The following is a 576,716-nucleotide window of genomic DNA, read 5'->3' on the forward strand; positions in this document are numbered from 1 at the left end:
ACTGATATCAAGGGAGATCTTGTCTCACTTATGAATCCAATTTGAAAAGAAAAATCCTCACCCATCTTCCTGTAGTGCCCCCTCTCCACCTGGTTACCTCCTTTAATGCCAATTTTCTTACAGGTCTGGGTTTTTTTGGATTCCGCCACCCACTTAGCAGGGTGTATCTTTTTTCTTTTTTTTTCTGAAGTTATTTGGTGGTGCCTTCACCCCCTTGCTTCTTCCTGGCAGGGTTACCAGGGTAGCTTGAGCAGAAAATTTTAATTACAGAGTAATTCCCACTTACTTGCCAGATAGTTGGAGACTTCCAAGAAATAACAGAAACACATACAATATATTTAACACAATAATTATATTAAACAGGAGACAAATACAACATAACAGGGTAAAACACTATTTTTAGGGTCACGGGTGTCCACACTGAAAATACCCATGACTTGATGTAGCAAATGTAAAATTAGTGTCCCGTTGGTACACGTACTTTTCTGGGGCCCTTGATGACCTATAATCACAAAATTTTTCTTTGTAGTGGTTTAGCAGTGTGGCTGACTGGGTTCAGTACAGCCCAAACATTCCTTTAAACATTCACATGAGCAAGCAGAACTCATCTACTACTCTGGGCCACGTAGAGAGGCTTTAGATTCAGTATGCTCAGGTATTCCTGCCCTCAGCTTAAGGACACTGTAAACACCAATGAGGGGGAGAGATGGTTTATCATGGTCCAGCTATTAGAGTAGTTTTTATTATTTTTTCTGAACAAAACAGCTGCCAGTTCTTGACTCCTCCTTGGTCTTTTGGCTTTTCCCAGTGTGTGTTACTCACCACAGCATTACACCTCACTGGGGAGATGCCTCTGTCCTTGAACTTTTACTCAGACTGGGGGACTAGGTAGGAAATGGAGGTTCCAGAAAGTCTTTATCCTTCAGCCCCTCTCCGTAGAAGCAACGGGACTCTCTTAAACCAAGATTGAGGAAAAATAGAAAAAGAGAAAATGGAATTAAAAGAAAGGAAATTCTTTGCTTAACACACCTCTAGATTTTCATTTCTCATAAACTAAACTAGATAAGGCATCCTGAGCTGAGTCACACAGAGAAAGCAAGAGGAGTGAATAGCTTACCTCCCATGAGAGCAATCCCGTCTCTGGCCAAACTGTCAGCATTGCTTGCTGTCTGGATAGCAACTCCCTGTTCTGTGTTCAGAGACCTCTCTTAACAACATCTCTTGCCCCACACCCCCTTTCTAAACCAGTTTTCTCCAGGTTTCTATATTATACACAATAGAACTTAGGCTTGTTGCTTTCTCTAAGGGCCTGTGTACACACAAAATTGTACCACTTTAACTATACTGATATGGTTAAAGCTTGTGTTCAGTGGCTGCTCTGGCTTCCCCCAGGGACCACATTTGTGTATGATGCATGACACGGAGAAACTCAAAATGGATGAAGTCCAATTTAGTTAGTAAAGCAACAAACAAAAATTCATGGTCCATGACTTATACTATAAATACCCCTGACTAAATCTGGGGGGGGATGTTACTCCTGGGGGGTGAGGGGATGCCCCAGGGAGCCACTGGTAAGGTGAGGGCCGGGGCCAGTGGCACCAGCTGCCAGGGCTGCTGAGCACTGGCTGTTCTTGCCGCCCGGGGACCACAGCCAGGGCCACAAAGTCGCAGCTGCTCCTGGGGGCCCGTTGCCGGGGATCGCCGCTGGAGGCCACTGACAGTGGCTTCTGCCAGGGGTTGCCCGACAGCAGCTGCTCTGGCCACCCTGGGACCACTGCTGTGGGCGACCAAGCAATACAACTCTCTTAGTGTAGATGCAGCTATATACAAAGGTGCTTTATACCAGTATAGCTATTCCCATCAGGAAGGGTAATAAGCTATTCTGGTATAATTATACTAGAATAGTGTTGCCTTGAGTCCACTAGGAGTTGTACCAATGTCCCTATTTGGTAAAAACAAAACAAACAACAACCCCCCCTCCCCAAAAAACCAACCAAACAAAAAGCCCACATCCCTAACCTTAATAGTTACGCTGACCCACAAGCGTGTGTAGGTCAGGTCTGAGAGATGGCGCACTGAGGAAAGAAAGACCCTTAACAGTGATTAAGAGATGTCTTTCAAATGCTTAACAACGTACCTCAGAGTCTGCATTTTACAGATTTTTGTGTCTGGTTAAAACCCAGCCTGTCCCGGCCACAGGTTTAAAACCTCTCTTTTTAATTAGTTTCCTCTCCAAACAATTTTTCATTGATTACAAAAATATGAATGATGATGAGGTCTCCAGACCCTCCATCACTCTATTTATTATTTGTAATATGGTAGCTTCAAGGAGTCCCAGTGAGGACTGGAACCCCTTTCTGCCAGGTATTGTACATGTGTTTGAAAACATTATTCCTGCTGGAAAGAGAGTTAACCATCAAAGAAATAAAATGGAATTAAGCATACAAGCTTTTGGGTTGAATATCAGGAAAACTTGTTAGCAGGTGAGGTCTATTAGTTTGTTTTGTGTAATAGTCTCCCAAGAGACACGAGGGAAGCCACACCTTCTGAGAAATTTTAACATAAAATTGCGTTGTATACAATATATACTGAACAATTCCACAGGGTCAGGAATAAGGGTTAGATAACTAGATGTCATAAATTATGATGCTTTGCATCATGTAATGATCCCAAAGATTTTTATGTCCCCCCCCCCCTCTCCCCAGTATTTGGAATAAATTTGCTTTTGTAATGGATGGTACTTCAGCATATGACTGGGGCTCCAGGACCAGCCGTACCGGCTGCTGCTTGCAGCCCCGGGGAGCTGGCCCTGGGGACCACCCAAGCAGTGGCCAGTGCAGCTGGCCCTGGGGACCATCTAAGCAGTGGTCCCTGGGGGCAGCCAGAGCAGCCACTGCTTGGTCGCCCCCAGCAGTGGTCCCAGGGTGGCCGGAGCAGCTGCTGTCGGCAACCCCTGGCAGAAGCCACTGTCAGCGGCCTCCAGCGGCGATCCCTGGCAGTGGCCCCTAGGAGCAGCTGTGACTTCGTGGCCCCTGGCCGTGGTCCCCGGGTGGCAAGAACAGCCAATGTTCAGCAGCTCTGGCAGCTGGGCCACTGGCCCCGGCCCTCACCTTACCAGTGGCTCCCTGGGGCATCCCCTCACCCCCCCAGATTTAGTCAGGAGTATTTATTGTATAAGTCATGGACAGGTCATGGACCATGAATTTTTGTTTGTTGCTTGTGACCTGTCCATGACTTATACTATAAATACCCCTGACTAAATCATAGCCTTAGTTATAGTAATTAAAAACAAAAATGACCAAAAAATACAGCAACCCAGATTTCCAATACTGAAAGCTGTATGTGGCTCTCTCTTTCCACGGGACATTTTCTATGTGTTATTGGTAAAGCGTTTGGCCTGCTGTCTCCGAATGTCTTCCTGGGTACAGTCAATTGGAGGCAATAGGATGGGATGCAGTACTTTTGCATTACTGGTTGTTATGCCCTTTGAGATTTCCAGACTTTGTTTTTCAAACTTCCTGAAGGGCTGAGTGCTAGGCTGGGATTAATTGCATTTAATTCTTAAGGAGCGGGCATGTTTAGTGTACAGCTTGTTGTCTTCAGTTGTTCTCTGGTTATTTCTGTCAATAGTTACATGGATGATCTTTATACCTTATGTGCAGCCTGTGAAGTGGATATAAAGACCTGTCAGACACCTCCTCTAATCTATTTTCTTCTGAAGAAACAAACCTAACATAAATGTCACCTACCATATGAGAAACCATGGCAGACTGAGCATTGTATTAATGGCTGTGTTATAGGGCAAGACAAAGGGAAGATCATGAGATGAGATAAACAGATTTTCGGCATCTGATCCGAATAATTTCCTATGATTAAAAAGTTAGGTGTACTGACTTCAATAAGATTTAAATATATGCTCAAAGATTTTGACGCATAGGGATGGGTTTATTCACATGTTTATAGTTAAGAATGTGTTTGTGTTGTGTTGAATCAGGGCCTGAATGTTTAATACTTTTTAAACGTGATTGTCTTTGTAAAGATCCCATCTTTAGATTTCCTTATTTTTTTGTTAATTTTTTTTCCACCTATGAAGTGTTTTGGATAAGATGTTTGCTGTACTTTTAGCAAAGCATTATCTATAACAATATTTATAGAAAAAGCTAATAAAATTTTAATTAAATTGCAACTTTTGAGCTAAATATCAGCTAGGTTACCACTTATTTTAATAATACCTGACAGGACCTTAGGTGCACCTGGATGGCTTCTATTTTTGCAACAAATATATTGAAAGTGATGAAAGATGGATCATTTGCTTATAAAATTCACATGATGTGGCTTCCATTGTTCACACGAAGATCTATATGTCAGTGAAAAACTCTATCAGAATTCAGCTGAGAAGTCTATTGTAGGTTTCTTCTATAACAACAACAACAAAATAGATATTTTTGTTAAAGGCAAAGTAAGGGCCAAATGTAAGTCCAGCAAGGAGACATTAGGACAGTTACCAACATAAACTAAAGGTGCACAATGGAGCGGTGACAATTATGCTAACTGAGGGTCTATTGCTTAATTTTTTTTTTTTTTTAGAAGAGGAGACTGTCAACAACTCCCTTCAGAAAGGCAAACTGCAAGCTCCCCTTAAATAAATTATTGTTAGGCCCATACTTAGAAAATAATCTCTTGTCTGTAATCTTATATTTTGGAAGATTAAGAAGGTGTGGGGCAAGGGTTTTGGCAATACCTCTAATTTCCTTAAACTCTGTCATTGTGATTTTAAACCTGAACGTATTATAGAAACTCCGCTGATTTCCTTGGTCAAGAATTGCCATCCAGCAATGGACTAAGGTTAAGTGACCCTGCTGTTTGTTTTAGATGTATAACATCAACTGTCTCTGACCCAATGACAACCAAGGCCTGTTCCCAGTTCACACCAGCATGTAAGTGTTTGACTAGTTCAATTAAAATCAGACTTCCATTTTATTGAAGAAAATGAAGTATTTTTCTGCAGTTTGACTATATCTGTTTCCATAAGAAGGGCACATTTGGCACTAACCTAATGATTTTTATGTGATGAGGCGCCTACCCCACACAAGGCGTGAGGAGAGAGAAAGGGCCAATTAACCCTGTGACAGGCTGCACCTGCAGGAGAGTCAAGTCTGATAAGCTTTTAATTGATGATGAAGCCCAGCTGTGTAAGGGGCAGGATAAGCTGCTCTAAAACCTGGAGGCAGCAAGTAAGAAGGGGGCTGCAGTAAAGAAGGCCTGCAGTCAGTCTCTGGGCTTATAGAGGGAAAGGAGGAAACCAGAGAGAGAACAGAAGCCTGGAGGGAAGGGCATACCCAGAGAAGGGTGGAGAAGGAGCCTGATAGAGGTGAAGTAGGAAGTAGCCCAGGGAAACAGCAGCAAGGTTTGGGACTGTGCAGACCTTGGCCTCTCATTGGGTCCCTGGGTTAGAACCTGGAGTAGTTGGCAGGACCAGGTTCCCCTATCAGCCACTGGGGAATGGCACAGAGTGGGTAGTGGACCAGAAGACTTCCTGAGACAGTCGTCCAATGGACTTTGATACCCCAGAAGGGGAGGACTAAAGCAACCTGGCCAGACGTTCAAGCCACAAAGAAGGAGCTCCCCGAGTGAGGAAAAGGGAATAATCTGACTCCAGAGAGAAAGCGAGACCACAGGGCAAGAAACTGAAGGAGGGGACATCAAACTAGTCGTGAGCTAATCCCCAGATGAGCCACCAGGAGGCAGCCCAGTGGTGAGTAGAGAACCCTGTGACATGCTAATACACAGACCTGTATAAATTCACAAAAAGAATAATTTCCTTGGCTGGGACTGCAGTAGCTCAGATTTCCCATCACATTTGTACGGCCTTGTAAGGAAAGTAATGGTTGGGATTTTTCCAATTTTAGCAGCGAGGCACTACCATAACTTGATAGTAATATGGCATACACCAGTAATTACAATCAGTGAAGCCGGCTGGTCCAGTAACTTGACAGAAGTGGTTTAGGGTGGCTTCAGATATTTAAGATGGTAGCCTGGTAAAGCTCAGCTGCCCATCAGAGGGGATGTGCTTGGTTTCACTCCCCACACAGAGGTTAACTGCTTGTTGAATGAACCCTTCCTGCTGACCAGCTGTAGGAAGAGGGATTAGGCTTAGATTTGAAACAGGCAGCTCATCTGCTCTCCAAAATGGGGGTGGGGAGGGAGTGATCTTGGTGGTTGCCTAGAAGGACAGAGATTTTAGGATCAATAAGGATATAAATGAAGGCCCTAGAATTAAGAAATGGGAACTTGTTTTGACTTGATTTTGGTTGTAGGTAGTGTGGCAAATTGCCGGCACTACTTTGTTGTGTCTCGCACTTTCTCTTCTTGGGGCGGGTTTAGAGCACCGTTTCTCGCCCCTGAACTGAGGTATTAACTGCCCCACTAGTGTCCTAGAGGAGGGGAGTGGAGAGGGAGGGACCCGGGCCTGCCCTCTACTCTGGGTCCTAGCCCAGGGGCCCTAGGGATAGCGGTAAACTGCTTGAACTAGCAGTTCCTTCCCCTGGACTACTTCCCTCTCCTGCCCTTCAGCTTGTGGGGCATCCTGCCCTCCCTCTGCACAAATCAGGCATCCCTTTACCTAGGGTCTTGGTCTTAGCCCACCGCAGCAGTTCTCCAAACTCTCCTCTGCTTCCTTCCAACACCAATCCACTCTGCTTCAACTCCTTTCCTTCTCTGATTGAAGCAGGAGGGTTTTATCAGGTGACTGGCTTCAGGTGCTCTAATTGGCTTCAGGTGCTTTAATTATAATTATAATTGCTTTAAGTATAGCAAACTTTCTTCCCTCTACAGGGAATAAGGCTTCCTTCTAACACGCTCCTGCTACCCTCTGGCCATGCTGTATCACAGTAGGCATGGCAAAACCTCCATGTTCTTATGCGTGATAGTGCTTACCTCACAGACACACCCCTCGCTAGCTTGCAAGGGAGGTCCACAGGATGGCTTCATCTGCCAAATACAGATTCAGAAAGTGATCAGGAAAAAAAGGATTTAAAGAAAATCCAGAGTCTTTGAAGAACTCCCAAAATGATGTCAGTCAGAGCTTTGTTCTTTGCAAATAAAGGGGGATTCATCAGTTCTGCCATCTCTCCTCTCTCCTCCCCTCACCTTGCACTTGCTGCCTTTAGCCTTTCAAAGACATTCACATGGTTACTGGCAGTTCATGCGAGTGCTGCTTACTCCCTTTACTTATCGATTTCACTGTTTTTAACTACAGTCCCTGACAGGAGAGAGGGAGACTTGCAGTCCTGCAGTCAGCGCTGTAACAAATAAAAGAGAGAGAAAGTAGGTCTATGTGTTTTGGAATGGTCCAGTGCAGTGTACTGCAGTGAAGCTGCTGTATAACTACCCTGTCTGCATTTTACCATGACTTGAGAAGAAGAAAATAAAGGGAATATTAACCACTTCAGGAGGAAGAACAACAAACAGCACCTCAGGGAGTAGTGATGGAGGCTCTGATAACAGCCATATAGGCAGGAAGCTGGTCATGTAATCTAAACCACAGTGAGATTGGGAACCTCCTGGGAAAGACAGACAGCAATCAGCACCATGCAGCAAAGCAGCGGGAGCACGGCAAATGAGGTTTTTCAAAGTCAGAAAGTTGGTGGTAGAGTCAGAGCTGCAGGAGCAGCTGGAAAATGAACCAGCAATCAGCACCGTGTAACAAAGCAGCAAGAGCTCAATAAATGATTGTCTTGCAATGGGGGGGAGGGCTTTGAATGAAATATTGCCTAATTAATGGCTCTACCCTGACAGAGATATGAAGGGAAAGGTTCTCTTGCACGCAGACTCATCACCAGTGCTCTAAGAGTATACATTACATCTCTTCAGTTCTTCCACTAGAATTGATTTATTTCCCCTGCTGTAATTGGCAAGCTCTGATGGCTGTCCCTTACAATAACATGCCCTGCTTCACACTTCATCCTCCTTCCTCATGTATGGAATTGGTACCTCCTTCATAGAATCATAGAATATGAGGGTTGGAAGGGACCTCAGGAGGTCATCTAGTCCAACCCCCTGCTCAAAGCAGGACCAATCCTGAATTTTTGCCTCAGATCCCAAATGGCCCCCTCAAGGATTGAACTCTCCATGCTCATTCAAGAAGACAGTTATGCCATGTTAGTTACCTTGTTTCTAACTCCTCCTCCTCCTCTTTGGAGTATTGAAGGGAGTTGGAGCAAGTGCACGGATGAAATGCGGCCTGCACCTTTTCATGCATTTCAGGTTGATTTTTCGACCTGTGGTTTGTAACACACTTGTTGGGGATAATTAAGGGGAATCTCAAAATCAGAAGACAGACCAAAACAACACCCCCTAAAAACCAGCCTCCCTTTTCCGCAATCTTGGGATTTTTTTTAATACTAGTCTCGTGATTTCTTGTGTTCAGACTCATGATTTTTGAACATGTGGTTGGCAGTGCTACAGTATTTGTTTTGCATATGTTGTCCTGAAATCTGGGATTGAATGTGGTGTAAAATGTTGGGGCTCTAGTTTCCTTTGAATGAGCATGTACAGAGTGAGTTGAGGAGATTTCCTGCTACTTCAATACACTATTCAGAACTGATGGATAGTTGTTTCGCATCATGTGAGATACAGGCAGTCACACCAGTCAAATTATTGCAAAGGTTTCTGCTCTAAGAACCAACTGTCTCTTGTTTTCTCATCTCTTGCTCTGCCTTGTATGGAGCAGTTGCAGAATCACATTCCTGATCCTTTTGTGTTTGCAGCTACGGACTTGCGCAAAGTGGTTACAGTGCAGCCAAGAATGTAGGCCAACATCTTTGCAATTTCCATTTGCAAGTAATTAACACTACTTTGATATTTCTTATAAGGAATGCCACAGTAACACTGATTTAGCAAGAGGCACATTTGTAACATTGCAAGGTGAGCTATGGTAGCTTTCTCTTTCTGTTTAACGTAACTTTCCATTTCTGAGTGCTAAGGATGCACACCTGGAGAAAATGTGAACCACAGGTGGGACCATGAGTGTCATAATCTTCGGTACAGTTTGGATGGGGCTATTACAAAGTCCAGATTTGTGTTCCTGAGAGGTAGAATCATCATTTGCAGATGAAAACTGTATCCTAAATACTGAAGTTACTGGTTTTCATGGAAATGGGACATTACCAGGAGAGTTTATGGATGCCTCTTACTCCAACACCCAAAGTTCAATGTAGCAAAGGTATTTTTGTACATGTAATTTCTGTAGAAAGGCGGGAGAACTTCTGTATTCTAATTTACTCATTAAAGTCTTCCAGAAACGATGTTAGTCCTTGATGACAAATAGGCATGAATATTTCATCAGCCAGAGGCATATTTTGTTACACTTCAGACTTAGCATCTATGTACCTTTTATGAACTCCCATAAACTAAAGATCTGGATTCTTTTGTAGTCCTGCTCAGGCTGAGAGTAATCTTCAGTACATAAAATATACAGAATCCGCAGAGGTGTGTAAGAACTGTTAATTTAATGTAAAGAAGAAAAGACCAAAAGTTGAAAGCTAGGTGGTTGGGTTTCTTTGACCAGGCTCTGAACCAGGATTTGCTTTACATGTTAGGTGATTTTAGAATTAAATCTTATTTATGAGAATAATCACTGACTATTGGTTAAACAAAAACAGCATGAACGTGTTATGTATTTTGTAATACTGATCCTTTTTATTCCTAAAAGGCTCACTTGCTATATAAATGCCAGATGATACCTGAGGGATATAGGAATGTATACTCTATAGAGCAATAAGGATTTGTGACTGTATTCCTTGTTCACCCAAAATGTCCATGTCAGGCCCAAACACTAGTATGTTAAAATGATGTCAGACTTTACCTTTATGTAAGCGGATGAAAGTGTTGACCATGATATAGCTGTTTGTATAGTACTTATGTTCAGCTTATCCAATTGTAGAGCTGGTGGAGCAGAAACTGCTTCCTGTTTTGCCTCCAGAAACATGGCGACAAATCCACGTAGGGATTTATAGAACATTTCCATCATCCAGTGGATTGAAAAGATGATAATCGCCCTCTGAAGTAGGTCCTGCTTTTCAGAAATGATGTGATGGAAACTGCAAGTAGCAGTTAGCAAATTCTAGACAGTTCAGCTATTTTCAGTATTTTGAAAATAGCAATATTGTAAGGACAGAAATATTAGGCTACCTCAGGGGTTCTCAAACTGTGGGTTGGGACCCCATTTTAATGGGTCACCAAGGCTAGTGTTGGCCCTGGGCCCCACTGCCCAGGGCTGAAGCCCAAGCCCTACTGCCCAGGGCAGAAGCCTTGGGCTTCAGCTTTTGCCCCCCAGCCCGGGGCAGCGGGGCTCGGGCGGGCTCGGTCTTCCATCCCCCCTAGGGGGGTCATGTAGTAATTTTTGTTGTAAGAAGGGGGTCACAGTGCAATGAAGTTTGAGAACCGCTGGGCTACTCTCTTTGTGTGAGTATGTCACAAACACATCCATACACCCGAGTACTTTCATAGTACTTTGTGCTATGCCTTTACATTTCACATTATGAATTATCTGGAATAAATCCTTTAATATGGCAATTATTTATTTGTATTCTGCTAGCTCCCACAATGTGCTAGGCACTGTAAAAACACAAAAGAAAGCACATTCCTTGGTTTGAAGAGCATATACTCCAACAAGATACTGGGAATATTTTGTTTAATCCACAGAACGATAGTGGAAATTCCGTAGTTGAAACTTTTAAAACCAGATTAGATAAAGCACTTGAAAATGTACTGTGGAGAACAATGCCATACTGTCAAGGGGGATGGATTAGATGACTTCATAGGTCCTTTCCCTTTCCATCTCTGGTATCTGTGGCCTGGACAGTGCTTCACCAGATCCACATAATGGGGCTTTCTCCCCTTCATGCACAGAAGGAGGAATCGCTGAACCACTGTAGCACTCCCCACTACCTTATGTCTCTGGGCATGTCTACACTACAAACTTAAGTCTACTTCAGTTAAATCAATATCCAGTCACCGCAGTAAGTCAGTAGTGTGTGTCCACACCACACTCCTTGTGTTGGTGGAACGCATCCTCACTAGCAGCACTTGCATCCATGCTGAGAGCAATGCACTGTGGGCAGCTATCCCACAGTGCAACTTTCTGCAGGAGGTTTTGGAAAGCGCCTGCAATGCCTCATGGGACCAAAACATTCTCACAAGGGGGACTGGGAACATGGCTTCAACGTCCCATGATGCAGTTTTCTCCTCCACACCCCGATCTCAACTGAAACGCATAATATTTCATGCCATTAAAGGCTGGCATAGCCACACATATGCCATCTCCTGAGAAGCATGGACCCTGCTCAGCTGTGCACTCTTCTCTGGAGCATTACAAACACCACCTATCTTATCCTGCAGTATTTCCAGAGCTGGGAGAGGAGCAGCCATGCAGAACATGGCAATGTCCTTCAAGCAGCCCTGCTGGAAGGCATAGAACGAAACAATTCCTGGTTTCTGCTGGCAGTCCCACAGCAGCTGAACACAGTGGAGTGCCGTTTCTGGTCCCAGGAAACAAGCACTGACTGGTTGGATTGCACCGTTATGCAGCTATGGGATAATGATCAGTGGCCGCAGAACTTCCATATGCGCAAGGCCACTTTCCAGGAACTGTGCACGGAGCTCTTCCCAGCCTTGCATTGCAGTGACACTAAAATGAGACTTGCTTTGACAGTGGAGAAGCGAGTGGCAATTGCTGTGTGGAAGTTTGCAATGCCAGACTGCTACCAGTCAGTGAGGAATCAAGTTGGAGTTGGTAAATCCACTGTGGGGGCTGTTATGATCCAAGTATGCAGGGCCATTAATCTCCTTTTGCTTAAGAAGGGTAGTGACTGTTGGCAACATGCAGGACATACTGGATGGTTTTGCTGCAATAGGGTTCCCTAACTGCGGTGGGATGATAGATGGCACACATGTCCCTATCTTGGCACCAGATCACCTTGCCAAAGAGTATATAAACAGCAAGGGATACTTTTCAGTGGTGTTGCAAGTGCTGGTGTATTACCAGGGCCATTTAACCGACATCAACATGGGATGATCAGGGAAGGTGCATGACACATGCATCTTTAAGAACACAGGTCTATTCAGAAAGCTGCAAGCAGGGATTTTCTTTCTGGAATGCAAAATAACTGTAACTCTTCTGCCAGGTGGAGCCAGCAGCAACCAGGACCAGGTTCAATATCTAGGGGTTCCTTTCCATTGATACCACACAGAACTGGCTCGAGCCCCCACCCAGTAACCTGGGAAATTTACACACCAAATACTTCCCCACTTGAAAGCACGGAGTCTGAGCATGGAAAAGAAACTTTTAATGAAAGGAGGGAAGTAACTCGGTGTTAATTTGGGAAAACACCGCAGACAGGGTTCATAAACATAAGCCATGAGTAAAAGACCCACCCCCAAGCAGGTTGGGCAGTGCCCTTTTCTCCTCAGGTTCTTAAGTCCAGCAACCCAAAAAAGTCCCTTTCACATGCCTGGCCCTTCTCTGCACCCCACTCACAGTTGCTGTCCTTGGTCAGTGCAGACCCACAGTTCAGAGATGCATCTGCAGAGTTCACCTCCCCCTCCCCCACTCCCCGGGTGGGGTAAAGAGGTATCTTACTTGCTCAGCTGCTTGGGCACTTGCCACCCCTCTCTGCCAGCCACACTGCTGGCCACTCCTGCTGGCTGCCTGCTCACTGCTTCCACCAGCTGCCTGCTCACCGCTTTTGCTGCGCCTCTCCACCAGCCACCCTTCTACCACCTGTTGCGCCTCTCTGCCGCCCCAGCCACTCGTTCACCAGCTGACTGTCAGTCACCTTCTACTGCCACCTACCTCTCTGCTGTGACCTCTGCACGTCAGTCTCTTAGTAATTTTCAGCTCTTTGCAGGCTGGGAGAAACATCACCCATCTTAAGTGATTTCAGCTCTCAATGATTTTTAGCTCTTTGCAGGCTGGGCAGAAACACAGTCCTACCCCAAGGGATTTCAGCTCTGACTGGGCATTTAACATAATGAAGAGGCTCCTAATGAAGCCTATTTAGCTCTAACAGTGGGGAGGAACAGGTTAAACCAGTCTAGGGAGGACCCTTGAGGGTATGCAACCTCCTGGCTGGGGATACGCCCTGCCCTGCCCTGCCTTGCCTTGCCTTTCACAGGACTCTGACATTTGAGCCCCTGGCTTAGAGAGGTTCTTTCAACTGAGGGTGGCCCCCTCATTTGAGACAGATTAAGCCCAGTCCTGCTTTCATTTACTTCTACAATAATTACAACATGGGAAACCATATTTCACCACCCCTACATTCAGTACTAAGGTGATTTGTACCCAACACCAGCCAAAGTTGATTACTTTGGCACCGCTGTATCTGTTGAATATGTAAGCAGAGCAGGAGTAAACTGTATTTACATAAGCACACCCAAGTCTCTCCCCCTCCCAGGTAGATGTCAGGGAAGCATTCATTCAGACCCTGCTTACATCACCATTGGTGACTTTGAAATGCCATTAGTGATCCTGGGAGACCCAACCTACCCCTTGCGCTCATGGTTCATGAAGCCGGATACTGGCCACCTGGACAGCAGCAAGGAACTGTTCAACTATAGACTGAGGAGGTGAAGAATGGTGGTTGAATGCACCTTTGGCCTTTTAAAGGGTCACTGGTGCAGTTTAGGTTAGACCTCAGTGAAAGCAATATCCCAATGGTTATAGGGTGAGAAGTTTTCCACAGGGGTGGGTGTGGAGGTGGATAGGCAGTCTGCTAATTTTGAGACGCCACATACTAGGGCTATAAGAAGAGCTCAGCATGGAACACTGCATCTCAGAGAGGCTTTAAAAAACCATTTTAGTAAAGACCCACAGTACTGTGCGCTGCTTCTTGAGTTGTGCCTTCCCATACTATGAACTTGCTGTGCCTGCTGGGTTTATATCTCTAGCAAATCTCCTTCATTGCCTCAGTTTCCCTGTACCTCCCCTTACCTCCTTTCCCCAGTGTGTGAAGTAATAAAGATTATTTCATTCTCAGGACATGGACTTTTATTGCACAAACATATTGGAAGTGAAAGATCAGAAAAAGAATGAAACCTTGGACAGTCAGTGGAATAAAATTGGGGAAAACACAGTGATTGTGTCTTTTAAATACAGTGGCCTTGCCTGTCAAAGATCATCATGTGTGCACCTTTTATTCATACGACCCTCCCCCAGTGTTGAGTGGAAGGGATATAGCACGTTCCCCCCTCGCCTTCTGGTACGTTTGGGAGAGGGAGACTATGGTGATGCAGGAATGCCATTCTGAGGGGCTGCAGAGGGAGTCTGGCCTCAAGGTGTTTCTCCTGAAGATCAACCAGACACCTCAACATGTCTGTTTGTTCCTGCAGAATCCCCAGTATCTCCTGCTGCATGCCACACTCATGCCCTCAGGGCCAGCCTTAGGGAAAATGGCACCCTGGGCGAACTTGTATTTTGGTGCCGCTTCCCACATCACCCCTGGCCTCCATGTGCTCCCTGGGATTCCCACCCCTCCTCCATCACCTCTGGGCCCCGCTGCCTCCCCCAGTGTTTAATTTGTATTGAAAGAGGTGCCAGAGCTGAACCCTGGCACAAATTAAGCACTAGCAGGGTGGCCTGACACTGGAGCATGCTGGCCGGGCACCCAGCTCTGAAGGCAACATGGCCAACAGCAGTGCAGAAGCAAGGGTGGTATGGTATGTGGTGTATTGCCACCCTTCTGTGCTGCTGCTGTGGCTTGTGATGCCTGTGCTCATCATGTGCCTCAAGGCGGGCTTTGTGCTGTCACACGGGGAATGCATCTTGCCAGTGTCCATGGCCCTCCTGCAGCCCACTGGCCAATCCTGGCTCACCGGGACACCATTTCAGATTTTTGGGGGCAGTAGGAAACTTTAACTGTGATTCCAGGGACTACTTAGGCACCTGAAAACTCTAGGGCTTTTTGCAGATAATAATTTAGGAATTAGCTGACAGGAATACTGTATCTAATTGTTATATAAAATATATATATATATACAAACTCCAATTAAAGCCACGTTTAAAGTTCATATGTAAATTTAGAATAATCAAGAGATAATACAGCAAGATATTCCCAATTCCAAGCCTTGAGTTATCAGTTCTGGAGCTGTAATGCAGATACCAGAAACATATGTTTGATATTTTGTACACTATCTTTAGCAGAGATAAATAAAAATAAAAAAAATCTGCTTAAAATCTGCTTACTTTCTCTAACAGACACACTCTGTGTTACTACAATTATCTACTCTATTTTAGTCAATTGTTTTTCACTCCACTAAAAACATACTTAATTTTAACATATGTGATTAAGATTTTTTTCATTACAAAAGGGAATTAATTTTTCTAATTATTTTGGCATTTATGTTTACCGATCACAATCATGTACATGACTCATTAACACTTGACTCCATCATTGCTACTGGTATCATAGTTGGACCTGAATTTATTTTCATGCAAATTTGAAGCTATTTTAGAGATATAACTAAAAATACTATTTGAAAATAAGTGACCTTCATCTGCACAGTGTCTAAAGTTATATGTTTAGCTAATGGTTTTTAAACTGGCACTGCTAAGGTTAGTACAAGCTAACATTACATTCTAGAAGGATACTATTATTTGATTGTACCACTTTAAATAATGAATGACAAAGCACAATAGGATAATAAAAGTAAAAATGATAATTATCCCAGCCAGGACAGATTAGGCATTTTAGAACTCACTACTCAAAGAATTAAATTTAAGCATAAGAGAGAAATAAAATTATATAATGCACAGACCATTCAAAAAACTAAAATAACAGTACTCTAATCCTTAACAACTTTGAAAGAATAAAATTACAGAGAATATGTGTGCATTGCAGGAAGTACCAAAAAGTGATGATGATAATACACGTGTGTGTGTGTGTTGGAGAGTATGTGAGAGAGAGTGTTGGGAGAGAGAGTGTGTATGAGAGAGACAGTGGGTGTCGGGGAAGCGTGCAAGAGACTGTGTGTGTGTGAGAGAGAGAGAGTGTGTGTGTGTGTGTGTGAGACAGCACGCTGTCCCTTTAAGCAGAGTGGCACTCAACAGTCTGAAGGCTTCTTCAGACAGCAGCAGTCACCAGCAGTTCTGTCCCCCAACCCCAGCTCAGCAGAGATGGGGGTACATGGGGGGCAGAAAGAGGGGGACACCCTGACATCAGCACCCTGCTCCCCCACCATTTGCACAGCAAACAGGAGGCTCCAGGGAGCAGCTGGCCGGGGTGGCTCCAAGGCAGGGAGCAGGAGCAGCTGTAGAGCTGGGGGAAGCAGCTGCTCCAGAGGCGCTCTGCTTCGAATGGCACTCCGGGCCTTTGCCTCATTCACCCGTACCAAAGGCCGTCCCTTAAACCCATTGGAGAGCTCACATTTCCCTGGGGTCCTCTAATCCCATGAGGTGAACCTCTAATCCCATCCACATGCTATTCTCACTTTACTTTCCCCCCAGTGGTACTATTTATACTCTCCATGCGGTATTCCAGGAAACTCTCCTGTTACCAGCCTTGCAGGCCCCTTCTATACCTCTTAGGCATCTATCAGGTCCCTATGGATAAACCACCTGCTCTGTACCAGTCTCCTCCCACCATACAGAGACCCACCCCTATTCTTTCCTAGGCTTTCTTGGCAGAGAGAACTCCGTGTTCTGAGGGGAGGGCTGCTTCTTATAGCCTGGGAACTCCTTCCCAGCATTCCTAGCTGTGCCTCTAACTCCTATCAGGCCTGCAAACAAGTCCCAGAATACCCATGTTCTGGACTGAACCATGACTCTGGCCATGTTGGACTTGTGGCCTATCTTTCAGAGCCAGTCACAGTCCCCATGTTTATCTCTTAATAATTAAAATCAATTTTCTAGGCACATATACCCTCTTCTACCACAGTGATACTAGAATGTCTTATGATAATACTTAATTTATCCTCATGAGACCTTTGTGAAGTAGAGATTATTATCCTAGATTTTACAAACTGGAAACAGAGGCAAAGAGAAATTGTGATGTGCCCTAGGTCAGACACAATGTTCTTCACAAAACTGGTAATTCAATATAATTGTAAATGGGGAGTCGTCATTGATTGGGTTTGCTTTGATGGGGTCTGACAAGGATTGGTTCTTGGCCCTCCACTATTTAACATTTTTATCAATGACCTGGAATAAAACAAATCATCACTGATGAAATTTGCAGGTGACACAAAAATCGGAGAAGTGGTAAATAAGGAAGAGGACAGGTCATTGATTGAATGATCTGCATTGCTTGGTAAACTGGGTGCAAGGAAACAATATGCATTTTAGTAGAGCTAAATGTAAATGTATACATCTAAGAACAAAGATTGTAGGCCATACTTACAGGATGGGGGACTCTATCATAGGAAGCAACAATTCTGAAAAAGATTTGGGGGTTGTGGTGAACAATCAGTTGGACATGAGCTCCCAGTATGATGCTGTGGCCAAAAGAGCTAATGTGATCCTGAGATGCATAAATGGGAATCTTGAGTGGGAGTACAGAGTTTATTTTACTTCTATATTCAGCATTGGTGCAACCATTGCTGGAATACTGTGACCAGTTCTGGTGCCCACAATTCAAGAAAGATGTTGATAAATTTGAGAGGGTTCAGAGAAGGGCCACGAGAATGATTAAATATTAGAAAACATGCCTTATAGTGATATACTCAAAGAACTCAATCGATTTAGCATAACAGAGAGCAGATTAAAGGAGTGACTTGATTACAGTCTACAAGTATGTACATGGGGAACAAATATTTAATAATGGGCCTTCAAATTAGTAGAGAAAGCTATAAAATGATCCAATGACTGGAAATTGAACCTAGACAAACTCAAAGTGGAAATAAGGTGTACATTCTTAACCGAGAGTAATTAACCGTTGGAACAGTTTACCAAGGCTCTTGGTGGATTCACCATCAACGACCATTTAAAAATCAAGATTGGATGTTTTTCTGAAAGATAAGATCTAGGAATTATTTTGGGGAAGTTTTATTTGTCCTACACAGGTTGTCAGATTAGATGATCACAATGGTCCCTTCTGACCTTCCAATCAATGAAAAACTCAGTCCCAGACCCATGCCTTAAGCACAAAACTATCCTTCCTCTCTACTCTATGTGGTTGCATTGATCCATATGGTAGATGGCTCCTCTGACATAAAATATTGGCCAGAATGTTAGTTCAACAGGTCTCTAAGATAGCTTCACATTTTTAGGACTAGCTCACTTATCATTAGTGAACTAAGTGGCCATATAAATGTTTTAGACTATCTCAGATGTCTGATTACAACAGAATATAAATAATTCATTATAGAAAATTACCTTGGTGGCATTGATACGACAGGAATACAAATTGGATACAGCAATTGCAAAAGAGCAGTACAGTACATTAAACAAGGATTTTAGGGTTTTTTGCTGAAGTACCCTGGACTGAGCTTCTTGGGTAAACTTTGCTAAGACTTCTTTTTTTGAAAAGATACCTTTCTAGTGAGAGTGTTTTTGTTGTAAACTATGTAATATACAATTTCTAGTTTATAGAAATGTAACCATGAGAGAAATTCAAAGTCCTTCCATGTAAATGTGTGAGTGTGTATACTGGAAATATACTGGCAGTAGTATCGACAGTTCTATGCTACAATACTGGAAGTATTATACCTGTGATATGTGCACAGGAGGTACCTTTCAACAGACCTGGGAGGCAAGCAGGTGATAGTATTTCCATTTTATAGATGAGGAAACTGAAGTACATAGAGATTTCAGTTTCTGCAACACTGGTGTTAGGAAAAAGAAAAGGGGTACTTGTGGCACCTTAGAGACTAACCAATTTATTTGAGCATGAGCTTTCGTGAGCTACAGCTCACTTCATCGGATGCGTACCGTGGAAACTGCAGCAGACTTTATATACACACAGAGAATATGAAACAATACCTCCTCCCACCCCACTGTCCTGCTGGTAATAGCTTATCTAAAGTGATCATCCCCCCCCTCATTTGTGTGGGGGGGTGGAGGGTGAGAAAACCTGGATTTGTGCTGGAAATGGCCCAACCTGATGATCACTTTAGATAAGCTATTACCAGCAGGACAGTGGGGTGGGAGGAGGTATTGTTTCATATTCTCTGTGTGTATATAAAGTCTGCTGCAGTTTCCACGGTACTCATCCGATGAAGTGAGCTGTAGCTCACGAAAGCTCATGCTCAAATAAATTGGTTAGTCTCTATGGTGCCACAAGTACTCCTTTTCTTTTTGCGAATACAGACTAACGCGGCTGTTACTCTGAAACCTGGTGTTAGGAAGTTGGTGATAGTCAGGAACAGAACCCACCAACTCCTGCCTCCCACAATCATACTTTTAAATGAAGCCTTTTGGTGTTATCTGTCTAAGGAGGCCTTCCCAAAGTTAGGCCAAAAAAACCCCTTACACCATACTGCATTCTCTCTTTCCCCCCGCCTTCTTTAGCAGAAATCTGGGCTCTAAAATTATATGCAGCCAATACTTTCATTGAGCAAAATGACTCTATTGTTGAACAGTGTGTGCTAGAATACAACACAGTGCAGTGTATTATCTATAGATCATGTCTTTGAAATATTAAATTATATCACAATATTTTAATCCATTTCTCATTCTGAAAGTCCATTTTTATTGAATATGGAGTTGTATGTGAAAACTAATATGTAAAAGAAAAGTGTAAGGCACAAAGAGAAAATGGAGTGATGGGTGATACACTATAATGATTGAACTATGTAAAGTCAAAGTTTATCAGAAGAGCTTTAAAAAACTGAACTGGAAAAATACATCAAAATACACTGGTATGAGAGCATCTTTCCTTGTTTATTATGTTTTTGAACTGGGTTTTCTTTGTTATGCAGTGTGCTCCATTTCACCATCTTGGCTTGAATGCCCCAATTACCTGATCCCTCTTTCAGAGCACCTGCAGTAGCCCAAGAGTTAATCTAGAGTAAGAAGAAGGGTTGGTTTGTTCATTTTCTATTAACTTGTTGTTTGAAGATTCCACTCATGAAGGATTTTTTGTTATTAACCTGTTCTCTCCCCCAGGCCCCAATCCCGAAAGACGCTAAACTGCCACAAATCCCCTGAAGTTAGTAGGAATTGAAGTTGATGAGTGCCTCTCAGGGGTCAAATATCTGGCACTATCAGGCCCCCAAAGTTTTCCCTCTCTGCTTTTATTGTGAGGGCATGTGTGTGTACAAGAGCATATGTTGTTTTTCCGTATGTGTCTCTAGGTTTTTACACAGCATCTGTCACTGGGGTAGATGAGTGCTTTTTGGTAATTTGTTTTTGTAGTAGCGGAGACTGAGTCCATGTGTAAATGTGTAATCACCTTCCTCATACATTGTACAGTGAGCAATATTATTTCACAATGGCAATATATCAAATGTGTAGTAAATTGCACCCAGGCATAAATCCCTCTTTGAAGATGTCACTTAGCCAGACTTCTGACAGGGTGAATATCCAAGAGAATATACTTTACTACAGTCATGTTGCTTGCTATACAAGTTGGGATATACAAATGTTTAATTCATAAAGATAAGGAATGGGCCCTCATTTATTCCATTATGCCATGTAAAGATATTTTCACTCTTCTTTCTGAAGCTAATTGGCCATCAAAGTTTTCTAACACATTAATCTTTCTGATGGATATTAACATACAGGAATATCTTGTTTAGATTCAGTGTGCAAAAAAAAATCGGTATTCATGGTGTTTTTTCTTGCTGTAGATTAAGGTGTTGTTAATACTTCAGCCATAACAGCTTTATGTGCATATCCAATACTCATCACTATTTATCTATCTATATAATCTAGCTGTACAATGAAAGCGTCAACTGATTTTCCAGGTCATTGCTGCTCTTAGTAATTATCGGACAGTGGCATTCTCCTTTCACCTTATTGTGGTCACTTCCATGGGGAGGACCCAGAGCAATTTGCTTCTGGACTTGCCTTAGGCTTCATTTCTGAATTCAGTTTAGATGGCTACAGGCCCACAGCTGATAGCCAGAACGATACATTCATAATTTATTAATTTTAATTCTTTCAAGGTTCTTTTGATAAGTTACTTCCTAAAAATAACAGCTAAAGTTTAAAATTAATAGATTTTATCTAGTATGCATATTATTATTTTTGAAGCCTGTTAGAGAAGAAAAATTATGCAAATTGGTGTCACGCTAGGCTACTGGGCACATGCTGGTAATGCATAATAACTAGCTTACTGATGAAAATACTTCATCTTGAGCAAGACCTATTGTCAGCACTCAGGATTACAGTATGTATCATGGTTAACAGTTTCTTATTATTTTTCTTGTGGATAAAGAATAATGTCCAATTTTATTAAAAATCCTCATTAATATAAAACTGCCTTAAAAGTAATATTCAAGCACTCCAATGATGAAATATGATTGATTACATTATAAAATGAAGGTGTATTGCAAAATGATAGGAAAAAATCCCTTCGAAAAATTAAACAGTTGCTGTTCATTCCCTGTGAATGGCTAAGTGGCTTTAATTCTACAGCTCATACATGTAAAAGACTCAATAAATAGATCAGGCTCAAGACCAATTAGTGTCACATTAATCTTTAGTAGTAATGGAGTGAAGCTGCTGGGGATTGAACCGATTTATCTGTACCCTCCATGACAAGCATCTTAAGCTAATGCATGCTGTATTGTCTAGTACAGGACACTGGAACAAAATGCAGAATGTGCAGCACTGGCAGATGTGAAGAACTATTTCTTAGTCCTGAAGAAATCTGATATTTCTTAGTGGGAGAAAAATCCAATATAAGATAAGCTGGTTTCAGAAAATAGATCACTAATGTAAGTTTGCAGTTATTTTCTTTCCAGCTTTCTCCTGCACCTGCCTTAGATTTCTTTTCCCATCTGTGCACACAGCATCTCAAGCTTTGTAAGTAGAATGTGGTGAAAGGCTGTTTCTGGTCTAAGAGTCACTGTTCTGTTCATAGCCCTTCATCCCTCCATTTACACCACTAGCACATGCATTTTTGTTGGTGCTGTTAAATTGCTGCCAAAGGAGGTGTAGAAAACCTTTTCGGGTATTGATTTTCACACACAGGGAGCATAGTTTGTAGTCTCTTGATTTGTCACCTGAGGTTTATAACTGAATGGGCTCATGGGATTATAAACTTCATTTTAGCACTGAACTCCCAGCTTGAGGCAAAATTGAAATGTATTAGCTATTAGAGATTTGCAGTTGTTTTAATGTATTTCACTTACAGGAATTTTAGTTAGATGGCTAAGATGAATAATAATTTTGCAGTGGCGATGCCATTGTTTAGGAATTTTTTTAAAAAATTGTTAATTTTAACTGACTGACAACTGGATCTTATCTTGGAAAATCTCATCTGCTTAATATTATTTTGTTACGTTAACTATTTTTATATTTTTAAAATTTTTATATTAATCATTTAAATGTAACTGATCAGATAAATCATTTTATTACTTTTATTCAATATTGGATATGTTGAATGATCAAAACTATAGATGTAGCACTGTTAATTTTACTGTAAAACGAACTGCACTATTGTCATTCATTAGCTCTTAAGGGCTTTATCCTGAGTGGTACTGAGCACTGAAAATTCCCATAGATTTCAGTGCAGGTGCTCATTACCATTGAGGATCGGACTTCCCAAGACAATGTAAGTGTACCTGTTTTTACCTTGTTAGTTATTCATTTTTTTTTGTTGCATTTATTCCTTAATTCGAGCCATAGCAAAACGTTAATATTTGCACCATTGACACAGATTTCTCTGCTAACTCTGAGCAAACTTATACATATTCATGAATTTACTCCAAGCAGAAATTTGCAATTTTTGCCCAGAAATTTTGACAATTTAGTTTTTCATTGCAAAATAACAGTTTTCTACCTGTAAAATATACCTTTGTGACAAAAAATAATGAAAAATTGAAGATCAAACTGACATGTTTCCCTTTTTTTTTTTTGCGCAAATTTGTGAGAAATGCAATTAGGCTTCAGTTTTGGAAGTTGTGAAAACTATTTATTTTTGTACTGCTTTGTTTAGTCAAACTGTTTCTAGCCTGCCATCATTAATCCAGCACCATTATATTTATGCTGAGCCTTCCTGAAAACTCTTTTAAATTTCATGGGAGAACATTTACTTTGTAAATGTACTTTGTGTTTCTTTCTGTCTGTCTGGCTTTCTTAAATAATTGCTTAAGCATCTTTCTGAGTCCAGATGCATCACTGTCTTGTAGATATTCCATTGAGAAATGCCATTCTGTGATGGACCAAAATCTATTCTATTAAACCCATGAAATTTTCACTTCCATGGAAGTGAACGGAACTGAATGGTTATAACTGAGGGTTGAATTTGTTCCATAGGATCATATGCTGCCATTGACATCACTGGAAGTTTCTTGCATGGGTAATATATGGCTCTGAAGGGTACAGTTTTCTCCTGAGGTATGAATGATCATATTAACGTGCACCAAGATGAGATCAGACACCTTGATAGTTGTTTTTTAAAAATTAAAACAGTGTGAAAATCTACTTTAGCATTATTTTGCCTTTTAACTCAAAATTGTGTAGTTTAATGAGCTATATAGTTCAAACAAGTAATAGGACCATTCAGGAACATATGGCCATTAAAAACTAGAGGTGGGTCAGGGCTCATATCTATCTTTAATCCCTTCCTGCTGTACCAAACCCTAATAGTCATTCCCTCTATTCCTAAATATGCAACCAGTCTGAGAGGAGTTGTGAACACAAGTTGCGAGGCCTCATTCTGGGAACCCAGAGCAGCCCTCTCTAGGGTTAATATTGCATCTTTTGCTAGTCCCTCAAGACAATAAAAATGACTCAACTAAGGAGCAAGTTGGGATGATTCATAGATTTCAAGGCCAGATTGGACCATTGTTTATTATGATGATTGTAGGCTGCAGAAGCAGGGGTCCCATTGAGGGCTAATGTCCAAAAACGACACTGGAGGCGGAAGAAGTCTGGAAGTGAATGCCCAGGAAGCAGCAGAGGGTTGATTTTCCTGGGAGCTGTGGTGTTGAAGGGCCGAGGCTGACAGTCATGCAGCCATGGAGCAGAGCCAAAATAGAGGTGGCCATAGAGAGCTTGATAGGTGACTGATGAGCAATGGGGGTGAGCCAAAGGAAAGAGGTAGTCCAGGAGGAGTAGAGAAGTTGAGGGGAGGGGTTCTTAGTGTCCCAGCTGTAGAGTGGATAGTGCTTCCTGGGCTTATGAAACACCCCTAGTAGGCCTGAAGGGATCCTGCAGTTGGAGGATACAATTTAGGTAAACACAAATAAATGATCTTTTCTGTGACCTATTTGTGTGAGTAATAAGCAGGCCAGACAATAGTTTTACAATCCAATACCACCAATTATAATACTGTACTTAGCGGGGCTGCTTAGTATTGGAATACACCAAACCCAGTAGTGTGCCATTTGTACCATGACTTGGAGGCGAGCATTGTATGCTCTTCAGCAGCTATGCCTTGTAGGCACCAGCCCTGGTGGGTCCCAGTAACCACTCAGACACAGGGCTAAGGGAAAGGATATTTTAATAGGGCTGGCAGGAAAAGGAAAGGTTGCAAATACCCTAAGTACAGGGTCTTAAACAATTACAGTTCAAACTGAGCAATAACGGTTCTTGTTTGGGCCCCAGGGCAGTCCAGTCGAGAGTCAGGGCTCTTCAGGTCTAGTACCTGGGGTTGCCCTCCCCAATTCAGTCACTACTCAAGCAGTTAGGAACTTGTGGGTTTCCAGGCCAGGCTCAGTTAGTGTCTCTTACTGGGACCCCTCTTGCACTGGCCTCCTGCCCACACATGGCTGCTCCTCCATAAGTCCCTCACAAACCATCGTCTGTTCTGCACATTGCTCTGCATATGGTTCCTGGGGATTCCTCTCTGCCTCCAGTTTCTCTGCATCTCCTGGCTTGCCATGCAGGAGCTGCTTCCCAATAAAGCCTGGCCATTTCCTGGTTCAGGATGCGTCATAGCAGGCCAGGAGGAAAATGATGTGCGGTGGGGAGAAGGGTGATGGGATCTGTAGTCCCCTGTGTTGCAGATCCATTGTGCTACACTGTGAGACAATGTGACTGACACAGCTTCAGGCTTCTCTCATGCATAAAGTGGCAAAATGAGGGCTAACTTTCAAGAATTGGTAACTAATGCAACAAACAGTGCTGGTAACAAGTGCAACAAAAACATTTCATTGGGCTCAGGTCTGGGCTGGACACACGCACCATTTTCCAGGATATTTATGAAAAGGTTTCTCGTTTGTACTCACGCTTGTAGAAGAGTTTTGTTCCAACAGTATGGAACCTCCTTTTCTGAAGTTACATTCTTACTGATTCTGTTCTTTCAGAACTATTAGGATTTTGTAAGGCTTTTACTGTCAGGTTAAGGTGTTCGAAAAATTTAAGAGCCACCATAATTATGTTGTAAATGCCCTCTTTGTTTCTGACGAAGCCAATAACAATAAAGTGCAAGTAATGGATAAAGTGCATTGGGAAGGCAGTTTCTTGCAGCTCCTACCAGCAAGTCAATTAAAAAGCATCCTCAATGGGATCCAAATTGGGTGTGGTCCAAATCCAGTTGGCTATATGAATAGAAGCTATGATGTGGAACCTTATGTGTTAAAGTATGGAGCAAGGGAAATGGGAAAATCCATCAGCCTTAGAGCTTTGACAGGAATATACTGGACCCCCTGAGAAAGCAGAAACAATCAGTGCTTGTAAAATTGTATCTTTAGCAGACAGTTAAAGCAGATTATCAAATACTTAGGGATAAGCCACATGGGACCTGCCAAACTTCTGCAAAATGTTGGCGACAGTGCGGCATTTCCGAAGTCTTTTATTTTGAGAGAAACATTTCACCATAGTATTTAGGGGACTTAGCCTATTGCTTTGTTGCACTACAGGCATTTTTAACAAATCACATTTTGCTTTTTTTGGTCAGTGCCTATGTGGCACATAACTGGAGACAATAAACGTGACTGTTATGTGCCACAGAGTTTAAGGCCAGAAGGGACCACAGGATCATCTGTCTGACCACCAGCACCCACACACTAAACCCAACAACTGAAATTAGACCAAAGAAGCTCACAGAAGACTAGACTATTCTGTGCCACAGGCAGAGATTAGGAGGGACTGAGGTGCACCAGTGCCTGAGGTCTTGCAATGGCAGGGAAATTATTAAGTGAGATATACCCGGATAATCAGGGCAAGTGACCTGTACCTACATGCTGCAGAGGAAGGCAAAATTCCCCAAGCTCTCTGCCAATCTGACCTGGTGGGAAAGTCCTTCCCAACCCCACATATGGCGATCAGTTAGACCCTGAACATCTGAGCAAGAACCAGACAGCCAAGCACCTGAGAGAGAGAGAGAGAATGCTCGGTGCCACCTCCGAGTCCTGGCCCTCCCAGTCCAGTGCTCCATCTCCAGCTGTGGCCATCCCTCATGCTTCTGAGGAAGGAGTTAAAAATATAGGTATATTTCCACTGCAGTAAAGAAATGTTAGTCAGTTGCCAGCTGTATTCTCCTAACTCATGCAGTTGGCTGACACAAATCTTTAAATACTCATACACACACACACTTTCTCTTTCTTTTCCCTGCAGTACTCTATATTTTACCACTGATCTGTATATTTTTCATACACCTGAAGAAAATTTTGATGGCAAAAAATATCCATGATAGAAGATTATTTTGTGGGTCTGTTTTAAGTGCAACAGTCAGATTCTGAAGTGAAAACCACTAAAACAGAGCTACAGATTAACCAAATAATTTTCTTACCTTATTTCAGTTCTCAGTAGCTGAATGAGTTGGCTGGCATTTGGATTTCATGGACATTATGTCTGTTGCTATTTGGTGAACAATTATTGTTTCATTCAGGAATGAGGCTCACTTTCACCCTGTCATTGCTACAAGTACCTCTTGGTTTTGGTTTTAAATAGTGTAAATTTCAATGCATGTCCAAGCTTGTGAGCACAGTTTCTTGGGTAAATCCTTTAAGTAATTTGGACTTTCTTTTGCTATTCCTTTAAATAAATGTTTATAATAGTAGGGCTGTCAATTAATCACAGTTAAATCACGTAATTAACTCAAAAAAATTAATTGCGATTAATTGCAGTTTTAATCACACTGTTAAACAATAGTATACCAATTGAAATGTATTAACTATTTTGAATGTTTTTCTACATTTTCATATATATTATATCCTGTGTTGTAATTGAAATCAAAGTGTATGTTATTTTTGATTACAAATATCTGAACTGTGAATATGAGAAACAACAGAAATGGTATTTTTCAATTCACCTCATACAAGTACTGTAGTACAATCTCTTTGTCATGAAAGTGCAACTTACAAATGTAGATTTTTTTTGGTTACATAACTGCACTCAAAACCAAAACAATGTACAACTTCAGAGCCTAAAAGTCCACTCAGTCCAACTGCTTGTTCAGCCAATCGCTAAGACAAACAAGTTTGCTTACATTTACAGGCGATAACGCTGCCCTCTTCTTATTTACATCACTAGAAAGTGAGAACAGGAATTTGCATGGCTTTTTTGTAGCCAGCATTGAAAGGTATTTATGTGCCAGATATGCTAAACGTTCATAAACCCCTTCATGCTTCATGCATATCCCTTCATTCCAGAGGACACGCTTCTATGCTGATGATGCTCATTTAAAAAAAAATGCGTTAATTACATTTTTGACTGAACTCCGCGGGAGGGGGGGATTGCATGTCTCCTGCTCTGTTTTACCCGCATTCTGCCATATATTTCATGTTACAGCAGTCTCAGATGATGACCCAGCACATGTTCATTTTAAGAACACTTTCACTGCAGATTTGACAAAACGCAAAGAAGGTACCAATGTGAGATTTCTAAAGATAGCTAGAGCACTTGACCGAAGGTTTAAGAATCTGAAGAGCATGCTTTCAGAATTCTTAAAAGAGCAACACTCCGATGTGGAAACTACAGAGCCCGAACCACCAAAAAAAGAAAATTAACCTTCTGCTGGTGGCATCTGACTCGTAATGAAAATGAACATGCGTCGGTCCGCACAGTTTTGGATTGTTATCAAGTAGAACCCATCATCAGCATGGACGCATGTCCCCTGGAATGGTGATTGAAGCATGAAGGGACATATGAATCTTTAGCACATCTAGCCGGAAAATATCTTGCAATGCCAGCTACAACAGTGCCATGAGAACACCTGTTCTCACTTCCAGGTGACATTGTAAACAAGAAGTGGGCAGCATTATCTCCTACAAATGTAAACAAACTTGTTGTCTGAGCGACTGGCTGAACAAGAAGTAGGACTGAGTGGACTTTGTTTTATTTTTGAATGCAGTTTTTTTGGACATAAAATTTCATAATCAAGAGATTGCACTATAGTACTTGTATTAGGTGAATTGAAAAATACTATTTCTTTTGTTTTTTTACAGTGCATATACTTGTAATCAAAGATAAATATAAAGTGAGCACTGTACACTTTGTATTCGGTGTTGTAATTGAAATCGATATATTTGAAAATGTAGAAAACATCAAAAATATTTAAATAAACTATTCTATTATTGTTTAACAGTGCAATTAATCATTAATTTTTTTAATTGCATGATTAATCTTGATTAATTTTTTTTATCGCTTGACAGCCCTATCTAATAGTATTGGCTTGAATGAAGCACCACGAGGGAGAAGAATATGTAATTTTCCACATATTTCTCTGTCAGTGCATCTGAGTCCAGATATTCATCAGTTCTGCTTAGCTGGTCCTGGGGATTTATCTTTACTACAAACCAAAATGGTGCCAAATGTATGCTAACTTTGTGATGTGGACTAAATCTACAGTAAATATTAGGAGAAAGCCTTCCAAATAATTCACTTATGACCTAGTTTAGGACTGAAACCTGGGCCCTGCAGGTGAGTGGTAGAGATGGGCTCAAGTGATGGAATTCAGAACTGGATTTTCCCCAGAATTCAGTTCGATCCAGAGCTTGGTTTTGATTCAGCCCAATTCAAATATAGGGGCCAGCCGTGAAGTTTGGAGATAGCTTAAATTTTCCCAAGGTTTGGCATTGTTCAGGTCCAAGGTTTTGGTCTGGGCTCAGTTACAGCATTGTTATGTCTCACAGTTTTATCATGGGTCTTGCTGCTTTGGTCTGTCTTAGCTGCACATAATGACTTGAGGAGCTGCATCTATCATGGGATTTTCTGGCCCTTAACAGAACTGAGCAGGAGGCATAGAGATCAGGCTCAGAAAAGATTGAAAGAAGGAAGCTACTGTTCATGGTCTTTCTCTTGGTACTGTAATCTGCAAACAGCTCATCTTGACCCACCTGCTGATCACCCGGAAGTGTGCCTGTTACTGGCTTTACCTCTTGAAGGTGACAATGTCCTCTTCATAAGTAAGAAGGGTACAGAGTGAAGAGAAGTGGCAAAGGACCCCATGGGCTAATGGACAGAGGGCTGGAAACTACGTGTACCTTGTTCATTTAGTAGTTTCTGTTACTCAAGTGATATTTGTCCTGTAAACTGCAATTAAGACAAATTTTTTTTTTTTTTTATCATCCCTGGTCCCTCTCAGTCTGTCTTGCTAGTACCTCACTCCACTGGTTCATAATGCTGTTCGGAAGTGGACCTGCCCTATTTATTTTCTCCTCTTGCCTAATTTTCCTACACCTCAATGTGAGTTTCACAGAGGTCAGGGCCTTTTTTCTCCAGCTCCCTTTTTGACTGATCCTCAGCCTCAGGAGAAATCTCTGCACAAAACTCTGTGATCTCCTTGTCGATGGCAAAATGAGAATAGTTACAGATTAGTGCTTTGATGAGTTCTTTTGAACATTTAATTTCCAGCTATTGACATTCTCTTTGTTTTGCCGCATTCGGGAAGAGAGGCCAGAAGGAGTCAGACTAGTAGAAGGAGCTTTTCTGACTATTGATTTTCCTGTGCCTTTCAAGGGTTCATTAGTTCCACTAACAACAACTGCTTGTTTAGTGTCTGGCTGGGTAAGAACATCAGGAAGAGACAGAATGCCAGCTGATGTAGCACTAGCCGAGTGTGTTGACTTTTCCTGACTAGGCCTGAGTGGGGCCTTAATGCTAGGGCCCATTCAGTTACAACAAAAACGTAATTTAATTCACTGCAAATGCTGAATAGTTGATTTTGAATTTGATATTTTTGATGGTTCTACTGTTTAAATAGGCGCTAAAAGGTTATGCAGCCAACTACTTCACAAGAGCAGCTTTAACCTACTCTCGTACAAGTGGTGAGAGAAGCAGAGCCAGAATGCTATGCAAACACTAACAACGTGCAGAATTGTGCATATGGAACAATAACAATATTTTCTATTTCATTGTGTAACTATATGTACTGGAATTGCTGTTGTGCCCACTACCAGCTACAGTGGAGTCCAAAAATATTTAGTACTGTACATCATGACTTTCATAAGCACTAGCCTGGAGCTGAACCTTGTACTAATTTCAGGGCTATGGCAAACCTGTCCAGATGGCTCATTTTACACAGGATGAGATAATGACCGTCTATTGGAAAGCAATGGGCGAGCCTCTGTTGCTATTTGCCATATTTGCAACTTCAGTGAGGCAACAGTAAAAATAACACAATCAAGCAATTGTTGACTCTGTTATCCTTGTTTGTTGGTCTCTCATATCATGTCCTCTCACCTGCTGTATGAGGCATGGAAATCTATGACACACTAAACAGGACAAGGAGGGAGCCATATTCTGCTTTGAAAACAGGAACAGTTTGAAAAATCCAAGTATAATTTCTTTTTTAAATTTTTTACACCTTAGTATCAGATTTGTGAATAATGATACTACAATGATGAGATACACAACTGATTTTTGAGTTGTCATGCTTGATATTTCAGATAGCTACTTTTTGTACATTTGGAATTTAGATGCTATTGAACACTGGATTATTCGGATACTCCTTTTGATTCTGATTTTTTTTTTGGCTGAATATCATCTGTTACATTAATACATGCAAAGATTTGATTTTTCTACTTTATTTGGAATATGCTTTTTGTATAAACTTCTGTATTTTATAGTGCATTTTTAGAGAATGAAAGATGCTGGTTTGCAAAAAGATCCACTAATTTGGGAGCACTGTTCTGGGGGAAAAACAAGTTGCCCGTTGCCTTTATGTTTTTGGAGATGCGTCAGATTTATCCTATCTTTTTTCAAAAGAGGAGATAAAGTAGGTAACAATAAGTGTATATTTGCTTCCCCTATTATGCAACATTAAGGGATAACATAACTTTCCTCAAAATCCTTTTTGAAAACTGTGGTTAACAGTGAGCATTGAGTTACAGATTGTCCTGATATTGCCAATGCCATGTCCCCTTCACATCCTCCTATCTTTTTTTTTATAATGAGTTCAACTTCTGCTATCTTTATTTCAGAAATACTGTTACGTGATGATACTACACAATGAAGGATAGTTTTCTGTAAGTGCAGTTAACAAATGTCTATTCTTGTATTTGAAAGTTTTCTAGCTGTCATACCAGATCTGACTGAATTTGTATTGAGAGAGAGAGAGAGAGAGAGAGACAAGGTAGGTGAGGTTGGTGGAATCTTTCAGGCTTCACTGAACTCTTCCTCAGGTCTGGATAAAGTAACCAGACAGTCTGCACTAAATACAAGGTGGGACAGATGATTACGCAGAAGGGTTCCACACATGCTGTAGGTGGGTCACTAAAATGAAGTGGGAATTAATTAGTGGTTAGCAGGCAGTACGGTATGTTGCAAATTGTTGTAATGAGTCATAAACCAGTGTCTCTGTTTAAGTCCATGACTTTTGGAGCCTAGCAGAGTTATGAATTTAAATCCCCAGGCTTGTCTTTTGAAGGTGTTGTGCAAGTTTCCTTTGAGGACAAGGACTGAGAGGTGAGATATTGAGCGATCACTTTGTGAAAAGTGTTTATCCATGAGTGATATGTTTTTGTCTTTTCATTTTTCTGTGTGAATTCATTTGAGAGCCAGAAAGGACCATTGTAACCATCTATTCTGACCTCCTGTATAACACTGGCCATAGAAATTCCCTAAAATAATTCTTAAAACTTTTTTTTTAGAAAAACAAGTTTAATTTCTTGCTGGAGAGTGTGTCTATTTGAAATAAAGGGAATACTCTCCAGAGATGGCCAAGGAGACGTTGCACTCTGTGGATAGTTTGTTGTATAAGCCCGGCTATTCACTTTGGCAGATGGATTTTTACTAGGCTTATTTTAATTTTAGGTTATCATTTCCTCTTTAAAAAAAACCCACAGGCCTGCAGCCCAGTTCGATCTTAGTGTAAGTGGGTGCAAATCCATTGAGTTGCACCTGTTTTGTATTTGGTAACTTCTGACTTTGTGAATAAGGTTAGGTGCAGTACTATGCACGGGCTGATGCCATCTGGTCATTTCTGAAATACCCCTAGTGCACAGTCACAAATAGCTCTGCTGCTCCACTCCCAGTAGTGTTAATTGCCAAATCTTTATTTTTCTACATCTGGTGTAGACTGCTTTTTGCTTGCCAATTGGGGGCTGTACGCTAGAACAGACTTAACTACTGAAAAGCGTCCCCCATCTGGTGGATGAACTCACAGAATCGTTATGGTCTGTAGGCAACTGAAACACCCTCTGGTGAGGTCAGTGGAAGTACTACTACTAAGCTTACCAGAGCTTTAAGCCGCTCTTTGTATTCCATATGAGGGAGATTTTGGGAGAACAGAAGGGGGAAAAGAGGTCGTCAAGTTCAGCCTCCTGCACAACTTAAAGACATTGTAACTTAGCATTTGGCTGTTAGGTTTTGTAGGTTTTTCTATTATAAACATTTCAACATTTATTTTGTGCTAGCACCTAAAGCCCTCAACCAGGCTGGGGACTCATTGTGTTTGTCACTGTATAAATATATAGTAAATGACAGTCCCTGCCCGAAAGCACTTATCTTCATAAAACTTAGTCATATGGAAAAAGACAAACAAAAGTTCATTGTAGTAAAAATAGACCAAAAGGTACATGATTTTGTATATTCTTGTTTTTATTTTAAATGCTACAGTAATGAAGAACATTTCCAATATTGTCCTTGTCTTTTTAAGATAAAATATTTACAAATTCATGTTCATCACTGTGTTGTACACAATGGCCACTGAATTTTTGTTGACAGATGCCCTTTCTATCCTGATCAGATAACAAAATCATTCAGACTTAACAAAAAAAGTACATTCAAGAGCTCCCACTTCATTTCATGACCCTTTGTCAGCAATAAGTATCTCTAGTCAGCCCTATGGTTCTTTCAAAGTAAAGAATCCTCTTGCTAGTTTGTTGTGACTGGGGATGAAAATATTATGTAGGTAACTGTAGATGACAGGAAAGGGCAAATAAGTCAATGAACATTGTATTTCAGGTAGATTGTGCAGCTTGTTTTGCAGGTCAGTCATGTCTAGGTTTATTTGGAATTGGGGTCTAGTTTTAGCCTGAGCACCGCCACTCCTGAATGTTCCTCCGTACCCTTAGATTGGTGCACCCCGCTTTTTTTCACAAAACTTGGCATTTGTCCCATTTGCTGATGATCAGTTGGCAAGAGCAAATGGGACAAATGCCCGGCAAGTTGGGATGTCAGGGACAGGTCTTAAAAAAGGGACTGTCCCAGCCAAAATGAGATGTATGGTCACCCTATGTCCTGAACAAATGAGCCAGTAACCAAACTCAAAGCCCCCTTCCTTAAACCTTCAAGCTAATGTTGACTTTCCAACATGACCTGTTTCTCTATTTGTATCCTTTAGACTTTGGAGAAAGGACTTGTTCCTTGAACAGTGTCAAGCACATTGCTGGGGCTTCCGAAATGTTATCATGGACTTTTTAAGCCTGATGTAAAGAACCAAAGTAGTGTAAAGAATAAGGTTGGGCTAAGGAGTACAATGTCCATACAATTAAAAAAAGTGCATAAACTAAACATGAATTTTAACTTTGTGCTTATAAAACCCAACACACATTTCCAAGCTCACTCTCCCCCTTTATTGAAGTCCAAACAGAATGTCCCTGGCTTCAGATGGGAGGCACTATATTACTACATGTTTCCAGTTGTAATTTTTCCCACATGAATCCTCCTGACACAACTAGTGAGAATAAGAACATTAGAGGATGCTACTTACACAATAAAAGTATTGACCAAATTCAGCCTGAAATAAGTGAGCACAACTTTGCTGAAGTCAATGGAGTTGAGCCACCTTCCACCAGAGTTAAACTGACCCAGTACCTATATCATGATAATAATGCAGGCTTCTTGTTCTAATGGCTTGCTCTCCCTGTTTACGGTTCACTCACTTCTTCAGCCTGCCAGTTTTCTGCCTGCTGGATCTCCCCTTCCCTGGCTTTCCCTTCTGGCTGTATGTTAGTTCCTTTCCAGAGTGATCAAATTTTGACCACAGGTTGGTTGGGTATTTGGAGATCTTTAAAATAGCTGTGCCCAGAATCATGCTCAAGGTCCTAATAATCAGGGAATGTGTCCTTCCTTATGCATTTTCTCAGTTTCTCTCCTGTTTTCCCTCCAAGAGCCTCCACTATTTCCCTTCTCATGTCCCCAGGGTAGGGCACCTTTCCCTTCCCTGCTCGCAAGAATCCATCTCTAGCATAGAGTCACTTGAGAGCCATTTGGTCCAAATGCTAGAAAAGAAGGTAGCAGAGCTCAACATTGCTTTTCCAGGCAATGGGCAGAGTACTCCAAACCTGTAAAGCTGAAGACTGGGAAAGAGAAATATTCAGTGGGGCCATATTTATTTCTTCATTGGTGAGGTTCTGGATTCTGATTTGGCTCTTCCTTTGCCTGCCCTGTTGGTTCAGTGCTCTATGGCTAGCAGTAGTGCTCAGGGCAGAAGGAAGCCATCAATAGCAGCTTATTGTTTCCATTCTGTTCCATATTCTGTGCTTGATCTGTTTCCTCAGATAGCTTGTTAAATAAATAAATGAATAAGAAACAGTTTGTTAAATCCCATAACATTTAACGAATGTACAAACTTTGTTCTCCAGGGCGCCACTATATGGATTATTTCAATATAATCCCAATATGATTGGACAGGCATCATTAGCTGATCCCTCAGATACCTGGGAAATTATAGAGACCATTGGAAAAGGCACTTATGGTAAAGTCTATAAGGTCGCCAATAAGAAAGATGGGAGTCTGGCTGCAGTAAAAATTCTGGATCCTATCAGTGTAAGTAAAAGATTATAATCCTATTTTAATAATATCTTCATTGTTACAATTAAAAGGTTTTACTCTCAAACAGGCTTGAAGCTCTGACTCAAAGTTTAGGCAAACTGAAAATATCCTGGAGGGAACTGTTAAATATATTATGAGCAGGGGTGGGCTACTTGGTTTAGAAAGAGGAAAAAAAAACTGATTAAACCCTGCATCCAGCCTCATACTGACCCCTTTGTAAGGCTCTTTTGTATAATTTAGGACACAGTCCTACAAGGTGCTCTGGAGAGCAGACTGAATTATCTGTTTAGAATAATTAATTTTGCCTTTTTTCTATGACTTGACAAAATTGTATGGTTAGTCATTCACAAATATTCATCAGTAGTTTGGCTGAAACTTGTTTGCATAAATGAGATGTTAGAAAACTGTTCACTCAAACTATTCTCACTGAGTGACTGGTCATTTAAGACACATGGTATCATTTCTGCTCCCTTATTGGATGACTGAAATTTTTCAAACAGCAGAAGAGCAAATTGCAAATGACACACAGCAGATGGTAAATAAGTAGGGAATATACTTGCTCACATACAAATGTGTGTGTTCGTATGATGAACAGCCAACCCCTAAACATCACAAGAATAATGAGGGGCATGAATCTGGTTGACCCAAACAGCCACTTGGAAATTGCACCCTGTTTTGTGGTTTTCAGCCAACTCTAGTTCTGAACACTTTCAACTCACAAAGACTTCTGACATCAGTGGGAGTGAAAGTTGCTTAGCACTTGGTAAGATCTGCCCCTTTCATAGCCTTATGTGTTATTCAAAATCAGCATTCATGCTGACCTTGATTTCTGGCAGTGCACCTAGGTAGTTCGCTGGTACAGATTTTATGTATCCAAGGTTGCAGCAGTTGGAGCATGAATATGATCAGATTGTATGGTGGCATTTCCAGTACACTAATGGTAATATCTTACATTCTTATAGTGCTGTTCATCATAAAGGATCCATATCACTGTCAAATCTATACAAACTCTGCAATGGAATTCCTTCACCCACCACCAAAGTGCTGCCAGCTGTAGAATAGAAAGCAGCAGCTTTTTAACAGTGCACAGAGACAGTGCACAATAGTTAAGACAGGAATTGAAGAAGAATATTGTCAGGGACTCAGCTGGCTGCAGTCGCCTAGCAACCCAATGAGCTCAGCAGGGCCCAGTAAACCCTCATTAAGTGACTGTTCTCCCTGACTGGATGGAAGAGCCAACTGATCCCTATTTAAACCTGGTTGCATTAGCAGCACCCGAAGCTGCGTCAGACCTGCTTCCTGTCCTGTCCTTGCCTCCTTACCTGCTCTTCTCTAGCCCTGCCTACCTCTGAACCCCCTAACTCCTGGCTCTAACCACCAGCTTGTCTCCTGACCACAGCTCCAGCTCTGCCCTTTGCTTCTGTTTTGATCTCTGGCTCCAACCATTGGCTTGTCTCCAGTTCTACCCTCTGATTCTGCTCCAGCCACTAAGCCAGACCCCTGCTCTGACCACTAGGTCTCACTGCGTATACCTTGGTGTGTGACAGTTTGAGCAGCCTACTAGCTGGCATAGAGGGGCCCCAGAAGGAGGCCAACCCACCTTCTCAGAGGTTGTTGGGGTCCTACAGGAACTTCAGGTTCAGATCACCATGCTGTGTGACCACAGTGCGTCCCTCCAGGCCCAGGTACATGTCCAGGCAGTGTCTTCTGTACTCCCAAATCATGCACCCACTTTTTGTGAGCCTAAGCTGCCCCTACCTGATAAATTAAACAGGTATCATGCCAAGTTTTGTGGATTCCAGTTCGTGTTGTAGCTACAGTCATGCTCCATGGATCAATCCCAAGTGGGATTAGTGCTTAGTCTGCCCACTGGAGAGGCCCTGAAGTAGGCATCACCACTCCTGCAGGGGTCCAGTCCTCTCCTTGAACACTTTGAGAACTTTGTTTAGGCAACGGAGAGTATCTTTGATTATCCTAATCAAGAATATACTGAAGAAGCTGCTCTCCATGTCCTCTGGCAGTGTCTTGGTTCTATCACCAAATATGCAGAGGAATTTAAATGTCTGGCTGCAGATATCCACTGTGCAGAGACACAACTTCAAGCAGGGACTCAATGACCCAATCAAAGATGAATTAGCATGGGTGGAACTTCTACCTAGTCTGGGAGCCTTAATTGATCTTTGTTTTAGGATTGATGATCAGCTAACAGAGGGAGCCTAAGAAAAACAACAGGCCACCAGACCCCCGCTGGTCAGAATTCTTATGTCTCCTGGAGCTCCTATTGCCCTATCAGACCCCAAAATGATGCAAGTTGACTGAGCCGTACCTCTCTGCCAACAAAAAAATCCTTATCAGGCATTAGGGTTGTGCCTATATTGTGGGATGCCCAGGCATGTTGCAGCAGGGTGTCCTACCAAAGACTGGTCCACCTCCAGCTTGGGAAGCACCAAAGCCCAGTCCCAGTGTGGGGGGGCTAGAGTTGGGTCAATGCTCCCCTCTTCCCCACAGCAAGCTGTGCAGCCAGCTATCTGCCAGAATCTTGGCAATCCCTAACCAGCACGCTTCCCTGCTCTGTCTCCCTCTTCAATTGTGGCATTCTGCCATCCCTCATGTCCACTTAGAACACTGGTTGACTTGGACATCTCTGGCAATTTCATTGACCAGGAGTTCATTAAGGGGTATGGAATCCTTTGCAAGGATTTCCCTGAGCTTGTCAAGGCTATCAATGGCTCACTTCTCTCTTCAGGCCCCATTAAGCATCAGACAGCTCTCCTGGAGGTCATGACCTTTGGTGGTCACTGAGGCATCTTGCAGTTCAGGGTCATCCGTGCTTTGTACTCACCAGGCATCCTTGGTATCCCCTGACTTGCCATTCATGACCCCCGAATTAGATTGTGCCCATGATCTATACTGTTGTGTTCCCTGCGGTGCCAACGAACATGCCTCCGCAGCTCAAGCCAATGGCTGGTCACGTTCTGCAGTATGCTGAAGCCCCTGAAGGATCCAGAGTTAGGAACCAAAGATTTATGAGCAGTGCCTGAAATTCCTGCCAAATACCTAGAATATGCCAGAGTATTCAGCAAACAGAATGATCATGCCCTACCTCCTCACCACAGTTATGATTACCCAATCAGCCTTCAACCGAGGTTCCTTTTGGATGCATATTTCCTTATCTGAACCTGAGCTGCAGGCCCTCCCGGAGTACCTTGAAGAAAATCTATGTAACGGGTTCATCCACCCTTTGACTTCCCCCATGGGAACATCTATCTATTTTGTGCCTAAGAAGGATGGCTCCCTCTGACCTTACGTTGCTTATCCAGCCCTAAAAAAGATCATTGTCTGTAATCAATATCCTCTTCCTCTCGTAAACAAACTCCTGGAAAGAATCCATTTGGCTCAGGTCTTCATGAAGCTAGATCTGCATGGAGCATACAACCTGGTTAGAGTCCAACAGGGGGATGAATGGAAGAAAACGGTTTGAACTAGCTATGGCCATTTTGAATATTTGGTCAAACTGTTTGGTCTGCGTAATGCCCCTCCAACTTTCCAGCATTTCATGAACAATGTCTTCAGAGATATCCTCAATTTGTGATTATCTTAGATGATCTCATTTTTTCCAGAAAACCAAGAACTCCATGACGACCATGTGCCACACCATTCTTGATTGGCTTCACCAAAATCAATTTTATGTGAAACACAAGAAATGTGAATTTGACAAGGATACTGTGGAGTTTCTGGGCTGTCTCATCTCTCCAGCAGGACCCCAACAAGGTTGCAGCCCTCACCAAGTGGAAGGCACCCTTGAATATGTGTGGAGTGCAATGGTTTCTTGTATTCATAAATTTGTACCAGCGATTCATCCAAGGATTCTTTGACCTGGTAGCCCCTATAATGTCCCTCCTCAAGAATAGACTTAAGTTCACTTGATCCCCTGACATGCAGGGGGCTTTCAACCACATGAAAAAGTTGTTTATTTCTGCCACCATTTTGACCCATCCAGACCCTACAAAGGCCTTCATAGTTGAGACTAATGCCTTGGACTTTGCAATAGGTATGGTCCTCTCACCAGTTGCTTCATCTCTGTGCTGCCTTCTCTTGGAAAATGACTCCTGGTGAGAGATGTATGGGACAAGGAGCTCCTGGTCATCAGTGCTGCCTTTGAGGAGTGGTACCACCTCCTTGAGGGGGCCTATGCCCCTGTCCAAGTCTGGATAGATCAGATTTTGGAGCATCTACAGACAACACAATGACTCAACCAATGTCAGTTTCACTGGGTCCTTTTCCTCTCCCAGTTTGACTTTATGGTTACCTAGTATCCATGGTCTAAGAATGAGAAGGCAAATGCCTTGTCCTGCAAGGACGAGTACTGTGAGGTGGAGCAGAAAGCCCTCACACTCTCCTTAAACCCTCCCAATTTGTCTGTGGGGCCCTCACTAGTCACATGATGACCACTTTCCAGCTCCCAACTTCAGGTGCTAAGGTTGTGCCATGATTCACTCATGGCAGGACATTGTGCCCAATTAAAAACCTGGTACCTGATTACCAGTTACTTCTGGTGGCTGACCCTATGAACAGATGTTAAAAACTATGTGAAGTCCTGTGACCTCTGTGCCTGTATGAAGAACCTGTGAGACAACTATATGGGCCTCTTTCAGCCTGTAGCTAGGCGATTACTCACTGGTGCGGTGCCTCCTGCTGGTTGTCTCGGGAATTAGCTCTTCCAGCATGGAGCGCCCTCTGCAGGTCAGTCTTGCCTGCCGCTGGCCCCCATGTCCCTTCCGGACCCTGGTGCCCCTTTACATCAGGGTTCTGCCCCCAGCAGTAACCCACAATCTGGGTCTCCCCACCCAGGGGAACCCCCAACTCTCTATCCCCCCTTGCCTCAGTGGCTACTGCCAGTCATGATCTAGCCCCCGCTCACTGGGGCAGACTGCAGTCTGTAAACCACTTATCATCAGCAAGGAGGGTTTTGGACCTGCTGCCTTTGCCTAACCCTGGGCTGCCCCTCTGCAACCTGCTTTGGGCCTTCAGCAAGGCCTGCAGCCTGGGGGTTCTCCAGGCTGGAGCTCCCCAGCTCCTCTGGCCTTTCCCCAGCCCTGCTCCATTCAGGTACCCTGCTCAACTCCCAGGCAGCCAGGTCCTTCTCTCTCTACAGCTAGAGAAAGTCTTTTTGAGCTCCTGGCTCACAGCCCTTTTATAGGGCCAGCTGTGGCCTGATTAAGGCGTGGCCCCAGCTGTGGCTCCTTCCCCAATCAGCCTAGCCTATTGGCTCCCCTGGGCAGCCCTTTCCTAGGGCTATTTTAACTCTTTCAGGGCCAGAGCGGGTGACTACCCCGCTACACAGCCCCTCCCCAAACCTCCATTTCCTTGGTCCACCCTCTCAATGAACTTTATAGTGGAGTTCCTGCACCTCCAACAGCACTCAGTTATCCTGACTCAAGTGGACTTCCTGTCCAAGATGGCCCATTTTATACCCTGCTGCTCTATGTCATCTGCCCATGAAACAGCACAAGCTTTCCTGGAGCACATCTTTCATGTGCACGTACCATGGCATAATGACATGCACCATTTTGGACTGAGAGCCTTTATTTATTTCTTGATTCTGGCAGGAATTTCTTCACTTTCTCAGCACTAAATTCCTCACCTTAACAGCCTCCCATCTGCAGACTGATGACCAAACTGAAAGAGGCAGTCAGACCCTGAAGCAGTATCTCTTCTGTTTTCTGAATTTCTGTCAGGATGATTGGCTCCCAGTACCGTTTGGCTGAGTTTGTATACAACAGTTCAACCTACACTTACACCCAACACACTCTATTCTTTGCAAATTTTGGTTTTCACCTCTGATTCCATCCAAACCTGCCCGAAGGCTCTGCTGTACTGGGGGACATGGATATGGTCCAGAAAACATGCCAGAAACTCAAGGAACACTTACTTGCCAGTAAAGAAACTTATAAGCATTACATGGTCTGAAAGCGATAGGCTGCCCCTAACCTTGCAGTAGGGGCTAAGGTCAGGCTCTTAACTGGGAATCTGAGAACAGGCCATCTTTCGGTCAAGGTTGACCATCAATACCTGGTCAAGTATTAGACCAGTAATAATAATAAACCAGTGGCCTTTAAGCTTCAACTGCCAGAATCCCTCAAGATTCACCTGTCTTTCATGTTTCTCTCCTTAAGCCGTTTGTTGACAATTTTTTCCCCAACTGGGTAGATCCTCCTCCACCCTCTGTCCATCGGCAGGAGGCATATGAAATCCAACAGGTCTTCGTCTCCCAATAAGTCAGGGGGAAGCTCCAGTATCTGACAGACTGGAAGGGGTATGGGCCAGAGGAGTGATTCTGGGAACCAGAAGAAAACGTTCGCATTCTTGATCTACTGACGGAATTTCACTGAAGATAACCTGACAAGCAAGGGCCATGAGCCCCTAGGAGGAGCCCACAAGGGGGGAATACTGTCAGAAACTCAGTTGGCTCTGGGCATGGTCACCTAACAACGCAGTGACCTTGAATGGACTCAGTAAACCCTCACAAAGTGATTGTGCTCCCTGATTGGACAGAGGGGTCAACAGATCCCTATTTAAGCCTGGTAGCAACAGGAGCAGAGTGGCTGCTCAATGTGTTCCATGCCCATAGCTGCATCAGACCTGCTCCTGTTCAGCCCTTGCTCCACTCCTTGCCTGCTCCATTCCATCCCTAATCTCTGCATACCTCCAACCCCCTAATTCATAGCTACTGGCTCTGACCACTGGCTTGTCTCCTAACCATGACATCAGCTCTGCCCTGGGGCTCTATTCTGACCCCTGGTGCTGACCATTCACTTGCCTCCTGACCATGCCTCCAGTTCTGTCCTCTGATTCTGCTCTGATCACGAGGCCAGACTCCTGTTCTGACCAGTAGGTTGTACCACCTACACCTCAATGTGTGACAAATATTGTGTCCAATAGAAACCACAGTATTTCAGTATGTAATTATCCACATTGGAATTTGACTGGGACATTCAGACTAAAACCCTTACTGAGAAAAGTTGCCCCTTTTTTATTTACAGAAATACAACTTGTTCATCCCTTGTACAATATGAGTCAGAAGAATGTACTAAGTAATATGTGATTAACGGAATAAAGCACCAGGGTCTTGATACAGCAAACTATCCCAATTCAGCAAATTATTTAAGCACATGCTTAACTTTGAAGCATGTGCGCAAGTCCTGTTAAAGTCAAAGTCTGTGCTGAATAGGAATACACTTAAGCATGTGCTTTGCTGAACTGAGGCTCATGTGGGTTATTGTGCAATATAGTTGGTACTTTGTTATTTCATCTTCACAAAAATCCCTCTTTAGGCAAATTTTTGCTTATCTTGTAGATTTTGATTTTCGCTCTGTTTAATAGTTCCTGTTGTGTCTGTTTTCCACTGTGGGCTTTATTTCTCCTTTTTTAAAGATGTAGTTATTTTTATTCATGTCCCATTTAATGTCTTTTAAAACTGCTATATAACTAGATTACCTTAAAAAGAAAAAAATGAAGCTAAGATCCATGTGTTTACAGTAGTTCAACCATCAGAAATGCAGATTTAATGAACAGATTAGAAAAGATATATATGCAAATTTTCCATTTAGACAAGTGAGCAGAGCGAAGCATCATTTTTGCTTTTGTGGTAGCAGTGTGTTATGCATTAAGAGTACCCTTGAGGCAAAACTACTGACTCCACATGGAGTTCACACTTTTATTTGCAATAAGACAATTGTGGTGTGACTGGTTTTTGACCAGATTTTATTATTTGATCAGATTGTTTTCAGTGCATCACAATAAAGACATTTCAAAGCATAAAATAGTATATAGATACTTCTTTTTATCCATGAAGATTCACTTGTTTGTTGTACTGAATTATTATTTATTTATACACCATATTTGTTTGTGTTTTCCATTTAGGATGTGGATGAGGAAATTGAAGCAGAATATAATATTTTACAGTTTCTTCCCAATCATCCCAATGTTGTTAAGTTTTATGGAATGTTTTACAAAGCAGATCAATACGTGGGAGGACAGCTCTGGCTGGTTCTTGAGGTAAGATATTTTGATAATGTTAGAATTTAATTAAAATGGATTTTCAGGGCGAGGTGCTCCCCTTTAGAAGTGAACAAAACAGAAACAACAAATGATGGGTCTCTATGCTCTGTACTGAGAGACAAACCTTAGAATTTTTTTCTGTGTTTAGAGATATTGATCAAACAGTCTGGCCGTGGGAGGTGTTTGCAGATTCACCCTTCAAAAAAACACACTCAGTGTTTATTCAGTGACAAGCCCCAGACATGGGGGCTTGGTATCAGCACTTTATTGCCATTCAAGGTACTTTGTTCTGTCTTCAGAAACATAGAATGAGCTCCACAGTAGTTTTCTTACTTGAAAGTAAACTGGTCTTCCATGCTGGAGAAAACATCTGTGTTAGTGTTGAGAAGTCAAGGTCTCATTTTGGATAATCCAAAAGATGACTTCAGGATGAAGTACCATACACAGTATTTACCAAACCTGGGACCCATTGCAAATGTGGGCTGAGAGAATGTAAGGGGAAAACTGTCTTATGGCAGTGTAAAATTAATAGCAGGATGCTGTTGAATATCTAGCACTTTAAATGGCTTATGTAGACTTTGCCCCTTTAGCAGGCTTTCAGTGTTCTCAAAATGAGGGATGTCATTCTGGCTCACGTGTTCTGTCATTCACTGCAGTTAATGTCATTGTCTGACTGCAGTAGGTCCAAGATTTCACTCAGATGATTAGGATGTTCCTAAAGGATTAATTGTGTATTGAGCCCAGCACAGAGATTAGAGTGATCTTATAGGGGGTGTGGCACCATAGCAGTATTTTTCTATAACATAGTTACATCAATATAAATGTGAGTACTAACTTGTTTGTTACTGATCATTTTAGAAGGACCATCCAGCTATTCTGGGATTGTGGGTGGAATCAGAGTAAAGTACTATCACTTTATGCTCTACTTTATCCCTGTCCCAGTAATACAATAAACCTGACTTTTATGCATTGCAGCATTATACAGTATGGAGGACAGGATTTGGTACCATATGCCAATTTTCATAATAAGTTTCAATGGCTATCAAAATGATTAGCAGGTTTTTTTGCTGTATGGGTTCTTAATGACTAATAGAAAAACAGCTAACGCTCTTATCCCAAAGTATATCAGACATGCTGTTCTGTATAATACAGTCATGAATGTCAGAAGAACATACCATTTCCTCAAGCTAGCTTTTTGCATTAATGATGTATAGCTTGTTGTTTTTGGTGCACCTACTTTAAAATCTGTAAAGAAATTTAAGACAAAACTTCTCATTTTCCTTAAATATGACAAGTTTATTGAAACAGTTGACCGTGGAAATATTCCCTGCCTTAGAATTGCACACAGATTTGTCTGTGCACAGCAATTACATTTTATAATAGTGTAATAATTTTTTTCAATAAAAGGGTATATACAAAGCTCTCAGTTACTGTGATCACTGTTTCTTTGATGAAATCATATAGTCATTGTGATGAGCATCTTTAAAATTTTCTAATTAAAATTTTTTTTCTTGCACTATTCTGCAACATTTACTTACTATGAGCTATCCCTTAGTCAGGTGAGTAGTTCCATTAAAGTCCATGGTAAGGTACTATTCAAAGTGAGTAAGGGAAATAGAAGTGGGCCCTTAATTTAATTTTATATGATGGTGGAAGGTGCATTGAGAACTAACATTTTATATTTATTCATAGAAAAGATATATCACACAGCTGTGTAATGAGGGCTTAACCACCCTTCCCTAAAAACATGCATTAATTCTCTTATGTAAGGACCACCTCTAGGGGCAGGGGGCTAGTTCAGTGTCCATGATCATTTCATTCCAGAGCTCTCTATTGACTACCAACACAGGTGTCACTGTCAAAATTGGTGGTGGTCTTTATGTTGTGGGTACTTAGCTATTTGGAGAGAAGGTGATTGATTTCATATATGCTACTGAACAGCCATAAGACTGTATCACTTTCAATCAACTTGGGTTGGGTTTGAAGTGGTGGCCTAGAGCTGAATGGCTTCATAGCTCATTACCATAGCTCATTACTTGGGATTACTTTTCTGTTTGGCTTCAGCTTTTAATGAAAAAAGAATGCAAATAAAATTAGCACAACACATCTCAATAGTACACAGAGAGTACAATAAAGATAATAAAGACTATACATGGCATTGATTGCTCCCCAGGCAAATAACTAAACATGGGTAAGTAAGCACACACACTCCCTTCCACCTAAGGTTTTAGTTCATCTGCAGATGTATTTGGTGTATGATAGTGGCTTAAGGACTCTCCCAACTGGATGGAACAAGCTACCAAGTAAAAAAGGAAAGGCAAACTCTTGCATCAGCCACTGATGGAATATTATTTCAGTAGCTTATTTGCATAAAGGAAGCCAGTATATCACATGTTCTGGATCCTAAGTAGCTAGCATAATGCACTTTTCATGTGCAGAAAAGTTCAGAATTCTAATAGTTTTTTTAGTCCTACAGTAATATGGTGACAATGTATGGTGAAAAATATCCACACCTCCCATAGCACATAGCAAATTAACGTGCAGAGAGACTGATACTAGACTGACAAAATTTAGAGATGAATGGAAAAACAAAAGAGAAGTAGATTTCAAAGGAGGATTTTAGTATTTGGTTTCATGCCATTTGTTTGATTTTATGCATTAGAGTTTTAGGCTGAATACTGGCAATGCAAAGGGAATTTAGATCTGAGTTCAAATATCCTGTTGATATAGACATATGATTTTTACGTGACAGAAAGCTTGGTATGGTATAGAAGGGACCGCTCTGCAAAAATAAGAGGTGACTCCAGAAGAACAAATATAATGACCCCCTTCCTCCCAAAAAAAACCCCTTCCAAACAACGCTCCTTTTAATTTGAAGTGTCATACAGTTGTTGTAAATATAAAAGTAAGAAAAGGAGAAAGTGGGAGAGAGCAGGAGGATGAGAGGGAAACAGTTGCTAGAAGGGCATGGATGATGAACTAATGATGTGGGTGAAAACACATTTACAAAGGTTCTAATTTTACTTTTTCTCCTCCTCCTCCTTTGATGTATGGCAGCCCATTAATGGAAAGTGCTTGCAAGAAGCTGTGCTTTTCTGGATCAGAATGTTTAATCTCAGTTGTTGGCAGAGCACGCCATCAAGTCTGAGTATAGAGATATGGCTGCTGTCTATTTTATATTGCCTGCCAGCAGGAGCATTGATGGAGTGAAGGTTTGAAATGACTGTAATTTGTTGCCTCCCAGTTATCAAGTGCATCAATCTTGTCTTTTCTGGCCTTTTCTTCACACAAAGGCAGTTTTTCAAAAAGACAACGCACGTATTATTGTAAAAATACTCAAATAAATTAAACCGGATCTATAGATTCTGTTTTTATAATAAAATATAGTTTTTCTGTTTTAATATTTCACTTTTAGTTAAATTTTACAATCTCTGACTTCTGCTTTTCACCCTCCCCCCCGAAGTACTGTGATTTATTGTCAACATTGTTAATAAAATATGCTCTATGACAAGAATGACAACTTAAATAATTGTAGGCGGAAATCTACTTGGTTTGGGATTTGTGTTATGTTTCAGACTCCTATAGTAGGAATTCACAACCTAAACAAGTCTGTTGAGTAATAGAGGTCTTGTGTTTTGTTTCTTTTTTTCCTTCCCCATTCTCTTCACAGCTGTGTAATGGAGGTTCTGTCACAGATCTTGTCAAAGGCCTGCTGAAGCGTGGCCAACGGTTGGATGAAGCTATAATCTCATACATCTTATATGGTGCTCTCTTGGTAAGGATGTTCATCGGGCTTGTAATGACAGTAGAGGGTGCAATTTACCCATCTCATACATTTTCCATTTATAAACTATGGTAATAATGACAATATTATGCTGGCTGTTATAGCAGCAGGGGGGCATATCAAGCATGTGATCAAGCGGACAGATGTTTCTATAGTGAGGAGCAGATTGTCTTCATTACACTCCCTAATAGTAGGGTAATTGTTTTTAAATAAGTGAGTAAACTTATTTTTTGTCGTCATGGGCATACAGGGCCTTCAACATTTACACAATAACCGAATCATCCATCGTGACGTCAAAGGGAACAACATTCTTCTGACAGCAGAAGGAGGAGTCAAGCTTGTTGACTTTGGTAATGACGGCTTACTATTTGTTTTCTTGATGTGTGCAGTTTAGCCAAAGGCATCCATTTATTTTCCACTCAGAAAGTAGAGGCGTTTCTGGAACACCAATTACTGAGAAAAATTTTCCAGGAGGAATCTTGAGATATTTAGGAAGTGATGGGGAAAAGTAGCAGATAGAGCAATCTAGGAAATCCTGTCAGAAAATCTATTTTAGGCTTTTTAAAACAATAATTTTTAAAAAGCCATTTTATTTTTGAAACACTTTTGCATTCCATTAGGAATGTCATATCTCAGGGAAGTTGTCTCTCATTTAAATTTAAATATTTCATCTTTTGCATATGAAAAGGATACATTCTTCTCTTTCAAATGGCTTTCACTAGCCTTAAGCACATTTATTCCCTCTGAGCAGAAGGTAAAGTGGTCCTATGGGTCCACAAACTAACAGATCCATTTAATTTGTGATTACTGCTGTTAGATATGAGCCTGGCAGGACTGGAAACATCACAAGAGGCATAAAGAGAGAGACAGAGGAAGGGAACTTTGCAATAGAATTTAACCCCAGATGAATATTTCTATGTTGAAATACATATACGTTTAGTAAAGTAAAAGAATGCTGTAGTTCCTCTCTAGAATCAGATATGTACATATAAAGAGAAATTTTATTAACAGTAAAGGGAGCAGGAAAATAGTAATATATGAAATCATAGTGAGTCAGTATAAAGTGTTAGATAAACAGTTTTGAAAATACAGTACTGTACAGCTGTTTGCCTAACTCTGCATGTTGCTAAAGTAAAATATTCATATAACGAGAAAGTACCATAAAACTGGCATGCCAGAATTCTGGCAATAGAGGAATGGCCCAGAATTATAATATGATGTATGAAGGGGAAAACAAACGTAACTATTTTAATGTCACAATATTATAAAACTAGCATTATATTTAAAATCTGTTTGTGATTGTTTGTGGAATAAATTTAGGAAGCAGATGCCTCTTTATTAGCTGCTAGGGACAGAAATTCATTACTGTTGAGTGTAGAGACACTCAATTTTAAGTGGCGCTGGGAGAAACATATGTGGCCTAAGGCAAAACTAGTGATAGTCTAGTAATCTCTTTGGCATTTAATGGTGGGGCTAAAAATCACTTTTCATTAGAGAGACAAGGTAGGTGAGGTAATATTTTTTATTGGACCAACTTCTGTCAGTGAGAGAGACAAGCTTCCATGCCACACAGGTCTGGGAAATTTATTCAGCTTGTTACAGCTAAATACAAGATGGAACAGATTGTTTAGCATAATTGTTCCATCTTGTATTTAACTGTAACAATCTGAATAAATTTCCCAGAGTTGAAGACGAGCTCTCTGTAAGCTCACAAGCTTGTCTCTCATACTGACAGAAGTTGATCCAATAAAAGATATTACCTCACCCACCTTGTCTCTTTAATGCCCTGGGACCGACACAGTTACAGCAACGCTACTTTTCATTTGAGGCGGTTTTGCCAGTATAATCTTGAGCAATAACTAGTGTAGACTGGCAGAAATCTTCCTTTTCCTTTCTAAAACAAGAACACACCACTGGACATATTGATATGAAGGAGGAAACTACAGCTTGAGGTTAGAGTTTCTTAGAATGAGCTTAGGGAAAAGTGTGTTGTTTTTCCAGTGTTTAACAAATACTGACAATGATTTCACCAAGAAGCTCTAGCACTCCCACTCTTTGGAGCAGAGACTTTTAAATTTGGCAGGGGGATGCCCTAATGTCCGGGACGTGACTCTGTCTGTCCTCTGACAATTTGCCCAAATTTGGTTGAGTTGTGACTGTCTAAAAAATTGCAATTCACACATACTCAGTAGAGATTTACTAGAGTTTGCACCTAAGTTCTCTTAAGGTTCTGAGTGAACTGAGCATGCTCCTGTGTGTGACAGGACTGTACATGTGCCATCTCCAGGGAGTGACTGAGCATGCCCCATGCCATCCCCTCACAGCCCTTGCATGTGACAGGACTATGCATGTGCAATCCTCACAAAAGGGCTGACTGAGCATGCGCTATTCTGGGGCTCCAGGGACTGGGCAACACTTTCCCTGCAGTTACTCCTCTTGGTTACCAAGGGATGTTGTGGACCCAGGCCCAGGAACTGAGAGCAGAGTTGACAGGGAAACAATCTCTCCAGTGTTCTGGATCCCCTTGCTGCAGGTAGTGTGAAGGGGAAGGAGGAAATAGTGTGACTCAAATTCAGAAGGTGAGGAAGAGATTCAGGGTGGTGGAACAGGAGTCTGGGGAGCAGCAATGGCGCTAGCCATTTTGCTGGCCAGGGTGGAAAACATTTGCAGCCCCATGCCCCTGAGTGGCTGGCTGTGGCTTGTTTTTGATCCCTCCCTGCCTGCAGCTAATCAGTAGAGTAAAAACAAACAAAAAAGCTGAGTGGCAGGGTGATTTGGTGCCCAGGGTGACACTCCAAGAACCATCCCTGCTGTGGGGGTGGCTATGAACAGGAAACTAAAAATTTGGAAAAGGGGCAAGAGCAGAGGGAGACAGAAAACCAACGGGTGCAGGAATAGGAACAAGGGGCGCAAGAGCAGAGGGACGGGGGAAAGGAGCAGGAGCCACAGATAGGGAATAGGAGCAGGGGGAGAGAACACAGGCAAGAACAGAAGGAGGAGAAAGGGCAATGGGAGGATAGGGGCAGGAACTGGTGTCGGGGGACATGGCACAGGAGTTTGTGGGTTAGTTATGGGGAAGAGGATAGGGCAGGAGCCCTGCCTCATTTGTGCACTGGATGGACCTTCTTGGGGTATGAAACAGGGCTGTGTAGTGAATGATGCTGTTGTCTGTATTACGCCTGCATCATCTGTTGCAGAAATAGGAAGGTGTGTAATGAGTGAGGCAGGAGTTTCAGGACTCTGGGATCTGTTTTTCAAAAGTTCTGACCTTGCTCAGCTGCAGCTGTGGTATATAGGAGCTCTGCTCTGAACATATAAAGTGCTTTAAAATGCCAAGTACTCTGAAAAAGCAGACCTAGACTTCTCAAATTGGGCACAGAAAATTAGTTGACACATTTGAGAATTTTGGCTTTAATCTCCGTTCCTCAGTTACCCAGGTATAAAATAGGTATAATAATACTGCCTAACCTCAAAGGGGCATTGTGACGATACATTCATTATTTTTTAAAAATGCTAAGATACTTTGATGAGAACACCATAGAAAATCCCATGAGAAAAATTATAGTTCTGTGTTTCGTGCAGGGTTTGAGTGGTGGGCAGAAATTAGGCATAGAACCACACATTGAATGAGGATAAAAATAAATATTGAATCCTTTCGATAAACACCATCTATTCTGTGCACTGAATGTAGCAGGGTTCCTGTGGGATATGCAGGGTCATGTGATCATGTAATTAAAGATTATCTCAAGAGGGCTAAATTAAAGTGGCACAGGCAACCTTAATTGTGGCATTTCTTAACTTTTGATTGCCTGACTTTGCAACTGTATCATTCCTTTAAAGTAGATTTTTTGGATGTAATATATATTTATATTTCTCCTTAAGTTGCTTTCAGCATGATACATATTAACACATACTGTATAAATTGTCCTAAAATGTCTGAGAACTACAGTTCTTTTTCTTTATTTCTCTTTTAAAACATTTTTTTTGGCTCATTGGTATTCAGTACCACTTTAGTGTATATTTGTAATTCTAATCTCTCTGAAAAAAGAACAGGAGTACTTGTGGCACCTTAGAGACGAACAAATTTATTTGAGCATAAGCTTTCGTGAGCTACAGCTCACTTCATCGGATGCATTCAGTGGAAAATGCAGTGGAGAGATTTATATACATAGAGAACATGAAACAATGGGTGTTACCATACACACTGTAACGAGAGTGATCACTTAAGGTGAGCTATTACCAGCAGGAGAGCGGGGGAAACTTTTTGTAGTGATAGTCAAGGTGGGCCATTTCCAGCAGTTGACAAGAACGTCTGAGGAACGGTGGGGGGGAATAAACAAGGGGAAATAGTTTTACTTTGTGTAATGACCCATCCACTCCCAGTCTCTATTCAAGCCTAAGTTAATTGTATCCAGTTTGCAAATTAATTCCAATTCAGCAGTCTCTCATTGGAGTCTGTTTTTGAAGTTTTTTTGTTGAAGAGTTACAACTTTTAGGTCTGTAATCGAGTGACCGAAGAGATTAAGTGTTCTCCAACTGGTTTTGAATGTTATAATTCTTGACGTCTGATTTGTGCACATTTATTCTTTTACGTAGAGACTGTCAGTTTGACCAATGTACATGGCAGAGGGGCATTGCTGGCACATGATGGCATATATCACACTGGTAGATGTACAGGTGAACGAGCCTCTGATAGTGTGGCTGATGTGATTAGGTCCTATGATGGTGTCCCCTGAATAGATATGTGGACACAGTTGGCAACGGGCTTTGTTGCAAGGATAGGTTCCTGGGTTAGTGGTTCTGTTGTGTGGTGCGTGGTTGTTGGTGAGTATTTGCTTCAGATTGGGGGGCTGTCTGTAAGCAAGGACTGGCCTGTCTCCCAAGATCTGTGAGAGTGATGGGTCGTCCTTCAGGATAGGTTGTAGATCCTTGAGGATGCGTTGGAGAGGTTTTATTTGGGGGCTGAAGGTGATGGTTAGTGGTGTTCTGTTGTTTTCTTTGTTGAGCCTGTCCAGTAGTAGGTAACTTCTGGGTACTCTTCTGGCTCTGTCAATCTGTTTCTTCACTTCAGCAGGTGGGTATTGTAGTTGTAAGAATGCTTGATAGAGATCTTGTAGGAGTTTGTCTCTGTCTGAGGGGTTGGCGCGAATGCGGTTGTATCATAGACAAGTCTGTATATAGCAGCTACAAATTCTGCAGGTGTGAGTAGGAATCAGAGTTAAATAAATAAGTTTGCTGTAGGGCTGCAACCAATACATGGTTCAGAGTGATACTGGGGGAATCACTGAAGGGCTGCAATCATGCTGAGATTAAAAATAAAATACCGTATTGGATCTTAGACGTAAGGAATGTCTGCACTGCAGCATGGGTAGACGGACGCTCAGTAGCTCTGCTTGAGCTACTGCATGTAGCTGGGGTAGCCCAGAGGGCAGTTTGGATTGTCCCCCTGAGGATATAATCTCTGGGTATGTACTTGGTATGTACAATCTCTGGGTATGTACAAGCTGATGCCCTGGTTACAGTGCTATTTTTAGCAAGCTAGTTTGAGCAAAGCTAGTGCATGTCTGTCTAACCATACTGGGAAGCATACTGCAGGATGGATGGATGGTAACAGTGTAAACTGAGGAAGCTGATGTTCCAGCTTCCAAATTTCTTATTTATTAGCAGTAAACATTGCTAAATTATATCTATTCCACAATTTTTTCTCTGTCTGTGGATAATACTGTAGGAAGGCAACATTATGTTTTATGAAAAAAACCCCATTCATTTGAAATACTTTGAAGACAATATTGGCTTAGTGGTAAAATCTTTTGGAATCTCAGAAACTCCAAGGTTCAACTGTATTTTGACCGGGGTTGACTGAATAGAGCAGAACATTTTCTGTGTACATTATTCAAATTTTTTAATGAATTTGATTTGACTCTTTTTGCTCTCTGTATGTGTTTGCTTTTGCACTTGTCACATTAGTTCATTCCTCTTCAGCAAAGCACTGAAGCATGTACTTTATTTTATTACACACTAAAGGTTAAGATGAGCTTCAGTGCTTTCCTTCACAGGCATGGACCTAAGCATGTACTTAAGAGCTTTGCTGAACTGGGGCATTTGTGAATCTTCTGGAAAGCCAGTCTGCTGGCAGAAAGGTTCAGAGAGTGAATTTTAGCTGAAAATTGGGGAATATTTGTGAAAAATAAGTTTTAGATTCACTTTCTGTGAGCACTTGCATTACAGGCTTGATTAAGTTGTATTCATCCAGTCAGCAAATGGAAAGAGACCATGTGATTAGGGGTGACAGTGGACGAGAAGCTGGATATGAGTCAGCAGTGTGCCCTTGTTGCCAAGAAGGCCAATGGCATTTTGGGATGTATAAGTAGGGGCATAGCGAGCAGATCGAGGGACATGATCGTTCCCCTCTATTCGACATTGGTGAGGCCTCATCTGGAGTACTGTGTCCAGTTTTGGGCCCCACACTTCAAGAAGGATGTGGATAAATTGGAGAGAGTCCAGCGAAGGGCAACAAAAATGATTAGGGGACTGGAACACATGAGTTATGAGGAGAGGCTGAGGGAGCTGGGATTGTTTAGCCTGCAGAAGAGAAGAATGAGGGGGGATTTGATAGCTGCTTTCAACTACCTGAAAGGGGGTTCCAAAGAGGACGGCTCTAGACTGTTCTCAATGGTAGCAGATGACAGAACGAGGAGTAATGGTCTCAAGTTGCAGTGGGGGAGGTTTAGATTGGATATTAGGAAAAACTTTTTCACTAAGAGGGTGGTGAAACACTGGAATGCGTTACCTAGGGAGGTGGTAAAATCTCCTTCCTTAGAGGTTTTTAAGGTCAGGCTTGACAAAGCCCTGGCTGGGATGATTTAACTGGGAATTGGTCCTGCTTTGAGCAGGGGGTTGGACTAGATGACCTTCTGGGGTCCCTTCCAACCCTGATATTCTATGATTCTAAGATTCTATGATTTAGGTAACCAGTCAAATAGTTTGAATTTGAATGAATGAGCTTCAAGCCAAGAATTATTCAGAGCAATTATTTGAACAATTCTGAATAACAAATATGTTAGAGAAAATTGTGATCTGCCCTTGAACAAGTCATTATTAAAGCAAAATGTGAAATTCATCTAATAAATAATTTTGTACAAATGATACATCTTGCTCTGATTTTGACTGTTGTTTTCCAGATTTGGTTTAAGGATCATGTATTTGTTTTCCTGAGACTTGATATAATCTGAACTGAAAGTATATCATTAATTTTAGGCCAAAATCTGAATCCATTTTATTGCAGGTGTTTCAGCCCAGCTCACCAGCACCCGGCTACGCAGAAACACTTCAGTGGGAACACCCTTTTGGATGGCACCTGAGGTGGGCAAAGCATTTTCTTTATTTTATCTGTGTTGCCTCTGTTCATTGCAATACACAATTTTGTCCCAATTCTACATTGACTCAAAAATCTGATATCTATAATAACCAGAAAAAGCATTTGGTGGTTCCCAGCTATGGGTCTGTTTCATTTCCTTCCACATCTCTTATGCAATGGGATGAATTGACAAATTAGATTCCTTTAATAACAGAGGCATTATCCTCTTCTATTAAAGAGGATTGTTTGCAGCTTTTCCATAAAACTATAGGCTAATCTACAGGAAACTTACGGTAATGCTTCCTTAAGGCATGAAATAACTCTAGCTTTACGCTCTGTGATTCTCCTCTGCAGAGTAACAGAGCAGGGCCAATGGCTATTGCTCCTGCCATGGCAAGGGGAGGCACTTATGGGAGTGTCCTATAGAATTTAATAGATAGCTTTTCCATGGATTTCTGTGAATCATTCAGTGGATTTTAGTACAGAATTATATTCCAACTATAGAACTCTATATGGTTCAAAAAGCCTATAGAAGGGATCTAATCCTCTATGAAATTCTGTGGGTTTTTAGCATAATATATATACATCTAATCCTATTATTTTATCTCTATTATATTCTATAGGTCTTATCCTTAAGTGGGGTGTTACAGTACAGCAGATTAAGTGAGCCCCTTTGCTCAGTTGGCTGTTATCTGCTTAGTTGGGGATCCAGATTCCCAGCCTGCTCTGTCTTTTTGGGCTCATCCCTTGCCAGTCCCCCATCCCCAGGTGTTTCACCAACCTGGGGAGGGGGGTCACATGTGGACTCTGTGCTACAGTAGAAATCCAGAGTTCTGGAAGTAATCTGGTCCTTTCCACATGCTCTTGTGCAGGATGGGTGGCACATCAGTCAGTGTTTTCAAATACCTTTAGCAGTTTATTTGTGATTGTGACAGGGTGGACTAGGCCAGGAAAAGAGCAGTGGTGCTAAGTTCTCCAAGCGGCCTAGAGAGACTGTGCAGGAATCAGCCAATCAGGGGGAGGCCTCAAAGGGCTAGCCAATCAGAAAGGCTGCAGGGAACAGCCAATCAAGGCCCAGGAGGGTCATATAAAAAGGAGCTGCAGAGCCAGACACAAGCAGGTCCTTCCTGGAGCCAGAGGAATGCAGACGATGCTCCTGGCTAGCCAAAGGGAACTACAGCACTGCAGACAGCTCAATGCTGGCAGGGACCGGGGAAGCGAGAAAGAGCTCCTGTCTGGCTGCTGGGCCTGAACACGGAAGAGCCCCGAGATAAGGATGAAGCATCAGTGAAGATTGGGGTGGTGGGGAAGTGGTCAAGGGAACTGAAAGCCGTTTCATTAAAAGCACACAGCGGTGAGTGGCTGCTATTCTTAGGGTTTCTGGGCGGACCTCGGTCCCTTCTATAGGCCACTGGGGAAGCGGCCTATAATTGGACAGCGATAAACCCCTAGAAGGGGATCTGAACTACTTAGTGGCCTAGCTAGTGATCTGGAGCCAGAACAGACCACAGAGGGTGAAACCATTGCCTTCAGGGAGGAAGCCCCAGGGATATAGCCTGATACCTGGGCCAGGCATGTTTAAAGACTGTAGAGACACCCGAGCAGAAGAGGCACTTGTGAGAGGTGGGAGCCATACCATTACAGTGATAAGATATACTTCTTCCATAACATGTGCTAAGATTACTGGGCTTAGCAAAATGGATATAATTTTTCTTCAGTTGATTAGTTGACTTGTTTTGTGGCTCTATTTTCTTAGTTCTGAAGGTGGTCAATATTATCATACTGTCCTGGAAGAACTGAGCACTGGGAACGTATTTAAAAGGAATGGGTTGGTAGTTAGTACACTACTCTTGTGTGCTATCAACGTTATAAGTAGTAATGTTTATCCTTATCTATTACTGTATTGAACTAAACATCCCCATAGTAAACAGGAAGTTTAAATTAATGAGGATGCTAGTGTCAACTGAACTTGTTCTTACTTTTATATATATAAATTATATATTGTGCAGGAATGGGTGGAAAATGGTTTTCCCATCCTGGTGATATTTTGAAGATTTCAAAAAAATTTCCATTCTGTATGGGGATTAACCTGAGACCTTTAGACATTTTCTACAAAAAATAAGAGACAGAGAGAGAGTCACCAGCCCACCCCAGAATAGGTGATGATCTCATGATTAAAGTACTGACCTGGGATATGGGAAAACCAGATTTGAATCCTGCTGTGCCTGATGTAGAGCTGCAACTTGAACCCAGGTCTCCCACTTACAGACTTGAAGGAAAGCAGATGGAGTCCTGCAAAAACCTAGATTCAGCTCTGCCTTCTTTAGCCCTTAGCCCACAATCTGTACATGAAAGTGTTCAACTAAAGACAAATAGTCTAAAATCAAGGTTCAGATGGCACTCATATGACACACAATTTTACAGTAAAAACAGTGAAATAAATGTAGGTTCCATAATATCAACTGTGCATAAAGATAGCTAATATTCACCACATGGAAATCATTCTTTATGAAGAACATGTGCACCAGCCTTTTGAAAGAGCACCAGCCTTAGATGTAGCAAGTCTGTTACACTGCATGTTGCTGTCTTATGTTGATCAGAAGTCAGGGAATGATACATTCAGCTTTAGACCCCTAAAATTCCACCTGAGCTTCAGGGTTAATTCCATTGAGTTCTTGTTTAAAACAAACACACAAAACTCTAATTGCCTCCTGCAGATAAGGTGAACTGTTAAGATTCTAAGACTGTAGATGTTTCTTTCATTTTAATCTTTAATGTGCATGTGGTGGGGCGATGCCCCACCCCCATGCCAGATTGGGCTACAACAGGCCAGAGTGGCTGCGCAAGGTGGCAGCCAATCAGGGAGGGCCTTTAGAGAGCCAATCAGGGCCAGTATTACAGCCAGCCAATCAGGGCTAGGCTAGGCCCTATATAAAGGCTGCCCAGGAAGGGAGCAGGCAGTCTCTCCCAGGCCTTCAGAGGGTGAAGGTCTGTCTCCTGTGTGAGGAGACTAGCTCCAGGGACAGCGCGGTGCTGAGCAGGCAGGGGGAGCAGAAGGGAAGTCCCGCCCAGTACCTGCCGGGCCGCAGGCCCTGAGAAAAAGGGCCTACCCGGTGCAAAGGGGCCAAAGGGGAAACGACCCGGGGAGAGAGACGGACAAAGGGAGAGAAGGAGGGCAGGCAGGAAGGCTGCCGCCAAAGGGTCCCTGGGTCGGGACCCAGAGTAGAGAGTGGGCCTGGGTCCCCCCCTCCTCCTTGCACTTTCTCCTGGCCGTTAGGAGTGGCCATCACGGACTGCACCAGACCCCTGCCAAAGGGGGTTAGACTTTGGGGTGTAGTTGGCCATTGTGGCTGGGGCGAAGAGAAGGACTGCTGATAACACCAAACCCCCAGAAGGGGATGAGACCGGAGCAGTGGGCACTGCCGGAGGGGCAGTGTCCTGAAGAGGACGCCGCGAGCTGGGAGCAACGCGGGTCGAGACGCCAATCTAGGGCGAGAGACGGATGGGACACCACCAGCAGAGGGCGCTCCGCATGAACTGAGCTAATTCCCAGAGTGAACAGCATATTACCAGCTCCGCCTTAGGTTTTACTCGGTCTTTTTCTGTGAAGACTTAGCTTGGCCAGTGATTTTTCCCCGCTTGTGACCAGGCACCCAACATCTGCTTAATCATGTAACTCCTTCACCCACAAATGCTACCAGCTAGCCTGCCAGGGACATAGCAAACAGCATGAGGAGGCGTGCCAAGAGATAAAGAGCTCTAGCTCAGCTCCTTGCCAGCCTGCAGCACTGGCGCCAAACACTGGATAGATGAGGAAGGACCGTGAGAGGCTAAGCATAGAGGAGGGGGTCACAAGTCGCTGAGACTGCGGATAGTCTAGGTAGACTATTAGTGGAATTGGTTGGCTTAGTCCCGTGGGGTGCAAGGCTTCTATATGCTCATAAGTAGCAAAGCATGTTTAGATCCTTGGACATAACATGGAATAGAAATGAAGAAAATTAAAGGGTCCCCATCAAGCTTCTTAGGCAAGAGAACTGACTCAGTGCACTTTTATAACAGCCTACCCACTGTATTTTTACTGTTCATTCCATTTCATGCAGCTTAAGGAGATTTTGTCTTACTTTTAGATTAAAAGTGAACTAACCCACCTGCATTTGCAGTGACTGCATGACAGAGAACAATAACCTTGACAGTATCCCTTTAACTGCAAATATTGCAGGAATCTGTGTTTTATAAAATGGTACAAAAACACACAAAAAGAGAGAGAATGCGCAATATTAAATCTAAACAAAAATAGTGGCCTCCAACAAAAATGATGGAACATATCATCTGTTTGAACCACAGGCTATTTGGGATAGAGCTTACATTCTGCATCTGTTGTAAACAAGCAAAGGTCTGTATCATACGGCATGCAGTTTTGAATATAATGCAAACATTTGTTTCTTTTTTAAAATGTTACAGTCCCATCTGGTCTTCTTTCTTTTGCCATGGAAAACTGATTACAGTTGAGCAGAGAAATGAACCTGCTGTAATGGATCCAAAAATTGATCTCGTACAGACTCACAAAGAATGGTTGATATTTTACCATCTCCATAACAACCAGCTGACATCACAGAAGAGACATGAGACACCTTAGTAACCACTGTGCCATCATTATTTATGACATCACCTTGCTTAAAGACACTCTAAAAACAGTTTAGACCATTCTGACATTGCCAAGGGCTATGAAGACAGAATATTCTTATGAAACCCAGATAATTAAGGATGCTGTTTACAGTAGTGTTTTTCTTCAGTAATTACTGTCAGGGTTAATGGTTGAAATCTTACTCAAATTTCCTGCTCTCCACCCCCCTTCTAATTATCTTGCTGGAAAATAATAAAAATAATTTGAATAAGAATCCAAAGAAATAAATGGACATTTTGATGTAAGTGGTCTGAAAATATGGTTACACGTAATGACTGTGTACGTACCACATCAGAACAGGGGCAGCTCTTTTTGAAGTTCCTGTTCTGAAAAGACGTTTCCAAGTAATCCAGCATCCTAAGCACATTCACCCTCAGCAAGTAAGCATGCATGTATGAGCCACTATGTATGCACTGCTCAGCACTGTAGACATACAACTCTGCGAAATAACTGCACAATGCTCAACTATCCATTATGCTTAGGCTTGGCAGAATTTGATTTAAAAAAAAATAATTTTGAGGGATAATATCGATGTTAAGTTTTTAACATTTGTAAAATTCTTAGCAATTAAATTTTCATAGTTGTACAAAATTATGGGTTTTAAACATTTTTTCTAATTTTATTGATTTAAATGTTCATAGGTGTGGGAAATTATGGGGGGGGTGTTAGACAATAGGGGAAATCAGACAATGATCATTTAATGACAGTAGGAGTTGAGATTCAAAACGTGAAAGTTTTGTAACTGTTGAAATACAAATTGTCAACATCACATGTTCAATATAGAAAGTATCCTTAAAGTCAAACTCTATTAGTTCTCAAGCAGCACTTCTTTTACACTGCCTATCTGTAAATTTTGATTATTATTGATGGATATATTTTTTCATAGGTTTGTGTGTGTATGTACAGTGAAATTGATATTTACTGATAAAAATCTAATCTTTTCAACCCTGATTATGCTGCTCCCTGATCTATCTTTTATATTTCAAGTACTGTAAGACTTAAGGGCTTACATCATTATGGCTGGTTTCCTTGTGTTTGTGTGAATGACACATTTATATTCCATCAGCTGTAGGATTTGCATTACTTTTTGTGATGCCTTCGTAGTTCTTTTTAATGCATGTGTAAATTGTGCTATGAAAGATGAAAATCTAGAACTATGAGAACTTGAAAAATCCTCCTTGATAACAGCTTTTTGAAAACAAAATTTTCCAGTGAGTCTAAGGTAAGATTAGTGAAAGCTAATGGAAACTTGTACAGTGAAGAGAAAACATAGGGCAGCATGCAAAGAAAGTTTCCTTGCTCCTTTTTGCCTGATGTTTTTGATATGTGGGGGTGTCTATGGAGAAACAGCAGAGGAGAACCCTGAAACAGCTTAAAACAAGTGGGTCAATAGGAAATAATACGATTCAGAGAAACTGAAAGCATATGGTTTAGAAAAAAATGAGGAAATTGGACTAAGCCCCCAGTGAGTAATTGGGCTTTTCAGAGATGTTTTTCTGATGTATTTGTATGTCAAATAATAGCATCAGGACAGAGAAAAAAGAGCAAGAGATCAGTGCATATTCTGGGTTTAACCAAAATATGGTTGGAAAGTGAAAGTGGGGGATAATTGTACAGAAATTAAGCTGTATAGAAGCAGCTGAAGAGCTCAGGGGGGAAAAAAAAGATTAAACCTAAGAAGTAAACTTAAGAGTTGGTTATTATGTCAGTCATAATCACCTCACACATACAAGATCAGTTGCAGAGACTGAAACAGAGAATACAGCCAGGCTAGATTCAGCAGAATCATTGCTGAGGTTACTTTATACATACTACTTGTCACCTGTTAAATAAGTTACCTCAAATCTCTCTCTGTCATCCCTAAAATGCTCCGGGGGCAAGGGAGGAGAGTCAAATTTGAAACCTTTGAATTGAACTCACTTATATATCTTTAATTCCAAGTCTTAAAAAAAATATAATAATAATAAAGGGAGGGGAGTGGTGTCTCATTTCCAGTTCTGGTTCAGAAGTGGTCAAAGGAACAGTGCTGTGGTTTTTGTAAGATTCTTACCCTGAATAGTGAAAATATCACAAAATCAGATGATCTCATTTGAGTTCTGACACATTCATCCAAAACTTTGCAAGAGAAGCTCACAAGATTTTAGCAGTTATTAAAGCTAAACTCTTGACCTGGTCCAGCCTGAAATCTGAACCTCAGAACTTAAGTGTAAACCTAAGTGAATCAGCACACTTTCACCCTGTACCAAATCTAGTTTTAGGAACAGGAATTGCCATACAGGATCTGGGACAGACATTGGGGGTGACTTAAAAACAACACAGACTGAGGTAGCATGGACACCAACTTTTACACTTTACTTATAACCATCAGAAAATGACAGAGGTGCATAGATACTAGTTACTTATGGGGCTGTTGAGCACAAAACATTTAAAAATGTGTCCGTTGAAGAGCTGTACGGATAGGAGAGTGACATATAGCTATAATAGGGACTTCCACCTTGGAAAAGATATCATATAAGTTCAGTGGAGCCAAGATTTCATTGCTAGCATCTATCCTAGAAATCAGCGGGAGTTTTGCTGTTGACCTAAATGGTGCCAGGACTTCAAACGAGGAGTCTGATGCTGTATCAGCTCCTGGTTTTGGGTCCGTGTTACCAGCCAAGAGAACATAGCATTCAGCAAGATTATTCCAGTAACAGCAAAATGCTTTCCTCCTCCTTGGTGAAATAGACATCTCCATGAAATTTGCTACTTCAGTGCACAAGAGCCTGCTCTTGAGAATGTTAGAGGAGCAGGTGCTCAACTGGATATACCCACAGCACCTTTTATTTTAAAAAACTCCTGTTTATTTTATGGCTTTGAATCTGATTTTTTTTTTTTTTTTTTTGGACAGAGAGAGAATAAACGGAATGTTGGAACAATGAGAAAACACTTGCAGTGTCATACTGTAATATGAGGTGCTCTCTCCACATTATATAAACACAAATATTAAACTAGCACAATATTTTTGTTTACATTCATATATTTGAAAAATATCTGAAGCAATGGGTTGATCCTGCAAAGTTTCACAAGAGCAGTCCTTCTGACATCCAATATTCATGTGAATAAAGGGCTTTCGGGTTCAGAGCCAGGATTTTTGCTCCAAGAAGTCGCCTTATGCCAGATTTCATCTTAGAGCAGGTTTCTTTTGTTTAAACCTAAACTATATGAACCCTAAAAATCAGGTTAGTACCTGTAGTTAAAAGGCATCTAATACTTGGAACAGAAATTCCAACTCCCCGCCCAAATCACAGAATTGCATTCATTTGAAAATTGTACTCTGTGTTTCAAAGTTAATTCTAAATAGACATGTGCGGTGCATACAATCCTCTAAAAAGCACCCAGCATGTTCCCCCATTTTCCAGCCTTCAATTTATCTTGTTCACTGCTCACTTGCCTACATCATGGGACTCAAGGTCAGCCCTGGGTTAATAGCTTTAGGTCTCTTTGCTTTAACATCTATTTAGCTAAAATTAGCTCTTCTGATATGAGCATTTTGACTATGCATTTAGGTGCCATTCAAATATGAAACTTTTTTTTTATTGTAAATTCTGATTACCACAAGAAACTCTTGGAATCCACATGGTAAAGGGAGACAACTTAAACAGGTGAGAAATCAGAAAGTATAAAAACAAATTTATTTTATTTTTTTTGTTGTCTGAAAGTAATTTAAAAATGATCGTGCATGCAAAGCTTGTTTACATTTTGTAATAGAAAATAAATCTAAGAAGAAAATGTGTGGCCTTTCTGCCTTTTGTGAGGAAAATTTTGAAAATATGTATTTACAGCACGTGTAATGCATGTGTGGCAAATATCTATTTTCAGAGCACTGCTTATAAGATGCATTACTGAAAGAACTCTTTTTAGAGGTTAGTTTTGTTTTCACAGCATGCATTACATCAGATAAGATTAAAAACAAAAGGGGATATTAATCTTAAATTATCTAGGGCATAAACCAGTCATTAACTATCTGGGGTTAGGAAGAAACTTCTCCCAGGATAGGCTATTTCATAAATGCCTCTAAAGAAGATTCTTGCACCTTCCTCTGAATTGGTATTATCTGCCATGAAGATGAATGAATATTGAAATTTCTGAAAATCGAACTCATTTGGTAGGAAAACAATACAATAAATCTAGTATAGTAGCAGTAGAGCATAGATACAATTTTGAATTTTATTGCACAGAAATTTCAAGAAATGTTTGGCACTTATTATTATATTTATGAATGTATTACTGTAGGGCCTAAGTCCCAGCTGAGAGCAGGGCCACATCATGCTAAGCATATGTTGTGAGAGACACTGCACTCTTCTGCTAGGATCCAGGCTTTGGACCTGGAGGATGGTAGCCAAGGTGAAATCCTCCTCAGTCTGTGCTTGGGTCAATGAGGAAGAACACTCCTAGATATGGTGCAAGTCTGACTATGTATTTGAGCAAGGGAGGCAGGGTAGGTAACGTACTCCCTGGTCTATGATTTTCTTTTAGTGCCTCTCCCTTTCTAGCCTCCTTCCACAGCAGAGAGCAGAAAAAAGAAAATCTCAAACATCAGTCCCTGAGGGGCTTAAAGCACTCTTTGAGAGAAGGGCAAGTGTCCCCAGGAATATGGGGTTCTGGATCTCTTGCAGAGAAGGCAGACTGCCATGTTTTGCCTTTTGTTTCAATTTAAAAGATTCTTGCTCTGAGAGGGTTGTCTAGACACCAGCTATATCTCAGAAGACAGGACAAAACCCGGATGCTCTTCAGGAAGGGTGGATCTTGAAAATGAGCCTGTGATTACTAGGTCAGGATCTGGTCCCTTAAAGCCACATATGTCCTGAAGCCCCACTGTAGGGTCTATGGAATTGGATGCACAGGAGAATGAGCATTAACTTTAGTACAGTACTCAAAATAGGTAGCAGTATCGTTTTGGGACCAGGAAGTCACAGTTTTAGGCCAGACCTACAATACAAAGATTTTTCTGCATAGCTATATTGGTCAGTGTGTGTGAGAAGCCCCCCTCGCCCGAGCAGACGGAGTTATGCCAGCAAACCCATCAGTGTAGGTGCAGCTATGCTGACACAACAGTGCTAATTGTTGTTTGTGGAGGTGGTATTACCATGCTGACAGAAAAACTCCTTCCGTTGGCATATGTTGCATCTATGCCAGGGTGCTCTGTTGGAATAGCTATACCAGTATTGCTATACCAGCAAAGCATTTGTAGTATAGACAAGGCCTTAGGCGCCAAGATAGAAACTGGGACCAGCTGCACAAACCAACCTCCAAACAATTGCTTTGCTGTCCATGATCATCTTCCATGGGTGAAGCAATAAATTAGAATCTTACTTTCCCTCCCACCCCACCACAAGCTTCTGTGAAGGGCACACAATGGTAAAATCCTAACAAATCCCAAGATAAATGGCAAACTGTCTTCAGTTCAGTAATCACTCAGAGTCTGTGATAATGCAATCCATATACATTCTACATACTCAATAGCAAGGTGGCAACCAATGGAATGTGTTTTCTGAGCAGCTTCTTTTGCTAGAGGTGAGTGATGGAAAACTGCCTGAAATGCACTTGGATGCATGTTTCATTGCAGATTAAATTTATTTGGAAACAAAGAGAACTCACAATAGATGGACATAGAATTTGATTTTTTTTAAGTGCTTCTCACCTGGGATGCCGGGATTTTTAATGTAATGTAGTTTTACTTGGATGTACCGTATTTACTAAAGTCATAAGCTGTCAGCTGCTGTAGAGAGGAGAGTATCAAAAGATGCTTCATATGTTGTCTCCTCTTTGTTGAACTATTGTAGGCCTTAAACTGTTTGTGAAGCCTACAGAAGCTCAATGACATTGTTCTGGAAACAGTGCTGATATCCCTTCACTACACCATCCATCATGAATGCAATTCCCTGTGACACTCATTTAGTTATTTTGGCATAGCTTGTAAATAAACTTTCTAAGAAAGTTTAGATGAAGAGTGAATTTTGCTGTCAAACTGCGGACAATAGATTTTAGAATTAGAATCAATGGCAACATGCCATGCTTATGTGGGGAAAGGATGGCTTTGTGTTTTAAGTCACTGGATTTGGACTCAGGAGATCTGGATTTACTTCCCTGTCTCTGCCATAGTTAACCTCTGTGACCTTTAGCTGATCCTGAGACTAAATCTCTCCATACTTCACTTCACTTCCCTGACTGCAAAATGGGGGAACTGCTACATCTGCCTCACAGAGTATTGAGGACAAATTTCATAATATTTGTGAAGAACTCACACAATGCTGTGATGAGGACCATGCAAATATCTAGACAAACACGATCCGGGGATAGATTGTAGCAGCTTTGTAGCTAAGCAGATAAATATTTTTGACATTTCAAGAAAGTGAAGGAGAAAAATAATGTCAATTTAATTAGCTATGTATGGGCTAACTGCTTGTGACTTCCTCTGAGTCACTACCTTATGGGAGCTGACTCACATGATTTCAGTAAAGTGACGTGTCATTGGGAACACAGATGTTTTTGGGAAGTGGATAAAGAATTTAAACAAACTAGAGAAAGTTTAGCTTCTTTTTTGGTTATTTTTTTTCTTTTTTAAGTTTTGATGAAGGTCAAACTAAAGCTACAATGAACTGCAATAGGAATGAAAAAGTTATGCTGGAGCTGCTAACAGCATTGAAGCAATACAATGGAATTCAGAAAGCTACAGATAAGTCCTTAAAGAAAAAACTGATCTATCAGCACAGTATCCGAGAAGGTCAGAAAAGCAGTGGGACAACACCAAATCTACTGTGCAGAGTGGGGGCATTTGCATCATGTCACCCTTTGCCTCCAGGAGTGCTGACTTCCTAGATAGGCAGCATGAAGCGGGGCTTTGAGGGAAGCTGAAGGAACACCCCATAGGTCTGTAGAGCCAGTTGCCACAATTGCCTTTGTAAGGTGCAGTGGTTCTAGATGCTAGTCCAATCCAGCTGGAATGACAGATATGGAGGGCTTGGTAAGCTTCTCTGCAGTGTGAAGAAGATTCCATTACCCCTGAGCCCCCAAGCCTAATTCCCTGTGAAAACTGTGTGTGTTGCGGTGTATGAACCCTGCACTGACAGGATAGGGGTTAGGGAGGCTGTGTGTCCTAATCAATAATTGGCTACTAATATAAATTGTTCTGAAATTCAATTAACTTAAAAAAATCAATTACAATTTGTCTTTCATTGATAAACGTTTTAAAAAAATGTCATCTTTGAATAAGATCTGGAAGTCATGAATAAAGAAATGGGAATAAAGAACCAATTTAGGTCTCGTGTTTACTCTGGCTTGTGTGTATGTGTGAGAGAGAGAGAGACACTCACCTTGGTGTCACCAGCTCTTCCAGTGTTGCTAAACACCAGTGGAACTGAACCAGTGAGAGATTTTTAGGAAATGTCGCTAGTGTATACAAGGCCTACGAAAATATTTTTTACCCCTAAGGTGAGATCAGATTAAATTAAATAGGCTGCATAGTGTCATGTGGAAAGACATTCAGCTGGTTTATTTTATTTGTTGGACTTGCATGGTTAGCAGTTTTGCTCTCCTTGGAGCAAGGGTAACAATTTTGTACCAGCTTCATTTTTTATACACTCTGCTCTGCTTTCAGCATTGTGCTCACATACCTCATAAGCTGCTTAGCTCGTGCTGTCAACTGAGTACAGTAGCACCTTTCCCAAGAAGCTTCAGCCCTTTAACCTCAAGACTACTTTCAGCTGGTGGGTCAGCAGTGCTAATTATACAGTGCTTGTCTCCAGCTAGCAGAGCTCCAGTCATAATCATTCAGCAGTATATTATATGCTTGCAGCGATGCTTTTCTACGTGTTCTATATCTACTGAAGCCAAGACAAAAATAACTTCAGTTCTAAATAGTCCTAGGCAAATCTCAAAAGGGTTTGATGTTTCGGTTCTTATAAACGTACACACGAATGCGTCTGTCGTCCTGTCCCCAAATTAGAAGTACACGTGCCAAACTTCTCCACTGCATAATCCTGTGTGTTACTTTCTCTTTCCCCGTCTTGTGTGTCCATATGTTGTCTAGTTTAGGGCCTGATGAAGTTAATGGCAAAGCTGGCATTGGTTTCAATGGATGTAGAATTATACCCTTAAATTATAAACTCCTCTTGGCAGGGAAAGTATCATCCTGTATGTGCGAAGTCTCATGTGGTACTGTAAAAATAAAAGTTATCCAGACCTCTGGAGCAGGACATGTCATGAAGAGGTTTTATCACTAGACTTCTACTTTTATTTCCCTGTGGCTAGCATGGCTAACTCCATGAGTCCTGCCAGCCTAGGCAGCCCAGCAAATGTCTACCTCTTCTGGCCCACAGTGACCACACAGACAATTACTGCATGTCTTGATTCCTGTTCTGCCTGTGGGGTATTTTGGTGCTTCCAGTCCTATAGCACTGCAACATACCTGGGCATGCAGTCACCTGGAAACTGTAACTAGTACAGAACATGACAACATATCTTTTTAGCAACATGGGCTACTGTGAGCACATCAAACTGGTCTTTACACTGGCGTCCCCTAGAATACCGTGCCAAATTCAAGGTCTTTGTCCATATTTTCAAGGCACTCAATTGCTTGGGCCTAGGATGATACCTTCATGATCATCTAAAGCAGTGGTTCTCAAACTTTTGCACTGGTGACCCCTTTCACATAGCAAGCCTCTGAGTGCGACCCCCCCACTTATAAATTAAAAACACTTTTAAAATATATTTAACACCATTATAAATGCTGGAGGCAAAGTGGGTTTGGGGTGGAGGCTGACAGCTCGCGACCCCCCATGTAATAACCTCATGACCCCCTGAGGAGTCCCCACCCCCAGTTTGAGAACCCCTGATCTAAAGTTCTGAGATGCGGACAGTGATTGACAACTCCACTCCTCAGATACAATGGAACTGTCCAGTGTCAAGAGTAAAGCTTGTCTGTTTAGGAGATGGACCTTTCCTGGGGGTCAGTCCAAGATTATGGAATGAACCCCCACAAACTTTTTACTCTAATTTTACCTCTTGAGTGAGGATAAGAGGCAAAAAAACAACCTCACATGACGATGATGATAATCTTTAATGCACTACTGGAGAACACTCAGACATCCCCCTGATGAGGGTGATATACGAAACCAAACAGAACAGAATAGAAGCAGGAATTTCTCTGACATACTAAAGTGAAAAAAATTAGGGAGGAGAGTTATCTGAACATTTGGTTCTAGCTTTGCGAGAAAGTTCAGGTGGGGCGGGGTCTAATTTTTCTGAATCAATTTGCTCTAGACAAACAAATAAACTAGATCGACCAAGTGGAAAGACTTGATTAAAAATAAATTATTGCTGTCATAGGAGATGCTTTTTTTCTAACCATAACTTCTACTGCCTCTGCTAGATTTTCTTATCTTGTATATTCAATGCTCTTTACTTCTTTTATAAGAAAATAATTTGTGCTGTCAGCAATTCTGTTTATAGTGAGTACAAATTTGCAATTTAATTTAACCCCATTCAGAAAACCGTGCACATACCTATTAATGACACAGCAGAGTGTAAAAAGTTTTCAGAGCACTTGGTGGTGGTGTTTGAGGAGTTTGAGCTGGAAAATTTGGCTCACGATTCCAAACCACAGTAAGTGCAAGGAGTTTTGGGGTCTGAGGTTTTGTTTCATGCATTTATAGAGATAAGGATCAAATTTTAACCTGGATTTGGTTTTTGACCTCCCCAGCAAGGTTTGTGGACATTCACATTTAGCGGTTTGTTTTGAGCTCATATCTAGTTGTGAAACTTGTGATAATATGAATGTAGACACTGACTTTCACTGGCAGCATGCATACAGGTTCTGGTCCAAAGCCCCCTCTTCCATTAACTTCAATGGGCTTTAGATCAGGCCTATGATATATTGATTCAGCTTTTTCTGTTTACTCAAATCCAGAGGGGGCAAACTACGTATAGTTGCAAGAAATTGACTGATGGGAGTGAACGATGGAATATTCTTATCATGCAAATCACCTTTTCACCTTACAAATAGCTGTAGAAATTAATAGGTATGAAATAGAATTGCAATAGGTTTCAGTAGAAATTAAAATATATAGAATTTAATAGAGAATTTTTTTGTGGAGTTGTTTGAAGCATCCTGTACAGTTCTATAGCAGGGGTATAATTCTCTATTAAATTTTGTGGGAATATTTTTTTAAATAAAAACAAACAAACGAACAAGGAGAGGGTTATAATTCTATAGGACTATTTCCATCTGGGAAATGCAGGCAAAGCTGCAGAAATAGGATTGCATGTGATTTTTGGTAATCAAAAGTACATTAATGTCATGCTAGCACAGCGTGAATTTATGAGAAGGTTAATACATTGTTTTTCCTGTTTTTATCTGATAGGTCATTGCTTGTGAACAACAGTTTGACTACTCATATGATGCTCGGTGTGACGTATGGTCCCTTGGGATCACAGCTATTGAATTGGGTGATGGAGACCCACCTTTATTTGACATGCATCCTGTGAAAACGCTTTTTAAGATTCCAAGGTATGGCACTAGATGGCTCTCTTGACTCACTAGTTTGTTGTTCACAGGGAGTCTAGTGAGAAGTAAAATAAATATTTGGTAAACAATTTCTCCTCGAATTGTAAGAAACCATCACTGGAAAATAGATAAAAAAAGAGTTGTCATCATTATGAGGATTCCTATTCAATCTGACTTTAGAAATAATTAATAGTAAGGGCTCGTTGAAATAATAGAATTCTATATTTACTTTATTCTTCTCTTGGGTTTTGATTTTATATACCTTCAACAATAGACTGCAAATGTAATTTTCTTAGCTGTAGTTGATAAAAGCATTTGTTTCAACATAGGCAGAACCTAGTATCTGAAATGTAGCATAATGTTTTTAAATGGCATTCCTCTGGAATCTTAGACTTGTCTGATTATGGAAGAAATACATGTAATTTTGAGAATGTTATGTAGCAATCTGTCAGTTGCACTAAATTGTGTCCATCGTTTCTTTTTTTAATTTACCCTTGGATGATAAGATGTGCAGTATGCATATAAAAAGAAAATGGAAGCTCTCTCCATATTTATTAATATCACCTAAATATTTCATTTCACATCATCTGTTTTTGTTTTGCTTTATCATCACCTGATTGGGGTTTCTAACAGGACAAGTCAGGATTTTATTGACAGTGCGAAATAGGGTTTAACAAGAGGGTCACGGTCATAATAGGAAAAATCTCTCAAGAATTTGTCCAAGGTTGACTGCAAATTGGCATATGGTTGCCTTTTCCACATTGCGTTTGTAAAGAAAGAATCGCCACTGGCTGATAGCAGTTTAAAAGCTTTGACAATAAAAGTGTTTGACCTTTTCTTATCTGAACAATCGCACAATTATCACGGGCTTTTAAAATTTCTTCTGATTGCAATTTGCATTTCTGATTAGGTCTATTTATATGCAGATGAGACTGTCTTCGGTTCTGCGTCATAATGTTATCTACTTGTACCCGACCCAGATGTGAACTGCCACCACTCTTCCAACAATTATTCAGACTGAGGCAGCAGTTCATCTTGTTGCTGAGGCACAAATATAAAACAGGACATGGCAATTAAAGCAGCAAGGGAGGCTCCAGATTTCAAAACTAATGTCCATAAATTTTATCAGATGAATACTCAAACCAGTTTAGCAGGACTGTAATCATGTCATAGTGTTAAATAACAGCAAGTGATAGGAAGATCTATGGAATGGGACATGTGGATGCTTTGATTTTTGTGTATGATTTACCTCTCTCCCTACTCACTGATATATGTCTGCATGACTTTGCAATATGTAAGATGGGGTGTCTACTTTGATAAGATAAATAGTGTGTATTTACTATGTAAACTCCTTAATGGCAGAATTTTTATTATTATTTTTTTGAGTGAAGTGATTTTCTTCTGCTTTGCATTTTACGAGCTAGAATGCCACTACTAGAAACTATCCACTTATACAAGACATCATAGATTATGGTGGGTGCTAGATGGGAAGAGGGACTGCTAATGGGATATGGAGCTTGTCATCTCTAGGAACTGGTTTAAATCCAGTCCAGGTGGATAGTGAGTAGTGACCAAAAGTTGCTACCATCAGGGCGGCTGTTTGACCATCTAGTGGTGTTTGACCATCTCAGTCCAGTTCCTCTTGTCCATACTACATCTGATGTCCTTTTTAGCAGTTTCAGCACTGAGCATGTTGATATTGTGATGCTCCCCAGGGTTACTCAGAGTTGTGAGGTACCTTGCTACTATCTACCCTTAGCGTGGAGCAGGGGCATGCACAGGAATTTAAATTTGACATGTTCTGTGACCCCGCTGTGGCCCTAAAGCCAGAAGATCTTGCTCTCCCTGCCGCAGCCCTAGGGCCAGAGGAGTTCTGTGTCCCCTCCCCAATTATTGGAGGGGGTCCCATGCTGCTGCTTTGCCCCTCCCCCACTTGTGCATGCCCCTGGCATGAAGCAGTCTTGTCTATCCATGAAAACCAACAGCCTCTGGCCACCAACACACACTAACTTCCAGGTCTCTGCAGATCTCACTCTCTCTTGTGCAGGCTACTGACAGACACAAACCAATTCCCAAGCTCCTCTGCTAGTGTCTCTCTGTTGCCCCTCTGTTGTATCCAACTCCTGTCACTGGACACTCATATGAATAACCAGGTAGGCTCTCCCTGAAGGTACAGAGTACGCACAGCTTGACTAGAATAACTAGAATAACTCAGGATCAGATTCTTTATAACAACACAGCACTGTAATCTATCTATAGCGAAAATAAATACACCTTTATAAACAAAGGTTTTAAGAGCTAGTGAGTAAAGATAGTAAGAACAACAGGTTACAAATAAAACAAAACCATAAAATGCAATCCTAGGTCTTCACTTATCAATGGTTACCTTTTCTATTTAATAGAGTAGAGTCCTTCCAATCATTCAGTCTTTGTCAGACCTGCTGGTTTTCAGTCATAACCAGAATCCAAGTTTTCATGAATATTTCCCCCACCCTACAAGAGGTTTCCTCAGTAAATGGAATACGAAAGGGGCTTTTTTCCTTCCTCTTATAGTCCAGTAAACTTTTGAAATGCACCCCCAAATAAGATTCTTCTCCCAAATGCTTGATGTCCAGTGTGCTCCCTCCTGTTGGTCTTACATCCCCATCAACCCATTTTACCTATTGACTTCACATACAAACAGGGCATCCATTGTGTTGGCTTAATTTACACGTGACAGAGAGAGATACATCTTATCTACTATCTGGAAGAAAAAAACTGTTTGTCAACTGCCTGCTTACACATGTATTTTTGGTAGGTACACAAAATTCCGTACACCTAGACCGTGCGTATATCTTGCAATGCTTCTGATGACCAGTGTCATTTGAGCTTTCATTTGATACCTCACAAGGCATTCTTTATAGGTAAATACCATGAAAACAGTATGTTGGGTGAGCAGTGTGTTTGTCAGGTCAGATAGGAGTTGCTGTTACAGAACAGTCAACCCTTTGCCAATGGGCCTTGAGGAGCTTTTAGGGTCACAGGCATCTCTCTCACTCAAAGATTTTGTCTCCAGGACATGGTTCAAGCACACTAGGGGAGCAGTATGTGGAAGCATTGCACATGGGGGAAGCTTGCAGCGTAGCTGCCTGCGTTGTATAGTACACAATCCTCTGAATTTAATTTTCCATGACTGTCAATCTGGCACCTTTCATGAGCAGGACAGGGACTGTAAGGAGGCAGGCCTTTAGAGCAAGGTGTGCACATGAAGCTGTGACCCTGTGATGCTCTTGTTTTGTGTGTCACACACTTTTGAATTTCTAAGAAATCTGCTGGTGGCAGACACATCAGTCATTTTTGTTCTTAGAATTGCTGTAGCCCCTTATAGAGGAGACATGTACATGATGCTCACTCGTGGAACTTTTACTTTTGTTCCTTCTTGTTGTTTTCCCTTAACTGAAAGTAAGTCATTTGATTGAAAGTCTATGGTTGTTCATTATGTATGGGCTGGGGGAACAATACAATGGGCTTGTAATATCTTCTCTTAATATCTATTGATCCAATCCATCACAATTAAATAAATTAATTAAACAATTCCACTGCCTTTTGGCTTGTGTAAGCGATAAACCCTGCCCTCATGATCAGCTGATTTATTCATAGGCCCAAACAAACATATTTAGCTCTCTGGAGTGCTGATGCAAAGCAAATCAAAGGAGAGGGAGGAAAGAGAACTCAAATGAGCTCCCCAACATACAGTTGCTTCTGCAGATTCTCAGTTATACAGCACTGGATCTACCAGTACGCTGAGGGGGAAGTTCCCGGGGAGGCTAAGTGCTCCCTGCATACCCACCCCAGCCTGGATAAAAAAACAATGTTAAAAGATATCTATATGGGGGGAGGCAGCTCCCAGTTTTTCACTCTCCCATAGCGTCTCATGCTAAAATGGAGGCTCTCTGTTTCTTTCAAGCTTTCATTGTCTTATAGTTTAAATGGCAATTACAAGCTAAGTTTCTGCTATTTATACATATATACTGTATAATGGTGCAGGGATGAGATTGCACTGAAGTTTGTTACAGAATTCTGCGGTGACTATGATAACCTACAGTCAAACAAGCATTTCTTGTTGGTTAATCTGGAAATATAAAATGCCACCAAGTTAGAATGGACAATAAATGTTATGAAGTATTGATTTACTGTCCAAATCTCATTTCTGCAAAGCATCCTCTATTATTCCAACTTTGTTGATTCTCTATTGGCCATTTTGCTGAATGGACTGATTTGAATCCTAGTTTGAAAGGGAGGGGTGTAACTGCCATTTGCGATGAGTGACCCATGTATTTGTTTTGGATTGTCTGAAAATATCGTGTCCTCATTTCCTCTACATACATGGCTGCAGCTGGTCCACACCTTTCCATTTCCAAACCATTTTTATGTGTCAGACTGGTTGTATGCGCTACTCATTTCATTACATTAACATAGAATTTTGAGGTGTTTCATCAAGGAAAGGACAATTAACCCTCATGAATGAACTTAAGAAACGTTAGTGTGAATGAGAAGTGCCAGACTGACAGATTTGGACACAGAAGTCCTCTACTTGTTCAAGGGACAGATACAGCATAGCCCGCATCAGTTCAAGCTTCCCTACACTAAAACCCCAATATTCCTTAATCCCTGAATTTGTGTGATAGAATATTTCAGTTGCCATGCTAATTCAATCCTGGGTCTTTCTGCTCAGATTGTCAACAAGCATGCCAGTAACAGTAGCATTATGATTTAGACACTTGTCAGTTAGGAACTGGAATAAGACCACAACTTAATTTCCAATAAACAACCAAAGAGCAGGATAGTTCTCTCTTTCACTCTCTTTTTAGTAGAATTATTATTCTTTTTTGCTGTGTCCCTTAAAGGACTGATCCAAAGCCCATTGAAGATAATGGATCAAGCCCTGAATGAGCAACAAAATTATCCTGGGGCTGGAAGGATTGATTTCTTAGGAAAGTTAAAAGATCTATCTATCTTATCTATCTATCCATCTAATCTAGCTATCTATCTAATCTTAGTTATGCAGTGATTGTGGAGGAAGTAACAGTCTATGAATATTTGAAGGATGTCAGCACCAAGCGGGAGAGTAAATGAATGTGGCCAGGGTGTATAACTAGGAGCAATGAAAGAAAATTTAAGGAAGGAAACAGAACTGGTGGAAGCCACATTGCTTGGGACTTTTAAAACTAAACTGGACAAAACAATCATAGAAATGTCAGGCCCCACGGGTCTTTGAGAGTCATCACATTCCAGTCCTCCACCCAGCAGCTTGCAGACAGCAGCGGGACAGGGGTCTATGATGTCCAACATGGGCACAAGCCTCACCCCTACTTTTTGATTGAGAGAGATCCAAGGCTCCTGCTTGGGCTCCTTTTTAAGCCAGAGGAGGAAACAGGTACAACTGGGCTTCTCCCTGCCATGGATTGCTGGTCTGGTGTTTATGTGTTCCTGACTTCAGATTCAGACCTCCAGGTATCCTGGCTCAGCCTGATCCTTGGAAACTGCCTCCTGGTTCCTGCCCTCTGGTTCCATGTCCTGAACCTGACCTCCTGGTATCCTGACTTAGCCTGACTCTTGATTCTGCTACCTGGTTCCTACCCTCTGGTTCTGTTGCCTGAATCTGACCTTCTGATATCCTGACTCTTAGTAACTGCATCCTGGGTTCCTGATTCTGTCTGGCTCTTGGTAACTGACTCTTGATCACTGCCCGTCCATTTGTCTCTTGATTTGGATCTCCTGGTATTCTAACCTGGCCTGATTCCTGGAAACTGGCTCCTGGCCCCTTAGCCCATTCCCAATACTAACCCCTAAGCCAGGTTGTCCATTCCTTGGCCCTGACAAGAAAGCATAGAAACGTAGGGCTGGAAGGGACCTGGAGAAGTCATCAAGTCCATACATCTGCACTGAAGCAGAACCACATAAACCTAGATCATCTTTGACAGGTATTTGTCCAACCTGTTCTTTAAAACCTCCAATAATGGGGCGTCCATAACCTCCCTTGGAAGCCTATTCCAGAGCTTAAATACTCTTATATCTAGAACATTTTTCCTAATTGCTAACCTAAATCTCTGTTGCTGCAGATTAAGCCAGTTACATCTTGTCCTACCTTCAGTAGACATGAAGAGCAATTAATAACCATCCTCTTTAAACAGCCTTAACATATATGAAAACTGTTATCAAGTTCCCCCTCAGTTGTCTTTTTCTCAAGACTAAATCACAGAATCATAAACATGCCCCTCTTTTAAACTTTTTCTTATAGGGCAGGTTTTCTAAACCATTTTCATTTTTGTTGCTCTCCTCTGGAGTCTTTCCAATTTATCCAAATCTTTTCTGAAGTGTGGTGCCCAGAATTGAACACACTACTCCACCTGAGGCCTCACCAGTGCTGATTAGAGCAGGGCAATTACTTCCTGTGTCTGACATATAACACTCTTGTAAATACACCCCAGAATGATACTAACCTTTTTTTGCAACTGGAGTTGCAGACATTGTTGACTCATTGTCAATTTGTGGTCCACTATAACTCCCAGATCCTTTTCAACAATACTACCACCTAGCCAGTTATTCTCCATTTTATAGTTGTGCATTTGATTTTCCATTCCTAAGTGCAGTTATCTGTACTGAATTTCATCTTGTGAAATTCAGACCAATTCCCCAATTTGTCAAGATTGTTTTGAATTCTAACCCTGTCGTCCAAAGTGCATGCAACCCCTCCCCGCTTCGTGTCAGTTGCACATTTTATAAGCATAGTCTCCACTCCGTTATCCAAGTCATTAATGAAAATATTGAATAGTATCAGATCCAGGACTGACCCCTGCAGGACTCCACTAGATATACCTTCCCAGTTGTAGTGAACCATTGATAACTATTCTCTGAGTTCGGTGTTGCAACTAGTTTTGCACCCACCTTACAGTAATTTCATCTATTCTAGACCACATTTCCTTAGTTTGCTGATGAGAATGTCATGGGGGACTGTGTCAAAAGCTGTACTAAAATCAAGAGATATCATGTCTGCGGCTTCCTCCCTATCCATTAGGTCAGTAACTCTGTCAAAGAAGGAAATTAGGTTTTTTTGGCATGATTTGTTCTTGACAAATCCATGTTGGCTATTCCTTATAACCCTATTATCCTTTAGTTGCTTACAAATGGATTATTTAATAACTTGCTCCATCATCTTTCCAGTTATCAATGGGAAACATACAAGGGACAATCCTGCACTGGCAGGGATATGGCCTGGATGGCTGAGGGGTCTTTTCCCTCTCTGACTTCTGTGAAAAAATAATTGAATCCAATGCATTTCAGTAAGAGCTAAGGGCACGATCCAGAGCTCACTGAAGTCACATGGAGTTTTTCCATTGCCTTTAATGGGCTTTGGATCAGACCATAAATGAATGTACCTCTTCCCATAGTCACACCCTTCACACACAAACAAATCCCTATTAAGGGTCTTCTCCTGTAGTCGCTCTGGATCTGGAACCCCACTGAAGTTAATAGGCATTGCATGCACTGGACTGCTGGATTCCTAATGGTTTCATGTGTGAGTTTCAGTGGAAATGTTAAAAATAGAAAAAACTTAGCAATAGCCAAACATTCTTGTCAGCAAGCAAACAACACACAGGGTCTGATATTAGAATGTAGCTATTACAAGGTATAAATCCAACACATTCTTCTAGCAGGAAATAAATTAAAAATCTATGTGGATTATATACAAAAGTGTATCCTTGGAACAGAAGTTCAGTCCAGAAATGCTTCAGAATATGGAATACTCATAATTTATTTATAACTCTTCCTCTAACTTGAAAGTGAAATACACTTTTCAGTCAGTGACTGTGATGGAAGAAACTAAATCAGGTTTCTCAGTTTGAACCTTGGACGTTGTTTTGTGCATGCTGATTGGTATTTGTCCGAACTTTTTACACCCTTTTTCCTCACAGTCTCCTCATTGTTAGCTTCTCTTTTTGCCACCCATGCTCCTCTCCATCATTCCTTCCATTGAGAGAGATCCAAGGCTCCTGATTGGGCTGTAGCGTCTTTTTAAGCCAGAGGAGGAAACAGGTACAACTGGGCTTCTCCCTGCCATGGATTGCTGGTCTGGTGTTTGTATTCCTGCCTTCAGATTCAAACCTCCAGGTATCCTGGCTCAGCCTGGCCCTTGGTAACTGCTTCCTGGTTTCTGCCCTCTGGTTCCATGTCCTGAACCTGACCTCCTGGTATCCTATCCCATATCCCTCTTCCCCCTTGCTTCCTTTCCCCCTTTTTGCTCCTGTTTACGCATAGCCTCCTGCCATTCCTGATCCAGATCTGAATTCTGTAACTCCAACCAATGGCTAATCGAAACCCTTCATATTGTTCTCCAGCGAGTTGATCCCTAGCGAATAGCTAGCCACCCCAAAGTAGTTTGTCTTTACACTATGAACACCATAGCAGTTGCTAGATCTTGCTAAAAGAGACTTAAAATTCATTACTCTCCCAACATTACTCCTCCATGTAACCGATTGCTGTAGCTGCCGTAGTTATGGGACTATGCTTGAGAGGGGATATGTCCATAAATGGGAGGGCAGATGGCCTGCGTGACCTATAATGGGAGGTGAGGGTGGTATATAAGATTCTCACTATTAAGATGAAATTCATGCTATGGTGATGTTTGTGAACCCCAAGAACTAAGATGTCTTTTTTCAGCGACCCGTCATTGCTCCAAGGTTCCTGCTCTCTCCTTGTTTTCATGACTCTCTTTCTTTGATTGTGGAGGCCCTGCACCTTTGCCCTTATGGTTGTGACTTTACTATTAAAAGTCTCCAATTCCCCTGTCTCTGCTCAGGGCCCTCGTGAGTCTGGTGAGTGTTTGGTTTGAATGTAGACCGTTCTTAACGGGACCTTGCAGGTACAGCAAGCTTCAGTCATTCCCTCGCTCAACTTAGCCCACGCACCAGACTGTCTTGTTCAATTTGCTTTTCCTTTGTGGTTGGGAAGGGGAAGGGTTCCTGCCTTCTTACTTGCACTGGTGCATTTGCATTCTGCCCTGCCCTCCTCCCTCCCCCCATGTAGGTTGGGAACTTATTAGCATTATTATAGTGGAAGGCTGGTGGATGTTGAGGGACAGCTTCACTTGGGAAAAAAACAAGGGCACTGTTTCTCGTCCCCCATTTTTAATGTATTTAAAAGGGCATAGCCAAACTACTTAGCAGCCGGCAGTATGGAAGTGTCACAGTTGGAACTGCTGGAAGCTGAGCCCTTTTAAAATTCTACCCTTTGGGTGTCTAAATGGAAACTGAGCTCTCTTGATAATCTGATCCCAGCTGTGGATGCTGAGTACTTGAAAAGCTGGCCCCAAACTTGTTTGAAAATCTGTGTTTAAGAAAGCTCCAGTGGCCAAACTCTTCCCTTTTCCTGGTCCTGTGGAAAATCCAGTGCCTGCAGCAAGAATTAGATAGCAGAGATTTTTTTAAAAAGTCTCAGTTAAGTTTCAGGTCAAAATGTTTCATTATACACTAACTTTCTGAACCTAGCTTTGTATGTTTGTATTGCTTTAGAAGAGGAGTGGATATATGTTCATAGGCTAGTGCACAAATGTTATAAAGACCACTTTCATACCCTCAAAAACATTTAATTATATGCATCCTTAAAGTCATGGTGGTAGCGCTGGGGTTACATGCAAGCAGCTTACCCTAGAACTGATCATGAAAAGAAAGCATAATTTTAAAGCAAATGTTAATCTTTTATTTTGTGATAATGCACACATTCTCCCTCATGAAAATGAATTCTTGGAACTAGCTCATAAATCTCCTGAATAGGGACCTCTGGTGCCTACAGATAGAGATAAATCATACTGAGAAGACACTGAACCATGAAATGATTCTGTTAACATGTCATCTGTCTAGAATATATTTTCAAATCTCCAACAGAAGGGTCTAAATTATGAAGGGAAGGTGGCCTAGCAAAGTTGGTAATTCAGGATTTGATACTTTTAACCTCTTCCATCTGCTGCCACTACTTAAGTGTGTCTGTTTTGGCACAATAGTATAAGGTAAAAGATTGTCTAATGTTGACTGTCATTAGAACTAACCATTTTAAAGTGAAATAGACCCATAAATTCTTCAAGCTATGTTATCTTATGAAAAGTATTGCAACATATAGATAAAATCTCTTAAGCTAGTAGCATCTTGAAATTTTGAAAAGAAAACTAATGGCTAGGATAAGAACTGTGGCAAAAAAGAGATAAATATCTTGCAATGTAGTTTGAGAATTATGGGTATAAATGCCAGTACAGAATGACGTATTTATTTCCAGGCTGTAGATGTATTGTCTTTATGGATCTAACTCTTCATTATGCTGCTGACGGGATTGGTAGAGAGAGGGCAGTTCTGTGCATGAATGCTGGCAGTTAAGGGACTGTTTCTGATTCTGCCACAGACTTCCTGTGTGACTTAGAGCTAGATGCTCTCACATCAATGTAAATCAGGAGTAACTCTTTTGAAGGCAATGGAATGCAACTGGTTTAAAACTGGTGTGAGCTCAGAACTGGGCTCTTAATTTCTCTAGCTCATAGTTTCTCAATCTATAAAAAGAGCAAAATGATATTTACTTACCTCATAGAGTTGGTTTAAGTAATTAATATTGACAAAGTATTTTGAAAAAAGAAAAGGAGTACTTGTGGCACCTTAGAGACTAACCAATTTATTTGAGCATAAGCTTTTGTGAGCTACAGCTCACTTCAGCTGACGAAAGCTTATGCTCAAATAAATTGGTTAGTCTCTCAGGTGCCACAAGTACTCCTTTTCTTCTTGCGAATACAGACTAACACGGCTGCTACTCTGAAAAATATTTTGAGAACCTCCAAAGACAGGTGCTAAAGAAGTGCAAAATTACTACTTATTTTTATTATTATTTGATAGATACAGTATAATGAAAGGACAGAATAAACCTATGCTTTGTTTTTATAAATAGTGTAGCCATGAGATCATGTGGTTTAGAAGATGCCAAAGTAGTTTTTTGTGTCCTTCACTCTGTGTCCTTGTGTGTGGAAGGAAAGGCCCGTACATTGGAGTGTGATCTCTTTCTTTCCTCACCTGCTGGCTAGTTAAGGACAACTAAAGGGGACACACATCTTTCTTGGATAATATTTCCTCTTTAAAAGCTCTAGCTTTTCTTACTTGCAAATGGATCTACCATGTACTCTGTGACATTCCCAGCCGCCACAATGAAGAGACTCAGGTTATCCTGCTCTTTGTAGTGATTCTGAAATATTGTCCAGCTGACAGTCTGAGTTCTGCACACATGGAAATGGAGGGAATATTGCAAACACGAACTACAGAAGAAAACTCTCTGTTGATAAGTTAAGTAGTGAAAGCCAAAAGAAGGAATCACAGTTATTTAAAATGAAATGTTTGATAGTTATAATAATAAAAGAGGAATGCTTAATATAGTCTTATGCTGAACAATTTGGTGGAAGGTTTGAATCTATCAGAGCCTAAGTTGTCTCATACTTACTGGGTATATGGAAAACAATTCAGTGACATAGTCATTAAATCACATTAAAGGGCCAAATTCTGTCATGGATGCATGTGGCTCATATTGACTTCAATGTGAGCCCTGTGTGCATATCGGAGGGAATAATTTTACCTTTCCCGGTCAAAATGTTATCATGTGCTATGTTTTTGCTGTGGTAAGGTGCAGGCTTGGAATCAGGTGCTAAGTTATGAGAGCGTTGTAAGTACCCAGATAAGTAGAAATATGAGATTTTCTTTGTTCTCTTTGCTTGGCTTATATGAAGAGTAAAGGGATTCAAGAGTAAAAATGCTGGTCAGAGGCAGCAAGGAAGTATGGTCTAGGGCTTAGGGCACTAGCCTGGGACTTGAGAATTTACATTCAATCCCCTGTTCTGCTGCAGACTTCCCCAGGCAAGTCTCTTAGGGCCAGATTTCCAAAGGTATTTAGGTGCCTAAAGATGCAGATAGGCACCTAGTGGGATTCTCAAAAGCACCTAGACACCTAACTTCCAATGATCTCACTAGAGATCTATCTGTATCTTTAGGCGCCTAAATACCTTGAAAATCTTGTCCTTTCTCTCTCTGCCTCAGTTCTTTTTCAGCAAAATGGGAATTATAGTTCTTTCCTACACTGGGCGGGGGCTAGGGGAGAGTTGCGAGAATAAATACATTAAAGATTATGAGACACTCAGATATTATGCAAAAAGAAAAGGAGTACTTGTGGCACCTTAGAGACTAACAAATTTGTCTCTATGTCTCTAAGGTGCCACAAGTCCTCTTTTTCTTTTTGCGAATACAGACTAACATGGCTGCTACTCTGAAACCTGTCAGATATTATGGTGATTGGCAGGGCATATAAGTACCTAAGACAGATAGAAGCCATTCTGAGACATTTCTTCTTGTTCTATTGTACATAATGGGGGTGTTTCTATTCTTAGGTTGTTTGTGGGATTGACTAAGGGGTATTGCTATCCCTACAGAATTTTCTGGAAGTGCATCAGCACAGTTGCGTTTACAACTAGTGCTATAACTGTGCCATGGTATTCAAGACATTCTCAGTACAAGTGCTGCAAACAGTGTGGTAGTTACTAATTTTATTAACAAACCCTGTATAAGAAACCTTATTATAAACCTAGAAAATTGGTGTCAGGAGAAAGGCTAAACTGCTATTTCAGCTGGAGGTCACCCCCACGGTTTTCAGGCATAGCCCCTCCTTTTCTGTGTAGCTTGAGGGGTCCTATCAGAACTTTTCTAAAGCTTAAAAATTGCTCGTTTTGGTTCTAGGGTGGACAAAGCTTCAGTTCTTCTTGAACCAAAAGCTTGCTTACCCTTGTGAGAATCCCGTATAATCTTTTTGATGCTCCCATCATCCACTGAACTGGGGATACAGAATGCTAAGGTCTTCATGGAAAGTGTACTACCAGACACGCATATAATCATTCTGTTTTAACAATCCAATCTATTAAATTATTCACACAACAGTGTGAAAGTTAAGGAGCTGTCAAGGTTCCTTCCCCACTCTGAACTCTATGGTTCAGATATTGGGACCTGCATGAAAACCCCCTAAGCTTATTTTTACCAGCTTAGGTTAAACCTTCCCCAAGGTACCAACTATTTTACCTTTTGCCCTTGGACTTTATTGCTGCCACCACCAAGCATCTAACAAATATATAACAGGGAAAGAGCCCGCTTGGAAACGTCTTTCCCCCCAAAATCCTCCCCAAACCCTACACCCCCTTTCCTGGGGAAGACTTGATAAAAATCTTCACCAATTTGCATACGTGAACACAGATCCAAACCCTTGGATCTTAAGAACAATGAAAAAGCAATCAGGTTCTTAAAAGAAGAATTTTAATTGAAGAAAAAAAGTAAAAGAATCACCTCTGTAAAATCAGGATGGTAAATACCTTACAGGGTGATCAGATTCAAAATATAGAGAATCCCTCTAGGCAAAACCTTAAGTTACAAAAAGACACAAAAACAGGAATATCCATTCCATTCAGCACAACTTATTTTATCAGCCATTTAAACAAAACAGAATCTAATGCATATCTAGCTAGATTACTTACTAAGTTCTAAGACTCCATCCCTTTTCTGTTCCCGGCAAAAGCATCACACAGACAGAGAGAGCCTTTGTTTCTCCCCCCCTCCAGCTTTGAAAGTATCTTGTCTCCTCACTGGTCATTTTGGTCAGGTACCAGCGAGGTTATCCTAGCTTCTTAACCCTTTACAGGTGAAAGGGTTTTTCCTCTGGCCAGGAGGGATTTAAAGGTGTTTACCCTTCCCTTTATATTTATGACAGGAGTGATATGGGTTTTTTACTTATGAGGGCTGGTGAAATAGGTCTTAGTTCCATGGGAAATGAGTTGTTGTCTCAGGCTCTGGGATTTCAATATTTTGTCACCATTAAAGAGCCCACAGTTTGTCACAGTTTGCAACTATTAGGGGTGTTAAAGTCAGGACTTTGTACTGGCAGAGCTAGGTTGGGAACCGTGTATAGAATCCAATCCCTATGAAAAGTGGTAGTGGCCAAATTCATCATTGGTGTAATCCACTGGCTTAAATATAGTAGTGCCAGGGATGAATTGAGTCAATAATGTGTTGCTGATTGTAGGGTTTAGTAGTGGCTAAAAAGGCAAAGAGAGAGATGTGTGTGTGCTTCTAAAGCCATATAAATACATCCATTAATTATTGCCCTTTTAGTCCTACATGGCTACAATCAAAATAGTATTTGTGTTGCAGATTTTAGAATTCATATGGTAGCAAAATGAGGGCCTGATTCTCCCCTGCCTTACACCATGAGTAGTCAATTATACATATCCACAGTGGTGGTAAAGTGATATCAAGTCAGAATTTTGCACTCACGTTGGGCGGTAGTGTTTTACATCCACTTGGTACTCGCTTTGTACAGGTAAATTGTACAAGATGCAAGACCTTAAGAATGTAAGTTCTTCCTATTATAGCGTACTTAAAACTCTTTCTTTAAACATTAACACTCTGGTCTATACTATTTGCTATATATAATTTCTTAGGTGAATTATATTTGCAAATATGTAACAGTTAGTGCAGGGTGAATTAAGAATTTATTCGATAGATTTTGCCTTTATTTTTCTTCTGTTCACCAATTTTCCACAATGGATTGTGATTTTAGCAGATGCATTCGTTGTACACATCTATTTATGGAATAATTTCAGCAGGTAATTCAGGGTCTGTAGCATGTTCATGAGCAGTTCACTGTCAGTCTTTGATATTCAGAATTTTAGCTGTTTGGATAGGACATGGGCACATGGTACTCTGTTGTTTCTTGATTAGATGAGGGTCATTCTTAGACTACGTTTCTAATATGAATACTTGCAATTGCAAACATAAAAAATTCCTTTATATAAATATTCTGCAATATTTGCTTAAAATGTGCAATTTCAGCAAGCATTCCTGCCAGTAAACCTGTTTGCTAGAGCATTCGTGGAAAGTGAGCACAGACGAGATGTGAGCACAGTCAAATGAATTAGCTGAGAATTGTAAATCAATAATCATGGAAACATGTTGGCAGTATTTGCTCAGCTCTTATACTAGCCATTCTCTTTACAAACAGAGGGAAAGGACCATCTTTTGTATGCTGTGGTGTTCTGAGTTCTGCTCTTTGACTTTGTCAGAATTCTAGCACAGAATAGAGTTGCCTGCCAGATTTGTTTAGTGAATCCATATGTAGCCCATTTCATGCATTATATACACATAAGCTATTTTAGTCAACCAGTTCCTAAAGTAAATTGTTACTATTCAGAATCCAGTCCATAAGTAAGAGCAGACTGCTAAGATACAGTAAGTGCCATTTTGTTTTGCTCCAGTGGAAAATTTCATGCTGACAAGGTCAAGCCCTGCACTCTGAGTGCAGTCAAGTGATGAAAGGCACATCCTACACGAGGAGAAGGGTGGATGGATGCCCACTAACCATTGTCTATTTCAACACAATTGAGCATTGGAAATGCAGCATTCTGGTTAGATTTATAGGACTGTGCTTAGCTGTACATATTCTGCTTTGCTAATAATTTCAAATTAATTTTTTTTTTAGTATGTTGTCAGAACTGGTTACCATTTAAGCAAGAATTCCTAAGAAACTACACTAGATAATGGCATCAATTGTAGTTGTCCTGAGGCAGTTACACTCTAAACAAGAACTTGTCATTAAATACAGTAATTAATAATGTTAAGGAGATTCTCGCTACTGAGCAATGTAAACTAGAGGTTATAATGGAGAAAATGGGGCATGGCTAAGTTTGTGTTTTGCAGGGAAGTACTTGTGAATTTGAAGGCTGGATGGAAAAATCAGTGAGCTATAAATACTTATCAGCCAATTTTCTGCCATTCAGGCAAGAGAACAGCTTCTGCTAGGTTAATAATTTACATATAATATTGCTTTGCAGTAAGACACTTACTTTTCTGATATTTTTATATGATTGATCAATAGACTTTGTTATGGAAATAGAGTCTTAGGATAAAAATAATTGAGATAATCTAGGGGGCCAAATTGCTTGATAGAGACCTAGCTAGCGACATTTTCAACATATATATCTACATCATTACCAGAGGTTGCTGAGAGGCTACTGATGCCTTATTAGACAAGGTTTAGATAGATTACCTGCAGTACTAAACAATTTATTGAGCAAACAAAATAGGCTTCCAATACTGTATAAAAATGAAACATCACAATTATTTGAGATTCTCTGTAGCCTTGGAAACAATATAAGAACAGTGACATCAGCAACAATTATGTACAATTTTTATCTTTAGTTTATCACCAAGGTAACCAGAGCAGATTTTCCTGCTTGCAATTTTAAGAATGCCTTGGTTCTGTATAAAGCAAGCGTGCATGAAGCATACATTTAGAAAGTCTGCTCAAATAGCATTCAGTTTCCCTTTTAAAACAGTTAGTGTTTGAGTCAGGATTTAAATTGTGGTCCATCAGGATATAAATTGTGTAAACTCATCTTTTTTTTTTTTTTTCCTGTAGCAGCTGCAAGCAAATAAAGCCTTAGCGGTTGTTTTGAATGCTCTAAATACTGGAAGGAAGAAGAACATTGCTTTGCTTTTTCTTTAGCTGATCTTAAACAGTGAATATGCTGTTGATACATTTTCAATCTTCTGAAAAAAATAATCCCCAAAGAGCTGTAGGGCAGACATTGCCAGTTGCACCCCAGCCTCAGGGGAGAACACATGGTGTTTTCATTGCTGCCTTCCCTTTGGGATGTCACCAAGGGTTGGCAGCTTTAAACTGAATAATGGCTTTAGAGGAGACCCACCAGTCAGTGCTGCATGGAGAATACATTGGATCGGTGCATCCCCTAGGTTCCCTGGCCAAAGAGCTTTTCTTGATCAACATCACCCACTTTTGAGGCTCGGCTGGCCAGCTGTGGGCCCCATGCATGTATTGAGTAGAAGATTCTGTGGTTTCTCTGCTTGTCTTCATGGAAAGAGAGAGAGGGTTGGGATAGGAGACACAACACTGAGAAATAAAATATTCAGACCACATGGTTTCTTATCTACCTTTGACTGGATATGACAGGGAAGCATTTTAATAGCAAGAATGAAATAGTCCTTATCCATCATGATCAAATGATGGATGTAAACACCAAGCAGGAAAATGTTCAAGGGGGTTTAACTAGGAGATGCTCTGGAATAAACTCTGAAGGCAAGAGGTTACAGCCATATCACTTTGGCCACTTATTTAGGAGTCTTTAAGTGGATTTAGATGCCTAACTTCAGGTAAAAAAAAAAATGCAAATTTTGGCTACCATGTAGGGTTGCCAACTTTCTGATTTCAGAAAACCGAACACCCTTTCCCCCCTCACTCCATCACTGCATCCCCCTCACTCCATCACTTGCTCTCCCCCATCCTCGCTCATTTTCACCGGACTGGGCAGGGGTGGGGGTGGGGGTATGGGCTCCGCAGTGGGGCTGGGGATAAGGGGTTTAGGGCACGGGAGAGGGCTCAGGGCTGGGGCAGGGGGTTGGGGTGTTTGTGGGGGGGGGTGAGAGCTCCGGCTGAGGGTGCGGGCTCTGGGGGTGTGGGCTCTGGTGTGGGGCCAGGGATGAGGGGCTTGGGGTGTAGGAGAGGGCTCAGGGCTTGGGCAGGGGGTTGGAGTGTTGGACTAATAGGACCAGAGAAGATGTAAGTGGGAGAGAAATAGCAGCTTTTGTTTTTCCTGACAGCCTGACTCTGGTATCATCATTTCTACACTGAAGGACATCATACTCTCTTTTGCACTGTACCTGCAGAAAGGGAAAATATTAAAAATGAAAGTCTAGCATGTTTGACCATATGGTTGTGGCTTTACAACCACAGACACATGTTGAGGGGGAAGAGGTTATGAGGACTCTGAGAGCTGGAAACATGGGTCAGAGAAAACCCTGTCATACCCTTCGAAAGGTTGTAGCATATGATCATTATCTGTGCCACCCTAGCTCTTCTAACCAGTGGGAAGTGAGATAGGGACATGACCCATTTCTTGCCCTCTTCGGGTGGGTTAGCACCCAAGTCTGCACTTGCCTCCTGCAGCCCTGGTGCCAAGAAATTTCAGGATCAAAAAATTGGTATAGCATATTGGCCTTCCATCGCTATACAAGGCTAGAAGTGGAGATTTTATATTGTGCAACTTAGTTTGGTAGAACTTGCCAGAATGCATCTCCTAGGTTTCTTTCTTTACAAAAAGTTAATAGTTTAGAGATTATCATGGATTCCCTCTGATCAGGCCTCTTGCATACTAGAAACAAGTGTAGAGAAGAGATGTGCTGAATTACAAAACGATAGCTTTATTTGGCTAGTTGATGAGCCATGGTGTGTTGCCAGCATACAAACACATCAGACTTTTACAGGCAACGTCTGCTTGAACTGTCTGGGGGAGAAAAAGCCAGAAAACATCCTACAATGGAAACAAAAGCAGAGATCTGACCCGAGGAAAGTGAGTATTAAATTTCCTTTAATGTTTAGCCAATCTGTATATTTAATATTGTCGTGCATCATGTAATGTGGCGACATGAATTGATGAGAGGAGATCACATACTCACATACCTCAATATTACTGGTGAACCTGCAAAGAGAAAAAAGTGTGCTTTTTTCTTCTTCTTACCTGACTTTTTTTTTTTTAATTCTTTCTGGATTTTACATTAGAAATTACGATCTTGTTGACCCTGGTTGGGTGATTGTTAGCATTTCAAGCCTTCTTTATATGTCACAAACATGAAAAAGGTCACTCATTTCCCCCTGGCTTTGCAGGACACCTTTAAAGGGAATGTAACTCAGATGTGGAGAATAGGCACCTACCTTGTGCATAGAAATTTAATATAATTTTCTGGTGGTTTTAAGGCAAAAATGCTGCAGTCGTTCAGGATACTGTCTTGTGCGTGGATGTTTGCTATAGTGGAAATCCTTTAAATGGGCAGTGTTGATGATACAAAGTTTTGCCACAGACTTTTGCCACAGGCTCAGTGGGATAAAGATTGGGCCCCTACATCATTTTCAAAATGCTGCGTGGTGTCTGTTTCAGATGAAAACCAGCAAGCCCCTGTTATGCTATTGTCAGTCAAGCTGTATGTGACTTCTCTAGGTATTCTTTGTTTTAAAAATTTGAAGTGAATGCACTCTTCTTGAGAGCGAGTGATTGACAACCTTGGTGCAAGCAAGGTTGATTGTGGGCAGGCATTGTAGAAACCTTTTCACATTGTTCAGCTATTGAATTTTTCCTGTGACCCTTCTTATCTCGGTCCCCAACCTCTTGTGAATGGAGACAGCCAAACACAGCACACTGCACAGTGCTTTTGTGTTGTATACGGTGAGGTGGCACAGGCCCACCTCCAGAAACTTTGATTAGCTAGAGGTGGGGGATGGGAGGGTCACCGCCCTCCATTGTTTCTGGAGGGACTGCCCCCCATTGTATCTTATCTAATACATTTTTTAAAATGTAACCCTGTTACTATTCCTTCTGTTAGACTTTGCTTCCCTTCCTTCTATTCCATTTTCTTTCTTTTCTTTCCTCTCAGACATCATGGTGTAATTTTGTGTATGTAACCTCTGTGCCCTACCTCTCCTACCTACTCCTGTGCATTTTGCTTTCACTTGTTGTGTCCTGCTTTTTTTTTTTCCGGACCCAATACTGTTACCTTTGTCCACATCGAATAGTATCTCCCTCTGTAACTAGTCTCATGGACCAGTACTCCATGTGAGTAAGGATGGCAGAATTGGGCCCTTAGATTCCAAATTGTTCAAGGGAGGGAATAGCCTTTGCCTGTAAAGTACCTAGTGTAATAAACAAACAAATAAATAATGGAGCTTATTATTTTTTTTCATAGAACCATTTTTTGACCAAAAATGGCTTATTGACTAAAAGAAAAATTGTCATGGAAAGATTTTGGTTGTCGTATGCTGGAGTTTTTTTATGAAAAAATGGAAGCTGAAGACCTGAAAATCCTGGTTTGCTGGGGTAGTGTCAGCAGGGCCCCTACATTTGATGGGATGGGAGGGAGGAGATTATTCCCTCCTCTTGGACAGACCTCAACCCTCCTGAGTCTGGGAGAGGTGGTGATGGAACCTCAGCAGACAGCTATTGTGTTCATGGTCCCCGCTATCCCAGGCAGGGGCAAATCACAGCATGGGAGCAGAGTCACATGGTCCCCATGTGGGGTGTGTTTATGCTTCTGGATTGCCTTAATCTGGCCCTCCTAATATGTGCTCCTCCTCCCCATCAGAAAAATGACTTGTGGCTGCCCAATCAGTATTCCTTCCCTTGACCCTGCTCATTTGCAGCTCTTAGGCTGAATGAACAGAGGCAGATCTGCTCTGCAGGAAAGGAAAGTACTGCTATCAGCCATGTGGCCCCCCGTCAGGGATAGTAAATAGGCTGGAAATCAATGAGAGTTTTGTGGTACACAAAGAACTCCGAATGGGTGTCCTTATGAACCCACTTGCCAGATTTTCACCTATGGATTCTACTAAAGGCATGAATTTTAGATATAAATATACAGTGTAATTGGAATGTTTTAATATTCTAAAAAGAAAAGGAGTACTTGTGGCACCTTAGAGACTAACCAATTTATTTGAGCATAAGATGAAGTGAGCTGTAGCTCACGAAAGCTTATGCTCAAATAAATTGGTTAGTCTCTAAGGTGCCACAAGTACTCCTTTTCTTTTTGCGAATACAGACTAACACGGCTGCTACTCTGAAACCTTAATATTCTAACTACAGAATTGCAATGTCTAGACAATACTGTATGTTTTTCAGTCAGGCGCAAAAGTATTACTTCCCATATTTTCTTCTTTGGTAACTGGCACTCTCCACTTTGCAAATTCACAAAGCCATGGTTTTAATCGAAAAGCAAAATAATACATTGTAGTAAAGATTTGAACTGATTATAAATAAAAAAAATCTTTCACAATACTTCCCCAGTTTCAATTCCAGCTGTTAATTTCAGTTGCCCCTTAACTTTCAAAGATGAAACTTTCATGATGAAATGAAATGCAATACCATAACCATAAAGTTATTAGGTTAAATATACATTATGAAGCTTGACCATTGAAAAGCAAAACTGTGTTTATTCTTCTGCATCTGAAGGTTTTGGTGAAATATAATACTTGTTTCTGTCTGAATGAAGCTAGAAACTGAAACGGGAAACTGAAAAGTAAATGACAGAAATAAATGATGCCTTGTCAGGTCTTGCAAAAAGCTAATGAAACCTTTGCAGCTGTCAAACCAGTGGCCTGTGAATTGCAGTGTTTAAGGGAAAAAGTCAAAGATAAACCAGATGTTCCCAAGCAGAACACTTTGCCATACTTCAACAATGTGTATGAACTTGAACTTAAACATTCATATAATTGAGTTTATTTTCTTGAAGGTTATGATCTGACCTTCAAAATAATTTAGTATGCTAAATGCATACTTATTTGCATACATCATTATTGCTTTATAAGTGACTCATGATCTGTTATACACATACTGCTTTGAAACACTGGGCTTGCTACATGAAAAAGAATCTCTTTTGGCCACCTCCTTATATTCTTCTCGAAATGCTTTTTTTTCCAGTGATTTATATAGTGCTTCTTGAAACGTGAAAGATGTTTTCTGTATAATTTTGAAACTGAATTTATCTGTTGATATAGGTTCTTGCTTATTACTATGCCAACTGCCAAAAAATGTTCATGGCTGGAGACTTGCCAACAAATCCTGACAAAAAGTTTAGTTTTAAAAATCTGTTTGGTATCTTGTTCACTCGTTTTTCTTTTACAGCTGCAGGAAAAAATTCTCTCCAGCTGTCAGTCAAAACTTCACAAGCCAGCCGGAGTGTCTAATTGTTAATCTGTTTTGGTTTTTTTTGGCCTCTTCAGTGGTGATGAAAAAATATAGCCTGAAATCACAAAAAGAAGAGGACCAATGTGGCTTTATGATTCTCGCAAAGCTCCCAGAGTATCATTCATTTCTGGGAAGTGAAAAGAAAACAAATGTCCAATTTATATTTTACGGGATCAGGAGAATGAATCATAAAAACCCGGGGAAAAATACTTTGTCTCTCTACAGTCTTTTCAGCAATAAATAATCCACGATCTTATCAGTATATTTGTCTATTTAACTTGGATCTCAAAATATACATATTATATTCCATGGGACTTCGCTCTGACTTTAGTAGCATGCACACAACAAAGTGTCAGAGTGAGAGTCCCAGTGGTGGAGGAAATATCTGCTGGCTCTGGAATTGTAATTAAAAGATAGTGAAACATATAAAAACATTTTATTTCCAGTGCTGATACCCTTAACTGATTCTGGTCTGTCAATATCTTTTGGTCTAACTTGAGGACAGCCATTTCTTGTTTAAATTAAGGGAAATCCCACGTGATTTGAACTGGCGTATCTTTACTGCTCAGAAGTGACGATGATTTGGAATAATTTAAACTGAATGTTTTTGTTTTCTGCACATTTAACCTTCATATTGGACCAAAAATCACCCAACTAATTCCATATTGAGGTCTTGCAGACCCCCTATTATGTCAAAATTGGGGGGAGGAAAACACAAGGGATGCATTTAACATAGACTTTATTGTAGCCAGTGAACTAATAAACTATGAGCAAGTTAAAATTTCCCTAGATTCAAAAGCACACTACACAACGCTTTTGCTGGGGTCTAATTGACCCCATGATTTTTTAAAAAGCTACACTGTCTACAGGTGTCAGGCTCTAACTGACCCCATGTTTAGACAATGAATATAGATAGCATATATATCTATATAGGGGAGGGATTGCTCAGTGGTTTGAGCATTGGCCTGCTAAACCCAGGGTTGTGAGTTCAGTCCTTGAGGGGGCCATATAGGGATCTGGGGCAAACGTTAGAGACTGGTCCTGCTTTGAGCAGGGGGTTGGACTAGATGACCTCCTGAGGTCCCTTCCAACTCTGATATTTTATGATTCTGTGAACAATATAAAAGGCACAGGCACAGCAAAGTAGCTGTAAATGGCCTAGTACTTCAAACAAATGGAGCAAATAGGTGACATATGTTCTGAACATACCACAGTTTTGACACTTTGCACATTTTGGATGTGTTTTTCTGTCTCGTTCTCTGAGCAGATGTAACATCTTCCCATTTCTTAGGCTCTGGATCAGCATCCAGCACACTAGACATGGCTTCCCTGGCAGCCTGAGGCGAGGCAAGGCTGCAATGTTCTTACCTGCATGAGTGGTTTTACCATTTCTGTGCTCAGGTCCTTGAGAAACATCCATCTCTTATTCAGAGATTTATTATGCCATGTGCAATTCAACAGAATCCAAACAATGTATGCATTCAGACGTGCACAGTGCATGTACAATGCAACAGCGAGTCTTTGCCCCAGCAACAGCATCTGTCAAGTGTAGGCCTGCGAGAAAATGTATCTGACAGTTGTGGCTTCCCCAGAAACTCTTCCTATCAAGTGTAGGCTTCTCAGAAACTCAGTTTGACAGTGTTATCTTCAAAGACACTCAATTTGCTGGACTATTGTGATCATACATAAGGCAAATGTTATCTGGGGTCTCTCAGACCCCCAAGACCTTTTTGGTGCATTCTTTTGAACAAACAAACAAAAACAAAGCACTGAAACTCTGATGATAAAAACAATGCTGAAAGAGTCATATAATAATATTGTAATTGCTGCCTCAAAACAAAAATAATCTAGTCTTGGAATACCTGCAAAATTAATTTGGGGTATAACTGACCCCCAGTACCTGGTGAGTGACATTTTTTCGCTACACTAAAACCACTAGAGGTATGCAGCCAAAACCAATGCTAACAGGTTGTCCTAATCATAGATGGAGAATACTTAAAGAAAGAATAGACAGTGGTTTGCCTGTCATCCTTTATTTAAATGTTTGTATGTGTTTAGGATCCAAGAAACCCCCAAAGACCTTGGAAGTGTAGTACTTTCATTTTCCCTATTGACTAACATTGAGGGGTCAAATTGAGCCTATTGCCTTTTTTAGTGACTTTTTTTGGCTACACAAAAACCACAGCAATTAGGTTGAAAAAACCAAAGCGGAACGCTTCACCTCATCCTAATTTGAGAATACTTAACGTAAACAGAGGCACAGGTTTGGCACGACATTTTTTATTTATATTTTATGTATATTTTTGTCAGATAGACCCCCCCAAACCTCAGGCGGGATAAATTGTGTGTTTACGAGGAGGGAAAGCAATGCTTCAGAGAGTGGGGAATGGAAAGCCTATACATAAATACGCTGCTGTCAGTCAAAAAAAAGATAGACGGAGGTTGGCAGCAACACTCTAGCACTTTCCCCTCTTACTCCAGCACTGAAGGAGAAGAATTGTTAAGGGTGTTTTGTGGAGAGGACTTAGGTAGGGGCTGGTATAACTAGGAAACATGGGATGAAGTTAAGCAAATTAAAATGTCCTACCAGTGAGGCAGAGAGAACTTGTCTTTTCTTTCTTTAGTTTCTGTGCCTCAGAATATGACTGTTTATATCTAAGTGCATGATCCAAAGCCCACTGAGGTGACTGGAAAACCTCCTATTGACTTCAATTGGCTTTGGATCAGACTCCACGACTGCAAAGGGCAGGGATAGAGTCCATGGCCATACCTCCTTTGTAACACCTGGAAAGCTGAGGAAGGGCTAGGATAGCAGAGAACCCCACCCTTTGTATCAGCCAGATGACTTTGGTGTGAGAAGGGGGAAACTGAGACAATGCTCCTTCTCCCTGGGAAGGGAGGCTTAAAATTTATCAGATACCTACTAGTCAGAGGCTGATAAGAAAGATGGACCTTCCTGAGCATGCGGCCCAGTGACAGCACCCTGGTAGGCATCCCAGCACTCTCCTCTTTCTCTGGAGCTGAGGGAGACTGTGCAGGGTTGCTTTCTCTCTTGGGCATTACCCATTGCTAGTGGGACCTCCATCTTTATCAGTTTGTGGCTAGTAGGTTTAGTCTATTGGCTGTAAGGTGCTTGGTAAATTTTCCAAGCCTCGGATGTGGGTGCTTAGGGTACAGATGGGCATAAGAAAGGAGGAGCATGGGTGTGGCCTATAGAAAGTAGGGCTGATTGAATAAGCATTCAGTGAATATATAATATGAGAGATTTCAGTCAAATAACTTCTTCAACAAATACTTTTTTGCAATCTTCACTTAGCTCGATAGCTGACCAAATACTATTTGTTGAAGGTATTATTTAATAAATAGATGTAAAAATCATCAGATAATATTTGTAACAAATATATTTTACTGCTATGTGACCAGCTTTTTAGTAGGTTTCATATTTTAAAAGAATTAAATTCAATGTGGATTGATAATATTTTAATTAAATACAGTGCACAATTAACAACTGTTGTATTCCTTAAAATTTCAGAGCACATGGCTTTAGGGTGATTAGTGGCCCAGGAGGTGTTCATACTGGTTATTAGGCTTATTCCTTGGTTTAGTGGCTGTTGGGGATATTTTTCAAGCCTTTTGACAAATCACACTAGCTTTATTATGAGGACAGCATGTCTTGCCCATTTCTTGTCATTATGATCTCCTCTTTGACCTCCTTATGTGAGACCCCAACATAAAAGTGCCCTGGGGCCCTTTCAAATTTAATGTGACTAAGGCTGTGGAGTGGGAGATCTTTTGGGCTTGAAAATGATGCTCATTTAGCTGTGACTAACTCTCTAGCCAGTCCTGCTACCTCAGGACCTGAATCTGTAAATGCGTATTTCTTGGCCTAAAGCCTCAGGCAGCTCCCATTAAAGTCTATGGAAAATCTGCCATAGTGCCGGTATAGGTAGGTACTCACTCCTGCTGTGATCAATCTAATTAATTTCTGTGTTACTGTACAGAATAGTAAGTCTTTGCAGGGTCAGACCTTAAGCTTGTGTGAGAACTTTTTAGGTATAAATTTCATTCAGGTATTTACCTATTTTCATACAAGCCATTTGTATTATATAACCATTTGTGGTAGTATCTCATTATTATACATCATTAACTTCTCACTTTTTTTATAAACAGAAAATTTCACCTTAGGAAATAGGTGTATATGTATAATTTCAAGTGAAATCTGCTTAAGTATAAACCTGGCCAATATCAACATAAATATTGTCTCTGGTTGTCTCATTTCAAACTGTTTTAAGAAATGCACAAGAAACATGTACCTGGTTGTGTTTGCCAGAGCCTGTTCATGGTGACAGGTGTGGATGTTCAGCTGCTAATTCCCCCATTAGAAACAATGTGGCAGGCTCTGATGACACAGTCTGTTCATTGGAGATTGGGTCTGGTTTTCCTTTATAAAATATGTTGCTAAATGTATTGACATACTTTTTCTGAGAAATTAAAAATGCTTGAAAAGCAAAATGCACTTTAAAAAATTATTTAAAATCTGAAGCAGTTATTTTCTTTTTGCGTATCATAAATCTATTAACTATGAGCAGTAATTAGGCACCCTGCTTAATGTAAAGAACAAATGGTGCTCACTGAACCATGTCGCTGGTCTGATTGTGGTAAAATAACCCCTTTGGTTTTACCAGCTGTGACTTTAGAGGCAAACTGAATGACAGAAAACACATTAAACTCAACGAATTAAAACATTTCCAGCACCTACTCCCTATTACTGATCATTCAGAATCAATTCTTCTCTGGGGCTGAGCTTGCTAATGTCTTCATGTTCTAAGCAGCTCTGAACTTTAAAAACGTTGTGTGTGCGTATGTAGGTTACCTTCTGTATGGGCTCAGTGCAACAGTCCTCACTCATACAAAACTCCCACAAAGTAAGTACAACAATCAGACCATGGAAGGCAGAGAATGTAGTGAGAGGAGGACAATATCCATCCGCAGAAGAATGATTCTGCCTAAGGAAATGGAACATTTGGTATTGGTCTAATTATAGAACTAAGGACTAGGGGAAAAAAGGCACAAACTTGGGAAATAAATGGTTGATCACCCTTCTTGCATCAGAGTGCATTTAGAAAGGTCTAGCTATGCCAGCTCATGCAATGAACTTCTTATCTACTTCTTGCAATTATCCATCACTTATATTAGAAAATAAGCTGCTATTGTCCTTGAGCTACTTATATATGGCAAGGATGATTGAACTGGTTACATGTGCTCTTTTTGAAGAAGAAGAATAGCATAAAATGCATCAGCAAGTTACTAAGAGTTGGATATTTAGCTTTTCTATGAATATGTGCAAAATGCTGCAGAAGCTGCCAGATACTAATGAAGTCCAATGACATCAGCTGATGCAAAGAGATGCCATCAATAGAATAACACATGTTGGATATAACATAATCTTGAGACACAAGTGACCTTAGATAGATCCCTGTTTGGGCCAAAGTACCAAGACAAGTGCCGTATTTGGCTGTGATTCAACAGTATGTGCTACATAAGCTATTTGATTCAGTCACTTTATATTTCATACATGCAATTCCAGTATTATAAATCAGAGTTTTTAATTGATCATTAGTTTCAGATTTCAGGAAAGTTACAGTCTTTTCAAAGAAAAACCAAATTCGTGGACATTTACGTATCCCTGGATATTAACCTATTTCCATGTGCTTAACACTCAACTGTTGTCTTAGGAGTTTGTCTGACTGCCTTTTGCAGGAACCTTGGCCTCTTCAGATGCTCCAAGATCCTTGGTAATCCCCACCTCCACCATAAAATGCAGTGAAACCTTTGTCCTAACTAAACCACATTTTGTCCTATCTAACTTTGGGACCTGCAAAGTGCATTTCCACAGAATGGCAAGATCTTGTCCTATATATTGAACTGTCCATAAAAACTCTGTAGGAATCCTTGGTGAGTACTGTGTGTTCAAGGCAAATCTAATTTTTAAAAATTCTATTATAAAAAGAAAAATTAAGCTAACACACTATTTTAAAAGGCTTTAAAAGGCCATCACTTAGCTTCCTCCAGCAGAGGCTGAACTGCTACAGCCTCAGGACAGATCAGGAGATATTTGATGACAACAGAGTCACTTACAGCTCCCTGAATCCTCTTGGGGTAGGACAGCCAGTGGACAAGGTGCTTCTCAAAAGGAGAAAAAAAGAAAGGCATCCTTCTGGTCCAGGGGGAATATATGTTGGCTCCATTCTGGGAGAAGGGAATGCCAGAGTGTTGCTTATGATTTTGAGAGAGGGGTGGCCTTACCAACACTAGAATTTTCTTTAAAATCTCCTATTAGTGAGCTCAGGAGGGGAGCTTCAGCCCACGGATAGCAGCCAAGAAAAGCCCTGAGCATTGGAAATGCTAAAGGTCAAAGTTTATCTGGATTGCTAAAATTTGCATAGACACTTTAGTCAATCTTGGAAAGCCTGTCATGGTATGCTGCAAAGGATTGGAACAATTAACATTATAGTATGTTTCTACTAGTTTTTAATTTAAATTCAGTTAAATTGGGATTAGTGTGGCACAAGTGAGGTTTGTAGTGCTTCAAGAAGAGAAGCTAAGCAAATTGATGCTCCAGTCACCCAAGAGGAACAAGGGAGCCATATATACAGGCAGTGAGGAATAGCTGAAAGAGCCAGATTTCTAGTTTGCCTGGGGGAAAATGCAGATCTGGGCATAAGAGATATATCCCTAAAGCTAGGATAGTGATTAGTGGAAGAGAAAACTGCCAACCACTTGAGAAATCCCATTTGGGAAGGACTTTTATTCTTAAATGTATTGTTATTAGAATTGTTACAATTGTATTATCTCTTATTGTAGCATAACATGACTTAGTGAATTGCATTACGTGTTAATCAGCATGTCCTATACCTTATTCCAGCTGGTATTTTATTTACTCCTGCATATGTGGCCATTTATAGGGAAATCCACTGAGTACTAGGTGTCCATAAAACTCCAATAATAGGCATGCCTACATTTCTTGGCTTCATGGTTTATTATGAGGTTACCACTGCTTCCATAGAATCAGCCTATAGAAGGCTATATGGGAGTGCATAACATTATCCTTAAGTAACACAGCAGATCTGACTTAACTTCAGTGGCAAGTGAATTGGCTTTTTTCTGAACACATATGAATGCAGAGTGGACAGTAAGACTGGGTTCCAAACTTCATTCAATATTCTTCAATATTGTGATTTTAAATCAGGCCTTAATGTTGGTTAAACATTCTTTGGTTATATTAACCAAAGTCACTTGCTAGACTCTCTGTGCAATGGACCAAGAGGCAACATTTCATCTACTGGGTAATTTAAATAGTAGAAGCATATAAAGGTATTAATACCTTGCACTTAAATAGCATCTTGCATCAAAGGATCTCAATGTGCTTTACAAACATTAATTAAATTTAGCCTCTTAACAAGCTTCTGGGATGTGTAAACAGTATCACCCCATTTTACAGATAGGGCAACTGAGACCCAGATTAGGAGATTTGCCTAGTAACACAGACGTCTACGGCAGTGCCAGGAATTGAATCCTGGACTTCTGGCATCCAGTTCTGTGCTTCAACTATAAAACCACCTTTCCAATATAGCCTAGATGATTAGAGAGAATTTAGGAATAATACCAAATTCTTCCATGAACAGATATAGAAATATTAGGCTCAAGAAACTGTTCATAAACTCAGGGACTCATTAGTTACTTTATAATTGTCAGTGATTTATGATTTGGTGGATGGAATATTGAGAAGCCAATAAAAGAAGACGCAGGCGCCTTTGATGCTAGCATAATCTGATGGCCGTTTGTAGGAATCATTCTGTTTTTACTTGGTTTTCCTTTAGTCAGAAAATAATCAATTGACTAACTCTATTCCCACAGGCAAATCAACAATAACATTTGGTTCACTGGTCTTTTCTTCTATTATGAAATTCTACCTGGATCCATGATAACATCTGCAACCATGGGATGTATTAAAGTGGAAATGTTTTACACTGTAGTCTCTTTATAAAGCTTCTTTTTAGAATATTCTTAGTGAAATAATGCTATGGAACTGACACTACCTCTGAATTACATTCTTTATATTAAACCCCATTATTACCTTCATGAATATAATCAGATGCTAGACTTTGAGAATAGTATCTAAAAGAACATGCAAACAATTCTATATTAGCTACATTACATAATTCATGAATACTGGTGAAACTTTTCACAAACTAGGCTTGACTTTTGAATTTGCAATGAAATTCCAAACTAGGGAGGTTTAACTGCAAACATTTGGCAGGCAGTAGGAATACACTTTACACTGAGACACTGTAGTGATTGGTGCTATTATCAGAACTTGGAGAGTCAGATAAAGCAGTGTTCCTGTAAAGTAAGGTAGGTGGAGTCAAAAGTGGAATGACCAGAAACATACTTGCTGTTATCCACAATAAGGAACAGGAGTCTCAAGGCCACTCTGAAAGTACGTTAGAGAGAGGCTTGGTTTTATCTGACGTGCTAGCCATTGTTCATTAGAGAGATTTTTGAAGCTTGTCTCTCTTTCAGATATAGTCTTGTTTCTTGATGTATCTTCTGAAAGTATCTACTGTGCTTTGTGTTTGAAGGTACAGTTACAGATTTTCTGATGTACCCAAAGATATAAACATGGTTATTGGAAGACAGGACTGAAATATTAGTGCCATTGAAAATAACCCATCACATATTTTTCCTAATGGTAAATTTGATAAATGATGTGCACCTCAAACATTCTGAATTTCTTTACTTTGTGAGGAAAATTACACTCTCAGCATCTGCTGTAACAAAAGAGAAAAATAATAACATATTCAGCTCAGACAACGTGACAACCTGCAATGAAATGAAATGACTGCATTTGTTTTGAATAGATACAGATGAATGAAAATGGTCTATTTATTACAAAGCCACATTGTCTTTTTTAAACTATGTTTTGATTTTTTTTGGACTAGTAATTGTTCAATGGAGCTACTATTTGAATGTACATGTGTGAGAAATTCAAAGACTGCTAAACAGATCAGTACAAATTTACATTGTGTTTATGTTGCTTACTCTTTGTTTTCCAAAATGTTTCCAAACCATGTCTTGTTGTAGAGTGTGGCCCTGAATTAAATGAGCATGATTCATAATGCAATGTAGAGACTATTCATGACAATTTGGTATCAGATTAAGCTAAAGTATATGACTATTTTTGCTAGTTCAGTGTGTCCTCAAATACTATAAAACACAAATTAGTAAAGTTTTTTAACAGACCTTTCTTACCAAACATATTTGAAAACTTTAATTGCTTGAAGAAAGCTATGGAAGATAATGACCCAACATGCCAGGCAGGAAACTTTGTTTTGTTTTTACTAGAAATGAGCTTTACTGGATCTGGAAGTGGAGCCAAACTTATACAAAGTTTGTGGAGTTCAGATCTGGTTTTCTGGTATATCCTTCTGATGGAGATGATGATAGTCACCAAGATTGTATCCAGGTCTGAATTTCCTCAGTGTTCAAATGGTTTGGATTTGATGTTCCACTATGGGCCAATATTTACTTGTCTATATAACTTACTGTAGTATTCAGTGAGGAAAGTGGTTATATGGCAACTAATATGTGGCAGCATATTTGTTATTTCTAAGACTCTGGAGAGACAAGATAAGTGAGGTTATATCTTTTATTGGACCAACCTCTTCTGGTGAGAGAGACAAGCTTTCAAGCCACACAGAACTCTTCTTCAGGTCTGGGAAGGGAACAGAAGTTGGTCCAATAAAAGATAATACCTCACCCATCTTCTCTCTCTAATATCCTGGGACTGACATTGCTACAACTACACTGAATACAACAATGTAGGCTTCTGGGTGCATTCTTATGGAAGCCCCTGTTAATATGTAATGTAAGAACTAATGAATGGAAAATGTTACTAAAAAAATCATATGCTACTTTTGTAATAGTTTTAGTGTTCATTATATGGAAACATTAATCTCCAGGTTACCAGAATATAAAAGTATCAAGTCATTTATGACTGAAAGTTACCACCATTTGTTGATGATCCCTCCCTTAGTTTTTAATATGCAGGTGTCCATGTTTCTGCACATCATGATCATAATTCGTTAGCTGAGTGGAGAGGCCAAGGACTGAATGGGCATGGAGACTGGATTAACTGCTCAGCCCTCAGATGATCCCTTCAGAGTCAAGCTGAATTAAAGCAAACTGTAGGGAAGCGTGCATGATGTGCACTATGCATTCTGTACTTGTCACCAGCATCAACATCAATGAAATAAAAAGGGGAAATTCATTAAGAGGGAAAGGAATTGTTAAAAAAACCCAAACCAAATGAGACAGGCATCCAAAGCATATAGACTATTTGGACATTCCTTTCTGTGTCACCATTTTCTAATAGAGCTCATGTTATCTTTATTGAATATCCATGAGAAAATTGCAATAACATTATGATTTAACAGATCTTCCCTTAATATTTAAAACTGAAAACTGTGTTTATTTTTCAGAAATCCTCCCCCTACTTTGCTACACCCAGAAAAATGGTGCAGAGGATTCAACCACTTCATTTCACAGTGAGTTTTTCCTCCATTTAAAAACTGCTTACTCTACAAGGCCTTACAGTGTGACATGAAACCCTGAAAGCAGAATTTACTTGGTTCACACAGTTGTTTTGCTTGGTAAAAGGTTATAACACATATGATCATCTCATAAATTGAAGACTGCATATCATGTTTTGAAAACTGACCAGCTCAGTTTGATCTCTTCATGCAATTTGCTTAACAGCAGCTGTGGACTATACTAAGTTGACTAGCTTCTTGACTTGTGATGGACCCAGGATGAATTTATTAATACACTTGGTTTGCTTGATGGCTTAGAGGTAAAGTTTGGTGGTATAGGAGATCTAAATGTGGTAGCAACATATGGACTTGCCTTGCAGGGAAGGGTTTGCTGAAGTAAATTCTAGGCAATTAAAATCAAAATGAAAAAGGAGAGGAACAAAGCGGTTGTCCTAACCCCCTTCCATCCAACCTTGGATACCTCTAACAAACCAAAACCAGCAGAAAATATTAAGTTAGGGACTGATGTGTTATCTAGGTGCCACTCAGCTTCAGCATAGGATCCTCAATAAACCAAACTCATGTTTTGTTTGTTAGAACAAGTAAACTAAGAAATGCATAATTTATCTTTTATCATCAAATCTAAAACTCTTATAATAACTTCCATTAATAAGCAAATATATGATATAATAGAGGTCTATAAAATCATGATGGATGTGGAGAAAGTAAATAAGGAAGTGTTATTTACTCCTTCTCATAACACAAGAACTAGGGGTCACCAAATGAAATGAATAGGCAGTAGATTTAAAACAACCTGTGTAACTCCTTGCCAGAGGATTTTGTGAGGGCCAAGACTATAACAGGATTCAAAAAAGAGCTAGATAAATTCATGGAGGATAGGTCCATCAGTGGCTATTAGCTGGGATGGGCAGGGATGGTGTCTCTAGCCTCTGTTTGCCAGAAGCTGGGAATGGGCGACAGGGAATGGATCACTTGATGATTACCTGTTCTGTTCATTCCCTCTGAAGCACCTGCATTGACCACTGTTGGAAGACAGGATACTGGGCTATTTGGGCCTTTTGTCTGACCAAGTATGGCCATACTTATGTTCTTATGTTCATCATATCTTAGGACTTCATTCTGCGCTAATATGCCCTTATGTTATCAGATCCTTATTGATTCAACGCTATTCAAGTTACTTAATGCTTTAAATCTCTTATTCCTGGTGCTTCAACTGAAACAACACTCCTCAGTTTTTGTTTTTTCCCCTTGGCTTTGAAAACCTGGCTAGGTCCATTCTGTACCTGTGCCTCAAATAATGTATCCAGAAATCTCTTGAACTAGCAGTGGTACGTGAACTGAGTCTGACACAGACTTTCTGAAGTTGGTCTTTTGGGGCAACTTCCCATTTTAGGAGGTTGAAGATTAAGGACTTGATCCAAAGCTGATTAAAGTCAATGGAAAGACTCCTATTGACTTCAGTGTTTTTTGGATCAGGCCATAAGGTAAGGCAAGGTGCTGGCTGACCTACAGATGATATCTACTACTGCTGAAAACTAAAGGAGATTTTTTTTTTGCTGAAGTAGTAGAACTCTGTGCATTTGGAGCAGATAGACCCGACCTCTTTTTCTATGCTACATGTGCCTGGTTTAACTAGTAACTATGTAGTACATTGTGATCACTGATTAATTACAAAGGATAAAAATCTTCCAAGTCTGCAATGGATGATGGCTGGCTTTTCTTCCATATTGACAGAGAACCCCTAAAATGTGAAGCTTGAGGTGCTTGTGGCGGGCAGCCAATGTTTGGGAGAAAATCATCACCGATGGTCTAATATTCTGTTTGTGTTGTGTAGAGACAAGGCAGTTGGTAAATATGAGAACAAAATTCAACTATTTGATACATCCTGCTTCAGTGTTGTCCTCCACACGCTTCCTTCTTGGTGCCTTCATTCTTGGAAACCCTTTCAGAGCTTGGGAACAATACAATAAATTAAGCTTAACACTTCCTGACCTTTATTCAAACTTTTAATTAAATGTGAACACTGAAATCCAATAGGGTATAAATGACTCTATAGTAGGAGTCAAGGTTTGGTGGTTTATATATCCAGTGTAATACTTGTTTTTTCAGTTTTTTGATATCCTAAAATTATACGTTTGTAATCTGATCAATTTTAATTATTTGTTTCCCAACAGCTATTCTCCAAATTCGTTGAACCTGCTTTTTGTTTTTACAGTAACATACACAGTGAAGCAGTAAAGTGTACTAATAAGCAGTGTTTTAAGCATAAATGATATCTGAAGCAATACAACAATTGTAATAAATTTACCAGTTTTGTAGTTTCATGAAAGAGAACATTGGAATGGAATTTGCTGTGACATTGCCACATTTTGTTTACTGGTTTGCAATCTCCCATAAGAGGTGAAGTTACGAAACATTTTTACCCAGGGTTCAGTTTACATTAGTAAACCTTCATTTTTTTTATAATAAAAACATCAGACTATACAGCTGTGAACCTTTTAGCCATTACTGATAATTGGCTCATTTATATGCATTAGTTATGCATTTGTCAATGCATGACTCATGACAGCTTAGTTATGATAAATTAAAAGTAATGATTATATAAATTCCTTACTGCCTTTTGTCCATATGTTAGGACCTTGCCTGATGTTTCTGTCACCCTTGTGATGAGTGGTTGGCTTTGTAGTAATTTCATTATCTACTTCTCTCCTGATGGCCAACATCATTTGCATAACAAGCTTATCTGGTTCAAGTTGTGGTCCAGACCTGTGTATTGACACAAAACGGAGCATGCTGCTTCAGCTAAGCATACCTTTGACTTAAGTTCTGTTGATACAGTGATTTCATCCTTGCCAACACTGGCAAATTTAGGCAATGTAGTTTCTTTTCCATATTTCTGTGCCTTGTTCAGAGTAATAGCGGTGCTCCAGATGTAATGCCAAAATGTTCTTCCTGTCCTGAGAGCCTTTTGTATTCTAAGTAGTCACTCACATATCACAATAATTTGTAAAACTTCCAAGCTGGAAGGTGTAGTGTTTTTCTCATCTAGCTTTTGAGCCGATTGTAGGCAATAAAGGTACATTACTTTTGTTAACATGAAATCCACAGAATGCTAGTACAACTTGAGTTAGTGATTGTGCTGTAAAATCCCAGTGGACACAAAGCACAGGTAGTTTTTACCTGGATGTACATAGGTGAGGTCAAAACTCTCTCCCTTCCCTCACCTAGTGTTGACCTTGACTAGCTACGTTGAGGTAAAAACTACAGCACCTTGTCTCCACTAGGATTTTGCAGTGATATAGCTAATGAGATAGTTAGCTTGCTGTAGAAACACACCTTGTTGGTGGTGAAGACATAGCCTTTATCAAGCCATCTCAGAAAACAGCAAAATGGCATGTCATTTCCTATAAGTAGGTTTGGAAGGATTAGATTTTTATTGGTAAAGTTGGTAAACATTGATTTCATTGCACACTCACAAACTGAAAATATATTCCCATCAATGATGATAAAAATTTACAGATAGGCAAAGTAAGAAAAATGCTGTGTGAGAGTTGTGGTTTGATTTAAGGATGTTTACTTTGTATATTTTGACATGTGATATGTTTTAATGGTTATAGAGCTTTAGCTTTTTGAATCTCAGCATCTACTGTCATTAAATAATTGCTGTCTGACCCCCTATAATTTCCTGCAACTGTGAAAATTTGATAAAAATTGGAAAAAAAAGCTTAGAAATAAATATCGATATCCATCAAAATAATAAAAATCGAATTCTACCAAGCCTATCTATAAAGTTACTTAAACAACTGCATCGATAGCCACCTTGATACGTACTAAAAATGATAGACTTTTACCTATGTTCATTCAGTTGAAATAAAATCTCAGGTTTGAAAAGTTCACTCCATCCTATGACTGTGAAAATTTATGAGGCTAAACTTCTGTTTTTGCAGCTGCAACATTAACGTATGTCCTCATATGATAACAATTTATGTCGAGCACCATTTACACGTGTGGTGTTTCTGAATTCATGCAGGAATGTTAATATGGTAAATGGTAAAATGAGTAAAGATACAAATTAGTTAAAAAGAGTTCAAGCACCACATATAATGTTGTCTCTGGAAGTGGCAAGAAGAGTTAATATGTTCTTGGAGCAGAAGGCTACAGTAACCTTTATTTACATTACATCAGAAAATGGTCATTTTAATTAAAATGAGCAACGTTATCTCCAGGGACAGGCACCTCCTTTTAAATTTATTTAGCCAACAATTAGCTATTATGGCTCCTGAAATTAATTTGTGTCTCTCAAGCTGCAGGGAATTAAATAATTAAGAAACTCAGGGAGTAGTAAGCTCAAAATGTAAAATTTCAAGATTTAGGGTCTCCAGCATTGAATACAATAATAAACACGTATATGATCAATGACTGATTGTAAAAACAATGGAAACCGGATTTCCTAACTTTTTTAATTTAGAGTTTTGTATTACGTTTTCATGTAAAACATGATTATAGCCATGCATCACAAGGTTGAATTTCAGACTGAAGAGTAATTTATATCTCCTAATTGATCATCTAGATCCTAAGGGCCCTATTTTGATCTCACTGATGTCTCATTTATGATCTCAGTTTTCTGGCTGTAGGTCACAAAAATGTGACACAGAGAAAGACCATATTACTGTATTTTCTCACTTGGGATGCGATGTACGTTTGACTTGAGAAACTTGTCAGTTACTCAGTGGGAGGGAAGAGAGCAGTGTTTGCAAATGTCAAAAAGAGAAGGAGATGCTAGAATTGGGGTAGCAGGACAAATGAGTAAATTACTCATGTTCTCCACTTCCCACTTTTCTGAAATCTTAGAAAATCTAGGTATAGAATAAGTTTAAAGTAGTCCATTTTTCACACACGGGAGCTGTTTTCAGGGTGAGGGGGAAAAAGAGTATTCAGTGAAGTTCACTGCCTTCAACTAACCAGAGAAGAGACGAGTTCTTTAATGAGAACTAAAAGATCTTTAAAGAGATCTAAAAACTTTTAGGGGTACCTTGTGTCCAATAGAGTATACCACTTAACACTAATGTTGATGCCACAGTAGTTTAAGAGTGCTGCTGATTCTCTTCGTGTTTCACTGGGCTTATCCTATTGCTTTTCTCAGCTGCCCATTGCCACAGAGTACCAAGAAGAGCGGGAGGAGGAAGATAGGCAATACTAGGAATACTGAGCAGGATGAGGGAGAGCATAGTGCCAGTCAGACAAAGGAAATGCAAGAATTGCCTGTGAAGTACCTGTTTCTTTCATGTCTTCCTTCTTTAAACTCCACTCTTCATTGCGCAACCTGCCAAAGAGTCTCCTGTCACACCCACCAAGATGTTCTTGCAGCTCAGCTCAAAGCCTAGTGGCTCACAATACTCTGACTACTTCCATCTTTTCCTTTATAGGAAAGAAAGCCTTAATTGCAGCTGCTCAAAGTCCCAGTGCTTCAGCTGCTGAGACCCCCTATGAGAACCAAGGTGCCACATGCTACTCTATGGTGCATCCATTCTTAAGGCTTGCTCTGGGAATGCATTAAGTGACTCTGAAGTGTTTTTAACATTGTGTTTTCACTAGAGAAGAAAGGTCTTAGGATAGTGCTAGACAGAGAGGGCTTAAGAGATGGTCAAGAGGTGGAAATCAGAGGAACACAAGGATGTGGTGAGAGATCAGCAATTTCAAATATCTCTATACCAGAAATCCTGATGATATTGGCTGTTCCTGAATTATTTCTCCAATATATTGGACACAGACATTTTCCATGAGCATTTCAACAATGAGTTATGTAGATTTTCTTTCCCCTCACCTCACACATATTTTTTCATTCACCAGAGAATACTGCAAGGAAAATCCCAGTTGTCTGATACCTCTTCAGGATGTCCAGACACTATTCCAGGAGATCCTTGTGTTTCAGGATCTACTATACCTGGCATTTCTTTTGGAGGATTCACCTGTGATTCTAATGCAACAGGGAGAACAGAAACTCTATATCTATTTCTCTTCCAGTAGCTCTATTTTCAGGGGAAGATTTAATCCTTTCAAGTCAACTTGTTCTATCTCCCATAGATAGGCTAGAGCATCACCAACATAGGATCCAGCTTTTGTGTATTATATATTTTTGCAGCACGAAAGAGAGAGAATTAACTAACAATGAAACAGTGATAGGACAAATAAAGGCCTAAAACTGAAAAGAAAATATAAACTAGATAATCGATCAGAACCTCCTCCCTGATAACTGCCCCTTTGCATTGTGCTGGCAGTGAAAGGAGACATCAATAATGCCTGTCTCTTACTGCTAGATCTCAAAGTCCTTTACAACGGAGGTAATTATTATTATCTTCATGTCACAGATGGGAAAACTGAGGCAAGGAGGGAGAAGTGACTTGCCTAAGGTCACCGAGCAGTTCAGTGAGAGAGCCAGTTATTGAACCTGTCTCCTGAATTGCAGTTTGGTGCTGTTACCACACTGCCTCCTACAGAGACTTGCCATGTGGCGCAGATCTGCATGCCATCCCTTCCAGCCCCTGATGTATACATCATGTTTGGTGTGTGGTTGTGGGAGAAGCATTGTTTCATAGATTCGTAGATACTAAGGTCAGAAGGCACCATTATGATCATCTAGTCTGACCTCCTGCACAACGCAGGCCACAGAATTTCACCCATCCACTCCTGCGAAAAACCTCTCACCTATGTCTGAGCTATTGAAGTTATAAATACTGACTATGTATCTGTACTTCAAATGTAGTTACACCTGGGTAACGCCCACTAGACAAGATGCTTTCAGTCTAAATAGCTGGTTGTAAAAGGATCTATTCAGGGTAATGGGCCATTAAAAATACTAGGCCTTAGGAAAGGCTTATCTCCCATCTGGTGAACCTTCCTGAGAATGCTACAGACAGCCTGTGAGTGATGGCTGCTATGACTACAAGGACATGTGACCAGGCCACATGATGCTGGACTCCATCTTGGGATGTCAGTATTTTTCCACAAACTGCTCTGGGAACCAAGCTTTGGGAACAAAAGGTTCCCACCATATGCAAAAGCTATACAAGTCAGGGAGTAACATCATCTGGGGTTCTTCACTTCCCACACAAGAAGACTCCTGGAAACACGTGAGGAACAAAGACTGAACTGGGGGAAGGGCTGGGCCCAGGCTAAAGGGATTTCTAGCCTGTGTATAAAACACCTGGGGATGCCAAGCTGTAAAGCAAGTGCAGCTTGTCCCTTAAGAATCTGAAACCTGCTTGTATCATCTCTTAGGGTGAGAGACTGGATATGAATTAGCAGATTATCTAGTATATTAAACTTAGTTTGAGTTTTTTGTTTGATAGGCAATCTGCTTTGATCTGTTTGCTATCCCTTATAATGACTTAAAATCTATCTTTTGTAGTTAATAAACTTGTTTTTTGTTTAATCTAAACCAGTGAGCTTTGACTGGAGTGCTTCGGGAAAATCTCTGCTTGATTACCACAAGTGTGCATGGTCCTCTTCATATTGTGGGAGATGCAGACTGGGTGTTATATATGCTGGCCAGATTTGACCAGGGCAGGATGGTACTGCTGTGGGGTCCCAGGCTGGGAAGCTGGTGATTAGGGAGCCTGCGTGTAACTGCAGCTGGGTGTGGGACCTGTATGAATGCTGGTGAAAGTGCAGGCTGGAGGGCTTTGCAGCTTTCACAGAAATACAGTGTGAGAGGGAGCCCAGGCTGGTGGGTCAGGGTACTCAGTGGTACCTCATTTCCAAGTGGCACCCTGGGGGGAACCTATCACACTCACCATTCAGCAAAGTCTATACTCAGAGGGGAGTAGCAAGTGGCCCATACAAAGGCCAAGTTAACCTGTGCTAGGCCCTGTGGGGTTGCAGGGCCTGTGTGCTGGGGAAGGGCTGAACACACCAGAGTAAAATATAGAGGGTTGGGATGGGTGATGGATGTGTGGGGGTAGGGGCTCTCCCTTGTGTGACAGCTGGGGGTTAGGGGTGGGGCTGTGGCTTCTGGACATACAATTAAGCTCCAATGATTCTTAGCTGGCATAAGGGCCAAACTGGTCCCTTGCCAGCCTCAGTATGGGGGGGTTAGGAGATATAAAGGTGGCATAGCTCAGCCAGACCCAGGGATCAGGGACATTGACCTTGCTAAATCTTTTTCTTACAATACATTTGTTGTGTCGTGTGTAGAGATGATACGTATATTCCTAAGTGCCAAGTGGTTATGCTCTCTCTAGCTACATCTACATTTGAGCTGGGAGGTGTGATGACCAGACTGTGTAGACGTACACATGCTAACTCTCCTTGAGCTCGTGTGCTAAAAACAGCAGTGTAGCCAGGGTAGCATGGGCAGCAGCTCAGGAAGCTAGCTCAGGAGAAGGAGGTCCAGCTGGGTACATACTCAGGAGGCTAGCCCAGGCTGCTGCCTGTGATACAGTACACTGCTATTTTTAGTATGCTAGCTTGAGCAGAGTGAGTGCGGGTCTGTCTACACAAGCTGGGACTCTCACCTCCCAGCTGAGATGCAGATGTGCCCTGTGACTGGTGCTTGTGGGCTCAGGTGGCACCTTTGTTGGATTTCTTCCCACAGGACTTAGAATAAAAAGAGGCCTCATCTGTACTGCATGATGGGAAAAATCTCATTAAACACACGCTCTTCTGATGGAGAGGAGATATAAACCTCCTTTGTCTTCATTCCAGCTGCATCCGATTTTAGCAATTTATTGTCACATTTGGAATTTGTTTTCCTCGCTGCAACTCTAGCCCTTTATATGCTTCATCTGGCAGAAATCATCTGGGTGCCACAATGACCTGGCAAAAAGGGGAGCACATTGAGAGCCTACCAAGCTGAGGACAAAAGATACTTCTTGTAATATTAGGTCATCAATGACCTATTGGTTCTAGGGAAGAGAAATCTGAAAGCCAAATATGGCCGTGAGTGTCTGAGAGGAGACACTGTGCCTGAGGAAGGAAAAGGTGAGCTGTGACTTTATCCTGACTTCATCATCATATATTCAACAGGATTTTCAAAACCACATCCTGTTAGCCTAGCTCTGCTTCTGTTGAAGCCAATGCTAAAATTCTCAATGGGAGCAGAGTTAGGCCAGCAATGAGTGTTCTGGAAAATGCCATCTGTTATTTTTAAATCCCTCACCCTTCAGAGTAATGTCCACCTGTGTGTGGCGAGCCAAAACCACATGAGATGTTCCATAGACATTTTTTTTCAAAGCTTGCAGATGTGGTCTCTTATGGTTACACCTTTCTTTATAATTTCACAGTAACCGAGCTTTTCTTAGCTTTCTAACATTTGTTGGTATTTAGATTACATGATGACCCGTGATAAAATCCAACTGAAAGAGGACTTAAGAAAATAGTTGTTGACATTCCAGTATTAGAATATTTCTCTCGTCATTAGGGAAGATTAATAATTTATGGTATTTGCTACCAAATGGCAGATCAATGCAGACATAAATGTGTTCTGTGCAATAAAATTTATATTATGCATGTGATAATTGACCATTGTGTCATAAATTCAATCCTTTATCTTGGTTTCTGATTGTAGCTAAAGGAAAAGTAAAATATGTTATTTCTCTTGGTGTGCTGGTTTGAGATACAAGACCTATTTAACCTATTACATAGTCACAGAGTGTGCTTTTAGTGAAAGGGCATCGGTCTGCAGCTCTGTAGACAATAATGTCTGTATCGTCTGTGCCCTTTTGAATTAGGACTGAAACAGAAATGTTGTAGGTAAATCTGCCACCGTTTTCCCTTTATTTTTCAAAACAGGAGTAGCAGTGGGGGGATGGGCAGGAATAAGAACAGGAGGCAGGGAGGCCTCAGAGAAAGGAACACATCATCATTGGATCATTATTACAAATGTAATTCATGATGTGCCTGTTCCCCTCCACCTGTCTGCTGCATGTGACTAACCAGCATCTGCCAGAGAGCTCCATGGAAGACAGAGGCAGGGATGAGCAGTCAGAGGCAGGTGGTGTAGAGAGGGAACAAAGAATAGAAAATTAACCACTTAGCAACCTTCCAAAAGAGCTTATTTTTCACTCCCAGCTACTGGGAACCTGATGTTTGGTCTTCTTCAGTGTTGATAACAGGGAAGTATTAACTTAATCAGAATTCTTCTTACGAGTGTGATAGAGATGATAGTGCTGATTGTTAAAAATTTCTTTTTCCTGAAAGGGTTAAAATATCTTTGATGAGGCTTTGATATAATGGATCGTGCCAGTATGCTCCGTGCTATCCTTAGGCACTCATTGCCACTCAGTGTCTGTTCACTTTAAAAAATGAGTTTATATGGATTTAAAGCTGGTGAAAAATGCTGGATTGATGATACTAGTGAATGACATTCTTTGTTTCTCCACAGAGCAGGTCTGTAGAGTAGAACATGCTTCCCCACAGCAATCTGCCATTGCAACTCAGCCATTATTTATTATTTGTATTATTGTACCACCTACAGGCCTGGGTCCTCTTGTGGTAGGCACTGTACAAATATATAATGACAAGACAGCCCCTGCTCTGAAAAGTTTACTATCTCAGTGTAAGACTATAGACAACAGGTATGTACATCAAGCAGATGGGGAGAGCACAAGGAAACAATGAGATGAGACTGGTCAGCAGGAGAAACATTGGTTACAGCAAGTCACCTGGGGGTGAAAGAGAAGATTAATTTCAATGCCGTAAACAATCCTAAATCTCACCCTTGAGATGTGCCCTAAAGGAGCAAAATAATCCCAACTGTGTTGGTGGTTTTCGTGATGCACTGTATACATCTGGGCACTAGGAACTGGACTGAGCCCACCAACTCACTCCACATAGTCCACTGGAGAGCCCCCACTTTTGGTCACATTCTGTACTGACTTGAGTCAAATTCAAATTGACAATTTAAAAGTGAAAGGATCCACATCCGATTTAGTCATTCCCACTGAGATTATAACTGAGCTGAATAGAAACATGTAGCCATAAGCACTTCCATGTGAATTTTATTTTCTAAAATTGTTCCTTTTTTGATAAAATTCAGTAGAACCTGCTTTACGGTGAAGTAGCTTCACTATAATTTGCATGTGACCCTTAGTGGAAATGACCTAACTGGTGCAGGGCAACTGCATGAAAGCCCCCCTTTAATTTTCCATGCAAGAAAGGCGTCTATATTCTGTAAGAACCATACTTGTGTTTTTACAACATGCACATCTAATAGATGTGTATTTGCAGCCCGTATAAGATGTGCATGCAGTGAAAGATACAGTAGGGCTTGTACAGGATGCAGGAGCTCCAGAAAGGTTGGAAGAGGACATAGATGAAGCGTGCTTTGTCCTGCTACTGCTACTGTGGGATCCCAGACTCAAGAAACACTAGCTCCCATAGTTCCTTACAATCTAATTTACGCATCATTATAAAAGGAGCTTAATTCCTTGGAATGCTGTCATAAATATAAAGGGAAGGGTAAACCCCTTTGAAATCCCTCCTGGCCAGGGGAAAGCTCCTCTCACCTGTAAAGGGTTAAGAAGCTAAAGGTAACCTCGCTGGCACCTGACCAAAATGACCAATGAGGAGACAAGATACTTTCAAAAGCTGGGAGGAGGGAGAGAAACAAAGGGTCTGTGTGTCTGTCTATATGCTGGTCTTTACCGGGGATAGACCAGGAATGGAGTCTTAGAACTTTTAGTAAGTAATCTAGCTAGGTATGTGTTAGATTATGATTTCTTTAAATGGCTGAGAAAAGAATTGTGCTGAATAGAATAACTATTTCTGTCTGTGTATCTTTTTTGTAACTTAAAGTTTTGCCTAGAGGGGTTCTCTATGTTTTTGAATCTAATTACCCTGTAAGATATCTACCATCCTGATTTTACAGGGGGGATTTCTTTATTTCTATTTACTTCTATTTTTATTAAAAGTCTTCTTGTAAGAAAACTGAATGCTTTTTCATTGTTCTCAGATCCAAGGGTTTGGGTCGGTGGTCACCTATGCAAATTGGTGAGGCTTTTTATTCAACATTTCCCAGGAAAGGGGGAGTGCAAGTGTTGGGAGGATTGTTCATTGTTCTTAAGATCCAAGGGTCTGGGTCTGTAGTCACCTAGGCAAATTGGTGAGGCTTTTTACCAAACCTTGTCCAGGAAGTGGGGTGCAAGGTTTTGGGAAGTATTTTGGGGGGAAGGACGCGTCCAAACAGCTCTTTCCCAGTAACCAGTATTAGTTTGGTGGTGGTAGCGGCCAGTCCAAGGACAACGGGTGGAATATTTTGTACCTTGGGGAAGTTTTGACCTAAGCTGGTAAAGATAAGCTTAGGAGGTTTTTCATGCAGGTCCCCACATCTGTACCCTAGAGTTCAGAGTGGGGGAGGAACCTTGACAAATGCTTTGACAAAACCCAGGACTTCACTTTTTGTTCATTGCGGGTTCATTTTCACTAGGAGTGAGATCCTTATAAGTGGTTTCCACTCTATTTTTTCTTAAATGGCAGCACAAATCCATAGAAACTAAAAGAGAAGAAAATGCTAAGTATCTAATGCAGTATCTTTGTGTGTGTGTGTGTGTGTGTGAGAGAGAGAGAGAGAAAGAACTGCAAATTTCTTGTAAGCACACACATGTAACTGATTCAAGTGCTTGGAAATGTTTGAACTGTCATATAGACCTGGCTTTGCTGATCTTGCCTTTTAGTGTTTTTCCACTCTACAAACAGGGGTTAGCCAAAGGCAGATTAACTGAGCATGATCATGCCTTGGATTTTATTAATTTTTCAGTTTTGTTTTGGGGTCTTAACCCTTTGATGTGTATTTTTAAGACTTTTTTTGACCATGCAGAGTTATTGAAACAATAAATATTAAAAATAAATCTTACCCTGAATCATCAAGGTATTGCCAAGTAGTACTGAGATGTAGTAGCTAATGTATTCAGCAATTGACAATGGGCAAACTTGTAAAGGTTTGCCACTGTCTTGGACTGGGGCATGGGTGGTCAGACCTGGCAGTTGGAGCGGTGTCGGTCAGAGTTGGGACCAGGACACAGGAGTCTGAGCTGAACAAGGCTTGAGAAAGGCTAGAAACAAGGCCGGCACAGGAGCAATCACACCTGCTGGTGTAAGCATTGAACAACATCTGGCCAAGTGCTACTGCTGGTCTTAAGAGCAGTTCTGGCTGTGCTGCTTGGTCAATCAGGAAATTTGGCCAATGAGGAATTTTGGCTACGGTTGGCTACTAGCTGACCCTGGGCCCAGATGCAGGCCCTCATTCGTGACAGGTTTGGCTGAAATTTATTCAGACTTTGGGTGCAGAACTATCTAAGCCTTGTTAGCTTGCAAATTAGGCTGAGACACTGGCCTTTCTTGCAACATTATGGCCCTTCTACCTCCAGTTCTGACTGGATCCAGAAAGTGCACTTTTTGAATCCCAGGAAAGTTTCTGTGTGAACTGGGGCATTTCTTATCACAGCTGGACAGGGTTGCCTATCCACAGGCATTTAGATATCACATTGATGGATGCAGTGTAAATGCCTGGATAGACAGACCCATAGCAGTGACTGACACTTTGGTGAGTGTAATGTGTATCTGTTATGACTTGCTGTGTGTGCACTGCATCGTCTCACAGGACAAGATATATTCTCTCTGCTGCAGATTCAGTTACAATTTTGTTTTCTGCTATACCTGCTACAGACATCTGCAACACAAAGACACCCTGTGATCTCTCATGGAAACCTTACTTTTGTTCCTGTTTTTGTCCACTTAATTTAAATAAAGGTCATTCTGCATTTTGTGTATCTAAAAACATAGTACCTTGGATTAAAATATTCTTGGAGGTATATTGTTTTGTCCATGAAATGCTGGAAATAAAATAAAGTATGCCTAAAAATATGTATGAGGTCTGGATCCGCTCACTTAATCAATTTTTTTAAAGAACAAATTTGTAGCTATGGAGGTTGTAATCACTCTGGTGAAAAAAAAAGAATTTCAAAAAGAAACACTAATGCTAGTCTAATCAGCTTTGGCTGGAATAATGAGGGGCATTAGTAATTGTTTTCTCTTTCTGAGTTTACAAAATATTCAGACCACCATTGGTGCTCTTATAAAATCTATTTCATTCCATTTATTCATTAGTAAAAATTTGTTCATGACTGCTGATAAATAGTTCCCCCTTTCAGTCATCTGATTTGCCAGTTGCAAATGGCAGATTACATTGTTGAGACAGAGCAATTCCAACAATGTTATCGTCCGAGTGCAAGCAGCCAGTGAATTTTTAGAAGCTATCTTAGACAGGCCTATGTGTGGGTGTCTGCTCTTGTTCCCTGCTAATAAATGCTTCATCTTTGCCAGTAATTGTGGCAGAATGGAAATGGTGCTTAGGAGCCTGGCTGTGAGATTGCAGCAAATGACTGCAACCTATGTTTAATGTAGTGACACTAATGAATTCTGAGAATTAATTTTCAGCAAAGAAAGCATGATGGAAGATACTAGAATTTCAAATTAAGTAATGGATTGACTTTCGTCAAGGCCAACATGTACAGTGTTTGTTTCCTTTTCAACCCTACTTACTTACCCCTCTTTTTATTTTATAGGCACACATACCAAATCTGAACAACATTTTAGTGTATCTTATATGACACACATCTTGCAATGGATTTTTGAGCCAATTTGTACAATGAGCAGTAGAAGTCCCACAAGCTTGGACTTTCATTTATAAATTCCATGGGCCAAACAAATTTAATTAATTTGCAGGTGCAGTAGGCTTGGTGTTTTTAGTTGTAGTTACAGTACAGTTGATGTTGGACTGATCATGTTAATTAGACTAACTGTCCAAATTGGTCCTAGATGAGTATTCAAATAGGCACCTGAACATATTTTAGTTGAAGCCTTTTCTTACTTCAGAGAGCAGTTTCCTTAGTGATATGAACTTTTAAATATCTTTTTGATAATGCAACACACATTTTGATATGTTCTTGACAATAAGGCAGATAGGACTGTGGTTGGTCCATAGCTGCCTCTGAGCTACGGTCTTTTAAAAACGTATAAAAGAAAACACTTTGGGAAGTAGCTCATGAGAATGTTAGCAGAGCCAAACCATGCGAGCAGTGTGCGAGGATACAGGACTTCTGCTGTAGGGCATAAAGCCCAGGATTTTAATCAAGAAAGTGGTGCTAGGCCTTCTGTAGATGTTCATCTTTTAAATGTAAATGTCTCTGTATTTCAAAGGTATGTGCTCCTGCTTCTGCATACTTTTTCCTGACTTTGCCAGATTTCCCCCCAGGATTTCAATCCTTTTTAAATATTCTAATACAGTTTCCCTGCCTAAAAATAAGTTATGTGAACATATGGAGTTTGTACAGTCCAGTTTCCATTGTGAGTTGGAACACACACTGCTGAATGGCAGTAAACACAACAGGGACAGGGTAGATGATCTGCAGTCAGATCCGCACAAGCTCAAAGGTCTCTCATAAAGACCCTATGCAGGACTGGGGACTAAGGCAGAGAGATGAAGCCTAGTGTACCAGTCACAAACACTGGAAGTATCCCTACTAGTATATGTCCACTGGTTAGATAAGGAACTACTGTACTCAGTAGTTTACTCTTTATTTTTCCACATACTTTTTTCCTGTCTGACCATGCAACTCAGTGCAACCAATATACTGAGATCACCCTGTGGCTCCTGGCAGAGGTTGGGCCTATCATACAAGCTGAAGCTCAACAATCTCCAAGAGTTATATGTAGCACCACATGTGAAAGATGTCTATACCTCGCATAGGTGGTGCAAGATACAGTGAAGAACAATTCAATGTCTTCTTAGTAAGAAACTTCTCCTTTTCCTCCGGGACAGGATCTGCCAGCTGGCCTCAGCCCTTCATCACCTCCAGACTGATCAACTGTGTGTCATCAGTCTCTAGTGTGATGAGTTCATGAAGTTTCACCTCTAACTCAAGTGAAGTCCTAGATGGCCGCAGATTTGTTACAATATCCATGACTTTTGATATTTGGGAATTTTTGCTTGTCAGGAGAGAGTGGTAAACAGCTGAACAAATTTCTTTATAAGCTGCAGTGTGGAACAGTGAGGCTTCACAGAATACAGCAGTGAAACAAAGGGCCAGAGCAGAGGATAACTTTCATTTCCCTGTTGTTGTTGTTATATTAATATTATTCATCTAGTGCCCAAAGTATGTTAGGCACTTTCTATTTATTTAGTTAATTAGAGTTATTAAAATATTAACACGAAGGATACAATCTTAATCTTCAGGCACCTATGACAGGTTATGGAGACAATAACAACACTAAAATCTAACAACTGACCCCTCTCGTAAAAGTCAACCTCTCAGTAAAGAGTCCCTGAAAACTTCCAGCTACCATACAAGCTTCAAGCCACTCTCTCTACAAAACTTATGGATAAACAATAAAATAGGTCCCAGCTCAACTGCTTGCAGTCTAAATAGACAAAAAAGAGACAAAGGAGAGGGGAAGAGTGTTTAACATACACTAAAATTCTTGCTAAATACAGCCTCCAATAATGATTGTTCCCAGTCATGTCACATTATTTATGACCCTTTCTCCAGCAACTTGCCTACAATTTATCCCATGTCAAGTTGTTCCTTTTCTTCCTCACCATCCCTCTTTTACCTGCAGAAACTGAGTATTCTGTGAGGTAAGTCCTGTTGACTTTGGAGGGTGAGGACATGGTTCATGGGACAGTGAAGTGTGTCTTTGATCATCCGATGAAGTGAGCTGTAGCTCACGAAAGCTCATGCTCAAATAAATTGGTTAGTCTGTAAGGTGCCACAAGTACTCCTTTTCTTTTTTTGATCATACTGTTGCTGCTTTCACTGCAGTTCTAGGTTGCTTCCTCCGGGTGGAGGATTTTTATAGGTCAGCCTATGTGATGTGCTAGTGGTGACTCTGCCCTCCCCTGCTTATTAGGAGGCAAGAAGAAAGGCAGGCATTGGGGTCCTGGTGTCTCAGAGGGAATCTGGACCAAGGTGGGACCTTTGAACACAAAAGGTGAAATCCCAGCTCCATTAGCAAAACTCCCATTGACTTCAGTGGGCCTGGAATTTCACCCAAAATGATCATTTAAAAAATATTCTTTAAAGAGTGGAGTTGGTTTACAAAGATGGTGTGGTGTCTCCAAAATGTGTCTGTCATTTCTGACATTTCTACCATGAATTTCAGGACCCCATCTGGGAGAATTGGCTCCAGAGCTTTATACATTTTTCTGACTATTCTCTCCCCTATGGGAGCGTCTAAATCCATAGAATAATAGAAATGTAGGGCTGTGTGGGACCTTGAGATTATCTAGTCTATCCCCCTGCACTGAGGCAGGACTAAGTATACCTAAGCCATCCCTGCCAGGTGTTTGTCTAAGCTGTTCTTAAAAACCTCCAATGACAGGGATTTCACAACCTCCCTTAGTAACTTATTCTGGTACTTAACTATCCTTATAAAGTTTTTCCTAATATCTAACCCAAATCTCCATTGCTGCAAGTTAATCTGATTAGTTCTTGTCCTTCCTTCAGTGGACATGGAGGACAATTGATCACCAGCCTCTTTATAACGGCTCTTAAGATATCTGAAGACTGTTACTATTTGTTACCCCTAAATCTTCTTTTCTCAAGATTAAACATGCCCAGTTTTCTGACTTTTTTTCTTAGGTCAGGTTGTCTAAACCTCTTTTCATTTTTGATGCTCTCTAGATTCTCCCCAATTTGTCCACATCTTTCTTAAAGTGTGGTGCCCAGAACTGGACACAGCATCTCAGCCAAGGTCTCATCAGTGCTAAGTAGAGTGGGACAATTAGCTCCTGTGTCTAACATTCCAGAATATTTGACTTTTCTGCAACTTCATCACATTGTTGGCTCATATTCAATTTCTGATCCACTATAACACCCAGATTCTTTTCTGCTGTACTACTATCTAGCCAGTTATACCTCATTTTGTCTTTGTTCATTTGATATTTTTCTTCCAAAGTATAGTGCTGTGCACTGATCTTTACTGAATTTCATCTTGTTGATTTCAGACTAATTCTCCAATTTGCCAAGGTCATTTTGAATTCTAATCCTGTCCTCCAAATTCCTTTCAACTGCTCCCAGCTTCGTGTTATCCCCACATTTTATACATACTCTCCATTCCAGTATCCAAGTCATTAATGAAAATGTTGAATAGCACTGGATTCAGGACTCAGGACAAACCCCCTGCAGGATCCCACTAAATACATCCTCCCAGTTTGACGGTGAACCATTGATACTTACACTTTCAGTCTGGTCTGTCAACCAGTTGTGCACTCGTATTATAGTAATTTCATCTAGACCACATTTCCGTAGTTTGCTTTGAGAATGTCATGTCAAAAGCCTTACTTAGATCAAGACATTGCACATCTAGTGCTTCCCCCGTATTCACTAGGCCAGTAGCCCTGCCAGAGAAGGAAATTAGGTTGGTCTAGCATGATTTGTTCTTGACAAATCCATGTAGGCTTTTACTTATTACCCTGTTATTCTCTAGGTGCTCACAAATTGATTGCTTAATAATTTGTTGCAATATCTTCCCCGGTATTGAATATAGGCTGACTGGAAATTCCTTCGGTAGTCTTTTTGCCCCTTTTAAAGATAGGCACTATATTTTCCCTTCTCCAGTCCTCTTGGATCTCACCTGTCCTCCATGAGGTCTCAGGGATAATCGCTAATGGTTTCCAGATTGCTTCAGCTAGTTTCTTAAATACCCTAGGATGAATTTTGTCAGGCCCTGCCAACTTGAATACATCTAACTTATCTAAATATTTTTAACCTGATAGTTCTCTATCCTGCCTTATGTTCTGTCCACCTTGTTGTTGTTAATAATAATTGTGTTAAGCATTGTGCTTTTTAATTGCATTAAAAATGGGAGAACAAAACAATGCCTCTAACTTCTATTTTTTACTATATTTTTGTGACATTTACCAGAATCCGTGACAAAACCACAGTATAGTGTCGGTAATTTTATAATATACTACATGCAGTACCATGGACAGTTGGATGCTTCAGCCCTGGGCCATCCCTACATGTAAGACCATCTATCAGTGGCTCTAGGCCTAGTCAGCAGAGTTTCTGTAGACTTCCAGTGGTGTAACTCAGAGCAGAATTTGTCCTAGTGTCTGCAAGACAGTAAGATAAAAAGTTTCCATGCTATTAGTGCTTTTAACAGCACTTTAGCTATCCCATTTCTTGTGCAGACTTCACTCTAACCTGATTGCCTTAAAACAATTGGAATGTTGTCTTTGAACCTAGTATCGTCAAGGGTGGTAAACTTCAAATGAATTCAATATAAACTTTTCAGTACCAATTCCCCATGGTAGACATTTGAAATAAAGTTAGTCACTAGTTCTATTAAATAAGGAATATGAGACTTTGAATACCTGCTTGTTTTGTGTTTTTCTCTATTTTCATTATAATATTCGCTCTCCTTTTACACAACTCACACACACAAAAGAGAAGGGTATACATTTAAATGGAGATTGACATGCCCAATATTTTATATGTGAGTGCATTCACTTTTAAAAATCACGGATAAAAAACAAAAAACCCCAAAACAAACCAAAAAGGACTCAGAACATGTAAAAGACAAATGATTGATTTCTTTTCATGGCGGGACAGGAGTGGTATTGATAGCTCCGCAGTCAGAGGAATGGAGATAATGTAGGTTCTGTTGGTTTAGTTTGTCTATCAGGAAGCTCCAGTTCTAACAGATAGCAAAACTCCCCTGACCAATTGTAAAACTGACAGAACATTTTACAGGCTGTCTTTTCTGGACTAGATGAAGGTCAACGAGAAGGGCTGTGAAAATGATCCCGATGAACCAAAATTATTAAAATTATTTTGAAAGACAGATGTTGCAGGATTATTCTGGGAACCAGGCTTTAATGTTCTAGAAAATATTCAAGGTGAGGCTGAGCTTTAATAATTTGCTAGTGCATTTTGTAATAAACTAAAATGTATAATGTTCTAGATATAATTTTAAAGTCTGCGGATTGCTATTGGTAGAGTATTGAGCGCTATAAAAGGTATGAAAGTTTCATTGCACTTTTTGTGTAAAATGGTATCCTCTGCTTGACAAATTTTCTCATGTAAAGGAAAGACTTCTTTAAATGTATATTTAGTGTAATTGCTTCATGAAACATCGGTAAATATGAAGTGTAAAACATTTTAATTTTAAAGCATCTATTCAGACAGTCTCATCTTGCACTGGAGTCCAGTAGGAGTTCCCTGAAATGATAGATATATGCTAGGATTGCCATATATACTGTAATATAGTTTTTCCTTTGCTGATTCTCAAATGATCAAAAGGTTATAATCACAGTATAATTACTGAACTAAATAAAATTGAACAAACTAATACAAAAAGAAATTAAAGGACAGTTTTGAAAAAAATCTGATAGTTTAAATGCATTTCTCTATTTGGAGCATATTATTCCAGCTTTACTGTACTGGCACTGAATTATACTTCTTATCATGGCTTCCTAGATTTTAGATCTTTGACAGTATGCTATGATATTTATTAGTTAAGCATTATTCCATGTTAATTTCATAAGCTCTGTCTGTTTGCTCATTACGAGATCACCTGACCCTGTCAGCGATTGAACTTGCCCATCCTAGTTAGCATTTAAGTCTGAGTCATTTGTGTCTAGTCTGATCTATATTAAGTAGGTTTACTAATTTACCTGTCAAGGTTCTTATACTAATACCCATCACCATAGCATGTAAGAGCCCATTGAAAACATTCTTAGTTTATTAAAAACTTGGCATCAAATTGTTCTGACCAGTGTTCACTTACTCATTTATTTTTTTGGGCTAAATCCTGCAGTCCTCACTCAGTCAGAATTCCCATTGGATAATATGTAGGAAATTAATTACTCCAGGACTTTACTCTTTGTTCTCAGATGAAAACTACTTTGAATGGATACTTCAAACAAGACTATAGTAAAGCTGCAAACCTGTACTTTATGCTGTTTACTCTTTTTTAAAAGATTGACATATGTTTACTGGTCCAAGTTCTGCTCTGTTACACCAGTGTTATAAGTGTTAAGTAACTCCATTGAGTTAAGTAATGTTGTTCCAGATTTACTCCACTGTAAATGAAAAGTGAATATGGTCCTCTCATATAATTAATAATACCAATAAGTAGAAAAAGCAATCTGGTTTCTGTGACAGAACTGCCAGAGAATAAGTCAACAGTTTAATGTTCAAGTCCAATTAAATGATTTTGTTATCAAACAGCATGTACTGTATGTGTAATGCTATTGCTCTATTTCCGCAGGTGTCTTATTAAGGATTTTGAAAAGCGTCCTTCAGTCACCCACCTTTTAGAGCATCCATTTATTAGACAAGCCCATGGTAAGGATATGTCTCTGCAAAAACAGCTGGCTGATCTCATCCAAGCACAAGAACAGCTAGACTTTGTAGCCAAAATAAGGTACTGTGCATTGCATTATTCTGCAGCCTTCCTCTGACTAGTCCTGGAAGCACAATTTAAAATGCTTAATTTTCAGACATTTATTACTTCAGATGATCACCTACATGCATTAGCAATTTTATTTGTATTAAGTGCTGCATGCCATATGAATGGAGAAATAATCTTCCCACTTGTGCCTTTATAACTTATTTTATTCAACCATAACATGAAAACCACACTATCTTTCTCTGTCCCATTTGACTTTGTTTTTATATATATTCATTTAATGCATTTATCACTAGTACTGCTAATATAGGGATTTTTATTGAACAGTTAATAAGCTATTTACACTGTGTGGATAGAAATTCTGTTATGTTTTGGTAGCAGACCTGAAAGTATAAACATGAGCAGCAAAGTGACTATTAGAAAAGATTAAGAATTGAACATTTTAAAGTTGTTTGCAACTTGGTTAGCTATTACTAGTGAGCGGGGAAGCCCTTTAATACTTAATATGATTGTTTTGCCTGTGGATTAATAAGAACTATTATTTTTATACAGCCTAACACTTAATTTTTAAAATGTGGTGAAAAAGAGCAATGAATGTTCATCATCAGTAGAGGGTACTTTTTTCCAGCATCCTTTAAGGCTGACTAGAAGAAATTTCTCTTATTTTGGTTACTATCCAGAAGGTGGCAGGATTTCACTGTTTTGAAAGTGAATTTAAATGCAAATGAACACACCTTCCTATGCTCAGCAATCATTTTGTAATATAAAATTTGTCTAGTACTAGATAAGCTCAGGCCCATTGTTATAAACAAATACCCACTAATGTTGATGAAGAAAATTAAATGTCATGATTCATGACTCGTAAAAATGTATATACTTATATACTGTAAGAATCTGCTGATTAAAAAGGAAAAGCCTAAATGTACATGTACAAGTTAAAATACTGGAATAGCTAGAGGTTTCAAGGTGAATGTGTCTTCCCTATTTTTCTGCTGGTGGAATATTAATCCCTCATCTAGCCCAGGCTCACATCAGAACAGTTTCTGTATTATCTCGCCTCTGGACCAAACTGCCTCTGGGTAAATATGAATAGGGAGTGGTGGGGAGAGGCACAAGGAGCCTTCCCCAACCCAGTTATGCACCATGCAGAAGATCTAGACTCACCAGTGTCCTTCCCATGCTTGGAGGAGCTCAAAGACTGCTTCCTCCTTGCACCCCAAGAGTCTATACAGAGGGGATGAGGAAGAGTCAGGACCATGGCCATGGCCCTTTCTCCATGCCATCTCATAGAGCTAGCTGGGAGTGCTGCGGGGTGCAGGCTGCAATCACCCAAAAGTAAGATGCAGCATGTGAATTGCCCCTGTATGCCTGGGAGCTGGGGGAGGGATTGTGCCTGTTAGCCCATGTTTGTCCAGCATAATCTAACTCTCTGCCTGCCCTGCTACTGTCATAGGTACTTGGCTCCATGTTAAATCAGTTCTTCTCCATTATGATTAGTCAAGTAACCTAATCAGGAAGAAGAGGTGCATGAGGCTTTTTTTAAACAACTAACAAAATCATCCAAAGCACAGGAGTTAGTGGTGATGCGGGACTTCAACTACTTAGACATCTGTTGGGAAAATAACACAGCAGGGCACAGAAGTTCTTGGAATGTATTGGAGACAATTTTTGATTTCAGAAGGTGGAGAAAGCTACTAGAGGAGAGGCTGTTCTAGACTTGATTTTGACAAATAGGGAGGAACTGGTTGAGAATTTGAAAGTGGAAGGCAGCTTGGGTGAAAGTGATCATGAAAGGGTAGAGTTCAAGAAATGGTAGGAGGAAAAACAGCAAAATAAAGACAATGGATTTCAAGAAGGCAGACTTTAGCAAACTCAGGGAGTTGGTAGATAAGATCCCGTGGGAAGCAAGTCTAAGGGGAAAAACAATTGAAGACAGTTGGCAGTTTTTCAGAGAGATATTAAGGGCACAAGAGCAAACTATCCCACTGTGTAGGAAAGATAGGAAGTATGGCAGGAGACCACCCTGGCTTAACAAATGATCTAAAAATCAGAAAAGAGTCCTACAAAAAGTGGAAACTAGGTCAAATTACAAAGGATGAATATAAACAAATAACACAAGTCTAGCACACCCTCTCCACCCGGTTACCTTCTTTAATGCCAACCTGCTTACTGCAATCTGCCAATCTGTTTTGATGGACAGGTCTGGGTTCTTCTGGATCCCGCCACCCACTCAGCAGGGTGTATCTTCTTTATTTTTTCCTATGAATTTATTTGGTGGTGGCTCCACCCCCCTTGCTTCTTCTTGGCAGGGTCACCAGAGCAGCTTGGGAGGAAAATTCTAATCACAGGGTAATCCCATTTACTTGCCAGATAGTTGGAGACTTCCAAGAAATAACACAAACACGTACAATATATTCAACACAATAATTATATTAAACAGGAGACAAATATAACATAACAGGGTAAAACACTATTTTTAGGTTCACTGGTGCCCATGCTGCTAATACCTGTGACTTTCCCCAGTCACGTGACTTGATGTAGCAAATGTAAGATTAGTGTCCTGTTGGTACACATATTTTGTTGGGGACCTTGATGACCTATGACTACAAAATTCTTCTCTGCAGTGGTTTAGCAGTGTGGCTGACTGGGTTCAGAACAGCCCAAAGGACTCGCAAGTGGGAGAAGGTGGTAAATCCCTCCACAGGTTTAATATGCAGCAGGTTATAAAACCCCCAAACCCTTACTCCCTGGCTTGAGGACACAGTTCAGTGAGTAGGGGGTCCCGAAAACAAATTTCCTGACGGATTAAAAGATGGTGCACTCACAAACTCCATGAATGATCCTCAAGTTCAGAGATGACTCTGGATTCCTCAGCTGCTAAAGAGGGGCTGATTTCTGCTGGCAGGGATCCTCTTCAGGGCAGGCTGCTTCGGTCCCAGGATTTTCCCTCACCACAAAGGGGTGCAGGGCTCAAGGTGCAGATTACACAACTGTACTAAAATCCAAATTGTAGTCTTCTAGCCCAGCATCCAGACACACTCACAGCAGGCAGCAGCCCTGAACTAGCAGAAAGAGCAGAGCTGAGCATGTGATGACTGGTCTCACCTAGGGAGCTGGGGGGCTAATTCAGCCTGGCTGGGGAAGTTTCCCGGTAAAACTCTACAAACTGGGAATCATCAGTGGAGAAGGAAAAGCCCAGCTGAGGGATCTTGCTTTCAGGTCCCTAAGAAGACATGGTTCCTGCTCCAAAGAATTTACAACCTGATCCATTCCAAATACATTACATACAGAATTTGTTGCCATCTTTAGACTAATCTTTACCAACATCAAAAATAGTTTGGCTTGTCAGCATAAAGCCCTGCCCTTGGGTCCAGACACACAGATGTAAATATGCACTTCCCACCTGCTACTCCCCTTGAGTGGAGGAATCCTGGACTCTATGCTATGGCCAGTGCAGCTCAACTGCAGGGAGGGTTAGCAATGTGCTACTGATCAAGACCAGTAGCAGATTACTATCCACCTCCCTAAAAAACACAGGAAAGGTGGGAAGGAACCTTAACTGTTTTGGGACACGATTCCTTCCTTGCGCTATTACTGCGGCAGTACCACCACTAGACAGGGCAGACTGAAGAAGCACAATTTAGGCCTTAGAGACAGGAAATAGCAAGTGGAAATTTTCAGAAAACTCGAATCAACAGGCTGCTTAGTATGTAATCAGCTTAATCTGCAGCAAGGCAGATTTAGGGTAGATATTGGGGAAAACTTTCCAACTATAAGGGTAGTTAAGCACTGGAATAGACTTCCATGGGAGGTTGTGGAATCCCCATCATTGGAGATTTTTAATAACAGGTTAGACAAACATCTGTCAGGGATGGTCTAGCTACATATAGTTGGTTCTGTCTCAGCTGGGGGGCGGGGTGAGGGGATTGACTAGATGACCTCTCGAGGTCTCTTCCAGCCTAACATTACTATGATTCTGTGTTTATTAGTTTCTTATTAAATGAAGTACTACTTCTGCTGAGTATTGTGAAAAAAATACTTCAGCACCTTCAACTCCCTTCTCTTCATGTGCTAGTATAATTATGCTTGTATCTGTAGTTTTCTCATGCGTCTGAAGAAGTGCGTTTTTTTACCCACGAAAGCTTATGCCCAAATAAATCTGTTAGTCTTTAAGGTGCTATCGGACTTCTCGTTATATTTCAACACAGTATAGAAATAATTTTTTCCTCTGCATAAGTCATATTTTCCCAACACTACTATTCATATTATACACACACATGCTACATTACAAACATAATTAAAGTTGCAAAGTCAGATTTTAGCTGTTAAAATCAAAGAAGTCTCTACTGAGCACCTGTGAACTGCACATATTCAAAGGTTTATAACTTTGCAAAATGTGGGTGGATTTTCATGGGGGTGGCAAAAGGCATGTCCCAGACACACAGCCCACTCTGCTGGCAAATTTCAAGTCCCTGCTCCAAAGCATAGAGGAGCTAAAGCATTTCAAAGAAAAGGTCTGAAGAATTTTTTAACATCTCAAAATAATGTATTCTTCATTAGCCTTGTTCTCAGAAACAGTTGGCTGAAATTTGCCAAAGAAATTCAGGCTGAGGAAGACACCTGGCATGGAAAATTTCAGTCCAAATGGTTAAAATTTCACAAAGATATAAGCAAGTGACAATAGGGTCTTATAAGGGGAGTTAGTTTGGAATGTGGGTTTTGGTTTGGGCTCCCCCTGTGTGACACAGACTAATAATACATTGTATATTTATATATGGTCTATCTGGGGATCTCAAAACTCTTTAAAGCTCTAATTCTTTCGGGCATATTTTTGTTCTGTGTTTGTACAGCACGTAGAATGATGGAGCCCTGGTCAATGATTGGGGCTCTTAGGGCACTACTAAAATACAAATAATAAATGAATAATAAAAATAATAAATTACTCTTTGTAATACCCCTGTGATGGAAAGGGACATATACATACATGTACATACAGACAGACAGATACACACTTACTAGGAGGTGACAGTCGTGATTAATCATGGAACTTTGTTATAAATAGCACTTATCATGCACCTTTGATTGCCTAACTGCTGTCCACCGGATAATCCATCTTTTTCTAACATTCCAAAGACTTAAACACCATCACAAGGTTATCATTTCTATAAAACAACCGGACAGAGACATGTTTCCTTATACTTCCCACCTTTTAAATGTGCTATTTCCACCCAAAACAACATTAAGCTGAGATTCAGGATGGGCAGTATACAGCCCTAGCCCAGTAACAAATTTTAATTTTGAATTGCAGTGGCACCTACAGCTCCTAATCCGGAATCAGGCACAGTCTTGCTAGGTACTGTGTGGACATATAGCAAAAAAACATCCCCTCCCCAAAAGAGCTTCCAGTGTGAGTAAGGTCTAATAGCTTACATCTGGCCATCACTAAGGTTTGCCCCAGTATACTTTGGGAATTGGGAGATCCATAACTTCTCAATGGGCACTTACTTCCAGCTCTGAAAGACATTGAGATATTGGACTGATGCTAATAATCATAAGATTATTATTGGTAGAAAAACTAACTAAGTTAATTTTTAAAGGTATCATACGTATGTTAGTTATAATTTTCTTCTTCCTCGGAGGTCTGTACAGTTGAACTTTTGATACTTAGGGTATGTCTACACTACCTGCTGGATCGGCAGGCTGTGATCGATCCAGCAGGGGCTGATTTATTATGTCTAGTCTAGACATGATAAATCGACCCCCGAGTGCTCTCCAGTCGACTCCTGTACTCCACTGCCATGAGAGGTGCAGGCAGAGTCGACGGGGGAGCGGCAGCAGTCGACTCACCATAGTGAAGACACTGTGGTGAATAGGTCTAAGTACGTCAACTTCAGCTAAATTATTCACGTAGCTGAAGTTGAGAAATTTAGATTGATTCCCTCCCTCAGTGTAGACCAGGGCTTAGGGACCTGGCTTTGCAGAGGGATATGAAAAAAGAGTACCAATGAAAAGTTTTAAAAGTCTCTAAAGCATTTAAAAATAGTTTTCAATCAAGTATATGACATACACAGAACACATGATGGTGCAGTGTTATATAAAAGTTTTATTGGTATCCGTTTGTGCTGATCTGCAGAAGTCACTTGTACAATAGCTTCACCTTTTGTAAATACATTGGAATTCCAAGGGCATGCTGATAAAACCTTTTTGCCACACCACGCGGTGTGCGTGCTCTCTCTGACTCTTTAATGTGTACATGTATATGTAATGTATAATAAAATGTTAGTCTTTATATAAAATCATCTAATAACTGCTTGGGTGTGGAAATAAGGAAACTTTTTTTGAGAGTGCATATCAGCACCACAAAACAGTCTAGAAGAAAGAGCAGAAAATAATGTATTTTCCCATTAAAACTTAAAGGAAACTAAGGAGGCAGACTGCAATTATCTAGAACTGGGAATTTACCAAGACTTTTCCTGTGAAAAGAGCCAGACTCCTTAGTGATTACTGACTACAAGTGATCAGGAGGTTCCACTTTTATGTCTGATTTGAAAGATTTCAGCATCAGAATGGTGCTCACTATCATGCATTGGTTCATTATTGACTCAGCATCTATGTGTTCCTTGCAGGTGTCTCGTCTAAATCCTGAGAGAATCTAAGAAGATTAGCCTTGCTTATTTTGTGAGATCACAACACAAATGGCAGGGCTACAGGCTAGAAACCCTAGGAGAACTGACTTAGAAATGCTGCAAAGTTGTAGAGATTGTAACTCAAGTTGTTATTCCACAATTTACAGCAAAGCAAGAAATTAAGCAGAAGAACAGTGCAAACTGAAACCAGGAAAGCCCAAAATGATGCTTGAAAGATGTGAATGCTCTGAGGAGGTGGTAAACACCATCACTTCACCTACAGTCAAAGACACATACCCTCTGTCAGTCAAGATAGTGCTTAGTCTGAAGGTCATGCTGAGCACATCACTGACCCCGGAAAATCAAATAACATCAGTGTAATAGGGTGTGTACCCCACATAATGGGCTTGAGAGGCCAATTAGCCAGCATCACCTGGAGGATGGGCCAGGCCTAATTAGAGATAAAGTCCAGGTGGGGGAGAGCAGGGGTTTGTGGGTTTTTTTCCTCCATAATGAGCTGGATGAGTCCACGTAGAGAAATGGAGAGGAGAGGAGGTGGGAAATGCCGTCCCTCTGGGAAGCAACCTGAAAGAAGGCTGAGAAGGGGGAAGCAGAGCAGAGCAGGGGTCAGCTGGAAGCCTGACTTGAGATAGGGTTCCTGAGGAGCTGTAGCCTACATGAACTCTGGGGTGGGGAGTGTGTCAGCCTCTGGACTGTGGGGTCAATGAAGGCACAGGAGCCTGAGACAAAGCGTGGGGACAAACTGTAGTGGGTGAGGTGTGCTTGGGAGGAAGAGGTGGTTAGCTGGGCACAGCAGGGCTGAAGGTTTTGTTTCGTTTACCTTTCTGTTGTCCTTTGATAAAGGACTCTGTGGCCCCAAAAGAAGCAGGAATCTGCAACGTGGGCTGTCTGGATGGCCAAGACTCTCCTACAATCAGAGAAGACCAAACGACAGTGGGGGAAACTGATTCACATCTGATCACAAAGAGGTGTATTGGGGTGGCAGCTTTCCACAGTCAGTTACCGTTAGCTGCTCCCGCCATCTCCAGCTAATAAGATTCAGTCTCTTTATCTTGGATAAATTCCTCGCCTCAGTAGTTCATGCATTTGTCATATCCAGGCTAGACAATTGCAACCATGCTGTCTAGACCTAAGCAAGAAAGTAATGAAGAAGCTGCAACTGATAAATAATACTTTTAAGTGGTATAAACCAAAGACTATCTATTAGGCCCATTCTACCCATCCTGCACTGGAACCTTGTGTGCTATCAGATCCATTTCCAATATATACTGAGCTATAAAACCCTCAATGGAACAGATCCATGTTATCTCTAAGACCACCTGTTCTTTAATGTGCCATCCACCACCCTGGTTAGTAGCGTTTATCTAGACTCAAGGAAGCAGAAATCAGGATACTGTGTCCTTTTATTCCCTTATGGTTTCTGCAGCCTTTATTTTCAGTTTCCTGTGAAATTATTTTGCTCACCTCAAAGCCGTTAGTCTCCATGGTGTTTATCACACTGTCAATTTCCTTGTTTAAAAATGGGAAGGAACCCTAGGGTGAGTCTGCACAGAAGAAGCTGAGCATGGGCTAGACTACCTGAACTAGCTTGAATCCAGCTTGTGTGGGTAATAGCATTGAAGACAGCACAGTGTGGGCTTCAGAGCAGGCGACCAAGCCAAGTTCATACCCAAGATCCATGCCAGGCTTGCATTACCTGTGATGGAGCCCACACTGTGCTGTCTTTCCAGGTATTGTTTCCTGTATTAGCTGTATTCAAGCTAGCTTGGGTGTAGATGAGCCTGTGCACAGCTTTTGCTGTGTAGACATATCTTTAGAACCATAGCTGTGACAGGCAGCAAAAGACCTACTTGTTTCTCTTGGATAAAATTCTCCTCTTTTCATTATTAGTAAATGAGCTGTGAAAGGAATTCACAGTCTCAGATGAACATCCATATGGCCCCAGTGTGATTTCACTCACCAGTTTTACACTGGTCTACCTCAATTAACTTCAAGAGAATTACTCTTGATTTACACTGATAAAATTGGAATCAGAATCACACTGGCAGAATTCTATCCTTTACATAAATTTGTATTTAAATGAAAAAACTGTAAAAATATTATTAGGAAGAAATACAAAAGCTAAATTCTAGAACTCTGGGCCACGTTATTTCAAATGGCCTCAGTTTAATACATTACTTTGAATTTATTGCCATAATGGGCTCAACCAGTGGTTGTGGCCAAGTTATGGTTAGTGCAACTGAAGGGAGAGAAAAAGTGGCTCTAAGTCACCTTTTTTACTTTTCTGGTCCTAGGGTGAATGGATGCCATGCAAGCCCTATGACTTAAATAGAGCTACTTCTGGGCTGACCAAAACTCTTCAGCTGCCCACAACCCAAGGGGCCACCTGGCAGACAGATCACTGGAGTACAGTTGCGTTTCAGTCACACATGCTGTGATTGTCTCTATGCCAGTGAGAGATTCGCCCAGCACTGGGAGAATCACCATTGATATTGTAGGTTTCCGACTACTTCGTGCCACTGTGGGCCAAGGATCTGATCTGGTTTCTCTAGATGAAATCCTGCAAGTTTTATCATTGACTTAAATGGAATCAGGATTTCACCCTCTGTCCTTCCTTTAGTACTCTGGTCTTGTGTCTAACCTGTCCCTTCTATTCTCGCTTGGTAAACCCTTAGCCCAAAATCAGGTGTCACCATTGCATGGAAATGAGTTCTGGCCATTACATTTATTTCCCCATCTCCTCCAACTCCAGCAAATAAGCTCTTTGGGGCAGGGACTGTCATTTACTGTATCTTTGTACAGCATCCAGCACAATAGGGCCGTTGGTTTCTTTCCTAGATGCTTCTGCAATATATATGTTAAATAATAATATCCACATACATTTCATTATCACATTTACCATAACAATATTTGCATAAGGTTTTCATTTAAAAATATTGTATCTCATGGATAAGGAAAAGTCCAGAAAGCAGAATAAACAAACCAGAATCTTGGGTTTCAGTTACCAGTGTTCCAGCAAGGCTATATTTTCCAGTTCTCTCTCTCTCCTGGAGCCAAAATATATCATCACATTTTAGCAAATGGAAACTAATTTGCAGCCCATTTTGGGAGCCAGAATAATCTCGCACCCATCAAGGTTTAGATGTCCCTAGGAAGGGAGCATTTTTCAGAAAATGTAGAGGACAGTATCAAACTCTTTTCAGAGTAGCAGCTGTGTTAGTCTGTATCCGCAAAAAGAAAAGGAGTACTTGTGGCACCTTGAGGAATTCCACCATGATTTCAACAATTTCCATCCCACCATCAACCTCAGCCTGGACCAGTCCACACAAGAGATCCGCTTCCTGGATACTACGGTGCTAATAAGTGATGGTCACATAAACACCACCCTATACCGGAAACCTACTGACTGCTATGCCTACCTACATGCCTCCAGTTTTCATCCAGACCACACCACACGATCCACTGTCTACAGCCACGCTCTCCGATACAACCGCATTTGCTCTAACCCCTCAGACAGAGACAAACACCTCCCAGATCTCTATCAAGCATTCTTACAACTACAGTACCCACCTGCTGAAGTGAAGAAACAGATTGACAGAGCCAGAAGAGTACCCAGAAGTTACCTACTACAGGACAGACCTAACAAAGAAAACAACAGAACGCCACTAGCCATCACCTTCAGTCCCCAACTAAAACCTCTCCAACGCATCCTCAAGGATCTACAACCTATCCTGAAGGACGACCCATCACTCTCACAGCTCTTGGGAGACAGGTCAGTCCTTGCTTACAGACAGCCCCTCAACCTGAAGCAAATACTCACCAACAACCACGCACCACACAACAGAACCACTAACCCAGGAACCTATCCTTGCAACAAAGCCCGTTGCCAACTGTGTCCACATATCTATTCAGGGGACACCATCATAGGACCTAATCACATCAGCCACACTATCAGAGGCTCGTTCACCTGTACATCTACCAGTGTGATATATGCCATCATGTGCCAGCAATGCCCCTCTGCCATGTACATTGGCCAAACTGGACAGTCTCACGTAAAAGAATAAATGGACACAAATCAGATGTCAAGAATTATAACATTCATAAACCAGTCGGAGAACACTTCAATCTCTTTGGTCACTCGATTACAGACCTAAAAGTGGCAATTCTTCAACAAAAAGACTTCAAAAACAGACTCCAGTGAGAGACTGCTGAATTGGAATTAATTTGCAAACTGGATACAATTAACTTAGGCTTGAATAAAGACTGGGAATGGATGTGTCATTACACAAAGTAAAACTATTTCCCCATGTTTATTTCCCCCCATCCCCCACTGTTCCTCACATGTTCTTGTCAACTGCTGAAAATGGCCCACCTTGATTATCACTACAAAAGGTTTTTTCCGCCCCACTCTCCTGCTGGTAACAGCTCACCTTACCTGTAAAAAGAAAAGGAGTACTTGTGGCACCTTAGAGACTAACAAATTTATTAGAGCATAAGTTTTCGTGAGCTACAGCTCACTTCATCATCACTTCACCTTAGCTGACCACTCTTGTTACAGTGTGTATGGTAACACCCATTGTTTCATGTTCTCTGTGTATATAAAATCTCCCCACTGTATTTTCCACTGCATGCATCCGATGAAGTGAGCTGTAACTCACGAAAGCTTATGCTCAAATAAATTGGTTAGTCTCTAAGGTGCCACAAGTACTCCTTTTCTTTTATCAAACTCTTGTTACTGAACCTGGCCTTACATAATGAACGTGAGATGCTGGGGAAGGGACTGAGTATATTGCTACAGAAAATGACCTGGTGCTGAATGAGGGACAGGAATAGAGTTTGTTTTGATAGACTCAGGCCCCACATAGTAATGAACTGGGGAAAAATAGAAGGGAGGTGGACTCAAATTCAGGAAAGGGTATCAATAACAGATGCATGGATGCATGGTTCAGGAGTAAATGAGCAGAGCTCCCGGTCACATGCAGTGTCTGTAAAGATTTTTTGACATAAATACTGTATGCCATAAATAAAGGAGGGTGTGTAATAATGTGGCTAGGGCACAGTCTTGCTATATTTGGATTGTAAATTTTTCCAGGCAGGGACCTCATCGATTTGCATGGAACATTTCATGGAACTATATACATAATCATTATCATAAAAAAAATAGGACAGGGAATTAGCATAACCAAGTTTTGTTCCCCGTTCTGTCACTAAATCCATATGGCAGCTTGGTAAATCACTTAATTTCACTGTGCCTCAATTCAGCCACCTGTGAAGTGGTAATTATGATAACGTCTTCACTTGTTGCATTATGTCTATAAAATTAGATTGTAATCTCTTGAAGGCAGAAGTTTGTATTTTACTTGTTCTATTAGACACCCTTAGGCACACTTTTAGTCATTGTAAAAATATTAATGAAGAAGAACTTGAATATTGCCTACTTCTATCTATTTTCTCTGTCCCTTGGAAGGCTCAGGGAAGGGGGGAGTATTAGTGATTATGGAAACTCCAAGCTCTCCGTTCACAATAAAACCCTTGCTCAGTTCCGGTAGGTAAATATTTTTGTGAAATAGCATTTGGGTATGTTGGATAATCCATTAGGGGAGATTATAATGGAGAGCTGTTCCCTTTCCAAACATGTCTTTTGATGTCTTGAACTCATTTTTGTGGTCAGTTGTTTTTTTGATTCATGGCACAAGAGATTCCACCATCTAGACTGATTTTCAGCAGGCTGTTTCCTGATACTCCTAAATGTTAAACTGCTTTTTGAGCTGACTTCACTGGCAATATATACTGCAAAAAGTAGTTGTGTATTGTGGAATTGTACATGTCAAGACCTCATCCAAACTTGGCAGAGCTGGTAGCTGGTTCAAAATGTAAACAATGGGAAAACTTATATGTCAAACTTCATAATATCATTATGCTTAAAGATGTTGTTGTGCTACATTTAGAAGAGCAACTTCAAAGTTGGGAATCTCAAAATTCTACCTTCTTCTTGCATCCTTAAGTCTGATTGCCAATTCTTGATTTCTTCATATGGATTTATCCCTGAACCAAATCCTTCCATGGTATTTTTTTCAAAACTAAAAAATGAGTGCAAGAAATACTTCCAACAGCCGAGTAATTGTGAATAGAATTGGTTGGAAAATGCAGGGGAGGGGGGGAGTGCATAAAATATTTTGTTGACATTTTGAAAAACACCAGAAAATAATTCATGATACATTTTTGCAAATAGTTTCCCCTGCAATTTCAAATACTCAAAAATCTCAGGCAGCAAGTAAAAAGAAATCCTAAAATAAAAAATCATTGTACCCATTCTAGCAATCAGGAGCAAATCTAAAATAACAGAGAGTGGCCATGTGTGAGCTGGAGGAATACAAATTCAGTAAGAGCAGTTTCTGCTTTTTGGGTTTGGGGGAATAATTGCAAGTCCTGATGAGGAAAAACAATTTTGAAAAATACTGGAATTTAGAAACAATTTAAAAAATAGTAGAATATGCATTTTAACCTTCACTTGGCATCCTCCTCCTGAAGCAGCCCTCAACATTTTAGGTATTGTGCAACAAAAACACTTCAAATTATACTGTTGTGATGAAATAGAAGAGTAACAGAAAAGAGCCTTAGAGGGCCCTCTATAGAATGCTATTGATATTAGGAGATGAAAAGGTAGTGGATGTCATGTCTAGCAGAGATATGCTTAATAAATAGGTTGCAGGTCATTGGTAAGTCCCTTGATGGCATCTGGCTGATTTTCAGAGGAAGTTAATATGGGGCAGCTCTGTTAATCCATTGCCACCTGTCTACTTTGCTAACCCTCTCAATCAACCATCATAGTGGTTAAAATTGACAAAAACAATGGTCTTTTGTAGCACTCCCAGGCTGAACTGCAGTCTGGAAGAATCAAGCTGATGGTCACAAATTGGTGTTGGGCAAATCCAAAATGGTTATGGTTCAAAATGGCCAGTTCTCAGATTAACAGAGGCTTTAAGGAGCCTCACTCCACTCTCTCTGCTCTCTCTGCTGTTTCTCTGCTATCTGGAGAGCCTGTGCTCCCCTCTACCAATAGTTCTTCCCTTCAGAAGGGTCAGTCAGGCAACTTGTTCTGCCAGCTTCTGGCCAGCTCATCTTCTCATGATAATAGGGGAAAGTGAAGATTTAGTGTCTGAGTGGATGGGTTCTTATTTGATCCATATTGAGCCGCCCTGTCTTAATGCAAAGACCGAGCTTTGTTGCCATGTGCATTTCTGAGAGAGAGAGAACCATTAGCAGAAAAATTAACCCTTTGTGAGATTTAATTCCCCCCATCTATGCTGGCACAGAAAGTTACAAATTATACTCCCCTGAGATGGGGCCCTGCACCAGCAGAGAAAGGATGAAGAAGAACCTGTGGGCTCAGCTAGCCCTGCCTGCTATACCTGCAGCCAATTCAAAGCCTGGAGGGGCAATAAAAGGAGAGCCTGACTCAGTTGACTGGTTAGGAAGGAGGACAGAGTTCCGCCTCTCCGCCTGAAGGGAGCTTTGCTTGCAGAGTTGCAGAGAGACGGGCCTGATTGCTGGAGCAGTCACTGGGCAGGAACATCATACCCCAAGGAATGAGCAATGCTTGAATCAGAGACTATTTGGGAAGAAAGCCCAAATTAAAGGACAGGAACGCTGTCCTGGAAGACTGGGGGATGGCCCAGCATTGAGGTAGGCTTGCTTTTTGTTGTAGAACATTTTGAGGTTTAACCTACCCAGAAAGGGGTAAGACTGAAGAGGCAACAATGAGCCAATGGGTTACAGTCTGCCTCAGTGGACACCGGAAATAGAGACTTCTTCCCCCAGGGCACCTGGAAGGTCCACAAAGGGGCACTGCTCCAGCCACACCACTACACTGCCCCCATACTCTCTCCAGGTGGAGGACAGTTTGAAGCTGCAGTTGGCTACCTGCCATAGGAGACCTACTGAAGAAGATTGCCCAAGAAATATGCTGAATCTGTCCCATCCCACAGCCATCCTCTCCGCATCCTCTCCTTGCCCATTGCTGCCCATTTTGGAGGATCCACTGGTCAGCTGTGAACTCCCCAAAGGAAGGGAAGTTGCAGGTGCTTGGTGACACTGCTGCCTACCCTAGCAGGCTTTCCATTACTGGGGTCCCTTCTTTGTGGGCTCTATCTGTGGTAGAAGCTGGTGGAACCTGGTGTTGAATCCTCGTGCCCTTAATGAGAGATTGTAAATTTGTCACTAGGGAAGGAGGCAAGTCTAAAAGCCTCCTAGCTAACATTAAAAGAATGCAGAAAGAGAGCAGGTTCAGAAGTGCCGGCAGGTCAAATATCAGGACCAGAACTGCACTGGCCTGGCAGCCCTCTGCATTGTCATTAGCCAGTTTGATTAGTGCAGGACCCTATCAGAGGAGGGGAAGATCTTACAAACAGATAGCCAGCTACTTTGGCAGCTTGCATTCAGTTTTGAAATCAATTAACTGTAAAGAATTTGATTGCATCAAGCTTGAAATTTCCTCTTTGCATGAGCTAAGACGTATAATGGCAAGCAAAACCAAAAGTAGTGCTCAGATTGTAAAATGTTGTGCAGGATTTAATGCAACTCTTCCAGACATCAGCTGTATAAATATCAAGGGAAGGAGTTAAAAGACAAAAACCTGAAAACTATTATGGGCAAGGAAACTACTGATTCCCAGCCTGATCACACAGTATATACTTATGCTGGAGCTCACACAGATTTTTATTATAGCCAGGCCAAAATTTGTGATGTTAACATTTAAGGTTGTGTCAGTGTTTCCATTATGACTGTCATTAAGGTCAGTGAGAGGTTCACAGTTAATTCTTCCCATTGTGTTCAATATTTTCCTTGCAAAGTCTTAGTCCAGGAGCAATCGTTTGCTTTCAGATTACAATAATGTAAGAAAGGGTGAGCTAGGAGTTTAGACTCTTTGTTTTTCCTCCACCTCTTCTATGCACAAACTATTTGTTCCTATGTTGGTCCTAGATAAAATATGAATAAACTAAAAACTGTGATAAGTTTCATTGCACCAAGAGTATTTAGGCCAAGAAAGAGGCTCTGATGGAATTTGAGAGGGTGTTGGTACTTCCAGACACTACATGGATGAAAATCTTTGGTCCACTCTGCCTTTCTCCTGAGTTTGGAGCTGTCAGTGAGGATGTCTTCTTCTTTGGGCCACGTGATCCCTTTACATTTTCTTCCCCAAATGACCAAATAATCCTCCTCTATGCTGCTGCCACCAATACCCTATGTCAGTGTTCTTTTGTTTATTTTCATACATAGGTGCACGTGCGCGCACACACACATACATACATATATATCACAAAACCAAGAATAGTTGTCACTGATTTTATCTTGTTCATAAAAATATGGCTATTCCCCAATTAAAAATTGATTTTCTCTGCTTTTTGGTAATATACTTTTTAGGTAAAATATTAACTGTAGAGGGCTGACATTGGTAGAACCATTAAATATTACTATTTGCGTTCCTTCAACCTTCTCTCTGTCAACATATCTGCAGGCCATAGGGTCAATAGAAAACTGATGAGGCAAGATCTGAAGCTAATGTGATATGCTCCTAATGTTCTCCTCCTAATCAGGTACTTGAGAAAATGAGTTAAGCACAAGAAAATATATATTCACAGTGGTCTTTGTTTTCCTTATGTTTGATTAAGAATAGTTTCTTTACTCATTTGTTTGTACAGGGTAAAAAGAAAATTTCCAGTAATAAAACTGACTTGTTTATCGCATAGGGAAAAGAAACAGTTGGAATTTTATAATCAGATAAGAGATTAGTTTACAAAGCCACTCTGCAATTGGAGATGTTTAGGTATGATTGTAGCTTCCTCCGTGCACCTATGGTATAAACATAGGAACATCCAAAGTACTTGCAAATTTGCTGTGATTTGACATTGCTCCTGCAATCTTTCACTTCAATAATGTCTGAATATGGATGTTTTCTTCCATCATCCTTTCTGACAACAACTTTGCCTAGTGCGTCTCAAGGCCGATAAAGGGACTAATGTTAAAATAGTTGTTCTACTTCTGGATTAATGAATGTTCCTATGTTTGGATGGACCTGATTACTCACGATGACATCCTTCTCTGCAATTTAATTAGAGACTCTGGATTTAAGCTTAAACCAAAAACAATCAACAAAACAACGATGGGCCAGATCAGCTCCTTTGATTTACACCAGCTGAGGATCTGGCCCATCATTATGAATGTAAATCTCTAAATATCACCTTTTAAAAAAATAAACACAGGAAAAAACAGAAAATGACAAGTTCCCTTTGATGGGAGTTTCAGCTAATACACATCCTATCCATGCTGTCCACAGGAAATGACTCCCATTACGGTAATTATTAATTCATCACTTCCTGTTCATTTTCTCCTTGTGTCACTTCTTGGTTATGCATAGCAGCATAGTAAACCACCAGATTGTGTGGGAACATAGGATGCAAAATATAAATAAGACTGTCTCAAAAAATTTGTATGAGTATTTTGGTGGGGTTTTTTCATTGCTGGTGAAACAATTGTATCCTGACTCTATTTTACACAATCAGAGTTCAAATAAATCTATAGAAATGATTTTTCTAGGATGTTACAGTGTACTAAGTAGCCAAAACTAACAATGAAAATGAGCAAAAAAAAAAACCAAGAAACAAGATCCTTAAATGTAATCTGCATTTGTCAGGGTGCCACTGTAGTTAAATGTCTCTACCTCCTCCCTCTTTGCTAAAAGGCTAATTCCGATCAATAATTCTTATGCACCTGACCGTAAGTTTGCTTGTTGTATCGGAAAACTTAAGTTTGGAACTGCATGTGTGTTGGGGGCGGGGGTAGAGCAAGAGCACTTATGCTGCTCTTTGAAACATGATTTTCAAATTGTCAGAAATTGTAGACGGGGGGAGGGGAAAAGACCTGGTATCTTTTTCTTTGCACATCAACCTTCCATATTATATACACGTGTCGACAGAAGCATGCTAGTATTGTCCTACCTACCAGATGTACTATTATCATTGGTTAGGAATGTGTTCTCATGTGATTCCTACTTTATACATGGCAACTGATGCAGCAGCATTCTGTCAGGAGCTGTCATTGAGGATCAATGCTTAGTGTTACGCAGCAGGATGCTGCTGTATCTCAGTGGGTGTCCTCCTGCTATGCTTTGATTATATTTGTTGTAGAGAAAAAACATGGTCGTGCTTACAGGGTGTTCATCTGTCACCTCCTCTGTGGAAGACATTTCATACTCTCTTAATTTGTTCCCATTTCTTTATAAAATGTGATATGTTGTTTAAAAAAATACACCAGCTTTTTCAAAGATTCCTTCAGTGTAATCAGATTATAAAGGGGTTATGGGACAGTTTGTCTCTGCTTCTAATTGGGTGGCTTAAAGACTATCATTAAATCTCTGAGGAGAAGCTGACTGAACATCCATAGAATTTAAAGTCTGATGGCAGTTGTGGTTCAAAAATGTTGTTCTGGACCAGGTGCAGGGTCATCTGAGGAGACGCTCTGGCAAACGCCAAGGTAACGGGAAGGACATTGTACTCTTTGTTGTTTGTTGTAGCCCCAGTAGTTGGAATAACTAAAGTTCCTAGAAAAAATATTTAATTAGATGAGCTGGTAATATATTCATGTTTACGTGGGACTAATATCTTGTGATGAGGAGGTGGGAAAGAAGGGGAGGGTATTTCGATAGGTTTCTATAATATTCAGAAAAGAAAAGGAGTACTTGTGGCACCTTAGAGACTAACCAATTTATTAGAGCATAAGCTTTCATGAGCTACAGCTCACTTCATCAGATGCATTCCGACGAAGTGAGCTGTAGCTCACGAAAGCTTATGCTCAAATAATTTTGTTAGTCTCTAAGGTGCCACAAGTACTCCTTTTCTTTTCTGAATACTAACACGACTGCTACTCTGGAACATATAATATTCAGAGACAGCCTGCCCACAGATAATCCTTCATCTGAGAGCACTGCTAAAAAGATAAGGGGTAAATATTGTGAAGGAAAAAATATGGGAGCTATGTTGGGCTTTTAGCTGATGCATTTATTTAAAAATATTCCCTCAAAATGCTCCATGGTAAGTAGTTTAGAGAGTGTGCCTGTTTTCTGTTTGAAAAGATCACCCCCTAAGTTAATTATTATTGCCTCTCACTGGATGAATTTTTTAGAATCGTGTTTTCACACTGATACTCTGTTAACACACCTGCAGGTATGAACGAATACATACTAGAAGACCTTATCATGTGGATGCGGCTAACAAATACGCTCTAGATGATGATCTAGTAAATCTAGAGGTTCTAAATGAGGTACTGTACCATTCAGGCATCAGTTTCTCAGCCCTGACCATTACATCACATGTATTGCTTGCTTCTGCTTTATAGGTTTTATTCTAACAGTGTCATCATGTCACAAAATTAATTGTTCATAGTCTTGGCATAAAAGAATAACTGTTCCACACGTGATTCTGATCTGCTATCACAAGTTCATTTATATTCTACTCAGTGATATAAAAGCAGTTTCAGTAAAACCTAAAACACAGAAGAACTGAATGATGGATGATGCTAGTTTAAATTATTTTCTATTTGCAAGAAAATTGAAGCTTAGCCTCAAAAACCAGGATTAGAATTATTTTTCTTCAAAACCAATAATGTATTTAAAAGAATGTCCCAGCTACAGATAATAAAGACTCTATTATGAAAAGAGTGATAAACTCATACGTATAATCTTCAAGTTTTAATACACCACATGTGTGCAGAGAACCTGTTAATTTTAGCTTGGGGGAACCTTAACTTGTATTCCAACAGGAACAACATATAATATAAAAATGTGCTGGGTTCCCATATAAAACAATTTTATGGAGTAATACCTGAAAAATTGTGATCTTGTTTTATGTTCCTTTTTGTTCTATGATGAACTCATGAGCATGAAGAATCAAATTACTAAAATTAAGTGACAGTTTACATGCAAGTTTGGCAATGAAACCCCCCCAAATCCGATAACCTCTATGGCCATTTACTGCATTAAAGTGTTTGCTTCTCTGACAGGCATAACAGCATAAACTAATAAAAAAATAGGGTTATTGTTTTTAATTTGGTTTTGTTGCAATACTGTAAAGAGAGATGCATGACGTTTTGAAAATATTGGTTTGGTTTTGTGAGGTCAGTGGTTGACATAAATGACAAATAACATTTAAGATAATCAGTTATTACTCAGTGTTCTCAATATATTTACAATGAATTTTGCTATCTGGAAAAATATTTCTTAACTGTCAAATGTTTTATAATCCTAGGATACAATTATCCATCAACTTCAGAAGCGTTATGCTGATCTACAAATTTATACTTATGTTGGAGACATTTTAATAGCCTTAAACCCCTTCCAGAATCTCAGCATATATTCTCCACAGGTAAGAGGAACAACAAGATGAGGACAATACCTGCTGTATATTGTAAAATTGAAGATGCACAAGAAAGAAAAGGCTTGTAAATGGTTAGGAGTCTTGGTCACTGAAAACCACAAAAATATATTTAAAATAAAACTTACAAAATTTCTTTAAATCATTATTCTGTGGAGAACATCTCTATCGAGCTTATGTGCCCTTCCCCATCACCAAAGTATCTGAGCCCTCACAATCTTTAATATATTTACCCACACAACACCCTATGGGGGAGCAGTACTATTATCCCCATTTGACAAATAGGGAGCTGAGGCACAGACAGACAAAGTGACTTGCTCAAGATCACAGAGAAAGTCGGCGGCACATAAGGGAATTGAACCGTCTTCCCAGGCTAGCATCCTAATCACCAGACCATCCTTCCTGACATCCCTGATTACACAGGGTGAAATTTTTATTTTGACAGATTTCTTTTTCATTTAGTTTTCCACGCTTTACCATGGTGTGAAGCGGTCATCAAATCCCCCCCACATATTTGCCTCTGCCGATGCTGCTTACCAGGGCATGGTAACTTTCAGCAAGGATCAGGTAAGAACGAGTTCATCTCGTTTTATACTTAACATTGGTCATAGAATGCTGTATTACTTAGGTTACGTTTAGTATTCTGTCACTGATCTTTGTGAAACCTTCTGTTCCAGAGTATGTATGTATAGAAGAAAAAATGGAACAGCATTCCAATCAGTTTTAGGACTACTGAAAAGGTCATGGTACAGTAGTAGACACTATAAGGTTGAATACTCAGTCAGTGTAAATCAGCGTAGCTCCATTGATTCCAGATAACACCAGCTGACGATCTTTGCCCTATGGGCCTGATTCTGTACTATCTTGCATCTAGTACACTCATTTACAACTGTGCAAAATGTGTGTAAAATGCTGCCATATCAGTGGCATTTTGCACTTAGCTCGCATAGGTGCAAGACAATGGAGAATCAGTCCCTGTGACTACAAGTCACAGAAAATACAAACCATTAACTATGGGATCACTCATTTTCATGGTAAAATATAATAAAGAGAGTTCTAACATAAATTTAATGAGGACGCAAAACAATTATATGGCAATGATTTTAATGAGAATGGAAATATAGTGTACAGAAACTGGATTCCTTCTTACAATATTTTCAAGATTGTAATTCTTGTATTCCTTTTCACATGATGCACTATGCATAGATATGGGTATTGGGGAATAATAATTATTTTATTTATAAAATCCTCTGTGACATGCATACTGCACATTAGTTCATAGTAAATACTTCTAAAGAAGGTTTAAAAACACAATAAAATAATACAATAAAACCGTATTCAGAATACACCAGACAAAGATGAATATAGATGAACCCTGCACATGAAAAAGGAGAAAGAGGGTTGACAGTTTATTGGGTTTTGGGGAGTGCAGGTACGAAGGGTCCATTAGATGTAGCTATTAGTTATGTAACTCTTGAGGGGTTTTGCTAAGAAACTAGTATCTGTGTAGAATAAATGGGACGAGGGGATTTGTTGAAGTTAAGAAGCAAGTTCATCATTTTGAAATCAGCCCATCAGGTTTATTTTGTAAATCTTAATTTTTTCAAGTGCCTTATATATGATTACAAACTAATTTTGCCTTGTGGATCCATATCCTTGAGCTTAGGTAGCTAACTATTTATAGGCATCTTGGTATACTGTCAGCATAGCTAATTTACTGTTTACTGTTTCCAAAAGACTACTGTACAAGTAATCTTTGAGCCTAGGACTCCCAGGGTTGGTTGATCCAATCAATAAAATCTGTGGCTACGGATCTGTTAGTTCTGACACCAGGTATGGGAGGAATGCAGATCTTCTCTTCTGGGTTCCTCTCATAAACAGAAACACATTTGTTTGTCTGACTTCTTTAGAAGCCCAGGATGCTGTGCCAGCTCAGGGATTAGCACTGTGTGTAGGGTGTTCCCTGTACATGGTACCAAACACTGAGGATTTTTTTTTAAGTGGAAGATCAGGCTTTTAGGGCATGGCTACACTTCCAGATGAAGAGCGCTTTGAATTAAACCAGCCTTCGTAGAGCACAGTAGGTAAAGCGCTGCAGTCTGTCCACACTGACAGCTTGAAGCACACTGGCATGGCCACATTTGCGGCACTTGCAGTGGCATGGGAGTGGTGCATTATGGGCAGTTATCCCAGCATACAAGTGGCTGCAACATGCTTTTCAAATGGGGGGTGGGGTGGGTGGAGTGTGATAGGGAGTGTGTTGTGTCTATGTGGGGGGAGAGAGAGTGGATTTTGGGGGGGCTGAGAGCATGTCAGCATGCTGTCTTGTAAATTCAGACAGCAGCAGACCCCCCTCACCTCCCTGCCTCTCTCTCTCACACACAGCATTCCACACTAATGGTTGCTTTGTCTCAGAGCAGATAAGCAGCTGGCTGTCAGTAAAGGAGCTTTCAAAGGGCATTTCCACATTCCTCCAGCTGATTCCAAATAATGACAAGAGTGGCCACTTGACTTAAGGAGATTATGGGACGTTTCCGGAGGCTGATCAGAGCTCAGTAAAGCAACACCTCGTTCACACTGGTGCTGCGGTGCTCCAGCAGGGGCGCAGCAAATGTTATTCCACTCGCCAAGGTGCAGTACCAGCAGCGCTGTAGCTGCGGAGTCAGAGCGCTCTATGTGCCTTGCCAGTGTGGACGGGTAGTGAGCTAGTGCGCCCGGGGCGCCTTTATTGTGCTGTAACTCACAAGCGTAGCCAAGCCCTGAGACTGTACGTTTGGTAGAATGGTACTTTCCCAGTAAAAGAGTCCATGTTTCAAATAGTGTCATAGCATTGGGCTCTATGGATCTTATTCTCTCCATAAATGTATAAGCACCCAGAGATTATGATGATGCACCTTTTATCGATCAAAAGAGTGAAGAAACAAACATACTTGTGACTCTTACTGATATACAGAGAGTTGACTCTGAAGATGTCTTGGTATATATTCAAAACAATGTAAAAGTAGCAGTTGAACATCTGAGTTGATCAGCTTTATGGTGAACAATGCATTTACAACTTTGTTTTGTGTATCAGTGCATTATCATCAGTGGAGAAAGTGGTGCTGGAAAGACTGAAAGCGCCCACCTGATTGTCCAGCATTTGACATTCCTGGGAAAGGTATTTATAGCCAGCCAGGTAGCCCAGTGAGCATTGCATTTTAAACCATCTTTGCTGAAAAAAGCCCTGATGCATTTATTTCTAGCTTGTTGAAAATACTGAAAATTGAGCAGTACAGACTGGGGACTTTGTTATTAATTTGGATCTGATATTTTACACTGAAGAGACCATGGCCTAGTGATTAATTATTAACATAAAGAATATGCTAGTTTTAAGATCAGCTCCTGCGAAGGCTTATGCACGTGCTTAACTCTATGCACATGAGTTGTCCCATTAAAGTCAGTGAGAGTACTCACATGCACCATTGTTTGCAGAATTGGGACCTTAGGGTCTGATCCTTCTTTGCCATTGACTTCAATGTATAAACGATCAAGCCCATAATGATTAGTGCCTCTGGTTATCTACAGTGCTTATGACCTAGGTCCATTATTCAGACTATAAGGATCAGTGCCAGAATGAAATTGGGAAGGGCCTGCTGCAGCAAACACTTGTGCACATATTTAACTTTAAGCATATGAATAATGCCATGGAAGTCACGGCACTTTGAAAACTCAAGTGCTTAAAGTTAAACATATGTATAAATGCTGGCTGGATCAGAGCCTAAATGCTATTTATTGTCTGATATTTTATTTTGTTAAATTTTATTTTGTTAAAATAAAATATATGGAGCCTCCTAAGGCACATAAATTGCAAAGAGGGGGAAAATCCAATATCTTCACACCTGCTAGAGACTTTGTTTTCCCCTTCAATATGTGGGTGTGTTGTATCGGTAACTAGGTCAATTCACATGTGCCAGTAGCTGAAGATGCTGGACACCTGATAATGCACACTATGTTTCTGAGGCTGGGAAGAAGCCTGGAGTAAGCATTCTTTTGGGGCATTCCTTCTGACCTGTGTCTATTCTGTCAAGGCCAATAACCGCACTCTGCGTGAGAAGATTCTTCAAGTGAACCCTCTGGTTGAAGCGTTTGGGAACGCCTGCACTGCAATCAATGACAACTCAAGTCGTTTTGGAAAATACCTGGAAATGCTGTTTACACCAACAGGAGCTGTAATGGGGGCAAAAATTTCTGAATATCTACTTGAAAAATCCAGAGTCATAAAGCAGGCTGTGTAGGTTAATAATACTATGTCCTTTCAAATCTAGTCTACCTTTTTTGGGGTTTGTGTTTCCAGAACAGTTTTTACTTTTCAAAAAACACTTTTCAATGAAATGTTGTTCTAACTCCCTGGCTGGAAGTACAGTTAGTTTCATTCTTCTGGGCTGGAGACCAATACCACTCCATTGTTTGGTTAAGGATGCTCTGTATAGTATATTGTTTCTCCCAGAGCCTATTTCCTATAAACATATCATTGTACCTTTGTGCTCAACCTCCAACAACTTATAAAGGGAAGGAGTGGAGCCTGATCTTGGCTCATTGCCACCATCTAGTTGGGCTGGGTTTTGTGTGTTTAACAGATAAGATGGAAGAGCTTTTCATTGGGCTTTTGCTGCTTCTGGGAGCTTTGCCATTGACTTCAATGAGCATAGGATCAATCCCTCTTCCATTAACTTGACAGTGTACAGCATAGTGCAAACATGTAGATGCAGATATACCTGTAAGCTTTAAAATAATACATTTTTTTTTCCAGAGGAGAAAAAAACTTCCATATATTTTACTATATTTATGCTGGTCTTTTTCATCAGAAGAAACTTTCTGAGTATAGACTTCCTGAAAAAAAGCCTCCTCGGTAACTATCACTAATTTGTTTTTAATGCGGTTGTAATTGGCTATTGATCGGGGCTTGCTTTCAGTGTGGTGCTTTAAAATCTCTCTCAATCTTTTTCTATCCCTTACGGATCTTTCTTAATCCTCCCAAGTACAGAAGTGGATGGACAATAAGGAATTACATTATTATTTTGTTTGAGGACTCGCAGCATTTATAATAAGAGGGAAAAAAGCCATCTCATCATTATCTAGATTTTCATTCCTTCTTTCAGGTCTTCTCTATCCCTAGAAATGAATGGCTGTGAATGTAGAGCTTTATGGCAATACTGAAGGAGCAACTCAAAATATATTGGTTTAAATTTATGTTACTCTTTGCATATTAGGGAAAATTCTACTTGAATGCATTAGTAGTTCCATTAAAGTAAATGGAATTGCACTGTCTTATTTCAGGGCTGAATCGTGTTCGTTAACTTTGAGTTACTAATTTCATTTGCTATCCGTCTCTTTATTGGAAAACTATAATGTTGGGAAAACATTTTAATTTGTGCTGAAGGAACAAAAACTAATAGAAAGAAAATAATCCAAAACTTTTTGATTAGCATAACAATATTTATTTGGTTAAAAAACATTGCAATAAGTGGTCTGCTGCATTACTGATGCAATGCTATTGAACATCTGTTAACACAGCATTTTAATTATGCCACTTTATTTAGGTATATTGATAACGAAACTGGAAGAGTAATGCAAGATATTATTACTAAAGACTCATATGGAAGACAATTTGAAGCAATTCAACATTGCTTTAGGATCATAGGATTCACTGATGAGGTAAGAGATTAATCATGAACTAGCTACCAAAGCATTATTGACCTTATTTTTAAAAACCACCTCCAACGCTTCCTGTGCAAATAGTGGCATTTGTTGTCTAAATATATCATTATTCCACAGAATCTCACTTTTGTAATTGTGTGTACAAAACTGCACCCACAGAACTGGAGGACAGACTGAGGCTTCAGTTTTACTGAGGCAAGCTCCATTCTATCCCCTTCACATTTCCATTTCTATCTCACTTTTCCACTTCAGAGGGAGTTTGCCTGAATAAAGAGAGAGTAAAAACTGAACTGGGCAAGTAAAAACCTCAGAATGACCCAATGGGCTTTACACACACACTCCCTATCTTATTTTTAAACAGACCACATTTGGGGGCTACAACTAACTAATTGTGTCTTGCTAAGGTAGTTCTTGTCTCGTTTTGCAGGAAGTGCATTCAGTTTACAAAATTCTGGCTGGAATCTTGAATACAGGAAACATTGAGTTTGCTGCCATTTCCTCACAACACCAAACTGATAAAAGTGAAGTTCCCAATGCAGAGGCCTTAGATAATGGTATATATGTTTTTAATATTGTCAGTTCTATAAATGCAGCTTGATTGCATTTGTAAGAATCTCTAACTGATGGGTATCAGGTCGGTAGTGCTGGCAATTTTTGTTCTCCAGTCACAGCCATCTTTCCTGTCTGTTATCTTCCAGCTGCTGCACTGCTCAGTATTGGTTCAGAAGAGCTCCAAGAAGCTCTAACCTCTCACTGTGTTGTAACACGAGGAGAGACTATTATCCGAACAAACACTGTGGACAAAGCCGCTGATGTGCGAGATGCCATGTCTAAAGCACTTTATGGCCGACTCTTCAGCTGGATTGTAAATCGCATTAATACACTGCTGCAGCCAGATAAAAATATATGGCAAGTTACATATTGCTGACGTGTGTGATGGGATCATCCCTTTTTGTAGTTTTGATTTTGCTGGAGGAATATTGTGTTTATTTGAAAAAGACCTCAAAATGGCCTTCATGCTGTGATCCTGAATTCTGTTTCCAGGACATTAACTCCATCCTTTTCAAAGAGCTCACTGGGATTTGGCTACTGAAATCAATGGGAATTGTGTGGTTAAAATCTCAGGCAAGTCTTTGAAAAGAGCCTGTGTATCTGGTAAGCATGAAAATCATACCAGATGCCCATAGATAACCAATTACAGTAGACTGGATACATTAAACACAAGTATTGTTCTATGTGGTCCTTCCAATTCTCAAGTAGTATTAAACTAGTGATAAAATATAAATATAAATGATTACAGAACAGCTACTTCATGAATATATTTTTGACATTCTAATGCAAGCTGTTAAAACCAGCTGTCAAAACATTTAATTATGAAAACTTAAATGCCAATTTGCATTATGGAAATGTTTACACTGTGCCATCTTATTCCTTTCCTGGAACAAAGACAGATACTCAGACCCCGTTCTAGCTGCTTTGCACTTCTCAAGGAGCAACTGGGTATTCCCAAGCATAAGTGAATCCCTCAGGTGGTGTAAAGCTGGCATAGGTGCTTTGATTTTGTTGGCTCCCCCCACATTTTCCATGGAGAGGATATGTTGGAAGTGGGGGAAGGCATGGAGAGGATATATCGGGGGCAGGGTTGCAGCAATGTGTCTTCATGGGACAGCTGCTGGTGGTGTAAATTAGAGCAGCCCTTAGGCAGCTTTGAGTTATGCTGGGGGCTGTTTCATTTCCTGTAGTGCCAGAATTGGGAAAGTGGAAAGGTGTCTTATATTTCTCTTTCCTTTGTCTCCTCATAACTGTGCGGTACATGAGGTCAACACTGTAAAGGATGCAGACTTCAGTCTGAGACTGCCTGTCTGTCTGTCTTAGGCAGGGTCAAAGTAATGGGAAATGGCGGGAGCACAGCTCCCCCTCTTCTGTCAACAGCAGAAAGGAGAGGGAGAACAGGAGAGGGAGAACAGGAGAGGGAAAACTCCTCCTCTTCCATAGCCAGTGCATGAGAGCTCCTCTTTCTTTCTCAATCTACTTTAGCATGGCTATCTAGGTTGCCCACCGAAGAGTCTACACAGCCCTCTTCTACCTGAGGAGGCTGTCAAATAGTTTTCTGTTGAGATCTGCTTGCTGAAACCATTCCCTTAATACCTCTGAAGAGGTGCTGCTTGGAATCAGTACTTCCCAATGATTTCTCTCTTCCTCCTCCCAAAACCTTAGCAGAACTTGTGTAATGCAAGAATCTCAGAGTTGAAAAGGAGTTGGGTGACCAGATGTCCTGATTTTATAGCGACTTTCCTGATATTCAGGTCTTTGTCTAATATAGTTGCCTATTACCCTCCACGCCCTGTTCTGATTTTTCATACTTGCTATCTGGTCACCCTAAAAAGGAGTGTAGTAATGACTATAAACAAATGCACAAACTGTGTTTGATTTATACAGGCTGTCTCTCTTCCTTTTGTGGTGGATTGAATTAATGATAGTATCTGATCTTGAATATCCTGTTTCTTTTGATTTATCCTGGGTTTTGCCCCATGTTGGATTTTGTGTGTCTTTTCTACATAGCAATGCTGAAAGCCGTATGCATGTTGGGATACTGGATATCTTTGGATTTGAGAACTTCACAAGAAATTCCTTTGAACAGCTGTGCATAAACATTGCGAATGAACAAATCCAGTTTTATTTCAATCAGCACATCTTTGCACTTGAACAGGTAAATTGGGCTGCTGTGATTGTAAGCTAGATTCAGGAGTTCTGTCTATCTATCTATCTGTCTGTCCAATATAGTACTCCTGAATCTCTCTCTTTATAATAATTTATTTCTAATACAAGACTGTGGCTGAACAATATACCCTACTGTGAGGGATACAGGTACTAATTTAGGGACAGAGCTACGTAGCTCTTAAAAACTTTACTAAAAGACTTTTTGCCATTGGGAAGTGTGTTGTGACCCTTGTTGCATTTTTGAAAGAAAAACTAGCTTTATGTAATTTTTATGGATTGTATTACAAATTAATAAAAAGACAAACCTAAAGAAACTTTTTCCTAAAAATAGCTATTAGACTTTTACTAAACTAAGAATTAAAGAGAACAGTTATCAAATCAAAATTATAATTGAGTTAATAAATCAACATATTGACAATAATATGGAATGAAATCAGCAATTGACCAAATCACTGGATAAACACAATCAGGATTTAAATCATGAAGTTAGCATAGTGCATGATCAAGTCTTATACATATTTAAGCCTGGAAAGCTAAGGGGATGTAATTTACTTTTCAGATCTCTGAAGCAGCTAGATTCCTTCAACATTTCCATTGACTGAGTGGTTGACTTTTTCCCTGATTAATTTAGCTCTACTGTGATACAGAATGATTAACAACCTATAATTTCCCTTGTTAGTGCAGAACAAAAGGGTAACACAAAATGATTTAAGATATGATTTACTTAGAAATTGGATACACATGTGCTATGTGTTTAATATTTTCTCTCTCTCTCTCTCTCTTTCACATCTAAAAGGTATTAACACAAAAAATAATGAATACGGGAAGTAGGTGCCTCTACCAATCCACAAAATAGGAAAAATAATAAAAGGTTTTTAAAAAGAAAAATGTTTTAACGGTGCTTCTGCTTGCTGGGTTTCAGATTTTCAAAGTAAAAATTGTAATTCAGGGGATCAGGTGACATCATCTCTAGTTGGTGTTTTATGCTGGCCGGCAGGCTGCCTCTGGGCATTTGGCTAGTCAGCTGACATAGCCTGAAGTGATCTTGGTCTGTCTCTTCTTTTTTATGGGAAAGGGGGTTGGGAGAGTGCAGCAGCCCTTCTTGGTGTTGTGGTGGCCTGGGAGAATCACCTGTGATTACTTAGATCTTTAAGGTTGTGATTCTAGTTCACTCCACCCCATGCCACATCCTGGGAAATCTTCCAAGCAAATCCAGGGATCATAGACCTCCAATCCAGGTTGAGGGTAGGTGAGTTTGACCTTTTGTCAGTCTGGAAAGTCCCATCTCTTACTAGCAGTTCTATAACAACCTAAGTCACCAAACCAAAGAAAGAAATATGGTCTAGAGTGATTGAAGACTTAATTAAGTTAATATTATTTCTTACTTCACTCCTACTTCCACCCATTCATATTTCCATTCCCTTAGCAGATCTTAAAATATTCTGGGCTTTTTACTGGCATAGAATTAGGCCACTGACAATTCTATGGCTTGTTCATATGGTCATCTCTAAGAAAAAGCGCTGTCACTTTCTGTTAATACAAATCTTACTTAAGCTAAAGAAAAATTAAGAGTTTACAGAACAAGAAAATGGAAGTTTAGAGACTAGACCTCACTCAGACCCATTTCCCACATGATATTGTGACCTAGCTGCCACACAATTGTTGTGAGCTTTGTAGGAAATTAAACGTTATGCGGTGCTATAAACAAGAAAGAAGTTTTGTGCCAGAAATGTCCTGATGGTAATTTTCCCATGGTCAATTCAGTATTAACTGTGTTTATGACTTTGTAGATGGAATATCAGAATGAGGGCATTGATGCTACTACAGTGGAGTATGAGGACAATCGTCCACTTCTAGATATGTTCCTCCAGAAACCAATGGGAGTACTTTCTCTACTTGACGAAGAAAGTCGATTTCCCCAGGCGACAGACCTGACGTTAGTTGGTAAGAATAATAATTAAAAAAACCCTGAAGAATGATTGATACACATTTGAGTGAGAGTCATGCCATCTTATAGTATTTTTGCTAGTCTACATAACCACTGAGTCTGTGGCATTAGCAATGGATTGTGAAGGCTTCTGAAAATTCTGCTATGATGTCACCAATATTCAGACATGAATAAATGGATTTTTATTTACTTAAGTATTTATTTTCTCTCTTTTTGCTCAGGTGCTCACTTCTTCAACTATTTTGCTAGTTCCTAATTGTTTTTATATGGTTAATGTTATTTTATGGTTTAAATATTAAGACCTATCTAAATAGGGCTTATTATCATCTACAGGATTTGCAAATATTAAATAATCGTTACAATGCTGCTGTGTGTTAGGTACTTTAAGGATTCTTATTCTCATTTAAAAAGATGGGAAACTGAAGCACAGAAAGGAAGAGAGACATGCCCGAGACCATACATTGAGTTAGTAGTAGTGACAAGGGTAGAATTCAGATCTTCCTGGCTTTTAACATTATTACCCCATTACACACCACTGTTTTATTACTGATTACCTCATCATAAGGAGAAAGTGTGTGTGTGACTTTGCTGTACCATCTGCTTAGATAGTTCCTTAACTTGATGATTATTTCATGAACATTTTAATAAATCTTGTTGCCAACTTTAAAATGCGTGCAGCCAATATTAAAATATGATCCTATTTTTATTTACTTAGGGTGGAATTCTCCTCTCTGATCAGCAACACAGAGCTCCGATTGCTGTCAATGGAATGAGTGCAGAACGCACAGTAGAGATATTCACAGCAATTTAGAGAGCCGAATTTTGCCTTAAAATAATAGCTGCAGGTTAGATAGCATAGTGCATACACACGTTTTTCACTTCCAGAGAACTGGGTTCATACTTGATTTTAGGTCAAAGGTGCAATGAATGAGAGAGTTTCATTCCAGTCCCCATTCATGTGCTGGAGCCGGAAGCCTGCTTGTGGGTCCTATAAATAGGCCAATATTGAATACTGAGTTTACAGTTCCCCATAGGCAGACTTCCTGACTCAGAGCTGTTCAATTCTATTACTGCTTGTCAAGGTTCCTCCCCCACTCTGAACTCCAGGGTACAGATGTGGGGCCTGCATGAAAAACCTCCTAAGCTTATCTTTACCAGCTTAGGTCAAAACTTCCCCAAGGTACAAAATATTACACCCGTTGTCCTTGGACTGGCCGCTACCACCACCAAACTAATACTGGTTACTGGGGAAGAGCTGTTTGGACGCGTCCTTCCCCCCAAAATACTTCCCAAAACCTTGCACCCCACTTCCTGGACAAGGTTTGGTAAAAAGCCTCACCAATTTGCCTAGGTGACTACAGACCCAGACCCTTGGATCTTAAGAACAATGAAAAAGCATTCAGTTTTTTACAAGAAGACTTTTAATAAAAAAATAGAAGTAAATAAAAATAAAGAAATCCCCCCTGTAAAATCAGGATGGTAGATATCTTACAGGGTAATTAGCTTCAAAAACATAGAGAACCCCTCTAGGCAAAACCTTAAGTTACAAAAAAGATACACAGACAGAAATAGTTATTCTATTCAGCACAATTCTTTTCTCAGCCATTTAAAGAAATCATAATCTAACACATACCTAGCTAGATTACTTACTAAAAGTTCTAAGACTCCATTCCTGTTCTGTCCCTGGCAAAAACCAGCATACAGACAGACACAGACCCTTTGTTTCTCTCCCTCCTCCCAGCTTTTGAAAGTATCTTGTCTCCTCATTGGTCATTTTGGTCAGGTGCCAGCGAGGTTACCTTTAGCTTCTTAACCCTTTACAGGTGAGAGGAGTTTTCCCCTGGCCAGGAGGGATTTCAAAGGGGTTTACCCTTCCCTTTATATTTATGACACTGCTGCCTTGAGATCAGGGCGTCCTGGAAGATCTCAAGATGTGTGTAGCAAGTTGAGATCTTTGACCGTATGCAGGTGTGCTAGCCAGCAACTCACTCCAAACAAAGCTCAAAGCCTAATTCTGTGTCTTAAACTAAAGAATATTTTAGTGGCAGTGAAATATAAATAGGAAAAAATCATGAAATTTAAGATTCACAGATTTTAAGCCAGACAGGACCATTCTGATCATCTAGTCTGATCTCCGGCATAACTTAGGCCAGAGAATTTCTCCATGTGATTCCTGTATCAAGCCCATAACTGCTGACTAAGATAAACAAATGCAATGGGAAGTTTCACTATACAGGCACTAGTTTCAGTACAAAATATCACAGGATTATCTCAAAGGGCAGAAAAGGCCTTGTTCTCACTCAGCTCTATAAGCTGTCTCTCTTTCCCTTAGCTCAGTGTATTGTGGGCATGTACCTCATAGAGTGTCTGTATTTCTCAATAACCAGGGCTTGGGCTGCGCAGCTGTAAAATTGCACTGTAGACGCTCAGGCTGGAGCCCAAGGTCTGGGAGCCCATGAGTGGGATGGGTCCCAGAGCCTAGGCTCCAGCCCAAGCCCCAATGTTTTGCACTGCAGTTTTACATCCCTGTAGCCCAAGCCCGAGCAGCTGACCCAGGCCAGCTACAGGTGTTTAATTGCTGTGTAGACATATCCCAGAAGGCCCCTTTGGACATAAGCCTGTTTTTCTGAAGAAGTTCAAATGCAGGATAAAAGATGCCTAAAGGCTTTAGCATGTATTTAAATCAAAGTGCAGGTGGACATCTTCTTTGGCTATCCCTTGATGCGAGGATGTTGTCCACCAAGGGGGTTCATTGGCGGGTTTTTAGGTGGCTGAGGAGCCCAGTTCGTGCCCTGCAGATTTTCCCACAGAAGTGACAGGTGTAATCTTGGAGGGGACCTAGTTGTTGGCTGGAGTGTTGTGCCCTTTCTTTCTTGTGGATATAACCAACTATGGGAAGGAACAAGGGCATTCACATAGGGCAGATATGTACATAGCTAGAGGGCTTTGAGTTGGTTATTTATTAAAAAGATAAGATATAAACAAATGAATAAATAAATAGGATATATATGAGAAGTTTCTTCTAGCCTTCTACCTACCAAGCCATTGTCATTTGTTAGTTTCTGATAGGCATCCCATTAGAAGTGAATCGTGAGGGATTTGAAGGACTAGTTTGGGGAAGCTGTTCATTTATAAGTGGCAACTTGGAAGAAAGAACACAGGTGCTTGTAGCAAAAGCTGACAAAGGCTGACATCATTGGTGGACAATGTGATAACTTATAAGAGTATTTTGTACTAATTCTGATTTTTTTGGGTTGTAAGCTGTCCCTAATTATGGGAGTTGTGGTTTAAATTGCTGTGGTTCACCTTTAACCTTTACCTTTTTTTAATGACTAGATAAGTTTGAAGATAATTTAAGATGCAAATACTTTTGGAGGCCCAAACGAGTGGAGCTGTGTTTTGGCATTCAGCACTATGCTGGGAAGGTAAAGGTCATATGGTCTGAATGTAATAAGTGGTATAGTCACTATCCATTCCATCCAGAGGCATTTAAATTGCTTGCAGATTTCTCTCTTTTTAATGGATTAATTGTTTTTAAAGAAACCTAGAATTTGTGATATGATTTACAATGCAAAATTGCCCATGTTATAAATGCTCCTTACCCAATTCTGGAGGTGGCATCCTGACGCATGAAATGCCACCCCAGCTGAGACTAGGTTACCAGTTAGCAATTGTGAAAAATAGGGATGGGGATAACAGGCACTTATATAAGACAAAGGCCCTAATATTGGGACTGTCTCTATAAATTTGGGACATCTGGTCACCCCAGCTGAGACATTTCTTAGAAGTGGTGGCCCTCCTTGACCCAGAACAACCTGCACAGTTATAATATCTCTAGCCATTAACACGTATACTCAGTAGTAATTGTTTGTGTGGAAGAGAGAGAGCAGGAAAGGAAAGGAGGTTCAATGAATAAAACAGTTTAAAACTGTCTCTGCAATAGTGCTTTCTTTTTAAACTCCTGTAGAGGGCAGAGGAGTGACTGGAAGAATTCCCACCTACATACTGTAGGTATATTCTAGTACTCTGCAGAACTCAGCCGTTTTGGTTTTAGTTGGTTTCATGTCCACTGAGTTTTGTTTGGAATTTAAGGTCTAAATTCCCAAATGTACACAAAACTCAACCAAAGCAGCCTAGGTTTGCATGGTTTCCATGCAGACCTAGCTTAGGCTCAATGCAAGGGTCAAGAACCTCTACAAATCTTCCAGTAAACCTCGCCCAACTTTTGGGATTGTTAAGGAAAACTGTAAAGTTCCACAAAGCTCCAGTAAATTCATTGCCACCTAAATGTAAAGTCCTAGAGGCAGTGCTGACTTTCTGTCATTCTCCACAGTAGGGCCAAATTCAGCTCTAGTGTAACATCAAGACCATATGTCTACACTACCGTGGTAAGTCAAAGTACGCTACACAACTCCAACTACTGGAGAGCGATCTGCAGTCAATTTGGCGGGTCTTTAATAGACCCACTAAATCGACCGCCGGTGGATCGATCTCAAAGCATCGGTCCCTGCGGTAGTGTAGACCTGCCCCATGTGCTGTGCCTGTGTTTTTCCAGCAGTGAGGCCATTTATAGTAAAGCTGGATGCTGGAAATTACTGTAGTTTTAAAAAATAAAATCTAAAGCAGAATAACTCTATTCCAATTTTGATACAAAGATTTGATCATTGATTACTAATAACAATGAGAAAAACAATTCAGAGCAATTTTGCCTTTCAAAGCCTTCAGAATTAAAATGTTAAAAATACTGTGCCCTAAGCCAGTGCAAATTAAAGAGAGGATCCCAGATGAATAAATATCCATTTGGTAACAGTGGTAGTACATTTTGTATCCATTTTGCCAGTGTGCTAGATATGAAATTTTCTCCTGTTTCTCCAGAAGATTTAATTACAAATCATACATTGACTACATGCAGTAAATGCAGAGTGGCTGCTCTGTCTGAAAACCATTGCCTCTTTCACATGTAACCTGTCAAGTTATGCGACTAGTGTGGTGCTGCAGTGTGTTATGTTGCATTGGGCACGTCGTAGTTTGATGTGATACAGTGTAATACAGTGTGACTCAGCCTAAGCCACTTAAACCAATTTGATATACCAATGACACGTTATGAATGCAGATGCTGCCTAAAGCCAGCTCACACTTCGAGGACACTGCAGTAATTCACCAGCTTGTCAGGTTTGAACTAGCTTATTTGGTCAACTTGCCTGTTTAAAGTAAATGGCAGGGTTCTGGTAGTCTATTTCAGCTGTTTGTTCATTCTGTCTCCAACACCTAGGTATTATATGATGCCTATGGTTTCCTTGAGAAGAACAGAGACACTCTTCCTGCTGATACAGTGGTGGTGCTGAGAACTTCAGAGAACAAACTTCTTCAGCAGCTGTTCTCTAGTCCATTAACCAAAACAGGTATTTCTCTGCATAGCTTTGTTAATATTAAGATTTCTTGACTAGATGCCCCGCAGCCTTCTACTACTGCTGCGCAGAACCCTGGAATTGTTTTCCATCAGGGTTACAGAAAGTAATCTGGAGTTGTAAAATACTTAATGCTTGCTATTTTCAAGGCAATTTATGGGCATTAATTAATATCCCCACTTCAGAGATGCAGGGAGCTTAAATGATAGCCAAGACCAGACTTCATTGTCAGAGTAGGGATGAGGCCTCAGGAATTTCCTGGTATTAGTTTTGTGCTCAGACCACTAGACAACACTTCTCTGTCTCTAGCTTCTTGCATAATTTGCTTTACATTGTGTAAACCATGTATATCCAATTTAGGCAAAGATAGTTTTTGCAAGTAACATCCTTTCTGTTTAAACACACCTTCACAATACTTTAAAAATATCTTACTAGTTATGGAATAAAAAATATACTAAACTGATAGAATTAATTATTTCAGATGATTTGAAACTTGGTGACATTGACTTACACATATGTGCCTATGTCTATTGCTAATTTATAACAATAAGGTGAAGTTCAATGACTTCAAAGATAGCTGCCACATACCAACAGAATGTGCATGTGACACTTCTGCCACACAAACACCAACAATGCAACACACACACAGCCCAAAAGAGTCTGCAAACGTTACAGTAGAGTGTGCATGTGACGTTACATAAACACCAACACTACAACACACATACAAAGCTAAGAGACTGTCAGGAGTTGCTACATAAAAGGAAAAGTCTCGTTTAGAACACGTTAGAAAAGGATGTAGACACCTGAAGGTTTTTGGTCTGATATAACATTTCTTTCCAGGAGTAAGGAGACCTTTGGTAATTCACTTGTGGTTAGAGAATTACAGGCTAGAATACGATGATGTATACCCATCCAGTTCATGCAATAATCAGTATCTTGCTGATACAAAATGTCAAAACTAATACATAGAGTACAGCACAAGTCATTTCAAATTACTCTAAATGCTTTTGGCTGAATTCCACTCTGTAAGCCATGAAACTGCATTAACTTCAGTGGGTTTGCACAAGTGTAGTTGATAGCAATTTTTGAGTCTATTTGACTATATTCTGAATAGGCTAGATGCCTATTATGTTGGCTGTATAGCTTGAGGACTATTTTTGTGAGTGTGGCTTTGGTTTGGGCTTCTATGAACCATTCCTTAGAAGGTACCTTCTCTCTCTCCTTTTAGGAGGTGGGAGGCGGAGCTCAGAACCTGAACTTTCCTGTAAGAAAATCGTTCATCTTTTGTATTATGAGACCTTACTGTGTAACCTGATTGATCTTCACAGGCACTTTGCTGTAACTTCACTAGGTCAAGGATTATTGTGCTCTTTCAAAATGTCAGTTCTCTCCTCCTTTTAGGAGATCCTAGGGCGAAATGTTAGCAACAAGTTGATAAGGTCAAGGGCTGCCCCTCACAGCACAACCTAAGCTGAGTTTTTGATAAGTACTATGAGTCAGCCTATTTCTTGTGGTTTTGCATTTGGATGTGACTTTGGGATTCTCGTCCCTTGCGGACTAGGGCTGAACAAGATAGAGACAATGATCTTAGCCTTGCTGGAAGGGAGAGGGAAGAACTACTTTTTACTATTCAGTGGCTGCTTGTGAAGGGATGTTGTAGTTAAGGAGGATCTGCTTCTCCTTTTGCTGCTGTGAGCTTAGCAATTGGTGAAATGTGGGTGAGGACTATCTTATGAGACTGGGGTCAGCTCTGTGCCCAGTTGGGGGTGAAAACCCCTTTACCTTTACATGCTTTGATTTTTGGGTCCTGGTTGACTTAATGAGAGAGCCTATTCCATTCATCCTGGTAGGGTGAGGCAAAGCAAAAGAAGCCTTGCACCTAGTCAGATGTCTGAGACTGTGCTACCTTGTCAATGTTTTTAGAGTAACAGCCGTGTTAGTCTGTATTCGCAAAAAGAAAAGGAGTACTTGTGGCACCTTAGAGACTAACCAATTTGTTTGAGCATAAACTTTCGTGAGCTACAGCTCACTACATCGGATGCATACTGTGGAAACTGCAGAAGACATTATATACACAGAGACCATGAAACAATACCTCCTCCCACCCCACTCTCCTGCTGGTAATAGCTTATCTAAAGTGATCACTCTTCTTACAATGTGTATGATAATCAAGGTGGGCCATTTCCAGCACAAATCCAGGTTTTCTCACCCTCTGCCCTCCCCCCCACCCCCCCACCCCCCCCCCCCGAAACTCACTCTCCTGCTGGTAATAGCCCATCCAAAGTGACCACTCTCTTTACAATGTGTATGATAATCAAGGTGGGCCATTTCCAGCACAAATCCACGTTTTCTCACCCCCCCCCTTTTTTTCCAAAAACCACACACACAAACTCACTCTCCTGCTGGTAATAGCTTATCCAAAGTGACCATCCTCCTTACAATGCGTATGAAAATCAAGGTGGGCCATTTCCAGCACAAATCCAGGTTTTCTCACCCCCGCCCCCCCCCCCCCCCGAAAACACACGCACACACAAACTCACTCTCCTGCTGGTAATAGCTTATCCAAAGTGACCACTCTCCCTACAATGTGCATGATAATCAAGGTGGGCCATTTCCAGCACAAATCCAGGTTTTCTCACCCCCCACCCCCATACACACACAAACTCACTCTCCTGCTGGTAATAGCTCATCCAAACTGACCACTCTCCTTACAATGTGTATGATAATCAAGGTGGGCCATTTCCAGCATAAATCCAAATTTAACCAGAACGTCTGGGCGGGGGGGGAGGAAAAAACAAGGGGAAATAGGCTACCTTGCATAATGACTTAGCCACTCCCAGTCTCTATTTAAGCCTAAATTAATAGTATCCAATTTGCAAATGAATTCCAATTCAGCAGTTTCTCGCTGGAGTCTGTTTTTGAAGTTTTTTTTGTTTTAAGATAGCGACCTTCATGTCTGCAATTGCGTGACCAGAGAGATTGAAGTGTTCTCCGACTTGTTTATGAATGTTATAATTCTTGACATCTGATTTGTGTCCATTTATTCTTTTACGTAGAGACTGTCCAGTTTGACCAATGTACATGGCAGAGGGGCATTGCTGGGACATGATGGCATATATCACATTGGTGGATGTGCAGGTGAACGAGCCTCTGATAGTGTGGCTGATGTTATTAGGCCCTGTGATGGTGTCCCCTGAATAGATATGTGGTCACAGTTGGCAACGGGCTTTGTTGCAAGGATAGGTTCCTGGGTTAGTGGTTCTGTTGTGTGGTATGTGGTTGTTGGTGAGTATTTGCTTCAGGTTGGGGGGCTGCCTGTAGGCAAGGACTGACCTGTCTCCCAAGATTTGTGAGAGTGTTGGGTCATCCTTCAGGATAGGTTGTAGATCCTTAATAATGCGTTGGAGGGGTTTTAGTTGGGGGCTGAAGGTGACAGCTAGTGGCGTTCTGTTATTTTCTTTGTTAGGCCTGTCCTGTAGTAGGTGACTTCTGGGAACTCTTCTGGCTCTATCAATCTGTTTCTTCACTTCCGCAGGTGGGCATTGTAGTTGTAAGAATGCTTGATAGAGATCTTGTAGGTGTTTGTCTCTGTCTGAGGGGTTGGAGCAAATACGGTTGTATCACAGAGCTTGGCTGTAGACAATGGATTGTGTGGTGTGGTCAGGGTGAAAGCTGGAGGCATGTAGGTAGGAATAGCGGTCAGTAGGTTTCCGGTATAGGGTGGTGTTTATGTGACCATTGTTTATTAGCACTGGAGTGTCCAGGAAGTGGATCTCTTGTGTGAACTGGACCAGGCTGAGGTTGATGGTGGGATGAAAATTGTTGAAATCATGGTGGAATTCCTCAAGGGCTTCTCTTCCATGGGTCCAGATGATGAAGATGTCATCAATATAGCGCAAGTAGAGTAGGGGCATTAGGGGACGAGAGCTGAGGAAGCGTTGTTCTAAATCAGCCATAAAAATGTTGGCATACTGTGGGGCCATGCGGGTACCCACAGCAGTGTCGCTGATCTGAAGGTATACATTGTCCCCAAATGTAAAATAGTTATAGGTAAGGACAAAGTCACAAAGTTCAGCCACCAGGTTAGCCGTGACATTATCGGGGATAGTGTTCTTGACGGCTTGTAGTCCATCTTTGTGTGGAATGTTGGTGTAGAGAGCTTCTACATCCATAGTGGCCAGGATGGTATTATCAGGAAGATCACCGATGGATTGTAGTTTCCTCAGGAAGTCAGTGGTGTCTCGAAGGTAGCTGGGAGTGCTGGTAGCGTAGAGCCTGAGGAGGGAGTCTACATAGCCAGACAATCCTGCTGTCAGGGTGTCAATGCCTGAGATGATGGGGCGCCCAGGATTTCCAGGTTTATGGATCTTAGGTAGTAGATAGAATATCCCAGGTCGGGGTTCCAGGGATGTGTCTGTGCGGATTTGATCTTGTGCTTTTTCAGGAAGTTTCTTGAGCAAATGCTGTAGTTGCTTTTGGTAACTCTCAGTGGGATCATAGGGTAATGGCTTGTAGAAAGTGGTGTTGGAGACCTGCCGAGCAGCCTCTTTTTCATATTCCGACCTATTGATGATGACAACAGCACCTCCTTTGTCAGCCTTTTTGATTATGATGTCAGAGTTGTTTCTGAGGCTGTGGATGGCATTGTGTTCTGCACGGCTGAGGTTATGGGGCAAGTGATGCTGCTTTTCCACCATTTCAGCCCGTGCACGTCAGCGGAAGCATTCTATGTAGAAGTCCAGTCTGCTGTTTCGACCTTCAGGAGGAGTCCACCTAGAATCCTTCTTTTCGTAATGTTGGTAGGGAGGCCTCTGTGGATTAGTATGTTGTTCAGAGGTATTTTGCAAAGTGTGCGTTGTAAATGGCTTGTCTAGTTTTAGTAAATTCCAGCCACGAGGAAGTTTGTGTGGAAGGTTGGTTTTTTATGAGAGTATCCAGTTCTGAGAGCTCATTCTTAATCTTTCCCTCTTTGCTGTAGAGGATGTTGATCAGCTGATTCCGCAGTTTCTTTGAGAGCATGTGGCACAAGCTGTCAGCATAGTCTGTGTGGTATGTAGATTGTAATGGATTTTTTACCTTCAGTCCTTTTGGTACGATGTCCATCTGTTTGCATTTGGAAAGGAAGATGATGTCTGTCTGTATCTGTACATGATACAGTTCTGTGGTGACCTAGAATCCTATTTTCGACGTCTCTGACTCAAGGAATATTTCCAAAATAGCCTATTTCCCCTTGTTTTTTCCTACACCCCCTCCCCCCGACGTTCTGGTTAAACTTGGATTTATGCTGGAAATGGCCCACCTTGATTGTCATACACATTGTAAAGAGAGTGGTCACTTTGGATGGGCTATTACCAGCAGGAGAGTGAGTTTGTGTGGGGGGGGGCGGAGGGTGAGAAAACCTGGATTTGTGCTGGAAATGGCCCAACTTGATTATCATACACATTGTAAGGAGAGTGATCACATTAGATAAGCTATTACCAGCAGGAGAGTGGGGTGGGAGGAGGTATTGTTTCATGGTCTCTGTGTATATAATGTCTTCTGCAGTTTCCACAGTATGCATCCAATGAAGTGAGCTGTAGCTCACGAAAGCTTATGCTCAAATAAATTGGTTAGTCTCTAAGGTGCCACAAGTACTCCTTTTCTTTTTGTCAATGTTTTTGTCATTCTGATCCAATGACTCTGTGCTTTTCCTGTTATTCTTAAATGACAGTTTAGGTTCTTTGTCCCAATTTTGCAGTCCCAGTTATTATAATAACTGTCAGTTATTAGCAGTGAACTTGATTGTGAGCAAGGTAATTATACCATACAAGCTTCTCCTGAACTCTGGTCCTTTCACACAAACTGGTCTCTCTGGCTTTTAAAAATATTTTCTCCGGCAGCAGTATTGAACTGAGTGCTTTGGGTGAGACACAGGAGGAACTGTACTCTGGCATGCCGATTAGGAGTTGCAGACCACTGTTACTTTATACCAAGTTGCTTTCACGATTTTTTGTATCTTAAATTCTTTACTGTTGTCACTCTCTAAATGGATCAGGTGACTTCTGCCTTCCGTTACAAAATTCTTGCCTCTCTCTGAAATAGCAGCAGCAATACTTTCCACCGGGTCCGTGTAGCTTGGAATGGTTAAACATGTACCCCTGCATAGGGTGCTACAAGTCTTTGTGAGCTTAAAAAAAACCAGACACTTTGTGGTCTATTTTTTTCAGCCATCTAATATAATTGGCCCCACTTCTGGTGTAGGGACCTGTGTTCTGAAATCAGATTGTTGCCAGGTTTGTCTTTGGCAGCCTGCAGGATAAATGAAAGGTTTGGCAAAGAATAGACGGTATAAGTGTGGCTATTAATATCTCATCCCTGCTTTGTGAAGGAAGTTAAAGGCAGTCTCCTCTTAACTTTCTGCAAAGAAGCTCTTGTACACAAAATAATAGAGATTATGTAAATGTCCCATAAGATCATCTGCTTGTGTTTGAATGCATCCCTAACCCCAAACATATACTTCATTAGCAAAGCAAGCCAAAACGAAATACTAACTCTGATTCCAGGATTGCATTTAACATTCCAAGGCTTTACAACATTTTCTTCAGTTTGTGTAGATTATTTATTTACTGACACAAAATGTTAATAAAATTTAAATGGAGGCTACATTAAAAAAATGTACCAAGGCAGTGTTGGCTTTATATGAGCCTTTCTTCCAGTGTCTTCAATGCTTTGTTTGAAGATAAGCAACAGGACTGTCTTACATCTGTTCACAACTAGCTTTGGAATTTTTGCTGTTCATGCTGTTGCCCGAAGAGCCCTCTTCCATCTGTGCAATGGCCACTAGGTGGTGCTATCTCAGAAGTTTGAAAATAACATAAGCATGATGATTATTACAAAATGCATTTTCTAAATGCCACGAAGAATGAAAATAATGAAACCAGATGACTGCTTCCCTCCACGCCCTGACAAACTCTTCTCTGTTTGAAGTAAATTTATCTAAATGCCTTACATATAGTTTTCAAGTGTCAAAAACTGAGCATCAGCAAGAAAATAAATATTAAAAAGACAAAATTATTTTCCTAATTTAGGATCATGTGAATCTCTGTAATTTATCAAATGTTCTTACCCTCTCTCAGTGAATGGTTCTGTTTCATTGGAGCAGTGTGTGTAGTTTAAAGTGCCAGAAATGAACAGCAGGATGTTAAGAACATGTATGTAGTAGTATAGTTTGCCGTTAAAAGAGTTCACAGATCTCACTAACTGACATTCATACTCAAAGTGAACATTCTAGGACTGATTCTACAGAGTTCAGACCTCCTATTTTGTTACTTCAATGGGAAGTAAGGTTCATTCAGAACCTTGCAGAATCTGTTTCACTTTCTAGTGACCTTTAACTTCAAAAAGAAATGAATATGTTCTGCATAGTGAACCTAAATATTAATCCACTAATTTTCCAAATTGCTTCCATGTTCTACACTATTTCCATCGGCAGAGTTCCTGCTGATGAGAATTGTGTATGTGAAATGAGTGTTGATTGTGCCCCAATTAAAAGAGAGAAGCATAGTGTACTTGCAAGAAACAAGATGCGTCTATTTTGCTGAATTTGCAAGTTCCTGTTTTAGCCAAATGCAACTATTTTGGTCTCTTTATGTAAGCAGTGTCAGGATGAGCTCCACCCTGACATCTGGTGGTGAGGTGTGGCAAGTTGTGGAAAAGAACTTCAGGGGCCGATCTCATTTGCATAGGCACACCCACCACGCCTAGAATGAGACCATAGCTGCCCAAATGGTCACTTTGGCTGCTGTGGGATCCCCAGTGTCTCTGTTATTGGGGCAGGAAGAATAAATTGTTATTACCCTGATTATGGGAACTGTGCTTGGAACTGTACGTGGCCTTTTGTTACGATGGAGGGATTCACCATCATCTAAGTAGCACTCGCTAGGCAAGGGTCATGGGTTCCAAAACTGTGTGAATGGAGAGAGGCTGGGGACAAGTATTAATACTTGGTGGCATGGGCCCCTTGGTGAGGGCCTTACATGCTGATTGCACTTCCTCCTCTCTCCACTGTGGAATATCAGAGCTAATTTTGATTTCATTAGAAGTCTAGTTATAGGCTGCTGAGCTCACTTTGGGCTGACAGTGCACCAGCACTGGGGCTCCCCTACTATAAGCTGAATTCACCTAAGAGCTGAAATCACTGAGTGTTGTGTTAAGTAGTGGGGGAGCCTGAAGATATATTGTGGAGCAGTTTGCGGGATGGCTGGTGAAGCAGTTCGACACGGAGCAGTGTGTGGATGGCAGGAGCTGCTTGTGGGCCGTGGAGCTGAGTGAAGGAGTTCGTGGGGCGGCTGGCGGAGCGGAGCGCAGCTGAGCGAAGGAGTTCGTGGGGCGGCTGGCGGAGCGGAGCGCAGCTGAGCGAAGGAGTTCGTGGGGCGGCTGGCGGAGCGGAGGACAGCTGAGCGAAGGAGTTCGTGGGGCGGCTGGCGGAGCAGAGCGCAGCTGAGCGAAGGAGTTCGTGGGGCGGCTGGTGGAGCGGAGTGCAGCTGCGCGAAGGAGTTTTGTGGGGCGGCTGGCGGAGCGGAGCGGAGCGGAGCGCCGCTATGGGGCGGTCAGCTTCAGATCACGTAAGGTGCCTCTTACCCCCGTCCCATTTCCACCCAGGTTGGGAGGTAAAGCTCCGCCGATAAACTTTTGAACTCTGGGGCTGCCCTGACCAGGGACAGAGACTTTTGGGGCATTGGACTTTTGGGGTTGCTGGACTCAAGAACCAAAGGGAAAAGGGCATGCCCCAATTTGCCTGGGGTGGGGTTGTTTTTGCTCATGGGTTGTGTTATGAATCCGGTTGGTGGTGTTTCCCCAACATAATGCCACATTGTTTCTCTCTGTGTAGCCAGACAGCCGCCCCCCCCCCCCCAGACCAGCATTGCTGGAAACACAGGAGGAAGCAGGAACAGGGCACTTAACATATATTCCAGCCCAGCCTTTGAAGCTGTGAAAGCACAGGTGTGCTGCTACAATGTGCCTCTGGGAACAGATACAACGATTAAGCTCACAGCAGGCAGAGGCCCTGTGACAGACATGGCTCTTAGCCCCTACTAAATAGCGTGATGCACACACACCAACATCCTAGGTGGGAAAATATTTACCCTGATAAAGGAAATGTCCAGTAGTCGAAACTTATTGTTTCTCTCCTTTGCAAGTGTAAACTACTCTTGTGAAAGCTGGCGTCACCCCGACAGACCAGCCTCAATTTGGCATAAGAAAGGAGAAAGAGAATAAAGCAGTACAGAGGTATAAGTAGGGGACCTACAGCACCATGATTTTTGAGTGCTTTCACTATCTATCTGCTGGTCAGATAAGTGACAGCCTCCCAAGGCTTCTGCAGCTAAGAGGGTCCCTACGCCTTGTCCCTTATTCGTCTTTCCGCGGAATTGAGTGACCGATCCTGGCTTGGCACCGCTGGAATCGAGAGATGCAAGGAGGGTAAGAAGCACCCACACCTGATCTCCTATCTTTAGTGTACACATATTTTGAAATAGAGCTCTATACTTTGTTTTCTTTCTTTGGGATTGTGGCTTCAGTTTTGTAACTTGTTTGTGTGTGTAACATCTCTACATTTAAATAAGTAGGCACTAGCAATTTTGTAACCACATGATTAGAATCTAGCTTAATAAATTTTGGTAACCATTTATGCATAAGCCTGACTTGTTTTCTCTGGTTTACTGTAAAGCAGCCAACACAATTAAAGAACCTCAGCCGTTTTGGCTCTAAAGCCTGGCCATTAGGTGAGAGTACTAAGAGCCTAGCGTTGAGTTGTGCCGCCTCCACGGGGCAAACTCTTGGGGCACCTGTCAGTCAATCCTGGCTGCCCGCTGCGAAGGAGCTCTGAGCTCTAGCAGTTAAAGTCACGGGTGTGGAGAGGCTCTTAGTGCTGCCATTGGGGCACCTGTCAGTCAGTATTGACTGCCCGCTGCGAAGGAGCTCTGAGCTCTAGCAGTTAAAGTCACGGGTGGTTAGGACCTTGGGGCATCCGTCAGCCTAGCCCGGGCTGCCCGCCGCGAAGGGACAGTGCGTCCTAGCGGTTAAAGTCACGGATGGTATAAACGGGCATAGCTGGCACCTCACCAAACATCCTTGGCCGTCGGCTAACACTCTGTTATTAAAAGACTTTTGCTACACTCAGACTATGTGCTTGCGAGAGGGGAAGTATTGCCTCTTGGAGGCGCCCAGCGGGGGTGGTATATATTTGTCCCAGGTCACTGGGTGGGGGCTCGAGCCGGTTTGCATTGTGTTATTGGAATGGAACCCCTAGATATTGAACCCGGCCCTTGTTGCTGCCAACTCTGACGGGCAGAAGGGTTACATTTAGTTTCACAGATTTTGGGGGATTGGTATCGTGAGTCACAGTGTCAGAGACAAAAGGATTAAATAATCTGGGAAAGAGAGTAACCCGAGAACTATACATTATACTGAGTTTAATTGAAGGTGGCCTTATAAAAGGCTCAAGCAGCAGTTGTAGAAGTAACCCTAGTAACTTCACTTATAGAAGCTGATACTGATGTCTCCTTGATGTTTGAGCAGATTCTGTCATAATCTCTTAGAGAATGGATTTTGCTTTATGATATCTATAGTAAATATCCTGCAAACCTACCTGGTGGTGTTGCCTTCCCCTCAGAGCAAGTTGCCCCAAAGGGCTTGCATACGCCCTCCTGGCTTGAACTCGTGCTGTGAGGGTGTGGATCTGTGGTCTCACAAGGAGGGGCAACTTGGTGAGGATTATACCTGGCATTTCCCTATAGTAGCTGATGAGTCTGATACTTATACCATCAGAGTAACTCTCTCTGCTCCTGCCTCAAACCAGGAAGAGGTCAGAGGAAGGATGGTCCAGTGGTTAGCCCTGAGGAGACATGGGTTAAAGTCCCTGCTCAGCCACAGACTTCCTGTGTGAGCCTGGGCAAATCACTTAGTGTCTCTGCTCCTTGGGTTGCCCCCAAAATGGAGATAAGAGAACTTTTCTACCTCACTGGATTGTGAAGCACGCAGATACTATGGTAACGGGGCCATTTTAGTGCCCTAGATAGATAAAATACATTTAAAAAACCCTCAACTTCTGAGGGAAGGTGGCTATAACTGTCCTTTAAAGGTTTAGTTTTTAGGTGAGATCGATAGTTGAACAAAAGAAGGGTTGCTTGCATGGTTATGGGATTGTCAACAGCCCATGAACTTATGCACTAAGCCTCTGGTGCCAGCTACAATGTGTTACTTGTTTTTACTGCTGTGGAAATACAGTAATGTTAAATATCACCTGAGCTTGCCTCAGAAATCCTAATAGAATCCCATGATCCCCACTGATCAGGCCAGGTGCTGTAGCCCGACACATCTCTAAAATGTTCTATCACCAAACTGCACTAAAAACAATTGTGTCAGGAATAGAAGGAAGGAAAATCTGCCTGCGCTGAGCTTACAACCAATGTTTTTAAGGCACTTGAGTAAGTAATATGGAAAATTATTGCCATATTGCCTTCCCTATTGTTTAACAAGCAAAAGTTCCTTTTAAATGTACTAGGCTTGTTTAAACTGGAGAATCTTAAATTTTTAAATTAGCTCACCTAAATCTATATTAAAAGCCATTAAGCCTATACTATAGACTTGGTTTTAGGCGGCCTAACCAATTCTAGTTCAAACAGAAAAGGAGGACTTGTGGCACCTTAGTCCTCCTTTTCTTTTTGGGGATACAGACTAACACGGCTGCTACTCTGAAACCATTCTAGTTCAGTAAAACCAGCTCAGGCCACTTTGAACTGCCTAAAACTATGTCTACGCTACAGCTCTAACTGATTGATAAATTGCTTTTGTTGAACTAATTTTAATATCACTTAGAAAATTTCCCCAGTGTGGACATGCTCTATGCTAAACCCGGCTACCCACCACCATCACCACTACCCACCAGAGTGGCTTAGTAACAAGCTATAAATGGGTGTTTTAGATCCTAATGAGTGCCCCTTCGTGGCCATCCACTAGGACTGCTGTGAGCAGTGTGACCCAAGAACCTCTGGATACCAATAGGCAGGGGGCACAGCAGTATATAGGGGTACAGGGATCCCCTGGATTCGCCAAAAAAGTCATGTGATGTCATTATTGAAAGCCTGTCTCATACTAGTCATCATAATCATTGCAAAATGTACGTATGGAAAATATATATGAGGAGTTATGTATATATCCTACAAATTATGTTTTCTAGGTCTGTAGTTAAAAACAGGTCACTCATAGGTAGTGTTTCTTGAAACAAAACTCCTCCCAGACGGGATGGGAGACACTTATCCTAAGGGTGCAACAGTGTGTATTAGCATTCTAAGACAAATGCTAATGAAGAGCTGATGGAGACTTGAGAAGCAAATTAAAGGAAGAGGTAAACAGAAGGGCAGGCCTGTCTTGAGGTGAAAATCGATAGTCTGTTCTGGTAGATTTGGGGGTGCAAAGAGGCACCCTGGCATGATGGTATCCTGTACCTAGGAAATAAATGGACAGCGAGTTTGCTTCATGCCTTGGCTGAAAATGCTGAAGAGAATTTGGGTGAGATAAGCTTCTTTAGACATAAGGATAACTAGTTATTTAGTTAAGTTGAGGCTTTAGAATGTGTGATATGATCTTGTTTCATATGTAACTATTTGTTCCGGTCTCTCACACTGTTTTTTATTCAAATCTCTATTCTTTTTAAGTAAATGTCCTTTTATTGTATAATGTAACTCAAGTGCTGTGCATACTACAGGAGCATTGGTCTAAGCCAAAACTGGTAAACTGTGGTAGTCTGTTCCATCTGGGATTTCTGTGAGTATCCAGTGATCAAAGTATGGATACCACAGGAGGACGTTTTGAAGGGACTTGGCAGTTGGGGTCAACCTACAAGGCAAAGACAGGACTGGTGTAGCCCAGAGGAGAGTGCTTGAGTGGCTGACGGGCTGGTTGTGTTAGGGAGATGACATCCAGCTAACACAGGCAAGACTCCCTCGTGTAGTAACAAAGTGACTCACAGCCCTGGGTGCCCCAGGAAGCATCACCAGGGGAATCCAAGCCTTTGTGCTATGAAACCCTAGGGTGCTTCAAGTTTCTAAAGCTGCAGCAGTGGTTTCTCTCTTGGCCTCTCTAGCACATTTCCTGGGCACTGGCTCTCAGTTTGCTATCCCTTCTCCAAAATGGAGCACCTCAGCCTACCTGCAGTATGCCTCAGGACCAGCACTGACCCCTGAGATACCCCAGTTACTTAAACACATTTGTCTCCCAGAACTCCACCCAAAAAGTATGAAGCTTCTGGTTACAGTTTAACTCGCAGAGGCACACAGTAGTTGTGAAGTAGTCAACACACACCCTTTCCACAATCTAACACCTTTGTGCTCTTTTATACTTAACCATGTACACACGATACAAAACAATAAACATCTGAAACAGCAATATCTCTCAATTTCTGTCTCACAGTTCCCTTGTGAGTCCTTGGGGAACCATCTGGTCTAGGAAGGCAAGAAGAGTGTCTCCTCCTCATGCAGTCTGTTGCATGCTAGGTGATCTCTCTCCCTCATGGAGCCCCTTCCCAGCTTCTGTGACTCAGTATTGCCAACCCTGAATGTTCAAAAATCATGAGTCAGGTTCACCAAAAATCTGAGATTTGCTTTAAAATAACGAGATTATGTAAAATAATAGATTTGGTGTTCTTTTTATTTGCCTTTTGCTTTTTGAGTCTTTAGAGTGCACTGGGGTCACATTTTTAAACTTTCTCCACAGCCACAAGGACTAGAAGCTTACTTTTTCTTTAAGAATGAAGGCTGAAATCATCACACATGCACTTGACTCCAGGAGCTGGGGCTTTAAGGAAAACAATAATTATCATGAGACTCATGACAAAATCACGAGGACTGGCAGCACAGGGACTTTGCTATGTCCTGCCCCATGCTTTCACTTCTTTTATTGCCCCCTTGTTCCCGTGTGGCTCTCTATTTAAACCCACCTGGCTTCCTTTGTTCTGTCTTTTGGATAACTTTCCAATGCTCCTGCCTTCTGCTTCCCTTCAGAGGAGTTAAGCTAAAAATGGTTTTCTAAGGATGCATCTCACCCACTGTTTAGGTGTTTGTGCTTGAATAGGGTCTTTAGTTTAAGACTGCTCCATTGTATCTCTGTCTGGTGTGACAAGTGCTGACTTGTCAGCAGTGATGGAGCTACATACATATAGGCACTCATGACAGAGCAGATTTTCATAATACGACTTCACAGTATCAATCAGAATTCATAAGTTGTACAGATATAGCGCCAGTTCATCACAATGGGATGGCTCAAATAAATGTTCTAACATAGGGTATGTCTACACTGCAGCTGGTACATGTGGTTCCCAGGTGGGTAGACTGACACAGCTCTTGAACTTGTGGGCTAAAAATTAGCAGCACGGCCATGGTGGCAAGGGTAGAAGCTTAGGCTAGCCACCTGAGTATGTATTCAGTGGGTCAGGCAGGATTATACTTGGGTGGCTAGCATGATCCCCTGTCTGTGCCTCTGCAGCCACATTGCTATTTTTAGCACAGTAGCTCCAGCAGACCTAGCCTGTGGCTGTCTACCTGCACTGGGAGGCATACTCTCAGCTGCTGTGTACACCCTGTGTTTTGGATGGTGTTAGACTCTCAGGTTCTGCACACCAGTTGGAGACAGTTTTTGTGTGAGAAATGGCTGAAAATTTGAACTGAGCTGCTTTTTTGGTGTTTTGGAAGTTAATGTCAGATCCCTTCTAGGAAAACCAGTCATAACAACTAACAAAGCAATATTTTGATTTTCCAAGAGTTTCAGGTGTTGACAGGGAAGAAATAATTACTGTGATGGGAAAGCAAAGTTTGCTGTCCACAGCACAGTCTTACCGAGACCATTTTCCAACATTAATTGTTAAAGGTTCCTGAGCAATCCTGCTCCCCTAAAGAAAAAATGTGTATTAGTCACTTGCCTGCCATTTTGTGCACTTGTCTGGATTACATTATGGCAAGGGAAATCTTTTAAATATTTCTTCATCCTTATTCATGGAAGGACCATCTCTGAGTGTCTTCCTTGAATCATTTAAAAGTAACAGGGTGGCACACAGATAATGGCATACTGGAGACTCTTCCCATGGTATCCTATGATAACTGTTTTATGAGCCCAGAAGAAGAGGGAACTCATTTTCTGCTTCCCTAATGGTATTTGTTTCTTGGTCCACACTTGCATAATTTTGTTTTCCTGTTGTGTTCAATGCTCATGAGTGCCCCAACTCTTTTGGTCTTGAATTGAGGATTCACTGTGCATGGTCTAGCGTCACAACACCTGATTTAATATGTGATTCCAACATCCATGGCATCCAACTTTCTAAAATCATGGAACGGTCTCAGAAGAAACTTCTTTTTCCTGAGGGACACCCATTGGTCTGTTGCCACTGTGCCATCATCCATGATTCTCCATAGCTCCCACTGTTGTTTATCTTCAAGATAATGTATTATCTCTTTTTATAAGCTCTATACTGTAGAATGAGTTGTTAGGGGACAATTGCCTCTGCTGGATGGCAAAGGTTCAGCTAATAGTCCCACGGCTGATTCTGAAGAGGCCTACATCCAGTTCTCTGCAGTTTGGGTCTTCTGTTTGCTTTCTCAGCCATAATCAACTAGCAGAAATCTGGTGACAGTCCCCTAACAACAAATCATACACGCTTTTTAAAAAAAGCACGAGCAACCTTTTTAGCATTAATAGTGACCTGGGAAGGAGGGGAGGAAATGTTTGTGTTTGAACCTTTTTTGGTTCCTATGTAGTGTGTAAAGATGGAGTAATAGGGTTTTATTTTTTAAAGAGTATTGTTTTTCATTAAATATACCAGGTGAAATATTGGCCACATTGAATTCAATGGGGGCTGGACTGACTTTTTTTTTAAATGATTTGTAGTTATCAATTTAACTTGGCAATTTTCCAATTTAATATACAGTGTCTCCGTATAAATTATCTATATTTTTGACAGCAAATGATACCTACTGAACAATCAGAAATAGTGAAAAATAACTAGATTCTTTTGGATTCCAATCCTTCAATCCTTTCACTTCAATACACAGAGTGAAATCCTGGATCCATTGAAGTCAATGGGAGTTTTGCCATTGACAGCAGTGGAGTCAGGATTTTACCTGTAGTGCTTATTACTGTGTAATCCCATTGAGTACAAGCACTCTGCCTGGTGATAAGTGTTTGCAGAATTGGGTCCTTGGCTTAGTGTACATCGTGTTTATTCACTGAAATGAAATGTGTTTCCATTTAGGCTTAAAGGTTGTTTTTTTTTTTTCCTTTTAATTCCACAGATCACAACAGAACAAAAGACTCCAAACATTTTACAATTTATTAATTTATCTCATAATAAAATCTATTTATAATGGGACTTTTGTGTCATATATTTTCCCTATTAAAAGATAACTGCAGGCACTTTAAATCAAATGAATCCGAAACAAAGCCATTATAATTATAATCTCTCTACTTAAAGATGAATCAGAACTTACATTTTCTAAGAATTTGGGTCAAGTTAATAGAAGCTATATATTTTCTTTTTAGAACACAAGAGGCTTTCCTACTTCTGACTGTCTGATCCATATGTTAAAAGCATATAAAAATTAATTGTTTTTGCTTTGCTGCCAGTGTATTGTGTGCAAAGAGAGGCTTTAAACCACAGCTGTGCACAGTAACAATTGTGAACTTTACTGGGTTGCAGATGTGGGACATCAGTAAACTAAATTAAATGGAGCTTAACTGAGCTTTAGAGTTGGGTGTTTGATTACATTTTATTTAGGTTCCCAGTTACACAGTATACATACAGTTCCACGCTTCCTCTGTCTGAGGCTTTTCCTCAGATCCCAGGATTTGTGTCACAAGGCAATGGAAATATACAGATGCTCATAATGAGATTCAATAAAAGTAGGATCCAGAGCATGCCACCCATATAGGCTATCTGGGATAGCCATAAAAATGGAGCTCACCTAGGGACAGAACCTTCTATCAAAATCACAAGTAAGGGTCCAATCATGCTAACACACAATACCAGATATTATTGTCACTATTGTCAATAATTCCATTACAATCAAGAGTGACTTGAATTTCTGGGATTACTCATGGCAGTAAGCGCTACAATTGTTACTCTAGGCCAGATCCTGCTAGCCTTGCTCTCATTAAGTAGTATCTTACTCCACGAGAAGTCAATTGACTTCAATGTGAGTACTTGCAGAATAAATTACTCCTGGATAAAGATGGCAGAATCTGGCTGTGAGTGTCTGAAGACTTGGACCCTAATAGATAGGACTGAGTCATTTTAAGAAATAGATATTGATGGTTTAATTGTGTCAATTCATAAAAGGCCATTCCTAATAAGCAAAACTTGGGAGGAACTTTGTTTTGTTCTCTGCCTTCTTAATAGCGTAGGGAAGATGATCCTTTCTCTTTTAATATTTCCAACTACTAGAGCTGGTCGAAACATTTTTGATGAAAATGTTTCCTGTTGAAGAATGCTGTTTTGTCTAAACCAATATGTTTCCATGAATAAAGTTTCAATAAAGACTTTATTGGGAAGGTTTCTTGGGTGCAGGAGAGAGAGAGAGAGTGAGACCGACACCGACCCACCCCAGAATAGCCAATAGACTGGTCACTAGGGCATTTGCCAGAGATGTGGGAGTGCCACACAGTAAAGTCCCTGCTCCAAATTGGGAAGAACAGGGACTTGAACTTGGGTCTCCCATATACGGGGTGAGTGCCCTAACCATTGGGCTTTTGGCTGTTCTAGGGGCTCTTTCACTCACTTTTTTTTTTCTTTTCATACCAAGAGTCAAAAGGTCTTCGTTTTCTTTCTCTTGTGGAATGAAAATAAATGTGGAAACCTCAAAAATGTTCACAAAATGGAATGGTGGTTGTGTTATCCAGCCAGCCTTACTTCTAACCTAACTTCTTACCTGTTTAAAAAATGTCATTTAACATAGATACACAATAATTAATCTTAATATTTCATTTCATACTGATTTAATTAAAATATAAATTAACTTAGAGGTAGCAAAGATGTGTTATGTAGAAGATATTATTGGTTTTAATGTTAACTATTAGAATATGGATCCCATTGTGTGGTATATACTGTCATTTTAATAGTCAAATGTTTACAAAACATGTACACTGATTATTTTAAAAGTGAATTTATTAGAAGCTAACCCTGCCAGACACTGAGTGCTCTGACGTCAAATGGAATTGAGGGTGCTCATCACCTCACAGGAGGCTCTCAGCAGCTCAAAGGATCAAGATCCAAATGAGCAATTAATAATTCTTAAGCTTTCATATGAGTCGGTACAGCAGATAAAGCATGTGGGATGTTCAAGTAATACATACAACATACTGACAACTTAAGCATCCATAATATTTTGTGGGTGTACTGTACTTTTACAAAGAATGTGCTAACAAATCCAAATGTCTCTAAATCATCCAGCTTGTGTTTATTGTAGCAAATAGCCAAAGTGTCTTATGGCAAACTACCTCTGAGTCTGCGTTAGATTTTGTTCATATATTCATTTCAATGTTTTGTATGATGGTGGTGCTGTTGAGCTCTGATTTTGTACTTTGTTTTAACAAGGTCCACCACCTTCACTACTCTTTCACCGTACAACAAGCTGCAAAGGTCAGTGGTCTTTTGAACCAGCATGTCTGTTTTCCTGTTAGTTAACACAGTCTTGTTTCTTTTGACTTGACTTGTGAGAACAGCATCAGCAATGGATAGCAATGATTCAGTAAGATAATGTCAAAAATAGCAAAAGAGCTGGGTATTTGTTCCATTTATTAAGCGTAGATTAAAAATAGAATAATTTCCCTTAATATTATATTCTATCAGAAATGGATATTTTTGGGAACATGACATAAAATATACAGATGTACAGAGATACAAAGGAACAAACACTCACTTGAGTAACCCTTGAGACCCAATTCAGTAAGAATTAACAGTCAACTTTAACTCACAGACTTCCAAAATGGGTCCTCCGCATCTTGCACAAGGCTCTATAGCTGTCTTTTGTACTAAAGTAAAACCTGAAGAAGGTGACTGCTGTCTCTGAAGAGTGAATTCCTAGGTTTGGAAAATCTCTCTGAGCTGGCTGATGTTAGTCTTACCTGTAAAGGAAAATTTGGAATTAAGAAAAGAGAAAATACAATGCAGTACTGCCTTCAGATGGCAACTACCTGGTAGTTTTTAATATCCCGTGTCTTGTTATTGTTATTTCTCCTGATTCATGCATTATAGGACAGATTTCAAAAAGAGCTATGGGTAGGGACCTAGGCGGTTGTTTTCATTGTGACAATCAATGAATAGTAATAATAATATTGGGCTACCAATCTGGTGCAATTTGATATTGTTCCCACGAGTCCTGATGCAGGATTCCCAAACCCCAAGTGTTCAAAAATCATGAATCAGGTCCCCCAAGCCATGTGAATGGCTTAAAAATCATGAGATTTAAAAAAAAAATACATTTTGGGTTTATTTACTTTCTTGTGTAGGAGCCTTTAGGGTACACATTTTCCGGCTTTTTTGTTTGTTTGTTTTAAAAAGAAAGTGGAGATCTTCACTTAATCACCTGATGCCAGGAGCTAGGGCTTCAAGACAAACTTTGTGAGATTTGTAATAAAGTCATGAACAGTAGTAACATTGCTGTTGACTCTGGAAGGTGATGCTTCAGGAAATATTGACACAGAAGCAGTATGTCTGTGGTAATTAAAATGATCTATGAAAATAAACCAATGCTAAGATAGTAAAAGGTGTTCACATACCATACAGTCATAAGTGCCTGCACAGGAGAGAGAGAGAGAGGCACTTTGATCTAGAGGACTGAGCTTGGGACAAGAACACATCATTTCTAATCTGCCATTAATGTGTTTTGAGTCTGAGCTTCACCAATGAACTCATTGGGAGCTTTGCACTGGGAGGAGGATCAGGCCTTTTGTGAGCTTGAGGAAGTCATTCATACTAAGGCCTTATCCTTCAAATCCTGTATTCATGGAACTGTTGTTGAAGCCAGTGGGATTTTTGCACACACCCAGCTTGCAAGGTGGGGTGTGTAGCCCAGGGGTGGGGAATCTATGGCCATTAAAAGTACGGTCAGCTCCACGCAGCTCCTGGAAACAACTGGCATGTCCATGCGGCCCCTAGGAGCAGGGCTAATCAGCGAAGCTCTGCGTGCTGCACCTGCCCCCATTGCTGGCTCCACATTTCCCATTGGCTGGGAACCATGGCCAATAGGAGCTGCAGGGGCGGTGCCTGTGTGCACGGACAGCACGCACTGCGCAAAGCCCCCTGACCCTTCCACCTAGGGACCGGGCATGGCAGCCACTTCTGGGAGCAGCACGGAGCCAGGGACCCTCCCTTAGCCCTGCTGCACCGCCAACCGAGAGCCACCTGAGGTAAGCGCCACCCAGCCAGAACCCACACCCCGAATCCCCTGCCCCAGGTTGGAACCTCCTCCTGCACCCTATCTCCTTCCCAGACCCTGCATCTCCACCCCCACCCCAACCCCCTGCCTCAGGTTGGAACTCCCTCCTGCACCCCACCTGTACCCCACTGCCCTAGCCCTGAGCCTTCTCCTGCACCCAAACTCCCTCCCAGAGCCTGCACCCTATCCTCCTGCCTGAGTCCACTCCCATACTCCAACCCCTTTGGCCCAAGCCTGGAGCCCCCTCATCTCCAGCCCCATCCCAGAGCCTGCACCCCCAGCCAGAACGCTCACCCCCTCCTGCACCTCCACCCTCTGCCCCAGCCTGGATCCCCCTCCTGCATGCTGAACTCCTCATTTCTGGTCCTACCCCAGAGCCTAGAGGAAGACCCCCCTCGCCCCGCCCCCAGGGCTGTGTGTGGTCTGCGACTGATTTTTTCTGAGGGTCAGTGGCCCCTGATAGAAAGAAGAATCCCCACCCCTGCCTTAGCCTCTCTATGACCCTGATTCAGGAAAGAATGTAAACAAGAAACCTAGTATTAAGAACATGAAGTCAACTGGACTGCTCCTGTGCCTAAAGTTAGGTGTCAACTGAAATACCTAGTTTGTTTCCATAACAAGAAAATGAGAATATTATTACTAATTATGTAAAGAGATACTATAAAGACTAGTTAGAGTACTTCAAGCACTTTGAAAATGAAACCTCTTTTTACAATTGCCATGAGTTAATACAGTCTATCCACAATATTGCTGTACACAACTGACAGCTCTTCATACAGCTGGTTGAAAAAATTTGACCAAGCAGTTTTCTGTCAGAAAATGTAATTACAGCAAAATGTTTTGTAGGAACATTTCAGCTTAATTTTAATCCTTTTGACTTTTTAATTTTGTTTTGATAAGGTAAAATGGTTTGACATTTTCATTCCTTTTTATTTCATGTAAACTTTTCTATTAAAATATTTTAATATTTTGTATTATCATCTTTCAACACTTATAGAACCAAACCAGACCAAACCATGGTTTCACACTGAAATTTTTTGGAATTTTCATTCTGCAGGAAATATCTATATTTTGAGGGGTCGTTTGAAATGGCGGAATATGGAAGTTGCATTTTTCCGACCAGCTCTAGGTGTTGACATTAAGTCTTTATTGCAAGCAACAGGCTATTTCATTTACTAACTAATTTACCCTCCCCTTCATGGTACCTTCTATTTATACCAGTTGTAGATCTAACTTTGGATACCTAATTGGCTTTTGTTTGAATGGGAGGAGAAACCTTTTTTTCTCTCTCTTTGATATTACTTCTTACATTCAATCTTTTAGTGTATTCCTTATAGATACAATATGACTGGGCAGCATTCAAGTGGGAAGGTAAAGCTTTAAAAGAGGGATGTCCTGATTAAGAAAACAAACAAGCAACCTCCCACCCCTGACACACCACAAAATTACATGTGGGGGGTGGCAGATTGTGTTTTCACTGCTGCTCTTCCTCATGAGTTCCAAGAGTTCCTCATGAGTGGTCAGACTGCCACAGGAGCCCCATTAGCTGAGGATGTCCGACTGAGGAGCTGAAACAATGCATTCCTGAGATGCCCTGCCAACACCCCCTCTCCAGTCACTACTGTCCAGTGTTGGGACCCTGCTAGTTAGCTATGAAGTCTCAAAGGGAATAGGAAGTATGGGTCTCCTGCAGTAACTTCCAAGCAGATTTTCCACTACTGCTGGCCCAATGCCCCATACATGCCAGGAGAACGTGGCACAACGTACAGCTGAATTCAAACTCCATAATGAACAATCCTACAGTGCATCTTATAACAGTGGGAACAGCTAAACATAGAGATGACTACATCAGAAAACATAGTACTATGATCCTTATAATTACCTTAATACTGTACAGAATAAGTAAAGGCTTGATGCTGCAGTCACCCCGTGCAAATTCTCACACTGATTTCAAGGGGGGTCTGGGTATGGAGCAACTGCAGCATGAGGCACTAAGTAATGAGATATTTAAAATAAAACACATAGCATACAGTGTATAGAAAGGGAGTGTGCAAAAACAGAGGGCTGGAAATCACAACTTCTGAATTCTACTCCTACTTCCACCATTTACTCAATGTTACTTGGGCTAAATTGGTTAACTTTTTCTGTGCCTCAGTTTACACCAGGAGTTTGGTAACACTATTCACTGCATCTTATGAGGCTCATTTAATGCTTGAGGACAGCTTTGAGATCTTCAGATGCAAGGTGTTGGAAAAGTGCAATGTGGTGGTGGTGGTGTTTGTAGAAGTATGGCTCCCATTGGTAAAAGAACATAGATAAAATGTAAATCATAGATACCCAACATAGTGTATTTCCTTCTAACATCTTAGTGAATAATTTTTTTAATCTGAGGAAAACAGAATTGTGGACAATACAAATTATTTTCTTACATAATCAATAAAAGAGAATGTGAAATATATTAGATAGCAAAATGGAGCAGTGCTGGAGCAATATACAGTAGGCTGTTAGTTATGGTAAATTTATTTGATAAATCTATTTAGGTTTGTACAAGTACTGAAAAGGGCATCTGCCCATATGATCTGGGTGTGCCTGACATAAGTCACAATACGCCGGAGACAATCCTGTAAGAGCAGCAGTACAGTTCAGTAGAACCTACCACCAGTAAGCCAAGCAGGTTTAAAAGCTCAAGTTTCCCCTCCTCATTCAGCAGTTCACCACCCTTTTAATCCCTGCCTCCATCCCCCACATCCATTTTGAAATTGGGAAAAGACGAGCCTTGCAATGTGTCCTGAAGGGTGGTCATCAGATCTGGGCTATTTTGGACCAAGGTGGGAGAGAGACTTCCAAATCTGTGGGGCCCTGCCGGCAGTCACTTCCTGTTTGTTCTAGAGGTGCTCTAGCCTGAGCCCCTCCGCTGCTCTCTACTCTGGTGGTGTGGCACAGGAAGAAGGGCTGTCTCTTGTGTAGACAATGAATGGCTTGCAGGCGGAGAGATGCTTAACTTGCAGCTGCAGTTGGTTCCTGAAAGCTGAATAGTGTAGCCCTATGTAGCATGCATTGTAGTATCTAATCTTGTGGATTGACATGGATGACATTGGCAGGGTCCAGATCCAAAAGGAATGGTCTCAGCCTTCTGGCTGTACAGAAATGATAAAAAACAGAGCTACATATTGCGCTGCCTGATGTTGTGGTAGCACTGACTTGAGAGTTCAGCCAGACCCTTAGGCTGCAAACCATGACCCTCAAGTGGTGCACAACCCCTCCGTTTAAGGGACAGACACTGTTTTTCACCATATCCTTGGTTGCTTCCCCCAAGCAACTATCATCACCTCTGTCTTGTCTGGTTTGAGCCTCAGACAACTAGCTCTTGGTCAGATTCCACAGGTACTCAACTAATCTAGCTGTTATAATTAATTCACGTTCTTCAGGATAACCGTTGTAATACTGCTATTTGACCAATGAGTTGATCACTGTGTCCTGGTCAATTAAACCAATCCTAGCGGTCAATTTGAAAATAAAAACCTCATTATTGAGGTAAGTTTGTGTATTTTGAAACAATTGGCTGGTTGGCATCTATTCTGTCACTCTCTACTCTTTTTGATAACTTTATTCCTTTAAATTACAAATTAATTTATTCCAGTAAAATGATGATTTCAAAACAGAAATGACCAATATGCTTACATAATAAAATCATTCATATTATTTAATGTATTTAATGTAAACCTCTTGCTTCCCATAATTTCCTTTGTTTGCCAGCCATTGGTGTGCTATGTCTAATTTAGGGCCTGGTCATTGACAAATAACAATAATAATTTGCTCTTATATAGTGCTTTTCATCAGTAGATCTCAAAATACTTCTCAATCTTTAATGTATTTTTCCTTGCAACACCTGTGCAAGGCATGGCACTGCTATTTTCCCCATTTTACAGATGGGGAACTGAGGCAGAGAGAGGCTAAGTGACTTGCCCAAGTCTATGGGAAGTCTGCACAAGGAAGCCTTTAGGGCCTAATTCTTATTTAGAATAAGGCCCCTTTACACCACGTTGGCAATGGAAAGTGGTTTTAAAGTTAGTGTAATTTTCATTTATGCCCACTTTTAGACCCCTTTATGCTACCAGAGTGGTGTAAAGAGGCCTTTGTGTAAATGAGAACCAAAGGCTCAAACTGTTAGGCTCAAACTGTTGTGGCATGGGGCTTGTCATTTTTATTTGTCTACAAAGATCATTTACATATTATGTACTGTGGAGATAGTAATCATAATTTCGGAGCTATATATACACACATAGATACATACTACTGTTACTAAAATATCATGGTTCCCATGCTGTTTGTACAGTTCTGATTTTGAAAAACTGGTTAGGATCTCTGTTTACTTCTAGGGACTTCAACAGGACTGATAACTCATTTTGGGGAGAAAGTACACTGTATTTTCCAGTATAGTATCTGAGGCTGCAGTATCTGGTGTGTGTGTTGACAAACAATCTATCCTATATATATATAGTATTTATATAAATATTATATCCGTATGTAAAATGTTTAATATGCATGAAAATTGGATTCTTAGCTATTTTACTGCAGACAGATTAACTTAAATGGCTTCAGTGACTCAATCGAGTTTTGATAGTCAGTGACCAGATTCAAATGAGCACCCAATAAAAAATGACATGTATTCCTTTATTGTCTAGCTCAGAGAAGCTTAATCTTTTACAGTAGCAGAAGATGAAAATGCATTATAGAGATAAGCAGTCGACTTCCTTAGGCAAGATAAAATGTACTAAAAGGAAAGGCAGAAAAGAATCTCTGTATGTCAAAGACATGGTCTGACTGTACCTCTTCCAGGATGCAAGTGTTAGCTGTGATTAGAAGCAGTGTCAATGAAATATGAATGCATTTTGCTATTCCCCACCATATTATATTACTTGATATTTAAAATGCCCCTTCCGTATCTAGGAACAAGCATGAATGAAATTAATAAAATAGATGGAGATAAGGGAAGAGCTTGTGCTATGCCTCCTATATTGTAGCTTCAGGTTTCAGTAATGTTCCTGATACAGTCAGTATAGGTATGGTGACATTGTCATTAAGATGTTTTGCTCTGAGTCAATTTCACTTCAGAAAGTAAATATTATGCTAAAAGAACAATGTTATCCTTGCCCCTTTTTAAAGGAATAGATGAACCATTTCAAATCAGATCAGAACTGACGCAAATGATTATTGTAATGCTTACTAATATTTATTTAGATATTGTAGCATTTGCCATCTGAGAATAGTAAAGCTCTTATAATCCTTAATTAAGCACTATGGCCTCATTGAGGCAAGTAGGTATTATGCTATCTATATTACAGTTGGAAAAAATGATGATCATGCAAAATAAACAACTCATCAGGCTTGGAACCCAGGAGTCATGTGACTCCCAGGAGTCCTCTCTTTCTAACAACTAGATAACACTACCGACACTGAACCTGAAAAAAGAAAACCCTGATCTTTATTGCAGTTTATAAACATCTAGTGAATTTTTTATAGTTCTTTTTCAAAACCTGTGCTACTTGGCTTTAGGTGGAACGAGGAGGCAGGGTATTTTGACAGTATTGTCTTTCTTACATGGTTGAAATGAGCCAGCACTAAAGAGGGTATTTGAAAGAAAGCCTGTACTTGTGAAATTTCCAGCACAGTTTCTGACAAAAGGAGTCTGGATAAGCATCTACATAATAATACAGTCTTTGCATGACTCCAACACCTTCTGTAGAAGGCTCTCAAAGCACTTTGCAAAGATTAATGAATGAAGCCTACCTAAACCCTAGTGGCATTGTTAGCTCTTTTGTACAGAAGGGATAACTGAGAATAGAGAGGTTAAGTGACTCCCTCAAGGTCACAGCAAGTCAGTCTCAGAGTCTCTGGGCTCTGATCCTGCAAACTCTAAGGCAGGAGGATCTTACCATGATTCATGTAAGTAGTCCCACTGAAGTTAAGTTAAACATATGCATGTTTTCAGGATGGGGGCCATAGTCCTGTATTTTGCCAGGAGCTGGGAGTGGATGACAGGGGATGGACCACTTGATGATTGCCTATTCTGTTCATTCCCTCTGAAGGACCTGGCATTGACCACAATCAGAAGACAAAATACTGGGTTAGATGGACCACTGGTCTGAGCCAGCATGGCTGTTCTTATGTAACCACTAGGCAGTGCTCCCTCTTTTGCTAATTAAACATCCATGTTGGTAGTTTAGGAAAAATTCTAATTTTTAGTCACTTTAATTTCCCCATTTTATGGATTTTGATTTAATGTAAGCAATATTTTATTTAAACACATCTACACCTGCAGATACTCTGTTTCCTCTAGATTGTCTGTAATGCTGTATGTGGGAAGCTAGACTTCTAAAAGAAACAGTGCTGTCTTTAATCAGTTTAACCTTTCCAGGAACACATGGGACGTTTTAACTGGCTGTGATATTATCTAAAAACTTTTATTCTTCAAATATTGATATTATTCATAAGGTGGAATAAAATTTAATTATTTTGGTGTGTAAAGTAATAAATGACATTGTAAATGAAAATCAAATGCAGAGAGCACAGCTTCTAATATTTACTGATCAGGGAATAAACCCCATATTAATTCTTGTCTATCACTTTTTTTTATGTGGAGTGATTTGCAAAGAAGGCTTGTTCTGTTTGTTAGTTTTAAAGGTATAGGTGAAGGAGTTACTTTCCTGAACTTGAGTTTCTGAGATTATTGGGTCACAAACCTTTATTTAAAGCATTATTTTGTATTTGGTTTGGAAAATCCTAATAAAAACTTTCTTTCAATTTGACTGAAGCTGCTGTCCATTATGTAGTAATTATATAGGAGCTCATTTGAAATACAAAATGAAGTCCAAAATAAGAATGGATACGAATTCATAAACGTAAAAGGGGGTCTTATATTTGGCCTAGAATTGCTATTGCTTTTGCCAGTAAAAATAAATAAAATCAACAGTTCTAGAAGAGGCAGCAGATCACTGTGTGTGAATCTTATTTTTTGACTTGGCAGTCTCTTTCAGCCACACTGTATTTAGACAGAATCACACATTCTGTGCATTGTACATTATAAATGCTTGAATTATTTATTGTAAACAAACTTTTTGTTGATTTTAAACATCATTATCAGTCAGTGCAGTATCATGGAAAATCATATACATGCACCAATGGTCTAAAGAGCCAGTAACAAAATAAGAGTCCATCAGTCACAGAGCTAATAAAACAGGAAGCAAATAACACAGGATAATAATCTTAGTGAGGATGACCATCGACTTCGCTACATTCATTATGAAGCAATCATATATCTTCTAGGTGTGTAACTACAACTCAGGGAGTATTCAAAGTTTGTTCTAGACAGAACATATAGACCCATGTTTCAGTTCTCCCACGGTATGTGGAAAAATTTAACTGGAATGGACTCTGCTGGTCTCTTAATATTCAATTAAATCAATTAAATTCAATTCAAGGCAAATATCTAATTGAATTCAGTAGTAATTATGCTGATGTTAAGACTGCAGTGTGGGGCTTTATAGTAGTGTTAGGAGGATCAGAATCTCTCTGTTTCTCCTCGTAGCAAGTAGCAGATAAACCTGTTTCTTAAGTGGTAAGTTCAATAACCTGAAATTCTCTACAAAAACAAATCATTCTTTTGACCTTAAAGTACAGTCCTTAACATATTCCCCAAAGTTTTAAAATAAATTTTCATTTATTCATTTTCAGAGATAGATAAAACCACCAATAATAGTAAATGACCCAATAATGTTTGTCAGAGCTCTATAAAATGGCCTAATTGATAGAGTATTAGAGTGGGACTTGGGAAATCTGGGTCTGTTCCTGGCTTGGTCACTCGTCTCCTGGGTGGCCTTGGGCAAGTCACTTCACCTCCCTGTACCTCAGTTTCCCCAGCTGTAAAATGGCAGTAATGATACTGATCTCCTTTAGAAAGCATTTTGAAATCTACTCATGAAAAGCACTTTGTAAAAGTGCTATTATATTGTTATTTTATTACAAGCTCAAAGAAGATGTCCAGTTATCATAATTGTTCCACAGCCCCAGAAACAGAGATTTTTTTTTAAATCTATTTATAAAGAGAACGCTGTTGGAATGGTATAAAGTTGTATTTGATTAATATTTAATGGAATTAGTGTGCACACTGGAAAAATATTGTAAATGCACAGCAAATTAATTTTCATACACAAATAATAACATATCAGATTTAAAAAAAAATACAAGAAATGAGTTGGAACCAAGCTCCTAGAATTTAACACTTTAGAACTTTAGGACGTTTGAAATATGGACCTGAATTTGCAGCTCTGATCTATCCCTAACCTGAAAATAACCAACCAATAAAATAAGTAGGATTTTTTTTTAAATTGGCCTTGTTCCATTTTTTTCTTCCTTATGATGTGTAAAGAAGGCCTGAAAGGTTATGTCTGCTTTTTTCCCCCTGCTTGTTTATTGCCTTATCAGGAATGTCAGGTTTAGTCTGAATTTTGATGGAGGATGTCTGGAGCTAGGATGTTGGCTGTGAGCTCTACAATCATAATTGAACCTTTAACAAAAACATCATTTATCCAACGTGTTAATTAGCCATTGAAGTTTGATATGCTTTAATAAAAGCAAACAAAAACCAAACGGTTTTGAACAAATCCAACTTACGTTTCCTTCCCCTCTCTATTGCTTAACTTTTATCCTTGTGTACTGATACTAGTTCTCCAGTTCATGACTTTCCAGCCTAAACAGGACCTGAATGGCTGTTGTAAAACCCAAGCCAAAAAAACAAATGAAACCAAATCAAACAAAACGCTTTTCCGTGTTTTCAGCCTTATATAATAAAAAGCCGAAACTCTTATTCCCCTCCCGCTCCAACACCCCCAGTCATTTTTAACCAAAAGTACATTTCAATAAGAGGAAACATTGTTATGTGAGAATTGCCAGCTATTAGCTCATGTTGAGAAATTTTGTTACGATTAGGAGAAAAATATCCAGGTTTTGTCCTTAGTTTTGTAGCAGATTTTCAAAACAGGCTCAGATTTGTTAGCATCTAAAAGTTACATTCCAAAACAAGTTCTGAAAACATTGACACATTTTGTGTTTGGACTGGACAGAATGTATCATTTTTGTGCAGTATTGTGTCACCGTCCTCTATGCCAGGACCTTAACACAAAAAGACATTGAGTGAATAAATGTCCAAAGTGTTTGAATTGCTCCTGAGCATGTAATCTCCAAATTTCGAGTGTCAGCCTCCAGATTGTTTTCAGAAGGTTGTCAGTTTCCTTGTTAGAAGGGAAGTGAGACTACAGACTGTCAAAGGTTCTTTTCAGTTTAATGTGGGTAATGTACTCTCGCAATTTCCCTGTGGGATAAGTACTTTTAAATAAATATTCTTTGCTTTTTGTGTATTTCATTTGACTTCCTTACCAGTTATATAATGTATACTTTAGCAAAACCCTGAAAAATGTTTGGAGTTACAAGTCTTCTGTAAAGCAAATAGCTAAACTCTGGAGTGATGCAAACAAGGCACTTACCACCTGAGAGAAGTGTTAACACTTTATTTACATTTAAATTAAAATGGAAACTTATTTATGTTTTATGTTTCTGAAAGGTGTGTGTGGTACATCTGCAGAGGTCTATTGTTTATTCATGTTGTAAATCCTTTGAAATGTGTTAAAATGCTTCCCACTCATTATAAAAATCCTGCCACCCATGGATTAGGACTTTGATGTCACCAATCCTGCTTCAAAGGGTTTTTTCAATGCTATTAATCACAGTTTAGCCTCTGAAGATATAGCCAGAGAAAACATTTGGACATCTTGTGCTAGACTTGCTAAAACTTTAAAATATATGGTGTGTCTTGCATATGTATGCACAGTCCACATCACTTCCTCTCTCTTCTCTGAACCTTTATTTTGAAAAGTTATTTTGTTATTCTGCAAATAAAGCTGAAATGTTTTGGGTGATTCACACTGTACTTTTAAAAAATGTAAACATGTCATTCAATTGACTCCACAGCAAAACAGTGTGGTCTTGACCAAGGAGTACAGTCAGTCTTTAAAAATCCCAAAAGACAATATCATTCAGGATTAAGCAGGCCTGTGTGTCCAAAGATCAAAAAAAGAGATTGTTTTATCACCTCTTTCATTAGTTTGTGATTTTAGATGCCATTGACGCACATCAGGGATCAATGTGATTTCTTACTGGATAGCTTTATTTCTGCTCTTTCTCTCTCAAAACTTTGAATGATTCACTGATAAATTGATTACTAGCAACTGAGCTGTTATGCCTTTGTGCTGCTGCTTTCATCAACTCTGTACGCTACGGCCAATGACAAGCCTCCTTATCACCGACTTTTTTCCTCTTAAATCAACACTGCACCCTGGTATCTCTCTTTTGTTACCCCTACCACAGCTGAATGCTCAGTGATGTGGAGGATCTATGATTATCTGGGTTCAGCAGAAGAAGTGTGCTTATATCTGGTAGCATTCTTAGTGCTGCTACTTAGACTACTTTCTCATCTTTCAGATTTTCCCTTCTCTGAGTGAAACAGCAACTGTTCTTTCAATTTGTGTTTCCATCTCTTTTAACAGGTAACTTGGCACAGGCAAGAGCCAGAGTGACAGCAGCATCTAGGTCTTTGCCTCCACAATTTAGTGCTGGGCGCATCAAGGTTAGTAGTGTTATATTTCCTGGAGGCATTTGCAAAAGGGAAGAAATTTAAGTCAGCAAATATTATTGTGGAACTACAGACAAGATATTCAGTTGCTGTAAATCCACAATGGGCGGATTTATATCAGCTGAGAATCTGGCCCTATTTCAGAAAATATGCACCTTGATCTGGATTACTGTATCCAGTTTTGGTCACCAGCCCATTAAAGAGTCCAGCAAACACTAACAGATACGGTTAGAGAAGTGATGGAATTTATATATGACAACAGATTGAAAAGACTAAGGATGAAATCTTGGCTCCATTGAAGCCAATGTCAAAACATCCATGGACTTCAGTGGGGCCAGGATTTCACCCCAGGAGTGTATAGCCTGAAAAGGAGATTTAATTGGTTGGACTTTGGTTGGAGTATTCAACATTATGAAGGCAAAATAGAAAACTGACCCATTCCTCTGCTTTATCCTGCCTTTAAGGCAAAAACATTTGAAAGAGATGGACAATCAATATGGAACCATTGAAAGGACATGCTTCTTAATGGAACATACAATGGAACTATGGAATTAGTTGCTGCTAGATTTCATCAAGTAAATACTGTGGCAAGATTCTAAAAGGATGTGATAATTTTCTGACCATTAATAAAATTTGTTACACCAAGCTCAGGCAATAAGGGAGAGAACTCTATGCATCAGGTTGATAGTATTAAGAATTCAGGCAGTTATTCCTGGTCCTTCCCTATATATTCTATCAGTCTGCTGGTGAGGTATATTACTGTTTGGGTTTTGTTTGCTTATTTTTTGTCTATGCCTACAATGCATATTATTAATAAACAGTGGTAATAACAACGACCATCCTTCCAGGCTTGTTTTGTTTTGATCCCCCCCCCCGGGCCTTTTATGGCCATTCATATATCTTCCTGGAGCTGGTACGCTTCACTATACCTGCAAATATAGACTCAGATTTCAGAGATTTATTCTCTCACTGGTATAAACTTGTTTAGTGCTGAAGGGAAGACAATACCCTATCGGATTTCCTTGCAAGATAGCACTTATACCCACATTGTCTTTCCAGTTTCAGCTCCAACCACTGTTAGTCATCTCTGTATACATTTTACTGATTCTGCGTGGGTGGATCAGAGCAACTTTGTCTTGGCAGCTTTAGCAAAAGCATTCAGTTAAACTAAATAATATTTAAACTATTTATCCTTGAATTGGATTAAAAAAAAAAAAGAACCTACCGAAAAGGATGCTGGCCCATGTGACTGAAATAATTTAAAGCCAGTTCTTAGTCCATGCAACTATTCGAGAAATGCATTTACAGCTCCATTGAAAGAAGAAGAATCTATGGGTGCTGTTTTTTGTTTTTATTTTTTTCTGTTTAGGTGAATAGTCTGTTTCACTTCCAACACTAGGGCCTTGTCTACATGGGAAAGTTTTACCAGTTTTTATGATATAGTTTTACTGCTATCCCCACCACCAGCAGCAGCCTTGTGGACAGTCTTAGTTCAGTGTAAGAGGATTTTTTCAGTTTAACTTCCCAAGTGACGTAAGCTAAACAGAAAAAAACTACTCTTATACTGTAATAAGGGTGTCTGAACAATGGACTGACTATGTTGGCTTAAATTCACACCTTAGTTTATACTAAAAAAATGTTCCCATATAGACAAGACCTTAAATAAACTTCACACCTGCCCTTTCCTGAGGCACTGCAGACCTTGGCCCTGATTATCATTTATAGTCAGTGTGTAAAGTGCCCTTCAGGGGGTGTAAATGTAACTTTAAGGTGTTTTTACATTGCCAGAGCAGTATAAAGAAGGCTTAGTGTAAACAAGAATCTGGCCCAATGTGTCTGTCTACCTGCTTATACTTGCACCTTTGGACTCAGCACACCCTGTTGGGCATTCAAGATGGATTCTTTAGAAATAAAAATGACTGTAGGAACAGAAGCCCGTTTGTTGTACTGACCTTTATGGTACCTCACTATTGAGAGGCGCTTTGCATCCTTACACCTCTCAGAGGTAACACTAATTGTAGTAGCAACTTTTCCCTATCCCCTTTGCCTAAACAGCCAGAGCTCAATAGTGTGGCACTGTCTCCTATGTGACCTTAGTCTGTAGTTCAGATAGGAATGCTCAAAATAGTTGCCTGGCCAAAATAGTTCTAAAACTCTTCCCCGTCCCTCCAATTGACATCCATGCTGCTCTGACTAGAACATCGATATTTACATCATCACATGACCTCCCGAAACGTTTGATGTTATCTGGGCTGATGAAGCATTTCTCCTGTGCTATGTAGCAGGGTCTTTCCTTTAGCAACTTAAAAATAAATATCATACTTCATAGAGATCTTTTATTCTATTGATATAAGATGCCTACACAACTTTGGGCAACGGAGAGCCTCACAGATTATAAAACCATACTGTCACCTTTAATGGAATCTAGTTGCCTTTGTACCATCTGTAGCCTAAATCCAATCTTTCCTTTTGATTTATTTCCCAATGTAAAGTCTGTTTTCTTGATCTAATACTACTTAGGGCTTCATTTCCTTTATATTTTGCATGCAGTCTCCTAAATATCTCCTCAAGGTAAGACACACAGTTACTTTATTGAGAACAATAATCTTTCTGCAACTATTTTTAGAGTTACAAAGAGTGGGCTTAAGCTTTGGAAATAATCAGTGAAGCGAAGTCCAGTAAGTGTAGCCCATGTGCTGACAATAGCATTATTTGGTTCAAACGTTCATAGTTTATACAAATGCCACCTGTTCAGAGCAGATGGTAAACTGCCACAGAGCAAGTGAGCACTAAAATGTTGTTAATGCTCCAAGCAAGCTGTGTGCTGGTTGTTTTGTGTAATTTTGTTGAGCTGTAATAGAGCAACACAATCTGCCTGTGATTGGTAACCCTGGTTATTGTCATTCACAAATTCTGGTTTGATTTTCATAAGAACAGCTGTATCGACAGTATAATTGAGATGTGTGAGGAACAATATACTTGCTGTCCATATCTACCCTCTATTGGTGGTCTGTCAGGGTTCCTTTCCCACTCTGAACTCTGGGGTACAGATGTGGGGACCCTCATGAAAGACCCCCTATGCTTATTTCTACCAGCTTAGGTTAAAACTTTCCCAAGACACAAAATTCCCCATATCTGGGATTCAGTATGCTGCCACCACCAAGCGATTTAACAAAGAATCAGGGAAGAGACCACTTGGAGATATCTTCCCACCCAAAAAAAGCTTTCTTGGGGAAGGCTTGAGAATAAACAAGATGAGCACAGACCAGCCTTGGGTTTTTAGGACCCAAAAAACCCAATCAGATTCTTAAAAAACAGAACTTTATTAGAAGAACAAAAAAAAGATAAAAGAACAACTCTGTAAGATTAGAATGGAAGATAATCTTACAGGCAGTCAGATTCAAAATATAGAGGATTCATCTAGGCAAAACTTTAAGTTACAAAAAGAAGCAAAAAACCAGGAATACACATTCCCTCCAGCACAGCGAATTTCACAAGCCAAAAACAAAAGAAAATCTAATGCATATTTTAGCTAGATTACTTACTAACTCTATAGGAGTTGGATTGCTTGCTTTCTTGATCTGTCCCTGGCAGAGGCATCACACAGACACCCCCTCCCTCCACTCCCAGATTTGAAGTATCTTGTCCCCTTATTGGTCATTTTGGTCAGGCGCCAGCCAGATTACTTGAGCTTCTTAACCCTTTACAGGTAAGAGGATTTTACAGTACTGTATCAGAGCTTCTTAGCCCCTTCCCTTTATATTTATGACATGTTCTTTGCCGAAATGCCAAGAAGGTGGTATTTTGAGCAATGGCAGTTCAGCTGGGTGAAACATAGAATTGCTGGGCATCTAAACAGTCACAGAGGGTAATTACAGTAAAAGCTGTGTTATCTGGCACTTTACCAACCAGAAAGCTCTAGAAACCACCATTTCTGATATCTCCCAATACAAATCTTCAATAGGGTTGCAAAGTGTCCGGATCCAGGCAGCGCTCACTTTGGGCAGCTCCCAGCAAGGGGCTACATATCCCTGCTGCTCCTAGGCAGAGGCATGGCCAGGCGAGTCTGCGCACTGCCCTTGCCCTGAGCACTGGGTGTGCAGCTCCCATTGGTCGAGAACCACGGCCAATGGGAGCTGCAGGGGCGGCGCCTGCATGCAGAGGCAGCATGCAGAGCCACCTGGCTGCATCTCTGCCTAGGAGCAGCAGGGATAGGTTGCCCCTTGCAGGAACCCACCCAAGGTGAGCACTGCCTGGATCCAGCACCCCAAAACCCCTTCCGCACCCTAATCCCCTGCCCCAAGCCTCTTCGTACACCCAAACTCCCGTCCAGAGCCCGTGCCCCACGCCCCCTCCTGTGCCCCAGCCCTGAGCCCCCTCCTGCACCCAAACTCCCTCCCTCCATTGGTAAGTATAGCTCTTAGTTAACCAGAATTTTTGACTAACCAGCACCCCCCATTTCCCCAACATGTTGGATAACAAAGCTTTTACTGTAATAGCAATCCTAACAGTGGGTAGGCAAATACTTCTGTGTTCTGTGCCCTCATTATCTCTTACATATTATTTAATTAACTGAGAGTGGTAATTTTTCTGTGCATTACAAAAACAGGGCAGCTGTTTTACAGTTTACTTCCTGACCTTCATCAACGTTTCATTTTATTTACAGGAAGAGTTAAAAACAGTCAGATTTTTTCCTCCCAGTGGTTTGGGGCAGGAACTCTTTTTTAAAATCAGTTTCCAAGGTAAATGTATTTTAGTGACTGCTCCATGGACCCAGAGCTGTGTTACCATGCAGAGAATCCAAAACTGAGACCCTGACTCAGTGAGAAGTGTTTAGCAATCTGTGATGATTTAGTAAAAGGCTGGATTAACAGGATTGGAGGGAGTCCTTGTCCTGGCAGGAAGATATAGGTGAAGTACAGTTTGTTGCTTAAGGAAGGGGGTTGAGACAAGACCCAGCTATCAGACAGGAGTAATCAATGTTGGGGTGAAAGAGGTGTCACCTACACTTAATGGGTCCATTGAAAATCAGCAATTGCCTGGTTATTTCTATTATACCCTATAGTTGTACCTGTAAGTGTGAGTCCTTGCCTGTGGTTAGGGGAAAACAGGATGTTAAACTGTATTTCACTGAAATTCTAACATCTTCTATAAACTAAAATGCTTTGGCATTTTAGTTTATAGAAGAGAAGAGTGGTACCTATGTGGATTTTTTATGTAGAGCCTTTCATACATGAGCTGTCTCAAAGCACATTACAAGGTAACAAATTGGATACTGGTAATACAAAGGCAAACATGGCAGCTGTTATGTGGTCTGTTATACCACATAAACAACTTTGAAAATAAGAAAAATTTTAGTGAAAGAAGTAATGCTGGCTGGTACACTGAGCTTATACCATATGCTTCACTAAGTGCTAGGAGGTCTTTAACATCTAAATAGACAGTCAGCAGATTTGGGCAGAATGGATCTTTGTTTTTAAAGGATGGCACTTCAGCCTGCATTGCACTGTCGGGAAAGAGTATATGAGTGGAAATCTTGGGGTGGAACTGTAACAGTAATGGGTAAAAATAATAATAAAACAATAATAAAAAATAATAAAATGCTTCAATACATAGCTTGGAACCAAAGAACTTATTGTACTAATCTTTCTTTTCTTCTTTCAAGATGTTCAAAATCGTTAGTGTTTGGTTATTTTTTAAAAATATTTTTTGTTTTTAACCAACTTTAAGTAATTCATGGAAACATAAGAGATCTATTTTCAGAGTAGCAGCCGCATTAGTCTGTATCTGCAAAAAGAAAGGGAGGACTTGTGGCACCTAGAGACTAACAAATTTATTTGAGCATAAGCTTTCATGAGCTACAGCTCACTTCATCGGATGCATTCAGTGGAAAATACAGTGGGGAGATTTATATACACAGAGAACATGAAACAATGGGTGTTACCATACACACTGTAACAAGAGTGATCAGGTAAGGTGAGCTATTACCAGCAGGAGTGCGGGGGGGGGGGAGGGCGAGGAAGGGGGGACCTTTTGTAGTGATAATCAAGGTGGGCCATTTCCAGCGGTTGACAAGAACGTCTGAGGTACAGCGGAGAGGGGATAAACATGGGGAAATAGTTTTACTTTGTGTAATGACCCATCCACTCCCAGTCTTATTCAAGCCTAAGTTAATTGTATCCAGCTTGCAAATTAATTCCAATTCAGCAGTCTCTCGTTGGAGTCTGGTTTTGAAGTCTTTTTGTTGAAGAATTGCCACTTTTAGGTCTGTAATCAAGTGCCCAAATAGATTGAAGTGTTCTCCGACTGGTTTTTGAATGTTATAATTCTTGACGTCTGATTTGTGTCCATTTATTCTTTTACGTAGAGACTGTCCAGTTTGGCCAATGTACATGGCAGAGGGGCATTGCTGGCACATATCACATTGGTAGATGTGCAGGTGAATGAGCCTCTGATAGTGTGGCTGATGTGATTAGGCCCTGTGATGGTGTCCCCTGAATAGATATGTGGACACAGTTGGCAACGGGCTTTGTTGCAAGGATAGGTTCCTGGGTTAGTGGTTTTGTTGTGTGGTGTGTGGTTGCTGGTGAGTATTTGCTTCAGGTTAGGGGGCTGTCTGTAAGCAAGGACTGGCCTGTCTCCCAAGAGCTGTGAGAGTGATGGGTCGTCCTTCAGGATAGGTTGTAGATCCTTGAGGATGCGTTGGAGCGATTTTAGTTGGGGGCTGAAGGTGATGGCTAGTGGCGTTCTGTTATTTTCTTTGTTGGGCCTGTCCTCTAGTAGGTAACTTCTGGGTACTCTTCTGGCTCTGTCAGTCTGTTTGTTCATTTCAGTAGGTGGGTATTGTAGTTGTAAGAATGCTTGATAGAGATCTTGTAGGTGTTTGTCTCTGTCTGAGGTATTGGAGCAAATGCAGTTGTATCGTAGAGCTTGGCTGTAGACAATGGATCATATGGTGTGGTCTGGGTGAAAGCTGGAGGCATATAGGTAGGCATAGCGGTCAGTAGGTTTTCGGTATAGGGTGGTGTTTATGTGACCATCGCTTATTAGCACTGTAGTGTCCAGGAAGTGGATCTCTTGGGAGGACTGGTCCAGGCTGAGGTTGATGGTGGGATAGAAATTGTTGAAATCATGGTGGAATTCCTCAAGTGCTTCTTTTCCGTGGGTCCAGATGATGAAGATGTCATCAATGTAGTGCAAGTAGAGTAGGGGCATTGGGGGACGAGAGCTGAGGAAGCTTTGTTTTAAGTCAGCCATAAAAATGTTGGCATACTGTGGGGCCATGTGGGTACCCACAGCAGTGCCGCTGATTTGAAGGTATACATTGTCCCCAAATGTGAAATAGTTATGGGTGAGGACAAAGTCACAAAGTTCAGCCACCAGGTTTGCTGTGACATTATCGGGGATACTGTTCTTGACGCCTTGTAGTCCATCTTTGTGTGGAATGTTGGTGTAGAGGGCTTCTACATCCATAGTGGCTAGGATGGTGTTTTCAGGAAGATCACCGATGGATTGTAGTTTCCTCCGGAAGTCAGTGGTGTCTCGAAGATAGCTGGGAGTGCTGGTAGCTTACGGCCTGAGGAGGGAGTCTACACAGCCAGACAATCCTGCTGTCAGGGTGCCAGTGCCTGAGATGATGGGGTGTCCAGGATTTCCAGGTTTATGGATCTTGGGTAGCAGATAGAATACCCCTGGTTGGGGTTCCAGGGATGTGTCTGTGTGGATTTGTTCTTGTGCTTTTTCAGGGAGTTTCTTGAGCAAATGCTGTAGTTTCTTTTGGTAACCCTCAGTGGGATCAGAGGTTAATGGCTTGTAGAAAGTGGTGTTGGAGAGCTGCCGAGCAGCCTCTTGTTCATATTCCGACCTGTTCATGATGACGACAGTACCTCCTTTGTCAGCCTTTTTGATTATGATGTCAGAGTTGTTTCTGAGGCTGCAGATGGCATTGTTTTCTGCACGGCTGAGGTTATGGGGCAAGTGATGCTGCTTTTCCACAATTTCAGCCCGTGCACATCGGCGGAAGCACTCTATATAGAAGTCCAGTCGTCCCCCCCCCCCCCCCCCCGCTGTACCTCAGACGTTCTTGTCAACTGCTGGAAATGGCCCACCTTGATTATCATTACAAAAAGATTTCCCCCCTACCCCCCCCCCCCCCCGTCGCTCTCCTGCTGGTAATAGCTCACCTTAAGTGATCACTCTCATTACAGTGTGTATGGTAACACCCATTGTTTCATGTTCTCTGTATATATAAATCTCCCCACTGTATTTTCCACTGTATGCATCCAATGAAGTGTGCTGTAGCTCATGAAAGCTTATGCTCAAATAAATTTGTTATTCTCTAAGGTGCCACAAGTCCTCCTTTTCTTTTTATAAAAGATCTACGAATTCTTAGTAAATTTGCTGAATGGATTCCCAGTGTTTTTTCTGCTTTCTACTCACTACTTTAGTAATTTGGTGATTTGGTACTTTGTTTCTATACCGTAGTGTAGTGCTCACTTGAGAGGTGCCAATGATACCCTGTGGAGAATAAGTAGCCTGCACATTCTTCAGATGGTCACTGTTTTATATTCTCTCAGGATAGAGAAGGGCAGAAGACACCACCTTTTGTTTCTGCAATGCTGCGTGGGTCAGATTTTAGTTTTGTACAACCCAAGCAAGGGGTTGCGTGGATCTGAGTTCCATTTTACCTGAATTATTAATATTTCAGTGGTTCAGATCAGAAGATTTGGGCTTGCAAAACCCAAATCCAAACCATGGTGAATCGGATCCAAGTTCCATTGCATCAGAGTGGACAATGCTCAAAGAGGGGATGGGGATAAAAGATTATTGTCTGGGCTCTTCTCTGTTCTGAAGGGCAATGTTGACAAATGGATTAACAAGACTGAAATTCTGCAGGCCAAGACCTGAGAGCTGCAGAGCCCCCACAATTCCTACTGAAGTAAGTAAGAATTGAGTGTTCAGCACCTCTTAGGGAACTTGCCATGTGTAAATATAGGTTTCTAATGAACCATTGAAAATGTATATATACACAAAAGAATGATCTTGATAAATATTGTACTTTGCTCTCAGATTTGGGATCCAAGAAGGTCTGTAAAACACCACTGATGTCTGAGTTTGTATTTCCAGATTGACACAATGGAGATGATGCGACACCCAGAGGAAACAACCAACATGAAGAGGCAAACCGTGGCTTCTTATTTTAGGGTATAAAATGTAAACTTTACAAAGTGCATTTTGATTACATGAACAGATGATTAATCTAGCATTTGTGCGGCGAAGTGAGAGCGGTGGATAAGAGCGTATCCCTCGTCCACTGTGATGCCTCACTAGACCTACAGAACTCTGACTCTTTTTCTTGCTCTTTCTCATCACTTGACCATGGTGCTTCTCAGAACTGGCCAAAAATATACTGGTACTAGGATCTAGGGCCTAGACAGTGACTTGCAGTCTATGACTTCATGATGACCTGCAGTTGAATATTCTCCCTCTAAAACACTATGGGCCAAGAATTAAGGCCTGTTTAGCACCCAAAACTGAGGGTGCAGTTGTATTTGTGCATACAAATATTATAATTGCAATTATTCAATTGTCCTGGCATCTTTGCTTGTGCAAGTGGGCCTACTTTTTAAAAATACTGGCCGTATGTGTGTTAATAAATAAGTAAAGTCAATCCATTTTTGCAAGCACCATTACAGAAGATAAAGGTCATCTGTCTGTCTGTAATAATTCTGTGATTGAGTTAACATAGACCGTGCAGGTGAATTTATTACAATCAGATTGGTACGGACGGGGTGAGGTGGTTATTAAGAGGGAGTCTGGTCAGAACACTCCTAAGACATTCTGATCCTGGGTTATTTTGTTGGTTTCATGTGGTCATTGTCGGCCAGCATCGCCTAGAGCAGCTCCCAAGCTACTGAAACCCAGCGCATATTGGAAGAAGTGTACACTACAGCACAGAACCAGGATCAGGGCACTTCTAGTGGAAGCTTTATGCCCCCGTGGCACACCCACCTGCCTGTGCTCTGTGGATTCTGGCAGTACCCAAGGATTTGGCCCAATATTTTTCCTCTTTTTACTGTTCACGGATATTTTGCAAACTGATCCTGATTTCAGTGAAGTATTTGTTGTTCAAAATTGTTTGCTGGATGATTTGGAGAAACAGTTTCCTCTGGGTTGTTTGGAAACTGTTCAATTGAACTGTTCACCGTTAGAAGGAGTGATTGTTTATCTAAGCAATATGTTATTGTTTCTGCTCCCTGAATGGCTGATTGCAACTCTAAAGCAGGAACGTAATTAACTGTCCTCTTGCTCACAGCCAAATGCCAATACTGTTCATTCACAAATACACTTCTTTGCATGTAAACATAGGTATTTGCATAAAGGGCAGCTGTTTCTTAACCATTAATTAAGTAACATCAGGGGTGAAAGTAACTTAAGGGACTTACTGGTATGCAGGGCCAGGGTCCTGAAAAAGGAGGGTGGGGGGGCTCAGGTGGAAGGGGCCAGACCTTTAAATTCCCGGGACCTTTAAATCGCCACTGCTACCCCTGGGGCTCCAGTAGCAGCAGCCAGGAGCCCTGGGCCCTTTAAATCACTGCTAGAGCCCCATGGTAACGGCAGCAGCAGTGGCAGCTGGAAGACCCGGGGCTCTGGAGGTGATTTAAAGGCCCTGGGGCTCTGGCCACTGCTGCTACCCCAGGGCTCCTGCAGCAGGGCTCTGGGGGTGATTTAAAGGGCCAGGGTCCTTTTAAATTGCCAGCCTGGGGAAGCTGCCCGCTGCCAGTATGGCCGGCTGTGTACCAGCTCTTGCTTATGTTAGGTTGCCCTCAGGCAAGTTGAGCCACAGTTCAATACATAATACAAAATGGAGTTCATCATCTGATAAAGACATACCCCACTCTTATAGTCCTCCAACACCATTCCAGCTTACTTTCACCTCTGAGTAACATCCATTCACAGGAATGTTTTCAAATAGTGACTAACAAGGAGGCAGGAACCTTATTAAGTTGTATATGGTATTTTTGAAAACCAAAAATGTTTTCCACTATTCCGCCAGCTCTTGATTGTATAGTTTAGATTAAGCTTCATAGTAAAGAAATTATTATATTTGATTTACTTCTAGACTATTAGTTACTTTTACTTCAAGCTCAATAATAATACCTTGTCTATGTATCCTGGGGTATGTAAGTCTGAGCACGTCAAACTCTCTAAAGGTTTTCTTTATTGGGACCTGATTTGGCAAGGTATTTGAAGTATGTGAGTGTAATTTTAAACATGTGAGTAGCTGCTGGGACTATATTTATTGCTGTCCCTGGAACTCTCGGTTGAAATTAGATACATGATCAAATACCTTGTGAATGGGGGCCAAGATGGCGCATCAGTATTGGAATCACTGGTATGAAATTGCCCTTTCCAAAAGCACTGCTTCTGTAGTTTGAAAGTCCAGAAATTTCATGACTGTGGGTGGGAGTTGTGCTGGAAGAGTTATAAGAGTGGGGTATGTCTTTATCAAATGCTGAACTCCATTTTGTATTATGTATTGAACTGTGGCTCAACTTGCCTGAGGGCAACTTAACTTTATGCTTTACAGACAGCTGCCCTGCCCAGGAAGGATACTTGACCCCTCATTAAAGAACTATCACTGAGAATCCATCAAGACTGAAAACTGGGGCCATTTAACTTTGATCATCTCTAAACTGTTGCCCCACACCTTGAAACAATATTTTTTTCTATATAGGGATTTGTGGGAGTGGGGACAGTGAAGGCGGAGGCAGGGCAAGCATGGTCGGCAGGGGCTGAAGGTTTCAAAGTTAAGCACATGACATAGAAACAGAGACCCTACTTAAGAGCAGGGTGTTGCTCTGTACGGGGGGGGCTGACCATCGTCACATGTAGGAAAGACTTGCAGGAGGATGAGAGCAGGAGTGAATGCCTAACCTGCACTACTGACAGGCATCATACTTACAGAAGGGGTGAGATCAGGTCAGGGGAGAGTGCACCTCAGGAATTCTGTCTTCAAAGATCTGTAACTCTCAAATGTTTTAAGGGTAAAGTTTCTGTGGTTAAGAAGTTCATTTGCTAAGCCTGTATTCCTTGCTGGTCTGCTATATTGTCCCTGAAATGGTTGAACTAAAAGCCCAGACTGGCCACAGCCTAGATGGAACTCTGGGGAAGCATACGTAAGCAACTGAGGGGGGTCAGGAGGTCTGAGATACTGATTTTGAGGTCTAGACCAGCTGAGTGGCAGTACCTACATCCTAAAGAAGGTTGTCAAACAACAGGTTTGATCCTGGGAATGTGCCATGTAGACCCAGAGCTAGAAACAGTGACTAGACTCTATATAGATCAAATTGGCTTGGATTAGCATGGGATTCAGTGATTGGGTCCACTTGCGACAGATTGGTGACCAGAAAATGGGGTACTGAGCTAGGTTGTAACAGGGGTATCCACTTATATACAAGTACCCATGAGTAGCAAATATTTTAATTACTTAAATATATTTTTCATTCTAGTACAATTTGGTATGTTGTTTGTAATATTGCTTGTCCAAATATGTTGGATGTTAGATTTGTCGAAATTTTGTAAAAATTGAATTTTTCAACAGAAAATGTCTAAATGGAAATTTGCAACAAAAATCAATTTTCATCAAAAGTTTTAGTGTGTTCCTCAAACAACTGAAAAATTTCAGTTTCCAATAACTGTTAAAATAATTTAGGTTGTTTTGTGGCATCTGAAAACTGGGGGTAGGGTTGGGATTGGTTTTTGGATGTTCGGTGCTTAGGTAAAAATGAAAAAAGTCAAAGAAAAGCTTGAATGAAAATGAAAAAAAAATTAATCAAAACATTTTATTAGAAAAAGAAATAATTTCCCAGCCTTTCTATGTGATATCTTCAGGCATGTACATATAGTTATGGATATTTATTGCTTCTTTAAAATAAGTGTACTGGGGTCTCTTGTCAATTGTATGGTTTTTTTGCTTTCATTGTTAGTATTCCTTGATGGATCTTTTATCCAAAATGGTGGTTGGACAACCTCACTTTGTCCGCTGCATTAAACCAAATGATGACCGAGAGGCGCTGAAATTTTCCCAAGAAAGAGTTCTAGTACAGCTACGGTACACAGGAATTCTAGAAACTGTCAAGATACGTCAACAAGGTTATTCTCACCGCATCCTCTTTGAAGAGTTTGTGAAAAGGTAAAACAGGTCTCTTTTGTAATATGATTCTCCCTTTAAGACTCCATTCAGCAGACTGTGCATTCTTGGACACACTGTGTGTTTGAATGCAGAAGATTCAGTAAATCTTGGATTGTACACTTAGGGCCTGATTCTGCTCCCAGTTACAACACTGAAAACCGGCATAACCCTGCTGAGGTCAATGAAGCTACACTGGTATAAAACCAGTGTGAGACCAGAATCAAGCTCTTAATGCTCTATACAAAAAAATATCCCCATCACGTGTCCCTGTAGTAGTGATGTGTAAATGAACACTTATATTACAAGTACAGGGAAATTAATCACCTTCAACCATTATAAAAAGACTATGCATATGGTTAGAAATGGATTAACACAAACCTTTATACAAAATCTCTCAGAGCAGCGTGTTCAGCCTTGTCTATACTACAAAGTTTTGTCAGCAAAAGCTGCCTTTTGCCGACAAAACAGGAGAGGTGTACATACTACAAAGTGATTTTTGGCTGCAAAACAAAACCACCTCAATGAGAGGCATAGCGCTTTTTGTGGCAAAGTTAAAGCAACAAAGCATCGGTGTAGACACTGTTTGTTTTGACAGAACTGGCTTCCACCAGTATCCCACAATACCTGCCATGACCACTCAGCTCACTGTTTTGATTTCTGCTGCCCTGCAGGCATGTGCCCCTCCCCTTACAAAGCTCCAAGTATCTGACAGCTGAGCCTGCTGCTCCCTTTGGGGAACAAAGAGCAAACCATTAGCCTGGAATGCTCCTGTTCTGCCCAGCACTAGGAACTGGGGGGGGGGAGGGGGGGTCTGCTGTGCTGCTTTGACATTCCTCAGCATGGAGGGCTCACAGAGCTGCTTAGGATGCCGCTCAGGGCAGCTGAGGAGGCTGTGGGAGAACTCTGAGGGAATCACAGAACCACAGGCAGGCAGACAGAGCGGGCTGTTTTGGGAGAGACTGCTGTGCTGAGCAGAGCTGGGGGCTGACGTGGGGGGTGTCCCCACTCCCTGCCTCCGGATAGGTCGGTCAGCCTGCTGTCTCCCCCACCCCAGACACACCACTCTCCTCTCCCTCCCCCACCCCACACTTCAGCTGAAAAGGGGGCTGGGGCTGACAATCTACTAGGATGGCCCTTGGACCATGGGATTGAGAAACCTGCATCATGTGACACTGCACCTGCCCCATGAGGCATTGCAAACTCTTCCCAAAGCACCCTGCAGCCAGTTGCACAGTGGGAAAGCTACCCACAATGCACTGCTCTCTGTGTTGATGCAAGAGCAATTAGTGTGGATGCACTCTGCAGACACAAAGACCTAGACCTAGACACAGACTAACCCTCCCCCCCAGTTCCTAGTGGACATGCAACAGCGGTTTTGATTAAAGCAGCATAACTTTTGCCGACAAAACTTTGTAGTGAGACAAGGCCTCTGTCTCAAGCTGTCTGCACAGCACTAATCAAATAGTGGCAAAAAACTAACCACACCCCATCAGACATTTTTCACCATTGGTGATTTCTGCCACATGACAACATCGCAGTGGTGCTGCGGATATTGCACATTCAGCTAGATGAATGTAAAAGATGATTTATAAATGTTTTTGTGACTAAAAACAGTGTTTGATTTGTAATGGGTTTTCCTACATAAGAAAGTTATAGCAGTCTGAGTTAAAGTGCGAATTTAAATTGAGATAACAATGTAACTCCCCATGTAGACTTAATCCTGTAGAATTGAATAGAATTTTTGGCTTCGTTTATATCACTTTGGAAGGGGTTTAAGCTACACTGAAAAAGCCACTTCTTCAGGAATGAGGGCCTATTTTGGAATAAGAGTGTCCATATGGGGGGTTATAATTATCTTGGTTTAACTATATTGGTGTAGTTATAGCTAGGACTTGTGAGCATTCTGACAGCCTCTGGATATTTGTGAAAATGTTTGTGTGTCCTGGAAGCATCATGAATTTTAACACAAGTGTTTATTGACCTGAACATTTGTACTGGAAGACCATAATTAATTATATGTAAATCAAACCTGGATGTCTTTCTAAAAGATGCTCAGACAGAAGTTATGGGCTTAATGCAGGAATCACTGGGTGAAATTCCATGGTCTGTGTTACGCAGGAGTCAGATTAAATGGTCCTAATGGTCCCTTCTAGCTTTAAAATCTCTGAATCTGTGAATTATTTGCTATTCATTATTCTCCTGTTTAAAATATTTGTCGTCTAGTCAGGGATCAGACCCAGTACCAGGTGACAACGTTAGCAGTGAATAGCTAAAGCAAAGACTTCAGAAATAATGCACAGTCTGAAAACTGATCATCCAGGCGATACAGAGAATACTCGTGAATAATGAATCCATTCAAAGAAAATCAGGATCAGGTCATAAACAATCACTAACTAATAGGGGCTAAATCTTTAATGACTTTTTATGCTAAGGGCATGTCCCCACTGGCACTTTGTCGGCAAAACTTTTGTTGTTCAGGGGTGTTAAAAACACACAAACACACACCCCGAACAACAAAAGTTTTACCAGCGAAAAGCGCTGATATGAGCAGCACTTTGTCAGCAGGAGCCACTGCTGCTCCTGGGGCGGGGAAGCTTTTTGTCAGCGGGAGAGCTCTCTCCTGCAGACAAACAGGATCTATACTGCGTGGGTTTTAGCAGCACAGCTATAGTGGCACAGTCATGTTGCTAAAAGCTGTGTAGTGTAGCCATACATTTAATGAATATACAATAGGAAAATAGATTGTGAAGGAAGAGAGCAAGAAACACATTTTTCAGGTAGGAAGAGTTCTCTGTTCACTGAAAACACTCTACTTTTCGAGTCTAATTCTTCACTCATTATACCAGTTTTACATTGGTGTAATTCCATTGATTTCACTGAGGTTATACCAGGCCCATCATCTTTGTAGTGTTTTATGAACATTAACTAATACTCAAAGCACTTTTGAAGAGAGATGAGGGAGACTTAGTGGGCTTGATTCTTCTCTCATTTACTCCTGAGTACATCAGGATTACCTCCCTTGAAATGTAGCTGTAAATTGAATGGAGAACAGGGCCAGTATTATCAGCAGGCTTCTCCTCTCTATAAATTTACAGTGTGAGAACACAACCTTGAAAAGCCATGGTAAGTCTAACACAGACTAACCCAGCTACCACTCTGAAACCTGTCATAATGTCAACTGCAGCTTTGCCATCAGTGCAGACAGGTGCAAGTCATGTTTAACATCTTGTCAAAGGGTCCTTAGGTTTGTGGTCTAACTTGATGTAATTTTCTAGTGAAGAGAATCTAAGTAGGGAAAATGAGGGCCAAGAGATAATTGATTTGCCCAACACCATAGGGGACTCAGTATTTGAGCTCAGAATACAGGCCAGAAATTTCTTGCTCCAGCCTTGTCTTTAGTCTACACCTTCCTACTTCTCTTAAAACAATTTCCATATCCCCTACTTAAAAAAAATTAGCAATGCTTAAAAAAATTCATAGGTAGAAGAGAAAGCAGGCTCCCTTAACTAGTCAAGTGATTTTAGGCATTGAAGTAGTTGAAGACATAAAAATATTTGAGAAAACAGGTCAAATGCTAAACAGATTGGCACTTCTTTTTTCATAATCAAAAAGCTATTAAGAACAAGAGTTTCAAAATGTCAGTAAATCTGAGGATATCAAAGATTTTCTAAGCCAGCAAGTTAATTGGTATTTTGATCCTTTTGAGCAACATAACAACAAAATGGATGAGCCAGCAGGTTTTTTCCCCTTGATGTTATTAAACAAATAGGTGTGCTTCTTATCTTCCTGTTCAATAGTGGTGTTTTGTAAACTCTTAGCAGGAAATCTGAGGACAAAACAATCAAAGTCAGGGAGCAGAGCCATTCAGGGTTTATCAGGTGGAGGTAAATAAAAGATAAATTCTTGTTTAATGTTATTCTTTACTGTCTTCTGTTTTCAAGTAGCACAGATTATTTCACGGTGTTGCAGCCCTGGAAGATAGTTTATTGGGTTTAAAAACAGATAGTGAAAAAGAGCTTAATTCTCACCCATTCACACACTGCTTCCTTAACCAAGGATACAACCATCTGTTATAAAATATATATCTGTGTATATCCCTTCCCTTGAAGTAAGAAAGAAGTAAACCACTAGCCCTATAAACACAACTGAATAGTATCATAGAATCATAGAATATCAGGGTTGGAAGGGACCCCAGAAGGTCATCTAGTCCAACCCCCTGCTCGAAGCAGGACCAATTCCCAGTTAAATCATCCCAGCCAGGGCTTTGTCATGCCTGATCTTAAAAACCTCTAAGGAAGGAGATTCTACCACCTCCCTAGGTAACGCATTCCAGTGTTTCACCACCCTCCTAGTGAAGAAGTTTTTCCTAATATCCAATCTAAACCTCCCCCATTGCAACTTGAGACCATTACTCCTCGTTCTGTCATCTGCTACCATTGAGAACAGTCTAGAGCCATCCTCTTTGGAACCCCCTTTCAGGTAGTTGAAAGCAGCTATCAAATCCCCCCTCATTCTTCTCTTCTGCAGGCTAAACAATCCCAGCTCCCTCAGCCTCTCCTCATAACTCATGTGTTCCAGACCCCTAATCATTTTTGTTGCCCTTCGCTGGACTCTCTCCAATTTATCCACATCCTTCTTGAAGTGTGGGGCCCAAAACTGGACACAGTACTCCAGATGAGGCCTCACCAATGTCGAATAGAGGGGAACGATCACGTCCCTCGATCTGCTCGCTATGCCCCTACTTATACATCCCAAAATGCCATTGGCCTTCTTGGCAACAAGGGCACACTGCTGACTCATATCCAGCTTCTCGTCCACTGTCACCCCTAGGTCCTTTTCCGCAGAACTGCTGCCTAGCCATTCGGTCCCTAGTCTGTAGCTGTGCATAGGGTTCTTCCGTCCTAAGTGCAGGACCCTGCACTTATCCTTATTGAACCTCATCAGATTTCTTTTGGCCCAATCCTCCAATTTGTCTAGGTCCTTCTGTATCCTATCCCTCCCCTCCAGCGTATCTACCACTCCTCCCAGTTTAGTATCATCCGCAAATTTGCTGAGAGTGCAATCCACACCATCCTCCAGATCATTTATGAAGATATTGAACAAAACCGGCCCCAGGACCGACCCTTGGGGCACTCCACTTGATACCGGCTGCCAACTAGACATGGTGCCATTGATCACTACCCGTTGAGCCCGACAATCTAGCCAGCTTTCTACCCACCTTATAGTGCACTTATAGTATCACTTCCAAGATCCTCACAAGCAAGTAAAAATGTGACATGAAGTGTTGTATAACAAGTTAGGGAGGAAAAAATAAAAGATAGCTGTGATTTTCTTTTTCATTACCTTATTCTCTGGCCTCCTATCCTTTGTTATAGAATGCCTCACTCCAAGATTGAGACAGGGCACACCACTGTTATGCTTTTCCTGTGAACATTGCCTCCTCAATGGCAGGATTATGATGATATTATTATTTATTATATAACAGGGATGGCCAATGCAGGTCCTGATTGTGCTAGACACTGTACAATATGCAAAAAGACATACTTTTTGTCTCAAAAAGTTTACAATCCATGGCCTTGGTCTTATGACTCCATCTACCCCAGCTGGCTCATGAACCTGTAGAGAGCACCATTGATGTTAATAGATTCCCTAGGGGCACAAGGATCCACCTACACAAATTCTGTGATAGGTTTGGGTTGGAGGGGTCCATGCGGGGAGAAGAGGAGTGGAAACCACTGCATTTAGTACTGCTCTGCCATTCTAAATCCCTAATATGTTTTCCTCAATATATGCAATCCTCAAGCCATCTCCCCTCAATGTGTGCTTTTGTCTAATCTCATTCATTAATTCAAGAACAGGTGAATGAAATTAAAAGGCAACACATTTACAACTGAGAAAAAGATATACTTATTTTTTAAAAAAATCTATCTGTGGAACTGATTTCCACAAGATATTTATAAGAAGCTAGGTCTGTAGAGCTCCTAGGCAGCTGACATCTCCAGGCTGCCAGCCCAGAGCAGCTATAATCAGCTTGCACTCCACTTCCCATGAACTGCTGTGGACTCAAACCATGGGACATTCTGCCTTGAGGGTTTGACAGACAGCAGCCTCATAGCTCCCTGCCCTATATAAACCCAAGGGGCATTCTAGGATGTGTGCAGGCAACCGTGTGCATCTCCTGTAGCTGCCATGACCATTCCTTCTCCTTGCGTCTGAATTTGATGGATTTGACCTTGGGTTGATTTGGGTTTTGCCTCCTGGCTCATTCCCTGAAACTTGGCTCAGTTTCTGGCCCTTGGTGTTTACTTTGGCCTGCAACCTGACTGCAAACTCCACCACTACTCCCAGCTTCAGGTTTGCCCCTGCTCTGACTCTTGGCTCTCACGGCCCTTGTTGGGGTCTTGACATCATCAAGGACAAGAGATTAGTGGGATAACATAGATTGGGTATTTATATGAATAATAAAAGCATCCTCAGTTACACTAGATATTTTTTAAATAAGTAATGTAAACCATCCTGCTTCCCATGGTAGTTTGAAAGAAACGTCCCTTATGTAGGCAGTTTATTCCATAATCATCCACTGTGGGATGATGTAGGATCCCTCTGGTCCACAGATCTCATTTGGTATTGCAGCTCCTATGGTTTGATTGTTTTTCAAACGGAGAGCACTTTAGGATGGAAAACTTAGAGTGAAATCCTGGTCCAATTGAAGCCAATGGGAGTTTAGTTACTGATTCAATGAAGCCAATATTTCATCCCTAAGTTCTGTAATAAGTGATAAAGTGAGTGGCACTCTTCCTTCTGAGTCAGCACTGAATCAGTGCCCCAACATGATGTTTGGGGACATGGCTTTAGTGTCCTGGCCCCACTGAAGTCAGTGGGAGTTTTGTCATTGACTCCAGTGGGACCAGGAATTCACCTCGTCCGTCTACCCAAATTTCTCTTGTAAATTAAATGTGATACAGTAGTTTATCTTCCATATCTTGTTCCCGGACTCTTGCCATTTGTTGTGTACTGTTAAACAGCTGCAGGATAGAATTTTACTCCAGAGAGGTTTGCAATCAATAGGTGGAAAAAAATGACTGCCTATGTGCAAGTATGTACAGAGTCACTCGTGAGTTATATAGGGCATCCCAAATGAGCACCACTGAAACCCTTACACCACACCACACATGCATGTAATCTGCGTGGGTATGTCTACACCTAGAGCTAGGGGGAAGCAGTGTTTCCCAGGCTGAGAAGACACACTTGTGTTTGTTCTCACCAAGCTAGCTTGCTAACAATAGAGGGTAGCTGCAGGCAGAGTGAGCTGCGGGAGGGTCCAGCTGCCCCAAGTACGTATCTGTCTGAGACCCTAAGCACACATACTCCGGGCAGCTAGCCCATTCAACTGCTGGTGCTACTCCAGCTACACTCTTTTTGTAGTACACTGGCTTAATGCAGCTAGTGTGAGTGTCTCTCTTCAACCTTGCATAATGACAGGTTTCAGAGTAGCAGCCATGTTAGTCTGTATCCGTAAAAAGAAAAGGAGTACTTGTGGCACCTTAGAGACTAACCAATTTATTAGAGCATAAGCTTTCGTGAGCTACAGCTGCATCCGATGAAGTGAGCTGTAGCTCATGAAAGCTTATGCTCTAATAAATTGGTTAGTCTCTAAGGTGCCACAAGTACTCCTTTCCTCTTCAACCTGTGAACCACACTCCAGGTTGAAGGGTAGACAGACCCTGTTTGCTATTACAGAATCCTTTACAGAAGAACTATTTTAGTGATCTTTTAGAGGGATTTTTAAAAAGTTAAAAAATATTATTATTGGTACATTTTTCCAGATTCTCCACCGGTAAAGCCAGAGTCCCTTAGAACCAGGTGTTCAATTGTACAGGCATGAGAATGAGAGAAAAATCATAGCCAATACAGCTTAGAAATCTCTGAAAATGATAGTGTTTTTTCATGCATAAAAATGCCATGATTTGAAGGTCCAATATCTCAGGACCTACCAGGGCTAGGAACAAACATTGTGTCCTGTTGGAAAGTTGGGAATCTCCCCTCACAACTAGGGATCAGCTAGTAATGGGTTGTGAGATACTGGACCTGAAACCTTTCACTGAACATTGCCCATTCTGCACTTCATACCAGTGTACTTTGGGGCAGAGATTTGATTGTGGGAGGGAAAGGGTTAATCATTTATTTGGTTCTAAATGGTAGCTCTATGCAGCTGCTCAGAGATCTGGAGTGTTAGAAGTGGACCTTTCTGAGATAGGCTAGAGGGTGGAGTATAGACCTAGTAGTCACAGGTGGATGATAAATGCAGTTTATCATATGAGGGAGCCAAAAAGAAAACTTCAAATATTTATTTAAAGGTCAGTTTAATCTAATATGGGACAACAAACACTCAAATTTCTCAATCATAATCATAGGGTTATTGGACAGTGCCACTTCACGGCATTTACATACCTTAGTGTGATTGGATTTCTTTTACGTTTAAGGTTAACTCTAGATTTCCCAGGTTTATAATGCCCGATTTTGTGATAAATACAACTTCTTTGTAATGTTGTTTTACCCTAAATTACTGATGTGTACAGTTAATCTTAACTCCATTTTAACATATTGTTTGGGAATATTATAAATATATGTGTTTGCACATCAGGCAGCATAGTTTGTAAAGCAATGTAGGAATCATTGGGTTCAAAAAGGCTATATAAATACAATGATAATTAACACTATTTAAAGTGTATCTTTATCTCTGAGGAATAAAACCTTCTGAAGAGGTATTGCCTTCTCTTTAGCTTGCAGTCTTGCTGCTCTTACAAATGTGACTAGTCAAGTATTTTTAGGCGCTAAGTAACTGAATACATACAATACATAGGAAGTTTGCAAATGGGAACAGGCAAATGTAGAAAATAAAATATTCCTTTTTGCACCAGGTTGCATCTCAGTTCCAGTGTTTTTACTTTGAAATATTTAGACAACAGACTTGCATCAAAATTAGCAGTCAAAGGTTTGTTACTGGAAACTTAGCACTGCAGTTTATTTCCTATTTTATTTTAACTAATTAGAATCATAGAAACATAGAACTAGAAAGGACCTCGAGAGATCATCTAGTCCAGTCCCCTGCACTCAAGGCAGTATTGTCTAGACTATCCCTGACGGGTGTTTGTCTAACCTGGTCTTAAAAATCCCCAATGATGGAGATTCCACAACCTCCCTAGGAAATTTATTCCAGTGCTTAACTACCCTGACAGTTAGGAAGTTTTTCCTAATGTCCAACCTAAACCACCCTTGCTGCAATTTAAGCCCCTTGCTTCTTGTCCTATCCTCAGAGGTTAAGAAAAACAATTTTTCTCCCTCCTCATTGTAACAACCTTTTATGTATTTGAAAACTGTTATCATGTCCCCTCTGTCTTATCTTCTTCAGACTAAACAAACCCAATTTTTTCAATCTTCCCCCATCGGTCATGTTTTCTAGACCTTTAATCAGGCATTATAGGGTGGTGTTCTTCTCTGGACTTTCTCCAATTTGTCCATATCCTTCCTGAAATGTGGTGGCCAGAACTGGATACAATACTCCAGTTGAGGTGTAATCAGCACAGCATAGAGCAGAAGAATTACTTCTCATGTCTTGCTTTCAACTCTCCTGCTAACACATCCCAGAATGATGTTCGCTTTTTTTGCAACAGCATTACACTGTTGACTCATATTTAGCGTGTGGTCCACTATGACCCCCAGATCCCTTTCCGCATAACTCCTTCCTAGACAGTCATTTCCCATTTTGTATGTGTGCAACTGATTGTTCCTTCCTAAGTGGAGTACTTTGCATTTGTCCTTATTGAATTTCATCCTATTTACTTCAGACCATTTCTCCAGTTTGTCCAGATCATTTTGAATTTTAATCCTATCCTCCAAAGCACTTGCAACCCCTCGCAGCCTGGTATTGTCTGCAAACTTTATAAGTGTATTCTCTATGCCATTATTTAAATCAATATCATTGATGAAGATATTGAACAGAACTGGACCCACAACTGATTTCTGTGGGACCCCACTTGTCATGCCTTCCAACATGACTGAACCACTGATAACTACTCTCTGGGAACAATTTTCCAACCAGTTATGCATCCACCTTATAGTAGTACCATCCAGGTTGTATATCCCTAGTTTGTTTATGAGAAGGTCATGTAAGACAGTATCAAAAACAGGTTTCAGAGTAACAGCCGTGTTAGTCTGTATTTGCAAAAAGAAAAGGAGTACTTGTGGCACCTTAGAGACTCACCAATTTATTTGAGCATGAGCTTTCGCGAGCTACAGCTCACTTCATCGGATGCATACTGTGGAAACGGCAGAAGACATTATATACACAGAGACCATGAAACAATACCTCCTCCCACCCCACTCTCCTGCTGGTAATAGCTTATCTAAAGTGATCATCAAGTTGGGCCATTTCCAGCACAAATCCAGGTTTTCTCACCCTCCGCACCCCCACACACAAACTCACTCTCCTGCTGGTAATAGCCCATCCAAAGTGACCACTCTCTTTAAAATGTGTATGATAATCAAGGTGGGCCATTTCCAGCACAAATCGAGGTTTTCTCACCCCCCCACCCCCCTCCAAAAACCACACACACAAACTCACTCTCCTGCTGGTAATAGCTCATCCAAAGCGAAAGCTCATGCTCAAATAAATTGGTTAGTCTCTAAGGTGCCACAAGTACTCCTTTTCTTAATATCAAAAACCTTACTAAAGTCAAGATATACCACATCTACCACTTATGCCTTATCCATAAGGCTTGTTACCCTGTCAAAGAAAGCTATCATAGAATCATAGAATATCAGGGTTGGAAGGGACCTCAGGAGGTCATCTAGTCCAACCCCCCGCTCAAAGCAGGACCAATCCCCAATTTTTGCCCCGATCCCTAAATGGCCCCCTCAAAGATTGAACTCACAACCCTGGGTTTAGCAGGCCAATGCTCAAACCACTGAGCTATCCCTCCCCCCCAGGTTAGTTTGACACAATTTGATCTTGAAAAATCCATGCTGACTGTTACTTATCACCTCATTATCTTCTAGGTGTTTGCAAATTGATTTCTTAATTATTTGCTCCATTGTCTTTCTGGGTACAGAAGTTAAGCTGACTGGTCTGTAATTCCCCAGGTTGTCCTTATTTCCATTTTTTATAGATGGGCACTATATTTGCCCTTTTCCAGTCTTCTGAAATGTCTCCTGTCTTCCATGACTTTTCAAAGATAATCACTAATGGCTCAGATATCTCCTCAGTAGCTCCTTGAGTATTCTAGGATGCATTTCATCAGGCCCTGGTGATTTGAAGACATCTAACTTGTCTAAGTAATTTTTGACTTGTTCTTTCCCTATTTTAGACTCTGATTCTACCTCATTTTCACTAGCATTCATTATGTTAGACGTCCAATTGCCACCAACACTCTTGGTGAAAACTGAAACAAAGAAGTCATTAAGCACCTCTGCCATTTCCACATTTTCTGTTATTGTCTTTCCCGCATCATTGAGTAACAGGCCTACTCTGTCCTTGGTCTTCCTCTTGCTTTTAATGTATTTGTAGAATGTTTTCTTGTTACCCTTTATGTCCCTAGTGAGTTTGATCTTGTTTTGTGCCTTGGCCTTTCTAATTTTATCCCTACATAATTGATAGAAACTATATAGCCTAATTCTAACCTCAGTTGTACTTGAGTAAATCCCGAGTAACTCCATCTTGTATGTGATTTCTGTAGAGTTATTGTGGATTTACTCAAGTACAACGGAGGTCAGAATTAGTCCCAAAAACTAGAAATTCTCAGAATTTCAGCTGCTTTGGATAGCCTCAAGATGTTTTGGTGTATATCTCAATTGAGCCACATTTGCCCTCCCTCTTCCACCCTGTACAAGATTGCACAGTTGAACAGTGACTCAAGCAGGTGTTTCACCTTCCTCTAAAGCATCAGGTATTGGCCATTGCCAGAACCAAGATGTTAGATTAGATGAACTGATTGTATGATCCCATTTGGCAAATCCTGTGTTCCAACAGGGTGTGAGCCTTAGTACAGATTAAATAGGTGCCTACAACAGTGTGATCTTCTCTCTCTCTCCCACTCCCTCACCCCACCTTTTCTCCACTATAGGCGGAGGTGAAAGTAAGCCAGTCCGGCATACTGGTAAGAGTGGTACACAGCCGACTGTACCAGCGGTGGCCAGGAGCCGTGGGGCTCTGGTGGCGATTTAAAGGGCCAGAGCCACGGCCCTTTAAATCACTGCTGGAGCCATGCTGAAGGGCTGGCTGTGGGAGTGTGGCCCCAGACCTGCCCCTTCTGTCTGAGGCCCTACCCCTTCCGGTTGAGGCCCCGCCCCCACCTTGCTCAGGACCCCGGCCACCCTGCGTACTGGTAAGTCCCTTAAGTTACTTTCACCCCTGACTAGAAGGGACAGAACACCACACCCGACACCCAGAAGGTGTGTGGGTTACAATATAACAAGAGGCAGGAACCAGATGGAAACTGGACTATCCACTAACAGAAAAAGAGAAAAACTAGAGTTGGTCTTAAACACTGAGCTTCAGGGGTGATCCAAAATCTTAACCTGGATTTTAATTTTGGAACCCAAATCTAAGTACCTTCAAACTTTGGGACTATTCAAACTCCAGGACCATTTCTGGAAAAAAGTTCTTACACAAGAGCTTTTAGCAATGAGAAAGGATTTGCCAGTCTTGCAGCTCTTTTGTATGTTATGATGACGACACTTCTGTTTTTACATTTGACACCATAAACAAAAAGGTTTAGTGTTGTAGCTTCCAACAAGAAACTTGACACTAAAGGTTTCAGAGTAGCAGCCGTGTTAGTCTGTATTCGCAAAAAGAAAAGCAGCACTTGTGGCACCTTAGAGACTAACAAATTTATTTGAGCATACGCTTTCGTGAGCTACAGCTCACTTGCTTATGCTCAAATAAAGTTGTTAGTCTCTAAGGTGCCACAAGTACTCCTTTTCTTTTTTACACTAAAGGAAACTTATTTAACCAGTTAGTGGAGTCCTCCATCCAGTGGCTGGACTTTGTAAGAACATTTGACAAATTTAGAAAAGCACAGGATAAGCTAAACAAAGCTTATAGGAACCATCAAAAGACTGACTACAGATAGAACACTCTCTTTAGACAAAAATAAATTCCCAGAAGCTCTCAGTTAATAAAGCGCATAGTTTTTTACAAGATTAACATCTTCTATAAATAGCAGACAGTCAACATAGCACTCAGGAAAAGCATTTGGTACTGAAAAGTGGCATTGCTTTTACTTACAGTTCAACTATATAGTGTTTTATAAGGATAGCAGCAGAAAGTAAGCCATGAACAGTTTGAAATACAAAGTTGTATAGGAAACTAAAGATGATGGTAATAAGTTTATAATGTAACTAAATTGTATGGTCAAGTCTATAAGCAAAATACCTCGAAAACCTGTATAACCAAGAATTTTTCAGTATGTGACCCTGATGTAGCTTCTAAATTACTAGGATGCCAGCTGTAATATATTAATGTGCAGAAGATTATTAGATGCTGAAAGAATATTTGATATTAATTACAAAAAAGCCAGACGATCTGAAAACTATTCTATACTTTTATATGCCCCAGCCCACCCCACACATTAAAAATACATGGCTTACTGGGAAACTGATATGACCTTTCCAAAGAAGTATGAAAACAAACTTAAGTTATCAGTAAGCATAAATCACATGAACATCCAGTGTTATTTATGACAGAACTTATTTAACTCTACATAAATTGTATATTCTGGGCCATGTTGAAAATAGATGTTGTGGGACTGCAAACTAGCACATACCTTTTAGGAAATGTTGGGGGTGTTTTGATTGCGTTTCACCAATACAGTGCAAAAGTCCATCACCCTTCTGGGGATTGACAACATTCAGGGCCTGAGACCTGAAGAAGAGCTCTGTATAGCTTGAAAGCATGTCTCTTTTGCCAACAGAAGTCTCTCCAATATCCTGGGACCAGCCAGGCTACAACACTAAAAACAAATTTAACCTTAGTAATAAACTAGATCCACTCCTTTATTTTCTACTGAATGTAGCACTGCTCTCCATAGCTGCTAAATGATATCACCCTTAAATTTCCTTCATAGTACTTGCCTCAATAAATTATGAGATATGGTTGGTATGGAGAAATTCACTGCGTTAAAAAAGTACTTTAATAATACATAATCTGCCACCATTCATTACACAGTGTGTACCATGTCTTCAATCGTGATACATCAGCATAGTTCCTCAGTGTGTCTGGTCCAGTATTGGCTACAATGCTTTAGTCATTGGTTTGTTACCCTTTGATCTTAATTGATAATTTTAGTGGTTCTTTGTTCTTTCTTGTGACAATTGGTGCTGCTTTCTAGAGATTAACTGAAGCTAATATTTGAAAATCATATTCTCCTGTTAAAAAGTGTTGCCATTATATTCTATCCTCCATAATAACTATCCATGTTTTCTTTAGTATGAGTGAGACTGTGCTCTGTCCTTACATGGTTGCATGTCTCAGGCTCTTGCTTGGATCTGAAGGGGGCACCTGGTTGCTGTTCCTTATTTTATATGTCGGGGAACAGTTAGTTAAGCCTGTCACCCCTCCCTCAATCACAGTCTAAAAAATGAGCTCGTACACAGATGTCACTTAAGGACTAACAGCCAAGTAGTTTAAATGTGGTAGAGGTGACAGTTCTGGAGCTGTCACAGCTTAAAGAAGTGCAATTGTAAAATAATTTTAATTTGTAAACTAATGGAAGTGCATAATATCAGTTATTTAATTAATACAGTACTTTTTAGCCAGAGCTATTTGAACTGTGCAAAAACAGAGTCCGGGAACATTGGTTCATTCATAATCTGAATGCCTGTTCAATATGAACACGTTCATATCCCTTTTTCATCAGCTATTTGCAAAGTGTTTGTTCATAATTGTTGATGACTGTTCTTTGTATGAAAATCTTGCATGTGAAGGTCACCTGAGCAAAACAAAATAATTTATTTTTCCCTATGAGCCTGGTTCAAAGCCCGCTGTAGTCAGTGGGAATGCTTCCAATTAAAAACATCACATGATCTCCCATCAGCTAGCACCTCTACCACCAATGAATCCATAGCAACGAGTTAGGCAGGGCTTATTGGTTTTAATTTTGCATGAACACACCCCTTTGCCAGAGATAGGGAGCATGGGTGGTCTCTTAGAATGTCCAAGATTCCCATTTTCTGTAAGTGAAGATTGAAACAAGAGTCATTTTTATTGTAAATCTTTAAATTCTTGCCACACTGGCAGACTCTCAGCCTCAATAATCAGTTTATGTCACTAATACAGACAGCAGTAAACACTATATTACTAACCCTGCTAATGCTGGCTTTTATCGCCAGTGGCTCAGAATCTGTGGTCTCATTGTTAGGTATATTGATCACTGGGAGACCTCCCCCTGCAATGCTCCATTTATGGAGGGCAGCCCTATCATGAATGCAAACTTGGGGCCCCAGTGTGAGCTCAGGCTGCCCAATGAGCACTATGGCTGCTGATGCTTCTCTGAGAAAAATAGTCAAATACCAATAGCAAACACGCTCAGTGACACTGGGGATGAAATAATCCTTTCTGTTACTTCTGATGTAAGAAAATGAACATCTCATTAGATAACAAGTTAACATGGCTTCACTGTATTTCTTCCTCTCTGGTGCTGGTATTTGACTTTGTTCCTGCTGGAGACAAGTGGAATCAGCTCATTGACTAGCTGACAGCACCCGACTGTTAAAAGGAACTTGGAGGGTTTTAATTTACATGTAAATATGCAGGGTGGGCCAGACTGACTGCTGAGTGTACACAGACTTTTACTCCAGAAATTTAAAGACACAAAGAGTGGTCACTGGATGAAATCTTGGCCCTATGGAGGTTAAAGGCAAAACTCCCATTGACTTCACTGGAGCCAGAATGTCATCTCTCTGTTAGTGTGACACCAGTTCCAGATTAGCACCTTTCTCTTATGCTTCTTCTTTCCAGAAGCCATAATCACTTCCTGTGGGACCAGAGATAAGTATGAAGCTGAATATGGTCCCATAACTGGTGGTGATAAAGTCTGATTTTGAATTCAGACATTGTATGCTGATTTAGGCTTGTTTCCGCCCCATTAATAAAGGTGTTTGCTCAACTGACAGTTAAGAAGTACTAATACCTAAAATGTTGCAGAGTCAAATTCACCGCTAGTGTAAACTAGCACAGCTCCAATGGACTCTGGTGGAGCTGAACCAATTTACACCAACAGAGAATGTGGCCCTTCATTTTTAAAAAGATGGCAGTACTTTTAGACATGGTTTTATCTACATACAAAAAACAGAGGTACATGCAGCATAGGAGAATAGGATGGAGTGTAACAATAAGACTGATCTTCTAATCCTGTTAAATACTGGCGAATGATGATGTGTGTTTATTTGTATTTAACACTTTGTAACAAGTGGCAGACCATTGCCCTTGAGGCTTTCATAATGATTAAAAAGGCATAATATCAATAAAAATGAGTGTGTGTGTGTGTATGTGTGTATATATACACACACACACACACATACATACACACATATATATACACAGAGAGAGAGAGAAACTCCTCACGCAATCCTAACTAATAATTACTAGCTAGTTAGCAGCAGTAGTAGCAGCAGCAAAACATCTCCTTAGTGCTCACCTCCCCACACTTTTCCCAAATACCTGAAAAAAGGGCTTTGCAGGGTGGCCAGAAGGCTAACAAGTGCCAAAGAAAAAGAGACTTCAAGGAAAATACTTTGCGAGCAGCCCTCTTCCATTTAAACTGTCTTTGGGACTTAGCTTGAGCACTTCTGCTGCCTCACTGAGTGTGAATGCAATGGTGTTACATAGGGAAAGAGGAGTGCTTTCTTTCTCCCACTTCTCAGGACATTTAGAGCTACATCTAAACTTGAGTGGCACATTTGTAGATTTCCGGGGAGATGAGTTTTTTAATTTTCTCATTCCTTTTCATTGTTTTGCTTTCTGCCACCTTCCCAACCTCTCACTGGCATAGTTCTATTCCCAAGCAAAACTTAGTGCAGCCTCTAGGCTGTTCTAAATGGCACTGCCTCATAAAATCTCCTTATGGGCCATTACACTAGCAGGGATTGCTAGAGTGCAGTATACTCTAGCCACAGCCCCTTCCTTGTGTACCCAAGGATAGAATAGGTGGCGGCAATATTGGTTCAAAGATTTCCCTTTGCCGGGAGTATCCTCAGCTGCCCATTTAGGATTTTAATCCCCTTTTCCCACCGTATTAGTGGAAAGGGGTCTTGGGACTTAGTAGGGCTGAGGATCTTGCCCACAATACTCAAAGTACTTCTTTGGCGGGAGTATAATAATTTCCTGTTGCAATCCAAGTGTGTTTATGTAGCAATTAACTTGCTCTTTCTTTGTTCTTTGGGGTTTGTAGGTATTATTACCTGGCTTTCAAGGCACATCAGACCCCTCTTGGTACCAGAGAAAGCTGTATTGCTATTTTGGAGAAATCGAAACTAGACAATTGGGTTCTTGGGAAAACAAAGGTAGGGCATGTTTCTGGTTTTCTCCAGGGGTGTCCTCTCTGCAGCGAGGCATGTCAAATGAGTGGTTTAATGAAGCTGTGGCTCATTCTTCCCTGTGTGGATGTGATGGGAAAGGGAGAGGGTGCAAGGAATGTCCACTGCTCCTGCACGCTGACTGCTGCTTCAGGCTAGTGTAGCTGCAAGTGCTAGCCTCCCTAGATTGAGGGAATGCCTTGCCCCTTTCCTGCCTAGCCTGTATAAGGAGAGATGCACATAGAATCCTCTCCCAAAGGTGGCATAGTACCCGCACCACCCCTGGGTGCACCTGGGGCACGGTGCCTCCAGTAGTGCCTGCTGGTGTGGGGCTCCTCCACAATCCTCCCTACTGTAGGTTGTGGCTTAATGCCACCATTTAGCCTTTGCTATCTGTGAACCACTTTAGGCCAGTATCGGTTTGCAGAAGTGGTCCAGCCTTTCAGATGAGATGCTTTGGGCTATTTTAGTAGCAGCCTTTGTTCATAGTTTAAAATGGTGTGACCGATTTTGCAAAATATGGGGTCAAATCCTGAAATTGCTTACTCATTCCTTAGAAGTAAGCCAAAGGGAGTTTCCTGAATAGGGGCTCTTAGGATTTGGCCCCTGAACTAGGATACAATACTGTATTTATAAACTCACCCTTCTCCCCTCTTATCATTATCATGAGGACCGCTTTGTGCTAATGTTTATCCTAAGGACTCCCACCAGATTTTCAGTGTAATGCCATATTAATGAAAGAGACCATTATTGAAAATGTTACCACAAATCAGCTGTAGCTTGAAAAGCTATATTTAAACATTGCTGATACAGAAATGCAGCATTCTGACCAAGCTGTCACCAGTGATTTACTTGGGGGTAACGGGGATAATTGTGTGACTTGCATTGTAATGGCTGATTGTAATTAGTGCAATAAACTAAAAACATATATTCTACCACATGGTTTCTGAAATTCTAGCTATAAGAGTTAGCAGCTTTTTCTAGCAATGATGCTGTAATGTAGATTGAAATAATACTAATGAGGAGGCAGTATAAAAGATTTTATTCTGCTGCTTACATGTAATGCTGAACCTGTTGTTCCATTTCAGGTGTTTCTAAAGTATTACCACATAGAGCAGTTAAATTTGCTGCTGCGAGAAGTTATAGGCAGGGTGGTGGTAATGCAGGCCTATACCAAGGGGTGGCTTGGAGCTAGGAGATATAGGAGAATCAAAGAGAGAAGAGAAAATAGTGCCGTCACCATTCAGTCAGGTAAACATTCATATTCCTTATTTCATGCACAATCTTGGCATTTTAAATTGCCTGCAAATTATCTATTCATTTTCTCAATGGTTTGCTGTGAAATCAAAATAATATGTGGTGCTTTCCCCCTCCAGCTAACTGATACCAACATTACAGATTAATTTCTAAGTTATCAGTTTAGTAATCACTGATGTCTTTGTTTAAATGTTTTATTATTATAGACTATGCCTGTAACAAAGGAAGAGTGTTGTTCAGTGTTTCTCCACTAATGTGCAGCACACAGAAGAGATGCAATAGCTACAGTCTCCTTTTTGCATGTACCTCTGCATTCCAAATAACATAAATACTGCCATGGGCTGGGAAGGTTGATTATTAGTAGTTTATCATGCTTCACTCTGTTGATGTATTTTTTGGGAGGTGCGGTGTTAGAGGGATGCAGTTGTTTGCATTGAACTTTGACCTCCAATGATTCTGCACCTCAGTCTTTGCTTGACTTTGTGACATCAGAGAGCACATGTAGACAATTAAAATTTGGAAGACTGGAGATGTGTTTGAAGTTGTGGAGATGCTTAGACTCCAGTCTTGAGCCCAGAGTTCAACTGGTGGGTGGGTGAGGAAGAGGTAGTGGGAGGGGGTGGTTATGGCAGGAGGATGAAAGATTAGGCACATCTCTGACTCTATAACACTTCCTTAAAGAACTGTACCGTAATTCCCAACACATGGGTTTGTATTTTTAGCCTGGAGAGGATATGAAACTCGCAGGAAGTACAAGGAAATAAGGAACAGAAGAACTGATGCTGCTATACATATTCAAGCAGGTAATTAAAACATTATTTCCACAGACTATTTTGCTATGGATAACTTCATGTCAGTATTTATAGCTGAGAGAAATGTAAACAGCCCAAACAAAAGCAATCAGAAAGTACTGCTTCTGATCATGTGTTCTTCAATATCAAATGTCACCAGTGACAGGACTTTGGAGCTTTTATGGTGAGTACATTTTTGAAAGCAAAACATGCTGATTAAAAGCCATTGAATGAATTCTCAGGGATCCATCTGGGCTCAGAGAATCAATGTGTATTAACCATGTGTAGAGTTGGTGTGAAGCACTAGAATCGTTTTGCTTAAAGTGTGGATGATAGCCACTGGACATGCCATCTCTCTGGCTTTGTGGTTATCCCTAATATTGGCAGATTGCCAGGTTTTATTCTTAATTGCTGTGGATTTTCCCAGCATGGGCCAAGCCTCCGATTCCCTGCCAGGCTTCAATGCACGCATATCAATATGAATTTGGATAAACTGGAAAGAGATTATTGAAGGAACAGGCCTGCGGGCTGGTGCAGGTCTCTAGTAGAGAGCAAGAGGTCATAGGGCACTGAAACTATAAGATCCAACCTACTGAAGTCAGTAGCAGAGAGGCTATAGTTTCAAATGCAGCCAACATGAAGCAAACTAGGGATGATGTACCACACCTGTGTATGCCATTGTTCCCTACAACCAAGGGTGAAGTCGTTCTGTAGCAGATCTAAAAAGAGCCATAGCAGATGTACCAACAGAGAAACCTGTGCTCCACATTTCAGTCCAGTCATTGCTTTTACTATAATTATGTGACTTCTGTTACCTCTGAGTTCTGTTTTTCTCAGATGATAGTTAAACTGAAAGAAAAGATTTTCTGCTGAATGTTCTCTCACTTCTGAACATAAAACTAAAATGTTATTGACAAGCCATTTTCATTATAAATCCAACAACTTCCTTCCTGTCCCCAACCCTGTTCCTTGAGAGTCAGCATCACTATGACTTTAAGAGGAAGGCAAAATAATACAATTCTGGCTGTAGTATTAGAAAGGCAATGTATGTTTCTTTTAGGGCAAGGCTCTTTATACACATTATTCTGTATGTTCATAAAATACCATGTGCCTTGCTCTAGGGCAATATGCTGTATGTTCAAGGAAATTGGGAGCTATTGAACGGGAAGGTTTTTCCAAGTTACAGCAAACACCAAGTGACTGGATAATCATATGCTCTACTTGCTCCCCACCCCTGTGCTGTTATCTTCCATTGTTCTCGTTTTAACACAGAGTACCAGTTCTTCATACAGGGAATCCATCTTTAGATGTATTTTAAAGCATTGACTCTTGACAGTAATGCTCTTTTTGGAAATCATTATTACATTTACATTTGGATGCCTGCACTTCAATTTCCCAGCCAACCCAACAGCCCGTGCAGTACAGGGGGAAAGAAAGGCTAGGTCACAGATGACCCTTCAGTCTGCACTATTACCAGTTCTTAAAGTAGTCATTTGGCACAGCACATAGGAAGGCAATGTGGTACAACACCTGGCCCTGGAGGGTGCTAGGCAGCATTTTGCCTTAGAATTCCATGTAGAGGTCCTGGGCATGCAGAATATGTATGCCCATTGCTAAACCATTGATCATTGTGTTGATCAGATTGGATGTATGTGCATTAGGACTACAGAGTTCAGAGTGACACAGCGCACCTTCGTGTTAATCATGTTTTACAGCTATTCCCATCTTTGGTACAGCTTTAGAATTTATGGTGCATAATCATTTATTTCAGAAAATCAAACTTCAGTGTGTGTGACTCTCTGCCTTAGGAAATCTATATCTAGGACTCTCTAATTGAAACTTCTTTCTAAACATTTTGTTTATCTCTGCAGATTAGTCTTTCTGTGTTTCAAGGCTGAGCAAATAATTGCAAAGTGTGACCATTATCTGGGTTTTAAAATAGACTGTCTATTACTATTGTTACTCCCATGCCACCATAAAAGTGTGTGGTGCTGAACAGGCAAATAGACATAATCTCCACACTGAAGAGCTTACAATGTAAGTACAGATAAAGGACAGCATTTCAAGAAAAAGAAATGTGGTCATTTTAACATTATTTTAAAGAATGAGCAATTTAGATCTCAGAGATACAGTACTTGTATTTGCTGGTCAGGCATTTGTAAAACCGCATAATTAAAGTATATATACCAAAATAAAACAGTCCTTGAAATTTTGGAAGCATTTGGCTTACATGTTTCTACAGAACAGCACATATTGAAATTTGTTTTCCTTTCATCTCCTTCCCAATAAAAGCAGCAGTGCAGCTTATCCCTTTAGCTTCCTCAGAACTTCCTTTCAGAATTCCCGATCTATTACAGCACATTCACATACCAGAAACAAGATGCCTTTTCATGCTGTCAACCTTTTTCATCTGAAATGTAAATTAATTCTTGCTGGTACGCTTTGACAGAGATCAAAGTAGGGGGTATTAACCTTATTGGGCCTTCTCTTCATTGGAATCAGTTCCAAAGACTGCAAGGGTGGTGTTAGGAAGCCAGTCTTCACTGTTATCTATGGCCCTGCTCCAGGCAGTCCTCTGTCTACAAGTCAACATTTCAAAGGCAGTGATTTCTTTTGTAAATGACCTTATCATTAGTTTAAACTGTGTGAAAAATGATTTGCCTGAATAATTCTCACAGGATTATCCTGCTCATTTTAATTGTGGGGGGACTTCATTCAGATTCCAGGATATTGTTTAAGTGGTTTTGACAGCAAGTGAGCACAGCCTGATAGAAAGGAGGAACACAGCTTCTGATTGAAAACCTCTTGACTTGTTCAGATTGTTCATTTCGTGAAGTCAGTCTTTGAGGTAGGCTACATTTGCATTTTAAAAATAAACAGATGCCTTTCAAATACATGAGCTGTTGGTCTGGAGATCTCAGTGGGCCCAACCAGTTCACTATCCATTGATGGAAATGTTGGAAGAAAAAACAAATTTTTAAAAAACCCAAGTATTCATGAGGATACATTTCCTGTGTGTATAATATTACACCAAAACTAAGTCATTATTTGGGGGTGGAAAAAACCCCTTGCTAATAGGTAAAATGTTTATGAATTTAAGCAGTTCAGTACATCTACAATAGTGGTTCACACAATGTGAGTTACATCAGTGTATTTACACTGGTAGCTAAAATCCCCAGTGTAGGCAAAACCTTACCCACCTAACTGTGTCTCAGTTTCCCAATCAGTAAAACATGGATGGATCATAACAATTTTCTACCTCACAGAGAAGGCAAACGTATTGTGAAAGAATTGAGTTGCTCAAACAAAAATGAAGTACTGTTATTTCTTTGTGCTGTGGTTTGTATTGCTTTGTTTAAAGCCTAGAACAAGGAAAAAATCACTTTGTTGAAATAATTTTAACATTACATTGACCCAGATTCACAGCTGGTGTAAATCAATGGATTGCCATTGTTTGATTTCAGTGGAACGATGCTGATTTACACCAGCTTTGGATCTGTAGCTATATTTGTATCACCATGTTTTATTAATTAGAATTAAAACCAAGTAAATTCAATTATAATGGTAATTTTGTTTGTTTTTACTCCATTCCCAGTCACTATAGCGTGGATTTCCATGTCAAGTGACAGCTCTCTCCAAAGACTTGAGTGGATTTTAATCTCTGTTTCATTTGTGAGCAGACACTGCCAAAATGCCAAATGAGTGGTGCATGCAATTCACTTAGATCTGAGGTGACATCACTGAACTCATGTTAATTAAGGCCTCTTTAGCCATCTGGAATACGCTTGCAACTCTAGTCAGGATTGAGTTTAAACTCTGCTTCTAGAGGTGAAAGGCAAATGATTAATCCACTGAGCCACCATCCCCTCCTCCGACACACACTCATGCACTCACCATATGCCACATTTTACTGTGGAATTCTTTACTGAGAACTCAAGATTCAAGTTCTTTTTTGTGATGCTCAGGAGGAAAGAGAAATGAGACAATCCCTCTATGAACTAGTTCTGTCTTGTAACTTTTTACCATGTGATGTTGCTCACCAACTATTTCACAGTCTTAACTAACAACCTTCTAAGAACAAAATTTTGGGACTGGGGAGAACTACATACGATTTACATTAAGTTAATATATATGTAAAATGTATATGGCTAGGATTTTCAAAAGTGCTCAGGAATCACACCTTCAGCTCCAAATGTAGACATACACTATGAGTGCATCTACATTTCCATTAGATTTGTACTTCCTGGTTTTGACTGTAAACGGAAAAGCACTGAAAGCTCACTGGACAGGCAGCCTATTCCTGCATTATTTCATGACCCAGCTGGAGCCAGGAAAGGACAGAACTCCTTGGCAAACCTATTCCTACTTGGTCCAGCCTGATTTCTAGACTTAAGAGGTTCAGATTAGCAGTTACAATTTTGGGTGCTGTCATAGGCTTTTGCACTCCAGATTTTACCATAACAGCCAGTAATCTAAAACACTTTGTGTAGATAATAATACCCAGCAGCATCATAAGCCCTGTTTGCAACCCTGGAAAAAAGGTGCTAATACTTACTAGTACATTTATGGCTCTGTTCTCCCCTTTATGAGAGAACACATGCTGGGAAAAGAAATTCCACAAGTTGAAACTCAGTTTTCTATTCATTCTTCCACTGACGGAATGGCGGCGCGGGGGAGAGAAGTGTTTTGCACCCTAAGGTTGTAAACCTGCAAACCTCCTGAGATCCACAGGAGACAATGGGCATCTCTGGATAACTAGGCTGGCATAAAAGTTGTGTAAAAAAGTGGAGGATCATAGTGTCCAAACCCTCTCAAATTTTGGCACTTAAACTCTGGAAGTGCTTATTTGAGAAGACAAATGAGGAAGTCGGAGGTCTTACTTGGGAACCCAAGTTTGAAAATTGGGCCTATAAAGTACCACGATATTATGGTATCATCCCTTCAACAAGTGACTAGTTTGCATGTCCAAGGGCACAGTAATTCTTGTTTTTTACTGTAAATGGGATTAGGGTTTGAAAGTGTCCGTCTATGTAAGTAGCTGTTTTACCTACTCTTTTATGGTTAGGAATGAGAGAGAGAGAGATGTTTCTTGAGAAGGATGAATCCTCTCTTGCTGCTTTAAAATGTTTCGTACCTCCTGCCTATATGTTTTATGCATCAATCTATGATTGTCCTGATTGCTCTCTACATTGTGCTCAACAGCCCATTGTAGCATGACATGCTCTATGCCAGTGTTTCCCAAATTTGGGACGCCGCTTGTGCAGGGAAAGCCCCTGGCGGGCCCGGCCGGTTTGTTTCCCTGCCGCATCCACAAGTTCGGCCAATCGCGGCTCCCACTGGCCGTGGTTCGCTGTTCCCGGCCAATGGGAGCTGTGGGAAGTGGTGCAGGCCGAGGGACGTACTGGCCGCCGCTTCCCACAGCCCCCATTGGCTGGCCACAGTGAACCGTGGCCACTGGGAGCCCCGATCGGCCGAACCTGCGGATGTGGCAGGTAAACAAACCGGCCGGGCCCGCCAGGGGCTTTCCCTGCACAAGCAGCGTCCCAAGTTTGGGAAACACTGCTCTATGTGAATCAGCAGGAAAATGCCTGGACTTTTTGCTGACCAAAATTGAACAGCTTTGTGTGTAATCTATATGGCTCAGTAAATTCTTTGTGAATAAAAGTCTTTAACAGCAAAGCATCAACTCCGAGTCCTGAAGGTAAAAATAATTGCAACTTGCTACCCGCTGAACCTGAGGGAAGACTCATTTTGTATGAGCATCAGTATCCAAAATGCATGGCACATATAATATTTAACACCAAATGACTATTAATATGAGTGATAATGTGCAGTTCACATCCCATTTTGCTCCAAGCTCAAATCCTGTTGTCATTAGCCGTGTAAGGATCAGGACTGAATATACTGTTGCTATGAAGTTTGCGGTAGAGATACATAAGGTGAAAATAAAGTGACAGCTGGTAATCATTCTTCTTCAGTGATGTGATGATTGTTCATGGGGCATTAGCAACATGCATCTACTAATTTCACACTCTTTGAGCCAAGTGCTTAGTGTCAAAACCAGCCATAGTCAGTAATGCAAATTGCTGTGATGGAGCAGCTTCCTGACCTCTCAGCCTCCCGCAGTAGAATGCCCTGTGTCTATGTTGCTTTGAAAACATTATGGATCCATTTCAAAAATGCTGAAGCGAAACACTCCTCTGAATGTTGAATGAAACCTTTAGGAAACATGCTGGTCTGCCGTGCTATTGAGGTTATCCCAGGAGTCAAAGGAGAATCAGGAATTGCACACCTGTTACCTTGCAGCACCTAAGCATTCTAGGAAACCAGCCTTTGATAGAGTTTAATCAAAGACAAGCTAAGTTCTAAAATATTTATGAAAACAAAGGAATACAGTGGAACCTATTACAGTGAAATCAGATATAGTCAAGCTCCATTTATTTAGTGAATGAAGGACAATCCTGAATTGTTTCATTGCATTAAAAAAAAATTGAAGAGCAATCCAGTGTATCCACAGGGTAAAAGGTGCCATTGTAAGAAATGTGACACTCTGTTTTTTAAAATAGTAGTAATGAGGAAAAAAAAGTCTAAAGGTTCAGACTTAAGAAAAGGTGAAAAACAAGCCTGCTGATGCTATCATCATTTTATTATTTTAGTTTATTTTCAATGCTCCTTTTTATTTAAACTTGTCCATAGACTGACCAGTATTTGGCACATTTCAGCTCTGTAGAGATAGCTGCTGCTGGCCAGTTGTCTTTGCAGCCAACATCAGAGTAGGCTTCTTGTCTGGTCAGTAGGGGATAGTTAAGGATTGGAAGGCTGATCACATGAGGCAGCTGAATGTTTGCCTCCTCTCTGCCTGGTAGGCAGACTTTTCCAGTCTTCTTATTAAGGAAGGAAAGTGCTTCAGTCTCATGATACCTGAATGCTGTATTTACAGCACCTCAGCAGGCCCAAATTCTATCATTCTTTCTGCAAAAGAATGGTTATTTATTTCAGTGGAAATGAAGTGAAAGATAATGACATCTCACTAAAAAGCATTTTTTGCTGCTTCTAACACTGGCAATTCTGAAAACTCCCAAAGGCACTGAAATATTTAGGTTATTATGGTGCACTGCATACCACAACTCAAGCAGTTCAGGTGGCTTTCATTTTCGTGCATTGCACAGAAAAATGTAACTACAAAGATTTTTCTTGAGAAACACTGGTTGAAGAGAAGGTAGTTAATGCTATCCTGTGATTAAACTAGACAGGAAGGGGATTGGTTACAGTTCTCCCTAAGGAAACCCTTAAAAAGAGATTATGGTGACTATTTTTCTGTTTTCTTTAACACACACTTATTAATATGCAACATAACATCAGTGTGGGCTGCTTTTAAAAGAGTAGTTAAACACTGAAAGATGAGACTCCATGAATAATCCCAAAATGTGAGGATTTTAAGGTGTAAACTGTACAGGGCAGGGACTTCCTTTGCGTGGACAGTGCCTAGTAGTCCTGGAATTTAAAACACCGTGGGAAAAATAAAAACAACGAGGAGATGTTGCATCTGAAGAAGTGTAGTTTTTTACCCACGAAAGCTTATGCCCAAATAAATCTGTTAGTCTTTAAGGTGCCACCGGACTCCTCGTTGTTTTTGTGGATACAGACTAACATGGCTACTCCTCTGATACTGGGGAAAATAGCTGTTATCAACACACATTTCTGTTTTTATAGAAACCATACGCATTAGAGATGGAAATGACCTGTAGGTCTTCTCATCAGACCTCCTATATTTAGGTTATCCAGGCCCTTCTCCATCCTGCTACATCGTTTAGCCAGTGCAGGATCAATCCCTTCAGTATATTCTCAAATTTCTTGGGCCTGATCCTGCATTGGGATCCACTATGCCCATACAGAGTCTCACTGATGTCATTGCAACATCAGGGCATAGATTTCAACAACTCAGGTGATGGGGCTTTCTCCTATTCCATTGTGGAATAATTCTGCAGACTGAACCTGATGCTTAACTGCCTTTCCTAAAGCAAAGATACTTTCCTAATTGAGGCCACCGCTGGGAGATGTGTCCTCATATTCATCCCAAATTCTCCTTTGCATGTTATCATACTATTAGTTTTTATTATACCCTGGTGGTCCATGACAAACAATCCTTTCCCTGTGTTGTTTCCATGCTTCATATATTGTGCAGTAGAAGGTTATCATCATTTTTGTGTGGGTATTGTATTTAAATTCCGTTGTATGTACTTTCCTCATGTCACATACAATAGAATATCAAGGTTGGAAGGGACCTCAGGAGGTCATCCAGTCCAACCCCCTGCTCAAAGCAGGACCAATCCCCAGTTTTTGCCCCAGATCTGTAAATGGCCCCCTCAAGGATTGAACTCACAACTCTGGGTTTAGCAGGCCAATGCTCAAACCACTGATGTATCCCTCCCCCTCCCGACCTATCCCTCCCTCACCCCCTCCTGCCATTTAATCATTTTATTTATGTTTTAAAATAAATCAGTGTTTGATATAGATCCTGGGGGAGAGAAGGAGACCCTTGATTTTATTTTCCTTTGTGACATTAATATTTCCTTAAATTTCTTGCTTCTCAAATGCAACACTGTATTTATAAGGTCTGGTTTTACCTGTACTGTATACAGGAGTTATAATATCTTTGCTCAATGCTAGAGAGAATGAAGCCCAAATTTATATTGGATTCAATTTTGAAAAGTGCTTCACTGACTCAGGTGCCAAAATCCTATAGACTTTCAGTGGGGCTTAAGCACATTTGAAAATTTTACCCACTGACTTTTTTTTGTCATTCCACTGCAGTAGAAGCTTCCTATCTAATTTATTGTTTCTTACCTCCTACTTAACTTGTGTGCTTTTGCGTTGGTGATATAACTTCAAAATATTTCTTGGCATGTAAAGATATTTGACATGACTGAGCCTAATGTATATCAAAAATGCTCTGTTATGGTTACAACTGGTTGAAAAATAGGGGAAGAAAAAATTGTGACTTTTGTTGTTAAACCTAGACAAAAAATTAAGTAAAAATTTCAAATTTTGAAAAATGTTAATCCGTTCTAATCCTGGTAGTTGTGGGTAAAACGGAATGGCTTTTTTATTACTGTTTTAATTAATATACCATGGGCCTGATTTTCATCAAACTAACTAATTACATTTATTCTCACTTTAAGTTTGTTTGCACTACCAGAATGGTGTAAAGTGGCCTTAGTGTAAGTGAAAATCAGGCCCTAAATATTTTTACAGTGTTTTAAAAGTGGAGCCAATTCTGCAAGGTGCTGGCTGCCTTTGGCCTGCATTTATTTAAATAGAGACTGAAAGCACTCAGCTCTGAGCAGGAGGGTGCCTGTTCTGTATAAGAGAAGCTGGTAGTTCTGACTAGGAGTGATTGTGAAGCTTCCTCTTATTCATACTTACGTCTGTCTAGCTTTCAGAGGATACACTGTTCGAAAAAATTATTCAAGATTGAAAAGTAGCAATGGTTACCCGGCTGATACTGAGTCTGTGGACAACTGCTCTGCCCCCAGTTTTGGCTGTGAAGAACATTGGTGAGTTGAATCTTTTGGTGTCCATTATTTTCACAAAAATCATATCCCATACAACACAAGGTGAAAGGAATAGGCTCTGAAAACAAATACCCTGCTTCAGCATTCAGCCATCTCTTTGGGATCCTGTTATTCTGTAAGCAAGAAACCTGTAAGCGGGCCAGTCCCTCCACCAGTTTAGTCATCTCAATGTTCTCTCTCTTGTCAGAGTTTGATGTCTTTGTTTGTTGTATTATCTGTCCAGATTGTGGGCCTGTACATTTCTCAGCAGCACACTCAGCACCCATTGACTTCAGTGAGAGTTGAGTCTGCTCAGCATTTCACAGGACTGGACTACATACCGGTGACTAAATTTGCTAGATTGGAAGCTCCTTGAGGAAGGGACATGGTTTTCTTTTATGTCTGTAATGCTCCATGCATATCTAAGGTAGAGACCATAACAGTAAAAGGCAGGTCGGTAAGTCCCCTTCAGAGAGCCTAGGAGTACAGCAAATCTTCACCCTGGTTCCTACCTCTTTGCTGAGAGAGCAGGATTTTTAACCTTTCTCACTCCAAGCTCTACCAGCTGATTCGCTCCACCCAGTAGTCCTCATGTATCTTACCTTCAGCTGGAACTGTAGGAGGCTGCTTACTCTTCTATAGCTGCCATCCATGACATTGCATTGATTATTCACCGGGGTAGGAACCCCTCTTTGACACATCTTTGTCCCTCTGGCCCAAGGAATGACAGTTCTGGGTTCTCTCTGGAATATATACTTCCCAGTTAGCGGTACAGCAAGAGCCTGCTACACCTCTTAAGAGAGCTCTCTGAGAAAACTGATGACTTACTTGACTTTAAGCAGACTGCATTATTCCATGGAGTAATAGTTTTAAAAAGAGGTGACCTTTGAAATCTCCAAACCCATACTTCTGATTTCTCTGCTTGTACTCATAAAATTCAGTTCAGTTAAATTCAATGATAACTTAGTGATTGGTTTAGATTGAATAATTTGTACTAAATGTTACAATCTGTGTCATTAAAAGATTCTAACCAGGTACAATCACATGTATACTCCTGGGCCATGCAAGCCAAGAACGCTACAGATGCTCTTTAGTGCAGCAATCTGATTTATGGAAGGGAAAGGTTTGGTCCAATGAACAAGGGCAAAAAGAAGAAATAAAAGCTTGTTGCAGTGCATTCAGGCAAAGGGAGAGTTCATGAAAATGAGCTCTGTACAACTTACCACCCCAACTTTGTCTGCATGCTGGTCCTCTCTCCCTGTGGAAATCCATAACTCACCATCCATAACTGCACCAGCAGGGTGCAGCTCCCTACCCTAGCAAGGTACTCCAGTGGGACTCTCTTGCCGCCATCTCAGTCATGCTGGTAGTGGCACAGTGATCCCTTCAGCTGCCTGCTGGTGGTGGTAAAAATCAGCTGTCACCATGTGTGTCATGCTGAGTACGTTTCCCAGACCCAAAGAAGAGCTCGGTGTAAGCCTGAAAGCTTCTCTCTCTCACCAACAGAAGTTGGTCCAGTAAAAGATATTACCTTGCCTCTCTGATAGATAGGCCCATCCCAGGCTGACTATTTTCCCACCCTACATCAGGCTATTTTTGGAATTACTTTCTGCTTTCCAGGTAGATGTGTTTTCTTGGATTAGGTAGTATTTTTCACAGCTATATAGCCCCTCAGGCTCATGAAGCTTCAGGGACCAGCAGGCATTGAGGCAAATCTGGGCTGGATAGAACACTAAGTTGCTAATGGGAGTACATTGCCCATCCATCTGTTATGCAGGAATGTACTTGATACAGTAACGCCTCGCTTAACGGTGTAGTTATGTTCCTGAAAAATGCGACTTTCAGCTAACCGATGTGAAACAAATCCAATTTCTCCATAAGAATTAATGTAAATAGGGGGGGTTAGGTTCCAGGGAAATTTTTTTAACCTGACAAGACTATATTATATATACACCTCTACCCGATATAACGCGATCCAATATAACACAAATTCGGATATAACGCAGTAAAGCATTTCCCCTCATCCCCCTTCCTCCCAGGCTTCCGCAAGCCTGGGAGGCAGGGGGGAGAAGCGGAATGGCGGCAGTGCACTCAGGAGAGGAGGCGGAGGTGGAGCAGAGGTGAGCTGGAGGGGTGGAGCTGCCGGTGGGTGCTCTGCACCCACCAACTTTTCTCCATGGGTGCTCCAGCCCCGGAGTTGGCACCTATGGTGGCAGCGTGTCTGGCTCCGACACGCTGCTCAGAGTGGCATGTTAAGAGGGCCGGGCCGGGGCTGGGGGGTTGGATAAGGGGCAGAGGGTCTCGGGGGGCAGTCAGGGGACAGGGAGCAGGGGGGGTTGGATGGGTTGGGGGTTCTGAGGGGTCAGTCAGGGGCAGGAAGTAGGTGGGGGTCAGATAGGGGGCAGGGCCACGCGGTTTGGGGAGGCACAGCCTTCCCTATCTGGCCCTCCATAGCAAGTTCAATATAACGCGGTTTCACCTATAACGTGGTAAGATTTTTTGACTCCCGAGGACCGTGTTATATCGGGGTCGAGGTGTGTGTATATATACACACAGTATAAGTTTTAAACAAACAATTTAATACTGTACACAGCGATGATGACTGTGAAGCTTGGTTGAGGTGGTGAAGTCAGAGGGTGGAAGAGGGTGGTATATTTCCCGGGGAATGCCTTGCTGCTAAATGATGAACTAGCTTTTGGCTGAGCCCTCAAGGGTTAACCCATTGTTGTTAATGTAGCCTCACACTCTACAAGGCAGCACGAAGGGAGGGGAGACAGTATGGCAGACAGAGACACACACCCTGTGTGAGAGAGAGAGAGATGCACATTGCCCCTTTAAGTACGCTGACCCACTCTAAGTACACTGCCTTTTTAAGTAGATCAGCAAGTTGAGACAGCAGCTGCTGCTGCCAGGAAGCTCCTGCCATCCTGAGCCCTGTCGTGTCCTGTCCCCCCATGTAGATGGGGTAAGTGGGGTGCAGGAACGGGGGTAAGGGGACACCCTGACATTAGTCTCCCTCTCTCTCCCCCCCTCCCTTGCACAGCAAGCAGGAGGCTCCCGGGAGCAGCTCCAAGGCAGAGGGCAGGAGCAGCACATGGCAGTGGGGGGAGGGACACTGAACTGCCCGCAATTTGTAGCCTGCTGGGCGGCTGCTGCACAGCGAATTTAGAGGAGCGGGGAGCTGATGGGGGGCTGCCAGACCACCCTGGTTCCAAGCCCCCACCAACTAGCTGCAACGGGCTGCTCTTCCTGCAAGCAGTGGACAAAGCAGGCAGCTGCCAAACGACATTATAAGGGAGCATTGCACAAGTTTAAACGAGCATGTTCCCAAGCAGGCAGCTGCCAAACGACATTATAAGGGAGCATTGCACAAGTTTAAACGAGCATGTTCCCTAATTGATCAGCAACCGAACAACAAAACAATCTTAACCGGGACGACTTTAAGTGAGGAGTTACTGTACACACTATGAGTCTCAATAAAATCCACACATTCTCTAATCCAAAGCTGTATTCTGTTAAAATGTCACCACTTCTGGTGATACTGGGTTTTATCCCTGATAAATATTGAAGATTATGAGCCTGATCCTATAATTTTCTCAGCAGCACCCTCTTTCCCACCCCCACCTCCCCATTGACTTCAATGAGACTTGGGGGTACTCACCATTTCATAAAAGGCACTCAGTATCTTGCAAGTCTGGATTCTATAATTTACCTTTCATAAATCAAGCTGCACTTCCATGTGAGGCTGTTACTGCGTGCTGGGTTTTTTTAAGCATATGGCTGTTCAGTCATATAGGAAACATAGTAAATAGGAATGCTGATGAATAATAGTTCAGATGTTTAACACAGTAGCTTGTAATATATCCCTAGAGAAGGAAGCTTCATTGTGAATTCACATACCTTTTCATTCAAGTGTAGAATAATACAATTATCTTTAGGTTTCTTTTTATTTGGTAGTTGGTTGGGTTTTTTAAGATAGTAGTTTGTGAGAATGAAAAATGAGAAATGTATTCTGTGGGTCAGAAAGCAGAATCACATCTAGGTACTCAGTTTCAGTTCATGACATCCACAGGGACACAACTGTATACAATTAAATGTATCACAATCTGGCCTTCTTCCTGAAGAAAATTCAAAAGTTCAGCATAACTGAATGGAGAGTACATATTCTAATATTTGAGGAAATCATGGTGTTTCCAAAATGTACAAAAGAAATGGGCACATCTAGGAGAAGAGGCTTTTTAAAACTTAAATTCCTTCAAATGAATTTAGGCTATCCACTTAGCCTGTAGAACAGAGTAGAAGCAAATACACGCTATTAAATGTTATTAAAAACACAAGATTCTTATTTCAACTAAGTACTAAATATCTCCTACATTTAGCTGCCTAATTTGAAATGAGAAGGAACTGTACTCAAATACAAAGGACCTTTTTATATGAACCTCAGTAATTGATATCACAATTGTGTCTATGTTGCTAGCTTTTAACAGATAGCTTTTTACTGTACACAGTAGGAGTATAAATAGCTGCATAACGTTAACTTAAACATTAGTGGCATAAATGCTTCCTGTCATTTAACTGGCATGTTCTTGCATTCTGCTGTATAGAACTGAGGCGCAGCCTGTGGAACTTTCTGATTGTGAAGAATCTTAGGGTTACATTGGCTTCAACGGGAATTGCCTTGATCTGAATTTGGCAACGAAGCACATCTGTATATATCAGTTTTGCCAGCCCTTTTTCTGATATCCCCAGCAATGAGCAGGAATCCTTAACAAGTCAATTACAGCTAGAAACTGGCTCCTTTTCATGGCCTGAGCAGCACAGGGGCCAAATCACAATCAGATATAATATCTAATTCAAAACAGAATGGGCAAAATTTACCTTGAGGAGCCTGCCTTGGCCAATGCTTAATCCCATCAAGGAAAGTGAAAAACTGTCTGAACCCTCCTCAAAACCTTCCATCTCAGAATGTATCATTCTATGAAGCCAAAGATGCTACATCTTTCCGAGCTGGTATCTGTGATGTCACAAAATGACGTATTTTGGGATATTGTCAGCTAACCAGGAAGTGCTGGATTTGATGACTGGGGGGAGGGAATTTCTTTAGGTAGTTAGTTAAAACTTATTTCTGTTTTGAATGCTCCCCACAGGCTTCTCAGTGGGTGCTGGGAAGGTGGTGGGTGGCAGGTAAATAAAGCACTGGAATACAGGATTAACTTTATTATTATCCCTCATTATTAATACATCCTGGGGGTTGTTTTTAAACAAATAACCTTAAAAACATACAAGATATATAAGCATAAAAACAGGAAAGCTGCCATCTAAAATTTGTCCCATGAGTCACCAAATAAATCCTGACCACAAGGTGACTCTGTAGCTTTGGTAGTCAGGGCTTTTGTTAAACCCTCCACAGAATTCCTGCATTTTAGGTGCTCAAATGCTCTCGTTCTCCTCTGACTGTCCTTAAAAATCTTGCAAAGCCTAGGAGCATGCTCTTCTGGATGTTACTGATCGCGATGTCTTGCGCTTCTTTTCGTGTTCTTGAGTTGCTCATTCATATCCTCAGGGATGCTCCAAGTACCCCAGTAATCACTGGGATCATCTTTGTTTTAGTTTTCCATAATTATTCCACTTTATGGCAAAGTTCTTCATGCTTCACTATCTTCTCTTCTTCCCTTTTTTTATATTTCTGTCTGCTGGTATGGCAATATCAATTAACACGGTCAGAGTTGTCTTCTTTTCTACAACAACAATGTCCAGCCTATTTGCCTGAACCATTTGTCTGTGGCACTTGCTGAATCCCATAAAGACTTAGCCTGTTCGTTATCTAGAGCATTTTCAATTCAGTGGTCATAATACCACATAGTGTGTTTGAGTCCATACTTGTGGTAGAGGCTCCAATACATGCACTTGGGTTATGTCTACACTGCAATTGAAAACTCACGGCTGGCCAGTGCCAGCTGACTCTAGCTAAGGGTTGTTTAAATGCAGTGTAGACATTCAGACTCAAGCTGCAGCCTGAGCTCTGGGACCCTCCCACCTTACAGGGTCCTAGAGCCCAAGCTCCCCAAACATCTACACCACAATTAAACAGCCCCTTAGCCCATGAGCCTGAGTCAGCTGGCATAGGCTAGCTGTGGGATTTTTACTGCAGTGTAGACATACCATTGGTGACTTCATTGTGTTTGTTCAGACATTCTCTCCCAGACAGGCTCCTGCATGTGTTCAACACATGCTCCACCAGCCCTTGCTCTTTAGAACACATTCTGCAGTTTGGGGAGCAGTTCTGTTAGCTGATTTTGTTTCAAATGTAATTAAGTCTTAAGGACCTCTCTTATGCACTCATAATGAGGCACTCTGTCTATTTTTTTGAGGTGTCCTTCTACAGACCATGAGTTTGTTAATCTTTGTTCACTAATGTGTTCAGTCTCTCTCCACCACTGCCTGTGTATTGATTTCTCTGTAAATCTTTCAAGTCCTTCTTTGGCAATTTGGTTTCTTCTTTCTTTTATGCTGTCTTGGGCTGGGATGCATGCTCGGCCATTGCATGTTATCATAACCAGATGATCTGTTACTCTGGCTGACTCCTCATATATTTTGATGTTATATTCTTCATTGTCAATTGCTTCCTTCAGAGATAGCAGACCTCTTCCTCCATCACACTGTCAGATGTACATTCTGTCCATTTCTTGATTCATATTCACTACTTTATGTTTTGCCAGGAGCTTTCTTGTTTGGATGACAACATTTTTCTTCTCTTGATTCCACTTGATCACTCCAGCAAATGTATTGTCCAAGTATTAATGGCTTGGATCAAATTCTTTGAGTTGAGTTTTGTCCTCAGTGTAGATTTTATTTGTCTTTCATATTCTTTCCTCACTTCTTCTTTGACTTCCTTATGGTGTAAGTCTAACAGTTCACTGATTGCAAGGTGTTTGTAGGGGCCATGCTGAGAGATAGCTTAAATAGTACCTTTGTTAACTTGTATGCCATTCGATTGTACCAATTTACACCCTGTACGGACACCAACACACATTTATCTACCCCAACCTATAGCTTTTTATATCTTCACCAAACTGTTCTAAACAGATCTTCACTCTCTGTCTCCTTTTTTGACCATCCATAGTTTCAGATCATCTATGTATAACACATGGTTAACTGGTTGTGGTTCTTTGCTGTTATCATAACCATAATTTATCTCATGGAGCATCCATGTCTGCATCAGCATTGCAACCACAAATGGCATTGGTAATAAGGAATTCTCTTGAAAAATTCCTCTTTTAATTTGGGCCTCATTAATGAGAGTCCCTTTCAGGTAGAGTCAAGTGTTCCAGTTAACCATAGATAGCAGCAGAAAGGAAACAATCTTTGGACGAACCTTGTGCATTTTCAGTGTGTCGAGGATACATGAATGTGGGACGCTGTCATACGCTTTTTGGTAGGTATCTACACCATCTTTATTTTTTCTTGGGTTTTTTGGGGTGCGGGGGGTTGTGTGTGTGCATCTTCTGTGATCCTTTTGTTCAGCCTAAGGTGGTCTTTTGTCCCTTTCATGTTTACTGTACAACCTTTTTGCTCAGGAGGCGGAATTCCATTGTGAGCTAGCACTATCCAGATCTTCTTTGCCAGAGATGCTGTTAGAAATTTCCACATATTTATAAAATACTTGATTGGACTATAATTCATAGAATCACTCCAGCCTTCTTTCTTTTTTTTGTATAAGGATGATTCTCCCGGTCGCCATCTATCTTGGACATTCGTTCTTCAAACATTTATTAAGTTGCTCAAGTAAATAACGATAGAGGCATAGAGATAGGCATTTTAGCTAGAATCCATGCACCCCATCTGGTCTGGATGCTTTCCAATTTTTCATTCCTGTTGGTACCTCATCTATTTATTTATTTGATATTCCTGTGTATTCTTCTATTGTGTCGTTTTTAAATTTCTCTCTCACATTTTTAATCCAGTTCACTGTCTGGTTATGTTGTACATCCCCAGACCAGATTTCCTTCCAGGAGCACTGAAACTCTTCCACATTATTTATTGACTTTCTATTTTTTTCCCATTCTGCTTTTAACATTGATCTGATCAAAGAATCTCTTAGGGTCTCTTGTGAAAGGTCTTTTCTCTTGATACTGACAGCTTCGTGCTAAATATCTTTCAAGCCTATGACTCAGTGTGATCAGCTTGTTTACATTGTTCCTTCACCACTCTCACATCCCTTTCATTCAGTGGATATTTCATCTCCAGGGTCTTTCACTTCTGTTTTCTCTTCAAATGATTTTTCTCAAATTCATCCAATAGACTGATATCAGCATAAAAGCTTAATCTTCTGGTTTAACCTCCATTTTCATGGAGGGTGTGGCATATTGAGAGTTTCCTGGTGGTTCATTCATCAGGCTTGATGTTAAGCCAATGAGCTGCTACTGTTGCTGTAGCATATATTTAACTAGCTAATACTCGTTGGTCTTACAGTTTCCTTGAGTGCTTCTTTCAATTCTTGCGCTATATCACTGGGTCTTTGCTGGCCTACAAATTTCATACATGGTAGAGTTAGTTGGTGATCAATTTCTCTTAACTCTGTATGATCTCAAGCAACAAATCATTCATATTTCCCAAACTTTGTTCAGGTGAGGTTTCACTCATATTTGTCCTCAATATTTCCTCAGTCATTTGTGGCTGCTGTTTATCCTGTATCATTGCTTCTATCAATATGTTTGCATGTGGTTCAACACCACTGATCTCTCTTTTCATGCTTTCAAGCTCCAATTCCGTAAATTCTTTTCTTTGGAATAAAGCTCTCAGTTATCTAGCAAACTCTGTGCTTGGTCACTTCTTTCTTCATATTGATGTTGTTTCTTTCCTTCCTGCAGCATTCATTTCCTCCAGCCTCAATCTTCTGTTTTTGTCAAAATCCAGCATTGTATCACTTCTTGATTTGTGCTACAAGTCCATTTCACCCTTTTGTTGACAATGATCTCTGGTTTTCTCAGGTTGCTTGGACAGTTACATGATACTGACCTCTGGTTGCCTGCTTCCACAAAGCACACCCTGCAGAGCAAGTTGCCTGCTGTACAGCTAAGGTCATCTTAGACTCCCTTTATGCCATTCAGAATAGTTATCAATTTGCCTGTATTCCCCATATTGTGTTGGGTTGGCAGGCTATACACAAGTGTATGCCAAGCCAGTATTTGTAGGTCTCGGAGATGGATTGTTATTACTATTGGTTTCAGTGTTTTCACTTTAACCTTGCAATTCACTTTAAAGGCATGAAGATAAAAACTGGACACCCTATGACAGATAAGGGCATATTGTTATTTGGCATAATGATAGGATTGCCTGTTGCTATGCCCACTGTTAGCAGAAAGAGCAAGCCTGGAGGTAGTTCCCATTGGAGTGATGGGGTTACTCAGAGCAGGGCACGAAGGAGGCAGCTGAGATCAGTGCCTGGGAAGGGGATAGTGTAGGAAGTGTCAACCAGGAATAAAAGAGAGGAGGTCCCCCTCGCTGCCCCCAAATTTGTGTTTACTTTTTGAGTATTCCAGGAGAGTGTCCTGAAAAGCTCACATATGTACAAAGGGGCAATTCCCACAAAGGGTTCCAAAATGAGAAATTAGACTAAAAAGCTATGTGAGTTTTAAAAATATCTTGGTTTTTTTAAGCCAAACTTATGATTTTTAAAAATCTGTTTATGAATTTGTGAGATTCTCAATACTGTAATTAGCATATTTTCTATATAATTTCCCCGTTCCTTTTTAGGACCTGATCCAATGCCCATTGAACCAGGTCCTTAACCATCAGTACAATATCCTTGCCCTTTTTCAAAACTGAGTTTCATCAGCTGTCATCCCCTTAAGTCTTTAAATCCACCTGGAATGCCTCCACCCCTCATGGTTACTAATCAAAAAAAGTATCATCAGCAAACTTCACCAACTTGCTGTCGACTTCTTCTCCAAATGATTAATAAGTATGTTAAACAACACTGGTCCTGTTATTGATCCCTGGGACCATTCATTATTAACATGCATTCCTAATGCTAGGTTTCAGAGTAACAGCCGTGTTAGATGAAGTGAGCTGTATCTCATGAAAGCTCATGCTCAAATAAATTGGTTTGTCTCTAAGGTGCCACAAGTACTCCTTTTCTTATTCCTAATGCTGTTTGGTTACTGTTGCATAACCTGTACCTACTTAAGTGCTTGACTACTCTTTTCTTAGTGAGACTCTCAATCAGGCTGCCCTGTATTGAAGTGGGGCTCACCAATCAGTAAATCCCCAAATCTCCATTGGTTCCTTTTGTCAAAAAATAAAATTGTTTCCAGTCTTCAGGGACCACTGCTTAACAGGATTGATTGTATCTCCATTATCTTACACTTAATTTCTTTCAGAACCTTCAGATGAATACTATCAGAAATCTGATAGTAGGTTTCTCAAATTGCTCCATAAATTCCTCCTTGGATAATTCAGTTTCAGTAAAGGACACAGTCTGATTTCCCATAAAAAGAACCTTTGGAATATGAATTTTCCTTTCTTTTTCTACAGCGATAACTGACTAACACAAAAAAGAAAACATTCTTCATCTTCCTTTTAATTGCCTCATTTGCCCATTGGTAATCCTGGTGGCTGACAGTCACATTCAGGCCTGGTCTACACTTAAAATTTAGGTCGATTTAGCTACACTGGTCAAGAGTATGAAAAATCCACACCCTGGGCAGATGTAATTAGGCTGACCTAACCCCCACTGAAGATGCAGGTAGGTCAATGGAAGAGGGCTTCTATTGACCTAGCTACTATTTTTCAGGGAGTTGGTGTTACTATAGCAACAGAAAGAACCCCTTCTATTAATATAGGTTGGGTCTACACCACTGAGTTATGGCAGCATAACTATGGCACTATAGCTGTGACAGTATAGTCCCCATAGTGTAGATGAACCCTCAGCCTTTCGCTTCCAGTAGAAAATCATGGGATCCATGACTTACATGACCAGTGTGAGAAAACTCAAGAGGTCAGGTTCTGCTCTCACCTGCACAAGTTTTAAACTGGTGTCTGATGACTCCTGATTATAGTGGTGTACAGAGCAGAATTAGGCCCAGAATTTTTCAGATTATTCTGCCTTGTTTTTTCTCTCTGAATTATAATTCTTTCTGCATGGGAGAATAAAGTTCAGTGCATCTGAGAATGTATTATTTCTGCAGTGTGATCAACAATTTTCCTAGTGGAGTGTTTCAGAATGTTGGTTAAAATTTTCAAAAGGACCTAAGTGATGTAGGAACCTAAATTCCATTTGACTTTCAGTGAGACTTAGGCTCCTAATTGCCTATGTCACTTAAGTTACTTAGGCATTTTTAAAATTTTACGTGTGAAAATAGGCAAAATATAGGTTGATTTAAAAAAAATTAAATGAATCAGGTCTTTTCATATCAGGTCTATTTGGGAGAGTTTTGGAAAAGACCAGCATTTTACTTTGAGAGTGAATATATAGGGTAGGTACGTTATTCAGTGGCCTTTTGATTACAGTAATTTACTCTCCCCTAAAAAGAGAATCATAATTATAGAATAATAGAAATGAAGGCATGGAAGGGACCTTGAGTCGAGTATCCTGCACAGGACCTAGTGTTCCAAACCATCCCTGACAAGTGCTTGTCTAACCCTTTCTTTGAAACCTCCAGTGATGGAGATTCCATAATCTTGGAAGCCTGTTCCAGTGCTTAACTACCCTTATAGTCAGAAAGTTGTTCCTAATATCTAACCTAAATCTCTATTGCTGCAGTTTAAGCCCATTACTTCTTGTCCTACCTTCAGTGGACCTGGAGAACAACTGATCCCTGTCCTCTTTGTAACAGCCCTTAACATATTTGAAGGTTGTTATCAGGTCCCCCCTTGGTTTTCTTTTCTCAAGACTAAACATGCCCAGTGTTTTTAACCTTTCCTTATAGGTCAGGTTTTCTAGACCTTTTATCATTTTTGTTGCTCTCCTCTGGACTCTCTCCAGTTTGTCCACATCTTTCCTAAAGTGTGGCACTCAGAACTAAACACAGTACTCCAACTCCACCAGTGCCAAGTAGAGCAGGTTAATTATCAACCATGTCTTACATACAACACTCCTGGTAATACACCCCAGAATGATATTAGCCTTTTTCACAACTGCATCACATTGTTGACTTGAATTCTATTTTTGATCCATTATAACCCTCAGATCCTTTTCAGCAGGCTAATGCCTAGCCAGTTATTCCCCATTTTGTAGCTGTGTGTTTGATTTTTTCTTCTTAAGTGTAGTAGTATGCATTTTTCTTTCTTAAATTTCATCTTGTTGCTTTCAGACTAATTCTCCACTTTATCAAGTTTGTTTTGAATTCTTATCCTGTCATCCAAAGTACATGCAATCCCTCCCAGCTTGGTGTCATACACAGATTTTATAAGCATACTCCTCACTCCATTATCCAAGTCATTAATTAAAATATTGATTAGTACCAAACCCAGGGCAGACCCCAGTAGGTCTCCACTAGATACATCCTCTTAGTCTGACAGTGAACCATTGAAAGACTGTACTTAAAGAGTAGTTATCAATCGATTTTGAACCCACCTTATATTAATTTAATCTAGATCACATTTGCCTAGTCTGCTTGTGAGAATATTACTAAAATTAAGACCTTGTCTATATTATGGACTAAATTGGCGCCACTGCAATTGATGCAGTGGCATAGATTTAGCAGGTCTAGTGAAGATGCGATAAGTCAACGCGAGAGCACTTTTCTGTTGACTAAATTAATCCACCTCAACGAGAGGTGGAAGCTATGTTGATGGGAGACAAAGAGCTGGGTAGACACCGGTTTAAGTCAATGTAAGCTATGTTGACTTAAGTTATGTTATTTACATAACTTAACTAGCGTAACTTACATTGACTTAGAGTGCTAGTGTAGGCTAGGCCTAAGATATATCATGTCTACTACTTCCCCCCTACCCACTAGGTCAAAGTTGTCAAAGTTGGATGCCTAGAGGTAGGCTCATAAATCCATATTTAGCCATCTAAATATAAAGGTCTGGTTTTGAGAGATATTGAGAATTCTCAACTCTCTCTACTTCAGTGGAATCTGAAAGTGCCCAGCACCTCTAAGGATAAGGCCACTTAGATTTAAGTACCCAACTTTGAAAATGTTTGCCAATATTATTAAATGCATCATGAGAATTAGTTACTGTCTTGCTGCTTCCTGAGTCCCATTGCAGTCTTTGTCATAACAGGTAATTAACTGTGTTCCATTTTCTTTCCTTAGTCATAAGTTAAGGGCCAGATTTTCGAAAGAGCTCCGTGCCAGACGTTAAAGTGCTGAGCACCCACAATTGAGGCCAGATTTCCCAAAGTTCACTCTCAGCAGATGCCACTGTGACTCTTATGGCCAGATTTTTAAATGAGCTCTTCACTCATCATGCAGAGCTCTTTTGAAAATCTGACTGCTTATTTAGGTGCCTGTGTGGGAACTGAATTTTTCTGAAAATCTGGGCCTAATTATGGGAGCTAACCCCTTCCGAAAATTCTGAACAAAGAATGCAATATTTCCATTTCATGCCTGGTATATTTTGCGAATTCCAGTGGTATTTGGCCCTGTATGTTTACTTGTAAATCCCACATTCCACCCTTTTCATAAGAAAAGAAAAAGAAAGCAGTTTTCTATCTAAAAAGGCTATGTTTAAATAAAGATGACGTTTTAGCCGTCTCAATTCCAACTTTATTAATAATCTTTAGGGAAAGGGAGGAATTGTGAACTAGTTGGAACAGGGAACATGGAAAATTGTATACCAGTCAATTCCTTGTTACGAAGATTTTAGTGGCCCAAGGGCTGGAGGCTAAAAGTGGAAAAAGACTTCCACAATTCTGGCTTGTAATACACATGGAAAAGAACTCTATGTATCCACAAGCACAGCCAAACTCTTTGGCTTGTTCCCAGAGCACATAACAGTGCTGTCTGGTTTTTTTGGTTTTTGTGAGGGGATGGGGGTAGGAGACATTACTTTGCAAAGTATTTAGTTGCAAATGGTTTAGAACCGCCCTAAGGATAATCCTCAGGGTTGTGCCTAGGTGCTATTTTAATGCAGCTCAGGTTCATTGTCATTTTGAGATAGTTTATTATGGGTAATACTTTTATCAGAGACAGTACTGTCCAGTGATTCTTTGATTGCAGAATATGGGTAGCATTTTATCTCTGATAGTGAGTTATATATTATACATTAAATAAAATATTTATGTTCAAATTTAACATATGACTTTGGGCAGAATATTTTGTCATCTTTCCAAATAACAATTTCTAAAGAATAAATTATAAAAAAAACAAACAATAAATAAAACCCATCTTGTGGTCATGTGAACTGTAATATTCCAGAGAAATTAGACATTTGAACTCATCAGTGAATTCTTCATTTTGTTGCCACTTCTTGGGAGTTTTATTTAAACAATTGCTTAAATTGTCATTACTTTTGCAACCAGCTTTGTAAAACTTGCAATTTAAATCAGATCTCTGGACCTGGGGTAACATTTTCATATGTGCCTAAGTCCCATTTTCAAAAATGACTGAGACACTCATGAGCCCAAGTCCCTTTGAAAGTCAGAGCCCAAAAATTGTAGTCTGCATTTGTGGATGTGGTGATAAGATATGCACGTTATGTAATGCGTTTGATGTACATGTGTCAAGTTAAGTACTCAAAGTAACAGTTTAAAAGATTTCATGTCCTTGTTTAGTTTCAATTATTTTAATTGTAGGTGTTTTTGAAAAGTAAGTCTGTACATGTAGCTATCACCAATTACTGTTCAAACAGTGCATTATGTTATTCTGCTGTTACTCAAGAGCAGTGGTCTAAGTGGAAATCATTTCTTCCCAGTACGCTGCACTCATGGGAGGGACACAAAGGGGGGGGGCACATGACTCCCCATGCGACTCCTCCCTGCCCCAACCCCAGCCTGGGCCCCAACGTTCTCCTCGTCCCCTCCCCATGATCCACATCCATCCTCCGTTACCTGGGATGCAGCGGGGAAAAGAGCAGAACGCCGGTGGCTCCTCCGATGGCTGTATTGCCTTCAGCCCCGCCCCCCCCCCCAGCCTGTCCTCCAGCAGGGCTGCTGTACAGACGGAGGAGACGCAGCTCCATGGAAGGGCAGGGGACAGGGCTGGAAGTGGTCTTTCCGGTACACCGTGCCAACCTTAAATACCTTACTGGTACAGCGTGGCGTACCGTACTACCATACTTGCACCACTGCTCAAGAGTCATTTTTGGTTATTAACAGAGCTGAGTAAAACTGGGAAAGAGTGGCAAAAAGTGTAATTCACAGATATGTGTGCTGTATTTTTAATATAGTTCCATATGATATTTATCCCTCCAAAAAACCTGGGTTTTATTTTTTCAAAATATGAGGGACTGAAAATTATTCACAGTGAAGCATGTAAAACTCAAGAAGTTACTCAAGCAAATCTCTTACCCACCCTGCTATACATTTCCCCTATCTGTTAAATGAAAGCAATGATATTTACTGCAGATGAAGTCTGAAAATATACAGGATTTAAGATGTTTTCATCCCCAGAAAGATAGATATGTAATTGATATTAGCTTCATTTTCAGGAAAGGTGCGACTAGATCAGAGGATCCTGTGGTCTAGTGGATTAGGCCTTAGTGGCAATCAGAAGACCTAGGTATTAATCCTGACCTGTGACTTTGGGCAAATCAGTTAACCACTGTAAGCCTTAGTTTTCCCATCTGTAAAATGACATTGGTGGTATTTACCTGCTTGATAGTTAGGGATCATGCAGCAGAATCTGTGTGGGTAGACTTTCCTGTCAGTGCAGAGTCCCATTGACTTCAAGAGTCTGCTCACATGAATTGGGGCCTACATAAGGGGTCTTTTGTTGGTCTGATTAACTTCAGTGGGAGCAAGACTGGGCCTTAAATAATATTTGTGAAGTTTATATAAGTGAAGTATTAAGACAAGCAGAGGTGGAATAAAAACTTGGGAAATCCTCGTTCCCTGACCTCTGCTTAATCAATTAGACCATGTTGCTTTGGGGAGGGGTATACAACCTGGTCCTTCTGCTGGCTTTTCCAGAATTTCTGAGTTTGAATTTTCAAGGGAAAGTGGCTTTTCACAGGCTTCTGAAAGTGAAAAACATTTAGTGTTAGCTCTTGTTGCATTTCATAAAAGCTCTCTAATTTCACAGAAGTTTCATAATCTCAATCTAGTCTGTCTCTCTCTTGCTCTCACACACGCACACAAAGCTATAATGACAAATATTTTGCTCAGTTCTAGTTACAGTACTAATGTATTTAATATCAAGGAATTTCATCATTAGAGGAAATGTGACTGGTCTGTTTTCTCAGAACTGATCATGTGCAGGCAACTGGAAAAAAAAACACTAAGACAAAACTTGTGTATTCCCGTAATTCTTTAGTGGCACAGAGGAAAATAACAACATTTAAACTCTATTTTACTGTAATTTTTAGGCAGCAAACCAACAACCAGACTTCTCCTGCAGAGCCTGATTCTCTTCACAAACAAATGGAAAAGGTATTATTAAGTTCAGATTCAAATTCCTGAGTCCACAGTTCTGCTTGGCATAGCCATCTAAACATGGAACTTAGTGATGTTTTGAAGTCTTTGAGACAAAAGCCTGCTTGCTAAGAACTTTAGTTCTGTAGAAAGACAGGGAGGTACGGTGAATAAGAGAATCAAAAGGCTGGAAATTTGCTGCTGAGAATAAATGCTAGCTACTCCCTGAGGTGATTTGTCTGTGCACTTCACTTTCTACAGATGTTCGTCTCTTTTTTAGTAAGGACCTGAGGTTCTTTGGTAGCACTTTGATATCCGGCTTGAATTCAATATGTGAAATGGAGGAGTCGCTCTGTGACTTGGAGCACAGCATAGTCTTTGAAGTCTGATCCAATTTTTGCTGCTTACCATTTGATGTTGAAAGGATGAAATGAAGAAAATGTACAGTTTTTGCCAGTAACTCTGCTGAGCATATGTAAGATTAAAAAAACAAAATCCCTTGGATGATGTACTTAGAAATGTTAAGCAGATTAATACCTTCCTATAGCCTTTTTCTAAAGATACAAATTAACTATGAGAGGAAATCAGCATACAGTGCATGCTGTGATTAACTGCATGAGTATGGGGTAAATAAGTTAGAGGGGGGAAATAAATAAATGTTTATGACACAGGTGCTTAGTCACTGTGACTAAAAGCCACAAGAATCTTGTGTGACTTCAATTTAGCATTAGACATTTTACAATGAAGTATACAAAATATACATTTGTTTTCTGTAAGATTGTGGTTAAAAGTTGACTTCATTGAGTGGAATACTTATACTATTTTATGTTTCTGAAACATTGTTCCTTATTCAAAAAGGATTCGGATGAGATTCCCACATCTCAGTTTCTTCTAAAGCATTCACTCCAAATGAATGATTCACAGCCTATAAGCCAAGCCCTTGCAGTTGCAAATAATCAATTATCAAGTCCCCTGGGATCCCCTAAAAAACAAGGTAAGAAATATATTAAAGTTATGACGATTTTTTTTAATATTTATAAGATACATGTTGTCTGCATGTAAGTTAATATATCGATGAGTTCTTTTAACAGTCCCATGGAAGACAGGAAACATACTGTAAGTAACTATTTATTTAACATTTGCCATCTGAAAATGTGCAATTTATTTGAACTTACATTCTCAAATGCACTTAAGTGCAATTCGGAGACAGAAGTATGGTGTGATAACATTCTGTTAAGAACATGAGCCATGATCTTCACTCCATAAAAATACCTTTTTAATGAAACAAAATTGACATCAGAGAACTCTACCTCTCCCTCTGGCTGCAAGCATCACAAACTGGAAGTTATGAAACCTCTTATGTGTGTCAGAATGAAAGACAACTGATTTGTTTGCATTCAGAGAGGTTCATTCTGCAACACAGTGAAGCCTACAACAATGCTAAAATCTACCCAATGTGGTTCTTACTCTGTTTGATAATCTATTCCTTCTTGTCTTGGTTGGTGATTTCTTTTATCAATTTAAAAATGTAAAATGAAGCACCCGAGGTTGTTTTAACAGGTCCATATTTCTAGTCTTCCAGGAAATCAATATCAGAAATTGTTACTTATCAAAATGCTTGTCTCCATTGTTGTCATGGAGCTGTATTTGCATATCACTGAATGCAGGGTTTAGTATGGGGCCATAAATTATTACCCACAGTTCAAGGTAGAAAAGGTAGATAGTTTGATATTTTTTATCAGACCCCAAATTTACATGCTAATACACAAGCTTGCAGGCCATTCCTGAAAAGTAGGTAGGGTTGCCAGGTGTCTGTTTTTTTACCGGAACGTCCAGTCGAAAAGGGAAACTGGCAGTGTCGCTAAAAGTCCGGTTACCTGCAGTAACCAGCCTCTGCCATCAGGGGGTGGGAAAAGCAGCAGCTGCTGCGGGAGCCTGACCGACAGAACTGGCTGGCTCTCGGAACAAGCTCCAAAGTAGGTACCGGCATCATCTGGGATGGTAACCAGTTTCCCCCTCCCCCCGCCCTGCTATGCCCTGATTTCCCCGGTCCCTTGCTACTGGGTCAGAACCTCCTCCCTCCCTCTCTCCCCCCCCCCACCCGCTGAGCCCCAATTTGCCCACCCCAGCCCCTCGCTCCAGGGACGGACCCTCCCACACCCCACTGTGCCCTGATTACCTCTCCCCAGCCCCTTGCTCCAGGGAGTGACCCCTGCTATGCCCCACTGTGCACTGATTGGGCAGGCTCTGCGTCAGTTCCTCCCAGCCCGGCTCTGCAGGCAGCAGGTGAGTCCCGGGTGTGGGGGAGCAAGTGATGGGAGCTGGGGTGGAGAGCGCGTGATGGGGGGTACAGGTGGGATGGGGCGGGGCCTCAGGAGAAGGCGGGCCAAGGGTGTTCAGTTTTCAGGGATTAGAAAGTTGACAACCCTAAAATGAGGCCTTTCTGTCCTGAGCTCTTTATATATGCTAATTAATCTGATTGTGCAATTTACTGTACCATATTATTACTATTGTACACTTTTTTCCTACAGGGTCAATAGAACTACAATCATTTTTATCTGCACACTTAGGCCCTGATCCTGCCAACTCACATGTACATAATGTTTACTTTGAAGTCAATGAAGCTATTCATATATATATAGTTAAGAAGGTGCATAGATGTTGGCAGGATCAGGTACTTATGTTGTAGGAAATTACACAAATGTAGCATTTTTCATCCTTTATAGATACACAGTTGTTTTCAATTGCAAATACAGAGTTCTACATAAACACAATAGGTTGGGAAATTCGTTATACTCTTGTTCTGAGTTTCAGTTCCCAGGGGACTTGAATTTGTGGAATGGGATTGCAGAAGGTGTGTGCATTACAGTGGAAAATGTTTAAATGATAGTAACAATAAATCTGTCAAACAAAAATATTTTCATTGCACTATACCTTCTTAAGAGAAGCACTAATGGTCAAGTTCTGTCACCCCAAATCTCAGTGAGTAGTACCTTTCTTTGTGAATAGTCCCATTGAAACCAATGGTGTTAGGTATGGAATAAAATTATTACTTAGAGGGATTAAACGTGGCAGAATTAGGCCCGTGTGTGATTTAGGGTCCATTACCCAATAATTAAGATTTGACTTTTTAAAATAACTGTGATTGGTATTCTCCTATTAAAAAACTTGTTTTGAAGAAGAGATCACTGAAACATTGATTTGATCTATTCAGGAAATAAATATGTGAAAAGAACAAGCACACAGCCACAAAGAAATAAAAATCTCAGTAAAGCATTTAAGGTATTCAAGATTGGAAATGATATAAATCACACTTAAAGTAATAACTGTTAAAGAAATAAACCTGTTGAAGAATAATGGCCTCTTCCAGTGCTTTGTGAAAGCATAGTTCTTCAGTCAGAGATTCAAATGCTTTCACACCCCAGTGAATTCTGTATTTACTTTTGGTCCATGATATGTAGTTTTAGGCACCCAGTGCTGTAGCACTTATGAAAACCAAAATGAAATGGCAAATATAGAGCATTATCTTTGGGGTAAGTATGGTGTAAATATGTTTGTTATAACCTTTGAATATAATATCTAAATTATTATCCACATAAAAGCAATATATACTATGTGATCCAAAGTACATGATGATGGTACTTTTTTATCCTTGATGAAACATTTACACTGCAAATTTTATAAATTGATTTTAAATCATTTTAGATTATGTTACAAACAGGACTGGCCTAAGGGGAAAAAAGGGGGGAAATGGAATGATAAAAGTTTGCAAATTTCCTCTGAAAATTTGCCAGTGTGTTTGTCGTGCATAGTGGTCATCACATTGTGATACCTACCTCTCTAGTGTGTTAGGTAGCCAGGTTGCCAATTATGCTACAGTGGCAAGGAAAAGGTAGAGCTGGGAGATTCCACACAGACACTGCAAAATCTGTAGTCAATGATTTATGCAAAAATGTAGACACTGAATGATTCCCACTGACTTCATTGGGCTTTGACTTCGGCCTATAAGAAACATATTTAAAGCTATGGCCAAACTACACACAGTGCAAGGAGTGTCCACGCACAGGCTAAAATGGCTTAAAGGGGAGATTTTCAAAGGCACAGATGGGGAGTTAGAAGCTCAGTTCCTATAGACTTTCTGGGATTTGGGCATCTAATTCTTCTTTGTGCCTTTGAAAGTCTCCCCTCAAAGCTATGCTGGCTCTGTGTCACCCAAGGATTCCCCCTACAAGGGGAGGGGAGCGTGGGGGGAGCTTCCACCAGACAGTAAAGCCAGCCTTATAGTCCATTAGCAACACCAGAGTGCTGCAGCAGGGCCAAAGATCCTGCCCAATCTCTTCTATATGAATAATTTCTCCCTGATATTATCCTTTTTTGGTAAGGTCGGGAGGAGAGTCCAGTTAATATGATAGTCAGAAGCTGACTATTTAAGTCACAATAAGGTAACATTAGAGGCAGAGTAGTGACATATTCCTGAGAGACTGGAGAATATCTTGTAGGTCTCGAACCTGAGTCCATAGGGTTCCCTGTTAACTAGCACCACCCTGCTTCTACTCCACAGCTCATTACTACGCAGCTGAACAGGAGAGACCATGAAACCTGAAGTTACATCAGGGCCTGATTGTAGGAACCTTGTGAACTGTGATTGGTCAGGGTTTCTTATTTATACCCAAAGAGAGGCACAGAAAGTTGTCCATGCAACTGGGCTTTACCTGGCTGCCACACTGGACCTTGCCTGACTCCTGGACTCTGCTTTAATGACTTGTTCTTGGTTCCTGCCTTGTTCCTGAGCCTTGGCTCAACTCCAGCTCTGACACTTGGCTTGACTCCCAACACTGACTCCTGCTCTAACCACTAGACTCCAACTCCTGGCTACCTATGTCTCAGCCCCAACACAGTGTTTGAAAGTACTCCCTAGAGAGAAAGTTGCCTAATGTTTAGCTATGGATGGACCAAGAATAAATACAGCAGAGAGTTTCTAGATGAAAAGGAAATATGTTTGTAAAAGAAGACGCTAATAGTATTTATTCATTGACCAGGAGATGATGTAATTTCAAATGCTAATAGAGATATGGATGCCTGTGCTTCAAAAGTCAAACAGAATATAAGAGAAGAGTCTCTAGTCACATACGCGCTCTTGCAGGGAAATAGGATACATCTCTTTTATGCCATGCTCCTCACCCTGTTGTCTGAGATACTGAAACTTTGTCAGAAATGTCGAAACATAGCTAGGTTCCAAGATGTTCCGAGTTAAACAGCCAGCTGTGTTGTAACTAATCTTAATGCCAGTCTAGTCATGCTGCCCATAGTGTTGTAGAAGTCAACATTTTCTAAAGTGTCCTTTGATTTTAGATTCTTCAATGTTGGGGGGTCCTGTTAAGTCTAAGGGGCACTAGGGTACTCAGCATTATTGAAAATGAAGCCCGGGGAGTTTCAAGTTGGACACCTAAAATCAGTGGCCCCGTTTGAATAGTTTCACCACCATCTTTATTTTTTCTCTATCTCTTGTTTAATAGATTGTCTCTTTCTTTCTGTAAAATTGACAGTAACATGTGATTTTACTGGAGCCTAGTTGAGTTGGGCTAGGAGAGAAATGTGAGGCGGTGGCTGTCTGCTGCGTGTAGAGAGGGCAGCTAGTCTCTGCATTCTCAAGGGAGGTAATGAAATGCAGTAGGTACTTGCCTATGTGCAAAGTTACTGGCAAGGGGACAGCTGCGGTCTGCCGTCTCAAACAGTACCATAAACAGACTAACACGGCTACCATTCTGAAGTCTGGCAAGGGACACTGTGGGTTAAGGAAGAGTCAAATGCCATTACCAAAAGGCTGCTGTTACACAGGTGATACTACCCATTCCCCATTCTAAACAGAAAATAAAGCAAGATTTTAAAATCTACGGTAGGCTGCATTTTCTAAGCAGTTCCTTATTTTCAATGACTCATACATCACTGGTCCTTACCCCCATTTTCAGACAGAATGGGCCAAACTTGGCTCTGTTAAATGGCTGCACCCTTGTTTCACTCCTGTGTAACCAAAGGCAGAAACTGGCCCACTTGTTTTAATCTTTTGACTCTGAATTATGTGATGCTCTAACTAAGATTCTGTTTTCTGTGTACTGCAACTTTAAATATACATGGTTTACCTGCTTGTCCACTGGGAGGCAGGGCTGTGAGACAATTCAGGATGGGGTCTTAGAGTGAGACTGGCACTGTGTGTTCTCTCTCATGTCTGTCATTGCTTTCTTTAATCTCAAATGAGTCAAGTAGACTGAGAGTGCATGTTTTTCTCTTTGTGTATGGAAAACACATTGATCTCTCCTAGCTGGCAGATCTGTGGGTGTTCATTAGTGTAAGGTCAAGATCCCAGAAGCAAATGGAATTATTATTATGTTTCCCAATCTTGCAGTCTCTTACTCAGGCAAAACCCTAACTGAAAATGTGGAAGCTTTGCTGAGCAGAATCTAAAGGATGGGACCATGAAGGATATTGTTCTCCTTGTTTTGTTGTTTGCAGATGATGTGATTGCCCTCCCTCGGAAAAGCAAAAAAGCTAATAAGGATTATATGGTGCTGCTATGTACACGATATAGCTGAGATGGAAATTGTTGTATGTAAGCAAATGCTGCTGTTTTTATCAACTCTTACTCGGTTTGGTATCCAAGTAACATTTCAGAAAGTTAGAGGAGTAAACTATCTCAACACATATTTTTTTAATAATGACTTCAGATGTCTATAGTGAAAGCAGTGGGTAGATTAGAGGGACAATCAATTATGAGAGAAACATAAGCATGTCAGTCTCGGTCAAACTATCCATGTCAAGTCTTCCAGAGTGTTTGTGTTCATCTCTGTTTGTCCAGTCCTTGAGGTTTTTGTATCTCTGAGCTTGTCTGCATTGGGAAAGGACACAATGTTAGCTAAAACAATGAGGAGTCCTTGTGGCACCTTAGAGACTACAAACTTATTTGAGCATAAGCTTTTGTGGGCTAAAGCCCACTTCATCAGATGTGTGCACAGGTCCTATGATGGTGTTGACAACCACATCAGCCACACCATCAGGGGCTCGTTCACCTGCGCATCTACCAATGTGATATATGCCATCATGTGCCAGCAATGCCCCTGTGCCATATACATTGGCCAAACTGGGCAGTCTCCATGCAAAAGAATAAATTGACACAACTCAGACATCAAGAATTGTAACTTTCAAAAACCAGTAGGAGAGCATTTCAATCTCCCTGCACACTCAATAACAGACTTAAAAGTGGCCATTCTTCAACAAAAAAAAATTTCAAAACCAGACTTCAATGAGAAACTGCAGAACTGGAATTAATTTGCAAATTTGACACCATCAAATTAGGCCTGAATAAAGACTGGGAGTGGATGGGTCACTACAAAAAGTAATTTTCCCTCTGTTGATGTTCACCCCTTCTTGTCAACTGTTGGGAATGGGACACATCCACCCTGATTGAATTGGCCTCGTTAGCACTGACACTGCCCCCCCATCTTTGGGCAACTCCCATCTTTTCATGTCCTGTATATTTATACCTACCTACTGTATTTTTCACTCCATGCATCTGATGAAGTGGGTTATAGCCCATGAAAGCTTATGCCCAAATAAATTTGTTAGTCTCTAAGGTGCCACAAGGACTCCTCATTGTTTTTGCCAATTATAATAGTTTGCATAAAGTGCTTGAATGAAAGGTGCTATACATTACAAATTCTGTGTTGAATAAATAATGAACCGGGAGTTCACTCTTTGAAATTTACAATCCCTACAAAATAACATTAACAATCAAGTTACAATATCTTTCAGACCTTAATATTAAGAATAGACTTTCATCTACCATCCTCGAAGTGCCATTCTGAATCCTAGAATGAATTGATATATTTTTCTTATGTGTTACAGGATGTTTAAGTCAAGTATAGTATTCATACTTTTATTAGGTAGATTTTATATCAGAGAAGAAGTTTAACTATATTCTCATATTTAACTTCTTTTTGTGCATGGCTTTAAAAAAACATAACTAGAATACTCCATCCTGCATTAGTGATTCACTTTCCTTCCCTTTGAATCCGCAGAGTCAAGGTCCCCAACATGGTGCTAGCAGGCACTGTGTTCCTGGACAGGCTGTGTTCTAGAGGAGATGTAATATTGAGGTCTGGAGTGGACCACTTTTAATCAAAGATGCCATGGTACATTTTGTAAGAGTTACGGGATTAATCCTAGAGTTCTGGCCAGGTTTGAATTCATTCTGCCTAACTCAACTTCCTATTTCGTTTCATTTGGATACATTTCAAAGACACTATTGTGTAGTGTGGCACCCATATTCTACCTTGAGAGGTGGCAATGTTTCAGCAGTAGGTGAAGTGATCCCAATGCATCAAGGCTGTGAAGCGTTTTAGAATCCATTTGGGTGAAAGATGATATACAAGAATTGCATTAATTCTAAGACACACTCTGATTCATTTTACACCTGTGTAAATCAGGAATAACTCCACTCAAATCAATGGACTCACTTGTGTGATAGAAGAATCCCATTGATTCTGCTCAAAAATTCCATGTGGCTTTTTTCTTTGCATGTCAGGGCTAGGACTATGATTCTGTCATGAAGAAAATAACAGCAGTCTCATGGGTCACTCTGGATATTATGGACATGGCTGGGAAAGGTCCTATTTGGCATGATCCAGCTGGATTTTAGGACAGCACAATTAGGTGTGCTCCACTGTGTCCCCACTGTGTTCTCCTGCTGTATGCCACAATATGGAGAAGAAGCTTTGGATGGGGTACTGCTTAAGTAGCTCTCTCAGCCTCACTGGAGAAATTCTTGATGTGATACAGTGGTTCTACAGTGGATTTCCATCTGTTGAGAGGAATACATGATGGAGTTCATAGATTCAGAGATTTTAAGGCCAGAAGGGACCATTGTGATCATCTGGTCTGACCTCCTGCATAACACAGGCCATAGAATATCCACCAAATATTTCCTCTTTGGCTTGTCCTTGTGGTCCTCTTTTGAACCCTCTCCAATTTATCAATATCCTTTTTGAACGGTAGGACCCGGAAATAGACACAGTATTCCAGCAGAAGTCACACCAGTGCCAAATACAGAGGTAAAATAACCTCTCTGCTCCTGTTCAATATTCCTTTGTTTATGTATCCAAGGATTGCAATGGCCCTTTTGGCCACAGCATTGCACTGAGAGCTCATGTTCAGCTGATTATCCCCACCACAACCCATTTGTTTGTGTTCTTCTAGTGTTTGGTCCAACATCTGGCTGGAGAGAGGCAGGAGAAGATATAACACCCTTTTCTCTTAAAACTGCATGCTGTTGGATCATGAGTGTCTTTGACTGCTGTGCCAAATGCACAGTTCTAGATATGGCAGACATAAATAGGATTTCCAGTTCATTTTGTTGCTTATAGATTTTATGTATAAGCTGTAATGATATATCATCCAGAAGAAAGATACATGCCCAGTTTGTTTCAAGGTGGCTCTCGGGAAAATGAACCAAAAATAGACATACATGTACATCACAAAGGGGGTCATTATTAATAACGATGAATGACTCAAAAAGTTGTGTGATTTGGTTCCGTTGGGATAGATTTGGATGGAAGCTTATCCAAGTTGCTTTTGATTACAATATTCGGCTCCAAGTGTGTAATGTTTTGTACATGGATGGGCCCCTGTACCTGCATAGAGATCCCAGAATTGGGACCTTTGTCTGCTAACCTTGTGGGAATCCTTAGTTTTATGAGGTTTCTGATTCTTCCTGCTTCTAACTGAGCCAGAAGCACTGTGAGGTGCTCAGACACTAGGGTGTTGGATGGAGTGCGGATACCTAGGTAGATATTTCAGCGCTTCCACTTCCCGTCTTAATGGGAACCCAGAAGTGCCAACAAACATAATTTTAATAAAATAGTTTTTATAAGGTTAGCTGATATTTCCCCCCAACTTCCTATGAAGGTTTGGTTTGTGACTACATTTTAGGGATTTTTAGTTTGAATTGGTTCACACCTCACTCGTTATTATTAACCCTTTTGCCAGTAGGCGTGATGTCCAGATTGCATTTTGCAGATATTATGGATCAACCAATTTTGAAAAAAAAAGTCAGACTGTTCTGAAGTTTCTTTCACAATGCGGGTTCTTAATTGTCTCTTGGGGAGAGAGAGAGAAAAAACAACCAAGACACAAGCAGTGACAAATGATAAATACAAGCTTTGATTTGTTAAACACATGTTAGCTCTGTGTTTAGCCCTGGGCTGTGAATTTCATTACAGGCTGGTTTACTTGAGGATTGGTTATTGTTATTGCTTTGGATATAGAAGGATCTAACCTGTAGTCAATGCTGATTAGGATCAAATGTGAGAGATTAAAATGGGATGCAACTGAATAGCATACACAGAACTGTGTGAATTGGATGGAATAGTTTTCTTTAGACAGCTTTCTTATTGCTAGTGATGTAAACATATTGGATCTGGATTAGTACAGACTGTATTGTGATAAAGCAGAATAAGTAAATCTCTCATTAAAATACAAAAAAACCTGATGATATAAGAATGAAATGTAATGAAGTTCAATAACCAACATGTAATAGTACCACACGACAATATTTTAGTAAAGGTTCAGGTTTTTCCCAATAAAATATCATGGCTAGCAGTGTGTTTCTCACTCCAGCTTCCAGTATATTTACTTTTTCTGTCTTCTTCATCTTCCATCCCTGACACACAGCTTTCCCTAAGTACTTCTTTTTGCCATTTCTTTGTTGGTGGTTAAGCTTTTTATCGTACTGTACCTCACTGTTCTGTTATTATTGCTCAAAGTTTTCTTAAGTATTCTCTGAGAATCTTTGACAGCTTTTCCTATGAAGCTTAGCCATTGTTGCTATTACTCCAAAACAGCAGACTATGTCACACATGACTGTTCCACTCGTTCAAATGTTGTAGCTTTCAGTTAATTTCTCTTCAGTTCTTTTTTATGGTTTTCTAAAGTACTGTCTATGGCTGTAGGAATTATAAAAATTGCATTCTGCCTTTCTATGTGCTTTCTTTGTCTGTTTAGTCACCTTAGACCTGAGCTTCTTTTAATCATTTCCTCATAATTGATAAGGACTTTTTTGTATTATTTTTCCCATTCTGCAATTTGTATAATATTTTCTATATATACTCTATTAAGTCCAATAAATACAACAACTTCATATTTATGCCCCTATGTAGGCTTAATTTATTTACACATGCATTTCCTTCTTTAAAAAAATCACTAGCGGGAAGGGTATACTTGGCTTCTTGCTATTCAGTAAAAAAAACAAAATCCCTGCTTTAGTATCTGAGTACATTTTACCTGACCATGTACAATGATTAAGAGTTTTGAGTATATGCACAGAGAACCCCTTTTTAAAAAATAAACTTACTAAAGTTTTGCACAATACTGAATTCACATTGCAAAGAAGAAAACAATGCAGAGCTCTTTGGTGCTTTTGCTTCAGAAAACTTTAGGACTTCAAATAATTACATAATGAAAGGAAATCTGTCATTAACTAACAGAAGATACTAGAGATTGGAATGTCAGTGAGAAAGGTGTAATGTCAAAGCCCTAAGGAAAACATTCCTGAGTCAAAATTCAAAAAGGGTCAAATTCTGTTATTTACTATACCAAAGTCTTTTAGAGCTTGAGTGATGTTGCAAAAGACTCTGAGTATCATCTCAAAATAAAGTGTGTTTAGACACTTTTTGGACAGGCAGCATTCACTGCATCATGCTACAAATTCCTGGATGCATCCAATAAGGATTTCCTTTCTCAATCCCTTCCAAAGAAGTTATAAAAAAAACATGGAGACCTGATGTGATGACATGGAAAATCATCCTGTGGTCAAGGTCATTATGGAATTTGATTAGATCCCTGGGAAAATCCTCTTCCCAAGTTTTCAGCCTTGGAAAGCCACGAGTCTACATTTAATTAAATTAAAGTTGTCGATCAGAACAGCAAGAAAAAACAACCTAAATAAATTGGGGTCTTTCAAATAAGCTATTTGTATCTGTTTATTTCTACAAATGGATCAGCAGTAGCACATTTTATGTACACTTAGGATCTACTAGCTACATAGGTGTATAGGATGAGCAATCTACAGGTGCACACATTGAGAGCTGTCCATCTCCACTGGCACTATTAACACTCCTCTTCCATCCCCTCCACAAGTAGGACTGTTTGGTCACAGCAGGCTAATGGCTATGTTTTAAAAACAATCTTTTGGGAAATGAAAAAACTCTATATTTATGGGTGATTTAAAAATGTAATTAACAGTGACAAATGAGACAATTACCACCTCTTTCTGATCTTCCGAAATCTGCTAGTTTCTCTGCCAGAAAGTCACATGACAAGTGCTGTAAATAAAGGTTTCAAAGGTCCACAACTGTCTTCACAACTCTCTGCCATTCTTAACTAGTGACTCGGGCCAGGTGACTGCTTTTTGAAGGCAGTCATGGTACCAGAGGAGTTCTTTAGGGCGCACGGCCTAGTGGTTAAAGCATAGGGTTGTGAGTCAGGAGATCTGGGCCCTGATTTTATGGCCTGACCAAACTCTGTACAGTGCTGTTTTGGAGACTGCCTCTCATCTATTCTTCTTTCAGATTCTGTGACATAGTCACCAATCTGTCTCCATATTTGCCTCGCGTACATGCAAAAAAACATTCACTCCCAGAAGAAGGAAATGGTCAGTGCATTGTTTCAGCATCTCTGTGGAGTTTGCAAACACTGAAAATGTCCTCCAGCTAAGTGGCATGATTGTTTTTTGTATATTTTTTTAAGACTGTTCTTTACCACATTTTCTTACTTAAGATAAAGAGCATGACTATCGGAAGAATGACAATAAGCTTGTGAGCTTTAAAGGGTTTATTTGCCAGGAAAACAAACAGCTTGCTGCAGCTCTACAAAAACACAGAGTGATCTAATTTGAGTTTCAACATTTACGGATGTCATTTTCAAACTATATTGAGATAACCAGCTGTTGCAGTTTAAAACAGGTAGAAGAGGTGTTTGTAGAACAAAAGCATTTGAGTCATTTATTTATTTTTAGTGATGGGCCTGAGACGTGAAGTTCAGATCCGAATCCAAACTTCCCCAAACTTTACTTGAGGTTTATATATAGGATTCTACTTTGGGCTCATCTCTCATTTGTATGTTATCAGACATAAAGACCGTTCGTATTTTGCTTTCCATTAGATTATGTTTGGCTGTGTTTCTGTAAGTCATTTTTGAATTATATTAAACTGATTTAAAAAACTGGTAGCAATATTACTCTTGAAGAGTTGTGATCTTTAAGTTCTACTACAGTAAAGGCAGTCTAAACACCAAATAGAATCTTGCAAAGGGATGATAAATATTACTAATACTGACATCTGTTTCAACTTAGTGCCAGAGCTGGTGCTTTGGGCCTTGTGATAGTTGGTTTAAGGCCCAGCATGTATAAATTCCTCACCCTGGTACCCAACAAGGCTTCACTACATAAAACAAAGGAAACTCTAAATTAGCAGGCAGCTTCTAGTCTGTACAGAGTCACTCATTTGAAAGTGGTCAGCACAGACAGCAACTTGCAGAGAAGTTCCAGGGCATGTAAATCAGGGGGCAAGATTATGATCAAAATAATCAAGTTCCAAATTCAAACTATAAACATTTGGATCCAGAGTGTGGCTGTAGACTTGCTATACAATGTGACACAGGCAAGGCAGTCATAGTGCAAGGTGCAAAAAATGAGTCTCTGTTCATAAACTCTCCTTCCCTCTTCTTGTCCACAAAACAAAGGTGCAGAAGAGCAATAAGTATCAGTCACTTTGCAACAGAGATTCTATAACTAGTCCATGGATCTCTGGTAGTCCATAGAGTACTTTGTGATTTTCAGAGAACTGGTACATCACATGGGGCTGGCTCCTCTCTGCCTTGTTTCCAGCTACATGTTTCCAAAGAAGAACCTAGATGCCTGTAAAGCAGCTGGAAATATGGAGGAACCAGCCTAGCTGCCACCACTATAAGGATTCCAGCTACTTAAGGAGGAGAAGAGGAAACAAGATTATCTCAGGGGCTAGAGCCACCAGTAGCATTGATGCTGTCACTAGGAGAGGAGACAGGAGACACCAGTGGGACCTAAGCCCTCCACCAGAAAGTAATGCCTTGTGGGAGATGGGAACCAGACTGCATGTTCAGGAAAATTAAAAACCAGACAGCCACAAGAGAGGAACAAGCCAGCAGGCTGTTGGGGGAAGTGGGGAGGGGGAGAAGGACCACCAAGGAAAGAAACCTATGCAGAGAAACAGAAGAATGAGGAAAAGAACAGGTGGGGAGAGCCAATGAAGAGCTAAAGGAAAGGGGGTGTGTGATGGGTATACTCCCCATCCTGGCCCTTGAGAGAGCTGAATTAGGCCAGGTGGGCTCAATCAGGCAATTAAGTGGCAAACAGGAGACATTTGGGCTAGGAGGCAGCCACTAATTGAAAGCATGCTCATGTCTGAAGGAACAGGCAGAGCTTACATAAAGCCAGGAGCCTGGCCACGGAGGGAGCAGTAGTCACTTTCCCTGAGGGAAGGAGGGATAGGAATCCCTGAGGCCTAGTAGACCCTAGGAGAGAGGACTCTGACTAGGAGGAGTGGAAGTAAGGCAGGAAGTAGTCCAAGGCGAGAACAGGGTGAAGAGTGGCAGTCACATTTACTAAGGTAAGGGAGTGGAAAGGAGGGATAGGAATCCCCCTGGCTATTACCAGCAGGAGAGTGGGGTGGGGGGAGAGAAAACCTTTTGAAGTGATAAACACCCATTTTTTCATGATGTGTGTATAAAAACATCCTCACTGCATTTTCCAGTTTTATGCATCCGATGAAGTGAGCTGTATCTCACGAAAGCTTATGCTCAAATAAATTGGTTAGTCTCTAAGGTGCCACAAGTACTCCTTTTCTTTTTGTGAATACAGACTAACACGGCTGTTACTCTGAAACCCCTGGCACTTTCACTCCTGCAGTGATCCACGCAGTTTTCTAATTCACTGCCCCAACAGTATCTCTCCGCAGTCCGCTATGCACCACACACACCACCACAGATCTGTGTGAGGAGGGAGGTTAAAAATGAAATTGAGGGGAGCTTGGAGGACTCTCCAAGAGGGGCACATTGAATTTAGCTGTCTTGTATTCTATTGAGTAGCACATGTCGATACCCCCCACGTTGCTTTTACTGAAGATTAAAGATTTGTACATTTGCTTTGGCTGGAAGTATCATCTACTGACAAAGGAATACATGAGCAATAAAGGCCACCTTTCCAAAAGAGCTCAGGGCCAGATTCTCAAGAATTCAACACCCACCAGTGAGGCCAGATTATCAAGAGAGCTCAGCTCCCATTTACGAGCCTAAATAAAGGCTAGGTTTTCCAAAGAGTTCAACACCTAAGGTGCGCCCAACGTACTGAGTGACCTTGAAGATCTAGTAATTTATTTTGGTGTCTAAATGGGAGCTGGGCTCTTCTGAAAACTCTGGCTCATGGCTGTGATTTATAGAAGAGCAGTTTCTCTCTTTGATACAAACTTACTACAGCCTTTTCTGTAGGAGCCACTAGAAAGCTTTTCTTTGGCTCATTTAATAGAGTTGCTGCCTATGAAGGGTTCAAGCTGGGCATCACATATGCTGGGCCAGATGATTGGCTCCAGCCAAGACTACCTAGTACCATGCAGGGCAGGCAGAGGGTTACTTTTGCAGCCGCTTTGGACTGCTATGTACCACACTGGTCTTCTAGCGTAACCTAGAGCTGCCTCAATGGTAGTTTGCCCACGGAGCACACAAAGAGTTATTGGAAGTGTTTGTTTCTCCATATTGCTGTGGAGAATGTGTTCACCTGGCGCAAAGGCTCATGAGTCTATAGTTCCAATGGTTTTGATTAGCATAGTCCTGTCTTGTTGATATCACCCAGCAAGCAATAAGATTAGTAGTGTGTGAGCGCTCTTTATGGCTCAGCGTGATTGAGACCAGCTCCCTGGAGCACAGCAGTAACAAAGAAGAAACATAGTCAATTTGCTGTTTGTCTAGCTTCTGTGATTCTAGAATATGGGTATTTTTCAGTGGCCTACTATTTTAAATGAAGTACTGTAATTAATGGATTGAACAGAATACAGGGGCCTTACCTCATGGGTTGATTCATGGGGCAAAGTTGTGGGTTTAAACCCCTGCGCTGGAGAGGCTCCCAGACATTCTAGTTCACATCCTTAGCAACAAACCAGCCAGTCCACAGCCCCAAGCAAATCTGAAGCTGTGTGTATGAAAGGCTCATTTGTGATTTGTTCAGCACCCTGGTACTTTTTTTAAATATGCATGATGTGACTTCTCCTGTCTGCGGGGAAGAACTCTGATTGGGCCAGACATTTGGGGGCTCATAAATTGTATTTACTTTTTGGTTGATTTGTTTCAGGGTTCTGTGGGGGAGGGTATTTTTGTTTGTTCATTAGTAGGGACTTATTGGGCTGAAGAGGGGTGTTGATGTTGTCAGGGTCATTCTTGTGATGGAAAGGCCTGTTCACTGAGGAAGGTTCAGGATCCATTCATGACACCTGTGAAAATAGATTACCCTGACCTATTCTCTGTTCTGTAGATGCTTCGTATCACTCTAGCTTTGCAGCCATCACCCTTCTCTTATTCCTGCTTGTCTCTATTATCTTCTAGCCTAATCAGTGAAGAACTGAAAATGAACTGCCATTGGTTAGAGACACCTGGCTGATGGTCCTAAGCAGGGAAGTATTTGCCCTGAAAGCATAGCCTGTGTTGCATTTTTATTTTACTTTCAGATTAACTACATTGTACCTAGGCCTGCACAGAGACATGGAGGTGGAGGGAAAGATACGAAAAGAGCCTTTGTGTCTCTGTACAAGAGATCACAGGCACAATCCCAGTCTGTGTTCCTGATCTGCAAGAACATGAGGTGTCTAGCACAGGTTGCAGGAGCAGACACTCCTAAGGAAGTAGGGAGGAAGGATGAATGCAGGGCTATGGCCTCGCCAATTGAGCTGGACTAGTGCAGCACAACCGCCTATGGTAACCTGTAAAAGAGGGTAGCAAGCACTGCTCAGGTCTATCCTGTCCCTGCTCTTGGAGGCATTGGGCCAAATTCACAAGACTGGGACTGAAGAGAATGTGTGTGTGTATGCATTGTGACAGGGTCAGGGCAGATGGCTATAGGAGAGTAATAGAAGGCAGATATATAAGCCCCAGGCTAAGTAGGTCCCTTTTCCCTGGGTAAGGTAACAGGGAAGGTTCCAGAACAATCAGGAATCTTCTGGAAACAATTAAGACAGGCTGATTAGAACACCTGCAGCCAATCAAGAAGCTGCTAGAATCAATTAAGGCAGGCTAATCAGGGCACCTGGGTTTTAAAAAGGAGCTCACTTCAGTTTGTGGTGTGCGTGTGAGGAGCTGGGAGCAAGAGGCACTAGGAGCTGAGAGTGAGAACGTGGACTGTTGGAGGACTGAGTGTACAAGCATTATCAGACACCAGGAGGAAGGTCCTATGGTGAGGATAAAGAAGGTGTTGGGAGGAGGCCATGGGGAAGTAGCCCAGGGCATTGTAGCTGTCACACAGCTGTTCCAGGAGGCACTCTAGACAGCTGCATTCCACAGGGCCCTGGGCTGGAACCAGAAGTAGAGGGTGGGCCCGGGTTTCCCCCAAATCCTCCCAACTCCTGGTCAGACACAGGAGGAGTCGACCTGGACTGTGGGTTCAGAAAAATGGCCAAGCTGAGGGCTGCCGTGAAACTCCAAGGTGAGCAAATCTGCCAATAAGTGCAAGACCCACCAAGGTAGAGCAGGAACTTTGTCACAGCATGCATGGAGGGGAGTGTTGTGCTCACTGATTCTGAGCTGATGGGGGCCGGTTTTGCCCCTGATACTGGGTCAGATCGTCCTAGCTTGCATCAAGCTACTGAAGACCCTTTGGGGCCTGGTAGCCGCTGAGAAATAGCGAGGAAGTAGGACCAGCTCAAACGTGCCACCAGCCTGCCCCAGAATGGCTCCAGCATTAGAAGCTCTTATCATGAGAGCAGTAGGGACAGCAGTCCACAGCTGGCTCTACATGTGGCAGTGAGGACCTCCTGCTCTGGCGCTGTTCTCTGGAGACACCTTAGAGCAACCATGGATCAGGCCCATTCCACCTAACTTTGCCCTCCACCCTCACTCTGCATCAAGCATAAATTAGCTGGCTTGAAAAATCTGTCCCTCTGTATCTGGGTTACATTAGTTAAACTAATGGTTTGGTTTGGCTTTGTTCACATTAACATCAGAACATGGGGGAAGAACAACAAATCAGAAACAAAAAACACAAACATTTGAAAATGTTGCTGCCACAGATAGACGTCCTGAGTGTGTTTTACATAACCATTGTGAATAACTGTAGCTGGATTTCTGTCCAGATTCCTTCCCCTCGTGGACCTTTTCAAACAAAAACAAACTGTACAAACCAAGTTTTTGTGGGATGGGCCAGAGCCTGCTTTCAAATGACAAAACTAGGAGCAGTGCTGAGCCTTGTGCACTGGGATTTGGGTGTACGTTTTGTTGTTCACATTCCATTGCTGACTTACGAAGTGATCTGTCACTGAAACAGTTGGCCTGCTTGGAAGGACACATGCAAAAAAGCTACCACTTCAGTCCCTTGAAAACCGGAGATGTAGTTAATGTGTGGGGCCCTGGTTGTGCCTGGTTTTTATGTGAGTGTGCAAAGAAGTGGAGGTTGAGGGAGCAGTGAGCAGGTGTTTTGGGAATGGCCCTTTTCTTGCATGGCATATATAAGGGCCAGACAGCATTTCATCCTCTGTGCTGTGGGGAGTGTAAGCGCTGGCCTCTCCCTACTCCACTGGGGACATAGAGAATCCCAAAGGTGAAGGGCAAGAAGCTGGGCCAAGGCTCTGACTCTCAACTCGCCAGCCACATGGATTGTGGGATAAGGAGGAGTCCACCAAGCACCCTGCAACTCCAGGAGGCATTCTGCTTCCCAATCAGAATGCCACCTGGAATAGCACCACAATACCTTTTTCTGTTCGGCCTATAAAGCATAATTGAGTCTTAGGAAACTCAGAGGCTTTCATAGACACTGGTAATTCCAGAAGGAGAGGATCCAATTTTAATCTATTCAAATCCAGATCCTGCAGTTTTTATGAAGGGTGAACTCCCACTGAAGGCAATGGAGTTTTGCCTGCATGTGATTGTGTGGTTGGGTTCCAAATGGGTCAACTGTCTAAAATACAGTAAACTAAGATGCAAATTTTGTGTGTGTTTCATGTATGGAAAAAGAGAGTCTCTTATCTGGAGCAAAGGCGACAGCGAACTCTACCACCATTATGAGAACATTGTGTCTAAGTGATAGCAAAAGAGACAGGATAAAAGTTTGATTATAGGTTCTTAAATATTACCGCTTTGGGGCTTTTTATTTAGTCCTCATCTATGTGCAAGTTACTCTTTTCTTTCTAAACCATCACATTTGCATCCCATTGATATGAAATACTTGTGAACTAACTAGAAAACAGAGCTGTGCATTCAGAAGCAAAGAGATCCTTGGTTTATTAACAAAGATTTTCACTGCCTTCTTTGCAACACCCCCTCCTGTTGAATATAACAAGTGCAATATTCAGCCATAGAATTTGATGCCTAAAGGCCTGATTCTGCAACCCTTAAGGCTATGTCTACACTACAGCTTATCTTGGCAAAACTTATGTTGCTTGGGCGGGGGGTGTGTGTGTGTGTGTGTGAATATTCCACCCTCTAAACAACATAAATTGCACCGATATAAGCGCTTGTGTGCACAGTGCTATGTCAGCAGGAGAACTTCTCCTGCCAGCATAGCTTATGCCACTCGTGGAGGTGATTTTTTTATGCCAGTGGGAGAGCTCTCTCCTGTTGGCATAGAGCAGCAGTTCTCAAACTGTGGGTCAGGACCCCAAAGTGCACCACTGTACAGATAGACATGGCCTTACTGAGTAGTACTTCTTCACCTGTGTAGTCTCATTGACATTCATGGCAGTAATTGCCTGAGTATGTGCCATTCAGCTTACAGTATTACTGTGGATTCTTATTTAAGGCCTGGAAGATAAATTGACTTGATAATATCGGCAAATGCATGGCAGTGTACTGACTGTCATAAAAATTGTTTGACATATTTCATGCGTAGGACAAAGATAACATAATACCTGTACAACAGAAAAGTAATGAGCAGTTACTTGTGGTGTACATACACAAAACAATTATAGTGTAATAACTGGTTATTTCTGCATTGTCCCCTGCAGTGTCATTATGACACTTAAAAAGGGCAAATTCAAATTACTTGAAATTTTCTGTCACCTAGCAATTCTAAACACAGTAATTATATACACTATGGAACGTGCAATTACCATATAGCTGAATAGAATTCTCCTTCTAATTATGCCTTGGTAAATGACTAATTTTGCACTATAAAATCAAATGTTGGAGAGTTTTAATTTAGCTTCATATTTTTATGCTTTTTCATGCTTATCAGAATAGTGGGTAGTTCAGGGATTCAGGTATCAGTCTATACCCTCTTTGTTGTGCAGTTATGAATTTAGCCTATGGATTTCTATGTTGTGGTGTGATCTGTGATCCTAGACAGTGGGGCATCTAAAATAAATCAGCATAATTCAGCAAAATTAGCAGACTTTTCATAGGGTACACTACCATGCACAGAACTGACTGGTTTAACCCTAGTCTACACTGCAAAGGTCTGGTTTACACTACAGACCTAATATCAGTATAACTGCATCGCTGAAGGGTGAGAAAAATCCACAGCCCTGAGCAACATAGTGAAACTGACCTCCTCCTGTGTAGACAGGGCTATGTCTGTGTGGGAGCTTCTCCCACCATCATAGCTACCGCCTTTTGGGGAGGTGGATTAACTAAGCCAACGGGAGAGCACCAATACGCGTTTTAAATGTAGACTTGCTCAAAGAGTGTGCTGGTAGAACTCTACTCGTGTAGCTTTACCAACAAACCCCCCTAGTATAGGCGCAATTTATACAAGCAAAAGAACTCTTATAGCATAAACTAGTTCCACAAAAGTAATAAGCTGTACCAGCAAAAGGACTTTTACATCTACACTAGGGATTTTGCTGGTCTAGCTATGTCAGTAAAACTCTCTAGTGTAAACCAGGCCTTTAGACTAAGTCACCATACAGAATAGGGCTTTCCATCTTGCCTACTGGCAAAACTGTCCTTGGCTTCCCTGGAAGCAGGATCCCCAGACCTTTTCACTGATATGATCTGAAGTAATCCCAGTGAAGGCAGAGAAGTGCAACTGGTTTAAAACTGATATATGTGATCTCAGACTCAGGCCCTACATTAATTCAGACTAGAGCTGAGCAAATAATGGATTTTTTGGTTTGGAGACTGATCTGAAAAATCTGGAGGGGGATAAGGAGGGGAATTGGTTCAATTCAAACCAAGACAAATTTTCTTGAAATTTTTCATCAGATTGGAAAACTAAATAATAATAATAATAATTAATAATAATGTTTTGAATCAACCAAAATGTGCCAGGGTCAAGTCAACTCAAAATGACTTTTTTGGGGGAGGGGAGGGGGGGTCAATTTGTTTTGAATCGACCAATATGTATTGGCCAGCTTGAAACTAATATTTTTGATTTTGAGTCAGCCATTTTCAGGGTTTTTTTAATGGTCTAATTTGAAAATGAAATGCCATTTGAAACAAAAGGTCAAGCTGAAACATTTTGAAATGGTCTAAAGAAAACATTTCAAATGAAACATATTTAAATGTTGCTACTTTTAAAAAAAGTATTAGTGTTTTAATGGCAGAAACTAGATGTTGAATTTGATTCAAATTTGTGAATATCTTTAGTGACTTGGAAAAAGGCATTTTTAGCCAAAAATCTATTAGCCAAATATATATATATCACCCATGTCAGACCCCTGTTGAAGCATGTTGAGGTTATCAGCAGGGTAAAGAATAAGAAATAGCTATCTGCACTTGCCAATAAGTTTTGGATAAATACCAGTTGTCAGTTCTTCAAGCTTCAGGAGTACAAACACCTACAGTAAACAAGATAAAAGCAAAGTATGTGTATTATAAATAAGACAGACTGGTTAGTTATGTAATATAGGGCCTCATCCAAAGCCCATTGACATCAATGGAAAAACTCCTATTGATTTCAGTGCAGATTAGAGCAGGACCCCAAAAAGGGAATTGAAGCAAAAGTTGAGAGAGAGAACAAAATGAGACAATTTGACTCCTGAGAGCCCAACTCCACTGAAGATGGCTTCCCTGGCACTGAGAAGCAGTGACACTTTTTACCAGGGCATTTTCAATATTTCATAACAATATTTTCTTCATTCCTTCAGTAAGTTCCTAGAACTTGTGCAATAAACAGTAGCAGCATATTGTAGGGAGAAAAGTTAAAAAGTCATAGCTAAAAAGATTTTATTATGTGTTATAGGAAGATTACATGGTAAACTGACTAGGATTGGTGTCTGCTCAGACTCACATGCTTATAAACACTACCCAGCTGGCATGTCAATTCTGAATCTGAGTCCTTCCCACACCATCAGATGTTGAACCAGGCTCTGCCATCCCTGTCTGTTCTGGGCCGCTCTTTGCATGTCTTCTATGTTATTAAGTCCCATACATTTTCCCTCTCCATTTAAATGTATTGTTCAGGTAAACTGAAATATATGCCCATGAAAATCTGCTCATAAGTGCATTGTAATGTTGGGGCAATAAAACATGATGTAAGATAATTTTAGCTTCTGTAACTATGAACATAGAATTTTATATTTAAAAAATGTCTGAGTAAATAAACTACAGTATTTTTCTATTTTAGATGGTGCAATTGTTTCCCATGTGGAAATAGACTAGTCTTTGAAACACACTTCTCCTCCCTTAAATTAACTAAATTTACTTTTTTCATGTATGTTTGACCCTAGCATGTGTCCATTTTTTGGTCACATTTTAGGTACATCTGAATGACTATTTTACTTGGTCATTATTTAATTTGTTGAGATTGATCAGTTTAATGTCTGATTTTTTTTTAAGATTTCCACACAATTTTGGAATTATAGCAATGCAGATATTTCCCTATTGCCCAAGGCAATAATAGATGTGGTGTGCAAACACTGCTTTAAAGAGGGTATCTGTCTGCTGATTTACATATTCTAAAAGTATTAAGATCAAAAGTAATGAGAATTTAATCCATATGGCATGTAGAAGATAAATAGGAATATTAATACTGTATCAAGTACTAATTAAAGGAAACACCAGTCCTATTTTTAAAATTTTGCATGCAAATGAAAAAGAAGTCATTGCAAAGTTAAGATCTGATTTTTAAAAGAACTGAAGAATTAACTATTTTCAGCCACAAATTCTGAATATGAGATTTTGAGTTTATAGGACAGGCCAAATTCTGCTCTCATATGATCCTTTGCATTCTTATAGCACTTTCCATCAGAGGATCTCAAAGCACTTTGCAAGTGTTAATTAAATAAACCTCCCAACTCGGAGTGAGGTAGTTAAGAATCAATATTCCTATTTTACAGCTGGGGAAATTGGGACACAAAGAGTTTGTGACTTGCCTAAAAATGTGGGTCTGTAGCAATCCTAGGTCCCTGATCGCCCCTCTCATTGAAGGCGTCTGTCCCTGTGTGTCAAGGTGGTGTGGAGCCTTGGAATCCTCAACACGTTCTATTGGCAAGATGGGGTTCATCCTAATCTTTGATGGTAGGGAATTCTAGAGTCAAGGCCTTCTCCTGAGAATGTTGAGTCCCCAGATAATGAGAAATCCAACCCATCCTTCAGCAGTTTCAGCATTCCTGTTCACTGCAGGCACAGTGGGCTGTGGTGTCCGAGAGGCACATTTTAAATAGCTAGGCCCCTGTCTATTGATGACTTTACTGATCAGCACTACAACTTTAAATCAGATCAGGAAGAGTCAAGGTAGAGTGTGGAGTACCCGTCTTAGACAGCCCACAGCATGCAAGAGCTCCTGGAGTTTCTTTTTCATTATTTGTATAGCACCGACAGGGTGCTTAGTGTTTTACGGACGGGTATGCAGACAAGGTTCCTGCCCAAAAACGTTTATGGTTCAGACATGGGGGGATGGGAAGTGATGAGAAGAGTGCAAGCGAGAGGTGAAGTTAAGCATGCCATCTGGGCAGTTCCATGGTTTTCTTTGGCTTATTTCTAAAGGAGTCAAGATAATTGGTCATCTATTTAGCACAGGTCTGAAGAGAGGGCAGTTTCCTTTCCAGGTCCTTGAAAGGATTCCCTTACCTGCCAGCATTACCTCTGTTTTTCTGGATTGAATGTAATCCCTCTAGTTTTCATCCAGCTGCTGATGTCATTCTAGCACTGAGGATGTATCTGCACAGCAATCAAACATCCGGGCCTGGCCTGGGTCAACTGACTCAGGTTCACAGGGCTCAGTCTGTGGGGCTGTAAAATTGCTGTGTAAACATTCGGGTTTAGGCTGGAGCCCAAGTTCTGGAACCCCGCAACAGGGAAGGGTCCCAGAGCCTGTGCTCCAGCCTCACCCTGAATGTCTACACAGCAGTTTTTAGCCCTACAGCCCAAGCCCCATGAGCCCGAGTCAGCTCTCCCAGGCCAACCAAGTCCATGGTGCAAATCTTTTATTCCCGTGTAGACATACCCTGAGTGACAGTACCGACTGCGCATAAGGAGAAAGGAATGTAGAGCTAGATGACTTCAGCACGTTGTTGTCACTAGGGCCGATAACATCTTACACTCTCTCCTAACTGTTTACCATAAATGTTAAACAGTGGGAGGGCAGGATTTAACCTGCTGAGACCCTGCAGGTGGCAGCTCTCAGTTAGGAGGACCCGCCTATTACAACCCTTTGGAAGGTGAGAGGAATGAGCAGAGCCAGCTTAATGCAACTCTCCCCAGTCCTGCCAGGTCTTGTGGATGAACCAGAAGTGCCTCACAGTTGACTGTAGAAGGCTGATGAAAGTGTGATAGTTATGGTAATTGCCTGCAATATCCTGGACAAACTTGACTGAGTTAAGTTTAAGTATGTTAGGAGTTCATAGTATTAAAAATGCAAATGTTTCTGTATTATTGTGGGATTGAATGGAACTTCTTGAGGAGGAAAGCAGGATTAATGCAATCTCTGGGAAGTACTGTGAGCTTCAGGAGACTATGCCGAACAATGTAGCAGATGTGAATGATATTTTGGGACAATACATGTGAAGTGGAATGCCTAGGAAGTTCTTGGGAGGAAGGGATTGCAAACTCCCACTTCATGACAGTCTTTGAAGCTTACCCAGGAGGGGGCAGAATCGTTTGTCTACTGAGCACCTGTTACATGAGGACATTTCAAAGACAAGCTGTATAAATGAGTAACTGATTTACTCATGAGTGTGCTTTGTCTGAGCGGAAGCTGAGATGGACTTGTAACCAGAGGAAAAGGCCCTGTGTTGGGTTTGAAGGACTAATCACCAACCAGAGCCCTTGCTGAAGTGAGGGGGTGATCACTGATAAGCTTATAGCATGCATGGAGGGTCTTTTATTATTTTTATACATTTTCTCTGTAATGCTTTTACCTTAAGACTAATTGTGCTTGCTTAGACAGAGTTGTGTGGTAGCTTAACTGTGGCAATTATTCATAGATATTTAGGCCAGAAGGGACCATTATGATCATCTAGTCTGACCTCCTGCACAATGCAGGCCACAGAATTTCACCCACCACTCCTAAAAAAGACCTCACACCTATATCTGTGCTATTGAAGTCCTCAAATTGTAGTTTGAAGACCTCAAGGAGCAGAGAATCCTCCAGCAAGTGACCCGTGCCCCATGCTACAGAGGAAGGCGAAAAACCTCCAGGGCCTTCCAATCTGCCCTGGAGGAAAATTCCTTCCCGACCCCAAATATGGCGATCAGCTAAACCCTGAGCATATGGGCAAGATTCATCAGCCAGATACTACAGAAAATTCTTTCCTGGGTAACTTGGATCTTACCCCATCTAAAAACCCATCACAGGCCATTGGGCCTATTTACCATGAATATTTAATTACCAAAACCATGTTATCCCATCATACCATCTCCTCCATAAACTTATCGAGTTTAATCTTAAAGCAAGATAGATCTTTTGCCCCCACTACTTCCCTCAGAAGGCTATTCCAAAACTTCACTCCTCTGATGGTTAGAAACCTTCGTCTAATTTCTAATCTAAATTTCCTAGTGGCCAGTTTATATCCATTTGTTCTTGTGTCCACATTGGTACTGAGTTTAAATAATTCCTCTCCCTCTCTGGTATTTATCCCTCTGATATATTTATAGAGAGCAATCATATCTCCCCTCAACCTTCTTTTAGTTAGGCTAAACAAGCCAAGCTCCCTGAGTCTCCTTTCATAAGACAAGTTTTCCATTCCTCGGATCATCCTAGTAGCCCTTCTCTGTACCTGTTCCAGTTTGAATTCATCCTTCTTAAACATGGGAGACCAGAACTGCACACAGTATTCCAGGTGAGGTCTCACCAGTGCCTTATATAACGGTACTAAAACCTCCTTATCCCTACTGGAAATACCTCTCCTGATGCATCCCAAGACGACATTAGCTTTTTTCACAGCCATATCACATTGGCAGCTCATAGTCATCCTATGATCAACCAATACTCCAAGGTCCTTTTCCTCCTCCGTTACTTCTAGTTGATGCGTCCCTAGCTTATAACTAAAATTCTTGTTATTAATCCCTAAATGCATGACCTTACACTTCTCACTATTAAATTTCATCCTATTCCTATTACTCCAGTTTACAAGGTCATCCAGATCCTCCTGTAGGGTATCCCTGTCCTTCTCTAAATTAGCAATACCTCCCAGCTTTGTATCATCTGCAAACTTTATTAGCACACTCCCACTTTTTGTGCCCAGGTCAGTAATAAAAAGATTAAATAAGATTGGTCCCAAAACTGATCCTTGAGGAACTCCACTGGTAACCTCCCTCCAACTTGACAGTTCACCTTTCAGTAGGACCCGTTGTAGTCTCCCCTTTAACCAATTCCCTATCCACCTTTCAATTTTCCTATTGATGCCCATCTTATCCAATTTAACTAATAATTCCCCATGTGGCACAGTATCAAACGCCTTACTAAAATCTAAGTAAATTAGATCCACTGCATTTCCTTTATCTAAAAAATCTGTTACTCTCTCAAAGAAGGAGATCAGGTTGGTTTGGCACGATCTACCTTTTGTAAAACCATGTTGTATTTTGTCCCATTTACCATTGACTTCAATGTCCTTAACTACCTTCTCCTTCAAAATTTTTTCCAAGACCTTGCATACTACAGATGTCAAACTAACAGGCCTATAATTACTTGGATCACTTTTTTTCCCTTTCTTAAAAATAGGAACTATGTTAGCAATTCTCCAATCATACGGTACAACCCCTGAGTTTACAGATTCATTAAAAATTCTTGCTAATGGGCTTGCAATTTCTTGTGCCAATTCTTTTAATATTCTGGGATGAAGATTATCTGGGCCCCCCGATTTAGTCCCATTAAGCTGTTTGAGTTTCGCTTCTACCTCAGATATGGTGATGTCTACCTCCATATCCTCATTCCCATTTATCATGCTACCATTATCCCTAAGATCCTCTTTAGTCTTATTAAAGACTGAGGCAAAGTATTTGTTTAGATATTGGGCCATGCCTAGATTATCCTTGACCTCCACTCCATCCTCAGTTTTTAGCGGTCCCACTTCTTTCTTTGTTTTCTTCCTATTTATATGACTATAGAACCTTTTACTATTGGTTTTAATTCCCTTTGCAAGGTCCAACTCTACTTGACTTTTAGCCTGTCTCACTTTATCCCTACATATTCTGACCTCAATAAGGTAGCTTTCCTTACTGATCCCTCCCTTCTTCCACTCCCTATATGCTTTCTGCTTTTTCTTAATTACCTCTCTAAGATGCTTGCTCATCCAGCTTGGTCTACAACTCCTGCCTATGAATTTTTTCCCCTTTCTTGGGATGCAGGCTTCCGATAGCTTCTGCAGCTTTAATTTAAAATAATCCCAGGCCTCCTCTACCTTTAAACCCATAAATTCTTCAGTCCAATCCACTTCCCTAACTAATTTCCTTAATTTTTGAAAGTCAGCCCTTTTGAAATCAAAAACCCTAGTTGCAGATTTATTTTTGTTAATCCTTCCATTCAGTTTGAACTGAATTAGCTCATGATCACTTGAGCCAAGATTATCCCCTACAACCATTTCCTCTATGAGGTCCTCATTACTCACCAAGACCAAATCTAAAATGGCATCCCCTCTGGTCGGTTCAGCAACTACTTGCTGAAGGAATCCATCAGCTATCGCATCTAGGAAAATCTGAGCCCTATTATTATTACTAGCACTCGTCCTCCAGTCTATATCTGGGAAGTTAAAGTCTCCCATGATCACACAGTTTCCATTAGTATTTATTTTATTAAAAACATTAAAAAGGGCTCTATCCATATCCAAATTAGATCCCGGCGGTCTATAGCACACCCCAAGCACTATCCCAGGGGAGGCTCTAATAGTTTTCTTCCCCAATTTAATTGTTGCCCAGACAGACTCAGTCATATCCATTTCATCGCTTCTTATTTCTTTACATTCTATCTCATCATTGATATACAGTGCTACTCCACCACCTTTACCTTTATTTCTGTCTTTCCTAAACAGCACATACCCTTCAATACCTGTAGCCCAGTCATGACTACTATTCCACCAGGTCTCTGTTATACCTATAATATCTGGTTTCACTTCCTGCACCAGTAACTCTAGTTCCTCCATTTTGTTACCTAGGCTCCTTGCATTAGTGTACAAACATCTTAATTTTTGCTGTTTGGCCTCACTCACATTCTGTACCCTATTAGGCACGGTTATTTTACTACCAGTATAACCTATTAGACTTGTATCTACACTGCCCTTCCTCCTACCTACAGCTGTATCCACTCTTACTTCATTTTCTTTCCACTCTATGCTAAATTCTGGCGTGGAGATTACCTGGACATCTCCCAACCATCTCCCCCAAATTCCTAGTTTAAAGCTGTCTTAATCAGTTGTGCCAGCCTCCATCCTAGAAGTCTATTTCCTTCCCTACTCAGATGAAGTCCATTGTTTATCATCTCTGAGGAGAAAAGTAAAACAGCCTGATGGGGCTGGGGAGGTTACAGCTGTGCAGTCTGGAAATACCCCAGGAGGAGGGAGAAAGATGTGGGTCTCCGCCCAAGAGAAGTAATGGTCTAGAGGGGGTGCCCTTGCTGAACCGTAGAGCAGGAATACAGTTTCCCCTGAACTATGACCGAAAGATCTGACAATGTCACCAAGAATGATTTCCCCTCCTCCATGGCTAAAAGGACATTGTGTACCAGAGCCATCTCAGTGACATTTCCTGGTCAGGAGGCTATTTGGGAGGTTCTAGAATATTGATTCTTAGCTCACAGTCCTATGTTCACACCACCAGACAATACTTGTCGAGTGCTCGTGACACAGGTTCCTATAATTTTATTGAAAGAATAGTAAATGCAGTCTTCACCATAGCCCAAATCCTGATCTCTGCACCCAGTTTGAATAAACGGGTTGTGAGTGGGAGAGTTCTGCGCAAGGTCAAGGTAGATAAAATGCCCTCAAAGTAATTGTGGAGTCATTCTACAGCCATTAGTGCACTTCAAGGGTGAAATAGCCGCCACAGGTCCTGCTATGCTCCCCTTACCACTACAAAATTAGCAGGATGGGACAGTTGGTTAGTGTACCTGCCAGCTGTAACCCCATCTCTCAAGCCATCCTTTGCTAAGATATCCCTCCATGCTAAGGGAGATGGTGCTTCAGCAGAGCACACCTCTGCAGCACATGGGAGGTGTAGACCCCCTGCACAGGTGTTCTGCATTCTTTCTCCCATTGCATTAATTCCAATCTCTCCATGCCCACAGAGGGCAAAATTCTGTTTTAAAGGCACTGGCCATGGTTGGGGCAATCACAGAGATGCCAGGGAGACTGTCTTTGAGAACCCCAGGGAGCACACAGGGAGCGTTTATGCAGCATCCCTTGGAATGGTGCAGACTGCTCCCTGCTGCATGTCTGCCCTCTTAGGAGAGAGATGAGGTGGAGACCTGACCCCGCCTTCTCCCTGCTTGTTTGGAGTGGCATGTGACCTAGGGCACTAGGAAACATCAGTCCCTGCACTCAGGGAAGCACATTGTGTCTGGCCTTTGCAAATGATGCAAGAATGGGGGATGTTCTTGAAGTTTTCACGGGCCTGGCACAATCCATCAGAGATGTGGTTAAGAATTGCCCAGGCAAACTGTTGCTTTTCCATTTAGTATTTCAAATACTTGGCTAAAACATGTAGCACTCTACGTCTGCTGGGAGAGGGGACTTCACTGAGAAGAAGTGACTCAGCTGCTCTGCACCAAGGCTGAGTCGCTCCAGGACCTTGTATTCTAGGCATGTGCGTTTTCTTTCCCTTCCTGACAATACAGCCCAGGTAGTGTTTAATATTTCTGTGTACTTTTTCAAAGACCTTTTAAATATTAAAGAGAATTTCATTTTCCAGCTGAAAATTAAAACGTAGATGCATTTCATCCAATCCTTCCCCCCACCCCCAGTCCTGAAGCAATTTTGAAATGTTAACTAAAGAACTCTAACTGCCCTGGAGCACTTTCAGAACATCAAACATTCCATGAAAATATTTTTCCAAAACCCTTGAGCATTTCCAAATATTAAATGTGAAGAGAGATCGCTTTTCCTCAGCTTTGGTGCTGCTCTAAAACAGCCAATGTTAAGTTCAGGTTTTTTTAAAACCAAAATACAGTGATATAAACAATACACTTGTTGGGAGACAGGTAGTAGTAGGTAGCAGTCTATCCTCAGTGCAGGGAGATGATACAGAAGCAAAGGGCTCTTGATACAGTAAGAACAAGTTTTGATATGCATTTAGTTGATGGTTGTAAGATCTGTGTGTGGAGTTTCAAATGGTACAATGTTGTTGGTTGTTTGTATTCTGATAGGGCCTAAAGGCGCCAGGCAGAACGGGAGCCCCATTGTGATAGGCATTACATGAACGTAGATGGCCCCTGTCTCAAAGAACTTACAAGCTAAAAGGACAAGACAGACAAAAAGATACAGAAAAACAACAAATAAGCAGTTTCAGAAATGTACAGACATTCTAAATTACAGTACGATTCTGCCCCATTTTCTCCTGTACACAGCCTCTCCACAGCCAACCTCCTGTTGCTGTGTCCTTGTTCAGATAGTGTAATTTGCCTCCACTGATCGCACTATGACAAATTTATATCCTCTGAGGATTTGCTCCCTAGAGTACCCTCTTACTACCATACTCTGTCCCCATAGGGAAATATTCACTCTCGATCTGGCAGGGACAAAATGGAGAGAGCAAACAAATGGCCAGAAGTCTGTGAAGGCCAGCTCTTGGCCACGTGTATGGGATGCATATTGCAGGCTGACTGTGTGTAAAAGTCACAATGTGTGAGGGGAATTGTAACTTTAAAGTGTTTTCATAAGGCTCTAGAAGTCAAACAGTTTTACTGATGTCAAGTACTGTAAAATGGTGGAGTGTATCTTTGGTGTATCAGCAGGAAATCCCAGTTTGTAGGTGGAAATTATCAGGGAATTATGAGTTCCTGGTTTTGAACAAATGATTTGACAAAAGTATTTATATATTTTTCAGATATGATTTTGTGGATTTGGTCCATATCTAACATAATACATATGTAATATGATGTACACACACTCGTGCTTATATATAATGAGAGCAAATATGTAAGGCTTTGCCCTTATATAGTGTTTTTCATCCTTGAATTTCAGAGAGCTTTGGAAGTGTAATTATCTCCATTATACAGATGGAAGAACTGAGTCACTGAGATGTAAAGTGACTTACTCAGGGTCATACTGTTGGTAAGTGGAAGAGCTAGAATAGAATTCAGAAGTCCTTACTTAGTGTGATGCTCTATCCACTGCACTGTACCACGCTCATGATAAGGTGGAATAAAGGGGTTTTTTGGCACAAGACTGGGATGTCTGTATTACTCACAAACAGTGATACCACAAGTGGATTATGCAGCTCATCCCAAAAAAGTGTCAATGAAAACTTTACATCCTTGAAAAAAAAACCTGTGGAGCAACTTCTTTTACAATATTTAGAAATGAGTCACTTAAATTATTTGTTGAGTATTTGACTAGCTGTGCTCAGTAAATTAAAAGATCTGTATTAGTGGAGCTTTAAAAAACTGCCAAACAATACAAGCCCCTGCACTTGTTGGGTTGACAAGCTCCTCAAGAGCCAGGCTTGTATGTGTGGAGATTATATACCTCACAAGATCAGGTGTCATAAAATGCATCACGTAAATTAGCTTCAGAACCTTCAGTACATAAAGATTTCAATAGAGAAAGACTTTAGCACAGTGATTATCAAACTTTTGTACTGGTGACCCCTTTCACATAGCAAGTCTCTGAGTACGACCCCCCCCCTTATAAATTAAAAACACTTTTAAATATATTTAACACCATTATAAATGCTGGTTCAAAGCGGGATCTGGGGTGGGGGCTGACAGCTTGCACCCCCCCCCCATGTAGTAACCTTGCGACCCCCTGAGGGTTCCTGACTCCCAGTTTGAGAACCCCTGATTTAGCACCTATATTATTCTATGGGAAAATTTTACTGCACAGAAACTGCATGCCCTGGAGGCCTTGGCATGCTCGTTATACTCCAGAATGTGGCTGTTCACATGCAGAACTCTTGATGTGGCCCTAGCTACTCTGCTGTCTTGGTCTTGCAGAGGGTGGTGTAGTGCTGATTGTTAGAGAACTCCTCAGACACAGCTGCAGAAAGCCCACACAAGGGTTTGCATCCTGCATCATTTGAGCTCTGCTGCTTTGCATGGTGGGAATGCAGAGGAAACAGGCCCTAGCCAGGCTGGTGCAGAGGGATCAGGTGAGCATGGGCCTATGGAGCAACACTCTCAACCATTCAGTGCAGCCACCTCATATGGGGTGTAAAGAGCTATAGCTGCTGTTCCAATCAAGTGCTAGAATCACAGCTGAAGAGGAGCCGCTTTACAGCTCTGTGGCCTGGCCTGGCCATGTGTGGACGGCAGGTTTCATACCCTCCCCCAGTCCTCCTGGACAAAGCCCAGTTACTTGGAATTTGTTTAGAAGGAGGGTAAATTTCACCCTGAAGGAGTTAGGAGGCATAGCAGAGCTGACGTAACTGGCCATATGTCATTTTATTGTTTCCGAATGTTTTTCTTTGGGAACATTTTTTTCCCCATTGTGGACAACTCCCTTCACCACACATTGGATGTACAAGGAGGGAGTCTCTTATTTCCATCTCCTTCATTTGAGTCTTTTTTACACTAATGAACCTGTAACTATTTCCTAATATTCTTTGATAATATTTATACATCCATCGTCTTGACTATGCACAGGGTAAGTGGGGGTTGGATAGAAGTATTGAAATCAGAGCTCTTAATGTGCTGTTCTATTAATTGCACACTGTATGGCAGGAGTAGGGATTATGAGCAGAGATGGGCTCGAGCCACAAAATCCCCCAATTACAGGGCTGTTCATGTTCAAACATGGAGTTTTTGGTTCAGCCTGTAATAGAATTGTTATTTGGATAGGGGGTCCAACTTACCCGTAGTTGTGGCAGGAGGGATAAAACCTGGTGGGGAGGGGGGGCTGCTCTGTGATTCTGTTCAGACCCATCTCTAGATGTGAGATAAATTGATTTGCTCTCTTATATCTCTTGCGCTTCTACTGTGAGTCTCTGCTTCATCCCTCAGCAAGTGCTCTGATATCCACTAATATCAGTTCAGCATCTTTATTGATTTGGATCAAGAGACCTCAAATGAAGAGAGCTGGCAGTCAGCTCTAGATTAAATACTAGGCACAATAAACTCATCCTATTCACACACATTGCAGCCAAGAAGGTATGAGCACCATCATTACCAGGAGGTGTTGGAGATGGATTGGCCATGTGCTTCGGATGGAAACTGATTCCATCACCAGAATAGCAATGAGATGGACACATAGCGAAGAGCTGTGGAAACTGAGCTGAAAAACCTGAAGCACAGCTGAGAAACCATTGAAAGACTTGCCAGAAACAGACAGGTGTGGAGGAGTTTCGTCACTGCCCTAAACACCAGAGGCATAATGGGAACATGATGATAGGGCCCTCATCTCTGGGATCCTGTGATGTCAGGAGGGCCCAGCACAAACAGAGACCTCTGCTAGGGCATCAGGAAGAGCCCCTTCACACGGGGCTCTCTGTGGGGAGGTTGGAGAGAGTGTCAGTAGAACCTTTTGCTGTGGTGGTGATGGGAGACCGCACACAGAGTCCTTTTTAAAGGGGGAGGCTGAGTGCTCCCTTCTCCTGGACAGACCCCACTTTGCCTGAAAACAGGGAGCATTAGACTGTGAGCACCAAGGCCTCAGTGTGTCCCCCCTCAAAAGTAGTGGAGGGTTCCCCATCACTTCTGCTGAAGAGTCTAATGTGGGTAACTCCTGTCATTGGCAGAAAGGCTAATCTTACAATTGTATTCAGTTTTTCAGTTGACATTTCTCCACATCTAAATATGCTGCATTTCTGATTGGACCAGATGACTTGTCTGTCTGTCCTAAGTATAGGGCTGGATCCTTCTCTCCAGCTGCGTTTGCCTGCTTTGGCTCATTGAGAGTTCCACTCAGGAATTATGCCTTTAAGTAGGGCTATTTGAAACCCTAAAATGGGTGTTGCAAAAACAAACACTTTGTCTTCACAGCTCTGCAGACAGAGATCTCTTTGAGAACATGTTCTTTCCCTAGATGTTATTGGTCTTATAAGACCGAACACCATGAAAATCAATCTCAGTTGGAGAAACAACTGGGAGCAGGGGCAGCTCAAGGAGAAACCACTTTTAAAATGTAGAGTCAGCATGCACATCACATTTTTATGAAGTGTGTATTTACCAATTAGTCAGCAGAGTAAGCCAGTTGATTGAATGATCTTCATGTGATTTATGCATAACTTTTATTAATTGTGCCAAGGGGGATGAACAGTGGATACAAATAGATACAGATGTCTCATGTCTTATTCCTTTAAAAAAAACACACTATTTCTTGTCATTAAACTAATCTGTCCTTAAACAAACTAGATTTTAAGAAATATTAGCTCTTCACCCTCCATGATACTGTCTTTCCACACAGCTGGCCTTGCACTGGGCAGATATGCAGGCAAAGAAAAGGAGGAATATTCCCTGTCCAAACTACAGAGCAGTTCTGTTGCTACTCTAAGGAAGCTGTTTCAGGCTTTTAGCTGAAGTAGCTCTCTGTGCAGAGTAGCTCTCTTATCCCCTGGATGAGCCAAGTAGTTAAGATTCTTCTGTCCACTTCCTAAACCAATTCATTCACCCCCTTGTCCAGGGCCATGGAACCTGACCAGAATTTATCCCTTGGATCAGTGGGTCTCAACCTTTTCCATACTGGGACATTCCTGGGCTTCCTTTCCATGTAGCTGAGCTCTAGTTAGGACCCCTCCCATTTAGGATGATAGAAGGACAGAATGGTTGTGACACCTTGACATCTAGTGTCATGACCCCCACATTAAGTATTCATGCCTAAAAGTAAACCTGAATTATCTCAAATGAAACATGCTAATGGCCAACTAGTATAAATGCCTTTCAGATATCTTTAATCATTCTCATCCACTTAAACATCACTTAGACTTTGTGCAACTAAGCACTTGACTATTTTTAGAGTTAAAACTCCCTGGGTATGTTGAGAGAATGTTAGTACGATCATTTTATTGACTTCTAGCTCCACTCCTGACAGCTTCTCACATTGCAAATGTGACTTGTCACACCATCAGAGAGGAAAGCAAGACACTGTATTGTCATGTCGTTGGCTAGCTTTGTAGCACCTAGCCAAATACATAAAGATTTTTCTTTCTTTTCTTTTCCTTTGGCATTAGCAAAAATTAAAATAATCTTCTAGGCCAGGGGATAGGAGGTCAAATCCTAGGATTTCCAGACTGCTTGGTATTATGCTCAAAGTTTCGATGCACAATAATCGTCAAACATCAGTATGGTCTGAGAAATATTGAGATAGGTGGCAAGTTATTTGGCACTAAAGAACATTTTTCGGCTTTAGATCTCAAAGTGCTTTACACAGTTGTTATCTGACTGAACATGAGGTCCATTGCCACTTACTACCTGTTCTGGAAGGCCATGACAGCTAAAATGCCAAACTCCTCCTAGCTGGTACATTCAGGAGATACAGAAGTTATCAAAGGATCTCTAGCTACTTTCAATATATATCAGTGACCGCAAAGAACCAAAAGTTCTCAAAAGGGACCAGTAAAATCCACCTGGTTGCACTGCCATGAATTTGCCAGCAATGACCCTGGATGCAGGAATGCTAGTTCTGACATACTCCTTAGATTCTAACATGAAATAGAAGTTTTTGCATTTTCTTCAATGGTGTGAAACAAGGTAGAATACCAAAAAGTAATGTCAGACAATTTTTTTTCATATACATCTCTCCATAGTGTCCAGCCTGAATAACTGTTGTCTTAAAGGTGGTAGAATAATAGCTCCAAGAGCCTGATCCCCAGCTGGTGTAAACGGACATAGCTTCATTGAATGATACAAGCCTGAGAAGCCAGATTGACTCAACAGTTCTATTCCTCTGGAATAATAGGATTCAAGCTCTTCTGATTTTCTTAGTGTTTCCTAAGCAACATCAGGTCCAAAACTTGGGACAGGGCTGGATGTACCAGTGTATGTTTTCTTACTTGCATAGCTGTCAATGGTGTTTTCTGTTTCTCCAAGAACAGAAAATGTCAGCTGGCAAAGCCTTTGGGATTTGAATGACAATAGTAACCTAGACAAGCCATCAGTGGTGCCATGTAAAACAACTTTTCTTGATATCCGAAAAGAACCCACCTTTGCATTCTACCTAAAATGAGTTGGTTAAACCCGTAAGCATCTACCAGCAGAGTGAAAAAAAAATATGGGGTCCAAATGGAGATGTCATAAGCATCTTTCTCCATACAAATAATAATAAAATAAAACTTAGCATTTACAGAGCACCCACCTGATATGCCAATATGAAATGTCATTCACAGTAGATCATGCAGATGTTCAAAATATGATCATGCATGCACTCAAGGTACCCCTGGGCCCTTGGAAATGGCTGTTCCACTATGAGGTTTAAATATGGCCTGGGGCTTTGCTGCGGTCCTTGGGCTTAGCTTCCCCACAGTGGGGCTCAGATGTACAGCTGTGCTCTGCTAGTGTTCATGGACTCCTTCTTGAATGGGAGGGGAAAAGCGGTGATATCTTTACCAATCCCAACCCATTCGTGGTGCCAATATGATCTGTCTCAGTAAGTTGTTCAGTTCTTCATAATATGCTCGACCATCCCTTTTCTTATGTGCTGGGATGCACAGTGAAATAGTTAACAATGTTAACGTTTAAAGAATTATCATTTGGCATCTTAATTTATACCTCACTGAGATGAATGATGCAGCTTGCTCCTCTCAGGACTATTGTCGCAGCCTCTCTGCAAATTCAGGCAGACATCACTGCATTGGCTGCGCTTGGTTCATGCTTTTAAGGTTTTCTTTGCAAACATAAAATCTAGAGACTTGCCGATTTTTTTTTTTAAATAAAAGCTGGGACTCTGGGGCACAAGATGGCAGCTTTGGAGAAGTGCCAGTATTCTGTCCCTCTACACAATCCCCTAATTCAAGCCCTGCTGATAGATAAATGGCCAGTACAAGTGCAATAATTAAAGTGAATATCTAACATAATTTGTGCAAAATACAGCAAAGGGTGCATTTATTGGTGATTATACATGGATTTGTGTGGCTTTTAGAAAATTGTGGAGTCTTCAGAACAAAATGATAATGAAATATTGAAGACAAAATGGTGATTATTAATTCCAGACTGATATGTCATTTATTATGAGCACTAAAAGGGATGAATTTCTAAAGGCATGTCTACACTGCAGCTGGGAGCATGCTTCCTAGCATGGGTAGAAAGATCTGCTAGCTTTGCTTAACCTAGCACACTAAAAATAGCAGTGTAGGTGGGTGTAGCATGGGTGTCTGCTCAGGCCTGCTGCCCAAGAACGTGCCCTAAGGGTCTGGATGGGTTTGCACTCAGGCGGCTAGCCTGAGCCACTGTTTGTGCTACCCTCAACAGCATTGCTATTTTGAATATGCTAGCTTGAGCAGAGCTAGTGGGTGTCTAGCTACGCTCGGAAGCACGCTTCCAGCTGCAGAGTAGATGTGCACTGAGTGATAAGTGATATCATGACGTGTATTGGTCAGCTCCTGCAAGCCCTTGCATGAGGAGGCCTTACTCACACGCATAGTCCATTGACTTGGATCTAGACTGTTCTCAGTGGTAGCTGACGACAGAACAAGGAGTAATGGTCTCAAGTTGCAGTGGGGGAGGTTTAGGTTGGATATTAGGAAAAACTTTTTCACTAGGAGGGTGGTGAAACACTGGAATGCGTTACCTAGGAAGGTAAGGTGGAATCTCCTTCCTTAGATATTTTTAAGGTCAGGCTTGACAAAGCCCTGGCTGGGATGATTTAGTTGGGGATTGGTCCTGCTTTGAGCAGGGGGTCGGACTAGATGACCTCCTGAGGTCCCTTCCAACCCTGATATTCTATGATTCTATGACTTCACTTGGGTTACCAGCATGAGTAAGTGAGTACAGGTTTGTGCTCTAAATTTCAGCATCTGGTGTTATAGACAAATCAGTTTTCTCATAGAAATTGCACCTTCATAGAAAAAAATTATCTTTGGTACTTTAGGTCTTCATATTTTTATTGCTGCTTTTTGAAGTTACAAATAATGCAACATCAACTAATCAAAAATGAAAAGCATGACGAGAGGGAGATAATTTCCTGCCATTCTACCTTGTAAAAGCAAACAATGAACTGTAACTTATGGTTCACATGTCATATTTCTTTGCCCTTTTTTACATGATGATTTAAATATTTGTTTGAAAATGATAATTTGGTGGACTGCTTTGAAGTGATTTATGTGTTTTGTGCCTTATTTGAAAACATAAATTTTGCTGATTATCTTCAGTGAGCCTCTTCATCCACCCGCCAGCCACATGTTCACTTAATTTAGACAATGCTGAGCAATTACATGTGGAATTGATACTTTTCATAAAAGCAAAAATTGTTCTTGTACTTATTTTATTGAAAAACTCAACATATTCATTTTTCTTCAAAGATCAACCTAAGTAATCCTACATGTTATTCTGTGTTTATAGAAAGTGGAAAGGTCTTGATTATCTCTGAATTAAAACTGCTCCATGAGTTAATTCAAGTTTTGTGTAGGGGGTGGGAGGAGATGGTTCTTTTTACATTCTATATAACTTCTGCAAATCGAGAAAAATGCTTATTTTTCTCTGCCCCTAGCCTTTTACTTTCTACAGCCTTTTTAATAATTAAAATAATTAAAACATTACTCTCCAAAGGGAATAGTTTAAAATTCTATTAAATTTTAAAAGTATTTCCATTTTAAATCATATTTCTTTAAACCATATTAATATAAATATATTTTTCTTTTCTGTGCCTTCCATTTTTTCCATATCTTCATGCTCTGTTATGGATTAAAGAACAGTGATTTGTTTTTTATGTTTGGTTGGTAGGTTGATTTTAGATTTGTACAATATCTGTCCAATGCTGTAAGGCCCCAATCCTGCAAACACTTATATACATGCTTAACTTTACTACGATGACTTCTGTGGCCTACACCTGGTAGTAAAATTAACCACAAGAGTTAAGTGTTTTCAGGATCAGACCCTATGTGCTGGGGATAGGGCGCAGTCCTTACTACTACTGTCCTTATGACTACAGTCTACTACTTAGTAGTATACTTTGACAGGTCTATACATAGTAGTAAAGCCAATAGAAAGTGCTATAGGATCATTCCTAAATTAATTTTGCAGTTTGATATTTTAAATAGTTTAATATCACAGTCTAATTCAGTGGAGCTCTGCTAATTTATACTAGCACAGACCAGAGTTGTAAGAAACAGACACCAAGTATTATAGAATTTAAGACCTACTACATTCCCTAAGCAATTATCTTAAAATTCTTGTTCTAAATTTGCCAGGGCAACTAGTGATTTTGGATGCCTCAGTTTTTGGGTAACCAGACTGAGACTTCTTGAAGGGGTCTGATTTTCAGGAAGTGCTGAGCACCAACCCTCTGCAAATCAGGCCCCTCTGAGGTATCTCAGGTTGGCCCCCCAAATCACAAGTCACTTTGGAAAATGAAGGCCCTTAGTTTAAAGTGCTAATGGACAAAATGTAAAAATTACCAAAATCATCAGTTATATGTTCATAATAAAAATAAAACCTTCATCTTCTTCTTTAGTATTTAACCACCTAAAATAAGCAGCACTATGTTAAAAGGACAGGGCCCAGTTCTGAAGAATATGTAACATCGAGCATATGTGTTGTACAAGAAACTGAATTTCACAGCTCAAGAGTCCAAAATGTTTTTGCTTAAAGTGAACCATTATGACTTTGGAAAATTAATTCAGTTGTCTGTAAACGCTTGTTAAATGCACACCAATTTTTCCCACGCTGGCTAATGTTCTATGATAGAAATGTTTGGAAATGGTTATTTACAAATTAGAGGGAGGGTTCATGCACTCTATTTCTATGTTCTTTGCACTCCCTAAACTCCTACTAAAGGCAGTAAGATTCTCAGGTGTGCATACAATACAAATTTGGATGCAAAATCCAATTTGGTGGGTATTTAATATTGGTGTTGTAATTTCCTCAAAGCCAGTTTCCCCCAAGTTCATAGGTTCTCTTTAACCCCCTTCTCTTCACATTTTAAATATGCTTTCAGATAGACAGAATAAATGTTACTGAGCCATTCTCTTCCTGCTTCCGACTTCTGAAATATTGACCTCTTTTATATACACCCAGTTCTCTGCCACAAAACTCTAAAACTATAAAGTGTCAATAAACGGCTTTTGAGTTATATTTGGAGTGAGGAGAAAATCTAGGTGATTTTTTTTCACAAGTTGCATCCACCTTTGAACTCTGAAGGTTTCACTACCAACTATTCATTTTTGTAATTAGGTGTCATTGGCTGAAGAGTTTGCTCAGGCTTCTTCAGTTGCTCTTGCAGATTATTTCCTGAGAATTTTCTGGTTTGACTGATTTTGTGGTGGAGTTGTGAACCATAATTATTTATTGGTCTTATGTTACAAGTCTCAGAAGCAATTAACTCACCCTTAAAAGGAATGGATCTTATGGCACTTCCATGCATAGGTTTATAGGCCTCTGGAGTTCTAGTCTTCTGTATCTGGCCAAAATACCTTCTTCACTTTCCGCATTTACAAATGCAGGGCCAAATCAGCATCTGGCATAAATCACTGTGGCTCCACTGGGGAACATATACTTTATCATCTAGCTACTAGACTTTTTTTGCCACTTTCAGTGGAAGTGTCTTTAATTCTTCCCTTAAAAGTTACTCCTGACAACTACCTTGAATTTAGAAGAAATTTCTGCCATAACAAACAAAATATCTACTCAGAGTTTTATCTTGGGCTTCTATCATCAATTCTTTGAAATACATGCTGAATCTGCTACACTTAGATTTAAGAACGTGTATTGATATGGATAGAAATGCAAATTGTTCCTTTATAGAACAAAACCTTAGAGACCCTACTCTTGTGGTTCCACAGAGCCTTTATTGAGCCTCATCATTATGCTAAATTAATACAAATTTCCTGTGTGTCCAGAATTCAAAGTCAATCAAGAGTCTTAATCTCCTGGGATATGGGATGAAAATGCTATTATCACAGTTTGGAGGAAGGTGAGGGATTACCTATAAAAAATCAAGGCTTTATACTTGGGCAGGGTCTCTCAAACACATGTATATTGTAAGCCAAATCTTAACTGAGAGAGAATTTATGGAGCACCACCCATCCTATTTATGATTGCCTAGATCAGCTCCCCACAATCATATAACATCTTTGTGGCAACTGCAGCAATTGCTCACATGGAGAAATATATTAGGTATTTGTGATTCTTTAGTTGTATTTAATGCAATAAATGTTTTCACTGATTATTAAAATGTTTAATTTTTGCTGTTCATTTACTCTCTCCCTCCATCTGCTTAGCTCTTCTTAGCTGGAAACCAGAAAGAAAGCCAGCCCCATGTGATCAGTCAACTCTGTTGTGCATTAACATGCAATCTGCAAAACTCCGGTGTTCCACAGACCCCAGTTTGAGAACCTCTCTACCAGGGGCTCCAAATATAATCCATAAAACAGCTCTAGAGGTTCACAGTACTGGCATGAAGTTGCTTAGGATCAGTATTTTAAAGCTCCCACAGATGTTCTGTCAACCAGTAAGTGTTTGTTTGGCTGACTATTGTAATGCTTCTCTAAAAGAATAGTCTCCTTCCCATTGTGCAGGTATAATAATGGATCTTTCCACCCTTGTTGTTAGGTATGTGAAGAAATTTCTTTGTGTTGAGTATAATCGCAAAATATATTTTGTGGAAGTGTGGGAGCTTTCGTACTGTATAGCTGCTTGTGCCCTACTTCCGGTGGAATCTGGCCTTAAAGCCATCTCAGCTTGACGTGTGAAGACCATTCTAGTGTAGGGGGGATCCTTTGGTTGTATAGAGCCAGTGTAAGAGTTCTTATGCCACTCCACCTCCCTACTATCATTGTATCAGGGAAAGTGGGGAATGTCCAGAGGAATGGAGTATGGTTGGCATACCCCTGCACTTTTCTAATGCTCAGCTGAGTTTTCCACCTCCATCCTCTTAGCCATTGCTGTCTGACATAAATGAGAGCAGCTCTTGGATTGCTCCATGGGAAATGGCCTGCACAGTGCCGCAGCAGAGTCCATAGTTAATGATAGCTATAAACCATCTTTGCACACAAGCCCCTGACGTGCATTCTGGGCAGTTTTGCATCACCTTAGGATCTGATGCCCTGTTGGATGTGATTTGTATTGTTGTGATCTCATTTCAAGCAAGATGGACTTTTTTACTCTTCATTTTAGTATTTATAATGTCAGCCAGACTGATCATGCAATGTCACTCAAATAGCGAAAGAGACATTGATCTAAGATATATAAAGATCTAAACTAGCTACTTTCTCGTTGCCTGGTGCTTATGCTTAGGCTGGCCATCTTGAAAGCAGGTGGCCACATATTCTCCAGGTGGTTGGCTAACAAGCCAGGAAGGCCTAATAGGGCTGTGAAATATAGTTGTATTGGGTGGTGTTTCCAGCCAATCTGTACATGCTAATAGCCTGCTTTTCACCAGTGCTCAACTTCTCTGAAAATCAGGTCATGAGGTTCCACTCCAGCTGTTTACTGGATTACTGCCCAAAAGGCAACTTCCACAATTGCATAAGTCCAGATTTTTGGCCATAAGAATCAGACAGAATGTTGTTGAGGTGAGAGCAGATTATCATCAATTAAATCCCATCCTAAAAGAAGCTTCTACAAACAAGCTCAGGTACCATGAAGAGAAACAATTCACAAAGCTAAAGGACGTGCAGCCTTGTAAACCCATTTGACATTGATTAGTTAGGAAATATGCTATTACCCCTCTGGAATCATAGATGCACACTATTCACTATTAGATGTGGGTTTAGTTTCAGTTTTACAGTAAAGTGTATGATGAGCTTCCTTACAGTTCACTTTGAATAGGAACGCATGGCTTTAACAGTGCTTCCAGGAGCTTGCTATTTGTTGACAGGTTTGATCTTATCCATGTTGGTTACTGACATTTTGGTCCTACTGCTTGCTTTGTTTTAACTTCTGCCTTCTCCTTCTACAGTTACATTGTTCACAATAAAAACAGAAAGAAATGATAAATACTGAAAGATCAGAATTGTACTGGTGGGGGGAAAAAGATCTTAACTAATTGTAGAATTTGTTTCCCAACAAAGCATCTCAAGGCCATAATCTCATGGTTCATAAATAGCTAAATAATTGATATCACAGAAAATATTTGTTTTAATTACAGTATCATCTAGGTCTTTGGCAACAAACAGATGCAGAAAAAGTCCTTATGCACCATCTTGAAAAACTTATGATTTGCTTAGTGTGCTTTATAATTTAAAGCATATGGCTTCACATAGAGCTGCAGTGGCCAAAATGAAGACATAAGTAATGAATCACTGCATGGAGGAAAATGCTTTGCTTCTGTTATGAGTTCTTTCAGTGTGTGTATTCAAATGGTTCTGGTTAGGGTTATAAACAAAAGGCAACTCTTGCAGTTTCAGCAGTGTGTTACAGATTCTGAGATGCACATGACATCAAAGAGTCTACACTAATGAATTTCCCTAGCAATCTAGGGCTCTTGGCACTATGAACACACTCCATCTGAGTAAACAAAACTGTAGTTGGCCACTATTGTGCAGGATCTCAGGTGATACCAGAGGCTGATTTGGGGGTTGTTGGGTTTTTTATGTCTCTCTGTTATAGAGCTGTTTGTCTTAAAAATGCTATACACTTCCAAGGAATCAGATAATCACACTTGGTGTTACGAAGCTGCAGTGCCAAGTACTTAACATTAAAAATCACAGAAGGCTAAATCCTGCTGTCCTATTTGCCTCATCAGCTGAAGCCAATGGGAGTTTTGCCTGAGCAAGAACTGCAGGATTTGGCCAGGATAAGCAAATCATGCTAAGGCACCATATCCTAACTTAATTAGGGCCAGGTCACCTTCCTCCTGCATCAGGCCCTGTGGAGTCACTTCTGCAGCTACCCTCAAGGGCAGCATGGCTCTTGGATATATTGTCATGGGTGGGAGTGGGGCAGGAGGACAGCAGAGCAGTGCAGGGGGCAGCCATCTGCAGGATAGCACCTGCCTGTCTGTGGGAGGAGGCCAGTGATGACTGAAAGCTCTGCAACATGAACCCAACAGCTTTGAAGATATTTCCTTGTTGGTTAGAGGTTTGGAGAGGACAAGGGCTGCAGCCTTCTAGACCCACAGATTCAGAGGATCTGCATATAGGCCACCCCCAGAGATGTGGAGACAGATGCTATCCTGCATGGGTGAATGCCCCTCTGCACTGCTCTGCTGTCTTCCTGCCTCACTCTTACCCTGGGGATGCCTCCAACAAGAGCCATGCAGCCACTGGTTGCAGCTACAAAGGTGACTCCTGGGAGCTAATCCCCAGATTTTCCTTGCAAATATTCAGGAGTTCAGCGTGACACAGGGCTGCAGAGAGTAGCTGATTGACCGCCCCATCCATGCCTGCCCCCAAATTCCTGAGGAGCACTGGCCCTCATAGATGCTCTTCTGTAGGAAACGAAGGATGAGGGGACGCTGCTATGGAGGCAATACCCTAAACCATATGGAAAGAATAACTTCCACTCATGTCAGGTCCCCTTTTTTATGTAAACAGAGGGAACAGGCTTGGTTAACATTTGTAGCGGTCTGAAGTTGTAAAGCACTATGTCAGTGCTAAGTAGCCTGATGGTAGTGTTACTCATAGAATCATAGAAATGTAGGGCTGGAAGGAACCTGACGAAATCACCCAGTTCAGCTCCTGTGCTGAGGCAGGACCACAGATACCTAGACCATCCCTGAGAGGTGTTTGTCTAACCTGTTCTTAAAAACCTCCCGTGATGGGGATTCCACAACTGCCCTTGGAAGCATAGTCCAGAGCTTAACTACCCTTATAGTCAGAAAGCTTTTCCTAATCGTTAACCTAAAATTTCCCTTGCTGTAGATTAAGCCCATTATTTCTTGTCCTACCTTCAGTGGGCATGGAGAACAATTGATCTCTGTGCTCTTTATAACAGCCCTTAACGTATTTGAAGACTGTTATCAGGTTGCCCCCCCCCCCGCCCGTCTTCTTTTTTTCAAGACTGAAGATGCTTCTTAATGTCACCAGGTTTACAGAACTCTTGGAAACGTGGACTAATTAGGTTTTGTTGCTTAGTCGGCGGTGGTGGTTTCTCCCCTCAACTCCTTGGCTCCCCAGGCTCTCTCTCCCTGGCAACTAGGTTTCTCCTTTTTCTTCTCTTTCTCCCTTCCAACCTCCTTCTCCTCAGTCTTCCACTCCTCTCCCACTTTCTTTTCCATTTTTCTTCCTACCGTCTTTTTCCCACCATTCTCCTCCTACATTTCAACACCAATTCTCCCATTAAAAACCTCAAACGCATTAGAGACATGCATAATTACCTAAATAACCATATGATCTGTGTATTCTCTCCTCCCTCCCCTCCCCACTTTTGTTTTCCTTCTCTGTATGTGTCTTTATCTCTATTCAGATTGTAATCTTTCTGCTGCAGTGGCTATATCTTCCCATATCTTTCTACAGCACCCAGCACATATGGGGAAATACCATAATATAATTATTATTAATAATAATAATAATTAATAAAATAAATAAATAATCTATAACATAGACCACTTGGAAACCTCAGCTATTGCAGAGCTTAGCTTCCAGATTACTCCATAGTGCCGGTCTCATGGAGCATGTTACAGCTCTGCTCTTAAACCCATACTCGCTTCTGATTTGTTTCTAGGTGCAATTCAAGGACCTAGTTTTGGCCTACAATATAAAGCACTTCCTGGTTTGGGTCATGTATCTCTTAGATGTCCTGATTTTTCCTCATGATGATGTATTGTTTTACATCCACTTTGCATAAATCTAAATAACTCCTCAAGGTGGAAGGCACTGAAGAATCAGGCCTGAAGTATGGGAGTGGGGGTTGGAGGGTTGTGACTTTGTATGAATACTTGACATATACATAGCAGCACATGTCATTTGTAATGTCTGTCTCTCTTTCTTTTTTTCAATCAGTCTGACATAATTCAACTCCTAGGGCCTAATTCTGACTTCACTTACACCAATTTTACTCCAGTGTAACTCCATCAACTTCAATGGAGTTACTCCTGATTTTATGCTGGTATGAATGGGATCAGAATCTAACGCTTGGTGTTGGAATATATTTATATTTCATGGAAACCAAATATGATTGTTCCTTGGAATCAACTGGCTGCACATAATTATCCACTTAGCATCCAGTCAGGGAGGATGATGTACCTTATCATACTCTGTGAGGTCATCTGTGCATTTGTCCAATACTTCAGGATGAAAAATGAAGTTAACTGCTGCCTTGAAAGAAGATGCAAATCTGAGGAAAAACTGGAAAAGCTCGAAAGCATCAAAATACCTACAAAGTATCAAAAGAGAACAAAGACAAGTTTTTGCACAAAAATCTTCTCCCCAGGCTATAACAATGCTTTACATAGGCATGATCAATATAACCAAGCTTGAGAACCAAAGTCATTTGGAATAAATTAGACTGGCAGGAAAAGAAACAAACAAAGAACAAATTAACATGATTTTAAACATTGCTTAAATTTTCATGAATATAGACCTTGAAATGTTATGATGAGATCCCATGAGTCTGTGCTAATATTTGCCTATAATTAAGAGCTGCACTTTCATGTTTCAGCTGATAATATAGGTTGGAAATCAGCCACATATTTGCTATATTTCTTGGTCATACTGATATATCTGTTTTATTTGTTTACTTCATTAATAGTAAATGAAATCCTGTAAATGAAATGGCTCTGGTATGTTTTATTTATTAGGTTGCTCTTTCTTCACCTCTTGCTGTTAATCTCCATGTGTCTCAATATGTCAACATTAGGGCATGCTGTTTACATGTAACAAGAAAAGTTACAAGAGACTGATCCTTGCCACACCCAGCTTTTGGGACCGCTCAAAAAGAGAAGGGAAGGACTCAGCACCACCCTCTGAAATATCTCAGAGAGGAAGGAAAAGAACCATCCACTCCTACAAGGGAGTCAACAATTCATCATACTTGATGTTAAAAGATGCTGACAGATCTAATAACATAGGCAAGGATATATTCCGGGCATCCCTTGCCAGGAATATATCATCACCCAGAAATATTAGTACCACTTCTGTGCCATACACAGATGTAAAACATAACTGAAGAAGGTCAATGAATTTTATAGCCTCCAGATGCAACTGCAGCTGCCTCTTCATCACTTTCTCTACGAAATTCCCTAAAAATTGTGCAACATTTGGCAAAATTGTCAACGTCAAGAGATGGTTTTTAAAGCAGGGAACCTGTTCAAAAGCACCCTGCCTTCATCTCAAAGAGCAGTATTAACAGTTCCAGTCAGTAATGGACCTAGTGCCTGTCTGATAAGCAGGACTATCACTCACAGGTGAGACATCTAACTGCTGAATTTCAAAGATGGAATCACTCCTCCACTCCCATTACATGAATTCTTTAGAAAAGAACATTCCTTATGGATGCAACTTTTCTGAATGTACTGGTCGAAACATGGGCCCCTAGATGCAAAAGAGTCCTTGCCTCAGAGTTAAAGAGCACTTGACTTTTGTTTTTGAGGCCCTTGTATAGTTCTGTGGGAGTACTTTGCAGTTTGTCCAAATGATGGTGTCTTGATCAGTAGGTAATCTATGTAATATATGACATGAAATATACAAATCCCCTCCAGGCCAAGGTTTGTCATCAAAATTATTAGTATCTTGGAGGCTATGTTTAACTCAAAGGAAAATGTTCCTGTTCCATAATAAAACAAAGAAGCAGCAATGAAAAGGGAAATTCATGCATGAAAATTTTTCTTTGAGATCAACAGCACAGAACAATCCCCAGCAGATTGGGACTCAGGGTAAGTGACACACTAAAATATTTATAACAGTCCCTACTGGCCTCTTAAATTCAGTGATCAGCTAGTATGACTTCCTGCATAACACAGGCCAGAGAATTTCACCCAGTGTTTCCTGTATCAAGACCTTAATTTCTGGTTGAGCTATAGCATATCTTTTAGAACATCTAAAGATTTTGATTTAAAGACTTTGATTTAAAGGCGATCAGTTACATCCTGAGCATGTGGACAAAATGCACCAGCCAGACACCTGGGAAAGAATTCTCAGTAGTAACTAAGAACCCTCCCCATCTAGTATCACATCATTGGTTGTTGGAGATATTTGCTGCTAGCAGTCGCAGATGGGCTACATTGTAGGCAGTCCCATCAGACTATCCCCTCCATAAACTTATCAAGCTCAGTCTTGCAGCCAGTTATGTTTTTGCCCCCACCGGTCCCCTTGGAAGGCTGTTCCAGAACCTCACTCCTCTAAATGGTTAGACACCTTCATCTAATTTCAAGCCTCAACTTGTTGATGGCCAGATTATATGCATTTATTCTTGTGTCCACATTGGCCTCTCCCTCCCTGGTATTTTTCCTGCTGATGTGTTTATAGAGAGCAATCAAATCTCCCCACAGTGTTCTTTTGGTTAGACTAAACAAGCCAAGCTCTTTGAGCCTCCTTTTATAAGATGGGTTTTCTATGCCTCTGATCATCCTAGTAGACCTTCTCGGTGCCTGTTCCAGTTTGAATTCATCTTTCTTAAACATGGGAGACCAAAATTGCACAGTGTTCCAGACGAGATCTCACCAGAGTCTTGTATAATGGTACTAACACTTCTCTGTCTGTACTGGAAATACCTCACCTGATGCATCCTAGGACTGTGTTAGCCTTTTTCAAAGCCCCATCACATTGGCGGCTCAGAGTCACCATGTGATCAAACAAAACAGCCCAGGTCTTTCTCCTCCTCTGTCACTACCAACTAATATGTCCCTGGCTTATAGCAAAAATTCTTGTTGTTAGCCCCTAAATGCATAACCTTCCACTTAGTGCACTATTAAATTTCATCCCATTTCTATTACTCCAGTTTTCAAGGTCATCCAGATCTTCTTGTATGATATTTTGGTCCTTCTCTGTATTTGCAATATGTTCCAACTTTGTGTCATCTGAAAATTTTATTAGCAGACTCTCACTTTTTGTGCCAAGGTCATTAATAAAAATGTTAAATAAGATTGATCCCAAGACCGAATCCTGACAGTCCACCTTCCAGGGTGACCCATTGTATTCTCCCGTTCAACCAGTTCCTTATCCGTCTTTCAATTCTCATATTAATCTCCATCTTCTCTAATTTAAGTAATACTTTCCTATGTGGAACTTTATCAAATGCCTCACTGAAATCCAGGTAGCTCAGAGTTAGGGTTAGGGTTTCCTCTTTATTTCCTCTGTCTAACAAATCAGTTATCTTCTCAAAGAAGGCGATCAGGTTGGTCTGGCACAATCTACCCTTTGTAAAGTCATGTTGTATTTCATCCCATTTACCTCTATGTCCTTAACTCCTTTCTCTTTGAAAATTTGTTCCATTGGTAATGGTCTCACTAACGCTGTAAGGTATTGCAATAGCAATACCAACTCCCTACTTTTACTCACTATTCCCTGCTTATACATTCAAGAATCACACTGGTCGTCTTAGCTGTGTGTCAGACTGGGAGCTCATGCTCGGTTGGTATCCACCATGATGCCTTAGTACCTTTCAGAATCCCTGCTTTCCAAAATCAGTCACCATTCCTGAAAATGTGACCTTTAGTCTTTGTTCCCAGATGTATGGGCCTTGCATTTAGCTCTATTAAAACACATATAGTTCAAGGGAACCCTGCTTACCAAGTGATTTAGATTGCTCTGTAAAATTAAATTGTCCTTATCATAACTTACTATGCCAGTAATTTTTGTCATTTGCAAACTTTACCAGCAATGATTTTAAACTTTCTACCAAATCATTGATATTGAGTAGCATTGGGCCAAGAAAAGATCCCTTCAGGACCCTATTCGAAACAGCCCTATTGGCTAATGTTTCCCAATTTATAATGACTTTTTTAGATCTGTCAGCCAGTTTTAACTCTTTTTAAATGGACTACTTTGATTTTGGTACAAAAATCAGGGATGTAACGGGAATAAGTGTCTGTCCACCCATCCTGCAGCTTCTGCCCAGATTTTCTGGTCTGTGTGCACAGTGGGGAAAAGCGAGGTCTGTGGGCAGAGAGAGAGGTAGAGGCTGAGTGGAGCCTCGGCTCATCTTCCCCTTCACCACTACCACCACCATGTCAGCCAGTGCAGCTGAGCTGGTTCAGTGGGCAGAAGTAATCAGCACCTGGTAAAGAACTAGGGGGTAATACTTCACACTGCCACAAGGAACAAAACTGGGTCTCTGAGTCACAGGTCCATCCTTGTACTGCTCCCGAGGCAGTGCAGCAATACCCTAGCCCTAACACAGGGCAATAGGTTGTCTCATTCTAGCCCTAAGTCTCTGATTTAGTATGAGGAAAGGGGGTCAAATCTGCCCTATAGAAATATTGGCTTAAGGAGAGAGTGAAGGAAATGAAGCTGGCCCTCTTTTCTAATTCTAGGAGTGGCATCTGAATGTGTAGCACACAGACTCTTGTGGGCATATCAGAGGCACGTAGCACACTTTGGGTGCTTATAAAAAAATAAATAGATAGTTGTTGTTATTACAGTGACAAGTAGTTTTTCCTGTCAGTGGCCTTAACTTTGTCATCAAAGCTAAACATTTTAAAACACTATTTGAAATGCCTATTTAACTGCTGAATGTAGAGCATATGTTAATACACTTTTCTCCAGATACAGTAGTGTATGATAAACGTTACCAGATTTTCTTACTATTCCTATTTTATGCTACTAAATGCTAAGACAAATGGGCCCACTGAAAAGGTATTTCCTTTGGAGGACGCAATCTGCAGGCCACCCGTGTAATATGCAGAAATAATTGTGTAGGGATAAAAAGCAAGAGCAAAACTTTATTAAATTAGACTTCAGATGGACAAAATAAACGATAACAACATAAAATTTTAATGTAGATGTTGCTGGAAAATAAAAGAAAGGTAATTAAAATATATTTTGAAAAAAGAATACAGTGTATTCCCTTTGTCACATAATCCAGTACATCGCATCACAGCAGGGTACAGATGATAAACTTTGTAATAATTGCGTGTTTTTGGCAAGCATCTGATAGATGTTTGAAAGAGTGTCTAATTCTTCACTCACTCACACTAGCTTTACACCAGTATAACAAGAATTGATTTCAGTGCAATGACTCCTGATTTGTATTTATGTAAGGGAGATCATAATTTGGCCCTAAAACTGAAACATCACCATGAGGACAATGACAGATCCTGACATAATCAGAGTTTTGAATCCTAAGGTCTCTTCCAAACCTAAACTTAATAATTTTGGAAATGCTCAGTGATATAGGGTGAAATCCTGGCCTCATTGAAGTCAATGGCAAAATGTCCATTGATTGTAATGGGACCAAGATTTAATTGATAATCTCTTTATTATATTTAAATATCATAGGGGACATTTTCAAAGACACAAATAGGAGTTAGACATCCAACTCCCATTGACTTTCGAGCAATATACCCTGGAAGAGTTTTGTACCTTGTCTACTTAGAGACCATATTGGCAAACAGCAAAAGTGTAGGCAGTGCCGCCAGAATTTCTTGAACCACAAACCACTCTTTGCAAAATGAGTAGAACATTGGAAAGCATCAAGATCTTAAGCTTTTGTGATTATAGTTAGCAAATAATATGAATTTATTACTAGCGGATCTTTTGTTGTTGTAAAGAGTTAATTTCTTCAAACAAATAACTTTAAGATTTTGAGCCTGACTTTGCCCTGAGTCACATAGTGGGAATCACACCTGTGCACTGTGTACATATCATAGTTGAGAGTAAAACTGAGTAAACACACATAGGCAAATGTGGATAATGGGCTTTCTCCTACAATAATTCATGGGCAGTGGTAGCTGAGGGATGGATTTGCATCAAGCTTGAAGTTCCATGAAGAACAAATAAATAATAGGTGAACACTACATAGTACCAGGCAAGTTATAAAAGCTACTGCAATTGGGTAGAAAAAACAGTTTGTCAAATCTTTGGGTTTGTGAAATTTGGGGGTTTTTTTTATGCTAGCAGAATTATTTTCTTTAAAAAATATAATTGCATTGAAATGTATCCTTTCTTTAAGGACTAGATAATTCTTTTGAAAAGACCTTATACAAAGGCTCCTTGGCATAGAAGGCAGTGTTGGATCTTTGCTGACAGACAGCCGTATTCTGACACTGGTTTTTATGTAAAACTCACACTGATTTCCATGGGTGCTTCACATCTGGAACAATGGCAGGATGTGTCCCAAAATGGGGATAACACCTGAAAAACTTTAGAGAAACCCAGCAATCAGTAGTCTGTGGACCTGGGAACATCACAAAACTGCTTTAAAGAATTATCTTATCATCAAGGGCCAGATCCTACAAATAGATCTGTCTGGACAGAGCCCCCCCATCTGCACAGGGCCGCCCATCAGCTTCTGTTTTGAAGTTTTCAAAGGGGCTTAAGTGGAACAAGGACCTTGTGCTGGGCCTCTGAAGAGGGGCAAATTTGACTCTTCAGGCAGGATCCAAGTGTAATGTGACTAATATTTTTCCTTCAGTGTTTGTATTGAAAGTTAAATATTCACCTGTTTCTTTGAACTGGAAATATTATGAGATTATTTATTATTTTTTAAAAAATCATGTTAAAATCAGATATTAGAAAGGTCAAAACAGGCTGTGTGAATGATCTTTTTGGAAAAGAAATGAATTCCCAGATTTTTTTTTCTATTAGCATATTTATGAATTGTCCTTAAAATAGTGCTTATATCATCAATTAGTTTTGCTGTGTTAGGTTCTTTCCAACTGGTTTTTTTTTCTGAATCACCTCTTATAGATTCCACAGAACAATATTCTTTTTTGAAAAAAGCAAAAATACGAAGGCTGTTAGCTTGCACTAGCTCAAACCATATTTTCTACAAAATCCACCCTTCTAAAATGTTTTTCTAATCTTTAAATTGTGTGTGTTCCAGATGGCTTTAACCAACTCTTACTCCATAGTGTATCACAAATTAACTCAAGGAGGCATTATCTCAAATGGCACTGATTTCTCTGTTTAAATAGAATGTTATATCAAGAAAGTCGCTTTTGATATAATAAAACAAAGACAACAATAAACTAATTCTCATCAAAGGGATTTGTTACTGTTGCATCTATAAACATAGATGAACGGTTTTGATGCTGATGCTGTTACTAGTCCCTAGCTAGTCACAGTGCTTATCCTGCTTAGATAACAAAATATGTCAATATAAAGGGTCAAAGGAACAAGGAACTATGAAGTGAGCTGTAGCTCACGAAAGCTCATGCTCAAATAAATTTGTTAGTCTCTAGGGGGCCACAAGTACTCCTTTTCTTTTTGCGGATACAGACTAACACGGCTGCTACTCTGAAACCTGGAATAAAATGATGTTATCAGAGAAAGTTTCATCTATAAACTCTTGTTTAAACCAAGTTCCAAAACAGAAAACAGAGATCCCAAACTTTCTGTATACCTTCTTAGAATAGGACAGATTTGCTAATAAATTTAGGAGTGAACAGGAAAGAAGAAAGGACTGCTTATAGCTAAAATATGCTAAGACATTTGCAGCACCTGGCATGGCTTAAAACTAAATTGCGTTATCTTACTGTAGGTTCAGAAAACTGTCTCAAACAGAAGCTGAGAACACCTCGTCGACGATGTCAGCAGCCCAAAATGCTGAATAGCCCTGAGGACAACATGTACTATAACCAGTTAAATGTGAGTTCAAAGTGGCAATAAAGCTGTTTTACTGGCTTTGTTTCCAGTTAATAATTCGGTTATTAATACCTGTTCCAGCCCCTCCAGCCCCACCCCCACGTTCTTTTGCTCTCGTCTTGAACATGTGCTTATGCTCTTTATCTGTTGCTTTCATGTCAGGATGTCTGCCTTCACGGTGAATAATTGATGTGGTTTATCAAAGACGAGCAAGATGCATGCTTCATCAGGCTCACTTGAGCCCTTTGATCAAAAAAATTATGCTGTGACTTCTGATATTATCAGCATCTGCTTGCATTCAACACAAAATCACTTTGAATTAAAAATTAACGACTTGCTGCTTTGCTTTGACTGTGTGTTCTTGGCCCTCTCCACAGGGAACTCTAGAATATCAAGGGAGCAAGAGGAAGCCAAGAAAACTTGGGTAAATATCTATCTTCTTAGTTCTAAGCAACTGTAAACAGAAGAAGTCCTTTGTGATATTACAGAAAATGAAAAACTTTCTAGAGAAGTTTCTAAAAATAAACAATTACCATATCTCAGTGCATTGACATTGGACATTTTCTACAGAAGCAAATATAAAACATGTATCTAATACTGTTTGCAAACACTAGAACTGGCTCTTACAAAATATTCTCCCCAACTCTCTCTCAATACAACTCAAACAAATTTTAGCTTCCCCTTTTTAAATAAACAAATTTAGTCATAGTAAAAGGTGCTGGACTGAGAGTCTTTGAGGTTGAAGCTCATTAGCCTACAGCAAGCATAACATGGACAAAAGCCATGCAGGCTTCCTCTCACCACCCGAGCAATATGCTTCAGCCCTGCCTCAGGAGGGACCAGTTCTAAGAGAAGGCAGAGAGGGGATTCTTTCCTAAAAAGGGTTGTTCTTTGCCCACTAGCTCTCAGCTAAGACTGCCACCAGTGGTACTAATTAGTACCACTTGTAACGTGGATGCTTTTCACCAGGAGGTGGGCAGAGATCACTATTGCATTTCACAAAAGCCACCATCCAGCAGTAACAAATTTCATGTATTACTGACATGCGCAGCAACTAGTGCTGGATGAACACAGCAAAGACATATTAATGAACCCTCAGGCAGTGACACCCATACATTTTCTTTGATGTATTTTGACCCTTTTTTATTCATTTTCTGCAGATAGTTATATAAGTGACTTTCTTTTGTTCGCAACAATGTTCATGGAAAGTGAAAGTCTTGTGGATACTAATGCAAATGGGGTTTGTGAGAAGGTTCAAACCGGAATTGTTTGCATGGCTGTCTTGGTAGCTCTTTGAGTTACCTCCTCCAGTTTATAAAACTCTGTCCCCCAGTCGGGGAGCAGAAATAATACTATGTAATTTCAGTGCCCAATCATACATCATGAGAAGCTGAAGACGCAGTTGGAGCAAATAGGGCCTGATCCAAAACCCGCTGAAGATAATGGAATTCCCTTTAGTGGGCTTTGGATCAGGCCCATAGTTCACAAACAAATGTTTGCCCATGGAGTTCGAACAATTCTGAATAATGAACGTATTTGTAAATATCAAAGTCTGTGTGTGGAAAATTTTCAATCAGACAAAAATGCTACATTTGTGAAATAAAATACTTGATACAAATAATTGCTGTGACTGTACTGGTTTCAGAGTAACAGCCATGTTAGTCTGTATTCGCAAAAAGAAAAGGAGTACTTGTGGCACCTTAGAGACTAACCAGTTTATTTGAGCATGAGCTTTCGTGAGCTACCGATGAAGTGAGCTGTAGCTCACGAAAGCTCATGCTCAAATAAATTGGTTAGTCTCTAAGGTGCCACAAGTACTCCTTTTCTTTTTGTGACTGTACTGCAGACCTAGAGATGAAAGGCTGTGTGACCTGTTACCAATCCTCAGAGCCATTCAGTTCCCACAGAGAGATTTAAAGCACTGAAAAGTGGCAGCAAGATTGAGAGACATGTACAAAGGCTGCATCTTGTTAACAAAATCATCCCATCTTTTCCCCTTCTTGTATTAACACTTTTTCAGTGTTTTCATTTCACCATCCACAGAGAGAGATATTTCTTAAGGTTTTGGAGAACTACTTTGTACTTTTTATTTTATATACTTAATAAAAATAGTTTTTGTGTTTTGTTTCAAAGCCAGATCAAAGTGCTTGATGGGGAGGATGAATATTACAAATCATTGTCAGCTGTCGAATCTATCACTGAAGATGACAACTCACTCAACCCCACATCTTCTCTTTCCTCAAGAGGAGCGTCTTTTGCTCAGAGCTGAACTTCACCATTTATGCTTTGGTCTAATGCTGGTAAGAGTCATTGCACATGTTTAGCAAATCTGGTTTGCATGTGTGTCTGAGAGAGAGACAGACATAATTACAGCTTATGAAGCCTCTTGCAAAATTAGACCCTGATTCTGTAAACACTACCCACCTGAGTAGTTCCATTTAACTTTACTCATATAAGAAGTCCTGTTGAAGTCAATAAAGTTACTTGTAGATGTAAGTGTTCACAGGATCAGGCCCTAAATAGGCATCCCTTCTAAAACAGGATACTGTATAATTTTAAACTCAGCAGCATGGCATTGCAGAACTGGGACTGGGACTTTGTATTGACGTTCAGCATAATTTGAGGTCACAGTAAAAATATTATATGTCATATAGGCCTTTCAGAACTTCATATGTTTTTTTAAAACTACAAAGAATTAACACAATAAAAAGCATTGTGTAAAAACCATTTAAAATGCTGAATATGTATCTCAGAATTTATCTCATAAGATAGTATTTAATGAGAGAGTATTTAATTTAGTAATGTTCATACTTTCCCTGAAAGAGTTACCAAAAAGAGTGGGGGTGCTGAGAGCCATTGAACCAAACTGTAAACCCTGTATATAATGGGAACCACTTCAAGCCAGGGGGTGCGGCAGCACCTATGAGTCAACATAGTTTTTAAAAGGAATTGATACAAAATAATTTAGTGTATAATTGTATAGGGTACTTTTGACTAAAACACAAGACTGGGTTCCCTTCTGAGATCTACATAATCTTAGATACATTATCTAATCTCTCTGTGCTGCAGTTTCCTCATATGCAAAATGTGGATAGCATTTCCTTGTCTCTTAAGGGTGTTGTGAAATTTAATTCATTTAGGGTGAAATTCACTGTCCATTGAAGTCAATGAGGTTTAAGCACGCCTAATTTAGCATATGCTAACATGTATAGGGACATAGGCACTGCCAGAATTGCTCAGACCCAGATTGCTCTATCCATCCTGGCTGGCAGTACCCTGTCTCCAACAACAGTCAGCACCAGAAGATTCAGAGCAGGATGTACGAACTTTGCAATAGGCAGATGTTGTGTGATCTGCCCCCCACGTTCTGTCTCATCCTAATCTCAACTATTTAGGTATTACCTTAAACCCTGAAGCATGAGGTTTAATATCCCTTCCACAGAAATATAATGTCATTAATTATGAGAACTCTGGATATTCTTGATATCAGTACTCAAACCCCTTTTTGAATCTTGTTAAGCTCTTGGTCTCAATAATTTCCTGTTGTAGTGAATTCCATAGTATAATTACCCATTATATGAAAAAGTATTTCCTATGTCAGTTTTGAATTTCCCTCCTTTTAATTTAACTGAATGTCCCCTTGTTCTTGTATTATGAGATGAAGGACAGAAGGTCCCAAACTCCCTTCTCTAGACCAGTCGTTATTTTGTGTTCTTTTATCATGTATCCTGTTATTCATCACTGTTCGAAGTTAAACAATCCCAAACCTTTTCATTTCTCTTCATTGGAGACTTTTCAGTGCCTTTGATCATTCTTGTTATCCAGATGAGGCCACCACTGATTTACATAAAGGTGTTATAATAGTCTCTGTAAGATTTGCCATCCTATTTCTTATCCATCCTAAAATCTGGTTTGCTTTTTGACCACAGCTGCACATTGATGGGAGGTCTTCATTGAGCTGTCAACTCCCAGATCCCTTTCTTGAGCCGATACAGTTAATTTAGAACCCTGTACGATTGTTAAACTACCCTGTCTGAGTAGTTTAAATTTTCCTCTCCAATGTGCATTACTTTGCATTTACTGACATTTAATTCCATTTGCCTCTGTGTTGCTCAGTCACCTAATTTGTTTAGGTGTCTCTATGTCATCTATGGTCCCAACTAACCTAAATAACTTTGCATCGTCTGCAAATTTTGCCCCCTTTCCAGATCATCAATAAATAAATTAAACAACACAGGACCTAGTATAGAACCATGAGACAGCTCACTGTTAACCTGATACCATGATGAAAATTAACCATTTAATCTTACTCTTTGCTTTCTGTCTTCCAGACAACTTTTAATCCATGACAATATTTTGTGTCTCACCCTGTGACTGTGCTTCTTCAGTACCCTCCTATGCAGGACCTTGTTGAGGGCCTTTTGGAAGTCTAAATAAACAATATGAACCAGTTCTCCCTTATCCACTACTTCACTGACAAGTTTAGAGAATTCTAAAAATTAGTGAGACATGATTTTCCTTTGTAAAACCATGCTGGTTAGTCTCTGTCATATATTAGTAGATCCAAGCACTGCGCTGAATTGGGGCACAGTGCCCATAACCCTTCACTTAAGGGCTGAGAGAGTCCCAGGCTTTGACTGCACTAAAAAGGATTTGCCAGCTATAGCCAGAGGTGAAAGTAAGCCGGTCCGGCCCGGCCCGGCAGTAAGAGCTGGTACATAGCGATGGCACCGGCCAGGAGCCCAGGGCCCTTTAAATCACTGCCAGAGCCCTGGGGTAGGAGTAGTGGTGGTGGCAGCCGGGAGCACCAGCCCCTTTAAATCACCGCCGGGCCGCGCTGAAGGGCTGGCTGGGGGAGTCTGGTCCCAGCCCCGCCCCTTTTACCAGAGGCCCCGCCCCTTCCAGTTGAGCGCCCCTCCCCTCCCTACACACACCTTGCTCAGGACCTTGGCCACCCTGCATACAGGTAAGTCCCTTAAGTTACTTTCACCCTTGGCTATAGCTGTACTGGTAACCATTCTAGTGGGAATGCAGCTTATGCCAGTTTCCTGAACAAAAGAAGCTACACCAGCAAAAGGACTTTATAACTTGTATAACTGCATCTACGTAGAGCTTTTACTGCCATAGCAATGTCCTATCTTCTGTGAACATGGAGGATAATTAATCACCATCCTTTTTATAATAGGCCTTAACATATTTGAAGACTCCGATCAGGTCCCCCCTCAATCTTCTTTTTTCAAGATTAAACATGTCCAGTTTCTTCAATCTTTCCTAAAGCTTTGGGCCAGGAAAAGGGAGACAGACAGGAAGTCTAGCAGAAGCCTCAGATCTCTCCTAGTTGTCACAGTACTGTTCCTGCAGTCTGGCTTACGAGGCTGAAAGTGAAATTTAAAAAGAATATTTCCCATTCATGTTCTTCTCTTCAATCTCCATCAAAAACCTGACAGAATGGCTGGCAAGATTAAAGGCCAAAGAGCTGCAAGCAATGGGCCATGACCTTGGATTATGGAGAACACTGAGTGTGTGAGGGTGCATGTTAGAATCTTTAAAGTACAGATAGTTCTGAATGAGAACATGTGGGCAGCTGCCAATGAGTTAGTGAAATCCAGAAGTGCAGTACAAATATGGCTGGTAATTAATACGATGGATGGATGTTTGTTTCTCTCTCTCCAGAAATCTCTTGGATGCCCATCAGCCTCTTTCCATCTCACTAAAACTTGCCATGAATGAGCATCCTTTGTGCTATCTCAAGAGAAAACTTTTTCTTGAGATAATTTGCTAAAACTCAAAGTGCTAGAATTTATGAGATGTTAGAATGGGAAATAAAACTGTCTTGAAGAAAGTCACATGAATGTGGGGCTCCCACACTGACTTAGGTCACAAGACCCTCAAAAATATATGGTTTCTTCATAGTGCAATTTTTTGTCTCTCAAAGACATTCATAAAAAAGCAGTTTTTAAAGTAGTTTTATGTATTTTTAAATGCAGAAAGTCAGGACATATGGCTGTAATCCACGTTATTGTCATAGGCAGTTTAATTATAGGTTACCAATTGTATATTATTTGGTGGTAGCCAAGCTTTGCACATAAGTAACAGGGAACAAAAATCATAAATTCGACATGAATATAATTCTACAATAATACCAAATATGGCTCTAACTCAACAAAGCATGTAAACCCATGTTTAATTTTAAGCATGTCTGTAATCCCAGCTCTATTTAACAAAGCTCTTAAACCTATGTTTAGGTGCTTTGCTGAATTGCGGCCCTGGTCAGCGAAAGCTGTGTCAAGGCATTAAATCGTAAAACACAAGGAAGACACTTAACAGTTTTTTCTGTTATTAAGCATAAGCATTTACTAATCTTAGATCTTCTGACATTCTTTTTAAAGGATGGTATGCCATATTCTTCTTTGAGTGATTGCTCATATTGATTCCAATTAGGTGTGTGCGCGCCACGTGCAAAGTCGTCAGAAAGTTTTTCCCCGAGCAGCACCCGTCGGGTTGGCTGTGGAGCCCCCTGGAGTGGCGCCTTCATAGTGCTCTATATATGACCCTGCTGACCCGGCGCCTTCTCAGTTCCTTCTTACCGCCAGTGATGGTCATTGGAACTGTGGCATCTTGCTCTGCAAGCTCTCCACATTTCCCTAGCTTCTCTTCGGAATGTTTTTATTTTGTAGTTGTTTAGTTCTTAGCACTGCAGACTCGGCAGTGTACACCTTGTCCTCAGGATACATAGGTGGCGTAGTTCATGGCTGCAAGTCTCGGGGCTCCCGTCCGAGGTTCAGCAAACTATGCAAGACCTACCCTTTGAAGGGGTGAGCCTGTTTGCCAGACAGACTGACTCCAAACTGCATAGCCTCAAAGACTCCAGGGCGAAAATGAAATCTTTGAGTATGCATACACCAGCAACCCAACGAAAGCCCTTTAAGCCCCAGCTGCTGCAACAGCACCTGGTATCCTCCTTGGCCGAGGCAGGATATTTACAGAAGCAGGGGTAGGAATAGCAGGTGTAAGCAGGGGTGAAAGTAACTCCAGACTCTTACCAGTACGGGGCCGGGGCCAGCTCTGGCCCCCGGAAGGGGTGGGGGCTCGGGCGGAAGGGGCGGGGTTGGGGGTCAGCATCTCCCAGCCAGCCCTTCCCAGCTGCCTGGCCCATGCTGCCTGGGGCTCCAGTGGCATTTTAAAGGGCTCAGGGGCGTCCGGAGCCCTGGGCCCTTTTAAATCGCCGGCCCCGGGGCAGCTGCTCCCTTTGCCCCCCCTTCCCCACCTGTCGGTGGCCGAGAGGGGGCAAAAGGGGCAGGGATGTTAAAGCGCTGCAGGGTCCTTTGCTGCAGGAGCGCTTTAACGTTGCTGCCCACACCCCCGTCGCGGCCCTGCCAGTATGGATCCTACCAGCCAGGCCGCCGACGGGGGAGGCAAAAGGGGCAGGGACACTAAAGCGCTGGCCGGTGCGAGTTCTTACCAGTATGCCATACCAGCCCGTACTGGCCCACTTTCACGCCGGGCGTAAGCCTTCCCATCCCCCGTCCGGACAAGGCAAAGGCCTGACTAAGCCTTCGTCAGGCTCAAAACAGACATTTTGAAGGTGCGCCCGAAGAAGGAGCACCTGTCTCAAAGCCGGATACTTCTCTGTGTTTTTTGAACCGTCTATCCCTCTTCTACCGTGGATGGTCCCAAATAACCTCAGAACACTGGGTTCTTCGCACAGTGGAAGTGGAATATTCTCTCCAATTCTGCTCCTACCCTCCCTCCCACACCCCTTCCCGGTCCCTCTTCAGGGACCCCTCTCACTAGCAACTCCTTATCCAGGAGGTGCAGGCACTCCTTGCCATAGGAGCAGTGGAAGAGGTTCCTCAGGAGTTAAGGGGCAGGAGATTCTATTCCCGCTACTTCCTAATCCCCAAGCTACTTCCTAATCCCCAGTGGGTCTCAGTCCCATTCTAGACCTGCGAGGACTCAACAAGTTGAAGTTCCACATGGTTTCCCTCAATACAATTATCCCTTCTATGGATCCGGGAGACTGGTTTGCTGTCCTCGACATGAAAGATGCGTACTTTTACATAGCGGTTCGCCCTGCACACAGATGCTTTTAAGGTTCATGATCAGCCAGAAACATCATCAGTTCATGGTCCTTCCCTTTGGCCTGTCGACAGCCCCACGAGTGTTCACCAAGTAATTGTCAGTGGTAGCAGCCTTCCTCCAAAGGAGGCAGCTGCAGGTTTACCCTTACCTCAACGACTGGCTGCTCAGGGGGCACACCAGAGAGCAGGTGGAGTCACGGGTCAGTCTGGCCACATCCACGTTCAAGAGACTGGGTGTGAACAAGTCCACTTTGTCACCAACCCAGAGAATAGAGTTTATCGGAGCAGTGTTGGACTCAGTCCAGGCAAGAGCACATCTGCTGGAGTCCCGATTCCAAGCATCATTTGATGCATGAGTACCCAACCACTACAGCAAGGAATTGCCTCAGTCTCCTTGGTCACATGGAGGCCTGCACACACGTGCTTCGACATGCCAGGCTGACGTGGCTTGCTTCGACATACCGCCCGTGGCACGACTGCCTGGGACTAGGGGTCATGGTGCTACAGCAGGTACTAGAGTCACTCCAGTGGTGGCTCAATGCTCAAATAGTCTGTGAAGGAGTCCTCTTCAGCAGCCCTCAGCTGTCCTTGTCTCTAGTTATGGATGCGTCAGCTCTAGGTTGGGGCACACATCTGGGAGATCTCCGAACACAGGGCCTCTGGTCACAGGACAAGCTCTCTCTCCATATCAATATCAAGGAGCTCAGAGCGGTGTGACTTGCATGCCAGGCCTTACAGTCTTGTCTGCAAGGCCAGCATGTGGCAGTCCTGACAACTCCATTGCAATGTTTTACATCAACAAGCAGGGTGGAACCAGTCCTCGCCCCTCTGTCAGGAGGCTCTCAGGCTCTGGGAATTCTGTATAGCCCACTCCATTCACCTGGAAGCATCACATCTGCCAAGAGTCCAGAACGTACTGGCGTATCACCTCAGCAGGTCCTTCCACAGCCATGAGCAGTCCATCGAGCCGGATGTCATTCACTCCTTTTTCCAGAGATGGGGGTTTCCCCAGGTTGACCTGTTCGCCACTCAGAACAACAGGAAGTGCCCATTGTTTTGCTCCTTCCAGAAAAGCAGCCCAGGCTCAATTGCAGATGCATTCCTGCTACCCTGGGGAGGCCATCTGCTCTACACCTTTCCCCCAATCCCTCTCGTGCACAAGGTCCTGCTCACGGTCTGCAGGGACAGGGTGGAACTAATTCTGGCACCACCAGCATGGCCTCGACAACACTGGTACATCACACTTTTGGATCTGTCAGTCGATGCCCTGGTCATGTTGCAGCTCCTCCCCGACTTGATCACTCAGGACCAAGGGAGGCGTCATCACCCAGACCTCTGGTCCCTCCAGATCACAGCCTGGAAGCTTCCTGGCTGAACCCTGTGGAGCTCCTGTGCTCGGAACAGGTAAGGGAGGTCTTACTCGGAAGCAGAAATTGCTCCACAAGGGCCACATACCTGGCAAAGTGGAAGAGGTTTAGTTGCTGGTGTGACCAGCATCATATGCCCCCACTTCAGGTGCTGTTACCTCTTATTCTGGAGTATCTTCTGTACCTGAAACAGCAAGGCCTGGCAGTGCCATCCATAAAGGTACACTTAGCTGCTATCTCGGCTTTCCACCCTGGAGTCTCTGGATGCTCCATCTTCGCCAACCCCCTGGTTGGACGGTTCCTCCAGGGTCTGGACCGGTTACTTTCCCAGATTAGACAGACTGTTCCTGGGTGGGTCCCGAATTTGGTCCTTTCCAAATTAATGGGGCCCCCATTCAAGCTGCTGGTAACTTGCTTCCTTCACTACCTGTCATGGAAGGTAGCCTTCCTAATTGCCATCACATCAGTAAGAAGAGTGTTAGAGTTAAAGGCCCTTACTTCCAACCCACCTTATACAGTTTTCCACAAAGACAAGGTGCAGCTCAGACTCCACCTCGCCTTTCTTCCGAAGGTTGTGTCACATTTCCATACCAGCCAAGACACATTCCTGCCTGTTTTTTATCCAAAGCCTCATGCCAGTAGCCATAAGCAGAGGCTGCACTCTCTGGATGTTCAACGGGCGCTAGCCTTCTACATCAAGTGCACTAAGCCATTCAAGAAGTCGAACCAGTTCTTCGTAGCAGTGGCAGATCGGATGAAAGGACTCCTGGTCTCATCTCAAAGAATATCTTCCTAGATCACATCCTGCATCCGCACGTGCTACTCTCTGGCCAAGACACCAGCCCCGGCACTTACGGCACACTCGACAAGGGCATAGTTCTCATCCGTGGTGTTCCTGGCCCAGGTTCCGATCCAAGAAATCTGTAGGGCAGCAACTTGGTCCTGGGTACATATGTTCACCTCTCATTACAGAGAGGTAATTCTGCAGAGCAGTGCTCCAATCAGCGATTCCATAACTCCAAGCCCACCACCTAGGTAAGGCTTGGGAGTCACCTAATTGGAATCGATATGAGCAATCACTCAAAAAAAACCAAAACCCAACGGTTACTCACCTTCTCGTAACTGTTGGTCTTCGAGATGTGTTGCTCACGCCCATTCCAAACCCACCCACCTTCCCCTCTGTCGGAGTAGCCAGCAAGAAGGAACTGAGGAAGTGCCAGGTTGGCAGGGTCATGCATAGAGCACTATAGAGGCGCTATTCTGGGGGGCTCTACAGCCAACCCGACAGGTGCTGCTCGGGGAAAAACTTTCCGACGACTGTGCATGTGGTGCGCGCATACCTAGTTAGAATGGATATGAGCAATCACTCGAACAACAACAGTTACGAGAAGGTGAGGGACTGTTTTTTCCAGTGAGATTGCTTGCAGAATAAAATAGTATTAACTGTGGGTGAAGCTGGCCCCAAATGATTAGATTTACAACATTAAGCACCCATTACTGAATAATCTAATCGCGTGCCATTCTGAAAATCTAATTGGATAAGAATTGTGTCCACAACAAGTCTGTTCTTCCTATTACTTTTGTACCCTGTCCTCCCTTCTCCACCTGCTTCTTTGTCTTGTCCACCTACGTATTGTTTTCTAGGATATAAACCTTTTGGAATAGGGACTCCCATTTACTACCTGTTTGTGCACTGACTAGGAGAACAGGGGAATGGGGTGCCAAAGATGTGGCTGAGGCATCTAGGCACTACCATAATATTAATGTTTCATCATCATCATCGTAATGCAGCGCACAATAGACATAAATATAGCTGCCTACATCTCTGTATCCTCCCCCAGATGTATATTGCTCCCTACATAAGTCTAGTGCCTAGAGACCTAAGCAGGTTAACTCCCTTTTCATCCTTAATTTAGTGCACTCATACACTTTTATCTCACAGTTTTGCTGCTAAGAGCCACATTCTCAGCTGCTGTGAATCAGTGTATCTACACTGAAGTCAGCTGAAAAACTTGAGATTTTGCTGTCACTGAGTCTGTCAGCTTTCATTTGTTTAGGCTTGTTCTGCTCACAGTGAGGGAAAGGGGCAGGGTGTTGCATTGCTACTGAAGAAACACTGTTTCATATTGCTGCAGTCCTGAACAAAAACTGCTTTTTCAAAGAACCACTATGCAGAGCCAAATCCTGCAGGCTGGGGGAGGGAAGTTTTGCAGGGGGCAAGCTCTGTGGCATCCTATCCATCATGAGGCCAGACCCCATCAGCTGAGCTCTCAACTTGTTTCATTGCTGGGAGAGAAGAGGTTTCTCGGCCCTCCCACTGCCGCCTTAGCTGAACCTGCTTCCCCATAGGGACCTCGGCAAAGGAACCAACTCCCTGGTGGCCCCACTGCCTTATGTGGACATGGGAAGGTAGAGTCTGATTCTGCTTCAAGGTGAGAAAGTGGCCTGTGTATGCAGGGCTCAGCTCTGTAGTGGCTGTGAGGAGGTAACTAAACCTTCCCCCATAGGGTTCAGTTACTGTTCCATGAGTGCAGAGCTCTGATGGGGCTTTGCAGCTGCTGAGCAGAAGGGTCAAGAACTGGCCCAGACTACTCCACCCCAGCAATCAAACAAAATGCATGCAGAATTATGTTCCAGTCCTCCTGTTTGTATTCTTGTATTGAGGTATAGAATATTTCATTACATTAACAGAAGCCAAGCCTTTTCTCCTGGGGCCCTCCCAACAGGTAACCCAGCAATCTCATATCATGAACCAGCAGCACAGACGGACTTCTCAATCCCACATTGATGGATAAATAGGTGACCCTCATCCCTGATGTTCCGAACAGTAAATGTCCCCCTCAAAAAAGTGCCCCTCAAATTGTCCTCTTACCAAGTACATGGGAGAAAAAATGGGCCTTGCAGTGTGACCCTAAAGGGTTAATAGATCCAAGCTGAGATGGACCAAGGGGAGAAATGAATGAACGCTGAGTTCCAGAGTCAGGTATCTTCCCAGAGAGGATCCTGCCAGCCCCTCTCTGCACTTTATACCAGAAAAGCTCCAGCTTGAGTGCCATTGCTGATTTCAGTTCTGGCTTTTTGGCCATGGTTGGACTTGTGGTTAAGGTACTGGCCTGGGACTCAAGAGATCTATGTTCAATTCCCAACTTTATCACAGATTTTGTCTGGGACCTTGAGTGAGTCATTTAGTCTCTCTCTGCCTCAGTTCCCCATCTGTAAAATGAGGATAATTACTTTCTCCCAACTCTTGTCTTGTCTTCTCTATTTAGATTGTAAGCTCCTTGGAGCAGGAACTGTCTCTTACTGTATGTTTATATAGTGCCTTTCACAGTGGGGCAATATTTGTTCAGTCTCTGCTTACATTGGGGGTGGGGAGATCACTTAGTAAGATATTTTAGTATTGTAAAATGCTTGGAGAGGATGTACATCAGTCATTTAAGACAGTTGTCCTTTAATACAGGTATCACCATATTTTTAAAATGTCAATATCAGAGGGGTCTGAGTTGCCTGGAAGGAAATGAATGGATATCTTTATATAATAATCATTATTTTATTCTATTATAGGTATGATAAGTCTGTTTGTTTGCAGGGCCGGATTAACGCAGGGGCTTTAGGGGCTGCAGCCCAGGGCCCTGGTATAAGGGGGACCCCGGCGCAGCAGTGCTCAGGCAGGCTGCCTGCATGCCATGGCCTCACGCCACTCCTGCCTGCCTCTTGTTTACAATGTCACCTGAAAGTGAGAACAGGCATTCTCATGGCACTGTTGTAACCGGTGTCACAAGATGTTTACGTGCCAGATGCACTAAATATTCATACGTCCCTTCATGCTTCCGTTACCATTCCAGGGGACATGCATCCATGCTGATGACGGGTTCTGCTTGATAACAATCCAAAGCAGCAGACCGACACATGTTCATTTTCATTATCTGAGTCAGATGCCACCAGCAGGTTGATTTTCTTTTTTGGTTGTTTGGGTTCTGTAGTTTCCATCGGAGCATCAGAGTGTTGCTCTTTTAAGACTTCTGAAAGCATGCTCCACACCTTGTCCCTCTCCGATTTTGGAAGGCACTTCAGATTCTTAAACCTTGGATTGAGTGCTGTAGCTATCTTTAGAAATTTAACATTGGTACCTTCTTTGCATTTTGTCAGATCTGTAGTGAAAGTGTTCTTAAAACAAACAACATGTTCTGGGTCATCATCTGACACTGCTATAACATGAAATATATGGCAGAATGCAGATAAAACAGAGCAGGAGACACATAATTCTCCCCCCAAGGAGTTCAGTCACAAATTTAATTAATGCATTATTTTTTTTAACGAGGGTCATCAGCATGAAAGCACGTCCTCTGGAATGGTGGCCGAAGCATGAAGGGGCATACGAATGTTTAGCATATCTGGCACATAAATACCTTGCAATGCTGGCTACAAAAGTTCCATAAAAATGCCTGTTCTTACTTTCTGGTGACATTGTAAATAAGAAGAGGGCAGCATTATCTCCTGCAAATGTAAATAAACTTATTTGTCTTATTGGCTGAACAAGAAGTAGGACTGAATGGACTTGTAGGCTCTGAAGTTTTACATTGTTTTGTTTTTGGGTGCAGTTACGTAAAAAAAAATCTACATTTATAAGTTGCACTTTCACGACAAAGAGATTGCACTACCGTACTTGTATGAGGTGGACTGAAAAATACTATTATTTTGTTTATCATTTTTACAGTGCAAATATTTGTAATAAAAAATAATATACACTTTGATTTCAATTACAACACAGAATACCATGTATATGAAAATGTAGAAAAATATACAAAATATTTAATAAATTTCAAATGGTATCCTATTGTTTAACAGTGCAATTAAAACTGCAATTAATCATGATTTTTTTATTTAATTGCAATTAATTGACAGCCCTAATTAAAAGGCAAGTTTAGTATAGCGTTAGTAGCCTCGATGCCATAAGTGTAATCATTTTGTTTTAAATTAGGAAAAAGACTTGTCTACAGGTGCCCCACAAAATCTAATAGCCCCGAGTCCACAGGAAAGTTAATCTGGCCCTGTTTGTTTGAATGGGCTTTTACAGTTACAGGTGAAAATATAAAAATGAGTTTGAAGGAGTTAGCTCTGAGTGTTTATGAAACCCAATCCAAATTCTCCAGTAGCTATATAGACGACATGCATTTGTCCTCCAGTGTCAGAAGAAAATGGGGCAAAGGATACAGGAAAAAGCTTTCAAGAAAGGTGGTATATAGAGCTGGTGGAAACATTTTCAACAGAAGTTTTCCATTGGAAAATTCAGTTTTGTCAAAATCAAAACACTTTGCTGGAAAATGTCAGTTTTGACATTTTCAATGGGAAAAAAGTCAAAATAAATCATTTCAACTTTGTTATTTCAGTAATGTTGAAACATTTTGTTTTCACTATGTCATTTCAATTCATTTAGTTTTGCTGTATGTTTAAATATGAATTTTAATATTATATGATATATAACATACTCATAATGTATTTGATATTTTATATGATAATGTTTTTGCATTATTGAAACTAGACATTTTTAGTTTATCTAAATGAAATGTTTCAATGGTTCTGCATCAAAGTTTTTCCAAATTTCCTTTCCAAAATTTTGAAATGTCAGATTTTTGTTCTGATTCAGAATGAAAACAAATTTCAAAATGTTGAAATTTCCAGTGGAAATTTTCCAAACAGCTCTATTTAGAGAAAGAGAGCGAGAGAGATTAATGGTGAAACAAAAGTAGAGGGAAACCTTTGCTGCTGAGCAGCCATGGTGAGCTGATATCTGATACCAGTTGCCAAGAGGGCCTTCAAAGTACGCAGAATACAGGTCTTGTTGTGAACTAGCTAGTTGAAAGACTTTGTTAGACAGATCTTGCCCATATGCTCAGGGTTTAGCTGATCGCCATATTTGGGGTCGGGAAGGAATTTTCCTCCAGGGCAGATTGGAAGGCCCTGGAGGTTTTTCGCCTTCCTCTGTAGCATGGGGCACGGGTCACTTGCTGGAGGATTCTCTGCTCCTTGAGGTCTTCAAACTACAATTTGAGGACTTCAATAGCACAGATATAGGTGTGAGGTCTTTTTTAGGAGTGGTGGGTGAAATTCTGTGGCCTGCATTGTGCAGGAGGTCAGACTAGATGATCATAATGGTCCCTTCTGGCCTAAATATCTATGAATCTATGTGTAATAAAATAAGAAAACCTTATCAGGCAAAGGGTTGAATGAAAGATAAATCCCAGCATGAGGCCTCAATGGCAATATTCCCCGTGACTTCACTGTTATATTGGGATGAAAATTCCTCCCAGTGCTGACCAAAAAAAAAAAAAAAAGCACAATGAGCATTTGGGAATTAATTTTAAATAATGGTGCCTCTAGTTTGTGCATTTTCAGCTTGCTTCTCATTGACCCATTTACACCACTCTGGCACTATAAAGGGGCTCCAGAGTATGCATAAATTACATCCACTTCACATTTGCACCCACTTTAAGAAATGTGTTGAGTATAGCCAAGCCCCTCAGTGTATGTCTACCCAGCAATAAAAAACCTGCAGCTGGCCTACGTCAGCTGACTCGGGCTTATGCGGCTTGGGCTCTGGGACTGAAAAATTGTTATGTAGTGCTCGAGTTGAAGGCCATGCTCTGGAATCCTGTGAGGGTAGACGGTCCCAGAGCTCAGCCCCATACTCACTTGCATGAAATCCTGCACGAGCCAACAGATATTGAGAAGAGGCTACAGATTTCATTCAAGTGAGTATAGTCAGCCAAGCATAACTATTGTCAGAAATAAGGTCTGGTGTTGGAAATAGAGAGTCCTCACAACAGTTGTTTCTTTGGTCCTAGTCAGGAGACACATAATATGGGGGAAAGGATGGTGATATCAGGAATAGGGAGAGAGAGAAGGTAGTCTTGTGACTAAAGAAGATGGCTGGAGGTCGGGAAATCTACGTTGTGTCACCAGTTATTCCATTGACTTCCTCTTCATCTTCCGGTGGCTCAGTTTCACCATTTGTAAAATGTGATGATGATGATGATGATAACACTAATAATTTACCTATCTTACAATGGTGTTATGAGGCTTACCCCATTCATGTTTGTAGGGTGTTTGCTTTTGCTTAAATAGTAGCTTCCAAATTCTGTCATCCTAAACATTAAAACGATTTATGCTTATACTTAGGGCATGGCTCTGCTGCCCCACAGTTTGGGCTACAGGGCTGTGACTAGCCATGTGCACCAAAGTGCTGTGCTGAAACTCCCCTGTGTGGATGCCTCAGGCTTGAACTAAAAGGGTCCTAGTTCACATTAATGAAATCCTGTTTGAAGAAGCTTACTTTCATGCAAATGAGGAATCTTTTAGTTCATGCCCACAGCATCCACAAGGGGGGAATTACAGCACAGCACTTTGGTGTGCACTGCCATTCACATCCCTGTAGTCCGAACTGGAGGGCTGTATAGACAAGCCCCTACTTAGATTCCAAAGGGGAAATTGTGTACTGGAGCTCAGATTCCAACTGCATAATTCTGATCTCACAGTTTTATAAATCAACTGTAGCTAGTACTGTCAGTGAAGTGACATCAGAATGGAACTGATGAAAGTGAGATCAGATTCAGTCCCAAAGGTGAAAAGAGAAGTGTTATCAAATACTTAGATTTCTACTTCTATAAAAATTGTAAGTATAAATTATTGTTGTATTTGAATTGTACAGTCAAGTCAGGTTATTCCTGCTACCGTAATGAGAGTAGACGGTACTACCTGAGACTCATCAAACCCACTGCCTTGTGGGTAGCCTGGGTAAGGGAGCAGCCCCTGACAGAAAAGCCCCACTGCCTTGTGGAGGAATTCAGGAGAATGTGAGGCTATGAGAGTAAACTCAGACAGAAAATCTGGAGTGGAGCCCCAAAGGTGGTCAGGTACTAATATTTTAGTATCTTTCCAGCAACTCCTGCAGTGGATCTGGCACCAAATGTATTAGTTCTTCCTCTCCTCTGGATTTTACCGGTGATGCCAAGAGCAGGGTCCTGATGCATGGGCAACTCAGGGCCTCTATATCATCTGCCCAGGCTTGCTCCCTGGAAAGATACTCCAGCTTTACTTTGAGCGTTGACACAAAACGGAAGGCAGCAGCCACCTGTTCTAATCTCATACTTTATTGGCGTAGAGTTGAGCGCCAGGGGCTCTCTCTCAAGTTGGTCTCTTCATCCATGTTTGCAGCTGCCATAAAACCAACTGAGTTAATTCTTTACCTCGGAGGGGTGCATACGCATGGTCTCTTGAAACTGAAGAATGCCAACTATTTGCATTACAAAAGTATTAATGGAGACCTAAATAATAAATGGCAAACATGGGGCTTTATACTGCCCTTCCCATTTCCTAAAAGTCCTAAAATGGGATAAATCAGAAAGATAATCTGTCCTTGACATTTTAGAATATCTCCTGTTTATTGGAATGACTCAAATACAAATGAATACATGTGGTTAAGAACACATCTTATGGTATAAGAGTATCCGCTTGCGAGAACCAACCCAGTGGCTCTGACACCAAATATTGATCACAAGAGACTTCACTGTTCTGCCATAATAAATGTACCCATTACCCACCCCATCTTTCATCCCTGGCAATAAACAATTGTCAATAATCTCATATCTTTCTGTTAGCATTGAAGACACGTTTTGTTGGTACTCTTTTTCTTTAAGATAGAGCACTCTGTGGAGCTGTAGAAACGAAATGTTCAGCCAGGAGAAAAAGTCGCCCCTCAGCAAGCAAAGCAGGATTGCCAGCTTTATGAAAACAGCATGCGATGCCTCTTAGACCCAAATGCTGGGGAGCAATCCTTTGGGCCCATGGAAGTCAGTGAGAGTCTTTCCATTCCCTTGGGGTAATGATTCATAAAAGTTAACACCCCTTTACGGGTAAATTCAAGTTGAATCTTAGACTCATTCTCTGCAGTCTCTTAAGAATTGTTAGAAATTCATTTTGTCATAGGTGTGCATCCCACACACATCTGAACAACAAATGTATATGTACTCTCATCAGTGGTCTGTTTACTATAGACTCAGATACCATGGTGTTGGATGCCGTAAAAGGAAATTAGTTATGTTTCCAGAAACAGATTCTATATGTTAGTTGCCCATGCCAATAATGGATTAAATGTCATTTGTTTGTTTAGCAGGCCTCATTGCTATTCAGTTGCAGAGAATGTACAACTATTACACAATCTAAGCAACAATTTCTAGAGCAATTGTAAAGTGCTGTTAACTATTCTCCAGACAGGTACTAGGGTGAGCTCACAAGTTAATGTATATGTGTTTTTCTGAAGGAGACCTGGGTCCAAATTTTGATCAAGGCCACTAGTGAAAATAAGTTTGATGGCCTCATTTTAGTCTCTTGATGATACTGGCAAATATCACAAAACCTGATCACAAGCCACATTACATGACACACCTGGAATCTCTGCTCAAGAGAAGCCCAGAATTGCAGTGGCAGGAAAGTGGCAAGCCTGGATTGCAATTTATTGGCAGGGCTGTGTGGGATTGGGATAACAAGAGTATGGCTAATCTGATGGAGATGCATTATCCGGGTTTATCTGGGAGCCAGGACTGGAATAGCAAGATTGTTGTGGATCAGGGATTAGCTGAAAAAGCAGTGCTCTTTCACAGCCCATGACTGAAACAGAAGGGATGATATAGATTTGGAATGAGAGGCTTTGGCACAGCTATGTGAGGAAAGTTATGCAATATCTGACAATATTAGTACTCTTTTTTGGTAAGCACCAAATTTACCCAATTTAAGGTGGAAGATTATGTAGAAACTTTGATCACAGAACATTTCCTACATAGCTTGTAAAGTGCTTGGAGCAGGGACTGTATTTTTGTTCGGTGTTTGCACTACCCGTAGTACAATGGTCCATAACTGGCACTCCTAGGCACTATCACAATACAAAACTTAAAAATAACAACATGTTCTTTTCTTGAAATTGCTGATAAGGTGATATTTCTAATTGCCATAAACATTTCTGAGTCTGCCTTATGCTGCAATAAACAGAGATCAGAGCACTCAGTCCATCATTTTATTCACCTAAACTCTGGGATAAGATAATACTCAGTGCAATGTTATTATTTTGCCTTCAGACATCATGTAAAATAAGGTATAAAGCAGGTAAATAATGAATATGATAGTTCTTTAGCATTGCTTACTGCCCGCTTCTTGATATTTAGCATTGGTAGCAGAAGAGCCTTGTATGTATATCCCAGTTCGGAGTTTCACGCCATCCTATCCAGGCACAGATTACTATTTGACTAAATTAATGATGGAGTTCTAAAAGAGCAAGAAAAGCAAATTCTCCATAGAGATTTCACATCACCTGCAGTTTTGATAGCTGATAACTATATCATCAGCATTTTGAAAAACAGTTGCTAATATCCAGATTTACAGCAGAAATCTGATTGGAAAGGGGTGTTGATCTTGTTAGATATTTAACATTACAGCATACTGCAATGTAACACAACATACAGTGATAAAATGGATTCGATCTAACAGGATGTGACTGATGAGATGAAAGCAAAATGCTGGCACTGTTCGTAGCATGCACAAACCCTACTGCATTGTACTACAGTATTTGTTTGGAGATAAAAAGAAAAGGAGTACTTGTGGCACCTTAGAGACTAACCAATTTATTTGAGCATAAGATTTCGTGAGCTACAGCTCACTTCATCAGATGCATAAGTGAGCTGTAGCTCACGAAAGCTCATGCTCAAATAAATTGGTTAGTCTCTAAGGTGCCACAAGTACTCCTTTTCTTTTTGCGAATACAGACTAACACGGCTGTTACTCTGAAACCTGTTTGGAGATACTGCGCATTAGTTTAGAACAATGTCTTTTGTGCCTTGATTGTTCATTTCATTTTACTGTCATCGTACCAAGTTGTACATTTTTAAAAACACAGTGTTTTACCATCTGTAGGTCATGAAAAGACAGATGGACGTGGAGAAACTCCACCTACAGCTCCTTGGATGAATCCCACTTTCTGCTTAGCGGTAGAGAAATCCCTCCCTTCTATAAAACTAAATGTCCTTATATCGCTCTATTATAAAAGCTTTTTTAATACAGGAACTTATTGATCTAATACATTTGAAACATTTGCAATTATTTTTAGTGAGTGCAAGTAAAACAAACTAGTCTTATCAGAGCTGCTGTATTACAAACACCACTTGAGTTACACTGAAGTTAATCCCCAGTTCTGTTACAGGAAACTCATCCTTATTAAAGTAACTTAAGTGTTCCTTTTTATTGATCTGCTCCTTCAACTTAATGATAGGAACTTACTGATGTTTTAATAATAACCTTATAAGCTTTATCTCATTCTATTTCAATGTGTGTTACTGAAAGATGCTGTGGAAACTAACTCAGCTTGAACATTTTGCAGATGTCTTTAAATGCTGGCGGGGGGAGAGAGAAGGTTCAGTTGTGCTGCATGTTAACAAAGATAGCTGAAAAACTACAAGATAAAAGAGAGCCTCGAGTGTGAACATCAAAGAATTGTTAATGACAAGAAATACCATTAGGGTTAGCATCCCTTTTGTTTCAACCCCCTCACACCTGCAGTGTGTTGTAGACTATGTCTTTGTTGGCACATGTGAATTACCTCCATTAGCATTTATAGAAGAGTGGTTCCAAAACAACAGAAACATACTCCTGCTCCTTGCTATTGCTCCAAAAAGTCAGATATTCGTTCTCTGTGGGTTTCCTTCAAGGTAGTCTTTTCTGCAAGGGAAACTGTAGAACCAGTATTCCATTGATTGCAAATGAACTTGGTTGAAAGGAGAGGATGGCTTTTGTTACTGAAAAGAGAAGTAATATAAGCAACAGTAAGAAGCTCAGACATTAGCAATAGCAAAATCAGAGCGTGAAATTCAGATTAGCCCTCCGCAGGCTGTGAGAGGAAGGGGGTATTGGAAGACTTGGCATGGCCAAAGGTGTAACCTGTTTCATTTGGCCCCTGAAAAATTTTAACAGATGGTGGGACCAGCTGTCTTTTTCAGCCATTTAATAAACTCTTCAGTGGTAACAGTTTGGGAAGTGTGGGGGGGTTGAGTTTTAGGCCAGAGGAAAAAATAAAGAAATCTGTACCAATTGTTTTTGCCAAGCAGTGAAGTCCAGAAACATTAGGAAAAGTTAAAGTGAAAATCTAATTGATGACACTGTCCTGATTATCTGTTTCAAAAGGAAGAGGGGAAAAAATCTTTCAGCTCAAGTGAACCACTGCATGCAAAATGTCTATTATTGCATTGTTATCTTTATCTGTCATTTTAATTTCAGTCCTTGCAAAGCAATCACATAATTAGAAATCTTAAATGAACTGCAGAATGAGAAATTGACTTGGTTTTTGAGACACAAGTGTCTGTCAAAGGAAAAGTCAAAATAACCTGTTTTATTAAAAAGACATACTTGCATCAGATAAGGTTCAAACTATCTGTCCAGATGAATAGATCAGTCAATGAACTTATCCTAACTTACATAATATAATTATCTAAATGCCAATAGAGCTGCCTGTTTAGGTTCATATAATACTCAGAAATCTAATACAAACATAAGTGATACACGAGTTTTTGTTTGTTAGGATGAGATCTTACAAAAATATACAATTGCAGCTCTATTTGTTTTCTTGAGCTAATTTTTTTAATTAACATTTCCAACACAACAGTTAAATGGCAACTCTTCAATTATCTGAGAGATGCTATATTTAAAAAGCATGTCTAGTGTCTTTGAACAGAACAGTTCTTTTTGCACATTTACATGATACCCAGCTGAGCAGCCACCCCTTCCATTTGACAAGGGCTTTGTTCTGCCTACAGGCCTATTATAAGCCCCAGATTGTTTGCCCTTAATAAATTGCAACAATAAGACAGAAACTTCTTTTCAAGTTTGGAGAAATACGACGTTCTCTAGATAGCTACACATATGAAGTTTAATAATGACAACAGAAACAAATCTTACAAATCTCATTTGCTCTGCTCGCAGATCATTTCAGTTAAGGCAGCCCAGAAAGCGTGGCTTCTTTCCGTACAGGTAACAAAAGCCTTGAGAAAATACTGATGGGATAAAACATGTCTGTCTTTCAAGAATGATTTATTCTAGAGGAACATGCTTTTGCACCATGTTTCACAATGCAAAATTATATTCCATATAATGCTACACAGAGATTACTTGGGGCTAAAACTGAAAGAAATATATGCACAGTAGAATTTGTAGCAGAAAAATGTAGTGTGGTTTCATATTAATGAGAGAAAACAGTGTAAGATTTACAGTTTAAAGCTTGATCCTCCTCTCCAATAAGTTGAAATTTATCAGCTTGTGTGTGTCTGTATGCCAGCATCTGGGCCTTCACTTAATTGAAAAGACCTACATTAGTGTCTGGCCTACAAAGAGGAGACAAAGAATCAATATTGCTTTTACATGGCAATGCAGATTCTCCTTTGGTTCAAGTACAGGGCTTGTGAGGCCACATTTGGAAGCATTAACTGACACTGTTTGGGTTTGTATGTAGCCATGGATTGGTAAACTAGGTATGTTATAAACTCAGCACCTGCCTTTATTGAGCTTCAAGCCTCAATATGTTCTGCATATTTTCTCTTCAGGGTGGAAATTTCCAACAATTTTCAGAGAGCAATTTCTTTCAGAATCTATCTGTAAATTATCTTACAACTAAGAGGGTACGGTAGGCATGACTTTCAAAAGTGACAAGTGTTTTGGGGCCAACTTGCAGCATGCTAAATGGGCCAGATTTTCAGAAGGTGAGAGCACCTATCATCAAACCACCAAATGAGAGTAAAATATATAAGGTTTTATATATTAGAAACTGTCTAGTAGCTCAATAATATTACCTCTTTTTAGAGAGAAATTTGAGTGGCTAGTGAAATATTGTACATTTCAAAGTTGCCTATTTTTGATTTGCAGGCAGAAATCTAGAGGATACAAATATTTGCACTGCTTTAATAAAGAGAAAAGGTTCCTCTCATTTGATATCTGAAACTTTTGCTGAGCAGATGAAGGTATAGTGATGTGAATTTTTCAGATGACTGTAGTGCTCATGATAGGTGCTGACTCGACAGAGTTAAAGGCTAAAGTGATCTATTTTGGGGTGTTCTTGAACTGTAGACTGTGGCTCAGGGGGCTCTTTGAGGACTTTCCTGGGAATCTTCAGTGTTACAGCTAACTCTGTGCTGTGCTCCTCTTTTATGCTCAACTCAGTCATGGGGAGCTGGAAACATGACTGGCACCAGCTCCCTGAATTGAGGCTAGAAAGACCTCATCTTCCTTCTCACTGAAAGGGGGGAATCTGAGCTCAGAATGGCCACAATTTTACCATCTCCCATTTCATTTCAAAAGAGGATGGATTACAAATGTGGGGATGGCTTCCTTCCCCTCAGCACAATGAGATAGAGGCAGCCATGTTTTTGCTTCATGCTGCTGCACTGAGCTCAACAGAACAGCACACTAACTGTTATCTCTGAGAGAGGAAACTATTTCTGTTATATCTTAGGGCTTCCTGTAATTCCTTTCACTGTAGTATCCAGTTTCTGGGGTTGCAAAGAGGGAGACAGTTCTAGGGGTTGAGATGGACAAAGCATTGCTGGTGATCTCTGATGAATGAATGGAAAAGTGAGTAGATTCCGGGATCATGGGGGTACAGAGACAGGTGGGAGTGGATAAAAGGCAGGAAGAAACAATAGAATATGAGAGAGAAAAGACTGGAAGATTGGGATAAAGGAGGGAGCAAATAAAAGATATTTAGGCTATATTTACACTATGAGGTAGAGGGGTGATACACAAACTCATGCTAGCTCTCATCTGAGCTGGCATACTAAAACGAGTAGTGTAGCAATGGTAGAATGGGCACAGGCTAGCCACCCTGAGTACAAACCCACCTGAACCCTGTGGGTGTGTACTTGGGCAGCTAGTCCATGTCCCGTACTATTGCAGCTACATTGCTATTATTACGGCACTAGCTCGCCGAGAGCTGGGAATCACACCCCTATCTCATAGTGTAGACGTAGCCTTAAAGTGAGTTCTGAACGTTATCCCTAACAAGTGCTGTGATAAAGCCCTTTTACCATATTAAATCATCATTTAAGTCCCACATGCCACATACATTAGAAAAACACTCAGAGATGCTTTGGAGATATGTTTTTAAAATATTGGGACTATTTTTTGTATCACTCCACCTATAAAGTCTAGTAACTTAGCTAACTTAGCTTGTGCATTTAGCTCAAAGAAATGTACAAGCTGAAAGAAAAAAAGCAAAATCAGAACAATAAAATGTAAAATACCTCTAAAAATAACTTAAGTAGCTTTTTTAAACAAAATAGCCATGGCATTAAAATCTGATATCAGGACTTCCGGGCTAGGTCCTGGGTCCCATTGGAAGGGGTGGAAATCTCCCCTTTCTGATGGTAAGAAAAAAATGTTCTTTCACCTAGACTTGCAGGGCCACAAGATATTGGAATTTAAAGTCATGACATTTTAAAAACATGTTACCGGCTTAGGATAGAATCTTGTGTGTCTTGGACCACGAGTGAGTGTGAGTTTGGGGGCAATTCCAGCATTGGGTGGAGAAGGACGAAATATTTCAGAGAGAGGTTGATTTTTAAAAATAGTGGTTGTTTGGTACTGTCAAGTGGTGTGGCTGTTGGTGTTTCAGAGAGATGGAATAGTGGGCAAGTGATGAAATCATAGGTATGTGAGAAATTGTACAGGAATGTGATACACAAAGTTATCACATCCTTCCCCAATTTATCACAGAGATATCACTTCCACATATATGTTGTATATTGATTATCATATGGCTCCATGATTTATCACATAGCTATCACCACCATATTCACAGTGTTTCTATTTGTATGGGTTGGGGGGTAGGGTATGGGGCTTTCTCTAATGGAATTAATTCTCTTCTGTAGCAAACCCACTCCTCCTAGGGATGATTTTTGCCCCTGTTGAATGTACCATGTTGCACCGAATGGCGAGCATTTTCAAACAAATTGCCTGGAGGGGGAGGGGAGAAGGATACCCCTGGATCCCTCTAACATAAACATCTTTTCCCCTTCAAATTAGGCTGGTCAAAAAATATCACACAGATATCACAAGATCAAAAGATCTCATTTTGTTTCTGCTAGTCCCTCCCTGAAAAATTCCTTCCAGAGCTGATATACCTAGATAAAGATATAAATACTATTATTTATACTGTGCCTAAATTATAGTAGATGTTTTATAGACCATATGCAGTAAAATACACAGTCCCTGCCTGCAGTCAGACTGAATCACTCAAATAAGGGGATTGGAAGGGGGCGGGTATTTTTGTTAAAAATAGTAAGCGTTTGGTGAATTTTGTACAAAATACTTGATAAGTGATTCCTTGGCTCACAAAATTTGTTTAATCACAGATCAAGTACAGTATGAAAAGTAGCAGTACAAGTTTGTTCTCAGTATCCTTAGAGTCTCCATTCAATTCTTAGTTCATCTGGAATTGCCTACAAATTGTGATGTGTAACAGGATTGAAATTCATTGCATGTAGGGAGACCACTGAATAGCTGTCATGTGGTAATGATTTTCCATCCCTACTGCCCGGACCTGAATTCAAGCCTGTGAAAAGGTGAAAAGCTCCACAATTTACCAGTCTTCTGGACCATCCAGCCCCGCATGATGTGAGATTGTGAATTATGTCATAAAATAATGGCTTTAGGAAAGTTTGAGTAAAACTAGCAAGGAAAAAATTAAATGCCCAAAAACTTATTTAACAAAGTTGAGGTTGCCCTGTGGTGCCTTGTGCCCTTCCAATATTTCAAGCTCAGCTAAACTCAAACCTCTGAAAATCAGGAAATAAAGAACTAAAGTAATGCAATCTTAAATATCTGAAAACTAGGTAATACAGAGTTAAGGTACATGCCAGTGCAACCCTAACTTTTCCCCACCTGGAGCTGACAGCACCCACTGAGAATTATCTTCATGCACTCCAGTTGCATTCACTGTATTTAAGCTGTATGAATTTTGGAGGGATTAGTTAGAGAAGGCTGGCAGAGCTGTGATTGTGATATGAAGAGATCTGGATGGGATCTTGGGGAAGTGTGTGAGCCCCTCTCCCGGCCACCCCTCACCTCCTGTGTGTGTGATCCAAGGAAAGAGTGCCTGTGCCCCTTGAGGAACCCAATATTCCTCATTTCAGCACTGAGTTCTGCAGGTTGTCAGTAGCAGTACACCGGTGTCAACTTGCCATAGGGTTTGTCAACAGTGAGGTGGGATATGAGGTCTGTGTATTTAATGATGGGTAGTGAAAGGACCGTGTTAGATGAAATCTTGTGAATAAGGGGGAAGCAGTTGTAATATGTGGTGGAGGTGTTGTAAAATTTAGCAACTGTGTTTCTGTAAAGCAGGTTCACTGTTTGAGTATAGAACATATATATGTAGCTTTGCTATCAGTGCTTATGAACCTGTGCTATGCAGCAAGCATGTCTGTTCTCAGCTCTGCACCCAGAAGGATGACTCCCAGATCCTGGCTCTCTCAGGAGGAGTCAGAGAGAAGGGCTTAAACACTCACCCTTGCAGAGGGGCAGGGCCCCCCTAGATCATGGTTCACACACAAGGTCCAGAAAGAGGAGCTCAGCCCCCACCCCCTGAAGGGGCTGAGCTCCTAGTTCACACATGGCAGGAAAGGAGTGCTTTTCTTGGGGAAGAGGGAGACTGCTCTTGGGGAAGAGGGAAGACTGCTCTTGGGGAAGAGGGAGAAGAGCTCAGACCCCATCAGAGGAGCAAGGCCCTTAGATCCCATCTCACATGGGAGCCCAGGGAGATGTGCCCCCGCAGAATAAATTCTTTAATATAACCCCCTCTCCCCAAAGTAGAAGTGCCATGCGGTAATGGAGAAAAATCCCAAGGTACTGAGATCAGTTTGGGAGGCTCACAGCCACAGTCTAAGGCCCAGATATGAGCACAAAAACATAAGGTACAGGTGATTTTGTACAATTCTGGGTTTTTAAGGAGGGCTATATATCAGGAACTCCATGTTCAAACGACCTCAGACTTGGACTACCCAGCACCCCCATTAGGTACATTGCATTTCAAGATAATCCAGTTAAGCATGCAGATTTTAGATCACTTATAAGAGCCCACCTTTAAACAGAAAGCCATGTTCAACCCTAACTACAGGGGAGCTGGGTTTCTGCTATATATAGCTGACAAGTACTGCCCATTCAGCTACCACATCCCATTTCATGCTTCTTGCCAGGGATTCTGGTTTATTGTCAGCCCCAACCCTAACCCTGGGTCTTTCGCCAGCTTCAGTCCTATTCCTACCCCAGGCTCCCTGCCTGCTCCAGCCCTTCCTGTCTAGTGCTTTGTGCACAGCAAATAGGCTGTAGCATCTCTACTTATACATATGCTCTGCCTTATAAAGGGTACTACGCTCAGTGTGTGAGCGAAAATACTGATCGTCTGAGGATTGGAATGGCAGCAGTGAACAGAGGAAGTGGCTAGTTTTATATGATCAGAATCCCAGCTAGGACTATAAAGTAGGGAGCAGCAGGGGTATCTCAATTAACAGAGGGCATAGGATCGCCCAGTAGGAGGTCACAAGGATATCAGAAAACTGAGGCAGAAATTTTCCTTTGTCTCTCCCTATATTAAACTCTTCAGATAAGGTAACACTAACCTAATATGGAAAACTAGATAAAACTGTAAATGTAATGTTTTCTCTTGGGTGCCTGCTGTAGAATTTAATAGACAGGACTGTGAACATTGCTGGAATCAATTTCTCTGTTGATGTTGGGAAGAGCCACGCCAAAATTCACTATGTGCATTTCTGAACCTCTGATTTAAGAGGAATTTTGTGTTTACTCTGTTCCCCTATAAACATTGTTTTGCTTCTAGAAGGCAAATTATCTTATTCTTAAATTAGAAACAACTAAATGAAAACTGGCAAGAGAACTTCATAAATCAGCCAATAACCATATCTCATTAAAAAGAATCATTGACACTACAGAAGAGCTTCTTCCTGAATCACTCAATGTACCAAATATACTTAGCATGTGTAGCAATGGCTATTAAAAAAAAAAAAAAGCAGCAACGCATGAGGTCTCTGCTCTGCTTTTATTCAGGCAACACTCCCATTGCCTTCAGTGAGAATGTTGATTGTATAAGACTGCAGCATTTGGCCCTGTTTTCTGACATTTTGAATAAGAGAAGAATCTTTCATTGTTAAGTTTAGATGCTGGCATGTAAATGACCACAGAACTCTAATTCTCTACTCCATTGTCTCCTCTCCTGCTTCTTCATTTTAAGGTAAATTTTGTGGTGAATGGCTCCTTGTGCTTTAATATTCTTTCCCCCGCCCTTAAGATGACAGTGGTTGTCAACCAGGGATGAAAGTAACTTAAAGGACTTACTGGTACTCCGGAGTTCTGGGCAGGGGACGTGGCCTCAACCGGAAGAGGCAGGGCCTTTAAATACCCGAGCCCTTTAAGTCAAGATTTAAAAGTCCCAGGACTCTGGCTGCAGCTGGGAGCCCCAGGACCTTTAAATCACCCCTGGAGCTACCAGCTGCAGAGGCAGCTGGGAGCCCTGGGGCTCAGGGTCAATTTAAAAGGCCCCAGGCTACAGCCACCACTACTGCAGCGGAGCTCCAGGCCCTTTAAATCACCGCCGGAGCCCTGCCGCCGCTACCTAGGGGCTCCAGCAGTGAGACTCGGGCCCTTTAAAGCGCTGCCTGAGCCCCACTGCCGGAGCCCCTGGGGAGTGGTGGAGGGCTCCCATGGTGATTTAAAGGGCCAGGGGCTCTGGCCACTGCAGGGAGCCCCAGGCTCTTTAAATCACCAGCCTGGGGAAGCCGGTCCGGTCCGGCACGGCATATTGGCTCTTGCCGGTACACTGTATCGGACCGTACCAGCTTACTTTCACCTCTGTTGTCAACCACTGATTCTTCCTGGCTCCCCTCAACTGGTGTTAAAAATGATTTGAAGTGGTAGTGTTGACAGAGCTGAGCCATTTTGGTATTAGAGTCACTGCACTGCATCACAAGATATTTGATAGTTTTCCTAGCCCCTTCCAGACAACGGCCATGCCTGCACTACAAAGTTTGGTCAACATAGCTATGTCGATCAGGGGCGTGAAAAAACACATCCTCTAGCCAACACAGCTATGCCAGGAAAAACCCCAGTGTAGATGTGACTATGCCAACATAAAAGTGCTTCTGTCAACATAGCTAATGTTGTTCAGGGAGGTGGCATTACTATGCCAGCAGAAGAACTCTTGTTGGCATATATGACAGGTTTCAGAGTAACAGCCGTGTTAGTCTGTATTCGCAAAAAGAAAAGGCGTACTTGTGGCACCTTAGAGACTAACCAATTTATTTGTGCATGAGCTTTCGTGAGCTACAGCTCACTTCATCGGATGAGTCTATGGGGTTCTGCTGGTATAGCTATACTGGTATAGCTGGTTCAGCAAAGTTTATGCAGTGTAGACAAGGCCTAAGGACTAAGCGATTAGGACTGATAATATAATCCAGATATATTGTTTGCATTCAACTACGGTAGAATCAACACCTATTGCAATATAGGGCTATAGTCAGGTCTCATATTGCTAAGGTTTCATTATGTTATTAAATGTACTACAGTACTTTTACTGCTACATAGTATTATAAGCAATTGATAGAGTATGTTAACAAACTATCTTTACGGAGGCGGTATCCCTTCCTTTTTTATTTGTACACTTGTTTGATAATTTGCAAAGAATTACCATGCAAAGAAACATCAGTAATTTGCAATGGGTCTCCCATTCATTGTAAATTAGTGAGGTTCTACTGTGGTACACAAATACTGGGTTAAATTCAGCTCTCAGATACACCCTAGAAATCCCCACGGATAGAAATTAAAATGATCACACTGGGTCATTTTATCAGGCAGACTAAATGTAGTTGTTGCACTGGGGCATGCTCCTCCAGTGCCCTAAATGCATATGCCATCCATAATCAGAATGTCACCAGTCACTGCCGCTACGATGCTGCCCTTCTGCCTTTCCACCTCCCAGTGCACCTGTCTCTCAAAGTCACAGTTTAGTCTTGATTCTCTGATCTGAGAGCTACACAAGTATATCTTCTTAATAGAAGTGTTACTGTAAAAGCAGAGCCTGTCGTCTGCACCCAGGGTGCAGAGGGCCCTCTTGCCATAAAACATGCATGGTTCCTATTGCTCCAAATGGGTAGGATTTGGGGGTGGTGCAGGATTAGACCAAGGGGTGAAGACCAGAAGGCCTTCCACTTTGAAGATCCTCTACTCCTTCCGCCAGAGAGGGACTATTAGGCAATGGAAACTATCCGAGCCATTAGACTGGAGTAGTCATCATGTGATGGCTATGCTGGCTGCTCCATGGCCTATTTCTTCCTATGAAGTTCCAAGCATCCAACCCAGTTTTGGGCTGAGCAATAGGGACTAGTTTAAGAGCTAAGTAAAATGTGGGGTGGGATGATCCTGCCTGCTTCAGCCTGTGAATGGCAGGCCAGGTGTAGTAATAGGTAAATTTCTCAATAAATGCTTCCTGATCATTAATTAATTTTGGAGTTCCGAGTTTCAAACTGTATCTGAAATCTTTGATCAAGAAAAATGGGTTGGAAGAGATGTACAATCTAGTAACCTGAATACAGACTAGAAGCCAAGGAATTCCTGAGTTCTAGTTCCAACTCGGAAACTGATTCCCTCTGTGTCTTAGGTCAAGTCACTTAAATCCTTTGCCCTGATTGCTCCATCCATTAAATGGGAGAAGACTAACCCTGTTTTACTAAGAGCTTAGTTAATGTCTGTAAAGAACTTTGAAGATGAAAGGCGCTATATAAGTCTTCAACATTATATATATATTTATATTGTTGTTTTGTTTATAGAAAAACATAATTTTAAAAATTATCATTACAGCACATTGAATAATTTAATTTTTCACATTCCTTATGTATTGAGTTATTATGTGTTACATCGAATGAATACAAAGACCTCAGAATATGATGTGATACAGAAGACACACCACATACTTTGTAAGAGATTTTCTAAATAGAGCGGTTTTAAAAATCAAACATTGTAAAGAGCTGTCCAGCTGGAGAAGAGGAGTTCAGTCATTTCATAAATCTGACTGATACTTCACAAAAACCTTCTTGGGGGCCCTGACCTGAAATGCTGGCCGGGAGGGGGTGTGAGGGGACTAGTACTTTTTACAATCCCTTGTTATTAATCAGACAAATGGTGGTAACCACATGTGCCCCAATATTAGTTAGTACCAGTGGCTACACACACAGATTGCTGACAGCTACAGTACCCATATACTGAGCACTGGAATGTGTTCTCTGGTAACATCTGGGTATGTAATATGCTTCCTAGCTGGCTTCTTATGGCCCCTTGGCTGGCTGCATTGCTGGATGTTCCAGAAGTTGTGGGGCTGATTTGGAGTCATGGTCATGATGGGCTCTTTTGTCTTCTTAAATTACTCTGACTCCCAGACTCTGGGAATAATTTGTACATTTTTGTAAATTATAAAATTCTTCATTGGTTGATAAGGAAAGCTTTCCTGTGTCCTGGTTGACTGGTGTGGAAAGGAGCATGCGAGCTTTAAAACTACCAACATTCAGGGTGTCCCTCCCACCACATTTCTGGTCCCCGACTAGATTCCCATTCATCCTTTCCCCTGATCTGCCCCTCACAGTCCTGCTGGGTTTTTTGGTTTGGATTGGTTTTTGTTTGGGGGGTGGAAACGGTTCGGGGAGGGAGGGGGATAGTTCTTGTAAATTATAGGTTGCTGCAGTTATATCACACCAAAACCATGTTTTATTTCTTGCAAGGTACAGTAGCTGAAGTTACATAGCTATTGTACCATGCAAGAAAAAACATGGATTTGATATACTCTCTTCTTCAGTAGTCTTTGAAGAACAGGCTACTTGGAAAGCAGTTCTGTTGTCATTAGAACAGATTTAATGTAACAGCAAGCAGTCTGCATTTGTAGCATAACTTGGTCATCCATTAACAATTGTATGTTATTATTAAGTTTGAATAACTGATTCAGTCAAATTGATACAGTTTGATAACTGGATGATCCACCTGATATTAAAGTGCTGATTGATCATATGTTGTTTCCATTTAAACTTTGTTGTTTGCAGTTTTGACACACAGCATAAACAGCTGTGTAATTTGTCAATAAATGTACTAAGTAACCAAAATGAATTACCATGCAGATCCAGTTTTTAGATTTTACATTTGCTGTCTAGTTAAGACATAACCACACTATATAGTGAATAATTAAATATAAGTAGATGGTTAGGGTTTGTTTATCTGTGTCTGTAAAATGAAATGATCCCAACCAATCTCACCCAAACTAATCATGCAGCTAAAAAAAATCATGTTTTTTATCCAGTGTTTCCTAAAATGTGAGGGCAAGAAGGACATCAGCAAACGGGGCTCTTGATTGCTATCTATAGTCTCAGCATGCTTGCTTCTTTCTTTCTTTTTCTTTCTTTCAATAAATTTCTAGCTGTCATGGTTGTGAAGAAAATCTTCAAAATGTGAAGCAGGTATAACCGATGTAGCAATGTCGACCTGAGTTTCCAGAGAGCTTGAAACAATAGCTTTGAGAAGAGAATGGCATAAATTTTATTGGGCTCTAACTTGGATGCTAGTGATGATACTTTAACTCTTCCACCGCTCATTAAAGCATGGAAAAAAATAGAGGAAGTATCATATTATGAAAATCTATACCAATGTTTCCAAAAGGCAAGGAGAGGTGGCATAAAAGACTAGCCAGGGATGGTGCAGAACATGTATATATTAAAATGTTTAGGTTGTTAATAACACGTGGCAAAGTTGTAGCAGGGATACAAATGGTCTTATTTTCTTGAATGGCATATTAGCTTTAAAAGGAAACACTACATTAAACTATGTGAAATTGAAACTTTGGTTGGAAAATGATAACGCAAGCCTCAAAATCCTCAATATATTTTTGCTCTGTGTCAGTCTCAATATGTTTTAGTGCGTTTCCTTCATCTGAAGGAAAAATGTGCCATGTTTAAGTGGACTCAAGAGACTTCATAAAAAACTTCAGTCTCACTTTTATTTTTGTCCCATCCAAGATGCAAATTGCACACAGTTAAGGCTCTAGAGGTACAACTGCATCAAACCTGTTTGCCAGATATCCAGATCTTGTAAACAAGACATGTAGGCTAATGTACCAAAAAAATGTGAACCGAGGACTCCATTTCCTCATTAGACTTTCTCCAATCCAGAGCATATCCTGTGGGGATGCTTTTAATAATTATTAATACTTCGTCTGGGTCTCTCATTACTGTGTTGTCTGTGTCAGATATGGGGGTGGATATTTCACCCTGGTGGGCTGACTGAGAAGCAGAGCCTACCTACCTAGGGGTGAAAAGTGGAGGCTCTTTCTCAAAAAGTAGAGTAATTATCTGGAAAAAAGTTACTTTTGTCCCTGAATAGGATGTCCACGGAGGGAGCTATTCTGGAATACCTTAAGAACATAAGAAAGGCCATACTAGGTCAGACCAATGGTGCATCTAGCCCAGTATCCTGTCTTCCAACAGTGGCCGGTGCCAGATGCCTCAGAGTGAATGAACAGGACAGTTCTCGAGTGATCCATCCCCTATCACCCAGCCCCAACTCTGGCAGTCAGAGGTTTAGGGGCATCCAGAGCATGGGGTTGCATCCCTGACCATATTGGCTAATATCCTATCCTCCATGAATTAGCTAATTTTTTTTTGACCCAGTCACACTTTTGGCCTTCCCAACATCTCCTGACAATGAGTTCCATAGGTTGACTGTGTGTTGTGTGAAGAAGTACCTCCTGTTTGTTTGTTTGAAACCTGCTCCCTATTAATTTCATTGGCTGACCCCTGGTTCTTGTGAAGGGATAAATAACACTTCCCTATTCACTTTCTCCGCCCCTCAAGGTTGCAGCTGCTGCCTATGCTCTGTTTGTTCTGAGGGTTGCAGCCTCCAGGACTGTCAATATTATCCATGCATAATTTTCTGTTTTTAAAAAAAAGCTGTAATTGCCACCTCATTAGGGTTCAGACCTCCAAAGAGCGGTATTTTGACCATTGTAGACCCAGCACTTTTTAATCCTCCTGCTCCTTTTTAAATGCATGCTCAGAAGATCTTCTTGAAGCAGTATCTGTTAAAGATACAGGCATGATTATGAAATGGAGCCTGTGTTGTAAACATAATATTAAAGTATGTGACTGACCCCAGCTACTGTGGCAGTTGGAGTACATTGCTCTGAGCCTTCCTTCAGGACACTCCTGACTGGCACTAGCCTGAGAGACAGGGCACTAGCAGTAGACAGAGGAAAGTAGTTTGTACTAAACTCTCCTTTTATTTAGACAAGCTATTTGTTTATGACAGAACTTGCTTTCTGGAGCAGGTTCTCCAAACCCTCCGAAATCTGTCACTGGGCTTGACTTACCACAGGCAGTATGTTCTAGGATCAGGTGTTCAGGAGTTAGAGAGTAACCCACAAACCTCCTCCAACCTGAGAGGTGAAGGCAGAGGATATCGGATTGCAGGAGGAGGGGGGAGTAATCTTTCCAGCTGGAGAGGATAAAGTTTGATCTCCTCCACACTGAAGGATGGGAACAAAGGGAGCTTTCTGCTGGAGCAGGATTTCAAAGGCCCGCTGAGTGACTGCGCTGAGGAATACTTTGTTGTAGATCACTGGGGATATTGGCAGATGCCCTTCGGGAGCTTTGTGTGCTGTTCTCACAGTTCCAGTGCCCAGCAGCCTGAAGCACCTTTAACAAAGCAGGAACATGGTGTAAGACAGAGGTGGGAAATGTGAGCGTTTCAGACAAGCCAGGAGGCTGAGGCTGTCTTTGGAAGAGGCTGCTAGAGCCCTGACCAGCCTGCCTGGGCAGGGCAGGGCAGGGCAGGGGCCGCCACTGGGGTTACTTAGGAAGTACGTGGGGTGTGTTGTTGGCACATGGAGTCTCGCTCCATGGAAATGCCTGCCCCCAATGCACTGTTTGAAGCTAACTCACTGCTAGTGTGTCTGATCTCTGGGTGTGCTACAGGACGTTGCCCCACCTCTCCTCTCTTTCCACAGCTCGCCTTGGGTCACGGTTCTCTCTGCTCACTGGGGAAGACGTGTGAACGCGCACTACTCCCACAGCTCCACTCTTCTGCTGGGCCGGGAGATCGCCTCCTGCAGGGCTCGCTTTGCTGCTGCTCTTTGTGGTCCCTACACCAGGCGGCAGCCATCCAAGAGGGAGAGAAATACACACACACTGGGACAAGTTACAGCTGCCGTCTCCCAGCTGGGTCTGGCCTTAGCCCTCGCTGCTTTAAAACTCCGTCCCTGCTATTACAGCCTAGTCGTTATGCCGTGGAATTTGGGTTTACGTAGAAGTGTCATGTTTCATCTGCGTATATACCGCAGCGTACGTTTTAGCTGTGTAACCCAGATAGTAGCTGCTTGAATTGACCCTCTTCTACCCCCACATTGGGTGGGTTTGGGTTTTTTTGTGGTTGTGGAATCCTATTCCATTCTGCCTCTTTTAAGGGCTGGTTCGTGTCTTGGTCCTGACCTTTGATGTCTCTTTATTTTACATTAGCAAGTAGCAGCCGCCCACTGCTCATGAAAATAGTGCTTTGGGTAACTGACTTGGCATTTGGCCTTGATACCTGTATCTCCTGATAACTGAAACAAATTTCTAAAATAAATATTGTACTTTGATCTTCCAGTCCTGCATTTTTAATGACAGCTCTGAGCATCACTTCATTAAGAATACATTTCAGGAGACCGAAATGCTCCGAGTTTGAACACTAATTATGTGTACAGAAAATTACTGCTGCAACATTTCATTATTCTGCCCATTGTTTGTTCCGGAAACTAGAAATTCCCCCTCAATTTTTTAAGTCAATTGCTTCCATCCATGCGGAGTTTATGGGATCCCAGGTATGGATTCCATATAGGAACTTAATCCAACTTTCTACTAACTGTTTTGCAATGTAACAAATCATTCTGCATATTCAAAATACGTGGAGGAATAATTTATATGAAGGGGAAAGGGAAACACCAGCGCGTTCAGTTGTTTTAAAAATTGTACCTTTGACTTCCATTTCGTTTCTGAATTTTATGATTCAAATAATTCCTTAATCAAAGATACAATTCACGCGTGAAAAAGATCTCGCTAGAAATCAGATCAAACTTTTTGTAAAAGTTTAAGAACGGGGAAAGTGACATATTCTGACGTGGGTGGTTCGCTTATTACATCTCCAGGAAAGAGACGTGTCATCAGAATGGGCAGGAATGAGGATCTTATCCATTGTGTGTTGTGTCCCGGCAACTCGAACCTCTTGTTCTGCCCCGAGTGTTGCTTCTGGAGTAAAACCGGATGGGTGCGCGTTTCTGTCCCTTGCCTAAACAAAACGGCGAGTAGGCTGCGTCCAAGGAGCCCCGGGCACTACACGTGTGTGTGTTCAAGTCACCCGGGAAAAGTCCGCAAAGGACCAGCGGACGGCTGCGGAGATTTCTAAGTGGCCCAGAGTGAGCGCCTTGCCCCTGCTCCCCAGCGATTCGATGCCTCTGTTGTTGGAGCGCTGGAGCTGCTGCATTCACTCGCATGTTTTCAATCAGCTGTAAACATTTCCCAATTCTCTGGGAGGAGAGATCACACGCAAGGCACGGCCAGCGTTTGGTTGTAAGTTTGGCTGGGAATTCCTGTGTCCCACTCCGGCGCTCTCCGATTGTCTGTCATAGGTGTTACAATCCTACCCAGGGGTCCTGGAGACCAGTAATTACCAGCTCCTCCTCGCCCTCTGCTATCAGGTGAGGACAACAAGAAATGACCGCCCCAAAACCATACTCTACATTGCAAACAGACCCAGATATCAGCTTCCCCGAATAATTCACCAAGTTTTGGAGGCGTCTTTATCTCTAGGTTATACATGGCAGAGAAGTCTTGAACATTAGCAATGGGGCTGAATCGATTTAAAGCTTGGGTGTGTTGTACTCATTTCCATAGTGTCGATCTGATGAAGCATTTACAAGTCCCAGGGAAGAGCCTCAAGTGACTCATGCATTAGGGGGTCAGTGTTGGGGGGGGGAGCAGCGGGAGCCCAAACTTCTCCCCAGGACTCAATATGGAGCCGTGGGAGAGGACTTGGCACTTTAATCCCTTCAAAGAAACCGATCTGATTCAAGCCCCACCACTCTTGGAAGTCGTTGAGAGGCCAGTGATTGTTTCTACAGGAAAGCCAGATAAAGATCTCTGTGTGCTGGCGTTTAAAAAGGCTTCCTTGGCAACGTGAATACAATTGACCCCGACGGCTACTGGGAGGCTCGAGTTACCTGGGGGAACAGTTACAGAAATGTGCGCGAAAGGAGGGGCAGGGCACTCCCTGCTCTCACGTTTGGCCAAGATATTCACGAACGTCCTGGGCCGTCACGTGCCCGGATCGATCCGGCCGCCGTAGCTAGCGGGGAGGGGATGGAAGCAGAGCGGGCTGTGACCCGGCGGGAGAGCGCGCGGCGCTGGGCTGCCCCTCACACCGCTCCCCGCCGCGGGCGCGCACCCTGGGGCGGGCGGCGGGGTGCCGCTGGGAGCCGAGCGCCGGGCCGGGGGAGGCTGGGAAGCCCCTGGCGCGGCTGCCGCGGAAAGTTTTCTCGCCCACGTGGGGTTTTAAAACACGGCCGGAGCCCCAGAGCTGGGAGGAAGCGATTCAGCGGAGCTGCGGCCAGCGGCGGGAGGGCAACAAGCGGCTTCGGCGGAGGTCGGAGTAATAGTTCCCCGGTGTGGCCACCCGTGCTACAGTTCCGACAGTTTGAACTGGGAGGCGTTTGACGCACAAACCGTTCAGTTTAACACACAAACGCTACCGAGAGAGACGTTCACCTTCACTTTAAAAAAAAAAAAAAGTCACGTCTTTTGCGCACCTTTATATCGCCCTCCTCCCCCCAGGGAAAGGACACTTTCTCTGTGATTTTCGCAGTCTTTTAAGTTTTAATGCTGATTGCACGTGACCAACGAACCCCTCATTGTAACTCCGCTACATCGACCCCTGGCTTGAGCCCAGCGCCTCCGTAATTACAGAAAATACAGAGAGCACAGAGAGCTCTTCCTGCAAGCAGCACCAGAGCGGGGGGAATGTGCGTTAGCTAAGCCATCTCGATGGAGTTCGCTTTTCTCAGCTTCAGGAGAGAGAGGAAAAAACCGTCGGGAAGTTTTGCAGCTGGGATCTCCCAGCCCGGCTCAGGTGAACTTGCTGTGTTTGTATTGTTACTTTGAGTCATCAAACTCTAACAGCGGAATCCGCCGGCAGATTTCTCTGGGGATAACAAAGACACATTGTCACTTTAGGGCTCTGCTACAAATCCTTAATTGCACACACACACAAAAAGGCAGCCAGGGGTGGGGAGATCCAGTGTCTTGAGCATCCAATGCGTGGGTCTCCAGGCGGTCTCCTTTGATCAAGAAAATCCAATTATTTGTGTATATACATTTCCCACATAGTGATTACTTCATTAATTGTCCCGCCTTTATCTCCTCCTTTCCCATCCCCCCTAATAATCAGTTCTTTTATCCAGACCAACAAACACACCATAGGAGCTTTGTGGATTCAAAGGATTTGCTTTCGCTTCTGAAAGAGCCGCTATTCTTTGATGATTGGGTAGCGGCAAACTTCAAAGCCATAAATCTTCCCTCTGACTGGCTGGCGGCCCAGCAAAGTCCTTATCAAATTCTTGGAGGTGATCCTGGTGCAGTCAGACAGTCCGCGCAGATCGCGCAGCGCGGGGGGGTGGGCCGGACGCAGAGCACAGAGATCAGAGGGAAGGAGAGAGAAGGAAGCTGGGCAGCTCCTCGTCTTCCCCGTGGCGTCTCCATGCCTCGGCACTGCCCCGGTGTCCTCCCCTCGCTCCGGGAGCAGTAACTATGGCCGCAGTGGCCGTCCTCCGGAACGACTCCCTGCAGGCTTTCCTCCAGGTCAGTACCGGCGCCTCCCAAGGAGAGCCCAGCTGGGGCGGGGGGGGGGGGGGGGCGGCTGGCGGCTCGCTGTGTGTCTCACACTCTGACAAAGAGGAACATAAGTTTGAAGTTATGGGGGAGACAACGCTCCAAGTAACGCTAAAGCAGGGGGCAGCCAGGCTACTTTGCTCTGGGGATTGCGAAGGCAGTGTCAGCCCGTAACCGTAAGAGGCTTGCTGCAGCTGAAAGGACAGCTCTCAAAGTAAACTAAAGAAATCTCCTTGGATTAATAACTCCCCACTCCGTTTAGAGTCCGGCTGGTCACTAGATGAGTAAGATCTTTGGGGGTCTCAAACCATTCGCCTGCCACGGGCACTGTAAACAGTCACTCCTGGGCTACGGAGCAGCGTCGGGGGGTTGAGTGATGGTCATTCACTTCTGCATGCGGGATCTAGGGTTACTTGAAAGAACACACAGCACAGAGCAGGCGTGTGTTTAGAGAGCGGGAGAGACGCTAGTTGTGGCTTGTCCTGCTGCTGACTCAGGCTTCTCTTTACAGACAGCTCAGTATTGTCTGGGGAAAGTTTCTGCCCATGTGATGACCGATTAGAGCTCTCCGGTTCCCTGGAGAACACACAGAGAAACTTTCCTGTTCCTTGAGCTGCAGCGTCTGCTGGTGGGTGCAAAGGGGAGACGATCGCGGGGTAGGCAGCAACAACAAATGCTCTGGGAGCGGTTAGTGACCTGATCTTTTTCCTCCCTCGCCCACATGCAGGATCGCACCCCCAGCGCCTCTCCAGACTTGGCGAAGCACTCGCCCCTGGCGCTCTTGGCCGCCACCTGTAGCCGGATCGGACAGCCGGGCGCCGCCCCTTCGGATTTCCTGCAGGTCTCCTACGACCCAGCTCTGGGATCCCCATCCAGGATCTTCCACCCGTGGAGTAGCGAGATGCCAGCCCATTCCCCCGGGGGGCTCCCCCCTCCGCATCCCAGCCTGGGGCTCACCCCCCAGAAGAGCCACCTGCAGCCTTCCTTCGGGGGCGCTCACGAGCTGCCCCTCACCCCCCCGGCTGACCCCTCCTACGCCTATGAGTTCTCCCCAGTCAAGATGCTCCCTTCCTCCATGGCCGCCTTACCCTCCAGCTGCCCCCCGGCCTACGTCCCCTACGCCGCCCAGGCCGCCCTGCCTCCCGGCTACTCCAACCTGCTGCCCCCGCCGCAGCCCTGCAGGCAGCTCTCCCCCAACCCGGCCCCCGAGGACATCCCCTGGTGGAGCCTCCAGCAAGCGGGGGCGCCGGGCGGCTGCGGCCACCGCTTCCCTGGCGCCGCCCTGCCGAGGAGCCTGGTGCTGGGCCCCTCGGACCTGGCCCAGTACCAGACGCAGATCGCCGCCCTGCTGCAGACCAAGCCACCCCTGGCGGCCACGGCCCGGCGCTGCCGCCGCTGCCGCTGCCCCAACTGCCAGGCGGCGGCGGGCAGCGCCCCGGAGGCGGAGCCGGGCCGGAAGAAGCAGCACATCTGCCACATCCCGGGCTGCCGCAAGGTCTACGGCAAGACCTCGCACCTGAAGGCGCATCTGCGCTGGCACACGGGCGAGCGGCCCTTCGTCTGCAACTGGCTCTTCTGCGGCAAGAGCTTCACGCGCTCGGACGAGCTGCAGCGGCACCTGCGGACTCACACGGGCGAGAAGCGCTTCGCCTGCCCCGTCTGCAACAAGCGCTTCATGCGCAGCGACCACCTGGCCAAGCACGTGAAGACCCACCAGAACAAGAAGCTCAAAGCCGCGGGCGACGGCGTGAAGCGGGAGGACACGCGGGGCCTGTGACCCGGGCCCGCCGCCCGGCCGGAGAAAGTCGGGACCCACCGCCCCGCCTGAGGGGCCCCCGCAGCCGGAGCCCTGTCCCGGGGGGACCTGCAGCCCTGGGAGGGGCAGGAGCTGCGCCTGCGTCCGCGGCCCTGGCCGGGGAGAGCTCTGGGCTTTGCCGCCTTCTCCCGGGAGGCGCTCTAGCCCTGCGAGGGCGATCGAGGACCCGTGCCCGGCCCAGGAGGGCCTAAGGTCTGCGGCCCCGGCGCTCTGGGAACTGGAGCCCTGCCCTGGAGATTTACAGCCCCCCCCCCCCCCCCGGCGGCACTGCCCTATACCGCCCCGTTGTCCTGAAGAAGCCCTTGGACAAGTCCCCTTCTCTGGCCCCAGGGCAAAGATGCGGGAAATACGTGACTCCTTTACGCCTTGCTACTGGCATCAGGATCTTTTTCGCTGCTGCTCAATGGGAGTGAAGTGCCAGCTGTTTCCAGCCCACTGTCCCGCTCCCGTCCAGGGAGAGCTCTGGACGCAGGCTGGGCCATAGGATCACTCCCCCAGTTTGGAAACGGGGTTACTTACAAGGGGCTGCTCTAAGACAGTAAATCGGAGCAGCAACGTTAGTCTGGGGACCTGGCTCTTGCGTCCTCATTTCTTTCAGGGGAAGAGACTGAACTTTTGTGTACAGGTTATTTAATAGCTTTGTTTGAATAAAAGTGTTTTTCTTGTCCTTGGCTCCACGCGGGGCTCCAGCATGAGATGTTTCTGTAAAGCGACCTGCAACTGCAGCGTGAAAATAAATACATTAACACTGGGGTCACATTAGGAAGATCCCACTGAGTCGGTTTCATTTGATCTTTTCTTCCTTCTGGAGGCTTTACAAAACGCCGCAGTTTGAAGAACTATTTTATCGTTTATTTAGTCTGAACAAATGCATCGACCACATTTATTTGGTAAAAACCCAACTGTTGTAATAGCTTAAGCCACAATCTGTTCCCCACATTTCATGCTCTCAGATATCTTTGCCAAGACAAGACAAAGTTTTCATAGTATTCCTTATGGAATGCATTGCGATCTACAGGGATAATCTAACTTTATAAGACTAACTTCCGCTGAGTGCACTTTACCTATAATACGGATGTTAGTCCAAACTTCAGCAATGTTTAACATTAAACTTTAACAACAGAGTGCGAATTGTTTTAGGAATAACAATTGCAAACTTTGTAAATGGTCGAGAATGTGGGGTCCTTTGGGCTGATGCTGTGTTCACTAGTTCTGGTAAAGCCAAGCCATAGGCATAAAGGGGGAACAAAAGATGAAAAAAATAATTAAATCTTCACAGACTAGATGGTACAAACTGTATTCTGAATCCAAGGAAAGGTGGGAATAGTCAGAGTTAATACACACTTCTTATATAAAAAGAAATGCATGACAGCATGATATTGTGCGTCAGCTTTAACGAGCCATTTCCTGCCTTTTGTTGGGCTATGTCACAGCACGATTAAAAATACTATTCATATTTTAATTTTCCTTTTGTTTAACCATTGCACTGTTTTGGGCGCAGGGTATACACAATGCTCCCTCTCGTCCAAGAGGCCAAAATTACTATCAAGTAACTGTTGAGTAAGTCAGCATCTAGTGATTTTTTTACACACACTTATGTACTTGAAATATGATATTTACCAAAAAACTAATACAGCTCCCTTTGAGGCATTATCAGTCATGTATGTATATATTTAGGCACTGTATACTGTTGCCAAATGTCTTTTAAAAGTAATTACTGTATTTTACATTAGGCAATTTGCTAATAAAAAAATTAAAGTAATTATAAAAAAAATCAAACCAACCAGGATCTTTGACTAATCACTTGCAAAATGTCACTTTTAAAAATAGGGGCTAATATATTAACAATTCTCTATGGGATAGAAACATAAAACTCCATTAATTATCAATAAAAAAGTCAAAGGTTCTTTTAACAAATTGGTCAAAACTTGTTTTTAGGTTGAATATTACATGTGAAATTTCAGGCTCAAATAGACCTGTGAAGTGGGTATTGTAATAGAAGTTCTGGGACAGGCTTAATTATAAATACAGATATTGCTTGCCAGACAGCTTTTAATCAAGTGTTGGAGTTAGCAGTTTTAAAAATATTTAGAATGTTTAATGATGGTAAATGTAAAATTGATGGTGTTATATATTTTTTTAAGATTTTATCTCTCTATGAAAAGAGCCCAATTCAAAAGTACTCCAGTGAACCTTAACATCTGAAACACTTAGGAGTTCCTGTCTAATTTGTAATTCTCCAAAATTGCATATTACATCTATAGGAGAATATATTCATTTGTATGATCCTAAAATAATTTCTGCAGCAATAATTTCAGGGTCAAAGTATTAAATTAATGTGATATAATGAGCTATTAAAGATTCTTGCATATCTATTCTATAATATCTTATATGACAGAAATAGTTTAATTTTAATGAATTAGTGAAATTCCATTGCTAAATATACATTTAGATATAACTTTAGGCTGCTGATACTACTTAATGACATATTTATTTATATTGTAAAGAAGAAAGCAACAATAACAGGGAAAATGATAGGCATACAGAGGGTCCAGATCCATAGGTCCTCACTCAGGCAACACTTTCACTGAGCCAAGAACAGGCCCTGAATATGTTAACTATGTAATGATTTTCAATGTTAAAATATTTTCTGGTGTAAAATGGCTTCTTCTCAACCTTCCTTTCTTTGGGATTAAGTCACATTAAGTGGTTAGTACAATTAACTCAACAAGATATAGAGAGCTTCAAATTTAGCACTGGTTTAAATAGGAACTTGTTTCACAAAACAGGGAAATGACCAATTTTTAAAAAATCATTCAATTCCATGTACATTTCAATTCTATTCAATTCCACTTCTAAAGGAAATGGACAGTGCTGTTGCTGATAGCAATGGGGAGAAAGGACATAAAGTTTTACAGTGTGAAAGCTCCATTCAAGAAATAATATCATAGACTTTGATGTTGCCACAGTACAAGGGCCTTTTGCTGCTAAAAAATGGAAAGACCAAAGTGAAGCACAAATATGAGGTGAACCAAAATATTTGTTTTATAGCAGGAGTTTGGTCTGTAATCTGTAAGAAATGCAGAGAAGGCTCCTATCTGTGACAGGGTTCAATTCCAATGCCTTTATCCTATTTACTAAACAAGGCTAACATAAATAGCCTGATGATCACTGATGCAGCAGAGTGGCAGTTTCTAAACTAGATCAGTATAGATAAAACTGTATTCTAATTGAATTACAGCATGGATTTGATCTGTATCTAGCTAATCAAAAGCCACACTATTTGTAACTGTTCATTTTTATGTTTACTTTTTTATAATTAAATTGGTCTTTAGTTAGCTGCTGTTCTTATATTTGTGGCTACTAATCAGATATATTACTCAGAGTGGGTGGGACACATTATTTCATTTGGTATAATGTACTTGGGGCCTGATCTTGCTTCCAGTGAAGTCAATGGCAAAACTCCCATTGACTTTGGTGTTGCCGGATCAGGCTCATAGTAAAGTGGTATGTTCTGTTTTGGCTGGTTCCTGAAGACAAAAGTGTTGAAGCAGATAAAGCTTTGCTATTGACTTAATTGCTAGCAGGATCAGGCCATAGGACTTTCAAATGGTAGAAGAGGGCCAGATAGTGCTATCACTATGTCATTGGGGATTTCTGCTAAAACAAACAAAAACCCTGAAGGCTTGATGTAGTCCATACATTTTACATGATACTCACATGTAAAACAGGAAAATGCTAACATTAAAAATACAGAAAGTCAACTTTAACAGAATGTTTGCAAGACAAAATATGCACTAATTTAAAACTTTATGTCAATGCTACCTAAAATCTTAATCTGTGTGGTAGTCAAAAAACGTCGTCTAAACTCTGAAAATCTGGAATCAGTGACAAATGTAAATATTGAAGCCTCAAAACTCATATAGAATTTAACGCTCCAATGAATTTTGTGATATAAGGAACAACACATTGCAATAACATATTGCATACATTTCTAGAACTTATTTCTACCTCAATTTGTACACTACACTAGAAGTAACTGTATTAACTTTGCATTCCTAAAATACATTGTGCACCTATAATTGCTTCCAATCAACTAGCTGTTAGTTTTATAAAATTAAATGCTTAATATTGTTTTACTATAAATGTTGAGTATGTATGCTATTCAAGTTTAATTCAGCTCTAAATTTTAAATCTTCTAGGTTATTTGCTATAACAGACACATCATATAGGCTAATTTATCTCACAGTTAATTCAAATTAATTTATAAGAAAAATACATTATGTGGTCTCAAAAATTAAATCTTGAAATGTTTTCTGTACAGTGTTGAAAGGTGACTTTCACAGCAGGGGAAACTTGGAAAAGAACATTTTATATTAAAAGAAAAAGATATATTCTCCATGACTATTATTAGCTAAAGGCCAAAATCTGCAATCCTGACTCAGGCCTTGAGCCAGACGTGACTCAGATGACTTCAGTAGGACTCATGCCTAAATGAGGATTGCAAAATGAGAATTTTAGTCTTTACAGATCACATTCCCTCTCTGCTTGATAATCCAACAAAACCATAATCTTGGGTTTATGAGAATCTCAGTCTGTTACTATAGAAGTAAATATAATATCACAATTTCAGCTGCATAACTTCACTTCCGAACTGAGTAGAAGGAGAAAGTAAATTGTGAAGGGAAATCTCTTCTTTAAACACACATCTTTGGTAAAGAAACAAAAGTGACAATGACAATTTTTTTTTAAAAAAAAAGGTAAATGAAATATATTTAAAATCTCTCGAGTTAAAGTGATGATTATAAAGTTGTAAAACCACTGAAGGTGATGTAGCTAATCTAACAGATTATGATTTATTAATAGCATGACTGGTAAATTCAACCAACAATAGGAAGTTCTGCATAAAAATCAGTGTCAGAATATGGTCCTGTGTTCTAAATTATTCCTGGGCATTTTTTGTGTGTTTTCAGATGGATTCTAGCTTATGAGGGTTAACATCCCAGACACCTCTTTTTTTCTAAGCATAATATCCATTTTTTTCTGTTGCACATTTCTCTTACACATTTAATAGTTGGGCTGTGTTGCATCTGAATCAGATTAGTTGCTACAGGCAGCTATATTTAAAGGTCTCTTACTTGACTGGGGTATCCACTAAAATAATGTCCACATATATGATTCTTCCCTCCATGACAGAAAGCAAATAGATGTAATTTGTTAAAGATGTAATCACATAATTGGGACGTATTGGGATTTTTGCTGATATCTATAGATTACATTAATTTTAGAGTAACTCTAGCTCACATATTACAAATTTGAACATTGTCATTACTCTCATCTGATCTCACAGACTGTTGAATACTGAAGAAAGGCAATATTACATACTTTAGTTTTATTTATTGGACATGATGTACATTCTACCCTTCACTTTCTTTATTATGCTGAAACATTATCCCCAATAGTATTTCAGGCTTTGATATAATCATTAGACATGCGGCAGTCCACTTGTAGCTTAGGTATTATTCAATATATTCCCTCCATGCAGAGGACCAACACAGTACCTATGCACCTTTAAATGAGTCTTAAGCAGTGCATAGGCATTATGCTGGTCCTCATCTGGGTGAATTTCATTCTATATGTAGTGAAATACACACAGACTATCCAGTTTATTGACAAGAAATTTTATGACTTTAGAATAGATCCTCTATTCTTATTTTTATTCTTCCAACTATTTTAAAAGATCTAGGCTTACTCATTAATTATATACCCATTTTAGTGAAGTTCATCTGAATTCTTATTTAAAGATATGCAGATTTCAGTTACCTCAGCAGATGATGGATTTACCTGCCAACCCACAGGTCAGGTAGATTTTCACGCCAAACTTGTGAAAAATATGTCGTGCATCTACTGTAATTCCCTAACCCTTTAAGAAAAATGAACTTCAAAACAATATTTCCTCCCACAAAGGACATCCTATTAGATATTTTAATAATCGCATTTACAGCACCTTTCATCCAAGGACCTGAAAGTGTTTTGCAATCAGTAAGCCTCACAACAGTTGGATAAGTATGATACCTATTATAGAGAAGCATAAACTAAGGCCCAGAGTGGTCAAATGATATGTCCACATCATAACAAGTCAACATAAGAGCTGGAAGAGAATTCGGAAGTCCTGCTTGCAATTGTATTGCTCTCATTCTTTGATAATATTCTTTCCCTTTGTGATATGTTATAATGGGTGAGCTTCCTAATAAGATAAATCTTTAAAAAAAAATCAAACCCACATCCTGATCTTGCAATTGTTCCATCGTCAGACTCATTCAGAAATGAATGCTCTGCTCTGGATAGCTCTGGTTGAATTTAAGCCCTGGTTCTAACACCAAGAAACAGCATGAGTCAACGGAAGAGCCAGGTCACCCCGTCACAATATTTTATTGTGAGGACACCAATTGTGATGTCACAAATCCAGCATTATATTACTGTAGCTTTTTGCATGGGATGCAAGATGAACCATGACTTAAAAGCCCTTAATTAGAACACAATTATTTTTGACAAGTAGAAGGAACATTGGAAAAAGCATAAGAAAAGTACAAAAATATACGATTAAATAGAGTATATAGTAAGTTTTTTCGTAGTTAGAAAGTTCCTAATTGCATCTTCCAAGTCCCTAGCTGGATTTAAAAAAACATAGTTTGTGGCTACAATTTCGTTATTGTTATTAAAGTGTAGAATTTTCTGTTAAAACTAGATATTTTTCTATTACCTGCAAGGTACCTACTATATATGGCAGTATGTAGCTCTCCAGACAAGATTCCAGCATTAAGTTACATAACATACTCCTCAAAACCATTCTGATCTTTTTAAAATGGGAAGGAGTCCACAAAGCACTTTTTCAAAATAGTCTGTAATTGTAAAGCAGGTAAAAGGAAACATTATTAGACCAAACCCCACAGTTCTTACTTGGGGGCCCTACCACCCTTATTCAGGACCAGATTATACCTTTGCGACTTGCACATGGAGGCCCTCCACATGCAGATCTCTCCCTTTCCATGCTAAAGGGAGATGTCTCCTCTGCAGCATTCCCCCTTCTGCCAAACAGCTCTCCACAGATCCAGGATGTACACGTGGGGAAGGACACATTATTTATATACATGCACACTGTTTCCCTATCAGAGATTAGATAAGAACATGAGACCTCCCATATTAAGGGCTTGTCTACACATAAACCACTACAGCAGCAGAGTGGGATTCTCCCATTGGCATAGATAATTGACCTCTCTGAGAGGCAGTAGCTAGGTCAATGTGAGAATTCTCCTGTTGACTTAGAGCTGTCTACACTGGGGGTTAGGTTGGGTTAACTGCATTGCTCAGGGCTGTGGATTTTTCCCTCCCCTGAGTGATGTAGTTATAGCTACCTAATTTCCTAGGGCTTGGCTACACTTGTGAGTTACAGTGCAATAAAGAAGCCCCAGGCGCACTAGCTCACTAACTCCACACTGGCAAGGCACATAGAGCTCTCTGACTCTGCGGCTACAGCACTGCTGGTACTGCACCTTGGCGAGTGGAATAACGTTTGCTGCGCCCTCGCTGGAGTGCTGCAGCACCAGTGTGAACGAGGTGTTGCTTTACTGTGCTCTGATCAGCCTCCGGAAACGTCCCATAATCCCCTTAAGTCAAGTGGCCACTCTTGTCATTGTTTGGAATTGGCTGGAGGAATGTGGAAATGCTCTTTGAAAGCTCTGTTTCTGACAGCCAGCTGCTTATCTGCTCCGAGACAAAGCAACCATTAGTGTGGAATGCTGTGTGTGAGAGAGGCAAGGGGGGTCTGCTGCTGTCTGAACTTACAAGACAGCATGCTGACATGCTCTCTCCCCCCCAACATACACACAACACTCTCCCTGTCACACTCCACCCCACCCCCACCCCCACATTTGAAAAGCATGTTGCAGCCACTTGCATGCTGGGATACCTGCCCATAATGCACCATTCCCAATGCTGCTGCAAGTGGTGCAAATGTGGCCACGCCAGTGAGCTTGAAGCTGTCAAGTGCGGACAGACTGCAGCGCTTTCCCTACTGTGCTCTCCAAAGGCTGGTTTAACTCAAAGCGCTCTACATCTGCAAGTGTAGCCATGCTCTTTGTGTAGACCAGGGCTGTGTTAGACCAATGGTCCACCTAGCCAAGAATCCTGCTTCTGACAGTGGCCAGTACCAGAGCTTCAGGGGGAGTTTACAGAACAGTGCAATATGGAGAAATCCACTCTATCTTCCCCTCCTGGCTTCTGGCAGTCAGAGGTTCAGAACTGCCCTTATCATGGGGTTACATCCCTAACCATCTTGGCTAATAGCTGTTGATAGACCTATCCTCCTAAAATTATCTAGTTCTTTTTTAACCCAGTTATACTCCTGGCCATTACAACATCCCAAGACAATGAGTTCCACAGGTTAATTGTGCATTATGTGAAAAAGTATTTCTTCTTGTTTTCTATTAAACCTGATGCCTATTAATTCATTGGGTGACCCCTGGCTTTTGTATTGTGGGAAAGGGCGAATAATACTTCTCTGTTCACCTTTTCCACACCGTTCATGATTTTATAGATTTCTATTATGCCCCCCCAATAGTCTCTTTTTTAAGATGAACAGCTCAAATCTTTTTAGTCTCTCCTTGTATAGAAGCCGTTCCTAGCCTTGTTCCTCTTTGTTGCCTTCTATAAATCTTTTCCAGTTCCACTATATCCTTTTGAGGTGGGATGATCAGAACTGGACACAGTAGTCACGGTGCAGTTGAACCATAGTTTTATATACTGGAATTATGATATTATCTGCCTTATTTTCTACCCCTTTCCTAACAGTTCTTAACATACCGTTAGCCTTTTTGACCGCAGCTGCACATTGAGCTGAAGTTTTCAGAGAACTATCCACAATGACTCCAAGGTCTCTTTCTTGAGAGGTGACAGCTCATTTAAAACCCATCATTATATGTGTGTATCAGAGTAACAAACGTGTTAGTCTGTATTCGCAAAAGAAAAGGAGTACTTGTGGCACCTTAGAGACTAACCAATTTATTTGAGCATAAGCTTTCGTGAGCTACAGCTCACTTCATCGGATGCATACTCTGGAAAGTACAGAAGATCTTTTTATACACACAAACCATGAAAAAATGGGTGTTTACCACTACAAAAGGTTTTCTCTTCCCCCACCCCACTCTCCTGCTGGTAATAGCTTATCTAAAGTGATCACTCTCCTTACAATGTGTATGATAATCAAGATGGGCCATTTCCAGCACAAATCCAGGGTTTAACAAGAACGTCTGGGGGGGGGGGGGGGATGGTAAGGAAAAAACAAGGGGCAATAGGTTACCTTGCATAATGACTTAGCCACTCCCAGTCTCTATTCAAGCCTAAGTTAATAGTATCCAATTTGCAAATGAATTCCAATTCAACAGTCTCTCGCTGGAGTCTGGTTTTGAAGTTTCTCTGTTGTAATATCGCAACTTTCATGTCTGTAATCGCGTGACCAGAGAGATTGAAGTGTTCTCTGACTGGTTTATGAATGTTATAATTCTTGACATCTGATTTGTGTCCATTTATTCTTTTGCATAGAGACTGTCCAGTTTGACCAATGTACATGGCAGAGGGGCATTGCTGGCACATGATGGCATATATCACGTTGGTGGATGTACAGGTGAACGAGCCTCTGATAGTGTGGCTGATGTTATTAGGCCTTGTGATGGTGTCCCCTGAATATATATGTGGGCACAGTTGGCAACAGGCTTTGTTGCAAGGATAGGTTCCTGGGTTAGTGGTTCTGTTGTGTGGTATGTGGTTGCTGGTGAGTATTTGCTTCAGGTTGGGGGGCTGTCTGTAGGCAAGGACTGGCCTGTCTCCCAAGATTTATGAGAGTGTTGGGTCATCCTTCAGGATAGGTTGTATATCCTTAATAATGCATTGGAGGGGTTTTAGTTGGGGGCTGAAGGTGACGGCTAGTGGCGTTCTGTTATTTTCTTTGTTAGGCCTGTCCTGTAGTAGGTGACTTCTGGGAATTCTTCTGGCTCTATCAATCTGTTTCTTCACTTCCGCAGGTGGGCATTGTAGTTGTAAGAATGCTTGATAGAGATCTTGTAGGTGTTTGTCTCTGTCTGAGGGGTTGGAGCAAATGCGGTTGTATCGCAGAGCTTGGCTGTAGACAATGGATTGTGTGGTGTGGTCAGGGTGAAAGCTGGAGGCATGGAGGAAGGAATAGCAGTCAGTAGGTTTCCAGTATAGGGTGGTGTTTATGTGACCATCATTTATTAGCACTGTAGTGTCCAGGAAGTGGATCTCTTGTGTGAACTGGACCAGGCTGAGGTTGATGGTGGGATGGAAATTGTTGAAATCATGGTGGAATTCCTCAAGGGCTTCTTTTCCATGGGTCCAGATGATGAAGATGTCAAGTAGAGTAGGGGCGTTAGGGGACAAGAGCTGAGGAAGCGTTGTTCTAAGTCAGCCATAAAAATGTTGGCATACTGTGGGGCCATGCGGGTACCCATAGCAATGCTGCTGATTTGAAGGTATACATTGTCCCCAAATGTGATCACTTTAGATAAGTTATTACCAGCAGGAGAGTGGCGTGGGGAGAGAGAAAATCTTTTGTAGTGGTAAACACCCATTTTTTCATGGTTTGTGTGTATAAAAAGATCTTCTGTACTTTCCACAGTATGCATCCGATGAAGTGAGCTGTAGCTCACGAAAGCTTATGCTCAAATAAATTGGTTAGTCTCTAAGGTGCCACAAGTACTCCTTTTCTTTATATGTGTGTAGTTGGGATTATTTTTTCCAGTATGCTTTTGTGATTGGGTGGACAAAACCCACACTAGAGAACAAGGAGTTAAGGAGCAACTCTGGGCCCAGGTGACCCCAACAAGCCACACCTGCAAAGCCTGCACAAGCTGGAGACGGTGCTTAAAAGGGGAAGCAGAGCTGCTCAGAGGAGAGCAGGCAGCGGAAGGAAGCAGAGCTCTGCAGAAATACTTTCCCAGGAGTTCTTGTAACCCGCGGCCTTGCTAAACAGACCTTATAGGACCTACAAAGGAGAGATAGTTGACTGATTGGGAAGGTCAGAGATTGTGTTTGTTATTCTGTAATTTACTCCATAGGAAGAAGGGAAATGTGGGTAGGAAATAGTTCCGGGGGTAGGCAGCTGCATAGTACCCTAAAGTGCAGAACATAGCTGCCCACCAAAAGCCCTAAAAGAAGCTGAAGGACAGGACTATAAGTGAGAAGGAACAACCACCAGCTGCACCCCTGCCTGAGCCTTAGGTGACACTGGTGGTGAGTGTTCCCATTTTACAGCATTACTTTTCAATGTTGAATTTCATCTGCCATTTTGCTGGCTGCTACTCAGTTTTGTTAGGTCCCCTGTAATTCTTCTCAGTCAGCTTTGGACTTAACTATCTTAAATAACTCTGTAACATTTGCAAGCTTTGACACTGTACTGTTCACTCCCTTTTCCAAATCATTAATGGATCTGCTGAACAGCATATGTCCCAGTACCGATTCTTGGGGGATCACTCCCCATTGTTTATCCCTTCCCATTGTGAAAACTGACCATTAATTCCTACTCTTTGTTTCCTGTGTTTTAACCAATTACTGATAATTGAGAGAACTTCCCTGTTATCCCATCACTACTTAGTTTCCTTAAGAGCCTTTGGTGAGGGACCTTGTCAAAGACTCTCTGAAAATCCAAGTACGCTATATTGACTGGATCACCCTTTTCCACATGCTTGTTGACACCCTCAAAGCATTCTAAGAGATTGGTGAGGTATGACTTCACTTTACAAAAGCAATGTTAACTCTTCCCCAACAAATAATGTACAACTATATCTGATACCCCCATTCTTTACTATAATTTCTACCAGTTTGCCCAGTACTGAAGTTAGGCTCACGAGTGAGAATTGCCTCTGGACCCTTTTTATAAAAATTGGTGTAAAGAGAAGTCAGCCTGAGGCTGTCCAGTGGGCATTCTGTGCCATTTCTCAGGGAAGGGAGGCAATGGCTCCACCTCCTCCCATCCCCTTCTGGGTGATTTTTCTCCCTAGAGGAAGCAAGAACAGAGCAGTCTCTTTTCGCAGTGACTGCGCTTGTGCTTTGTGCTTGCAGGGCTGTGGTGGAGGGAAGGTCTTTGAAGAGCCCTGCAAGGGTCAATCAAAATCTTGACACCTAATTACTTTACACTTTTTAAAAAGAATTGCATGTTGACCTTAGTGGCTAAATACAGTAGGCTTGATTCTCTATTGTACATTATTTTACAACAGTGTAACTCCATTGACTTCATTGGAGTTACTCTTCATGTACACAATAAGAACTGGTTTCAGGGTAGCAGCCGTGTTAGTCTGTATTCGCAAAAAGAAAAGGAGTACTTGTGGCACCTTAGAGACTAACAAATGTATTTGAGCATAAGCTTTCGTGAGCTACAGCTCACTTCATTGGAGGAGAATTAGGGCCAGGGTGTTAATATTTTTCAGTAGTCAAAGGTAATCATCTTTTCAATTTTTCCCAAATATTAACCAAATCTTCTTATATGTGCCTACATGAGACCAAATCTTATGAGCTTTTTAATAAAAAGATTGTCAAGGTCATTATACAGCTTATTAAATCTACAGTATTTGCAAAGGAAAGGTATAGAGGGTATGTTCAGTGTTTGAATAGTTAAGTTAGACAGAGATCACAATCAGACAGCACTGTGAGCAGTGCTATCAGAGTAATTAGACTGACTGATATCATGGGGTACTATAAGTAAAACTGACTTTGGAGTAACACAATTAATGTATGCAAACTCTAAAACTACTACACTAATATATGGCTCTACCCCAATCACTTCTTGGAAATGACATGGAGGACTGCAATGCTCAGTGCACCCCCAACATCTCACCAAAGGCAGGTTCTTCCCTCCCCCACCCTTGTCAGCTGAAGACATTTCTTGGAAAGGGTCACATACCTCAAGAAGAGAGATGAGAGAGGCAGGGGTCTGAAGATTATTGCCCCTCCAATAATCTCAAGGATGATGGAAAAGAGAAGGAAATAGTCAGTTTTCATTGGGGAGGCATGCACCTTTGGACAAGAATCCCCCGACCTAGCTCCCTGCAGGATCCAGTAGAGATGAATAAAATAATCCCTCAGCCCAGATACTCACAAGTATGGTTCTTAATAAACAGCACAGAATGAAGAATCTGAATTCTCTTCTCTCCCATCCCTTTGGATCTCACAAGAGGCAAGAGCCATACATCTGTAGTAATTCCCTGTCCCTTGTGTAGCTCAGCATGAGAGAGAGAGAACACAACCAAGAAAATGTACGTGGTCTGACTGGAGTAAGAAAGCTAATTTGTATGAGTTACTTGTTCCCTTTCAGAAACCAAGTGAATTTCAGGTAAGAGCCCATTTAATAAAACTCACCAGTGTGCAGCTGGCTTATGATGTTTTCTAGGGCTTATGTGCTCCCAAAGAATGCAAAACATTATGCACTTAGGCTATTCTGAGTTATAGATACATATTGAGAAGACAGATAGATCCCAAAATCTGAAAGGGAATCTTAGTAAAATAAGTGTCCACAGAGGGGTTTATACTGGTTTAACTAAATCGGTTTAAAATCACATCTGTAGTTTTCATATGCAGTGTAACTCTCTTGTGTAGTCAAGGCCCAAATTACACGCATGCTTCTCATGGCTCTGGGCAGTCAAGAATAGCTAGAGTATGGCACAACATGTTCTGGCCATGCAGCCTGTTGCTAGAATCTACAATGGGAGGATGCAGCACAGAGCTAGCTATTCCACAGAACCTTGAAGAAGCTCTACCTTGGCAGAGGAAGCAACTTATAGAAAAGGCATACCCTACCTTTCATCCTGGAGATAAGCACATTAAAGTTAAGCACAGATGTAAATATTTGCAGGGTCAAGTATGTTGCTTTTCTAATTTGCTCATGTGCCCAGAGAATTAATGTTTTATTTCTTCTGTCCTGAGCTTTGAGACTTACAAAGTTTGGCTTTCTTGTAGTTTTCCTGATGGAGTGCAACAGGAAGTTATCACACAACATATAATTTTTTTTGCTTTTGAAAAATGTGTAGTCACTATATAGCAGTGGTTCCCAAACTTGTTTGGCCTCTTGTGCAGGGAAAGCCCCTGGCGGGCCATGCCAACTTGTTTACCTGTCCGCAGGTTTGGCCGATCGCAGCTCCCAGTGGCTGCGGTTTGCTGCTCCAGGCCAATGGGAGCTGCTGGAAGCAGCGCAGGCCGAGGGATGTACTGGCCGCCGCTTCCAGCAGCTCCCATTGGCCCGGAGCAGCGAACCGCAGCCACTGGGAGACGTGATCGGCTGAACCTGTGGACGCGGCAGGTAAACAAACCGGCCTGGCCCTCCAGGGGCTTTCCCTGCACAAGCAGCGGAACAAGTTTGGGAACCACTGCTCTATACTGATGAGAGAGAGAGAGCTCTCCTGTCAACATAATAAAATCACCTAAACAAGCAGCAATAGCTATATAGCGGTGGGAGAGCGTCTCCAGCCAACGTAGCGCTATGCACACAAGCATTTATGCCGGTGAAACTTTTGCTGCTCAGAGGGTTGCTAACCTTCCCAGATTGGCTGGGAGTCTCCCGGAATCAGCCTCAATCTCCCGATTGCTATTGAAAGCAATCGGGGAGATTTTAATAGGCCAAAACTCTGGTCGGCGGGGGTGGCGCAGTAGGGCTAAGGCAGGCTCCCTATCTGCCCTGGCTCCATGTGGCTCCTGGAAGCAGTGGCGTGTCCCTGTGGCTCCTAGGCACAGGCAGGGGTGGCCAGGGTGTCTCTGTGAGCGGCCTCCGCCCTGAGCACCAACTCCGCAACTCCCATTGGCCAGGAATGGCGGCCAATAGAAGCTGCAGGCCTGGCTGCCCCTGCCTGCACCAAAGAGCCACAGAGACATGCTGCCACTTCTGAGAACTGCCCCAGGTAAGCGCTGCCCAGCTGGAGCCCGCATCCCACACCCCCTCCTGCACCCAAACTTTCTCTCAGAGCCCACCCCACAGCCCTGAGCTCCCTCCTGCACCCAAACTCCCTCCCAGAGCCTGCACACTGCACCCCAGCCCTGAGCCCACTCCTGCACCCCAAATCCCTCGTGCCCATTCTCAGCTGAAGCCCACATCCCCTCCTGCATCCCAACCTTCTGACCCAGCCTTGAACCCCCTTCTGCACCCAAACTCCCTCCCAGAACCCACAGACACACACTCCTGCACCCCAACCCTCTGCCCCAGCCCTGAGCCCCCTCCAGCACTCAAACTCCCTCCCAGAGCCTGCACCCCTGCCCCAGACTGGAGCCCCGTCCTGCACCCCTGCCCCAGCCTGGAGAAAGTGAGTGAGGGTGGGGGAGAGCGAGTGACGGAGGGAGGCGGGATGGAGAGAGAAGGGGCGGGGCCTTGGGGTAAGGGGTGGGGCCTTGGGGAAAGGGGTGGGGCAAGGGGGTTTGGGTTTGGGAGATTGGACAGTTGACCACCCTAGTTGCTCAGGGGTGTGGTTTTTTTCATATCCATGAGCAACCTATGTTTTGCAGAGTCAGTGTTGGTGCCTTCCGCGGGGCAAGAGGGCGGAGCGCCGCCGGCGAAGCCAGCCGCACACGAGCTGCTTTGCCGCCCCGAGACAATCCGGGGCCTGCCGGTTTGAAGGAGCAGCAGGCGCCGGGCTCCCCGCTGCCCGCCCCCAGACGCGGGAGTGCCCCCCCTCCCGGCAAGAGGGAGGCCGCGGGCGGAGCCGGCCCGGACCCCTTAGTTCTGCCGGAGCGTTGCAGGCCGGGCCCTGTTCTCCTGGGCTCCGCGCCTTGGCGCCGCTGTTGCCATGGTCACGCTCCGGCAGCCAGGCCCGGCTCCCGCGCTCCGGTTCTAGTAGGAGGGAGCCGGTCACCCCGCCAGCGCGCTCGGCCTGCGATATGAACAGGTAGCGGGTCTGCTGCTTCTTTCCCGGCGCCTTTCCGTGCCTGGGGGGTGCGGCCCCTGCTTCTAAACACCCTGCTTTTGTCTCCAGGTGCGATGTGGTCTGGGCCCCACGGGCTCCCAGGACGACAACCCCCAAGGTAAGAGGTTCTCCCGACCCCCCACTGCAGCCCCCAAGGTAAGAGATTCTTCCTCCGCCTCCCCCCCCTCCCCCCACGCTGCCCACTGCAGCCCCCAAGGTAAGAGATTCTTCCTCCGCCTCCCCCCCCTCCCCCCACGCTGCCCACTGCAGCCCCCAAGGTAAGAGATTCTTCCTCCGCCTCCCCCCCCTCCCCCCACGCTGCCCACTGCAGCCCCCAAGGTAAGAGATTCTTCCTCCGCCTCCCCCCCCTCCCCCCACGCTGCCCACTGCAGCCCCCAAGGTAAGAGATTCTTCCTCCGCCTCCCCCCCTCCCCCCACGCTGCCCACTGCAGCCCCCAAGGTAAGAGATTCTTCCTCCGCCTCCCCCCCTCCCCCCACGCTGCCCACTGCAGCCCCCAAGGTAAGAGATTCTTCCTCTGCCCCCCCCCAACCCGGCTGCAGCCCCCAAGGTAAAATTCAGTTTTTGTCTTTTGCATGCTTTTACCCTATACAGTGCTGTACAGATTTCACAGGGGAGACCAGTGTTTCTCAAATTGGGGGGTCCTGAAGCAAAAGGGAATTGCAGGGGGGGTCACAAGGTTAGTTTAGGGGTGTCATGGTATTGCCACCCTTATTTCTGTGCTGCCTTCAGAGCTGGGTGGGCGGAGAGTGGCCGCTGTTGGCCGGACATCCAGCTCTGAAGGCAGCACACCCCCCCACACTCCCACCCCTGTAGCAGTGCAGAAGTAAGGGGTGGCAATACCATTGCCACCCCTTACTTCTGCGCTGCTGCTGGTGACTTCTCTGCCTTCAGAGCTGGGCTCCCGACTGACGGCCGCTGCTCTCCAGCTGTTCAGCTCTGAAGGCAGCACTGGCAGTGCAGGAGTAAGGGTACCAGTAGCACAACCCCCTTGGGAACCCCTTCTCTTTTGGGTCAGGACCACTACAATTACAACACTGTGAAATTTCAGACTTAAATAGCTGAAATAATAAAATTTTTAAAATCCTATGACCGTGAAATTGACCAAAATGGAATGTGAATTTGGTAGGTCCCTACTCATAGGAGTGATTTGTGGCTTAATTAGTGTCAAATTCTGCCTTCTAATGCAGGCACATTATGGGCATTAGTAATTGCTGTCCTAATCAAGAGTAGAATTTATCTTTTACTTTGATCTTCCTGGGTTGTGTAAGGCTCTATATACTTTATTATATGAATTATTTATTGTTTCCTATTCTTTAAAGTCTCCCCCCACACCTTAAATGTAGTCTTGGTAATACTCCAATAATTTATGGTACTTTTTTAATGTAAATGGTCAAATTTCATCTGCTTTTGTGGCATGGATTGAAACTACCTGTTGGCTCTTCTATTTTCAAACGTTAACTCCCCATTTTTTTGACAGACAGGATTTTCAAGAATTCAGCACAAGACACTTGATGCAAATATCCTTCATATCTCAGATGTGCATATAGCAGTCAGGATCTCAGGAATGCATCCTGCACAGTTGTAAATCCTACACAGAGTTACTCAATATCTCGTTGGTGAAAGCCACTTGACATCAAGACATTTTTATTGCACTGTCTTGTTAGGCCTAATTTTGTTTTTAGTATCTGGTATTATATCATCACAGTTCATGTTGTTGAGCGTTAAGATTGTGTCAGTGCTTCCATTATAAAACTCTCTTTTTCAGAACTTTGTAATTTTTCTGTAAAATCTCCCCTACTCCTAGGCCGAAATTTGGTATACCAAGTCTAAAGAAGGTTTGTTGTTGTTTTTTTTTTTTGTTAACAGAAAGCTTTTTAAAGCTGAGAATGAAATATATGGGTTTGCTGGTTTCAAAAGCATGTAAAAATACACTTGTATAACTTGAAAGCTAATTTAGTTTAAAGTACAATCTGACACATGAATAGTCCCGACTTCACTGAAATCCCTTTTTTTTATATTAAAAGTTATTAATGTGAGTGGTAACCTTTGTAAAGGTGCTTAATTTCTATAAGAAAAAAAAATCAGCTATTTTTTTGAACCTAAGTACATATTTACACTGTAGACTATAGGATTTGGTAAGTTCCATTGTCTGCATATTTAAAACATTTTGGCTGGCACAGGTCACTGGTACTGAGGTACAGAAATGTTCATGTCTACAGCATCAGTCCATTACAGCTCGTGTTCTTAGCCCTGGTCTACACTACGAGTTTAGGTCGAATTTAGCAGCATTAGATCGATTTAACCCTGCACCCGTCAACACAACGAAGCCATCTTTGTCAACTTAATGGGCTCTTAAAATCGATTTCTGTACTCCTCCCCAATGAGGAGATTAGCGCTGAAATCAACATCGCCGGGTCGAATTTGAGGTAGTGTGGATGCAATTTGACAGTAATGGGATAGCTCCTGGAGGCCAGAGTGCTCCATTGTGACTCCTCTGGACAGCACTCTCAACTTGGATGCACTGGTCAGGTAGACAGGAAAAGCCCCGCAAACTTTTGAATTTCATTTCCTGTTTGGCCACTGTGGCAAGCTGATCAACACAGGTGACTGTGCAGATCTCATCAGCAGAGGTGACCGTGGAGTCCCAGAAGTCGCAAAAGAGCTCCAGCATGATCCGAACGGGAGGTACTGGATCTGATCGCTGTATGGGGAGACGAATCCGTGCGATCAGAACTCCGTTCCAAAAGATGAAATGCCAGAATATTTGAAAAAATCTCCAAGGGCATGAAGGACAGAGGCTATAACAGGGACCCACAGCAGTGCCACATGAAACTTAAGGAGCTCAGGCAAGCCTATCAAAAATCAGAGGCAAACACCTGCTCAGGGTCAGAGCCCCAAGCATGCCGTTTCTATGATGAGCTGCATGCAATTCTAGGGGGTTCCCCTACAACTACACCATACCTGTACGTGGACTCCTGCAAGGGAGTCTCACGCAACAGGGATGAGGATTTTGGGGATGAGGAAGATATAGTGCACGCCAGGCAAGCGGAGAAACCGTTCTCCCTGACAGCCAGGAACTGTTTATCGCTCTGGAGCCAATACCCTCTCAACCCGGGCTTCCGGACCTTGAAGGAGGAGAAGGCACCTCTGGTGAGTGTACCTTTGTAAATATAATACACTGTTTAAAAGCAAGCGTGTTTAATGATTAATTTGTCCTGAAGACTTGGGATGCATTCTCGGCCAGTATAGCTACTGGAAAAGTCTGTTAACATCTCTGGCGATGGAGCTGAAATCTTCCAGGGACATCTCAATGAAGCTGTCCTGGAGATACTCCCAAAGCCTTTACAAAAGGTTTCTGGGGAGGGCAGCCTTAATTCGTCCCCCACGATATGACACTTTACCACAGCAGGCCAGTAGCACATAGTCTGGGATAATTGCATAAGAAAGCATGGCAGCATGTGGTCCCGGTGTTTGCTGGCATTCAAGCAACATCCGTTCTTTATCTCTCTGTGTTATCCTCAGGAGGGTGATATCATTCATGGTCACCTGGTTGAAATAGGTGAATTTTATTCAGGGGACATTCAGAGGTGGCCATTCCTGCTGGGCTGTTTGCCTGTGGCTGAAAAGAAATCATTCCCACTGTTAGCCACGCGGTGTGGGGAGGGGTGAAGCAATCATCCCAGAGAATTGGGTGTGAGGGGGGTTTCATTGGGTTTATGCTGCACGTTAACTTGAAAACATCAGCCCCTCCTTTTAAATGGCCAATGTGTCTTTTTCAATTTTACTCTCCCTTTTTTTTCCTCCCGCAGCTGCAAATGTTTCAACGCTGCCCCTAGCATCTCCGTCCCAGAGGCTAGCGCAGTTAAGAAAGTGAAAAAAACGCATGCGCGATGAAATTTTCTCTGAGCTCATGCAGTCCTCCCGCATTGGAAGAGCCCAGCAGAATGCGTGGAGGCAGACAATGTCAGAGTCCAGAAAAGCACAAAATGAACACGAGGACTGGAGGGATGTGCGAGAGGATAGATGGCTGGAGCAACAGGAGAGGTGGCAGCAGCGTCATGAGAGGAGGCAGGATGCAATGCCGCGGCTACTGGAGGATCAAATTGATATGCTCCGGTGTATGGTTGAGGTGCAGGAAAGGCACAGACTGCCACTGCAGCCCCTGTGTAATCAATCACCCTCCTCCCCAAGTCCCATAGCCTCCTCACCCAGATGCCCAAAAACGCGGGGGCTCCGAGCACCCAACCACTCCACCCCAGAGGACTGCCCAAGCAACAGAAGGCTGGCATTCAATAAGTTTTGAAGTGCATTGTGCCTTGTCCTTTCCTCCTCCTTCTCCACCCTTCCCGGATTGCCTTGGCAGTTATCCCCCTATTTGTGTGACAAATTAATAAAGAATGCATGAATTTGAAACAACAATGGCTTTATTGCCTCTACAAGCAGTGATTAAAGTGGAGAGGGGAGGGCCATTGGCTTACAGGGAAGTAGAATGAACCAAGGGGATGGGTTTTCATCAAGGAGAAACAAACAGAACTGTCACACCGTAGCCTGGTCAGCCATGAAACTGTTTTTCAAAGCTTCTCTGATGCGCAGCGCGCCCTGCTGTGCTCTTCTAATCGCCCTGGTGTCTGGCTGTGCGTAATCAGCGGCCAGGCGATTTGCCTCAATTTTCCACCCCACCATAAACGTCTCCCCCTTACTCTCACAGATATTGTGAAGCACACAGCAAGCAGTAATAACAATGGGAATATTGGTTTCACTGAGGTCTAACTGAGTCAGTAAACTGCACCAGCGTGCTTTTAGACATCCAAATCCACATTCTACCACCATTCTGCACTTGCTCAGCCTATAGTTGAACAGCTCCTGACTACTGTCCAGGGTGCCTGTGTATGGTTTCATAAGCCATGGGATTAAGGGGTAGGCTGGGTCCCCAAGGAGAACTATAGGCATTTCAACATCCCCAATGGTTATTTTCTGGTCTGGAAAGTAAGTCCCTTGCTGCAGCCATTCCCACAGACCAGAGTTCCTAAAGATGCAAGCGTCATATACCTTTCCCGGCCATCCCACGTTGACGTTGGTGAAACGTCCCGTGAGATCCACCAGTGCTTGCAGCACCATTGAAAAGTACCCCTTCAGGTTTATGTACTGGCTGCCTTGGTGCTCCGGTTCCAAGATAGGGATATGGGTTCCGTCTATCGCCCCACCACAGTTAGGGAATCCCATTGCTGCAAAGCCATCACCTGTAACCTGCACATTTCCCAGAGTCACTACCCTTGATATCAGCAACTCAGTGGTTGCATTGGCTACTTGGATCACAGCAGCCCCCGCAGTAGATTTGCCCACTCCAAATTGATTCCCGACTGACTGGTAGCTGTCCGGTGTTGCAAGCTTCCAGAGGGCTATCACCACTCGCTTGTGAACTGTGAGGGCTGCTCTCATCTTGATATTCTTGCGCCTCAAGGCAGGGGAAAGCAAGTCACAAAGTTCCATGAAAGTGCCCTTATGCATGCGAAAGTTTTGCAGCCCCTGGGAATCATCCCAGACCTGCAACGCTATGCGGTCCCACCAGTCTGTGCTTGTTTCCCGGGCCCAGAATCGGCATTCCATGGCATGAGCCTGCCCCATTGCCACCAGGATGGCTAAATTGCCGGTGCCCATGCTTTGAGAGAAGTCTATGTCCATGTCCTCATCACTGCGCTGCCATCGCTTCCTCGCTTGCTTTTGCAGGTTCTGGTTCTGCATATACTGCATAATGCGCGAGGTATTTACAATACTCATAACTGCGCAGTGATCTGAGCGGGCTGCATGCTTGCCGTGGTATGGCGTCTGCAGGAGAGCAGAGTTGCAGGGGAAGTGGTGGTTGGATGACCAGTTTGGAGACCTACTGTACCGTCTGCTGCCAGAACACAACAGCTGAGCGGGCTGCACGCTTGCCGTGGTATGGAAAGACAAGAGCAGCCAAGCAGAGTTGCAGCAGAAGCGGCAGATGACGACAGAGGACCTGCGAGACCACCAGGAGAGCAGAGTGGCAGTGGAAGCGGTGGATGACGATGGTCATATAGAGGATCTGTGAGGTGGATTCATAGCAGCAGGAGAGCAGAGTGGCAGTGGAAGCGGTCATTCGATGACTATGGTTTGCAGACCTAGTGCACTGTATGCTGAAAGCAGTATGGCGGCCGCACGGGGAAAAAAGGTGCGAAACGATTGTCTGCCATTTCTTTTACGGAGGGAGGGGTGACTGATGACCTGTACCAAAACCACCCGAGATAATGTTTTTGCCCCATAAGGCATTTGGAGCTCAACCCAGTATTCCAATGGGCAGCGGAGACTGCGGGAAATGTGGGATAGCCACCCACCGTGCAACGCTCTGAAAGTTGACACTAGCCTCGGTACTGTGGACGCACTCCGCTGACTTAATTCGCTTAGTGGGGACACACACAATCGACTGTATAAAATCTCTTTCTAAAAATCGACTTCTATAAATTGGACCTAATTTCGTAGTGTAGACATACCCTTAGTGCTTGAGAAGTTACCATCTGGTGGCTGCATGAGATGTGATTGGTGTTCTCAGTGTGGCTACTAGTGAAAAAGTATCCACATCGTAAAAATTATCACCATAATTGCTATTAGTTTCAGCAGTAAAGCCACGGACTAAATGGGCATGAAGAATGCATTACCCTCCAACCCATAGAGATGGTCCATTCGAATCAGATTAGTGCCATATTGGCAGGGCAATATAGGAAAGCTTTTACTGTCATTGTCCCAGACTGACAGCCCTGGAGACTGAAGTCCCTCTTTCACTGGTTTTGAAGAGCACTGAATTCACATGATTTTGTTTAGAAAAATATAGGTGTACAGTTACATAATTATCTGATGAACTTAGTGCTAAATTCTCCTCTGAGAAGGGTGTGTATAAAAATGCCAAGAAGTCTACTGTCAGATTTTTTTTCCCAATGATTTCTTAAGTTTCACTGTGTATGATTCTCCACTCTGTTACACCAGTGACCAAATACAACAATAGAAATACAGCTGGCCAAGTAGAACCCTTTTTCAAAAGGGGATAGCAGATTGGGGGAGCACAAAAACCCATACTAGTAAATAGGGGAGAGAGGCATTGGGCGACTGCTACCAGGGATCCACAAACACTACCAGTTAAGGAGTTGGAGAGCTGATCTTTTTTACTGTCATTATATGGAATTGGGATTTTTGTAGCTGCTTAACATACAGTTAGGAAATTGTATGTCACAGAAATATATTTTTGTATACTTCATGTCAATCCCTTTCACAAATAGTTCTGTTTTTGAGTCAGAAGAAAAGTTGTAGACATCTATCTGAGGTATGCAATCAGACAATTTGTAGCATATAGAAAGTTTGTCACATAACAGGCTAACTGATTCTGTTTAAAAGAACATTTTGAAGAATTATCTAGTCGGATGAATATCGATATTCATCCAACAAATTTGTTTACTGTCCCCATAAAATAAAATGTGTTTCTTAATGATAACTTGAATTTTTTTCCTGTCAATTTTTTCAGGTCTCTGGAATGCTGGAAGTGATTGGACCAGATGGTACTTGTTATAAGTTATCAATTAATACAATTGTTTTAAAAGTGAAGAATTGTGTTATTATTTCCAACATTTGAATTTAAAAAACTGTAGCTATTATATTTGCTTGTAAAATCATAAGTAAGCATATTTTTTTCATCCAGATGTTTTTATTTTCTCAAACGGAAGGGTTTTTTTTTCATTTTTTTAAGAAATGTCCCTCATATTTGCAGCTTGTCTTTCAGAGTGGCCACATTCACGCTTTTTCAAAGCTAATAGCAGTATAGTGATGTGGATCTACTTAGTGGTGTTATCCTGTGAATTATGTAGTTCACATCTCTGCTTTCCAGGAAATTGCACAGACCAAGGAGTAAGAATCTGCTAACAAGCTTAGAGACTTAGTATGGAAATACATATGTGAATTCCCAGTCCTGCTTCCAAGTTTCAAATTAAAAATGAAGGGAAATCTTTTCAACACCTCCTCACGGTAAAAACATAAATTCAGATCATGAATTGGGTGTGATCCACGATGGTACTTAGGCAGTTAAGTCTCATTTTCAGGCACCGCTGTTATCCATAAAACTCCTGCTCAATTGCCTTCTAACCCTGTAGGTGCCTTGTCATAAATATAAAGGGCAGGGTAAACACCTTTAAAATCCCTCCTGGCCAGAGGAAAAATCCTTTCACCTGTAAAGGGTTAAGAAGCAAGGATAACCTCGCTGGCACCTGACCAAAATGACCAATGAGGAGACAAGATACTTTCAAAAGCTGGGAGGAGGGAGGAAAACAAAGGGTCTGTGTCTGTCTGTGTGATGCTTTTGCCGGGGACAGAACAGGAATGGAGTCTTAGAACTTAGTAAGTAATCTAGCTAGATATGTGTTAGATTATGATTTCTTTAAATGGCTGAGAAACTAAGCTGTGCTGAATAGAATGGATATTCCTGTCTGTGTGTCTTTTTGTAACTTAAGGTTTTGCCTAGAGGGATTCTCTATGTTTTGAATCTAATTACCCTGTAAGGTATTTACCATCCTGATTTTACAGAGGTGATTCTTTTTTACTTTTTACTTCTATTAAAATCCTTCTTTTCAGAAACTGAATGCTTTTTCATTGTTCTTAAGATCCAAGGGTTTGGATCTGTGGTCACCTATGCAAATTGGTGAGGATTTTTACCAAACCTTCCCCAGGAAGTGGGGTGCAAGGGTTGGGAGGATTTTGGGGGGAAAGACATTTCCAAACAACGCTTTCCTAATAAAAATAAACCCAGATAAACATTTGGTGGTGGCAGTGGAAGTCCAAGGGCAAAGGGTAAAATAGTTTGTACCTTGGGGAAGTTTTAACCTAAGCTGGTAAAAGTAAGCTTAGGAGTTTTTCACGCAGGTCCCCACATCTGTACCCTAGAGTTCAGAGTGGGGAAGGAACCTTGACATGCCTCAACTCATTCAGCGCCTAAGTTTTTATCACTGAGCATGTGTGCTGCAGTCTCACTAGGCAGCTGGGCGCCCATTTCCTCCCTGAGTCAGGCTTCAGTGTGCATGCTTTAGTTACTTGGGCACGTATCTCCTGCCTGAGTTCCAGAGCAAGTCACAAGCTGGGGAAGATAGTCATTCAGCTGCCTAAGTTGCGTGTGGGGACCTGATCTGGGAGGCATGAGCAGAGGCCACCTAACAGATCTTGCCCCTCAGGTGAGTTCACACAAGACAGCCAGGAGTTTGGGTCGGAGGAGGAAGAATTCCCTTATAAACTCGTGGATAGGCTACTCACGTAGTCCCCTCTCCTGCTGAGAGGGACAGCGGATTTGAACAGGGATTGTCCACTTCTCAGGTGACTGCCCTAACCATGAGGCATTGTAATGCTTTCCCTGTCCCAATTAATATTTAATTATTCAATTATTTAATAGAAGTGGAACAACTTCAACATGCAGGATTTGAGGGAGACCCACGTTGGAATATTTCATAACACGCATCTGTTCAAATCACTTTTCCTCAGAAGGAGGGTGGACTTGAACTGAGGGCCTCCCACTTCCTGGGTGAGAATCCTATCTGCTAGGCAAAAGGGTATAAGGGAGGTGGTCCTCTTCCTCCTCCTCCTCCCGTCTGTTTTGTATGAACTCACCTGAAGGGTCCGATCCAGTAGGCAGTCTCTGAGTAAGTCTACCATATTGGGCCCCTGCATGTGACTTAGGCTTCAAATGCCTGTCTTCCCTGGTTTGTGGATTGCAAGCAGAGATGGGCACCTCCCTGCACCCTAGACTTAGGCACCTATCTCCATGAGACGGACAGGTTTTAGCACACATCTGATTGATGTTGCCCATTGGTTGGCTTCGGTGGCTGCCCACCTAGTATGCTGGCTTTGAAGATCACAGTCTAAGGCTCCTATCTCTCCCCATTCATTGTATAGGAGCTTAGGCGCCTACCTCAGGCTTTGTGGATCACAGTGCTGTTCTTGTGATTTTTCTAGAAGCCAGGTGCTACAATGATCAGCATCACAACACCTAAGTCCCTTCCTGCATCTGGGCCTTTGAAACTGTACTGCACACCTGGCTGTGTCATAAAACTGGAACTCCGTGTACCATATGCAAACTTTGGAAATGAACTGTCTAACAGTCTGTATTTATTCAGTTAATTGTACATACTTCTTACATTTATAAAGTCATCTTGCTGTAGTTTTTTTGGTTCAGTGATCCCAAAAGGTTTTTAATTGTCTGTATTTATTTATATAATGATACACACAATTTTTTTATAAAGAAAACTGGCCCTATTTCTGGTTTATAATTATTCAGAAGGAAAGAAGGTTGTTAAAATATCTTCTGTTGGCAGTTGATGAATACATTAGATCGTCTATACCATGTATGCTCTGTCCTTTCAGCATAGAGTCAATGGTTCAGTATAACATATTTGGAATATACGGCAAGCCATTGAGCACATGCCATTGATGACCAGGGACTCCATTGAGTATGCTTAGGTAGATGTTACTCTAGAGTACTGCAGTATTTCACAGTTCTTCCTGGCTTTCACGTCTCTTCCTGGCTGTTTTCTAAATTTGATCAACATTCATTCACAGAAGAGTGTTAATGAACAAATAGTTCTAAAACCTTTAGAAAGGAAGGAAGACCATACAGAATAATAGAACTTCACAAGATTTTAAAAATCTCCTTTAGTCTACTGAATAAATGTAACTTGTGAAAAATATTTTAGGTGTCTTCTGAGTGATGTCAATGGGAATTTGCCCTTGATTATACGGTAGCAGGGTCTGGTCTTTAAACTTTCCAGAAAAACTGAATATAAATTGGCTTTATGCACCCAAATTGTTTTACAATAACATTATGCAGAACAAGAAAAATTAGTGATCATTATGCACTCAACAAAGATTCATATTATCTTATACTGTACACTTAGACTGTTTTATAACTGAGGAAAGGAATGTTGACAAGACTACGGGATTTATCCCTGACTCTAAAAGTTCTATGTGATTAACTTCTACTTGGATAGCCATGTGATATAGACAATATGAACCTTGGTTTAATGTCTCATCAGAGGTACAGTATTCTTAATTCCATTTTCAGCACTGGTTATAAGCCCTAATTCTAGTATGAAATTTGGACCCACAGTCTTCTTGTCCATGGATGAGTGCTACCAAATGAATTATAATTAAACTAAGAAAATTGTAATTTACTTTTTTAAAATTATATTTTACAATAGTTTGATATCAAAAAGGAAATGTACAAAGATAAGATTCTTGAGTTAGTCTCACATCACCAACACTAAGTCTGTTCTATGTGACATTTACAGTCCTCCATATATAAAGGAAAAGAAGACAGATAATACAGAAACATTTTTAAAAATGGCATTGTATCAGAGATTTTTGAACACCCAGGTAAAGTCAGGGAGAAAATTAATATATAAAGTGAAAAGTGCTAATGTAATGTATAAATTGACATCTTAGCAATCCATTAATAGCTCAGTGTTTTGAAATATTCAGTGCTTCAAAAATTTTCTGTTGTCCGGTTTTATAAACCATTTTCTTGTATCAGAAGGGTAGCCGTGTTAGTCTGGATCTGTAAAAGCGGCAAAGAGTCCTGTGGCACCTTATAGGCTAACCAACATATTGGAGCATAAGCTTTTGTGGGTGAATACCCACTTCGTCGGATGCATGTAGTGGAAATTTCCTGCCTCTGGAAATCTCCACTACATGCATCCGACGAAGTGGGTATTCACCCACGAAAGCTTATGCTCCAATACGTCGGTTAGTCTATAAGGTGCCACAGGACTCTTTGCCATTTTCTTTTAGGCTCACTAATAATTATCAAGTGGTACGTTGGTATATATATAGAAACTTTGTCCACCCAACGTTAACTGTACACTTTGATAATGAACTAATTGTGAATAGAAAAATATACAGTTTGAAAAAACATGGTCTGTTCTGTGTTGTGCTTAATACATCATGTACATCTTTCTGTTTAGATGGATTTATTCTGGAAGCCTGCTTGACAATGTCAAGGTAAGAAAAGAAAGACGCAGTCTAGGCCCCAAAAAAATTCCAGAAGTTTTCTGTTGTGTAAGACAAGCTGTAAAGAAATGTGAGATGTGTGAATTTGGGGAGACCTGGTGGTAGAGGAAGAGTCAAGGCGATCTGCTGATGGCCTCCCACATCCACCATCTATTGGTCTATTCCAGGGATTGGCAACCTGGCAGGCTGCGGGCTGGTTTGTTTACCTGCAGCGTCTGCAGCTTTGGCCGATTGCAGCTCCCACTGGCTGTGGTTCGCTGTCCCAGGCCAATGGGGGCTGCGGAAAGCAGTGCACGCCAAGGGATGTGCTGGCCGCCCTTCCCGCAGCCCCCATTGGTCTGGGAAGGCGAACCACGGCCAGTGGGAGCTGCGATTGGCCAAACCTGCGGACACTGCAGGTAAACAAACCTGTCTGGCCCGCCAGCAGCTTTCCCTGGCAGGCCGCGGGCCAAAGGTTGCCGATCCCTGGTCTATTCTTTCCTTTATACGTATTTAAAAGTAAGTGAAATGAGTTTTCATTGGCTCAGTATATAATAATATGCAATCTTTGGGGCCAAAAAGCTTCCTTTTTTAGGTTTTGGAAGTTTCTACCAAAACCATAATATATATAAAATGGATTGTTTTATTTGTTTACTGTGATTTGCAATGATACAATACAAAGTGTTACATTCAATTACCATTTCAGATGTTAAAGGTTCTTCTATTGCATTAAATTGATCAAGCACAAGAGGAGTCATGCCCTGTGGTTAAATCAAAATTTTAATACAAAAAGGGCACATTGTGAAAGATAAAAAAAGGTTAAATATAGCATTTATTATAATTGTTGTGATATGACTGTAAAATGTCATATTTTCAAGCACTTCCTTAACAGTTAAATTCACATCTTGTACTTTGAATATTATAGATTTGTGCTCGTGATGCTTAGTTCTGGTTGAGAAAAATGTATCTTTTCAGTTAACTCATACCTGTTCCCAGCCCAAAGGAGACTTTTTTATTCTGTTTTTTTAAACATTTTGAGTCTGTCCCATATTGATTAGGTCCCTATCAAGGTGGCTTCTGGCCCACAATAATTCTGACCTCTCTGTGTTGCACAGCTCCACAGGCTGCTCCTGAATCTGCGAGCTATCTCCTCTATTTGTCAGCGATAGTATGCCATGCAAGTTTCCATAGGAGTAGGGTGTTGTACATATTTGTTCTCGATGCCAGACAGCAGAAACATTATTTGACTCCTCTTGCTCCCTCCTTCCTTCCACAGTAGTTTAATGAACAGGAGCTGTCTGCCACCTGTTGTCTCTTAGATAAGTTTTAGAAATGTAAAGAAGCTTAAAGAAATATTCTTAGCCATTAACAGACCAAAGATATGTCTCCCCTGCTAGTTCTGGAGTAATTTTCTTGTGTAGGTCTGTCATAAATATAAAGGGAAATGGTAACCACCTTTCTGTGTAGAGAACTATAAAATCCTTCCTGGCCAGAGGCAAAACCCTTTCACCTGTAAAGGGTTAAGAAGCTAGGATAACCTCGCTGGCACCTTACCAAAATGACCAATGAGGAGACAAGTTACTTTCAGAGCTGGGGTAGGGGGGAACAAAGGTTTGGTCTGTCTGTGTGATGCTTTTGCCGGGAACAGATCAGGAATGCTCTTCATAACTCTTCAGAACTTCTGTTAAGTTACTAAGTAATCTAGCTAGAGATGCGTTAGATTTCCTTTTTTTAAAATGGCTGGTAAATAAGCTGTGCTGAATGGAATGTATATTCCTGTTTTTGTGTCTTTTTGTAACTTAAGGTTTTGCCTGGAGGGATTCTCTATGTTTTGAATCTGATTACCCTGTAAGGTTTTTACCACCCTGATTTTACAGAGGTGATTCTTTTACTTTTTCTTTAATTAAAATTCTTCTTTTAAGATCCTGATTGCTTTTTCATTGTTCTTAAGATCCAAGGGTTTGGGTCTGTGTTCACCTATGCAAATTGGTGAAGATTTTTATCAAGCCTTCCCTAGGAAAAGGGGTGTAGGGCTTGGGGGGGATATTTTGGGGGGAAGATGTCTCCAAGTGGACTCTTTCCCTGTTCTTTGTTTAACAAGCTTGGTGGTGGCAGCGTAGGGTTCAAGGACAAGGCAAAGTTTGTACTTGGAGGAAGTTTTTAACCTAAGCTGGTAAGAATTTGCCTCGGGGGTCTTTCATGCAGGTCACCACATCTGTACCCTAGAGTTCTGAGTGGGGAAGGAACCTTGACAAGGTCCAACCTCATGGCTTTAATAGGAGTGGAGAAAAAAGAGGACTACATGGACCCAGATTAGGGAGTCGTAGAGTGTAGGGCATGGCAAGTTTATTTTAATGAATCTCTAATGGTGAAAAGACTGGTGTAAATTGGACATTTAAAAAAAAAATCACTCTGTGGGTTAAAATGCCTGCACCTGGTTACATCATTGCTGTGTGGTGGTGTACTGGTGCTACACAGTATAAAAAGTCCTAGTTTAGATAAGGGCTAACCTATACTGAGGAAAGTTGGCTCACAATAGAGAAACAAGATTTTCTGAAATCATATTGTAATCACCTGTGCCCTGTCTACACTAAATAGCTTACTTACAATATTAGTAATACCATTACAGCTGAAAGTGTTTTGTATCTACTAATATTCCAATTCAGAAAAGCTCTTAAAGACATATTTAAGTCCTAGTGAGCTCAGTAGTAAAAACGTAAGGGATTTACAGAATAGGGGATGGACTTAAGTGTGTGCTTAAGTGCTTTGCTGAATCAGATCATAAATCTGGTTATAATTCTTTCTAGTGTGAGTGTGGGCCCTAATGGCGAACCCAGCATCCTAGGCTAGTACAAACCCGGGAAAAGGCCTGTGTATTTTTTGTTGAGTCAGACTTTAGAGGCCAGATTAAGTAATTGTTGCAGTAATTGCAGTTGTGTAAGAATTTGGTGCCTTCCAGATTTATTTTATTTTATTTTGTTTTGCTACCACGTGTCCACTTGAACAAACAGAAATTCCAGTGTTCAAGGAGTATATGTGTTAATACAAATGTCTGTGTTTTCTACTAGGCAGAACTGTTTAGAAAGGATAGATACCATAAAGGTAAGACTTAGTTTTCCATAGGATTTACTTCGGCATCTCTTTCATGGGCAATTGATGTGTTTTGTTCTTCATTTAGCTATTGCTATTGAAAAACAATAGCTACTGCTATTTGAATTTTTGTATGTGTGGTGAAGAAATTTCAAAGCTCCAATTCTGAATGCTGGTGTGGAATTCTGTTAAAGTTACTGGGAATTTGCATCACTGCAAGAACCCTCATAAATGCGGGATGGGTGTCTTAAGTAATTACAGCGGGTTTCATTTTTAATGTTACTATTGTTATTTTAGGACCAAAAGAATGGACAAAATGGCAGATTACATGTGTTTGGTCCAAAAGGTAAGTGACCTAATAATGATTTAGTATTGGGGGGGAGAATTTTTTTTTTTTTATTATGTGTTAGCTTTCCCTGATGATTTTAAAAAAATCCAGTAAGCAAGTTTTTGAGTAGTTTAGCAGTGCAAATTTTATTTGCAACTTTGAAACGTTTTACAATATCTGTCACAGTCAAAGAAAGTTTAGAATTGAAAATCAGAATTTGTATTAAGTAAATCAGAACTTGAAACAGCTGTTGTTCATTTGTTTTTTAGAAGAAGTGGTTATTGAACCAATTCAAACAATGCCATGGTAAGATGATGTCTTTGGTTTTGCAGCTGATCTATTACATGCCTTTTTAAGCAATTAGAGCTAGATAATGAAATCATTTGTCACCCAATTAATTTTGAAAGACTGGAAATGCATGGATTAACGTTTGGTTCAGTTGGCACCATTATTATTTAGATGGGGTATTTAAAATAGAATTTAAATCTTGATGATATTGTAGAAGTACATATTGTTTAAATTAAGGCCTTTAAATTTTGCGTTATTGAATAGTTATTTTCTTTGTTTGATTTTTTTTTTTTTTACTGTTGTAGAATATACTTACATAAAATTTTCAGAAACTATGAAAACATTTTCTGTTGTGCATACTCTTTTGGTTTGAAAATAATAATAGAATTCATGTATAAACTGAAATTAGTTGATTAAAATTTAATGGAAGATTTATCTAAAAGTCAGATTCTGTATCACTGAAGTCAGCAAGAGCTTTGCTATTAGCCATAATAAGTGCAAGTTCAGGCCGTGAATGATCTCAATTACTTTGAAAATATCAGCCATTATATTTAAGATTCTTATGAGGTTAAGTGAAAACTGTGAAAATTTTTCCAAAATAAGTTACCGTGGCTCTTAGACTGCTTCCATAAAAGTCAACAGAAACCTCCCATCGACTTCAGTGGAACAGGATCACACATCATGACAAGATCCCTTCATCCATGTAAGCAGTCAAAGGGCAGGTGCCACAGTACAGTAAATGATCTAAGATCACATTTTTTTAGAAGTGGTTTCTAAATTTGGATTGTAGACTTTGTACACATGAAAGGGTATGTATGAAAAATTGTGAATATTCTTGTTAAAGGCTGTCTGAAAATTTGTCCCCTGGTGATTATCCATGATTGCTCCAAAATATCCTTCCTTCCTTTATTGTCATGTCCATAAAACTCAGTGTGGAGTGCCAGTTTTTTATCTCATTTACACAAGTGTAAACCTGGAGTAACTCCAAAGACTAAATGGGTCAAACTGTTAAAAGGGAACTCTTGTTCCTGGATATATTCATTTTCATATTTTTGTGCATGCAAACTGTATTTACACATGTAATCTGGTAGGTAGTAGGTAGCTGGACTTTTGACCTCTCAGTTTTCACACAAATATAATTTACCTGGAAATTGTAAAATAATGGAAATACCCATGCAAAATGTACTGGTTTGTGGAAAAGCTTGTAGATGCAATTTTTTTAAAGCCACTTTTTAATACTTGGTCTTAAAATTCTTGCCAAGTGGACTGTTCTTGATGTTATGATACTTCTCTTACCATATGACTCTATAAAATTGCTTTAGTTACTAGGTTTTTTTTCATCGCTGGAATTGGAATAAATTCCATTTGTGACTCTTCCTCTCCCCACCCCCGAACAATCATTATGTAAAATATAACTGCAATTCATTAAAATGTGTATATTAAATATATCACTAAATCAATATTTAAAAAATGAAATATTAATCTCTAGTAAAAGAGTAATTAGGTTGTAAGAATGGGTATTGTCTTTTTTTCTTGCACTGAGCTTTATTACAGGCAAGTAATTGAATGGAGGTATTTATTTTATACGAATATGTAACCCCTAGTTTGTATAATTATGTTGAGACTGTCTCCATATTTTTACTGAAGTTTGAAAACTCTTATTCAGTTAAGGGTCCTCTGTAGCACTTAACACAGTTGGAAGAGTTACCTGTACATTTTCAAAACCCAGTTCACGGATGCTTGTTTCCTGTGTTAGAAAATGTGTATAAAAGATATGAGAACATCTTCCCTGCCATCTGGATATGATCTATTTATTTCTTCTCATTCAGTTCTATGTAGACTTTATCTGGTGAATCTTCTAAAAAGTTATTTTGAAAAGTAATCTTAAATTTATAGAAATACTACATTATAATGGTCTTGGACAATTCAGTGTAAACTGGTTAGTACCTGTAGTAATGATCACAGGCATAGAATTTATTTTAATATTTAATTAAAAGGAGAAAATAGGAGTTAAATGCTATATTGCATTTGATTCATTCCCACTCATGAGAAAGGCCTATTCCTGATCAGTTATGTATAGGCCTTCTTACGTTTTGTATGGTATGAATTTCAAATGTGATTTTTGGATGCCCACTTTAAGACACTTTAAAGGAGTCTGATTTTTCAGAAAGTATTAAACACCTGCCCTTTGAATATCAGACCCCTTTTAAAGAGGCTCAAGTTGGGCACTCAAAATCACTTTTGGAAATTTGGTCTAGATTCTTAAGGAAAAGCATTAGTTAAAGACAACTTCAGGCTAATGATCCAAGGTATATAGGAGATATATCATATACAAAATACGCCAATATGTACTTTGTACAGACAACATATATGTTGCATTTTCTCCATTTGCATGCATTTATTCTAATTTTCTCAAAACTAAGTAATACTTTATTATTTAAATCCAAGAGTATCTTATTCAGTTTAATTCTTGTTTTTAGCTGAATACTGTCTATATCAATATTGTTGAGGAATAGATATTAAACTCCATCTGTCCACGGATTTTTTTGTTGTATTCCATGTCTGAGTAGCTTTATCACCTATGTGAGCTAATGTAATTGGATTTTAAAAGTGTCTGGGATTTTGAAAGGTAATAGGAGCCAAACAAACATTGCCTCAGATTTTGTAACTGGAGAAAATATCTTTTTCCAGTGAACGATCTGTCGTTATTTGTGAAATGGTGTCTACTGGAGTTTCTATTTTCTGAAATAAAAATGAAGATAAATAATTAACTTAGCACCCAGTTAGCTGGCAGCTTCATATATTCACTGACTTGATCATTTTGATGATGATTTGGTTATTTGTGGAGATTATTGATGTTATTGATCTACTTTCAAGACTTCAAATGACATGTTTTGGGGATTTGAAGCTTCAAGATGCAAAAATCAATGTTGAAAATTAATTTCTCTGTGATCTCAACTTTATATTTTTGTGCTTTAGTGTAGAAAGCTACATATGCTCTTTTTGGGAAGCATATTCAGTTCCATAAATCAGTTGTCATTGTCATTCTGAGAGAGTTATTAAAAAGGCATAGTGAATGTTTGTGAGCTGTAAACTAGGGATGTAAATACCGTTTAAAAAGTAAACCGTTTAAATGATGTAAAAATATTTCGTTTAAATAGTAAACCAGCTGGGGCTGCTCTGGCCAGGTGGTGCAGCTGGAGCCACTGGCCTAGGGGTTAACAGTTAAGGCAGGTTAACATTTTACACCCCTACTGTAAACACACAGGGAAGCTGATGATATAGCCAAGAACTGATAATCAATAAATGTGATTTCCACTACTGATTCATTTAATCAGCACATGCCATTAAATAAAATATTCTTTTCATTAACTGCAACATTTAGTATGTGTAGAAGAACAGGGGAATGTTCTCAACATGATGGGGCACTAATCAGGTAAAATTTGTCTTCTGTGGCTTAGGCTAATTGCTAAAGACTGGTCCTTGCGGAGACTGATATGCTGTGGGATGGTAGTCTTGTACCACAAAGATGTGATGATAAAATAATTTACATTTTTAACCATTTTATTGACTGTCAAAGTTTGAAACAGCTGCACCCTGTTCAGCATTTCTTGTACATAAACAGAAATACAGTTATCTCTGTTGTACATAATCTATATAAAGAAAGACATAAATATTCAGGTTAATGATTTGCCTCCAATGGGGGCTAAATTCAGCACTGGGTTTTTTTATCACAATATACATTTAAATGAAAGGGAAAAAATAGAAACATGTATTGAAGCCATTGTACAGATCACAGCCTTTTTGTTTGCTTTGGATTTTTGATGGGACAAAGGGCAGATGGGATTAATCTTGGGTAGCCACAAGCTTACAAGTATCAATGGAATGAACATAATTATATTTCAGTTAATGGCAATATTTTATTTGTGTTTCATTATGTGAAAAACCATTTTAATTTAAACCAAGGCAGCATGGATGTGGACCAGAATCTACAAACAGAGTTTATACGCCAACAAAACAAATCTCATTATGTGCAGCTAAATCAACTTTTGAAAAGTAAGTCTTATATCTTTGTAGCTCGTTAGGTGCATTTAAGAAAAATGGGCTATTAAAATATTAACTTTGTGCTTGTTAAATAAATAATTTTAACCCTTTGGATTAATGCTTCAGGCATTGGCCAGTCAGGAACACTCTGACAGAGGAGGATGGATTTATGGTCACTGGGAGGAAATGCTGGGCTGGAAATCTTGCTAAAATGAGTATCAAATGGCCCTGTGTCTCCCATCACAAGTTAATGACCACTTCCTTGGGCTGGGAACTAACAAGGGGACGTACATCAGAAAAGGGGATGTACATCAGGGCCAGGATGGAAAATTCTAATATGAAGCCTAGGTTGGTTTTGTGTATAGGCAAGACAAAAGCATGCTGGTAGCATGAGCATTGGTTAGGCAGCTCAGATGACTGCAGCCAGCATGGATTGCCAGTGCCTAGCAGGAGCAAGAGCGGGCTGAGCAAATAGTATCCTGAGCTGCCAGAGAATAATCAGAAAACATTAAACAGTGCAGTGCAGTGTAAACACTAAGCAATGTAAAAACATAGCACTGGAAAAGCTACTGACATGGCTACCAAAAAGCCCTGCTATACCAAACCTGAATCAACCTTAATTTTTTTGTTGTAGAACCAAACTGAGCTCCAGGTTGTCCTTGGATTAATTATCTTGAAACAAAATGGCTATAAATTCCCAGGAATCTAAGGCAGTGGAAGGAGACTTCTTGGGATGAGACATGGAGCTCCTGCTGCTGTGGGGAACCCATGGCAGGAGAGAAATAGTAACTAAATTTACTTTGCTCCCTTTTGTTAATTTATAATTTTGATTAGGAGAATTCTTAATCTCACCATCAATTAAGGAATAAATCTTATGTCTAGAAATATCCATCATGATCTTCAAAAAGTGCACAGTCATCCAGCAGGCAAATCACTTTTCCATAAGAAGCAGTTATTAATTATGACAGGATTATCATATCTGGCTTATTATTTTGGTGCTGCTGCTGTACATCTCTGTAAAAATTGGCCTAACCTGGAGATGTTATTTTTAGTCTTTATGATGCTTATTTTTTTTCTGGAAATCATATCCAACATGTAGATGGGATTCTTCTGCAAAAAGTACAAAAAATAAAAATTCATCTAGGATTCAAGAGACTAATTTAAGATCACCCCACTACATACAAGAAACTACAGGTAAGATTTGCACTTTCTTCACTGAGTTACAGATAGTCTCTTATTCAGCCAGCCACATCCCCAAAAAAATGAGTCTAACAATGGGTAAGGAGTAGACATTATAAAGTGATATTAGTTTCTGTGCTGCATGATTGTGGAAAGAATAGGATTCTTGTAAGGCCTGAATGTGATATCTTAGGTCTTGTTGTGTATCTGGTTTGATGGAGACATTGCCGTGGTTTTGATCAGAGGTTAACTGTCTGACGTGTTTGCCTATAGCTTATACATCTCACTATGGAAACCATCTTTTTTAGTTCTGATATCTCCTGAATTTAGGAGTGGTGGAAGATAATACATTGTAAAATTGCAAAAAGAAAATTTTAGTTTTATCTAAGAAGACTCTAGGGAATATCTACAATGTTCATGGAAGACACTATTCTCAGTTCGGTTGAAAAGGGGCTATAATTTCATGGCTTTGACACAACAGAACAGCTCATGCCATCATAAAGCATGTACAGTATATTATCCGACTTTGTCAGTTCTGAACTTCTAGAATTCTGTTTGCTTCAGTAATATTATATTGCATACAAGAAGATCTGGCCACATGTAAAGTGGTTCTACAAAGGAAACTCTACATTAGGCTGTGCAGATTTTTCTTTTGTTTAATAAATGTCTTCATAGAATATTATATATTATCCTTTCCCTTTTGGAATTAACATTAATTGCACAATAACAGACTGCATTTTTTTATCCCTTGTTTGTTTTAATTTTATAGAATTTTATATGGGTGAGCGATTAAAAATTGATTTACACAAACTACATCATGAAACAAGGATCAGTGAAGCTAGGAGAGATAGCATCAAATCAGAAGTCATTGGTTGTTTGGTTGAAGTGAAATGTCTCTCTGAATCCCTGACAATTCTCCATGCAAATATTTTCTATTCAAAGTTGCCTTTTATTATTTAAAAAAATGTTTTTTGCTTCAGAGATTGGTTTGGGGAAAGTGTAGTAGTCTGAAGCTTAATTTGTAGGTTTTAGACACAGCCCACAATAAGGGTGAATCTCAATCACACTACCCAGAAAGGAGCACTGGTGGCCTTCTGTCTTTGGGAAATGCAGAGGCTGCACCTCTTGCTATTGCTCTTCTTCTTTGGGTGCATCTGTCTTTTCCTCCTGCAGCCAGCTACTCTGTGTTTTTGGGTCAGAGCTCTGAGGAAAGGGACTGATTTCTACTTTGCCTTTAGCCCTCGTCTACACTACAAATTTATGTTGGTATAATTATATCACTCGGGTGCAGATTTTACCGACCTAACGCCCACTGTAGATAGTATGTCAACAGGAGGGCTTCTCACATCAGCATAGCAACCGCCTCTTCGGGAGGTGAAGTACCTGTGCCGATGGAAGAAGGTCTCCCGTTGGCGTAGGCAGCATGTTCACAAAGCGCTACAGCTGCGCAGCTGCACCTGCTGCTGCCGCACTGTAACTGTAGACAAGTCTTGATTTAGGGTGGGCAGGGAGGTTATGCGTGTGCGCAATTGCGTATGTATGCATATGCTGTGCACTTGTATCAGGGCCAGGCACAATTTGGCCCAAGGTTTATAAAAAACCAAAATAAACTAATCAAAATCATTAATAAAATACCATATAATGTTAAAGTAATGTTAAGGTTGCATAGTTAGAAATACAAGAAGTCAAGATATGCAAAAGTTAAGATTCCAGCAATGTCACTGTATTAATATTGCTGTTGGGACCCATAACTTTTTCTGGGTTTTTTTTTTGTTTTGTTTTTTTTAAATAAAGGAAAATAATATGGGAAATATTTAAGGTCAATAGGGAATATAAAATACTGTTTCTCCGCATAGTACAGATCTACTCTAGCTCCACTCTAGCAGTAAAAAAGTGTTATAACACAGATACCACTAATTGTGGCATAGAACTATGTGCCAGCGCTATCCTTGTAGGGTATATGGGCCATTAAAAATAGATCCGTCGTCCTGTTCACTAAATGCTAAGGTAGCAATTCAGGTTTTCAGTATAATCCAGAATCAACCAAGAAAATAATACTTAGTGTAATTTTAAGTCTATTGTAAAAAATCTGAAGTAAACCTTACAAAATAGCAACATTCTTTTAATGATTCTTTCAGTGGAGTTAACATCCTGTTCGCATTGTCCTCTGTAAATTACAAGCTGTTTCACTTTCTGCTCAGGTTCTGCATGCCTCATTTTTTGACTGCACATAGCGGACAGTAAGCAGGCTTTTTATTGTGTGGTTACACAGAATGGGAACATAGGATGCAAAAAAATAGATTTAAAAAACTTCATTTCTAATCTCTATTTCTAATGAAATACTGTCTGCTCAGATGTATGCAGTTAGTTCAAAGAGACCTATAAAAGATGTTTTTGTAGAAAGTTACAAGGCACTAAAGTAGCCTGAAATAAACTTTGTAAAGGAGTAAAATTAGAAATCAAGAGTAGAAATCTCTAGTTTATAATGGGAACTGTTTTATAATATTAACTATAGCTGTTGCTACCAGTGCAACTGATGTAATATAAAAACTAAACAAAGTGAAATCAGTTACTAGTAATTGTAACCTATTCCTGCCATTCTTGTCATCAGCCAACCAGTCATTGGGTGGTACTTTGTTAGAATGTTGCCTTCCTTTCAAAGCCATATTGTACACATAACTCAGTTGGTCTGATCAAAAATAAAATATATTAAGGAGAGAGAGAAAATCCAGTTTAACTCCAAAGAAACAGCCTGCATAACATACTTATTCTTAATTTCTAAATAACATAGGTAGGTACAATTAAGGACATTACATTTTATGCACAACATATCCTCTCTGGTGATCTTGTCTCTTTCTCCTCTGCTGCTTTTGCTGAGCAGCTTGGCAATGAAACTGTCTTTCCGCTCCAGGTAACTGTCATCCATTCTTCCTTCCTCCTCAGGTATCTCCAATCCCCCAAGTTTTAGTCAGTGATGCTTTTGATGTTCAAAGGTGTTAGCCTGTTCATCAATCCCAGACATGCAAACAAAGATGTTTACAGACATCCCTTTTGAGGGCAAATGACACATTCTTATAGGATGTCCTATATATTTTAAAGACATTCACTATTATAATAGTTGCCCTTGTGTAAACAAGTTTGGGTTTCTGTTTATGCTACTGTTACACTTATTTTTCCAAATGTTCCTTTGAAAGTATAGCCGCACAGCACATGACTCTTAGCCTACATATGCATCCTCATCAGCTCTCACGTGATTGTTGTTGGAAGAAGTCATTTTGGTATGATAATTTGACTTCTTTCAAATGTGTCTGACAGAAAGTGTTAACCTTGAAAACTGCTCACTGTTTACCTGTTAGAGTTCTTAGTCTTAAAGTTCCTTTTTACCAGCATTTCAATTCCATAATATTAATAATTGACATAGTATTTAGCACAGTTTTACTGCCCTTTAAGGGAATCTTGGTGATTAATATACAATTGCTCTGCCAGCACTTACACTCCATTTTATGAGCTAGCATATGATGTCATAGTTAAGTCAAGGCTAGTTAATAAAGAACTGAGTTGATGCAAACCTGAAACTCTTTAAAATCTGGCAAGAAGACTACTGATAGATTCTATGGAGCTGCAGTCAGCAATAGAAACTGGGATAGTTGGTGAGCTAACCCCAGGATAAAGTCTAAGAGATCTTGTTCTGTCTTGGGGCCTGAGCCAAAGTCCTCTGACGTCAACAGATTCCTATTAACTTCAATAGGCTTTGGATCAGACCCTAAAAGCATTCCCAGACAAGCTAGTTCTGCCCTTCAGTGGCTCTATGCAACAACTATATGAATGTTATTGAGGCATTTTAATGTCTGTGATCTTAGATTATATTAAACTGACTTTTAAAGACATTCTAGATTCCCCCCCTCCCCAACCCACCCCCTCGTGGTTTCACTACAGGGCAGAATTGAGGCATTTCCATAACTTAACATGTTTGGCTTTCTTTTAAATTTAACTTTTAACCCTGAATTTCCTGGATTTACAACAATTGGGTTGGGAATAATTACAACATCCTTTAGTGTATTTTACCCTAAATTACTGATATATACTCTCCTCATCTACTTAATATAATTTTTTAGGAATGTCTGTTTTTGTTTTTTAAATTCCATACATTAACTCCAACCAAGAAACTCAAAGATAATGCTATGTGATACTTCATATCTTCAAATCATTAGACTTACCAGCTTTAAATATTTTTTTTTAACAATTTTAACTTTTTATAGCCAGATGCACTAGTATGTCCTGATTGTGTTACTCTAGTCTGCAGTCGTATGATACAGTCAGAGCATCCTGGTCAGTCAAACTGCCTACAGCTGCTTTGTTTCACCAGAATAGCTCAAAGCAAGTGGGGAATTACATCCCAGTTTCCCTCTTCTTCCTATCCTCCAAATTCTCCCTCCTCCTCTACTTCCCTAGGTTCCCCTGCACATGTGTGCACACCCCATTTCTCCCTCTCTCCCTTCTATACCCCTGCTTACATGTGTGCCTGCTTGCACACAGACATGGTTCCCTTTTCACTCCTGCCCTCTTGCTGGGTAGATCTTGAAAAGGCATCAGCAGATCTCCCAAGCCTTGTACCCAGAATTGTACCATCTAGCCCTGGTCAGAAGCCTGACTAGTGTGTAAGTTCATTACCCAGTCCACCCCTCCCTCGATGTGGAGAGGACACACACTAGCTTTTGTAAACTGAGCTGAGATTTCCCAAGCACTTCTACCAAAACACACTTTTAGATAAAATATAAAACAGATTTGTGAACTACAGAAAGATAGATAGATTTTAAGTGAGTATAAGTGGTAGGCATGAAAGGTACCAAAGACAATAAAAGGTAAGCATGCAGTCTAAATTTTGAATCTTATTAGACTGAGCAGTATTTGAATCAAGCAGTTTTTCTTACGCCACTGGATGTTGCAGGTTGGTTTACAGTACTTAATACAAAGCTTTGTATGAAATATCACAACAATATATGAATGATGAATATGGGGATTACAGGGTGCTATTTTGAGGTACAGTGTATCACAGGGGGAAATGACCATTAATACTAAAATAAAACATTTTTTCAAATGTAGCCTACACACAGTAAAGATTTCAGTAAATAAACCACAGGGAAATTTTGAAAAAGTGCATTATTCTCTTCATAAGATCATTTGGGACAAAAAGTCTAGCAGCAGGTGCTGAATTTCTTATCTTTAAATTTAATTTAAATTTTCATTTTAAATTTAATTTAATCAAAGGAATGTAAATTAATTCTATAATCAAAGAGTAAGTGCTGGTAATTTTGGTTAGGATACACAATTTTGTATATACGTAAGCAGTTGAATTTCTGATTTAAGTGCAAAACAGCTCAGCCTTAATAATGGAGCTGCAACTGGCACCTCCATAACAGAGTATTGGTATTCATTAACTTTATGAATTCCATGGTTTTTTTCCAATTAGAAGTTGTCTTTTCTTCAACTTTCATTTTTCTTCCTTATTACTTTGTTCAGTGACACCTGCTGTTAGCTAGATTGCTCTATAGGAGAACCTCTTAAGGATAAAATTGGTACAATTGATATCCCTCTAAGACTGTCTTTCTGTAAAACAAAAATATACTGCATTTTTGGCTTCCAGCAGATCAAACATTGTTATAGGCACCATCAGTACAATGACTCTTCTTTCAGAATATTTAGCTGAAAGAATGGTGTTACAGCTGAGGTAAAATTTTCTTATCAGAACCCATACTGCTTTTATGATCCTGATTCAGAGCCCACTGAAGTCAGAGTCTTTGCATTGATTTCAACAGGCTGTGTGTTTGTATATGTTTCTGCACTTTGTTAATTTGAAATCTCAGAAAACTTTATCAGACCTTCTTACCACAATTTCATAGAACTTCTCAAACACATTAGCTTGTAGTTCGTGTATTTAAGAGGAGAGATTTGGCTGAAGAAGGGCATATACTGCAAGCTGGCACAATCCAAGCTTTGCCACCTAGTTCTGCCAGTAGCTCATGTCTGCTTATTTCAATCTTGGGACTTTGCAGGAAAGGCTATCAGCTGGACTCCATCAGGTCGTGGTTCAATGATGTGAACAAAACCCCACTAGGACTGAGCCGAGACCAGCAACCTTTATTGACCTCTCACTGATTTTCAACTCAAGATTAGGCACTAATCTGTGTGTTCATTTCAACATATAGTCCTATATATGAGACCTGAGAAATAAATTCCCTCGTTAGTGAATAAGTCCTTCTATAATAATTTCATTCACATTGCACATGCATATAGATGTACTTATTTGAATGTGCATTCAATCACAATTCTTATTTTCTTTTCATTCTAAAGCACCTATGTGTTCAGCCAGTAGATCATTTGATTAACTGGATATTCTAATACCTCTTGGGAAAAAGAGATATCATCTCATGCATTTAAGCCTCTGTGGACTGTTGCATTGTATTTGTGCTGGAAGAGAGCTTTTATCTTTAATAATAATAATAATTAATAATAAAAACACCCTACACACCATGGCGTTTCAGACCAAGACAGCAGCTTCTTCAAAATTGCCAGCCAGGCTGTATACTCCTCTTCACTTCTTCACTAGAGGAATGGCATTGTAAATTTACTAATGCTTTATAATACTTAAAAGTGACAGAGCAGGTTTCTTCTTGGTTGGGTTTTGTTAGGCAAGTCCAAGAAATGCTAGTCTGCAGTTTGAGGTATTAGGTATTACTCATATATGACATGGCAGCAATTTTAAATACTCAAAATGTACTCATGGGAAAACCTTTACAAATATAATGAAGAAGAAATTAAATGAAATAATAAATACTTAATGCACTGTTATGATTGAGAATATAAGTGCAACAAAAGTTAGGAAGGTGAGAGTTATGGTTCCCAAAGCAACTATTACTTTCTCAAATTTTGCATTCTTTTTCAGGTAAAGTAGTTATTCTTTAGTGCTTTCAAAGACCTGTAAGACACTCATTCTGTAAAACAAAAATATACTGCCTTTTGGCTCCAAGCAGATCAAACGTTGTTATAAGTACCATCAGTACAATTACTCTTCTTTCAGAATATTTAGCTGAAAGAATGGTATTACAGCTGAGTTTCTGTAATATAACAAGTTTTAAAATGGAGTTCCAGTCATGACATGTTACATTCAGCAGGCCTAATCCTTCCCTGAGGGATGTACCATACAATTCTTATTTTCTTCAGTGGTAATTTTCCTAGTGTATATGAGGGCACAGTTGAGCTCAGTAATGTAAGCATGAATTTGTGTGGGGGGGTGGAGGGTGAGAAAACCTGGATTTGTGCTGGAAATGGCCCAACCTGATGATCACTTTAGATAAGCTATTACCAGCAGGACAGTGGGGCGGGAGGAGGTATTGTTTCATATTCTCTGTGTATATATAAAGTCTGCTGCAGTTTCCACGGTATGCATCCGATGAAGTGAGCTGTAGCTCACGAAAGCTCATGCTCAAATAAATTGGTTAGTCTCTAAGGTGCCACAAGTACTCCTTTTCTTTTTGCGAATACAGACTAACACGGCTGTTACTCTGAAACCTGTCATTAACTTTTCTGTTTATCTTCTTACATCAAAAATATTTTTCAACTGTATGCAAAAGCACCTTGTCAGTGAATCTCATTAACTAATTAATGCTGATGAATTGAACACATAAAATGCTCTGTAAGTGCTAAGTATTATTTATTTTTATTGTTGATATAATATTCATTTTGAATTTAGACAATAAAGAGAAAAATTCCAGAAATGTAGAAAAGCCAGCAAATAATGAACTCAGCACTGAATTTCAGACAAATAGTATTGATGACCATAATATTGATGAGCAGCTGTCAGAAACGACAGATGACGACGAAAGCAGCAGTGAAAATGAAGATAGAAAAAGAAATGCACCAATAGAGTTGCTGGGAGAGGTAAATTTCACTCCCTGCCCCTGCCTCTCCGAACAGTGTGAACATAGACTGAGGGACCCATGTACTCTGCAGCACAGTGGGACTCAATTCTGTAGCAAACACTCCATAATTCTGCCAAATTCTGCATCAGTGTTGATTTATTGTATCTGTCATGTGCAAACATGCTTGCGACCATGTTTCAAAATTGAAAATACTCATTGATGCACAATTCATCAATGATTATTTTCAGCAATGACTATTTTTTAATCTTTTGTTTTGTCCTTCAGATGACCCAGCTCTGTGGGCTTTAGTGGTTACAATGTTGTCTGGGTGTCTCAGCTCCGAATCTCTTTTCCCTTCATCATGCATGCCATCAAAAGTGGGGAGCTTATTGTGAGATTCAGTGGTTCATCTGAGTTCAACAGGCCTCTATTCTTTAGGCAGTCTAGCTGCCCAGCCTGAATTTATGGTTTTCTCCCTGCTCCCTGGCCACAAACTGGTCTCTAGCCCTTGCTCCCTGAACCTGTCTTGTCTTTTCTGTAGAATAGTGATACACTATAATCAATTAATTCCCCCTTGTGGATAAAGATGCAGAGTAAGAGGCAGCTTTGGGCAAGTCCCAGCAGGACAAGATGACAAAAGAACACAAGATGGTAGGCATCTGGCTACAGCAAAATAGTAAACTCTGAACAAAAATACTGAATTCTGTGGTATCTTGGAAAGATGCCAAAGCCCACAGCTGCACAATCAGAGTCCCTGGAGCCCTGAGTGAAATGACTGGGGCCATTCACATCTCTCAGAATTATTGTTTTCATGCTTGTAGACTCAGATGGCCACCATTCACACTTGGCTTACATTTTTTAGGTTTGCATACCCATAAGGGCTAGAAACTTAATTTTTTAATAGAATCCTAAACCACACTTGTGCAGCAAGGGGTGAATTCTATGGCAAGTTCTGCAGTTGTGGAATACTTGGGGCTCTGCGACTGGCACTGTAATGCTAAATACTCTGTTGAAAACTAGTATTTTTATGCATGTACTATGCAAACAAAATCTTTGCTGACACTCAAAAACAACTTTTCAAAAAATATTCCTCTGTGAAAGATGTTTGCTTGTATTTAGTTGTTTGAAGAGGGAAAACAGTTCAGTCAGCTTTGTATGATGGCTTCTCTTCTAAGCACTGCAAGAGATCCTGAGTGCCCACTGTGTGTTTAATATTCAGTTGGAGTACGCAGGGTATATGGAAAAGAGGTTTTTTTTCCTTCCTGTTACCTAGACTTGAATATCAAAATGTTTGTGAAATGGTAAATGGTATTATTTTTTTTCAGCTAATTGGTTGTGTTTGCTCAACATCCAGTGCTTCCTTTTATTTTTTTTAAAACGAAGCATGAGATGTGTAGTGTTGCTGTCAAATGCCCCAATGGAGCAAAGTACTTAAGCATATGCTTATATCCCATTGATTTCATTAAGAGTTAAGTATGTGTTTTAAAGTTAAGACTCTGCTGTCATTGTGATACTAATACGCTTACAGGTAAAATGACAGTGCAGTAAGAAACGCTCTGGAATAAGATTTTTGCATGGCAAGCTGAAGAAAACCTTACTCAGCTCCTCTTTTGCGGGACTGACTATCTTTGCAGTCGCCGACAAAGCTTTATTAGTTGCTATTGAGTGTACAAAAGGTAGGAAGGGTCAGAGACTTAAATCTAGATCGTATGTTGTAGGAGAGACATGAGCAAAGCTCAAAGTAGTGTAGGTCTAGGCTCTGCCTATTATGAACATAGCTCCAAGAATTTAAAGAGAACTGTTGACTTTAACAACTCCCAAACTGTCTACTTGACTTCAAATGAAAGAATAGTGATAATATTCATTATTAAAACAACAGCCAGCAGTTACCACACAGTGCTGTCTGAGATACTCTATTGTCTAAGGAGAGAAAATGATGATACCTCAGATAACTTTTAGCCAATGTTGATTTTTGGGGGGGGGATTTTTTGGATTTTTTTAGTGGTGACCATTGTATTTATCATATTTGCTTATGTGATAATTAGTTTTTAACATCCTGTCATTAATTATATAAGTAGATTCCTATACTGCTTTTAACCATTGTCTCACTATTCCAATAATGCCACCTCAAACATCAGTTAAATGGGTCTGTTGTGGATTTCCATTTGTTAGTTTAGTATTACTGCTTTTAGGTCATTGAGATCTTTATGGATCTATGTTTGAGTTTGGGGTTTTTCCCCCTCCTACTTGATAGCAATGAATGATAGCATGTTTGAGATCCAAGACTGTTCCATCTGATGCCAAAAGTAAACTGTGGACCCAACAGGTGTTGTCAGGGCTTGATTCAAGACCTTTGTCCACACTGTGCCATACTGACAGTGAAGCCTTGTGTTATTTACTCTTGTCAAATACATATCTCAGTGCTATTAATTTTTACCTTATGTGAGCACAGGTGTTACTTAGGATACCTGTTGTAAAAAAAATAATCAGTTCTCACATCAAACTTAGGCCACAATCCTGAAGACACTTAAGAGTGTGCATGACTTTACTCATGTGAGTAGTTCCACTGGAGTCAATTGGATTACTCATTTGTAAAGCAACACATGTACCAAGTTGTTTCCAGAGTAACTTGGCTGTGTGCTTAGGGTAACACAATTACACAGAAATATAGTCCTCAATTCTAAGATGTAGTAGCTGTGATGGAGTTTGTACAAGTCGTGGTGGGACTAGCAGTTGTTCACTGTCCCCTGGTGGATCTACTTAGAACAATAGAAAAATTCTGCACTTTATAGCTGTTGGAAAATTGATCAAAGTTCTCACTAAAGTATTTTTATATAAAAACTGACCAAACTTGGAACTAATTCTCAAAGCGTGCACATCAACAGTTTTCTATATTAACTTTCATACTAAACCATATTGTTCTTTTAGTTCCTGAAAGCAATTATGGATCAAGACTACAGTCTCTCAAAGAAACTTTGTCAGATGAGTAAGTATATATATATAAAACTTCTTTACATTTCACCTGTTTCATTTTATTATTTCTCCTCATGTCTATTTCTTAATTGCTGATAAATCCTTAGTCACCTTGAACGATTGGTCCATCAGCCCTAAAAGAGAGAGAGCCAATCACAACATGTCATTCATGTTGTTCTAGCCATTCCTTCGGCCACCCGCTGGCTAGGCTTTCAGTGGCACCAGACACCTGATTAGCATAGCACACTACAGCCTGGAACCCCTGAGCCCAAGCAATCCACCAGCCTCAGCCTCCGCAGTAGCTGGGATTACAGGCATGCACCACTGTGCCTGCTGCTGATAAATAAATTTCTTAGTTGTTCAGGTGGCTTTCATTTTGGATTTGGCTTACATAAAATTTCTCTGTTTTCAGTAAGATGTGCCAGCTTCCTACATAAAAAATAATTCTTCTCCAGGCAGGAGAGAATTCTGATGAAACTTCAAAGCATCCCTACTCTGCTACATTCTCTCTCTATCCACGAAACTGTAACCTTGTGGAATTCCCAGAGACAGATTTCCACATAGTTGGAATGAAGGAAGGAACGTGCTACGAAGCTAGCGCTCTCCCTTCCACCTGGATCTGTAGCTGCAGGCTTATGAAAGGTGTCTGAAGCATAGAGACCATAATACCATATGGAAGCATAGTAGCAATAAGTAATTATGAGCATTGCAAAGATTTTTTTCTAAGTATTAATTAATTCTGCCATATAGCATCCCTATGTAGTAGACAGGTAGTGTAGTTCTAGAGAGGAGTAAACTGATGCATAGAGAGATTAAATGACTCGCTTGAGGACACAGTGAGTCAGTGTCAGAACCATTTATAGAACCTAGGAATCTTGACTTCCAGTTCCCTATTTTATCTTCTAGCCAGACTATACACTTCTCCAGCCAAAATGGGGAAGGTAGTATTGCAAGTTACTGCAGACCAAATGGGGTGAAATTTTAGGAAACTAAGTCTAGCAAAGACAAGACCAGTAATAAATTAACAAATAGTGAAATTATGACACCACAGTTGACAGTTGCTTAATAGTCAAGTAATTGAGGGAGGGGTTGGATTAACACCCATTTAACTTCAATAGCTAATGGACATTTTGGAGAAAGGATGTCTTTGTTAAAGAGTCAGGCCTTGTCTACACTACAGAGTTTTGTAGACGCAAGTTATGCTGACAGAAACTGGTATAATTACATCACTTGTGCATGTTCACACAACTCTCCTTCTATTGACGGAGCAAAAAAGGGGAAGAAGGAGGATCCTGGGAACTACAGGCCAGTCAGCCTCACCTCAGTCCCCGGAAAAATCATGGAGCAGGTCCTCAAAGAATCAATCCTGAAGCACTTACATGAGAGGAAAGTGATCAGGAACAGTCAGCATGGACTCACCAAGGGAAGGTCATGCCTGACTAATCTAATCGCCTTCTATGATGAGATTACTGGTTCTGTGGATGAAGGGAAAGCAGTGGATGTATTGTTTCTTGACTTTAGCAAAGCTTTTGACACGGTCTCCCACAGTATTCTTGTCAGCAAATTAAAGAAGTACGGGCTGGATGAATGCACTATAAGGTGGGTAGAAAGTTGGCTAGATTGTCGGGCTCAACAGGTAGTGATCAATGGCTCCATGTCTAGTTGGCAGCCGGTGTCAAGTGGAGTGCCCCAAGGGTCAGTCCTGGGGCCGGTTTTGTTCAATATCTTCATAAATGATCTGGAGGATGGTGTGGATTGCACTCTCAGCAAATTTGCGGATGATACTAAACTGGGAGGAGTGGTTGATATGCTGGAGGGCAGGGATAGGATACAGAGGGACCTAGACAAATTGGAGGATTGGGCCAAAAGAAATCTGATGAGGTTCAATAAGGATAAGTGCGGTGTCCTGCACTTAGGACGGAAGAACCCAATGCACAGCTACAGACTAGGGACCGAATGGCTAGGCAGCAGTTCTGCGGAAAAGGACCTAGGGGTGACAGTGGATGAGAAGCTGGATATGAGTCAGCAGTGTGCCCTTGTTGCCAAGAAGGCCAATGGCATTTTGGGATGTATAAGTAGGGGCATAGCGAGCAGATCGAGGGACGTGATCGTCCCCCTCTATTCGACATTGGTGAGGCCTCATCTGGAGTACTGTGTCCAGTTTTGGGCCACACACTACAAGAAGGATGTGGATAAATTGGAGAGAATCCAGCGAAGGGCAACAAAAATGATTAGGGGTCTGGAACACATGACTTATGAGGAGAGGCTGAGGGAACTGGGATTGTTTAGTCTGCAGAAGAGAAGAATGAGGGGGGATTTGATAGCTGCTTTCAACTACCTGAGAGGTGGTTCCAGAGAGGATGGTTCTAGACTATTCTCAGTGGTAGAAGAGGACAGGACAAGGAGTAATGGTCTCAAGTTGCAGTGGGGGAGGTTTAGGTTGGATATTAGGAAAAACTTTTTCACTAGGAGGGTGGTGAAACACTGGAATGCGTTACCTAGGGAGGTGGTAAAATCTCCTTCCTTAGAAGTTTTTAAGGTCAGGCTTGACAAAGCCCTGGCTGGGTTGATTTAACTGGGAATTGGTCCTGCTTTGAGCAGGGGGTTGGACTAGATGACCTCCTGAGGTCCCTTCCAACCCTGATATTCTATGATTCTATGTCCACACTTGGTGGTCTAGCATCGACAGTGAGAGCAGTGCACTATGGGTAGCTACCCTACTGTGCTACTCGCCACCTTCTGCAGCTAGAAGTTGTGGGAAGGCAGATTGGATCGCAGTGCATCATGCGTGTGGGCTCAATATCCCATGATGCAATTCTTTCCATCCCAGCATTCCATGGGCTTCCGACTGCATTTCGCAGCATTTTTCAACAGCCCGTTTACTGTGTGCCCGCCATCTTTGGTTGAAAGCATGTATCCCACACTGCTCTTTACTGTTGTAGTCACTGTTATGAACACCTCGGAATGATCATGCAGTATATCATGAGCTCCCAATTTGAACAGGAATCGGAGTTGCCTGATCTGTGTGCGCCCTGGAAAAAAAACAACACAAGATTACTGTGGACATTCACGGAGCAGCTAAACACATTGAACTGTCACTTTTGGGCTCGGGAAACCAGCATTGACTGATGGGATCGCATACTTATGCAGGTTTGGGATGACGAGCAATGGCTGCCAACTTTTGTATGCGGAAAGCCACCTTCCTAGAACTGTGTGCAGAGCTTGCCCCAGCACACCAAAATGAGAGCTGTCCTCTCAGTAGAGAAGCGAGTGGCAATCGCTGTGTGGAAGCTGGTGACTCTGGACTGCTACCAATTGGTCGCAAATCAGTTTGGAGTGGGGAAGTCCATCGTTGGGGCAGCGTTAATGCAAGTATGCAGGGTCATTAATTGCATCCTCCTATGAAGGACTGACACTCTTGGAAATGTGCATGAAATATTGGATGGCTTTGCGGCAATGGGATTCCCTAACTGCGGAGGGGTGATAGATAGCATGCATATTCCAATTTTGACCTGGACCAACTTGCAGTGGAGTACATCAGTAGAAAGGGGTACTTCTCTATGGTACTGCAGGCGCTTGTGGATCACCCTGAGCACAGTGAGTTTCACTGACATCAACACGGGGTGGTCCAGGAAGATGCATAATGCAGACATCTTCAGGAACACTGGCCTATACAGAAAGCTGCAAGCAGGGACTTTCTTTCCCGACCAGAAGATTCAAGTGGAGGATGTTGAAATGCCCATAGTGATCCTGGGAGACCCAATGTACTCCTTACTCCTGTAGCTCATAAATTCTTACACGGGGCATCTGGACAGCAACAAGGAGCCCTTCAACAATAGGCTGAGCAGGTGCAGAGTGACCATAGAATGTGCCTTTGGCAGATTAAAAGCGCACTGGCACTGCCTTTATGGCAGATTAGACCTAAATGAGGAAAGTATTCTCATGGTCATAGCAACCTGCTGCGCACTCCATAATATATGTGAGTCTAAGGGTGAAAAGATTCCCCCAAGCGTGGAGCACAGAGGCGGATCAGCTGGCTGCAGAATTTGAGCAGCCAGATACGAGGGCTATTAGAGGGGCACAACAGGGGGCTATTCGAATCAGGGACACTTCAAGGCAACATTTTGACAATGAGCATCAGTAATGTCTTTGTATACAGTGGTCATGCTGTATTATCTTGCCTCCTTGCATTAAAGTTGTGATGATTCCTGACCAGGATTTGTAGTCAGCAAATGATCAAATTGCCGCTATGTATTTCTATCAGCCGCAACCACTATGTGCGGGACAGTTTGCTTTTATTAAATAACAATTAACACACACAAAAGGATTGCTGGGAAGGGAGATAAGAGTGCAGGGCAGTATATGCTTTCCTAGCTGTGTGTAACTCCAGCTATCATTTTGGAAGCTGTCTGAAGGGGTGGAGTGAATGAGGTACTGAGACATTCTGAGAAGTTGTAAGGACTGTGTGGAAGGAGTTTGGGGGGTCATGGAAAGCAGTTCTGTATTGGCTATGGGTGGGGAGGGCAAGCATGCATCTGTTCTGCCTGGAGCGTGATTAGGGACATCAACATCTCTGTTTGCTCCTCCTTCAATTTTGTCATCTGCTCCTGGCCCTTTACAATTTGTTTCTTGCTCTCCTTTCTGTGCTGCCTTTCTATTTTAAATTTTTCCTTCAGGGTCTCTCTCCACTCCCCTCTTTTTTGACCTCTGAAGATTGAAGCACCTCCTGTAACATGTCCTCCTTGATGCACTGTGGTCACTTCATTTTCCGGCAGATGTGCTCTGCCAGTGTGTAGGGGGTTGCCTTGAAGGCCACATCTGCAGAAGTACAAGAAACAATACACAGAAGCATGATTGTTAGTTCATGCACAACATTGAATCATTATAGTAAAATATACCTCTTTTCACATATGAATCACTTTCTCACTGTCCCTTGGCAAGCACACATCTCGGGAAACACCCTAAACATGGTGAGTTTGGTCCAGGGAGGGAGGGTGGTCCTGGATGTTGAAGATGGGGCAAAGGGTCTAGGTTTTTTTAAGGGAATAAGTGCGGAAGAGTATTGCAAATTCTGCCCCAGTTTTCCACAAGCGGAGATCACTGAAGCCAATCTCTCACTCCTGAGGGTATGCAAGGGTGCATCTCCTGCATGCTTGCAGGTTCAGACCTGGTCCCTAAGCTGCTCATCCATGTGCTGCTTTGGTCCCTGCTCAAGGAATTGCCGATTGGTGCATGAAAGTTTCCTACAATGTGGGAAGGAACAAAGCAGCTCTGCCAAGGAACTTTCAGCAGAGGTTTGCCAAGTACCTCCAGGAAAGTTTCCTAGAGTTCTTGCAGGAGGATTCTCATGAAATCTCGGTGTGCATTAACACACTGTTTCGCTGCACTACTTAGCTGCACAAGATAATGTGGAGCACATGCAAACACAGCTAGTCTTGTAGATTTCTATCCCTTCACCCACTTTTAGAATATTCAGAGCAAAGGACAGCTCTACCTCATATAACCGAGCAGCATTAACTCAAAACGATCACTTACTAAGACTATCCTCTACTGCATCATGTGCGCCAGAGACTGGCTGCCAGGACTGCTAGACCCCTCAGGAGTGGAAAATAGGTCCTGACTCACTGTGCCACTGGACAACCCTGGCGTGTGCTCCACGTCGTCCTCCATCTTGACCTCCTCATCCATAACTTTGTCCACGGGGTCGAGTCCCCTGTCCACTGCCTCCAGCCCCACTGAAGTATCCACAGGGCTGTTGGCAGTGGAGGTGGCGTCATTGCCGAGAATGGCATCCATTTCCTTATAGAAGCAGCAGGACTGCGGCGCAGCACCGGAGTGATGATTTGCCTCTCTTGCCTTCTGGTACACCTACCTCATCTCCTTTATCTTCGCTCGGGAATGCTGCATGTCCTGTTGTAGCACTTCTCCAACAAGCCACAAAAAGTCTGTCCATAGGTATCGAAGTTCCTGTGGCTGGAGTGGAGCTTGGACTGCACAACCTCTTCTCCTCACACTGCCAGAAAATACAACAGCTCAGGTGTGGTCCAAGCAGGAGAGTGTTTGCTGTGTAGCGCCGCCATGGTCAGCTGTATACGCTGAGCAAACAGGAAGTGGAATTTCAAACATTCCTGGGCCTATGGGGTGGATGCCTGTGTATCTAGGTGCAAGGGAGCGGAGTTTGAACTGCTGACCAGAGCTGTCAGGATGGGCATTGTGGGATACCTCATGGAGGCCAATTGGAGTGACATAACCAACTGCGGTGTCTTCACTGACGCTTTGTCGATATAACTTTGCCCCAAAAAGCTCTCTCTCATCAAGGTGGTTTTATTTGGTGGCAAAGCAAGGGAGTTTTGTCAGCAGAAGGAGCATTCCAGTGTGCACACTTCCACTGTTTTGTCTACAAAAGGCAGCTTAATAATAATTTTGTGTGTTTACCTATTCATTTTTAAATGTGAATGAATTTAGTTCCCAGAAAAGTAAGGGACTAATAGTACTGATATGTGATATGAATGTGATATAGTGTGGCAAAGTGCTGTTTTAACAGGGATCAGTGAATAAATGTTTCCTGTAGGTTTCCATACAGTAACTGTGTATTTGTGGTTCCAGATTAGATTTCACTAATTTTTCAATAGATTAGGTTTTATAAATATTTTTTCCCTCGTGGCATCACTACAGGGCTCAGTAAAGGCATCCAAACAATATTAACTCAGCATCTTCATTCCTGAACATGTTTGGGTTTATTTTATGTTTAACTTTATATCTGAATTTCTTGGGTTTGTTATGCCTATTTCTTGTATCATTAATACATTTTTGTAAGTTACATATTTACTGATATGTACTCTCAAAGTTAACTCCATCTTAATATAGTATTTCATGAGGAAATATAAATACAAATAACTGAGACATCATTGTTTGCATTTTAAGTCTCTGAAATCAAAATTATGCCACTATCTGACAGCATACACTTTAACAATATGCCTTGAAACTGTTCAGCAGTCTGTCAGTTGCTATTGTCACCATACAGAATTATTAACGTATCCTGTTGTCAAATTTCAGTTCTAATATATGAACCAGAAAATACTGAGGCCAAGCAGTTTCTTCCACTTCTTGAAGAAAAGTTGCTGATAGGTAAGTTTGAGAACAGTAACTAGCTGTTGGAGAAGCGTTCATGCTTTTCACAAGTAAACAATATTTGGGACTGCTGTAACTGCATGGACCCTATTTTATTTTTAAAAACTATAGGGTGAGAAATATTTTTATCACTTTTGTGTTTAATGTGTCTTAAGTGTAATATATTAGGCCAGTGGTTCTCAAACAGGGGTCTGGGGCCCCCTGTGGGGGGGTGCAAGCAGACTTCAGGGGGTCCACCAAGCATGGCTGGTGTTAGACTCAATAGGGCCAAGGGCAGAAAGCTGACGCCCTTCATGGGGCTGAAACCTGGGGCCCCAAGTCCCACCATCCAGGGCTGAAGCCAAAGCCTAAGCAGTGGAGTGCCTAAGCAACTTAGCTTTGTGGGTCCCCCTGTGACATGGGGCCCTGAAAGGGCTGGCTCCAGGCACCAGCTTTCCAAGCAGGTGCTTGGGGCAGCATTTAGAACGGGGCGGCAGTCCGTGTCCCGTGGCAGCAGTTCGTCGGCAGCTCCACTGCTGTTGCGGTGGCGGCAATTCGGCGGCAACTGCTTGGGGCTGCAAAATTGGTAGAGCCGCCCCTGGGCAATTGCTCTGCTTACTACCCACTAACGTGTGCCCTGGCTTTTACATGCAGAAAAAATGTGTGCCAGTTGTTGTGGCACAGGTGGGCTGTGGAGTTTTTATAGCATGTTGGGAGGGCCCCTCAGAAGGAAAAAGGTTGAGAACCCCTGCATTAGGCTATAAAATCACATTAAGCAACCATTTCCTAACTGTCAATGTTCAATTTCAAGCACTAATACTGTCTTTCAGTATATTAGGATATCCTTACTGTAGACATTTGAGTTGACTTAAACAGAGAGTCATGTCTGGGAATCACATTTGCTCAGAAAATGCATACTAGACTGAAAAATGGTAATCCCCTTGTACAAAATCCTTTGCAGAGGCATAGGAGAATACAGAAGAACTTGGAGGAAAGGAGTTGCATAGATGGCTTTAACCTGTCATCGTCCTACCCCAGTGCTAGTTCAGCTGTGCCAGCCCCCCAACATTAGTTTGAGTGGCCTGAAGGCAACTCTAACTCAGACCAGATGCTAGTGCTCCCCAGGGGCTAATACAACAGCCTAAGACTGGGGTGTCCTTTAAAACCCAGATGACCTCAAGCTGTTGTTGTGACATACTGTACCCCATATCCCACATATTCACCACTGTTATATGATTGTGTTATGTTTTGTACAAAGTATGCCTTATGAGGTATCATTTGAAAAGTCTTGATTTGGTGAACCTCATTATCCTGTTGAAATGTAAGTGTCATCAATGTATATGAAATGATGACATTTTGCTATATGTTTGTTCCTGAAACATGGTGAGTCTGGGAAACTCAGAGAGGACAAAGAAACGGAAAACTGAGGCCTTATGTGCCAATCTTCACATAGACAAAAGGTGCAAGCAAAAATGTGCAATTCATAATGAAGGATGATCAGCCGCTTATGTACACCATGAGTGCTGCCTAACCCCATGACACAGCATGGATTTTCCAGTATCTGGAGAAAAGTATAAATCAGGGACAGTGATGTCACCACTGGGCCTGCCTCTTACCCCCATCGCTATACAAGGAAAACTAAGAGATCTCCATTGAAACTTTGGAAGGTGTTCCAGTTAGTATGCACTGCTGTTAAGTTTTGGATGAGAGAAATCATCTTGATTTTAGAATTATTAGCCTGGTAAATTTAGAATTTAGATTGTGGTTTTGCTATTTCCTTTTGCAACCAATTCTAATTTTCTGTGCCAATTCCACTTAATCACTTAAAATCTATCTTTGTCTAGTTAATAAACTTATTTTGATGTTTAATCTAAACCAGTGAATTTGTCTAAAGTGCTTGGGGGATCTGCTCAGATTACAGAGGCTGGGACATGTCCACTACCTTTTGAACGAGCGGCAAACTTTGATCAAGAAGGTCTTGAGCAGTGTAAGATGCACATTTCTGGGGTGCCAGGCTGGGGGAATTTGCTTATATCTCCCTATATACAGTTCATGAATGGCTTGTGAGAGCCTTCATGCAACTTAGCAGGGTGCTCCTCTGCATGCTGATGGCTGAGTGAACAGAGCCTGGATGCGTTTGCTGTTCACTAGTATAGCAGTGTAGAAGATAGCCTAGAGGAGGCAGGAGAGTTAAGGGGGTATAGGGTTTCCACTGTCTGGATTGCACCTCGGGGCATGTCACAGTTGTATTAGCCCCTTGGGACCAATGGCATCTGGTGTGAGTTACAGTTGCCATCAGGCCACTCAAACTAATATTAGCAAGCTGGCAGAAACACTCTTTTTGCCTGCTATAACTGCTGTGTGGGCTGCAGGGAAGGAGAGTGGCATAGGAGTTGCTATACTGTCTCTGCTCCTCTCAGGATCCCCCTACATTGGAGTGATCCTGTTATGGTCAGCTACACCAGTTTTAGCTACTTTGTGCCAATATTATAGAATCATAGGACTGGAAGAGACCTTGAGAGGTCATCTAGTCCAGTCCCCTGCACACATGGCAGGCCTAAGTATTATCTAGACCATTCCTGACAGGTGTTTGTCTAACCTGCTCTTAAAAATCTACAAGGATGAAGATTCCACGACCTCCCTAGCCAATTTATTCCACTGCTTAACCACCCTGACAGTTAGGAAGTTTTTCCTAATGTCCAACCTAAACAGCCCTTGCTGCAATTTAAGCCCATTGCTTCTTGTCCTATCCTCAGAGGTTAAGAAAAACAATTTTTCTCCTTCCACCTCGTAACAACCTTTTACATACTTGAAAACTGTTATGTCCCCTCTCAGTCTTCTCTTCTCCAGACTAAACAAACCCAATTTTTTCAATCTTCCCTCAAAGGTCATGTTTTCTAGACCTTTAATCATTTTTGTTGCTCTTCTCTGGACTCTCTCCAATTTGTCCATATCCTTCCTGAAATGTGGGGCCCAGAACAGGACACAATACTTCAGTTGAGGCCTAATCAGTGCAGAGTAGAGCAGAAGAATTACTTCTCGTGTCTTGCTTACAACACTCCAGCTAATACATCCCAGAATGATGTTTGCTTTTTTTGCAACAGCGTTACACTGTTGACTCATATTTAGCTTGTGGTCCACTATGACCCCCAAATCCCTTTCTGCAGTACTCCTTCCTAGGCAGTCATTTCCCATTTTGTATGTGTGCAACTGATTGTTCCTTCCTAAGTAGAGTACTTTGCATTTGTCCTTATTGAATTTCATGCTGTTTACTTCAGACCATTTCTCCAGTTTGTCCAGATCATTTTGAATTTTAAACCTATCCTCCAAAGCACTTGCAACACCTCCCAGCTTCGTATCATCCGCATACTTTATAAGTGTACTGTCTATGCCATTATCTAAATCACTGATGAAGATTTTAAACAGAACCAGACCTGGGACCCCACTCCTTATGCCCTTCCAGCATGACTGTGAATCACGGATAACTACTCTCTGGGAATGGTTTTCCAACCAGTTTTGCACCCATCTTATAGTAGCTCCATCTAGGTTGCATTTCCCTAGTTTGTTTATGAGAAGGTCATGCGAGACAATATCAAAAGCTTTAGTAAAGTCAAGATATACCGCATCTACCATTTCCCACCCTCCATTCACAAGGCTTGTTACCCTGTCAAAGAAAGGTATCAGGTTGGTTTGACACAATTTGTTCTTGACAAATGACTGTTACTCATCACCTTATTATCTTCTAGATGTTTGCAAATTGATTCCTTAATTATTTGTTCCATTATCATTCTGGGTACAGAAATTAAGCTGACTGGTCTGTAATTTCCTGGGTTGTCCTTATTTCCCTTTTTACAGATTGGCACTATATTTGTCTTTTTCCAGTCTTCTGGAATCTCTCCCATTTTCCATACTGAGAGCAAAGTGATCGCAGCACACAGATCTGGGCCAGCTTCACAACATTAGCCCTGTAGCTTATTATCTCAAAATGGATAATTGCCTTAAATCAGTTTTTAATTTAAGTATTTTATTGTATTATGAGAGTATTCCTATTTTAAAAATACTCTTCTGTGGCTAAGAACCTAAAATATTAATAGCATGTATTCATTTTTTTCTTCACTTTTAAATTGGTTTTGAAATGGGAAATTTCAGTCGAGTTCCATGTTCCCATAGTAGTACAGGTTGGAGACTCTCGTTTTCCTTGCAGACGAGATCAATTTCAGCAGTATCAATTTTTATGATTTAACATGCTCTTGTTCTTCCAAACTGGCTATCAATCCTGTAGAAACACATATGAGTCGTTTTACTCACATGAGAAGTCCCGTTCACCTTCATGTTGTCGAAAAGCTGTGTGTATTTTATAAAATATTTTGGAAAATGGGTGTTGACTATATAGACAAAAAATTGGTGTAACTGACAAAAATAGTCATCCTATCACTATAAGACTGTTGCTGAAAGTTTCCAAAACCTGCACCATCTCAAACAAGATACATATTTGGAATGTTTGTGAATATATGGACTGTTTACTAAATTCTCAGGAAAAACACACACATAATTTTCTTCCTGTACTGGAAAAGGGAAAATGTTTGTTTAGATATTTCTTTGAAAATTAGACAGCACTATCAAGCAAAACAATTGGATTAATCCCTCTCTGTACAAAGCAAAATGCAATGACTGATTTAGAATACAATTATTTTCTTCAGAAAAATACCCCAAAACACCATGTACAACCTATTTATTTTGGATATATAATTTTGAATTTATTTGGAATATAATATCAAATATTATGTATTTATCACATGCCTGAAATAGTCAATTATTTACTAATCAAAACTTAAGACTTACCTAAAATGTATATCTTGTACCTGCATGCCTTAGAAAGTACACAGAATTTTGGTGATGAAGAGGGTGAAGAAACAGATGAAGGAAGCAGTGAGGACAGTGAAGAGGATACTAGCAGTTCAAATAGCAGTGATGATGAAGGAGAAGAAAGTTCTGATGATTCTGATGAAAATGTATAGCAGTTTGGTAATTCTTCTATACTCCCTTTAGGTTGATTATTTTGATTCTTCTGTACAGTCTCTTTTTAAACACCATATTAAAATGTACTGTTTAATCATTATAACTTTTCTCCCTCTTAAACTGCTGCATTCTTTTTCATATAGATTGCCTCCACACTCACACACAGCCCGCCATACCAGTGGTTCTCAACCAAGGGTACATGTAACCCGGGAGTACACAGGGGTCTTCCAGGGGGTACAGAAACTCATCTAGATACTTACCTAGTTTCACAACAGACTACATAAAAAGCACTAGCAAAGTCAGTATAAAGTAAAATTTCATACAGACAAAATGAGAAAGCAAGCAATTTTTCAGTAATAGTGTGCTGTGACACTTTGTATTTTTATGTGATTTTTGTAAGCAAATAGTTTTTAAGTGAGGTGAAACTTGCGGTTATGCAGGACAAATCAGACTCCTGAAAGGGGTACAGTAGTCTGGAAAGGTTGAGAGCCACTGCATCAGACTAACTTTGTTCCATAGCATATTTGATGTTATAGACAAAATTGATCTCCTTAGACATAACTCCTAAAAAATTTTCCTGTTGGAGCAATCAGCTAGATGAAAAGCTAGGGTGCGTGTCATCAGTTGAGCAAAGACATGATTTTTTATTGAGAAATTTTGTGCTTTCAAAATTCATTGACACCAGTTCAGCAGGGCAATAAAATCTTCCTAAATGATTGTGCAGAGCAATTGATTTCACACAATGCTGGTAAGACTCTGAATGGGGTAAAAAGCCTCTTTACAATTTAAAGAGAAATATACAGCTTCTTGGAAGAAATCAAACATACAGGTTTTCAAACAAATATTTTGTGTTACAAAATGTTGTCATTAAACCATATTTTTGGAAATACCTGCTAAAATTCTGTTCATGCAACCTGTCTCCTCCCACCTCACTCCCCCACAATTTACCTTAGATAATTACAATAGCCCTGACATAAGTGGGTGCAACTTCAATGGAAGTTTCTTGGCCAGATTTGGAGACAAAACTTACATTACTGTTTAAGATTTGTCAGGTATAAAGTTAGTCAGAAAATATATGTAAATAATAAAGTAGAGTAACTTGTACCAATTTTGGCATTCAGCGGGTGTGCAAAGTGAGAATAACGAACACATTCAGGTGGCATGGAATGCAGCAGAAAAAGCATTGGACAGCATAGTGTGAAAAAATGTATTCAAGACTTGGATTGAACACTGTTGTTATGTTTTATGTAGTCTAACCATGAAAACCATTCATATTTTTAAATACTGCATTCTAGTGTGCAGAAAATGTCACAGTCCACATGTAACCATCTTTTGTTTCATGCACCAGTACACTTAAGTACAGTGTTGCTTTTTCACTACTAACATTTCAGGACCCCTTGTTAATGTCAGTAGCTGTCTGACACCATGGTTCTTGTTGTAGCTCCTAATTGTTACTTGCTTCCTCTTCAGTGGAACAAATGTGTTGGTTAGTGAAATTATTAAATATAACAGAATAAATGTTTTGCCTGTTTATTTTGGTACACATGTTCAAGTCATTATGGGAGCATCACCTCTTATAAGTTAAGTCTGATAAGTGAGAGAAATCAGTTGGGTAAGACATTTTACCTGTGTGTATAGATAAGTATGCATGCATAATATTTGTTACTGTTGGTGTTGTCTTATTTATGAGCTGTTTTATTTCTTTTGTAAGTTATTTTTCTTAAGCATTTCATTATGAAAATATGTTTTTCAAATAAGATCTAGAAGATACTTGTCAAATATTTGTGATTCTTGTAGATATTTGTAGGCCCCTTTGGCTGTTTTGTATAGGTTTGATAGCACAAAGGAGCTGTAACCCAAATTTAAATGAACCTGGGCGGATTTTCTCTGCATAGAAAAATCCTCCCATGGCATAGGGATACCTTAGCAGCTCCTACAGCACTCCCATTGTGGCTTTTGGTGCAGGTAGTACCAAGGAGACAGGGAGCATTGCCAGGGTGTCCCTATACCTCCTGGAGTCTGTCTGTAGCTAGCCTAAGATAGCAGCCTTCAGGCTCTGGCCAGAACTGGTGCCCACAGGTCCCAGGGCTGGGAAGTCACTAGGGATGCCTAAAGACATGTTTGTCCCCATACCTGGACTTATGCCAAGCACGTATCAGCTTTTCAGCAAAGCATAGAGTATAGCCTGTAAGTGAGGTTTTACTATGAAAAATTACTTTAAAAATGGCACTTTCTTACCAAGGAGATCTGCTTGCTATGTGTTGAGAATTAGATCCATTAACTTCAGTGGCTGAAATAATTATGTATTCCTGTTAGCCCTGCAGAACTAACGCAGCGAAAAGAAAGGGAGTGGAATTCTATTCTTTGTGTATCAATAGAATTGTTTACTAAGCTCTACTGATTGAAAGCAAAGTTTTGTCCTGCAGAATTTTATTTTATTTCTTTTTATTGGTGCTGATACAGAAGAAGAGAACTCTGCTTGTTTCCCAGAATCCAGACTGAGTTTGCAGGGCTGACAGAACAGATCTTTATTTGGAAACATTTGGACTGCATCGAGCACACTTGTGATAAGGAATTTATTGAGACACAATAAATGTGGAACCTCACAATGCCATTTTTACAGTCACATTTCAGAGAAGAACCAAACTTCAAAGTGGTGAGCAATTAATATTACAAAGATCTCTTGGATTGTCTACTATGACTAGTCCTCTTTACCTAAGGCTGTGATAGAACTAGCTACAAAATTTCATGTTACTTTTAGTTATCAAAGCCTTGTAAAAATGGCTTAGATCCATCCCAGGGCAATAGTGATTGCAAATTATCACATTTTTTCTTGGCCTTTGTGAAATTAGGTAGTGGTGTCAGTTATTCCTTGTGGACAGGACAAGGTTGTCCGTATCACAAAAACATCATGTGTCCCTACTTCACACCCATTTTGGACCACTCAAAAGGAGGTAAAAGACTGAATAGGCATTAAGTCTGAACTACCCTCTCTTCTCTAGAAGTTTTTCCCTGATCTAGGCTTGGAGCATATTGATGGGGTAATGTGAGGAAGTTTGCACTACTACTGCCCAGTTCACCACTTCTCATTATCATTCAGTTGCATATATTACTTAATAACGATAAAAATGGGGCAACCTTAGAAGAGAAGGATGCCTCTGTACACACCCCAACAAGGATGAAATAGGGACTTAAGGTTTTGATCAAATGTTTGTTGAACTGAGTTTTGATATTGTTTCCCCTTAAGAACGTGCTTGTATGGCCTGATGCTATAGCAAAGAATATTTCATGAAGAGGAAATCTGCTCATTCCTTGATGCTGAGGTAGGCAACAGAGGAGAGCATCTCAAAGTGTGGCACAAGGGCCAGATGCAGCATAAGAAGTCCTAAAATATGTCCTGTGGTTGCTCTCTTCTGGAGGGCAAGGGCAAAGTCAATTAATTGTACATTTTTATTGACCTCTAACAACAAGCTTCTGTTTGCTGCACAAACACAAACCAGCCTTATGGGTATGGGTGTGTTGAGGATTTAAAATATATGCAAATCATGTGACTTCCTTAAGGCTATTGGTAACTTACCACTGTGTTCACTACAGTTGCACAGTTTGGCCACCCTTGTTATAGTGCAATCATGGAAGCTTTAGAAATCTGCCTTATTTCTCTGAAAGCCTATGATTCTGACTCCAGAAAAAGTTATTTCCTTGGAAAGTTTGGAAAATTTTACACAATCAGAGAAGCTGAGGCAGACAGGCAAAACTCCTAAAAGATGATCTAATCTTTTTCTTCTTTCTTTCTAGTAGCCCTTCTTCTATATTCCAGTGCCTCCTAAGCACCATATTTTGATAACAGTAGGTTGAGCCCCATCCTCGCTAGCAGCACGCAAGAGGGGATATTGATCTACCTATCGGAATATATTGAACCAGATTCACTTCTAGTGTAACTCCTTTGGATTCAGTGTACTACTGCAAGAACTAAGTATCATGAGTAGTGACTCCGAATCAGCTTTGACAAGCAGACACTACTATAGATACCCAGTGCCCCTCCATACTTTGTGGTGTGCGGACTCTAAATTCTATAGTGAAATTCTGTGGCATTCCAATGCAAGAAACTGGAAATTTTGCCCAAAAATAAAATTTTCTTAAATGAAGGTTTTAATGAATTAAATAGAAAAATGAATAATGCAATCAATACATTATTCCCTGTTTGTTCCAGTTCAATACATTTTGTATTTACAGGTTTTCAGTGTACTGCATATATTTGTATCCATGTTTAAAGTGTGCTCATTGACAGTGAAGCATAGTGTACATTAGATAATAGGAGCAGTTCATCTCTCCTAAAGCTATTCTTTCAGGCTGGCTGTTTGCAAAGCTAGGAACACAACACTCTTTGGTTTAGGTTTAGTTCATATTTTGAACCTTAGAGACTAGAAACTGTAAAGTCTAGAAACGTTTTTAACTGAAATGCTTATTTCTAAGCACGGACGTGGGGGAGGGGATGAATTCTACAACACATTCTGTAGTTGTGGAAGACAGCCATGCAAATTATGAAAAATAAATACAAAATGCACTTTCCCAGTCTTAGTAGTGATAATTGTGAGCAAAATCATCAAAAGGTAATGGAATCTCAAGTTTTCTTATACAAACAAATATGATACATCACCACATAGCTAAGAGGATTTTATTAAAATCACTATAACTTTCTGTGCACAAACTCTTAGGCTTAACATATCCTTTCAGACCAGGACATCTGTGCTGCATTTTCTAAACCAGGTGAAGTTCCCTCTCTGTCTCCATTGGATCCTACAGGAAGTGTCATGTTGCAAAACCCTGCAGGGACTTTTTTTTAATTCTGCTCCCACTATTATGGCAGCGGGACCTGCAGGATCCCAGTCTGACTGCAGGGCTCTACCGGGTTGTATATAGACAAGGAACAGTGGCCTCCAAAACCATCAACTGAACAAAGGAATGTTCAGACTTTATAATGAACCTGGATTCTAGTCAGGTGTGGTTGCCCCCTGAAACATGAATTGCATCTTTTGATCTGGTGCAAAGGGAAAACAACTGGGTTTGCATCACTTCTTCATCTAGTAAATTATTACCTGGAAACAAGGCTGGTAATGGAACTATAAAAAGAGGTTCACCTGCTCAAAGAGAAGGAAAGGAGGGAGGTACAGGCAGGAGGACTTATCTGGTATGGCTCTAGATCTTAGAAGCCTAAGGAAGGAATTTTGTACCATTTTGTTTAAATGGATTCATTCTTGGTAACTGATTTGGAACCTATATGAAGGAGGGTGCAGCTGGTGATTCAGGAAGATGATATTGTTTATGGTGAGTCACTTGAGCTACAAATAAATACAAATCCCAAGAAGAGGATTCCCATGCACACATAAACACACCTGAAAGTCCTATATCCTCTGGGCATTTACCCATGCTGCCCGAGGCCTTTCACAGCTTTCTAATCATTAGAAAGTCCTCAGACTTTTTTTTTTCTTCTTCTTCAAGGAAAGGAAGTATTTGAATAATTGAATCAAGGGTTACTTTTCTCAATTCTAACTTCAGAACTTGTTTATATTCTCTGTACAGCCAACTAGTTTTAATTTAGATCTGGTTTCTGATTATGATTACAGTAAAGCATGTTTTCAGCTTCATTAGCAGTACTGGGAAAACCTTTTGGAAACTTGGTGTCATTCATATGTTTTCCAAAAGTGTTGATCAGCTCTGTTTCAACTTAAAATATACAATTTTCTACCAAGTCTATTGATTAACAAGCACATAAAAAGGGTAAGTAGATCAATATGTAACACCATTGCTAGGACAATAGTTACTAAAAGTTCTTATCAGTTACATTGCATTCATCTTGATTCCATGCTAGATACAGCTTGGGAAAAGGCCTCTTTCTGACAGGCAAATCTAAGTGAATTGTTCCACTGGTTGGAAAAACAGTAACTAGCATTTAGCAGTAATGATCTTAGAATCATAGAATCATAGAATATCAGGGTTGGAAGGGACCTCAGGAGGTCATCTAGTCCAACCCCCTGCTCAAAGCAGGACCAATCCCCAATTAAATCATCCCAGCCAGGGCTTTGTCAAGCCTGACCTTAAAAACTTCTAAGGAAGGAGATTTTACCACCTCCCTAGGTAATGCATTCCAATGTTTCACCACCCTCCTAGTGAAGAAGTTTTTCCTAATATCCAACCTAAACCTCCCCCACTGCAACTTGAGACCATTACTCCTTGTCCTGTCCTCTTCTACCACTGAGAATAGTCTAGAACCATCCTCTCTGGAACCACCTCTCAAGTAGTTGAAAGCAGCTATCAAATCCCCTCTCATTCTTCTCTTCTGCAGACTAAACAATCCCAGTTCCCTCAGCCTCTCCTCATAAGTCATGTGTTCCAGACCCCTAATCATTTTTGTTGCCCTTCGCTGGACTCTCTCCAATTTATCCACATCCTTCTTGTAGTGTGTGGCCCAAAACTGGACACAGTACTCCAGATGAGGCCTCACCAATGTCGAATAGAGGGGAACGATCACGTCTCTCGATCTGCTCGCTATGCCCCTACTTATACATCCCAAAATACCATTGGCCTTCTTGGCAACAAGGGCACACTGCTGACTCATATCCAGCTTCTCGTCCACTGTCACCCCTAGGTCCTTTTCCGCAGAACTGCTGCCTAGCCATTCGGTCCCTAGTCTGTAGCTGTGCATTGGGTTCTTCCGTCCTAAGTGCAGGACCCTGCACTTATTCTTATTGAACCTCATCAGTTTTCTTTTGGCCCAATCCTCCAATTTGTCTAGGTCCTTCTGTATCCTATCCCTCCCCTCCAGCATATCAACCACTCCTCCCAGTTTAGTATCATCCGCAAATTTGCTGAGAGTGCAATCCACACCATCCTCCAGATCATTTATGAAGATATTGAACAAAACCGGCCCCAGGACCGACCCCTGGGGCACTCCACTTGACACCGGCTGCCAACTAGACATGGAGCCATTGATCACTACCCGTTGAGCCCGACAATCTAGCCAACTTTCTACCCACCTTATAGTGCATTCATCCAGCCCGTACTTCTTTAACTTGCTGACAAGAATACTGTGGGAGACAGTGTCAAAAGCTTTGCTAAAGTCAAGAAACAATACATCCACTGCTTTCCCTTCATCCACAGAACCAGTAATCTCATCATAGAAGGCGATTAGATTAGTCAGGCATGACCTTCCCTTGGTGAATCCATGCTGACTGTTCCTGATCACTTTCCTCTCATGTAAGTACTTCAGGATTGATTCCTTGAGGACCTGCTCCATGATTTTTCCGGGGACTGAGGTGAGGCTGACTGGCCTGTAGTTCCCAGGATCCTCCTTCTTCCCTTTTTTAAAGATTGGCACTACATTAGCCTTTTTCCAGTCATCTGGGACTTCCACCGTTCGCCACGAGTTTTCAAAGATAATGGCCAATGGCTCTGCAATCACAGCCACCAATTCCTTTAGCACTCTCAGATGCAACTCGTCCAGCCCCATGGATTTGTGCACGTCCAGCTTTTCTCAATAGTCCCTAACCATCTCTTTCTCCACAGAAGGCTGGCCATCTACTCCCCATGTTGTGATGCCCAGCGCAGCAGTCTGGAAGCTGTCCTTGTTAGGAAGACAGAGGCAAAAAAAGCATTGAGCACATCAGCTTTTTCCACATCCTCTGTCACTAGGTTGCCTCCCTCATTCAGTAAGGGGCCTACACTTTCCTTGGCTTTCTTCTTGTTGCCAACATACCTGAAGAAACCCTTCTTGTTACTCTTGACATCTCTCACTAGCTGCAGCTTCAGGTGCGATTTGGCCCTCCTGATTTCATTCCTACATGCCCGAGCAATATTTTTATACTCTTCCCTGGTCATATGTCCAAACTTCCACTTCTTGTGAGCTTCTTTTTTATGTTTAAGATCCGCAAGGATTTCACCGTTAAGTCAAGCTGGTCGCCTGCCATATTTACTATTCTTTCGACTCATCGGGATGGTTTGTCCCTGTAACCTCAACAGGGATTCCTTGAAATACAGCCAGCTCTCCTGGACTCCTTTCCCCTTCATGTTAGTCCCCCAGGGGATCCTACCCATCCGTTCCCTGAGGGAGTCGAAGTCTGCTTTCCTGAAGTCCAGGGTCTGTATCCTGCTGCTTACCTTTCTTCCCTGTGTCAGGATCCTGAACTCAACCAACTCATGGTCACTGACTCCCAGATTCCCATCCACTTTTGCTTCCCCCACTAATTCTTCCCTGTTTGTGAGCAGCAGGTCAAGAAAAGCTCCCCCCAGTTGGCTCCTCTAGCACTCCTCTAGCACCAGGAAATTGTCCCCTATGCTTTCCAAAAACTTCCTGGATTGTCTATGCACAGCTGTATTGCTCTCCCAGCAGATATCAGGAAGATTAAAGTCACCCATGAGAACCTGTATTCTTGGAATACAAATTGCCTTAATCTTTATATATATATTCCTTTGACAAGCAGAGTTACATCTTAGCCTAAGAAAACGCTAAGGGGCAAATACTGAACCTCAGTTTTCAAAGTGAGGGAAAAGGAATCTGCCCTTAGGCCTTACTCTGTGGTCAGTATTGTAGCTTTAAGGTTGCTGTAATCCCTGTAACCAGTGTACTCCTTTTTCCTAGGGGAGATGGCCAATGGATCCACAGAATTAACTCAAAGTCTCTTTGCATTATGTAGTGTGAAAAGCATGAGTGGGAGATCCAGCAGGACTTTCAGAATTTTTGCTAACCTAGTTTACACCCAGTTTAGTTAGGCTTCTAAGAGGATAGTAAAAATGGAGCATAGACTTGAGAAGGCTAAGCAGCATAACAAAGGTTCCTCTTGTGGCAAATCAGAACAACTCAGCCTGAATGAGCCTGTCAGTAAGATCTTAGATTTATTCCAGCAAAGGTCTGATACTAACCTTACTATCAGGCCGACAAAGCATTAGGACTTGGCCTTCAAGGTTGTCAGAGTACTATTTGGGTTATCCTATAGGCTAGCATCCCTTTCCAGACATTTCCTTGTAGCCCTTATACATCTTCAAACAGATTATCCTTATGTTGTGTGTGGTGAAGCAGAGGAAACACCCACCAGCCCAGAATGGGTTAAGGAGAGGCTTTGGGCACAGCTAGCCCCACCCCATTATACCTTCAACCAATGCATGGAGAGGAGAGAAAAGAAGGAAGCCTGCCCCAGTTTGGGACTGACTGCCAGACAGACAGGAGCTAGCTGCTGTCCTACCTGAGGGAAGGATCACTAGCCTGCCGGTTGAGCCAGCCACCAAGGAGCAAGTAGTCGCAGTGTTTTCCCCAGGAATTGAAATTAGGGGGGTGTGTTCAAATTTATGGAAGGGGGGGTCAGGGCCAATGAGGGGTGAGTCCATGAGGGTGAAGGTGGGCTGTATGGCACCATAGTAAAAACTGAAAAATGTTTCATGACCATTTTATTAGATTTTAAAATCATCACACAAATTAAAGTTGGCTACCCAAGCCTTCTATGAAGCACTACATCTACATCCTTCTTGGTTTCTTGCTATAATTTTGCACAACTCTGTTAATGAACTTCTTGAATGAAATGCAGTCATCTTTGGTGACTTCTCGTGTGTCCGGTATTTCCATTCCTTCAATTGATATGCTCATTAGGTCATTCACATGATCAGCCAGAAGGTGACTTCTTTTTCACCATTGAATAGAATTTTGTGTTTTGAAAGAACACTCAACTGTAGCTGTTGTGACTGGGAGTAGCAAGAGATGAATTCCGACTTCTTTCAGCCCAGGAAACATAGCATAAAGATCGGGTTGAGCCACTAGTGATGATAAAAAAGAAGTTGAAGTCAAATCTTCATTAATTCGTCATATGATATTCCACTCTGTGTTCAAATTCTCTATTCTGTCCTGAGCACATGGCAGCCCCATTGCTGGTAGTGCCTCACTCCACTCAACTGTCGGTGTTTTATAAGACAGGGATCTGTAAAAGCTAGGTAGAGGTTGAGTAGAATCTAGAAGTCACTGTTATAGATTTTTAAGAATCAAGTCTGTGTACTTTTTCCAGTTGTCTTAACAACCCCTTCTTGTCCTCTTCACTTAAGGATTCAGTATAAATGCCTTCATTAGTCAACTTCTGGACTGAAGTCTTTGCTTCTTCCAGTACTTTTTCAATGGATAGCTCTCTGATTGATCCAAATGTAGCTTCTGGACAAGCTTTGCTGGACAAAGATCTACTACTGTTGTAGCAGATGCCTGGATGGCCTTGTTTAATGACCCAAGTGGTTTCAACAGTAGACTTACAAGAGAGAGAATGGCAATAGTCTTCTCTGAACGTAGTAGCAAAAGTAATCCACCAGCCTCCCTACTTAGATCCATCCCATCTTGGTAGATACTTTCCAAAGCCAGTAATAATGGCTGGAGTAATTTTAAGACAACAGCCAAGGATCGCTCATGATAAAACCAGAGGATTTTCCCAGGTTGGACTAATTTGAACTTCAGTCCCAGTGTATCTTTTATATTTTCCAAGATATTCAGTCTTTTTGGACTCTTGCTGAAAAAAGAATATAATGAAGACCTTAAATGTATAGCTTTTTTAATGTCTTTTGAAGAGTCTGCAGGTCGTACTAGCGCTAGTTGAAGTAGATGGCCTCTGTGGTGTGTATAGGGGAGACTAGGGTTACACTTTTTTCTCTGAGCAAAGCTTGTGCTCCACCATGTCTTCCAGAGAAGTTTGCAACTCCACCAAATGCACAAGCAGCCATTTGACAAGCATTTAACTCTTCTAAGATGTGGGTTGTCACAGATGCAGCCAATCTGTCTTCTATAACTTGAACATCTAGAAATGCATCTACTGGCCTACCGCTGACATCAAGATAACGTACACAATTACTTAATACTTGATGACCATTTGCATTGGTGCATTCATCAGCCAAGTATGCAAATTTTTTGAATGTGGTGAGAGAGTTCTTCACTTTTTCAACTGTTGAGTCTTTCACTGTTGCACCACATGTGTCTAGCCAGTCAGTTGAGTTTCTTGCAGAAAGGTGATGAGCATTTGCTGGTCTTGTTCGGAGCCAGTGTTCAACAAGTGACAATGCACATAACATTGGCCTCCAGTTTGTAGAGTGTGGTATCTCTTGCCTAAATAGAAAGTATGATGTCACAGCCATGTTTGTTCGCATGAGCTGTGTTGTGTCTCCAGCATTCTTAATAGCCTCATTAACACGCACTGGTGTTGTCTTTGGTCAGTGGAGATTCAGAGTTGCTTTCACATGAGTTCACCTCGGAGGTGGGGGGCAAGAAGGCACCTTGCTCATTCCTCCAGCTGCTCACTGTTCACCCTGGCCACTGTTGTTCATTGTGCCACCATTCATTCCATCGTTCTGTTGCCAATGGCCCTGCACTGTCACCTTCTGCAGCCACCTGCCACTCTGACCTCTGCGAGTTGGTCTCTTGAGGTTCCACCCAGCTCTCAGTGATTTCAGCTGCGCTCTCAGTGGGGGAACCTCGGTGCTAGTGCAGACTGGCCTGTCTCTTCCACAGAAACACTGTCCCCACAGCAGGTCTAAGCACTTAAGACTGTTTGCACTTAAGACCTGAATCTCAGTGATTTCAGCTGTAGTGATCACTTAACAGAACAAAAGACCATCTATGGAGCCTAATCAGCTCTGTCTTTAAACTGTGGAGAGGGGCAGGTCAAATAATACTTGTGACTCAGACAGACCATCAAGCAAAACACCTGTCCCTACCCTCTCTCTTGATGCCCTCAATCAGCAGAGGCTAAGTACAGTTCTGCTGTCCTTTACTTAAGCAATAAGAATAACAACATTTCTTTACCCCCACCCCTCCCACACACATTCAAGTGATTTGTAACCCAACCCCAGCCAAAATCTATCACTTGGGCAACACAGCTCTGTTTGCTGGATACCTAGGTAGAATAGGTGTGAATGTAAATACAATCAGGTCCTGAAGCCTTTTCCCCCAGCCCATCACTAGCTGTCAGAGAGAGCTCATTTAGACTTTGCTTACAAATCATAATATGAAATTATTAGGTTGGCCAACATCACCGAAATGATTGCACTGACATGATCATAAAAAAATTGCTATATAAGGAAGCTAGTCAATGTTCATACTTTTCAAATCTATTATACTTTTTCAGATACATGTATTTTATCATACACTTTATATGCTTTTAAAGTGTGTATTAATGTTTCAATTTCAAATTTCCAAACAATCACTAAATTGGCAATACTGCCTGTCACTAGTTCACAAAACTGGGGAGGACATTGAGGAAATTCAGGGTGGGTAAACACCCCCATGGGGGGGTGTAGGGGAATCCCTGGGTGTCTTCTGAGCTAAAGAGTATGGTGAAGGAGGCCTAGGAGCACTCGGCTTGAGAGGATCCTCGGTGACTGAAGCATGGACACCTTGTGGGGTTCTGATCCCACCTAGACTTATGGCTGTCCCACCTGGAGAAACCTGGGACTGCAGCAGGATGCTACCCAGGATTCACCAGGGGTGCCTACTAAGAGATAAGCCAACACAGGAACTTGGACTATCGGGGCCATGCCCCAAACTAAAGGGGTAACAGTAGGCAGTAGCCAAGGGCAGTGAACATAGACTCTTTACTGGGAGGTCCCTTACTCAGGAGTGACTTACACAGGGCCCTGGGCTGGGAACCAGTGGATTGGGAGGGCCCCGGGTTCCCCTATTCCCCTGCCTTAAAGAGTGAAGTACAGAAGCAGGGGCAGGAAGCCAGAGACACCAACCACTAGGCCATCTGGCCCTCCAAGCCCCTCATGTTACATGGAGATTGAATCTAATTTTGCAGGGGGGCGGTTCTCTAAAATATGAAGACATTCTTTCTTATCGTGTCAGCATACCAAGTGTTGGAGATGACTGGGCTGGATTTAATCTCCTTTACAAGTGTTCAATGAGAATAAAGTGATCCTTTCTACCATTTCCACCTTCATGGAATGTCCCAGTTTTGATCACAATCAAGAGATTGTTTTCTTTCTTGGGTGCTTCTTAGTCTAATACACTGCCATCTAAGCTATGAAAGCATGTTAGATGCATCATAAAACTTCACATAAACAGAATGTAATAGTTTGGGGTGAGTGAGGGTTTGTTCAGCTATTTCGAAAGACTAAAGCAGGGCCCAAGAGTGAGTTGCACAAATAGATCTGAATGTGTCTCAATTATGCCTGTAATGCTTAGGGTCAGACTTGTTCACTGGGAGCCTTGGGCATTCAGCTAGAATCACCTCTGTCTCTTGGTCTGAGAGAAGTAATGATGCCCTAAATCTGCATTATAAAGCTGTGGCATTGTCTTCCACACTAAGCACATATTTTAATAGGTTTGTGTTAATAGGATTCAGCAAGTATTCTTGAAACAGCTTGGCTTTGCTAGAGAGAAATACTCTTGCACCCAGGTCTCCAGTTTCCCAACTGCAGTGACAGTTCTGTAATTTCTTATGGTGCTCTCTCATATGAGGTCTCACAGGTCTTGAAAAAGTGTAAGCCTCAGATGTGTTAATGAATAAGAAACAATGACAATTTTTCTATTTTAAATGACAATGGATCATAAGTTAGGACCAGGAAACTTGCGAGCTCCCCAGTGGTTAAGAAGCCATTTATGAGCCCTAACTGTTCCCCCAAATAAGGGGAGTTAAAACAATTTTGATCAACAACATCCACTCCTGTTATTCATCTGTTGTTGCTTGCATGAGAAAAACATGTGAATGTGTGGACATGACAAAGAAACAGTCCACTGGGAAGGAGGGCCTGAAGTATAGACCAAGGGTCAGACTGACCACACTTGACCAGGATTGGACAATGCAGCTGGGGTGAGAAACCTGTAGTCCCTGGATTTGCTCAGAGGGTCTCTGGGGGAATGCCCTATGAGATGTTACCAACTTTTATCTCAACCTTAAAAACCAGGTAAATGAGGAAGAAGTATGCTCATCCTGAGGTCACCACAGTGACAACCTGTCAGGCACCACAGGCCTTGAACCCAGGTCCATGGAGTCCATCGCACTCCAATCCTCCATTTATTAGCTCACAGACAGCAGCTGGACTGCAGCCCATAAAGTCCAAATGGGACCTAAGCTCTGCCCCTGTGTTCTGATTGGGCTGCAGACCATTTTGAAGCCAGAAGAGGTGGCAGGAAGTTGTCTGAACAGCTGCGCTTTACCATCCCATGAACTTCTTCCCTGGTGTTTTTCTGTTCCTGACCTTCTGGTATCCTGCCTAAGCCTTACTCTTGGGAACTGCCTCCTGGTTCCTGCTCTCTGGTACTCTTGTGTGATCCTGACCTCCTGTTAACTTGACTTAGCCTGCCGCTTCACACCTGTCTCATGGTTCTGATCATCCTGCTTGTTGCTAGTCTCTGATCTCCTGTAGTTCTGATCCAGCCTGGTTCCTGGTAATTGGCTCCTGGATCCTCCACCCATTCCTGCTGTAACTCCTAGGCCAGGCTGCCCATGTCCTAGCCCTAACACAATTGGCTGTCTAATGCTTCTATTTACCTTGGACTGGTCCCAAGGAAAGTGGAGACAAAAACACAGTCAGTTGACTGAAAGACCATACCAGTGAGTGTGATTGCCCGATTTGCCAAACTGCAGTTCCTGACTGACTCTAGAACTCCATGAACCCAACAAGTCAAACAACAGGTCTTTTTTCTTTTCCTAAGTAATTTTCTTCTTTTTCTTTCTTTAGCGGAATAGCTGGGTAGGACTACCTGCCAGGAAAAACTTGTCCAGGCTGTTAGAGAGGGGTTGGAGGTGACTGATAATAACACATGCATATAGGCACATAGTATAAATTAATGTAAGTGCAAAGCAAATTTTACCACACATCACTAAAAATCATCTTGGGTTGATGAGGTAAAAATGTAATTAAAGTGTCTTTAATTAAACATTAATCATTTGATTTAAGCCCTAACAATCCTATTCTTACTACGGATTTGGTGAGTCAGTCAGGAGCCTGCATGAGTCATTTGGAAAGAAATCCTTTGAAGGTGTGATAGGTGTTTTTGAACAGTGAACCTATACATAAGATAGGTTTGTAAAGAGTTAAGCTGAAAGTTGCTCAGTAAGAGGAGAGAGGAAGTTCCTTTCCAATCACCTGTACTCCTAAATTGACACTGTGAGGAAGTGAAGTTTCCTGTTTGAAAGAGGCGAGAGGGTGGGGTCTGGCACACTGGTCAAACAAACCTGAGAAAGTCAGAATAGAGGATTTCCTAGGAGTTTTGATAAAGCTGTGAGATAAAAAGCTTCACACGTTGTGATTTGCCTTCACCTGCAAGAAAGCTGTTAGAGATGCTGAACTTTGTCTCCTTCAACTCAGAGGACAAACTGTTACCCAAAGTAGCCATGGGAAAAGACAGCTAGCCACCACACCAAGAAGAATCAAATGGTGAGTGTTATGCATCTTTCAGCTGTCTTTCCACCTAGTGTCCCCACCCATATTCAACACCACAATGTGATAGGGGGTGAATTAATTCTGTCCCATAAACATGAGTCAGCCAACTCATCTGAAACATGAAGCCAAGTCCCTTCCTTATAGACTGTTTGGCCAGAGATGTCAAACTCTCTCTCTCTCACTCTATCAAAATGGAAAAGACAAGATTTTGATCAGTTGCAAGAGACCCTCAGCTGGATCATCAAAGGCACAGTGGCAGGCTCTGTATTGCAGGAAGATGCCTCCTCATATTCCCTATGATTCCACCCTATTGAACAGAAAGTTGATGGAGAACTGGTCAAAGAAAGCAAGACTTAGACAACCTAAGGATAGAAAGAGATAAAGCAACTCAGGCTTTCACGGGGACAAACAATAGGTTGAATAAAAAAATTGCAGAATGTAGAAAGGTGGAGGAGAAGAACCATGAGTTGTTAGCAGACAGGGATTCTCTTAAGTGGAAGTTAAGAAGAGCTGTGGCAGCTTCTGGAGCCCAAGGCAACCCAGATACTCATGAGGTGAATCTAGCCCTTCCCTTGGATTGGTACATTGCACCTCAAGTCTCAGGTAAAGAAATTTTAAGGAAGCTAAACATATTGATAAGTTCAATTCCCCCATAAGAAGGGAGCTCAAATTCACAAGCATATTACTGTGGTGAAAACTTCCCTAGCTTCTTTTGAAGGAGTTTCAGAAAACAGTAAGATGAGGTTTTTAAGGAGGACTTTAACCATAAATCCCAGGTCTGGTTATCTACTTTATCTCCAGACATCAGCCAGAACTTTGAAAAGTCATGTCTTGAGCTAATCAATCACTACAGTGAGGTAAGTCCCACTGCTCTGATTTATAAGATTGTTTTGTAAGGATGATGCACCTTTTATAATAAAATAAAGCTAATTTGCTTAAATGCTGGTGGATGCAGACCAGCACCCTCATTTGAAGATGATGTATCTGGGAAAGTTACCAGCCTACATCAAAGAAAAAATGAAGTTGATTATGGATCCAGGCAAAACCCCATGAGAGAAACAGTCACTCTGACCCAGAAGGTATAGGTGACAAGAGGCACTGTCCAAGGAGGCAGAAAAAAGACCTTTGATGTGCCAGGCAGCGTTTATGTCCTAGAGATTGGAAAAACTGAGCTATTGTTAGAAGGTAAAGTGCCAACCTCCAACAAGAAATCATTCCCCAAGAAGCAGGGATAAGAAGGTAAAGTCTCAGCCTTTAGGGAGCCTTCCCAACTGACATGGTCAAAGAAAGGTCAGAATACAGGTGATAGGACTTGGAAAGGCCAAAAGAAACTGTTAAAGGGCATGGTGCCCATATTAAGCAGATGGTCCAGGTGATGGATGACAAACTAGAGCTTATGTCGCTGTTTGTATCCTCTAGCCATAAGGCGTATGTAGGAAGACAAGAAACCCCCAGATCTAAGGTGGCCACACAGGAACCACCTCCCCAAGATAGCTGACTGGGACCTGATAATACAGGGTAAATTCCATGACTAAGGAAAACAAACTCCCTAATAGTTCAAAAATGAGAAGTCACATTGCTGGCAGGAGGACTTGTCAGGTGTATCCATTTTTTTTTCTTTCCCCTCTACTGCTAATAGGGAGTTCAGGGAAGTTTGTCTCTGAGAGTTTATCCCAGAAGATGCTGCCAGAAGATTGTACTTTTGGACTAAAGTGGAAGATGCTGTGATATGCACAGAGCTCCTTGATTTGGGAGCAGAAGTAACCCTCATGACAGAGGGAACATTGAGAAAAGTAGGGCTAACTTCACTAGCTATACCCAATACACCATGCTGTGGGGTTTTGCTTAATTTCAAAGCTTTGTGCACATGAAAGCAACATACCCAGTTTGTCATCTGTGTTAAACTAAGAGTCTGTTAGTGAGTAATGACCTGTTAGCCTGCTTAAAATTTCTAATAGATTACAATTCCTACAACCTGTGGGCACAAGTTAAAAAGCCTCTGGCATGTAAATTACCCACATGGGAAAATATTATGTAGATATGGTTGTGCACAACAGTCCACAGTGCTGAAAGTGCAGGTTGGACGTTAGGAAGAAACACAAATGTTAATCCTTGGAGAACTTGAATTGCTACAAGAGTAGGAAAAACAACTATCAATGCAAAATCTGGACAAAGAATTAAATGTGGAGTTTATTTAAAAAAACTGGCAAAGAGGCACATGAAATCCTTGCTTCACAGCATGATAAGCATGGGATTGCTGACTGCCTCACTAACATCCCTAAAAATCCAGACAACCAGAGACCATACGTCTGCCCCATGCCCCCATATAAAGGGAAAGGGGGGTTGGTAAATGAAGCTTTGCTAAATCTCACCTTTGAAAAAACCCTAGTTAAAGATTTCCTAGTCAAGCAATGAAGAGAGAACCGATGCCCATAGCAGTAGTCCAAAAGACTGAAATCCTTAAGGTGGCCCCACTGTGGAAAAAGTGTGTGAAAAGCCAAGAAGTTTATGCTTTAAACATTCAAGTGGGCAACCCTGCAATACTACATTGGGCTTCAGTGGTTACAGGACTAAAACTTGCGATTTATCTCAAAGCAGACTTTCTTGTCCAGGTAGATTTAATAAACAAAATGTTGTGGTTCTGATTTTGAGGGATGAGCAAATGCACCCTAAGAGCCAGAGCATCAAAGATCAGGTCAAAGCATTCCCCAGGTTTGATAAGTAACTTCTGAAGCTGAGTGGTTTATCCCAGCTGGTGTGATAGGGATGCCCCTACACTTTGCAATATAGAAGGGAGAGAGACCAGGGGGTGAATGTGCTCCCTTTAATCTCTTCACAGTAGTTGCTGTCCACACAGTTGAGACCTTTTGTGTATCCCTGTCACAGATCCAGCTGGGTGACCCCTGTCAGCCACTCACTGGACTGCTGTGAGGGGAATCCAAGCCTCTGTGTCCCTTAATTCCCTGGGTGTTTTAATCTGGAGGCAGAATAAAGTCCAGCCACTGCCTCAATCTTGTGGTACCTAGGCATACTCTCCGGGTGCAGACCTTCTATCTAACACCCCTTCTGAGAGTGGGAACCTGCTGTCCAACTGCCTAACCCCTCTGGGCACAGAAGTCACCCCTCAGGCTTCCTTCTACTTAAACATCCCCTCTTCCAGAATTCCCCCCTGAAAGTAGGACATTTGTGGTTACAGTTTAACTCTCGGGGCACACAGCAGTTGACATACAAGAACACTTTGCACAAGAGTCTAACACATTTTATGCTCCTTTTATACTTTAATTATATAAGCACAGGAGACAACAGCTCATACAAACCAATAAACACTACATACATGTCCCTACCTCTATTTCCTCACTTTCCATCTTATATCCTTAGGGACCATCCATGTCCAGACAGGCAGGGTGCTCTTTATCTCATGGGACATTACAACCTGGGTTGCTTCCCCTTCATGGACTGCAGAAAATAGCTCCTGTCCTGAGCAGAACATCTTCTGTCCTTTTAAAACTTGTTGGCTCCCTTTGTGAGGTGACACCCTCACCAGCTTCCCCCACAAGCTCCAACCCATGCCAAGTGACTTCACTGTCAAGGCGACCTGTCCTCTGACAAAACCAGTTCCCTTGGACAGAAGCTAATCTCCTGGCTAGAGTGAATAGACTTCCGGTGCGCGGATACTTAAAGTAACGACCTTCTATTGTCAGCCCTGTAGCAATATGTGCTGGGACTTCCTTCATGTTGAGCTGCAAACAGACCATAGAGAAAGCAAAAGTCTACACCTTCAAAATGGAGTTTGTAGCTTGGAAAAGAAACAGAGTTCATAACCTTTCACAACTCATAATGTGCACAAGGAGATTCCTAAACTGTCACAATTCCCTCCTTAAAATTCAGTCAGAACGCTATTACCTCCTGGTTACCAATTGCACCCCCTACAGAGATAAACCTCTCCGCATGAAGTGAAATTAGCTATCTAGTTGATAAGGGTTTCTACTTATTTGAGCTCTAAATTTCTACAATTTGGGTATTACCTGAAGGAATATTACAGGTTAGAAACCCGAGAGAGACAATGCAAATGCAATGACATCGGTAGGAATGGCTTGGTGCTTTCAGTAAAAACCTCTTAGGAAAAAACAACTTCTCTTGAAAGCCCAGTGCAATGTAAAAAACCCAGGCATCCTTTGACTTTGAACAAGAAGTAGAGGAAAAAGTACACCAGGCAGATGCTTTAGAGAATAGTCAGCAAAGTGAAGAATTGAAGCAGCTACAGATAGCACACCGTGAAATATTTGCGAAGAACTTTTGTGACTGGAGAAACAAACCTACAAAGGGTAAGGTCCCCACAGAAGCAGGAGTGCCTCCTTTTTTTAAAAGGCAATTTAGAATACTGCTTACTGCTTACCAATCTATACAAAAGACATTAATTACACTCTTAAAACAAATAGCATACAAAGGTGTAACTCTGCCTTTAATAGATCACCTTTGCCTGTTCAAAAACCCAACAGAAATTGGTGGCTTCTGGTACACTATAGACAGTTCAACCAACAAGTACCATTATCATGGTGCCCAATGGAATACATAGTTCAGAAAATGACAGGTCACTGAGGCAAAAATTTGCTCTGGACATGGGAAATGTGGTTTTGAACCTTAAATGTAGATCCTGGTGATCAATATAAATTGGTCTTTTCATTCAGTCCCTAAGAGTACATCTGAAATAGGTGCCTTTGGGTACTCTAATGCCCCAGCTGAGTTTAACATTTTGCTACACAATGCTGTGTCAGATGCAGACACTAAAGAAAACTTGAAATATGTAACAATGTGCTAAGAAGCTGAAATTCATGTTGTCTCCGTTAGAACAGGCTGAAGCTGACATTTTCTTGCCTAAAAGCCAGTAAGGCAGTTCATGGATCGCTTTTGGGAATAAGTGGGAGATAGGGGCACAGAGTGAAGCAGCAGTGTGCATACCCAGAAGCAGAAACTTTTACTGAACAAGCTTAGGTGCTGAGTTTAGGCACTTACAGGTTTAGGTGGCAGCAAAGTGGGGGTTTAGTGGATTGCAGTGGTGCCTAAAAATGGGATTTAGGCACCGAAATCTGGGGGTTATTGTACTTATGCAATGATTTAATCAATTCTGGTCTCAAATTTTATTCTTGGTGGCTCACCAATTTTAACGTGCATTGTTGTTAAAAACCTTACTGTAACATGCATTGTAACCTGAATTGAATTCTCATGTTTTAGAAATTTATAATAAATTAGTTAGCTTTATAGTAGCTTATGGTTGCTTTTTGAGAGCATAAAAACACACCAAATAGGTTTTCTCTGATTAAAGGGACTCTAATTAAACGTTGATAAATTGTTTGTCTGAGGTCCTGAAAACCCTCTTGTTACTACACAGCCCTGTGAAGGAGTATGTAAACTCCTGCAAAATTGCCATTCACTGAGTGACTTCTACAGCTGACTTTTTTTTTCTGATTAATCTAGCCACTGTGATACAGAGTAGATTAGCAACCTTTAGTTTCCCCTTTCAGGACAGAGTAGTTTCTGCAAATATTATTTCACAACCCAGGGTAATAGAGTAATTTAAAAAGAAAAGGAGTACTTGTGGCACCTTAGAGACTAACCAAATTATTTGAGCATAAGCTTTCATGAGCTACAGCTCACTTCATCGGATGCATACTGTGGAAAGTGTAGAAGATCTTTTTATATACACACAAAGCATGAAAAAATACCTCCTCCCACCCCACTCTCCTGCTGCTAATAGCTTATCTAAAGTGATCACTCTCCTTACAATGTGTATGATAATCAAGTTGGGCCATTTCCAGCACAAATCCAGGTTTTCTCACACCACCACCACCCCCCCAAAACACACACACACAAACCCACTCTCCTGCTGGTAATAGCTTATCTAAAGTGACCACTCTCCTTACAATGTGTATGATAATCAGAGGCTCGTTCACCTGCACATCCACCAATGTGATATGTGCCAGCAATGCCCCTCTGCCATGTACATTGGTCAAACTGGACAGTCTCTACGTAAAAGAATAAATGGACACAAATCAGATGTCAAGAATTATAACATTCATAAACCAGTCGGAGAACATTTCAATCTCTCTGGTCACGCGATTACAGACATGAAAGTTGTGATATTACAACAAAAAAACTTCAAATCCAGACTCCAGCGAGAAATTGTTGAATTGGAATTCATTTGCAAATTTGATACAATTAACTTAGGCTTGAATAGAGACTGGGAGTGGCTAAGTCATTATGCAAGGTAACCTATTTCCCCTTGTTTTTTCCTACCTCCCCCCCCCCCCAGACATTCTTGTTAAACCCTGGATTTGTGCTGGAAATGGCCCACCTTGATTATCGTACACATTGTAAGGAGAGTGGTCACTTTAGATAAGCTATTACCAGCAGGAGAGTGGGTTTGTGTGTGGGGGGGGGGGGTTGAGAAAACCTGGATTTGTCCTGGAAATGGCCCAACTTGATTATCATACACATTGTAAGGAGAGTGATCACTTTAGATAAGCTATTAGCAGCAGGAGAGTGGGGTGGGAGGAGGTATTTTTTCATGCTTTGTGTGTATATAAAAAGATCTTCTGTACTTTCCACAGTATGCATCCGATGAAGTGAGCTGTAGCTCACGAAAGCTTATGCTCAAATAAATTGGTTAGTCTCTAAGGTGCCACAAGTATTCCTTTTCTTTTTGCGAATACAGATTAACACAGCTGTTACTCTGAAAAGAGTAATTTAAGATAGGATTTACTTCAAATTTAGATAAGCATGTGCTATTTCTTTGACATAATCTCTCTCTCTCTCTCTCTCTCTCTCTCTTCCCCACCCCCCTTATTCACACCTTAAAAAGTATTGAGGAAAAAATCTTTAAAACAGGTGGCAGGCATCCCCGCCAGGTAGCTTAAAAAAGAGGAAGAAAGGTTACTTAGAGGAAAAGGTTATCTCTTTAGTTTTCTTGGTCTTCAAAGCACCAGTCTGAACTGCAGTTCAGGGGACTAAGTGATATCATCTCTAGTTGGTACCTTATGCTCTCTGGCAGACTCCCTTTGAAGCACCTGGCTAGTCAGTTGGCATAGGCTTGGTCCCCTCCTTCCTAGGGGAATGGGATGGTAGGGGCAGCCCTTTCTAGTATTGTGGTGGCCTAGGAAGATCACCTGGATCTTTACAGTTGCAACTCTAGTTCACTCCATCCCTTGGCACCTCCCCAGAGATCTGAGCAAATCAGGGGATCACTCTGATAACATGGTCCAATCTGAGCTGAGGGTGAGTGAGCTTGACATTTGGTCAGACTGGAAAGCCTTATCTCTTATTGGCAATTCTGTAATGACCTACATCACTGGACTATGACAGATTAATCCAATAATATTAAAAATCATGGGATCAGCAGGAGTTGACTCACAGATGTGGCCTAGCTTCCCTCCTTTGTGCGAGTACAGACGTGGTCTTCACATGATCAGTGTTGTTCACTCATCCTTCCGCTCGTTCATTTAATTCTCACTGGGCTTTTTACTGGTAAAGAATTGGGAAACTAACAATTTTGCTAAATTGGATTTGCTCATCTCTTAGCAAAAAAGTTGTCAGATTTTATTCATATAAATCCTAATTAAACTAAGGAAAAAATATTGTTTCCAGAATCTAAAGGCCTCATTCAGATAGGACAATGCAGGGGAAATGGGCCTATTTACAAAATGTATTTCTCCAGTCATTTCTATGTCGTAATTTTCACTCTGAAAATAAAATTGTTCAGTTATTTTTGAGTGGATTTATCTCTTCCTATGCTTCTTTTATTTCAGTCAAGGGCATTTCACCTTCCATTTTGGAAGTAAATTTGATTGGATTGCTACAGTACTGCAAATGGGAAGCTAATAGAAGGCTCAAGACTACCAGACTTGGTGATCTAGAGGCCTACAATTTCACTGATGCCTGTTCAAGTGTAACCTATGTAAAAATTGTCAAGCAGGAGATTGACCTTCTCCATAGGAGAAATACCACTTTTAGGTAGGAGAAAAATATCTAATCAAGGGCAAAGTTTTTGTTATAATAATCTTGCAAATGGATAAGTTGAGTCTGATTTAAGAAACCTCTGTAGGAAGCCTTCATATGCCCAATGTTATAATCCTGAAAATAGCTCAGGTCTCCCAGGTCTGGTTATACTCTGAAAAGTGACTCTTTACATGGCAAGAGGTTCCCTGTTTGCTGTATCTCAATTATTCCTTATCAAATGCACTTTTGTTACCACCCCCAAAAGAATATATATTCTAATTTCCAGCCCTCCAAATTCTACCTAGGATTTGAGATTCAACCTGGGTTCTTTACTTTTTTTGTATATTACCACCATTACTGAAGGTTCTGTGGGCCTCATTTATGCCCTTTAATTGCGTTGTGCAGGTATAGCTGAGTGGGAGGTAAACAATGCTATTGACAACACACAGGAACGAATGGAATCCAACTCTAGCTATATTAACACTGCGGGATTAATTGGGGAGGAGGGAGTAAAAAATTATGAATCACAAAAGTAAGCAGCTGCAACTCTCTAACTACTCCCAAGGAGCAGATCTGCTGAGTAAAGTACCATTTTTACAAAGTTACTTTTCAAAGTAGGACCACCTTTTGGTCCTTTCATTAAAGAAAACTACATACGTTTTTTTTCTTCTTGAGATTAGACGTGTTTAGAATAGACAGCAGCACAAACAAGCGTGAATAAAGAAGGGAATATCTTGCATTATAGGGAGACCACAGTGTATGTAAAATAATGTGATTTCTGATTAGACCTTTCTGCATGTCGTTCATTGCAGGGGTGCAGAATGTGCTAGCTGGCATCCTTTATTTAGCTATTTTTGAAATAAGTGATAGGCCTGATTTTAAGTGTGGAACACTTAGCATAGATCTGTGGCTGATCAATCATAAACATAAAGCAGACGGTCTCTCATGCAAGGATTTAAAAATAGCATCAACAGTGAAAGCAACCTTTTATTAAGTACAAGTAGATAACTATACACAACAAAATATTTTGCAACAGCTCAGCATAACTAGTTACAGTGGTTACAAGTGTGATGTAATGAAGAAGCATGAGTTTTGAGTAGAATATAATTTTTATTGTGACACTAGAGGCCCCAACTGGGACTGGGGTATGTGTGAGGATTGTACCTGCCCCAGGGAGTGTTGTCTAAACATATGAGGACTGAGACAACAAGTGTAGAAAAAACAAATGAAGACAGAGGACAGAGTATTGGAGAAACTACCATATTTGGTAATGCACTTCCTGAAACTCTAAACAGGCAGAGCTAGCTTCCAGTGTTTGGTATATTGTATCTTAATGACCCTTTCCATTTGTTTTTATTCAGATCTATGTTAATTTATATATGCACCTTAATTATTGAATAGCCATATAGGGATAGCCATACAGATATTTATTTTTGGTTCCGGTAGCCTCCCAGAATTCTCAAGGTTCATATTAACTGCTCCCTGCTCACGGAGAACTTATTTGGATGAGTTTAAATGGAACCAATACTAGGTGTTAAACAATACTTGTATAGGAGATTTCTAACCTGCACCATGATGATAAAGGCACCAAGAATGTAGCACTACAGCATATTATATCCTACTATCTTTGAATTTATACAGCAGGTTAACAGTTTTCATTTGACATATTTAACTCATTCAATAAAGGTATGTAAGTTTAAAGAATGGAGACACTCTGTCAGGTTTCTGACTTGCAAAGCACACAACAGAAAACAATTGTGTGCATGGTCTGTGTAAGGGGCACTCAAACAAGGCAGCGAAAGCACAATTTACACACATTTTTAAGGTAAAGTAACTATACAAATAGTTCAAGTTTGTATCACAGAGTGAGGCCTAATCTTGAGAGGTACTGAGTACCTGCAGCTCCCTCTGAAACCAGTGTCTCTCAGCTTGGACCCTGTCTAACCATAGGAAATAATCTTTACAACTGCTTAGGAACCTTTTATGTTTTAAAAGTCTAAATATTTACCATGTTTCTGAATTTTGAAAGCAAATGCAGGGACTTATGCTGGGAAAATGTTAAGGGCCTAATACTGTTCCCACCTTCTTCCCCGGGTGTCTTGCTTATACTCTCCAATGGGTGTAAAATGAAACTCTAGGGCCCTTAATGTAAGGATGGATTCTACACTCGGTGTAGAACACCCTCGCCTGCCCTTGAAGCCACAGGAGTTGATGGTTCGGCCCCCTTGAACTGTACATTAATTCAGATGACACGACACAGAGTGAAATAAACGCAGTAAGTGTAAGCTATACATTATTGCGTTCACTACAGGCCCATCTCCATTAAGGTTACTTTTGTTCAAAAGCTGAAATTGAGAAACAGCGCCATCTGCAGGAATTTTTCTTAAAACATTTTTCCCCTTGTAACAAAGGCTATCTTCACTACTGTTGTGTTTATCCCGGGGTTTTCCCCCTCTGCCCTACTGAGTCAAAATCAATAGACTGCTGCACCCTTGTAAACGCCTTTTTGAAATCACTTTGATTCAACTCGGATTTATTTTACGTTTGTTTTAAATTATAAAATTACGTTCCTGACTAATCTACACTGGGGACCACAAATTTGTATTTGCCCCCTAGATAACCGCTGCTCCCTAATTTGGTTTTGACAAAGCCTCTGCCCGGTGAGAAGGTTCGGACTACTGCTGTGACACAGAAGCTGCTGGCACATAAATACTCCCCTTGTTGATGAAGGGGGTTGCCTTCGATAAATGTAATATGGGCAGGGTGTTATGTTTTGCATGACACTGCAGGATTAAAAGGATCTAAGCAAATGCGGTGTGTTATTGAACCACCCTTTAGGAGAAGGATGTAAAATGATCTTTAAGGCATAAGAGCACCTTAAATTCAGACCGAAGTTCCGTATCTATCCGCCTTGACAAAGAACTGACTTCAAACACAAAACCTTTTATCTGCCAGAGCTCTGGTCAGGTAAATGTGCCCGGGTCTGGGGGATTCGGGTTCGAAGGGGGGGGGGGCTAAGGGAGAGAGAGAACCATGTTTTTGCTGGTTTTGCATTGACTTCAAGGCTCTGCGTGCTTTTCTAAGGCAACCTCCATGAGAGAGCGCTCAGCGTGTGCCACTGGTCCCCTTCCCTCTCCCATCACTCAGCTTTCCCCTTTCCTCCCACTCTTACTCCAGCAACAGCCTGAAATAATTATGGCCCTGACAGCTCCCTGCCTTCCGGCTTCGCTCCCAATAGTTAGTTGAATTATTTGAGTGGATCATAAAGCTGAAGCAAAAAACCTTGCGGGCAGTTTGCATGTACGTACAAAACCCTCTAAGGAAGAGGCGTGAGGTAGAATCGTCGCCTGCCCTTCAAAGTGCTAATTCACAGAAGGCACCGGCATCGAACTCCCTTATCGTTACATGATTGCTGTCCGAGGTGCTGAAACCAGCGCGGGGGTTTTGACAGCTAAATGAGCGTGTAGGGGTGAATGCAATTTTCTTACTCTATAGCCTATGCAGGAATGTTCTGCTGTCTACTGGGTTGCCATTATTCTCGCATTACCTTTTCGGTTGGAAACAGGGTGCTTGCTAAACGTCGACTAAAACATGCAAAGTTTGGTCCGTTTGCCTTGCAATTCTAAACAGCACTTTTCAGAACTCAGCCTGGCGGACGTTCGTGCCATTTAATGATTTGTTGTTTCAGACGCTGAAACAACTCTGTCTTCAGCTTGCCACTGACAGCACTTTGGGTTCTAATAGTTTGACTTCCCACTAACGAGTTCGAGTTTTTCTTGAGCCTCGACGTGTAGATATTCTCTTTTACCCGAAGACACAGCTTGAAAAGTTTCAAGATCTAGAAGAGTAAATGCACCCATTGCCATATTTTGTATTAATTTTCTAAAAGCAAATATATTTATTTACAATTATATAGACAATTAACTATAATTGCATTATTCTGTCTCATTCTCTGTAATGAGCAAACGTTCTGTCTCATTAGCTGAAACATCCTTTTAATAGTTTTCCCGAGAATAGCTGGAGCTATTAGATCCTTTCAAAGTATATTTAAAAGATGCTTTTTTTTATTCAGAGTATTTTAGTTGTGTGTCCATTTCCTAGACAGCGCGTCTTCACGGCGGAGCGATAGTTCTGGGCATTTAGTGCTGTCATTCGGTAGTTTGAATGGAGATTTTAAGGTGTTTTTTTCATTCTTCCAACTACCAAGTCCTTCAGAAAGGACACGTCTGAACCTGTTATGCTGCTAACATTTCTGACTGACGAACACTTCTTTGACCTCCATAAGACGTTTCTTTTTCAGTCATTGCACATTCCTGCAAATCATGTACCTGTCTTCTTTAGAGACATTCGTATTGATTCATATGTCTAGTTACTTCAACAATTTGAAACCTAATACTTCAGTCCTCATTGGAAATTGCTAGCAAAACATCTCCTTTAAAATGTAATGCTCTTCTGAGTTTTAGAGGCTAAAAACAAAAAGGTTTTCTGAGTGTATTTATTTTTAGCAAGAGGAGGTTGGTGGTAAGTCCTGGATCTAATTAAAACATTTAAACTAAGTCATAAAAAAACAGGTGTTCCTTGTAGCCATGGTAAAGACCAAAAGATTCATCCGTCTGGATCTTTGACGCCCTCTGGTGGAGACTCACAAAAATAATTACTCATAGCTTGGGGGGTCCTAAAGAAGAAAAAATGAATGGGGTATAATATTCTGATCACAGTGAAGAGTGGGGGGTATTTTTGCTAAGCCCCATTTAACAAAGACACTGCCTGAAATTATTCCTGAGATAACGTGTTTTATATGGTAGTACAGTGTGATATGAGTTAGAACAAAAGAGACTGAAAGGCAGCTAAAGTTGAGATCAAATAGCTTTCTTTTAAAGAGATGATTTTTTTTTAAAATCGACTGTTTGTTGGCAGTCACGATTGCTTCGTGTTTATATAATGAACGTTTTTGTTGTGTTGGAGATAACCCTCTCGGGCTCAGAAAGGACTCAATAGGTATTTTAAAAGATGCACATCGCCGAGCGGAAGTGTCTTTCCTACTAGCCCCCCTGCCCTTCTCTGAAAACAGAGCGTGTTGAGTACGTACTGTATTACTCATAGGTTCAGCCTTTCTGGGTGCATCTTCGTGATCTGGATTCATAAGCGAGCTATAAAACCCCGAGGCGACCAAAACACCTGCAAATAAGTCACATTAGCCTGGGAAGGCAACACTTGGGCGCGTGATTTCCGACCCAGCAAACTGACCTGGTCGATCTCCCCCCAGCCTGCCTGCTTGCCTTCCATATTGAAGAAGAGGAGGTGGTGGAAGCGGTGTGACTCATGCCTGCGTCGGAGCAGATCACCCGGCGATTCACGCTTTAAAAAAAGCAAATCCAAGTACTTGTGGAAAAAGGTCATCGCGAATTAAATTCCGAGGCGCGATTGGTATTCCGACGTCGTTTCTCGCGGAGTTTATAAGCGGCGACTCCCTCCCAAGGTTAGAATCCCCTGGCTTTTTGGACACTTGGAGTAAGGGTGGGTTCGCTCTCCTCCGCGGTAAGTCTCCTTTTAACTCTCCTCACTAGATTGTATTATTCAAGCCTTCAGGAGGCTCTTTCGGAACAGGGGGCTTTTCCCAAAACCATTTTTGTGTGGCTGCCCTGTCCAGGGAGAAATAATATGCATTTTGAGACAACCGGTGTGGTAGACTGTTGGGCTAACCTGTTACTTCACTTCCAGGCATTGTCCAGTGAGTCCCTCTGCTTTAGGATGTCTATTTACATCTTGGTTGGTTGTGGGTTTTTTTAAATAATTTACCCGTTTACCATTGAAATCACTGGCCCGTTGTATTTACACGCTGGTTTTAATCCGCGCAGTGAAAATGAATTTTTTTATTATTGGCTTCGGAGGAGGGGGCTTCTTAATTTACTGGACCTTGATTTTCTTTCTTGATTTTTCTGGATAAAATAAATCAGACCCAGCCATGGGTGGGGACCATCAGAAAAGCGAGGCATTGACCGGAGGTTCTCGATCAGCGAACCAAAACTGGTTATTGGAATGCAATGTCCGCCTGTAAAGAACTTAACAGCTGGCTGGGAACAAGGGTTAGTCCATAAGAGGTGGATCTTACTATGATCACCTTTTTCAGCTACGTACCCCCTGATAGCATATGCCAAAGTTTAAATGTGAATGGCATGGTTCAGTCGTGTGCACGTTGAACGTGCATCTATGCACACACATGAATACATGCATATAACACACATACGCGTACAAAGGCAAAAAAGAAAATGTGCCTTTGTTACCGGCGACAGATCTGAAGATTTATATATCAATCCTTCCTGAATACTTTCGTATTTAATCTGATTAATATTTCAGGGACTAGACGATAAAACACAGAATCGCAGCAAGAATTCTGTTGTGATTGTAGGTCATTTTGACTGATAATTTAAAAGCCTGTTTTATAAGTTGGTTTCAATTTGACATGAGCCATAATTGCCCTCTTCAGTGGCCATTGATATAATTGCGATAGACTTCATGGTCTGCTAAATCCATCATTCCGCACAGGATATAGCGCTCCAACATCCAGCAAAGAAACGATTTGGCTCTTCAGTCTATGGAAGAATTTTCTAATTGTCATGTTTCCATGTTAGCTACCTTAAACTAAATAAGTGTCCGCGGCACGCCTTCCCTGAGCTTTCCTTTTCATCGCTTTGTGTTTGAATATTTTTGCCTGGCTAAGAAACGTCGTGATAAGGACTCTTCTACTCGAGATGCAACCCTTTGTGCAGGCTTTCCCAGACACTGTCACTTCGCGAGGAGTTTAATTGCTTATTGTTGGCTGCAGAATCATACCCTGACTAGTTAATCTAGACAGGACTCGCGTTTCATCCTTTCAGGAGACCAGATCTCTAAAGCCGCCTTTTCTTTCCTTCCAGTAAATTCTTTACTGTCCATCCACCAGAGAAATATTGGAGGAAAATACTGGACCAAACGACTTTGACTTTCTGAAGTGATGGCATCCTCTGCTCCATCCTCCTCCAACGCCAATCAGGACTCCAACCCCACTAATTTACGACCCACAAGTAGGTTTTAGTCTTTCTCCTCGTTTTAAACCTGTTGGATGCTTTATCATTTTAGCATGGCATTTCGGTGAGACCAAATTCGCCACAAAACGACAAAGCTGGAAATCCTTGTTCCATGCCCTTAAATTAGGTGTGGAAATTGCTCTGTAGAAAGATCCCATCTTTCTGGTGGTTTAAAATCAGAGGCTGCTCCTTAGATTTTTCACTAATTTTCTAAGGATGCCGAAAAGCCTCAACTCCAGTAGCGTTTGGTTTTACAGGCACATTTTGGGAGATTTAGAAAATAAACTAACTCCCCAGATGGCTAGAAAGTCAAGATTTTTTTTTAAGGGGTGGAGGGAACTGACTTGGTTAGAGGGTGAAACAAGACCCTGCGTGTGAAGTGTGTTCCAGACTTGCATTTTATACTGCTAATGCTATGGCTTCCTTTTTGCTTACATTGAGGCCTATAATCAACTGAAATTTCGATGCTAATTGTAGCTTTTCAGAGCTCTGTATCCCTAATTGCTCCGAATTTGCCTTGAATTATTGAGGTGTGAGTGGGAAGCAGATCTGGTGCAGGTGGAGGGAGAATCGTTTTTTCGCTCTGCCTAGACAATTCAGACAATCAACTACCAAAAGAAGGGGGGGGGGCTCGATGACATAATCACCGGAGACAAAGAGGGGGGAATAGTAAGAAATAAAAGCTTGACAGGCACAGTAACGCGGGGAATAGCTTTTACCCTGAAAGGGCTGCCTGGGCTATGAGGCATGAACATTAGTGTCATTATTGTGATTATTCTGCAACTGGAAAGAATGGGCGGGGGACACCCACCATGCAAAAACCCCACTGGAAAACAGTTCGTTTGTGTGAGGTTTGAGTTGTTGGGCGGGAGGGCGTTGTCTTTTGCTGAGATGTCAGGACTAAAATCGGATTAATCAGAAATTCAGTTTTAGGAAGAAATAACTATGTCTGCCAGCAATACAAAATCCCATTTTCTCTCTGTATCTACGATGGATTAGCAAAAAATGGTTAGGGGACAATCTGATAGGGTTTAAACTTTTTAAAAAAATCACCCAGAGGGGCACTTAACGAAATTCTCTATCTAACCAAATCCGTGGGCTAGAAATAGCCCAGGAGTGCAGAGCTCCCTCATCCACACGAGCTGTTTCCCGCCCTGCTGTTTTCTTGGCCGCCTGGGCGTTGACTGGGGAGGGCTGCCATGTTCCCGGACTAAGTGCTTCTGCCCCTGGCTCCCTTTGGCCATGGTCTTGCTGTCAGGCTCCATCTTATTCTAGCCCTTAAATGCCTTCGGCTGCTTGAAGTGTCCGAGCTCTTTTTCCAGGCTGTCACTCTCTCCTCTCCTGCCCCCCTGGGTCCGCCTCTGACCCCTCCAGCCCCGCACCTCTTCCCTCCTGGCCAAGCCAGTCTCCACCCCTTCGGCTGAGGTCCCCTCGCCCGCCACCTCCTGCCTTGCGGTCCTGAGCCTCGGCTCTGGTCCTGCCCAGTCTGTTCCCCGCCGCTGCCTCTGCCCAGCCCCTCCTCTCCCGCTCGCTCCTGCCCGCTCCGCAGCCCCGGCTATTCTCGGCCTCTCTCCCCGGGCCCCTCCAGCCGCCCCGGGTTCCCCAAGCCCCCTTGCCCTTCTGAAGCTCCCGCTCCCGCCCTTTCCCTGGGGTGACCTCCCCTGTCTATTCTCCAGCCAGCCCTGGGCCAGGGCTCTGGCTCCTCCTCTCCAGCCCGTCGCGCCCTGCCGCCCCCTACAGGCAGGGAGCCGCGCGGGCCCGGGCGGCGGGAGACCAGAGGCGGCAAAGCCGGTCCCGCCTGTGGCCGGACGCTGAGCGGCAGCTGGGCGGGCTCACGCTCCGGACCTCTCTCCAGGGCGCTGGGCTCGCCGTGCCCAAGGGGGTGGCCCCGCCTGCCCCAGCCGGCCGGGCCCTACCTCCGGCGGTGGCCTGGCTCCATCACCAGAGGCCCGGCGCTTGCCTTGTCCGCCAGCGGCTTGTGAGCGGCGGGACAGAGCGGGCCCAATGCCCCGGGCTCCCCCGGCTTCCGCGGCGAGTAGCGGGGGATCCCAGGGGCCCAGCTCCGAGCCCGGCCCCACAGCCTGGGCGGGGCGCGTGAGCCAGGGCAGGCGGCGGGGTGCGGTCCCTCACTGCACAGGACTCGCCCTGGCTGTGGGGCACGTGTTATACCTCGACTGCTCAGTCCGGTTACGGACCGGCGCCAAGTAACCCGGAGCCCATCGGGGCCCACGCCCTGCCGCGGCTTCGCCGCCCAGCCGGCGCTCTGCGCGGGGAGGTTTGTTAGGGGAAAGACTGGGCCCGTTCTTTCCCTCCTCCGTTCTTCTCTATCCCCCTCTCGCCCTTCTTTCACTCGTTGCCTGGTTTTGTTTTTCCTCCGTTCCCCTCCCGGCGTTGTTTTCCGAGGGGCTAGCTTGCCTGATCTTTTCACCCCAAGCCCCTTACTTGCTTCACGTTAGCTCAGGTGACCACAGGAGCGTGCCCTGCGAGGAAATAGATCGAGGCAACTGGAGAGGGGCTGCTTATGGTACCGTGGAAATATACCCGCTACTTACGCGGTGTAGCTGCCTGGCACTGTAGGGGGACAGTAACCTCCTGGTAGCTGAATGTCGGCAATTCAAACCGCACACACACACGCGGCAAACGCCAGGCAAAGAGAATTGTGATTATGTCAACGATTGCTTCTTCTGTCCTCCTCCCTCTCCGCCCACACCCACACGCCCATCCCCAGTTCAGCGGTGAACCCTGCCGGCAGTGCACTGTCTGAAAGCACAGCCCGGGGGTGGGGTTGAATGAAGGGACGGCTGGAAAGTGGGGAGCAGAAGTAGGGAGAAGACGTGAGACGCACTAATGTGCTGCCCACTGTCAGTCCGGCTGAAGCTTATTCATGCAAGTCCGATCATGTAGTCAAATACTATTTTTCACCCAATTAATTCCTGAACTCTTCCAGGACCCCATTTCATGCCAGTTTATTTTAAGCTGCCATTTTGTTGGAGGCCTGCCAATAAATTATTAGCTATTAAGGTCCCAGATGCCTTTTCTTTCTTTCTTGATGGGCTGGTGTGACATCTCGATGGTGCTGCTGATTTGAAGACAGAGTCGTCTCTGCCCCGGGTGACTCCAGACGCTGGTCCAACACAGACTAGGCGCTTGGAGCCCTTTTAAAATGGTGATCTCTGAAATTATCTGTATACCTCCTCATAGGGCAGTGAGGATGAGGGTGGAAAGGGAGGAGGAGATAGGCAAGAGGCGGAGTGTATATTGTATTGGTTTGGGGGTATTTTATTACAATTTAACAGCAGATGCCCCCCACATGGAAGTGTCTGGATCTTCGCCCCTAGTGCCTGGCTTCTGTATTATGTGAATCTGTCTTTTGTTTTAGCTTACGACACCTGGTGTGATGTGGCTCATGGATGTACCAGAAAAATTGGTCTCAAAATATGTGGTAAGTGCAAAGAGGCTGTCCATAGTTCGCAATGTGCATTTGTGACCCTTCTTCTGTCTTTGAGCCCCTCCATGCCTGGGAGTTTCTTGTTGCCAAACAGAGCGCTCTCTCCTGGTATGAAGCAAGGCTGAGAGAGGGAAGCTTTAGTAAGCCATCTCTTTGTATTAAGATAACTCAGAAAAGGGAACAAAATGAGAAGAGATGTGCCTCCTCCCAGTGAGCCCCAATTAAGCCCCTAACCTCCTTTTAGTAATTTGTGGGAGGCTGCGTGAGCGCCGCTCTTTGCGGACTCTTCCGCCCTCTGCTGTCAGAAAAGAGCAAGGGCAGCGCAGGGCTTGGAGGCGCAGCACCGCCCTAACTCGGTCTAGACACAATGAAATCCCTGGTTCATTTCACCCGACCCCCTTGTGCTCGAACCTGCTCCAGTTGAAGTCAATCGGAGCGCTCCCATCGACGTCCCCGGGAGCAGGTCTGTGGCTCAGAGCGCCGCTTTACGCAGCTTTTCATCCCGGAGGTTTTCTGAGCCACATTTAAAAGCATTTTTTCAAGCACTGAGCTTGGGAGAAAGTGACCGAGTCTGTGTGGGGCTGTGGCGGGTGGTAACCCATTCCAGCACTATTTGACCTGCTAAAAACGAAGCGTTGTCTCTATGCTGCTTCTTTATGAGAAGAGCTTTGAGGAGCATTGTAGCTCACCATGGTCTCCTGTCTGATGACACAGCTCCTCTGAGCTGGGGAGAGGGCTAAGGGGAGGCGAAAGTGGCAGGGGCTGGCGCAGAACTGGTGGAAGCTTAATGAGACTGAGGGAGCGGCCAGAAGGGCGGCTGTGAGAAACGAGCAAGGTCTTTGCCACATCTCACTGTCTGAAAATTTTCAACCTTATCAGGCCGGAAAATAGAATCTCCTGGGGTGGAGGTGGGGGGAGAGATTAACGAGAGCCTTATTAAACAGCAATTCGTCAGAGCGCTGTGTTTGGGAGATAGTGCTGGCAGCCAGTCAGCGTGCAGGCCGATTAAATGAAGGAAAGGAAACAAATATACAATCAGATTGCAACGTTACAGCAAGAGATTCATTTACAGATAACAAGCTGTCTTCGCCTCTCCAGATTTCTTCACCGCGCCTTCCCTTTTGAAGACAAAGAGTCTGATCTTTATTATCTGATGCCAAACGATCATTCCTTTTACGCAGCATTTCCCCCGTTATGAATAGGAATTATTTTCTCCCCATTCTCAATTACCTTTTAGTAAGAGGACCATTTTAGTGTGTGTGAAATGGGCGGTGAGAGCGTTTTATCAATGCAAAGAACTATTTAAACTCCCTTTTCCCTAATCAAAGCTCATTCGCTAGATGCTTTGTTACATGGAAGTTTGGATTCAGGAAATTGTAGGTTGCAATTTTTTTAGCCCTCGGTCTATTAAGAAGTTGCATTGGAACCCAATGGTGCTATTAACGGGTAGCAGCTTAGTTCTATAAATAGCCCCTGATCTGGGTTTAATGGACCGTTCCCCTACGGGTCCCTTCAGTGTCTGGAGCTATGGGCTTTTTCATCATCGTTTTAATTTAGTACGGCAAGCAGAACTGATAAAGTAACGCACCGCTGGGTTTGTTCTGTGTTGCTAGACTACCAGGGTTATGAAGGGACATCACAGCACCACACAGTGCAGGTGTTAAATAAAATAAACTGAAAATGAACAATCCCACCATGTTGGATCTGAAGAAGGAAAAGGACTGTTGGGGGGAATTCAAACAAATAACCATCTGGTTTCCAAGCAAGCAAACAAACAAGGATTGAAAGGACACTGTATTGCATGAAGGCTTACTTTTATTTTCAGTACTATTTATTTTATTACTCTTTTCTGCTTTATAGTAAAATGATACACTCGGTAATAGTGATAATACACGGTAATTCATCTAATACAGTGATTTATTTTACTCAGCACTTGTATAAGTACACACACACAATTAATCACACTGCTATATAGCTCAAGCATAGGAATAAAAAGTTACCCTTGGAAACTAAATAGCGTAAAAGCTGAATGCTGCCAAATACCATTTTTTAATTACGGCTATTTAGAAATATGACATTTGAATATTTACAGTCGATTCCTCTTAATTCTACACAATATTGTTTCAGAGCTTACATATCATGGAATTACAGAGTTTTACAGTAAACCGGACATTAGTCGCTCCTGTCTGTCAGGGAGAACTGCTGTTTCTTGAAAACCATTAATTTTGAACGCAAACTTTAAATGAGATTCAAAACATGGTTCAAAGCAAAAGCAAACACGTGCGCAATGGATAACAATGTTTTTGTATATCGTGTATTTTAAATTTTTACCAACTACTTGTCCAAAATGTGTGCGGCATATCTTCCCTTAAATATGCCTGTCTGCCCTCTTATCTAATTAAAAGCCACAGTCGGAAGGGGGAAATACCTTTTTATAAGCAAACGTATTTTAAATGGCTTGATTGATTTTCACTGAAAGCCAAGTTTGCTGGCCGTGGTCAAGGTTTTCACTATGGGTGTAGTTTGTTTATAATCTTTCATTATGACCCACTCAAAAAAGTGTCCGCTCCAGACTGCTATCATTGCTGACGGGACCCCATTCGACAAACACTTGATTTTACTCCCATTGAGATCAGTGGGACTACGCGTCCGCGTAGGGCGATGGGGCCCAGTCTGCTTTCACGGCTGATGATGATACTCTACAGAACAGCAAGTAACACGGCACGGGGGGAATTTCGAAGGCGCCTAAGTGAGTTAGAGCATAAGTCTTACTGAAAGTCCGTGAGACTTTTGCTCATGACTCATCCAGGCGCTTTAGCAATTAACACCCCAGGGAGATATAGGTTTATGATGCATCTAGTACAAAAGATTTATGTGTGTATGGAGGGACTGTGATGTTGTGGTTAAAGCACTGAACTGGGAATTGGGAAATCTGGATTATATCCCTCCTTCTGAAGTCTATTTGATCTGCAGTGTAAGTTGTATAAAAGACGGTTTTACGCACACTATCCATTCCCCCTTTAGAGTGCAAATGCTATTGTTTCTTATCCATTTTATTTGTTATTAAGCCTGAGATTCAGGACTCTAGTTCTGACCCTTCTGGTACATTCCTGAGAAAAGTAGCTTTTAAAAATGCTGCCCATGCAAAGCTATGAAAATAACTTGCAGTTTAATGTCTGAGTGTAGCAGGTGCTAATAAGGGCTTTCGTCTTCTCAGACGACAAATTGCATGGACAGTTATTTATTGTCCGCTGCTTCCACTGTCTCTCCAACATAATTCTTAATTTAAATTCATAAGTGGGATACAGATATTTTAACGTTTTGATCTATTCATGTGTTTACCCTCAGGCACAGAAACAGCCTCCAAGTAAAGCCCTAGCATGGCTACTCTTTTCTGCTTTCCAATGAGCTAGTTAGGCGTTTATAAATCACCAGTTCCTAGAAGATGCCCAGGGGAAAAAAGTAGGCGGGAAGAGAAATTGTTGCGCTGTTGTCGGCCAAACAGAAAGCAGTAGACCATTCTGTTATTGGTGCAGCTTTTAACCACTTTGGTTTCCCTTATGTTATAAATTCACCAAGTTCCATTAAAATAATATTGTGGTCGAGGAGAGCTCCACAACGTACACAGGTATACCTGTAGGCAAATAAAGTTAAAGCAGCAACAGCCCCTAAATTCAGTCCTGTGGTATGTAGGCCCTCAAACCAGCCTTTTCTCTTGTAGGTTCTCAATAAGGCCAGGTGGTCCTATCCCATGTGAGTCTATACATAGGTGGAAATGCGCCAACTCACAGTCCTGAGCCTGAGTCACGCAAAATGTCCATTGATTTCTCTGGACGCTTTGGATGAGCAAAAAATACAAGAGGAGGCCCCCAAGTTGGCTACTAAGTAGTTATATAAACCCATCTCGGAGCATGAGTCTCACGTCTGGGGGTACAACCGTGTTCTCAGTGACTTGTAACGTTAACCAGCGCTGCTAGATTCTCTCTGCTAAATGGGAATCAAGACTGATAAAAGTCCTTACATTAGGGGTGTGCGCTCAAGTGAAGCTGTCACTTACTATTAATAGCGGCAGAGAGTCCTGTGGCACCTTATAGACTAACAGAGGTATTGGAGCATGAGCCTTCGTGGGTGAATACCCACTTCGGCGGACCCAGAAAAGCTCATGCTCCAATATGTCTGTTAGTCTATAAGGTGCCACAGGACTCTTTGCCGCTTTTACAGATCCAGACTAACCCGGCTACCCCTCTGAAGCTTACTATTAATAGTTCAATTGCTTTGTTCTGGAATTAACCTCATTTGCCTTTATTCGCTTTAGATTAGTTAGATAACAACATAGACCGGGGTTTTGGGGGAACTTTCTTATTTATGTCAAAGGAAATATTGCTGTCTTTTAATTTGGACAAGGACTCTGGTTCCGTCTCCTCGTAAGGGGATCAATCTGAGCAGTGAAACACTGCGACCGCCAAGGAGAGGCAACCAAGCAGTTGCCAGCTATACCAATCCCTTTAGCATCTAGACAACTTCTCCAACCATCTTAAATACAATCTTCTGCCTCTCGGGAGGTAGTTGTCATCTTGTCTGTAATTCAAGATCTGCCCCTCAGCTTAGTATTGGAAATATTTTAAATATATGTTTATTTTCACTCTATAATATGAACGCCATAAGGGGTATGCAACAATGAGGAATCGCTGTATTATTATTTTTCAGAGCAGTTGTCCTTTTTACAGAACTTCTTGCACTGAATATCTCAAGAAAATGTCTTCTTGTTTATATGGAAAATAATATGCTTCCTGAGGCAGACCATACACCCGGTATAGCACATGCCTACTTTGTTATGCTACAGCCTGTTTCTCTTTATTCGAGGATCATTTACTCATAAGGTTACAGCAGTTAGGTGGGTTGTTCGTTTGTCTTTTGTTTGTTGGTAAGAAATCATTTATTTTTAATACCTGAACAGCTCCCCTTACCATGCACTAGATCCTAGACGCCCTTTAATTTTTCTGAAGTTTCCGGATTGGAGGCTCATGCTCTTAAATGCATGAGGTAGAGGTGAGAGGATGAGAACTACAAGCTAGAGCAGGTGGAGGTGATCATCAAGTGGTGGTCCAGAGTACAATGACTATCTGGGGCCATCCTTGTAAACCATGGGATAGTAATCCTCAATTATGGGGGTAATCCTGTTGATTTCATTTGGCTGTTTAGGTGATTAAGTGACTCGTGCAGTGAGGGTTTGTTGTCCTGCATCCACCTTTTAGTGTTGGTCTTATGCGACAAATTTCTTCTCTACGTTTGAAACTGAAACGAAGAACTTCCAAGACCATCAATTTTCAGCTAGTGGCTCAGTTTAACTGTTCCACAGGTATTACTCTGTAGCCAATTAGTTCATCTAGTTATCATCGTGTTATCTAGTTTTATGGTAAACTCTGACCCGTATGCTATTTCATATACATAACAAAGCAGCAGAGGTGATTTTTCACTCTGTTGAGATTAAAACTGTAGCAACAGGAGCTAAATCCATTGTGGTTTAATACAGAATCATTCAATTCAATTTAAATAAAAAAGGCTATCACTCCCTCTTCTTTGCATTTTGCGCTCCAAGTCTACTGAGCCAATCTGTAAAAGGAACTCCAGAGCCTGCGGATTTACTGCGCAGTAATTGAGAGCAGAATCTCCCCCCCCCCCCCATATTCAAGATGTATCTGCAATTTTCAGTTTGCAAAAGTCTAAAATCATGAAGGCTATTTCAATCGTCAGCCCCCCGTAGCATTTACCTATGAGAGAATAAACCTCTAGCTAGTTAGTATACTGGTTGCTGAGAGCCCAGAGTCTAGAAAGCCAGCCAAGGGAAATGGACAGAACGGAACAAGGAAAACAGTTACAGTGTTCCAGAGTAGCAGCCGTGTTAGTCTGTATCCGCAAAAAGAAAATGAGTACTTGTGGCACCTTAGAGACGAACAAATTTATTAGTCTCTAAGGTGCCACAAGTACTCCTTTTCTAGTTACAGTGTTGGCTTTTCCTACACGCAGTCGATCTCCTTAACTGGTAACACGAAGTGTGATTGGTTTTGATGGATTCAAATTTGATGGTAAAGGGTTTTTTTCAAGTGCTAAGGCTCCAGAGGCTGGTGGGTCAGTGGGAACCTTTGGATGACAGATGATTGCAGTTCTAGTTAAATGTTTACTTTATCAGTATCCCTTTCATAATGTCGAATTACCACAGAATGTGCCATTCTCAAACTAAAACAAAACTATGGCACCGTTTGATGTTAAGTGGCTACAGAGGCTGAAGAGTTGATCATGTCTAAAGACGTTTCTCTAAGGTCTCCAATAAAAACAATGTTGCCAGATGGGAAATAAAAATCCATTTACTTCGTTAACACAAGGAGACAGGTTTAGCTGGTTTACTTTGTTTAGCTAGTGTGGATTGAATGGCAAATATAATTATTGTTTCATTTCTACTTTGTGCACGGAGAATATTGTTGTTTTCTATTAGGATATTGTATGGAGCCCATCGCCGAAGTACTTCAGCGCCTAAAAATATTGTCATAATGATTATTTCTATATAATCTTGTGTGTTAGAACTGTATCTCTGATAATAGCAGATTTTCTGAGGCCAGGAGGAAATGGTTAAAAACACAGAAATATTTTTTTACCTGAAAATCAGCACCTCCTCACTTTTTACTGATATTAATTTATCATCACTAATAGGGAGAGAACTCTCGCTGAGCTTAGTGCCTGTATCTTTAGAACTGGACAATCTCCCAGGTTAGCCAGTTACTAACATGCTTCCTTAGCGTGATGGCAACACTAGGAGGAAAACTGAAAGTGGCCCTGATTTTAATCACACATCACTGCCCCTTCCTGTCTGCTAGGCCCATAAACTTCGCCTGCAGGCTGCAATGGCATTGACTTATCCTGAACCCTCTTCCCGTGGCTGATTACTGAAGTGGAATCTGTCTGATCGACTTAATAAGAATTTACCACTGCACTAAATGACGAAAATTCGTTTTTTTGCATGGCTGGGTTTCTGTAGTCGATGTCATTTGGAGCTCACCCTCCTCGAGGCAAATAATCCCTATAAATACTCTTCTTCCTGACCTCATTAGGTAGATACAGAATAAACCCCACTTTGAACTGTTGTCTAGTGAGCAGCTTTAAGCGTTTATAAACATGCTTGGAAGTGAGAATACTCTGACCTGTGGATCTTGTAATAATAATGTAGGGTTCTTGCAAAGGAACAACAGCCTGGAAGATAAGAGCCGGATTGTGAGCTCTCTCAAGGAAAGGCAGTCTTCCAAGAACTTGCTGGCTTGTGAGAACAGCGAGAGGGAAGCCAGGTTCAGGCGGGCCGAGACAGACTTCTCCAATTTATTTGCTAGAGGTAAGTGATCCTTAGAACAATTGGCTGCTTAATCTCAGCAGTGTTTTTATCGTCTGTCTTTCTGGCATTTCATCTAGCTGCAGATTTTGCTTTTTAATAATGAGTATCTTTTTTTCCCTGAGAATTTTGCTGTCAGAGTAACACCCTGTAGATGTAGATAACATGTATAATATCAATATATACGTACTTATATGTATTTAAAATACTTTGGGCGAGATCCTCAACTGGCGTAAATCGGCTCAGCTAATTCAGTGACTTCAGTGGAGTTAGGCCAATTGCACCATCTAAGCATTTGCCCCACAATCAGTTACACGCATTTTTTTCATTTTAAATCGGCCACTAAAAACGCTAAATTCTTTCCAGTACAAAGTATGCTTAACAGGGGTGTGTTTGTGTCAGAGTGCTGTGATTACGTTTTGATGCATAAGCTGGTCTCTTCTGACAATCTGCTGCAGGCGAGAGAGGATAGGCAGAGTGCTGGTCTTATATTTTATTGTTCCATTATCCCATGAATACTTACAGTAAATCTATTTTTAATTTGGGAAGAGTGCTCATTACCAATGTGTGTTTAAAAGCTAGTTAAAACAGCATAGTTATCCGGTTAGGAAGCATCGCAGTTAATTTACTCCTAATGGGGTGATGTGGGGGGAGAACCAGAAGCACCTTCAGCCACAGGTTTCTGTCGCCAGACAGAGCGAGTGAACTGAGACAATGTTGTGCAGGGAGCAGCGTCTAATTCTCGGGCTGGTTGGTGAGCATGTTTTCCCTCGGAACACGATAGATTAGCTTGTAGGGTGTCATGATTTCAGTGACATGCGCTTTTTAGCATCGAGCAGGAAGCTGCGGTTTAGTGCCCTCGCCGCCCAATGACGAATGGGGAGGAAGCTGACAGAGCCCTGGCAGGGGACACCAGACACTGTCACACCAATCCTGGGCTGGCGGCCGCGCTGCGGCGGAGCGGGAGCCGGGGCATTCCGCTGCTACCCTGGGAAATGACGCTCCGAAGGGAGCCGGTCCATATTCTGTCTCCCGATTGCAAGGCAGGCGCTGAGTTCTTGTGTCCCGCCCGCCGCAGATTTGCTGCCTGCCAAGAATGGCGAGGAGCAGACCATGCAGTTCCTGCTGGAGGTGGTTGACATTCTCCTGAACTACGTGAGGAAGACGTTCGACAGGTCCACCAAAGTCCTGGACTTCCATCACCCGCACCAGCTGCTGGAAGGGATGGAGGGCTTCAACCTGGAGCTCTCGGACAACCCCGAATCCCTGGAGCAGATCCTGGTGGACTGCAGGGACACGCTGAAGTACGGAGTCAGGACAGGTACAGTCCCAGAGATCCTGCTCTCTAGAGTGGGGGGAAGGGAAAAACGCGGTAAGGGGCTGGTTTCTGCGGGCTTGGCTCAGGCCCAGGGGCCTGTTGACTCTAATGTTGCTTCTTGCGTGAGTCATCAGAGCAGGATTGGGTCCCTGCCTCTACCTCGCCGGAAGAGGCTCAACTTTGTAAAGTTTCATTCCAGCCCCTCTCTCGCGCGGAAAGCGACTTTGTCACCGGTGCCAGGCGCGGCTGCCCCATCCGTCGCTCAAGCGGGCATTTCCCGGGGTTGTTTGTGGAGCCCCGACACAAGTTTTTAAGACGTAATCTCTTTCACTTGATGAAACGCAAGCCGCCTGCATCTCCGGGGAGCGATGCCATTAGGGAAATGAGGGTATAAATGAGACTGAATTCGCAATTTTTCTTCTTTATGTTCACAAGACGTTTAATGAAATCCTAGGAATCGTTAATAATCAGATTTCAACTCACCACACACGGAGTCTCTCACTTCCAGCTCATTTTGAATCCCATATCAATAAATTCTTGTATCACAACTTCCCTTCTTATTCAGTGAGCTGTAGCCACAAACCCAAAGTAAAGCCACTGATCTTCCGCCTGTTGTTTCGCCTGAAACGTTTTAAGTCTATATGGTAGAAATTTAAATTGCCAATAACTCAGCATATGGCAGTTACCCGAATAGCAGTTCAGGACCTGGAGCAATAACAGGGCAGACCCCCTCTTCCCCCACCCCTGCTCCAGGGTTGCAGTTTGCCGCTAATTCTGCTCACTCCGTGAGACCGATGGGAAAGGCTACAACTTCTGTCACAACTATTCAGGATCGCTCCAGATTGTTCATATGGTTTGACAATAGAGGCTGGGGGGGGGGGTGTTCAAATCTTCCTTCTGAAATTCTGCCGATGAGCTATTAAGAGCCATGCTTTCTAAACTACGAACACTGCTTGCGGATCGGTTCAGCCACATAGGGTTGGGGGGGGGGGTATTCATCGTATCTTCCTCCCTAGTACAAACCGATAGATTTGAACTAAGCAACAAAAACCACGAACACAACAGTTTAATCTTGTCGGCCCAGCCTGCACCGTTTGAATTCTTCAAGAGCAGCAGTACTGTGGGTTTTGGTCGTGTGCTTGTTTTAACAAGCGATGGCGTATTTCAGCCTCCCAAGCCCTATTAACCTGTGGCCGGCATGTTCTTTCAACAAAAGCAACAGTTACTGCAGTTTAATTGAATTTCCTAATTTTTCTGTGTTCTCTATTGTCCTGTTAGTGGGGTTATGTTGTTATGCTCTTGAGCTAGCACTTGTCTCCTGATTCCTCCTACTTGTTACCTGGGAGTTTATTGGTGCTGTATGCTGGCAGCTATTTCTTATTCATGTTATTAAAGGACACCTGTTCCCGAGATTTGAGACGCAGATACGGTCAAACAGACTGTATTCATAGAAGCAGCAGGTTAAGGACTTTAAAATCAGAAATTTAGGGCTTGGTGACAGATCCAGCAGCAGCCGTTAAAGGCAATGGAAATATTCCAATAAATTAACTTCAGTGGAGTTTGGATCAGGCACCGACTTGTAAAGGCTTTCTTCAGGCCAAACTCCCAGTTGAAGTCCATGGGATTTATTTAGTCTGTTGTTTAAAAGTAATCCATCATAAGGGGGAAAGGATAGGCGCTGAAAGCATCGGCGGAAGATAACCCCGCTGATTTATTAAAATAGTTTCTCAAACTGTGTCAGGACAGCAAGAGAAGAATAATTGTTTTGTAAAATCAAAAGCGAATTCATTTTAATATAACTGCTATTTAACCTCTACCCAACCACTATTCAGCAGAGCAGTATCTGGAAGCAAATATTTACATTCATTTAGCATATGGTTTTCTGGAGAGTGTGAAACTTCCCTGCAAAAACTGTGTGGGTTAATGTTGTTAGAAAAGATGTGGCTTGTTAATATACAACTGTAAAATCCTGGTGGGCATGTAATGTAGACATTATATGCAGCCGAGTGAAAGAAGTAGTGAACCCCATGCATGTATCTAATCCCCTGAAGAGGGGCTTGCAGGAAAAGTGTAAAATACATGAGCAATTAATTTTGTATAAGTAAAAATAATTAATTAGGCTATAATAATTAATGGATGTTGAGCAAGTTGCCTATTGTTTAGGAATGTTGTTAACTAGTGGACAGTCCTCTCCCCCCCCCCCATCCCCCACAAATCTTACAGTTGTATACTCAGTGAATCACAAATATGTGGAATCTTTATGCTCTACAACAGACTATTTACAACAGAGTTCTGGAGCCTTTTTTACTTTATTCTATCAATTATTTTAAAGCACCTCACAGATCAATTGTTCACAGTGTATCCTATTTGCAAGAAAGGGATGTTAGCAATGTTCTAGAGCAAATTTTCTTATCTATATTAAGGATCCCTCAAAAGGAAGGATGGCCTAGGGTGTTAGCCAAGGATTTGGGGGAGCAGCGTTCAATTCCCTCATCCACCACAAACTTTTTGTGTAATCTTAGCCAAATCATTTTGTTTTTCTGTGTCTCAGTTCCCCATCTGTAAAATGGGGATGGTGTGAAAATCAGTACATTCAACATTGTAGAGCCTGATTCTGGCAGTTCTGCCAATTGATTTCTGTAGTAGGAGGATTTGGCCATTTATTACAACTGCGATGATTCTAAAGTTCTTATTTTCCTTTTCTTATTAATGGTGTTTGTTGTATGTATTTGTTTATGGATGCATGCATGCATTATTGAGGTTGGGCAATGAAAGTCGATAGTCAGTTTATAGTCTGCATCAGCTTCAGGGTTTGCAGAGTGTTGGGGATACAAACACTACAGAGGAATATTTATTTGTTTTAAAAATTGTTTAACAATCCTATGGCAATACTTCTTTCGCTCAACTTTTTGTAAAAAACTGTTTTGTTTTGTTTTTGTTTTTAGGGGAGCGGAGGTTGTTTAGTTTGGTTTTTGTTTGTTTGTTTGTTTTCAAGCTAAATGTTGGGCCAAATTCGAGGTGCCCGTGTCCCTTTTTGGTGTCCAGCATTGAACCTTACCATAGTTCCCCGATGTATGGGGTTGAATTGATAAATACGTGGGAGAGCTTTGGATTATACATCTGTTCCGGGTACTCCTCAGAAGCTCAGGATTTCTGATCGGGAGAGATTACCACCTGTTAGTGTTAGGGGAGTGAACAGACTTGTTCTAATATTTGGACTCACTCTGTCTTTGCAAAGAGAGGCCAGCTAAAATACAGCGGTCTGCCTGACTCTAAAGTAATTCACAGTTAGAGCAATACCCTCGTTTTAGTTTAGCTGAATGTTCTCTTTCCAAACTTTTCAGGGCCCTCGCCCCAATCCTGTCCCACTGAAGTCTGTGGGAATCATGCATTCCGTACAAGCAGGATCAGGCCCAGTGAAACTTTTCCTTATTGCAGAGGCTCATGCAAGAGAAGGGAGAGCAGAGTTCTTGGCTGTTCAGCTCCGCGTGCCTCCTGTTCCCGACCCTAACCATTGCTTATCTAGACCAAGGGGTACACTCTGAATAGCTCTTCTCCTTTCTCTATTTAAATGCAAATATGGCTCAAGTCTGCTGACCACTGGTGCTGAAATATGTTATCCCCCTGCACTTCACCATCACCTCAATTACAGCAGTTCGAGGGGCATCTAACAGAATAAACCACAGATTCAACCTTTTCACTTTGTGAAAAGGTATTACTTGGTGCCACACATTTTGTCTTATAAAGCCAGGCTTTGGGTGTCTGCTGAAATAAAAATGAACTCTCAAAGATAACAATGAAAGGCATGTGATGCGCTATATTGTTTTCAATCATCTTCCCAGGTCATCCTCGTTTTTTCAACCAGCTCTCTACTGGACTGGATGTTATTGGCTTGGCTGGTGAATGGCTGACCTCAACTGCAAATACTAACATGTAAGCAGTCTCCTATTTTTCTTTCTTTTTTGTGATTAATGATTATACAGGACTGATTTCTGCAACTCATTTATAATGAAGATGTCCCATGTAATGTATTATGTGTCCTACACATTCTTATGTTATATAGCGCAGCAATAAACTAGTGGAAACAATTATAGCTTTGAACAGATTTTACGAGGAAATCTTGCATTACTATCACACACAAACTCAAATATCCCAAAATAAAGTGTAAGTAAACTATAGTCATTCTGATAATGCAAAACCAAATGATGGAACTTCTTTTGGAGAAATTTATTATCTATCCCAGTGTGTTACAACCAGAACTCTTATAATTTAGATGGTCTTTCTTTCTTTCTTTCTTTCTTTCTTTCTTTCTTTGCTAATTCTTGTTAAGATCTGACTTTCCAATTAATAATTTTGCAATTAGCCTAATGCAAACACTAAAGCATAAACTATTTATGATCCTGATTCTGCTCCTGTTCCTATTGACCTCAGTGAGAGCAGGATTGGGCCCTTAGCTTCCTCTTTATTCAGTTGTCATCACGTAAGTGGCTTTTAAGTGGCTTCAGAAAAGCTGTCAAAAGGATTAAAAACCATAACATTCCAAATTAACTTGATAATATGAAGGAATTATCCTAACTGAGATTAGTTAAAATACAGAGTATGGCAGGATCAGACAGATAACCTTTTGGACCTAGATTTTATTTAATAAATTACACTCCATTATTCATTACATTGAAATGTAATGAAAGTGAAAATTAAGTTCAAGGTGTATTGTTGTATTTCTACAACAAATAGTGTCATTCGGGGAGGGGGGGAAGCCTTTGGGCAGTTTTAAATTATGTATTGATTTGTGTATGCTCCAAAAAGTGTGACATGCTTGGAGTCAAAATACTTATCAGATAACAAATACCACTTTTCATTTCAGGACTTTAATGGATGTGTGTATGTATTGTGTTATGGCTGTGTTCATTTCACCTAAAACTGCCGCTAGCATGGAAATGTAGCTTTGTTGTTGTTGCTAATGTGTACGGCACAATGAAATTTACCTGCAAATTGAAAAATTAAGATTATTTTCATTTCCTTCATCCATTGATAATGGTTCACTGGGTACAGCTGATTACTAGCTGCTGTATGTAGTTTGCCAGATGTGCCCATCCAGTGACTCCAGAAACAAAGAAAACCACATAAAAGACTCAATTCAAAAACACCTAGTTCTTTTTAATAATACTGCTCCCAGTTAATTTCGTATTTTCAAAAAAATTGTATTAGTAAATCAAATAAGAGAAATAATTGAAAATAACCCATTATACACTCAATTTGTAATGTGACTGTTGAATTATTTGTTTAGTATGACACACAACATTTTAAAATTAAAAATGTGATTAATTTTCTAAAAAACATTGCTTAAATTTCACTACTGTGTAGGGAGAAAGCATACTCTGTTTTTAAAGTTATCAGGTAAATTAAGCAGATGACACTTATTGTGAGCCAAATTCTGTCTTGACTATCAGCTCATGCAAAATCAGTGAAGTCAGTTAGGTTGCACAAGCTGTAAGTCAAAGCAGAATTTTACCTTATGACAGCATACTGTGTGGCTGTATATATTAAAAATATTATTAAGACCATTTCATTCACTTATCTAATTTCAAAAAGGTGATTATTTATTATGAAGGGTTTTTTTTTCTTGGATTGACTTAGAAAATTGTCCTGTTAAAATAGCTTAATTCAGTAAAGTTCTGTACCCTTTCTGGACCATTTGCACTTTAACAGAGACACATATTAAATACATATAGAAAATGATTTTCTGTAAGCATGAAAATTGCACAACTTCCCCTTTTTGTGTTGGATTTACCAAACACAAATCACATAGACTGTTCTCTTACCTCAGCTGTGCAGTGGAAAAATGCAATATATTTAAAGAATTTAAGACCAAAATGAAATAGCTTAATAGAACGCAGTAATTACAGATACTGTTAAAGAGGTGTTTATACAATATTATATGATTCAAACAGATCAATTCTAGAGAATAGGTTCTCTGGTTAGTGCAGCTTTCCAGTACTGAAGAAGAGTTAATGAATGACCTTTATCTAAAAATTGTTCTAACCTAGTTCTGCTACAGAAGCATGTAACATTGGACTCTTGTGACTAAGTTATCTTCCTACTGCCATTTTTCTTTTCCACCTCTAAACACCTCTCAATACTTTTGATTAATTGCAGAGAATATTTTTTCCCCATATGGGCTTTTAGTGATCAGAATTTCATCTTACCTTCTTTATATTTTGTTGGTGTTTTTATGAATATGATAAGCCATGTTAATCATACTAGAGTCATCATGTAGATATACAAATTGAGTACCAGGGTAGTATCAATAATTGAAATGACAACTCATAAGACATTTAGGGTAGAATTTTCAGAAGTGGTCAGTGTTGATCTAACTCTGCTCCCATGTAGTCAGTGATAAAGTTTCCATTGGCTTCAGTGGGAGCAGAATTAAGCTACTGCTGGGTAGTTTTTAAAAAACCCACCCTTCCATGTTTGCAATCACTGTCAATGATATTGGTAAAGACTATATTAGTATGGGAGTTCCAAGGGTCATATCCACATGAAGGTCATTTCATAACAAGAGTTGTTTTTCCATGGCTGCACACATTTTATACTTTTAGGCTGAGATTGTCAAAGCCACTTAAGGGTAAAAATAAATGGGACTAGACTAGAGCATCCAAATCCCAAAAGTGATTTTGCAGATCTTAGCCTTAGTCTTTGGGTATTGGACTTACGATTTTTTATCATCCACAATCTTCCATCATTTCTTTGTGAATCTTTGCAGGCTCATGCGATATTTTCCCTAGCAATTTCATTAATTCATTTTGACTTATTTAAAATTTTCTCTGTGAATACTCTTAATATGGCACACACACAAAAACCTTGTTAATAGCTCTGTACTCTGTGTACAGGCAATTTATTCTTTCAGGAGGTATTTGGAGTTCCATTTGAAAGTACTTGGGGCCAATCCAAAGGCCATTTAAATCAACAGAAAAAAATCCCTTTGACTTCAGTTGGCTTTGGATTAGGCCCTCAATGACTTGTACACTAGAGGATTCACATGGACTTTAATTGGAGTTTTTCCAAATAAGGAATGGAAGATTGGGCCCTAGATTTGCAGTGTTTAAAAACAATGTTATAACTTTGCTCCTGGATATACTGCAGGTGGAGCTTAATTTATAAACTCTATTTCTGTCATAGCTGACAATGCCCAACTTCCAGAACACCACTAGAAGTGATTCCCTGTTGCAATTCTGATGATCTAAAGAAAAATAAATGTACTGTTTTGACTCTTCAAAACTGAAAATAACTAGGAATAGACAAAAATACAAAGCCTATCTCATCTTAAATGGATATCCTAACAAAGTCATATTGGTATTAGGACAGAAGAGGGATATCATTAAGGACCTTGTTTAGGTTTTAAAAAGGTGACTAAGGAATTTAGATGCCCAGATCCCATGAAATTCAGGTGTCTGACTCCCTTAGGCCCCTTTGAAAATTCCACTCCTTACATTTAGTTACTTTCTGCCCCATTCTAAATTCATTTTTTTCAGTGTTCAAAATAAACCTTGTCTCACATAGCTTGTTTACACTGATAGTAATTTGACAATAAGCCTTCCTTGGTCACCTAGCAGAGTAGCATAGCCTATCAATCTAGATTCAAATTTTTGTCCATGACATGCATGGCATACTAGACTGTGCAATACTTCTGGTCTGCATTAGGTGGATATAACAGTTGACTGCTCTCTTGTTGTTTGTAATTGGTAATTAGAAAATCATCATTTATAATTACTCTTGACAGATATTGATTGCATGGCATTATAGAAATAAATTGTCCTTGGGGATTATTAGCAGACTATGTCCACATAAATAATTGTATTTAGATTTTTAAGCCATAGTTCAATATTTCTAATTATCTTTGTGGTAAGCTGTCTAACGCTTACCGTTTTCATAACTCTACGATTCTGACAATATGCTATTCTACAAGTGTGAAACTGGCACTCTGTGAACCAAATATTTTATAGTCTAATTTTGCATGGAACTGACTGTCAATATTGTTGTAATTACTGTAAATTGTATAAACACAGAAACAGTGGAAAACATATGTGGGGCCCAATACTGCAGTCCTTACTTGCAAAGTATTCCCACTGGCCTTGTAGGAAGTTTTGCTTGAGTAAAAGCTGCAGTATAAGGTCCTGAATTCACAGGCAATTTTATGAGTCTTAAATATTTTCATGAAAGATCAAAGATTAAGCATTTATGTGCCTTTTGGAATGGGAACTATGTATCCATTTTTTTTATCCACTCAGGTTTACATATGAAATTGCACCTGTTTTTGTCCTCATGGAGCAAATAACGCTTCGAAAGATGAGAGAGATTATTGGATGGTCAAATAAAGATGGTGATGGAATATTCTCACCTGGTAGGTTTTAGTCTCACTTTTGACAAGTTGAGATAAATATTGCCTGTAGCTGAAAGCATACAGTCATGTAAGTACTGTAATAGAAAACGCAGTGTCTGAGTTTTAAAACTAATAATGGTCCTTCTAAAGCATTTGTTTCTTTTAAACTTCCCATAAAGGGTTAAAAACATTTATATGCAGTTTTCATCTTTTAGTATAGTTATGAATATAATGGCAGGGGCCATTCAGAAACCTTGCCAAAATTTTCAAACTTTAATCCTAAAGTTAGGTACCAAAATCCATATTTAGGTGCCTAATTTCCAGAGGTGTTGAGCAACTACATCTCCTTGCCTGACAGCTCACACCTCTAAAAATCCTGACACATGTTTAGGTACAGATCTGGGCTGGAGGTTGTAGAAGAGGAGTGTGCTGTCTTTGCCGCATCATCCTCCCCTTCCTCATAATTCACAGATGCAGCTCTTTGGGTGATCAATAAGGATTTGGATTCTAGGTGAAGGATTGGAGGCTGGCCACTTTCTATGGCATCATCTCCCCGGAAACCTGCAGAGAATCTGAGAGTATGATTATGCTGGCCCAGGCCAAAGTACCTCTCTTATCACCCCCCCTCCATGCTCTGAACCCACTCCATGAGTGGAGCATAGGGACAATGGTCAGTGGCAGAGGGGGCTGGGAAGCAGTGCAGAGGTACATGGCCTCTTTGCTGATGGCCCTAGTTTCTAGCAGGATTCCTGAGATGTGTGGGTTTTGGGGGACAAATCCCCTTCTTGTTTCAGAAGATGGAGGACAAATCTTAAGCACAAAACCCATGAATGCAAACTCACTAAGGTCCTCGTCCTTTATGCAGGAAAAAGACACAAAACAGTTGGCCTAATGCACCGGTTAATGGTAATGTTTAAGGAAAGTTGTTTTAGAGTCTGTTATAGTCTTCAGTAACATGGAATTAGGTATGAAGTTGCTATTCTTGTTAACCAAGGTCGTGGGCCTCATTCCCAAGTGCAGCATATTGAACACTGATCCTCTAATGAACGTGTTACAAAAATATTAACAATCAGAAGGGGAGATAAATAAGAAATTCTGATTTCTAATATGGACTTTTAAAAGGTCTGTCTTTTAGACCTTCCTGACAGATAACCATGCATCTCAGGGTATGTCTACACTACAGAATAAGGTCGAATTTATAGAAGTCGGTTTTTTAGAAATCGGTTTTATATATTCAAGTGTGTGTGTCCCCACAGAAAATGCTCTAAGTGCATTAAGTGCATTAACTCGGCAGAGTGCTTCCACAGTACCGAGGCTAGAGTCGACTTCCGGAGCGTTTCCCACAGTTCCCGCAGTCTCCGCTGCCCATTGGAATTCTGGGTTGAGATCCCAATGCCTGATGGGGCTAAAACATTGTCGCGGGTGGTTCTGGGTACATATCGTCAGGCCCCCCGTTCCCTCCCTCCCTCCATGAAAGCAAGGGCAGACAATCATTTCGCGCCTTTTTTCCTGAGTTACCTGTGCAGATGTCATACCACGGCAAGCATGGAGCCCGCTTAGGTAACCATCACCCTATGTCTCCTGGGTGCTGGCAGATGCAGTACGGCTTTGCTGCACAGTAGCAGCAACCCATTGCCTTCTGGCAGCAGACGGTGCAATACGATTGGTAGTCGTCCTCATCGTGTCCGAGGTGCTCCTGGCCACGTCGGCTGGGAGCGCCTGGGCAGACATGGGCGCAGGGACTAAATTTGGAGTGACTTGACCAGGTCATTCTCTTTAGTCCTGCAGTCAGTCCTATTGAACCGTCTTATGGTGAGCGGGCAGGCGATACGGACTGCTAGCAGTCGTACTGTACCATCTTCTGCCAGGCAGGCAAGAGATGAGGATTGCTAGTAGTCGTATTGTACCATCTTCTGCCAGGCAGGCAAGAGATGAGGATGGCTAGCAGTCGTACTGTACCATCTTCTGCCGAGCAGCCATGAGATGTGGATGGCATGCAGTCCTTCTGCACCATCTGCTGCCAGCCAAAGATGTAAAAGATAGATGGAGTGGGTCAAAACAAGAAATAGACCAGATTTGTTTTGTACTCATTTGCTTCCCCCCATCCCCTGTCTAGGGGACTCATTCTTCTAGGTCACACTGCAGTCACTCACAGAGAAGGTGCAGCGAGGTAAATCTAGCCATGTATCAATTAGAGGCCAGGCTAACCTCCTTGTTCCAATAAGAACGATAACTTAGGTGCACCATTTCTTATTGGAACCCTCCGTGAAGTCCTGCCTGAAATACTCCTTGATGTAAAGACACCCACTTTGTTGATTTTAGCTCCCTGAAGCCAACCCTGTAAGCCGTGTCGTCAGTCGCCCCTCCCTCTGTCAGAGCAATGGCAGACAATCGTTCCGCGCCTTTTTTCTGTGCGGACGCCATACCAAGGCAAGCATGGAGGCCGCTCAGCTCACTTTGGCAATTAGGAGCACATTAAACACCACACGCATTATCCAGCAGTATATGCAGCACCAGAACCTGGCAAAGCGATACCGGGCAAGGAGACGACGTCAGCGCGGTCACGTGAGTGATCAGGACATGGACACAGATTTCTCTGAAAGCATGGGCCCTGCCAATGCATGCATCATGGTGCTAATGGGGCAGGTTCATGCTGTGGAACGCCGATTCTGGGCTCGGGAAACAAGCACGGACTGGTGGGACCGCATAGTGTTGCAGGTCTGGGACAATTCCCAGTGGCTGCGAAACTTTCGCATGCGTAAGGGCACTTTCATGGAACTTTGTGACTTGCTTTCCCCTGTCCTGAGGCGCATGAATACCAAGATGAGAGCAGCCCTCACAGTTGAGAAGCGAGTGGCGATAGCCCTGTGGAAGCTTGCAACGCCAGACAGCTACCGGTCAGTTGGGAATCAATTTGGAGTGGGCAAATCTACTGTGGGGGCTGCTGTGATGCAAGTAGCCCACGCAATCAAAGATCTGCTGATATCAAGGGTAGTGACCCTGGGAAATGTGCAGGTCATAGTGGATGGCTTTGCTGCAATGGGATTCCCTAACTGTGGTGGGGCTATAGACGGAACCCATATCCCTATCTTGGCACCGGAGCACCAAGCCGCCGAGTACATAAACCGCAAGGGGTACTTTTCGATAGTGCTGCAAGCTCTGGTGGATCACAAGGGACGTTTCACCAACATCAACGTGGGATGGCCGGGAAAGGTGCATGATGCTCGCATCTTCAGGAACTCTGGTCTGTTTCAAAAGCTGCAGGAAGGGACTTTATTCCCAGACCAGAAAATAACTGTTGGGGATGTTGAAATGCCTATATGTATCCTTGGGGACCCAGCCTATCCCTTAATGCCATGGCTCATGAAGCCGTACACAGGCAGCCTGGACAGTAGTCAGGAGCTGTTCAACTACAGGCTGAGCAAGTGCAGAATGGTGGTAGAATGTGCATTTGGACGTTTAAAGGCGCGCTGGCGCAGTTTACTGACTCGCTTAGACCTCAGCGAAACCAATATTCCCACTGTTATTACTGCTTGCTGTGTGCTCCACAATATCTGTGAGAGTAAGGGGGAGACGTTTATGGCGGGGTGGGAGGTTGAGGCAAATCGCCTGGCTGCTGGTTATGCGCAGCCAGACACCAGGGCGGTTAGAAGAGCACAGGAGGGCACAGTACGCATCAGAGAAGCTTTGAAAACCAGTTTCATGACTGGCCAGGCTACGGTGTGAAAGTTCTGTTTGTTTCTCCTTGATGAAACCCCCCGCCCCTTGGTTCACTCTACTTCCCTGTAAGCTAACCACCCGCCCATCCTCCCTTCAATCACCGCTTGCAGAGGCAATAAAGTCATTGTTGCTTCACATTCATGCATTCTTTATTCATTCATCACACAAATAGGGGGATGACTACCAAGGTAGCCCAGGAGGGGTGGTGGAGGAGGGAAGGAAAATGCCACACAGCACTTTAAGCACAGCACTTTAAAAGTTTACAACTTTAAAATTTATTGAATGACAGCCTTCTTTTTTTTGGGCAATCCTCTGTGGTGGAGTGGCTGGTTGGCCGGAGGCCCCCCCACCGCGTTCTTGGGCGTCTGGGTGTGGAGGCTATGGAACTTGGGGAGGAGGGCGGTTGGTTACAGAGGGGCTGCAGTGGCAGTCTGTGCTCCAGCTGCCTTTGCTGCAGCTCAACCATACACTGGAGCATACTGGTTTGGTCCTGCAGCAGCCTCAGCATTGAATCCTGCCTCCTCTCATCACGCTGCCGCCACATTTGAGCTTCAGCCCTGTCTTCAGCCCGCCACTTACTCTCTTCAGCCCGCCACTTACTCTCTTCAGCCCGCCACCTCTCCTCCCAGTCATTTTGTGCTTTCCTGCACTCTGACATTATTTGCCTCCACGCATTCGTCTGTGCTCTGTCAGTGTGGGAGGACAGCATGAGCTCGGAGAACATTTCATCGCGAGTGCGTTTTTTTTTCTTTCTAAGCTTCACTAGCCTCTGGGAAGGAGAAGATCCTGTGATCATTGAAACACATGCAGCTGGTGGAGAAAAAAAAAGGGACAGCGGTATTTAAAAAGACACATTTTATAAAACAGTGGCTACACTCTTTCAGGGTAAACCTTGCTGTTAACATTACATACATAGCACATGTGCTTTCGTTACAAGGTCGCATTTTGCCTCCTCCCACCGTGTGACTACCCCCTCAACCTTCCCCCCTCCCTGTGGCTAACAGCGGGGAACATTTCTGTTTAGCCACAGGCAAACAGCCCAGCAGGAATGGGCTCCTCTGAGTGTCCCCTGAAGAAAAGCACTCTATTTCAACCAGGTGACCATGAATTATATCTCACTCTCCTGAGGATAACACAGAGAGATAAAGAACGGATGTTGTTTGAATGCCAGCAAACATACACTGCAATGCTTTGTTCTACAGTGATTCCCGAGTACGTGTTACTGGCCTGGAGTGGTAAAGTGTCCTACCATGAAGGACGCAATAAGGCTGCCCTCCCCAGAAACCTTTTGCAAAGGCTTTAGGACTACATCTAGGAGAACCGCAAATGCCAGGGCAAAGTAATCCTTTCACATGCTTGCTTTTAAACCATGTATAGTATTTTAAAAGGTACACTCACCAGAGGTCCCTTCTCCGCCTGCTGGGTCCAGGAGGCAGCCTTGGGTGGGTTCGGGGGGTACTGGCTCCAGGTCTAGGGTGAGAAACAGTTCCTGGCTGTCGGGAAAACCGGTTTCTCCGCTTGCTTGCTGTGAGCTATCTACAACCTCCTCCTCATCATCATCTTCTTTGTCCCCAAAACCTGCTTCCGTATTGCCTCCATCTCCATTGAAGGAGTCAAAAAACACGGCTGGGGTAGTGGTGGCTGAACCCCCTAAAATGGCATGCAGCTCATCATAGAAGCGGCATGTTTGGGGCTCTGACCCAGAGCGGCTGTTCGCCTCTCTGGTTTTCTGGTAGGCTTGCCTCAGCTCCTTCAGTTTCACGCGGCACTGCTTCGGGTCCCTGTTATGGCCTCTGTCCTTCATGCCCTGGGAGATTTTGACAAAGGTTTTGGCATTTCGAAAACTGGAACGGAGTTCTGATAGCACGGATTCCTCTCCCCAAACAGCGATCAGATCCCGTACCTCCCGTTCGGTCCATGCTGGAGCTCTTTTGCGATTCTGGGACTCCATCATGGTCACCTGTGCTGATGAGCTCTGCATGGTCACCTGCAGCTTGCCACGGTGGCCAAACAGGAAATGAGATTCAAAAGTTAGCGGTTCTTTTCCTGTCTACCTGGCCAGTGCATCTGAGTTGAGAGTGCTGTCCAGAGCGGTCATAATGGAGCACTCTGGGATAGCTCCCGGAGGCCAATACCATCGAATTGTGTCCACAGTACCCCAAATTCGAGCCGGCAACGTCGATTTAAGCGCTAATCCACTTGTCAGGGGTGGAGTAAGGAAATCAATTTTAAGAGCCCTTTAAGTCGAAATAAAGGGCTTCATTGTGTGGACGGGTGCAGGTTTACATCCATTTAACGCTGCTAAATTCGACCTAAAGTCCTAGTGTAGACCAGGGCTCAGTAAGTTGTTCTTTCATACTTCACTGAAGTTTTCACTACATTGCACAAATGATATTGACATGCCTTTCTTCTATAAAAGGTCAGATTGCTTTTCTCATTTTCAATGTTTTGTGCTCTTTTATAGGAGGGGCTATATCCAATATGTACGGCATAATGGCTGCTCGCTACAAGTATTTCCCTGAAGTCAAAACTAAAGGCATGGCTGCAGTTCCTAAACTGGTTCTCTTCACTTCGGAACATGTGAGTTTAACACGCTGCTAATTGTTGTTGTTAATATATTGCTAAATGTTTTTAAGACATTCAGATAAGTGACTATTCCACCAGTAAGGCTGTGTATGTTTTTCTTGCAGAGTCACTACTCAATAAAGAAAGCTGGGGCTGCACTTGGGTTTGGAACAGAAAATGTGATTTTGATAAAATGCAATGAAAGGTAGGATGAATGTTAAGTTCTTGATGTATTAAATGTGTTCATCTGTTAAATTTATTTTATTGTGCTTAAGGACTGGTTCAGTACAGTGTGTCAAGCTGCTAATGGTCTGTTGAAAAGATCCCATTAAATTATTTCTGCTGTAGCTGAAACTCTTTGTGCACAATCTTCTAATTTTCTTTATCTTTTTGTTTCTGCAATAATTACAGAGGGAAAATAATACCAGCTGATTTGGAAGCCAAAATTCTGGAAGCTAAGCAAAAGGTACACATTTTAAAGCTTAGAGCTTTAATGTTTAGATTAAGAATTTATTACATTTTCCCTTTGAGGATGAGGAATAACATTAAATCAGAATATTTATTCTAGACGCTGTCAGAGACCTATTTTATTCTACAATGATGATTTTGGTTGTATAGCTCTATATTTCTACACTGTTCAAGAAATAATCTACAGATTTTGGTTTTAATTTACTATTTAATTCATGTAGTTATTTCAAACTCTTGATATACACATATATCTTTCTGAACAAGGCCTAAATGGGTAGGATTTTTCCTTTTTATTTTTCTGTTTTAGAAAAATTGAAAAAGATTATTATTAATATGAAAAATTATATGAAAATATGTAAGAACCTTTTTGGGGCTAATCCTATGAACTCTTTAGAATTCCTATTGGCTTCAAGGGTGGGTTTGTAGGATTGGTCCCTTTAAACGTTAATGTTAATTTTCCATGTGAGGAATCCTATATTTAAAAATAAAAATCAATGCAAGAATAAATTAATGTTTTGTAAAACAGTGAAGAGGAATCTTCAAAAGTTGGTGTTCAAGAGTACCTATTCTAAACAAGCTGTAGCTTGCATATTAAATTAAATATATTTTTGTAGCTATGCTGTCCCAGTAACAAGTAGATAGGTATATTTTAAATTCTATTTAATGAAGTTCAAAGTCATCTCAGTTTGATACGGCTTGCAGTTGCACTTTTAAAATTCTACTGTATACAAGAAAGATCAAAGGAACAACTGTCAACTTAAAATCACACTTCCATCTGAATTTGTTTTATTTTTCATTTACTTATTTTTTGCTTAATATTGTTACAAAAGTCTCCTAACTTTACCATAACTGAAAGAGATCAGAGACACAATTTTTCTTTGTTTGTTTACTTTGGGCATTTGACAGCACTTTGTATAACCAGTTTCCCCATTTCTCCTGTGTCGCCAATCAGGGAATCAGTTTTCATGGTTGTTTGTGGGGGGCTTTCATGCAGCAACAATGGAGACAAAAACATTTTTTTTAAATGGAAAAATTGAGAGTAAACCCACAAACGTCGACACAGGGACACAGGGGCAGGTGAAGCACCTGAAATCCCCTTGAAGTCTGATTTTTGAGGTGGACCAGATTTCACGCTGAATCAACATTATTTATATTGCAGGGACATATTCCACTTTATGTAAATGCAACCGCAGGAACAACAGTCTACGGGGCCTTTGATCCAATAGAGGAGATTGCAGACATATGTGAAAAATATAACCTCTGGCTCCATGTAGATGTAAGTAACTGAACAATCTGCTAAAACTAATCCTAGTGACAGCGGATTCTAGTCTGCAAATGTTTGGTGTTGAATTTAAATCTTTACTGTTGAGCAGTGCTCATCTTCCCTGTGATTTTGAGCTTAAGAGAGTTGCAAATAGATATAGAGCCCCATCCTAAGAATGCTCCACGTATTTAACTTCCATTAGTAGTCCAGTGGCCGGAAGGTTTAAAGGGCTGGGTGCATGGTAAAGTAAAATATTATAGACTTTTCAAAAATACTGACTTTTTACCTGTTCTTGCAACACTTTCAGGCTGCTTGGGGAGGTGGACTGCTAATGTCCAGGAAGCATCGTCATAAACTGAATGGAATAGAAAGGTACTGCACACAGCTTATTGGTGTTGCTATTTATTTATGCAGTTGTATGTGGTCTTTCACAAATGTATGGAAGGACAAAGTCCCTGCCTCAAGGATCTTACACTGTAAATTAAACAGAAACAATAAAAGGTTGAACAGGGGGTTGAAAACTGCATTGGAGAGGAGGTCAGTGATGGAAAGCAAAGTGAAAGGTAAGTTTGAAGGAGGACAGGGAGATTGTTTAGCAAATAGGAGGAGGGGAGGCAGTTCCAAAAGTAAAGCGTAACTTCAAAGGAGGCACAATGGGAAAACTAAAGAGAGAGGACAGGCTGACCTGTAGGAAATGAGATTTAAGCTGGGCTGGGCCTTGAGAGTAAGGATTAGAAGGCTAAACTTGGTGTGGGAATAAAAAGAGGAATCCTGGGAAGGGATTCGAGTGTGTGTGTGTGTGTGTGGAGGGGGGGAAGGTTATGGGACTCCTCACCTGGAAGCTCTTTGGAATCACTTCCAGTAAATATTGAGCCTTTATTCTAGCTACAGATGAATCTTCTCTAAATGAGAGCCAATGATATAAACATCAACTAGAGCAGGGGTGGGCAAACTTTTTGGCCCGAGGGCCACATCTGGGTATGGAAATTGTATGGGGGCCCATGAATGCTCACAAAATTGGGGTTCAGGTGCAGGAGGTGGTGAGGGCTCTGCTTGGGGGTGTGGGCTCTGGAGTGGGGCCAGAAATGAGGAGTTCAGGGTGCAGGAGGGGGTTCCTGGCTGGGGTAGGGGTATGGGGGGGAGCGGTCCTACTGGAGGTGTGGGCTCTGGCGTGGGGCTGGGGACGAGGGATCTGGGGTGTAGGAGGGTGCTCCAGGCTGGGACCAAGGGGTTCGGAGGGCAGGAGGGGGATCAGGGCTAGGGCAGGGGACTGGGACACGGGGGGCAGTGAGTGCTCCGGCTGGGGGTGTGGGCTTTGGGGTGGGAGGAGTTCAGGGTTCAGGAGGGGGCTCTGGGCTGGGGCAGGAATTTGGGGTTTGGGGGGCTGAGGGTTCCAATTGGGGGTGCAGGCTCTGGAGTAGGCCTGGGAATGAGGGGCTTGGGGCGCAGGAGGGTGCACCAGGCTGGGACTGAGAGGTTTGGAGGGCAGGAGGGGGATCAGGGCTGGGGCAGGGGTTGGGGCATGGGAGGGGGTCAAGGGCACAGGATCCAGGCAGCGCTTACCTCAAGCAGCTCCTGGAAGCAGCGACATGTCCCCTCTCCGGCTCCTACACAGAGGCGTGACCAGGTGGCTCTGTGCGCTGCCCCGTCCACAGGCGCCTCCCCTGCAGTTCCCATTGGCCACAGTTCTTGGCCAATGGGAGCTACGGGAGCGGCGCTTGGGGTGGGGGCAGCGTGCAGAGCCCCCTGGCTGGCCCTAAATGTAGAAGCCGGAGGGCGAACATGCCGCTGCTACCGGAAGCCAGGGCACACACATGCGGAGTGGCCCCTGACCCTGCTTCTGGCTGGAGCAAGCCCCAGATCCTGTTCCCCAGCGGGAGCTCGAGGGCTGGATTAAATCAGCTGGAGGGCCAGATGTGGCCCGCAGGCCGTAGTTTGCCCACCCCTGAAGTAGAGAGACACATGGTGGGGTCACACTGGCAGCAGCTTTTGGGGGCAGACCTTCGCTCTCCATGGCTGAAAAGGGCAACGACCGCAGCAGAGCTGGCGCCATTCCATTACGCAAGGGTAGAAGGATTTGTGGAGCTCACCTAGGGGTCTTCCTGCAGCGCAGGCACAGCATCATAGAGTCACTGCACCTCAATGTGCAGGGGACTTCGGAGGTGGGGCTAGTGGTTCCGTAAATACACGGTTCCAAAAGCTATTCCCTCTTTCCAGCAGGACACAGGGGCCGGGAGGGCTACTGAAAGCCTAAGGCTGCTGTAGTGTCCAGAGAATGGTCTGTGGGAAATATACCTTACCTCCATGGGCCTTGATGGCATTCCCTCTTACACAGCCCCTTTCATCCGGATGTTCACTGAGGCAAGGACCTGACCTTCATTAAATAACCTTGATTCAAATCAACCAAATTTAAAACAGGCAGGAAGTTCTTGCTGAACTTGACCCAGATTCATGTGCAGTAACCTGCATCACCAGGGCACTGTCTTGGTCCACAGCCTGTGTCACAGGACAGACCCCCTCTGTATTTCCAAGCTTATCCATACCTCAACAGTGGTCCAGTCTAGTATGATGAGAAGACTTTTCCACAGGTGTGGCTCTCATCCAATGATGACAAGGCCTTAACCTACGTGAGGTTCTGTCTCTTGACTCACCTGCCCCCACTGGATACTGCTCTATCAGCAAGAACTGACCATATGCATGTAAATCAGAAAACTGCTGCATACCCAGACACCATACAAGGTGCACCATTAATATGTGCAAGATATCTGAATCTCCAAGGAAAGCAAAAAGGCATTTGAGGTAAAATCTAACCATGGCCAGTCAAATTAGCATGGAAAAGCCTAGCACAAAATTCCTTCCATACCCTAGAGCCATTCATTTCTAATTCCCAGGACACAAAGATAGATATAATGTAGCACGATAAAAGGAAACAGTGAAACATAAGCGCTTTCTTGTAAAAGCCAAAATTTCCCACCGGTGGGAAATTTAGCATATATAGCAAGTAACCAGCAAAAATAGGACAAAGAATGAGGTTGGTGGGTGGGAAAATAATGTGGACCCTCCTAGTGCAAAGATCAAGAAAGCAGTATGAAGCACCTGGCAGGGAAACCACAAAGCAACTGAGCCACACAAACCCAGGTCTAACCACTAGCCAATCCAGTTGGCCAGCCACTCTTATTACGGCAGTAGGTCCACTGAAGAGCCATTGTGCCAAATTCTGCCCTCACACCCTATTCAACCCATTGGTAAATCAGGACAGAATCTGGCACACTGATACTGACCTGAGGGCAGCTGGGGCTAATCATTAAATCCCAACTCTAAGCAGTGACTGAAAACAGCAGGTCCCGGTGGGTGTTGTGATTTTTCTTACCATAATAAACCACATTGATCTGCAGTGACTGGTAGAGGACACATGCTGCATAACTGATTTTCACAGGCCCCAGCTGGGATCTATTAGCACTCTAGCCAGACTTGGTATACCAAAAAATGTGTACATGCTCTGAATGGCCTTCTGCCATGGAGGCAGGGCCTGAATGAGCTATCTTGGCATGCCCTTTTATTGTGCAAGTCAGTGAATGGTGCCCTTATGTTAAAACCCTCCTAATATCCCCCTTTTTTAGTTTTTAACATGTCCTGAGACAACTACTTAAAATTCTCTCATGCTTTTGAAACATAAAGATAAGATTCTGTAACACAGATGGTAAATTGAGACCATATCTCACCATTTGAAAATATAACAAATAAATTCTACTTCCTAAATGTTTCTTCTAATATGTCATTGAACTTTTTTGGAAAAAATCACATCCCACACAGTCTGGTTTCTATGTAAAGAGTCCAGATTGTGCTGTGTGCATGCGGGGACTGTATCAGACTGCACTGCCTAAAGAGGAGTTCCTGGAGGGACTATGAGTTCCCAAAGGTGCAGGGTGACCACACGTGCTGTGCTATTCCTTAGGTGGATGTGCTTCATTCTCCATCCCTGAGATAGCTCTGGTAGCAGAGGGCACAGCTGCTCCATTTGTGGCCACTAGGGTGGACCAGTCACTGTTCTCCCCAGAATGCAGGGACTATGATTATTTCTGGCTCTTGAGAGGGGGATGCAAAAAAAGAGAACGACTCTTTGAATTGTCCTTCCCCACCCTGTGTGCACCCAGGCAAACACCATGAAAAATTGGTTTCAGAGTAACAGCCGTGTTAGTCTGTATTTGCAAAAAGAAAAGGAGTACTTGTGGCACCTTAGAGACTAACCAATTTATTAGAGCATAAGCTTTTGTGAGCTACAGCTCACTTCATCAGTGAAGTGAGCTGTAGCTCACGAAAGCTTATGCTCTAATAAATTGGTTAGTCTCTAAGGTGCCACAAGTACTCCTTTTCTTTTTACCATGAAAAATCTCACCCATACTATATACTTTCCTTCTTTAAAGAATCTAAAATACATAGTTACACAAGGGGATATTCAGTAGTTAATAAGATGGAATGGAGAGGGCAGTAGCAGCAAAATGTTGGGACATTTCTTCTACCAACACTATGAAACTATCTAGGATAGTGTGTTTAAAACACAGGACATCTCACCTGCTTGGCAAGTAAATTAACTGATCTTGCATATTCATTGACTCTTCAGCCTAAAAAGTTTATACATTATATGTTTGGCATGCACTGTAAAGAGTTTTATAGCCTCTTAACAACCTATATGTCTGACAAAATAACAAGAAAAAGATCCATTAGAGCTTTAGCTGGAAAAGTGGGTAAGAATTAGCAGCTTCTTTTCCCTACTGGAGGACTATAACAGCACCAGCCATTTAGCAAAGAACTCTAGATACCTGGTGTGTGAGAATGTCTCCTTAATTCCCTGCCCACCTGCAGATACTTTGAACTAATTGAAGCTGTCATGCTGGTTTTGTTATTCCTGTTAGTGCTGTCTCCAGAAGATGATTCTTCTGGGAATAAAGTTACAATATCAAGTATTCAGCATAGTTTGACACTAATTAGTTGACATTAATTACAATATCAAGTAATCGCTATTGTCTGACACAGTAATATCAATCCTGGAAGAACTGCTTTCCTAGGCAGCACATCTGGGAAAGGTGACATCAAAGACACTGATACCCTCCATAGTTACATCAATTAGGCAAAACAGCTAACCTGTTTATGACAATTCTGTTGTCACTTACACTGGCTTTACACTGGTGTAAGTTTATCTTTGTTTTCCATATCTACTCTGAGGGCATAATTCTTTTGCAGAGCCAATTCGGTCACATGGAATCCACACAAGATGATGGGAGTTTTGTTACAATGTTCAGCCATTCTGATTCGGGAAAAGGTCTGTTTTATATTGTTTGATAGTCTTGCAATAGAACAAGTAGTGAAATGAGCCATGAGTTTTTTAGGGCATGCTGCAAGGTATGTTTCTTTGTAGGCTTCTTTCTGACGGGAAGAGTTGGGTAGATTTATGTTTGTTTTATTTGGAGGAGGAGGGAAGTACTTTTTCCTTTTTCAGCTTTTGGTTAACACAGTAAACACTACAGGGCAAGATCCTCAGATAGCTTCAGTGATGTCAATGGAGTCATGCTGATGTATACCAGCTGAGGATCTGGCCCTGTGTTTTTATAAAACATTGTACATCCACCCTGTGACTTGATAATTGGACAAACATTAGGCTTTAAAAATAAACAGCAAACATTTTGCATTGCACAAGTGGCTTAAGAGTTTAAAATCTGCTGGAAAGTAGCCATGTTACTTTTAGTTCTACTCCAGAAGCAATTTTAGGATCCTCAAAGTTTTGCCTTTGTCATCAGTGGGAGCAGGATTAGAATCCAAATACTTCTCTTTCAATAGGTGAACATTATCATCTATGAGCAGGACATTTTAATCTTTCTAATTTCCATTAACTTGTCTAACTATCACTCTCAGAAATGGTAATTTAGAGAGGCAGTGTGGTCTAGTCTCTAATGCAACTTTTCTCAACGACCAGTCCCATGGACTGGTACTGGTCCCTGAGAGCTCACTGACACAGTTTAGGAAGGCAGCAAGCTGGTCCCTGGCATCAAAAAGGTTAAGAAACACTGGTCTACTGCATAGATCACAAGAGTGGAACTTGGAAGGCCTCAGTTCTAGTCATGCCATGACCTGCTGGGTGACCTTGGCAAATCACATCATTGCTCGGTGCCTCAGTTTCCCCAACATAAAATGGGGATAATTGCCTTCCTTTGTAAAGTGCTTTGAGATCTAAAGATGAAAGTATAGTATACATTCTTAATATGATAACTCAGAACATGAGAACTTTGGTTTCTCTTCATATTTCTGTGTAGATCGTATGCAGTCAAGGAAAAATAGTATTACTAATCGAGCTAGTGAAGAAGTGGAACAGTTCTTTTTCTTTTCATTGTAAAAGCAGCATGTGTCTAGTATGGACCCAGTTATGCTCATACTTATTACTGATGTTTAGTAGTACCAGAGCTGGGCCCTAAATGGAGTTGAAGCCATCCTCCACATTTTAAACTAATTTATGCACCAGAGCAAAGTTACTCAGTCTCACAGTTCAGTATAAACATATAACAACAAAGAAAATGACAATGAAAAATTAACTCTCAACCAATCAACTCACACTAATTATCTGGATGATGTGATTAATTGCACCTCAGCAAGTTCGCAGATGACACTAAGCTGGGGGGAGAGGTAGATATGGATAGGTTGCAGAGTGACCTAGACAAATTGGAGGATTGGGCCCAAAGAAATCTGATGTGGTTCAACAAGGACAAGTGCAGAGTCCTGCACTTAGGAAGGAAGAATCCCATACACTGCTATAGGCTAGGGACTGACTGGCTAAGCGGCAGTTCTGCAGAAAAGAACCTGGGGATTACAGTGGATAAGAAGCTGGATGTGAGTCAGCAGCGTGCCCTTGTTGCCAAGGCGGCCAATGGCATGTTGGGCTGTATTAGTAGGAGCATTGCCAGCAGATCGAGGGAAGTGATTATTCCCCTCTACTCAGAACTGGTGAGGCCACACCTGGAGTACTGCGTCCAGTTTTGGTCCCCCCACTACAGAAGGGATGTGGACAAACTGGAGAGAGTCCAGTGGAGGGCAACAAAAATGATTAGGGGACTTGGGCACATGATTTACGAGGAGAGACTGAGGGAACTGGGGTTATTTAGTCTACAGAAGAGAAGAGTGAGGGGAGATTTGATAGCAGCCTTCAACTACCTGAAGGGGAGTTCCAAAGAGGATAGAGCTTGGCTGTTCTCAGTGGTGGCAGATGACAGAACAAGGAACAACGGTGTCAAGTTGCGGTGTGGGAGGTCTAGGTTGGATATTAGGAAACACTGTTTCACTAGGATGGTGGTGAAGCACTGGAATGGGTTACTTAGGAAGGTGGTGGAATCTCCATCCTCAGAGTTTTTAAGGCCTGGCTTGACAAAGCCCTGCCTGGGATGATTTAGTGGGTGTTGATCCTGCTTTGAGCAGGGGATTGGACTAGATGACCTCCTGAGGTCTCTTCCAACCCTAGTATTTTATGATTCTCCGAAAAGTCTTATTTTCTAAGAAACAGTAGTCTCATATTCTAGAATCCAGGAGTATAAGGCAGGAAACATTTGTTTGGAATACTAAGAATTCAAATACATTTAGCCTGGCATTTTCAGTAATATTTTTTTTAAGTATTGTTAAAACTTATTTTTATCTGTGTGTGATATGCATGTAATGTCTCAGTGTGATATGCATGCAACTTCATCGCTTGAATAATCAGGAACTTAGACATCTAAATGATCAGCTTGAGAGCACAAAATTGTGTCTACAGCTTGTGCCCTCAAAATCAGGTCAGTATCTGAAAATTTGGTCCCTAAAAGTACAATTTTTCTACAATATATGTATGTTTGTATATATTCAATGGATATATTACATATGTGTTATACATATTCGCTTTTTCATCATAGGGTCTACTTCAGGGTTGCAATCAGATGTGTGCCGGATATCTGTTCCAGCAAGATAAACAATATGATATATCCTATGACACTGGAGATAAAGCAATACAATGTGGTCGTCATGTGGACATTTTCAAATTCTGGTTGATGTGGAAAGCTAAGGTAAACAATAAATGTCCAATTAAAATGACTCAGAAATATATTTAATTTGTATGTATATAATAGAGAAAATACCTATGTTGTTTCTTTAGAAGAGTTGTTTGGACTTTATGGAAAACTTAGAAAACAAAGTTTGGTTCTGTGAAGAGCTTTGCCTGACAAAGGACAGCAGGATTGGTTCCCAAGGCCCTGAGACAGCAAACACTTAGGCTCATGCTTAACATTAATAACATTGAAGTCAATGTGGCTTCTCATGTGACTAATGTTGAGCACGTGCATAAGTATTTGTGGGATCGGGACCCAAATTTGCAGGTAAACACATTTCTTCCTGTTAATACTACTACTTTCTTGCTCTCTATTTTGCTACATGAAATTGTGATACTCTGGGGCCATTCCTGTAGCGCTCAGTCAGGCAAAATTACCCAAATGCGTGATTCAGTTGATAAGGTGGCCACAATCTAATCCTTTATTAAATGATAATTATTGCTATGGCACACTCTAAAGTCATATAAAGAGAATTTTGACTTCAGAGGAGGATTAAGCAGCACATAACCTCTGATGAATAAAAGCTCATTTTTACTATAAATTTCTTTAATATTAAAAAATGAGGGAATCAAATAACAAGTATGCATCTCTATTTTTGTTTTTTAAACAAAATATTTTTTCAAAGTTTTCTCTGAGTCATCAGAGTGTCTTTAAAAATACTGCAGCAAAGGAAATACAACTGAACAAAATATTAACATTCAGATTTGCAAAAGCATGAAGAATTATTGGAACATCCTAAATTATCTTTTCTTGTGTTCATTTTTCCAATTACTGTGGTATCCAACACAGATTTGGTGGTAGTTCTGAATACACTGAGTACCGGTTCCTTTCTCCAAATCAAACCCTTTTGGGGCTGCAGGCCCAGGGCATAAATCCACCTACGATTCATTAAAATTGGACTGTGACCCATAACTTGAAAATATTATATGTATAGTACTAATCACCATTTACTGACTACAGAACCCTGTCAACCCTGAGTCACCCATAGATCAGTTGGCCTTCTAAAAATCAGTCTAGCATGTGTTTTATTGCCTTTGGCTTTTTTCAACAAAATCAGCAGTCCACACTGTGGCCCTCTCTTGGCAGCTAACCTCACTACAAACATTCTCTTTTGTGGCTGAGAGCATGGGCAAGCAGGTATCATAGGCCAGGGGAGACTGTGCGTCCCCAAACAGCCTGGCATGGCTTCACCCAGACTCTGCCCCCAGACCCCATCCTGCAGTTTCTGGCGCTCTTCCATGGCCCAGGCTGGCTGGGGCTGGGACGGAACGGCCTGCCACTGGGACTCAGGGCAGCTGGCACTGGGGCCAGGGGTGCGCCACCCACCTGGAGCTCGGACCGCACCTCCTGGCTGCCCGGTGTTCTGGGGCAGGGCCACTGAGACCATGCCGCCTGGCATTCCAGGGCTGGAGGCACTGCTGCTGTGCCGCTGGGCTCTCCAGGACTGGGGGCACTTGGGTGGCCCAGGGCTGGGGCCGGGGGCTGCAATGGGGGTGCTCTGAGCTCCTGCGGGGGAGGGGCACATTATGGGAGAGGGGAGGGGCAGGGCCTCGGGCAGAAGGGGAGCGGCCGGGGGCTAGCCTCCCCAACCTCCAGTTCACCGGACACCCATGGTTGAGAGCCATTTAGCACACCAAAATCAAGCATGAATATAGAACAGGTGTGAAGTGCAAAATCCTCCCCTGCTTATCAAAGAGAGGCTAGAGCACCAGTGTGGTGTGTGAAGAATTTGACTGCCAGTCAATGGTGCAGAGAGGGAGAATAGGAGGAAGACTGTTGTGTTTAATATTATTACTATTTATTATTTGCATTTTTTAGTGCCTAGGAGTCCCAGTCATGGAACAGAAACCCGATGTAATAGGTGCTGTACAAGAACATAAAGAGTCATCAGCCCCAACAAGCTTACATCTAAGCAATAATGTGATATGGCCAGAGGTGAAAGTAAGCCGGTACGCCCCACTATGGCGTACCGGTAAGAGCCGGTGCGCCGTACCAGGACCGGCTTTCCGAAAGGGCAATTTAAAGCCCTGGGGTAGCGGCAGTGGGGCTGCGGCGGGGATTTAAAGGGCCCCGGAGCTCCAGCCACTGCTACTGCCCCAGGGCCCTTTAAATCCTGGCCTGAGCCCTGCTGCCCGAGCCCAGGGGTAGCGGCGGCAGGGCTCTGGCGGGGATTTAAAGGGCCGGGGCAGTAGCAGTGGCTGGAGCTCCAGGTCTCTTTAAATCCCTGCCAGAGCCCCCCACCCCTATCCCAGGGCTTGGGCAGCAGGACTCAGGTGGGGATTTAAAGGGCTTGGGGCTCCAGCCACCGCTACCGCCCCGGGGCCCTTTAAATCCTGGCCTGAGCCCTGCTGCCCGAGCCCTGGGGAGCGGCAGTGGCGGGGCTCTGGCGGGGATTTAAAGGGCCCCGGAGCTCCAGCCCACGCTACCCTCCTGGGGCCCTTTAAATCCCTGCCTGAGCCCTGCTGCCGAAGCCCTGGGGTAGCGGCGGCGGGGCTCCAGAGGGGATTTAAAGGGCCGGGGCGGTAGCGGTTGGTGGAGCCCCAAGCCCTTTAAATCCCTGCCTGAGCCCTGCTACCCGAGCCCTGGGGTAGGGGTGGGGGGCTCTGGCGGGGATTTAAAGAGCCCCGGAGCTCCAGCCACCGCTACTGCCCCAACCCTTTAAATCCCCGCTGGAGCCCTGCTGCTGAAGGCCTGGGGTAGCGGTGGCTGGAGCCCCAGGGCCCTTTAAATCCCCACAGCAGAGCCCCAGGCCCTTTAAAGCTTGGTAGCAGCCGGGAGCCTCCAGGGCTCCTCAGGGATTTAAAGGGCCCAGGGCTCCGCTGTGGTAGCAGCAGCTGGATCCCGGGCCCTTTAGATCGCCCCCGAGCCCTGGGGCTCCCAGCCTCCTCTGCAGCTGGTAGCTCAGGGGTGATTTAAAGGGCCCCGGGCTCCCAGCTGCCACTACCGCAGCTGGAGCCCTGGCCCTTTAAATCAAGATTTAAAGGGCCTGGGGATTTAAGGCTCTGCCTCTTCCGGTTGAGGCCGCGCCCCCTGCTCAGGACTCCTGCGTACGGATAGGTCCTCTAACTTACTTTCACCCCTGGATACAGCCATCTTTGCACTTCAGAAGTGGAGTAGGATGTTTGTGATACTTTATTAAAACAAATTGTAGTCCCCAGACCACACCACAAAATTCAACTGAAGAAATTAAAATTTCTGCAAAAATTGAGGCGCTCAAAGTCAGCATTTTGGTCTGGGCCTTTTATAGAGGCAGACTTTCTCAAAGCTTTCAGCTCTGAGGTTTTGGGTTGGACCCACTTCTAGTAAATTGGATGTTATATTGCAACAACTGCCTTTGGGTCATTTTCTGGGAAAATGAGACATTGGAAGCTGTGGAGGTTTTTCTTCCAGCATTAACAGCTGCCAAAAATGAGCACAAATTTGCCTCCAAAATAGACAGTGGGTTTAATGCGATATTTATTTAAGCCCTTGAATCATCTTGCAAATATTCTTTCAGTGTGAATTTTATCCCAGTGTAGAGAACCTGCACCATAAATGCATAATGAGGGTGGCATTAAGGGCTTCACTGGTGCTGAAAGGTGACCTGCAAGAGGGGGAAAAAATGTGTACATGCCCTTATTTACCTTTTCAATGAAGTACAAAGGTGGTCTGGATTTTTTTAAAGCTTTATTTTTCCAGGGTTGTTTTTATTTGTTTGTTTGTTTGTTTGGAGGACTGGAGAATGGGCGGGATTATGACATTACAAAAGACCAGCTGGAAAATTGAGCAACGGAGTGGGGAAAGGGATTTTCAGTCAAACTATTTAAAACTCTTTATTTGCTTTCTAGCTTGCTTTTCTTAATGCAAATTCCTGACAAACAGCTGGGAGAAAAGATTTAAAACTGTCCCCAATGCTCTAGTCCTCCAGCAAAAACAGAGGAGCCAAGATTTAATATTCCTGATATTTTGAAGGCAAAAAAAAACCCCTGAAAAATTAATCTTCTTTAAAAATTTAAAAAGACCTCTATTTATTTATTTATTTTTATTTATCACCATAAATAAAGTTCTTTTAAAAACAAAATAGTGCACAAACAAAATAGTAATTCTTTTGTAGGTCACATTTAACCATGTGAATGTCACTATTTACAAAATAAGTTGCACTAAAAGTATTATTTATTTCTGTGGTCATCCTTTAACTTGCAAAATGATAATCCTGTTACATATTTTATTTTCTGTCCAAACCTAATTACTAGAGATGACCAGATGGTAAAAGAAAAGAGGGGAAACTTTTTTAACTAATAAAACATTTTCTTTTTAAAATAGGGTACAGTAGGATTTGAAAATCAGATCAACAAATGTCTGGAATTGTCAGAATACCTCTATACTAAAATTAAAAACAGGGAAGAATTTGAGATGGTTTTTGATGGAGAGGTAAGTCATTACATAGACCAAAAATATTTTTCATGTAACCTGACATCTGGAAACCAAGTCTGTATACATTTCTTGGAGCAATCTTGAAATTTCTGTAGGTTTCTCAAGAGCTCATAGTTACGTATGAAAAAGAACAACCTGGCCACTGACATCTGGGCAGACTTTTATCCAGACACATACTGAACTTCTGTATGGATTTCAATTATGAACACAGGGATTCCTCCCCTCGTTTTCTTTTCTTTTCTTTTCTTTTCTTTTCTTTTCTTTTCTTTTCTTTTCTTTTCACCTTAAAGGACTGTATTGGACCACAAGCTGAATACTTTATCAGCAAAAAGCCAGACTCCCATAAGAATGTAGTGCAGCGGAACTGGTTTGGTTTTTCAGATTAGGGTATGAAGATGGCCTTAATACAGCCTATTCACGCAGACATTCCTGAGGTTGTCACTCCTGGTTCTCTGAAAGCTTCTACCTCCTCTGCTGCTGGTGCCTCTGTATAAAGTCTTGGTTGATACATACTTTGTCTCTTCACTTACTAAGAGGAGGAAAATCAGTTACCAAAAGACAGACCCATCTGTGTAGGATGTCACTGAATACGACTGGGGGCTGTCTGGCACTGGAATCTTGGAAGGGACATCCTCTTAAAATTACATAAGTGTTGAACAATGTTCGTACTTCATCAGCACTCTAGAATACTGTAAAAGGGACAATGCATAGTGAATCCAAGATGGCGACTGCAAGTACACTGAAGTAGCAATATTACACAGAATTTATTGTTTCTTAATATATAGAACTAACAGCCTTAATAAAATGTATGGACTCCACTTCTGTAATAAAATATTCAATAACAATTTATTGTCCTTCAGGAGATTGGTGTGGGCTATCTATATTTTCTTCTTATGTTTATTCACTTACGTGTTTGTTTTTTCTTTTTTCAGCCTGAACACACAAATGTATGTTTCTGGTACATTCCTCAGAGTCTCAGGGGTATACCAGACTCTGAGGAGAGAAGAGAAAAGCTACACAGGGTATGCGGCTCACATTAAATGTATAATATATTGTTTCATTTCTAAGCCAAAGGGTTCCATTTATCTAAAATAACATATCTCTGCATGTGCTGATTGATGAGTCTTATTCTGAGCCAGGTTTCCAAAACAGAGCTGATGGAAATTTGGGATTTCTGTTTAGCAGGGGAAAGGGGAATTCCGTAAAATCATTGTTCTGGAAATGCCAACACATGGTATTTCCAAAAATATTTCCCGCAGGACCCTGGCAACTGCTCACTGAGATTGTCATGATTCTTGTCATTTTCACAGCTGCTTTTCAGTGATGGGTGGAAGTGAAAGTGACAAGAATAATGTCCCTTTCAGTCCACTGCTGTCAGATTTTCAAGGGTCTGTGTCTTTGGGCAGCCACACCATGCAGACTGTCTAGGGCCAGGAACCTCAGGGCTTCTAGACTCCTAGGCTAGCTAGCTCCCTGGGCTGCCCAATTCCTGCAGCCTGGGGAATCAACAGCCCAGAGAGCCATTGGGACTAGGAGCCTGGAATCTCTGGGATCCAGGAACAGTCTCCATGGTGGGACTGCCTCTGAACTGAGCTGGCAGGAACCCAGGCAGGTGGTTAGTCAGTTTGTTGAACCCCATACATTGCTATGAAACACTTTGGGTACAACAAATCAGCATTTTCCAAACCTATTTCACTGGACCAGCTCTACCCCAGAGTTCCATGTTATTGACTGGCCTCTGGACCTTGACACTTCCTCTCCTGTTCTTATTGGGGCTGAAGTTATATTTCTCTTTTTGAAATCAGACATGGAACATATCCAGTTCTTCTAAAGTATGTTTTTTGGTGGCAGCATTTTGGATAGTTAAGATTGGGGTGAGGTTAAGAATACAAGAGACAAAAAGAGATTACAGTTGTTAAGATGAAATAATCAGGCCCTGACCAAGAGTTTTTTGTGGTGAGAATAGAAAGAAGAGGGCAGACTGGGGATATTGTAGAGGAAGAACCAGCAGGATGTTGTGGCTGGATCATTGTGGGGAAAGAAGGACAGAGAGGAATTAAAATTACTTGTGTGAACCTATGGGACAAGATGACTAATGGAATTGCCAAGAGTGACAGAAAAGAGAGGGAGGGGGAGAAGTCTGTGAAGAGAGATGAAGTGTTTGATTTGACCAGCTCACTCGTGTTAAGAGTGAGCTGGTGATGGGACATTATGAGACATCAAGGAAAAAGTGTCAAATGGCACCCGGAGATAGACACTGAATGGCTAGGTCAGAGATGAAGTCGTCCTGGGAATCATCGTTTTACTTGCCTGTGTACTCTACTGAGTCTTCTTAGACAGACCCCCGATTTCACAAGACTAAATTGTGTCACCCTTATTCATGTGGAGTACTATTCAAGAGGAGTAAGGGTGGCAGAATCTGGCCCATAATTAGACAAGGAAAGACAAGGTGCTCTGCTCTTTAGTGACAGATATCGTGCAACGGTTAAGACTTTGATGGAATTTTTTCTTTGAAAGTGAAAATAAAGAAGATAATTGTAATAACTGCATGGTGCTGTAAAATCAATCCAAATGTTTTCATGATTTAAAAAAAAAATACCAGTAGAAAGTTTTCTTTATACAGTAGGACTGGTTGAAAATTTTCCATCAAAATTTTTGACAGAAACATTTTCTGAGTAAACAAAAATGTTAATGGAAAGTGTCTCCTTTCCTTGTTTTTTGATAAAAAGTCCAAATTTTCCACTGAAAATTCCTACAAAGACAAAAAAAATTTCATGTTTGTTAAAATTTTCCACTGAATTCTTTTCCTGACCCGTTTTAAACGTTAACGATGCACTTTCAGTGTTTGTTATCCAAATACTGAAGCATTAAGAAGTTGAAAATGAGACTATAAACCAGAATGAAATTGGCTTTGTTACTTTTCATTGTCCAAACTATAAGAATTCCAATAATTAATCAGAGGAATAAATAGTGACATGTAAATTAAGATTTGTAAATTCTTCCAGTACTCTAAGATGTTATTAGTAGCTTAATAAGGAATACTGTTTGCATAAGCGATGGTTTTTAGGTTGACATCATTGCTAATCATAACATCTTAGAGTATTAAGTATGGAAGAATTTTGAACATCTAATTTACATATAACTTATATGTAATCAGGCATTTTCTTTCTACAGACATTTTATGTAAACATCTATCTCTGGTGTAATTGCTCTCTTTTCTAAATTAAGAAATACGGTGACTAATAAAAGGAAAAAGGTTCTAAATTTCTTTCCTGTTTTGTTTTAATTATAAAGGTGGCACCCAAAATCAAAGCTCTGATGATGGAGTCAGGTACCACAATGGTTGGATATCAGCCACAGGGAGATAAAGTCAACTTCTTCCGAATGGTTGTCTCAAACCCAGCGGCAACTAAGTCTGACATTGACTTCCTCATTGAAGAAATAGAAAGATTGGGGCAGGATCTGTAATACTCTTGGCAAACTATTTATTCCTGTAGTCCACTGTTTTCCAGCACTGGCTATTTTTTACCCAGTTCTGCAGAACACCCTTTAAGGAAATTCCCTTTCTAAATGTTCCACTCTCCTAAAAAACTCTAACACAAAAAAATCTGTAGGTTACTGCAGAGGTGCTGGAACAACTTGTACAGTGGGGGTGCTGAGAGCCATTGAACCTAACTGTAAACCCAGTATATGATGGAAACCATTTCAAGCCGGGGGTGCAGTAGCTCACACACACACCCCAGTACCCCTAGTTCCAGCACCTATGAGTTACTGAAACATATATGTATTGGTAGGTCATTTTAATGAAGGAGAATATATTATCTTGAAGTGTATTGTTGATCCTTATTTTAGTCTGTTTATTATATTATAGCAGGAAACTAATAAGTATTAAAATAGAGAATTAAGAACTATGTACAGTATATATATATATATATATATATATATATATATTATATGGTAATGAATTTAGAACTAAGCCACAGCATGTTTTCCACTTTAAGAGAACTAACTTTTCTTTCAACAGTTAATGATGTGGACAATGTGCGGCAGATCATTCTAACAGATGCAAATTGCTGTAAAGAAACATTTTAAAAAATGTAGACTCTTAGGAGCTAAGAAAAATGTTTAACAGTATTAAACCTTATTGTTGGTGCTTCTCTCACATATAAAAACAATGGATCCTAAAAGCACCGCCCAGTAAGATAGTTGTATCTCCCCTTTAGTGTCATATCAGGGGATAATAGTAGCAGAGTCATTGTAACAGGTATATTATTGATGTATTTTTAGAGATTAATTTGTGTAGATTGTGTATATTATTGTTAAATGACTTTGTGAAAAGGATTTAAATGTAACAGTTTTACAGCAAGATAACTGTTCAATTCTAAGTATATGAAATATTTGCTTATTTATATGCAGAGATTTACCATGCTAAAGAGTTGTCTTGTATTTTCTTCCATTTGTAATGTATCCTATTTATATATTATTGAAGTTCTAAATGATGTTTATGGTATTTTAGTGCATTTGTGAGCCAAAGAGACAATAAAAATATTAGTTGACACTTTCATTTAAATAATAGTACCCTTAAAATAACAACTTACAGATAATTTTACTGATCATTAGGAATTCTAACATTGTATATAGACACTAGTATAATTAAATCCCGTTACTTTAATAGACTCCTGAGGTCCTTCCAACCCTGATATTCTATGATTCTATGACTCTTCACCTTTATTAATTGTAATGTCTGCCTGTACGTCCAGTGTTCTGAATGCTTTTCTAGTGAATATTGGATAATAACCAAGGCCCCTGTACTTCTGTTGTAGTTCAGGACCAATCTCTGTGACTAGTTTAGCTAAATTCTGTGGCAAGATTCCTGAAGAAAATCTGTACCAAATCTGTGAGAGTTTTAACCAGGTTTAGTAATGTTTTGCAGAAGGGGAATTCACTATGTATTTTGGAGTTCACAGGAGAGGAAAAGAAAAACTCACCACAGAATGTTTAAATACAGCTGGCTTGTCACCATAATTTTAACTGATCAGACGTTTCAAAATATAGACACCAGAGCCATCCGCAGCCCATTCAGTTTTTAACTAGCTAGGTAACCAGATCTACAAAGTACATGGTTTTGTATTGGCAGACCAGCGAAGTAGTGGAATCAAATAAAGGCTCAATAGTCCTCTGTCTACAGAATGACTATTGTGATGATAACTGAAATATGCTGATTCAAAATCTTTTCAAAATATGCAGCTATGGCTATTGCACAGGAAAGTCTGTAATAAGCTACTTTTCTTTCAGCTCTGAAATAAAATTTAATTGTATTAGAAACATTCTATTAAAGGAGTGTAAAGAGACACATTTTGATTTAAAACTACAGCAATACTCTGTCCAAAAAGTCCCTCACCCTTTGTGTTGCTTTTTCATTTATTTAGAGGGAGTGAGACACTCACCACCTCGCCGCCCTTCTTTATGCCATGTTAACGGGCTGCAGTAGCATGAAGGGGCCCTAAACCCTTCTTTATGCCATGTTAACGGGCTGCAGTAGCATGAAGGGGCCCTAAAAGCCTTGGCTGTAGCCAGAAGAGGATTCCCTTAGTACAGGCAATGCAGAAGACATATGTAAGGTTGGCTTAGTAGGCATGCTGGAGGCAGGGCTGGGGAAGAGAGGAGTGCCAGGGGCAGGGCCACATCACACAGCACTAAGGAAATTCCAGACATCACTGCAGCTCATAGGACAATCCAGGGAGTCAGCCATCATTTACACAGTCTCCCCTGCTGGTCTTTCCAGCCCCTGGAGCAGCCCAGGATTGGGAAGGCGCAAAGGTGACCATGGTCCCCTTGGGCTGCAAATTCTATGCTGTGCACAGCTCAGAGTCTCACCCGTGGTCTTTGGAATAAATACCAGTTGAATATTCAAAACACCATGTCTAACCTGTCTCATATAGCCAGGAAAGCCTGGGGCATTTTGACATTCTGTGGTGACATGGAAAAATTGAGAAACCCATTTCAAGAGTCTAATGTTGGTGGGCCCAATCTAATTTGGTCCAGAGGTTCTAATGCTGATGTATAAGCACTCCATGCTTAGTTTTGTCACCAGGATTCTTCCAAAATTTAAGGAGATGATTTTTGGGTGGCTAGTCATTCCCAAGCACTGTTTTCTCTGTCTTTTCCTAGAGACCCAGTATACCTGTCTCCTCCCTTACCCTCTGTACAAGTTTTTTCTTTAAATCAATTTTGTTATGACCTTATTGCTTATTGGAGCTAAGTTCAGGGCTTGTTTCACTCCTGTGGCTCTCTTTTTGCCTCCTAACAGTGACATACAGAAGATGATCCATACTATCCACCTCAAAATCTTATGACTATGAAGAGATATGCAGTAATCCCACTAGCACAGTAGTCCCATCTCCTTAGGGCAATGTTTTTGCTTCACGCAGCTGGTGCAGATAGTTGCAGTGGACCATGCTTCTACACTCTTGAATTTTGATCTTCCAGAATAAATATTCCTGACATCTTCCCTTCTTTGATGCTAGCACCTTTGGTATAAAAGTCAATGATATAAGGTCTGAATCCTGCTACCATGGATATTGTCAGCATCAGTATTGGTTCTGGCTTCACCCTTTTAAAATCAAATGCCATTCTCTCTAGATGCAGGCCATTTCTCATTAAATGTCAGAGTTCTCCTACTCACAAGGCTGTTCTCAGGTGCCCAGAAAGGAACTCCTTTCTTAGAAAGGAAAAGGCTGGTTTCATTTTTGAAGCATAAACTTATGGATGAGATTTTTTTCCCCTCTGAATAGTTCACTTTATTCAAATACCTGCTACAAAAGATTGCAGCATCTCTCTACTCTTCACAGTGTATGAAAAACATTATGACCTATGATAGTCATTGTCAAGACATCTGACCACCCTTGAAAGGGGAGTCTACTTCTTCCACATACATCAGCAACAGCCTCTTGTGGTTTCTTTGACCAATTTTTAGTTTAGAGTTTATGACCCCCCCTTCATTCCCTCACTCAGGGAGTCTCAGTGACAGTACCACTGGAGAGGTAAGATGCAGTCTTCATACTTTACACTCTAACTTTAAAAGCTTAACTTTCCGGCCCTAGTCTCCAGATTATCACCATTTTATAACAATAATATTTGAAGAACTCTATATACTTTAGAAAAATGTGTGGAAGCTAAATAACAGGATCCCCATTTTGCAGACTGGAAAAGGACAAAGACTTGTGACTTGTCCAAGGTCATGCAGCAAGTCCTGAATGGTACTGGCTGGGAACAGAATCTCATTCTCCTGAGTAGTGTGCAAATGGTAATTTGATTACAAATGGCTCCTCTTCCATTTGGCACAGTGTCTTGCTTTTGTCAGAACAGAACCACCAGACTGCTCTAGCTACTGCAAATGATCGCTTGCATCTAGAAGAGACATTTAATAATGTAGATCCTGCTGCATATCACAGAATCATGTAGTTTATCTTTGAGGTGGTTCTTGCAGCCATGAGAGTTAAGTTTATCTTCATACCTGATGTATGGGATTTTTCCTTTCTGGTATCACTGTATCTTAGTTTTGTGGCAAATGATGCCCACAACCAGTTTCTGGTGTCTTCTGGTGATTGGTGTCGGCCATTAGGATATTTATCAGTAATGACTGCCTATCACCACCAGCACAGGGTCCTTGTTTACCCCAACTCAGATAGCTGATTTAACAGAGCCTTATTTAGGGGATTGCCATGGTCATCAATGAGACAAATTCTCTCTATTTCCCTTCCAGTAGGCAATCTTCATCTGAGTAATATTCTAACGGCTTCTCAAACAAAGACCTCTCTGGAACTATCTTGTTCTTAAATCCACACAGCAATATGTGGGGAAGATCAGATAGTGTGAAGCCATGGACGAGGTGACTCATTCCAAGAAATACAATTATAGATGAGTAACTCAATTTTCCTGATATAACGAGGAAACTCTGAGGTTGTGATTTCTTCTTTAAAATCTTACTGACAAGTGCTGTACTATTAAGATGGGTGAATTCAAAGTACCTTGACAAATGCCAAATAGAGGGAAGATGCCAAACTGGAAATTGTTGCTTCAGTGTTTACTAGCTGATGTATTAGATTTGGAAAAGGATAATCACTGGCCAAAGCAGCTGTTGATTTTAAGTAGGAAAAGTTCCAGTTTCAGTTGTTAGAACCCGTTTCTGGAGAACACAAGAAGATTCTACCATCCATGGCAGACAGGCAGAACCAGGGTTCTGGAGAATAGCCCAGAATTTTAAAATCATCATTTATTCAGGGCACAACATGGTTTTTGAATGGTGACAAATAAGAGATTTTTTTAAACAGAATCTCTGTGTTTCGTGGCTAAAAGAACTGTGAAATTATAAAAATGATAAGCAATGCAATTTAAATTTTTCAATAAAAATTTATCTTAAAATTGTTTCATTTGTCTCATACTATTTGTGAGTTCTCTGCTTTTCATCCAGAACACAAGATGTACATCTCACAGCAAATCTTAAACACAAAAAACAGTGAGCCAAATCTTAAGGACACTACACAGCTTTTAATCCTGAATTCCGTGGGATCTTGCATGCATACAAGCTGCATAAGAACATCAGTATTAGATATGAACAGAGTAATGATGTTTACCACTTTGCAGGGATTGTGGCTCATCTGGTGAAAAGCATAAAGTAGAAATATCTCTTCATCTGGTACTGCTAAAGGCCCAATTCAGCTTATTCAAGCAAAACTCACATGAAAGTATGTGAGTTTAGTGTGACTAAAACAGGGATTCTCAAACTTCATTGCACTGAGACCACCTTCTGACAACAAAAATTACTATGTGACCCTGGGGGTAGGGGGGAACTGCAAAGCCAAGTCCTGCTGCCCCAGGCTAAAGGACTCAAGCTTTGGCTTCAGCCCTGGGTCCCAACGAGTCTAATGCTGTCCCAGGTGACCCCATTAAAATGGGGTCCTGACCCACTTTGGGGTCCCAACCCACAGTTTGAGAACTGGTGAACTAATAAGAGGTGGACCAAGCTCTTCTGGAAGACACAGAGCCAAATATTTGCATGTCACTGCTACTTAATATGTGGATGTCTTTATAAAACTAACATCCTTGTAGCAGAGGTCATCATGATCCCAATCATAGGACCCATTCCTGCAAAGACTTGTACACATACTTAACTTTTCTCATTTAGTAGTGCCATTGACTTTAGTGGGACTATTCACACTGTGTAAAGTTAAGCATGTGTGTAAGTCTTTGCAGGTTCAGGGATCCAGTTTTTTTATGCAATCAGAACTGCTATATACTGCAAGGGGAGTTTTGTGTGTAAAATAAATACAGGATCAGGTTTTGCAAGGGTGGGCAGAAGTGTTATGTGTATTTACTTGCATCCTGCTCTTGCAACTAGTTGATCCTGCATAGCACAGGTGCCAGACTGCACCCACACGCAATCAAATGCAAGATCAAGGGCTACCTGCTCATTATGGGTTCAGTCCTACAAGGCGCAGAATGCCCTAGACCTGTTGTAGAAAAGCATTTAAGTGCTTGTTTAATTTTAGGCACAGGAGTATTCTTTTGGAAGTCAATGCAACTACGTACATGTGTAGCGTTATGTATGTTCTTAAGTATTTTATTGGGTCAGGGCTAGAATGTTCAACATCTTGAATGACCGAGTATCATAATACACACTCAGTTATAGTAAAATGATTCATTTAAACATATATAAATTAGGTTTAAATGTTTATATTGTGAATGACCTGAACAAACTTTAAAATAAATCGTTTTGTAAAGTATACATGAAAGACCCAATCCTGTGGCCACTGAAGTAAATGGGAGTTTCTATTTATTTCAAAGGAAGCAGAATCCAGTCCCTGATAAGTGACATACAATGGGAGTTTTGCTAACATAACAACTATAGAATGGGATTCTAAATCAGAGCTGGGAAAAAAATGGTCACGTTTCTGTATTATTTGTAAAAGTAGGCACTGGCATACCAAGGTCACACACGTTCAGAGGATTACAGCTAATATTGTATAAATTTTAATATCAGCCACAATATGCATTTCAACGAGTATGTAATAGTTGAGCAAAATACTAATTATATTTTAATAGCATTTATGTGTTATACATGGATGTAACATACCTGTCATGTAAAAATAAGACAAAGGGTTTGCAAGAATGCCATAATTTACCGCAAAAAGAAAAGGAGGATGGCTGAATGCATGTGATGAAGTGAGCTGTAGCTCATGAAAGCTTATGCTCAAATAAATTGGTTAGTCTCTACGGTGCCACAAGTACTCCTTTTCTTTTTGCGAATACAGACTAACACGGCTGCTACTCTGAAACCTATAATTTACTGCAGTAGAACATAATTTTAAATTGGACTTGAATTATGCATCATAAATACAAAAGCCAAGACTTTTCCTGTGTAAGAAATATCTGAATGTATGGCAATTTGTCATAAAACTTCTTAAATACTATCTTACATGTATAAGTTGAAGAAGATGGTTCAAAAGGTTAGTGTACATTTAGTTAATGTATTGTGTTCTATGGCAAACTACAGTGCCATTATAGGAGTCTAATTAATTTTAACATTTTCCTTGTGTGTGCCACTGAAAAATAAAGGTGATTATGAATTAGTACTCAAAATAACAAATACATTTTCTTCTTGCATGATGATAGAAACTGCTGTAAAAATATTGCCTTATATATTATCTATAGCATGATATTAAAATTTGTATCAATTTATTTCAATAGCATGCACACAAATGTGGATTTGTATAAACTTTGAGGTTGCTTGTATTTATATGCTAAGGGATTTTAGGACCTGTTCTAGTTCTGATTTATAAGATTACAGAAAGAAAACAGACGGAGGCAGGCAATTTATATTACAAATAAGTGTGCTAAAGGTTAATATCTAAGTGTAATATATAAAAGTGTAAAATAAAGCACTGACATAAAAGAGTTATTGTATTATATTGGAGAATATTTTCTTCCCCCAAGAATGTTTAGGAATGATCAGCTAATGCAGAGACGTGATTGACTGATAAAATGTTAGCACCAAATTCAGACAGTTTGTGAGTGGATGCATCTTCATTGAGGTCAAGGGAATTGCACCTGTTTGCACCAGGCCTGACTTTGTCCCTTAGAGTTTTATGATTTTCAATTACAAGCTCTACACTAGGGATGAAGTTATTTGAAACAAGAAGTGCTTTCAATGGGAAATAGCAACTCACTGAAGAACAAAGAGAGAAGTAAAGCTGCTGAAGTTAAAATGAGAAGATGCAGCATCAACAGGAAACAAAGAAGGTTAAAAGGAGAACTGCACAAGGTGAAGTGATCTGAGTTTCATCAGAGTATGATTGGGGATCAGTATTCTGGACAAAGCAAGAATTTCAATTACAGTTAGGAAAAAAAGGCGGGGAATAGGTTTTGCAATGGACTCAGTAAAGAAAGAAAAATCTTATGCTCTGTTCCTTTAGAGAAGTCTCCTGCAGAAAGGGGTGAAGGTTCTCAGTACAGACAGACATAAAAAGGTACAGAAACATGTTACACACCAAAATTTAAAATGTTTTAATTTGTACTAGTTAATCTATTCTGTTACCTAGGTGGAATTCTTACAGAGTGAACATGTGTGTGCATATAATATAACATAATTGTATGATCTTGGCCAGGCTGGCTATGACTTCCGCCAGGACATGTATGGTAAGAAAATACAATTTAAAAAAATTCTAAAAGTCAGGACAAGTATTCCATATAAAACAAGTATTCCATCAAGAATGAAAGCAATAATGTTCTCTTCTCTATGAATATATATGTGATAGAATCTCCAGCACCTGAAATCTTTAGATCAAGATTTAAGGCCTTTCTAAAAGATGTGTTCTAGTTAACCCAGAAATTGAGAGTCTGATGCAGGAATTATTAGATTTAATTCTTCAGCCTGCATTGTGCAGGAAGTCCGACTGGATCATCAGAATGGTTCCCCCCGGTTTTAGTATCTATTAATCTGGGGGTTTAGACATTTTATAAGGCTCATAATTGCCTCTGAGCCAAACTCCCGAAGTGCTTTAGGAGTTGGCTAAGAAGACAGAAAATAGCTTGCTAAGATTTACCATAAAAGATCTGACAACCTCTATGAGAATTGTTTAGCAAGGAATATTATTTTTAGCAATGTACTAACAACAAGTAACAGATACTTCAATTAGCAGGACTTAAAATTAAACTATGGATGTACAGTGAAATTTTAGGAATGTGAGGTATATCTTCTAGTCCATGGAATATTAATAAACACCTGAGAACTATTGGTGCTCCCCACTATTAGCAATTATTTTCAGAATGTAGATCTGGTCCATATTGCTTGCACAGTACCACTTTTGGCCCTACGCTGTGGAAAGTGTTGAAAGAAAGAGTGAGAACAGCAGAAAAGAGGTGGTTTTTCTTGTTAGTTACCTGGCATTTGAACTGCAGACCTTGATACAAGTAAACACCTCAGATGCTAGAGAAGAAGAAGCTGTTGAGAATTTTATTGACCTGAAGATGTTAGTTTATGGCTTTTGAATGTTGTAGCTACTTCGAGTCTCAAAACCTGGGTTTAGAAGTTTGTGGCTTTCTGCAAGTCATAGATTCCTTCTTCTGAGACAGATTAATGGAGAATTCTGGAGTCAGAGTAGCAGCTCAGTGGGCTTAGAGATTGTAGCTTTTATTTTTGACATATCAGAAGAAGTGGGCCTGGTGAGTGTTACTATTGGGATTGCACAAGTGTCTGTCTTTGTGTGTGTGTGTGTGACTGAGGAATTAATTTTTTTGGACAAAACTAATTGGCTCTTAGTTATTGCTAGATTTCTCTTTGGAAAAATAACTAATTTTAAATATTCATTAATTTTTCCTGGTTATACCTTGTTTGCATAACCGCTGGATGTTTTTAGACCATTTTGTCCAGGTTTCAAGTATTTTTCTGAATATATATTGAATGCACTACAACAAGTACAGAGTACTGCAAAATTAACTAACAAAAATTAACGCTTTGTTAATTTACTGTTATGTAAAGGTCTACAGTTAATTAGGTCAGTTTATTAATATCACTTTTATTTTTCCTATTATATTGTTTGCACTTTATTGAGTTAGGTTTCAGGGTTAGTTTGCATTATTATGAGTCTTCAGTTATTTCACATATTTTCCACATGGAAGAGCACCAGTGCTATTAAACACACTCAAGTTGGAAGCTTGACTTCTAGGAGTCTCCATTCTGTTTTATTATTCCTAGTGAATTGTAGTATTTCTATAAAAGTGCATTTGATCCTCAGTAATCTAGCTAGTGGTTTTATTATCAGTGTTGTGTTAGACAATGACACTGTGTTTTATATTTGCCTGTCTTCCAAAGAAAGCCATGATTTATGTTTTTCAAGATGTGATCAGAGATCAAAATATGCTCTTCAATTTTATATTTGTTAATTTGTGTAACATGGCCCCACCACAGTGAGAATTTTCAATTGGCTTCAGACAGCTCCCTCAGATTTCTTTTGTGAGCAAAAGCCATGTTCTGATTGCATTTCTGGAATACAAGCTGCTTTAGTCTCCCACACCCTGAGTAAAACCAAAACCCTCCACAAAATTCTCCTCTTTTGAATACATCACCTACACTAAAAAAATAACCAGTAGTCCAGTAACTGCACCAAGTTGCCTTCCCAAAAAGTCATATCTCATGGAGGGGTGGGGGTGTCAGAAATTCTGTGAGCATAGTCGTAATAATTATGGTGTTGAGTGATTCAAGTACCCATATTTATTGTCTATATGCTGCTATAATTTTAGAATTTTTGAAGCTCTGAAAGTGCTACAGAACTATGTACAGCCATTGGGGGCTCTGGAGAACCTTCAGTTTACTCTGCACCTCAATTCAGGAGCTGCTTTTGGCTGTCTGGAAGGTTTATAGAAGGCTGGCAAGGGGACTGGAAGGGGATAGTTGGAATCGTCATGGGCCCCAAAGGAGTACTATTGGATCTCCAGGCCTCTAAAGAAGACTCTGGTTAATAGAAGAAACTTTTTTGTCCAAAAAATGCATTAAATCCAACAAACGACACCCCTGAAAACATGTCCTTCCATTTGGTTTTATGAGATGAGCTTCTAATTTGTCTGGTTTCAGAGTAGCAGCCGTGTTAGTCTGTATCCGCAAAAAGAAAAGGAGGACTTGTGGCACCTTAGAGACTAACCAATTTATTTGAGCATTTGTCTGTAATCCACCCAGTCATGTTGCTCTCTTTACAAACATAGTTCATAGATAAATGAAGGGTATCATTATTGTCTTACCCTTCATTTACAGTATCCCAAAGCATTGTCAGAATGAATAATGCTCTGCCTGTCTGTCCCCCAGTACTGTGTACCTCTGCCCTGTACTGGATGGAAAATCAGACCAAGCAAGAGAGGGTGGTGCATGTGTTTGTGAGGTGGGGGGGTGTACAAAAAGGGATCACAGTAATGTGAAATTGTGAATCAGACCCTCTCATCCCAAATACAAGTAGAAGGGAAAAGGGATGGTACAATTCCAAGTAACATTCACACAGTGCCCATTCCAAAGACATGTCAAAACAAAATTGCCAAGAGGAGGAAAAAGAAACAAAGAGCACCCCTAAGAATGAATAATTTATAAGGTAGCAAGCAATCAAGAGCAACCCAATTATTTAATCACAGAATCTAGAATTATTTAATGATTTATCCACTGTATACAGCTTGCAATGGAATGTTCTCACCATCCCAGTTTACCATGTGATAATTTATATGTATATATTCAAAGTGTGAATTGATTTGAATATTTACCTTCCCTTAACTGTTAATTTCCATATTTTTAAATGCTTAGGGGTTTTGCTATCTGTATTTTTAGAATACATGCATCTCTAATAGAAACCTTAGCTTAGTTCATTAATTTTTTGTCTGTTAATGTATTTCACTAAACAATGACTTAGGTAGATATTATAAGTATTTACAAAACTTTGAAAAGTGACGATACCATGAAGGGAATTGTTTAGGGAGTTCTGGATGGGAAGGGTTAATTTAAAATAATGAGACAAAATGGGCAAAGGAAAACTAACATATATCAGGAACAATTCATAATAGTACGGGGGGTCTATAACAGTTAAATAGAGTTAAATAATGAAAGTCTCATCACTTGAGTCATTTGAAACTGGAAGGGGCAAAGCAATGGCGAATGTAAGGTAACAGTCCTGCAATGACCTCTGTAGGTAAATAATGTGACCTATCAGATATATATAAAATATAAAAGTCCCGACTGGTAGTTTAACTAACCATTTGTATGTATCTCACTTGTATCTACTAGAGATACAAGTGCTTAGTGTCTTATGAGACTGGGTTATTTGATGCATGACACATATTGACTGAAGTTATGTTATTCAAAATATTTTCCGCTTTTTAATTTTCCTGGTTTTAGGATCTATCTTCATATCCTTGTTGATATCCTATACAGTTTGTAACACATTTTCTTTAAAGTGGGATTTAAGACAAAATGGGCCGGGTTTGGGTTTTTCAAATGAAATCTGAAAAACAAGGTCTGTCAAAACCAAATAAATCTTGGTTTTACAGTTCTGTTTGAAACAGAGACAAAAAACCAAACCCAAACCACCTATGTGACAACCTCCTATCCCCCGATTTGTGTGTGTGTTTGCATTCTGACTCCCTGTCTGTATTTACATGCCTTTGATACTTTCACCTTTCAGACTGAATTTTTCACACTAAATTTCTGCCTGAAGGTAATTTTGAGGAAAATCTGAGCAAAAGCAACATAGCTATTTTTGAATAGGAGAGCGAGGAAAGGAATTCCCCATTATTTTAAAAAAATTAATAAACAGCCAAAATGACTTGTTAATAGAAAGCTGAAATTTGGCATGGAAATAGCCCTCACGGCAGAGAAGTGCCTTTGATCTTTTTGATATAGTCAAGTTTTGAACCTTTGAAAATTGCATGCAGCACATGATCAGTAGATTTTTTGGGGGTATTTTCCTGCCACATTTGTAGAGTGCACAGATAGAGATGGCCAATTTAGTGGCAAATGCATGCAAGGCTAATTCAGCTATGTATTGAAAACTGTAGTAAAGGACCACAGGGGTTGAAACAAGTGCTGTAGAAACACTACATACCTTCTAAGATGCTCAGGGACTCACAATGAACATAGTACTCAACATCGCAGTGTGGTACAACGTAAACTCACTGCTCCAACCCAATGCATCATGGCCTTTAGGCTCAGAGAACCTTTGCAGGCCCTTTGCTCGCAATCTTCTCCCTTCCGCTTTGGAGCTACCTTCTGGTAGCTTGCTGGATCAAGGCCTAAGCCTGTAGGGCCCCAACCGGTTCTATAGAACCCCCTTGTTTCTCTCTTAGGATCTGGCTTACTAAGGCCAGGTATACACTACAGACTTCTGCTGGCATAGCTATGTCGGTCAGGGGTGTGAAGAGGTGTGATCCTTGACTGACATAACTGTGACAACAACAGCCCCCAGTGTAGATGCAGTTGTACCAGCTACTGGTGTAGCTGTGTCCGTGCTAGGAGCGCTTTACCCATACAGTACACCGCTATTCCTTTACTGCTAAAGTGCTCCTAGTGTGCACAGAGCCTAAATAGTTTTGTGGCTACTGCCAGTGCCAATGGCTAACTGCAGATCACTCATTCAGTCTTCTGGCCTCAGTAACATTCTCTACCCTGGCATTTGACCTTTTGTCTGCCTTCTGCGAAAGCTCTTTCTCTTCATGCAGACCACACTAACAAGGATCCCAAGCTGATTCCTTGCTTGTCTCTGCCATTTCTCAATTACTGTTCCTGTAGCAGCTTTGTCACATTTTCCCCAGCAGTTCCCAGGCTACATCTGTTATAGCTGCTCTAGAGCCCAGTCCCACACCCTGCCTTTTGAGGGGACCCACCACAAAGAAGGTTATAGGTTTGACACAAGAAGTGAATGGGTATGAGGTCATGATAAGCCCAGGACGCTCAGAAAAAGAGGTCAGTTCTATCAGTCTCCCAAGATTCCTGAACTAAGGTATTACAGACATGAGCACCTTAGAAACATACCTACCAGTAAAACAGACATAACGTTTTGTACATAAATTCTTTGTCTATTGCAGTCACTCTCTTCTAAAGCAAAAGGAAAGGGCTGTGAAGGAAAGGACTCATCTGGGAAAAAGTTTTATCCTTAAGCCAGTGGTCTGATGTTTGAGTTAAAACTATTATTATGAAATATTTATTATAGATTTCAAATGTTGTATCTAGGCATTTTCCACAGCAACTCAAGATACACCGTTGTTGTCCGTTTGCTAAAGCCATTGACTGCTAGTGATCCGATCAAAGGGCTGGTTTCTAGGCCAGCATCAGGAGAATGGCTGATGACATGAGTAACTGGGAAGTGCCAGTGTCAATTAGGTGGGTCTTGCAATTCTTATGCCAAAATTAGGGTTTGTTCTGGAAAGAATTCCACCAGGGACATTAGAAGAGAACATTTAGTAACCCAGTTGCAATTGAAAATGTTATTGTTCAGTTTCATTTGGTCCTAGCAGCAGTCATTTAAAATGACAAACTAGTCTGGATCATCCTTTGGCATGACACATGGGTGACAGCAGTGTCTCTGCTGTCGCTCTCAGTACACTACAGCATTTAAATGAGTAGAAACAAGCAAGGGAGCCCTATTCACCTGTCAAACTTTGCAGTTGAAATTGGATATAAGATTAAATAAATCTAAGATAAATTTAAGCTATACAGCTATTGCATTTTAATTGCTGCTGATTTTTGGGAGCAGTGTAAGTAAATGGTGCAGTTTTTTTCCTTCTAAAGAGCAAGTAATTCTGCTGCAAGGCATTTTTTAGTTTATACACTGCAGTCTTTGAGGGTCCCCACACACATACACACACACACAATGCTGTCCAAGGGCACTCTGTGGTCCCCGTTGAACAAGGGGTTAACCTCAACATAGCTCCCTATCCCTTCTAAACAGGTGTACATGGGAAGACCAGCTTATCTTTAAGACAAAGATAGGAAAATGTCTTTGGGAAGGCAGGGCTTTACATCCAAGCTCCTAGGATTGGTTGCTCTCAAGCACAAGGGAGTTTTCTCTTTCCTTTTCTATTTATATTAATTTATTTTGTTTTCTTCCTATAAAAATGATCCTTTGAGGAAAGACCTTGCTGACTGCAGCTAAATCTATTTTTGTGGAGTCATTTCACCAGCTTGCACTCTCATTAGGGTGTTTTGTTTTGTTTGTTTGCTGCTGCCCTGCCACTATTCCCAATTAGCACATTACACTTGTGCGGCCATGACCATGCTGCTATTTTTAGCACTCTAGCTTCAGCAGAGCTAATGTATGGCTGTCGGAAATGGGAATTACATCTCCTAACTGCTGTTTAGACATAGCCTTGGTCACCACCTTGGTTGATTGCTTTTAAATTTCATTCCTTCGTAAACATATAAGCTCAGAATTAGTAAGGTATATTCCAGAAGTTCCAAACAGAAGTAGTGCCCTGTTTCAATGAGGTGACAAATATCAGCGAAATGCTAAAAAATCCACAGCAAGGAGGTGTAGTAAAATCAGGAAGATAAAAGAGCCCTTCTCCTCGAGGTCTGAAGGGAAAGAAGTTATCAGCCACCGGGGCAGAAGCAAATAAATCACTAAAGGCATCTCAGGGCCAAGAAAAAGAAGAAAAAAAAGGAAGAGAGAGAGAGAGTTGAGGAACCTTTCTTTTTTCTTGAGGAGGGAGAAAAAATAGCTCAAGAAATATACAACAGAGTAAGCAGAATCTGTGTCATGGATAAAAATAACTCTCAAAATATAACAGAAACTAAACAAATCCATACTTAAGAACATAAGAGCTGCCATATTGGGTCAGACCATGATCCATCTTGCCCAGTATCTTGTCTCCAATAGTGGTCCATTCCAGAGCTTCAGGGGGAGCATACAGAACAGGGCAATTATGGAGTAATCCACTCCTGTCTTCCAATCCTGGCTTCTGGTAGTCAGAGGTTTGGGGTTGTGTCCCTGACCATCTAGACTAACAAATGAATTTATGCAGTTCTTTTCTGAAACGAATTATATTTTCGGCCATCGTAGCATTTCATGGCAATGAGCTCCATGGGTTAGTTGAGGGGTGTGTGAAAAAGTATTTCCTCTTGTTTGTATTAAACCTGCTGCCTATTAATTTCATTACGTGACCCCATTTTTTTTAATTGCATGAAAGGGTAAAACACACTTCTCTATTCACTTTTTCCACACCCATTCATGAATTTATAGACCTCTATTATATTCCCCCCTTAGAAGTCTCCTTTCCAAGTTAAACAGCCCTAATAGTTTTAGTCTCTCCTTGTATGGAAGCCTTTCAATACCCAGATCATCTTTGTTGCCCTTCTGTGAACCTTTTCCAGTACCACTATGTCCTTTTTGAGATGGGGTGATGTGGTAGGGCAGAGGTATAAATCCCTTGGATGCCCTGCCAAAGGGATGGCTCCTCCCCTGCTTCCTGGCAGAGCAGCCGGGTGTAGGAGCCCAGACACTCAGCAAGGAGCTCAGCTACAGACCCTAAAAGGGGCAGGCTCAGGGGAATCAGCTGAGCCAAGTGGAGCCAGCTCGGCTGGTGCCTGGGAGGAGATATAAGCTCAGGGAAAGGCTCAGTGAGGGAGGCTAGCCAGGGGAGAAGACAGGGGGACTGCAGCTTTGTCTCTACCAACTGCAGGAAGCCTCAGGGGCCAGAACACCCAGGGAAGGGTCAGTGTGGGGATCGGTGTTGGGGGAATTGGGGCTGCACTGAGCACTGTAAATAAAGAGACATGGGTGAAACACCTGGAAGAGGTGTTGGGACCCTTTCTTTGACCAGCCTGAGGACAGAGATGAGAGGACGGGAACCTGTGCACACCCTGTGACAGGTGACACAGTATTCCAGGAGTGGGCACACCATGAAATTATATAGTGGCACTATGATATTTTCTGTCTTATTTTCTATCTCCTTCCTAATAATTCCTAACATACCATGAGCCTTTTTGACTGCTGCTACAGAAAGATTACGTTGAGCTACAAATGTATCATTCTGAGTGAGAACTTCTAATGGTGTTTAGTCTGAAGCTGCCCAGAAGATGGAGGACTGTGCCTTTTTATGACTAATGACGGAGAAAGGAAGGAATGTCAAACTGTAACTGTGTGAGTGGGGAAGGACAGTGTTATGGCTAAGGCACTGGACTGGGATTCAACTGCTTTGGGTTCAGTTCATGGCTCTGTGTGATCTTGAGCCCTTGCTTTCTGTGCCTCAGTTCCCCATTTGCAAAATGGGAATAATAATACTTCCTTCCTCCTATCTTTTGTCCACTTAGTGTGGAAGCTCCTCAGGTGAAGGCTTGATTGTCTCCTTTCTGGTTTTGCAGCACCTTGGCTAGGGCCTCTAGGTTCTAGAATTCATAAATAATAATAAAATACAAATCTGTATTTCAGCTAATAAATAATAATGAAATTCTTGTGCCTTTTCTTGCACCTGTCTGTAGAGAGAGGCCTTCTGTCTCTCTCACATTCCTCTTGCCAGGCAAGAGAAAGTTCAAATGGCCCAGTAACACCAGAAATAATATACTCTGCATTTATATAGGGCCCAATGTGGACAGTGCCAGTAGGGGGTAACTGTTTAAAATTTAGGGGAACTGAAGTGAATCATGAAATTTCTAGAGACAAATCTCTGCCTTATTTGAGCTTTGGCTCATATGCAGTTCCCTTGTTCTGAAGGCCTCTAAGGCTGCTCTTGGGCCTTGGAGAACATTGTGTATTGGGCCAAGCATACACAATTAGGTACAAGTTATGAAACCATTACAGAAACATTCTTTCTTATAGATATATTAGGAATGATGTTGCCCTCCCTGCCATCTAACCAAGTGTAATTTCTTTTGTGAATTTGTTGTGCATTTTCTTTATCTCTATAACATATGTGTGAAGGGTCAGGGGGTTGGCAGCCATGAAAAGTAAAGTCTTCTACACCCGTTAGATATAGTAACCCTAGGCACTTGCAAGGTAAGTGGAGGCCAGCTAAAAAAGTCAGATTTAGATTTTTGCTAAACCTAGGCAGTTCAGACTTCAGAGTAAAGGACTAAAAGATTTCAGTGTTGGCCCATTTCTAAATTCAAGCTTCCTCACCCATGACCTCAAACCTAGGCAGACTGCTCTTAGGAATGTGATGTAAATTAGTCTCCATACTAGCTTAGTTCTAGACTTTTCTGGAGCAGAAACTGCCAATTGGGTAGCAACAGTGCTTAATTTGTGCCAGGGCTGAGCCCCAGCACCTCTGGGCTTGGCAGTTCATAGCCCCGGCACCTCTGGGCTTGTTTCATCAGTTATGAATGTAAAATAATTGCTTGGTCCCAGCACCTCTTTCATTACAGATTAAGCACTGAGCAAATTCCTGATCCAAGTTTGTAGCTCAAGTCTCTCTCTATAACAAGCTGAATCCAAACTTTAGTAAAGATTGGATGTGGATCCAACTTTCAAACTCCTAAATTCGGAGAGTTCAGATCCAGGCTTTTGTTTGAGAGCCATTTCTGGATAAAATACTTTGAAATCACATGTAAAGAAGTGGTGCAAAATTATTTCATTCAACAGCCATTATAAACCCTCTTTTGTGAAAATCTTTAGCCTTAACACTCTAAGGGCCAGCTGCCACCTGCAGCAGACTAGTAGTTGGGTCTATTAAACCTATTAAGTACTTGCTTTCTAATTCCTAAATGGGATGGATAGACCCCGTAGATTATAGAATTGCTTGTATAATTAAGATTCTCAGTGTTTCTATTCTGAACCCTGTTTTCAGCCTCTAGCTTACTTAAATAAAAGAGCCATTCAACCATTTTTTTCACTTACAAAGAAGCAAATCCATTGTCTATAAAAAGAAAAGGAGTACTTGTGGCACCTTAGAGACTAACCAATTTATTTGAGCATAAACTTTCTTGAGCTACAGCTCATGCTCAAATAAATTGGTTAGTCTCTAAGGTGCCACAAGTACTCCTTTTCTTTTTGTGAATACAGACTAACACGGCTGTTACTCTGAAACCATCCATTGTCTATGATTCTGGTGCAGTATGTAACTGGCTAGCTAAAAACAAAGCAAACCTGAGTTAAAATCATTCTGACATTTGTTATTAATTCTCAGTTCTCTATTAGCCATTTACCTAGGCATCTTTTATGCCAAGTGCATGAACACAGTAATTATTCTCTTTTATTCTTGCTGCTTTTAGTCATCCATTCAATAACCTATTTTTCTCTGGTATTCTGGCCAGGAGTCAGGGGCTGATGACTGGAGAAAATGGGACTATGCTTGGATAAGGACTGCAGGATCAAAGCCATAACTTGTAGGGGTAAAAATCAAGGCCAGTCTCACCTTAAACTGTCTTCTTCTGGCTCATTCAGGTTCACATTCCAAATGTGTCCACTCATTTTGGGGATCTTGGTTTTTGGATGTCCGACTGGAGACACCTGGGGCCTGATTTTCAAGAGTGCCGACTGTGACCGATGTTGCAGCCACAGGCCACATCTTTGAAGACCATATTCTATTTTATGGCTGAAGCATGAAAACCTCAAAAAGCCATTATATTGAGATGACCCAGATAGTGTGAGCTGTAGAATATTCATGGCCTTTTGTATCAATACAGGTGATGTGTATTTATGTGTTCCTCGTTCACTGTGGGGGGTGGAGGGGAAGAAGGAGGAATGTCTCCTGTGGATTCTGGAATCACTAGGGGGTGATTAATGCAAAATCCCAAGGCTTGCTATGTAAATTCCTAGCCTTTGAAGCTTGATCTCCTGGGCAACAGAGGCAGGCACTGGTGTTACCTGCTTTCAGGAGGCTGGGGGACAAAGCAAGATTTTGCAATAAAAGGCTGAATTTAAACAGGCTCAGGATCTTCTTTTTGATTCAGTGAACAGACAGGAGCTTTGGTCCTGGGAGAGGCAACCCTGGAGGGAAAGGTTGGAAAGGATATTGCTACCAGACTGCCCATGTGGAAGATGGGTGATTTCTGGAACAGTCAGTAGGCATGTGGGAACTTTTATTGTTTTTATGTTTTCTCTGTGCTGCTTTTGCCCTAAGAATAAATGTACTTTGCTTTGGAAGTGCTGTGTGGTAACTTGTAACAGCTGGCAACACCCTGTTCAGAGCCCTTGGAGAGAAACCACAGCCCAAGTGCTGGCCTTTAGGCAGACTGGCTTGGTGGGGATGTCAGTGTAAGGCAGGAAGCTGTGCAGCCTTAAAAACCCTGATCAGAAGGGAATGGGACCCGGGTCCCTGCTCAGAGACAGGTGATGGCTGGAGGCCTGACACCTAAATGGTCGCTCTTGGAGTGGATCATGGATGGGAAATACAGGCACAGTTATGTTGGCACTGTGATACAAAGCATCCGTAACTCCAGGTCAATGGGATCTAGTCGGTGTTCAGCCTGATCCAAACTCAACCACTTCTGCTAGTCTACACAAGTCCCAAATGTCTAGGAAAATTCTACTTAACTTCTAACTCATTTTCTAATGGTAACATCACAAGCCAATTGGGGCATAATTTGGCCTAGCTGCTAGTTTCTGAAATAATGGCCCTGATTCTGAGCTGGGCTGTGCATGGCTTGGGAAGGAGGGCTGTGCGTTACCTTTTTAACCTTCCTCACCCTAAAGAGATTGACTAACTGGTGACTGCTCTAGTCCTCAGGGTAAATTAGAGAGGGCAGAGAACTTCTCTAGCTTACATTTGGCTGTAATGACCCTCAAGAGGATGTTTCTGCTTTTGATAATAGCTAGACAATAATAGCACTTCGTCTACTCCTCTGGCATGTTGCCTGTCCCCGAGGTTGGGGTGAGAGCCCTTCAGCCAGCTCTAGGTGCCTCATATATTCCTCTTATGTAGCAGTAGGGGATATGACCCAGGAGTCAGGACCCAGATCTGCCAGCTTTCTGGCCACTTCCTGCTAGTGAAGGTGTAAGGGGGCTGCAGCACAGCCCAGACTGATGGCCAGTGTTACCAAGTTAGAATTTTCTTTTAGTTGTAAAATGGTGAATTAATAGGTCCTAATACTTTCTCTGCAAGATATGAGTAACTCCCACTGAAATCCCACTGGACCTGTTTCCCTTTTCATGTCCACTCGTCTAAATCGGGAGTAACTGCATTCGAGTCAGTGGAGTTACACTGTCATAAAACTGATGAGAGATCAGAATCAGGCCCTCAGACTTCAGTGGGAGCGACTCATACCCTGCCACAAATCCTGCCACAGGGGGGAATTGGGCCTGTAGAGTTCTGAGTGAGGAGAACATACTTACAGGGAAAGCTGGATGGCTAGTTCTAACCTCTCCCTCCCTTTACAGCTGTTCAACAACTAATGACCATTTAAAGAAATGCTTTATTCCTCAATTTAATTAACTTTTAGCGCATCAGACCATAGTACTTTATCACAACCTGCCTAATTTCTGGGGATCATTTGGTGTGAGAGTTATTAATGCTCGAGTCTGTTCAAAGTGATTCACTGTTACTTCTTACTACATTTCTCACGTGATCTGAGAACCAGAAAAACCCCAACTTTTTAACATCCCCAGTCAAGGTCAGGTTCTAAAGCTAACAGTGTTTTGTATCTTGCATCCATGCCAGCTGTCCCTATTTTATCAGACTGACTATCCTTATGCCACATCCATCTAAAGGTTACCTAGGCTAATATTGCAATGAAATGGCTAGTGTGTGTCTACTACTGCAGATTGCTGAACAGGTTTAGAACTGCTCCACTGTGTGTCATCAGACCTATACTGCTGACAGCTAATATTGCTACTCGTTTAGCTCCAGTAATATGGTCTATGTCCTGGTGCAGCAGGAATTAGGTTCTATCCCCTCCGCTGATGTGAAGTTCCAAGTGGCTTAGTGACATCTGGACAGCTCCCTGACAACTGTAATTTGTGACACTGGTATTGAGTGGAATTTAAACTCCTGAGGACCCCACAAAGTTGAAGATCTATTTTTCTAAATGGTGTGTGTTTGTGTGTGTGATTAACAAACAAGCAGGCTGCACAGAAGGGAATCTGGCCCTGCATTTTACAGTGGGTAACTAGGACACAGACTGAATACATGAGGTCATGCATTGATCAAGTGGAAAAGATAGGATTAGATGTTAGAAACAAGGAGCTCCTTACTCCTGGTCTTGTGTTCAATTCACTAGATCACACTGTCTCGCTGTTGCTGTGCATTCTACCTGGAACTATCTCCCCTTAGCTCTCTGCCTCCAGGGACATTTTCTCTGAGATTCATCTGTCTATCTACCTGAGACACTTGTGCCCTTAACATTCCTGTTATTTACTTCGGTGCAGTAATTACTTTGTAAAGTATATTTTCTTACTGTCTGCTGAAGATGGTACAATGAAAAGGAACTTCACACACCTCCAAATTCTTCCTTAAAGTCCATCTTTCACCACTCAGATAATTCCCATTGGCATTCCCATGATAAAGCTATAAAACAAAACAGAAAATTAACCCAGAAAGTTACCTGCCTGTAGCAGTCCTCAGATGTCAGCACCTAACTGTGCAGAATAAATAAATAGAAATCTGGGCGAAATTCTATGGCTGGTGGTCAAACTAACTTACCATATAATGGTCCCTTCTATTCCAGGAGCTTTCACCTCCCATGCTTTCGCACCTACTCTTCCCAGCCATGCCCATGACTTGACGTTTTTACCCATTGAGTTGTCGGCACAAGTGGGATTTTAAATTCCTTGAAGCCTTTTCTTATTTCTATGGGGCAGATCCTCAGCTACCCCAGTGCTGCACCTGCACAGCTGAGGAGAGTGGTGCAAAGATTTGCACACCCTTTGCAGCTCCCCAATCCAGAGCGAGGCTGATTCCATCCCCAGCTTAATTTCAAGAAGACTCAAGGCTGTTTTAAGTTTCACCTGGCTGCAGTTGCCCTCAAGCTGCTGTTCTGGCAGCAGAGGACTACCACAGTGTAATGTTCCCCTGTCCCACTCTATTTATAGATACCTAATATTCTCCAGAAAAGTTTTTGGTCTGGCATAATTGACTGTGTTTGACTTTAGCTACCTTTCTTTAATAAATCATCATTTTCTGGCTGCCTTGGCTGCGAAATGCTTTAGGGCTGATGGGTCATGTTTTTGTACACTATATTTCAGTAGTTCCTCACTTGCAGTTACACATGATTTGTTTTCTGCTTCCATCTTTATTCCTGTTTGCACAGCACTGAGCGTCCATAAGGTGTTAAGAAGGGATTCACGTCTGCTTTGCTCCAGCCGCTGTATGTAGTGCTCCTCTGAGAGGCTTACCCCCTCCATTAAAGTGTTCACAGCACCCTCTTTTCAACAGTCACACAGGGGACATTTCAAAATATTTGTGGGTGGATTTTTGTAAAGATGAACTTTGGCTGTCAGTTTTTGAGAAGGCCACTCAAATGTCCATCTTGTTTAGTCAATTATATATAATAGCCAAACTAATAATTCATAATTTAAAGATATGTATGGGTTCTATGTCATTATTTTATTAATGTATTAAGGGCCTTGATTTATTTATGAAATTAATTACTCTTATTAGATGATGACACGGTGTTACTTCAATAGATGCACTTGCCATTTCCCAACTAATTACAACAATTAAGTTTCCATGGTTCTACCACAAAGCACAGATCATTAAGTTTAATTACTTTGAAATGCAGCTGCTCAGGTACATACAGAGATGAACAGGTAGGGCCATATTTGTTAGTTAATTTCTGCAAATACAGTCTGTTGTCTTTAGGTATTAACTGATGATTGTCCTCCATATTTCTCACTTTGTATTTGTGGATTTTCCATTTTAAAGGGCTATTTTTAATGTTTTTCTTTCATTACCTACAAAACTGGATTTTTACTTCTACAGTATCGGATCAAGTTAAAATATATTCCCCAGATAAAAGAAGCAGGTGTCTTTGTTCAGTACATAATGGCCAGTAATGGGCATTTTAAAAACCCCTTGGATAATCATTACTAACTGGAAAGATCCCAAATGGACTTAACATGCAGATTACATTTTCATTAGTAGTAACAATGGTGTGGTAAAGTTAATATTTCGTAGAGGAAGTGTCTCAGAGATGTAATGCACTCAGAAATATTAACTGTTAATCACTTTGGAGACATAGACTATCACAGTATTGCCTTATTAGCCCACTGAATGATTGTGAATGAATGATGAGGGAGTTCAAATTATGGCTGCCCATTAGAAGGTGGTCTGGATGCAGGCGGGGAAGAGGTAGTTGTGACTTTGGCAACCAACAGGAATATATTAATTTGGAATTGTCCTGAAAAACAAAGCAGTAGCAGTGGGTAGTTTGCTCATGACCAGCTCAGAATCTGTTTCCACGTATGGAGATGGAAGTGTGTGAAAATCACCAATATGCACCTTGAGAATTTTCATGCATGTTTTCACTCAGATTGCAGCAAGGGCAAAAGGTAATTCTTTTTTGCCAGCCGGGAATGTCCAATTTGGGGTTGTAGGTGATATACAGAGGAAGCCAGGGAGGTTAGATATGTCTCTGCTAGCCCATCTTTAATTATACAGAGAGCAGCCTTTAAAAGTGTTTTACAGCACTTTTCAGTGTAATGTAGAGCTTATGTTATAGGAAGCTCTGATGAAGGGTAGCTTTGTAAGTGATGAGACATGCAGCAGTCCTAGGTGAGGATTTAACGTATCTTCAATGAAGTACATTAGCAATTATTATGTCTGACTCACCGTAAACCCTGGGTGGGAAATACCTACTATTATGAAGTATTTATCAGCACCATAGCCATTTATTTGTTTGTAATCTCTGGGAGAAACAGAATTGCCACTGAAATTTACTGTGTGGTCTAAAACCACTCTAGAATTTATGGTACCTTGGCTGGGGAGAGAAGCTTTCTATTGCAATGCAGTTTGGGTTTTTTATTAACAGCAGCAACATAATTCCAGACTCCTCGACTCCAAAGGCAAATCATGAAACTGAATCTCCCCTAGAGATGCCTTCATCTAGGGTGATCAGGTGTCCTGATTTTATAGGGACAGTCCCGATATTCAGGGATTTTTGTTATGTGGGCACCTATTACCCCCCCACACTCTGTCCCGATTTTTCATACTAGCTGTTTGGTCACCCTACCTGCATCCAAAGATTCCCACTATGAGCTTTTCTTCATCAAGCTATTTTTGCTGCTCAGGTTACAACTGCCAACCATACATTTTTGAAAGGCCAAAGGCCAAATGCAGAGGCGTGACTAAGAAAGATTAAACTGAGAATTAATAAGTTTAGATGGAGTCTAAGACCTGATCCTTCAAACAGTTACACACGAGTAACTTTATACATGGGGGCAGTCCCATCGAGTTCAAAGGGACTATTCATATATGTAAAGTTATATGCATTTTTGTAGGAATGGGGCCTACCTGTAACTCAGGTGCGGAGAACCAGTGAAAACCAGTGTAGCAAGAAAAGCAACGACCACAAAGATATAAAAAGGAGTAAGAGAACGTAGCTCCCACATAACTTTAACATACACCTTCCAACACTTTACTTCCTCACCTTGCCCTGTAAGGTACACCAATCTGGATCAATGTGTATGAGAGGCTGGGAGACTGAGTGGAAGAAGTCTGACAAATTAGCGTATACATCAACTCCCTTAACATGGCCCCAAGTTTCCAACCCTCTGTCCTACACTGAGTCAGGCTAGAAACCAAACAGCATTTTAAACACTTGGCAAGACATCAACAGCATGTAATGCATTCTTCTAATGGACTTGGATAACTGGAGACTACCTTTTGCTTTTCTTCTGCAAGAGGATACCTTCTGGCTTCCAGGCCATCAAGACACCTTACCTTTGTCTAAGGCTTTGGCTACACTGGGATTTCAGCCAATAGTGTAGCTGCAATGGTGAGGCAGCATGTAAGACAATGCGTGAGCACAAGTTTTAAACAATTTTAAAAATCAAAAGAAAGATCAAGATCTCCGAGTGAGCTGAGTAAGAGGCAATTAGCTTTGGAATGGGCTGGATCCAGGATTTGGAGGCTAGAGTACTAAGTAAAAACAATTGCATTATTTGGGTACCTGTGAGTGAGCTTGAGTTGAGCAGGTGTGGACAGGCAAAAATGAGTCACTGATGATTCAGTTTCAGAACATAGCAGCAGTACTAGTTTAGCCAGAGTTGGGGAGCAACAGTCAGACATAACTGTAGAGGAGGGTGGCAGGAAAGTTACCAATAAGAAGCATTGGGAAGAAAGAGAGTATCACATTGAGTGCAAATACAGACCAGTGAGGGGCTGTGTTATTACCTGCCCAGTACCCTTGGGTGTCTCAAAATACTTTGTTCTTGTAGCTTGTAACCAGGGTCGCTCACAAGCAGCCTACCGGAATGCAGGTCACACCCTGAGTCTGTGTGTGCTAGACAGCCCTGGTTCATCAGCTCTGACCCCAGCAGCCTGTCTGCAGCCCCACAGCCCCATTCTGGCTCCCACCAGCCTTGGTTACCATTTGCAAGGTGACCTCAAAACACACCCAGTTATGAATTTTCCCCAAAACTGTGTATTCTTCAATGTCCAGCACTCTCCTGGACAGTTCAGAGAAATAATAGGGTCAGTTTGTTCCTTTAAAGACACATAAACACACCTCAGCTTATTGACTTAACTGGAGGTAAATAAACCCTTCAATTTAAACACAGCACTGAGTTGGTTTATGGTAAAAATGAAATAAATTGATTCATAAAATATATAGAGGATTGAGTTCAAGTAGAAGGAATGAAATAGAAAGAGTTACAAGTAAAACAAAACAAAATCACATCTACAAGTCTAAAACTTAATCTAGTAAAATACAGGCATTGTTCAAGATGGTTTCTCTAACCAGTCATTCTTCTTCTCTCCCATGGCTGATTTTCCTTCAGTCAGGACCATAAACAAAAGTACAAGGTGTTGGCTTCTCTTGCGTTCTTAGGTGAAAGATATTTGCCTAAGGAGGATTCTCACCTATATTCAATTCCAGAGACTTCAACCCCTCATTGGTTGAAGGAACCATCTGTCTCAGCTTGTAAGAGTTCTCACCTCTTGCATCCATCTAGTGATGGATGTCAAAGATGACTTTTGTCTTTGCTGATATCCTCCAAAGTTCAATTACTTTGTTTCAAGAAGCAGGATGACCTCATTCTATTCTTTCCTTCCTATGGGCTTCCCGTCTCAGTGTGTGATCTCTATGAAATGCGGCTTCCATTGTTTCTGATTCCACCATGCTTAATTTGCAAAGAAGACAGGTAGAGAGCTGTGACATTCCCTCCTGTCTGGGCAGACTGTACAGCCTAATATCAATAAGTATCCATAAGTCCTTATATAGAGTCAATACATACATTTCACAATAATGATAACCACCAGTGTGCCATTAGCTTTCAGAAAAGACTTCACTCTATACACTTTTATCATACAGTAATATTTTATACAATCAGTTGCTTATCGTTTGAGGCTCAGTGACCCCCTCCCGGGCCCCATCTTTATAGACCAGTAAATCTTTCTAATGTATTCTCCTGAAAAATGAAACCCAGACCAAGCTTCTCTCCTGCTGGGTGTAGCGGTCATGCTGTCTTCTCCGCACTTGTCAGCGTGAGATTTGCCTCCACCTCTTGTTAGCTTGATGGGTCTGTTTGCATACATACATTGAGGTAAACACAGATTTCTTTTTTTAGGATAGACTTATGTGATGTATGTACATAAGGGTATTAAGAGATGGATCTATGCTGGACTTATGACTAAAGTGTGAGTAAATCAGGTATGTCGGGGAAGTTGTTACATAAGACTATTAATGAACAGTGAGTTATTAGATACCTTACAAGACATATTTTGTACAAAGATAATTACAATCGTGCGTAGGGTGTAAATACAGGGTGCTTAGTGTCACAGAGAGTATCAAAGCCAGGGCCATTGATATGAACAGGGTATAGGGCACTACCATAAAATGTATAGCAATAGCTGCAGCAGGCAGGGCTAGTGCAGTGAAGGAGCAGGCACAAGAAGAAGGGTTATCAAACAAGAAGGCAGAAGACATCACTTAGTACCTGCTAAGCATGAGACAGCAGACATAAAGCAATCACTTAATGACCACAGAGCCAACACAGGAGAGACCTGGCATCAGAAAGCCAACCAACCAGGAGGACAACAGCTATTGGGCACCTGCTTTGTGACAGGAAGAAACCAACAAGCAAGACACAGGACTGATGATATCCAACAAACAACATAAGGAGAGATGGCATGTGCATAAGAAACTAGGAAAGACAAATGGAACTACCTCATTCTTTATTTTGTCACCAACAGTGGCTTACATGGGAAATTTATGTTTAAGCAAGATGAATCCTCACCTCCCCACACAAATTATGCACCTGGATAATTGTACAATACTGCTGTATTTAGTGACAAGCGCCTTTTATAAATGGAAAAATAGTTAAATATGGGAGTGAATTTTCTCCTGACCCCAGGAGAAAATTGATCAAGCTCTTACAATTTTGTTTAGCCTTGCCAGTGTTATGCATTCCTTATTCATTCACAAGTTTGATCCTAACAATGTCTTGGTAATAACTTTTGAGTAGTCCATCAAGCTACAGATGGTATCTTCTTAGTCTCTTTGCCTTTCTATTCCATGAGGAACACAAGGCCTCCTCCACTGCCTTCCATCTTTGCCAGTCTTAGCTTCTTCCCATGTCATCTTGATAGCTTTCAGTTCTGCTTCACTTAGGCATATCTAGTTTATATCTGTGCATTTCTTTTGTTACTTCGGCCGTTTTACCAGGCTCATATAGTGTGTGTATATTGCACTTATCAATTTTGGTTATGGATTTAGGAGGGAACAAATTATTCAGTGGAGTAGCTTTCTTGCAGGTTTTGCCACTTTGTGTCATCATCTCTTTGAATTGAGTTGAGTTGCATAGTTTATTGAACTCAGTGGTAGTGTAGGTATCTGTAATGACTTTGTTTTTTTACAGGAGAGGGTCATTAGCCCACTCCAAACTCCCTATCAGGAGGGTCTGGCTCCTACTTTTCAACCTGGCTGGCATAGGTGACTCTACCAAGAGTTATGCCCCAGACAGCATAACTCTCAGTGGCATGGGGACATGCAAGCCTTCCTACCATATCAAGACACAGTCCCTGGGGAAGAACAGGTAGCATAGTGTTGTGTAAATGTTAGATTCTTTCTAATCTTAGATGTATGGCACACTTCACTGGCTCGAAGTGACTACTGCTACACAAAGAAGCACCGAAAGAGATTTCTTTGAGCTTTGGGTCACTGTACAACGTGCCTCTGAAATTAGAATCTACACCATTATCTTGTTTATGTCTACAAGGCGATGCATCCTCAGAAAAAGTTTGATTCAAAATGTCATTCTTGATCAGTGTGTATAATCCAAAATGTTCCACGCCTATCCCTTTACTTAAACTTTAGCTATCAGCCAGTCTCACAGTACGAGGTGTCATGGTGCTTCCTGATTACCTTCCAAATACCTGACTGGCCCAATTCTGCTGGTAAGAATAATATTCAGGGCTCTCCAATACTGATTTTTTCCTTGAGCACCGTAGCTGTAGTATAGTTGGAGAATTAAAGAAGTAAGGAGGGATGATCTGCTCCAGTTTTCCTGTCTTCCATCTTATATATTTTTTTACTATAAATAATAATGGAGGGAGTGAATAATGAAGTATTGAGTACACTTATCAAATCTGCGGATGTCACCAAGCTGGGAGGGGTTGCTATCACTTTGGAGGACAGGATTAGAATTCAGATTGGAGTTGTTAAATTGGAGAATTGGTGTGAAATCAACAAGATGAAATTCAATAAAGACAAGTGAGACACTTAGAGAGGAAAAAATCAAATGCACAAATACAAAATGGGGAATAACTCTCTAAGTAGTAATACTGTAGAAAAGGTTCTGGGGGATTATAGTGGATCACAAATTGAATATGAGCCAACAATGTGTTGCAGTTGTGAAAAAAAGGCTAATGTTCTGAATCTAGGATGTGATTCAGGAGTGTGGTGCAGTAAATAATTGTTCTGCTCTCCTCAGCACGGGGGCAGCCTCAGCGAGAGTATTGTTTCCAGTTTTGAGTGCCACGCTTTAAGAATGATGTGGACAAATTTGAGAGACTCTGGAGAAGAGCAATAGAAATGATACAGGGTTTAGAAAACCTGACCTAAGAGGAAAGGTTAAAAAAACTGAGCCCGTTCAGTCTTGAGAAAAAAAGACTGAGGGACCTGATAACAGTCTTCAAATACATTTAAGAGATGTTATAAAGACTAAAGCCAGGGCCGGCTCTAGGTTTTTTGCCTCCCCAAGCTCCAAGAGCGCAACTGCCCATGCAAAAAAAAAAAAGGTGGCCGGAATGATGCCGCCCCTGGAACTGTGCCGCCCCAAGCACGTGCTTGCCTTGCTGGTGCCTGACTATAGCAATCAATTGTTCTGCATGTCCACTGAATACAGGACAAAAAGTAATGGGCTTAATCTGCAGCAGGGGAGGTATAGGGTAGATATTGGGAAAAAACTTTCTAACTTATAAGGATAGTTTAAGTACTGGAATAGTTTACCAAGAGAGATTGAGGCAGCCTCGTCACTGGAGATTTTTAAGAACGGGTTGGACAAACGCCTATCAGGGATGGTTTCAGTATACTTGGTCCTGCCTCAATGCAGGGGGTGGACTAGGTGACTTCTTGAGGTTCCTCCCAACCCTACATTTCTATGATTCTATCCGTGAACAATTTATCCCTAACCAATTGCATATTCATGTGCATCTACAGGCCTCACCATCTGAGTTCCACTGTAACTTAATATGTATAAAGTAAATTTCAAACCATGGATGGGTTGAATACATTTTACTTTTATTCTAAATGTCCAAACTTAATTTGATTTTTCAATTAACTCCTGACCCTACTGAAGTCAATGGTAAAACTCCCATTTGTTTTGTTGGGGACACTGGGGCATGGCCACTAGGTAACTCGAGGGGATGGAAGACCATGAGTATCGATGAAGCCCCCTCGCACTAGGCCCACGTGTCCTTGCCCCCACCTCCCCCGCCTGGAGGCACTCACAGCAGCTCTGCGTACTAGGCCCAAGTGTCCTTGGCCCCCCCACCTGGAGGCACTCGCAGCAGTTATGCTAAGGATCTGCAACAATATGTTGCAGAGTCAGACTGCCTGAAACTAAGCAAGGCCAAACAGGGCAGATATGGAAGAAAAATGCTGAATAAAGCAGCTTTATGTATGGTTTAACAAATGATACAGAGAACAAGGGAACTAGCTGGGAACTGGATTGGCTGGCTATATGGATACTTAGGGCAGCTTGCTATTGGATAAGTATGCTGAAGAAAGGAGGTATAAAAGCCTGTGTAACTTCCTGCTCTGTGTGCAGGATTTGAGATTCTATTCTCCCTCTACCTTTCTGCAGTTGCAAATAAACTTTTCTGCTTCTCCACCCCGTTGTGATTATTGGGTGTAGCAGACCGGGTAGCAAACCAACCCCTGCTGTTGTTTAGCCTCTCGGCACTGGGTGCCAGCAACAGTTTAAACTAGGCTAGGATTTTACCAACATTTATTGCAGATGTAATTGTTACCTGAAAAGGCAGAAACTACCAAATTGGGGGATTTTCAGATATTTGGGAGCTCAATCCTTTTCCAATTCTGGTTTGCCAACTCACTACTCCCTCTTTATTTAGCTTACTCTTCAAAACTCCTTTTTTACAATACAAGCAAGACATGAGGCAGCATTTTTAAGAACACTTTTAATGTAAACATCAAGATGAGCACACCTACTTTGTCCTTCCCCATCTCCTCCTTATTGGATGCGAGTCTGATTGGTCATATCACATCTAAAATTAGTTTGTAAAATGTTCTGAGCAAGGCCCACACCGTCTCTTTTTTCCTGTAAGGGCCCTAGCACAATTATGGGTGCTGAAGAAAAATTATGGACACAACGTGGCTTTTCCTACGAGTGCCACCGTGCCACTGCACTTCGCATTACACAAAGACTCAGAAATTCCTGGAACAATCATTCCATTGTCAAAGCCGATGAGGATGAGCCCCAGACAGAGCGGCGGGCAGCAAGAGGCCCTTTGGCGCCGAATGCCACGGGCGGCGCGTGCTCGGGGGGCGGGCGGAGACACTCCACCCCGAGGCGGGGCTAGGGGAGGCCGATGTTCAGAGCCCGCTGGGCACAGAACCATCCTCGGCAGCCCCTTCCTTCCGGCAGCGCGAGCGGGCGCGCTGCTCGGTGACAAGACTGTCCGGCGACGGCCACCGTAGGACGTCCTGGTGGGGCGAGGGTGGTGAGGCTCCGGCTGTCCCACAAACCACCGCGCAGCCCGTCCCCACGCCAGCCTTGGCGCCCGCCAGCCCCAGCAGGTGGCGCTGTCCCGAGAGCGGATGGCTGGTGCCTGTGACTCCCAGCATCCCCCGCTCCTCCGCCTCCCCGGCAGGGGCGGGGCTGAGGGAGAGAGTGCCACGTCCCTAGTGCGGCGCTTTGTGAGGGGAGCAGCGCCGCCTCCTCCGCCGGCCCGAGCCATGGGTGCCTCGCAGAGCGTGGAGATCCCCGGCGGAGGCACCGAGGGCTACCACGTCCTGCGGGTAGGCGCCGGGCCGGGGGCAGCCCGCGGGGCCGGGCCTGCCTCCCCACGGGGCCTAACGGCAGCCGCGCCGCTCGGGCCGGCGGGCTCCGGGCAGGGCGCGCGGGCGGGCGTCTTGTCACGGGTGGGCCTGGCTTCGGTGGCCCCTGGAGCAGGGGTCCGGGAGGAGGGGGCCCCTCTGTCCCCGGTTCTCTCGGGCGGCCCCGGCGCCGGGCCTGGCTCGGTGACTTGCTGCCTCGCGTCTCCCCCGCCCGCCTCCGGGCCCAGGTGTGTGGAGCCGCTGGGACTGGCCAGTTTCCAGGGTCGGGTAGAGAGAAAGTTGCAGCGCGGTCACTACAAGAGTGACCTGCTTCCCAGACCTGCGCTGGGGTCTCCTGATGTCCGAGCCGCAGGTTGAGTTTAAAGCCCTGCCTGTGACTGCGAGGGCGATTCCGCTAAACCTGCTTCGCGTTTGTTTAAAAGTAGAGGTAACTCTGCGCCTCAGCTCAGGGTTTGTTATGGTTTGTCCGTGTCCAACTTCAGCAATATTAAGTGCATCTACCTTTTTTGATGTTATAAAAGCCATGTGCGGTGACACTCAACACCCAAAAAGAAAAGGAGGACTTGTGGCACCTTAGAGACTAACAAATTTATTTGAGCATCAGCTTTCGTGAGCTACAGCTCACTCCATCAGATGCATTCAGTGGAAAATACAGTGGGGAGATTTATATACATAGAGAACATGAAACAATGGGTTTCACTGTAACGAGAGTGATCACTTAAGGTGAGCTATTACCAGTAGGAGAGCAGGGGAGGGGGGAAGCCTTTTGTAGTGATAATCAAGGTGGGCCATTTCCAGCAGTTGACAAGAATGTCTGAGGAAGGGGGGGGGGGGAATAAACATGGGGAAATAGTTTTACTTTGTGTAATGACCCATCCACTCCCAGTTTCTATTCAAGCCTAAGTTAATTGTATCCAGTTTGCAAATTAATTCCAATTCAGCAGTCTCTCGTTGGAGTCTGTTTTTGAAGTTTTTTTGTTGAAGAATTGCAACTTTTAGGTCTGTAATCGAGTGACCAAAGAGATTGAAGTGTTCTCCGACTGGTTTTTGAATGTTATAATTCTTGACGTCTGATTCGTGTCCATTTATTCTTTTACATAGAGACTGTCCAGTTTGACCAATGTACATGGCAGAGGGGCATTGCTGGCACATGATGACATATATCATATTGGTAGATGTGCAGGTGAACGAGCTTCTGATAGTGTGGCTGATGTGATTAGGCCCTATGATGGTGTCCCCTGAATAGATATGTGGACACAGTTGGCAACGGGCTTTGTTGCAAGGATAGGTTCCTGGGTTAGTGGTTCTGTTGTGTGGTGTGTGGTTGCTGGTGAGTATTTGCTTCAGGTTGGGGGGCTGTCTGTAAGCAAGGACTGGCCTGTCTGCCAAGATCTGTGAGAGCGATGGGTCGTCCTTCAGGATAGATTGTAGATCCTTGATGATGCGTTGGAGAGGTTTTAGTTGGGGCCTGAAGGTGATGGCTAGTGGCGTTCTGTTATTTTCTTTGTTGGGCCTGTCCTGTAGTAAGTGACTTCTGGGTACTCTTCTGGTTCTCTCAATCTGTTTCTTCACTTCAGCAGGTGGGTATTGTAGTTGTAAGAATGCTTAATAGAGATCTTGTAGGTATTTGTCTCTGTCTGAGGGGTTGGAGCAAATGTGGTTGTATCGCAGAGCTTGGCTGTAGACAATGAATGGATCATGTGGTGTGGTCAGGGTAAAAGCTGGAGGCATGTAGGTAGGAATAGCGGTCAGTAGGTTTCTGGTATAGGGTGGTGATTATGTGACCATCGCTTATTAGCACCATAGTGTCCAGGAAGTGGATCTCTTATGTGGACTGGTCCAGGCTGAGGTTGATGATGGGATGGAAAATGTTGAAATCATGGTGGAATTCCTCAAGGGCTTCTTTTCCACGGGTCCAGATGATGAAGATGTCATCAATGTAGCGCAAGTAGAGTAGGGACGTTAGGGGACGAGAGCTGAGGAAGCGTTGTTCTAAGTCAGCCATAAAAATGTTGGCATACTGTGGGGCTATGCAGGTACCCATAGCAGTGCCGCCACCCCCAGTTTTTCATGCTTTGAGTCTGACTCCAGGAATGCTCAGTGTCCTTTCTATTACTGCAACAAAAATGGAAGAATAAAATGGTAGTTGTACAAGAAAATGATGTAACTTCATAAATTCTGGTGTCTTGATACTGTATCTACGTTACTTCTGTAGAAGCTATTGGCAGGATAACTAACCACTTACCCCTTGTTTGTACTTCATTGTGTAAGCAATGTATGTTGTTATGCTCCCTTTGGGGTTGTGTTCAGAGACATAGACTATGTCTACAACAGGAAAAAAGATGTTTTTACTGTGTTAAAATCTTAAACTGTCCTCCTAACACATTAGCTGGTCGCAGTGAACCCTAGGTTCCCCCAGGCTTTAATTCAACTAGTTAAACTTTATTTTAGAACAGGCTAATTTGTCTTGACTAGAGTTTTAGAATGTGTTCATTAGATCAAGATTGCTGTCTAACATCTTGCCTCGAAGACCTATTTGCATTAGGGAACCTTTCTAAATATTTTTTACTATTGATAATCCTTAGTGTGGATGTGCTACTGGCATTTTTAATGCTGTCACAAATCCCTATTCAGGCCAGGTCTAATGAACACAATGTTTAAACACCAGCAGGTTGACTGTCCAAGTGCTCCCAATGTTGTAAACACCAGTGGAGCTGAAGCAGAATTAGCAATGGTGGAAAACTTTTTCTAAAAGGCACTGTTTTCATAAGGGAAGAAAACTGTCTATTTTAAACACTCACCCCCAGAACATTGTATCATTTTTCATCAAGTTCTGTATCTTAGTCATCACATTTTAGTCCATGGAGGCATATTCTGATATTTATGCGGCTTGGAATCTTGGGTTATTACTAATTGTTGTTCCTTCAATTCTAGCCTTTTTATATTGTTCTTTTCTTCGCAATTTAAGGCTATTCCTTTCCTTAAGAGAGAACAACAGTCTTTATTTTCTCTGTAAAGTAATAAGTAAACTAAACAGACAACATGAGGACATATTATAGTTTGGACAACACACAGTAATTAGGTGCCAGATTTACATAGCAAAAATAAGAGAAGAGGGGAGTGCAAAGAAACACGATCCACTTATGTATGCCTTCAAGGTACCACTGTAAATTGAGGACAGGAATTAATCTCAGAAGATGGGAGGACAAAGAGAGAACGTTTATAACATAATGCACAACTGCCTGGTCCAAAACATGCCAAATATTAAAACAGAATGTTTCCACTTTGCCTGTTCCCTTTTAGGCTAGCTTTATGCTCCAGTGGGGTTCGTTAGTTGCTGTGACATCAACAACATATTGCATGCTGAATTGTCAAGTAGAGAAGTGCAAACTAGTCATGACAAGGCTGGGTATGGTATGACCACAGGAGGGTCAGGGGGTCGGGAGGCTGAATATGCTTATTTCTTCTCATAGCCTGGTTCGCATGGGGACAGATGTTCAGTACTTATCCTTAAAGTTGATATTTTCATTAGGTCTATTTCTAGACACTTGTAAGGATGGTAATGTTAAAAAGCTTAAGGAGGATGGGTGGCCTTACTCTGACTTCACTTGTCCTTTCTTGCCATAGTATTGTGCTTGTCTTAATGCTCAAATAATTACCCAGAGTTCTAAAGATGAATACACTGTGCTTCTGATAAAGAAGCAAATCTGTGACTTTATTCCATAATTCAGATCACTCTGTTTTGATGAGCTTTGTGGTTTAGATTATGCTTGTATGAGTTTATCCAGTACTTAATTGGAAATTGACTATATGATTTTTAAAATGTAATTGATTTGCTAGTAATATGTTTTATATGGGCTCTGGCAGGTTAAGGAAAGTGCTGAGAGGAAAGTGGTGAGAAAGCGGTACAGGAGTTACAGATTGTATAACAAAGTAACTTCCAGGCAGGGAGAGAGACTCTTGATAACTACAGCTACAGTTGCAGGTTCTTAGTATCCCTTCATATTTCTCTCCTCTCTTTTTCCAAAAACCTTTGTTGCATATATTCATCACTGTGGTTAAATACAGTCTTCCACTGGACCATTGACACTATAGAGGGTTTACCAGAAACATGGGGCAGTTCTGAAGATGGCTTTTGAATCATGTACCTGGTACATTGGGCAGCACTGTAGCTTTTTGCTGGAGGATTTGTGCTATGAACATTGATACAATAAGTAGCTACTATGCACAGGGTGTGAAAAGTTTATCAGGCAAAGGCTAGCCAGTGATAGATAAGAAAGAAAACTTGGCCTTTCAATACTAGATTTTTGGGAAAGCTTACTTTAGAACCCTACCATTGGCGGTAGCAACAGTGGCATCACTTCTGTACACGTGGTATGCTTGCTTTTGGTACCATGTCTTATTAGAATTCCACTCTCTCCATATATGGGAAAAATTCAGAGATGCTGAAGGTTAATTACTCTCTGAGAGACTCATAGAATTCCTGACTGATATAAAGGGGACTTCCTTGTTGTCATAAATATAAAGGGAAGGGTAAACACCTTTAAATCCCTCCTGGCCAGAGGAAAAACCCTTTCACCTGTAAAGGATTAAGAAGCTAGGATAACCTCGCTGGCACCTGATCAAAATGACCAATGGGGAGACAAGATACTTTCAAAGCTGGAGGAGGGGAGAAACAAAGGTTCTCTCTGTCTGTGTGTTGTTTTTGCTGGGACCAGAGCAGGAATGCAGGTCAGAACTCCTGTAAAGGGCTAATAAGCAATCTAGTGAGATATGTGTTAGATTCTGTTTTGTTTAAATGGCTGATAAAATAAGTTGTGCTGAATGGAATATATATCCCTGTTTTTGTGTCTTAAGGTTTTGCCTAGAGGGATTCTCTATGTTTTGAATCTGATTACCCTGTAAGGTATTTACCATCCTGATTTTACAGAGGTGATTCTTTTTCTTCAATTAAAATTCTTCTTCTTTTAAGAACCTGATTGCTTTTTTCATTGTTCTTAAGATCCAAGGGTTTGGGTCTGTGTTCACCTATGCAAATTGGTGAGAATTTTTATCAAGCCTTCCCCAGGAAAGGGGGTGTAGGTTTTGTGGGGAAAGACGTTTCCAAGTGGGCTCTTTCCCTATTATATATTTGTTAGATGCTTGGTGGTGGCAGCAATAAAGTCCAGGGGCAAAAGGTAAAATAGTTTGTACCTTGGGGAAGTTTTAACCTAAGCTGGTAAAAATAAGCTTAGGGGTTTTTTCATGCAGGTCCCCACATCTGTACCCTAGAGTTCAGAGTGGGGAAGGAACCTTGACACTTGTATTCTGTGTACTTGTGGAGTAAATACCCTTAAAGTAAATGAGAATGGATTGGAATATCATCCATTGATATCTTTCACTATACATATATGGCCTGTAGCCATACCACATTTAGATATGATCTCATGTAACTTTCCCATATTGCTAACTGACTAGGTCTAACCCTGCTTAGCTTAGAAGCATCCAAGGTAAACTTGTCCTACAGGCTGGTGATTTTTGTACTGAGCCAGTGCTCCAGTATGAAGGAGATGTTCCTAGAAGTGTATATTGAATACTGTGTTGAGCAAGGGTCATCTTTCAGAAGAACTGTAAATCTCCTTTTCTCATGAAAATCCCATGGGAAAACCCTGGAGTACTGGCCAAATCTCAATATGGGTAATTGTGTTCTGTGTACCTACAATTTTCCATGCAGGGTTCAAATGGGTATGTGCTTCATTTCTCCTACTGAAACAATTTTGTATTTAAGTACAGAAAGGCTGCTGTGTTTCATGCCAGAGGTGGTTGGAATTTGAGAGGAGGAAACTGGTATGCTCAGTATGGAATAATTAAAAAAAAAAAACCCACGATTTAGGTTCAGCGTAAGTGAAGGGCACAGTATAATTATTCGGCACAATTTACTATTGTACATCTCTAAAACGGCAAGATCAGAATTAGTTCATAGGTTAATTTGCCCTCTGATTAAAGAACACTAACAAATTGACTGTCTTCCATGTGGTATAATCCGCTTTGTTGTTGAAATTGCACTCTTGTTTAAGGTTTCAGAGTAGCAGTCGTGTTAGTCTGTATTCGCAAAAAGAAAGAGTACCTGTGGCACCTTAGAGATGCATCCGATGAAGTGAGCTATAGCTCACGAAAGCTTATGCTAAAATAAATTTGTTAGTCTCTAAGGTGCCACAGGTACTCCTTTTTCTTTTTACTCTTGTTTAAATGTGACATGTTTTGTTTCTAGTCAGGTAGACACCTCTTCATTTTAATTCAGTTTTGGTATAGTATCTTCAGACAGCACAACTGAAATACATTGTGTTTATTAACATTTGTATGTAATGTTATCTGTAGAGGCATGTCAGAAATTCAGGATAATGAGGTTTTCATCACTGTAAATTCAGTTTATAGGCTCAGGTAGACATGATTTTTGTATTTCTCACTATTTTTGTTCTCTGTTGCTAACTTATTCTGAAAACACCATAATACACTTTCTTTGCTACTGTGGTCAAACTTGTATTAAAAAAAAATCTCTTTAAATAGCACATGACCTCAGGATTGAATGACACCTATTTTTATGTAGTCGGGAGTTTGCGTTAATGCTGTGTAGGAAAAATCAAATGGAAGCTTTTCACAACAGTAAAGGAGTGCTTTAGTTACCCACGTATAATATACAGTGACAAGAAATATTGAAGAGCTTTTTTTGTTTAAAATATTTTCCCTAAAATGAATGTTTTAAGGCCCATATCCTGCAATGAGCTTTGTGCAGGCATAACCCTATTGACTTCATTGGATCTGTCTGCATGGATCAGCTTTCAGAGACCTAAAATGTTAAGTGTTTCTTGTTAACTTACACTGAAGTGTAGGGCAAAGTATGAAAAGCTGAACTGTAGGTGCCTTCTGTTATGGATTCAGTTCAGATAGGGCCATGGGGGGGGGGGGGAATACTGCCTCGTGAAACTGTATCTGTTTGGCTACTGGACTATAGATTGCTTTGTCTCAATTAGATGTTGACAAATTGGAGCAAATTCAGAAAAGATAAACAAAAAACTATTGATAGTGTTGGTGAGAATGAATTTATGAAGGAGGTTCAAAAGAAAGTAAATGTAGTTTAGGTGAATAACTAAAGAGGAAGAAAGGTTAGAAGGATGTTTTAAAAAAAAAACAAATAAAACAATGAATTGTTTAGAATGGCCCTAAGGGTTGACTGGAAGTTATGAGAGGAAATTAAGCAAAGATAATATTAAGATTAGTATCTGGGAAAATGGCCTTGTGCTGAGACCTATAGACTATGAAATAATCTTCCAAGAAAACTGGTAGAAGCACCACTATTCAGGCCATTTCAGACTAGACTGGAAAAGTATTAGGAGTATGCATCCTTGGAAAAGGGATGGCTGGATGATCTAAAATGCCTTTCGCATTTCATTGTGGTGGTTCCTGTTGATTTTGCTATATTTAATGTAGTATTTTCATTATAAGCCTTATTATTTGTACACCTGGAAAAAGAAATATAGGCATTTGAATATATTGAATACTCAAGCACAAGAGTGGTGGAGGGAAATGATCTGTTTATATGCGTGCTAAGTGGGAAACTTTGCTGGGGGTTGTCTTTCTAGGGCTATCCAGGAATATAAATTGAAAACTAAAAATTATATTGTAACTTTTTTCTTTTTGTTGTGAGGAGGGGAGAATCCTCAAATACAATAAATTTGTGGTTATATAATTTAAAGTAGTTAACTTTGGGTTACATTTCCTTGTTACCATTAAACTAAGTAATCTTTTCCCAAGTATGCTTTATATGAACCAAGCTTTTGTTGGAAAATTTCTCTTCTCTGGTATGCCCTCTAGGAATGGAAACTTCCTCACATTTGCCATTAGCTTTGTATTTGCTGATTGTATAACATGCCCTTAGATTTGTTAATTAACCCCATTCAGGCTGACAACATTCAATCTTATTTACCTCTATAACCTCTCCCCAGTAACGTTTGTCTTGTTATTGGAATGCCTACTATGTTTTTTCACTAGAAACAGTGTTAGGCTTCTTATTTCTTGTGTGCACTTAGCTAATTAAGGCAACAGTCTTTTCTGTTTTGACCAATTGTGCATTCGTTTCTGCACTTTCAAGATGAAATGGAGAGTAAAAGTCTGAAAATAATATATTCTCTCCATTTTATTCCAGTTGCTCTGTATCCTTGCATGAGTAATCAATTTGGACATGCGGTTGTATTGATTCAGCCAATTTCTTTGTCGCAAATAAAGATATTTAAGTTGACCTCTCGTGATTTACAGGTTACTATATTAGAGTAAAAAGAAAAGGAGTGTGGCTCCTTAGAGACTACTAACAAAAGGCTGTAGCTCACAAAAGCTTATGCTCAAATAAATTTGTTAGTCTCTAAGGTGCCACAAGTACTCCTTTTCTTTTTGCGAATACAGACTAACACGGCTGCTACTCTGAAACCTATATTAGAGTACTTTTTTCCCTGCTTTGGTGCAAAGGGAATCAGAGTATAAATACTCCCAAGGGTTTCTTTTTTTATTTTTTACTTCAACACTTCTTAGTTATCTTATAGCAAGGCAGCAAATAGTCATTTTTTTAAAGGCCAGTCTATATGAACTGTACATTGAGTGAAATTCAGTGCTGAGTATGTGGATTTATTTTCTTAAAACCTCTAGATCAATTCACTTATGAAGCTTTTGCTCTTGAAAAGTAGGTGTTTCATAAAGGAATTCAATACAACTGTGTACCATGTAATGCAGTAAAAAAGCTGACAGAGATAAAAATGACTCCATCAGCTCTGAAAACTTACTTTTAATTCAAGCAATTCATAATAGTTTTATTACAGCCTACATACCCACACAATTTTTTGCTTTACTTTCACTGTCTTGCAGGTGATAAACTGGATACTACTTTAGCAGGGTTTCCTGTAAAAGTCAATTCAAACTTTCTGCTGCTGAAAGTGACTTACAGTCCATGGATTTGGACTAAAATGTTCAAACTTGGGTACATGAAGTTAGGCTCCTAATCCAAAGTTAGGAACCTATATAAATTGCCTGACTTTCAAAGGTGCTGAGTGCCTACAGCATCCATTGATGTCAGTGATAGCTGTAGGGACTTAGCACCTTTGAAAATCAGACTGTTTTAGGTGTAGCTATATGGATTTAGAAGCCTAACATTAAAAATCCAGAACTGAAAATCTTGACCATTCTGTCATACAATACCCTTATTATTCATCACCATCACAGAGAGGGTTTTGCTTTGTATGGAAAAATGAGCTCAGCAACTTGAGTAAACTTCTCTGAGGCCTTATCCTCACTGCTGAAAATAGGTGTGCATTTTATGCTGGGGTAGCTAACATGTATGAGCTATCTCAAGGTAAAAACAAAATGAAAACAAAGCACTTTAGTTTTACCGTGAGGTCAATTTGGTGAATTTAACCCCAGATATGGGTATAATTCTGACTCCACTTAGTTTAATGTGTGGAAAAACTGAAGTTCCTTGGCTTCAGTAGGGTTTTTACCTTGGGATAGCTCATGCATATTGGTTACCCCAAGGTAAAGAACACACATTTTCTAGCTAGGGAAGACAAGGCCTAAGCCTACAATGAAATGAGTAGTGATGATTGTCTGGAGTGAGGAAGTGGGCATATTGGCATTCTGAGGTGGGCCTAGAGAACAATATGTTTAAGTGCAATTCTGCCCAGGAGAGGTGGGGAAAGCAGAGGCAATCTGAGACCAGCCATAGACACAGAAATGCTTCCAGTGGTTCCCAAGTACATATCTCTCTCAGCCAGTTGTTCAATGCCTCCTGACATGTTGGCTGTGTTTGTTTTTTGCCAACCGGCTGGCCTGTTTGCTTGTTTATTTCACTATTGAATCATGACTGACAAGGCTCCATGCTCAGCACTCTACTGGTTGGTTGAGTGGTTCCATCTCAACAACAAACCACATTTCTGTGGGCCTGAGGCAGCTGTTACTAAAGGAATAGACTGCCAGTTTCTTGTAGTGTGACAATGTTCCTAATGCACTTTAAAAAGGTGTTTCTGATCCCTTATTAAATAAACCTGTTGGCCAAATAAGTATTTCTATTAATAATCTTTATAATAAACAAAATTCTCTCGCACTACACACATGAACACTATGTAGACCTATTAAATACATTATACAGGCATACTGTAAGTTCATAAGTTAAAATGTGTGCTTTAGACAAGCCACCAGCTACTAAATTGCTGTATTGTGCAATTCAAATAATAAATGGTGAAACTTGATTGCAACTGAAAACAAATTATTAGCTGGCTTTTGATTAAGCTTTTTGAGATGCTGCTTTGATGTTTAGTGATTTTTCTAGTCAAGGTAGTGTGAAGAATAGCCACTTTTTGGCAGAGCGTTATGAGATCTAACACTCTACCCAATGGCATTTTGGTTTGTACACAAGAACTTTTGATGGTCACATCTGATCAATTCAAAAATTTAAGGGAGTGTTCTAGGGCTCAGTGGCCAGAACCCTATTGATTTTGGTGGAAATCAGGAAAACTGAAAGGGGATGATGACACAGCCTCTGGCATCTGGTTAGTAATGGCAGCAGTACTGGCAAATACCTCTGTAATTGTCTGTAGATCAAAGAACTGGCCGCTGACAGCCATTACCACATTCCAGCATAATTACACCCACCACCATAACTCCCAGTAGCATCTCTGCTGATCCTCCCAATAGTTTTAAAAATGTTGACACCCTGAAAGAGAGGACAAAATATGAGACTGGAGGAAGTGGAGAATGGGATTGCATCCAAAGACCCTGGCATGTGGCGAGAATGGGGGACTTTGGGTCTGGGGGCACACACAGCCCTTGGCATGGGGGAGACCTGCGGGGGTGGGGGCACTCAGAATCCCTGGTTGTTGGGAGAATGGGAGACAACCCTGGTGTGGAGGAGGCGGGAATGGTAGCCATGGGGGAATGAGGGACTACACAACTCCTGGCGGGGAGATTGGGGTTCCCTGGTATGGAGGGCAGTGAAGGGTATGCAGAGCTATTGGCATGGGGGAAGGAGAAATGGGAGAACCAGAACTACTGGGGGGGGGGAGAATGGAAGACCCATCACCATGGTATGAGGGAACATGGAAATGGGGGTGCACACAGAACCCCTAACAAGGTAGGAGAATGGGTACCCTGGTATGTGGGGAATAGAAGAGTCATTGAGTCCCTGACATACTATGGGGGTTGCGTGAGGGAGGCAGTGGAATTTTGCAGGGAGTCCCTGAATTAGGTTATATTATACACTATTAAAACTAGGGCTGTTGCGCGATTAAAACAATTAATTATGATCGTGTGATTAAACAAATTAATTGCAATTATGCGATTAAACAATAGAATAGCATTTATTTAAATATTTGTATGTTCTGTACATTTTCAAATGTATTTATTTCAATTAGAACACAGAATACAAAGTGCACAGTGCTCACTTTATATTTTTATTACAAATATTTGCACTGTAAAAAAGAACCAAAAGAAATAGTATTTTTCAATTCACCTAATATAAGTACTGTAGTGCAGTCTCTTTATCATGAAAATTGAATTTACAAATGTAGAGTTATATACAAAAAATAACTGCACTCAAAAATAAAACAGTGAGCCTACAAGTTCACTCAATCCTACTTCTTGTTCAGCCAATCAAGTTTTTTAACATTTGCAGGAGATAATGCTGCCCGCTTCTTGTTTACAATGTCACCTGAAAGTGAGAACAGACATTTGCAGCCAGTGTTGCAAGATATTTATGTGCCAGATGTGCTAAAGATTCATACGTCCCTTCATGCTTCGCCCACCATTCTAGAGGACATGCTTCCATGCTGATGATGGGTTCTGCTTGATAATGATCCAAAGCAGTGCAGACTGACCCACGTTCATTTTCATCATCTGAGTCAGATGCCACCAGGAAGGTTAATTTTCCTTTTGGGTGGTTCGGGTTCTGTAGTTTCCACATCAGACTGTTGCTCTTTTAAGATTTCTGAAAACATACTCTACATAAGGTGACCAGATGTCCCAATTTTATAGGGACAGTCCTGATGTTTGGGGGTTTGTCTTATATAGGCTCCTATTACCTCCCACCCCCATCCTGATTTTTCACACGTGCTGTCTGGTCACCCTAGCTCTACACCTTGTCCCTCTCCGATTTTGGAAGGCACTTCAGATTCTTAAACCTTGGGTTGAGTGCTGTAGCTACTTTTAGAAATCTCACATTGGTACCTTCTTTGCGTTTTGTCAAATCTGCAGTGAAAGTGTTCTTAAAATGAACAACATATGCTGGGTCGTCATCTGAGACTGCTGTAACATGAAATATATGGCAGAATGCAGGTAAAACAAAGCAGGAGACATACAATTACCCCCCCCCCCAAGGAGTTAAGTCACAAATGTAATTAACGCATTATTTTTTTACCGAGCACCATCAACATGGGAAGCATGTCCTCTGGAATGGTGGCCAGAGCATGAAGGGGCATACGAATGTTTAGCATACCTGGCACGTAAATACCTAGCAATGTGGTGGTGCCATGCGAACACCTGTTCTCATTTGCAGGTGACATTGTAAATAAGAAGTGGGCAGCATTATCTCCCGTAAATGTAAAAAAACTTGTTTGTGTTACTGATTGGCTAAACAAGATGTAGAACTGAGTGAACTTGTAGTTTTACATTTTGTTTTTGAGTGCAGTAACAAAAAATCTACATTTGTAAGTTGCATATTCATGATAAAGTGATTGCACTACAGTACTTGTATGAGGTGAATTGAAAAACAAAGGAAATACCGTATATACTCGATCATAAGCTGGTTCATTTGTAAGCCGATCCCCCCAAGATAGATAAGTAAAAATGGAAAATTTTTATGACCCATTCATAAGCCGACCCTATAATTCAGGGGTCAGCAAACTTTGGCTCCTGGGCCATCAGGATAAGCTGCTGGCGGGTCAAGATGGTTTGTTTACCTCGAGCATCTGCAGGCACAGAGGTGAACCTAAGCAAACAAAGTGTCCCGGCGCACCAGCTGCTTACCCTGAGGGGCCGGGACAGGAAGTGGTGAGGAAATTTTGGGGAGGGGGGAGAAGCTGGGGGTCAGGGGCGTAACCCCTGTGACCACCTGCCACATGACCCCACCCCTAGCCGGGACCCCCACACACTCCCCATCCTATCCCTTCACACCTTATCTGGGGAGGGCCAGGGGAGGATGTCTCTGGCCTGGCCGCGGCCCGCTCCGGCAGGCCAGACCGGGCAGCGCGGCCGCGGCCCGCTCCGGCAGGCCAGACCGGGCAGCGCGGCCGCGGCCCGCTCCGGCAGGCCAGACCGGGCAGCGCGGCCGCGGCCCGCTCCGGCAGGCCAGACCGGGCAGCGCGGCCGCGGCCCGCTCCGGCAGGCCAGACCGGGCAGCGCGGCCGCGGCCCGCTCCGGCAGGCCAGACCGGGCAGCGCGGCCGCGGCCCGCTCCGGCAGGCCAGACCGGGCAGCGCGGCCGCGGCCCGCTCCGGCAGGCCAGACCGGGCAGCGCGGCCGCGGCCCGCTCCGGCAGGCCAGACCGGGCAGCGCGGCCGCGGCCCGCTCCTTGCCCCCTCTCTATACCTGTTCATAAGCCGACCCCCTTCTCTGGTGCGTCCCTTTTTTACTAAAAAAATTCGGCTTATGAATGAGTATATACAATAAGTATCTTTTACAGTGCAAATATTTATAATAAATATAAAGCGAACACTATACACTTTGTATTCTGTGTTGTAAATTGAAATAAAATATTTGAAAATGTAGAAAAACATCCAAAATATTTAATAATTTCAATTGGTATTCTGTTTAACAATGCGATTAACTGTGATTAATTTTTAAATCACGATTAATTTTTTTCGTTAATCATGTGAGTTAACTGCGATTAATTGACAGTCCTAATTAAAACATGTTTGTTTGCAACCAAATATAGCCTTATACTAAATTTGATGCTAATTTTTCTTAGCCAGGAGGATACACCTCTATTAAGTAATTATAGCATACATACATATAGCATACATGTGTTAGCATACATTTATTCAGAGTCTTAATTTTTAAATTGTATTATGTTAGGAAATGGTGAATGATGCATTTCTTATTTACTAGATGATTTTTTACTCAATTGTGTCAAGCTGTATTGGAGAGGAAATTGGATTTCAATTAAAAATATACAAAAATAGCTTTTAAAAATTTTATTAAATAAAACTACCATAAATGTAATGGATACATGCAAAAAAAGTAAGCTTATCAAAACAATTTTTGCAGTTAAACTAAGGAAGTATTAAGTGTAGGTAGTGAATTGACAGATTTTCAAAGATTTAGGTAAGATGCAGATATGTGTCTAGTAGGATTTTCAAAAATGTCTCAGTTGAAAACACTTTGCATTAAGACATGGTTATAATAGTTAGTGACTCTGATAACCTCTGGGCACAATCTACTAAAGCCTAATCAACTGCCAAAGCTTGCCCCAGTGATTTCCATTTCGCCAATATCTGCTACATAGAGTTCTGTCTGTACTCTTAGGCCATAAAGAGTCCTGATTTTTTTTATCTTGATCCAGTGCTCAGGTTCCTAGTGTAGTGTTCATTTTTTGTTTAGTTTGATGGTACTCAGACTCACCACCTTTGGGCCAATGCTATTCAATTGTCCAAGAGTTTGGATACTTGTAGGCAATATTTGGAGTCTATGTAACTGGACTTCAAGGTGGTTCAAGAAAGTGAGTAATGAATCAGGGCTGTGGGTCTATACAGCCGTGAATGTGTTGTATCCAAGGGAATGTGCGTGCAACCAGTCATCAAAGTTCTGTTGTATATGTTAGTGTGCAGGCACACTGAAAAGTAGGCAGTCTTCTCTGCTGAAGTTACAGGCAAGTAACTGGTCTAGTAGTTTCATTTTGCCCCTTTGGTTCTAAATTGCTGCTGTGAAACTGACCAGAGACACATTAATTTCGTGCTGCTGCTGTTTGACAAAGCTATGTGGCACTCATATTGCTACTCAAATTGCAGAATTTAAATTCTGAATGTTAACAGGTTCTTGATACACTATGTGTTTGTGTGTTGTTTATTTGTTTAGTAAAAGCTTGAGTAAAGTAGAAATGTTTTAGGCCCACAACATTTCCCGTGGAAAGCTACTCACTCACCAATTACAAAAAGATGTTTCACGTTCTAGTTTTGTGTATGCATAATCTGTAAAAATGCATGAACACATTAGGGTAAAGTGACAGTAAGTCTCAGATTTTTCCATAGTAGAACATTTTACTCTAGGTAGCCCATATTAGGAAAACCACATTCCTCTAGGCAAAGCAAATTTGCAATTATCAGACTGACATAGGACTAACCACCAGTATGGCACCAATTCTGTTAAGACTGCAGAAAATACACAGTAAGAAAACTCTCTTCTGTGAAAATGTTAAACTGTTTTAAACCTCTCAAAGATGAATGTAGAGTATAAACAATAAAGCCATTGGGTGAAATGAATCCTGTTAGAAGGGAACAGTTGGAGGAATAATTTAGCATCTTCATTAAAGTTATTTGCAGTGGTGTTGTAGCCATGTTGGTCCTGGGATATGAGAGACAGAATAGGTGAGGTAATATCTTTTATTTGGCCAACATCTGTTGATGGAAGGTACAAGCTACACAGAGCTCTTCTTTGGGTCTGAAGTTATGGTAGTTTAGATTGGTACCGCATGAGTCCATGTAAATACAAAGATGCTTGTCACAGTTTCTGATTAAAGTTGTTCTATTTTGTATTAGGAGCAGATTTCAAGCTCCTGGGTGCAGTCAATAACAGTGGGTCTCAACCAGGGGTCAAGGCCGCAAGCAGGTTTCAGGGAGGCCGCCAAGCAGGGCCAGTGTTAAACTCACTGGAGCCCAGGGTAAAAAGCCAAAGCCCCACTACCTGGGGCTGAAGCCTGAGCAATGTAGCTTTGCAGGGGCTCCAGGCAGTTGCCCTGCTTGCTACCCCCTAATTCAGAAAACCAGTTTTTGTGGCACAGTTGGGCTGTGGAGTTTTATAGCATGTTGCGGGGGATGTGGAAGGTGGCGCTCAGAAAGAAAAAGGTTGAGAGCCTAAGATATCTAGGCTCTCTTCTTATGAAGATAGATTATCTGAGCTGATGTGGTTGTAAAAAGGCACTTTTTGTTGTTTTTATACGCCATATAACTAATTATAGTTGGCAGATGCCCAGTTTTTGTCCATAATATTGACGAGTGCAGCTTACTCATGGGATAGTGTGTATTCCAGTTGTGCGGCTATACCAAAAGGAGGACCAGACACACTTGGTAGGGTTTTAATCAGGCCATAACTTTATTATTTTTAGATGTCTGGGACTACTCGGCAGGTAAAATTGTACAGTGCAGGTAACTCCATGTTCATTCAATATCTGCCCGGGGGCTTCCGCCAGTTTCCCTCTTTTTCCATCCAGGTCCCCCAGCCAACCCATTGCTGGGACCTTACTATTCCTCCTCCTCCTCTTCTCCCCCGCCCTGGAACATGGGTTAAAATGGGCTGTAAGAAAGGGGGGGTTGGCTCCATGCTGTACCACTCATAGGGCCGCAAATCTTCTTCCACCCCTTCCCTCCCCCCCTTTCTGCTCCTTTAAACCACATCTCCTTTTTAAGTCCTTTACCAAGCCATTTATTTGGTCACTGTATCCCTTCCCTATGGAGTACCTGCACTGGACATCTGCCCCACACTTCATGAGTTGCATCATCCTAACCTAACTCCCTTCCCTACTCCCATAACAAAGCCCTCCCTAAACTGCTGTGGGGAAGGTGAAGCGCTCAACCCCCATTCCACCTAGGCCAGTCCCCTAGAAAGTTGCGGCTAGTGCAATGTCCACAACAGGTCCCAACCAAACTTGGTGTTTTGCCCCTCTGAGGGAGGAAGGGTGTGTGCTGCTCCACCTGATCTGGAGGAAAGGGGCTTCTCCCACTGGGCTTGCCCTTTATCAACTCCGGTCCTTGGGGGATGAGTCAGCATCAGCATGCTGACCCCACTCCTCCTTTTGCAGCAGCTTCTGAGCCTCTCTCCCCACCCCTGCCATGCCTGTAAAGCACTATTCCCTCTTCCCTGGCAAGCTGGATGTCACCCCTTCCCCCCCCCCCCCCCCCCGCTTAAAGGTGCACTGCAATCATTATAACACAGCAGTTCTCAAACGTCATTGCACCGTGATCCCCTTCTGACAACAAAAATTACTAAACAACCCCGGGGGGCGGGGCAAAGCCTGAGCTCACCCAAGCCCCACCACACCAGGCAGGAGGGCCAAAGCCCAAGCCCCACTGCCCTGGGCAGGGGGGGAGCCAAAGCTGAAGTCCAAGGGCTTCAGTCCCGCGTGTGGGGCCTATAACCTGAGCGCTTCAGCCCTGAGTGGCAGACTTTGGCTTCGGCCTCAGCCCCGGATCCCAGCAAGTCTAAAGCCAGCCCTGGGAATCCTATTAAAACAGGATTGCAACCCACTTTGGAGTCCCGACCCACGGTTCTAACATTTCAGGATGTGGCGCTGACTGTCTCCTAATGGTGCTAAAACAGAACAAGCTAAGAAGGATTTAATTTTTTTTTTTTGTAAAAGGCAGGCTTGAATAAAGTTGGGCTTTGAATCATAATTGTACCAGTTATCTAGAGCTATTTACCTGCAGCAGAAGAATAAAATTTAAATGTTGGTGAGAAATAGTAGCTACCTTGTATAACTGATTTCCCAACAAATTAATGATGTATTTTGTTAAGACTGAATTTTTCCCAACAAGCTATTTCAAGGCAGTTCAAATTTTGAGACTCAACTACTGTACTTGGGTGTTGTGTGACTTCTAAAATTATACGGTTTGCAATAGTAGGAGTTAATGGTTGTAAAATACAAATTTTAATACCCATACAATTGTAATTTTTCCACTAAATCCCCCTCTATTATAACTTTTTTTTTGATAGGTACAAGAAAATTCACCAGGACATAGGGCTGGACTGGAGCCGTTCTTTGATTTTATTGTTTCTATTAATGATTCAAGATTGGTAAGTTCATTGCGTATTGTAACAGTCTAGTTGCATGTAAGCGATAAGTTTTTGTGGTGAGAATCTGGTTTTGCTAAACTTTGAGTTCATATTTTACTTGAATTGTTTTATCTAAATTGGCAAATCTAAATACTTAAAAAGTTAGTCTTGAGTCACTTATCCAGCAGCTTGACTTTCAGCAAAACTTAAACTGGAGAACAGCATTTGTCTTGATCAAAACCAGGGTGGATTGATTTAAATTGCCAAGTAGAAAAGCTCCATCTAAATCATCTATTTAATCATCCATTTGTACTTCTTATTTTCTAAAGAAAGGTGCATTCTTGTTGATTGACATAACCGTTGAAACATTGTTCATTTACAGCTAAATAGAGCCTTTACACTAGATTTGGTACATCTTTATGATACCTAGGAGGGTACTGAATAATGATATACATTTATTTCAGCAACTATATAACTTATTTTCACATTCCTATTAATTATACATTTTAGTATGTTAGATTTTTCCAATCACCATTTTATGATTTATATATTTTTTTAAATTATTTTTTGGAAAACATTGATTTTTATCCACCCTGATCAAAGCTTCTGGACTTTGGTATCTTGACATGCAAATATTATTGAACAGGAACGAAGGAGAATGCAGTGATCCAAGCTGTGTCTCTCCCCTCTGAGGGCAGGGTCCCTTCCCAGTTGAATGGATCCTGAATCTTCTGTGGAGAGGAGAGTAGGTGAAACGTACATTAGAGTCCCTCTGGCACTGGATTTTGGCAGAGTGGAAGAGGAAGACCTGGTCACATCTCAGCGAGACTCCTCAAACTCTGCCAGAGCAGAGTTTAACTAGGAGGAAAATAGGAATACTTGGTGTACCTGAACTCACTTTTTCAGATCTATAATCTGATCATGGCACCTCCCATGTGGTACAGGCCACTTGCCAGAGAGGGTAACAGGTCCTGTGGGACACGCTGGGTAAACGAAAAAGATTTTGTGCATTCTGCAGTCACTGAAGTGAATCTTGTGCACTGTTTTGATGCTGCTGCCATAACTAAAGAAGAACTACAGAGGTGCTCCTCTCTGACTTTAGATAGCAGGTGATTGAAGATCAGAACTTCTAAAAGGGAAGATAGGACAGCCTTAGTAGAGCCACATCTTCCAGTGTTTGTAATGCAGGATAACTGCATCTCCACAGGCTTTTCAGCGCAGAAGACTTCTAAGCCTACGGGGGAAATAACAAGGACCTTCTATGATCAAAGTGCAGTTCTGGTTGCATTCTACATAGGTCCAATGCAAGCAAAGAAAATAGGCACTTGAAGTCAAAGTAAACTGGAAATATCATTCTAAAAGTTTTCTGAACCACAAGGCTTGTTTTTACAAGTGGACGTCTTATACTAACATTGTATTGTAAATGTAAACATTTTATAGCCTTGAACTAAATATGTCTGAAATAGTTACTTTGCATGTTTTGATTATTGTTTACATCTGGAAGGGCTAGCTTTTAGCTATTGAATTGCTATTTGCAATATCCTGTTAGTTATGGAACAACTCTTTTCCCAAAAACTTTAAGAACATTTATGTTTTAAGCCAAGTCATTTTGAATTCCAGTGCTTTTATTTTGCAACTAAATAAGAGCTAAAATTTTGAGCTAGATTTGGGCTCAGTAGTGTGTCCTATATGGTTTTTGAATAAACAAATTAATGCAAGATTACTTGGACTGTTTCAGATCCTATAGCAGTGATACTCAGACCTAAGTGGTTCAGAAGTCAAATTAGCAATCACATTACCCAAGAGAGTCACAGTAATGTGTCATTTATTGTGCTATATTTATATTTAAACAGTATGATGGGGAAATAGTTTTTATTTATATATAAATACTTGGTCAGTCATTTTATTTATTTTTTTTATATATAATTATTTTCACAGCAAAATGACTGACCAAGTATTATTTTATCAACTACAATTGGTTAATAACAGTAAAACATTCTGATTGGCTGTTAATTAAATCACAGGGTTTTAATATTATGTGCTGCAAAAAGCCACAGGAGACTCATTAAAAGAGCCTCTTGTGGCTTGTGAGCCTCACTCTGAATATCACTATCCTATAGGAACATTAGTCTATCTATAAAATGTCTATTTTGAAAGCTTGCTTACTTTCACAAGTCCAGAAGAAACTGTCACTCTGCACTTCTGCAGCAAACAAAAAGTAAGTTTATACATCATGTTGAATGGCCCTGTTACAATTCTTGTTTTGCTTGTTCAGCACTTTAACCCTACAGTTAAAGACTTTTGTATACAAAGTGATTGGAAGCTTAATAATTACTTACCATGTTAAGTTTATGTATTGCATAAGACAGATCATTGCTTACCAATGCCAGATTCCTATCACATTAAAGCACAAAGAATTAATTTCCTTAATTTTGAATTGCTTACGTTTTGGGTGGTTTGTGTGTAAAAAAATCAAGACAAAACTTTAGATATATTTCTGTTTCTGAATAGAGAAGTTAAGGAAATTACTTGATAGGAAACTATGAGGAATTGAAATTTTTTAATATGAAAGCCACTGTAGAGAAATCCAATAAATACTTCCTAATCTCAGTGTTCTCTGTATGACCTTTGAAATGCAAACTTGGTGCTATAAAATTGAACACTACTTTTGTTAAACACTATAAACCAAAGTGATTTGTATGTGTACTTCCAGAATAAAGACAATGACACACTCAAGGATCTGTTGAAAGCAAATGTTGAAAAGCCTGTAAAAATGCAAGTGTACAGTAGCAAAACGCTGGAACTGAGAGAAACATCAGTAACTCCCAGTAATATGTGGGGTGGACAGGGCCTGCTGGGAGTGAGTATTCGTTTCTGCAGTTTTGATGGAGCCAATGAAAATGTATGGCATGTATTGGTATGTACAATCTTTTCAAGGTTTCTCTACTGTAAAAAGTCATTGCCTACAACTTATTAACCATATTGCATTTATTGTTAATTTTTAGCTGAAAATAAGTTACAAACATGCACCTGTGGAGCGGGAAGGCTAGCTATTCAGTGCCAAGTAATTTATCTCCAAAGTTACTAAAAAATGTTGTATAGAGAAACAAGAAATGGTAGGCCAACTTAGGGATGTGGCTCCCACTATTTTTAGACACGGGTTCATCTACATACCTTAGTAGTCACCACAATTACAAGTAAGCAAAGTCATGGAATTGGATATGTAGGACCGGAAGGGACCCCTGCACTTAGGCAGGACCAAGTAAACCTAGACCATCCCTGGTAGGTGTTTGTCTAACCTGCTCTTAAAAACCTCCAGTGACAGGGATTCCACAACCTCCCATGTCTTGGTAACTTATTCCAGTACATAACTATCCTTACAATTAGGGTATGTCTACACTACCCATGTTACAGCGCAGCCCCGACCGTACTGTGACGTGGGCAGCGTAGATGTGCTTTATTGCTGGGGAGAGCTCTCTCGGTGATGAAAAAAAAAAAAACACCCCGAATGAGCAGTGGTAGCTTTATCACTGGGAGTTTCTCGGGTCGTAGCTTTACTGGAGACCAAGGTGCACCTTTTTATGATTGGGTTGGACTAAAATATTCATTGGTATCCTTTTTGTATTGACTCAGTGGCTTCATGAGTTGGTTTTGTTGACACCTTCAGCTCCTGAACATTCAGTCCCTTTAATGAATATGTAGCACACTTCTAAGTGCTTGTGGTCTTTTGTGGCAGGACTCTCTCAGATAATGTTCATGTTAGAGGTTTTAATTTTTTTTATTCTATTTGAGATATTTCTTCAGTTTCATTAGGGTTAAAAATTTCAATTCCTGTTGAAAAGTTCAATGTTCCTAGTTTTAAAAAGTTTTTAAAATTGTCTTAACATTTTGAGATTACACAGAGTTCTTCTTCGGGTTTGGTTCTGCGTAAGCTCGGAAGCTTATCTCTTCCATCAGCGGCAGTCAGACTAATAAAAGATATCACCTCTTCCACCTTGTCCTCAAACTGGAAGAGTTACTAAGTTAATCTTTGAAGAGGTGATTCTTGTTTCGTGAGGAGTTGCTGAAATACTGCATCAATATAAATTTCTATTTTAAAATATTTTCTTAGATAGGTAGTTAAGCAATTGATCTTGCTGTGTTGGTCTGTAACCATTTCCTATTAACATAGCAATTGCATTAGGAAGTTATGACATTAGATGCTTACTTTAGACAAAATATTTGTGAATATAGATCTGAAAGAGGTTCATGCACTGTAATAATCTAAAGAATTACAAGGTTTTATTTTTGAGTGGAAACATGTTATAAGTAACGTTGTCTGTAAAATATTTTCCCAACCATAAATGTTCTTTTACATTTGAAAAATGAAGCTGTAATTGTGTTTATTGAAAGAAACCCACTTTACTCCTAGTTTATGACTGGGATAACACATCCCTATTCATGACCTTTTTGTTTGTTTTTTTTGTTTTTTGCTCTTAACACCATTTTGAAGTCAGGACTAACTATTTGCAAAAAATGTTGATAGGGATAAAACTTTTTTTGCCCATTGATATTTTATACCGAAGAAGTATTGCTCTGTGATAAGCTTTGTCTATTCAAGTAAATGGTGTTTTCCCAGTTGCAGCAATTTCTATTTGAAAATCAAATATGCCTGTGGAAAATGCCATACAACACACAACTACCATTTGACATCCTTCAATACACATCCTTCATACACATACATACACCTAGACATACACATCTTTCAATTCATAAAACAAAGGCAAATAGACCAGACTGTTAGGCTGCAGTCCAAGGGTCATAAACAAGCTAACTCCCTCGGCACTTGGCTTGTATCCAGTAATGTTTTCTCAGGTATCATCGTATAACATAGTTGTAGCTACATCCTAAAATTCAATAAAGGTGCAATCTAGTTTGTAATGACCTAACATTGTAAGAATACACTAAACAGTTGATACTCATTTTTGCATAAATATTGAGGTCTCCCCAACACATCCTCCAGCTTGAAGACTGGAGTCAAAACATTTTGTGTGGCAGGGAATAATAGTGACGAATCAGAGATCCATATGTCTGCGGGATATCTTATCAAATCTTATCTTTGCATATGTACTGTTGTAGTAGGAATTTTGAATATCTTACAGTATCTTTTAAAACGGGACTAAGTATTTGGAACATTTTACATTTTGTGTGTGTTAATTCCTTTAAACTCAAAGTTTGGGAAGGGTTTTATTACTGTCTTTGCTAATACTTTGAGCATATTTAACTTCTGTAATTTTATATCTTGACACTAGGAAGTCGAATCAAATTCTCCTGCTGCACTAGCAGGTCTTAGACCACATAGTGACTATGTCATCGGAGCAGATACTGTCATGAATGAGGTAGTATAACTTTTTGAATTTCATTTACAAGAAGCAGAATACCAGGGCAATATTAATATTAAGCCCAACTTTCTCAGTATCCTGTGCTAATAGACATTCTTTGCCAATTAGTTGGAGGAGCTCTGGCACAGCAAGTCTACATTTCTGAGTACACAGATATAACTTTAGAGTTTAAAAATGCTGTTTAAAATGCCTTCATATAATAAGATGGGATTAGTTTACACTTTTTTAAAATAATTTGAAAGATTTATTAGGAATTAAACAAGTAGTAAAACATAATTTCAACTTTAATTTTTTTATTCTGATTTGAAATCTGAGTTATCATACCAAATGTAGTAGTTTATCATCTGTTTTCAGTCTGAAAATGTAAATAAACTATTTTATCTGTGGAGTATATTGAAATTTTACACGCACACATGCTCTAAGGCTCTAGTCCTGCAATAAAACACCTCAGAGGTGCCAGGCTCTGCTAGTTCTGCAATGGAGCCTATGAGATGGCAGTTTCCATGTTTATAGATCCTAAAATTAAAATACTATTTAAAAAAATTAACCAATTTGCAATGTTCCTATTTTTTTTCAGTCTGAAGATCTGTTCTCTCTCATTGAAACACATGAAGGAAAACCATTAAAACTTTATGTGTACAACACAGACACGGATAATTGTCGAGAGGTGATTATTACCCCCAATTCTGCATGGGGTGGAGAAGGCAGGTAAGCTAATTCAACATACCAAATAATAGTTTTGCAGCAGCACCTAGCTCATTCAGGATTAGGGCCCCTCTGTGCTTGATGCTGTAGAAACAGAGGAAAAGGTAATTCCTGTTGCAAAGCGTATTACTGGTAATAAGAAACTGTGTGCAATGGTGATTTACATACGAATTAGTTTGTAGGAGGGCCCTTGTTTTTTTTGTAGTTACTCAAATTAGCTCATTTAAAAGTTCATAAAACTTTATGAATGCTTAGTGCATTAGACTTGAAATCTTGATACAGTATAATATGCTAAAGCATGTAGTAGGTAGAACAGAAGACTGCAACTGATGTACCTGGGTTGTATTTTCAGCTATATCTTTAACTTACTCTGATTTGGGGCAGGTAATTAAGTTCTGTACCTTATTTCCCTATCTGTAAACCTATTTTATAAGGGTGTGGTTGAGGCTTAGCTATGTTTCTAATAGTTTTTAAATCTTTTGAATACCTGTGGTTTTGTGTAGTGATACTAGTGGTTGGAAGGAGCTATAGAGGTTCAAAGTAATAAGTATAATCTACTAATGAGAGTATTTCCACAGAAAATTGACATGTACTCTAGTACTTTTCCATATAACAATAGGCTTTATTCTATCTTGAGATTCATTATGACATCTTGAGCCATTTGCAGGTAATTGGCTATGTTTTCTAATAGCTATTTGCTTATGGTATATTGTAAACCAGTCCTCCAAAGGAAGTTATAGAAGCCTCATTAGTTGTCACTTAAAACTGGATTACACAAAGGAAGCCCTTGGAAAAAATACTGTAGGGGGAACAATCCTGTAGTCGCAAGGGAATGGACTAATCTAATAAGTCTCTTCAATAAGTGCCTACAGCTCTGTTGGTGGACACACTTCTGTGTCTTGCTGTAGTTCAAGACACCATTCTTGTGGTTTTTGGGAATCTGAGAACTGAGTCCTTTTCACATTAGGCAAGATTGTTCTGTGCTGTTTGTTTAGTGTAGGGTCCATGGTGATGGTGGCTTATGCATGTACCAAGGTCAGACTGGTCTGTTCCTGTCTAACCTTTAAATGTTCATATTTTAAAAGCCTAGGTTGTGGCATTGGCTATGGGTATTTACATCGGATACCTACACGTCCATTTGAAGAGGGAAAGAAAATTTCTCTCCCTGGGCAAATGCATAGTGCACCCATCAGTCCACTCAAAGATGGATTTACAGAGGTAAGTTGTAATCTCTTTTGTGCTTGATAAAATAACTGTGAAAGTATAACTAACATTTGTTTTCATTGTTGTGGATTCCAGTGAAACATAACTACTAACACTAACTTCTCATTTTTGTAAGGTTCAACTGTCTTCAGTTAATCCCCCATCCACATTACCACCTGGAACAACAGGAATTGAACAGGGTCTGTCAGGACTGTCCATTAGTTCAACCCCTACTACGGTCAGTAGTGTTCTCAGTACAGGTATGTATAAAATAAAAACAACCTCACTTGTGAAATGCAGTCATAATTTATTGACTTCTGTAATTCAGAAAGATGGATTTGTCAGTTAACTTCACAAAGAGAAAACATGTTTGTAGAAATGCATATGATTTCCAGAGTTCACTTCTTCCCTTTGCCTCTTCCAAAACCATTTCCCAAAAACTAGAACTTAGTATATTTCACATCATAGCCCAATGGTAAAATGTACTTTCACTGTAAGGTGAGTGTCTCCTAACCTGTTAACACCAGGGTTCAAAATTACTGATAGCAAAACCTTATAAACATGGCATAAAATGCTAATGGAGAAACACTGAATCCCTATAAGTAGGGCCCTACCAAATTCATGCTATGAAAAACACATCATGGACCATGAAATCTGGTCTTCTGTGCTTTTACCTTGTACTATACAGATTTCACAGGGGAGACCAACGTTTCTCAAATTGAGGGCCCTAACTTAAAAGGGAGTTGCAGGTGGGGTCACTTCTATACTGCCTTCAGAGCTGGGCGGCCAGAGAGCGGCGACTATTGGCCAGGTGCCCAGCTCTGAAGGCAGCGCCCCGCCAGCAGAGTGCAGAAGTAAGGGTGGCAATACCATACCATGTCACCCTTACTTCTGCACTGCTGCCTTCAGAGCTGGGTGGGTGGAGAGTGCTGGCTGCTGACTGGGGGTCCAGCTCTGCAGGTAGCAGTGCAGAAGTCAGGGTGGCAATACCATACCAGGCCATCCTTACTTCCGTGCTGTTGCTGGCGGCGGCTCTGCCTTCAGAGCTGGGATCCCAGCCAGTAGCCACTGCTCTCCAGCTACCAAGCTCTGAAGGCAGCTCCACCAGCAGCAACAGCACAGAAGTAAGGGTCGCAGTACCACAAACCCCCCACCCCTCAATAATCTTGTGACCCACAATACTGTGAAATTTTAAATAGCTGAAATCATGAAATTTATTATTTTTTTTAAATCCTATGTCCTAACCTATAAGTTCCTCTTTGAGATACTGTGTGAGGAAGTGTGTTGGAATGTTGCATACTTGGACATATTTGAAATGATGGTATATACTTACATGAATCTTTCATTAGGTGTCCCAACAGTACCATTATTGCCACCACAAGTAAATCAGTCCCTCAGTTCAGTGCCACCAGTTAACCCAGCAACTACATTGCCAGGTGAGTAGTGAAAATTTTGAGCAAGCTCAAACATTTTAGAAACAAAATAACGCAAGATAGTATAGAACAATAGGGAGAAAGAGGAGGTTTGTATTTTTTGGCCCCATTCTTTAGAAAATTGTTTATCCATGTATGTCCATTTCTGTCATTTTGTTTAACTGGAATGTAGGAGTAATTTGTCCCTTTCGTTGTCATAATGTGTTCTAACAGCATTAAGGTGTAATGGTGTTCTAAGGATAGTTAAGTACTGGAATAGGTTACCCAGGGAGGTTGTGGAATTTCTGTCATTGGAGGTTTTAAGGACAGTTTAGACAAACACCTTTCACGGAAGATCTAGGTTTACTTGGTCCTGCCTTGGCATGAGTGGATGGATGAAATTATGTCTGATGTCCCTTCCAGCCCTACATTTCTATATCTAGATAAACCATACTTGCTGTTCACTTAGAACATATTTTTTCTTCAGCACTTATAATTGTGCTAGACCCATGTCACGGTTCCTCCCCCACTCTGAACTCTAGGGTACAGATGTGGGGACCTGCATGAAAAACCTCCTAAGCTTATCTTTACCAGCTTAGGTCAAAACTTCCCTAAGGTACAAAATATTACACCTTGGACTGGCCGCTACCACCACCAAACTAATACTGGTTACTGGGGAAGAGCTGTTTGGACGCGTCCTTCCCCCCAAAATACTTCCCAAAACCTTGCACCCCACTTCCTGGACAAGGTTTGGTAAAAAGCCTCACCAATTTGCCTAGGTGACTACAGACCCAGACCCTTGGATCTTAAGAATAATGAACAATCCTCCCAACACTTGCACCCCCCCTTTCCTGGGAAATGTTGGATAAAAAGCCTCACCAATTTGCATAGGTGACCACAGACCCAAACCCTTGGATCTGAGAACAATGAAAAAGCATTCAGTGTTTTACAAGAAGACTTTTAATAAAAAATAGAAGTAAATAGAAATAAAGAAATCCCCCCTGTAAAATCAGGATGGTAGATATCTTACAGGGTAATTAGATTCAAAAACATAGAGAACCCCTCTAGGCAAAACCTTAAGTTACAAAAAGGATACACAGACAGAAGTAGTTATTCTATTCAGCACAATTCTTTTCTCAGCCATTTAAAGAAATCATAATCTAACACATACCTAGCTAGATTACTTACTAAAAGTTCTAAGACTCCATTCCTGTTCTGTCCCTGGCCAAGACGACTACAGACAGACACAGACCCTTTGTTTCTCTCCCTCCTCCCAGCTTTTGAAAGTATCTTGTCTCCTCATTGGTCATTTTGGTCAGGTGCCAGCGAGGTTACCTTTAGCTTCTTAACCCTTTACAGGTGAGAGGAGCTTTCCCCTGGCCAGGAGGGATTTCAAAGGGGTTTACCCTTCCCTTTATATTTATGACAACCCATAACAGGAAAAAAAATTTGTGTGGCCTTTGCCTCAAACACCATACAATCAAATTTTTAGATGTGATGTGACCGATAGGAAGGAGAAGGTACATGTGCTCAACTTAATGATTCAATTACGTTTTTTAAATGTTGATTCTCTAGAACACTGTGTAACAAGGCTGCCTTGGTCCTGCTTCTGTCTCAGTCCACAAATTTTGCGGAGACCCTTTTGCTGGTTCAGTACCCTGTGTAGTTTATTTACAGTTGCATCCCACCACCCTCACAGCATACCTAAGACCTTTCCCAAGCAGAGGAGCTTAATCTCTCTGTCCTCCTTCCTGTGCCTAGTTGTGGGGTCTTGCCTAATAGCTTAATTGGCCTTTCTGCCCTGCTGGGCCCACAAATGAGGTGCAGCCTTGTATAGTCAGCTCCAATCTGCTTTACCTGAATGGGGCTGCTGTGAAGAGTGCTAACTCAGGCCTTTGTACCTAGCACTCTGTCACACTGTGGAACAGAGTTTTGAGGCGTAATCTAAATAAAGAGGAGGTAGTGGGTTGGCAAACTGGGACTGGACTCTCAAATATCTGAAAATCCCCCAATTTGGTAATATCTGCATTTTCAGGGAACAATTATATCTACAGTAAATGTTGGTGAAATCCTAGCCTTGTTGAAACAAATGAGTTTTGCCATTGAGTTCAGTGGGTCAGGAGTTCATCCTAATTTGATTTTTCACTGCAGTTTGACATTTGGAGTAAAAATAAAATATAATCAACCCATCATTAAATTTCTATGGTCTGAAATATACCTAATGCATATTACGTTACAGTGGAACTGAGATGTTAAGGCCTATATATGCACATGAATATGAAGTTGGTTAGGGATGAAATACACAGAATCACAGAAATGTAGAGCTGGAAGGGACCTCGACAGGTCGTCTAGTCCATCCTGCTGCACTGAGGTGGGACCAAATGTACTAAAACCACCCCTGATAGGTGTTTGTCTAACCTGTTCTTAAAAATCTCCAGTGATGGTGATTCCACAACCTTCCTTGGTAACCAGTTCCTGTTCCTGTTCTTAAACTATCCTTATAGTTTGAAAGTTTATTTTCTAACATCTCTCCTAAACGTACCTTGCTGCAGATTAAGCCCATTCTACTTGTACTGTTTTCAGTGGATGTACAGAACAGTTGATTGTAGTTATCTTCATAGCATCCCTTAAATGTATTCAAAGACTTATCAGGTCTCCCCTTCTTTTCTCAAGACTAAACAAGCCCAGTGTTTTTGTTTTTTAAACCCTTTCCTCCTAGGTAAGGTTTTCTTACCCTTATATCATTTTTGTTGCTGTCCTCTGGACTCTCAAACTTGTCTACATCTTTCTTAGTGTGGCATCCAGAACTGGACTCAGTACTCCGGCTGAGGCCTCCCCAGTGCTGAGCAGAGTGGGACAATTACCTCCTATACTGGACTTCTGTTAATACACCCTAGAATATTAGCCTTTTTTTGCAACTGCAACATGGTGTTAGCTCATTCAATTTGCAATCCACTATAATCCCCCAGATCCTTTTTCTGCGATATTACTGCCAAGACAGTTATTCCCAATTTTGTATTTGTGCATTCTTAAGTGTAACACTTTATTGAATTTCATCTTGATGATTTCAGACCACTTCTCCAGTTTATCAAGGTTATTTTGAATTATAATCCTGTTCTCCAAAGTGATAGCAACTCCAGGTGTCATCCACAAATTTTTATAAGCATATCATCCACTTCACTATCTAAGTCATTGATGAAAATATTGAATAGTACTGAACTTAGGACAGGCCTCTGCAGGACTCCAGTAGATATATCCTCCCAGTCTGATGATAAACCATTGACAAATACTTTTTAATGTTTTTTTTTCCTAATCAGTTATGCACCTACTTTATAGCATTTTAATCTAGGCCATTTTCTTTAGTTTGCTTGAATGTTTTGTGGAACTGTATCAGAAACCTTATTAAAAATCAAGATACCATGTCCACTGCTTCCTCCTACCCACTAGGCCAGTAACCCTGTCAAAGAAGGAAATCAGATTGGTTTAGCATGATTTGTTGACCAATCCATGTAGGCTATTACTTATCACTCTATTATCCTCTAGGTGCTCATAAATTGATTAACAATTGGCTCTATTATCTTTCCAAATATCGAACGTAAGCTGACTAGTCTATAATTCTCCAGGTCCTCTTTGTTCCCCCTTTTTAAAGATAGGTACTGTTTGCCCTTCTCCAGTCCTCTGGGACTTCACCTGTCTTCCATGAGTTAATTGCTAATGGTTCCATGATGGCATCAACTAGTTCCTTAGGTACCCTAGGGTGAATTTCATCAAGCCCTGGCAACTTGAATACATCTAAATATTGTTTAACCTGTTCTTTCCCTATTCTGATTTGTGTCCCTTCCTTCTTGCTGTTAATATTATGTTAAGCGTCTGGTTACAATTAACTTCTTTAGTGAAGACGGAAGCAAAATAGACACTTAATACCTCAGCCTTATTTATGTCATTTGTTAGCTTTCCTTTCCCTCTTAAGTAGTAGATCTACACTTTCCTTTGTCCTTCTTACTCCTAATGCATTTATAGAACCTCTTCTTATTGCCTTATGTTCTTTGCTAGGTATAACTCATTTTGGGCCTTGGCCTTTCTGATTTTGTCCCCATAAGTGCACGCACACACAAGGCATAGACGTGGAGGTCATCTTGATGTAAAAATAGCTGTCTATTTGAATGTGTATGCAATACAAGAAAGAACATGGAAGTTAATAGAGGTTCATTGCTAAGTCATTTAGTCTATCCCCTGCCAATGAAGGATTAATCTCTAATGTACATCTGGTAGTGCATTGTCCAGTCTAGTCTCAAGCAATGGGATTTTCACAGCCTAATAGAGCTTACTGCCAGGAAAAAAAATTAGGAGATATCAGGAAAGGATACCTATCTTAACTTCTTCTCCTTCTTAATTATACCCTCATGTCCCAACTAAATGATTCTCATTCTCTCTCTCCTTGATATTTACATCCTTCAAATATTTTTAGACTTAAATCACACTATACTTCAGCTATTAATTAGCCTATATACATTTAATTCTTAATATTTCAATCAATCTGGCAGCGCCTAATCTTTTGGTGAACTCTCAGTACATCTTGGAGGTCTTGCAGGACTAGTTTCTGCAAGACCCAAAGACTGAGGGTTTTACTTCTGTTGGGTATTTAGATGTCCACTGAATAGCTAGTGGAGCTGGAAGCTGCTCTCAGCAGACTTCATTTCTCCCCACCACAAACAGTGCTGCATGACTGCCTTAGCTACATTTCAGGGAAAAGGGGCAGAGCAAGAGGCCCTTGCCCAGGAAGGAGACAGCTACCCTATAGCCCAGTCGGGCTCTCCTTTTTAGAGAGAAGCAAATCTGTGGGGTGGGCTTAAGAGCTCTCTTGTGACTGCTATGCTCCACTGGCTTAGGTGTCAGATATGTTTGACATATTAACTGCACTATTTTGCAACACATTATGTATGGTTAGACTAAAGTTACATAAGTATATTTACACTGGATTAATTTAGTATTCATATTAATACTCTGCACATAGTTTATCATAAGATTATCAATCTAGAACAATGGGTGGTAGCCAACTATTTTTGCATTTGGATCAGTTTAAAGTTTCTGACAGCAGTTTAGATAATAGCCTATTAAATTTTGCTAAAAGATGGCATTGTCAATCTACCATAAAACGTTTAGTGATGATTCCATTATCTCTCTAAATTGTTGAGAGTTCCTATATTTCACAGGCTTACTAGCTCCGTTTCCATAATGTATTATTTTAGACTGGTGTGGAAATTCTTGCTACATACCCTGTGAATAAAGTAATGTTTTATTCACTGAGATTAATGAAACACTGAATCCTTATGCGCCAAAATCGTTCTATTGTAGGTTTGACAGACAATGCAAGTCTTATGTAGAATTTCTCTATATATTTCCTACTAACTGGTACAGGATACATAGGATTACTTAATGTACTTTGCATGCTAATGTAACTGAAATATTGGAAATTTAGTAAAGTTTTAAAAAAATTAACCCAAAACTCTTGGAGGCAGATTTGCCAGTGTGGGAAGAAAATACAGTAGAGTTAAGTATGTGTGTGAAGTGATGACGATGTCAGGAAATTCTAAATTCCTGTACCACAAGGTTAAAATGTCAAACTGCTAGGAAGTTTAGCTTTCATTAAAGCGTGAACATTTCCCTGCCAACTCTGGGCAATATGAATGTGGTTTTGAAATCCCCAGGGAAACTGTTCACTTCTTTGATTTACAGTTTCACTACTACAAGTATAGATGTTTAAAGCCTTTTTAGTAGCTAAGGGTGGGCTTCTGGGTACAGTTAAGAGTTTCCCAGATAAATATTCACACTAGTCTTAGCTTTCAGTCTAAAGATAAGCTCTCTTTGTGAATCAGTGTGCCATTATTTTACTGCTGACCTACTTATTAATCTTAACTATTTATTGGGCTAGTTCTGTTTTGAATCTGTTGATTTTTGCTTTTAAATAAGATCCAACAAAAAAGTTATTTATTTTACAATATTCTATTAATGTTGTGACACACAAGGTTTATTTCAGGATTAGTCCTCATTAACCTAAACCCTGTGTACACACTTAAGAAGGAAGAGGTGGTCCGTGCTCCATAGAGCAGTGGTCTCCAAAGTGGGGTGCGTGCACCCGAGGGGATGCGCCAGAGGATCCCAGGGGTGTGCAGCAGGAGGAGAGCCACCGGATGGCACTCTGCTGGGTTTTTTTTCTTCGGCGGCAGCTCTGCACGCCTGTAGCAGGTCTTCCCTTCCAGTGGCACACCTGCGGCAGGTCTTTCCTCCTCCTTTCTTCAGCGGCACCATGGGGGTGCGCAATCCAAAAACTTTGGAGGCCACTGCCATAGAGGATCAATTTAAAAAAAAAAAAGGAAAGTGGGGGAGGAAACAGGATATACCTGTTGGCAGAATGATATCTTAATTCCACACTTGTATTGCATTTTATAACCCTTGCCTGACTTTGAAAATAACTTTAAAACTTGCCCTTATTTCTGTATATTTTTTTGTCCTTAACCTTAGCCTTTTCTATTTGTGTTTATAACTAACACTTTTGCTTGTTTTGTTTTAGCCTTGATTTTCCTGTTTTTATTTGTCACTTAAAAAAAAAAATAAACCCTTTCCCTTCATTATTGCTAATCCTATAGAAGATGCTCATTACTATGATAGTAAAAATAGAATTAGCTGGGAAATGGGATTTTTCTAGCCCTAACTCTTGTGATTACTGTGTATAGGTAAATCCCTTTCATCATCATTTTAAGATCAAAAGAGAAGCTTATTCACTTTCCCATTTGTAAAAAGAACCACCAACTTGAAGTATAGTGTGAGCCAGTGATATGCAAGTCCTGTCTGGAACAGTTTTTCAGCTGGCTAGGTGTAGCTCTTGAAATTGAGGTTTCGTATTTGTTTTTTAGGTCTGATGTCATTACCAACTGGACTTCCTAACCTGACCAGTCTTTCTAGTCTGAATTTACCTGCACCACCCATCATTCCTGGTGCTGGATTGTCAGAAATCCTACATCCTGGTATGTTTACAAATGTAAATATTACAGTAACTGGTTTCTGAAGACCTTAGACCACACTGTTTCCTTGATACGACCCATTCATTACTAACTCCATGTTGTGCTCTATGGTTCATTCATGAAAAGGGTGGTTGATTCTGTTGCCAGAGCTGCAATGGAATGGTGCTCTCATTAGTGACCTCTTCTGCTCAGTCAAGGAATGTGTCAAAATAATCCAATCTAGTCCTCCCTGTCTTAGATTTATGTTTCCTCATTACCCCCATCAGATTTAGGGCTTCATAAAGACTTTCAAAAGATGTTCCTTTGTGCTAAAAATTAGAGGGAGTATATAGCTTTTTGGGGAGGCTTAGTGAAGTGCACAGTTCATATTTTCTGTGTGCCAGCCAAGAAGATTGAGAAGTCAGAATAAGTATCAGAAATACTAAATTTATGATACTGAATACAACTGCTGAAAAATACATATTGAGCAAGCAAAAAGTGGAACAAGGCTTCTGTGGGCATTGGCAGTTTTAGGATGTGCTGGAAAAAATCCAGGCTGTAGTAGAAATAAATACATTAAAAGCATTGTCTCGAGGCTGTAGCTGCCTCTTGTACATGTCAGCAGGCCAACACAAGTTCCATTATTGTTAACCTTTTTAAGGAATGCTTGATGATCTAGTTGAGGAGGATTGTTTGGCTTTCAAAATATTTAAAGCTTTAAAACTAGCTGTTTCTGAGTTATTGTTGTTTAAAAGTCCTGATCATGTTCCCACTAAACTCAATAGGAGCAGAAGAAATCCCATAGTGACTAGGGGAACAAAGAGGCTTGGCAGACTCATAGTTCTAGTGTAGATCAAACTGATCACATGGCATCCTGGGGAAAACTTTAAAAGAAGTATAAGTGAATGGTGTGTGATTTGTTGCTTTTTTTTAAATTTCTAGGTTTGCCACCACTTCCTTCCTTTCCACCTCTAAATCTATCTGGAATAACTCCTCTCCCAATGCCACCTGAGTTTCTTGCACAATTTCCTTTGGTCACAGAGGTATCTACTCCACCTACAGATCTGCTTCCCCATAGCACAGCTGTAAGCGTAGAACAAACTTCTGCACTCACCTTGGATACTGCTGTCCCCACCTCTAAGGCAACTCCTGTTGATGACAGATCAAATGAATCTTCTACAGTAAATGAAAAACCATCCACGGTCACAGCTGTTCATACTTCAGAATCATCATAACTTCAAATCATTCTGTTGGAGTGTCTTGGTAAATTTAGCCATGGAAAGCATATTTGAAGACGCAAACTACCATTAATTTCATATTCGTTTGTACTTTATCTGTAGGAGTCCTGTAAATAATACTGAGGATAAAAAATAAATAAAAGGAAATGGGATTCATACTGTGTGCTGAATGGGTGGGAGGGGAAGAAAAAGACTTGTATTTAAACAACCAAAAAGAAGCATCATGGTAGTGAAACAGACTTCCACTGCCAAACTTGCAGGTTTAACAGGCTGACAGTCTGCTAGCCTCCCCAACTTTTGCTTCTGTTAGAAATGAACTAGGTTTGTGAGACAATTACATACCAGATTTCTTGTTCTTTACAAGTATGGAAATCTTGTGGCTATGGGGGCGGGGGGTTAGGGGGGAGTGTTTACTTTTGTTTTAGTTGTAAATTTTAGCATTACAAAACTTCCACCTTAAAATATTTTATTAAAGTTACCGAATGGTCTGTCAATTGAGCATCTTTTTATTCAGCTTGTGTACAGATCTTTATCTTAATCTTTTAAGAAAAAATAGTCAGGCAACACTTTGTAACTGCTGCTGGATTGCTTTACACCCCCACTGTATAATGGTCTTTAGAAGAAAATGAATGTTAAATGTTGCACAGTTTTAAACCAGAAGGTGGCACTTGGACTATTGTAAGAAAAGTTACATAGAGGAAAACATACATACAGCAATAAAGTCCTGGAATTTTATTCTGAGACACAAATAGCACAATATTTTTGTTCAGTATATAAGATGTGACAACCTTGTGTTCACTTTTCAGTGACTTTTTTCCCTACCCTAGAGAAAATAGTCTTTGTCACCAAAAAGGATGGGAGGCATGACCTAGTATTAGTGGTGCATTTGACACTGGTAAGATTCCTCTCAGTGATGTCTGTGGCACAGGCTTGCATTTCAGTTGCTTCTCAGGATGAAGGGGAGTGTTTTGACTCTGCTACATCAATAAAGTGCTTTACAAAATGTAGTAGGGTTTCTTCATCTACTGTTGAAATGCAAATCTTTCCTTGTCATGGTGCAATAGCTGGCATCTTCACATACATCAAGGGCATCAGTTTCCTTTTTCTACAAGTATTATATTCGTATTGCTCAAAGGTGGTCCTCAAGCTTAATGCCTCAGGGTGGGGATACTTTGAGTGATTTGCACTTGAACAGGACACATTGAAAGTCTGCCTGATCTAGTCAGGCTGCCTAGGACTGAGAATCACCTTATTAGGGAAGACTTGCTGGTGCTTAACTGGGTGGCAGCTCCCTGCCACAACCACCTCAACAGTCTTCTCAGACCTAAGCCAACTCCCTTAGCAGTGCAGGTTAAAAATAGATGCACCCTGAGCCCTGTTGAAGGATCGCTATGACAACCTTTTTTTTTTTGAGACTTTTGTAAAGAGTTGCTGTTACAGCACACTGAACCCTTTGCCCGTTGGCATTGAGGGGTTTTAGTGGTCACAAGCGAGGTGGATTTTTGTCTTTTCACTAATAGTTCTGTAAGAGTGCACCCAAAAACACTTTTGCAGCAGGAATGGGGATCTCAGCGCTTGTGCTTATAGCCCCTTTGTGATGAGCTAATCCCTGTCTCTGCTTACAAAATAAATCATTTTAAAAAATATCAAGGAAGAATTCTTTCAGCCAGAAGCTACCTTTGTCAAACTGAAAGCATGTCTCCTCCCCTGTGGTAGTGAAGATTACAGCATACTTGCAGTACTTCCCATTCCATCTCCTTACACTGAAGTTGAGGCTCTGCCCACAGTGTTTGAATTACTGGAGCTAACATTTTTCCTTACCCCCACTCACATGTACAAAGGGTGATACTGCAGGCAGATCAGAAAACTTGAACATCACTGCTGTTCTTCCCTCCTATGCCTTTGCAGCAGGGCACAGCACCATTCATGACTATAAAAAAAACTAAGCAAACAAGTCTATAGAAGCTGGATCCAGAAAAGGACTTCAACACCTAAAGTGGCAGTTCAGCATTTAGGTAGCACAGATTCCCCCAAAGCTGCTGCCTAACCTGCCAGCGAGCATGTATACTGCTACTTTCAATCTCATCAGGATCCTCAGTGTAGGTTGCCCTTACCCAAGGGCTTAATTCTGTGGCCTATGTTCTCAGACTACACTTAACCTTCCCCAAAAACCAGCTGGAGGAACAGGCAGCATCCCCTTAAATTTATCTGGTTAGAGGGCTCATCTGAGATGGGGGAGATCTTGGTTCAATTCCCCCTTCCAGCGGAGATGGGAGTCTCTTGTATGTATTTTGATGGAATAAATGGGCCCAAAGAGTCAGATGTGCTAACATGGCTCTGTCACATGTCCACTACTAAACAATGTTGAACTATGTTTGGTATACAGAGACCTCAGCTGCTTTGGACCCTGATGAACACTATGCAAAACTCTTTACTAAATTTAGGGGAAAACTAAAATTTCACCTGCTTTAAGTAAAGCTTTCATTTAAACAATATGCCTGGTTCAAGAGAGAGTTTTGAAGAAACTACCATTCCCCTCCAGTTACAGAGTCTCCTGGATGGTAATAACTGAGAGGCCTCCCTCCTAGATGGTGGACCAGTGTTCCACAAAACTTTATACCCTTCACCACTTATTGTCGCTTCCAGAATTATTTGCTCATGGGATAGGAAGTACCTTGGAGAACGTTGCTTGGATGCTCTTCCTCAGCATGCTCCCAAATTCCCTGAAGTCATCTACTTTCTGCAAGACCTTGCATAGCAGGGTGTCATCAGGGCAGGCATGAGCCAGATCTCAGCTAATTGTAACTCACCCTCTCATGTATTCAACTATCTGTATCTGAGTAGCTACTCCATGTGTAATTGGAGCTAATAATGCATGTTTGTAACGCACATTGAGTTCTACTGCTGAAGGACTAAATTAATGCGATATACTAGTCCCATTTTGCATATAGGAGAAATGGAGACCGGTTGTGTGATTTGTCTGAGAGGCACTTTGTATTAGAAGATTAGCTAAAAGCCATATGATCATGCAATTAAAGTTTATCAGACTGCACATACATAGAGAGCTAAGATTCATATTTAATCTGGCAGTGGTAGAGCTGTGGCTTTGAAAAGCTAATAGCTCGGCATGCCCAGGGATGTCCAACAAGCTACATCAAAAACCAGTTGGAGAACACTTCCATCTCTTTGGTCACTTGCTTACAGACCTAAACGTAGCAATTCTTCAACAAAAAAACTTCAAAAACAGACTCCAGTGAGAGACTGCTGAATTGGAATTAACTTGCAAACTGGATACAATTAACTTAGGCTTGAATAGAGACTGGGAGTGGATGCGTCATTACACAAAGTAAAACTATTTCCTCATGTTTATTCCCCCCACTGTTCCTCAGACGTTCCCAGCTTGAAATAGCCCCCCCTTGAGCATCACCACAAAAGGGTCTCCTCGCCCCACCCCACCCCCACCCTGCTGGTAATAGCTATTCATCCTGGTAATAGCTCACCTTAAGTGAGCACTCTCGTTACAGTGTGTATGGTAACACCCATTGTTTCATGTTCTCTACATATATAAATCTCCCCACTGTATTTTCCACTGAATGCATCCGATGAAGTGAGCTGTAGCTCACGTAAAGCTTATGCTCAAATAAATTGGTTAGTCTCTAAGGTGCCACAAGTACTCCTCTTCTTTTTGCGAATACAGACTAACACGGCTGTTACTCTGAAAGCTACATCTGGTCACTCTTTTTCTGTAAGCACAGGGCAAGAGCCAGGCTGATCAATAGCCAGGAATTGGCATTATGTTTAATTACTGGCAAGCTCAAGAAATTTATTACCTACTAAAAGTTGGTACATGAGTACTAAGTCTTCATTGCCATTCCAGCACCAGCTGCTCACATTGTGAAGGAGCTGTATAAATTTGGATGCTCATGCTGAAGGCTGAACAAAATCTCACTGAGGTATTTTCTGGCCTGATACATGGAAAGCTACTCCCAATCCCATCATATGCAAACGTGTTACTAGAGGGAGTAAAATATTCCTGTACAGTGAGTCAATTAAAATAACTGGAGTCCTTTTTCGTTACACCTGTAGAATCTCACTGCTGCCTTCGGAGGGAGAAAGCTGTGTTGTGCCACTAGATGGCACTGGGTAGTTTTTCTTTGCCTTAACTGGCAAGGAAATGCCCAATAAAGGCCCAGCAGTGTCTGTGGTCTTTCTCAGAAATTCACCACATTTGACTCTGACACAGCTGGACAGAAGCACAACATTTTAAGGCATTATGCCTAACCTCCACCCAGCGGTAAGTTGGAGGCAGAGAAGACCAGTAAGGGGACCTGCTCTGGCTCGCTGTTGCTGGACTCCAAGAACCCACTGGCAATTTTATGAAGAACTAAAAACACCAGGCTAGTTATGGCATGTGCGTTTTGAAGTGTGGCTTGAAAACTGCATTACAAGCAGCAGCCTGTTTGGGGCTTAGAGACCAGCCCAGCCTGATCACTGCAGTCCAGGGATGAGGTGGGTTTGTGGCAGTTTAAGTCTGCGCAGGCCAGAAAAGGGCAACCTTGGAACCTGAGCTCTTTTCCTTCTTCAGTGAGAGAAGTCCCCCCTCCCCCAAGCGTGTGTGAAACTGACAGCCATGTGGGGCTATTGCTGCACCCTGCATCTGCAGGCGAAGCAAAGGTGTTGCTGGACTGTTTGCAGGGGGCAGTAGCTGGCTCCAGTAAGAAGGGCTTGCTAATGGATTATTCCCCGCACACTTCAGAGGGTGGGGGTTTGACGTCTTTGGCACTAGCTCAGATTTCAGGTGTAGCTATTTTTTCCCCACTTTTGACTATTCAAGGTAAATGCTCACTTCAAGTCTTTTGCATTCGTCATCCACCAGCACTGCTGCCTGCCTCCACTCTCCAAAGAGCCACGGCAGGCTAATTACTAGTGGTTTATTTTAACCCGCATTGGTCCAACACAGGAAGCACCACAATCCAGTTGTTCAGTGACCCCCATCTTACAATTCCTTTATTTTTTTAACTAAAAATAGGCACGGTAATGGGGTTTTTGGCCTTGGCTGTGAGAAGTGCTGTATTTTAGAATGTTATTGGTCTTTATACTCCCTTCTTTTCCTTCAGGCTCTTAGCTGGTTAAGGCTTTAGTAAGCAGCTTGGGTTTTTTTAAACAGGCAGTAGTTCTTTTTCAACTTATTAGGTGCACCCCCACCCCCTAGTTTTAAACAATCTGTTACTTGAACTGAGTAACACCTCTGGCCCTGCTCGGAACATGTTTTTTTAAGCACAGCTGTACCCAGCATATATTCCCACTAGTACATTCGGAAGCAGTCCAGTTATATAGAAATCCCCATTTCTGTTTTTGACTAAATTAGTCATAGTCCAATAATTTAAATCAGATTATCACTCTGCCTGCAGCAACCAGCACAAGGGAGTAGTTGTAGACATTTTATTTGGGAAGGGCCCATTCCCTTCAGAAAAGCTGGAAGACTTCGTGGGGGGGGAAAGCATCTAGTGGTGGTAGTTACCACCACCTGCCCCCCCCCGTCCATAATTTGTTTTTTTACTAAGGGTTTTACCAGGCGTCACTGCACTAAATTATACTGCCATCATTGGGTTATTATTATTAAACTAAGCACTCTTTTTTTTTAAAAAAAATACTCTAACATTCTCTTTAGCACTTTTACAACCCCCCAACTATTTAATTCCCTTCAAACTCTTCGGTGTTTATTTTCACAAAACTTCTTTTAACTTCTTGGACAAGATGACCTCTCAAGGTCCCTTCCAATTCTATGATTCTGTGTTCTGTGTTCTTCTCATGCTCTTTCCTTAAGTTACTCACTAATTCTCCTCAAGAGGCAGGATGGTTCAGGGACCCTCCGATTGGCTGCCTTCCTCTCTCTTCCCCAATGCATCTCACATTAACAAAAGACCAAATTTCACTCTAAGAGAGCAGCATCTGGTTGAGGTGGTTATTCACTGCGCTGGGGGAAGAGAAATCGGAGCACAGCACTGGTACCGTGTAGCATAGCACACACTAAGAGTATGTCTACACTACGAAATTAGGTCGAATGTATAGAAGTAAATTTTTAGGAAGCAATTTTATACAGTCGATTATGTGTGTCCCCACTAAGCATATTAAGTCGGTGGAGTGCATCCACAGTACCGTGGCTACCGTCGACTTTCAGAGCGTTGCACTGGGAGTAGCTATCCCACAGTTCCCGCAGTCTCCGCTGCCCATTGGAATTCTGGGTTGAGCTCCCAACACCTGATGGGGCAAAAACATTGTTGCGGGTGGTTTTGGGTACATGTCATCAGTCGCCCCTCCTTCCATGAAAGCAACAGCAGACAATCATTTTGTGCCTTTTTTCCATGCAGATGCCATACTGCTTTAAGCAGATGGTGCAGTAGGACTGCTAACCGTCATCATCCACCACTTCCGCTGCAACTCTGCTCTCCTGGTCCCATGAATCCACCTCACAGGTCCTCACGTTGTTCTGTATAAATAGCATCCGTTGTCATCCACCACTTCCACTGCAAGTCTGCTCTCCTGCAGACGCCATACCATGGCAAGCATGGAGCCCTCTCAGCTCACCGCTGCTGTTGTGAGCATTGTAAACACCTCGTGCCTTATTGTGCAGAATCTGCAAAAGCAGGCGAGGAGGCGACAGCAGCACGGTGATGAGGACACGGACACAGACTTCTCTCAAAGCACGGACCCTGGCAATTTGGACATCATGGTGGTAATGGGGCAGGTTCATGCTGTGGAAGGCTGATTCTGGGCCCGGGAATCAAGCACAGACTGGTGGGACCGCATAGTGTTGCGGGTCTGGATGATTCCCAGTGGCTTCAAAACTTTCGCATGCGTAAGGGCACTTTCATGGAACTTTATGACTTGCTTTCCTCTGCCCTGAAGCGCAAGAATACCAAGATGAGAGCAGCCCTCACAATTGAGAAGCGAGTGGGGATAGCCCCCTGGAAGCTTGCAACGCCAGACTGCTATCAGTCAGGAATCAATTTGGAGTGGGTAAATCTACTGTAGGGGCTGCTGTGATCCAATCACTGAGCTGCTGCTATCAAGGATAGTGACTCTGGGAAATGTGCAGGTCATAGAGGATGGCTTTGCTGCAATGGGGTTCCCTAACTGTGGTGGGGTGATAAAAGAAATGCATATCCCTATCTTGGGACCGGATCACCTTGGCTGCCAGTACATGAACTGCAAGGGGTACTTTTCAATAGTGCTGCAAGCACTGGTGGATCACAAGGGACGTTTCACCGACATCAACGTGAGATGGCTGGGAAAAGTGAATGATGCATCTTCAGGAACTCTGGTCTGTTTGAACAGCTGCAGGAAGGGACTTACTTCCCAGAACAGAAAATTACTGTTGGGGACGTTGAAATGCCTATAGTGATCCTTGGGGACCCAGCCTACCTCTTAATGCCATGGCTCATGAAGCCGTACACAGGCACCCTGGACAGTAGTCAGGAGCTGTTCAACTACAGGCTGAGCAAGTGCAGAATGGTGGTAGAATGTGCATTTAGACGGTTAAAAGTGCGCTGGTGCAGTTAATGACTAGGTTAGACCTCAGCGAAACCAATATTCCCATTGTTATTGCTGTGTGCTCCACACTATCTGTGAGAGTAAGGGGGAAACATTTATGGTGGGGTGGGAGGTTGAGGCAAATGGCCTTGCAGTCGATTATGCATAGCCAGACACCAGGGTGCTTAGAAGGGCACAGCAGGGCACGCTGCGCATCAGAGAAGCTTTGAAAACCAATTTCATGACTGGCCAGGCTATGGTGTGACAGTTCTGTTTGTTTCTCCTTGATGAAAACCCGCCCCCTTGGTTGACTCTACTTCCCTGTAAGTCAACCGACCTCCCCCCCCACTTCAATCACCGCTTTCAGAGGCAAAGCCATTGGTTGATGAATTAATAAAGAATGCATGATTTTGAAACAAATAGGGGGAAAACTTGCAAGGTAGCCTGGGAGAGGTGGGTGAGGAGGGAAGCACCAGGACGGGTGGTGGATGAGGGGAGGACAAGGCCACACTGCACTTCAAAACTTATTGAATGCCAGCCTTCTGTTGCTTGGGGTGGAGTGGCTGGGTACCCATAGCCTCACCCACCCCATGTTCTTGGGCATCTGGGTGAGGAGGATATGGAACTTGGGGAGGAGGGCAGGCAGTTATACAGGGGCTGCCACAGAGGTCTGTGCTCCTACTGCCTTTCCTGCAGCTTCACCAGACGCCTGAGCATGTCAGTTTGCTCCCCCATTAGCCTCAGTGTTGCATCCTGTCTCCTCTCATCGTGCTCCTCCCTCCTCTCATCACTTCATTTAATGCTTTCCTAGACTCTGCCATTGTTTGCCTCCACGCATTCTGCTGAGCTCTTTCAGTGCGGGAGGACTGCAGGAGCTCTGAGAAAATGTCATCACAAGTGCATTTTTTTTCACCTTCTAATCTGCGCTAGCCTCTGAGATGGAGATGATAGGGAGAGCGTAGAAACATTTTCAGCTGCGGGAGGAAGAAAAGGGAGAGTAGTATTTTAACAGATACATTTTAGAGAACAAAGGGAAGACTATTTCGCACTGTATCAAGCGATTCACATTACATAGCACATGTGCTTTTGGTACAAGGTCGCATTTTGCCTCTTATATTGAGTGCCTGCCAGTTTGGTGCGAGACATCACACACCCTCGGCTGGGCAACAGAATTCAGCTTGCAGGCAGCCATGGTAAGGCAAAGGGTTTGGGCTTCTTCAACCTTCATAACATGTGGGAACAGTTTCAAACAGCAGTGCCCTCCTTTCCCATATCAAGCAAAGCCTGTTGGGTTGGCCATTTAAAAGGAGGGGCTACTGTTTTAGGGTGAATGTGCAGCATAATCCACCCCCCCCCAATTCTCTGGGATGATTGCCTCACCCCCCCACCCCCACACACACACACACCACCATGTGGCTAGTATCAGGGAAGATCTCTGTCAGCCAAACGTGAACAGCTCAGCATGAACGGGCCTCCCCCCACCACGTGTCTAACAGCGGGGATGATTTCTTTTCAGCCAAAGGCAAAGAGCCCAGCAGGAACAGGCACCTCTGAATGTCCCCTTGAACAAATTTCCCATACTTCAACCAGGTGACTATGAATGATATCACTCTCCTGAGGCTAATACAGAAAGACATAGACCAAATGTTGCTTGAATGCCACCAAAACCCAGGACCATTCGCTACCCTGCTTTGTGCTGCAATGATTCCAGACTACTTGCTACTGGCTTGGCATGGTAAAGTGTCCTACCATAAAGGATGGAATAAGGCTGCCCTCCCCAGAAACCTTCTGCAAAGGCTTTCAGAGTACCTCCAGGAAAGCTTCATGGAGATGTCCCTGGAGGATTTCTGCTCCATCCCCAGACGCATTAACAGACTTTTCCAGTAGCTATACTGGCCACGAATGCATCCCAAGTCTTCAGGGCAAATTAATCATTAAACACACTTGCTTTTAAACCCTGTATTATATATACAAAGGTACACTCACCAGAGATGCCTTCTCCAGCTTCATGGTCCAGGAGCCTGCCTTGGGAGGGATGGGAGGATATTGGCTCCAGAGTGATGAAGAGTTCCTGGCTGCCGGGGAGAAGGGATTCTCTATTTGCCTGCTCTGCGCTATCCTCAACTTCCTCCTGATTTTCCTCATCCACAAAATGCTCCTCCCTGTTGTATGAGACTCCCCCCTTGCAGGTGTCCACAGACAGTGGTGGGGTAGTGGTAGGGGGGTAGAAGCAGCATGTCTGGGGCTCTGACCCAGTGCGACTGTTTGCCTCCTTTGTTTTTTGATAGGCTTGCCTGAGCTCCTTAATTTTCACACAACACTGCTGTGTGTCTCTGTTGTAGCCTCTGTCCATCATGCCCTTGGAGATTTTGGCAAATATATCGGCATTTCGTCTTTTGGAACAGAGTTTTGCCTGCATGGATTTTTCTCCCCATACAGCGATCAGATCCAGTACCTCCTGTTCGGTCCATGCTGGAGCTCTTTTGTGATTCTGGGACTCCATGGTCACCTGTGCTGATCAGCTCGCCACGCTGGCCAAACAGGAAATGAAATTAAAAAGTTCCCAGGGATTTTCCTGTCTACCTGGCCAGTGCATCAGATTTGAGAGTGCTGTCCAAAGCAGTCACAATGGAGCACTGTGGGATAGCTCCTGGAGACCAATAACATTGAATTGTGTCCACACTACCCCAAATTTGACCCAGCGAGGTCGATTTTAGCACTAAACCCCTCGCTGGGGAGGAGTACAGAAATTGATTTTAAGAGCCCTTTAAGTCGACAAAACAGGCTTGGTCATGTGGACGGGTGCAGGATTAAATCGACCTAACACTGCTAAATTCTACTGAAACTCGTACTGTAGACCAGGGCTAAGGGTGGTAAGTTAACAGCCTGGCCTCTTACACCTGAACAAGCATTTCTGGCAAACAAGTTGGGGTTAGAAAGATTTTTTTTTTTTGAAGTTCATAATACAATTTTTTTACTCATTAGCACAGAACAGTTATCATTTCTGTCCATTATTTGTATGGATAGTCCGCCTCAAATGCACCATCTGACATTGCCACAGCTCTCCAGAAGAAAGAGACCGGACCTAGCAGACCCTGAAGAGATGGACTCCCCGTGTGCCGCTCTCACTCAGGAATTTTGGATGCTACTTTTGCCAGCACAGCAACGCATACTAACAACAGTCCCCTAGTTTGAGAGCTGTGCCACGAATAGGGAGCACAATAGTTGAAGATTGAAGTGCTTTGTTCACTGAGGAAGGAACTCCCAGCTAAGTTTCTTTACATCATTTAGCTTTTGTTACAGTAGTAACAAAACCAGAACAGCTGGCAGGTGTATTCAAACTGCAGACTCCAGTTTACACAGGATCTCTAGATCTACAGGCAAATCCTACAATGAAACACATTTCCTGATGTATGTCATTAAAGGGGCCCCTGCTAGGATGTGTGTATAAACATTCAAAGTAATCAAAACAGGAATATGAACTTGGATCTCCTACCCCCAGCTGTGTACCCTAACTGCCACACTATAGACTTATTCTCACTCTCTGGCCCAATGCATATTTATTTATCAGAAGTGGAACATCTTCAACAGGAAAATTCGAAGGGCAGAGGGGACCACTGTGATCATCTAGTCTGACCTGTATAGCCCAGGCCTCCGAACTTCCCCAAATAAGTCCTAGAGCAGATCTTTTAGAAAAACATCCAATCTTGATTTTAAAATTGCCAGCGAGGGAGAATCCACCATGACCCTTGATAAATTGTTCCAATGGTTAATTTCTCTCATTAAGAACATACGCCTTATTTCCAGTCTGAACGGGTCTTCCTTCAACTTCCAGCTGTTAGATCGTGTTACACCCTTGGCTGCTAGATAGAAAAAGCCCATTATTGAATATTTGTTCCCCAGGTAGGTTGAGAGCACCCCACCCTAGAATATCGCATTTCCTGCATCTCCTACATCCTGGATGAGCGCCCACCACCGAGCTAAAAATGTAAAGGTGAGGGAGTACTACCACATCCCCATTTGGCTGTGTTTTGCGTAGGACCTGATCTGTTAGGCAGCATCTGAAATGGATTACCAGATGGGCCCCACAAAGCAAGACAAGCAGGGAAATTCCTAGATTGAGGATCCCACCAGGGCTTAGGCACGAGATGGGCACATGCTCACTGGCAGATTTTTAAGGGCCATGGGACTTTATGGGTGGAATGGGTGGCATCTAGAGAATTTTAGGCACCTACAGGGTTAGGCAGCATCTGAGCAGGTAGTTTGGGGATCTTTGTAGCTCTAGCCCTTAGTTTCCAGCACAGACCCTATGCTAATAGCAAGTCTCTTCCTTGCCCTTGTTATTTTAGTGTGTGTTAACTTTCATGAAGCAGATGGGCCATTTCAGATTTCTTGCCCTTATATAAATGAACATTAGCCAGAAATGGCTGATTGTCTCAGCACTGAATCTGAACTGCTACATATTTGCACTGAAACACAAGGTGGGTAAGGTAGCATCTTTTATTGGACCAACTTCAGATAAAACATTATCTCAATCACCTTGTCTCTCTAATAGTCTACAGCCTCACCACCACTGCATGCATATTTGCACATACAGTCTCAATAAAGAGGAGTCAAGCAGATGCAAAGATATTCCACTTCTTCCACACCCTGCAGTGTGTGGGGATAGGACAGGTTGGCTGATACCTTGCTAACAGCTTTACCATATTTCTGAGACTGATCCTGTAAGCATCGGCCTAAAACATACAGGAATGATGAGGTAAATTATGATAAATTTAATTCCCATTTATGTCAATAGGTGCAAAGTTATGCCACTGCTGAGTGCTTCTGAAAATCCCACCTTAAGTAGAAAAAGTTTCCCAACAGACCAATTCTTAAATCTTGAAAACATTCTTAATAAAACCAAACTAAAGACTCAGTATCTTATGTACAGAACTTTACATCCATACACACCTATACACCACACACATGTATTAATATTTATTATTATGCAAAGTCTAAAGAGCATGGAGAAGGGATTTAGGAAACCACATGAACAGTAATGGTTGAGACAAACAATAAGAATATTAGAGTAAATCCGCTCAGAAGCTGGGGTGGAAACTTGTACAGCAGCAGATCATTTTTAGTACTTACTGGGTACCAATCAAACTGAAGAAAGCTTGACTAAATAGAATTTTAAATGCTAGAATTGCAGGGAAGGAAATGGGACTGATTTCACAGCTTTGTTTATGTCCTAACATGTGTTCATGTTCAGAAGACATTGAAAACAGAATGAAAATGATCCCAGTAGTGACAGTTCCAGCAAGCCCAGCAATCTAACATTAGGGGATTTGAGTGATTTTGTAAATTTGAACAGTGCTCGGATAAAATCATTTTGGAGAGCAACTGCAATTGCTAAGAAAATAGAAACCAACTGGAAGCCAAGCATTGCCAGATGGTATGCTGGGTACTGAGAATAACTGAAACTGGAAAAAATTACCTTTCACTTAGAGGTTAAATGTTTATAACACAGATTCTTTTACCAGTCTTATCGGTAACACTTAGAGAAAACTTCCAAAATCATATTTTCCTTCTTTATGCTGATTTCTATTTTTCTTGGCTCAGTTGATGAAAAGAGACTCGTCAGTTTCATTACTGTTTCTAATCCATTTTTGGTCCTTTTCCCTTCCATGGTGGGCTGAAACTTGAATAAAGAACAGTAATGTGGTGTTGAGAATAGTTGTATGACAGCTCACAGCAACAGAATCCAATAATCTGGGGAGGGTAGAAGAGGCAAATAAAAAAATACAATAGAAAATTAGATTTAAGAAGGCAGAGTACCATCGTTTGATTTTAACTTTGAAAGATCTCATGGCTCTTCATAGATTTGGTCATCGCCATAAGTGGTCAGAGCCTCCATTCAACCTCTTATTCCAAAGTTAGCTCCAGCAGCACAGTGCTCGCCCAACACCGTGCTGTGGCATTGGTTCAGTACTGAATCACTAAGGAAGTGCCAACTTCTGAATCCATAACACCCTTTCCTGCAAGGCCAAGGCGTTGCCAGGATTGATCTGGCCCATCTTTTTGTATCATGTGAGACTTCAAGGGATCACATCACAAAATGGTGCATGCAGGGATATTATGAAAAGAAGCACCCGGTGTAATTTAGATTGGAGAAGTAAGAAGAGTCACAAGAATGTTTTCCATTTCTTGGTTGCGCTGCCATGGTAGAACAGGAGAAATTGGCTTAGGAAGGCGGCTATGTGTTCCTATGGAGATGGACCTAACCTACTTCCTATCTCCTCACTCTGGAGAGGGTAGCAACAATCTCTGATTCCAAGCCCTAAGCTCAAGAGACAGTGTGTGTTTGTGAAACCCTAAATGAAATAAAGGGGAGGAGAGAATTGACTGTTAACCCAGAGAGAAACAGAATAACCTCTTGTTTCCATAAAGGGAATCTGCCTGTTTCTGAGGTGACGGTAATAAATGATGGATCCCCATTCATCTTCCAGATGGGGAGTAACACCATCAAATTTTGGGGATGATAAATCAGCCATCTCAGGTCGATGGTTACCAGTATAATTTCTGAAAGGGTTGGAAATATTCCCAGTTAGCTGCTGGCAGTGAGGCCTTAAGTGAGAAACCTTTACTCATAGGGCTGGAAGTCTAATGAATAGAGAAGATATCCCTGTTGCCTGCTGTCACTAATGCTCAGTTTCCCTGGGATTGGTTATGTCTAGCTGCTGTAAAAAACAACAATAGGATAAAAATGCTTCACCCAAAGCAGCAAAGGATTTAAAGCACAAAGCCCATCGATTAGAATAAATTAATCTATTAACATGCTGAAGTATTTATATAAACAGACAACCAAAATAACCATCGTAGGGAAGAAGCAACTTCTAAAATGCCATCTTTTCTGGAAGTTGGAAGCAAATTAAGGAGATGAGCGTGGGAAGTGATTGGTTGATGGATTGATTGGACAGCTCAGCGAAGCAGTTAGTAAGGAGAGAGATGTTACAAGTTTCTCCTCTTAGACAGCGGTATAGCTGTAGGTATTAGAATCATAGACTTTAAGGTCAGAAGGGACCATTATGAACGTCTAGTCTGACCTGCTGCACAATGCAGGCCACAGAATCTCACCCACCCACTCCTATAACAAACTTCTAACTCAGTCGTTCCCAAACTTGTTCCACCGCTTGTGCAGGAAAAGCCCCTGGCGGACCGTGCCAGTTTGTTTACCTGCCGCGTCTGCAGGTTTGGCCGATCGCGGCTCCCAGTGGCCGCAGTTCGCTGCTCCAGGCCAATGGGAGCTGGTGGAAGCGGCATGGGCAGAGGGACGTACTGGCCGCCGCTTCCAGCAGCTCCCATTGGCCTGGAGCACTGAACCGCGGCCACTGGGAGCCACGATCGGCCGAACCTGCAGACACGGCAGGTAAACAAACTGGCGCGGTCCGCCAGGGGCTTTCCCTGCACAAGCGGCAGAACAAGTTTGGGAACCACTGCTCTAATCTATGTCTAAGCTATTGAAGTCCTCAAATTGTGGTTTAAAGACTTCGAGGTGCAGAGAATCCTCCAGCAAGTGACCCATCCTCCATGCTGCAGAGGAAGGTGAAAAACCCCCAGGGCCTCTGCCAAACTGCCCTGGAGGAAAATTCCTTCCTGACTCCATATATGGTGATCAGCTAAACCCTGAGCATGTGGGCAAGACTCACCAGCCAGACACCCAGGAAAGAATTCTCTGAAGTAACTCAGATCCCACCCTATCTAACATCCCATCACAGGCCATTGGGCATATTTACCTAATAGTCGAAGATCAATTAATTGCCAAAATTAGGCTATCCCATCATATCATCCCTTCCATAAACTTACCAAGCTTAGTCTTGAAGCCAGATATGTCTTTTACCCCCACTGCTTCCCTTGGAAGGCTGTTCCAGAACTTCACTCCTCTGATGGTTAGAAACCTTTGTCTAATTTCAAGTCTAAACTTCCTTATGGCCAGTTTATATCCATTCGTTCTTGTGTCCACATTGGTACTGAGCTTAAATAATTCTTCTCCCTCCATGGTATTTATCCCTCTGATATATTTAGAGAGAGCAATCATATCTCCCCTCAGCCTCCTTTTGGTTAGGCTAAACAAGCCAAGCTCTTTGAGTCTCCTTTCATAAGACAGGTTTTCCATTCCTCGGATCATCCTAGTAGCCCTTCTCTGTATTGAATGGATGTAATTGCAAAAAAGGAGAGGCATTACTCAGGATCATCTGGTGGGGGTCATTGGATTAATCTGACCAAAGGAAAACTTAGACTGAATAGCAGGAAACACTTCCTACAACAGAGATCTGTTAGTCTGAAATAATCTCCCACGGGAAATGGTGGCATCCCCATCCGTAGGGCCATTTTAAAGGACAAAGGCCTGAATAATATACACAAGGAACAAACCTGCACTGAATTGTTGGACCCAATAGACTTTTTACAATTGTTTTATAGGATTCGGACACTCATCTCTCATTCTGCTTTCACTCCCCCTTCATGTTCAACAAAGCCCAACTAACAGCCTTTAAGACATAGTACAACTAGACTTTTTTTTTTTGCAGCTGATTCTTCTAATTAGCTGGATGGGTATTTATGGTCAATGATTGAGGTATGGGGGATGGTTTACCTTATGGGCATATGTTTGCAACAGATACAGATTGTTTTAATCATTGTCATCACACACACCTCTCATGATGCTTCTCCCCCTCGTCAACAGTGAATTGCAGACACAGTGTGAGAGAATCTGGTGGGGGTTCTCTGGAATGTGCTGACCTGTCATTAAGATACTAGTTCTGCAGTCTAGAACTATTTTCCCTGTAATTCACAGTAGGTAGACTTGGGTGAACCATCTCAAAAATCCTTGGTCATCTGACTTACTAGGGCATAAATAGAAGTAGCCCTGAGTCCTAGGCCAACCAAAGACAAAATGGGAAAGACCCCTCTTAACCAGCATGATTGAACAAACTAAACATTTGTATTGATTTAAGTCTCAGATATTGCCCCTGCTTTTCAGATGTCCTTCTCCCTGACTCATAACTCTTCCATCTCTCTGCTGCTGACTCTCCCTGGTGCTGCTGTGGGTAGGGGCACTATTGACCTATCATCAGCAATAAAGCCTACAAATCCAAGTGGAGCCATTACAGCCTCGGCCAGCTTAGTTTATACATTCACAGATTTTTAAGGCCAGAAGGGACAATTATGGTCATCTAGTCTGACTTCTTGCTTAACACAGGCTATACAATTCACTCATAATTCCTGTATCAACCCCATAACTTCTGATTGAGCTGGAGCATATATTTTAGAAAGACATCAAATCTTAATAGACTTAAGTGATAGAGTATTGATTATATCCCTAGGTAGATTGTTCCAATGATTAGTTACCATCGCTTAAAAAGTTGCCCCTTAGTTCTAGTCTGAATTTATCTAGCTTAAGTTTCCACCATTGGATTTTGTTTTGTTCCGGAGTCTGCTAGATTAAAGAACCCTGTGTGGTCAGAAATCTTCTCACAGTGTAGGTACTTAGAGACCAAGTCACCTCCTAGCCCTCTTTTTGTTACACTAAAGAGACTGAGCTGCTTTAATTTCTCACTGTAAGATAGGTTTTCCAGACACTGAATTGTTCTTGTGGCTGAGCAAAGAGCTCTTTCCAATTTTACATCACCCTTTGTGAAGCGTGGGCAGAAGAACTGGACACAGTATTCCAGTAATGGTCTCACTAATACTTTATACAGAGGAATCTTCCCAAGTCTTCACTAAATGGGCAGGGAGAGGTGCCTTGTTGGGCTAATGGGTACCGAGTCCCTGGTGATATGTACAACACATTTGCTTACATGAGTTTATCAGTAGTTATTGCCAGGAGGAGAGTTACACTCTTAAAATTTTTTCCAATCTACCTATGAATTTCAACTCTGAGCCAAATATACTTCAGGGAAAATGTAACTTTTGCCAATCAACTCGCTAGAATGAGTGGGCTTTAAAACTATGAATGAAGAAATCAGTGATAATTATTTTCCAAATGAAAATAAGTGCCTCTGTCTCATTAGCATGGCGTAATGGTGCTTAGATTTAGCGAACAAATATAGTTCCTAAGAATTCAACAAGGGCAAGTGTTTGCTTCCACAATTTTAACCCTCTCCATACCCCATTGCTACCCTTGATACTTCTCACTTCTAGAAAGTCATCTGCTTCAGGGGCTGTGTCTGCTTACTTGAGGTATGAGCAAATAAGTGCTGACACTGCCATCTTTCCATAGAGCATTGGAAATTGACACTTAGGCTTAGTAGTAGCTTATTGTTATTTGCATTACAATAGTATGCCCAGGAGTCCCTAAGAATATTGCAACTTCATTGTGCGAGGTACGGTACGAAAACATAGTAAGAAACAGGGTCTGCCCCAAAGTTTTACAGTCTATACCCACAAGACAGGCAAATGGTGGCATACCATTCCTTCCTCCCATGTTTTGCAGGACATCCCACATCTGGCTCCAGTTTTTAAACCTAGTCCCACATTGCCCATCAATTGTTGAGCTGATCAGCAGCACAGGCAGGATGCACCTGCTGTTGCAGTCTCAGGTGGTAATGCAGCCTCTTAGAAGCCTATTGGGCAGGTGGATTTTCAGGAGCCAGAGTCCTTGCCTGCCCATCCTTAGGCTCTGTGGGCAGAGCAGAGGGTGAGCCTGCTTCAGAGGAGAGCACGAGCACCCAGCTCCAGCTCCTCCACCAAAAAACTAAAGGCTAAAATAGGAAAAGAATGAGTTAAAAATTATTTAGACAAGTTAGATGTCTTCAGGTCACAAGGGCCTGATGAAATGCATCCTAGAATACTCAAGGAGCTGACTGAGGAGATATCTGAGCCATTAGCAATTATCTTTGAAAAGTCATGGAAGATGGGAGAGATTCCAGAGGTCTAGCAAAGGGTAATGTAGTGCCAATCTATAAAAAGGGAAATAAGGACAACCCAGGGAATTACAGACCAATCACCTTAACTTCAGTACCAAGAAAGATAATAAGTAACAGTCAGCATGGATTTGTCAAGAACAAATCATGTCAAACCAACCTGATAGCTTTCTTTGACAGGGTAATAAGCCTTGTGGTTGGCAGGAAGTGGTAGACATGGTATATCTTGACTTTAGTAAAGCTTTTGATACTGTCTCGCATGACCGTCTTATAAACAAACTTGGGAAATACAACCTAGTTGGAGCTACTATAAGGTGGGTGCATAACTGGTTGGAAAACCATTCCCAGAGTAGTTATTAGTGGTTTGCAATCAAGTTGGAAGGGTACATCGAGTGGGGTCCTGCAGGGATCAGTTCTGGGTCCGGTTCTGTTCAGTATCTTCATCAATGATTTAGAAAATGGCATACAGAGTACACTTGTAAAGTTTGCGGATGATACCAAGCTGGGAGGGGTTGCAAGTGCTTTGGAAGATAGGATTAAAATTCAAAATGATCTGGACAAACTGGAGAAATGGTCTGAAGTAACTAGGATGAAATTCAATAAGGCCAAATGCAAAGTACTCCACTTAGGAAGGAGCAATCAGTTGCACACATACAAAATGGGAAATGACTGTCTGGGAAGGAGTACTGTGGAAAGAGATCGGGGGGGGTGGTGGTATAAGTGGACTACAAGCTCAATACAAGTCAACAGTGGAACACTGTTGCAAAAGAACACCCACAATCATCATTCTAGGATGTGTTAGCAGGAGTGCTGTAAAGTTGTAAAGCAAGCCAAAAAATAATAATTCTTCTCTCCTCCGCACTGATTAGGCCTCAACTGGAGCATTCTGTCCACTTCTGGGCTCCACATTTCAGGAAGGATGTGGACAAATTCAAGAAAGTCCAGAGAAGAGCAACAAAAATTATTAAAGGTTTAGAAAACATGACCTATGAGGAAAGATTGAAAAAACTGGTTTTGTTTAGCCCGGAGAAGAGAAGACCGAGAGGGGACGCTATAACAGATTTCAAGTACAGTAGAACCTCAGAGTTATGAGCACCTCAGGAATGGAGGTTGTTCATAACTCAAATGTTTGTAACTCTGAACAAAACGTTATGGTTACTCTTTCAAAAGTTTACAACTGAACATTGACTTAATACAGCTTTGAAACTTCATTATGTAGAAGAAAAATGCTGCTTTTAACCATCTTAATTTAAAAGAAACAAGCACAGTTTCCTTGCCTTGTCAATTTTTTTTTAGCACCCCCCCCTTTTTTCTAAAATAGTTTAAGTTTAACATTGTACTGTACTGTATTTGCATTGGTGGGGGGTGTCTCTGCTGCTGCCTGATCGTGTACTTCTGATTCCAAATGAGGTGTGTGGTTGACCAGTCAATTCGTAATTCTGAGGTTGTACTGTACATAAAAGGTTGCTACAAGGAGAAGGGAGAAAAATTGTTCTCCTTAACCTCTGAGAATAAGACAAGCAGCAATGGGCTTAAATTGCAGAAAGGGCAGTTAAGGTTGGACCTTAGGGAAAACTTCCTGTCAGGGTGGTTAAGCACTGGAATAAATTGCCTAGGGAGGTTGTGGAATTTCCATCACTGGAGATTTTAAAGAGCAGGCTAGACAAACACCTGTCAGGGATGGTCTAGATAATATATAGTCCAGTTCCCTGAATTCATGGCAGAACTAGATGACCTATTAAGGTTCCTTCCACTCAGTGGTGCTGGAACAGTTTGCATCATGGAGGAGCTGAGAGCTATTGAACCAAACTGTAAACCATGTATATAATGGAAATGACTTCAAGCCACAGGGTGCAGCAGCTCTCTTACTTCCAGCACCTCTGCTTCCAGTCCTACAACTCTATTGTCATCCAAGTGAAGGAGGTTGAGATGTGGGGGAGACAAGTTCAGGAGGATCCAGGCATGGAGAGGAGCTTGGGGGGCAGGGCACGTGGGGAGACACTGACTCAGAGCAGTCTTTGTGGGGCGGGAGGGAAACAGGTTTGGAGGGAGCCCAGGGAAGGGAAGGAGGCGGTCTGTTATGGAAGACTGGGCCGGTGTGTTTGGTGGGGCAAGGGAGGTAGCACTGGCAATTAGGAAGGAGCAAAGGGGAGGGGAATGTTTGGGGTGGGGGTGTTTAGAGGCTCAGTGGTAATGGGGCTGAAAGGGAGGAGCAGGAAGCGTATACTCCTAGGGGTGGGCAGTAACAAATTTGAAGTCCTTCATTTCCAAACATGTTGTCCCTCATTTCAAGGGTCACTGTCCCTCCTTTGAGAGCCTGGGAGTTGAGAAGTGGAACGGTGGGAGGGAGGGACCATTGTTGTTATCCCATTTTTAAAAAAACAACAAAGTGAGAGACAGAGACGACGTGAGGCACCCAAGCTTACGCAGAAAGTCTGTGGCAGAACTGGGCACTGAACACACATCTCCTGTGTTCCCAATCTAGTACTTGATCACAAGCTCATCCTTCCTCGGACTTTTCTTTCAACTCGATTTCTAGTTCAAAGCTGGCAATAAAATTATTCCTAGCCATTGGCCTTGATTAAATTGACTGGTTGTGACAGTCCACTTTTCAGTGAACATATGCAAAATTTTAAAAAGCCACCATAACAATCAGTACTCCAGCTGACAGCCCCAACAAAGAGGTCCAGGACTAACTGGCAGCTGGCCTCCTCTTTTACACCCTAGAGGAGACCCCCTCCAGGACAAAGTGACAACATGGTCATTGCCTCTGAGGTAAAAAGTGCTGTGCCTATTATGTGGCTAACTAAGAGACCTCTGTCTCCAGGATTGTCAAGCTGACATTTTTCATGAGTGTTAAAATTAATTGACTTTAAGAAGCCCTATCTACAAAGAAAAATGAATGATTTCTAAAGTAACTTCAGTGTCTTTGAAAGCATATTGATGGCAGATATGCTGGACTTTGCTTAGCATCAATCTTTGCTAATCTTTTAGCAAATTTCATTTGAGTCAGAAGTGCTATTAATCAGTTTAACAGCAAACAGACTATTGATTCAGTCAGAGTGAATCTCTCTGGCCAAAAAAAAAATTACAAGTTTATTGCATGGATGAAAATACTTTATATTTGCGGTATGGCTTGGTGCACATCTGCAAAGAGCAATTTCAACAACATCCTAGTAGTGGGCATCCCAAGAGGTTCAAAGCCTCACATAGGCTCAGCTTCATGTCCATGAATGAGAATGAGCAACAGATGCAATGATAGATGCATGCTTCGCACACTCAGTTAATGCAAAAATTAAAAGGATAATTGAATTAAAGTCTAATATACAGGAGTTAGTTAGAACACCAGGTTCTTGCTTCCATCGTATTGGCTTGAAGAGCCAGGGAACATTTAAAAAACGATATACATTCTTGTAACAATGCTCTCTAAAGATAGAGCTGTTCAGAAATGGCTCTGAGCAGACAAGTGCAGGTAGATTCTGGAAGATGGTTGAGACAGTTCTGTTGATCTTTGTTGCCCTTTGGAAAGTTCAGTTCTTTGTGATTCACTAGGCCAGACATACCAGCTTGAGCTGTGCTCTAGTCATCTCTCATGCACTAAGCAGGATCACGCTTGGTCAGTACTTGCATGAAAAACAAAAGAAACACCAAAACAAGCCAGCCAAACCAACCAGCCCAGGGTGCTTCAGGAAATAGTGTTGGCTCAGCTGGGGATACTCTTCCTGCTGAGGTAGCACTTCCCCAGTGGCTCAACATACTGTTCACTGCTTGGTATCTATCAGGTGGGAGAGAAAGCTCCCACACCATGACCATCTGTGGTCATTAAAAGAAGCAAATCCACTTCTCACCAGCATAGGAGTTTATTTCTTGTATGGAGGGACTATAATTGTTATGCAAAGCTGCAGTTGCAGATGTTACCCTCCGTAATGGAATGCAGGGCTCTGTGACTTGTCAACAGAGCAGAGAACTGCAGGCTACCACTAAGTGCCGACTGGGTTTTGTTAGGTTAGATGCATGTAAAGTACAAATGAAAAAAAATAGCTATTGAACATGAGTTCACCTTTCTTTACTGAGAGGAACAGCATTGGTGTTGGGCAAATAAGATTCCAGATGCATTATTGTAGTGTGTATGAAATTTTCCCTGTAGTTTCAGCTGGAAAAGGCATACTTTGCTAGACCATAATTGAAGAGGGAAGTTATCTGTGCAGATAGGAGGAGAAGGGAGGTGTCCACAAGAGAAGCTCTCTAGTAAGATGTGGTCCACACTATGAAAAGTCTGCAAGCCTCTAAATTGTGCAGCTGACTATGTGTATGCAGGGTTATTTTCACTGTTTTTGAAGCATCATGTGACAGGATACCAGCAGTTTCAGGGAGGCCAGTCTGTTGCCATTTTACCCAGTCCTTGGCACGGCAGACACCATGCTCTAGCTCCAGGCTGGCATCAGGTATAATTCAGGGTAGTCACTATGCCATACAATGCCACCTGGCCACACAGTGCCCTGCCACATCACCAAACCACACACTCAAACTTCTAATTAAAAAGAGACTAAGCTGATTGCTGAGATCTCATATATAGTACAAGCTTTATCCCAGAGCAAATTTTTAACCACAGTTTTAAATTGATGAACAAAGACATGTGAACGTCAGGGCTGTCACATCCTTAATTATCCCTTGTGGATGGCGATACCATAGCAGCTATTAGACAAGAGCATTTTTTTCTTTGTTATGCCAATGAAGTACAACATAATATTGAATAATAAAAAAAACAAGATTAAAGCTCTATCAGAAAGCCATGTAACCAACAGATGTGAAGCACTCAGTCAGTTATCACGTGGAAATATTTGCTTGGGACAAAAGATCTAACAAAAGCTGTAATGGTAAAATGTATTTTAATGCATTTTTTTAGAAATTAAAAACTACAATTGCTTTGCAATTAAGACTGGAAACTAGTATTTTAAAATTATAATGTAGAGTACAAAACTCCCTTGTATAGACTATATTGAAATCAGATATGCTATTTCTTGCCTGAATGCCACACTACAAATCAAACTGAAAACTATGCCCTATCATTAATTCATCTTTATCACTTCACATGTTCCAGGAATACTATGTTGGGAATTTTAAGTAGTGACCATCACAAGGAAATGTATGACTTGAAAGTGATAAATGTGATACTTAAAAAGCTTCTGAGTTGCAATTTTGTCATTTCAGCTGTCAAGATGGCAATAAGATGACTAAAATCCAGAGTTAAATAGAGCTGAATTACAATGTTGCCAGCCAGTTTCATTCGAAAATTATCTCTGTGAATCTTGCCTCAGACTATTAGGTATATCTATCTAGGTATTTATAAGGAGTCATCACTGCAATATCAGAGCACCTGGGAGCGCTCTAGCAGGGGAAGAATTACACAACAATGAGATGGACAGCAACTCAATTATAATAAACAACAATAAGAATAAGCTACTTTTAAGATCCATCTAGCATACACTGCAACTCACACTGTGGTAACCAGAGCCCTGCTTCAGCTGGATTCTTGCTAGCTTCCATTGTTAGCCTCCATAAACTTTTCTCCAAAGTTTACATCTAAGGAAAAAACTAAAATAAAAGGGAATATGAGCATTAAGAAGTATGTGCTGAATTCAAAGCCAGCCAAGCAAAGACCAAGTCAACTGCTTTTGTCACACAAACTAGCAAGTACCTGACATCCAATGCTAATGAGGAGAAGAATTCGAGAATGGATGGTCTCTAGATTCTGGTGAACCATGTGAGCAGGTCCAGAAAGTCATGTGCTTAGCCGCATATCAATATCTCACGGATGATAAAAGCACAGATTGCTTGGTGCACAAAGCCCACTTTCCTGATCACATGCACTCGTCCCACAGATGGAAAGTGTAAATTGCAAGCTGGTTTTTGACAATCAGAATATTGCAATTTGCTGCACCATCTAGTGGACACTGGGAAAATCTGCACACTCTCTTCAACTTTGGGATTTAGCAAATTGCAGAACTCCACTACAGAGCCGGGGCAGCTAAGCAGTGATTCAGATCCAAACTTTCCTAAAATTAAAGGGGTGTGCAGAAATGAAGTTTGGTTTGGGCTGCTCCTTATTTAAAACACCAGTGCCTAGAGAATAACTGTGTGAAAAATCTGGCACCTTTTGAGTTTGGGTTCAGGCCGCCTGAGTTGGAGTTTTCTGTTTGATTGAATTTGAAACCTCAGCCTTTAGGTACCATGATGATTTGTCTGGTTTTCACCCAAAGTAGTAGGTAGCCAAGGGTCATTGGAAAGGTTCAAGAACCGTTGCAAATTTACCAGCAAACCTGCCTGGAGTTCCAGCTTTGTAGAGTAGATAGTCTGGGGCTTTGCCCAGCTCTGCTAGAAATTTAATTCTACATATTGACAATAAGATTCTTGCTGCATTTGGTCTCAACCTGGAGAATCACAGATCATAGTCCATTTGAGGGCCCAAGAGAGGCAGATGTCATGTTTCTAATGCCTTTTAGATTTTAAACTGCTTACAGGAGGCATCCTGTGCTGGCTGTCATACATGTCTCTGGGGTTGAAGTATGCACACTGAGCAAGTGAGTCCTATGTTCCCAAATGTGATAGCTAGTGACATGTGAGGAATGTCTGTTGCTGTGTGGCTCAGAAAGAGCAAAAAACTGACAAAGCCTGAAAATTGACATAGGGATTCAGAAGAAGCAGCCAAAGGGAATAACGTTCTGGTATTTTTCAGTTTAAGAATTATGAAAAATCCAGAAGCCTTAATGCCCCTACCTGATGCCAACATAAACCCAAACAGCAACACCCATTACAGTCCAAATCTTGCACCCTCAGCATTGGCTAACTGGGTCCCTTTCTGAGGCACACAGCAACAGACCTTCCTCACATGTCACTAGCTGTCACATTTGGGAACATAGGAGTCACTTGCTCGGCATGCATACTTCAACCCCAGGTGTGAGGGCTGAATTCACCATAACCCTCAACGTGAGAGCTGAGTTGAGAGAGGGGAGGGCATGTTAATTGCACTGCCAGGAGTCCCACCTTTTAAACCAGTGGGTAACATTCCCAACATCCTGAGGGCCCTATCCTGCAAACACTTCCTACTGGTGTAGTGCTGGCTAGTTGAGCAGTCTTCTCTCTCTTGCCATCAGTAAGACTACTCAAAGCAGTCAGCACACTGCTAGCATTAAATCTTGGTAGGATCAGGCCTCTACACTGAGAGTTCCTTGGGGAAGAACCTTGCCTACTTCAGGTTCTCCTATATCATTAAGCGCAGAGTCCCATTGTCTACGGGGGGACGTCGGGGGGGGGGGCTAATTCCACTTCCGAAACCTTATAAAACAAGTTACATACAAATAATAGTATTTCATTAATATCCACACCCCAAACATTTTTGCCCTGATGCCTGTTGCACAGCAAGTCCATCAATCAATAGAGCCAGAGTTCTCTAGCAAAGCCAACATCCCTGGGCTGCTCTGGCACTGAAGATGCTGAAATACAAAGGGCATACAAACACAAATTCTTCCTTGGAACTCTCCTTCACCATGATGGGAAACACCACATTTCAGAGGCTGCTCCAAGCCTATGAAATCCTCCTGCTGGCTGAGAGAAAAGGGTCACTGAAGAGATGCAATTGTTAGATGCATGAAGCCCCAGTAAAGAACAAGACCGGTCCTGGTCTTAAAAAAAATAATAATAAAAAAATTTTAAAATTATCTTGAAAACCAGCTCTGTATTTGGTGCCGTTCAAGCGAGTATATGCTGCCAATACTAACAAAGGGCAGCCTCAGAAATGCCTCCCTTTGCCTGTTAGAAACTCTTTGCACCAGGGGTACACGTGCTGCACAGAGAGACTAGAGACTCTGTGATTTTGCATTTAAATAGAAAATACTCGCTCATGGTCACACAGTCGAGGAGGCTGTCAACTCCACCTGGCAAACTTCTATAAAAAGTACTTGGCAGAAATGCTTATACTTGATCCCCGAGAAACAGAGGGAGTGTATTGATAGCATAACATGGCATCCAGCGTGTATACTGAAGAGCGGGGTGCAGGGTGAATACTGTGTGGAGAAGCAGGGAGTATCCTGCACTAAGGTATCTTTTAAATATGCCAGACACTTGTTGCAGTCGAGTCCCTTCAGAAGTCTAGGCCGCTCCGTCTCCCACCAGCTCTTCAGAAACACTTACGAATCCCAGGAAGGATAATTAAAGCAGCCAGTGACTCCTGTGCTGAGCACATTATTGGCAATCCAGTGACACTATGAAGCCCCAAGCTAACTAGACAGAGGCGACATTACTCACCACTAGATAGCTCAGTCTTTACTCCCTGGTGTAAATAGACTCTGAAGACACACACTGTGTGGCAGTTTTACATCCCCACTTGCAGACATTGCCAGCCACAGGTAAGCTTCTTCCCCTTGCTGACTCACAGCTGGTTAGAGAGGATTGTCTGGGATTTTTTCACTGCCCACCTCCTCCAGAGAATTCCTCAGACCCAGACCCAGTCTGCAGGTGAGGCAGCTGTTGGCACATGGTCATGCTCTCCAGCCTCACCAATGCAGGGCGAGGGCAGTGACCTCTGGTGGCTGGCATGTCATGGCTGCATTTGGATTTCTTTACACTCAAGAGCTGGGGTCAGTGTGGGAGCCCTTAAACCCAATTCTAGTGTCCTCCTTCGGGGAGCTGTGGAATTGTTGCCTCCTAAAGTGAAAGGGGGGGGGGGCTTGGACCCTGGCATTTTACAGCCTCCGTCCTCTTATGCCATGGATATCTGGAATTCTGACTAGTGGGGGGAGGGTCTGCAGAGGAAGGGGAGATCTGGACAAATATTACCATTCAACTCAGGGTCCAGCTATAACAAGTTGGGTTCAGACCCAAGTCTTCAAAAATATCCCCTTTAAAAGAACAAATCCATGAGCATTGGCGGTGATGACCCTGTCCGTGGGTTCCCAGCATCCTCTCCCCCTACTTCCTATCTCCCTACAACTCTGCTGAAATGGGCCCATTCCACTGGATTTGGATCCTACAGGTGCTTGTGAACTCAGAACTAAATTGTTCACTGCACTGATGTTAGCACCTAGACACCACACTGAGAAGCACCTAGATCAGCACAACGGGCTGTGTCTTGGATTGCCATGGGCCAAATACCCACAGATACCACACAGGAGAATCACTCCTCACTAATAGCCCCAATACCCTGAGGAGAAATCATTCAAATAAGGTTAGTGGCGAACAGGTTCTCTCTTCTCTTCAATTAATCTAATTTTAAAAGTGTAGAAATTGAGAGTCTCAGGGGGTGGGCTATTTCCAATCAGTTAACTTCAAAGGGCAAACCAGGAGTTAAAAGACATCTTTCAGACCCCAGAGAGAGAAGCAAGGGCCAATACAGACAGTGAGAGGCTGCCTGAAAGTGAATTAGATTTGGCTAATCATTTCCTAAGAAATATTTCTTTTTCTGTAACTTAAGCCTATTGCTCCTAGGTGGCATATACTTTTCAAATCAGCCTGTGCTGCCATTAAACGTTCAGCTTGCCTCTTCTAAATGCATCTCTGCTGCAAAATTGCCCGGCAGCAAAATATGTTTATAGAACTAATAAGAGACTCTGGGATTTAATTTTAAAAAAATCTCAGTTAATTTATAACAAGACTGTGTTGCTTCCATGGTGCCCAAGTCTTGCAGTTCTTAATGAAAGATAGAGTATTATAGAGTCAAATATACATAATCTGAACTACCATCATATTTACAAATGCAATATATCAGTAAATCAATATTTACATGCTGTTCATGTGGGGCCATCTCCAAAGCCCACTGAAATCAAAGGACAGTCTCCCACTGGGTCAGGGTTTTCCTCCTGTCAGGTCTCATGTGGTTACCGCCTGCACACGAGTTTCCCCATGTTAAAAGATTTCATGCACAGGCCTCTGCCAAAGGGCTCACACCCATAAAACTCATCAATGAACCCCTTTGGCAGACATCAACCTCGCATTGAGGGATAGCCAAAGAGAAGACAACAATTTCGGAGTATGGTCTTTCAACCAGTTGTGCACCCACCTTACAGTAATTTCCTCTAGACTACATGAGAATGTCATGTGGCACAGTGTCAAAAACCATACTAAAAATCAAGATATATGATGTTTATTGCTTCCCCCATTCACTAGGACAGTAACCCTGTCAAAAAAAGAATATTAGGGTGTGCTGTGTCCTTTGACTCAGTAGAAAAGCAATGTAGGGAAAGCAGAGTGTGACAATTTACTTAAACAAGAAACAGAAAAGTTATGCCCTAGCTGCAAAAACCAGCCAACGGAGTCTGCAACAGTCCTATGGACTTTGAATGCAAAGAGAAGCACAGCCAGGAAGAAGCAGGTCCCAGCCACTAAACGTTTCAGTGAGAGAGAAGACTAGGAGAACTCCAAAACCAAAGCCTCAATTAAATTACAATTAAGGTAGCTAAATGCAGTGCAAGAGAAGATGAGTGCCACAGAGGAAGTTATTAAAAAAACTCTATTAAAAATATGGAAGTCACAAGCAGAAACAAATCTGACAGCAAGGTTAATATTCAATTCATATCCCTACTGTAGTTTAATCTTTAAGGATTTTTCCTCACCTCTAGTGCGTTCAGTAGGGACCATTTTTCTTTAATTGCACTTAATCTTAAGCTCTAACAAAATTATTTGTTTCAGAATTCCACCCCTCAATTATCTCTGATTTAAGGATGCCAGGGTCCTGCCGTTTGTAAAACTTTCCACATGTAAAACTCTGGAAAAAGCTTGAGCATCAATTAAATTTCTCTCTACCCAGGTGTGCAAAGTCCTTTCCAGAGCAGTTACAATTGTCTAACCAACAGTTAGTCTCCAGCACAAGTTCTTCAGCAGGTCCTT

The 576,716-nt window shown here is 41.5% G+C and overlaps 5 protein-coding genes and 1 long non-coding RNA gene across 13 annotated transcripts; 5 read left to right on the forward strand and 1 right to left on the reverse strand.

Moving 5' to 3' along the window:
* The first annotated feature begins 5,354 nt into the window (after nucleotides 1–5,354).
* On the forward strand, nucleotides 5,355–340,242 carry MYO3B (myosin IIIB). Its single transcript, XM_084643361.1, has 36 exons — nucleotides 5,355–5,755; nucleotides 35,077–35,260; nucleotides 43,190–43,324; nucleotides 46,998–47,102; nucleotides 47,362–47,461; nucleotides 54,397–54,473; nucleotides 69,556–69,701; nucleotides 102,084–102,149; nucleotides 123,426–123,581; nucleotides 142,435–142,531; nucleotides 143,515–143,631; nucleotides 144,103–144,207; nucleotides 146,714–146,797; nucleotides 147,708–147,910; nucleotides 148,430–148,528; nucleotides 149,220–149,334; nucleotides 149,765–149,891; nucleotides 150,036–150,246; nucleotides 151,900–152,047; nucleotides 153,849–154,002; nucleotides 157,343–157,431; nucleotides 159,279–159,408; nucleotides 190,478–190,557; nucleotides 193,114–193,134; nucleotides 199,690–199,767; nucleotides 203,553–203,758; nucleotides 221,206–221,317; nucleotides 222,418–222,580; nucleotides 223,309–223,389; nucleotides 232,814–232,934; nucleotides 249,408–249,471; nucleotides 250,312–250,447; nucleotides 303,923–304,029; nucleotides 304,404–304,450; nucleotides 306,160–306,326; nucleotides 339,606–340,242. The coding sequence occupies exons 1-35, from the start codon at nucleotides 5,730–5,732 to the stop codon at nucleotides 306,293–306,295; spliced, it is 4,026 nt and encodes a 1,341-aa protein (XP_084499487.1). The 5' UTR covers nucleotides 5,355–5,729; the 3' UTR covers nucleotides 306,296–306,326; nucleotides 339,606–340,242.
* LOC311528382 lies at nucleotides 230,076–234,257 on the reverse strand. Its single transcript, XR_014713591.1, has 3 exons — nucleotides 234,155–234,257; nucleotides 233,534–233,674; nucleotides 230,076–230,349 (listed from the first exon to the last, which is right to left on the reverse strand). It is a non-coding gene; the product is annotated as an uncharacterized lncRNA (long non-coding RNA).
* Nucleotides 340,243–343,152: 2,910 nt separating the features above from the next.
* On the forward strand, nucleotides 343,153–347,016 carry SP5 (Sp5 transcription factor). The gene is made up of 2 exons (XM_084643834.1): nucleotides 343,153–343,485; nucleotides 344,243–347,016. The coding sequence occupies exons 1-2, from the start codon at nucleotides 343,435–343,437 to the stop codon at nucleotides 345,290–345,292; spliced, it is 1,101 nt and encodes a 366-aa protein (XP_084499960.1). The 5' UTR covers nucleotides 343,153–343,434; the 3' UTR covers nucleotides 345,293–347,016.
* A 13,800-nt stretch (nucleotides 347,017–360,816) lies between these two features.
* Nucleotides 360,817–406,006, forward strand: ERICH2 (glutamate rich 2). Of its 6 annotated transcripts, none has more exons than XM_084642783.1 (13): nucleotides 360,817–361,269; nucleotides 361,357–361,443; nucleotides 368,844–368,877; nucleotides 373,315–373,351; nucleotides 376,408–376,441; nucleotides 376,727–376,775; nucleotides 377,027–377,063; nucleotides 381,012–381,101; nucleotides 382,189–382,283; nucleotides 390,019–390,206; nucleotides 393,116–393,173; nucleotides 400,217–400,288; nucleotides 405,146–406,006. In XM_084642783.1, exons 3-13 carry the CDS (start codon nucleotides 368,853–368,855, stop codon nucleotides 405,286–405,288), a joined length of 828 nt encoding a protein of 275 aa, XP_084498909.1. In that variant the 5' UTR covers nucleotides 360,817–361,269; nucleotides 361,357–361,443; nucleotides 368,844–368,852; the 3' UTR covers nucleotides 405,289–406,006. The 6 variants fall into 6 exon arrangements, with proteins under 6 accessions (XP_084498909.1, XP_084498908.1, XP_084498906.1 ...); XM_084642782.1 differs by having other exon boundaries at nucleotides 361,357–361,405; XM_084642780.1 differs by lacking the exon at nucleotides 360,817–361,269 and adding an exon at nucleotides 371,312–371,456 and having other exon boundaries at nucleotides 361,375–361,405.
* Nucleotides 406,007–433,699: 27,693 nt separating this feature from the next.
* GAD1 (glutamate decarboxylase 1) lies at nucleotides 433,700–480,761 on the forward strand. Of its 3 annotated transcripts, none has more exons than XM_084642911.1 (17): nucleotides 433,700–434,221; nucleotides 435,601–435,747; nucleotides 439,130–439,192; nucleotides 446,421–446,579; nucleotides 447,655–447,897; nucleotides 451,737–451,827; nucleotides 456,186–456,298; nucleotides 462,462–462,577; nucleotides 462,688–462,767; nucleotides 462,974–463,028; nucleotides 464,190–464,306; nucleotides 464,602–464,666; nucleotides 469,536–469,614; nucleotides 472,223–472,372; nucleotides 476,717–476,824; nucleotides 477,760–477,849; nucleotides 480,122–480,761. In XM_084642911.1, exons 2-17 carry the CDS (start codon nucleotides 435,678–435,680, stop codon nucleotides 480,293–480,295), a joined length of 1,773 nt encoding a protein of 590 aa, XP_084499037.1. In that variant the 5' UTR covers nucleotides 433,700–434,221; nucleotides 435,601–435,677; the 3' UTR covers nucleotides 480,296–480,761. The 3 variants fall into 3 exon arrangements, with proteins under 3 accessions (XP_084499037.1, XP_084499039.1, XP_084499038.1); XM_084642913.1 differs by having other exon boundaries at nucleotides 435,627–435,747; XM_084642912.1 differs by having other exon boundaries at nucleotides 433,700–434,162.
* Nucleotides 480,762–512,256: 31,495 nt separating this feature from the next.
* On the forward strand, nucleotides 512,257–547,892 carry GORASP2 (golgi reassembly stacking protein 2). Its single transcript, XM_084643835.1, has 10 exons — nucleotides 512,257–512,426; nucleotides 530,399–530,479; nucleotides 533,172–533,375; nucleotides 535,750–535,836; nucleotides 536,417–536,547; nucleotides 537,630–537,762; nucleotides 537,884–538,007; nucleotides 539,097–539,183; nucleotides 546,074–546,184; nucleotides 547,103–547,892. Exons 1-10 carry the CDS (start codon nucleotides 512,364–512,366, stop codon nucleotides 547,393–547,395), a joined length of 1,314 nt encoding a protein of 437 aa, XP_084499961.1. The 5' UTR covers nucleotides 512,257–512,363; the 3' UTR covers nucleotides 547,396–547,892.
* Nucleotides 547,893–576,716: the final 28,824 nt, after the last annotated feature.

Source organism: Lepidochelys olivacea, assembly GCF_965140295.1.
Source record: "Lepidochelys olivacea isolate rLepOli2 genome assembly, chromosome: 11".
Classification (NCBI taxonomy): domain Eukaryota; kingdom Metazoa; phylum Chordata; order Testudines; family Cheloniidae; genus Lepidochelys; species Lepidochelys olivacea.

What these genes read in the sequence shown, in the direction of transcription:
- MYO3B (XM_084643361.1), top strand. Translation starts at nt 5,730, where the DNA reads ATGAGCCACCAGGAGGCAGCCCAGTG. An exon ending in CACCAGGAGGCAGCCCAGTG is followed by an intron (nt 5,756 to 35,076) that starts GTGAGTAGAGAA and finishes TTTGTTCTCCAG; the next exon opens with GGCGCCACTATATGGATTAT. An exon ending in TAACTTTCAGCAAGGATCAG is followed by an intron (nt 144,208 to 146,713) that starts GTAAGAACGAGT and finishes TTTGTGTATCAG; the next exon opens with TGCATTATCATCAGTGGAGA.
- SP5 (XM_084643834.1), top strand. Translation starts at nt 343,435, where the DNA reads ATGGCCGCAGTGGCCGTCCTCCGGAACGACTCCCTGCAGGCTTTCCTC. An exon ending in CCCTGCAGGCTTTCCTCCAG is followed by an intron (nt 343,486 to 344,242) that starts GTCAGTACCGGC and finishes GCCCACATGCAG; the next exon opens with GATCGCACCCCCAGCGCCTC.
- ERICH2 (XM_084642780.1), top strand. An exon ending in GCTAAATCAACTTTTGAAAA is followed by an intron (nt 381,102 to 382,188) that starts GTAAGTCTTATA and finishes TCCAACATGTAG; the next exon opens with ATGGGATTCTTCTGCAAAAA. An exon ending in CTACATACAAGAAACTACAG is followed by an intron (nt 382,284 to 390,018) that starts GTAAGATTTGCA and finishes TTTTGAATTTAG; the next exon opens with ACAATAAAGAGAAAAATTCC.
- GAD1 (XM_084642911.1), top strand. Translation starts at nt 435,678, where the DNA reads ATGGCATCCTCTGCTCCATCCTCCTCCAACGCCAATCAGGACTCCAAC. An exon ending in CACTAATTTACGACCCACAA is followed by an intron (nt 435,748 to 439,129) that starts GTAGGTTTTAGT and finishes CTTTTGTTTTAG; the next exon opens with CTTACGACACCTGGTGTGAT. An exon ending in TTCTCTTCACTTCGGAACAT is followed by an intron (nt 462,578 to 462,687) that starts GTGAGTTTAACA and finishes TTTTTCTTGCAG; the next exon opens with AGTCACTACTCAATAAAGAA.
- GORASP2 (XM_084643835.1), top strand. Translation starts at nt 512,364, where the DNA reads ATGGGTGCCTCGCAGAGCGTGGAGATCCCCGGCGGAGGCACCGAGGGC. An exon ending in AGGGCTACCACGTCCTGCGG is followed by an intron (nt 512,427 to 530,398) that starts GTAGGCGCCGGG and finishes TTTTTTTGATAG; the next exon opens with GTACAAGAAAATTCACCAGG. An exon ending in CCCAGCAACTACATTGCCAG is followed by an intron (nt 539,184 to 546,073) that starts GTGAGTAGTGAA and finishes TTTGTTTTTTAG; the next exon opens with GTCTGATGTCATTACCAACT.